The sequence below is a fragment of the Lethenteron reissneri genome, chromosome 6 (assembly GCF_015708825.2).
Source record: "Lethenteron reissneri isolate LAM-NWPU_2019-01 chromosome 6, ASM1570882v1, whole genome shotgun sequence".
Lineage (NCBI taxonomy): Eukaryota > Metazoa > Chordata > Hyperoartia > Petromyzontiformes > Petromyzontidae > Lethenteron > Lethenteron reissneri.
In genome coordinates this window covers 6,624,204-7,200,919 of record NC_083784.1, presented here as the reverse complement: position 1 = coordinate 7,200,919, position 576,716 = coordinate 6,624,204, and the positions used below count along the sequence as shown (strand labels likewise).

The window sequence follows — 576,716 nt, the reverse complement described above, 5'->3', positions numbered from 1 at the left end:
CACGGTGTGTGTGTGTGTCACGGTGTGTGTGTGTCACGGTGTGTGTGTGTAACGGTGTGTGTGTGTCACGGTGTGTGTGTCATGGTGTGTGTGTGACACGGTGTGTGTGTGTCACAGTGTGTGTGTCACGGTGTGTGTGTGTGTCACCGTGTGTGTCACGGTGTGTGTGTGTCACGGTGTGTGTCACGGTGTGTGCGTCACGGTGTGTGTGTGTCTGTGTGTGTCACGGTGTGTGTGTGTCACGGTGTGTGTGTCACGGTGTGTGTCGCGGTGTGTGTCACGGTGTGTGTCGCGGTGTGTGTGTCACGGTGTGTGTGTGTCACGGTGTGTGTGTGTCACGGTGTGTGTGTGTGTGTCACGGTGTGTGTGTGTGTCGCGGTGTGTGTGTGTCACGGTGTGTGTGTGTGTCCCGGTGCGTGTGTGTCACGGTGTGTGTGTGTGTGTCACGGTGTGTGTGTGTGTCGCGGTGTGTGTGTGTCACGGTGTGAGTGTGTCACGGTGTGTGTGTATGTCACAGTGTGTGTGTGTCACGGTGTGTGTGTGTCACGGTGTGTGTGTCATGGTGTGTGTGTGTCACGGTGTGTGTGTGTGTCATGGTGTGTGTGTGACACGGTGTGTGTGTGTCACGGTGTGTGTCACGATGTGTGTGTCACGGTGTGTGTGTGTCACGGGGTGTGTGTGTGTCACGGTGTGTGTGTCACGGTGTGTGTGTGTCACGGTATGTGTGTGTCACGGTGTGTGTCACGATGTGTGTGTCACGGTGTGTGTGTGTCACGGGGTGTGTGTGTGTCACGGTGTGTGTGTCACGGTGTGTGTGTGTCACGGTATGTGTGTGTAACGGTGTGTGTGTGTCACAATGTGTGTGTGTGTGTGTCACGGTGTGTGTGTGTCACGGTGTGTGTGTCATGGTGTGTGTGTCATGGTGTGTGTGTGTCACGGTGTGTGTGTCATGGTGTGTGTGTCATGGTGTGTGTGTGACACGGTGTGTGTGTGTCACGGTGTGTGTGTCACGGTGTGTGTCACGGTGTGTGTGTGTCTTTGTGTGTGTCTGTGTGTGTGTGTCACGGTGTGTGTGTGTCACGGTGTGTGTGTCATGGGTGTGTGTGTGTCACGGTGTGTGTGTGTCATGGTGTGTGTGTCATGGTGTGTGTGTCATGGTGTGTGTGTGTCATGGTGTGTGTGTCATGGTGTGTGTGTGTCATGGTGTGTGTGTCATGGTGTGTGTGTCATGGTGTGTGTGTGTCATGGTGTGTGTGTCATGGTGTGTGTGTGTCATGGTGTGTGTGTCATGGTGTGTGTGTGTCACGGTGTGTATGTCATGGTGTGTGTGTGTCATGGTGTGTGTGTCATGGTGTGTGTGTGTGTCACGGTGTGTGTGTCATGGTGTGTGTGTGTCACGGTGTGTGTGTCTGTGTGTGTGTGTCACGGTGTGTGTGTCATGGTGTGTGTGTGTCACGGTGTGTGTGTCATGGTGTGTGTGTGTCATGGTGTGTGTGTGACACGGTGTGTGTGTGTCACAGTGTGTGTGTCACGGTGTGTGTGTGTGTCACGGTGTGTGTGTGTCACGGTGTGTGTCACGGTGTGTGTGTCACGGTGTGTGTCTGTGTGTGTGTCTGTGTGTGTGTGTCACGGTGTGTGTGTGTCACGGTGTGTGTGTGTCACGGTGTGTGTCGCGGTGTGTGTCACGGTGTGTGTCGCGGTGTGTGTGTGTGTGTCACGGTGTGTGTGTCACGGTGTGTGTGTCCCGGTGCGTGTGTGTGTGTGTGTGTCACGGTGTGTGTGTGTGTGTGTCGCGGTGTGTGTGTGTCGCGGTGTGTGTGTGTCACGGTGTGTGTGTGTGTCACGGTGTGTGTCACGGTGTGTGTATGTGTCACGGTGTGTGTGTGTCACGGTGTGTGTGTGTCACGGTGTGTGTGTCACGCTCGTGTGCCGTGTCGCCTTCATATGTGCTCGCTAACAGCACTTGCCCAAACAGTCTGTTAGAGGCCATAATGGGGGGGGGGGGTGGGGAATCTTTGCGTAGGGTTTAATGAGTGCACACGTGTGGTTTTGTAGGCGTAAAGTATAATAGCTGTGATGATGAGTAATAATTAGTCAATGAATTGATGTATTTGTTGTGATCGATTAGTCGGGTCCCTTGAAAAACTGACTCGCGAAGCCGGGGAATCGACAACCAGCGCATGGCGTGATGTTGCTGATGATGTCACTAAGCCTCACCCCATCACCTCCCGTCCAGCGGCACACTTTGGAACAAGAAGTAGGGGGAGGGGATTTCTTCTCCCCCTCCCCCCCAACTATTATTCTGTCATCTGACTCGTCGAGGAATGGAGCCGATAATTGGTGTGGAGTAATCGATTATTTATGATAGCCTGTAAAGAGAAAACAAATACGCCCTGGTCAGCTTTTGCAGTACAGTAGTTCCTAAAGAACTGCGTTGTGGCCCTTTTGTAGTGGGGAACTGTCACTGCTTGTCCGCTGTGGGTCACATTTAGTCACATTTACTCAAACGCCTTGTGCTAACGACACTTCCCGAAGAGCAGAAGACCGCAATGAACTTCTACAGGAACTGCTGATGGGTTTGTTGTGTGTGTGCGTAACACACAAAGGCATCGCGCATTCGACGACTATTGAAAAAATTGTCGATGCTTCGTGTGAGTGAGCGCCTGTTTAGACCTCAGCGCACGATGAGGTAGGGTCTAGCGTGGCCAAACCCATGTTCCGACCGTCTTTGTCTCTCCCCAGTGCTGATGTTTCGAAATCGCACCAGATATTGGTGACCTAAATTTCCACGTGATAAGCCACTTCGTTGGGGGCCGTCCATAAATGACATCACGAGATTTTGGACGATTTTTGACCCCCATCCCTCGTCACACGGCGTCACAGAAAATCAGACCCCCCCTCAAATATGACGTCACAAAGCTCTGCCCCCCCCCCCAACCATATTTCCATTTTGAAATATAACATGCTTCAAATCGCTTTAAACTCTTGTCATTGTAGTGCGTATTTAATGTGGCGCTGCACTCTGATGTTGTACGAGTGTTGTTATAACAATTAGTGTTATAACAATTCTAAATGTATTTAAAGTTGCGCGTTTTGATGTCACGTCACATTTCTCAACCCCCCCCCCCTCGTCACACATCGTCACAAATGTCTGAACCCCCCCCCCCCCCCCCCCTAGGTGCGTGACATCATTTATGGACGGCTCCTTGAGGTGTTGTTATTTGAGGCCAGGTCGCTTCTGGTAAAAACAAATATCGTATGTGGATAGTCTGGATAGTCTGATGCGCTCATTCATACCTAGTTTCCACGAGCCACATGACCCGGGTTTGAACTCGAGTTGCCTTCCGAGGGCCACAGCGTTTCTGTGATCTTTTTTTTGTCATCTCGACGTGGATAGAAATTGGGCTCAGATGCCCGAATTTTCACGGCGGCTAGCGATCAACTTTCCCTTATATCCGCATTCGGGAGGAGAGGAAACACGGCCCAATCATAAGACGTTGTACATGTTGGTGGGAACATTTACTTTCACATTTGACTTTTTTTAAAATCAGAATACAACCCGACAACTTGATTCTTGCATTCACACGACATTTCTGAGAAAGTCTCGCACGAAAAGATCTTCCCCATCGACGTGGGTAACTCAGGCAAATCACGGAAACGCCAAATTTGTATTTGCCAACTGAGGTTGCCCTTCAACGAGAGTTTTGGGAAACAGCCCCCCGGGTCAGCGTGAGAGTTAGCCAGCCGTTCCGTGGACACGAGATGTGAGTTGACGAATGATTGATTATACTCTTTGGTTCTTTCGGTAAAGTCACGTAGGTATAAAATGTAATAAATCACGACGTTTCGGGCACAACACAAGCGTCCGTCATCAGGTGTGTTGTGCCTTAAACGTGATTTGTTTTATTTTATACCAACCCAAGAGCATGGATTCCTGCAGTCACGAAAGCTTCAAATAAATGATTGATTGTGAGCGCACGCGATTTCAAAATAGTGACGTCGGCACACTCGGGCCGAACCACTACGACGAGCGACTGGTGGCGACAACGATGTTGATCCTTGTCTTCTCTCGCACCGCGGAAGAGTAAGTTACACGTTTATTTCCCGAGTAATTCCCATTGAGCAAAAAAAAAAACCTCTCTTTCAACAATGTTATCTGTCGATGATGTATGTACAATGTTGAACTTCTTTCGCACCGTACGTAGCCAACTGCGCTAATCGGAGGTGCCGGGGAAGGACAACACACTTAACGCAGGATTTTTTTTAAATAAATTAGTGTTCAACTATGATGATGGGAAGGAGGTTGATGAGCCAGTTGAGACCAAGACGACCGCTTTCACGTGACGCTTCTTGTTGAGTGCCTCCGTGCCTGTGTGCTCTTATGTGCTGATCATCGCCGCCACAACGAATGTCCTCAAGAGTCCGACGGCTGATCGCGTAGCTGCTGCTGTTGCCTTCTCGCTTGTCCGTGGTTCCACCTCGAGTCTCTCACTCGTTCTCTCTCTCCCTACGAGTAGGCCTCGGCGAGGTAAGGTGAAAGGTAAAAACAACGAGCCTACCTTTACCCTACCTTTTACCTTACCACAATACAATCACTCTACCTTACATTTGACCCTTTAGCAAGGTAAGGTCCAAGGTCAAAAGCAACGAGCCTACCTTTACCCTATATTTTACCCTTACCCCCATCAAATTACCCGATTACAAGGTAATTGCTGGGGTACTACACATGAAAAAGGTTTATAACGGTAAATGCTCGGCAGAGCACTTTATTCATATAGAATACTCTCGATCATTCCAATTTTACACGCTTTCTTTGAACTCACTCTGTCTGTTGTCGTTGTTGTATCCTCAAATCTTGTAACTCAATCTTAACCCACTTACCAATGTGGTATCGACTGCAAACTTGGTATACTTATGTCATACTGATGACAATACTATATTCTATCATAAAAAATGTAACATTATTTTTTATATGTTATGTTTCGGCTTGGGTCTAATTGTCCACGGTCAACTGACGTCTGTAATTGCCCACGGCCCCTTACGTTATGGCAAGCTTCGGGGCCACTTCCTGGAGTCGTGGAGTTCTACCATTACTAGTACATTTCATAAAAGCGTGTTTTTTAAAATATTACTTGTTAAATGGAGGCCACAAACTGCGCCACAGAGCTTTTAGCGAGCGGTAAACAAGGTATTTACCGGGTAATACTTCGCGCTACCTTTACCCGACCCTTTACCTCACCCCTTGGCATGTCGACACCTTTACCCTTTTACCCGGTAAAAAGGGTAAATTACCTTGCTTTGCCGAGGCCTACCTACGAGAGTGAGCGACTACTGAGAGGTGGCGTGTGACAATTTTAAACGATATGTAATGCACTGGCGGAGCCAGTGGGGGTGGGGTGGCACCTGCCCCCCCAATGATCCGATCAAAATCCCTTATTTCGATCGGATCATTGGGGTTTATTAGTAATAAATCGGCATTTTGCGACCCCCACTGCCACTGTGTAGCATATTATTACGTGCCAGGGACTCTATGAGATGATAGGACAATAGTCTGAGTCCATAATTGGCAATAAGTAACGGCAAAGCAGTTATAAGTGACTCACAGAATTGTGCACAGTTGCATACACAGTACACGACTTCCCTGAAGACAAACACCTTCAGCGAGCGCGATGCCGATCACACAACGCGGTTCGAATTCGACCCTCCATCGAAGGGTGCGCCATCGCCGCACACGCGTCGAATAAAACGCAAGGGACAAGTCCTTACTCACTAACAACTCCTCTATCATGTTTCATTGCTGGAGGGGTTGCCCCCCCTACCTGAAAATCCTGGCTCCGCCATTGTATGTATGTTGAAACTTCTTTCGCACCGTATGTAGCCAACCGTATTATTGCAGTAATGTCCCGGTTTATGTCAGGGATGCGTTCCTGAAAAGGTGCGACGATGAATATCGAAACGACGTGGATCAAAGCGATGTACAGGGTATAGGTGATGGATGTGAAGGCTGAGAGGCGACGGATAACGAGAAAGCGAGGACGATGCTGCTGTCAGCGACGTAAGTGTGGGGTGGAGGCGACATGCAAAATCCGGCAGTGGTATTAATAATAAAGTGACGACGTATTTGCGAAACGATGTAAAATGGGGGAAACGTAAATCGTGGTATTCCTGTATTGTCGGCTTTGATTCCGCTAGCGTGATTAGCAACGTGCAATGTGCAACGACGCAATCATGTGTCACTCACGATGCAGTCAATCACCCGAGATAGAATCGCACCCCATTCATTGATTGCACACAAACACACGTAGCGCGTGTAAGCTTTCAGATGTGGTTTTAATCAGGTAGGTGGAGTCGTATTCATTTTTCATCAAGAAGCGTGAACTCCGATCATCCTCACAGTGGTTTTTGGCAAGCCATCGAACAAAGACAGTTACCGCATTGCGTGCTTTCAGATGTGCTTTTGTGGCCGTCTGGAACGCTCTTCTTTCTGATATTAGTAAGCCACTGGAGCTATGTACTATTATATCTAGATTAAAAACTCGTTTCTTTAGAACACATTTTTTGTGTTTAGTTTGTTGTCCTTCCCCCACACCTCTGATTAGCACGGTTGGCTACTTACGGTGTGAAAGAAGTTCATACATTCGTAAGAGCATGCTCTTAAGGAATATATGCAAATGGTTGCAGAGATGTGAATTGATAAGTGTGTCTAAAGAGTTTGTGCGAATTAATTTGGGTGAACAGAACTGTCTCTCTGTGCCATATCCTTAGAGACGTCAGCGATGATGCAATCATTCCTGCTATTTAACTCTGTCCATGATATTTAGCCATGACATTTGCATCAGATACTCCCACTTGCATTCAATTGTTCAAATTGCTCGTGCAAGTTCATTCGCTTTCATCCCCGGCTACTTCTTATACTATACAGTACCTAGAATTTTCCCCAAGAAAACCAATTAACAGTATCTTGTTTTCTCATGACATATCCCACATTTTTTTAAATTGCCTTTCTCAGAACTGTGTGTATGCATTAACTTCACGTTGTGAATGCGGCTGCGGGTGGTTTTTGAGAGATTGGGCACGGTGGATTCGTATCGGGCTTTTTGACTTTTTAAAAGTTCGAGTGTTTTTTTAAATTCTGGGCCCCTTATCCCTGGCGGTGGTTCAATAGTGGCTTCATGCACCCCACCACAGGCCCAGCCACCGAGGTTTCATTTCTGGTATTCTACTCAAGCTTTTTCATGCCCCATTGACATACATTGTTGGTCTTCTTCTTCCGCATAGCGTTTGTAAAAAGCAGCAGGCTAAGATTGTATCTGTGTGTGTGTGCGCCAGTGTGCCTATTTGTGTCTGTGGAAATATGGGCCAGTGCGGGACCTGTGTGTGTGTCAGGTGGGGAGTGGGAAGTGGGAGTGTAGCGGTTTGCGTGCTGCACTAACCCGGGCGACTCTCGCTCACGGCCAACATCAGTGACAATTCATCTGAACCAGTCCTCCCTTAGGTCGACTCAGCCTCAAATTAGTACCTGGTGTGGTGTGTAAACATCGCCACTAGGGAGACAAAGGCGGCCGGACGTGGTGCTGGCCACCCACCCCCTCGTGTGCCCTTCCGGCCTTTATAGTTGCTCGCAAACAGCACTTGCCCCAACTGTCTCTTAAGGCTATACGGGCGATCTTTGTCTTTTGTTGCGAGCCATTCCACGGCAGCATCCGCGGTGGAGTCGGCCACTTGTTCCACAAAAACACCCACGCGGTTGTATGGGGGCGGTCATCAGTGATGGGCCGATGGTTCCCACCGAACCGCATTTGTAGCCGGGCGGAGGCCTTGATCGTTTAGTTTGTGGAGGAAATATCCCCCACGGCTTCTCCTTGCACGTGTAGTGGTTGGGAGAACGGTCCACACAGAGAGAGACCAAGGTATACATTGGTCGGTGAATTAGCTCAAATATACATATCTCGTGCACTGTAGGTTTCACATTAAAAGCAGAAGTTTCAAATAAAGATTAAGGGGCCACACCAATGTTCCATACATGCCATCGCCACGTGGTAGCGCCTTCACCACTTGCAGCAGAAGTTCTCGGTTCAATTATTAAAGGCCCTCCCGGTTATTACTGCGGTATGGTAACAATTAAATACGGGCTGTCTGCTCCACAGTGGACGTTAAAGATCCCCTTATATAATTATAACTGAGTATTCTATTGCATGCTGGTGGCGTCACGGTTCAAATTTGCCACGTTATAAAAAAAAACATCCACAAATCACTCGATTTGCATGCAAAGTATTCTGTACATCGCAATCATTTTTGAAATAAATTCTAAAGTTATTTATTTAGAACGAAATTGCGTTTCGTTTATTGTCCTTCAGCACGCATCTCCGATTAGCACAGTTGGCTAGATACGATGCGAAAGGGGTTCAACATACAAACGTACAATCATCGTCCTCTACTGCTAAATCTTGGCATCAGCCCTCCTGAAAAAAAGTCACGAGACCCAGTGAGGTTTGTGTAATAAATCATTAACGAAAAAATCCTGTCTCACATCAACTAAGAGTTTTTAAAAAGCCTGCATCGTATCTGCACAGTGCACATCTTCACGTATGAAGAATGATTAGACAAGCCACGGTTGTGCGATTGTGACCTTGCAAACCAGAATATGGACCATATCGTGAACCGAGAAACTCATAAAGATACAGAGACCCATAGAGATTCATAGAGATTCATAGAGGGGCCGTCCATAAATGAGGTCACGCACCTAGGAGGGGGGGGGGGGGTGGTCAGACATTTATGACGATGTGTGACGAGGGGGGGGGGGTGAGAAATGTGACGTCACATCAAAATGCGCAACTTTAAATATAGACAACATGTTCTACTTAATTAAATAGACTTTTTGATAAACGTTTTCTCCTACAACATCAGAGTGCAGTGGCACATTAAATACGCACAATGACAATAGTGTAAAGTGATATGAAGCATGTTTTATTTGGGGGGGGGCAGAGCTTTGTAACTTGAGGGGGGGTCTGACTTTTTGTGACGCCGTGAAAAGGGGGGGGGGGGGTAAAAACTCGTCCAAAATCGCATGACGTAATTTATGGACCGCCCCAAAGAACAAGTCATAGTTGTGCAATTTTGGCAATGCAACCCAAACTATGGACCATACAAAGTAAACAACTGTGGTGTCGATCCTTCTACGAAGAAAGAACAGCAAAACTACACATACTTCCTCCTGAAGCCGTCTCGTTATGGCCAGCAGACCTGGCATCTAGCTCCCGAACACATTGCTCAAGAAAATAATTGCAACTCTCACCTGTGCAAAATTCCCATTTTGATTCCTCGGCTTTCCTACGGCGCCCCACCTCTTGCACGTTTCGTGTTGGGCACAGATGTAATATTTTGTGCCGTGCAAATACAAAACTCATGATATTAACATCTGAACGTATACCTCCTAAACATCCGATATCAACACACAGATGAGACAGGGGTATTACTTTATAAACTACAAATATGCAAATGAGCGACCTTAACCCCCCCCACCTCATGGATTTGTCAGGCAACGCTGCAGCCCTGTGGTGGGGTGCATAATGCATAATCTATGTTTTGTTATTGTATTCTTCCCTCGAGCAGAATAGAATGCGAATTCAACCCCGATTACACTTGGAGCGCTGAATAGAGTTCAAAATAACTCGCAAACAACTTGTGAAAGACCCAACGCAGAAGATCCCTGGGTTTGATCATCCACGAAGCTCATGGTCCACCCTAAACTGCATCCGCACAAACCATGGCAGATGCGGATTCCTGATGCACAAATGGAAAGTTAAAAACTCTCCAGTGTGCGACTGGACAGATCGTACAACACACAAAGACGCAATGCTCGATCCACAAAACGGAGACATCGCAGCAATACAACTCCGCTGCTCCTGATGCGGTTATCTGGCTTGACCACCTGAATGTGAAATTGTAGTTGTTGCTCTGCACCTACATCGGCCATACGAAAGATGATGGCTTTACGTGTAAGTGCAATTCTTGATACAGCTGTCGTGGCTGTGACGGTTCCACCTGAAGACGGAAGCTTGTGTTGCCTCCGAAACGTCGTGATTTTTTATTTTTATTTAATTTAACTTTTATTAATTTAATCTTTTTACCTACGTGACTTTACCGAAAAAACCTAAGAATAAGTGCAATTCTGTCCGTCCAGGAACTGCTAATGTGGACGGGGTCTCTAGCCACGACGAGAGGTCTTCAGGAGAGTTTGTATAGTTTTGCTATTCCTCTACTTGAAGGAGGGCAGACTATAGTGGTTTACGATCTGGTACATCGTTTGGGTTGCATGGACACAATCGCACTGCAGTGGTCTGTTTTAATTTTACATTCACGAAGTAGATTGGCCTGTTGATGTTCTGATGCGGTTCAGAATCAGAATCGAGGAGTGGGAATGTCAAAGCCAGGAGGCGATGTGATTTTGGATCTCGAATGCGGTGTTTCTAGGATGGGTGACAGCATATCTATGCGCTTTGAAGGGTCATTGCCCGAAACGTCACCTGATTAATTATTTTGAACATAAAATCGAATATAGCTTATCATCAATGCCAAAAGTCTCCTGGTTTCTTCCAGCCAGAACGTCCCCTTCTTTACTGATCGTGAATAATGAACATTACTCAAGGCAGAATCAGATTTTTTTTTATCCTGGAAAAATCCGACGAGCTAAGAAGCTCTTTTTCACAGATGTCATGTGCTGTGACCAACATTAAGTTATGTACATATCGTACATTTGAAAAACACATCTGGGTAAAAAGCACCATCAGTTTGAAGCGTAAACTAAAAAAAAAACTGCTAAACAATTTTTTTTTATTTTATCAGGCAAGGCCCACTGAGTTATATAGCTCTTTTGCAGAAGCGACCTGGCCACAAATATATAGCAGCCAAATACTCTAAACGCGTGAAGTTGATTCTAAATGTGGTGGGAAAACCCGGAAAAAATTTCACCCGTCCACGGGGAGAGAGATACACAAACTCCAAATATACAGGCATCAGGGTCGGGATCGAACCCACGATCTCCTGTATACCAGACGTGGGAGTTAACATCTTGTCACCACGGGCGCTCACGTTTATGTGCTGTGAAGCTTCTTTGTCTGAAACGTCGCCGATTGTACGTTTTTAACCATAGCAGCAGACGATACATCTCCTTTCCATATCTCTCTCCACGTAAAAAACAACATGTGTTTTGTACACTTCCCAGGGACCAACCACGAGGCCTTGTGAGAGTGCATAATGTCATCAGTATTTATTCAGTGAACTGATTTCGGCATTCAGTGTCTCACCAGGAGATTTGGGCACGCTTGTATTGGGGTCAACACAAGCAAACTGGAGGGTTTTTTGCCAAACAGTGTATCATCAGTACTCGCCCTTGCTGGAACAATTGACTGAACATAAGCAAAACTCTGAACCGGTTTCGATATTCCATGAATCAGCAGTGAGCCTTGATCGAACCAATGCTATCCATACTAAAAAAAACGGTTAGATCGCGTAACTCTAAATGTGTCGTTAAACCTGCCACCACCCGACACAGCCAATTAATAAGTTTGTCACGTAAACAAAACGTGCCAATTAGTTACTACTTCAGCATATTGGAGAGTAAACCCACAAAAATTTAGAATTCGAGCTCGACGTTTCGCTGGCGATTACAACAATAACCAGCTTCACCAAGTGATTAACCAGAATCATGAAGAAGTCCTCCTGTTTCGGTCTTAAATAGAGCAAATGTGATGCCACCACTGCGAAGACCAGATGGGGAGATGTCAATGTCCATTTATATTTTATGTGATCTAACCCATAAACACCTCTATTATGGATAAACCAATGCTGAACTGCTAGATATTTAATTTTGGGTTAGATATATATCAAAACACATTCATGATGGATATTGGTTGCAAAAGGCAAGCGTGTTAAACTAAACCAATTCTTAACACGTAGGCTTTCACGACCAATATTGTCTATAATAGGGTTTTTTTGGGTTAGATCGTGATAAACCAGTTCAGTATTGGTTTATCCATAACAGGTGTTCATGGGTTAGATCGATCTTACCCATAAAAACCTCTTAACCCATAAAAACCTCTTATGGATACACCGATGCTGGATTAGATCGATCTAGCCCATAGAAACCTATATTATGTATAAATCGATGCTGTTAGATCGATCTAACCCATAAAAACCTCTTATGGACAAACCGATGGTGGTTTAGATCGATCTACACCATAACAACCTCTGTTATGTATAAACCAATGCTGGTTTATATCGATAAACACCATAAACACCTCTATTATGGATAAACCCGATGCTGGGTCAGATTGATCTACCCAGAATCAGTTTATCCACAAGAGGTTTTTTTATGGTTTAGAATCTAAACCATGAAATCTAAACCATAAAAACCTCTATTGTGGATATAATCTAAACCATAAAAACCTCTTATGGATAAACCGATGCTGGGTTATATAGATCAAAAACCTCTTATGGATAAACCGATGCTGGGTTAAGATTGATCTAAACCATAAAAAACCTCTTATGTATAAACCGATGCTGGTTTATATCGATCTACACCATAAAAACCTCTTTTACAGATAAATTCGATGCTGGGTTAGATCGATCTACACCATAAAAACCTCTATTATGGATAAACCGATGCTGGGGTTAGATCGATCTACACCATAAAAACCTCTATTATGGATAAACCCGATGCTGGGTTAGATCGATCTACACCATAAAAAACCTATATTATGGATAAACCGATGCTGGGGTTAGATCGATCTACACCATAAAAAACCTCTATTATGGATAAACCGATGCTGGGTTAGATCGATCAAAAACCTCTATTATGGATAAACCCGATGCTGGGGTTAGATCGATCTACACCATAAAAACCTCTATTATGGATAAACCGATGCTGGGGTTAGATCGATCTACACCATAAAAAACCTCTATTATGGATAAACCGATGCTGGGTTAGATCGATCAAAACCCTATATTATGGATAAACCGATGCTGGGTTAGATCGATCTACACCATAAAAAAAACCTCTATTATGGATACACCGATGCTGGGTTAGATCGATCTACACCATAAAAAACCTCTATTATGGATAAACCGATGCTGGGGTTAGATCGATCTACACCATAAAAACCTATATTATGGATAAACCGATGCTGGGGTTAGATCGATCTACACCATAAAAACCTCTATTATGGATAAACCGATGCTGGGGTTAGATCGATCTACACCATAAAATCCTCTATTATGGATAAACCGATGCTGGGGTTAGATCGATCTACACCAGTAAAACATATATTATGGATAAACCGATGCTGGGTTAGATCGATCTACACCATAAAAACCTCTATTATGGATAAACCGATGCTGGGGTTAGATCGATCTACACCATAAAAACCTCTATTATGGATAAACCGATGCTGGGGTTAGATCGATCTACACCAGTAAAACATATATTATGGATAAACCGATGCTGGGTTAGATCGATCTATACCATAAAAAACTCTATTATGGATAAACCGATGCTGGGGTTAGATCGATCTACACCATAAAAACCTCTATTATGGATAAACCGATGCTGGGTTAGATCGATCAAAAACCTCTATTGTGGATAAACCCGATACTGGGGTTAGATCGATCTCCACCAGTAAAACCTCTATTATGGATAAACCGATTCTGGGGTTAGATCGATCTACACCATACAAACCTATTTTATTATGGACATAACCCCGATGCTGAACTATCAGATATTTGACAGTCCCCGTGACGAGGCCACGTGCTCCTCGCGTGGCCAATGAGCGCGCGCCGGCACCAGGCGGCGCGGAGGTGAAGGGTGCGGCGGCGAGCGCTGTGGCCTCTGGACCAACCCCCCCCCACCGACCCCCTCCACCGGGGCGATGTCGGCAGCCCACCCGAGGCCGCGGCCCCGCGAGGCCGGGAGCCGCACGGGACACGCAACGCCGCCGCTCTTCGCGCTCATCAACAGCATCGGGTTCTTGGTGAGACGCTCCCGCGGCTCGAGAGGGGGTTGGTGGTTGGGGTGGGGGGGGAATGTTGTGGTGACGTGGCGGTGACGTCACGCGTGCCGGATGCGTTGTGACGTCACGCGTGCCGGATGCGAGGGTTGCCACGCGCGATGTCGTCACGGCAACCCGATGCGTTGTGACGTCACGCGTGGCAAGTGTGACGTCACGGCGATCTCGATATATCACGCCAACGATATGAAATCCGTGATATTGTACGTTTTGTTAAATATTGCATCGTGAGTATAATTAATCTTATTGGTACTTTCGGTAAAGTCACGTAGAAGGGAAATAATAAAATAATAAAAATGAAACATAATAAAATACAATTCTCACGACGTTTCGGCCACAACGCAAGCAGCCGTCCTCAGGTGAAGAACAGGTCTGTCGGAAAGACAGCGTCTGAATGAACACCACCAAGCTTGGCAGCGTTTATTTAAGCTGGGTTAGGGGAGGAAGGGCGCCTTGACAAAGGAATTTGCATATCAACAGAGGAATTTAGCATATTTATGGAAAATGCAGATATGGGATTAGTCACTTGTGGAATGCGTAGGAGGTGGGGGGGGGTCTCGGTCATATTATGCCCGTGCATTATGTAGGATTAGCAGCAACAAAGGGAGGAGGTAGGGTTAGCAGTGAGTATAATTACCAATCAATGTAATTTCTTGCGATGAAATTACAAAAAAAAATAAGCTGGACAGAATGAGACTGGTGCTAGTTTGAGTAGCGATACCCCGAATTGGTATCTTGTAACGGTGTTAAAATAATGACACATTCGTCAATAACCCTGTTTGTGGCTTTAAAATAAAAACAATGTTTGATAGGTGACGTATCGGCAAATAGCTCTACTTCATAGTAATAATAATAATAGTTCAATTTGTAACGCGCGCAAATTTGCAGACGTACATTACAAACCCTATTCTGTTCATGCCGAAGGGATTGACCCATTCACCGAATTCCTCCGTTCTTGCAGGATCTGTTTGGCGTGAGTCTGGTGGTGCCGTTGCTGCATCACCACCTCACCACGCAGCTGGGGGCCACCCACCTCGTGGCAGGGCTATTGGGTACAGTGTCACGTGCCACGCCGCGTCATCACTGCGCCGCACCTCGCCATCCATCACACTGCACTGCACTTAAACGCACTGCACCCCAGAGGTCGCAACCGGGTACCCGATACCCGTACCCTACCCGATACCCGGCTACCCGTACCCAACCGGGTATCCAACCGGGTGCGGGTAGCCGTTTGCGACCCTGGTGCGGCCGGGTACGGGTAGGCCGTGAGTCACTGGTGAGTAACCGTTTGTCACTCATTTCGGGTAGGGTACGGGTAGGGAACGGGTACCCGTACCCGGCCGGGTACGGGTACGGGTACCCATTTGCGACACTGGTGCGGCCGGGTACGGGTACGGGTAAGGAATCAAGACCCGTTTGCGACCTCTGCTGCACCCCCAACTCACACTGCATCACGCTAGAGCAGTGTTCTTCACTAATTTTCAGGGGGGGGCACTTTCGTCGATAAGACATCATCAGTGTGCGAGGGCCGCCACACATTTGAAACCATTGGAGTATGACAGCACGATGATGATATGTTGTGTATTGTCGGGGGCCGCACGTCAGCGGCCGCACTAAAGGTTACCATTGGGCCGCCAGTGGTACGAGGACCTTGCAATGAAGGACACTGCACTACCATTGGAACCTCATTTGCCAGTAAAAAATATGATAATTGTTTTTTTACCCTTTTATCTGGCAACAAAACTGACACCTTTTTTTACGACATAACTCTGATAATGTATCAACATAACTCTGATAATGTATCAGAGTTATGTTTTTTGTTTGCATTATGACTGCAGGTATTGTGATCTATGCAAACATGACTCCTCGTAAAAAAGGTGTCACTTTTGTTGCCAGATAAAAGGGTAAAAAAACAATTATCAACACTGCACTAGTTACAGCACACAGCTGCACAGTCCCCCACACTACACTCCATCACAGTGTAACACGTTGCACTACGCTGTACTACACTGCACTGTCTGGCCAGGTGGCACCGTGACTGGGGGCACTTGAGTCGACTCAGCCAATGATCCCTCTATGGGCTGACCTTGTCATGACAAATTGGAATTGACACCACTGGCTCAGGATGACTCTCAACGCTGCCCCATTGCTCGTTCGAACAGGGGGCATTTGGTCCTTTCCACGCTGAATTTTATGTTCTGCTCCGTTTCCCTTCAATGGTCTACACTGCACTCTGCAGCACTCTGCTATTCAGAAATGGGTTACACTGCGGCTACATTGCACCTCCGATTAGCACGGTTGGCTACGTACAGTGTGAAAGAAGGTCAACATACATACGTACGTATATAGAGATCGCAACTCCCTGGCCTGCAGCAGCCTACTCGCAGCGTAGCGCAGAGCCACATTATCTCATTCTGAAGCCCTCTCGTCCTGGCTAGCAGACCTCGACATTGGCACTTAGAATTCAAATATGAGTACCGTACAAAATAATTGTGGGATGCTGACACCAGTCTTGCGATCCAGAGGTCGCCAGTCCAAACAACGGTGCAAGCTTTTCTTACTCTCATCCCCAACACCTGTGTGCAGTTTAACACGTACTAGGCTTTCACGACCAATATTATCCATCATAAATGTGTTTTTGGGTTATATCATGTAAATATAAATGTGTCGTTAAACCCTGCCACCACCAAACACAGCCAATGAGTAAGGTTTGTCACGTAAACAAAACTTTTACTGTTGTGGGTTTGCTCTCCAACACACGGTTGTGCCGTAGTAACTAATTGGCAGGTTATGTTTCCATGACGAACTTTACTAATTGACTGTGTCGGGTGGTGACAGGTTTTTTATATTCACTCAATCTAACCGGAGGAACCTCTGTTGCACCCTGCAGTGTAAACGGTTCGCCACGGCGAGTCGACCGGCAGTTCTCGTGTAGCGGGGTAAAGTGTGTTTTCTCCCACCTCCTCCAAGGATCTCTGGCCAGCGTGGAAGAGTAGGCCAAATTACTAACTACGACGGGAGCTCCAGAGCACCCTTCTTTTAGTGGTGCTCCTTCCGCCAGCAAAGGTGCGAGCAAGTACATTGCATGGCTGCCCCTTTGCCGACGCAAAAACACTGACAGCTCGTCGTGTGTACGTGTCGCACGTGGTGCATTTTCAGGGTCTGTGTACGGATTCCTCCAGCTCTTCTCCAGCCCTATTGTGGTGAGCAATGTCTTTACTTTGCAAGCTCGTGTGTTTTGTATGTGTGGCTGTGACTGCAATCCCAATTGTGCTGGCACCCCGCTAACAACTTTGGGATTGATTTCTGGCCCCGACGAACATCAGTTGGCAAGTGGTATCTGAACCTCTCCTCGGTCTCGCATGAGTGGGTGTGGTGCTAGCCACATCACCCTGCCATGTGCCGTGTTGGCCTGAATATGTGTTTACCAATATCACTTAACCCCGGGCCTCTGTATGACTCAGCGGGGAGGGTGTTCATTGAGTGATCTGTGTGCGTGTGTGTATATATGTATGTAATATTAGCCAACCGTGATAATCGGAGGTGCGGGGGAAGGACAACAATCTAAATACAAAGAGCAGTTCTCAAGAAATGCGTTTTCAGTCGATGTCTTTGTGTGGAGAGTGGTGGAGCAGCGGTTATCACTATGCACTCGGAAGCCAGCAAGCCGAGTTAAATTCTCACTCACGGGAAAACCAGTTAAAATTATCTTAACCAGCCATGGGCCTCCTCTAGCTCAACTCAGCCTCAAAGGAATACCTGGCACAATGTGTAAACCTTGCCACTGGGGAGACAAAGGCGGCCGGGCATGGTCGTTGCCGATCACCCGCGCGTGTCCCATTTTGTCCTCAATATGTGCTCGCTAACAGCACTTGCCCTAGCGGTCTGTTTCAGGATACACGGGGGGGGGGGGGGGTGAGGGATCTTTGTCTCTGTGCGTGTAACTGTGTGCAGGGCAGATGGAGCGACGTGCCCGGCTGCCGTCGCCGCTGCCTGGTGCTGTGCCTCTTGTCCTCCGCCGCGGGATACTTCATACAAGGCCTGGCAACCAGCCCGGTGGGGATGTCCGTCGCGAGGGCGGTGTTAGGTCAGTGATGCCCTTGTCATTATCCCCGCCCGCCATGGTTACAGCTTCCTGTGATGACCAACCGACAGGTGCGTGCAGTACCTCGCCTGACGAGGCTGGTTGTTGTGATTACCGCCGAAACGTCGTACTGCGTTGTAAATGTTGTGGGTTCATTCTACAACACACAGCCGGTATGCTGAAACAGTAACTAATTGGCACGTTTTGTTTACGTGACAAACCTTACCAATTGGCTTTGTCGGGTGGTAGCGGGTTTAACGACACATTTATATTTACACGACCTAGCCCAAAGAAAACCCTCCATTATGGATATCGGTTGTGAAAGCCTACTACGGGTTAAAGTACCTTGTTTATTTGCTCCGTTGGTTTTTACCCAGGAAAGCCTCACCTCTAACCGAAATTCTGAGTTCTGGTAATGCATGTGCCAGTCAGGGAATGGAGAAACGGAACCGAAGGCTCAGGGGAGACGAGGCTATGTAGGAAGAAGCTGCTGCAGGGAGCAGCATCTGGGTTTCATGGGGGGCGGCGGAGAGAGCGGAGGGATTCAGGGTGGGGGTGGCCCAGAGGTCGCAAACGGGTTTTGATTCCTTACCCGTACCCGTACCCGGCCGCACTAGGGTCGCAAACGGGTACCCGTACCCGGCCGTACCCGTACCCTACCCGTACCCGGCCAGGTACGGGTAGGGTACGGGTATCTGGTACCCGATTGCGACCTCTGGGATGAAGCCATGTTGCAGGCGCGGGTGGGTTGATTCTAGGAACTTGAATTGTGAGAAGAGACAAGACGTTGGGAAATGAGTGACAAACAGTTACTCACCAGTGACTCACGGTCTACCCGTACCCGCACCCGGCCCGCACCAGGGTCGCAAACGGGTACCCGTACCCGTACCCGGCCGGGTACGGGTAGCCGGGTATCGGGTAGGGTACGGGTATCGGGTACCCGGTTGCGACCTCTGGGGTGGCCACAAAGAAGTTGCGTGCGATTTATGTGAGGCTTGAGCTGGTCTGGGTAGAGCTGTTCGGTGGGAGGAGAGAGGCCATCGAAGCGACGACTGCTGGAGCGCCTGTGGGTTGTAATGGGCACAAACACGACCAGCAGTAGCTACCGAGACCATGCTTAGGCATTGGATCCTTGTTAAGGATTAATTGCAAATCCTCAACGCGTTGGTCGGTAAATGTATTTTGGGCTCAGGTCCAATGAGCTAGGAAGAGCGTTTTTAAAAGGTGAAAAACTGGTAACATTTAAAGTACCTAAATCATTTCGATTTAAAGCTTTCGTGACTGCAGGGATTCATCTTCTTGGTTCTTTTGGTAAAGTCACGTAGAAGGGAAATAATAAAATAATAAAAATTCAACATAATAAAATACAATTCTCACGACGTTTCGGCCACAACGCAAGCAGCCGTCCTCAGGTGAAGAACAGGTCTGTCGGAAAGACGTTGCTTGCGTTGTGGCCGAAACGTCGTGAGAATTGTATTTTATTATGTTTTATTTTTATTATTTTATTATTTACCTTCTACGTGACTTTACCGAAAGAACCAAGAAGATACCTAAGTCATATTTAGGATTCTTAAGGGTTTAGTGAAAAATACCCAACGACTCGAAAAAACAATTTAAGGCAACCTCATTGATATTTGTTCATCGCAGCAGGATGAACGTGCCCAGCAAATCCGTGCATTCAAATTCCCATGATGGACTTTCACATCGCTGTGTTGGGCTAAGACACATAGGCGTGTCTGAGCCGTGCACCATTTCCTCTTGCCACTGTGTTGATCAAAAGACAAACATCCCCGTATAGCCTTAGCAGATTGTTGGAGGAAGTTGCTGTTAGCGAGTGCCTATGAAGATCAACACGACACGCCTTTGTCTCCTTAGTGGTGATGTTTACACACTGCACCAGGCAGTCATTTAAGGCTGAGTTGACCGAGGGGAGGCCCAGGACCGGTTCAGATAATCATCACTGGTGTTGGCCGGGAGCGGGAATAGAACTCGGGTAGCTTGGTTTGTTGCGCAGCGTAGCGCTAACAGTTACAATACCGCTCCCCGCACTGTTGATCTCACACACACACACGCAGGTGTGTCTAAGCACACGCAGTCTCTGAGCCGGGGGCTACTGTCTGTGACGGCGCCGGGCGAGCGAAGGCCTGTGCTGCTCGGGAGGTTCAACGCCGTGAGCGGCCTGGGCTTCGTCGTGGGCCCGGCGTGCGCGGGGCTCATCGCCGAGCGGCCAGGGGGGTTCGCCGTCCTCTCCTTCCTGTGCGCGGCGCTGTTTCTCATCAACGCAGGTAACGCATCGCGGCGTCTGCTGCAGGCGCGTCTCCACCACTGCCTTTGGGTAAAATAATATTGACCGTTGTTGGATTTGTGCCCATTGCACGTTCGTATTCGATTGCAACCGAGTAACTTTCATTTCCCACGTTTGTTCAGGCATCGTCTGCCTCTTCCTACCCGACCCCGACCCGGAGACTGGGAAAGGGGTGCAGACCTCGGCTCAAGCCGCCAAACACCTAGCGGAAACCGCGATGCCGCACGACGTTCCGGCTCGTCGGGACGACGATCAGGTGCATGGCACCGAGACGCCTTTGCCTGATGACGACGACGACGACGAGGAGGAGAACCCGTCGCAGCAGGCGTCCCGCGGGCGGTGCCTGCACGCCGTGCGCTTCCTCATGTCGTGCGCGTACCTGCTGCACCACGGTGCTTTCACGTCGTGGCTCCGCACGCACCACGACGCGCCTCCCCGTCTCGTGGGGGCGATCGTCTCGCTCTCGGCGGCCGCCGGCGCCGCTACCTCGTCGCTCGCCCGCGTCTACGACGCCGGCCCCTCCCCGGAGGCGACGCTGCGGGTCACGTGCGCGGCGGCGGCCACCGCCATGCTGGCGTTGGCGACCGGGGCGGCCGGGCTGCCGGGAGCCGCCGCCTGCGCCGTGGTCCTCTCTGCGTCGAGCGCCGTGGGCCGCGTCGTCCTCACGGAGGGCCAGCTGCGCGTCGCCGGCGTGGGCGGCGCGGGGGCCACCCTCGGGCTGGGCCAGGCCGTGACGTCGGCCGCCAGGGTGCTGGCACCCGCGCTGGGAGGGGCGGCGCAGCACTGCGGGGGGGCGGCCGCCCCCACGGCGCTGGGGGCCGCGTGCGCCCTGGTCGCGATGGCGGCCACGCCGAGCAGAGCGCCGACACACAAGGCGAAACGCAGCTAGCGGCGGGGGTGCCGCTGTGCTCGCAGGCGTAAAGAAACGGCGCTGTTCCAGGAGCCTGTGCGCAATTGTTCATCTAAAGTAATACGTTTTTGCCAACGAGACATTTTATTGCACTAAATAAGTCGTTTGTTGTTAGTAATTAACGTACTGATGATATAATCGAGATAATTGTTTTGCACAGACAGCGTCGGTTGAATGCCAAGTTGAATAGGTGTGGCGAGGGGCATGTTAGCCAGAAGCGTTGAAAGATGAATCTACCGAATATGAAAGGTGCCCAGATCTGATCGTGCTGTCCAGGTCGCGACTATGTACGATACACAAACGACAAATGGTCATCAAGTCCAAGACCTGATCTAGAGTGAAAGTGCCTAGTTGACGATTGCGGCGCTGTTTACGAGTGTGGCAAAGGCAAGTCATGGAGATTGGAAGTAATCAGCAACCAAACATCATAGCAGGGAGTAAAACTACTACTGAATTCCATACTCTTAGGTTTTTCCGGTAAAGTCACGTAGGTAAAAATAAATAATAAAAATAAATAATAAAAACTAATAGAAATAATAGTGGAAATAATTATTTTATTTCTATTATTATTTATTACCGGAAAAACCTACGAGTATGGAATTCAGTAGTAGTTTTACTCCCTGCTATGATGTGTGGTTGCTGATTTATTTAGAAATAATTATTTTAATTCTATTATTATTTCTATTGCTTTTATTATTTATTTTTACCTACGTGACTTTACCGAAAGAACCTAAGAGTATGAATCCTTGCCGTCACGAAAGCTTCAAATCTACTGAATTCCATTTGATTGGATCATGCACAATGAACAATGGTGGAAGCAGTAGATTCAAAGAAGGCTGTGGATGACAAGATCAGCCGTGGCACTGCTGATCGTCAATTAATTAATTATTATACGTGCCCATATCACCCTCAAAAAAGTAGGCATGAGGGCACATTACAACAGATCGAAAACGATACAGGGGGCATGGGGCAACAGAAATGAGAAAAGAAACACGTCACGACCTCAGTGGCTAACACCGACTGAGCAAAATAAATTGCAACCGCGCACAAATAGTATACGAAAAGTAGTAAATATAAATAATAAGTAAAGAAAGCGTTTCCCACCCCCCCCCCCTTCGATTTTAGATTTTATAGGAAGGCAAGTCGGAACTGTTTTATCTCTTGTGCAAACATGGTTTAACAAGTATTCCCGATCGCACTTTACCGATGTGAGACCTGGTTCCTTAATAAAAACAGACATGGAACACAACATTATTAATACGTGTGAATTTTTGTGTTGTTTTATCATGACGCTTGTTTAACCAGGAAGCCTCGCACTGAGTCTCATGACTCTTTCCCAGGAGGGTCCTGCCAGGTTTTCGCAGGAGATGGTGATGTAGTGCTGGAGGGGCGTTTGCTGCGAATTTTGTTGAATGAAAGCAACCTTTTTGTGCCGGTGCAAACAGGACGCCCAGATAGCGTCTTAAACATAATAAATCATGAGGAAGTCAAGAATATGTATGGCTTGTAACTAGATGACATGGAGACAACACGGAAATATTGGCCATGCTATGTAAAATGTAAGGGTAATGAAGTCGAGGTCAGAGTAAAGAAGATTACTGAGGGGTTGATAACATAGAAAGGGGAATGCCTACACCTTGAGAACTGGAAAACAGCTGCCCAGAGGAATCACTGAGTGCCGATAACGACCTCCAGACAATGAACGAACTCGCAGGAACGAGGAATCTCCACCACTGGATCGTGGCCACCAGCGGAGAGGAGTGTTGCTTTTTTGCTCAGATCAGCAGAAAGACACTTTGACTCGACTCGGACTTTTATCAAAACAGCATTGTACACGTGTTGCTGTTTCATCAGAACCACAAAAAAGAGTTGCTTTTCTGGCCACAGAATCCAAGCTGGTAAACGGTGTGTTTGTGGCTCGTTTCGGAAGCAGCCGAACCCTAAAAATAAAGCGAATGGTTTGTGGGCATGCGGTCAGGTCCTAGTTTGAGCCCTTCAGATGGCTTGTGTTTTAAGACTAGGCCATATCGTTTGTAAAAAAAGCAATTTAAGTGCAAATTTGTAATACACGTGATATTCCATGGACATAAATGACCGTTACTCTGAGGCAGGTGTCGCTCCATAGCCAGGCGAGAGAGGTGGGGGCCTTTTAAGTGTCTCTTAAAAGTCGGAGTGGATTTAACGCTGCTGCTGCTGCTGCTGCAAACGTGCAGTGAGGACGATGGCCACGTTCCAGACGGCAGGGAATCGCCACGGAGAAACGACGCCCAGCAGCGACAATGTTCTTGGTCCTTGGTGTAGAGGAGGGTCGTTGTGAGTCACTCTGCTGCGGAAAGTTCTACCCCGAGCCGTAGTGTAAGTTGACCGCAAGTCGAGTTAAACTATAAACTAAAACTTTTTTTTATTTTACCAGGTAAGGCCCACTGAGCTATACTGTATAACTCTTTTTCAGATGCGACCTGGCCACAAATGACAGCTCAACGAAGTGGCTTATGCGAAAATCAATAGCCAAATACTCGTCTTTCCGATGGCATGTAAGTGTAGTGACATAGCGGATGTCACCGTGCAATGCTCGTCATCGCGGGCACCACGTACACGTGGGGGCCTAGAGGGGCTCGGTGAGCACTGACTGGCAGTGCTGGATGGCACCACGCTCTGCGTGCAGTGCCGACCCCTACAGGATGGGGTGTCAGGGTGCCGGCCAAGGGAATGGGGTTACTATAGGCCATGGCACTCTGGTTGACCCGAGAGGACACGTGACCGGTAAAGTCTACACAGGGGCCCCAGGTGGGGGCTAGGCGTGGTCACGTGTCAGGGACGAGATCCTGCTCGAGGGTTCGAGAAGGTGGTCGTGGATAAGGGCGGAGCCAGCCCCGCCACAGAGGATATAATGGTCCGTTCATAAATGACGTCACGCATCTTGGGGGGGGGGGGGGTCAGACATTTGTGACGATGTGTGACGATGGGGTGGGGGGTTTGAAAAATGTGACGTCACATCAAAATGCTCAACTTTAAATAAATATAGACAACAAGTTCTACTTAATTAAATAGACTTTTAATAAATGTTTTCTCCTACATCAGAGTGCAGCGCCAGATTAAATACACACTACAATGACAATCGTTTAAAGCGATTTGAAGCATGTTTCATTTTGGGGGGGGGGGGCAGAGCTTTGTGACGTCATATTTAAGGGGGGGTCTGACTTTTTGCGAAGCCGTGTGATGACGAAGGGGGGGGGGGGGGGTCAAAAATCGTCCAAAATCGCGTGACGTCATTTATGGACGGCCCCATAGAAGATTTTCCATTTATGGAACGTGTACGCCTCACATCTCCCAAGCTTCGTCCGAGCGCGGCTCAGTGCGGTCCACAGCCGTCGTGAGAGAGAGAATCCCGGCACATCCACGGACGGGTCCTCAATGATGTTCTCGTTTGCCACGTTCGTAGCCGTCCACCCTTCAAGGCCATCGAGTGCCAGTGTCTTTATTTTTCTTCTTCTTGGTTCTTTCGGTAAAGTCACGTAGAAGGGAAGTAATAAAATAATAAAACATAATAAAATAATTCTCACGACGTTTCGGCCATAACGCAAGCAGCCGTCCTCAGGTGAAGACCAGGTCTGTCGGGGAGACAGCGTTCATTCAGACGCTGTCTCCCCGACAGACCTGGTCTTCACCTGAGGATGGCTGCTTGCGTTGTGGCCGAAACGTCGTGAGAATTATTTAATTATGTTTTATTTTTATTATTTTATTACTTCCCTTCTACGTGACTTTACCGAAAGAACCAAGAAGATGAATCCCTGCAGTCACGAAAGCTTTAAATCGAAGTGTCTTTTTTTCAGCTGCCACGGCGGAGGCGCGTATCCAGAAAGGCTTCTTGGATATAATTCTTGGGCGTGGGGGTTCCGTTATGTCTTGATGGAGCGACAGAGCGAAATTTTCCATGATCTTGTATTTCCGAATCGTCACGTCCTCACACCAACACAGGAAGCCACGGGAGTGGAGTGGACTTCAGCCAAACACTCTAAGCGCATGTTTCTAAATGTGGAGTGAACAAAAAACCGGAGGACCCGGAGAAAAATCCACGAGATCACGGGGCGAACATGCATACACCAAATATACAGCAGCAGGCGTCAGGGTCGGGATTGAACCCACGACCTCCTTCATACCAGGTGAGGTAGTTAACATCTCCTAGCCAGCTAGTTATGGCGATGGTGAGAAACGTAGCGAGTCTCGCCGAGGCAGCACTGAAGCTACCGCTCGACCTTGGGGGCCGTCCATAAATGACGTCCCGCACCTGGGGGGCGGGGGGGTCAGACATTTGTGACGATGTGTGACGAGGGGGGGGGGGTTGAGAAATGTGACGTCACATCAAAATGCGCAACTTTAAATAAATATAGAATTGTTATAACACTAATTGTTATAACAACACTCCTACAACATCGGAGTGCAGCGCCACATTAAATACGCACTACAATTATAATAGTCTAAAGCGATTTGAAGCATGTTTTATTTTTTTGGGGGGGGGGCAGAGCTTTGTGACGTCATATTTGAGAGAGGGGGGGTCTGACTTTTTGTGACGCCGTGTGACGAGGGGGGGGGGGTCAAAAATCGTCTAAAATCGCGTGACGTCATTTATGGACGGCCTCCAAGACCCTGGCTGGCATCCGTGCCAGACTCATCACTGGTGGCCGAGGTTTTGGACAAACTACATGAACCCTATCCACCTCTGAAGTGAAACTCCCGACGTACTTTCTGCAACTACTTGAGCGAGACAGATGACCTGCCAACCCATACGGGTTATCCGTATTCTTGTACAGGGAAATTGAGTTTTCAGTTCCATACGATGTACAGCCGTTTCAATACGGGCAACGTTTTTTCGTCTATTTGTGTTTCTCCCTTGTGATGGGACTTTGTAGGATGAACGCTGAGATTTATAAGAGCACGGGGTGACCACGAAGATCTGAATTGGTCTGTAATCGGGTAGGGCAATGGGAGGGTTAATTTTAGTTGAGAAAACAACGTCACGTGTTTCTTGGATTTTCTGTTTGCACTCAGTCACATATTCATTTAAGATGTTTTTTGTTCGTGTTTTTGTTTTTTGTTTGTTGCGGTTGCACCCGATTCAAGAGCCGAATGGCTCACAGGGCTATACCTAATACATGAACTTGAACTTGAACGTGCCTGACTGTTGGGCTCGCTCTTCTGGAAGGGGAAGATGGAGAGCTACTTAACATTGCGGTGTTTGCTGGAAGAAGAAGAGGGTGGAGAAAATTAACCCCTCTGCTATTTTCTGGAAGGGGAAACCGGTAGTGCAAATTAACCCCTGTGACAACTTCTGGAAGGTGAAGACGGTAGTGCAAATTATCCCCTGTGCCAACTTCTGGAAGGGGAAACCGGTAGTGCAAATTACCCCCTGTGCCAACTTCTGGAAGGGGAAACCGGTAGTGCAAATTATCCCCTGTGCCAACTTCTGGAAGGTGAAACCGGTAGTGCAAATTATCCCCTGTAACAACTTCTGGAAGGTGCAACCAGTAGTGCAAATTATCCCCTGTGCCTCCTTCTGGAAGGGGAAACCGGTAGTGCAAATTATCCCCTGTGCCAACTTCTGGAAGGTGAAACCGGTAGTGCAAATTATCCCCTGTAACAACTTCTGGAAGGTGCAACCAGTAGTGCAAATTATCCCCTGTGCCTCCTTCTGGAAGGGGAAACCGGTAGTGCAAATTATCCCCTGTGCCAACTTCTGGAAGGTGAAACCGGTAGTGCAAATTATCCCCTGTGCCAACTTCTGGAAGGTGCAGCCGGTAGTGCAAATTATCCCCTGTGCCAACTTCTGGAAGGTGCAGCCGGTAGTGCAAATTATCCCCTGTGCCACCTTCTGGAAGGTGAAACCGGTAGTACAAATTATCCCCTGTGCCACCTTCTGGAAGGTGCAGCCGGTAGTGCAAATTATCCCCTGTGACACCTTCTGGAAGGTGAAACCGGTAGTGCAAATTATCCCCTGTGCCAACTTCTGGAAGGTGAAACCGGTAGTGCAAATTATCCCCTGTGCCAACTTCTGGAAGGTGCAGCCGGTAGTGCAAATTATCCCCTGTGCCAACTTCTGGAAGGTGAAACCGGTAGTGCAAATTATCCCCTGTAACAACTTCTGGAAGGTGCAACCAGTAGTGCAAATTATCCCCTGTGCCTCCTTCTGGAAGGGGAAACCGGTAGTGCAAATTATCCCCTGTGCCAACTTCTGGAAGGTGAAACCGGTAGTGCAAATTATCCCCTGTGCCAACTTCTGGAAGGTGCAGCCGGTAGTGCAAATTATCCCCTGTGCCAACTTCTGGAAGGTGCAGCCGGTAGTGCAAATTATCCCCTGTGCCACCTTCTGGAAGGTGAAACCGGTAGTACAAATTATCCCCTGTGCCACCTTCTGGAAGGTGCAGCCGGTAGTGCAAATTATCCCCTGTGACACCTTCTGGAAGGTGAAACCGGTAGTGCAAATTATCCCCTGTGCCAACTTCTGGAAGGTGAAACCGGTAGTGCAAATTATCCCCTGTGCCAACTTCTGGAAGGTGCAGCCGGTAGTGCAAATTATCCCCTGTGCCAACTTCTGGAAGGTGCAGCCGGTAGTGCAAATTATCCCCTGTGCCACCTTCTGGAAGGTGAAACCGGTAGTACAAATTATCCCCTGTGCCACCTTCTGGAAGGTGCAGCCGGTAGTGCAAATTATCCCCTGTGACACCTTCTGGAAGGTGAAACCGGTAGTGCAAATTATCCCCTGTGCCAACTTCTGGAAGGTGAAACCGGTAGTGCAAATTATCCCCTGTGCCAACTTCTGGAAGGTGCAGCCGGTAGTGCAAATTATCCCCTGTGACACCTTCTGGAAGGTGAAACCGGTAGTGCAAATTATCCCCTGTGCCAACTTCTGGAAGGTGAAACCGGTAGTGCAAATTATCCCCTGTAACAACTTCTGGAAGGTGCAACCAGTAGTGCAAATTATCCCCTGTGCCTCCTTCTGGAAGGGGAAACCGGTAGTGCAAATTATCCCCTGTGCCAACTTCTGGAAGGTGAAACCGGTAGTGCAAATTATCCCCTGTAACAACTTCTGGAAGGTGCAACCAGTAGTGCAAATTATCCCCTGTGCCTCCTTCTGGAAGGGGAAACCGGTAGTGCAAATTATCCCCTGTGCCAACTTCTGGAAGGTGAAACCGGTAGTGCAAATTATCCCCTGTGCCAACTTCTGGAAGGTGCAGCCGGTAGTGCAAATTATCCCCTGTGCCAACTTCTGGAAGGTGCAGCCGGTAGTGCAAATTATCCCCTGTGCCACCTTCTGGAAGGTGAAACCGGTAGTACAAATTATCCCCTGTGCCACCTTCTGGAAGGTGCAGCCGGTAGTGCAAATTATCCCCTGTGACACCTTCTGGAAGGTGAAACCGGTAGTGCAAATTATCCCCTGTGCCAACTTCTGGAAGGTGAAACCGGTAGTGCAAATTATCCCCTGTGCCAACTTCTGGAAGGTGCAGCCGGTAGTGCAAATTATCCCCTGTGCCAACTTCTGGAAGGTGAAACCGGTAGTGCAAATTATCCCCTGTAACAACTTCTGGAAGGTGCAACCAGTAGTGCAAATTATCCCCTGTGCCTCCTTCTGGAAGGGGAAACCGGTAGTGCAAATTATCCCCTGTGCCAACTTCTGGAAGGTGAAACCGGTAGTGCAAATTATCCCCTGTGCCAACTTCTGGAAGGTGCAGCCGGTAGTGCAAATTATCCCCTGTGCCAACTTCTGGAAGGTGCAGCCGGTAGTGCAAATTATCCCCTGTGCCACCTTCTGGAAGGTGAAACCGGTAGTACAAATTATCCCCTGTGCCACCTTCTGGAAGGTGCAGCCGGTAGTGCAAATTATCCCCTGTGACACCTTCTGGAAGGTGAAACCGGTAGTGCAAATTATCCCCTGTGCCAACTTCTGGAAGGTGAAACCGGTAGTGCAAATTATCCCCTGTGCCAACTTCTGGAAGGTGCAGCCGGTAGTGCAAATTATCCCCTGTGCCAACTTCTGGAAGGTGCAGCCGGTAGTGCAAATTATCCCCTGTGCCACCTTCTGGAAGGTGAAACCGGTAGTACAAATTATCCCCTGTGCCACCTTCTGGAAGGTGCAGCCGGTAGTGCAAATTATCCCCTGTGACACCTTCTGGAAGGTGAAACCGGTAGTGCAAATTATCCCCTGTGCCAACTTCTGGAAGGTGAAACCGGTAGTGCAAATTATCCCCTGTGCCAACTTCTGGAAGGTGCAGCCGGTAGTGCAAATTATCCCCTGTGACACCTTCTGGAAGGTGAAACCGGTAGTGCAAATTATCCCCTGTGCCAACTTCTGGAAGGTGAAACCGGTAGTGCAAATTATCCCCTGTGCCAACTTCTGGAAGGTGCAGCCGGTAGTGCAAATTATCCCCTGTGCCACCTTCTGGAAGAGGAAGAGGGGTGGAGCTTCTTCTGGTAGAGGAAGAAGGGGAGGTTTCTTCTGGAAGAGGGTGGAGCGTCTTCTGGAAGAGGAAGAGAGGCGGGTTTTCTTCTGGAAGAGGAAGTTAGGTGGGTTCTCTTCTGGAAGAGGAAGAGGGGGGGTCTCTTCTGGAAGAGGAAGAAGCGGCGTGGTCTCTTCTGGAAGAGGGGGCGGGGCTTTCTTTGTGCATCCGGGGTGAAGGAAGCGCGTGGTCGTCATGGCGGCGAGCGACGATATTCGCTTCGATGGCATCCTCCTGGCCATGGCGCAGGAGCACGATGGCGGCGTGCAGCAGGTGAGGAGGAGGTGGAGGAGGTGGTGGGGAGACGACGAGGAGGATAGACGAGAGATGAGGAGGTTGTCGAGTGAGAGGAGGCGGCGGCGGCCACGCGTCCTGGAGCCGCGGAGTGAATTTCCCAGTGTAGATACGCTCCGTCAAGAATGCATTTTCACCGCCATATACCTCGTCGTTTTCACCGTTTTTTGTTCCTCTTGTGTTGTTAAAGCCGCCGTGTTTACGATCCAGGCGACGAGGCATGCGTCCGTGCTTCTGTATTACACGGCGCGACGTATCCTGGGACGTTCGACCACAAAAATCGGCAACTACTTCTCGATTATTCCGTGGCGGCTACGTTTGCGATCCGTAGTGGGGATTTCATATGCTTGCTCTCTCAAGTCTGTTATGGATCGATATTAACGTATTGACTTTGTAACAGTAATGGTGATACATACAACATCGAATTATAGAATACAGTAAGACAATGACTTGACTAAAATATTCACATCCTTGGTAAAGTCACGTAGAAGGGAAATAATAAAAATATAAAACATTATTTTATTATTTCCCTTCTACGTGACTTTACTGAAAGAATCAAGAATATGAATCCCTGCAGTCACGAAAGCTTTAATTCAAAAATTAAATATTCACAGTTATATTGATGGGAGCATTGCTCTACTCTGGTGGCCTCAACAGGAGTTGCAGCTCTCCAAACAAACCCTCCCTGTATTATTATAGATTACATTATTAACTTAAAACACATTCCTGCGGAGGGAGCTGGTAGGAACGTTGGGTTGCTCGGCCAATGGCCAGGGTCAACGGCGGCGTGGTGTATTTTGCAAATATTCTCGACTGTGAGGGCGGGCACAAGCCGGCGTGAGTAGGTTAAACGTTGAGTTTTATAAGGGCACCACGGGTGACCAGCCCCTCCCCACCCAGCCCCACCCTCCCCACCCAGCCCCTCCCCACCTCCCCACCCAGCCCCACCCTCCCCACCCAGCCCCACCCAGCCCGTCCCCACCTCCCCTCCCAGCCCCTCCCCACCCTCACCACCCATCCAGACCCCTCCCCACCCCTCCCACCCCACCCCGCCCCTCCCCTCCCACCCCCCACCCAGCCCCTCCCCACCCTCACCACCCATCCAGACCCCTCCCCACCCTCCCCTCCCCACCCTGCCCCACCCCTCCCACCCCCCACCCAGCCCCTCCCCACCCTCCCCTCTCCACCCAGCCCCACCCCTCCCATTTTTGGATGCACGACGGACGGACACAATAATCCTCTGTGGGCTGGTGTAACCAGGAGGTTCCTACCAGTAAAAACATTTACATCAGTAACAGTTAAACTGTTCGCTGGTTGTGAGCTGTGGGGCGCAGATAATGCAAAGGGATGATGACGGGGAGCGGGAGAGAGACGTTGGGAAAATCACATTAATTAAAGTGAACCGGTAAACGGGGTATCCTGTCTACCCCGAAGATAAGTGTTACCCATGTAAGGCTTTACTGACAATGCTTTGCACACATGTCCAATTACTGGAACCGCTGCGTTCATCTATGATCACGTTTGGTGGCTAGGAGATGTTAACTACCTCGCCTGGTATACAGGAGGCGGTGGGTTCGACCCCGACTCCTTACGCCTGCTGCTGTATATTTGGAGTTTGCGTGTCTCTCACTCTCTCTCATCATCATCGCAGTGGCTAGGAGATGTTAACTCCCTCGCCTGGTATGCAGGAGGTCGTGGGTTCGACCCCGACTCCTGACGCCTGCTGCTGTGTATTTGGAGTTTGCGTGTCTCTCGCTCTCTCTCATCATCATCGCAGTGGCTAGGAGATGTTAACTCCCTCGCCTGGTGTGCAGGAGGCCGTGGGTTCGACCCCGACTCCAAGACGCCTGCTGCTGTGTATTTGGAGTTTGCGTGTCTCTCTCTCTCCCCGTGGTCGCGTGGATTTTTCTCAGTGTTCTCCGGTTCTTTTCCTCCACGTTTAGAAACACGCGTTTAGAGTATTTGGTTGCGATAAATGTCCACGTGATAACGCCACTTCGTTGAGCTCTCATTTGTGACGGCCCCGATCTATATAGCTCAATAGGCCTTACCTGGTAAGATAAAAAAGTTACGTTTTAGTAGTAATCAGTATATAATTAGCGTGTGTTTTATTAATGCCTGCACTGTTCTACTGTTGTTGCAGATGTTGGACACCATTTTTAGCTTTTTGAGACGAAAAACTGACTTCTTTATCGGCGGAGAGAAACCGGCTGCTGAGAAGGTGAGGCAAAGTAACATATCCAGTGTGGTCCACGCGTTTCTCTCCTTTGGGGGGCAGCAAATGTACGCGCAGCCTGTGTGTCACAAACATGTAATATTCATAATATAGGTTTCATTTTGGGTTAGATCGTGTAAATATAAATGTGTCTTTAAACCCGCCACCACCCGACAGCCAATTAGTGATGTTTTTCCCCTAAACAGAACATAACAATTCGTTACTCGTGTATCGGCATTGTTGAGCGCTGTGTGTGATCGCCGCTACTCGTAGCCTGTAGTCACGGCCCCGTGTCAACAGGGGGCGGAAGATAGGCTGATTCAGATGAGTCGGGCCAAGCTAACACCCAGGGAGGATCGTGACCAGAGGTGCAGACCCCCAAGAGGGGGCTGGGGGATGACGTCACACTCCAAGCTCCTCTAGAAGGTTCCAGAAGAGAGGAGTGGTTAGGGGCGGGGTGAGCTGGGACTGGGTATAAAAGCCAGACCCCTGAACGGGACCGGCAGTTGTCGTCCACTTAAAGATTGAAGACCTACCCTGAAGACCTAGGAGCCGGAGCTGGATCTTGCCTGGGTCGGGTCAGTGTAGCCTCCCTAGGCCCCGATAGCCAGAGGACTCTATAGTGGCTAGTGCCCAGTGTATAGGGCATGCCAGTGAGGAGGACGTACCTCCCTGGGGTAGCGGGTGGAAGAGGCCGTAACCCCTTCGTGTTCTGTATCGTTTATTGTTAAATAAACGTGTTGCCTCCAGAGAAGTCTCCCTCCAATTTGTATCCACTACAATAGCACAGCACACCGTGTGTTGGAAAGCAAATCCACAAAATTGTAAATGTACACTCGCAACGAATTGGCATGTTCCGTTTACGTGACGCATCTTACGTATTGGCTGTGTTGGGTGGTGTCGGGTTTAATGACACATTTATATTTACACGGTCTATCCTAAAAAGCCTTTATTATATATGATATTGGTCGCGAAAGCCAACGTGTTAATGTAGTAATATTTATTGATAGCTACAGGAGCGAGCTATATTCAGAAGAGCGACGAGAGAAATAATCTGATGAAATGCTTTTCCTATTGTCATCTATTACACCTTAAGTAGTGCTGTTTGTTGCTGGTCGCTGAGTGTTACGGGGCTTTTGGCGCCTGTGCTGAGCAACTGATAATAAAGGAACAGATGCACACGTCACGTGTGGCTTACAGCACAGACGCCACCACTGCAGTCCCTTACTCTCACAGGCTGCACATCACATCACTGAATAAATTATGTGGTGACTAAGACAGCTCGCTTAATTACTTCACTTTTCCTGCGATAATTATTTTACGATTTCACTTCAAAGCTGTGCCGGGCTGTTTTTAATGATGGGTTTGTGGTGACGTTGCGGGTGTGATTAAATGTTCCCACTCGGCCCTGGATTTATTGAATTGAGTTCACAAAAGATAAATTGGTGAATCAACACAATTACAAGAGATTAATTGTAAGAAAATGTGTGGTGGAGTTGAGTCAATTAAAGAGTTTGATTTAATCTTCTTCGTGTGACTGGTGTTGCAGAGAGAAATAACTGTTATGTTGCATTGTTGGGGTGGTTGATTTAGATGATTGCATCAGGAGTAGCTGGGCATTGCTGTGATGCTGCGTCCTTCGTATTTTTGAATGGCTCATACAGCCATTTACCTCCTGTTCAAAAGATTAATGGAGCATGCTCAACTCTAGTGGCCTCAAAACGAGTTGCAGTGGAGCTCAACACGAGAGATTCATAACATTTTGAGGACTGCCTTTTGAGCACAAGCTGAATTGGCTTTGTTCAGTGTAAAATCTGGCATTTATCTCCTGAACATGTTACCATACGCAATATTACATGATATGGTCGCACTCATTACACACAAAGTGCTCGCCACAAATGAACCACAATACTTTGCGGATCTCGTCAAGGAGCATGAACCATCACACAGACTCCGGTCATCCTCGCAGTGGCTTTTGGCTAGCCATCGAACAAAGATGGTTTTGCGGCCGACTGGAATGCTCTTCTAATTTTAGAAATCCACTGGAGTTATGCATTCTTTAATCTAGAATGAAAAGTAATTTCTTAAGAACTGCTTTTTGTGTTTAGTTTGTTGTTCTTCCCCACACCTCTGATTAGTACGGTTGGCTACGTACGGTGCGAAAGAAGTTCAACACACATGCAAATCTGGTGTCTGCCCTGTTCTTAATTTCCACTGTCCTCCCCGTGATCGTGGTGGTGGTGGATGGGGTGTCACAGCTCCTGCTCGAGTGTTTCCGGCGTCATGAGAAGGCGGCGCTGGCCGGGGAGCGTGAACGTGCGCGGGAACGCGAGGAACGGCAGCGCCGCGACACAGAGGAGCGCACGCGGCGACGGCAGCAGCAGGAGCAGCAGGACGATGCCCAGGCTAAGGAGCCCCGCATACAGGAGGTGACGGACGAGGAGGCGCAGAGAATCCAGCGTGAGATTGACCAGGTGAGAGCCAGGTCGGATGCACGTGAACACACAACCACCGTTCCCTACAAGGTGGACGGTGATGCTGCAACAGCATTTGTGCCACGACCAAGTGTGCTTTGAGGCCCCGTGAAGTGTCGAAGGCTAACCGGCAGTAGCTTATGGCACAGACCCAGGTGTTAGAGGTCAATCTAAATGACTGGCAAGATGTGCCACTAGTGCTCCTGACTGCCACCTTGCTGCGCTTTAGCCGCCCGATGCTCATTGTTGTGAGTGTTTCTCCGCCATCCTATTGTTGCTGGAGGGTGAATGTCTCCAGCCTTGCAATAGCATCCTTCACGAGCCTCCTTCAGAGAGGCCGGTCTTGACACGGCATTACCAGTCATCGGCAAGTCCTCCAAGCTCAACATCCTCCTGTATCACATCAGCTCATTTCCTTGGCCCATGCCACTCCCGTTTAGCCCCCTCTATCCCGTCAACTAAAAGTGGCTTCGGTATGGGAGGGCTGCATGACCCAGCCAACACAACTTCACCTGCCCAGAGGATCTCTACGATGGGACTGGAGAAAGTCACATGAGCTGATCATGTGTTTTTTATCATTAAAAACAAACCATCTGATTTTTAAAAATGATAAATATATTTTCACAGGCTGTTTGTGTCTTTGTTTTACTGTAATTACATGACCTTCAAAAAAACCTTTGAAACTGTGGCTCTCAATTCTTCTCCGCAGAAAACTTATTGATTAAATTTTATTTCTTTATTGCTTTGAACCTCGACTCCTAATCTGTTATCAGCCGATTCCTGGTGGCATTTGTATGACGTGACAGCCCAATACTTAGCTAACCTTTCACCCAATTATATTATTGATTTTTTAAAAAAGGTGTTCTCCGTCTCGGAGAGCAGTGTTGAATGTGTTGTTTTTGGCCGTCTTTCAACGCGCTCTATACTTAAAGTTGAGAGCCTTACTTGATACAGCTATCGTGCTGTGACGGTTCTACCTGAAGACGGAAGCTTGTCTTGCCTCCGAAACGTCGTGATTTTTATTTTATTTTTACTCTACTTTTATTAATTTTAATTTTTTTACCTACGTGACTTTACCGAAACAACCTAAGAATATGAATCCTTGCAGTCACGAAAGCTTCAAATCTAGAATTCAAGTTGAGAGCCTGTTTGTTGTGCTGGTGTTGACGAGGACAGATGGCAGTTGGGAAATCTTCCAGAAGGTCCTGGCATCGTGGTGTTTTTTTTTACTTTCATTAACATTAGGTTAGGTCACAGTTGGTCATTGGCCTGCCTCGTGCCCAAGGTTATGTGCCAAGTGCTGGGAAATCAGGAGCAGTCCTTGTTCTTTTTCCAGAGTAGTGGAAACTCTGTGTTTATGTGACGGGGGTCCAGTCTCTCCACGATTTAATGAATCGACCGTGAATGATGGTTGTTGTGCTGTTGGAAAGGGGCAGAGTGCCGAGTCCCATTTGAACTAATTTAAATTGCCATGGTAGAAATTAAAAGGAAGTTATTTTGAGATGACTGGATGCTATGTATTACATCCTGTTATCGTTTTTGCCCTTTCTCATCGGCATATATAAGATTTAAGCATCATACTTAAAGACAGCCGTGTAGGCTGTTTGCTTGGAAACATGTTTTTCTATGCTCATAGTCCCCGATACGCTGCCATAATTCTGGAATCTTTGCACCAGCAACACGTACCTTCATAGCCCTTTTTTCACTGGCACGCCCCAAACTAGTGCGGGGGCCTTACGATACGGCTGGTTTTTCATTGGCTGTTTGCCATGCCATGATCAAACCATGACAATGTTTAAAAGTTAAAAAAAACATAAAAATTGGACGGCTAATTTTAGATGCATGAAAAAAGGACAATGCGTATTACAAAGGCAATCGGGAAAGGTGGCATGTTTCGCCAAAATAATTCACACCGACATTGGAGGATGTTTTCTGAAACTGGATTGACAGAAACAAAAGGCATGAATATAAATGAACAAAATATTTCAAGCTCTTGAGTTTCTTACTCGTATAAATATTCAATGGCAATAGAACACCGCAAATTGTAGTACCCATGGTAAATGAGCCAAAGCAATAGTCACGTACAATCAACCAGTTATTTTGACAGGTGTAAATCTGTCGGAAGAACACAAATTAAAAGCGCAACACGATATGCATACCTTGGACCGGTTTGAATGTTAACACCGATCAAAATGATGACACTATGAGGCAGGTAATAGCAGCACCTCGGTTTGGCATAGTTGCCTACGTACAGTGCGAATGAAGTTGAACATGCACAGGTGAGAGTGCTTTCGGGAAGCAGAACCCGCTGATGAAAATTCATTGTTTCGGAAGATGATTTGCTACAGCATATAGATAAAAATTAAAGTTAGCATTGACACTTTTTTTTTTACCAAAAACTGATAAATGCACAAAGAAGCATGGAAATGTGAATGCCTGGCATCACACGGAGAGATGGAAAACGGAACGTGCATGGATTAGAGAAAATGCACAAGTTAGACGAATTGTGAAGACAAGTGGACTCGTCGTCTTAAGGGATGATGGCTGGAGGTCCAAACTGATGATGGAGTGGCAGCCAAAGGAGGGAGCATGGCAGTGGCATTTAATTAATAAATTCTGCGATGTGGAAATCTTGAGAAACCTTGGCATTCAGAGCCAAAAATAGCACAACTCTGGAATAAATAACCGATTGCGATATGTAAACACATCTAGCAAATTGCCAGGGCCTTGAAGGGTTAATAGATACTTAACAATTCGATGACACTGGTGCTGAATGCTCAGAAAAGCTCTCATTATTACAGCATTGAGCCTAAGGTGCCCTCGAGTTAAGTAGCATTCGAGAAATCGTTTAGTTCATGAGAATTCCCCTTGCAGATATCACTTTGAATCCCTTTTGAAATTATGTAACTATAGATATTGTATTATTATATCAAATGAATTTCTTCAAGAATATAATTATTGGTAGCAAGTCAATAAACGTGGTTTATTTCCTTTATACGCACACATTGGTTGCATTTGTATCCATTGTGTTTCCTCCTGGAGATCTTTAAACAATTGGAATATCTTTCGCAAGGGGCAGTTGCTTTAACGTGCTTTTTAATGAGTTTTGATATAAACACTGCGATATAAAAACCGTGTTTTAATATCTTAAACTATTACAATTTGAGTTTGTCTTCTTGGTTCTTTCGGTAAAGTCACGTAGAAGGGAAATAATAAAATATAAAAAAGAAAACATAAAATACAATTCTCACAATGTTTTGGCCACAACGCAAGCAGATCTGTCCTCAGGTCAAGAACAGGTGAAGAACAGGTCTGTCGGAAAGACGCTGTCTTTCCGACAGACCTGTTCTTCACCTGAGGACGGCTGCTTGCGTTGTGGCCCTAAACGTCGATGAGAATTGTATTTTATTATGTTTTATTTTTATTATTTTATTATTTCCCTTCTACGTGACTTTACCGAAAGAACCAAGAAGATGAATCCCTGCAGTCACGAAAGCTTTAAATCGAAATTTGAGTTTGGTCTGCGTTTCTGTCATACGGTGACGGGTTTATTTTTTCATTTTCTATGCCCCTGGTGCGTCCCCTCAACCCCACGCTTACGTCGCTAACAGCAGCATCATCGCCCGTCCTCTCCCGTATCCGTCGCCTCTCAGCCTTCACCTCCATCACCTACCCTGCACATCGCTTTGATTCGCGTCGTGTCGATATTCATCGTCGCACCTTTCGGGAACGCATCCCTGACATAAAACGCAGCATTACTGCAATAATACCTCCGATTAGCAGGGTTGGCTATGTACAGTGCGAAAGAAGTCCAACATACGTGCGTAATGTGCACTGATGCCTACTTTGTTGAGGGTGATATTGTCACAAAATAAAGATTTATTGATTGATCGGTTCTTGCATTGACGATGCCACAGCAGAAGGGTTCACACGCTGCGCTGGAAAGGGAACTGAAGGCGATTGAACGCTTCACTCTGCATGAATGGACTAAAAAAACACATTCAGAAGCTGGATCCGCCATGGTGCAAAAGGATTTGCCAACCTCGCCAATAAAGCGCACAGTCTTGATGCTTCATACATTATATTGATACACTTCGCGAAAATGGCACTTCAGGTGTCTGTGGAGAATGATACCATCCAAAATGTCAGCTTATGACCGTTTCCCTCTCTCCGCATGTCTCGATCATGACCGAATTTATCTGCTGCCCCTAACGCTCCCCGGCCAGCGCTGCCTTCTCATGACGCCGGAAACACTCGAGCAGGAGCTTTGCCATCCCAGCCACCACTACGATCACGGAGAGACAGTGGAAATTAAGAACAGGGGGGACACCAGATTTGTATGCATGTTGAACTTCTTTCACGCAGTACATAGCCAACCGTGCTAATCGGAAGTGTGGGGAAGGACAACAAATTAAACACAGAAAAAAGTTATAAATAAAAAATAAAAATCTTCTTCCCCCACCAATATATTTAAGATTATGGGTCAAAATGACACTTGGTGTCGTAATGTATGGTTATGAGGCAGCCATTTGCTATTCCTAATACAAATTAATTTCAGCCTTTTCCTGCAAATGTTTACATTTTTACCCCCCCCCCCCTCCAATAAATTTCTATTTCTCAACGTTTTTTTGGAACCCCGGATTTAAAATCCAGGTTTTCTGGAGGAAAGAAGATTCACGCGCCCTGACATTTCCCCCGTGTATGTGCGCGCGTCGCAGAAAAAGGAGCAGCAAAAGAATGGCGAGGAGAGTGCGGAAAAACCCAGCGACAAAGAAGAGGCTCCAGCAAAGGTGGCGATAACAAAGGGTGTTTGTTTACACATCGCTCGGCGGTGCTGTGTTGAGGTCGCATGTCGCTTTTGACAAATAGGCTTTTTAGCGACATCGATCGAAGTATGGATGACACGTGTAAATGTACCAATGGTTTACTCGTAAATATATACACACACACCGTGTGTAACAGAGAGCAAATATTAGTCTGTACACCTATGGCGGGGAGCGATTATATCCATAGGACAACCCTGGAAGGAATGATCATAGGCCGAGTTAAAAGTGATGAAAAATAAAATGTGTTTCTGGCATGTGTGTGTACGCAGACGGAGGTGAAGAGCAGTGGCGTAGTTGTAAGCGCACTGCGCTTGCAACACCCGTAACCAGAGTTCGATTTCCGCTCACGACCAATAACAGTGGGGAATATTTCAACATTTTAGGAGTCTAATGCGGTGTTTAAACATCAGCATTGGGGAAGCAGGCTGCCGGGAACAATGTTAGCCACACACTCCCTCGTGTGTCCGTGTCGGCATTAATTAGATGCTCGCTAACAAACACTTGCCCCAACAGTTTTTTAAAGGCCATACGTGGGGACATCTTTGTCTTTTGCAGGTGGAGCCAGCTCCCGATAAGGAGGATGAGGAAGAGGATGAGAAGGACAAGGGCAAGCTGAAGCCCAACGTTGGCAACGGCGCCGACCTGCCCAACTACCGCTGGACGCAGACTTTGTCGGAAGTCGATGTACGTGCGGTGGTGGCGGCACGTGAAACGGGCTAATTAGCTATAAAAAAAAATCTCCCGTTCAGTTAAACGGGATGGCATTACATAACTAAAATCGGTTGCTCCGTTGCAGATTATTTTGCCACTGAAGGCGAACTTCCGGGCGAAAGGTCGTGACGTGGTGGTGGAGATCGCACGGCGCCATCTGCGCGTGGGGCTCAAGGGGCAGCCGCCCATCGTGGACGGCGAGCTGCAGGCCGATGTGAAAATGGAGGAGAGTAGCTGGCTCCTGGAGGACGGCAGCACCGTCACCGTGCACCTGGAGAAGGTGCGTGTTGCCCCCCCCACACCCCACACGGGCCGTGAGAATCGCGAGCTGCACGGCGATCGCTTCCACGGGGCGCTACGGCAGAGGTCGCAACCGGATACCCGTACCCTACCCGATACCCGGCTACCCGTATGCGACCCTGGTGCGGCCGGGTACGGGTAGGCCGTGAGTCACTGGTGAGTAGCCATGAGTCACTGGTGAGTAACTGTTTGTCACTCATTTCGGGTAGGGTACGGGTAAGGAACGGGTACCCGGCCGGGTACGGGTACCCATTTGCGACCCTGGTGCGGCCGGGTACGGGTACGGGTAAGGAATCAAAACCCGTTTGCGATCTCTGCGCTACGGCGGCGAGATGTTAACTCCCTTGCCTGGTATGCAAGAGGTCGTGGGTTGCATCTCGACCCTGGCGCCTGATGTATATTTGGAGTTTGCGTGTTCTCTCCCCATGGTTGCATGGATTTTTCTCCGGGTCCTCCGGTTTTTCCCTCCACGTTTAGAAACATGCGTTTATGGAGTATCTTTCTGCTATAAATATGCACGTGATAAGCTACATTGTTTAGGTTATTTCGGTAAAGTCACGTTGAAAGAGAAATAAATTAAATAATACGTGACTTTACCGAAAGAACCAAAGAGTAATTCCTGCAGTCACGAAAACTCCAAAACTACTTTGTTTAACACTATGGGGACCTCATTTGCCAGTAAAAATATGATAATTGGTTCTTTACCCTTCTATCTGGCAACAAAACTGACACCTTTTTTGCAAGGAGTCATGTTTGCATAGACCGCAATACCTGCAGTCATAACCCATATGAGACTAGGCTCGAAGGAAAGCTGTCTCGGGTGCGGACCAATCAACTTCAAGGACAGTGCACATTATCAGAGTTATGTTCTTTTGTTTGTATTATGACTGCAGGTATTGCGGTCTATGCAAACATGACTCCTTGCAAAAAGGTGTCAGTTTTGTTGCCAGATAGAAGGGTAAAGAACCAATTATCATACTTTGTTTAACTATAATTTATGGCGAGGTCGCTTGTGAAAAACAGCTTTTATAGCTTTAGTGGGCCTTACCTGGTGGTAAAATAAAAAAATAAATTCCACCCCGGTTCAATCCTTGACCTTGAATGTCGGTGGCGATTGGGTATGAAATTCAGATTTTAAATTTCGAATTTAAGAGCAGTTTCGGATGTTTGGGTCGTTGGATCACTTACATGGATTCTTGAACGTGTCTTCGTGATTACAAACGTCACGTCGCCCAATACCACGTGACGCCACTATTGACGGGGGAAAGCATGGAAGTGACAAAATAGGAGACGTCATTTCAGATCAATCCGAAACACAAATAACATCTGAAACTCTTTAGCGAGGCAAGGGGGGGTCGGCAACCAAAATAATAAGAGCAGCCATTTTTTTCTAACTTTAGTCAAACTCAATATTTCAAGAGCCGTGTGAATGCATGAGACGCAGATTGCCGATCCTCATTTTTCATGTTCATCTAAAAATGTGGAATATCCCTCGTACATGGCGTGTTTGCCGATGTACAACATGCAGCGCGAATATCACTGGCTGTGGGGCACGTGGTGTTGGCCACAGCCATCTTTCCTACCTTGCAGTTCTTCTCTGCAGCAGCACTTGCTCTGACATTTTATATGCAGCTCTGTTTGCACCTCCATATGGTGTGGGGGGGGGGAGCTGTCTCTTTGCTTATGTCACGCAATGTTTTCTTGTCGTGTTAATCCTCTCTTCCCCCCCTGCGTTGTTGCAGATCAACAAAATGGAATGGTGGAGCCGCTTAGTTGTCTCGGACCCTGAAATCAACACGCGTAAAGTCAACCCTGAGAACTCAAAGGTGCGGTATTGATCATGTGCACGTGCACTGTTGTGTATCAAGACCGTGCGCATCATTTAGTGTTACAATGCTGGTGACACATTGATTTCTACTCGTGGCTGCGTTGCCCCTTTGCTACCTGGTGCCCGAATTAAAACAATGGCAGGAGCTCAACTGCGCTTTGTCAAGAAGAGTAAGCTGTACAAACGGAACTTAGGAGGGATGACATGGAATATTTCTTTGGGGCTGGGGACATGGCCAAACAGTAATCTCTGGGTACACCGCTTGTTGCAGAGGTTCCGTCGTTCTGGGTCGGTGCCGCTCTGGTAAACACTGCCGGTGAATTAAAGATAACACGCCATCTGCTTCACGGTCAAAGTTAAATATCCCGTGACGTCGTTCGAAAAAGAGTGGGCCGCTGTGTGCTGGCGACACGATCCAAATTTGATTAATGACTTGCAAGTTGTTTCATTGGGAAAAGCCACGTGGTTACAGCGTCCCTTACTGGCGGACTAATGCAGGTATGGTGCCGTGTTGTTAGCATTGTGTCGCACAAGGACGGGTCCCCCCTGGGATGAAATATGGCGTAAGGCGCTCGAGTTACTGAGACATTTTAACAAGCGCCCTATGTTTAGAAATCCGTATTGTTTGTGTGCAGCTCTCCGATTTGGATGGAGAAACGCGCAGCATGGTGGAGAAAATGATGTATGACCAGCGTCAAAAGGCCATGGGCCTCCCCACTTCTGAAGATCAGAAGAAACAAGACATCTTAAAGAAGTGAGTGACGGGGGCGCAGTTTCTCACTCGTGGGGGTCACATGTCCGTCAGCTCTGACCAGTCCCTCTCAGAGCCTGGGTTTGATTCTGGGAAGTTATCTGTAGTTAAACCACAGAGTTGTTTTTTATAATTTCATATTTTTGTTCTAGATTTGAAGCTTTCGTGACTGCAAGGATTCATACTCTTACGTTTTTTCGGTAAAGTCACGTAGGTAAAAAATAAAAATAAGTAATAAAAATAATAGAAATTAAATTAAACTAAAAAATCACGACGTTTCAGAGGCAACACAAGTCTCCCTCATCAGGTGGGACCGTCACAGCTAAATTTACTGTATCAAGTGAGGAAAAATCCAAGAGACAAGCCCTTACTTGTTGATACAGTAACTTTAGCTGTGACGGTCCCACCTGATGACGGAGACTTGTGTTGCCTCCGAAACGTAGTGATTTTTTATTTTATTTCTATTATTTTTATTTTTTTACCTACGTGACTTTACCGAAAAATCCTAAGAGTATTCATATTTTTGTCCAAGAAAGCATTACTGAATCTCGGGGAGTTCCCTGCATTGGCCAATTCTTTAAGTCATTTGTGTATGGGACAAAGCCGCAATGCCCATAGAAGACCCACTCATGAGCTAATCTAATACAACAACGTATTAGATTGGCAACCTCCTTGCTGTAATTCAATATACTGGCCACCTTGCAAAGTTGATAGTTAAAGCCCAATCACCAATGACGTCACAAAACTACCAATCACATCGTTCAACTCATGTCCTCGTGAGATTTGAGGGTTAAAAATGTACATATTATCGCACATGCTTGGCATGCGTCAACCACGTACTTTGGTGTTGGGAGGACGCAACTCAGAAATTGTTTTGTGGTATCCTCTTCAACGATCGTCCACCAACATATTTGGAGGCCCCTTTTGAGAAGTTACAGAAGAATGCTCCATTGTGGTATGACACTAGTCGAATGCCACAAATCATCAATAATTGGTGATAGCATAGAAAAACTTGACGCGAATGTGAATATATATATCGAACAAAAACATGACGCGACACAGCACGCGTACAAATGTTAGTCCCAAATTAAATTTCTGTTCAATTGTGTCCGCACCTCCTATTAGTGCGGTCGGCTTAAGTACGGTGTGCGAAATAAAGTTCAACATGCGTACGTTTTTTGTTTTTAATTGCAGATTCATGGATCAACACCCCGAGATGGATTTTTCAAAAGCAAAGTTCAGCTGAGCTTCGAAGCACTCGGGAGTCACAGGGAGGTCGTGAATGCAGCGAGATTCTGCTTCTAAACATTTCTTTGTGGAGCCCACACAACCCCCCCTCCTCAACCCTCACCAAGTTTAGATTTCTGGTTTGGACTGCGTGTTGAGCCACTTAATTCTCTCAGGCTTGCGCCACCAAGCTCTCCTTGCGGGGCCATCTTCACATCCACCTGTTGAAGATGGCCCACAAGCAGTGCGCGGCAAACGCTCGTGAGAAAGAAATACTCGACACGCAACACCAGCCTGGAAAAAAAAATAGCTCTTGCGTTAGAAGCGGCAGCGAAAATGTGTGTGCTTGTTAAATTTCACCTGCCTGTTGTTAGCGTTCTCCTTTTGAGGCTGTGCTGAATCCGTTTGTGAAGGTTTCATGCTCAACACCTGCCCGAATAAACAAGGATGGTTTTCATAATCGTGTCAATCTATTGCTGGTGCCTCATTGCTCCAGTTTGGACATATGTATAAAACCCCAGGTTTGGGTTTTTTCATCTTTGCCTAGATTCCATACAGCTCCCTGGGAGAACCGCTCTGGCCCCTATACCGCTTGTGTAAGAGGTTGCCTTGGCATTTTGTTTCATCGATGAGAACAAACCTTGTTTTTCTTGTTTGTCCTTCCCCACACCTCCCGGTTAGTACGGTTGGCTATGTACGGTGTGAAAGAAGTTCAGCATACATACAATTGCCCCTTCTCAAACTGAAGCCTTTCAGAATTGACGAGTTTTAAGTTGTCTTTATATCTTACTCGGATGCTCCCACCAGGCAGAACCCATGTACGGTCAGGGTTTGATTCGGATCCATTGTGAGGTTAAGCCAGAACATCTGGTTGATTTCGCGCTCGAATAATCCCAGACTGCCATGTCCAGAGGAGGTACTCTTGAGAAACAGCAGTGCGGGGATGTCACGGTGAAATTTCGATTCGCACGGTTGGCTACGTACGGTGCGAAAGAAGTTCAACGTAATATACATTGGTGACGAAGTGAGACGGCTCGATGTGTCGCTGGCAACGCACATGGAAAGCCACCGCGATGCTTGGTGTCGGACACGAGCAGTGTGTCCAGGCCGGAGCAATGGAGCGCAACTGGCAGGGTGCAAGCGTTGTAGATGCATAGCGTCTGAAGGCAGGGGGAGACTGCTTTCTATAGTTTGTGATTGATCTGCTTTGCAGTGCCTTCAAAATACTGCACAATTTTGAACAAAGCCGATAATCCCAAACTATAGTCACAATGTTCTGGCCTTCCCATCTGTTCAAAAGAAAAGGCCATTTGCCCAAAGTGTTAGCTGTATTTTTTGAGAAGGCAGTAGGACAAAGGTGGTCAGGTTTTTTTTATATTTGTGTTTATTAACATGGAGGCAAGATGATAATAGCGCTACACCGAGTATGCACACCGGAACATTCTGACGTTATAACACTGTGCACATGACGCATGTTTAAGCAAACAATGTAATTGAATGCACAATGTCTCGGGCTCGAATAAAGCGTAAGCTTCACAACTCTCCAAAGTTAGCGCCTCGCTACGAATGAAGTGTTGGGCGGTGCTCGTTTGAGCCGGTGAAGGAACTTCCACGTTCCTTTGGCGGGGCTCTGTATGTGCCGTGGCTGGTGTGTTCACTCTTGTCAGGTGGGAATGTTCGCAGCAGCGTCCCATTGGTGCGCCGAGTTGGCGTGCGGTTTTGTGAATGGAGAAGACAGCTGGCAGTCAAACGCCAAGTGTTGGTCCCGTTCATGAACTCGGGTCTTGCTGCTGCTGCTGCAATTGGGCACAATGGAATTCTGACTCCGTTCCCCTTCGACTGAATTGCAGCCGCCATGGTAACATTGAACGCCACTTCAGTTGCAAGCAGCGGTTTAAGCCAGAGTTTTCAGATGAAAAACCTGAATCGCCAATTTCATCTTTGGCCATTTGGAGTTCATGCATAGCGATATTTAAATGTGCACCCATTTTGGATTTCCTTTTAAAAGGATGTAAAGAGGACATGGACTCTGCTAGCGAGTGCTTGATTGCTCTCTGGCACTTTGGGATAAGCGGCTTAATATTCCTCGCCAGCCACTGAAGCCAACGCTTGACAGTAACGTGATTATCCCTTGTTAGCGTTAATTGGTGGCAAATACAGATAAACTTAAATGTTAAATGCAGGACCACGCAACAGCCTCAAGTCGCTGTGATGTTTGTCACCAAGTTTAGTCTTGCATTGGTTGTTTTTTTGTTAAATTGTACAATAAACTTGATAAATGGCACATTTTCAACTACACAATCAAGTTAGATGTACATTTTACATTTGATTACAAATGGGGAATGCAGTCGTGGTGTAATAACGGTCGGCACACTGGACATTGTGATACAGGGTCGCCGGTTCAATCTTTCCGACGCTGCACTTGAAACTGGTGCCAAGTTTCTAAAATTCCCACGCCACCTGTCCACCCAGCGGTGCAATTGGGGAACGCTGCAGTCGTTCGGTAGGTGGCGCGTGGTGGTGGGCGAGCGAGCGGTGGTACATTGGTAGGTGAATCCCACCTCTTCCAAGATATCTGGCCCGCGTGTAAGAACAGCCTTCCCGAGGGTACGGCAAATTGGGGCGACCGCCCTGGGCCCTGCAGTTTAAGGGGCGTCGCTCTTCGACGTCACTGTGTGTCAGATATACCGGTTTAGTTGGAAGGGATCGGGGCCGGGGGCGCACAGTGGGATTTGCCTCGCAACCCCCCCCCCCCCCCCCCCATGGACGGCCCTGTGAAAGAGTAGACCAAATATCTTTACTGTACAACTCTCAAGAGCCTCCTCCCCCCCCCCCGCCCCTTGCGGAGGCCGTTTCTGCCAGCAGCGGTGCGTTACAAAATGACTTCCCAGCGAGGTGACGAACTCTGCTTCTCCCCCCACCCGACTCGGATGCTGGTCGAAATCGACGTTGCCACGGCGAGAAACGAGCGTGGAAGAGACGATTATTGCAATCTTCGTTTTAGTCCGATCGGACGCTAACGCAGCAAGGTGGCAATCACGTTTTAAGGTCCGTGAATTTGGCCAGCAAGGCCACGGAGTGTGATGAGAAAAGAAATACTTTCATATTACCAGGTAAAAGCCCACGGAGCTATTTGCTATATTTCAGAGGCAACCTGGCCGCACATGGTGGCTCATCAAAGTGAATTATATCATCATGTGGTCAGAATCAGAATCTTTACTTATCCTGGATAAATCCGATGGCGCTATGAAGCACATTTTCGCAGATATTTAGTGGTAATTAACAGAAGCCAAAATCGAAATCAAAGTTTCTCAAATGTCGGGGGGAACACTGGAGGAACCCAGACCACCGCGGGGAGAGAGAACACGCGAACTCCAAACATGAAACGGGCATCTCAAGTTTGTCCTAGCTTTCACTTGTGACGATACTCGTTAAAGGTGGTTCGACTTTGTTTTGTAGATAGGGTTTACACTGGGCAGCGCGGGGTTTATTTTATATATTTTTTTACACAGCGAGAGGAAAAGTATCAAGAAAGAATGACACCCAAGCACAGACTCGCGCAAGCCATTGCCGAAACACGATGCTGAGATTGGAACGGTTGGCTCCGTAGTGCGCGAAAGAAGTTCAACATTTACACACGACCCAACTTACGCGTTGAAACGATGTTGCCTCGGCCATCGCTCGCCACCGAGGCTGTTTGGAACACATTTGGCGATTTCACGCCCACCCCTAAGGTGAGATGTTCTGGAGGTCAATGTGGGAACACCTTCAAGCCCACGACTTTCCACACGAGCCACCCACCGCCACAATCCACCAGATGGCTCCAAGCACGCCGCCTCGACCACTTCTCTCTCCGCCAGTCACCACCAGCAACTCGCCAGCAGCTCAAACGTCCACCTGGGAGAGCTTTGCACTTTTAAATCCAAAGTTGATAACTCGCTTCTTCAGAACTGCTTTGTGCGTTTCGTTCGTTGTCCTCCCCCCCCCCCACCTCCGACGAGCACGGTTGAGCTACGTACGGTGCGAGAGAAGTTCAACATCCAACAGTAATCCAGTTCATCGCAGCGATGATACGCTCCCGTTGCTCGGTTATCTGGCTTGACTCCGCCTGAAAAATGCGAAACTGTAGTTGTTCTGCCATGTACACCAGGAGCCATACGAACGAAGCAGTAGTTCCACGCGCCACTGCCAATCCACAGCGAAGTGGAGGTTTAGTGTGCGTTGCAAGTTGGGTAGCGCACTCCTGCACCGGCTTCATTCCTTGCCAGAGGGCAGCGCTAGAGGGGGTTAGCCTTCTGCTCCTTTACCTTTGCCCTGCCCCGCTCTTGCCCTTGACCGTAGGTAGACTGTGGCCCAGACGGCCACTGTAATTCACACTGTGGGAGTCCCTCTCTCACCTTTCAAGGACCCTGATGTTATGGAATATTGCACGTGTGACACGGTGGAGTGTGGGGAGTTTACAGCGTGAACCTGGGCAGTTCACAGTGTTAAGTTGACTCTGCTCACCTTAAGTTAAAAACTGCTGTCACTGCTGCTGCTGTTGTGACTGCTGCTGGAACTAGTCTCCACCGTGGGTAGTTAACACATTCCTGCGGAGGGAGCTGGTAGGAACGTTGGGTTGCTCGGTCAATGGCCAGGGTCAACGGCGGCGTGGTGTATTCCGCAAATATGGCCGACTGTGAGGGCGGGCACAAGCCGGCGTGAGTAGGTTAAACGTTGAGTTTTATAAGGGCACCACGGGGTGACCAGCCCCTCCCCACCCAGCCCCACCCCTCCCACCCCCCACCCAGCCCCACCCTCCCCACCCAGCCCCTCCCCACATTCCCCTACCCACCGACACCCCTCCCCATACTCCCCACCCAGCCCCTCCCCACCCTCCCCACCCAGCCCCACCCCTCCCATTTTTGTATGCACGACGGACGGACACAATAATCCCCTGTGGGCTGGTGTAACCAGGAGGTTCCTAACAGTAAAAGTGTCACCAACTCCTCTGCTCTGTAAATGGCCTGAGCTCTCCTTTTTTTTGTAGATAAGAGCCGTTCGCCATCCCTCGGCAATGGTAGAGCAGCTCCACACTCAGCCATGACACCCACCTGCTTGCCTCGACACCTAATTAGGGGCCGTCCATAAATGACGTCACGCATCTGGGGGGGGGGGTCAGACATTTATGACGATGTGTGACGAGGGGGGGGGGGTTGAGAAATGTGACGTCACATCAAAATGCGAAACTTTAAATAAATATAGACAACACGTTCTACTTAATTAAATAGACTTTTTAATAAATGTTTTCTCCTACAACATCAGAGTGCAGCGCCACATTAAATACGCACTACAATGACAATAGTTAATAGCGATTTGAAGCATGTTTTATTTGGGGGGGGGGGGGCAGAGCTTTGTGAAGTCATATTTGAGGGGGGGTCTGACATTTTGTGACGCCATGTGACGAGGGGGGGGGGTAAAAAATCGTCCAAAATCGCGTGACGTCATTTATGGACGGCCCCTTACTCCAATTCAGAACTCTGCGCACGGGTTTCAGACAATGGGCTATTTAATTGTAACATGATGCAAAAAATAGCCAATACTGTAGTCATTAAATCTCCTGCTGGAGGAACGACGTCATTCGCTCCTCCGCACGTGTAAGTTAGGCCAATCATAGCTCAGTCACACCTAATTGGCTGCCACGCACTCATCTCGAACCAATGGGTGGCCCGGCCGCGATGCACGTGATCAGTGTCAGCATGGTGCAAAAACACGTGTCCACGCCATTGAGTAGTGACGGCACCAACCACCGTCACAGACACACTGTTCATCACGTGCCTCAAACACGAATTTGTTCTGTGTGGATTGTAATTAAAACAAAAAATACCTGTAATTGTGCATTGCGTCTAAGATTATTGCTTAGTTCACTCTTAATTCCTAAAGTCAAACTCAAGCTTCCTGTTGTGAATTGCAGAGGAAGAGATGAACTAAAACTTGTTTTTTTATCAGGTAAGGCCCACTGAGCTCTGTAGTTCTTTTTCAGAAGCGACCTGGCCACAAATTATAGCTCAACGAAGTGGCTTATCGTGTGTAGATTAATAGCAGCCAAATACTCTAAATGCACATTTCTAAATGTGAAGGGGAAAAACCTGGACAAAAATCCACGCGACCACGGGGAGAACATGCAAACTCCAAATACACAGGGGCAGGATCAGGGATCGAACCCACGATCTCCATGCACACAATGGCGGAGCCAGGATTTTCAGGTAGGGGGAGGCAACCCCTCCAGCAATGAAAAATGATAGAGTTGTTAGTAAGGAGTTGTTAGTAAGTAAGGAGTTGTTAGTAAGTAAGGACTTGTCCCTTGCTTTTTATTCGACGCGTGTGCGGCGATGGCGCAGCCATCGATGGAGGGTCGAATTCGAACCGCGTGGTGTGATCGGCATCGCGCTCGCTGAAGGTGAATGCCTTCAGGGAAGTCAAAAACCTTCAGCAACTGCGCAGAATTCTGAGTCACTTATAACTGCTTTGCCGTTACTTATTGCCAATATGGACTCAGACTATTCTCCTATCATCTCATAGAGTCGCTGGTGCGTAATAATATTCTACACAGCAGCAGTGGGGGTCGCAAAATGCCGATTATGTGTGTCTGTTCAAATGTTTAGCTACTTCCCGACATGCAACAAACTTAAAATTTGCCATGTGGGTACTTTCCAGACTGTACACCATGCAAAAATCATTAAAAAATACACTTTTGTGTGTTTTTTTTGGGGGGGGGGGGGGAGCTCAATAATTCATTTTTTTTTTGCACGGCAAGTGAGCTGTGACGTCAAATCTGTCACGTGACCCGCGCATGTGGAAGCATCACGCATTGTAGTGTAGTGGTTAGCGCGCTGCGTTACGAACCCGGTCCTGGGCCTCCCCTAGGTCGACTCAGCCTCAAACGAGTAAGTTGTGTGTGTCAACATCGCCACTGGGGAGACAAATGCGGCCGGGCGTGGTGAATCCAAGTCCCGGGCGAAGCCGGGTAGTACAGCTAGTTACTAATAAACGTCAATGATCCGATCAAAATTAGGAATTTCGATCGGATCATTGGGGGGGGGGGGGGGCACGTGGCAGCCCCCCCCTCCGCCAGTGCTTGCACACCTTGTGAGGTCGTTCGCATTTCGCCATCGTGGCGCCTCCAGCCTCTGCACTGTTGACTGTGAGATTATCTTTGTTGCTTGGTCTGCAACAGCTGTACACACACTCAGAACAGATAGTCCTCGGGAAATATGATCGTGGATGTGCAAAAACGTTATATTTATTGCACAGCTTGAAACCTCTGGTACAGCATTCTGCCTAAAGACTAATGAGAAAATATCACGAGTTAAAAAGTTACACGAAACGATCACAGTGGGACTCTCCTCGTCGTTTAACATTTTGCAAGCAGGCCAAGAAGAGCACCACACTTGCTTTTGTGAGCCCCTGTGAGCAAACTCCATGTCCCTTGAGTTTTTAAGATCAAGATTACGTCACCACGGCCAAAGCCGTTGATGTCACCACGATTCGGCAACAAAGACAAAGATCCCCCGTCCAGCCTTCACAGATTTTTGGGGCAAGTGCCATTAGTGGACAGCACCTATGAAGGCTGACACGACACACGAGGGCGTGGGTGGCCAGCGCCACGCCCGACCGCCTTTATCTCCCCAGTGGCGATGATTACGCATCACACCAGGTACTTATTTGAGGCCGAGTCAGATACTCGTCACTTGAGGTACACGTACACACGTGCACGTTCTCAGGCAAACGGACGTAAGTTCTGACATCACGTTCTGTAACAATGGCTGTGAAAAGCTTCCACGTGGCTTCCACGTGGCCAGAATTCTCAAGGACGACCTCGCTTACAAGGTGCTGCCGTAAATCCCCATCCGTCAGAAGTGGGGCCGTACCGGGCCCCCTCCTCTCGTACGTACGCCAAAGAACGCGCTACGCTGAACAACCGTCGTCGGCGTCGGTGACACGTTCAATGTCACGTTTTAGGTTCGCATTATACCGTAGCTTGTATTTCGTCTTGTAAAAAACAATGTGGTTTGACCTTTAAGAAAAATCGCGAGCATTTCTGGGGAAGCTTTCTTGCTCGGAGGTGTTTCTGAGAAGTAAGCCGCCCAGCCCGCTTGACGTGTGGCGTTACAACCGCAGCCGTGGCGTCAACAAGCCATGGACGCGGTGCTGCACACCGGAGGAATGCACCAATTGGAAGTGGGGTAAAATTATTCCACCTAAAACAAATTGCAACGTGTCCACTCCTTCACCGTGTCACTGGCGCATTTCAAAAGAAAATTAAGGATTTTATATTGATTTAATCTCTTGTGGTCTTGAGCGGGCTGCGTATCTTCGAGGACCGGATTTTTTTTCTATTTTATTATCGTAATAATTTTATTAACATTCATGACTAAACGACGTTTGGCCAAAATCACTGACTGGCAATTATTTTCAGTGAACGTTGGCTGGATGCTGGGGAACAAAAGTTCTTAATTGAGGAGTTTGGTTTCTGTCACAGCTGACTATTCATGTGTCCGGTGAGTGGCTTTCCTGTCTATCCCGTTGTCATCTTCGAAACCGACGGTTGACGTCTAATGTGTCCCCCCCGCCCCCCCGTCCTTTGCGATCTTCAACGTCTCCCGCGGAGATTCCTGTTACAGATCCACTTCCTTCATCTTCCCCTCTTGTGCGCAATCATAGCCGTCGTCACACCACTCACTCCTCCTGCCCTGCAGCGACTCTCATCCTCATTATCGTCACGGCGCTCGAGCCGTAACTCCTTCCAATCCTTCTGCAATAACGGCAGGGGCCTCTTGACAAAACGTTCGCGAATCGCCCGTATGGCTCCATGGGTCCCTCGACTCATATGAAAACATTCGATGACCTCCCCCTACCCTCCCCCCCACCCGCCAACCCTGACCCTCCGGACGATGTGTCGGCCGGCGCAGCCCGGCTGCCACCGGTGGGTGCCGTCACGGCACCGCCGTCACAGCCGTACGAGATCCGGAGGTCTTGCGAGCCGAGCTCGCCGCTGAACGTGGAGAAGTGCCCGCCCGGGCCGCCGCTCTGGCACGGCGCTCCATCCCCGTCGCCGCGGGAGTCGCCGTTGGCGTTGATGGCGGCGGCGGCGTCGCGGTCCCACGAGGTGAACTGCTGCAGGTACTCGGTGGCGGAGCGGCAGCGCTGCAGCATGGCGAGCGTGGGCTGGTCATACAGCTCCAGCGTGGAAGCGGAGCCCGCGGGGCCCGCGGCCAGCGCGGGGAGGCTCGGCATCGAGATGCTGCGCTGCACGACAGACGCGCGGGCGGGCGGGCGGGCGGGCGGGAACGGCGGCATGTTAGTAGGAAACCACTGGAGTTGTGCACTTTCACATCTAGATTGAAAACTCATTTCTTTCTAACTGCTTTTTTGTGTTTAGTTTGGTGTCTTTCCCCCGCAACTCCGATTAGCACCCTTGGCTACGTACGGTGCAAAAGAAATTCAACATACATACATACAGCATACATACAACATACTGACTTACATCACTTAACGACAACCGCAACCACGGTGTCTGTGCCAGGCCATATGCCCTTTGAGGCCATGTGAAGTGTTGAACGCCCGCTGGCAGGAGGTCACGGGACAGACCCAAGATGCCATGGGTTGACTGACTGAGATGACTGGCCGATGCACCACCTGTGCCCCCTACTGTGCCAACTTGCTGTGTTTTATCCACCCGGCGCTCCGCTCGTTTTGAACGTTGCTCCTCTGCCCTCCGTTGTTTCTGGAGTGTGACTACCTCCAACTGCCCAGTAGCGTCCTTCATGAGCCTCCTCCAGAGAGGCCGATCTTGACACCGCTAGTAACAGTCATCGGCAAGTCCACTCAGCTCCACGTCCCCTTCAACCACATCACTCCATCTCATCTCGAGCTCATGCCGCACCCCTTTTAGCCCCCTCTATCTGGCCGAACAAAGCGGTTTGGGCATGCGGTGGCTGGGAATGCGGGTTACATGATCCAAGCCAACGCAGCCTTGCCTGCTGGAGGAGCTCACCGATGGGACTTTGTCCAGTTCTTTCAAGGATTTGTGAGCTCACACAATCCAACCTGGTTAAACCCAGGATGGATCGTAGGCAGGCCAGCCTAAATGTTTCTAACCGGCGAAGATGCTCCATTTGGGGGTCCACGTTTCGCAAGGGAGGGCATGACCGTTGCCGAGAAGACTCGAAGCTTCGTTTGGAGCGACAGACCAGGTAGCTTCTACACAGCATCGCACAGCCGATGAAAAGATAATGCCGCTTGACTGATTCCGAGTGAGACCTCTGCTCGACTCACCGTCGACCTAGGCGCTGGAAAGACAAACGTGGCCGGGCGTGCTACTGTGCTGGCCTTCATAGGTGCTCGCTAACAGCACTTTCCGCAAAAGTATGTGCAGGCTATATGGGGGATCTTTGTCTTTGTGCGTATTTGTAATGGTGGGGCGCGGTAGTGTAATGGGCAAGTGAACAGCACTGACAAACAAGGTGACCTGAATTCGATTCCTGCTCATGGCAAACATCGATGATGAATACTTGAACCATTCCTGGTCCTCCCATAGGTCGACTCAGCCTTAAAGCAGTAATCTGGTGCGGTGTGTAAACATCAGTACAGGGAAGACAAAGGCTGCCCGGGGCGTGGTGTTGGCCCGCTCACACCCTTGTGTGCCGTGCCGGTCTTCATAGGTGCTCACTAACAACACTTGCCTTAAATGTCTTTTAAAGGCTTTACGGGGGATCTTTGTTTTTACGTGTGTCTTGTGTGCGAGTGCTAAGCAGGCAGTGCTGCTCCCACCTGCAGCATCTTGCTGATGCTGTCGGACTTGAGCCTCTGGCTTTCTGTGAGCGACAATAATAAGGGGAAATCTTCCATCGGGTCCTCCTCAATGCTGCAGTGAGAATCCTTGCATCCATCTGTGCAGCCACACACGATCGCAGAGGGAATGGGGAAGAGTCACTCGGGCATTGGGAAAATCCACGCAGAACTGCTCTTTGTGTTTCATTTTGTTGTCCTTCCCCTGCACCTCCGATTTGCACGGTTGGCTACGACAGTGCGAAATAAGTTCAACGTGCATACATACTTTCCCTGCCAGACCTCGATGTCTCTGCTGCTGGTCAACTGCCACCCCCTCCTCCCCTCCCCGCCCGCCTCGGCTGAAGCTACGCGGGGCTGTCAGGCGTCGTGGATTATTTTGTTTCGACGCGTCCAGGCTGTACGCGTAGAGCGACCGCGAAAGGCCGTCATTGTCGAGGATTGTATCTTTTTGTTGTTGTTGTGGTAAATGCAAAGCCTGGTACAACGCGCCGATCGTTGCGCGGTAGGGGGGCAGAAACACCACGGAGGGAGTTGGGGGGGGAGCTTTAGAGCCATCCGTAGGTGAGGGATGTAAGGCTCAACACAACCCAACCTGTACGATCCGTTGGGCAGTGGGGGGAAGGCTCAGGTATATTAGGGGGCGTGGGGGAAGAGGGGCAGGGAAGCGGTAATCAACATTCTAAGACGGGGGGCAGAGAAAGGGGGGATGGGTATTTTTAGACAAGTCTCCCGCTCTATGCATAGAGCGGGCGCGAAGGCCGTCGGTGTCCGCGTCGCCCGGTTCGCCCGCGTGACCGGCCCCCTTAACCCGCCGCCCCCGGCCACGCCGCACCGCGCCGAGATCCCGGGCCTCCCTCTCGGGCCCCTCACCGGTGCAGACGGACAACGCCGGCGGCAGCGGTGACGGCGCCGCCGATCGCAGGGCTCCCTCCCTGGCGCAGAGCGGCAGCGCGAACCGCGCGCCGTGGAGCTTCGCCACCCGGTCCTGCGAGTTCTCCTCCGAGATCTGCAGCACCGGGGTGCTCAGCACGCTCGAGGAGACCTCCTCGCCCATCCGCCCGTGGCTCTCCAACCCCGTCGCCTGCAAAACGAGCGCGCGCGTTAATTCACGTGTGCGCAATGCGCAGCGGGCGGGAAGGTGTGCGCGCGCGTGCACTCGGTAATCGCGGATCCCTCTCGAGCCTCTACGGACTGTTGACGCAGCGGCTACTCGCGAGCAGATACCAAGTAAAGTGGGATGCGCTTGGTCTCGAGGTAGTGGATAGGGTTCGGCAAACGCTGGGCGTCTGACTCAAACTAACCTTGGGGGCAGGATTCTGTGGCTCGATAAGGCATCGACTACGTCTCTGTGTAAGGAAATACTAGGTTAGGGCTAGGTGGTGCTAGCGCTATGCTCAGGCTAGGTGGTGCTAGGGCTGGGTTAGGGCTAGGTGGTGCTAGGGCTATGCTCAGGCTAGGTGGTGCTAGGGCTGGGTTAGGGCTAGGTGGTGCTAGGGCTATGCTCAGGCTAGGTGGTGCTAGGGCTGGGTTAGGGCTAGGTGGTGCTAGGGCTGGGTTAGGGCTAGGTGGTGCTAGGGCTAGGCTTAGGCTAGGTGGTGCTAGGGCTGGGTTAGGGCTAGGTGGTGAATAGGGCTATGCTCAGGCTAGGTGGTGCTAGGGCTGGGTTAGGGCTAGGTGGTGCTAGGGCTATGCTCAGGCTAGGTGGTGCTAGGGCTGGGCTAGGGTAGAGCTAGTCTGGCTGGCGCGTGCTCTGGAGCTAGGCTAGGGTTAGGACAGGGTTAGGCTAGAGCTAGGCTAGGGTTAGGCTCGAGCTAGGCCAGGGTTAGGCTAGAGCTAGGCTTGAGGTAGGCCAGGGCTAGGCTAGAACTAGGCTAGGGTTAGACTAGGGCTAGGCTGGAGCTAGGCTTGAGGTTGGCCAGGGCTAGGCTAGAACGAGGCTAGGGATAGACTAGGGCTAGGCTAGAGCTAGGCTTGAGGTAGGCCAGGGCTAGGCTAGAACTAGGCTAGGGTTAGACTAGGGCTAGGCTGGAGCTAGGCTTGAGGTAGGCCAGGGCTAGGCTAGAACGAGGCTAGGGTTAGACTAGGGCTAGGCTAGAGCTAGGCTTGAGGTAGGCCAGGGCTAGGCTAGAACTAGGCTAGGGTTAGACTAGGGCTAGGCTGGAGCTAGGCTTGAGGTTGGCCAGGGCTAGGCTAGAACGAGGCTAGGGATAGACTAGGGCTAGGCTAGAGCTAGGCTTGAGGTAGGCCAGGGCTAGGCTAGAACTAGGCTAGGGTTAGACTAGGGCTAGGCTGGAGCTAGGCTTGAGGTTGGCCAGGGCTAGGCTAGAACGAGGCTAGGGATAGACTAGGGCTAGGCTAGAGCTAGGCTTGAGGTAGGCCAGGGCTAGGCTAGAACTAGGCTAGGGTTAGACTAGGGCTAGGCTGGAGCTAGGCTTGAGGTAGGCCAGGGCTAGGCTAGAACGAGGCTAGGGTTAGACTAGGGCTAGGCTGGAGCTAGGCTTGAGGTAGGCCAGGGCTAGGCTAGAACGAGGCTAGGGTTAGACTAGGGCTAGGCTGGAGCTAGGCTTGAGGTTGGCCAGGGCTAGGCTAGAACGAGGCTAGGGATAGACTAGGGCTAGGCTAGAGCTAGGCTTGAGGTAGGCTAGAGGTCGTCTGGTTGCCGCGTGCTCGGTCTCCGTACCACCAGGCTGGGCTGCTCGGTGTTGTACAGGGAGAGGTGCTGGAGTCGAGCTATGAGGCTCTGGGGAGAGCGGCCAGGGGAGAGCAGCATGGCGTGCTCAATCTCCTCCATCTACACGCAGACAACACAAAACAAAACGACAAATATCCCCCATTTAGACTTTACAAACTGGTGGGGAATGTGTTGTTAGCGAATGGACCTATTAAGGCTGGCATGGAGCAGGAGGTGGTGTGGCCAGGATCACTCCTGGTCGCCTTTGCCTTCCCAGTGCTGACGTTTACACGCTGCAGCAGGTACTCATTCAAGGCCGAGTCAACTCAAGAGAGGCCCAGGATCAGCTCTGATATGACTAAAACTGATGTTAGCCAGAGTCGAGAATCCAACTCAGGTTGACGGGGTTCATGGCACGGTGCACTTACCACTTACACCAGTGCCCCACAACCACAACTGTCGCCATTCGGCTCGGTGCACTTTTGAGGCCACGTGAGGCCAAGTGAAGTGTCAAAGGCTCGTTGCTGACAGGAGGTCAGGGGACAGAACCAGGTGCCATGGGTTGACCGACTGAGATGACTGGCAGATGCAACACCTGTGCTGTCCATTGCGGTAACTTCCTGCGTTTTAGCTGCTCAGCACTCCGCTCATTGTTGTGGGCGTCGCTCCTCTGCCCTCTATTGTTGTTGGAGGGTGACTGCCTCACAACTGCCCAGCAGCATGACACCGCTGGTACTGATAACACTGTGTAATAAATGTTTTTTTGTTCCTGGGTAGTAAGTATTATTTCCTAATTGCTTATGCCTCAAAAGTACAGAAAATGGCTATTATTACCCACAAACTTTGCTTTTGTGACTAGGACAATGATATTTTGAAATGTAACTATCTTTCAGAACGTTCCAGATAGATTCAGTGCTGAGTAAACTTGTAGTAACTTCTAGAATATTCTAGAACTTTCCAGTAATATAAATAGTAATATAAATACAGAATGAGTGGCGCCTCTTCATTGACAGCTCATCCAGGAGCCTCAAAGCCGTGCTGCTCCATAATGGTAACAAGTACCCATCTCTTCCCCTGGCTCACTCGGTGCACCACAACAGCATCAAGACCTTGCTGGACACCTCGAAGTATGATGAGTACGGCTGGGAGGTCATCGAGGACTTAAAAATGGAGGCATTCATGATGGGTCTCCAAGGCGGTTTTACCAAGTTTCCCTGCTATCTTTGCCTTTGGGACAGCAGGGACACCAAGGCGCACTACCACAGGCGGGACTGGCCACAGCGGACCGAGTCCTCTGTGGGGAGGAGCAATGTTAAGTGGGAGCCACTGGTGGACCCCCGGAAGGTGCTGATGCCACCACTGCACATCAAATTGGGCCTTATGAAACAATTTGTCAGAGCTGTAGATAAGATTACTAGGGAACTACACATGAACAAGGTTTATAACGGTAAATGCTAGGTAGAGCCTTTCTATCATATAGAATACTCTCGATGATTCCAATTTTACACGCTTTCTATTAACTAACTGTCTGTTGTTGTTGTTGTTGTCGTCATTGTTGTTGTTGTCGTTGTTGTATCCTCAAATCTTGTAACTCATTTTTTACCCACTTCCTAATGTGGTATCGACTGAAAACTTGGTATACGTATGTCATACTGATGACAATACTATATTCTATCATTAAATAAATATATTTTAAAAGAATATTTTTTATACGTTATGTTTCGGCTTGGGTCTAATTTTTCACGCTCAACTGACGTTGGCTGTAATTGGCCACGGAGCCCTTATGTTAGGGCAAGCTTCGGGGCCACTTCCTGGAGTCGTGGAGTTCTTCCATTACTAGTACATTTCATAAAAGCGTGTTTTTTTGTTTTGTAAAATATTATTTATTAAATGGAGGCCACGGACTGCGCCACGGAGCTTTTAGCGGTAAACAAGGTACCGTATTTACCGGGTAATACTTAGCGCTTCCTTTACCCTACCAGGTAATTCTTCCGAGCTACCTTTACCCTTTTACCCGGTAAAAATGGTAAATTACCTTACCTTGCCGAGGCCTAGTTTCCGCATAGTCACTTTAAGATGTTTTCTTGTTCGTGTTTTTGTTTTTTGTTTGTTGCGGTTGGACCCGATTCAAGAGCCGAATGGCTCACAGGGCTATACCAAATAAATGAAACTGAAACTGATGTACCACATCGGCGCATTTCTGAAGATCATGGCGTGCACGTATAGCCGCCCTGGCCAAATAGGAGCTTCTTGGTTTTTTCGGTAAAGTCACGTAGAAGGGAAGTAATAAAATAATAAAAATAAAACATAATAAAATAATTCTCACGACGTTTCGGCCACAACGCAAGCAGCCGTCATCAGGTGAAGAAATAATAAAAATACCAGGTCTGTCGGGGAGACAGCGTCTCCCCGACAGACCTGGTATTTTTTATTATTTTATTACTTCCCTTCTACGTGACTTTACCGAAAGAACCAAGAAGATGAATCCCTGCAGTCACGAAAGCTTTAAATCGAAATCAAATAGGAGCTGTTTCAGCATGCAGTGGTTGGGCATGCGGGCTACATGACCCAGCCGACGCAGCCTCGCCTGACGGAGCTCACGTATGGGACTGTGTCCAGATGTCTCGAAGATTTTATGAGCTCACAGAATCCAGTCTGGTAAAACCCAGGATGAATCGTAGGCAGGCCAGCCTCAATGTTTTGAACCGGCGCAGATGTTCTATTAATAGAGGGGTCCATGTTTCACAAGGACAGAGACTGACTGTGGCCAAGAAGACCCAGAACTTTCTATGGAGAGATAGATCAGGTAACTTCCACACAGCGTGATGTAGCTGATGAAAATACAATGCTGTTCGACTGATTTGGAGTGAGACCTCTGCTGCCAAACCGGAGCTGGTCATAAGCACACTGCACAGGTACAGAAACCTCGCCACTCACTTCACAACTACACCATAACTTATGGGGAATCGAGGGGGTGGAGTGTTTTTATGATATTAAAATACACCTGCCATAGGGGCTTATTGACGGGCGTAATGCATGGGACAATGCATCTGCAGTATGTAAGCACACAATTAACACGCACAGACGCATAGCCATAGGTATTCAGACGCACGAGTGGGTTGGGCGATGGGATCAGCAGGTCAACCCACACCTTTTTTCGGAGGTAGTTGTTGAGCAGCGACTCGGAATGAACGGCGCTGTTGGACCCAGAGTGGGTCATGAGCAACAGAGAATCTCCCGGCACATCCTGCGAGAGCAGCGCTCACCATCATCATGACAATCACCATCATGGATACATCGTCATCATCATCACGATCACCAGCATGGATACATCATCATCGTCACGATCACCATCATGAATACATCATCGTCATCAAGATCACTATCATGGATACATCATTGTCATCACGAGTACCATCATGGACACATCATCATCACGATCACCATCATGGATACATCATCATCACGATCACCAACATAGATACATCATTGTCATCACGAGCACCATCATGGACATATCATCATCATCACGATCACCATCATGGATACATCATCATCACGAAAACAATCAGGGAAAAACACTCACCATCACGATCGCGAGAACCCTCGTGGAAACACTCATCGTCACCATGAGAACCATCACAGTTCTCATGATGACGATGAACAAAGTGTGGGGGTGGCAAATGAGATGACGGGGGTGGGGTGCGCACAGCTCGGGGGGTCATCGGCCCCGCGGGCCCGTGGGCCCGCACCCACCTTGCCGCCGTGGAACGACTTAGGCCGGGTGCCCGCGTCGTGCCGGGAGCCCGCCTTGTCGCGGGTGGCCTCCGCGGTCGTCGGCGGTGGCGCAGTCGGCCTGGCCGGCTCCACGCTGCCCACGTGGATGTCGTCGTAGCGGAGGCTGAAGCTCGTGGGCGAGACGCAACGAGCGGCCGCGCCGCCAACGCTAGCGGCGTCCAGCCTTTGGTGGGGGATGACGATGGAGGGGGAGCTCGACTTGCCGGGGCCAGCGTACTCCCGCGATCCGTGCTTGGGCGAGCGCCTCTTTAAAAGAAGAGGTAGGAGAGATTTTTTTGTTTAAATCAAAATGAAGCCGGTTGTCCTTTCACTCCACCTGGAAAAGCCTCAATGAGTCATTGCGATCGTTTTCTTTTTTCTCCTTTTTCGCTTGAGTTCTGCCCGGGATGCCAATGCTTCCTTTTAAAAAGTTTCTTCTTCACGTGTCGGACGAAACCACAGTTTGTTTCCCGAGAAAACTCTGCAGCCTGCCGAGAAAAACGTCAACAAGTAATGCTGCCGTGTGGTGCAATAAAACCAAGCTTCCGTGAGCCACACAGCTCGGGTTTGAGCTCGAGATGCCGTCTCCCGGTGACGCTATTGCAGGTGGTTTTGTCAACTCGAGTCGCCTGCCAATACGGGCCACACCCCCGAATTCTGTGGACCGATTTCCCTTCGACGGGCAGACGTGAGCTACAACATCTGCCCTCGGGCTGTCCCTCCGTCTGGCTCGGCTAACGAGCTCTGGGTGGGTGCTGCTCGATCACAGCCTCCCCTTTCTGATAGTCAGCACTCTAATAATAATAATAGTTCAATTTGTAATGCGCGCAAATTTGCAGACGTAGTTTCCGCAACTCAGAGGCGCGGAGCCAAGCTCAGAGTCGCTCGAAAGCGTGGTTGTAGAGGTGAGTTTTTAAGTCTCTCTTGAAGGAGGCGATTGAGGTGATGCTGCGAATGTGCAGAGGGATATCGTTCCAGACTGTTGGGGCTGCCACCGAGAAGCGGCGCATAGACGTGACCATCTGGATCTTGGTATCAAGAGGAAGTCGTGAGTCGCGCTGTGCAGGCATCACTCTGCCGTCACGTCTCCCACGTGAACCCATATTCAGTGTCAAAAATGTGGCTTTTTTTGGTATTCCCATTTGGTGGACTGGCACCCCCCCTGACTGCGACGGCAACACAAACGCACCTCCGATTAGCACGGTTGCCTACGTACGGTGCGAAAGAAGTTTAACATACATACATATGTACATACATTACTCTGGGCCCTATACTCTACCAAAGTAGTCTTTGGTTTACGCAGACTCTCATGTTGGGAGGTTGAGTAACCTACAATTGTAAATTAGCAATCACACTCACGACTACCACATTCGTTGGATGATTTGCCCGTAGCCGAAAGAAAAAGTTGAGGGGCTGCGTCTTAGATTACGGTAGCTGTGTGCGAGCAGATTTGTAAAGCTTTATTGTCACCGGATACAAGTTAGGGGGGGTGACTTACTTTACGCATAGTGTTATAACCCGGTACAAAGTATGAAAAATAAGAATAGGTTTTACCCTTTCTGGCAATAAAACAGGTTTTAAGATGCAAAAGGTATCTGTTTGGTGTTTTTATAACACCTTAACACCTGCTTTATTGCCAGAAAGGGTAGCACCTATTCTTATTTTTCACACAGCTTGATCGATAACACGTTTTTATTGCATGTTTTTGTTGTTGTCGTCGTTGTTTACCTTCGCCATTCCGGTCGTGGACTCGTCGCCCGCGGTCGGCTGTGGCGCGCGATGCCACGCGACGCCGGGCCTGCTCGCCGGCGTACTGCTGCGCGACCCCAGCGGCCGCCGCCAGATGTTCATGCCCGTGCCGCGTCCCGGTTCGCGCCGCCGCTGCTGCTGCTGCGGCGGCGGCGGCGATGACGGCGACGGCGGAGGAAACAGCGGCGTCAGGTCCTCCCAGCTGAGGCTGCGGTCTCGCCTCGTGACGCCTCCAAGCGTGGCCTTGTCGTCACCTCCTCCCCCTCTTCCTCGAGGCTTCTTCCCGAGCTTGAACTGCCGAGAGGGGGCCATCGCTGCTGCCTTGGCTCGGATGAACTCCTCGCACAGCATGGTGCCCTGGACAGTCGTGACACCCGGCGGGCGAAGTTGGGTTACGTCGATTTCGTCTGAACCCGTGTCAGAACTCACGAGACCAGGATGAGTCTCACTTCCAAGAGTGACCTGCGGCATGAACCTGCCAGTAGAGGGAACGATGATTGCTGCTGCTGCTGCTGTGTATAATCTCAATTGAGTAATTAGCCGAATAGGTTTTTGTCGCATTTGGCACGTTTGGACCCTGACGCTGGCACACGATGGCCTACTCTTGCGAATAGCATCAGGGGATCTTTAACGTCCACCCCAAAGCGGTATCATTGTGGTGATTGCACACCGCAACAATAACCAGGGCGGTTTGCTGGATTTGAACCGCGAGCCTCTACAACAAACGGGCGAGCGTGTTGCATCTCTCCAGGGCTGCGGCACAGCCCTTGACGGCGGTGAAGATGACGGCGACGAGGAGGTAGGGGGAAGATGGGAGGAAAAAAACGATGATAAAGGAGAACAAATTTATGAACACAAAGTGAGCGCAGCTCATCTTCTTGGTTCTTTCGGTAAAGTCACGTGACTTTACCGAAAGAACCAAGAAGATGAATCCCTGCAGTCACGAAAGCTTTACATCGAAATTTGAGCGCAGCTCATTTGAGTGTCCAGCTGTTGTGTTGTGTGTACGTATTTATGTATGTTTAACTTCTTTCGCACCAGTACGTAGCAAGCCGTGATAATCGGAGGTGCGTGGGAAGGACAACAAACTTAACACAAAAATCAGTTCTAAAGAAGTGAGTTTTCAAAGACTTTGGTCTGGCTGCAAGCCCCGGCGTCGTCAATACTCTCACACGGATCGATGGCGTCACAGAGCATCTCGATATCCAGGGACTCGTGGAATGCGTCAAAATCCTACAGCCGTCTCCTGCGCTGCGACAGTGGCGACGTCAAGAGAGGCAGGCCTGGCGGTTTAACGATCAGCAACCATCGGCGGGAGTTAAATTTACGGCGCACGAGAATTGGGCGAAACACACGAAGAAGGCGGTAAAAATAAGAACATAAGCAAGGCACGAGGGTGGTGGTAGTGGTAACACTCGTGGTTCACAGCGACAAGGTGCCTGGGTTTCATTGCCGACTCTCGTGTCTTTCGGTTCTCTCCCTACTCTGCATGGGTTCCCTCCGAGTTCTCTGCTTTGCTCCTAATAGCTCGAAGAAACAAACAACTGTAACTGGTAATGGCCAGACGTCCCACTGCTGAGAATTTTAACTTGAAATTGTATTCAATTTGGATTGCACACAGCAGCGACATTGCCCGCCTGCTCCGACAAATTTGGCGGAAAAAACTTGGCTAAAAGATTATTTAGGCTCGGTGACGCCTTTCTGGGTAATCAAGCGGCATAATACCAACAAACGAGACGGACAATACAAACAAGGTTGAAAATACGAGACTGAACATGCGATCGATAATACTAAAGCTGCCAGACCATAAACACGAGGCAGACAGTACAAATGAGACGCAGAAACGAGACGTTGCTAATGACCCCCCGGAAAAATGCTTGATCCTTGAAAAACACGACGCCAAAATCATGACGGATGATCGAATCGTGGGACGTGGGACGGGGGGGGGGGGAAAGACGTCCTCTAAAATGCCAGCGTTGTGTGCAGCCCTGTGGCGGGTCAGGTTGTGGACTGAGTTGTAAGCACGACTGTCCACCCCTCCTCCTCCTCTCCCCGTGCGACGGGTTCTGTGCCTGTTTAAGCTACGGCCGTGGCTGGGTGCCGTCGGGGTGACGGTGAAGTGAGATCACTCCGCTGAAGTGGAACCGTCTCGCTTGGGCAGCTACGCGTGAACGGGCTCGGGCGTTCGTTTCGGCGAGAAATCATCGGTAAAATCTCAGGAGTGGGTTTTCTTTTGTTCAGCCAAAGCACGTGACCCAATGTGCACCCCAATTAACAATGGAAGGCATTTGTCCACTTATCTGGGTGGATAAATCGTCTCTGAAACGCTCCTGCCACGGTGTTGAACGAACTGACATTTTTTGACCCAGGGCTGGGATGGTGACGGATGTTCATTGCGGTGTTGTGTGTCTGTCAGAACGGCGACCTATTCCACAAATAAGCCATACTCTCTAAAGCAGCTGACACGGAGGTGCAGGGCGACGGGGGTTCCGGCAGACGAGCACCAATGCCTCAATTCTCAATTGACCAGGACACCACTCTGCTCTTGGGCATTATGATGATGATGATGGCAGCAGTAAGACGACCAGGAAGTAAAGTGCCACACGGTATCGAGGTCTGCTGCTGCTGCTGCTTGCCCACGACGAGAGTGCAGAACGAGAGAGTGACCGAGAGAGTGAGCGATAGACTGAGCGAGAGAGTGAGCGAGAGGTGGGGGTTAACATAAAGCAAAGTAAAAAAATGTAAAAATTTTTTTAACGAAATTATGAACGAAGCAAAGTGCCGACTAAACCGAGCATCTTCTTGTTTCCACTGATCGTAAAAAAGAGAGAGAGTTGGCGTAGCTGTGCTGCTCCTCCCGCGTTGAAGGAGCGGAGGCCACAGTGGTGGTGGCGGGGGGGGGGGGGTCCCGTTGAGATTGCGCGATGGCCTCACCAAAGAGGTGTGGAGAAACAGCTTGGATCGCGACGGCCACCACCACAACCACCACCACCAACGCCACTGCCGTCACGGTCAACCGCCCGCCACCTGCAGGAAGTGAACGAAAGCCGCAGTCCGAATCGTGGATTTCCAAAGCGTCGTTTGGTCGGAAAAAAAAGTTCTAAAAAATTCCCCCTTCTCCCTCCTCCGCCCATTGCGAAAGAAATCTCTTGAAATATAAAGTGCACGTATACAACACGAGGTGCTGAGCACAGGCCTGAAAACGTCAAGCTGCCAGCAACAACCAGCACTCTCGTGGTTGTAAGAGATAAGGGTGAAGAGGTTTCTTGAATTGAGCAGGGTTATTACGAGTATTATTATGATGAGAGAGCTTGGGTAAAAGGAGTCTGGATGTTTGGCACACGCAGCTTACACATCTGGCTGTGACGGTCCCACCTGATGACGGAGACTTGTGTTGCCTCCGAAACGTCGTGATTTTTATTTTACTTTTATTAATTTTAATGTTTTACCTACGTGACTTTACCGAAAACACCTAGGAACATACACATCGCGTTTGTGAATACCGCAACGTCATTGGATGGCGACGCGTGACTCAACCTGTCAGGAATTCGCTCAACCCTAACACAGTGACACCAGTACTCGAGTATGCATTCATTCGAGTGTTTGCGTATCACCTCCCTCCACGACACGTGCCTGGCAAATCTTGCTGAACGAGACTTAAAACGTGGCCCTCTCGAGTTCTCAGCTGGTTCCAGAAACGTACAACTCGTGGTGAACTCAGTTAAAATATCGACATAGACTGTGTGCGTGTGTGTGAGTGTAAACCATTGTGGGGAGCGGTTGTGGAGCGGTCAGCGCTACGCTGCGCTCCGAATCTGGCGACCCAGGTGACGATTATCTGAACCGGACCTGGGCCACCCCTAGGTCGACTCAGCCTCAAATGAGTACCTGGTGCGGTGTGTAATAATCAGCGCTGGGGAGACAAAGGCAGCCGGGCGTGGTGTTGGCCACCCACCCCCTCGTATTCCGTGCCAGCCTTCATAGGTGCTCGCTAACAGCACTTGCCCCAACAGTCTGTTAATATAATTTCTATTAACGGAGCGCCTTCCCTCATTGGGCTATATACGCCCTCCCCACACATGTCATTAGGACCATTCGCCCGCCGCGTTTGAGAACATATCTTGCTTCAACATCGGTCAGAATCGTCCCCTTGCCTTCCAAAACACCCGTGCGTAAAGTTTACTGACAGGGCGTGCGTGCGTGTGTGAGTGTGTGTGCGTGTGTGAGTGTGTGTGCGTGTGTGTGAGTGTGTGTGCGTGTGTGAGTGTGTGTGCGTGTGTGAGTGTGTGTGCGTGTGTGTGAGTGTGTGTGCGTGTGTGAGTGTGTGTGCGTGTGTGAGTGTGTGTGCGTGTGTGTGAGTGTGTGTGCGTGTGTGAGTGTGTGTGCGTGTGTGAGTGTGTGTGCGTGTGTGAGTGTGTGTGCGTGTGTGTGAGTGTGCGTGCGTGTGTGAGTGTGTGTGCGTGTGTGAGTGTGTGTGCGTGTGTGAGTGTGTGTGCGTGTGTGTGAGTGTGTGTGCGTGTGTGAGTGTGTGTGCGTGTGTGAGTGTGTGTGCGTGTGTGAGTGTGTGTGCGTGTGTGAGTGTGTGTGCGTGTGTGTGAGTGTGTGTGCGTGTGTGAGTGTGTGTGCGTGTGTGTGAGTGTGTGTGCGTGTGTGAGTGTGTGTGCGTGTGTGAGTGTGTGTGCGTGTGTGAGTGTGTGTGCGTGTGTGAGTGTGTGTGCGTGTGTGTGAGTGTGTGTGCGTGTGTGAGTGTGTGTGCGTGTGTGTGAGTGTGTGTGCGTGTGTGAGTGTGTGTGCGTGTGTGAGTGTGTGTGCGTGTGTGAGTGTGTGTGCGTGTGTGTGAGTGTGTGCGCGTGTGTGAGTGTGTGTGCGTGTGTGTGAGTGTGTGTGCGTGTGTGAGTGTGTGTGCGTGTGTGTGAGTGTGTGTGCGTGTGTGAGTGTGTGTGCGTGTGTGAGTGTGTGTGCGTGTGAGTGTTGGTGGGTGACAGTGAGTTCCTCATTTATACGTAAATAGTCTGTCACGGTCGCAAGGAAAAGGGGAACTGAACGGGCCCGACATTCATCTGGAAAAAAACTGGGCATGGCGTCCACAAAAAGTGCCAAAAACTCCAAAGAGCACACACACACGACAACGTGTAAGTGGACAAAGAAGCGAATTGTATGCATGGCGGACTTCTTTCGCGCCGTACGTAGCCAACCACGTTAATCGGAGGTGCGGGGGAAGGGCAACAAACTAAACACAAAAAGCAGTTCTAAAGAAATTAGTTTGAAATCTAGATTTGAAAGTGCATAGCTGCAGTGGCTTCCCAATATCGGAAAGGAAGAGCGTTCCAGACGGCCGCATGTTCCTTAATTTTTGACGGTAACCTCAGGGAAGAGGACTGTGCAGATTAGACAGCTGTGGGGCAGGTTTCCTCTCTGATCGGAAGTCATCAGCAAGGTTTCGTCAGCAAGGCTCACCGCTGCAAAGTCTGCCTCTGTAAACCCCCTCCCCCCATGTATGGGGGTCCCCGGTTCTGCACTGCGGGGCCTGTTGCAGTGCCGGATTATCCCAGGAGCACAAGTAGCTACATATCTTCTTGGTTCTTTCGGTAAAGTCACGTAGAAGGGAAATTATTAAATAATAAAACAAAACATAATAAAATAATTTATTAGCTTATTTTATTATGCTTTATTTTTTATTACTATTTTATTACTTTCCTTCTACGTGACTTTACCGAAAGAACCAAGAAGATGAATCCCTGCAGTCACGAAAGCTTTAAATCGAAATTTAGCTACATATGCTACGGGCCCCGCATTTTCAAGGGCCCCGCGCTAAATGCTTTCAAGCTATCAATTCCGGTTCGGTGATTCTGCACTTGCTCTATTACTATAGTACTACACTGCCTTCAACTTTTACGAACGACTGGGCGTTTAAGGTTAGCGATTTGTCGTATTATCTGGCTGTATAGCAAATGAAAAAACACAATTACTTTGCTATGCAAGTAAAAAATGTGTGTGTTTTAATATTTACGTGTTTGTTTTTTTTATTTAGAGCCCCTTTATAACACATATGCTACAGGCCCCGCATTAGCTTAATCAGGCACTGGCCCGTTAGTGTGTGCTTGTTGAGTTTGGTCCCCTCCACAGCAAACATCAGTGGCGAGTTGATATCTGAACCCACACTGCTTCACGCAAATTAGGGATGGTGTCAGCATCAGCAGGCCTTCATCGAGCAGTGGATAGATCATGGCTGGTGACTAAAGCTAAACAATTGTTATTTTACCAGGTAAAGCTCTTTTTCTTGTGTCAACTGGCCACAAATGATATCTCAACGAAGTGTCTTACCGTGTGGACATTTATAGCAGCCAAATGCTCTAAACGCGAGCTAATTATAAATGTCGATGGAAAAAGCTTCAGGACCCGGAGAAAAATCCACGTGACCACGGGCAGAACATGCAAACTCCAAATCCAGAGCAGGCGTCAGGGTTGGGATCGAACCCACAGCCTCCTGAAATACCAGCCATGGGAGTTACCATCTCGCCACCGCGGTGCCCCGTGACGTTGAGCGACCTCAGAGTGACCATGCTACCCCATAACAATGGGCAGGACACGTCGCTCCAAGGAGCACATTGCGGTCAAGGATAATAACGGAGCAGCACCCAATGAATCAAACGCGTCTGAGAGAACGGTCGCTGTGGGGAGATGGAACAATGACATTGGTTTCGTGTACAGCGCAGGCTTTTTCCATGAATGCCACCCCTTACCATTCCATGCCACCACCGTCCGTTTTAATTGATAAAAAAACAAGCATTCATGACAGTTCATCTTTGCACTGAGACTTGTTCTTCCTCTGCATCAACATCAGCAGCCACGCGAAGAGGAAGGACCGACGAGAAAGGGTCAAATCGCACCAGCGCATCGAAACGTCCTGGGTCGAAGTGAGCTGTGGCCTGCTTGGCAACTAGCGGTGATGGACAGGACTCGGGCCTGTGCGTGACCAGAGGCAGAGGGCACTGGAGTGGTTTGAGATGAGAACGTTGGGTTCAAGGAGCGGGTGGCTGTTTGGTCACAAACTGTTCTGCATGGTGCTCGGTTCGCTGTTCACGGCAAAACACGAAGTCGCATCGGCTGCATTGGAGGCCACGCCTGGAGATCCACGTGTGATGGAATAGCAGCATCTTGAGTCTCTTTCCTGCACAGCCGTCAATTCACCCGTGCTCAAGGCGTACCCCTTGACATCAAAATAAAAACAGCCATCATTTTTAGGAAAAATTTGAGCCGTTTTCAATCCGGATGAATATCGTTATTTGTCGCGTTCTCACGTCGGGCGCGTTGTTTACTTCCCCTGCGCTCGTCACTTTGTCCCCAAGTCCCCTGTCCTCTCGTGCTGCGCGTGCTCAAAATAATCACCCAAAACATCGGGCAAGAACCAGGGGTCACTGGGTCAGAGGACTTTGTGTGTGTGTGTTCGTACAGTGACGTGGGGATCGGTTGTGCAAGCGGTTAGCGCGCTTGCGCTACGAAACCGCCGACCAGAGTTCGATTCCCGTTCACGGCCAGCATCAGTGACGATTATCTGAGCCGGTCCTGGGCCTCCCCTAGGTCGACTCGGTCTCAAATGAGTACCTGGTGCGGGGTGTAAAACATTGGTAAACGGGAGACAAAGGTCGAGGTGCAGGCCACCCACCCCCTCGTGTGCCGTGCCGGCCTTCATAGGTGCTACTCGCTAACAGCACTTGCCCCAACAGTCTGTTAAGGCTACACGGGGGATCTTTGTCTTTGACAGTGATGTGCAAAATGCAGGGGGGCTGTGAGGAGGAGGTGAGTGTGGCAGCAGTAGCAGGGCGCGATTATGATGCCGACCTGCCCATACTGGACGTCTGTGAAAAAATGCTTCTGAGCTCATCGCATTTCTCCTGGAGTCTAAATAAAGATTCTGCTTTTCAACGCCGTATTGACAGATTTCTGTTTGGAGCGTTGTCAACTGACACCAACGCAGCAGCTATAAAATAACAATCTGGCCACCCACACGGCAGCAATTAGGCCTGTAATAAGGGGAAGACGTAAATCCGGACAACGGCGGCGGCGGTCGTGGTGAAACTTTTAGAGCGGAGGTTGTGGGTTGGGTGTCGACTGTGCTGCAATTTATCCCAGTAAACATGAAACCACTGGTTCTAGATTTGAAGATTTCGTGACTGCAAGGATTCATATTCTTAGGTTTTTTCGGTAAAGTCACGTAGGTAAAAATGTTTAATTAAAGTTAATAAAAGTAAAATAAAAATCATGACGTTTCGAAGGCAACACAAGCTTCCGTCTTCAGGTGGAACCGTCACAGCCCGACAGCTGTATCAAGTAAATGAGAGATTACAAGAGATACCACTCCGTATATATAATGGTAGAGGGAGGGGGAAGGGCCAGGAACGGCTCACTTTTCATTATTATGGTAATAATGTGACTTTACCGAAAAAAACCTAAGAATATGAAACCACTGGGCCAACTTTGGGCGTGTTGACTGGGAAGGTATCCGGCAGAAAGCTTGCAACAGTCGCACTGCCACTAGACGCGGTTTACAGTGCCAACGTTGGGCCAACGTTGCGCGTGTTTACTGGGAAGGTATCCGGCAAGAAGCAACGTCAACAAAGTGCGCTCGCAACGGTTGCGGCACTGCCATGGTGACCTCTGCACGAGCAGGACACGCGGGTTACGGGGCATTCCTGCAACCGCTGCACAACACAGAGAGGCGGTGAACACGGAGATTTGTCTCTCGTAGTCACAGTCGCGCGCGGCATCCAGTAGCCCGCACGGAGAGGAGTGACAGCCGCATTTTGTTTTGGCGAAGTGGATCAGCCACAGGCAACCATGGATAACACCACACAGTATGCACGGGGTGGTACAGAACCCAGCGTGATTCATCGTCGTCCCGATCGACCATTATCTATCCACTGCTCGATGATTTCGTTACTGAGACGTGCCCGCAACCAAGGGAACGAGTTAAGGTCAGATAGTGGAATGTTGTCAGGGCAGATGTATGGGTCTTTGTGTGAGTCTATGGGTCTCTTAAGTTAGTCTATGGATTCGTGTGTGAGGCTACGATTCTCTGTGATAGTCTGTGACACTCTGCACGAGTCTATGGGTCTCTGCGCGAGTTTATGGGTCTCTGTATGAGTCTATGTGTCTCTTTGTGAGTCTATGAGTCTCTGTGCTAGTCTATGTGTCGCTGCACGAGTCTATGGGTCTCTGTATGAGTCTATGTGTCTCTTTGTGAGTCTATGAGTCTCTGTGCTAGTCTATGTGTCGCTGCACGAGTCTATGGGTCTCTGTGTGAGTCTATGGGTCTCTGTTCTAGTCTATGTGTTTCTGTGAGTCTGCGGTGCTCTGTGTGAGTCTACGTATCTCGCTGTGAGTCTACGGGTCTCTGTATGTGTCTATGGGTCTCTGCGTGAGTCTACGGGTCTCTGCGTGAGTCTATGGATCTCTGTTCTAGTCTATGGGTCTCTGTATATGTCTATGGGTCTCTGCGTGAGTCTACGGGTCTCTGCGTGAGTCTACGGGTCTCTGCGTGAGTCTACGGATCTCTGTGTGAGTCTATGGGTCTCTGCGTGAGCCGATGAGAGGGAATGGAGTCTTCGAAGCAGGCGAAGCGCCACAGCGGTACAGAAGTGAAAACAAAAATAACCTCGACACATTTGTCAATGACAATGTGGCCCTAAATGGAAAAAAATACACTTTGCTGAATTTGGCTCTTCTTAACATCGCAACATCCACAGTAAAGCCATCAGCCGGCTGGCATGCGAGGGGGTCAGGTGAAAGCCGCTGTGTGTGACGAGGCCATTCTGGCGAATTGCCCGATGATGCTGGATGCAATTACCAGCGAAACGTCGTACTCAAATTGTAAATGTTGTGGCTTCAACACACCGGTGGGCTAAAGCAGTGAACTATTTGTCTTTTGTCAACGTGACACTTTTTTACTGATTGGCCGTGTCGGGTGGTGGAGGGTTATGACACATTTATAAATAACGCGATCTAAACCCAAACACGAAAGTTAATATGCAACGAGGGGACGCCACTTACCGCGTCTTTAATTTTAATGACATTGTGTGTTTATGTTACGTAAATAAAAGCCCTCTTAATGCGTAGAGTACCGCAGAGCTTGGCCACTGTACGTGCTCTGAAGGATCCGGTGCCCGAAAAGTCGCCTATTATATATCTATATATTTTTCCACTTAAGGCCACACTCTGTGTTATTGACGATTGTGTTGTTGGATGATTCATATTAAGTTCGGTCTGTCGCCGACCTCGTCAGCTGTGCTACCACGTATGAACATGACCTTACCGTGGTGTCAACTTTCACAGCCGCCACGGAGACATCAACTGCCCATGGGTTTCACCATTATCAGAGATCATCGGCAGAGCGCAGTGAAAATAAACACCCTGACTCACAACTGGGTTCACACTGCGGTAGCTTTAACATTCAGACAACTATTTTTATTTTACCAGATAAGACCCACTGAGCTATATAAGAGATATTTTTCAGAAGCGACCTGCCCATAAATGACAGCTCAAAAAAGTGGCTTATCATGTGGGTATGTATAGCAGCCAAATACTCTAAACGCGTGTTTCTAAATGTGGAGGGAAACACCGGAGGACCCGGAGAAAAATCCACGCGACCACGGGGAGAGAGACACGCAAATATACAGCAGGCGTCAGGAGTCGGGATTGAACATACGACCTCCTGCATACCAGGCGAGGTAGTTAACATCAAATCCCGATCAGAATTCAGCTGAACCCATCATCACATCAGAATGAGTAACACTTTCATCAGTACCGTAATTAACTTCTGCGACTCTACACAGCATCTAAAATCCTGTGCTGTTGTCATATCTGGAGTATTAGGAACACATTGTTCCCTGCCTCACACAAATCGCCTTTTATCATCATTATTATTATTAAAAGCCTCTCCCAATATCGACGCAGATGTTATGAGTGTGTTAAGATCAACTACGGTGGCAAGATGTTAACTACCTCGCCTGGTATGCAGGAGGTCTTGGGCTCGATCGCGAACCTAACCCTCACAATATTTTGAGTTTGCATCTTCTCCGTGTGGATTTTTCTCCGGGTCCTCCCGGTTTTCCCCTCCACATGTATGAAGGTGCGTTTAAAGTGTTCGGTTGCTCTAAATTTCCACGTGATAATCCACTTCGTTGAGATATTATTTGTGGCCAGGTCGCTTCTGAAAAAGAGCTACAGTGCTCAGTGGGCCTTACTTGATAAAAATAAAATAAAATATTTTTTTTTGTTTTAACTAAAGTCACAAACAACCATAATACAGGGTTAAAGTACCACTACTGTAACAATCGCGCGAACGACAACGGCACACCACTGCGATGCACACTGCACACAGCCAGGTAAGCTCACCTGTGTGTGAGCTTGCCCTGTAAGACAGTCTCACCTGTGAGTGTGTGTAAGACAGTCTTACCTGTGTGTGTGGACGCACACACACACACACAGGTAAGCTCACCTGTGTGTGAGCTTGCCCTGTAAGACAGTCTCACCTGTGAGTGTGTGTAAGACAGTCTTACCTGTGTGTGTGGACACACACACACAGGTAAGCTCACCTGTGTGTGAGCTTGCCCTGTAAGACAGTCTCACCTGTGTGTGTGTGTAAGACAGTCTTACCTGTGTGTGTGGACGCACACACACACACACACAGGTAAGCTCACCTGTGTGTGAGCTTGCCCTCTAAGACAGTCTCACCTGTGAGTGTGTGTAAGACAGTCTCACCTGTGTGTGTGGACACACACAGGTAAGCTCACTTGTGTGTGAGCTTGCCCTGTAAGACAGTCTCACCTGTGAGTGTGTGTAAGACAGTCTCACCTGTGTGTGTGGACACACACAGGTAAGCTCACCTGTGTGTGAGCTTGCCCTGTAAGACAGTCTCACCTGTGAGTGTGTGTAAGACAGTCTCACCTGTGTGTGTGGACACACACAGGTAAGCTCACCTGTGTGTGAGCTTGCCCTGTAAGACAGTCTCACCTGTGTGTGTGTGTAAGACAGTCTCACCTGTGTGTGAGCTTGCCCTGTAAGACAGTCTCACCTGTGTGTGAGCATGCCCTGTAAGACAGTCTCACCTGTGTGTGTAAGACAGTCTCACCTGTGGTGTGTGTGTGTGGACACACGCAGTCCAGGTGATCTCGCTGTACAGAGCGAGGTTGTCCCTCCCTCCGTGTTGCCGAGCTCGCTGTGTCGAGGAAGGCGAACGCAGGCAGCGAAGAGGAGGAACCCGCGATTGTGGCTGCTTCTTGTAACTCGACGATGACACCAACGCCACCACCACCAACCACGCAGTGATCACCCCCGCAAGGGCGCGCGCGCGTGTTGCCCAGGTGTGTGTGTCGCCCAGGTGTTTGTGTGTCGCGTGTTCTTCTGTGTTGTATGGAGAGCGGTGGCGCGGTCCTTAGAGCGCTACGTTACACAATCCCCCCCCCCCCCCAAAAGCCGAGTTCGATTCCCAGCCACAGTTAACGCCAGCGGCGAGCGATACGCATCACGTCCCTCCTCCTAGGTCGACTCAGCCCTGGATTGAGTGCACATGCCGCTGGGTGTAAGTAAACATCAGAGCTGGGGAGACAAAGGCGGCCAGGCGTGGTGTTGACCCGGCCTTAATAGCTGCTCGCTAACAGCACTTGCCCCAACAGCCTGTGCAGGCTATACGGGGGGCGGGGGGGATTTCTTGTTAATCCCCGGCTCCTAAACCTTTAACCCATAGATACGTAAAGCTAGCTACCTCTCCTAGGTCTACTCGGCCTTAAACGAGTGTCTCACTGAGACCGTGTCAAGCAGCAGCAGCACTTGGGAGGGACGAGTGGTGCCGTGTCCCACTTGGAGGACAGTAATCCGCGGAGTGTTTTGGCTCGCTCGCTCGCAGCATTCGCGAGCGTTGTAGGCGTTGTCGCGGCTTGACCCCCAATTCTATTTCCGCGTTCGCTCCTGTCCCGTTCAGCTGTGCGCGTAGCGGCCCCGAGTGGAGCGTTGCCGGCGTTGCGGGAAGCAATCGCATTGAACGACGCTGCATGACATTCAATGATTGTCCGGTTGTGGACTCAATGTGACTCGTGTGCAGTTGCCGTAACCAGAGAATGTATGTCGGGGCAGTCCTCGGGTTACGAACCTAATTAGTCGGACGGTTCGTAAGTCGAACCGTTCGTAAGTCGGACGGTTCGTAAGTAGAACCGTTCGTAAGTCGAACCGTTCGTTAGTCGAACCGTTCGTAAGTCGAACCGTTCGTAAGTCGAACTGTTCGTAAGTCGGACGGTTTGTAAGTCGAACCGTTCGTAAGTCGAACCGTTCGTAAGTCCGAACAGTTCGTAAGTCGGACCGTCCGTAAGTCGAACCGTTCGTAAGTCGAACCGTCCGTAAGTCGAACCGTTTGTAAGGCCAACGGTTCGTAAGTCGGAACAAATGAATGCACTGTGCTGTATGTTGAACTTCTTTCGTACCGTACGTGAACCAAGCGTGCTAATTGGAGGCACGTGTGACCACCCGAGTTCGATTCCCGCTCACGACCAATAACGGTGGTGAATATATGTTTGAACCGGTTCTGGCCATCCCCTTAGGTCTACTCAGGCTTTCTCAAATGTGTAAACATCACCACGAGGGAGACAAAGGCGGTCGGGCGTGGCGCTGCCCACCCTACCCCCTCGTGTGTTGTGTCGGACTTCATACATGCTCGCTAACAGCACTTGCCCCAACAGTCTGTTAAGGCTATAAGGGGGATCTTTATCTTTGTGGCTATTATGGCGCTACTTGTTTGCTACACACGCGCTTCTAGGGGACGTCCATAAATGACGTCATGCACCTGGGGGGGGGGGAGGGTCAGACATTTGTGACGATTGTGACGAGGGGGGGGAGGTGAGAAATGTGACGTCACGTAAAAATGTACAACTTTTAATTAAATATAGACTTAATTAAATAAATGTTTTAACCTACAACATCAGAGTGCAGCGCCACATTAAATAGGCACGACAATGACAATAGTTTAAAGCGATTTGAAGCATGTTTTATATTTTTTTGAGGGGGGCAGAGCTTTGTGACGTCATATTTGAGGGGGGGGGGGTCTGACTTGTAACGCCGTGGGACGAAGGGGGGGGGGTCAAAAATCATCCAAAATCGCGTGACGTCATTTATGGACGGCCTCCTACAGTGTAGTCCCCAAATCAATTGACCCCACACTTTCTTGTGCCCGTTGCTTATTCGTTTTCGTTTTCACACCCCCACTGGTATACAAAAAAGTTAAGTTTTAGATTATTAAATTGGGGGGGGGGGGGGTCACAGCAATTCTGGACCACGCTGTAAAGATTCTGATGTGCCTGTGGTGGAAGACATTGACTGGAACTCCCCCTGCGATGAGAGAAATATTCGCACGGTTGGCTACGTACGGCGCGAACATTTTTCAAAATGACAAAGATCCCCCAAAGAGCCTCAACAGACGATGGGTGGAAGTGCTTTTAACAAGCGCTGATGAAGGCCATGTGTCCTAATTTAAGGCTGAGTCGACCGAGGGGAGAGGCCCATGACCGGTTCAGACATGCGCTACTGCTGTTACATTGGTCGTGAGCAGGCATCGAACTCGGGTCGCTCGGTTTCGCAGCGCAGTGCGCTAACCACTGCGCCACCGCTCCCCCCCACACACAGCACCAAGGTCTTCCCCGTCTCTCCTTTCCTTGACTCAACACTTTTGAAACCAGCAGAGGGTGATAAAGCGACCATCAATCACTCCACGTGAGTAATACATTAATGATAACCCTCCATAACACGGTACCACATTGTTCACCACGCCTATGTTTCAATACTTGAGAATCCATTCTACTCGTGTTTTCCTCCACAGGTTGAATCCCCTTTGTATGGTGGTCAGATATCTCGCTGTTACTAGAAATCTGGTCAAACCAGTCAGCGAGGCTATTTTTGTGCTGTGCTCAATTGAAATACCGGTCAATAACGTTCTTGGATTTCGTTGATTTTCAATGGGCATGTAAATGTGCCCTGTTCATAGCAGCTTATACTGTGTAGTTCCTTTCACACCCATACACTTATAAGGTCGCACACATTACACACAAAGTGCTTGCCACAAATGAACCACAATACCTGACTGATCTCGTCAAGCAACATGAACCATCACGCAAACTTCGCAGCAGCAGCAGAAGCGGCTTTTGGCTGCTGGCCGTCACACAAAGACGGCAGGTCACCGCATCGCGCGCGCTCAGATGCACTTCTGCGGTCGTCTGGAACGCTCTTCCTTCCTATATTAGAAAGCCACTGGAGCTATGCACTTTTAAGTCTAGATTTTAAACTCATTTCTTTGGAACGGATTTTTGTGTTTGGTTTGTTGTCCTCACCCTGCACCTCCGAATAGCGCGGTTGGCTACGTACAGTGCGAAAGAAGTTCAACACGCAGTACATACATCGGGCATTGCCATTGATCGCTTTGCTTCTGAAAAAGAGCCCTCCAAGTCTTTGCCCAAAAAAAGACTCCCCTACACCTTTTCCACTGGCACATCCGAGCCGTGTCCGGGGGGTCGTGCCAGTCGAGGTCAGGAGGCGCAGCTTGTTGTTTTCCCACTGCAGAAGCCGTGCCGTGCTGCGTTGCAGACGTCACACGCCGCGATGTGTAATGTTGAAACGCGCGTGCATCACGTTGCTGGCGCTGTGTCCTCAAATTGTACTGACCGCACTGTCAGACACACTGAACGCGTCATTAGCCCCTAGCCTTTGCCCTCCTTGGCCTCGAGATAGATCTGTGCTGGATGCAAACGCACCCTACTGAGACTTCTTCTTCCACGTTACCAATGAACCAAATCACGAGCGATTAATTCACCTGGACGCGATGTCACGTCTGATGTCGTCATAACCTTGTGTTTTGCTTCCAAAAAGAAGGTCGGCAGCTATTTGCGAGGTGTCCTTTGAGGTGTGTTTGATTTGTGGGTCCCTGTTTGAATTCCTGCAACGGTTGGCAATCTTCTCGAGACGAAGCTCTGACATCATGGACGATGCCCCTTCTGGGTAAAAACCAGGTTGCATTGGACTAGCCCAGGGGTTGGCAACAAAAATAACACTTTTTATTCACTTTATTTTTTATTATTTTATTGTTATTTTTTCTATCTACATGACTTTACAGAAAGAACAATAGAATATAAAAATAACACGGAGAGTATTTATTTTCGAATTCGGTAAAACAAACTCTCGATATTTCAAAAGCCACAATACACGTGAATATGAGATGGTCCTTAATAAATTACGTCCTTAAAAATCCGCATGTGGCTTCGGAGCCTCAAGTTTCCGACCCCTGTTTCTGACCTGTCAGTAAGGCCGGGCTGCCTGGGCTGGCCCGAGCGTGGCTGTTCCAGTTATAGCCCGCGATGTTATTCGTTGCGTGCAGCCGAGATCCGGAACAGACTCGCATCCAGCTCCACCTGTAAACGTGCGTGTGTGGCACATGGTGTTCTGTCATGCCGACATATCACCCTTTGGTCATGGCTCGCTCGGCTCAGAAACCAACCGGTGGAAAACTACTGGGAACCGTGACAGCCCTAAGTGGTTTACACCATTGGAACCTCATTTGCCAGAAGAAAAAATTATGATAATTGTTTTTTTACCCTTTTATCTGGCAACAAAACTGACACCTTTTGGCGTCATTTGGTCCAACACCATGTGAGACTAGGCTCTAAGGAAAGCTGTCTCGGGTGTGGACCAATCAACTTCAAGGACAGTGCATACATTATCAGAGTTATTTGTTTGCATTATGACTACAGGTATTGTGGTCTATGCAAACATGACTCTTTGTAAAAAAGGTGTCAGTTTTGTTGCCAGATAAAAGAGTAAAAAAACAATTATCATCCCTAAGTGGGTTCAGCTCGGATGTGCCAGTAGAAAACTGGGTCCCATGCAGTCTCAGTGTTACGTTTGCTTGAACATATCATTAGGCTCACTGAGCTATATAGCTTGTTTAAGAAGCGACCTGGCTATCACAAGTGGCTGCTCAACAAAGTGGCTCATCATCGTGTGGAAATGCATAGCAGCCAAATACTCTAAAAGCACGTTGTTTCTAAATGTGGAGGAGAAAAACTGGAGGACCCGTAGAAAAATCCACGTGACCACGGGGAGAACACGCAAACTACAAACCTACAGGCGTCAGGGTCGGGATCGGGATCGAACCCACGACCTCCTGTATACCAGGCGAGGTAGTTAACGTCTAGCCACCGCGGCGCCCGTACTTGACGGTATTAAAAATAAGTAATATTTGTAATGGAAGAACTCCACGACTCCAGAAAGTGGCCCCGAAGCTTGCCATAACGTAAGGGATTGTGTTGATTTACAGCCAACGTCAGTTGAGCGTGGACAATTCGATCCCAAGCCGAAACATAACATATAAAAAAATATGTTTTAAAATATTGATTTTTATTTTTTATGATAGAATATAGTATTGTCATCAGTATGACATAACTATACCAAGTTTGCAGTCGATACCACATTGGGAAGTGCGTTAAAATTGAGTTACAAGATTTGAGGATACAACAACAATAGAGTGAGTTAAATAAAAGCGTATAAAAAACATGTTCCGTTCAGAGGGAGATTAAGCGCAGCTCACTCTCTGCTGGAACGCGGCGAGGGTGTTTCAGGGCAAGGTTCCTCGGTGCACCATGGAACGTGATATATGCCTTCTAACTCTAGATGCACCTTCTTGGCTCTTTCGGTAAAGTCACGTAGAAGCGAAATAATAAAATAATAAAAATAAAACATAATAAAATACAATTCTCACGACGTTTCGGCCACAACGCAAGCAGCCGTCCTCAGGTGAAGAACAGGTCTGTCAGACGCTGTCTTTCCGACAGACCTGAGAATTGTATAATAAAATACAAGTCGGACGCTGTCTTTCCGGCAGACGTGAGAATTGTATTTTATGATGTTTTATTTTTATTATTTTATTATTTCCCTTCTACGTGACTTTACCGAAAGAACCAAGAAGATGAATCCCTGCAGTCACGAAAGCTTTAAATCTAGATGCACTTTGTGCCAAACTCATCGGTCCTGCTGCTGCTGCTTGTGATTTGCCCCGCGGAATCACGCGACCTTCACGAGTTCACGGCAGTGGGGAGCGGGGTCCTGAAGAGGATCCTCTGAGGCAGTGTCCAAACGTTTTGCAAGGATGGCAAAGATTGACCAACCCGACTCGCTTACATTCATGCAAATAATGTAAACGCAAGAAATAAACGGAGCTACAGAAAATGTTCCCAAGGGAGCGATAAAGGAATTTGTATTGAGATGACTTTTACAAGAGGGAGTGCGATTGATGAAACCGAGCTGTGGAATGTGCCAGACTTAGGCATGCGCTCTGCTAGTAGCAACATTTGCGCTCTCTTGTTTAGTTACTCAACAAATAGTTTTGTGCAAAAACATGTTATTTATTTATTAATGACAATAATAATTTCAGGTTTACTCTCCAACACACCGGTGTGCTGTTTATGGTACAAACATTACTAGTTGGCTGGTGGTGGGTTTACTGACACATTTATATTTACGCGATCTAGTATGGATAATATCGGCTCTCCATCTAAGAGTATGCATCTCGATGTTAAGTCTATGAACCTCCATACGAGTATATGTCTGTATGTATGTGGAACTTCTCTCGCACGGTATGTAGCCAACCGTGCTAATCGGATGTGCGGAGTACATATTTCAAACCATTGACCACATGGTACACAAGTGTCAATTCGGGCTGGAGCAGTGGTGCAACGGTTAGCGTGCTTCACTATGAATCTGGCTATCCGAGTTCGATTCCTGACCACAGCTAGCATCAGTGATGTCAGAACCATTCCTGTCCTCTGGTATCACTTTTCCAGCCTGCAATGACCCTGCATGGAAAAATATGTTAAAACTAAATTACGGCTCACATACCATGAAGAAAAAAGCCTACTGCGTGTTAAACTGTAAAGGCGTTGCACAGTAATCACTCTCGTAGAGAGAGAGAGAGAGGACGACTCAGTGACACCAGGAGGAGGAACCACGGACGAGCGGGAAGGCAGCAGCAGCCACACGGTGAGAAGCCGTGCGGCTGCTATGTGTAGTGACATAGAATGGGTCACTACGTAGCATAGCGCTGGTTGCTGGCAGAGAAGGGTATCTGCAGTTGCAGCAGCCCTGTCTGACAGCAGGTCACGTGATAAGTCAGAGAGAGGGATGTAGGGGAAAGGTTACAGAGGGGGCACGTGAGGGAAGCCCGGGAACCCGCTAGTAGGTTCTAGGAGGGGGGCGTGGCCGGGGCGGGGCGAGGCCACGCCGGGAGGATAAAAGGGAACCCCGAGCAGGAGCTCGGGGCTGTCGCCTGGAGTGGGATCCCCTCGTCGTGCTGCTGGAGTCTTCGTCGCCGTCTTCATCTTCTCAGCATCGTCAGTCAGGCGGTCTGCCAGCTGTCCTGACTGGGAGCTGTAGTCACTTTCTGTGGACTGTGAAGGCTGTTAATAAATAGAGTGCCTCCTACTCCTAGTGTCTCTGAGTCAGTCACTACATATGTATGAACGTGTTATGGGCCAATTACTAATAATTACACCTGAATGGAGTTCCGTTGTGGTGCCGGAAGCCGGACTCTGCTGACAGCCGACCCGGCTAAGATTCCAGGCTGTCCGTACGCAATGCCTGCGCCATCCGCCACCTCCACTTTGTAAGAAGCAGCAGCAGCGACGAGGAGGAGATCACGGAGCGCTCCGACCCCATCGCCGCTGCGAGGCGCCCGCCTCTCTCTGTCTGCCGGGGGCGTTGTGGGACAACTCTCCCATCGACTCTCCCGATAGGAGCTCGTGCCGATCCCGGCCTCTGCTGGGATCAGCTGCAGGCCGATAGAGACGTGGCACCAGAATCAGCATGTTTATTTATAGCGGAGAAATCCGATGAGCTATGAAGCTCTTTTTTCACAGATGTTCAGTAGGGTCAGGTCAGGGAGTTGCTACAACAAGCAGTACAAAAAAATTAGTGCAAAGTATAGGAGAGTAAGCAAATCACTTACAAAATAAATATATACAAAACCAACTCCTAGGTTTGACCAAGGAGCAACCAGTTGCTGAAGTGGTAAATTATGTGATGTTTTGAGGTGCTTGTCCCATTACAAACTTTGACAAGGACGTTTTAAGATGTCCACGTTTAGCTTGTTTTACCCGCTGGGAATTCAAGAAAACAGAACAAGTCGCATTTGCAAGAGTCGCTCGGGTCAGCAACATGACCAAAGCAAATAACGTAAAAACAACGTCGTACATTCAGCAATAATGGAAATTGGAGCAGAAGCAGCCAAATGGAAAGTATGAAAGAATTCAGAAGAAATAAAAAAACGGCGCACAAACACTAATCAATATTAAATGCATTTCCAGGAACGAAAGTTGGCTCGAACAAGTTACTTTTTAAAAGCCATTCACAGCAACCAGGAGGAGGCCATTGGAGGCAACTCTGGGCAAGCATTGCACTCCACTGCCTCTCGTCTGTGCACGATATCGCTTTTCATTCAACTCGATACTGTTAGGGGGAAGGATCGGGTACGGTGGGGAGCGACAGCTTTAACAAAGCGAAACCCCCTCTTTATGAACTAAATCCCATTTTACTTCCTCCCGCGAGGAGCTTTCTTTGTCATTATTCGCATTGCACGATGAGGTTATCTAGAAGCCGTCGCTTCTGAGTGCAGTGGATCGGAATGAAACGGGGGTGGGGGATTGTTTGATTTTCACTTGCGTGGAAACTTCCTGCTCACTGTATGTGGACTCATCTGCGCGCCAGCCACTCAATTCCCGACTCACAAATACGACGGAGGGCGGAAACATCATCAACACCACCATCACCACGGCGATACACTCCCACTACTCCCGACTCAAATATCTGGCTCAACCACCCTCATGTAAAGCAAAAAAAATTAACCCGTAAAAACAAAGTTTTTCACTATAAATCCTTTATATGCGTGGCATCGGTTTTATTTTATTATTCATTTCTTTCTTGAGTAAGAGTTTCATTTTATTCACATTGGAATTTTAAATTAAATATGAAATTTATTTTTTCCTAAAAAGTGTAAAATTTTGGGAAAAAATTTTCACGAAAATAAATTGTCACGCACAACGAGTCTGTGTGCAAAATGTCAGCTCGATTGGATCACGGGAAGTGGGTTAAAAAACGACCGAAAGATTTGCACGGTCGTAAGCGCGCAAGCAAGCAAGCAAGTGAACTTAATATAAAGGATTTAAAAAGATAGTCGTTGCTTCACGTGTACATGGGCCACACAGACAAGACTCGCCGGGATATTTAAGTCACGAAGACCGCCCGCTAATATTACCAGTGGCCACATTCGGTCAACATTTAGCTTGCCACCGTGTTCAGGCACATCGGGGGCGTGGAGCGGTGAGCGGGCTTCAGCCGATTTTGTCTGTCGTGTTTGGGTGGCGCGCCATGGGCAACCAAAACACAAACCACGCTGGCACAAAGAGAGCTGTGACGGCCGCCACCGCCACCATCCATCCCACGCACCGCGGAGGCGAGGGTTGTTTGGGCCGCGCAAAGATTTGCGAAACTCAGAGGGGGGCCCCCGTGCTGCGGAGGTGACTCGGGGTGGCAGTAGAGCAAGCGGGCTTTGTGAACGCAGTGTTGTCACAGTGTGCGTGTGTGGGGTTTATCTTCTTGGTTCTTTCGGTAAAGTCACGTAGAAGGGAAATAATAAAACAATAAAAATGAAACATTATAAAATACAATTTTCACGACGTTTCTCTAGAAACTCTGGATTCTTCCTCCCCCTCGTGTTCTCATTTATATATAAAAAAAATAACCCGTAAAAACAAAGTTTTTCACTATAAATCCTTTATATGCGTGGCGGCTAGAGTCCTCTCATCCTCTGGCTTGAGATGGCTGCCACCTATGGGTCAGATGATTGCCTGGCACCATTAAGCAATTGGTAATTAAATATCATTTTTTTTCCTAAAAAGTGTAAAATTTTGGATTTTTTTTCACGAAAATTAATTGTCACGCACAACGAGTCTGTGTGGAAAATGTCAGCTCGATTGGATCACGGGAAGTGGGTTAAAAAACGACCGAAAGATTTGCACGGTCGTAAGCGCGCAAGCAAGTGAACTTAATATAAAGGATTTAAAAAAAGACATATACAGAACATGCCAAGGCCAGGACCCTCTTGATAAGCTTTTTTTGGGCTTAGCCTCCGAAAGAAATGTATTATTATATACATTTAGATATTGAAGTTAAAAGTGTGATTTGGCTGGCTGGGTACCCTGGTGGTCAAGAGGTAATGGACCTCAGTGGGATCTGACCTGGTCGAAGGACACGATGCGATGATATTAAGCAATTTGTACTTTTACATGTTTTACTTGTATTTATAGTCAGTGACTCAATCTTGATTTGAAGTTTTCGTGACTGCAGGGATCTTTGTTTCTTTCGGTAAAGTCACGTAGTTAGAAATAAAATAAAACAAATCACGACGTTTTGATCGCAACACAAGCAATTGCTGTAGTTTTCCCACCCGATGACGATTGCTTGTGTTGCGATCGAAACTGTCGTGATTTGTTTTATTTTATTTCTAACTACGTGACTTTACCGAAAGAATAAGAGAGTCAGTGACTCGCTTAGCATTCCTGTACTTTGCACTCCTATAATTCTTGTTGTTGGAACTTTCTGACCCCGAGCTTCATAGCTCATCGGATTCTTCCAGTCTAAGTACAGACTCCGATTGCGATATGCAATTGTGAATTCGGGGCGTCGTGTTATTTTATTTTCGTCGATTCATTTGGTGAAGGCCTCATCTCTCAGGCGGGTTCTGAATCGGGAAGACGGCCCTCTCGCATGTGAATGAGTGTTTCATGTCACTACTGCACGTGGCGAGGTGGTGAAGTCATCCGAGTGCATTGCGCCATGAACCAACCACGTGACCACAGCTTTATTACGGGCCACGGCGAACGTATGCATGTGTGTGTTGAACTCCTTTCGCACCGATTCATCTCCTTAGTTCTTTCGGTAAAGTCACGTAAATATACGCTGCCAAGCCTGGTGGTGTTCATTCAGACGCTGTCTTTCCGACAGACCTGTTCTTCACCTGAGGACGGCTGCTTGCGTTGCGGCCGAAACGTCGTGAGAATTATTTTATTGGTTTATTTTTATTATTTTATTATTTCCCTTCTACGTGACTTTACCGAAAGAACCAAGAAGATCCTTTCGCACCGTACTTAGCCAACCCGCACCTCCGATTAGCACGGTTGGCTACGTGCGGTGCGAAAGAAGTTCGACACGTACAACCGTGCTAATGGAATGTGCGGAATAATGACAGCAAACTGAACACAAGAAGCAGTCAGCGGCGAGTGCCATCTGAGCCGGTCCTGTGTCACCGGTCCACATTGACCAGCGTCGATGAAGCACAGAGCGGCGAACAGCATCACCGACTCAGCGTGCCGTAGAAGCCTTCGTCGAGCAGTGGATTGAGAGATCGGTGCACGTTGCGTATGGTCGAGTGGTAATAGGTTTTTAGGCTTTTATCTGGCACCAAAACTGACACCTTTATACAAGGGGTCATGTTTGCAATAACCACAACACTTGCAGCCAAAAGGCGTCATTCTGGTCCAACACCATGTGAGACTAGGCTCTAAGAAAAGCCGTCTCGGGTGTGGACCAATCAATTTCAAGGACAGTGCATATCATTATCAGAGTTGTCTCTTTTTGTTTGCATTTTGACTGCAAGTGTTGTGGTAATTGCAAACATGACCCCTTGTATAAAGGTGTCAGTTTTGGTGCCAGATAAAAGGGTAAAAACCTATTACTATATTTTGCTACTTGCAAAGGAGGTCTCATAATGTGGTGGAGTGGTTCAGTACGCGGCCTTGTAACACCGCAACAATAATGCCACGATGGCTCTTGGGTGTTGTCAAAATTTGTATTTTATTCTCAAAGCATCACCTCACAAATCAAAAAATTGAATGACACAAGAAAATACACGCTGATTGAATCCGATACATTCTTAACATCAGGGAATCAAAACATAAAATGAAGCCTGTTACATTGAGCGATCACTAAAGTGCTGTTGTCTGTGCCTTGATTTTCGGATGGCTTCTCTGTGCGCGAATATCCACATCCCATTCCATCTGTTGTTTTGTATGTTGCTGCTGCTGCTGTGCTCACGCAGCACCGCGGATCTCCCGTGCAAACAAAACAAAAACACAGCCGGGCAACAACTGCCTGAAACGGTAGCATCATCGGAGGAACAGAGCCAATCAACCCAACACTCAAATCTGCATGGAATGCCCTCTCCCAAGTTTCCCACCCGACCAATCAACGACACCTGTGGTCACTGCCGAGGGACCTGCGCGCTCATTGGCCAATTGCATGGGATGGGTTTTGGTTGCGAGGTGTGTGAAAGTTCAACTCGTTCCATTGTTACAGTTATCGCCTCTCTTTGTTGTAATATTTAAGCAACGTATTTCGGTAAACGATCATGAAACAATGTGTTTTTTTTTTACAATCATCGCGTGATTATGTTCACGTACTAAAGTTGCGCGCGATTATAATTAATCTAATAAAGGCTGCAATAGGTAACCACTTTTAACAGAACGTTAAAATATATTATAATCAATAAATTAAGTAACATTTTGTAATGGAGGGAAAAAAACCATTTCATTTTTAAAATAAATTTAAGATTTTCATGTATAGTTACGTATTCAAAACACTTAAAAAAAGCAAATTACATACTATATTCAGATTTCGGGACGTATGTTTATATTTTGTGATTTGTAATTGAGATGAGCAAGTCGTGTGTGACGGACATCAGCTGACTGACCATATTATGATGATGATAATTTTGAAATGGAACAGGATTTGACCGTGATGTGTTGGTGCAAAAGGGGTTCCAACAGCGCACACACTCAAGGGATGGGAACGAGTAACACAGTTCATGAAGCACAATTCACACGCACGCACACACATCATGAATCTTATTGCTTTATCAGTAAAAATCAAGATTTGTTGTAAATGCAGACCGTTTCACCCAATTACGGATACACCCACGGTGTGTGTCCTTTAACACCCACTTCACGTTCAAAGAAAATCGAACCGATTCTCTTAACAATTGAAATTCACCGAAGGTGGAACGTTTGTACGCTCTCGTAAATTTGTTGACTGAAGCTGCAGAAGGGGGGAAATAAACTTACTCGACTGCGACTGGACGCTCAGAAAACCAAAACTGAACAAAGGCCAACAACACAGTCTCGTCGATGTCAACAACAAAAACACACGCGACAGCGAGATGCTTTAATTGCCATCTTCAACAACAACGACAAAGAGCCAGGTGCCGTGGCCAGTTTCGACGCGTCGGCCCAGTCAGTGGCAAACGAACGCGTTAGAAACGAGCTTATCAAAACTCGGGGTCCCATTTCAATCGGCGAGAGAGAGCGCAACTCTTGAGAGGGTCTTATTTTGGCAGAATGGAGCATATGGGGGGGCCCTCCCCACCCCGCCTCGCCTGTCCCCCCCCCCCTCGCTCACTCAGCCGCAGTTTGAGAACACGTTTAATCCGGAGCACGGGAGAGACATTTGTAGGACGTACAGATGTGACATCTGCTCAGCGTCGCTCTCTCTCTCTCTGCCTGTCTGTCCGCGTGTGATGTGGCCCTGCTTACTGCCCGGTTGGCGACATCGAAATGGATCAACAGTGCCCTATCTCTGCCGCTCCAAGCGTGCGCAGACAAGACGTCGCGAGTGACTGCAGGCACGGCATGAGAACTGCGTTCGAATGGAACTGCGGATTCAAATGACCACTGCACCCACCACCTTCGGGCAGCTTGGATGAGGAAAAACTAATTAAGAAGATGTGAAACTATATACCGTGCATTTGCTTTGTAATGCTGAAACAAAACACATTGATTCTGTACTGCCATTCATCGCAGACCTTTTGTGTGGAATGCCATAGAATCCCATATTTGTAAATTTAACTGATGGGATCACCACAAGCGAAATAAAACAACAAAACTAAAGCTAAGACTTCTCGTTGAGAAAGAGTGGTATAGTCCCTGGACCAGAGGCGGCAAGATGGCTTTCTGGAGAAAACTAACAGCTGCGATTGACATAACGATGCACGGTGAAGAAAAATAATGGCACAAATCATCCACTTCAAACTATTTCCTCGCTGTAACTAACGGCGAATGATGTTCTGTTGCTGCTGCTGCTGCTGTAGAGGTGCGCAAGCACAAATAACAAACAAAAACAACGAAACGCACATCGATAACACTGCGTACAAGTGAAAAAGAATAATTGGGCGACGTTTCTGGCAATGGCCGTTTTGCTTCACAGCACGTGATCATTTATACACGATGATGAAGGACCATTTCTAGAAATGTCACCTCTTGTTTGCACTTCGTATATTGCTCGGCAATGTTTCCGGCTATAACTGTAATGCTCTCCCCTCCCTTTATTTGCAGGCCTTTTTTCGGTAACTGCTTTGCAAACGACAATCTCTCGCTTGAGTGTTGCTGGGCAATATTCAAAAGTCTACAACGCAGCATGGCGAGCTTTTGCGAATATTCTTGGGGTTACGAGCGCAATATTCTACATCCGATTCGCCTAAGCGAACTGCGCGACGCCAGCTCTTGCGCGCAACAGTAACTCCACGATGAAGCACCGGCTGTGTTGCTTTCGCATGAACTTCATGAGAATTCTGTTCGCTACAAGGAAAAACCTGGACATCGCCAAGGCATCAATGCACGCCTTACGAGACCGAGCCTTTTGATGTGACCACGATACTTTCTACCCGCCTTTTAGTCAGTGGCTACAACAGGAGGGAACGCGTCCACCAAGATCTTCCCTGGCAGGTATCCGACCACCTGGTATCAATTCCACAAACTGGTGTCGGCTGTCAAGTCGCTGGCACAAATAAAGACCCCACCCCGTATCGCCTGAACAGACTGTTGGGAGAAAATGCTGTTAGCGAGCACCTAAGAAGGCCGGCACGGCACACGAGGGGGTGGGTGGCCAGCACCACGCCCGGCCGCCTTTGTCTCCCGAGTGGCGATGTTTACACACCGCACGGGGTACTCATTTGAGGCTGAGTCGACCTAGGGAAGGCCCAGAACCGGTTTAGACAATCGTCACTGGTGCTGGCCGTGAGCGAGAATCGAACTCTGGTCGCGGGGTTCGTAGCGCGGGGCGCTAATCGCTAAACTACCCACTTCCATTACCGCTCACACACGCACGAACATTCACTCTCTCGTGCAGACAAGACAATTGAAATGGGTCCTCTGATTCCCCACGTCACCCCAACGTCATACCGTGTCAAGGGAACACCCCCCCAGGGACCCCACGTGCTAATTTTCGGGCAAAGTGGCGGCTGAGCTGGGCCGCAAACGTCGCCTCTGATCGAGACGCCGGCAAAAGATCATGGGAGACATTCACAGGGAAGATTTCACGGGGGTTGGTGTACGGTGACCCTGGATTGTCGCGAGATGACTGTGAGAGTCAGTCAGGGGGTACAAGCATTTAGTTTCCCAGAATGCTCGTCTCTTTCCCACTCTGTTGGCTCACGGAATAACTTCACGCTGCCCTTTGAGGGCTTTTTGTCTTGCTGACCATTCACGTGATTCACAGCAGAGCGATTTCCGCCGTCGTCTTACAGCACAGCACCGTGAGATGCAGATGTATGTGGATGCTACACGACATAGACATTGTAATGTAAATTGTAGTATCACCGAGCAATTATAGTTCACAAAACCTCTGAGTCTCTCTGACATTATATCACCTGTCGTGTGTGTAAAGTGTATGAATGTTATCCTGAATAATTTTTCTCACATTTTTGTTTCTCCCGAGCCTCAGAATATCATCTTAAAGTGTCAATGTGTGCACGTTACAAAAATAAGAGTTAATTAATCAATGAATGCTGGGCTTTCATGAAAAATAAATCTCAACACGTGACGAGCTCACAAAGCAGCCATACCACTCTAGAGGCATGCACATTGCCGATTTCGGCCTTGTCTTGTTCACGAAACAATTCTTTAAAACCATCGCACAGAGCGTGCGCCCCCGAAGATGACAGACAGCACAGCGAGAAAACTAGAACTTAAATGGCCACACACACGCGCCATGGTTATGACGGGGGCGCCGATGCAGCAGACGAGTTGAACCGCAGAGCTCGCCCCCGCACCGCACGTATCTACAAAGCGTCGCACGTATCTACAAACGTGCGTGACCGTGCGCACGAGCGCAGCGCACGAAGCACCGCGTGGCCATCGCACGCCGCGGGAATGGAGAGGCGTCGATGTATCCCCTAAAACAGGGCGAGCGGTCCGTGAGAACCTCCACCACCACCGCGGCTGTTGGCGATCGACGTTTTAACACAAACTCATCACCCCGTCGGCGGTTATGTCTCACGTGCGTCGATGGAATCGCGCAAGTCGTGGAAATTGCGCGGGCGCAATTCTGGGCATCAAAACGAATGTCTTCGAAGATAAATAGGGCGGATAAAGTAAACAATAAAGTTGTGCCGCGTGGGATATGCCTTACTCTGCGCCGAAAAATTTCCTCGGAGGCTGCCTTAGTCTTGGTTCCAATTTCTTGGGACAGTGCGACTGCATTTAGAAGAGTCGTAAATAAACCGAAGATTTGTTTCGTCAGCGTGGCGGACCAGAGACTCAGAACTCCCTTGGCGTGGATGTATTATTTTCGCCGTTTTTACAGCAGAAATTCCAATAAATCCGCGTTGATGTGGCGGGACTAGATCGCGGATCGTGTAAATTCACGGCACACCACAGAGGTTGGACTTGTAATCCGCGAATGGCATGTTTGCGCCGGTGCGGTGGATTATGGGAAGAATTCGCCGGACTGCAGGGGAATCGTAGCGCGTGAGCAATGTTTAAATCAATCCGTGATAAATGTACGGACCCAAACGGCGCAAATCTGCCATACGGGTCCATGTTAAAGATTTTATTTGTTTAAGCTTTAGATATGAAGTAAAAAAAAATTCTCCAAAAAAAATCACGCCAGCTGGTCTGCCCTGATGCCAAACAATTAATTTTTCATCGCAAAATAACAAGAAAATGACCTACACGTTTTACTGCAGCTCAGCACGGGCAGAGCCCCCTCTGCTACGAGGTCGAAATTTGAGGTCCAAAGCACCGTTTGCGATCCGCCGTGGATCGTGGGAGCACAGTCGCGAAACCGCCAATAATCCGCAATTTATCCAGGGATTTGGTAACATCGGAGGAGAGTGGCATCTGGATGAATCCCCCACCCCCCGTTCTCCGACTAGCACTGACCAGAGTGGGGTAAAGTATGGTCAAACAACCCTCACGACTCGCACGGCATTGGGAGAAGCCTTCCTCCAGTCGTGGAAGTCTGGCTTCTTGCTCGATTAAAAAACAACTACAAACCAACCAAACATTCCATAACAAGCAAGCTCCCCCGGCTCACTTCGAACACAAATGCGCTTGTGCTTAACAGCGAAGCGAGCAATCAAGCACGCTGCCGCCACTCGTCGTCATGGCTACGGACGCATCGTCCACACCTGCATCAATGTGGAAACTGCTCGTCGGAGCCCGCGGGCAAAATCATCAGGCGGCGTGGTGTCGATCGTGCGGGCGAGTCCACGGAGCCCCAGGAACAACTCCTCGCACTTGCAAGGGTGGCATCAAAGGGATGGTGCCAGCTGACCACATGCCAAAGGTCAGACAAAACACAAAGTCTATTTAACAGATACAATAAAAAACAAATCAACCAAAATGCCCACGAATTGCGTATGATTATCGGAAACAATTGAATGAGACGTGAGTAAAATTGCCCAAAGATACCTGGTAGAAATTCCTCCAACCTAACCACCCAGCGCACAATTCGCGTGAAGCAGGCAGTGGGTCAAGTGTCGGGCGGGCGGGTGGAGGAGGAGGAGGTGGGAGGGGGGTGAGACGGAGTTCACAGGAATGTAGAACAATGAAGGTTGTACGTCGAAACGCCAACGAACTGTGAAGGAGGAAAGAAACCCGGCGAGCTATTGGCCGGCGACTGAACCCGCGTGTTACTCCGACCTTGCGCCACTTTGGCGACGAGTTATGGCATTTGAGCGTTTTTTACCCTGGCAGGCCAATGCTGTGGTGATGCTCCCCCCCCCATGAGCAACCCCCCCACCACCTCCCACTGCTCAAAATAAGTGACGGAATGCGGTGGGGGTGAGGTGGTAGAGCTCGCGAGACAAGGCTCAGAGGTAAGGGGCGTCAATCCGGGGTGGGGTCGGGGGGGAACGGTCACCGCCGCTCGCGACTCCGCGGGGGTCGGGGGGGGGGCTGTGCCGAGGGACGCGGTCCCCGAAGCGCGACCAAACCTCTCGCTGCACGAGAAGCGGAGCGTCCGTTCAATCGTTGCCCCTAATTATTAAAGAAGTGGGACGGCAGCCGCAGCGCCGAACGAAGCAGTGCCCCCAAACCCCCCGCCCTCCCTTACTCCCCCCCCCCACCGGGCTTCGTGCAGCCACAGTCTCGAACGGTAGCAAGGGAAGGGGGAGGGGGGGGCAACGACGAGGAACTACAGCGAACTACGGCGCGATCAAAGCTTGCGAGAGCCAGTCCCGCCCGGAGAGGATCCGCCTGCTACTATATTCACGTCGATTTTTCTGTACAAAAAAAACACGCCGAGAGCTGCTCCGCCGCATTGCGGTCGTGGTTTCTATCAAAAGGTTTAGGGGAGGGGGGCAGTTGGGGGGGGGGGGGGGGGAGGGGGGGTGAGTGGGGAAGGGGCGAGGGGTCGGGAGGGGGGGGGCAGCAGCGTCCCCGCTAGCGTGGTCGCCGCGCGCTACAACGCACGCGCGCCACCTGACCCCACCACCCCCTCCAAATACGCTGCGACGACGCTTTGAGATTCCCGCCGTGGCTACGGGGCCTCCTCCACCCCCCCCCCCCACTCCCGGCGTGACAGCCCACGGAGAAAAAGAAAATAAATTTTTGTTTTAAACTAATCGCAACGGTGCCCAAAAATCGTAAACATTCCTGGACATCAGCCGTGCGGTAGCGTTTTTATTGCGTGTAGTAGTAGTCGTAATAATGATGATGATCTGGGGGAGGGGGGGGGTGCATTTTGTTACTCTTTTGCCGTTTGACTCCTTCACCGTCTGCATTCCAATCGTTGTGCGGGGGTCATTCATGGAGGGGTGGGGAGTGGGGGCAGCAGGGGGCCGAGTGGGCCGTGGATCTCAGAACCGGAGCGGCTAAACGTCACCACCCTTCGCCTGATATCCCCCCGCCACCACCACCACCAAGGGTCTCTCCCCTCTCTCTTTCTCAAGCCCTGCAAGCAGTGGACAAAGGAGCAGCCTCTTTCTCTCTCTCCGTGCCCGTCTGCCAGATAAGAACCTCGGAAGAGATGGACACCAACGAGTTCGAAACCGAATTTGTTCAACGGCGTTTGTGTCCGGCCATTAATGACCGCGGTGAGGCCATTGGGTGTGACTACCCACGACAGAGGTTGGATTGACACAGGGCGTTTGATAGAATTCAGGAAAAGATACGACTTAACTTTTGGGAAATTATACGTTGGATACAAATGTGTTTTTTTCTTTCCTTCTTAGGGAAGAACTGAATGGTGGCTGCCACAATGGCTTGTTTGCTCGGCCGGTTAGCAAGAGGGATTTACAGCTTGTACTGTCAAGAGTGCTTTGAGAAAAACATGGATTTTCACAAAAATCAAGAAACTCCCTGTGCAAAATCTCAATCATTTTGTCCATTGGTACGAATCGCTCTCATCCCCCCCCCGGGGGGCGTAACCACGGCGAGCTGAGCCGTCGCTTAACGCGAAGCGCTGGCTGCAGCTGCCGCTGCTGAGGTCTCTAGAAGTGAAGGGCAATCGGTCGATATTAAATGCTTCCCTCCCTTGTCAAGACGCCACGATCACAACTGGGACACAACCGGTACCGAAAACACAAAACAATAAAACAAAGGATCATCTAATTACTAGGTGAAAAGGTTGAGAGTTTGGGGGGGGAGGTTTGGGGAGGAGGGGGGGGGGTGTGCTCCCTGTGCAGAACCAATCAAGAGGCCTCGAGGTTTGGGTCGACGAGGCAAACCCACGGGGGGGGAGGGAGACGTCTCCCCACCCGCCCACCGGGCCGGCGCGTGCGTGGGCGGCGACGGGCGCTACTGCGAGCCGGTGCCGTTGGCGCGCAGGATGGGCAGGGGGTGCGCCTCGGTGTTGAACACCCAGCGCTCGAGCGGCAGCAGCGAGTCGTCCGAGAACAGCAGGTAGAGGTACCTGCGGAGTCACAGCGGGCGGGCGGCACTCCGTTAGCGCGGGAACTTCGATCGAACGTGCGCGCGGACGTGACGGGCGAGTTCTTTCGCCCGTGGGCACGCACTCGCTGTCCTTTCCCCGCACCTCCGATTAGCACGGCTGGCTACGCACGGTCCGAAAGAACTTCAACGGACATACGTACAAACACGGCACAGACCCATGTGTCATGGGTTGACCGAAACGAGCGGCCGACGGATTACCCGTGCTCCCCCCCAGCAGTGCCACCCTTCCTGTGTTTGTCACGCGTGCACACAAACATCCCACCGGATGGTTTTTAACAGACCGTTAGGGCAAGTGCTATGAGCGAGCACCAATAAAGGCTGGGTCGACCTAGGGGAGGTCCGAGACCAGTTCAATATTAACCATTGTTATTGGCCATGAGCCGGAATCGAACTCAGGCCAGTGGGTTCGTACCTGCAGCTCACAAACAACTGTACCTCCGTTTATCACGCATGGCACCAAAAAACACACGCGTACATGCACGCACATCCACACATCAAAAACAACAACTGCCATTCGCCACTAAGTGGTGGTGACGTCACCACAGCATTTGTGCCAGGCTATATGTCCCATGACCTCCGCTGGCAGGAGGTCATGGGACAGACTCAGGTGCCATGGGTTGACCGACTGAGATGACCGACAGATGAACCGCTGGTGCCCCCTGCTGTGCCAACTTCCTGCGTTTTAGCCGCCCGGCACTCCGCCCGTTGTTGCGAGCGTCGCTCCTCCACACACGCACGCACGCACACGTACTTGAGCGTCTCGGCAAGGAAGAAGCTCTGCTGCACGTCGTCGTGAGCTGGCGATGAAGAGTAGACGTCTCGGATGCCCGAGAAGCCGCCCTCCACGCGGCAGTACTTTTCCAGCGCCTGCGCCAACGAGGTCACAGAGGAGGGATGCCAGCACTGCGTGAGAATCATCATCATCGGGCCATGATCTATCCACTGCTGCGTCAAGGCCTAAGTTGACCTCTCTCTCAACTACGAGAGCGAGGAGGAGCAGATACCATGCGGCGGCGGTGCGGTGTTAAAATGTCGCGTGAAGCCTAGAGTGCATGTGCACCAAGCTAGACGCGGCCGTGCGATCGCCCCCATCCCCCACCCCCATCCGCCTCTAACCTGCACGGCCTCCCAGCCCCACGCGCGATACTTGGGGTCCCGGGTGAACCGCCAGAGGTAGAAGTACGTCTCCACCACCTCGGGCCGCAGGATGTAGTACTTCTCACTCTGCCGCGTGGCCACGGCGTCGGCGCCGCCCTCGAAGCGGAACGTCTCCGGGCCCAGCTTCAGCGCTGTGCGCGCACACGGACACACGCACGGACCACGGACACACAGACACACGGACACACATGCACGGACACACACGCACGAGCACAGAGACACACGAACGCACGAACACACAGACACACGAACACGCATGCACAAACACACAGACACACGCATGCACAAACACACAGACACACGCATGGACACACAGACGCACAGACACACGGATGGTCATTGCGATGGCACCCAGAGGTCAGATAACCAAGGTGAAGGGTAACAGACAGACAACATTATAGATTGACTGTGTGGGCAGTCCTAGAAGAAGGTGTCAAACTGATTGATAAGGCGAAGGCATAGACGCAGATGGTGGTGATGAAATTGAAAGAGGTCACTGAAGGATGCGTCGACTGCGTAGCGAGGGATGGACCTAAAGCCAGGTGGCGGTGATGAGACGGTCAAAACAGAGCACATGATGGAAATACGTTCAGGAGCTTGATGCCAATGTCGAGGACTGCTGGACGCGGCGAGGGGGCTTCAGGAGTCAGAGTTTGTTTCGCGTTTCTATTCCTCCTCCTCCGTTTAAGGAGCGCAAACTGCCGTGACTTGACGATAAACTTGGGTCGTCAGCCTGCCGACTGCGCCACGGTCGCGAGATCGCCCAGCGGGAAGCCGGAAGCGAGAACGTGCGGCGGCGGACGGCATGGGCCTCGGCGAACCGACCCCCCCCCCCCCCACCCCGTTGACCCGGCCGCGGACTCACCGGCGCGGTTGTACGACTCGTGGCAGGTGTGCGCGATCTCGGCGGCGAGCGCCAGGTGGCCGCCCGTGGCCTCCGCCCCCTGGGCGCCGGCCTGGGGGGACGACGCGCCGTCGGCGCCGAGGGCGAACATGCCGCCCGTGAAGCACGCCAGGTGGCCCATCTTCCTCTCCAGGTAGCCGCTGCGCCACTCGCCGAAGAAGGTGAGGCCACCCTCTGACCTCCGCAGAAGGTGAGCCTCGATCGCCTGCGGACGGAGCGAGGGATGGAACGCGCGCGAGTGACGCGGAGCCGCCGCGAAGGTCGTGGACGAGCGCGGCTGTTGAGAGCCCGCGTGAGTTCACGCGGATTTTTTGTGCGCGCGGCCCGTTTGATGGAGGTTGTTCCATCGTGCGGAGTCAAACGTCGGACATCGTGCCCGTACAACCAGAAATAAAATTGAGAGAGTCTGGACGTGAAGTTAAATTTGTTTCCAATCGTGAACAATTATATATGGAAAAAAACAGAAACAAAAGGCAATTCCATTTAATGGCCCTTTTCCACAGGAATGTAGAATTTCCATCGCTGGCTCGAGGCTGCCAAGGCAGCCGTCCATTTACTCTTTTAGAGCACGGAGACATTTTCTCTTTTGAAACTGTTGACGGGACATTCCTACGATGGTTGAGTAGCATTTGCCAAAAATAACAATGTAAAAACTATCTCACCAAATTGTAATTTTAAACTGTTTAGGATTTCACACTGTTGGAATATTATATTACAAAACTCGCATTTTCGTCAAACGTTTGTTTTCTTTTTGTTAACAGATTAAATGGATGTGGTGATCATCTATGGGCTCGGCTCGTTGCCCAGCTACTGGAGATAAACATTCCCTGGCAATGCCAGTTCACTCAGTGGGCCTCCTGTGGTGACTGGCAAATAGCAGTGACTCTGGGGAAATTAAACTGCATCCGTAAGACTTGTACTCATGTGCGTGTGCTTCTCTGAACCACAAGGATTATGAAGACAATTAGAAATATCATAACGGTGCCTATGACTTTCTGACCTATGGGCATTAGCAATGAGGCCGAAGAATCCTACGCGTGTCTGTCTTACTCTGGCTTTCTGAACCATAGAAATAAACGGTGAATCCTGAGAAATCCAAAGTTGGCCTCATTCTGTATTCTGAGCCATGCGCATGCATGCCATCAGTTTTTTTTCCGGATGATATACACGTACACCGGGGCTACCATAGAGTGCAGTCGCTTTCACAATTGTACTCGCGTACAATGTCTTGAAGAACAACGGCGCGATGCCCTCTCTCGAAATCAAATTAACGCCGAACCGCCTTGAGCGTTCCGAGATTCGGCGGTCAAGGGGACACCCCCGCCCCCTACCCTGCAAACTTTCGGACGTCTCTGAACGGGAAAGGGTTTAAAATGGTGAATCCTACGAAATCCCTTCTGGATTCTGAGCCATGGGCATTAACGCTGAAGCCTAAGAAACCCCAAGCGAGCAATCACCCGGAATCTCCAGAACCCGAAGAGTAACAGCCCCCCCCCCGCCGCTGAGATCGAGGCCCGTCTCAGTCGCGGCACCGACGTCACAGTCGCAGCACGCGGTCGGTGTCACGTGCCCCTGTCTGTCGCGTCGATGGCCGAGTGGGCGGGACGAGGAGGGGCGAGGAGGGAGGCGATGAGGGGCGGGGAGGGGGGCGTTCCGTACCTGCATGGCGTCGTCGTAGAGGCGCCGCGCCTGCGTATCCGTGCGGTCCGACATGAGCCACGCCTTGATGAGGTACTCGTAAAAGCTGTCTCCGAGCCCGCCCACCGACACGTGGTCTGCACGCCGGACGCACGCGCAAAGTCCACAAGGCGAACGCTTGCAAGCAGAAATGGGGGGGGGGGGGGTGCTAAAGCTGGGCGTGGTTGTTGCGGTGAGGGGGGGTGGATTCCAGGTGGGTTAATGATTCACTTTGTAACACGATTTTTGTTCCTGGGTAGTAAGTGTTATTTCCTAATTGCTTATGCCTCAAAAGTATAGAAACTGGCTATTATTCCCCACAAACTTTGCTTCAGTGACCAGGACTTTACGTGAAGGAATGACACAAATGCAAGTTTTCTCTTTGAAAATAGGTACATTTCAAAATATCACTGTTCTGGTCACAAAAGCAAAGTTTGTGGGGAATAATAGCGATTTTCTGTACTTTTGAGGCATAAGCAATTAGGAAATAGCACTTACTACCCAGGAACAAAAAAATAATAAATTTGTTACACAGTGTTATTAATGGAGTGGATTATTAACTTTGCTTGTGTCCTGGTCACAAAAGCAAAGTTCGTGGGGAATACCTAGGGACAAAAAAAATAGATTTGTTTGTTACACAGTGTTATAATCAGCGTGTGGTGAAATCACTACTGGCAGCGGCTATTGCGGCGAGGTGAATTGCGGGTGAGGCTTCGAAGTGAGGCCAGCCACTGGGCAGCCCTGGACCACGGTGAGATCGCTTCCACGAAGATTCCCAAGCCGTGACCCCCCCCCCCCCGTGTCTATCAAGTAACACAACATCTGGTCTGACGTAGAACAAAGACCCCCCCCCCTCCTACAGCCTTAACAGACTTGTCGGGTCAAGCGCTGTTAGCGAGCAGCACCTAATGAAGGTCAATAGCGGCACGCAAAGGGGTGGGGGGGGGGGGGCAACGCCACGCCCGGCCGCCTCTGTCTCCCCCACAGTTCTGATGTTACTCATTCCAAGGCCGAGTCGACCTAGGGGAGGGCCCAGGGGCACTTCAAATATCTGTCACCAATGTGATGCAAAGACAAAGAAACAATGGAAAATAAATAGCATCAAATCACCTGGAGAATATGGTATTCCGTCCACTCGTAAACAACAGTTATCCGTTTATTTAATTCCCGGTGCATCTCCTGTCAGCATGTTCAGCCTCTGCTGTCTTGCTGTGGGGGGTTGGCACCGGCTGGAGAAGACGCTCTGTGCTTGCCTCAAGACACCCGCAAGGGCTATCCGGGAAGTAATTGGCAAAAATAGAAGATCAGCCTGCTCTGAAGTAAAAATTAAAGCCATCGATCAAGAGCTGGGCCCTCGCCTGCGCGCTGGCGAGAGGGGGGGGGAGGGGCTCGTTGGGTGTCGAAATTTAAGTTGCGCCAAGACGGCTCAGCCCGCCTGCGCACTTTCGCTGGTGATGTGGCAAGGCCCTCAACGAAGCGCCGGCGTGGAGAATACCCCCTCTAGATTTGAAGCTTTCGTGACTGCAAGGATTCATATTGTTAGGTTTTTTCGGTAAAGTCACGTAGGTAAAAATAAAATTAGTAAAATAAAATAAAAAATCACGACGTTTCGGAGGCAGCACAAGCTTGCGTCTTAAAAAAAAAACCTAAAAATAATGCCCCCTCTGGCTGCACCCCGTCGACAGAATGCCTCTGCCGTGCGGTCACATGAGCGTACAATCAGGGATGGAATTTGGTACCAACAACAACAAAAATACATGTGCAGTAAACCCTTTGTTCATTCGACACGTGGGCCCTCTGGTCTTGCCGAATTATACAATATTTCGAATTATGTACAACGGTACTCCCAATGCCTCCTGCCCTAATTACCTTGTTTTCCCCCCAAACTCTTCATACACCATACACTTTGACACACCTGCATCAATTCTATCCAAAGCTTTGGATTTGTCTCGCAGACCAAGGGATTTGTACTTCAGTCCCTTTCTATTACTTCTTGATGTAGGTGTGGACGACATTTCTGAGAGGGTTGGCTTGCACACAGAGTGCATAAACAAGGTGAAGTCCAAAGCAACAACAGCTGTGCACTATTACTCGCCATGCGTACCGCCACTACACTCAGTCATTGTTTAGGTCATGCATCGCTCCACGTGTATGCCGAAATTGGACCATTTGGTACGGCAATTCGGCTCGTGGCGAATTACTAATACTGTATACATGCCGAAAGCGCAGCTGTGCCCAATTATTCCTAATTACGAATGACGAAATACCGAAATAACGAGGTTTTACTGTATATAAAAAACTATCTCCATAATTTTAATTTGCCTCCTTTCCATTGGTGGCCTTGAAGAACCGGTGCTGAGATTCTATCCCTGGCCCATTGCCAGCTTCGAAATGCTGGTCAGGGGATGAGTCAATCCCTGATGAGGATTTTAATGAATGACCTCTCAAATGTGAGACCCAACCAGCCTTACAAGAGCAAAATACGCTAAGTTTGGGTGGGGGGGGGGTGTGGTTGCAGCTAAGGCAAGTAATTGACTAACAAATGCAAGACTGAGTTCTAAATTTGGTAAGGGTAGAACGAAGCCCAATCATCCCTTGAATGCCAATGAAACGAGCGTCGCTTTTTTTGGGAAGTCAACGGCGATCGTCTTGACGCAAGGATTTGGTTGCAGTCGTTGGAATGTACAATGTATACCTACTGGCGAAAGGAGACGGAGTTACTGACTAACGGAGGAGACATTCTTCGACCCAACAAACGTGTGAACATCAGTGGGCGCGAGCTCTGCGCGCTGAACTTACGCTGGCCCCAGTTGCCCGAGTTTGGATGTAGGTAGTTGGGGTAGAGTCCATTGGGTTTGGTCATCTTATCCAGGACGTTCCTGATTTTCACCACCTGCAGACACGGCGAGAGATGGCATCACTGGCAGTCCATCAACCCCGGCTTGAGACTCAAGGTTCCAGGAGTATGATTGTGGTGATATATATGTATTTTACTTACACGTGTTTACCCAGGAAAGCTTCGCTGAGTTTCAATACTTTACGAACAGGAGGGTCCGCGCGATCGATAATTGAGTGCGAGCAAACGATTCGAAACAAAATCGATCTCATGAAATATGTCCAATAATAAAGAAGGCGGCAAAGTTAGGCTGAGAAACGCAAGCGTCACGTGACAACAACTTCCCTAAACAACCGGAGACAGCTGTCAGAGAGCCACGAGGCACACAAGGTCGCGTGTTTGCCGACTGCTGGACATCTGTGAAAAAGAACTTCAGAGCTCATCGGATTCCTCCTCCAGTATAAACAAATATTCGGATTATCGGTCAACCACTGGGGCCTCAGGGTAGAGCATTCACCGCTTGTCGCAGAGGTTCACGGGGTTTGAATCCAACAGCCACCCTGGTAACATCGATTCACGTTGTGGGTGTATTTACCGTGTTTACAGTGGACGTTAAAGGTTTCGTCCACAAATAACTATACAAACTATGTATAATTTATTTTTTATCAGGTTAGGGCTCATTGAGCTATGTAGCTCTTTTTGAGAAGCGACCTGGCCCAAACGTAATGATAGCTCAACGAAGTGGATTGCCATCATGTGGAAATTTATAGCAGCCAAATACTCTAAACGCACGTCGATTCTACACGTGGAGTGAAAAACCGGAGAGCCCGGAGAAAAATCTACGTGACCACAGGGAGAGAGATATGCGAACTTCAGACTGACGTCAGGGTCGGAATCGAAGAGCCACGACCTCCAGAATACCAGGCGAGGTAGTGAACATCTCCCCACCATGGCGCCCAAAAAATTACACGCAAATCATTCAACTGGTAAAAACAGATCGCAATCACCGCCCACCCCCCCTCCACTGCTGAAAAGAAAACCTGGCAGGATCCTCCTGAAAAAGGGTCACGAGACTCAGCGAAGCTTTCCTGGGCAAACGAGCGGAGTCATACCGATTAAAATATTCGGTTAGCCAAATTCCCTCCCCCTGAAATCTGTCTGGCTTGGAGAGTTTTTTTTGGCCCATGCAGGCTGCACCAAAGCCACGGCCGCTAACTCACCTTCTCGCGGAAGATGGGATTCCCACTCAGCTGGCTCAGGTGCTCAAACTCGAGGTGTAACGTTCCAAACTCCGACAGGATGCTGCAGCCTCCCGATGCCCAGCCCCAGTTTCTTCCCACACCGCTGGGATGTGCGCATGGACACACACACAACAACAAAGACAAAGAACCCCCCTATAGCCTTAACAGACTGTTGGGGCAAGTGTTATGAGCGAGCACCTATGAAGGCAAACGCAGCGGCGCACGAGATGGGTGGTGTGGCCAGTGCCACGCGCGACCCCCTTTGTTTCCCCGGTGGTGGTGTTGACACACTGCCCCGGGTACTGATATAAGGCCGTGTCAACCTAGGGAAGGCCCAGGACTGGTTCGGATATTCGTCACTGATGTTGGCCGTGAACAGGAAACGAATTGGGGTCACCGGGTTCGTAAATGCACACACACACGCGTACGCACACACAACATGGACACATATGCACAGTACAATACAATGCAATTTGGATTAATAATAGCATTTAAATGCAGGTTCATCTCGAGATACTACACAGAAACAATGGTCATAATTAATTTATGGAGAGATACATCATGTTATAGGCACAAGGTCTTGGGCCTGGACTTCTAACCCTTTCCCGTTCTGAGACCACCGCAAATTGCAGGGTGGGGTATCCCATTCACTGCTGAATTTCAGAATGCGCAAGCGTTGAGCGTTAATTTTATTGAGAGAGGCACTGCGCTGTTGTTTTAAAAAACATTGCACTCACCGCGCTGAACTTTAGCGACATGACCGCACTCTACGATAGCTGGCGCCAAACCGTGCCACACGCCCTCCCGCATGGCCTTGTGGGAGCCTCGGTACCGATAAAGTTAGTTTAATTTTTCTTCCGGTTCCATTCCGATGACGTAGACGTACGTCATTAAAATGGGAAAGGGTTAACAGGGGCAGGGAGTCTACAGCACGGACGGCTGGGGGAAGGGAGTTCCAGACAATCGGGGCAGCAAATTAATTTGAGACTTCCACAGAAAGCCTGGGTTGCTAGAGCTGAGAGTTTGTGGAGGGTAGTGGAGTGAGATGCGAGGGGAGAGGCAGGAGAGTGCTTGGAGGGTAGTAGAGTGAGATGAGAGGGAAGAAGTAGGAGAGTGCATGGAGGGAAGTGGAGTTAGATAAGAGGAGGATCTTGAAGATGCCGAGTGCGATGTTGACTTTGACCCAGGGCTGGATTGGGTGCCGGTGGAGCAATCGGAGTATTGGGGTGAAGGGGTCCTATTCATTTATGGATGCAGGTGTAGAATAGCCTGGTGGTGGCATTTTCATGGACCATTTGAAGTTTGGAAATGCGGAATTTTGGGAGGCCATGGAGCAGAGAGAGAGCTGCGTTCGTTGCGTCGAGTTGTGATGAACATGTGGATGAGGATGCTTAGCGGTAGCTGGGGGTAAGGAAATGGGGGGGGGGGCGTGGGGGTTGTGCAGACGTAGGTAAGAGATCCTGCAGAACAAACGCATAAACTATTTAAAAACTATCAACTATTTTACTTACGAAGTAAAGCGCACTGAACTGTCGGCACTTTTTCAGACGCATCCTGGCCACATGTGATGATAGCTCACATCATTGGAATGGCTGATATCATCAGCACACGTGACAATTAATAGTTGCAGCCAAATAACAAAAACGTGCGTTTATAAATGTAGAAGGCAAAACCGCAGGAAACCGGAGAAAAATCCACGCGACCACCACGGGGCGAGAGAGAGAGAGAACACGCGAACTCCAAATATACAACAACGGGCATCGCCAGGGTCCGGGATCGAGCCCACGACCTCCTTGCGTACCAGGCGAGGGAGATAGCATCTCATATTCTTTGGTTCTTTCGGTAAAGTCACGTATTTATAAAAAATAATATAGTTGAAAAAAATAAAAAAAAATGAACAAAAAAAATAAAACCACGACATTTCGATCGCAACACAAGAATATGAATTCCTGCAGTCACGAAAGTCAAGATAGCATCTCCTCGTCACCGCAGCACCGGGACAGCACCCCGAGAGGGGGGGGGGGGGGACTCACGTCTTCAGGTTGACCATGGCCCAGGGGATGCCTGTGGGGGTGTTGAAGGCGGGCAGCAGTCTCTCCCCCAGCTCCACCGCCTTGGTTCGGAAAAACTGCGTGGGTGGGGTGGGGGAAACAAAAAAAACGACACCAGACCACGCCGTGCTTAGCCCGGACAGGCTTGTCGGTCGGGAGCAAGCGCCGATTCAAAACGGCATGGCACACACGTGCCGTGCCGTGCCGTTACACGTGACGTCTGTCGATGCGCCGCCGGACGAAGGCCTTGCCACACGCCGTGTCGGTCACCGTACTTCACCAACGCTTGTCGGCGTGGATTGGTGAAACGGGACTGGTTCAGATACCACTCACCACTGCCTGCCTGTTGCGTTTAGTTTGCCGTCCTTCATCCGCACCTCCGATTAGAACACGGTTGTATGTATGTTTGTTAAACCAATGTCTCACTGTAGGTAGCCAGCCGTGCTAATCGTAGGTGCGAGGGAACGCCAACAGACGAAGCACAAAGAGCAGTTCTAAAGAGTTGCTCACCTATACCCGTGGCTGATGGGGTCAGGCCCTGTATTACTCATTCCGACAGAGGTACCTGTGATGACGCAGTACAGCAAGTAGGTTACTGCGGGCCAAAAAAACGAGCGTCGCCCACTCCACATGTGCGTGCGTCTGTGTGTGTGTGAGCTTGGCCGCTCCATTTTTTATTCCACCGAGGAAAAGAAACACGCGCCCTCAAATCATTTCCCGATCGCCACCGGCTCGGTGGAACCTTATTTTACAAATAATCAAGAACGCGGAGATGGCGACACGAGGATTTACCGTCGCGCGCGGACATTATGGTAACGACGCACAGGCCGTCTTTGTTTATTTCCAGAATGGCAGGGCGGGGGGGGGGGTCACCCCAGATGTTCAGGGTGAAAAATCCATTTGACCGGGTCAATGTAATTGCCGGCTCAGCCGTACAGCCCTGTGTGTTAATTGCCACCGGCGCTCGCGACAAGCCCCTGTAAATGAGAAGCGCCTCTGCTCTCTGTCTAGACGTAACCAGTGCTCACGCTCTCGATGGAAAGCACGCGACGGGCATCATTTCACTCTGGGAGGCTGTGGTAGCCCTTCCTTGCCGCGTGATGGCGGTGCAGACAAACACTCAACCCCGCAGAACAATCCCCACCCCCGAGAAGGTTTTGTGTTGGGTCACCGCACAACAGGCAGGGAAGGGGGACGCCGTCGCTCCGATCGACCGTCAGGAAAGAGCGCTGTTAGCGAGCACCTATTAAGGCCAGAGGCACGTGGGGTCGTGGTGGTGGGGGGCGGCTTCCTGCCACTTCCTGTCTGTCTTCACCCAGCGCACCAGGTGCTCATTTAACACGGAGTCAACCTCACGCTGTGACCCTATAGCACCAGCGGGTGCATGGGTATTTGGAGTTTGCGTGTCTCTCTCCCCGTGGTCCTCTGGTTTTTCCCTCCACGTTTAGAATCGACGCGCGTTCAGAGTAGTTGGCTGCGCTAAAAATTCCACGCGATGATGATAAGCCCGCTTCGTTGAGCTGTCATTTGCGATAGCCCAGGTCGCTTCTGAAAGCGAGCTATCGAGCTCAGTGGGCCTTACCTGCTAAACTAACAAGAGGAAATGTTTAGAGTTGAGTTTCCGCTGGCGATGAGCATCGTGGCGAGGAGTTGGGGTCGGCCTGTGTGAGTGGGAGCGCGGCGCGCATCATAATCGCTGGATCACCGGCGCCCCGTCACTCCGTTACCCACGTTCCCTCGGTGCGGTCGCTCACTGTGGGCTTTCCTGGTAGGATGGGGATGGTTTAGTTTTATTTTGTACGTATTTGGGTGATTTGTTTACCTTTTTTGAACTTTGCACTCTTATCGTGTGTTTGTAACCGTTTGTTGTTGTGACGTTCTTACCCCGTGCCCCTACTGGACATCTGTGGAAAAAAGAGCTTCGTTGCTCATCGGATTCCTCCAGTTGTAAATACATATTCTGATTCTTGAAGCTCGTTTAACCGCTCGACGCGGAGGTCTGCGGTTCAAGCCCCCCCCCCCCCGGCCACGCTGGCCGCCCCGGTTAATAGCGCTGTAAAAATACACGCCGTCCGCTTCGCAGCGAGCGTTAAAAACAAAGAAAAAAGATCACGTGGACGTCATTCAAAAGAGAGCGGCGGCCCACGTGTGTTGTTGTCACGGTCCAAATTTGTAAAAAAAAAAAAACTCGCAAATCCCTCAGTTTGCGACCCTGGTGCGGCCGGGTACGGGTAGACCGTGAGTCACTGGTGAGTAACTGTTTGTCACTCATTTCCCAACGTCGTCTCTTCTCACAATTCAAGTTCCTAGAATCAACCCACCCGCGCCTGCAACATGGCTTCATCCCAGAGGTCGCAATCAGGTACCCGATACCCGTACCGTACCCGGCGGGGTACGGTACGGGTACGGCCGGGTACGGGTATCCGTTTGCGACTCTGGTGCGGCCGGGTACGGGTACGGGTAAGGAATCAAAACCCGTTTGCGACCTCATCACCACCCCCCACGCCCCGCGCCCCCCCTAATGGCGTACTAACAGCAACTTACACGCGTGCTGCTACGTGCACTTTGTGCCGCCAAGGGACAGCTGCCGTCGTAGGGGGTCCCGCCGAAGGCACGAGCAGCAGCTGAGCATCGGAACGGTTGAGACGAGGGGTGACGTTAAAGGCGCACTTGAGTTACGGAGGCATTTAAGCGCCATATAAATGCAAATCCTTATCGCGCACGCTTACCGGCGCATTCGCAGCGACTGGCTGAAAAATGAACACCCGGCCTTGAGATTGCCGAGACAGATACCAGCCTCCGGGTACGCATTGTGCACATTTGAATAATGCCGTCCATTCAATTCCAAATGCCCTTTTGTTTTTTTTCCGAAAAGAAAGCTACTTCTGCCTGGCAGGTCGCCGCGTGGTGCCAGGGAACGGTCCTGGAAACGACTGCATCCAACCCTGCCGCTGCCGCTGCTGCCGCACGTCTCCTCGCTCCGTAAAGAGACAGTTTTTTGCTGCACGTCAATCAACCGGCATTGCCGTCGAGTTGAAAATGTTTGCAGTCGCGGCTGCGCTCGACTACGCAGACCGAAAACGCTTGTGGCGTGGTGCCCGGCAGACCCAGTTCGAAAACTGTCATCTCACTGAACTTAAAGAAGGCGACTTGCCCGTGCGCTTCAAACGCGCGTTCTCAGCCGCGCCAGCTCGGTGACTCTCGGCGTTCCTCTGTCATTTTTCCTACAACCTGGCCGGACGTCCATTGTGGCGGCCACAGCTCGCTCGACTCAGCCCCTCCATCCAATACCGATCCGTGGAAAGTCAAGAGTTGGCGGTGCTATGCAGCTGCTGTCCCCCCCCCCCCCACCACAGGAATGTGGACTTGAAATAAAACCGACAGTTGCGGTCGGTCACGTGTTGAAAAACTCCCTGCAGTTCGATGAAATGTCACAATTCAGGGCCTCGTGATTTGACTCCACGACGTCTCGCAATTTACGCCTCGTTCAACGCCTCGTCCCCAAGGTGACGCCTGCGTTATAATTACCACCGTTTGCAAGAATCGTAAATTAATCTCGCTTCCCGCGGTCGACTCGACCCGCGCGCTGCGAGCGCAGTGAATTCGCTTCTAATCGATGAACGGCTACAACGCCGGAGTTAAGATTGAATTGAGCTGCGCGAACAACTGGCACGTTAACGAGCGCGGGCAGGTAGGCGTACTACATTTGCAAATGCGGGCACGAACGGGGGATGGAGAGGGAGGACAAAGAGGGAGGGAGGGAGGGAAGGTTTGGCTACGCGTATAAACGCAAGTGCCGTGGCTGCCCCGAGTCGGACGTGAATGTTTCAGCTGTCACAGCTGCTCAGGACAAAAGCGAGGACTCGGGGAGGCGGAAGGGGGAATAAAACCCCCCCAAACCCCCAATTCCTCGCGCCGCGACAGACGGAGGTGTCCCGTCAACTCCACTCGCCATCACATCGCCAAAGGGCCACTCGCACCCGGCTGCTTCGACAATTCATCATCGCATTTCTTTTTAATGAGAGCGTGTAAACCACTCAACGTTTCAATGCCTCTCGTGTCATAATATTGCCCCTGTATTTGTACGTCGCGTTTATGTTGCGCGCGCGGGCTGGCGGGTGGGCGGGCGGGCGAGCGCGTGTGATGCATGGAGTAAATACGTTTGTTTTAATTGTCTTCGAATTGGCCGGTCGTACACGCGCACGAATTGCGCATTATGCATGTGCGCGGCAGCGCGTCTATGATCTATACGGCGGAATAATGGGAGCAGTTGGTTGGCCCTACTACCGCAGTAGCCACCGCCACAGCGTCAGTGGAAGGTGGTATCAATCCGTGGTGTGGGCCACCTCTAGGTTGACTTAGCCCGAGGCGAAAATAATCCCTTAATTTTGCACGTAGGCTTTCACGACCAACATGAACATTCTTAATTCGTGTATTTTTGGGCGTAGATCGTTCGGTGCATAATGACCACTCGATATGACTGGACTTTGAGCTTCATGCTTCATTTTAAAAGAACAGCTCTCAGTGAGATATTAGTTGCCGTTGAACTGCTCTAAAGTCCACTCATAAATCGTCTGTGATGTTTGCGGCTGGCGCTGTGGTCAACCCGTCGTGGCAACTTGCGAGTTTAGATCCTGGTGTGGGGGGTCGATGCGGCCTGTCATCTCTCTGGGGATGACAGAATCAGTAAGTGCTCTGCTGGAAATCGACAATGATCATCCCATGCATAAATTACACCCTCCCTCACCCAGCCCCCCCCCCCCCGTACCGATCGCGTAAACGTAGAATTTCCACCGCTGCCTCACGTACACCAACGTTTGAGCGGTGAGACAATTTTAGCCATAACAGAAGTTTTGTTTGGGTCTGATCTCGTGAATATAAATGTTGTCGTTAAACCCGCCATCACCCGGCGCAGCCAACTAGTGAGCTTTGTTAAGTAAACAACTCTTGCCAATCTATATTTGAAGTTTTCGTGACTGCAGGGATCCATACTCTTCGGTTCTTTCGGTAAAGTGACGTGGGTAGAAAATTAAATAAATTAATTCACGACGTTTCGGGCACAACACAAGCGTCCGTCATCAGGTGGGACAACCACAATTCGTTACTAGTTCAGCAGTCCGGTGTGCTGGGAAAGTCAACCCAAAACCATTTTCAATTCGACTACAGACAATTTAACCCGCACTCGGAAAACAAGAAGCGCCTGGCACGATGTGTTGCGAGGGAAACGCAAGGCGGGTCACGCGTGGTGGATCCTGGCCTAACACCTCGGGGTGCTGCAGTCGCCGAAATAGGATGCCCGCCAAAAGGGTCTTCTTTCGTCACTCGAGTCAAAAACTCGCAAGAGGCGTGCGTGTGTGTGTGTGGGGAGCGGTAGTGTAGCGGTTAGCGCACTACGAGCCTGGCGACCCGAGATCGATTCCCGCACACGGCCAACGCCAGTGATAATTATCTAAACCGGTCCTGGGCCTCTCCTAGGTTGACTCAGCTTAAAACGAGTGCCTGGTGCGATGTGTAAACATCGCCACTGGGGAGACAAAGAGGATCGGGCGTGGTGCTGGCCACCCACCCCCTCGTGTGCCGTGCCGGCTTGCGTAGGTGCTCGCTAACAGCGCTTGCCCCAACAGTCTGTTAATTCTATACGGGGGATCTTTGTCTTTGTTATGAACGTGCAAATAAGCGCACACATTTGCCATAAAACCAGGTCACTTACGCTCGTGAGCGAAGGACGATGCATTTTTTCCCCTGCGTCACGTATTCCCCACAGCGGAACAACGAAGGGGACCTGGGCAGTATGCATGTACTGCCGAGCTTCTTTCGCACCGTACGTAGCCAACCGCGCTAACCACTGTGGGGACTTCTGCCTCGTGTACCTGCGCGGGTCTTTCTCACACACGTAGGCCGCACGCTCTCCCCGTCTGTCTCGCTGCAGAGCCGCGCATGTGGGTCGGGTGAATGGCCCACCCTGTGCTTCTGTCCGATGAACGGATTTCTCTCCGAGCTCGGGTTCGCCAAATATTGAACGCGCAACGCAGAGCTTCCAGGACGACGGCGCTCTGCGGTCGCGCGTGAGCCGTGCTGAGAGGAGCAAACTTGACGGAGGATTTAGAAAAGGGATTTAAACTTGGAATTGAAACTAAGCTATTTGAACTATTTTTTTTTATTTTACCAGGCAAGGCCCATTGAGCTATACAGCTCTTTTTTCACGAGTGACCTGGCCGCCAATGATAGCTCAATGAAGTGGCTTTCATCGCGTGGAAATTTATAGCAGCCGAATACTCCAAAACGCACGTTGATTCTAAATGTGGAGAGAAAAACCAGAGGACTCAGAGAAAAATCCACGAGACCACGGGGAGAACATGCAGACACCAAATATACAGCAGGCGTCATGGGCGGGATTGAACCCACGACCTCCTTCTATACCAGGCGAGGTACTTAACTTTTCGCCACCGTGATGATGCCCTCGAACTCAGGTTCTCACCCAGGATCTGAGCAGGGCTGGTTGAGTGCTCTGACACAGATGTAGAATTACTCTTAAAGGCAAATGCTACCTTGTGCACACACACAAACACTGTGTTTTTTATGTCATCTCTGTGCATTTCTTGGGACAAAATAATTGCGAGGCACGAGCGTCAGGGCCGACGATAGAGAACCTCAGTTCTCGTGGCCATAAAAGCTCTCTCCGTTTGTATTCGTTCTGACAAAATATACTCGCAAAATATACAAAGCGAAGAATGTGGCGTCTCAGAAATATCAGCAAAATTCCGCCGAATAATTGCGACTGCGCCCATTTGCATCGTACGACGGTTGGCAAGCCTCCTCCGCAATACGTGGCACGGTCAAAACACTTCCAAAATAAACGTCGCGGAAACACTTAGCCCGCGACGGGTGGCCAGAGCCTCGCGGCGTCACGGTGGCGGATGGTCCCACAAGACGGCACCGCAGGACCACTTCGATGGGGCCGCAGGGTGGTAATACTCGCACCTCGCAGCAACATGGGGCCTGGGTTCAATTCACGAACTGGGCGCCTTTCTACGTGTGGAGTTTTAATATTCTCTCTCTACCCCCCCTGTTCGGCATGGGTTTTCTGCCGGGCCTCTCCGGTTTCCTCCCAGAGCTTAAAAAGCAAACAACGTACAACAATGTAACGGTCATTTGTGAAACATCAAAATTCTGCAAAATGACCTGCAAATCACTCAATGGGGGATTACGCATAGCGGCAGCAACATCGTCAGCCAACGATGAAAACTCGGTAGCAAGGACTATCCTCCTGACAAAGAGACTTGAGACTCAGCGAGGCATTCCTGGAAAACAAGCGGGAAAAAATATACATAGGCATCTCTTTACGAGGCCTCTCTAACCGAACTACAAGATGTGCTCCTTCACTCTCGGCATTGTGAACGAGTCATCGCATCGCACTACGTAACTGCCGAGCCGTTGGTCGAAATTCCACATTCCTTTGGTGGAGGCCAGCCTCACCGTAAGGAAGGCGACTGCCGATTTCCCACGAAGTGGTGCACATTTTAAGGGCCCTTGAGGGGATGATGGGCTAGGTGAAAGCCCCCGACGAGTGACTTAAACTCGTGACCTTCTGGCTGGCTTAGACCATCATCATTTGCCGTGACCTATCCACTATTTCAAGGAGGCCTTCGCCCAAGCCGTCGCACCATCCCTCATGGACGAGACGGATTGTTGGCGGGCATATTTACATGTGTAAATATTTATGTATGTACCCTCTGAGGGCTGGGAGTAAGCAGAACAAAGTGAAAAACCAAACTTGACGAGGCCATCACACTCACTGCACCTGAGCACCTGCTTTAATCTCTCGTGCGAGCCCAGGACGTTGAATGTTCTCTCGGTGCGTGGTCGCGGGTGCTTTGCTACAGAACTGGGCGACCATTGCAACTGCTCGAATGAGCGACCACCACACTGCCCCGACCACGTGAAAAACACGCATCGCAAGGATCCTGAGGGTTCGGTGTTAATGGCCAAGGCTCAAAGCCGGACTCGGTTACCCTCATGGTCTTCATGTGTTGATGCCCTTGGATAAGACAGCCAGATCCAGGGTGGGTGTCCTGGCAAGGACACCCACCCTGGAGGGAACGGCTGCGACGCGTCCGACGCACTCAACCGTGCACTCGCCGATGCAAACATTACAACCCGCGCCGCCCTCCTTCCCGACCCACTCCCCTGTCTCTCTCTCTAAAACACTTAAATCCAAAATACATGGATATACACAAAACACGCCCAGACTTAATCATTTATTAAAGTCCGTCCCAATTTTATTTTGCTCTCGTTTCGTATGCGCAATCTCTTGAGCCCGAAAAAGAGAAAACCGCAGTCCCCAACATTGTTAGTCTAAAACAAAAAAGACTAGGTTTTGACTGTATGTGCGTTCCGTTTGTATAAAATGTATTTCCACGGACAAATGGATGGGAGTTTTTGGGTATAATTTCCAATGCTGCACTCTTTGATAAAATGGTGGACAACTGCTGACGGCCGGGTGAGGGACGCCAAACGTCTTGCAAATTGTGGTGTGGCCACAGAAATAAACGATTGTACAGGTCTACTTCTAGGTTGGCTCCGTGTGCAAAGTGTGTCTACCAGCACCACCACAAGCCCTACCATCACCACCACTATCCCACCCAGCACCACCACTATCCCACCCAGCACCACCACTATCCCACCCAGCGCCACCACTATCCCACCCAGCACTACCACTACCCCACCCAGCGCCACCACTATCCCACCCAGCACCACCACTATCCCACCCAGCACCACCACTATCTCACCCAGCACCACCACTATCCCACCCAGCACTGCAAGTGGCCCACCCAGCGGCACCACTAGCCCACCGAGCACCACCACTATCCCACCCAGCACCACCACTATCCTTGCCTGCACCGCAAGTGGCCCACCCAGCGGCACCACTATCCCACCCAGCACCACCACTATCCCACCCAGCACCACCACTATCCCACCCAGCACCGCAAGTGGCCCACCCAGCGGCACCATTAGACTTCTCCACATTATCGCAGCGTGGTTTTTGTTTTATAGCTGCCTTAACAGCAGCACACATGGATTCACTGGCGCGACCGCAAGTGTTTACAGCAGCTAATCACATCACAATATGTTCGCTGTGCATGCGTGCACCTGCCTGTGGCTCGCGCGCGTTCACGCGTGCCGTTCACTGGCTCGCTCGCTCGCTCGCACGCTCCACCGACGAAGGAATACACAAATCCAAACCCGGAGCGACGCTCACGAGTTGCGGTGGCCCATTTAGCTCAATTGGGCATCATTGAGCGTACACGCATTTTGCATGGCTAATGATGCCATCAACCCCTCCATGAGCACCTGCGGCCAAAAACTACCCCCCCTCCCCCCAACCCCCCTCCCTCGCCCTCCAGTTGCTCAATCCATCGATTGCTCAATTGACCGAATTGTGGATTTATTGTGGCCTTCCGAACGGGCAACGTGGCGTTGCATCAACGGCAGTCACGGCCCATGTCGCGAGCGGGTGAGCAGTTCTGGCGCGATGCCGCCGAGCAGGAATCTCTGCGCGTGCCGAAGTAAAGGAGTGGCATTGCTTGCCGTGCAGCTGGCAAAAAAAAACTGTTTGCAGATCCAGAGTGCCCGCTTCTTTAATATTTTACAAGCAGTCGCGTTCCAGCTGGGCGGTGCAGTTGTTCCGAGCGCTCCGCTCGCAGTCGTCAAGAGTGAAATGTAACGCGTCCGACGTGAGTAAGGGGCAGTGCGAGTTCTAGATTTGAAGCTTTCGTGACTGCAAGGATTCATATTCTTAGGTTTTTTCGGTAAAGTCACGTAGGTAAAAAAAATTTAATTAATAAAAGTAAAATAAAAGTAAAATAAAAATAAAATAAAAATCACGACGTTTCGGAGGCAACGGAAGCTTGTGTTGCCTCTGAAACGTCGTGATTTTTATTTTATTTTTATTTTACTTTTATTAATTTTAATTTTTTTACCTACGTGACTTTACCGAAAAAACCTAAGAATAGGGCAGTGTGAGCCCAAGCACCTGCCCATTTCTCCTGCCCCGCGGGCACCTTGGCCTCGGGCTTTGTCGTTCGAGGAACGTCTGAACGGCAGCGTCGCTCGCGCTCCGTACCGGGCTCTGGTTTAACAAGAAACAAAAACGGGTGCCACAGTGGCGAGGAGATGTTGACTAACTCACCTGGTATACAGGAGGTCGTGGGTTCGAGCCCGCTCTGATGCCTGCTGTGTATTTTGGGGTTTGCACGTTCACCCCATGGTCACCGTGGATCTTTCTCCAGATCCTCCGGGTTTTTCGCTCCAAATTTAGAATCAAAATGCTTTTAGAGTATTTGGCTGCTGTGAAACGTCCGCATGACAAGCCACTTCATTGAGCTATCATTTGTGGCCAGGTTTCTTCTGAAAAAGAACCACAAGCATTTTCATCTCATCACCTGTCAATGGCAGTTATCGAATGGAGAAACGGGCGAATGCGGGAGATGTTGTGCAGATGGAGGCACAATGTGCGGCAGAGTGGAGACGTGTCTGGTTCCAATTAAGAAATTAAAATTGATCGATAATTTGCGTGTCGTCATTGATTATTCACAGTTTGTGTAAGTTGCGCGGAAAACTTTAAAGAAGCACCATCTCACCACCCCAGCAACCACCACCACCACCAAGAGAGAGATGGCGCTTGGAAACGAGACGCTGCACTCACGGCTCGAGTGCACGCATGCACACACGTCGAACGCGGCGAAAACTTAAAACAATCAAGGTGAAAATTAGAAAACAATACAAAGGCATCTTCTTGGTTCTTTCGGTAAAGTCACGTAGAAGGGAAGTAATAAAATAATAAAAATAAAACATAATAAAATTATTCTCACGACGTTTCGGCCACAACGCAAGCAGCCGTCCTCAGGTGAAAACCAGGTCCGTCGAGGCGTTGTGGCCGAAACGTCGTGAGAATAATTTTATTATGTTTTATTTTTATTATTTTATTACTTCCCCTTCTACGTGACTTTACCGAAAGAACCAAGAAGATGAATCCCTGCAGTCACGAAAGCTTTAAATCAAAATTTAATACAAAGGCAGTGGTGAAGACATCGTGAGAATTCGGTGAATTGTTACGGGCACCTTCACGGGCTGTCCAGAGTCGGTTGCCGCTTGGGAGTCATCACAAGGGGACATCTGTACAAGTGTACAATACGTGCGGTGTTGCCACGGGAACCATCTCCACGTGTGGTGTTGCCACGGGAACCATCTCCACGTGCGGTGTTGCCACGGGAACCAGCTCCACGTGCGGTGTTGCCACGGGAACCAGCTCCACGTGCGGTGTTGCCACGGGAACCAGCTCCACGTGCGGTGTTGCCACGGGAACCAGCTCCACGTGCGGTGTTGCCACGGGAACCAGCTCCACGTGCGGTGTTGCCACGGGAACCAGCTCCACGTGCGGTATTGCCACGGGAACCAGCTCCACGTGTGGTGTTGCCACGGGAACCAGCTCCACGTGCGGCAGTGCCACGGGAACTAGCTACAAATCCAGTGACCTGAGTTCGATTCCTGCTCATGGCCATCACCAGTGACGATTATATGAATGAATCTCGGGCCTTCCCTAGGTCGACTCAGCCTCAATTGAGTATCTAGTGCGATGTGTAAAAATATTGCCACTGGGAAGACAAACGCGGCTGGGCGTGGTGCTGGCCACCCACTCTCGTTCCGGTCTTCATAGGTGCTCACTAGCAGCACTTGCCCCAACAATGTCAAGCCCACAAAGGGGATCTTTGTCTTTGTGGTGGAGCCGAGCGATCCCTTGCCCCGGCCACCAGACGGCGCTCCATCTCCTCATTTTCAAGATCGGGTTGTTTTTAGTTTTGCCCATGGAACCGTCGTCAAGCGATTTAGCCAGCCAGCCCGTCACTGGGTGAGGCCGGGTGATATAAATTAACCCTTTCCGGGACGACTGCAAGTTACATGGGCGTGGGTCCCGTTCACCGCTGGTACCTCGGAATGCCGCGTAAGTGTTTCAGCGTAAATTGTAATTCGAGAGCGCATCACGCCATTGTTTTTAAAGACATTGTACTCACAGTAAAGACATTGTACTCACAGTAAAGACATTGTACTCACAGTAAAGACATTGTACTCACAGTAAAGACATTGTACTCACAGTAAAGACATTGTACTCACAGTAAAGACATTGTACTCACAGTAAAGACATTGTACTCACAGTAAAGACATTGTACTCACAGTAAAGAACCGTAGCGACACGACCGCACTCTATCATAGCTGGCACCAAACTGTGCCACACGCCATCCCGCACGGCCTTTGTAGGAGTCTCGGTACCAATTAAGTAATTTTTGTTAATAAAGTCACGTGAGAATTGTATTTTATTATGTTTTTATTTTTATTATTTCCTTTCTACGTGACTTTACCGAAAGAACCAAGAAGATGAATCCCTGCAGTCACGAAAGCTTTAAATCGAAATTAAATTTTCGTTTGTTTTTATTCCGGTACGTGTCCATCTTTGCAACAGAGTTGGGGGAAAAAACGTGATGACGTACACGTACGTACGTTATCGGAAAGAGAAAGGGTTAAGAGGTCAGTATCATTGACACCGCTAAGCGTAAACGCTTCCTCCGTTACGCCAACTCCCGGAGCTGTTGGAACAGTTGATCCCTAACCTCCCAAGAGGTTCTCTTTTCAGAATCAGCATATTAATTTATACCCGGAGGAATCCGATGAGCTGTGAAGCTCTTTTTCTACAGATGTCCAGAAGGGTCACGGGGTCAGAACGTTACAACAACAAACAGTTCCAAAAAACACGATCCGAGTGCAAAGTATAGGTAAGGTAAGCAAATCACAAACAATATATACAACTTAATTTGGAGCTTTCGTGACTGCAGGAATTACTCTTTGGTTCTTTCGGTAAAGTCACGTATAAAGATAAAATAATAAATTAAATACTAGCATACGACGTTTAGATTGCAACACAAGCAATCATTTATACCTGATGATGATTGCTTGTGTTGCAATCGAAACGTCGTATGGTAGTATTTAATTTATTATTTTATCTTTATACGTGACTTTACCGATAGAACCAAAGAGTAATATATACAACTGAAACTAAACTATTTGTATTGCATCAGTAAAAGCCCACTGAGCTATTAGCTTCTCTTTCAGAAGGGATATGGCCACAAATGATCAACTCAACGAAAGTGACGTGGCTTCAGGTCTGGCCTCGCTCTTTCGCGTAGTCGCCGGTAACCCGTTTGAGATCACAAAGCACACCTCTGTTCCCATTGTGGCGGATGGGGTGGTTCAAGGACTGCATGCTTTTTGACGTACGCAATGTGGCTGTGAATGGCGACGGGTCGACGCCACTCAAGATTGTGACGGTCACGGGCAAAAGAGTAGACCCCTCGCGTGAAGTCGAACGATTCGCGTGAGCATCCCTGTCGAGTCGAGTGTCTTCGTTGAGCCAGGGTGAGGTCTCATGGAGACCAGGATAGTGCCGTTTGCAAGTGTGACCCGGGACACCAAAACGACGAAAACAAAAGTGCAGTAATGATGCAAATATATAAAATAGCAAATGGAACAGCTGTTAGGAAGTTCCAACATTGGCAATGCAGTTGCTGCTGATATTCGTGTGGTAGTGATGATGATAATATTGGTGTGGTAGTGATGATGATGATATTGGTGTGGTAGTGATGATGATGATATTGGTGTGGTAGTGATGATGCTGCTGATATTCGTGTGGTAGTGATGCTGCTGATATTGGTGTGGTAGTGATGTATTATTATACTGGTGTGGTAGTCATAATGTTAGTGGTGTGGTAGTGATGATCATGATATTGGTGTAGTAGTGATGATTAAGATAATGGTGTAGTAGCAATGATTATGATATTGATGTGGTTATGATGATGATTATATTGGTGGTAGTGATGTTAATATTGATGTGGTAGTGATGATATATTGTGTGGTAGCGATGACGATATTCATGCCATTGGTCTAGCAGGGATGGAATTGGTGCGGTAGTGATGATCATATTTGCGCGGTAGCGATGACGACACTGCGGCTGAGAATAGTGGTGATGACGATGACGACAGCCGAACTCTACAGGCTGCTTGAGTAATAGCGATCTCACCGACCACAAGGCTCCATCTATCTGTCGCTACAGACATGCCACAGTCTTGGACTGTCTCACCAAAGAGATTCCGTATCGTGGTGATTCTCCCCCCTGCCCTCCCCCAACACCCTCCATGCAAATCTTAGGCTGTGATTCATTGGCTGAACCCACTGAGTGACTGAAGGAGTAATTGAATGAGTGACTGGCTGTTTGACTCCCGCGCCTTGATTTATGGACGGCGCGAAAGAGCTGGCGGGTGAGTGGCCGGCACATCGACTGCTCCGCGGTGAGCGGGTGACTGATTGAAAAGCAGCTTCTAAACCAAAAGTCAAACAGTGTCAACAACACGAGCAATCTCTGCAGCCAAGAATAAGATGCAACTCCCCCCCCCCCCACCCCCCGTTTAGCCTTTAACAGACTGTTGGGGTAAGTGCTGTTAGCGGGCACCTACGAAGGGCACCACACGAGGGAGTGGTTGGCCAGCAACACGCCTGGCCGCCTTGATGTTTACTCACTGCACCCGGTACTCACTTTACGGCCGCATACACCTGGAGGAGGCCGAGCATCGGTTCAAGATATCCGTCACTGGTGTTGGCCGTGAGCGAGAATCGAACTCGGGTCGCGGAGTTGGTCACGCCGGCGAGCGCGCTAATCTCTGCAGCGGTGCCCTCCCTCGCAGTCAGAGACCGAACGCAGAAAAATGCCCACGTGGGTTGATGCAGGATGGATTAGGAAAAAAGAATCCAACTATTTTACTCAACTTCTCATTCATCGCTTTTTTTTTGTTTGGCTTAAGCGTGTCTTGATAGCCGAGTGTCGTGTCTGCATCCGCTGGAGGCAGGAGGCAGATGAACAGAGTTTTGATAGTCCACACAATGCCAGCACAGCTGATAGGCTATCATTGATAGCGCACGCTCCCCGCTGCAAAGCGGGCTTTAAAGGCGACGTTTTGTGAAGGCGGACCATTGTGCTCTGGTTATCATGAGTCGGTCAAGAACATTTTGCCACAAGTAAATCATGAATGTCAAACTGTATTAAATAAATCTATAAATATCCTATTTAGCATTTTTACTCTCCTGTCAGTGCATGTGCAGTTAGCGAGCACCTATTCGGGTCCATGTGGGACACAAGGAGCGCATTTATCCGGGTGAGAACTCCAAGGGTAAGGTGACCTAGCAGACATTGGGACCAGGTTTGCATAAAAATATGGAGTTGGGCAAGAGTCATCTCATTCGGATCATATCACACCATTACGTAATGCTTTGTTGCATTATCAAAGGTCCTAAGGCCTATAACGCAACTTAAAAAAATAATAATACACTGTACTTTTAACAGCACGTAAAAAAATGATTCCCCATAAAACCTGTGAAAGACTATTGGGACAAGCGCTGTTAGCGAGCACCTATAAAGGCCGGCCCGCCACACGAGGGGGTGGGTGGCCAGCACAACACGCCCGGCCGCCTTTGCCTCGCTAGTGGCGATGTTTACACACCGCACCTGGTACTCATTTGAGGCCGAGTCGACCTAGCGGATGACCAGGACCGGTTCAGATAATCATCGCTGGTGTTTACCGTGAGCGGGAATCGAATTGGGGTCTCCGGGTTCATAGCGCAGCGTAGCCAACCGCTGCATCACCACTCCCCACAGCACGCGTACACACACGTGTGTGCGCAACGTGCGCGTGCCCGCCACATAAAAGCAGCCCCCAGAATTGCCTTTGATCAAATTATTCACAAAACCACAACGGGGACCGGGCTGAGACTAACAACACTGTTACACTTGAGACCCCCCAGTTCAGCCTCCGGTGGGCGGGTGACCGGGGGGGATGCAGTGCCTCGGCCGTCCTGGGCTCAGCGGTGACCTCCGCGTAGGGGTTACAGTCAGAGCGCCTCCGAGAGGGCCGCGTGTTGCGTGCGTTATGCACCCCTTGTTATTGCCCACGCAAATTATTACGACTCGGCTCAACCCCCCCATCCCCCCCCACCCCGCACGCACCTTGCCCGCGGCTGATTTTGAGAAGCAACCTTCAAGCTGTAAAACTATCCGGGCGTATTATTTGAAAGCAGTTCCGCATCACCGCATCGCGGCGGATGTCTGCTCTGCACTTAACACGACGCTCAGCGACGACCCGCTAACAGCATATTAAACATCGCACGGACAAATTGAAAAGATTTCTATTTAAATTTTGCATGAAGGAGTTACCAGCTTTCCTTTTTTTTGATGCTCAACAGCTCACAATTAAATTCCATGGCTTTCTTGCTCCGCTGCATTTTAAATTAATTAAAGAGCGAGGCTGACAACGCGCAGTTAAGGATGTCGCGCGGAAGAGATGCGAGCATGAAACTAACGGGTCCTTTCACATAAACCGTGCGCCTAGTGACTGGAGAGGCTCTGCGTCTGAGCTCGCGGGTGTGGTGCCGGTGAGCGCACAAGGTTGCCACGAATCTCCGGCGCTCATGCCCGAACGAACCGTCTCTACGTCCAACCACCTCGCTCCTCAGGTGAAAATAATCTCTTGAAAGACGGCCGACTTGACGAGAACTCCCAGAGTAAGAACAGCAACAACAAAAAACTCGCACAAATTCGACAATAACATTGCGTGGAATTTCAAGGGAAAATATACAATGGGTGACGCTGTGGGCAATGGACTTTCTTCATAACGCAGGCCCCCCCTGGGTAATGCAACTCTCTTTCCAGATGGTGTTGCATTGGATTTTTGGGCCAATTCAATTTTTCATGGATTTTGTCACGTGGGAGGAAACCCGTGTGCCAGGAGAAAACCCAACGAATGTTTGTGATGGGGTTAAGATAGCAGCCTACTTGCTGCACTGTCTAAAGGTACCCACACGCCCCTTATTATTTAACATGCAGAGGTTCCACAAGCATCATCACGACTTGTATGTATGTTGTTGAACTTATTTCACCCACCGTACGTAGCCAACCGTGCCGAGGCAGCAAATCAGCACTCTTATTGCTGCATGATCCACTGACCGGACCCAACAATTGAGAGTGGATAACAGGCATGCATTGTCCCTGCCAGCCGGGTGACGTTTAAGCGAGCTGAACCTGGCATGAACGGCAAAGGAATATCGTTCGATGGAATGAAACCAAAACAAATATGAGACTCGGACGAACTCGGTGGTGTGGATTTCAGAAGAAGCTGAGCAAGTGGCAAGGGAATTTGATCTAAACGAAAATGGGGTTTGGGTGGCCCAACGAGGCCGTTTTGCGTGACCCAAGGTGGGTTTTCCGGCGTCGAATGTTTCTTCGCAATTGTTCGGGGGACCTTGTGATCTCACGCCATATTGTGACGCTGCACAAATTGTCTTTGTGTCTTGTAAATTAACATTCGTACCGGTGTGTCGACAAAACCCTTGCTTCCAGGCCTCAAGAGGCAGAGCACCGAGGATTAGAGAAAGGCATTTGTTGGCCCGTTCAACGAAATGTTTTATAAATGCGCTCGTGAAAATTCCGCAGTCATTGGACATAACGGATTACATTATTGAACACAAAAAAGGTTCAATTATTAAACGCACCGTGCTCAATAACTAAGCACATTTTATTGACTGGACCACGCTCAATTATTGAACACATTTGTTAAAGCCTACCCACAATTCTTGGCGTCCCCCGTTGCTTCCTCTGCGGGCAACCATCGTTGATTTCGTTTTGGCCACTTATCGTTCCATGCCAGTCCGATCGCGAGCCCTCCACATCAATTGAACGTCTTCTCGCAATCATCTCCAGACGACGGAAAGCGATAGACGACAAAATTCGCTCGAGGCAAAATTCCACATTGATCTCTACACACAATCAGGAGAAAGAGATGTTTGCAAGCGCCATTTGTTCCACCGGAACGACTGTCCAAGTATTTTATTCTCGGCTGGGTCCACCTTGCAGATGGCCGAGGTCGCCACGGTGGCGAGATGTTAACTGCCTGGACCGGTATACAAGAGGTCGTGGGTTCGATCCCAACCCTGACGCGTATATATTTGGAGTTTGCATGTTGTCCGCACGGCCGTGTGGATTTTTCTCCGGGTCCTCCGCTTTTTCCCTCCACATTTAGAATCAACATGCGTTTAAGAGTATTTGGCTGCTATAAATTGAAAAGTCACTTCGTTGAGCTATAATTTGTGGCCACGTCGCTTCTGAAAAAAAGAGCTATACTGTATATAGCTTGGTGGGCTTTAATTGGTAAACTAAAAAAAAACTGTTTCGTTAAGATTGGGTACAGATACCAATTTCCACTGATGTTGGTCACGTTGAGGAATGGAACTTGGGCCTATGGTTGTCATAGTGCACTTCACTTCTTCACTTCTGACGAGGGCGTCACTCCGCTACAGCCCCCCCCCCCCCGCAAGCGTTTTGCAATTCACCGAAATAACCCGGGGGGGGGGGGCTCAGGAGGGGGGCAACTTTAGCCAATCACGGGCGAAGACTTCGCAATTGCACAGCGGGAGATTTGCGTCCCCACACCTTGCTTGCTCTCTGAACCAATAGAACATACGCGCCGCTCACGAAATAGAAAGCGCAATAACCCTAATTAGCGGTGTCACCGTGCGATAGCTTGTTATGAGCACCTATCCATGACGACGAGGCGATCATCGCGTCTCGCCGCGTCTCCGTCATTACCTCATTGACCTCCCCCCGCCCCCCGCCAGTACGTGCTGCGCTGCGTTGTGGACTCGTTAAGCCCACCGCACGCCCCCCCTGCCCGGCGTGAAGGAGTCACGAGCGATGATGACCACCCGCACTGACTCCCACCACCACCCCCCCCCATCAACTAATGATAACAAAGCTCAAAATCGGTCCACGTTTAAAACAAATCGATGGATCAATCGTTTCTGTTGTCCTTTATTTAAAACGGGCAACCTACCGAGAAGAATTGGCTCAACCCTACATGGAGGATCAGAGAAGCGCAGTTACCAAGGGGAATGTATGAACATCGCATACATATGGCCAGTGGATACAGCCGTGGTGTAATTATAGGGCTGAACGATTTGGGGAAAATATCTAATTGCGACGTTTCTGACAGATGTTGCGATTGCGATTTGATTTGCGATAATTTTTTTTAAAAGTCAAGCTTTAGTTCAATATTCACTGTGTAATAGATTTAAAACATGTGATGGAGCATTACCACATGATACCATCAAAATACGAACTGCTCTATATGTTCTAAAGCAAGGATGAGAATCATCTTCTTAGTTCTTTCGGTAAAGTCACGTAGAAGGAAAATAATAAATTAAAATAAATAAACATAATGAAATAATTCTCACGACATATCGGCTACAACGCAAGCACTTAAAAGATACGAATTGTTTCCAACGTGTATTTATTAAAATGTTTTAATTGAAATAGAACAATCAAACAAAACAAGTGTTAAGTTAAATAAATAAAGTTATAATGATAAATAAAACAATTTCAATAAGAAAGTAATAGGACTTCTCAAATCGCAAAAAAATCCCAGCCTTCGCGATTTGCTAATCGCATTGTTTCAAATTGCGATTTCGATTTGAAATCGATTAATTGTCCAGCCCTAAATGGTTACTATTTTTTGTATTTTACCAGGTAAGCCCCACTGAGCAATGAAGCTCTTTTCAGAAGCGACCTAGATATCATAACCGAGAGCTCAACGATGTGGCTTATCGTGTGTAAATGCATAGCAGCCGGACACTCGAAACGCGCGTGCTTTCTAAATGTGAAGGGGAAAACAAGAGGTCGTGGAGAAAAATCCACACGACCACGGGGAGAACATGATATACAGGCATCAGGGTCGGGATCCAACCCACGACCTCCTGTGTACCAGGCGAAGTAGTTAACATCTCACCGCCACGGGGGCCCTTTAGCAGACTGGACAATCCAGAGCTCGCTTGTTGGATTCGATCTTGAAAAAAATTGGGGCAAGTAGATTAAATTCCCCGACTTCTGTCCACCCAGAGGAATAAATGGTTACACCACAATTAGTGAATGGGCGGGACGCGAGTTAACATGTGGGCACTCCCACCTCTCCCAAGATGTCTGGCCAGTGTGGAAGAGTAGGCCAAATGCCCACGATAGAGGGGCTCTCTAGAGGAGACCCTTCCTGCCAGCAGTGGGGCGAGCGAGCAATCGCTGGGCTACACCTCCGATGAGAAACCGTGGGCTACGTACGGTGCAAAAGAAGTTCAACATACGTCCGTGTTTGCGTGCGTGGGTCGTCGTCACATTTCAGATGCGGGGCCATGATGCCGGCACACAAGTGGCTGAATGTTGGGAATGACGATGTCACGGGGTCATTCACTTTCCACTTCGCAGCTGGACAGCGTGCTTCAGTAAAGATAACCTCAGCGCAACGTTTTATTTGTAACACGTTAAAATGTACAACAGCCTTTGGCGGCAGGGTTGGCAATGACGTGAGACATCGCCCGGCACAGCATCCGAATCAGAATATTTATTTTCTACTGCAGGAGGAATCCGATGAGCTATAAAGCTTTTTCTCACAGATGTCCAGTAGCGGCACAGGGTAAGAATATTACAACAAGCAGTACAAAAACACGATAGGAATACAAAGTACAAGAAAGGCAAATAAATCACCCAGACACATACAAATACAACTAAAGCATCCCCATCCTAGCAGACAAAGCCCACTGATGTATTCGCTTATTTGTCAAAAGCGACCTGGCCACAAACGTTAGCTCAACAAAGTGGCTCATCGTTTGGACATTTATAGCAGCGAAATAATTTAAATAGTCGAAACGCATGGTTGGTTCTAAACGTGGAGGGAAAAACCGGAGGGCACGGAGAAATCAGGGCACTATGGGAGAGGCAGTTCTGCAAGTAGGGCTTCCACCAGACTCGTGTAGCCAATGTGTTCTCCTCGCATGTGCACGGGCAGGTTTGTTGTCTGTGTATGGCGGATTCTTCCAATGTGCAAACCGCTATGAAGGTGAAAGCGGCCAAACATTCAAAACATTAAAACAAACTGCGAGGGCAACTTAGGGGAGGCGGCTTTCGCGGGTAAGAATGAATACTAAAAAAAGGCAGATTAGCGATGGCACGCTCATTGTCGACGGATTAACGATCATACTGTAGGTGGATTAAATTTACATTCGCCGTTGCTGTTTTATGTCACGTGCAAAGATAACGGCGTCAAGCACGTTTACCATCGACAGAGTGTCACATTTCGTAAGAATAATGATGTCCCAATCATGACAATGATATTACTATGATAACGATCATTGTAAGTCTGACCGTAATCCACACAAACGACAGAGAGTAAGGCTCGCGACGCAAGACACCGTTATCCAATTACGTTATAACATAGAACACAATTCCCACCCCCCCCCCCTTAATATATAGACTTACGTACGATTTTTCTCCAAATGCGCAGCAACATTTAACAGTCCTAATAACAAAAACAACAACAATTTCAATGAGCCACAGAGATAAGTGAGTTTAATTTGAAAATGTTACATAACAAACTAAACTATTTATAAAAAAAAAATTATTTTTGAACAGCGAAGGCCACTGAGCTACATGGCAGCTCGATTTCAGAAGCGAGCTGGTCACCCATGATAGCTCACGAAGTGGCTTATCATCTGGAAATGTATCGCAGCAAGATACTCTAAACACGTGATGCTGATTCTAACTGCGGAGGGAAAAACCGGAGGACCCGGAGAAAAAACCACGCGACCACGGGGAGAACATGCAAACTCCAAATATACAGCAGGCGTCAGGGTCGGGATTGAACCCGCAACCTCCTGCATACGAGGCGAGGGAGTTAACATCTCGCTATCGTGGCAGCCATGCCAGTCGGCTGGGAGATGCTGCCGGATATTGTAAGTGAACGCCACTTTATGGTGGACGCTTCAAACTCAGGCAAACTAAGAAAAGCTTTTGATGGGGGGGGGGGGGGGTATGAAGGGAAAAGGTCGCACTCATTACACACAAAGTGCTTGCCACAAATGAAGCACAGGGTACCTCGCTGATCTCTTCAAGGAGCAAAAACCATCGCACCAACTCTGGTCAACCTTGCAACAGCGGCTTTTGGCTCGCCGTCGAACAAAGTCGGTCACCGCATCGCATACTTTCAGATGGCGCTTCTCTTGGCCGTCTGGAACGCTCTTGGAGCTATGCATTTTTAAAGTCTAGATTGAAAACTCATTTCCGTAGAGCTGTTAATTGTGTTTAGCTTCTTGTCCTTGCCCCGCACCTCCAATTAGCATGGTTGGCTACGTACGGTACAAACACACATACAAAGGGAGGGGAGTAGTGGGAGAGAGAGGGGGGGGGGGGAACTGCCTCTCCAGACTGCAGAATGTGGGTGGGGGGGGGGGTCAAAGGTCGCGCGTGACAAGTTAGCCAGCAGCACAATATTGAGCGGCGCGCGTGCAATGTCTCGTTCTGTTTAACATTAAACCACCGAGACCGCACGCCGATAAGTAGCCACGGATAAAAAGCAATCGACGGGGAATTTGAAAAAAAAAAATCTGCAACAGATCGACCAAAACTCATTAATCGGACGCGAAGGGCTGCGACCTAAAAGGGGCTCGAGGAAAATCAGAGCGCCAGATTTAGTCGCTTAAAGCCGCCCCCAAACAAAGTCATCCGCAGGGCCCCCACGGCTACGGGACGTTTTAATGCGTCCAGCTTTCCCAATAATCATTTAAAAAGTTCCGCGCATGTGCTGTTTTAACATGATTAAAGCACGCACGTCAATACCGAGTATAAATAGAGTGCCGGGCACTTTTCGGCACGAAGAGGAGAGAGGCCGTGAAAGCCTTTAACGCGTAGGGAATGAAGGTCATTTCGCTGCAAAAACTGCCACAACTGGCTTTTATTGCCCATAATAAGGTCACGTATGTGCACTGGCGTGTGTGAGATGAGCCTGGCAGGGGCTACAGAAGAGATGGGCTGATGCGGTACAGGAAAATGTGGAGCTGAGTGGCCTTGCTGATGACTACTGGTACCAGCGATGTCAAGATTGGCCCCGGTGGAGGAGGGCTCCTGAAGGACGCTACTGGGCTTTTGGAGGCAGTCGCTCCCAAGAAACAACGGAGAGCAGAGGAGCGACGCTCGCAACAACGAGCCGGGGTAGCTACAAATGCAGCGAGATGGCACAGTGGTGCATCTGCAAGTCATCTCAGGTAGTTAACCCATAACACCTGAGTCTGTCCCTTGACCTGCTGGCAGCAAACCTTCGACACTTCACATATGGCCTCAAGGTGCACCTAGCCTGTGCACAGACGCTGTGGTGATGTCAGTGGCCACTTAAGGGCAAAGAGATTCTCCGAGGTCAACTCAATGGCATCAACGCAATTTGGCGGACAAGCCCTCACGCTGACCCCACAAAAGACTAAGATTCCTCTCATAGCATGGAGCAAGTGCTGTTAACGAGCACCTACGAAGGCCAGCACGGCACACTAGGGGGTGGGTGGCCAACACCACGCTCGGCCGCCTTTGTCTCCCCAGTGGCGATGTTAACGCACCACACCAGGTGCTCATTTGAGGCCGAGTCGACCTAGGGGAGGCCCAGCACCAGTTTAGAAAATCGTCACTGGTGTCGACCGTGAGCGGGAATAGAACTCGGGTCGCCGGGTTCATAGCGCAGCGCGCTAAATCGCTACACTACCACCCCCCACCATCGCTTGTGTCGCATGCAGGCCTAAACATGTGCTGTACTCGCTAACAATAACACAACAATGACCTCGAGTCATCCAGGAAAAAAAAAGCTCACGGAGGTCTCAAGACTTTTACAGGAGGGATGTTCGGACCAGTTCCGTGAATGGCTGTGTTTGTAATGCAGGTGGAAACTTTGGATTACCTGGGAGAAATTTCCCCACGCACATAAAGAGGGACTGAGGAGTCAAAGCTCCACACGGGTGGACTCAAGTATCCCTTTGCTGCAATGCCATGTCCTGTCCACTTCACAGCCCGGCGACGTTGTGAGTTCGACAAATCTGCGTGACCCACCAACCCTGGCCTGCACCAGTTGCTGCATTCCAGGTGTGCAGTGCCCATGCCGGGGCTAACAGCACTTGCCTTCCGAGGTTTTATGGGTAAATCGGGGTCGACCTAGGTTCGATGCTGTCAGACACGCACGGAGTCTGAGCCTGTTGTGTCTAAGTCTAATCATAGCACCTGGTGTTGTTTGTGAACATCAGTACTAGGGAATCTTGAAGCCTTCGTGACTGCAGGAATCCATACTCTTTGGTTCGTTCGGTAAAGTCGCGTAGGTAGAAAAACCTATCGACCTTCGTGACTTTACCGAAAGAAGCAATGAGTATAGTACTAGGGAAGGCCCAAGGCGGCCATTTGTCGACCCCACCACCATCCACCTCGTGCAGCATGCCAGCCTTCATGGGTGCTTGCTCACAGCACTTGTCGCAGGTTACCTCCAGGGCAGTCCAGGGCAGGCTACCTCCAGGGCAGGTTACCTCCAGGGCTAAGTGGGGTAATGCCTGTCTTCACCATGGCCTGGGGGGGGGGGGCTTTCTCTAGGTCCACTCAGCAGAAATTGGAGTAAGGTGCAGCAATGTTGACAATATTGCTGCACGGTTTAGTAGCGCAGCGCGCTAACCGCTACACTGTTGTAGCACACACACACACATACCAACAACTATGTTAGAGGTACCGCATTTGCGTACGAATGTTTACATGTGATATTCTTAGGTTTTTTCGGTAAAGTCACGTAGGTAAAACATCAAAATTAATAAAAATTAAATAAAATAAAGACCGTCACAGCCAGATTAGCTGCAGCTAATCTGGCTGTGACGGTCCCACCTGATGACGGAGACTTGTGTTGCCTCCGAAACGTCGTGATCTTTATTTTATTTTTATTAATTTTGATGTTTTACCTACGTGACTTTACCGAAAAAACCTAAGAATATGAATCCTTGCAGTCACGAAAGCTTCAAATCTAGAATTTACATGTGATTTTTGCCACACTGAACCTGTATGTTTCAGCTTGCTGTTGGTTTTTTTTCTCTTCCCCACTAGGAAACATCGTTCACGCCTTCGGACAGCAGGAAAGCAAGGGCGAGATGGATCTGTAGATAAGGCGAGAGATACAGATGGGGATGGATACCACATACAAGGGGGCATAGGAGGGAGGCATAGAGTCATAGATTAAGGTGGGGAGCTGCAGAGATTGGGATGGAGCGAGATCGAGAGCCGGAATTTATATTCAAGGTTAAATGTTGCTCGTGCCAGCTCCGGTGACAAGTTGTTGGCATGGCACGACATACGCTCCCTGAAATTACATCAAGTCGTCTGCCGGGCTCTCTACAGAGCCGTGCGTGCGCTCACTTTAAACATTCATGTCCTCGGCAAAAGAGATACGAATCTCAAACCGTGCGATTCGCTCCGCTCTGAGGCTTACACCTGTGCCCCTATCAGTTCCACTTTGCAAAATAGAACACACACACACACACACAAACACACACCGACGTGCACGTACACCTTGCACAAACATAAGGCTAGTTTGCGATGCACATGGATTATGCGATTCGTGGGGAGCGTGGTAGGGCGATGCGTTGGGTTCGCGATGGCCTCTTTGAAGCAACGAACCTGTGCTGGCCGTGAGAGCCTGGGTTCAAACCCACGCTCTTCCGACCCGAGCGTAAACCGGGGTTCTCGAATACAGAGGGGGTTCGACTGCTTCGTCAAAGTGTCCCCTCGCTGAAAGCGGCGCGGGCAAGCGCCTGCCTCCGTTTACAGCTCTGGGCCAGTGCTGTAAAACTCCACACTCCTGCGGCGGGCGCCAATCGCCGCGTAGGACGTGCGCCGTTGACTGCCTAAGCAGCGGCACTCTGCTTGCAACAAAACTGGAGCGACGAAGGGCCCCGGTTGACCTCCGCCGAGCGGGATTATGAGCGTGCGACCAGGCAAAGTGTGATACAGCTATCGTGCTGTGACGGTTCCACCTGAAGACGGTTCCACCTGAAGACGGTTCCACCTGAAGACGGAAGCTTGTGTTGCCTCCGAAACGTCGTGATTTTTCTTTTACTTTTATTAATTTAAATTTTTTACCTACGTGACTTTACCGAAAAAACCTAAGAATATGAATCCTTGCAGTCACGAAAGCATCAAATCTAGAAAAAAAAGTGTGAGCTGCGTGCCGTGACCACCCCCACCCCCCTCGTTGCTGCAAGCACGGTCAGTCGTCACCGACAGCGTGTTTAGACCATCCCGAGCCTCTCTCTGGATCGACGCTGTGACACCCGGCCACCTGTCAGTGAGCGTTATGCCGAACTTTGTCGGGCGATGCGTCGCTCGTTAGCTCACCGCGACGCTGCATGCCCGTCGCGTTAACCGGGCGATTGCCAACCGGGCGATGCTTCCGTGTGGCTGCGGTTTCGCAGGCGAGCTCTGCTGGTGGCACACGGGCTCCGGGCGGCTCTTTCTCCTATTATTTGCGTGTACATATACATATAGGTTTACCTTTCCCATACTTTGCACTCCTGTTGTGTTTTTTTTTATTGTGTGTTGATGTTGTTGTGGTTGTAATGTTCTGACCCCGTTGCTCCTACCGGAAAAAACAATTCCTTTGTAGATCATTGGATTCCTAAAGTACAAATACATTCTGATTCTGATTCTGGCATGCGAGTGAGAAAGAGCCCCAGTTTAAAACCAAAACGCAATAACTAATAACGATGATGATGATGATGAGACTGTGAAAACATCACTGCTCACGTGCCAAGACGGGATGCACTCCGCAACCTTTGGGAGCTGCGGTGTCAAAACCAAGCGTCGCATTTTCTGTCGTGACAAACTGCGACGTTCGCCGTGCTGGGATTCCGGTGCAGTCGGCGGCAGTCCATTCCCGCATTTCATCACAAACGCGACACCGATGTAGTCAAATGTAGTCATATAAAGTCACCCCGTTAGGCTGCCACATCCAATATAGGCTCAGGTTGTTGCGCAACATGCGCAACAGCGCTTCAAACTATATATATATTTTTTTAACCAGGTAAGGCCCCGATGAGGTATGTAACTCTTTGTCAGAAGCGACCCTGGCAATCACAAATGATAGCTCAACGAAGTGGCTTATCATGTGGCATTGTACAGCAGCCAAATACTCTAAGCGTGTGTGATGTTGATTCTAAATGTGGAGGTAAAAACCGGAGGACCGAGAGAAAAATTGCACACCACCACGGGGAGAACACGCAAATTCCAAATATACAGGTGTCAGGGTTGGGATCGAACCCACGGCCTCCTGTATACCAGGCGAGGTAGTTAACATCTCCTAGCCACTGTGGCGCCCATTCACACCCCCCGCTCCCGCCAACCCACCAACCCGTCCCTCCTATCCGATGCCATGGTCATAACCGGTAGCATGCACATGCTGCAAAGGAGCAATGGGGCACTGAGCTCTTTCCACGTTCCTATGTGGGGCCCAGTATTGCGTTACTTAAACACAATGATGCACAACCGACTTCCCTGCACTAAGTGCTGGTTCTTCACCAGATGTCTTAATTTCACCAACCCTGCAGGGAATATGCGTGCTGCTGCTGCTGATGATGATGGCAATGCTGATTTATTATTGAGGACGAAACTGCTGATTACTGACGAAGTGCTGTAGCCCCACTGGGCATTGCTCAATGAGCTGACCCCACAGGGACGATGACGAAGAGGAATGATGATAGCAGGTGATGACGGAGGCGATGACATCATGGCAACAATGGGGCCGAGTCGACACTGGCCAAGATGAAAACGCTCGCTCTTCTGATCAGAAACGTCCCCCCCGCTAATAAGAGCGTCGCAACGCTCCACATAAATAAGCGTGCATCTGAACAAGGGGGCTTTTTGGAGGCAGCGGTTGTCTTCGCTGATGGCCCTAAGACAACGGTGGGAAATTCCTCATTCCTTTTGGCACGGGGACCCTTCTCAGTCCGTCGGCTTCCGAACGGCGGGTGCTAGCTGGCGCTTTCATCCCGCATGCGAATCGAGAACTCCGCCGCTCAGCTCAGCTGGACGCGTGAATGTGTTTGCATCCTTTTATGCTCCCCGAACGACGCTACGGTTCATTGAGTAACGTGAGCACGTGCGTGTCCAACTATCGAGACTGTTTATGGCAAGCGGGATAATGGTAGCGCGCAAGTTACCTATGGACGCCTATCAATTTGTGTGCAACATATTTCATACCACACGTGTATGTACATGCACGGCTGCGAAATAAGAAACTCGGGATCTGCAACATGCGATTTAATTGAACATCTCATTCACTTCCCTTTCCACTGGCCACCCACACGTGCAGCGGCATCAAGGACTGCAAGCACGGTACTTAATAACGCGGCTTGCACTTAATTCTAAGACTGGTTCACTGTTCACATCACTTCACAGCCTACACTAAGTGGTATCCTTGCAGAACGGTCTCCCACGCTCGCGCACGCACGCACAACGCAGCGTGTCGCTTCCTGTGACCTTTTGTCACTCGTCCTCAAAGGCCACTGCCTGCAATGTTATCTCATTATAAAAACGTTTCGCATTACAAAGCAGTGCTATTTTTTTTTTTGCTATACTTACCCCGCAGTTTTGACCATGCAAAAAAAAATAAGTTGCCGTCTCCCCTAACCGCTACCGTCAGTTGCATCCTTTTCTCGACGTGGCGTGTGCCTACGATACGTTTCTGTTGCGTGTGTGTGGGTGCGTGCACGTGGGGAGTGGTAGTGCAGTTGTTTGCGCACTGCTCTACAATCCCGGTTGAACCAAGATTGATTCCTGCTGATGGAAAACATCGGTGACAATTATCTGAAATGGTCCTTGTTCACCCCCAAAGGGTCGACTCAGCCTGAAATGAGTGCCCGATGTGGTGTGTATACATCGCCACTGGGGAGACAAAGGCGGCCGGGCATGGTGCTGGTCAGCCACCCCCTCGTGTGCCGTGTGTGCCTTCATAGATGCTCGCTAACCGCACTTGCCCCAACAGTCTGTTTAAGGCTATATAGGGGATCTTTGTCCTTGTACATGTGCAGTCTTTTTGTCAATCCGCTGCTGGATGACGGCCTCCCCACGCCGTGCGGCTCGTGGGGGTTACTTGACCATACTTGGCCACCCTAGGCTGCTCGGGCTGGTGAAAGCGGGGAGCACAGATGCTGGAGCGTACAAGAACCGTCGACGGATGGCTTCGGATACGCTGGTCCCCTGCACTGCCCACCACGTTAGCCACGCAGCTGCACACAGCAACGCGCTGTGCCCGCTGGGTCCACCCATCCCGAGCCCTACCCAGGCTCAAAATTTCCCGCTTAGCTTCTGAGATCTGTAGACAGCTACACCGATATTGGCCGCGTAGATGCGAGGGGCCACGCCAGGTTCGCACACAGGACTGGACTCCGTTGGTTGACGGACAGCCGAGTGGTGCCAATGGCAATCGATGGCTGTTTAAAATTCTCATCGGGCGAGAGCTGGTGACAAACGTGGATGGGCTAAGAGCATGTGACACCGTACTGCGTTCAGAGCGCGGGCGATGGACCGGGCACAACGCGCTGTGGTGGCGAGATGTTAATTACCTCGCTTGGTATGCAGGAGGTCGTGGGTTCGATCACGACCCTGAGATGATTGTATGTTTGAAGTTTGAATGTTCTCCCCGTGGTCGCGTGGATTTTTCTCCGGGTCCTCCAGTTTTGCCCTCCACATTTACAATTAACTTGCATGAAGAGCATTTAGCTGCTATAAATGTCCGCATAAGCGACTTCGTTGAGCTATGATTTTTGGCCAGGTCGCTTTTGAAAAAGAGCTATATAACTCAGTGGGCATTACCTGATGAGATAAAAATAGTTAAAATAGTTTTTTATAGTTTTATAATAAAAAACTGGTCTCTATCTCCATCATCACGATTGCTGTCATCACTGCCACATTTACCGTCACTATCTTCACCGTTACAAACAGCACATCATCATCATCCTTCTTGGGCAAAGACAGCGGTCACCACCTGGTGAAACTGGTCCTAGACAAAGGAATTGTGGGATTTTGCTGAGCACTGTCAGTAGAGATGATGAGCACCACCCAATGGACATACGAGATTCACTGTGACACATACACACACACGTTGTCTATAACCATGTCATTATCATGGAGTTGTGTGTTCAGAGCTGCCTCTGCAATTACAATGCCGATGCTGTGATAATAAAAGAAATCCGCATTGCACTGCACATTCAGAACGTGAGTTGTCCGTTATTTATTTATTTCAGAAAGCGCCAGCAAGGTGCAGGTTCTCTGCGAGAAACATTATTATTCCCCTTCCTGATTTATTTTCTTTCCCCAGCGCTGACCCCGTTCCTCTCCCTTCGTGCCGGAGAGAGCGAGATGGAAACGCCTGCCGCCCGGTCTGTCGCAATTTCCACTGCACGGTCGCTAAAAGCCGGGCCAATTCATTCTCGCAGTTTTGGGGGCACTGCGAGACGGAACATTTTTTCCCCCCCCGCCCCCCCGAGCGTCGCGACAACAACAACAACGACGACGAAAGTCGCGAACCGTTCAAAATCACGCCTTCAATTTTTTGACCGGGCCCCCATTCGCAAGCAGACTACTCAGATTTGCAATACAATTCAGATACGCTTCAACACACACAGTGCGCGCGCGTGCGTGCGTGTGTATGTTGAAATTATTTCGCACCGTACGTAGCCAACCATGCTAATCGGAGATGCGCCGCCTTCCTACCGCACCACTCCTCCTCCCACCGTGTATTGCCCTTGTAGACTGTCAAGTACTGGTTAGCGAGCACCTATTAAGGCTTCCACTGCATGTGTTTCAGTTGAAGAAAGTACCGTGGGAGCTCAGGTGATCCTTGGCACTGTCTCACCAGGTACTAATTTTCGGCGTAATCATCCCAGGCGAGGCCCAGGTCAGGGACCAAATGCCTTACAGGTCGTGTTAAAGCTGCAATTAGCGCCAAAACTGGGGTTAGGGCCAAGATTAATGTTAAAGCTGACGTCAAGGTTAAGCTTGTGATTATGATTTTGGAAAGGTTAGCAATAGAGTAGGTGTTAATTCGAGAAGTAGAATGAGAGTTTTAATTAATACGACTAAAGTTAGCATTAGGATTACGCAAAAGATCAGTGTTAGGGTTTGTGTTGTGATTTGCGATAGTTAAAATGCTAAAAGGTTTGGGCTAGTGTTAGGAATCAAGTCATTGCGATAACGAAGATAAAGGAGAGGGTTCTGACTACACTCAGGGATAGGATGAGAGTCAGGATTTAAGCGTAGACCTGTAGGCTAAAGTTAGAGGCATGAGCTGGGCTAATGCTACAGTTAGGAGTGGAATGCAATCGAGAATTAGGGTTGAGGTTAGGATTATGAATTAAGTTATGGATAGTGTTAGAGTTAGAACAAGGGGTGGAACTTAGCATATGAATCCGATTAGTCATATGGATAGTGTTTGTTGTTAGAGTGATCGTCAGAGCTAGTGTTAAAGCTAGGGATAATATTGTCACATGTAACGGCGAGGATTATTCTTGGAATCAAGGGTTAGTGTTGGGGCTAGGGGAATGTTACAATTATGGGGAGGCGTGGGGGGCTCATGTTAGAGTTTGGGTTAGTATCATGGCGAATGATAACGGTGCGGTTGGAGCTGGTTCCAGGTCAAGGGCCCGTGCTGAAGTGACGGTGATGCTGGAAGCTTCCGGCAGCGTGCGTCGACGGTGGTCATCAAGAATAGAAACCGCGGAACGTAACTATGAACTATTTAACTAGTTTTATTGTACCACGTAAGGCCCACTGAGCTGCGATACAGCTCTGTTGTGAGAAGCGACCCGGCCACAAGTGATAGCCCAGCGAGGTGGCTTGTCACGTGGAAATTGATAGCAGACAAATACTCTAAAGTTTAGCATTTCTGAACTGGTCTCTGAAAGGCAACAGCAGAAGTCACACTGATTTGCAGTAAGTATTCATTATTATGTTTTTGTTTTTTGTGTGAAAATCATGTTTTGCTGGTTTTGTTCTTTGAACACAGTGATGTTGATGCACGGTTTATTTTGTGCACCAGTAAAACATATACCTATGTTTTGAATTTGAAAAAATCTTATTTTATTTTTCCAATAAAGAAGGGTTCGGTGAATGCGCATATGAAACTGGTGGGGTTCAGTACCTCCAACACGGTTAAGAACCACTGCTCTAAACGTACGCTTATTCTAAATGTGGAGGAAAAAAACGGAGGACCGGGAGAGTCACGTAGGTGAAAAAATAAATTAATACAAGTAATAATGGAAATAAAATAAAATAAAAATCACGACGTTTCGGAGGCAACACAAGTCTCCGTCATCAGGTGGGACCGTCACAGCTAGATTTACTGCATCAAGTGAGGCAAAAAATTTCAAGATACAAGTTCTTAAATACAAGTTAAGGGGGGGAGGGGGGGGAGGAGCTTATCTGAGTGTGGTAGCCAATGAATGGAACGTATTGGGGGGGCGGGGCTATACCAGACGAGGTAGTTAACACCTCGGTGACCTAAAACGACTCGATGCCCGGTCCGCAAACACGAAGGAGGCACCATCGCAGCGACGCGCTCCGCTACTCCTGACGCAATCATCTGGCTCATCCACGCTCTCAATCAACGCCAGCAGTCACACACGATCCACCCTAAACCGCATCCACTGCACAAACCATGGCAAGCAGATGCAGATGCCTGATCCACGAATGGAAAATTTAAAAAACTCTCCAGTAGTGTGCGACCATGATAATCCAGAACAGACCACACAACTTCTTGGTTCTTTCGGTAAAGTCACGTAGAATGGAAAAAATAAAATAATAAAATAAAACATAATAAAATAATTCTCACGACGTTTCGAAATTTCATTCATTCAGACGCTGTCTCCCCGACAGACCTGGTCTTCACCTGAGGACGGCTGCTTGCGTTGTGGCCGAAACGTCGTGAGAATAATTTTATTATGTTTTATTTTATTATTTTATTATTCCCATTCTACGTGACTTTACCGAAAGAACCAAGAAGATAAATCTCTGCAGTCACGAAAGCTTTACATCGAAATTTAGACCGCACAACGTATAACGACGCAATGCCCCGATCCACAAATGCGCAGGAGACACCGCAGCGACGATGCACTCCTCTGCTGCTCACGCACGTGAAATTGTAGCCGTCGCTCTGCGTCTACATCGGCAGCAGCCGTACGCAAGGAAGAGAAGCGGCCACAGACACAAAGGAGAGAGGGGCAGATCTTGGCCCTCTAACGCGGGGCTGTTAATGCGGCGCGCGCGCGTCCCCTTTCTCACTCCGCGTCACTTTGTTCGCTTCACGCGGAGAGTGTCACACGCGGAGCGTCGCAAAGATTAAACGGCAACAGCGTTCGCCTAATGAAATCACCAAGCTCCCGCAAAACACACACACAAAGATTCCCTGTATAGCCTTTACAGACTGTTGAGGCAAATGCTGTTAGTGAGCGCCTATGAAGGCCGGCATGGCACATGAAGGGGTGGGTGACCAGCACCACGCCCTGACCGCCTTTGTCTCCATAGCGGCGATGTTTACACACCGCACTAGGTACTAATTGTCGGCTGAGTCGACCTAGGGGAGGCGCAAGGACCGGTTTAGATAATAATCGTCACTAGGTTTTGGTCGTGAGTGGGAACCGAAACTCGGGTCGCCGCACACACACCACACACACACCACACACACACACCACACACACACACACACACACACACAAGCCTTACACACACACCACATACACACCACACAAACCACACACACACACCACATACACACCACACACAAACGACACACACACACACCCACACACACCACACACAAACCACACACACCACATACACCAACCACACACACACCACACACACCACACACACACCACACACACCACACACACACCACACACACACCACACAAACCACACACCACACACACACCACCACACACATACACCAACCACACACACACACAAACCACACACAAAACTTACACACACACCATACACAAACCACACACCACACACACCACACACAAACCACACACACACCACACACACAAACCACACATACACCAACCACACACACACACCACACACACACCAACCACACACACACACCACACACACACACACACACACCACACATGAATGGACAGGCAAGAGCATCGCCCCAGCAGTGCCACGGGGTAATTCAGAGTAGAACGGGGGGTGGGGGGGGAGCACCATTTGTTCTCGTACGAGATACCAAGCACGTAATTAAATGCCCACTTGGCAGTGTCCATTAACCAATCCATTTCTTTGCTCCAGAATGCGATTAAAAGAAAAGTCCAGCTAATGCTCTTTGGAAAAATTGTGGGGACGCACAAAAATAGGAGAGAGCAATGCGCGGGTTTTTGGCGATGTCGGCTTGTGTGTGTAAGCGCATGCGTGGGTGTCGTGTCTGCAATGAAATGGTCCTTTTATGCAAATGTAACACACTCGCGATTGCACACAGATAGTAACATACACTAACACAATGGTAGACACGGGGGGGGAGAGGGGGCTTGTGTCCTATCCGCTAGTTCCGAGGCCCCGGTTGGATTATACTCGGATGCCTGCGCGTGAACATGTGTTCATTTTAATGAAACCAAAATATGTTTTTTTTTATTTTACCACCAGGAAAGGCCCACTGAGCTACGTAGCTCTATTTCAGAAGCGACCTGGCGATGAAATATAGCTCAAAGAAGTGGCTTATCACGTGGAGATTGGTAGCAGGCAAAAACTCAAAACGCGTGTTTCTAAATGTGGAGGGAACAAAAATTCACGCCACCACGGGGAGAACATGCAAACTGCAAATATGCGGAGGTCGGGATCGGTATCGAACCCACGACCTCCTGTCCACCAGACGAGGTAGTTAACATCTTGCCACCTGCCCAGAAACATCCTTCAAGAGCCAACTCCACAGAGGCTAATCTTGACCCCGCTTGTACCAGTCATCACCAAATCCAATCAGCTCCACATCATCCCATACCACGTCAGCTCAGTCATTGCGGTGCCTTTTATCCCCGTCTATCCTGCTTGGGCATGCAGTGGCTAGGCATGTGGGATACATGACCCAGTCAACGTAGCCTCGCCTGCCAGAGGAGCTCACTGATGAGATTGTGTCCAGATCTTTCAAGGAGTGGTGAGCTCCTCACACAATCTAGTCCAGATAAACCCAGGGTGGATCGTAGGCAGGCCAGCCTGACTATTTTAAATCAGCGCAGTGTTCCACTAGTCCAACATTTCGCAACCATAGAGAAGGGAGGGCATGATTGTGGTCATGAAAACCTGAAACTTAGTATGGAGCGACATAAAAGTTAGTTTCCATACAGCGTTATGCAGCTGATGAAAATAAAATGTCGTTCGACTGCTTTGTAACGAGTCATAAAGCACACTTTCCAGGTGTAGAAACCCCTCCGCTCCCACCACAACTACCACATCACTCATAAGGAGTTGGTGGGGGGCAGTGCGTGGCAAGATGCTAACTTCCTGGCCTGGTATACAGGTGGGTGTGGGTTCGATCCCAACCCTAACGCCTGTGTATTTGGAGTTTCCATGTTCTCCCCCGGGGATGGCATCGATTTTTTTATCCCGGTCCTCCAGTTTTTCCCTCCACGTGTAGAATCATGCATTTAGAGTATTTAGCTGCTAGAAATGTCCACGTGATAAGGCACTTAGTTGAGCTATCATTTGTGGCCAGGTTACTTCTGAAAAGAGAGCTGTAAAGCTCAGTGGGACTTACCTGGTATTTTTTTTTAAATCGACAAACTACCCAGGCGCTTCGTTTTGGTAGGTTTGATATTAAGGCACCATCTGTTCGTGACACACAAATACAAAGATCCCCTGTGTAGCCTAAACAGACTGTTGCAGCAAGTGCTGTTAGTGAGTAGCACCTTTGAAGGCTGTCTCCCCAAAAGCGATGTTTACACACCACACCAGGCACTTATTTAAGGCTGAGTGGACCTTGGTGAGGTCCAGGATCGGTTGAGATAATCGTCACTGGTGTTGGTCGTGAGCAAGAATCGAACTCGGGTCGCCGGGTTTGTAAAGCATTGCATTGCTAACCGTTGCATTACCGCTCCCCACATACACTCAAAAGACACGCACACACAACTTGACTCACGTAACACACTCGCACCAACACTCCCAGAGACACACACACTCATATTCTCTCGTGCACACACACACACACGCACTCTCATACACAAAGAAAAAGACCCCCCGAATAGACTTTAACAGACTGTTGAGGCAAGTGCTGTTAGCGAGCACCTATGAAGGCCGGCACGGCACACGAGGAGGTGGGTGGTCAGCACCACACCCGGCTAACTTTGAGTACTAGGTACTCATTTTAGGCTGAGTCGACCTAATACATACACACAACCACACGTCCACAGACACATAAAGCTACACTCACACAGTGCACACACACACACACAGATCCAGGCTTATGTGTGGACACGCAAGCTCTTGTAAAACTCAATCTGCCTCAATTATCTTTCCCATTTGTCACGCTGACAGCACTAATGCACCTGCGAGTGTGGCACAAGCCTCGGCGCGGGGCATCCGCGCGTCTCCAGCGGGGCCTCCCACTCACGAGGGGGGGGGGGCGTTCCCCATGGACATGGTGGAGTGGGGGGGGGATGCGGAGGCGAGTATCGAACCTGCGAAGCGGATCCCCTTTTGCGGGACGGCCCGGATTCAAGCGCGCAGTTCGATGCGAGACGAACGTGCTGCCAATTCAGCCACGGTTTCACTCGCCCAGGAAAGCAGTACCGGGCCTCCAGCCTGAGTTTCAGTCGAGTTATTGTTTGGACCTTACAATTCATAGTCCATGAAATGAGTACAACGCGGGGGGGTTATATGGGCTGTCCTATAAAACGACTGGTTAGAAGGGCTGGTCTCTGCCACATTGAATGTGCAATTAACAGCACTGGCTCAGAGCAGCCAAAAGAGATAAACTCCCACCTAACGATCATTTGGGCAGTGAGATACCTTGACCTGACTTGACACTTTGACCTGACGTGACACTTTGACCTGACTTGACACTTTGACCTGACATGACATTTTGACCTGACGTGACACTTTGACCCGACTTGACACTTTGACCTGATGTGACACTTTGACCTGATGTGACACTTTGATCTGACTTGACACTTTGACCTGACCTGACACTTTGACTTGATGTGACACTTTGACCTGACGTGACACTTTGACCTGACGTGACACTCTGACCTGACATGACATTTTGACCTGACGTGACACTTTGACCTGACGTGACACTTTGACCTGATGTGACACTTTGACCTGATGTGACACTTTGACCTCACTCAACACTTTGACCTGATTCGACACTTTGACCTGATATGACACTTTGACCTGACGACACACTTTGACCTGATGTGACACTTTGACCTGACGTGACACTTTGACCTGACGTGACACACTGACCTTCTTTTTTCAATAATTTTGTTGGGGGGGGGGGGGGGAAGAAATCCCGTGTGCCTGGAACAAACACTTGCACTCAGCACAGTCAGACAGATTGGCAGCCTGCTTTCTGTGCTGCCTCCGGCACGTGGGTATCTCGCTCACTTAGTCGAATCGATCTGGCCGCTGCTTTGGAGGGCATGATGCTGTTGAGAAGCTGAACAATGCCCGGGACACACCACTGCTGCTCAACTATCAATGCTTGCTAATTATCCCCAGCAACGAGTGGAAACCCATTCAACAGAGGCGCGTGCGCGAGTCACATTATCACCTCTAATGGCGAACATTGTCAGCCGTAATATATATATGACCGTGATCACAGCTCCCCCTAAAGCTACGCAACTACACGAGGCATTTGCTGACGTTTCATGTGATTGGATTAGGAAACCTCACGATCCCTTGCATGCGGTTGCAAATGTGAGATTGTATTCATGGCCTCACCGCCTCTAACATTTGCTCTTGGCAGTGTTATAATTTAGACCGCGTCGTTCTTTGTAAATAACACACAAACAAAAATCCAAACCCCCGCCCCCCCCCCCCTCCCCCCGACAATTAATTTCTCTCCACATTTGCTTTGTATTCATTAGTTTATTCACGGCTGACTCGAGCAACTTTTTTGATGGAAAAAAAAAACTCTCTCGCTTACATTTGATTATTTATTTGCGTGTCTGTGGAGTTTTTTTTTTAGTAACGCCGAACCGACCGACGTGCGGCGTGCAAATTGGCAATTATTTTATGCGTGTCGCTGCTTGAGGCTTTCGCCACGTCGCAGCCGAAGACGGAGCACTCCCGGGGACAAATTTCAGATTCCACGCGTAAGGGGGGGGGGGGGCCGCAACCCACTCAAACCCCGGCGCAGTGAGCGGAGAAACGCGCGCTCGTTACGGCGCTTAAAGTAAAACAATGACTTAGGGACCGCCACGGTTCACGAGGCCCCCCCCCTCCCGCCCCCCCGGCGTGCGAGGGGCTCGCGACTCACGCGGCCAGCGGGGGCGCGGGCGGGGAAAGACCGGCGGTGCAAGGTCACGACGGGCAACGGCTTCGACTCGCAGTCGCGGTCAACTACAGCGGTGGGGCCATGAAGCCGAACGGAAAGCCCGATGGTCGTAAGCACGACGTGCAATCGGATCCAATCAAAGTCTCCGTTAAAAATAAAAACCCCCAAATAAAACCTTCCCCCACTTTGACAAAGCTAAGGGATTTGACAAAGTCGTGTTTCTGTTGGAGTCGAAGGCCTTTTTGAACTTTGACTCTCGTTGGCAATGCGGGCGCTCGGAGATTGTGGTCACCAAATGGCATGTGGCCGCGTGCCTACCGAAGAAAAGTAAAACACACGCACGCACGCGCGCGCACACACACGCACAAGCGCGCCTCGATAGTTCCCCGGGAGTTTGATCGCCACTGCCGCCGGGCCGCACCGCGTCGCACGCGAACGCCACGCGGCGTTTCAAATCTGATGCCTGCTTCCACGCAGACAGGCGGCATTCTGCAGCATGGCTCGTTACACAGTGGCCTCCTCCGATGAGCACAAATGGAACACGTGTAGACCACTGCATGCTTTGTTCTCTTCTGCCAGTCCTTTAACGCTCGTAAGTTTGGGCACGGCACATGCGAGGCCTGCCAGTCAACCCACAAGGTCTACTGAACTTATTTAAATTCCCCTTGTGTGTTTTTTTCTGTTGCTGCTGCTGCTGCTGTTGTTGTTGTTGTTGCAAAGTAAGTATGTAACGGTTACGCGCGAGCTGCATGTTTCACAAACAATTTCGCCCACCCTAATGCGCTGTAACCTCCTGAAATGAAAAATCCAACGCATTAAGTAAATTTTTACATAGAAAAAAAGAAAATTACTAAATCCGTTTCAGCAGCCGTTATGATGATGATGATGAAAAAAAAACCTGACAAATATCAAATTGTGGGTACACGATGTGTTTGTTTGCAACGGGAAAATAACAATGACTTCTTGAAATGATAAGGTATTGCACTGCATTATTATGGGTTTTGTGTGTGTGCGCGTGGGGCTGGCAGGGGGAGCCAAAGAATTCATCCTGGGTAGATCCACGGAGATGCATTCGCAGCGACATCAGAGCAATCACAGCGAAATTTATACCGCAAATTAGCCGGGATATGGGACCCTTTTAGCAGGGAGAGATATCTCATTATTGAATGGTGGTTGGGTTACAGATGGGAACGCTGGGAATAAAACCCACCGCTCTCTATCAAAGACGGACACGGGGTCTTTAATGTGCACAAGGCAGGCACGCACGCACGCACACACACACGCGCGCGGGGCAATGGGGATAACGCTTCATCATCCGCAAGCCTGAACGTCGAGCAGCACAGGTGCCCTGCCAACACCCGCTCGTGAAGTGAGGCGAGGGGGAGAGAGACATACTGCACACCGGTGAGAGAAACAACCAGCTACACTCAGAGGCATACCGATCGGCTGAACTCAACTCGGAGAGGCATCCCAATTAAAAGGCTGAGTGAGACAAGACGTTCTGAGCTCAGAGAGCGAGAGATGCCCCACTAAACCCACGGGGAGAGAGGAAGGCCCCACTTGCTTGAACGCGGCAGGCCTCTTCGGGATGTATAAAGTTCGGTGAAAAACCCCGCCAACTCCACTCCACTCCACTTACCTTTCTCGCATCTATCATGCCCAATGTCCTCAAACCCCCCCCCCCCTCACTGGCAGACTATTAAATTTTCTCCCTCTCTCGACATTGTAGACGGATGCTGTACCCATCAGACGTTCCCCCAAGTCCCGATGTGCGCTGTGACGTCGTGGTACGAGCGGCACATCAGTCGCATGTCCCTGCGACCCCCTGTCGACCGCTCCGTACGTCCCACAACTTTGTACGTCTCCCAGCCGGTACGTCCGCCATTCTGTACACCTCCCGGTCCATACACCTCCCACCTGTAGATCTCTCACTCTGTACGACAGTGGCCATTAATTGCACAGTTTGCCATCACCATCGTTGTCACCGTCGCTTCCCCGTACTGCACGCCGCCTCCTGTCCCCACCCCACCCCACGTCCCGATGTCATTCCTCTGCCTGCTCTCCCTCAGTCCCCTCTGGCACGTTGCTGTCACCAGATTTCTCTTTTGTTGTCCATCGCTTGTCAGCGTGGCCACGGGCCCCGCATTTAGCACGAATGTCACCTGCAATAAAGTCTTCCTGCTGCGCTGACGGCCAAACCAGAGCCACCGCGTACCGATAACCCAGTAGTGGCTTAGCAGTGGCCTGCCAATCATTGTCAATGTTAGCACGTGGGGGAGAACGACCACAAGGAATGTGGACCATGCTGTGCTCGCGCCTCCGGAGTGAAAAAAATTGATAATTGCGTTATAATAACGAAGGCATTGCCGACGTTATATTCGAAAGCCATGCGCGTAGCTGGTGCTGTGGTTCCCCCTGGGTTTCCGTTGATGTAGCCTGCAAATTAAAAACTAAATATTCCCATAAGTCAGGCAAATAATGTACAGATAGCGAATTAGACGGGCACTGCTTGCCCAGTGTTGGTGGTGATTGGGAGACAATGGTGGTGGTGTTTAAACCGCAACCTCCTTTTTTGGGATTTTTCTCGAGGTCATATTCTTTGGGTCTTTCGACCACAACACAAGCGATCATCATCAGGAAGAAAAAAGAGGGGGAAGCTTTCTGTGGTCGAAACGTCGTAATTTTTTTTCTTTGAACTTCACTATGTGACTTTACTGAAAGACCCAAAGAATATGAATTCCAGCAGGCACGAAAGCTTTAAGTCCAGATTTTCACGAGGTCCTCCGGTTTTTCCCTCCACATTTACAATCCATGCTTTGATATTATTCAGATTATTTTGGTGCTGTCAATTTCCACATGTTAAGGGCACTTTGATGAGCTGTCGTTTGCGGCCACGCCGCTTCTGAAAACCAAATTAATACCTCAGTGGGCTTTTACTGATAGAATAAAAATAGAGTTGTATTTCGATATTTTTTGTGAATTGCTTACCTTTCCTATACTGTGCACTCCTATAATGTGTTTTTGTTGTATTGTTTATTGTTGTAATATTCTGACCAGCCCCCTGCTGGACATCTGTTAAATAGAGCTTTGTAGCTCATCGGATTCCTCCAGTCTAAATTATTTAGTAATAATAAAATTGCAAAGCCTCTTTAGAAACACTGGCTCAACTCATGGCCCCCACGCATCGGTGTCAAACAACATTTGTACCCGCCCCCCTCCACCCCCCCGTGCATTCCAGTCCAGCAGTCCTATAGGTAGACTCGGCCTGAAAGTTAAATAAGTGAATATTTAAAAAAGCTTTTTTGAAAAACACGCTTTAATGAAATGTACCGTACTGGTAATGGCAGAACTCCACGACTCCAGGAAGTGGCCTCGAAGCTTGCCACAACGTAAGGGGCCGTGGTGATTTACAGCCAGCGTCAGTTGACCGTGGACAATTAGACCCAAGCCGAAACATAACATATAAAAAATAACGTTTTAAAATATGTTTTTTATTTTATATGATAGAATATAGTATTGTCATCAGTATGACATAAGTATACCAAGTTTGCAGTCGATACCACATTGGGAAGTGGGTTAAAATTGAGTTACAAGATTTGAGGATACGACAACAACAACAGACAGAGTGAGTTAAATAAAAGCGTGTAAAAATATAAACCACGCACGCGCTTTTTTTCTCCTTGGTTCTTTCGGTAAAGTCACGTAAATGGAAATAATAAATTAATAAAAATAAAACATAATAAAATAATTCTCACGCACGCGCTGCCGACTCTTGCTGCCTTCTCTCCCTGGTCGTGTGCCCGCGCTCGACTTAGTCGGCTCTCGTTAACGGCACTTGCCCCCCGGGGCGGTCCCACCCGCGCTCCGCGTGGGACATTCCGTCACCGTCTCCTAGAGCGCCAATCGCGTTGCGCGTAATGCGTGCGGCGCACGAAGACCCCGGGGCTCGGCGAGGAGTGGAATTTTTCGTTGTTGTTGTTGCCGGCGGCTTGCGCGACGAACGCCGTCACGGTGGAGGAGGAGGGACCCCCCCCCCATTTGCCAGCTGCCCGCCGGTGCCTCCGGCTTACAGCCGGCGGCTTCAGAACGGCGATCGCGGGCAACGGGCAAAGCGACGAGAGCCCATCGCGCGGGAGATGGATGTGAGGGGGTGCTAATTCTGCGTGGCCCGTAGACATTTCACACATCGCGGGACTTTGAATACACAGTTCAAAAGTGCAGCCCGTCACCTTCCATCAATCCTAACCCTTTCACGCAAAGACAAATATCTCCCCCCCCCCGGTATGTTGAACTTCTTTTGCACCAGTACTTAGCCAACCGTGAATAATCGGAGGTGCGAGGGAAGGACAGCAAACACAGATATCAGTTCTAATTAAATGGGTTTCTAATCTAGTTTAAAAGTACACGGCTTCAACTAGCTTCCCAATATCGGAAGGCAAGTGTCGCAGAAGCACATCTGAGAAGCACGCGATGCCTTAACAGACTGTTGAGGCAAGTGCTGTTCGCGAGCACCTATGAAGGCCGGCACAGCACACAAGGGGGTTGGTGGCCAGCACCACGCCCGGTCACCTTTGCCTCCCTAATGGCCATGTTTATACACCGCACCAGGTACTCGCTTGAGGCTGAGTTGACCTTTGGAAGGCCCAGGACCGGTTCAAATATTTGCCACTGTTTTTGATCGTGAGTGAGAATCGAACTCGGGTCGCCAGGTTCGTAGCACAGGAGAGAAAATAGCTGCACCGCCACCCCCACCGCCCCCCCCCAATTTCACACGAAGACAAACGCACACGCACGCACGTGTGTACAGATGTCTGAGTCTATCCCATTTAACTCCTGTCATTCAGTCTTCATGCAAAACTCATGAGACCTGGATCAATCTTCACCACTCCACACATCACAGCCGAGTCTGTCCGAAAATCTCGAATCACTTCGACTTCTCTCCCTGCCACAAACAAACACCTCGCGGAAGACCCGATGCGGACGATCCTATGGCGTCGATCTTCCTGCGAAACCACAAACCCTTGACCGCATCCAGTGCACAAACCACGGCTGCGGCAGATGCGGATGCTCAAGAACACGATGTAACACAATTTTTGTTCCCAGGTAGTAAGTGTTATTTTTTTTATTGCTTATGCCTCAAAAGGACAGAAAATCACTATTATTCCCACATACTTTTGCTTTTGTGATCGGGACTTTATGTGAACGAAAGACACAAATGCACACATTTTCTCACTGAAAATAGGTACATTTCAAAATATCATTGTTCTGGTCACAATAGCAAAGTTTGTGGGGAATAATATCCATTTTCTGTCCTTTTGAGGCATAAGCAAATAGGAAATAACACTTACTAGCCAGGAACAACATATTTTTTTTGTTACACAGTGTAATGCACACACGAGCAATTACAAACTCTCAGGCGGTGTGCGCCAAGTGTGGTCATGCCCAGAACAGAACCGTGGAACCTGTAATGACCCGGTGGCCGATTGACATCATGCTGATTCACCACTCCCGACACTCCTGACGCAATCACCTGGCCCAGCCACCTCGGTGTATCATCGCGACAGCCGCCGTTCCTCGTCGACAGCAGCCGCGCGGAGACGGCGGCCTGGGAACGTTGCCACCACTTGGCGGTTGAGCGCGGAACCCTCTGTGTGCGCAGCCTCCCCCAGATCGCGACATTATCGCCTCGGTTGCGCGGCGCCGGCGTGTGCTGGGCTTGATTGTGGATTGCATAGACCGATAACACTGGTCAACAAATTTTTTTTTTCTGGCCTGGACTTTTGCAGCTGTTTTAGACTAATTTCAGGGTGCCGATTCCAAATCTGATCTCAGATTTGCTCTATCACATCTCATTTTTATGCTATCAGCATACCCCATTTTCATTGATTTTACCCGAAATTAACTCCGTCACATATGATTGCAAGTTGTTGCGAGTCAGTGACTGCTTTAGTGTTAAAATATGGTGCTGTATTTTTAGGATAGTGTGTTTATAATATAATTTTATGTAGATATCCACATTTATTTAATATTTTTATTCTGCAGTTTTTATTGAAAATGCAATATTTGATATCTCAAAAACCTGATGTGATAGAAAAAAAATGATGCCAGACTTGGAATCAGCACCCCAAAATTACCTTAAAAACCGTTGGAATACCTTGTCAGAAAAAGTGTGTTGACCAGTGTAATAACGTGGCACAAAATCGCTCTGTAACGCGTTTGTGCGAAGCCAGCCAACGTTGACACGCTCGGCCCGCTCGGTGCATACAGCACGCTCGTAAGCGCAAAAAACCCTCCGCATTTCAACGGCCGCGGGCGACGACGTCCTCGCGCTGCCGTGGCGAGGGGACCGAGGCTAACGAGCCGATCGTCGTTAGCGGCGTTGTCGTGGAGACTGCCCTCCAAGCACATTCGGGGCACTATCTGTTAGCGGTGACAGCGCAGCAACTCTGGAGAACAAGGCATTTGAGTCATTTGTGGAACAGAGGAATTGTAAGCGAAAGCCTCGCTACGTAGACAAATCATGTCAGGAAGCTCCTGCACTTTGGAACGTTTGGCCCATAGATGTAAGTATTTTTTGCGCGTAGGAGAAAACAAACCCAGAGAGCACCAGAGAAAATGCTTGCATGCTACGAGAGTACGCTCCAAACTACGTGCACACAGATGTAGCAGACACCTACTCGCTCCACTGACTCCTAACCTAATGACAAGCAAGTAGGCTCACACTCACAGCTCTGGGTCATTCCACAAACCTGGCCATAACAATAGCAACAATTTGTCCTAACATCATCACACAATATAAAAAAAAAACATTAAAAACTATTTTTTTTATTTCACCAGGCAGGGGCCACTGAACTATTTTGCTTTTTTTCAACCAAATGGCTTATCGCATGGAAATGTAACGCAGCCAAATACTCTAAATACATGTTTAAAAATTTTGGGAGAAAAAAAACAGAGGACCTGGAGAAAATCCACGTGACCACGGGGAGAGAGGGAGAGAGAGACACGCAAACTCCAAATATACAGCAGCAGGCGTCAGGGTCGGGATCAAACCCACGACCTCCTGTATACCAGGCGAGGCAGTTAACATCTGCTAGCCACCGTGATGATGATGATGAGAGAGAGAGAGACACGCAAACTCCAAATATACAGCAGCAGGCGTCAGGGTCGGGATCAAACCCACGACCTTCTGTATACCATGCGAGGCAGTTAACATCTGCTAGCCACCGTGATGATGATGATGATGAGAGAGAGAGACACGCAAGCTCCAAATATACAGCAGCAGGCGTCAGGGTCAGGATCAAACCCACGACCTCCTGTATACCAGGCGAGGCAGTTAACATCTGCTAGCCACCGTGATGATGATGATGAGAGAGAGAGAGAGACACGCAAACTCCAAATATACAGCAGCAGGCGTCAGGGTCGGGATCAAACCCACGACCTCCTGTATACCAGTCGAGGCAGTTAACATCTGCTAGCCACCGTGATGATGATGATGAGAGAGAGAGACACGCAAACTCCAAATTTACAGCAGCAGGCGTCAGGGTCGGGTTCAAACCCACGACCTCCTGTATACCAGGCGAGGCAGTTAACATCTCGCCACCACGGCACCACAGTATGGCCTATGCAGTCCACTATATCTTAGGCGTATTGCTCGTTTAACAAAAACACCAGCCGTGTATTATACATGAACTTAATAAAAAATATTTTTAAATTTGGAGGTAATTGTGCTGATCACTACACTAATGCAGCGGTGCAAGGAAAATGTTCGAACAAAATAGATTTTAAAACCCAAAATCGGGGGTATTTAAATGCTGTGCCTTATTACTACAGATGCCCGTGTTTGCATCAATTGTTTAATCCAATAGAAATGAACGGGATGATTAATCACCGTTTTACCACTGCAATATTGTGCAATTTTCCCTTCTGCGCACTACGTCAAAACACGACCTCAAAATGCTAAATGCACATTTACGTAGTAAAAATAAAAATTCATTAACACGTTGAATGTCTCGGAGAGCCCAATTAAACGATAGAGAATTTTTGAACAAGGCAATTAAATTAGGTAGAATGAAAATTATATATATAAATAACATATATATGTTTTAAAACGCGGTTCTGATGGCTAGATGCGTGAAGTAACCCAAGGATAGGGTTCACAGTTTTGTGTTGCGTCCTTATCCATGGCGACGCTGTGCTCCTGACCACTATGCAATTGCAGGAAAGCCATGCTACACATGGAGCTGGGCGTTAAGCCAGATACATTTTAGATAGACGTGTACTAAATTCAGCAGGGAGAGTTCAACAAGCTACGGAATATGCTGTTCCACGGGGGTCATGCGACGCCACAGATGTGACGAGTTAACGTTATGCCAATTGGGAACGGCCCTCAAACAATGAGTTAATTACTCTTTTGTTCTTTCGGTAAAGTCACGTAGGTATAAAATGAAAAAAATCACGACGTTTCGGGCGCAACACAAGCGTCCGTCATCAGGTGGGAAAGCATATTTATTTTATTTTCTACCTACGTGACTTTACCGAAAGAACCAAAGAGTATGGATTCCTGCCGTCACGAATGCTATCAAATCAAGAATGAGTTAATTGGGCTCCCCACACACCATATGCTCCATCAGGTCGGTCCGGTAACGTTAGATCTGTTCCTGACACCTGTAGAAATGTTGCATGTGCTTTTGACAGCTGAGAGAAAGACGATGATTGTTGTTGTTTTTGTTGCTGAAAGGCTGTGTTTGTTTGTTGCAACCTGAGGTTGTTCAATAAAGACGTTTGTTATGAGACCATCCTAAATGCAATCTCCTTAGTCTACAATTCTTAGCGAGGAAGAGAAAATATATATATAGACGCCGCATCCAACCCAACTCCTTACACCGTCGATGTCACCGCACCCACGTGGCACATCGCACCAATGATATCTAATGTCCAATATATAAAATGTCTAATGTATAACATGTCCCAGGTATAAATTGTCTAAGATATAGAATGGCAACGGCTAAGCGTGTAATTTGGCATTCCACAAGGCCCCGTTGCCGTTTTGTCTCTAACATTATTTATTCTCTTTATTAAGTAATTATTAGTATTGTAATTATCTTCCACTCGCAATGAGCCACTCCTTTGCAGATAACGGTACGAAAAAAAACCCATCGTGCTAATTTAATACGACTCTCAGTCACCGTTCACTTGAAAACAATTATTCAATTTGGGTTACAAATAGCTGGCCACTTTCAACAACAAAAAAATTCCAGTCAATGATATCACACAAATTTGTCAATACTACACTTCCTCTCACCATATAACACTATGTCTTTCTTATACAAAGTAAAACAATTATTTTGTTTGGTACAGCAATCTAATTTGACTTGTCACATAATGCCTATATTAGTGGTCTGGGCTTAGTTAGGCATTGAAGATTCCTGCCTTTATTTTCTGTGCCAGAGCCTCTTTAACCCCGAGCCAATATTACTGCAACTGCTGCTGCACAAAATACAAAGTCGTCCTAAGTTATATTCCTGCTCTCATCTGGGTTAGAGCAACCCAGTTCCTGCCCCACTGCAATGGGTAGCCTTCAACGTAAAGCAGTAGTCAGGGTGATCGATGATCGAACACTCACTGATTCACTCCAGACACTCGCTCAACAGCAGGCAGTTGCCTCCTTATCACTCTTCTATCACTACTACTAATACTACCATGGTTATCACTTTTCTACCGTCATGTTTTTGTCTTGTTTGTGTTCTTACCCGCATCAACTGCACATCTGTGAAAGCGGGCTTTATCGCTCATCGGATTCCTCCAGTATAAATATTCAGATTCTGATTATATCTCTACTACTACTACTACCACAGCTAATGCTCCCTTGAATCTTTACTTCTTGATTTATCCACTCATGTTAAGGAGCCGGTCTACAATGTATGCATGTATGTATAACTTCTGTCGCACCGTACATAGCCAACCGTGCTAATTGGAGGTGTGTTCAACCACTACACGGCAGGTCACAACAACACGCTCACCCAGCCATACACTCACCCAGCCATACACTCACCCAGCAATACACACTCACCCAGCCACACACTCACCCAGCCATACACTCACCCAGCCACACACTCACCCAGCCATACACTCACCCAGCCACACACTCACCCAGCCACACGCTCACCCAGCCACACGCTCACCCAGCAATACACTCACCCAACAAAGAGCTTCATAGCTCATCGGATTCCTCCAGTCCAAATAAAAATTCCGATTCTCGATTCAGGCAGCTCAATGCCTAGGCCCCAGATTATCGATGGCAGACGCATCGGGCCGAACTCTCGTGCACTAACAAAAAGTGCGCGGACGATCCGGTTTGCAGGTGGGCCAGCCGCTCACCCACACGAGCACGGAGGAGCGCCGTCTCCTAAGCGGTTGAGAGAGAGGCCCATTGGCGTGGGCTCCTCCATCTACACCCCGGGAGACACGAGGCTCTGCTGATGGCACAAGGTGTGAAAGGGATTGTCTCTTTAGACGCCTTGACGATGCCGACTCACAATTGCACGCATGCAACGTGACCGGAAGACGAAAAAAAAAACAACGCGCAGATGTGAAGCAAAACACACTTCGGTTGTGAAACCCCAATGAAAATATATAGCATTTAAAAATGTAATCAATAATTCTAACCACACGAGTATCTTTTAAGGACCACGTGGAGTACATAGTGAATTATCACATCGTACATTTACACTCATTTTTGTGCGCATATGTATATGTATTTGCGAAAAGCAAGTAAGTGATTCGAGTGAGGCACGTGCAAACTGGCAACGCACCATCAAATTTTCATCGAGCAAATTTGGCAGAGTGAGCCGTCGCGGGGACGCGGGGCGGTTTAGGGGATCCGGGTTAAGTGGCAGGCACGGCCAACGCTAACCAAGTCGCGAGCGGCGTTAGTGATTAATCAGCGGGCCTGCGCTCCGTACAAAGGCTTACTTAATGAAGTCTCTAGCGGCTCACAATCGCTGCCCTACGTCTTGTTTTCATTGCCCGCGACCAATTTACGGTCGGCGCAAATACAAACACGCACGCAGATTGTTGTCGCCGGCGGCGGAAGGGGGCCGTGAGAAGTCAACTCTTATTATTTTTTTAAACCCCAGGAAAACTTAATAATACAAACGGCCGCCTACATGCCATGAGGTGTGGGCGGTTGGGGCGTTGCAGGGGGGGGGGGGGATGCGGGAGGGGCTTGTGTCCTATCCGGTTATTCCGAGGCTCCGGTTGGGTTAAACTCGGATGCACCCCACGCCTGCGTGTGCACGTGCGTTCATTTTAAACGAACTAAAACAATTTTTCATTTTACCACCAGGTAAGGCCCCCACTGAGCTACGTAGCTATTTTTCAGAAGCGACCTGGCCACAAATGATAGCTCAACGAAGCGGCTTATCACGTGGACATTTACAGCAGCCGAATACTCCAAACGCGTGATGTTTCTCAATGCGGAGGGTAAAACCGGAGGACCCGGGGAAAAATCCATGCGAACACGAAGAGACCATGCAAACTCCACATATACAGGCGACAGGGTCGGGATTGAACCCACGACCTCCTGCATACTAGGCGATGGAGTTAACATCTCGCCACCGCGGCGCCAATAGCACTCGCCCAAGTATCCTTAAAGTCTAATTCGCAGCTCGTAATTTATTTTGAATTAAAACATTATTCCGTACAATAACAAAATATCTATTTGCGTATACGGCTGGGTGGCTGGGTATATGAGGAGGATGATCCTCTTGCAAAAAGGCATGAGAGTCACTCAATTGAAATGTAAATTTCATACTGGGGGAGAGATCGTTGTGGGCATAAGGGATGTGCATCAGTGACACGAACATGAATCGCTCACGTTTAGGCAATCAGAGATTCAATCTGCGAAGTGAAACTTGACCGCGTCGGTAGCGGTGACGAAGGTGGCTAAGATATGACTTCTTGAGAATGACCAGGTATTGTATGGGCATGCCCCGATATGCGGAATCGAGAATGACCAGGTATTGTATGGGCATGCCCCGATATGCGGAATCGAGAATGACCATGTACGGTAGGGGCATTCCCCGATATGCGGAAGAGATACGTTCCTGAACAGTTGTCTGTAAAGTAAAAATCCTTTCCCCATTGACTTCCACGACGTAATAATTGGAGATGTTCCTATGGTAGAAAAAAAATCTGAATCAAGACGTGACAATAAATCACACTATTTTTACGCACATTTAAAGGAAAATCGATGATTTTATGTTAAAAGATTATTACCAATAATACTACTCAGAATAAGTCGTGACATTAAATAATGGAAGGCACTTACAGCCAAAGTAATTTATTTACCATCTCTTTTTTGCACTTCTGCTATCACTTGCACTTAATGGCCTCTTTCCAGACATCTTGACTTACTTTTACTGGAGTAAGAACCTTGAAAAATGGTGACATCTTGCACAGTGCAGTACGAGGCGTGATGAACATGACAGAGGGCGCGTGGGTTACGAGTACAGCGTGAACGGCGCACCGCACAAACCACCCGGAGTGGCGTGAATTGCACATGCATAGACAAACGACAGACCACCACCTTCGATTAGCACCGTTGGCCACGTACGGTGCGAAAGAAGTTCAAGATACAAACACGCATTGTTCGCATTGTTCGAGTTCGCTCCCAAAACATGTCCAATTTAGAGATGAATAAGTATAACCCGTAAAAACAAAGTTTTTCACTATAAATCCTTTATATGCGTGGCGGCTAGAGTCCTCTCGTCCTCTGGCTTGAGACGGCTGCCACCTATGGGTCAGATGATTGTCTGCCAGCATTAAGCAATTGGTAATTAAATATTTAATTTGTTTTCCCTAAACAGTGTAAAATTTTGGAAAAAAATGTTCACGAACATTGTCTTGCACAACGAGTCTGTGTGCAAAATGTCAGCTCGATTGGATCACGGGAAGTGGGTTAAAAACGACCGAAAGATTTGCACGGTCGTAAGCAAGCAAGCAAGCAAGCAAACTTAATATAAAGGATTTTTAAAAAATCCGTAAATACGAATTTAACTAAACGTGTATCCAATGCTTTCCCTAATTTCTAAGTTACATTTCCGCGGAATTCCGCTTATTGAGTGGCCGTCTAACGACGGACGACCGAATCGGATTATTTATTCATGCTGGAGGAATCCGAAGGGCTGTAAAGCTCTTGAGCTACAACAACAGCGGCGTATCCTTGCTACACAGCGACGTGGAGGCGGGGGGGGGGGTTAGCCAATCGTCTGAGACGGAGCCAGTATGAGCGAGACACGTACAGACATCGTCTGTAGAAAGTAGGAAGTGGGTATCTGACCCAACTTCGTTGTGGGCCCCTACACACGCGTGCATCGATTTATTTTCAGACTCTGTGCGGTTTTCTCTGACGCACAAAACAGTCCGCAAACAAGGAAATAAACAACACCTCTAAACAGGAGCCTATTCAAAGGAGTCCAGAGACTGTCGAGGCTTTCCTCATGAGTCGCAGTGTCTGACAAATTGAGCTTTGAAAACTCTCTTTTCTAATGGCAGGGGCCAGTTACACTTATGATGATCACTCTTGGCATACCACAAAGTAGCGACCATTCAATTGAGGTCAGAGGAATGATGCTCTGCATCGACCCCTGACCGGGAATCGAATCATCCCCGACTTCACGCTTGCAAATCACGCACTAGATAACCAAAGCGTTGCCCCAGCCAGGAGACGATTAAATGAATGGTTTATATCGTAATGGGCTTTTTACAGCTGTGTCCGTGTTGATGGATTCTAACACAGAGTGCCACGTTGGCAGCTGGTCTGCGGGAGAAAAAATAAATCCAAGCCCCCTGCCCCCACGTGAGAAAAGCTTGCCAAAATTTTTCCGCCTGTCGGCGCGTTCACAATCCTCGATCCGCAACACCTTTTCACCGGGGGGACGCGGGAAGGACACGGACCAGAAATTAGTGGCTAATTAAATAATGGGGCGGCACTAGAGGCGACGACGCAGCCTCGCTCACAGGATAATTGAATAGAATATGCTAAAAACACCACCGCCGCCCCCCTCCACCACCACACACACCCCACTCCGTCATAGGTCAACGTCTGGTAAATGGGCTGCGCTGCGGTGGTTAAGTAAAAAAAAATGAAGGGGAAAAAAAAACGAAAGTGTAATTGATGCGTGTCTGCCAAGCCAAGCTGTAATGACTGTGGTAAAATTAATTAGTCATTGAGGCGACCGGGAAGGAACTGGGAGGCTTGGAGAAAGGTGGGCGGTGGGGCGGGAGTGGGGGGGGGCTGTCAAGAGACATGGAGGCGGTGGCTGGGACGTCTTTGACATTCTGAGTTCCAACCCAGGTTCCAAGCACCCAGGGTTAAACAAGGTTCCCTCCGTGGAGGCGTGAGTGTGACAGTCCCAACCCAGTTAACAATTCGGTGCATTAAAAAAGTTACACTTGTGAGTTCGGTACAGAGCACGTAATAAATGCTTGATCTGATGCCAAAACATGATAGTTATGATGTCGGAGCACTCATGCCAAAACAATCGAGATCCTAGCTTTTTAATACAGCAAGTCGCTGGAGAATAAACCAGACTTCATGTGCCGGGAATACTTTGACCCGTTTATTTTGTTTTATTAACTCGGCATCGCTCGGTTCTGCACAGGCTTCTTCAATAGGGCGCATAGCGCCCTATTGAAGAAGCCTATTGAGGCGGGCCTGCGGCACTACACGGTGTGACATTCTGCGGACTGGGAGGTGTTTTGGATGGAGACAGTATCCTTGCCTTATGACCAGACCCCCTCCCCAATGTGATGAATGACAATGAATCAAAAAAGAAAAAAAACGTACAACTTGATTTGTAAAACAACAAAAAAACACTTGTCCTGTGGGCTTGTTACTCGGAACGAGAAACCTGCATTTGTGCGCCCTGCATTTATATATCAGTGACCACGACTTCCCTCCCTGACCACCCCTCCTCCTCGTGCACTAGCCCTGCCTTCATTTTGTTTTATCTTTCATCATCAATCCAGCCACTTTATCTTGTAAGACAACAATTATTGTGATTCATGACTGCGAGACAGAGAGAGAGAGAGACGGGGGTCTGGAAATAAAAGTGCATGCGGGGGGGGGGGGGGATGCGTGCAAGATTAAATCCGGGAAGTGCCGCTCGCCAAAAAAAGATATAATAATATAACAGCAGCAGCAGGAGCAAGAACAAAACACGGGCACGCGCGGAATGCAGCGCATTCCTCCGCGAAGCGTCATTTCTCCGAGCCACGGAGCTAATAGAGGCATGTTGTCTGTGGTGGTGGTGGTGGCATAGCGGTTAGTTCGCTGCGCTAAGATCCCAGTGAATCAAGTTCGAATCCAACTCACTGCCAACACAAGTGACGATTATCTGAACGGGTCCTGGGCATCCCCCGAGGTTGACTCAGCCTCAAATGAGTAGCTGGAAAAAGTGAGAAATCGCCACTCGGGAGGCAAAGGTGGCTGGGTGTGGTGTTGGCCACTCATCCCAGCCTGCATAGGTGCTCGCTAACAGCACTTGCTGGGGGATCATTCTATTTGGTGGGAGACACGGGTGGGTGGGGCAGGGGCAGACATCGCCACTAAGGCAAACGAGTTCAATTCCCGGCCACGGCTAGCAGCATCGGCGGCGAGCGGTCTGAACCGGATTGGTCAACGTGGTGAAGTATGGTCAAACAACCACCATGACAGTCACGACATGGGGAGAGCTTCGTCCAGCATTGGAATGGGAAGGGCTGTATGGGGTATAATTTCAATAGGGGGAAAGCATGTGGACGCTCTTGAGATCTTGTCCAAGGGAGACCCCCGGGGCAACTGTAGTTTGGAGACCAAGTGAGCAGCTGCGACATCAAGTTATCACACTGCTGCCTCCACGCGGACTGCCAAAGAGATAACGGGCTCGTGTCTAAAACAATACATCACAATCGTGAAACTCGTTTCACATAGTACCAAGCTTCATTCATAACACCGCTGCCCCTTCTTTAAAAAAAATAATCAATTATGTATTAATTAACCAGGGTGATAAATGCTTAAACAAATTTTTTTATATTTCAATATCAGTCTCCATTAAGAGAATGATTACTCGGCACCTTAACGACCACGCGGCCTTCAGTTAAGGCGGAATTATAGTGCCGTCGTGAAACCTGAGCTGCACGGTATATTCTTGCGCACAGCGCAGTAACTAAATCAAAGCAAAACATTTTATTTTATTTTGAAATTGTACACGAAAAAAATCATACTGTGACTTTCAAAAAAAGGAAGGGAAACTTATTTTGCCGAGACGACTCTCTCGCACAGCTTCTGTTGTCGAGTTCGAAGGTGAAACGCGGGGGAGCTCCCCTCCTTTGGTGGCCCCCAGCCACTGCTGGAGAACTCCAAGTTATTCGAAGCACGGAACAGAACAACTGCTGCCGACTTTCCACAACGCGGTACATATTTTATCACCCCCCCCCCGCCGCCAAGGGGACCTGATGCGTTGCGTTAACCCCTGATGTGTATGGTATGTTGAACTTCTTTCGCACCGTACGTAGCCAACCGTGCTAATCCGATGAGCTACGAAGCTCTTCTTTTACAGACGCCCAGCGGGGGCGGGTCACGTGATCAAGAGCCGAGTGCTCTGACGTCGTCGTCGTCACCCGGAGCCAGACTTCTAGTCGCTCAAAGAGATTATTGAGAATTATGCGTGGACACAACGTCCGTGGACGTGGGGTAAGCCTTGCAACGTTAAACCACATGCACGTTCACCCCCCAACACCCCACTCCACCCTCGTCACCGTGGGCGCCGTGGTGGCGAGATGTTAACTACCTCGTCTGGAATACAAGAGGTCCGTGGGTTCAATCCCGATGCCTGCTATTTATTTGGCGTTTGTGCATCTCTCTCCCAGTGGTCGCATGGATTTTTCTCCAGACCCTCAGATTTTCCCCTCCAAATTGAGAATCAACATCATGCGTTTAGAGCATTTGGCTGCTGTAAATTTCCACACGAGGAGCCACTTTGTTGCACTATCATTCGTGACAGCCAGGTCGCTTCTGAAGATAATAGCTCCGTGGGCCTTACCTGGTAAAATAAAAAAAGAGTTAAGTTTTAAAATAAAAAATAGCTTATAGTTTTTATCTGTAGAAGTGGGTCAACCCTCGAAAAGGTCAAACCCCGCGCATGCCCCCCCCCCCCCCAACGCCCTCCAGAGGTCGCGTGGCATCCTGCGAGGGTCGTTCCCGGCGTTAACGTCCGTGCCGCAATGGCCGGCGACCGTCTGCTCGCGCGAGCGCCGTTAACGAACCGTCCCGGGAGGGCGATCCCGCGCGGAGCCCCTCCGCAAGCGCCCGCAAGCGCCCGCCATCTCTCTCTCTCTCTCCCTTCCTCGCTAAATTAGCGTGTGCCCTCGCGTCAGTGCCGCCGCCCGGAGGAGGACGCGAACGCACAGGGGGAAAGGAGGCATCGGCATCGGAATCGATTATATATCCTGGAGAAATTCGATGAGCGGTGAAGCTCTTTTACTTCTCTCACAGGTGTCCAGTAGGGGCACAAGGGTCAGAACGTGACGTCAACAAACAACACGAAAAAAAATATCGGAGTGCAAGGTGTAGGAAAGGTAGATCACTAAAAATAAATCCGTAAAATTCGATAAAAGTGCGTACGTTCAAATTGCATAAGCACACAAAATCACAATCTTGGGCAAGGCAGTAAACCAGCGGCAAAAAAACAGTCCCAGAGCACGTCAAGGAAGCTCGCGGGGCTCTGTGCGCGATCGGCGCTGTGGGCAGCCATGCAGAGCTGCCTGCAGACAACCTCACGGCGACGGAATGGAACCAAGACCGCGTCGGCTGAGAGTCCGTCTCAGCGGTGATGAGGCCTGGGCTCCAGGTCAGGTGCTGGAGGCATCTCGGGGGGGGGGGGGGGGGGGGGGCCCGCATCCTTTGTCAAGAAACCGAGACAACACCTGAGAGTAACCGTTGTCGTTGTTGTGCAGAATATAAGTAACGAAAATAGATAAGCAGGCCATTGGTGCCACGGCATTCTGGGAATCAACGATACCTGAAACGCTGACTCACTTGACTTATACGACCTATAAATATCGCAGAAACTCGAAAATTTATGAATCGATTATAACCCGGCAAGTTTAGGCGACTCTGATGAGCGTAGGCCTGAAGATGGTCGTGTAAAAAACGGAGAAAGTTGTAATCCATAACACAGGTTTTTTTGGGGTTAGATCACATAAATATATAAATGTGTCGTTAAACCCTCCACCACCCGACACCGCCAACTAGTAAGGGTTGTCACGTAAATAGAACGTGGCCAATTCGTTACTAGTACAGCACACTGTTGTGTTGGAAAGCAACGTCACAACATTTACAATCTGAGTACAACGTTTCGCCAGTAATTACAACTAGCTTCATCATGTGACAGCCAGATTTCTAGAGAAATCTTCCTGTTTCGTTCCTTAAATAGAGGGGTAGAAAGTTAAAAACAGGTATTTACACAAGGCAGGGCACAGGGAAGGCTAGAGGCATTTGGAGGAGCCCCCGCTGCGTCTCATTGCGGGGATGTGCGTCTCTGCCAGGATTGTGTGTCTCTGCTGTCAGTAGGGGGTTCCGATAATGGGAAAAAAAACTCCCCCTCCCCCCCCCCCCCCCCCCCGCTAAATGATGCTCACGGCACAATTTCTGAAATAATAATGATAAAAAAGCAAAAAAGTTATTACTTAAAAAAATCACTCCAAAAAAAAAACCCAAGGCATATGCATTATCACGCTGTGCAACTTAATAGAGCTATTGGTGCGTGAAGACATACGTCGAATGAAAAATAAACCTGGGCCCCTTGATAAATAAGATGCATTCAGCCTAATGGGCCCACTGTGTGTGGAGGTGTTTGCAAAAACAGTAACGTATTCACCATCACATCTCTAATGATGCTGATATACCGACCTGCAGTGACCTACAAGTGTTGCCAAAATCCAGGAGCTGGTTATTTGCATTAATTGTGTTGTTTATTATTTTCGACATGAAATATGTTCCCTCCTAAATAACGCCAATTTTAGTTAATGTCTCCCATCGGTGTCGTTTATATCCGTGATTTATACGCACAGGGCACGAATGTAGCTGGGCAGTCTTGTTGCTATGTTTAAATATGCGCACGTATTAGATGGTTAATTCACCTGTCGGGTGAACGCATACATACCCACAACGAACAAAGACAAAGGGACCCATTTAGTCGTACAGACTGTCTGGGCAAGTGCTATTCGTGAAGATCCTATTAAGGCTGACATCGCATGCCAGGAGGTGGCCTCCAGTGCGACACGCATCCCTGGCTGCCTCCTTTGTCTCCCTAGTGTGCGTGTCTACCACACACCATGCTCATTTCAAGTAGAGTCAATCACGGTGAGTCAAGGTCCTTCGATTAGCATGGTTGGACTAGTGGCCACGGGAGGTAATGACAGGGGAGTCAGCCTGCAGTGCGAGTGGACTAGTGGCCACGGGAGGTAATGACAGGAGAGTCAGCCTGCAGTGCGAATGCACTAGTGGCCACGGGAGGTAATGACAGGGGAGTCAGCCTGCAGTGCGAATGCACTAGTGGCCACGGGAGGTACTGACAGGGGAGTCAGCCTGCAGTGCGAATGCACTAGTGGCCACGGGAGGTAATGACAGGGGAGTCAGCCGTGAGTGCGAATGCACTAGTGGCCACGGGAGGTAATGACAGGGGAGTCAGCCGTGAGTGCGAAGGGACTGGTGGCTACGGGAATGATCGAGAAGGGAACGTGGTCAGGTGATGGAAGAGGACGGTGGAGTCTGCCGGTGGAGCGAGCGTCCAGAGTCAGCGAGAAGGTTCGGGAAGGGGGACGTGGCCTCGATCGGTGTATAAGGGAGATGCGCGGGAGACTCGGGGTTGTTGTTGCGGTGGGGGTCTCCACCTATGTCAAGTGAACGTGTCTTCAATGAAGTTACATCTCAAGAGAAGTGTGTCAAGTCGTCATTACACGTACATACATACAAGATATGAACTAACTGTTCATTGGCCACTGGTGGTGCAGTTCAAACACTCCAGGGGTCATAGTGTCGACCACACGCACGTGGATACCGTGCGCTCACCATCGAACCATTCACCCGCTTGCATTGTGCGCTGGAGTAGCCATCCAAATTTGGCAGCAGCAACAACAAAAAATTACACGGGACACAAACCGAATCGGAATGTTCAAAGCAATCATTGCCTCCCACTGCGAACAATTGGCAGGAACCCTCCTGAAAGGTCATGACACTCGATGAGACTTTCATGGATAAACTTGCGTAATACTTGATAAATTCTGAATAGTTATTCCTACTACAAGCACACTGTTGTCATATTTGGGGTGGAGCACCCAGGTTTCTATCTCACTTCACTTGACAGAATTCAATGTGAATCAGCTGGGGCGACTGATGATGCAGCACTCACTGCTGATTCACTCCGGTTGCTCGCTCACCGGCAGTCGGTCGCCTCCTTATCGCTCTTCTAATGCTATTGCCATGGTTACTGATGGGCTGCGAGGGCAAGCACCTATGGAGGCGCAAACATAAATATTTAACGAAAACTTTTCTCTCTCAAACCCCCCCCCCACCCACGAAATAATGTAGCACCGAGTGAAAAATATTGATTTAAAAGCCCTGTCGGCAAAGAAATGTACTGCATTATGCATTCAACGTATTTATCTATTGATCAATTTACTTCACCGCAATCATTTTATTTGCTGGCACGGCGATTAATCGTCGTCATATTCACCCTCAATGCTGCTCCTCAGGCTTTGTGTACAGAGTATGCCCCCCATGGTGGCTGCCTTCTCTCGTTCCCTCCCCCACCCCCCAGCGTTCACATCGACAACTCTGAAGTCCGGAGGGTATGGCACCAATACAAGTAAGTTGTGCTGCCTAAGTAGAAATGGAGACAACTTGACTGGGCATGCCCAACTATTTACTCTCCAGGGTCACACGTGTGTTCAGCAATCAGTGATTATTTGTCTCGCTTAGACCATTTGTCTCATACACTCCGTCCCCTTCGTGACGTTAGCATTAGAAAGTTAACATTTGCGGTTCAATTTGTGTATTTGCAAACGACTGACATGTACGCACGTGATCCACTATGTGCATCTAGAGCAAGATAATCAATTTGCGGCAATTAATTGCGACACGCCTAAGTGACCCTGGAAGTCCTTGCTTGGTTCCGTTCGTTGCGTGATTTTTCCATTCTCACATTCCATCTTGCATTGCTTTGTTTCAACCGGGTATGTCCAAAGGACCCCTGCCACAGGACTGTGGATGCACAGTCACCAGTGGCGATGAGACCACCCCACGCTCAACTGATCGGACGGAGAGTTCGACCCGACGCTTCGGCTATTTATCCCACGGCCGCAAGACGTAACAACGTTGGCATTTTCTATGCGCAATTTGTGGGTGGCCGCTCCTTCCCGTAACATTAAGGCACACCAGTGGCGGTGGCTTACTAGCTCACCCACGCCGCCTTGCTGATGAGAGCCAGTGCAGGTGAAGCCAATTCAGTGGCCCCCTGCAGGTGGGGCACCTTGCGCTATGATCTGTGAGAGACACAGCAACCCCGCTCCGAACCACTCCCCTACCAGAGAGCACGCTTGTTGGAAGCCGCGCGGATGAGCGAGCGGTTCAATCACGCGCGCATGGCGAGCCCTCATTTGAGGCTGACCAGATTAGGCGACAAAAAAAAATGCATTATCTTCAGCATAGTCACCGGTGACCGGGCTGACACCGTCAAAACCCGCTGCAGTCGGGGGACATCATTATATCTCAGAGCTGACTCCGATGGTGAGAAACCCAGAAAATCAGCGGTGCCGGCTGTCGCTCCAAGGCAGGCGGCCGTCAGGCCCCACCCCCACCGAGCCCACCTGGTGACCCGGCCACCGCTCGCGAATTTAGCGACGCTCGATTCTTAGATAAGGAGATTAAGAGGTGCGGGACTCATAGAGCTTGGCCTTTGAGTTGCAGACACCGAGGAAGCAGGGCCAACACCAGTGACTCCATCCCACACCCAAACTCGATACGTAATTTACTGCCCCGAAAGGCCACAACCTCGGAGCGTTAATGCCCAGGGGAAGACTGTGCTGTGCCATTAATCTGCGGGGAGTCGCGCAGGGTCGGCGGATCATGCAGCGATGCGAGAAACTCCCAACCGCAAGACAGTTTCGGAAAAAACAATAATGTCATTTACCTATTGTGTAATACAGACCCTTATGCATGAATGTGTGTTGAACTTCTTTCGCACCGTACGTAGCCAACCGTGCTAATCGGAGGTGCGGGAAAGGATGTAAAGCACAAGTGCGTGACACAACTCGTCACTTCAATATTGTTTCAGGGTGATGTGCGTCTCTGCCCCTTGTTGGGGCCTGGACTGGCAGCGTGAATGCAGCACAGTTAGCAAGGAGTGCGGCCGTGTGTGTTTGCGACCCAGTGTGACACAGGCAACTGGTACGAGGCCGGGTGGCGTGCGTTCCGGAAGGCTCCGCGACCACTTGCGGATGTCAGCGATACGAGAACGGGAGGCTAGCGGCACTGGAGTGTGCGTCTGCTGGAGCGTCGCGTTGGGAGTAAAAAAAAAACAGGTATATGAATTTATAAATTAACCAAAAAATAATCCAAAAGAATGTGTAAACATAGCAAATTGCACAACATCTGGTCAGTGAATCCAGTCATTAAGTCATCATTACGCTTGCTTAAGAACCGCATTTCAAACACTTTGGCCGACTTGAATAAAAATTATCAAGAATGAATTAGATTTTATTTAAATAATGCGAGGGTCAAATTTATTTATTTTCTTACGCAACAATGCATCACATCTGGAGCATTATGGGTAAACAGAGCAGGCAAAAGGAGCAGTAATTACGGGTGACAAAAAATAGCTTTTTGGGTAAAAATCGACTGACCTATCACGCGAGCTCATGCTGAGCCAATTGCCATACGCAAGCCCCTTATAGGCTGGCTTCATCTCGTACAACGACCGCATGGGGAAAATTGGGTGGCTTTCGCATCAAAGCGTTTCTCAAGGTGGTGGAAAGGTGAAAATCTCGACGTCAAAGTATTTTAAACATCGTTGTAGCAGGCGGCCTTAATGGGAGGACAGATGTCTGTATCGGAGACGCTGAGCCAGCACCTCTGCACGTCTGGGGGTTGATCCCCGGGGGGCCAGGTGTCTCGTGAGACAAGACTCTGATGTCAAGTGACAGAGTTAGCACTTTTTTAAGTGCGTGTGTGAGTGAGGCATATGGCTAATGCCCGTGTCTGTGGCATGAAGTATATATATAAAATAAAAAAAGCAGTTTATCATACCAACCAGCATTTCAAATAAAGCAAATCTGTCAAACCGATGTTATCTTTACCCAGGAAACTCTCGTGGAGAATGCATTGGACAACCGTACTTGGCATGTTTGGCCAGTTCCTTATTGAGTTGTCTGATAGATGTTTTGTGTGTGGGAAGAAACCGGGATGCCGAGGGAAGGCTCACAGATTCTGTATGGGAAAACAAACGCAACAGTCGCGCGTCACGAATTACTTTACGTACAATTCCCCACCAGGAATATGTCACAGGCTCGTGTTTTCTTGCGCTTAGTTGACACAGATCTAAATCTCTGCATGATCCATCAACCCCCCCCCCTGCCTCCCAAGTCACCGCGTGACACCGCGAACACATGGCTGTATAACAGTTCGTTATAACCTAGAGGCTCGGTCCGGTCCTCTGAAAAGTGGTCCATGTCAAATAAGGTACAAATATTTATGAGTTAATCAACATGTCAGCAGACTTGTGCACAGGTCAGGACCGCAGAAATGATGAAACAACCCAAGTCGAATTTCATTCCCCATCCCCGCCTCCCCCCCCCCCACATGTATTTTTGGCATAATTGGAATTCCTTTGCGGTGCGAGTTTTTTGTTGTTGTTGTTTTTTGTTTGGGCTAACGATTTGACGCGACAAAGTGATGACTCCACTGCCGCTGTAACGCACCTGACCCAGCTCACTCAGCCGAGGTCACCGCTAACGAACGCAACTCGGTAAGACTCGGCGGCTCCTCTGCCCGCGCTCGCTCGAGTCCGCCCGTGGCCGTGCTCATGTATTTATTTATCACGAGGCGAGGGAGCAGTCGGATTGACGGCGCGCGCGACACCGGAACACACGCGCACGCACGCACACACTCGCGGGAACATGGGCGCAAGGATGTCGCGTGCCACAGGAGAATGGACAACGCAGGGTCTCCCCTGTGATGGTCTCTGGTCACGCTGCCCGGGCTGCCCTCACGCCCTTGAGCAGCGGCTTTCCCCGTTCACCAGCGCAAGGGCCACAATGAAAAGCCCAACCTGTGGGATGGCACTCATCTCCAACGCCATCTCCGAGCCTCGCCGTCGAACGAAGACGGGTCGCCGCGTCGCGCGCACTTTCGGATGCGCTTCTGCGGCCCTCTGGAATGCTCTTTGCTTCCGATATTAGGAAGCCATTAGGAACTATGCACTTTTAAATCTGGATAGAAAACCAATTTTTTACAGAACTGCTCTTTGTGTTTAGTTTGTTGTCCTTCCCCCGCACTTCCAATTAGCATGGTTGGCTACGTACAGTGCGGATGAAGTTCAACATACGTACATACAGTGGGGGAAATTCTACATGCCCGTAGCTGGGCCAGTGTGTCCTAAGGACAGCCGCTGTTGAATTCCCACACGTCCAACCCCTTATGTGGCATTTCCATTCACAACATTTCCCTTGGCACATGCTCCAACCACAACAACCCCCATCCTGGTGGCCCAGCAAAGGGCGCAGAATGCTGCACAATGAAGTGGGTTTCTGTCGAATGGCAAAGGGGGGGGCGGGGGGAGGGGTTAACTCAGTCGCCTTCACACTGGGAAAACACGACGACCAGAGAAGGACCACAGTAGCAGAGTGAGATGGGGGGGGGGGGGGGTTAAGAAGGCAAAACATCGTTGTGGGATTCGTGATCAACGTTTGCACCCAGTGGACGTGTGCAGCGTGGGTGTGGTGCAGGCGTCAAGAGCACCTCGGTGGCGAGATGTTAACAACTTCACCTGGTATACAGGAGGTCGTGGGTTCCATTCCGACCCTGACGGTTGCTGTATAAATGGAGTTTGCACATTCTCTACGTGGTCGCGTGGATTTTTTTTCTCTGGGTCCTTCAGTTTTTTCACTCCGCATTTAGAAACATGCGTTTAGAGCATTTGGTTGCTATGAATTTCCAAATAATAAGCCAATTGTGGCCAGGTTGCTTCTGAAAAAGAGTTACATAGCTCAGTGGGTCTTACCTGCTAAAATAAAGGTTTACAGTTTTAGTGATGCCATGTTCCATGCCACCACATTTGCCAGCCACCATGCCCTTGGAAATTCCCCTGCCACTCCCAGGTGAATCTGCCCACCTGGAATCTGCCTCTTCCAGAGGTACATGCTCCTTCTGGTTAAGGCTGAAGGGCGCTTGTGGGTTATGAAGGACGAGCGTGGCTGTGAATTAAATCCACCCCGCTGGGGCCTTAGGGGGGTAAAACCACGGCAAACCGCTACTGCGCCACGAAAACGATCGGACATGTGTGTGCGCATAAAGACACGCGAGCACGTGGGTGCGTGTCAGGGATTGGGGGGGGGGCATCTTTACACTCCAGCTAAAACCCTTGGGCCCTGTTCCCGCTACACCCCCCCCCCCTCGATGTTTGCTGCCACGGTGAAACGAGGATCCCAGCTCTCCATTCTCCTCCACGCGGCTCAACTTCCATGCCGACCACCGCCGCTTGCCGCTAAGCTCTCGCCGCGCGACATTCGTTATTGTCTTCCAGCCACCGGCGCGGCTCTCTGCCAGCACCGCGACATTTGGGGTGCAAAGCGGTTGTCCCCTCGTCGACTTTTTCTAAAATATCTTTCGCAGCCTCCTCGTTGGACCTCTGATTTTATCCCCTTCCCTCCCTCTTCCACTCCTCTTCCCGCTGTTCCAAGCTAAGCACGGCCTATGCACTCAACCTCTTTGCAGGGTGGTGAACGGAGGTCTCTTACTCTCACCGCGGTGGCGAGATGTTAACTACCTCGCCTGGTATACAGGATTATAATTATAAATAAATGACAGTAATACCTCTCGATATATTAAGTATAAGCGTTCCCGAAGCTTCGGTCGTATATTGAAACTTCGCGTAGTGAATAACTTATAACATTCGTACGATGAGGATGCGTTCCCAGCCTTCATAACTTACGATTTCATACTATAAACACTTCATAACTTGCCATTCATATTGTAAACAAAGATTATTTATTTCGAAAACAATATTATATTTTATACTGCACAGTATTAAAATAAAAAAACTGACATAATTTAAAGAAACAGAGTGCACTGTAAACTTTTCGCTTTAAAGCTTTCTTGACTGCATGGATTCATATTATTGGTTCTTTCGGTAAAGTCACGTAGAAGGGAAATAATAAAATAATAAAAATAAAACATAATAAGATTAAATTCTCACGACGTTTCGGCCACAACGCAAGCAGCTTACGTTGTGGCCGAAACGCCGTGAGAATTTTATCTTATTATGATTTTATTATTTCCCTTCTACGTGACTTTACCGAAAGAACCAAGAATATGCACTGTAAACTATTCACACTCACCAGTGTCATCTTCGGTGCAGTCATTAGGTTGCATTGCCCACCAAACACCACAGCTCCGTACACGGCTTAATTTCCGTGCATTTATTTATTATCTTACTTTTAATATTAGCTTTCTGTGCAAAAAAACGGTGGTAAATCCAACGTTCGTGTTACCGAAACTTCGTTCGGCGAATCGACGCGTATCACACGACTGTGATTTTCCCCTTAAAAGGCCCCACGGTGTTTTTGACGGACGTGTTGAGTTTTTGGCCAATTCACAGGTGGCTGCGAAGATTTTAATTCCAGACTCTCGGCGGTTCTAGATCACCGCCCTGACACGGACGATAGTCCCCCGAGCCACGAGCACATGCGTGTTTACACACTCTGACATGCGGTGTGACCCGGCGCGAGAGGAGGACGGATCCCGTGGTGACATGACGAAGGCTCTTTATCGTTTTCATCGGGGTCAATGCTTAAGTAAATTCCACATCGGCGCTGTGTGTGAACGTAATTTTTTTTCCCTTTTCCCCTCTCCCATCAAAAGTTCTGTCAACCGTCCTCTGCAAATCCACACAGGAAACGCAACTGCTCGTGAAACACAACGTAACCTCACGCGATGCCACCATATAATAAAAACCAATCAATCGCAGCAAAAATGCAGGGCAACGTGTCCCTCAGATTCCTGACAGGCCTGGGTGGGTGGCGAGATGTGAACTACCTCGCCTGCTATACAGGAGGTCGTGGAAGTTCGATCCCGACCCTGATGCCTGTTGTATATTTGGAATTTGCATGTCTCTCTCTCTCCCCGTGGTTGCGTGGACTTTCTCCGGGATCCTCCGGTTTTTCCTCCACATTTAGTTGCTTTAAATTTCGTGGAGCTATCGTTTGTGATAGCCAGATCGCTTCTGAAAGAGAGCTATATGCCGCTCAGTGAGCCTTACCTGGTAAAATAACAATAAAAATTCGTTTATTTTCATTGGCGACTGCAATCCACAGGTCATTGGTTCGATCTGGTTGCGTAAAAGTTGAAACAATGGTGCCAGTTTGCTAAATCCCCTTCCGTTTGTCCAACCAGAAATAGAATTAGGCACAGTTGATCGATTAGCAGATCACACGCGGTGGGGTGTCAAGTCTGGGTACCGCCGCCTCTTCCGAAACGTCTACCCAGCGTGGAAGAGTCGGTGAAATACCCTTGAGAGCATCGGTAGCCAAACTGGCCCTCTCCCGAGCTGCGTGCGGCTCTTTAATCCACCACGGGCGGCTCTGTCGAAGGGGCAGACGTAGAACACGCTATCACAGTAGCAAACAATAACGGATGTATCCCGTGGTGTGCCTGAAGGTGTACACAGTGAGGGGAAAAAAGTATTTTATCCCCTGCTGATTTTGTACGTTTGCCCACTGACAAAGAAATGATCAGTCTATAATTTTAATGCAAATCAATGTATAACATTTTTGACATGCGTTTTTCTGGATTCTTTTGTTGTTATTCTGTCTCTCACTGTTCAAATACACCTACCATTAAAATGATAGACTGACCATTTCTTTGTCAGTGGGCAAACGTACAAAATCAGCAGGGGATCAAATACTTTTTTCCCTCACTGTATATATAAGTTGTGTCAATATACACACTACCATATACACGTGGCTCTTGCAGAACTCCATTGCTGGCACTTGGTCTGTTAAAGATTGGCTACCCCCTGCTCTAGAGGGTATATGAAAAAACCCCATAAAAGATGAGTTTTCGTTTCAACTTGAATAGGAGGGAGACCCGCAGGAGACCTGTTTGCGTGGGGGGTGGGCGACCCTTAAAGTTGATTCACACCACTATGAGACCTCCTTTACCAGTGGCAAAATATAGTAGTAGGTTTTTACCCTTTAAACTGGTACAAAACTGACACCTTTATACAAGGCATCATGTTTGCAATAACCACAACACAAGTAGTCAAAATGCAAACAAAAAGAAACAACTCTGATAATGATAATAACAGTGCATATCATTATCATTATCAGAGTTGTTTATTTTTGTTTGCATTTTGACTACTTGTGTTGTGGTTATTGCAAACATGATGCCTTGTATAAAGGTGTCAGTTTTGTACCAGTTTAAAGGGTAAAAACCTACTACTTGACTCACACCGCCAAGTAGCCGTGAGCTTGGGTGGTGCCAACGGGAGGTGAGGGGGGAGTGCAGGGCCCCCCACAAGCGCTGCCCCCCCCCATGTTTGCGTCTTATAGGCCACTAGCGCAGAAAGCGCATTCCCAAGTGGAGCGACTTTGACATGTTCAGCCCCTGTCAACGATGACAGCGTAGGGCGAGGGAAAAAAAGATACCCACTAATATGAAGAGTTGTGTTTCGATTTAAAGCTTTCGTGACGGCGGGGATTCATTGTCTTGGCTCCTTCGGTAAAGCCACGTAGAAGGGAAATAATAAAATAATAAAAATAAAACATAATAAAATACAATTCTCACGACGTTTCGGCCACAACGCAAGCAGCCGTCCTCAGGTGAAGAACAGGTCTGTCGGAAAGACATCATATATTTATTTCCCTTCTACGTGACTTTACCGAAGGAGCCACGAGGATGAATCCCTGCAGTCACGAAAGTTTGCGTTGTGGCCGAAACGTCGTGAGAATTGTATTTGATTGTTTCATCTTATTATTTCCCTACTACGTGACTTTACTGAAGGAGCCAAGAGGATGAAGAGTTGTGTTTTTTTTTTCAAAATGTAATTTTGGTTTAACCCATCTCTGAAGGATGAGGCTATAAATATATGATGTCAAAAGAGCACTAAGCCGACACACCCCTTGAATCCCAGATCTAGATAACTACGACTTAGCCGGTTTCTCAAATAAATCCCATTTCATTGCCTCCACCCATTGACCAATGATCGTACTAAAGAAAGTCACGTAGCTTGGTTTCACACCGATTCCAACTGGAATGTTTCGATATGATAATCACATCGGAGGACAGGCGTGGCAAATGGCTCTCGATGGGGAAGTGTTTATTGGAGGGGACGCAAATTCAGCTTCGGTGCTGTTGCCCCAAACTTTACGCGATTCATGGATCATCGCGGCCACGCAAGAACGTTTTCTTCATCACGTGGCAACGTGCCCGCCGGACAGAGAATAATTGCGAATGCAATAAAAGACAAGGATAAGGGATGGCAGTGTGGTTGTGGAATGAAATAACCCTCGAAATGCTTGAAAAGTGAAAAAAAAAATAGAAAAAAACGGCTTTGATGGACGACAACTAATACGGATAACCCACGAATCAGCACAGGGCCCTCTGGAATGAAATACGGTTGGAGACAATTGAGAAGCAGAATGTTTTTTTAAACCACTCGGCTATCAGTGTAAGGACCCTCCCTCCTCTCCAGAGTCTCTCACGGGCCAAGGTGGAGACCTGGGAGGGTCCCGGCGTCTGTGGCACTCGTGCGTGACACTGTTCAAGGGCGAACATCTCCCGACTGCCGCTCTCGGTATCCCACCGCACCACCTTGCGCCGAGATTCATTCTTGTCGACTGAAATATTCCTCCAGCTGTCACAGAATCAAAATGTATATTTATATATATACTGGAGGAATCCGATGAGCTAAGAAGCTATTTTCTTCACACATATTCAATAGGGTGACGGATTCAGAACGTTACAACAGACAATGCAAAAACACGATAGGAGTGCAAGGTATAGGGATGCTAAATAAATAAACATCTGATGTCCAGGATGTACTCTTACAGGATCCCTAGCAAGGGCTTGCGATGCTTTAGCTCCATTGCTGCACTCCCCCCACCATACACCCCTTCTCCCACCCTGTACGAGCCCCCCCCCCTCTCACCCTGCCCTCTTCCCAATTACATCTGTGACACGCTCTTGCCCGCATGCCAGTCCACGCACCCAAGTCGCTTCGTTCGATATTGGCGTGCGACTTCTAACGCGATCGGCATGTACCTCCGTTCAAAGGCGTGCGGGCTTATATCCTCGTCGCGTGCCTCTTTCAGACACGGCAAACACAAATTGCAATACGTGTGTGTTATATATATAAAGGGAGGACTCGGAGAAAGTCATCTGAAGGTCGACACATGCAGAGCCGCGAGCGTGCAGGGCTCACGCTCTCGCGACTGAATTATAAGCCGTGTTTGGCGGATATGCCAAGCTTTTATTGCCTGGGTGTATTGGGGCTGTTAAACCTCTTGGGATGTTGCTACTGTGTATGTCTATCCAGATATAGCTTCCACAACACTCTGCAAGCAAACACTGGTCAGGCGCCAGAGCGGAAATCCGCAGGAGTCAATCAGCGACCTCTTGTTAAACCCAACGCGCATGGGTCGGACTGGAGAACGCTCACCCGGGCCGAAACTTAATTCACTCTAGATTTGAAGCTTTCGTGACTGCAAAGATATTCTTAGGTTTTTTCGGTTTTTTCGGTTACGTGACTTAACCGAAAAAACCTAAGAATATTAATTCACTCTCTTGCACCCCTCCAAATTTCAGCGAAAGAGAAAAGTCAACCGACAAAATGTGGGAATTGAACGGGCAGTGTTGGGTGCATGATACAAGACTCTTCTGCTAATTTATAAACACTCGCGCCCCATTTTCTTACTCAAGGATTGTGAATGTGTTACTTTTTATACAAAACCTATTTGCAGGACGGTATCTATATTTGTTTGTTTAACGTGTTATTTGTTTATCTCTCTCCCTTTTACACGCTAAATTATGCTCGTAAAATTGTTATGCAAATCAAAACTGCTGAAAGCAAAATGAAAGCCCATTTTTTTTTCTCCCCAAGAATCAATTATGTACAAATGCAATTATACAGATCACATGTGTGTGGACACTATTCACATATTCATACAATTTTCAATGGTAAAAAATGATACGGTAATGCGTAATAACCTATGACAAGACGCATCTGCATACACACCAACGTATAAGCACACACACACACACGAGCCCCCTATTCAGCCTCAAAGAAAGTGTTTTTCCACACATGAGATTTACTATTGGTGCAAATTCCACATTCTTGCAGCAGGGATTAGTCTATCCACCGTTGGCATTTCTATTAACCCCTGGAGTGTGATGGTGTCCGATGATGGGCTTTGTTGACCTTTGTTGACCTTTGCTATTCATCTGCTTGTCTGGGTTTGCCCCCCCCAACATTAACGCGATTGTGCAATCGACCACGCGATGCCACGAGACCGCACCTGGTGAATGTAAACGTGAACATCCTGCAAGACAAAACAGCAGCTGCACAGCGCACACAATACTGCACTGGGAGCGGGCGCTTAAGTGGTCAGGGCGGACACGTGGCGGTCGGATGTGCGGCGCTGCCCTGCAAGTGTGAACGGCACCTCGTGTGTCCGTCTGGCCACCTTTGTCTTCCCAGCATCGACGCCGACACCCGCAGAATTGCCATTGACGTTGGGCGTCACGGCTTTGGGGTTTGAAGCCAGATCGTCGGCATTGTGGCACGGCACGAAAAGCAATCAAACAACCACTCCTCCCCATGCGTAAAGAATAAGAACAGTCCGCAATGCGAGTGCGTTCCTGCATGCACATAGAGACATCACACGAGCAACGATACCCTCATACATACAAAGAGATATCAATGTACATCCAGAGTATATAGGCAATGAATATGGTACCGCTGCATATGAAGGCATCTTTATACACGTATACCATATATATGTAAAGTGTGATGTACGCACAGCCTCTATGATATTGTGGATTTTTTTTCCCTCTCTCCTGTAAACCGTGAAGCGATATCACTGCTTTCAATTCCTCAGGCCATTCATAACGGCGACCGGCTCTCGGTTACATCATTTATTACAGGACCGACGGCTGCGATTGATGAATGACAGGAAGGAAAGCGATGTCGTTAAAATAGAAACATTCTCTCCGAAAACATAAAAACACGTTTTATTCGTAATAAAATAAGAGGTCTCCGCAACAAAGCTCGTACTTTCGTAGCAATGGAGCCTGTCGGGTCAAATACACGGAGCTGTGCATGTAGCCATCTGGGAGATCCCCTGTGTCTTGTCCTGCAAGGCACAGGGGTACGTAAGCATGTACGCTGACCTTCATTCACACCATATGTAGCCAACCGTGCTAATCGGAGGTACGCGAGGGGAAGGACAGCAAACTAAACGCAAAAAGTAGTTCAAAAGAAATGAGTTCTCCATCTAGATGATGATTTAAGAGTGCATGGCTCTCAGTGGCTTCCCAATATCGGAAGGAAGAGCGTTCCAGACGGCCGCAGAAGAGCTCTTGAGAGCGAAGTGCGTTTGAGCAGTGAACCGTCTTTGTTCGATGGCCAGAGCAGCTTGCAAGAGGGAGCATGGGATACCCCCCCCCTCGCGATGGCCCTGTTGTTTCCCTGCTGGGCAAGCAACACCGAGACCACGCTGCGTTCGCACAAAGCACAGGGTCCGGCCACCGCACGACCTACTCCGGACTGGCGACTGGGTCTCAAACGTCTGCGACATCGACGTGAGCCGCGGGAAGAAAGACAAAGTCACAAATGAAGAGATACGGGAGACAAAACACGCGCGCTTTTTCTTGCGAAAGGAGAGGCCTATTGAAGTGACTTCTATTGAAGTGGTTCTGTGCTGTTATCTTCCGAGGGCTCCTTCCCCCCCCCCCCCGGGGACGGGGCTGTGACGTGCTGTGATGCCACTAACTGTCGAAGCTCAAGAGAGACCATCAGATTCAACTCGTCACAAAAAAATAACTTGGGATACGGTTGATGGGAACAGCAAACTGTAGGATATATTGAGAAGCAAAGTGCAAAATATCTGGAAATTCTTCGGCAATATTTAAGCATTTATTAATTTCAAAACAACATCTTTAAATACTTTTGATCGGGTCAGAATTAGAGTCAAGATTTACACCACGAAACTGACTTTATCTAAACGATTTGAGTTCCTCACAACTGTAAGCCCCAGCATTCATAGTTATGCTGGCTCTAACGGCCCTTACGAGCTCCCTAGAAAATATACCCTGCCACAACCTGCGTCGTTAAGCCGAAGCGGCAATCGCAACAATTTGCTTGAGAATATCAGCGGTACGTTTTATACGCGCGTGAATTTAAAAAAACGACGGGAATTTCCCCACTTACTGCACCGCAGGTCATAATGCTGTCTAACACACAGGGTGAACGGTTCAGCCTGGGCCTCCTAGCGTAGGCCTCGGCAAGGTAAGATAATTTACCCTTTTTACCGGGTAAAAGGGTAAAGGTAAAGGTGTCGACATGCCAAGGGGTCAGGGTAAAGGGTAGGGTAAAGGTAGGCTCGTTGTTTTTTACCTTTTACCTTACCTGCTAAAGGGTAAAAGGTAGGGTAGAGTGATTGTATTGTGGTAAGGTAAAAGGTAGGATAAAGGTAGGCTCGTTTTTTTTACACTTTTACCTTACCTTGCCGAGGCCTATCCTCGCGTACGCAGCTTGCGGGTGCTCTTCTGGACCTGTACCTGGCACGACTCACTGATGAGGACCACAAGGGCCGAGTCCTGTCAAGTGTCCCCATACCCACAATGCATTTCTCGGGAATCCATCAGCCACAGCGTTCAGTCGCATTCTGTCAGCGGGTTAACAGGATTTTTAGCATTTTAGTGAATAGCTCTGTTTATTCTTTCACAAACTAAGTTAGTTGTCCATGATAAGAGGCTACCCCACGTCTGGATGGGCTTCCCGCTCGCTCTTCAATTTACAGGTGGTTGCAGGTTCGATCCCGACCCCAATGCCTCTGGTATATTTGGAGTTTGCATGTTCTCCCCGTGGTCACGTGGATTTTTCTCTCGGTGCTCCGGGTTTTCCCTCCACATTTATAATCAAAGTGTGTTCAGAGTATTTGGATGTTATAGATTTCCACGTGATAAGGCCACTTCGTTGAGCTATCATTTGCGGCCATGTCGCTTCTGAAAAAGAGCTACAATATATCTCAGTGGGCCTTACCTGGTCAAATAAAAATTCTAATTTTAGTTTAGTTCTGGGCACTTATCCTAAGCAGGACCCTCCTACGAATAGCTTGAAGAGTGTGAAAAAAATGTGTAATCATTGATCATAGCCCAAGCCCAAGCCAAACGTGGCAGCACTCATCTCCACAGAACTGCTGCTCGTTTTATCAACGTCGTGATGGGGCTGCATTAGAACCCCCCCCCCCCCAGCTGGGATTTGAACAACAAAAACTAAACTCTCCAAGCGGGCGAGTGGCGCAATCTCACGCAGCAGCAGCAGCAACACTGCTCACTTAAAACGCGAGACCGCTGGCGAGCGGGCTGACTCCGTCGAGCTCAGTGTGCCGGCGTGGCTTCGTCTCGGGCGGGCGAGGGTCTGGGATTCGAACCCAGGCTCTCCGCAGTGCCGGCTCGGCATGCCCACCACAGGCATCGGCCGCTCGGCCAATGACGGCCGTAGCTCCCAATGTATTTATTCCTCCACTCTCGGCTATATCTATATATACACTTTATTTTTTTCCCATGAGCAAGTGTCTATGGAAGGCATAGTTTTGGGATTTGCTGCGATTACCGACTCCTTATGGTGGGGGGCGAGGTGAGGCGGGGGCAGCCCAGAGCTTGCCGTTGTGAACCCGGCCTGATACGGAGGCCGCAACGGAGCTCAGCCTGTGCAGCAGGGATTTATTAACCGACAGCCGGAGAGGGCAGCTGCCTCGGGGCAAAAGAAGCCGCTCGCGTTATTGGCTTCCGAGCTCTACGAGTTTACATTTTAATATCCGCTCGCGCCAGCGTGCGCTTCCCCAAACGCACACGAACACGCACGGATTACGCACGCGCTTCGAGCTGATATTATTAAGCATTAATGGGACTACTGGGAGAGTTAAAATTATTTTCTCTCTCGTTCTCGCTCACAGATTTAAAATTCATCAAAGTGGCATTAATTTGTGAAAATTAATTGTGGCCAGGCCTGGATTAACCATTTAGAAACACTCCGTTCTCTCCTCTCCATCACTGCGTCTCCCACCCGGCCCACCCACCCACTCCGCCAGCCCTCCCCGCCCACCCCCCTTGAATGAAGAGCTAATTTCTAAATGAAGACATCAGCAGCGGCGTTCCAGCTTCCCGTGTGGGGCCTCTCCCATTGTAGTGTGTCTGTGGCGGGCGCATCATCCTGGCGTGTGCTGCAGCGAGGGTGCCCCGTTCCTTCGCTCGTCAACCACGAGGGCCAGCTGCTGACCCGGTGCGAGGCCACTCACGAACGCGGACGAAGTGGCGATCAAATGCCCCCGTGCTGCGAAGACCCTGCACGCCTTCCTTGTCTAGCCGTTTGACACTGAAGAAGTCATCATGGACACATTTTTCACCGAGGCCACCACAACTCATCAACACTTCCTCGTGTCAGATGCTATAGCTTCCAAGGACCAACCCTTACCAGCTCATCACTGCCATCATGTGACCTTACGGTTTTTCCTCTGGTCACCGATCTCTCAGTGCCGCTCCATTGCCTGTCTCAGTAAGCTATCCTTCCATCCTGTGCACGTGGCCTTCCCACAGCATCTTCCTCATCCCGATGGCATCCACTGCAATGCTTTACTGACACATTATATTCCTTCCTCTCCTCCCGGTGCTGATACCAACCACAACATACCACGCACTGATTTTAGGCCCGATCAGGAGGTCAAGGCCACGTCAAGACACACATTTTTAGAAGTGAATGACGTGACTTACGACCAGGAGGCAAACTTGGATATCAATGGATTCACAGTGACAACTATGAAATATTCCCATCCCAGTCTCCCACTCTGATGCTGAATATACGGGGGGGGGGGGGGGGGAATAATATCTGGAGTTTTTGTGACTCTCCCCTGGTGGTCAAGTGCATTTTTTCTCTGGGTCCTCCAGTTTTTCTCTCCACATTTAGAAACACGTGTTTCGAGCATTGGTTCTTCTTAACCTGGGATGCATGCACCCCTTGGGGGTGCGAGATGCCCTTTTTGGGGGTGTGAATAATGGCCAGATTTTTTTAGAAGGTAAATCATCGAAATGCAAATTAAGCGTCGGCACAGAAGTACAATTACTTTATTTCATGAAACCTACATATTTATTAACATTGTATTTTTTTATGATTGAGAACCGAAGGGTTGCAAGGCTCCAGCAAAGGTTAAGAACCACTGGTTTAGAGGATTTTGCTGCTCTAAATTTCTACACGATAAGCCACTTCACTCAGCTATCATTTATGATAGCTTCTAAAAAAGAGCTGTACATCTCAGTGGGCCTTGCCTGGTGGTAAAATGAAAAACCATTGATAGTTTTTAGTTTTTTAGTTTTATAGAAGCGGGTAGTCTGCTGATGGGTGGCTGCAATTACACCCGTCCCTGTTGTAACGCAGCATTAGCGTTGCAGAAGACTAAACAGCGACGCTCAAATAACCTGAAGCCGGTTTTGCGAGCCGCCGCGCCCGCCTACAATCAGACGTCCTGGGAGGAGCGGTTGGTGGATGACACAAATAAAAAACCGGTGTAATGCAATCTACATACTTCGCTCTGATATGTTTAGTTACACTGGGAGTGCAACGCAAATGTAATTATTGTTTATTGATTGTTGTTATAGGTGGAGCCAACATGTGCTTTAGATGCCCCAACTTCAGGGCAATGAGATGGTTCTCATTGTAAGTAGATTTGAGTGTTCTCCACATGGATAAATGAGTTCTCCCGCACTCCTGATTTCTTCCCAAGCGATGATATAAACAAGGCTATAATTGACCAAAACACTCCAACAAAAGCATACACAGTTGAGGCTTTCCTGGGAAAACAAATACTTAAAGATCCACATTAATTAACGTATATTAAATACAAAAACGTGAGGCAAAACCAAATGGCAATTCTCCCTCCATATCCGTTCATTGCCATCCGTGCAACTCGGCCCGTCGTCATGGCTTCCACCTCGAAGGAACAAGAACAACCACGGCAAGAAGGGGAATATCTCACAGTACCGGAGGACAGAATTACACGCGAGTGCATTGCCCTTGAGTGGTGCATCGTCACCACTATTATTATTATTATACAGCCGACAAAAAACCACGGCTTTCTAAATCCGCCAGCAAGACGAACACACTTCAGAGGAGAATGATCCCTGGGAACAAGTGGGCAATCCCCCCATGAGGGCTCGCCCGGGCGCCCATCACACCGTGCCTGACGAGGCTGCACAACCCCTGCTGCACTCTCCCCCGCTGACGATCGGGCGCTCCGAGCTGCGGGTAATTAAACTTTAAACGAGACGACGCCGCTTGCCGAGAGACAACTAGACGCCAGCTACTCGGAACATATTTGTATTTGACTTTGAGCACTTATTTGCACTGGGGTTTTTTATGTTAATAATTTCTTTGGCCCATTATTTTCTTTTGAAAAAAAACCCACACCACAATCCGAGGTGAAAAGTGCACCGCTCTTTAGTATCCAGCGGAGACGATGCTCCTTCGTCTGTCAGGCCATGGAAGTGTAATAAAGGCCGTTGAGGCGACTTCTGGAATCCGGTCTTTTATTCAACTTGCATTACAGCTTTCCTTCACGCTGCTGACAGGCAGCGTGAGAGGGACAGATAGAGAGACACACTGCCACGTGGCAACCTGGAGCCCTGCTCCCGCATGGCCCCCTTCCTCCGTTCGTTCCCGTTCTGATCACGTGTCGTTCGTCTCCACCCCTATTTAATACCCGGGTCACGTGGTACGTTTCCACCAATCCTGGTTAGCCTCCATGGAATATTCCAGGCTCCCTTGTAGGCTCCCGGGACCACACCCCTGACTCATCTCCCCATTGGCTGTGGCCAAAGCCAGCAGAACCAATCCTCTACTTACAGCTGTCACCTTTCCATTACGTCAGGGCCACGCCCCTAGGCTTCCCTCCATTGGCTATAAACCAGGACCGGCAGAGCCAATCATCATGACGAGTTGTGATATGTCAGTGAGCCGGATATATCCTCACATTACAGAAGCGAAGCAATTGCGGTCAAGCGCTCCTGAAGTCAAATTTGCCATCGCCGAAAACCTTCACAGACCCTGCAAACGTTGCACACAGTCTGTGCGCCAGAGCTAAACTCCAGTCCGTACCAACTCATTTTCATGGTGAATGTGTGACTCGTTCGATCAGTGGTTCTCAACAAGGGGGTACGCAAATGCCTGGGGGGGGGGGGGGGGGGGTACATGGCAACTTCCCAGGGGGTACGCGAGGGGATTTCTAAATGTGTGAAATTATATTGTACATGAGAGTCATTGGTGAACAATGAGGTATGAATCTACCAAAATAAAATAACTACGATAACATTTTCATCCACGTGGTAAACAAGAACGATATAAAATACCTTTATAAACTCGCTGATTGTAAACAATGTGGTTACCAAAAGTAACCAGCGAACACGAACAAATTACGTGACGCATGCAGAGCGTACGTTGAACTTGTTTGTATTCGCTTGCAGTTAACTAACCAAGCTAGGATACCTCACAAATTGGACAATTGATTAAAATATTGATGTTCATTATTCATAGATTTATTTCTCAGAACCATGCTGGGTCAGGCAAGGTGGGTTACAACTTGGTTGAAACTAAATTCAACAAGTGGGATACATATTCTTGGTTCTTTCGGTAAAGTCACGTAGAAGGGAAATAATAAAGAAGAAGAATTTGTATTATTTTATTATTTCCCTTCTACGTGAAAAAAAAGAATGTATTATTATTTTATTATTTCCCTTCTACGTGACTTTGCCGAAAGAACCAAGAATATGTATCCCACTTGTTGAATTTAGTTTCAACCGAGTAGTAACCCACCTTGCCTGACCCAGCATGGTTCTGAAAGAAAAAAAATATGAATCCCTGCAGTCACGAAAACTTTAAATCGAAATTTAAGTGGGATACAGTAACCAAGACAGGTTGAGAACCACTGCATTAGATGCTAATGCACTAATTTCAAATGATTATCACTTCTTTCAAAGTCTTTTACCACATAAGGAATTTGGAACAACTGAAGTGATATCTGGTCTGGGCCCATCATGGACTAACGTTTGCCCACGCTTGGTCTCAGCATGACCAGCATCTCGCTTGAGGTCTTTCGCTCGGTCTACAACCTCCGTCGCTCCGATGCTTGGCTCGGTGACCTGGCCCTCCCCCATCCTGCACATGCACCCCATCCACCACAACCTCCTCCTCTCTTCCTAGATAACACCATCACTGCTCTCCTGCCAACGTCTATTCTAAACTTTCACGTTGATTACCCTATCCCACCCTGAAATTCCACGCATCCTCAGAAAACATCGATATTTACAAAGCCCGCATCTTCTTTTACCAATCACTCTGTTAAGATTCAGTTCTTTGGCCCATGTTGTAAGGTATATATATATATTTCACCCCTTGCCTCAAACATCCATCTCTTAGACACTACGGTTCATCCCTCTACTCTTCTAAAAACACGGAGGCACTAGGAAGCAAGAGCCAATCCGCCTCTGTGATGAGAAGAAAACATTCACGCAGAAATGACCGTGACGGGAATCCAACTCCGTCGTCGCCGGCTCAGTGGTGTGGCAATAAATGAGAATCACCGAACGGAGCTCTGGCAGTGCTGAGCTGTGACAAGATCATTAAAGGTTCAAACGACGTGGCCACGGGGCAAACACTTTGTTAGCACGGCCGCAGACGGATGCAAGCGGCAGGCGCGCGCAGAACAGCACGGCGGCGTCTGTTTAACGGGCGGCCAGACTTGCCACTGCGATCACTTCAGTTGCACTCGCTCGACTCAAACTCAAGCCGACAGGATTCGGCGAGGCTTCGAGCCGTGTTTTTTTTCACGCGTGCAACTTTTCGTTCGGAGAGAAACGCGGAGGTTAAGAAGAAGGAAGGGAAAAAAACCCAACAAGATTAAACTGCAAAATCAATTAAAATATAAACAAATAAGATACCATGCAGCGTGAAACGTTCATCAGCTCAACAGGATTAGCATCACTCGGTTTTTTCCAACGACATTACATGCGGGAGCTTTGGGGAATGTAACCGGTGGTGTACGCGCTAACATCCATTCCTTACACATGTTCGAGCAGTGCCGTGTATATTAATAGACCGGTAACATTCGTTATGTATGCCAGACGACAGCGTATTTATTGGCAAGAGATATCACAAGTGAAAGCCAGCGAGAGAAACCCCCCACTGAAGCAAGAGCTCTAAGTCGACAGAGACCCCCATGGAGTCTCAAGAGATTCCACTGAACCCACCGAGAGAGAAACCGCCTAGAGAGAGACATGACTGAGCCCGCAATAAAGAGCGAGGCCCTATTGAACTCAGAAAGATGGGGACACCTGACGACTTAACACAAAGAGAGACGAGCGAGACCGTACTGAACCCAGGGAGACGTGCTGCTTTCCCACCATGCGCACGCGCGCAGCACGGGAGCGTGCTGCGCGCGTGTGCTGTCTCTACCCCCCCGCTCCTCCACACACGCTCGGCCGGAAACCTCGGAGAAGAGCGGCAGCGGCGCCGTCGAGGGGCAGCCGGAGAGCGCCAGCGCTCATCGCCGAGCTCATTCGGCTGTCCGGGCCCAAGTCACAAACGTCACGGATTGACTTCGAAAACCGATATCGCAATATGACCTATTGTTACAGCACATCGCGTCCTCCCAGATGCACTTCTGCGGCCGTCTGGAACGCTCTTCCTTCCGATATTAGGAAGCCACTGGAGCCATGCACTTTTAAATTGTTTAGATTGAAAACTCATTTCTTTATAACTGCTATTTGTGTTGAGTTTGTTGTCCTTCCCCCCCCAACACCGCACGCACCTAGGATTAGCGCGGTTGGCTACGTATGGCGCGAAAGAATGTCAACATACATACGTACAGAACTAATGCAGTTTATCTCTGCAATCACGAGTCCTCCTCTCGTATGTGTGAGGATTTTCACTGCGGGGAAAAAAGAGGTAATCCCTGGAGACGTGGGCTCATTTCCCCTCCAACTGGGATTGGAACTAGAAATCTTCCAATTTGCAAGACACGTAGGTTCCCTACAAACAGCACCACCCAGCCAAATATTCTACAAAGAGCCGGTCAATCATACTTGTGTAATGACCGAAAATGACCCCAAGCCAACATACAGCCTAACGGCTATTCAAGGATAAAGCCAGGTCTCCGATTGGTGGAAAGAGGCCTCCACAGGGATTGGTCGCGATGGATAGCTTTTGAAGCGATGGGAAGAAAAGGGTTTGAACGAGAATAGGCGGGAAACAGGAGCGGAACCCAGAGGCGACGGTTGGGATCCGTTAAGACGGGGAAGGACAGGGATTGGCTGAGGGAAATAGAGTGAGGGAACATTCGAGAAAGGGGACTGCAATGATATAAAAGGGCAGAGCTCAAGGCGAGGGGTGGGGACGTTCGAGGGAAAGTCGAGCTTCAAGTCCAAGCACGAAGCGCGGACTTGGTTAATAAAGTAGCTCCGAGTACTTCCTCGTCCAAGTCATTACACAGACTTCTTCATGCCTCAGCTCACTGCCATAGAAATGGTTCCATCACCGCGTGATCCACCAAACCCTAGTCTTCAGGAGGCTGGACTTGCAGTCGTGGATCATGGTCACTGCATGCCTGACCAAATGCCCCGAGCAGGATTTGATTTTAACCACAGTTGCTGAGCAAAGCAGCCAGCAACAAACGGCAAAAAATTGTCGTAGATAAGAGATAACGAATGTGTTGAATTAAGGAGTCAGCCTCATTAACCTCTTTCTTTTCCTGCTCTTAAAGCTCCACCTCTTTTCTATTTCCCATTCTCTTCCTCTTCCCTCCCCTCGCCCCTCCACTCATTACCGTCCCTCCCCTACCCTTTGGTGATCCCCAAGAGCGCCTTGAGTGAAGGCAGTGTAGTGGATGAGAGACGAAACTGCGGGTGGTCTGGTACAGGACGGGTCCTCAACACGGGCGGAGGGATCACTGAGCGAAGTTCACGGAAACAGTAACCACGGTAGCATTGATAGGATGAGCGACGAGGGGAAACGATGGACCGCCGGCGAGCGAGTGACTGGAGTGAATTGGTGAGCGCGCTGGATTATGATGTTCAGCAACCAGAGACTCGCAGACTCGGCCGCGGGTTTTTCCTGCGCGGGTGTCTGGTGACGTCTCTTCATCTGCCGGCTTGGGGGGTCGCGGCGTTCGACTGACAACGTTGCTCTACGTGAGCGGCGATTACACGCCACGGGTCTCTGGGACTGGGGGCTAAGAGCTGAGCGACGGGCAAATATAAAGCATCATCAAAGCGAAAGATGGAAATAGAGCGGGCGAGTTAATTACTGTGTGTACTCATTTCAGCCCGTTTAATCCGGAGTGCGTGGTAGCTAATTTAATGCTCAAATTGAAAGTAAGATAGATGCGTGCATTCACTTTGCTGTTAATTGCTCAAGGGGAGAAAACGAGATGGAGGGAGAAGGGAGGGAGAGAGGAGGAGAGCGATGTACCGCAAGTGTGTTCGCCAATTAGTTGAACACTTTCAATTGCAGCCTCTTTTTTTTCCACGTGCATTTTTTTTTAGTTATATTACATTAACTGCTTTATCCATTCTTAAATACTTGTTTGGACAATTAAAGAAAGAAAGACATTTCCCGGCCAAATCAGTTGCCTTTAAGATTCAAGATGTGCACTCTGCCGCAACGCGGTGAGGTTAACGGTTTTATATCTCCGCGAGACGCAAAAATCCGAGGGCCGTTTAGAATCGTCACGCCGTACTGCGTCGTCGCGGCTCGTGGATTCAAGACCAAGCACGTCGCTTCTTTTCAGAGCGCGGACAGCTACCATCAATATATTCACACTCGTGAACCTATTCTGCTAAGCGTGATGTTTCTTGCATCCGATTCTCAAAACGGGCATCGACTGCACCCTCGAGCATTACGAGCGGACACGATTCACAGCCCTGTGTTATACCACCGCTGGATCGGAATGGGAATCTTTATTTGGACTGGAGGAATCCGATGAGCGACAAAGCTCCTTCTCACAGGTGTCCAGCATGAGCGGATAAAAGCGTGCCCACACCGGCTCGGTCAACGGGATTGTTTGACCATACTTCACCGCACCTCCGATTGCCACGGTTGGCTGCGTACGTTGCGAAATAAGTTCAACAGACATACATACCACGCTCACACAGTGGGACTTGGTGAAGGGAGTAGTCTCGAGACCAGTTGCTGATAATGCTCGGCACGGCTGAGAACCGAACTCCGGTCGCTGGGTTCACAGCGTGGCGTGCTAATCACTGCGCCACCGCTCAACCATTGAAGCATTACAGACACGGTTGTCCCAACAGCGGCTTGATACCGATGGTATTGAGGCGAGATTAGCATGGAACTGGTATCGCCTAAAATGCATTGTCCAGTTATTGCCAGGCAGGAAGGTATTCATTCCCCAGTGTATAAAATACCTGGCTATTGCCGACAGTGATGGTACATCGGACAGGATATATCGAGACACTGTTATCTGAACAAAGGCAACATCAAGGGGGTTTCTATGCTTGCCGCGTAGTCAGCTGTGGAATTATTAAAATGTGTACCACGTTTCTGCGAAGGTAATTATGGGTTAGAATTTGCCTTACAAAATGAATTATAATTTTAAGTTATGGTCCATTGTTTAATCAGATGAGCACCCAGTGAGAATCACTCGTAACAATAGTTTTTGTATGGGGCAAAAAACAAAATGTTGTTACGCAATGTAATTCTTTATTATTTACAATCTAGGAGAATAACAGCAGCACAACACTGTTTGCTCTTGTGAACGATGTAAGAGGGTCTTCAATGCACGCTTCACTTCAGCTTCACAGTCGACGATGCAATCACGTCGAGTTCTGTGCACACATGACCAGGAATCCAACCGTGGCGTCCACGTGAACTGGCTTTGGGAGCGATCGCGCTGACTGATCGCACGAATATCGCGTTGCCTACTGCAAAATGCAATTTTCATCCGACGGCCGTGTTTGTGGAGGTGCGGCTGACTTGATTAAACCATTCTAGATTTGAAGCTTTCGTGACTGCAAGGATACATACTCTTTGGTTATTTCGGTAAAGTCACGTATGTTATCTGCGAGCAGGAATCAAAGCCAGTTTGATAGAGCAGTGCGCGAACCACACCACCACCACTCCCCCCTTACCACAAACACAACAAACGCGCACCGACGCGATCACTAAAACAAGCGAACAATTCAAAAGCGGACGGATTGAGAAGCTCCGTGACTGATTCTTCAAACATATCCCCCTTGAAAAAGTGAGCTCTCAGGAACTCCCCGAAAGCTCGGCAAATATCCATGCATCCCTCCCACGCACAGGGGCGCAGTGGCAACGGAAAGCCCGGGCCTTGACAGCCCACAGCGCCTGAATAGTTTAACAGCAGCCAGTATGCCATGCAGCCGAGGAAGTGGAATTCTTTAGAGCACGTCTTCATTTCACCTGTCACCCAAACACTATCAATTATTAGGATGAATGTGATTAAGCGTCCATTCGAATCCAAGTGTCAAAGTTCTGAGGCGAACTGCGTGTGAAAAGAACCCACTAAAGGGCCGACATCTTACAGCGAGGGGTTCCTTGCCTATAAATATCTGTCAGTTCATCAGCGTTGGTTCAAGCAAGGACTGACTCTTTCTTTTGAGACACACTGCGTGTGTCGAAATGGGTCCAGCGTTTGCTTGTGGTGAAACAATGCCGCTGAAATTATGCTCTTACATAAAGTTTTGTAGTTGACGGTGTAAAAAAAAGTGTCTTTTTTGACGTGGAGGGACAGATGTATGGACGTATTGGGGTTAAACCAGTGCAGTATCGCACACCGGTCCTCATAAAACAGTCTATCATCACAATTTGAACCGACTTTCATCTTCCGACTGCTTCGACATGACGAGAACTTATTTTGACGCACCACTACCCCGCAACATTTTCTGACCGTGGTTGCGTACGGTGGTGTAAAGAAATAACTAATGCGAGAAATTTGCTCTTTTGAAACCGCTAACCACCGATGTACCGCCAATAAGTTGATATAAAGGAGCGATGTAGTATGTTTAATAACGGGTGAATAGTCGGGCTTGCCAGCTATCAATGACCACACACAGACTCCCCGAAAGTGTGCGACTTCACAAGGCACCCAAGGAATCGAACCCAGGCATCCGTCTCCGCTGTCAGGCTACCCGGCCAAAAAAATGGGAGAGCAATGGGAGAGACCCCATGACCTAGGGTGCATTTGTCGTAAGCCTAAGGGGGTTCGAGACGGCATGGATTCGAATCCGGAAAGCCACCCGTGATGTGACGGCGCCCTGGTGCCGTGCAGTCGAGCTCAATGGGGCCAACGCAGTCACGGTTCTCGCACAAAAGGATGCGCGAACATGAATGAAGCATTGGAAATTGATTAAAGCCGGGCGCAGCGCTGGGGATTGCAATGTAAAATCACAAGCAGAGGGTCGAGGTGCACAGTACGGCTCGGCTGATAGCTAGTCTAGCTATAACTACAAACACAGATATATATACATATATGTACATTAATCTAAAATCATCTAAACAAGAATCACGCTTCCCATCTCTAGGTAACGAAAATTCGTCGCGTGTCTCTCGGAAAAGGGAAGTTACATTTGTCTTAACCTATTAACATATTTCACTCAGATAATCTATTGAGACAGATCGTAACACTTGGCAAGGGAGTCTGGCGTGTCAGGGGTATCAGTTGATACGAGCACAAAAAACACTAAATTTTGACTTAAAGCTTTCGTGACTGCAGGGATTCATCTTCTTGGTTCTTTCGGTAAAGTCACGTAGAAGGGAAGTAATAAAATAATAAAAATAAAATTTTAAATAATAATTTTATTACGTTTTATTTTTATTATTTTATTACTTCCCTTCTACGTGACTTTACCAAAAGAACCAAGAAGACAAAAAACACTGTTTACCACGTGGGCTTTCACGACTAATATTATCCATAAGAAGTTTTTGGGTTAAATTTCATACGTGTAAATGTGTCGTTCAACCCGTCATCACCCAACACAGCCAATTAGTAAGGTCTGTCACACCTGATTGGCTAACAAGTGACAAGATCACATTTTCCCCCTCTATTTAAGACCGAAACAGGAGGAGGATTTCTCCACAATACTGGCTGTCGCCTGATGATGCTGGTTGTAATTACTGGTAAAAGTCGTACTCGCAAATGTTGCAGTGCGTTTACTCTCCCACACACTGGTGTGCTGAACTAGTAACGACTTGGAATGTATTGTTTACGTGACAAACCTCACTAATTGGCTGTGTCGGATGGTGGCAGTGTTTAACGACACATTCATATTTACTCGATCTAACCCAAAAACATATATTATGGATACGTACAGGGAGTTTCAACCGGTTTAATGGCTAAATAACGGGACTCGATGGTGGTGCCGTGTGGTCGAGCGGGGCTGAGAGTCGTACGCCCGAGACGACATCTCCATTGCGGGGCTTGTGGGTTGCACTGCAAGGGGATGTCGCGTACATACTGGATGTGTTTAGCCATTTACACTTATTTATTTCATGCTAAGGTTAAGTCACCCCTTTTAAAAAATGTAATACAACCGGGACAGATAAAGCACCATAAATACTGCATAGATATGGAGCGCCTATTTATAAAATATGATGTTGCTCATAAGCAACTGAAAAATTGATTCGTTTTAAAATGTATCTGTATGCTAAGTATTATACTATTTATAGACAAAGACAAAGACCCCCCATTTCCCGTGTAGCCTTAACATACTTTTTGGGAAAATGTTGTGAGCGAGCACCTATGAAGGCCGGGATGGGTGGCCCAGCACCATACCCGACCACATTTGTCTCCCCGGTAGCAATGTTTACACACCGCGCCAGGTACTCATTTGAGGCTGAGTCGACCTAAGGGAGGCCCAGGACCGATTCAGATAATCGTCACTGCTGTTGGTGGCCGTGAGCGGGAATCGAACTCAGGTTGCCGGGTTCCAAGCGCAGTGCGCGGTGCGCTACGAACACACAGGGACGCTACGAAGCCCAGGCTGTTTAACGTCCCCATTGGTGGTAAAGGTATGTTCATAAACACATGAATCGTTGGAGTATGTACAAGCATCTACTGATGTAAGCGCAGCAGGGTGGTTGCAGTGGTAACACTTGCACCGCCCGGTGTTAGCACTGCGTCTTGTTTGTGTGGAGTCTGTTCGTTCGCTCCCCTGTTCTCCAGTTTCTCTGGTCACTCCCACAGTTAAAAACACACGAAGTAAACTGGTGTTGGCCAAACATACCACTGCCGAAAGATTGCCTGCAGATTGCTCGGTTGAGATTAAGCTCAGTTGAGATTAAGCACAGCAGCAACATCGCTGCCTAACTGTGAAAACTTGGCAGGACCCTCCTTTCCTGGACAAACAAATGTAATAACACAGTTGTTTGCCAGTGCAGGCTGGCATCGTAATGCATGTGAGCCTCACCCAACTTAGCGTCATTAACTTGTAGCCTGATGTCGTTTGAGTTCGAGACAATAGTGCTGACTGGCCGCAGTGCCAGATTATCCAAGGAGCAAAAGTAGCAAATGCTACGGGACTCGCACTTTTAAGGGACCCGCGCTAAATGCTTTCAAGATATCAATTCCGGTTCAGTGATTCTGCACTTGCTCTATTACTATAGTGCTATACCGCCTTCGACTTTTACGAACGCCTGGGTGTTTAAGGTTAGCGATTTGTAGTATTATCTGGCTGTATAGCAAATGAAAAAATACAATTACTTTCATATGAACACACAGAAATGTGTAAACAAAAAAAACACAACCACTCAGCCTTGTGCATTACGCAAAAACCATCAACAGTTCCTAAAGAAACTGCATCATCCTCATTGGGACTCATCAGCATTAGGACCCAACTGCAAGGCACCTAATGATTAGTGCGCCTCTCACGAGTACACAATTTGTCCCAATTCTATTCAAGAGTCAATTATTTATTGCTGTCCTGGTGAATTGAAAATCTCTAGTTGATGTCAGCTTGTAATCACATTATAACATATGAATGGAAAATAATTGATTCTCACATGTACGATACAGCCACGCCTACACCTATCACTGTGCGACAATTGCTTTAATAGGTTCGCACTATCAGCAGTTGCCAACAGCCAAACGGGGGATCATGTGCTTTGTTATTCTATTCTGTATGTGGGTGTGCAATTATAACCTACATTTACTGATGTACTACCCATGGCAGATGCAGATACCTGACGTACAAATGAAAATTTTAAACCTCTTCGGTGTGCGACTGTGGTCATCCAGATCAGATCGTACAACGTAAAACGACACAATGCCCGAGCCACAAACATGAAGGAGACATCGCAGCGATGATGATACAACTCCGCTGCTCCTGACGCGGTTATATCTGGCTTGACCACCTGAATGTGGAATTGTAGCTGTTGCTACGCATCTACATCCGCCATACGAAAGTAAAGAGACTGATGTCCTTTGTTTAACCGTAATTAATGTTGTGTCTTTTGCTTAATCAACTCGCTTTCACGTCGATATGTAAGGGCAAGTTGCAATTTAATTGCGGGTCATTTTTCACATTCAAATTGCGGTCGGGAGTTTGACTCGGGGCTCCCCATCCTCCTATGATCAACAAAAGCGAGGACTGTCCCACTTTGTGGGAAATCAACGGGGGTATTAACAAGGCCCCCCCCCCCGCCCGCTCCCTCTGCCATGGTAATGGGACATTCCTATTACCATAGGCCCGAGGCCTCCCCACAGGTAGGAGCACCAAGACAGTGACCGGGCCTCGTCAAATTTGGCTTCATGTCGGCGATGACAGCTTTTAAAAATCGATATCACACTCACAATAAAATTCGACTTGCAATGCGCCGCGTGGCGTTCGCTCGCTCGCTCTCGAAGGGAGCGAACAACCCAGTGGAGCGAGAAGGAATCACTGATGACCGCGGGAGGTGGCGGCTACCCGGTGACCGGACCAACCAAATACCCCCTCGGAGCCCTTCCCAAGTTCTGCGGTCCTCCACAAATGAAGATGTTATCGACCGATCAATGAGTGTTTTACCGCTTGCCGGTGTGTGTGTGTGTGCCTGCTTTGGTGGAGACTGCTGGGGGCAAGTGGTGTTTGCGAGCACCTACAAAGTCTGGCACGGCACACGAGTCGGTGGTGTGGCCAGCACCACGAGTGATGATGTTAACACACTCATTTGAGGCTGAGTCGATCTAGGGGAGGCCCAGGACCCGTTCGGATAATCGGTGTCAACCGTCAGCGGGAATCGAACTCGGGTCGCCGGGTTCGTAGCGCAGCCAGGCTGAACCGCCGCACTAAACGCTCACCACTGAGGATCTTTCTCCTTGTGCGACAGAAAAATCAGCCGGCGGTCGTTGTGGTAATTCACTGTGTAACACATTTTTTTGTTCCTGGGTAGTAAGTGTCATTTTCCAATTGCCTATGCCTCACAAGTACAAAAGCTATTATTCTTCACAAGCTTTGCTTTTGTGACCAGGACAGTGATATTTTGAAATGTACCTATTTTCAGTGAGAAAACGTGGTGTGCATGTGTCATTCCTTCACGTAAAGTCCTGTTCACAAAAGCTAAGAATATGGGGAATAATAACCATTTTCTATACTTTTGAAGCATAAGCAATTAGGAACGAACACTTACTACTCAGGAACAAAAATCGTGTTGAAGAGTGAATTACACTGGTCAACAGAAAAAACATTTTTTTCTGGCCTGGACTTTTGCAGCTGTTTTAGACTAATTTCAGGGTGCCGATTCCAAATCTGATCTTAGATTTGCTCATTATTTTTATGCTATCGGGATACCCCATTTTCATGGATTTTACCCGAAATTAACTCTGTCACTTATGATTGCAAGTTGCTACGAGTCAGTGACTGCTTTAGTGTTAAAATATGGTGCTGTATTTTTAGGATAGTGTTTATAATACCATTTTATGTAGATATCCACATTTAATATTTTTCTACTGCAGTTTTTATTGAAAATGCAATATTTGATATCTCAAAAACCTGATGTGATAGACAAAAACTGATGCCAGATTTGGAATCGGCACCCCACAATTACTTTAAAACCGTTGGAATACCTTATGCCAGAAAAAGTGTGTTGACCAGTGTTATTAGTGTTATCAGACGCCGATGCTCCTGGCGGGGTGGCAAGTTTGCGCCCGACCGCGAGGTCACCGGGGTTGACCAACTGAGGACGCCGCGGGGGACGAGCACGGGAGGGGAGTGGAGCGGAGGTGAGGATGGTGGTGCGCTCGTCATCGCATGGAGCCCCCACACATGCGACTTGGGCCACTGCGTAGTATTTGGTAACCCGGCTGGTGTACATATTTGATGAAAGACCTAAATAATGAATACTTGTATAGGAGAAATAAAGACACGTATATATATATATAAATAATACATATGTAAATGGACGGGGGGGGGGGGGAGAAATACATGAATAAACGGATGAGTAAATAGAGACTTCAACAAATAAGTGATAAATGTTTCAATGGGGAGATAAATCATTAACGCTTTGGGCGAGTCATCAAATACGCAGGTAAATAATGCAACACATCTTCGCAAACTTGAGATTACGAATGAAAATATATTCAAATTGTAAATGCTACCTCGATTATCGTGAAGAAGGACATTGACGCGTGTGAATAAACACAGTCATGAGAAAGTTGTCGCACGATAGCCGAGCGGTGGATCGATATCACGGCATGGGGACAATGGTCTGGCCGACTGCACGGTGGCTACTGAACCATTATTGCAAAAGTTTGATTGCTGCTATAGCTGCCCCGCACAATCTGCACGAGATTTACTTACCCAATTGTGTTATCTATGGTTAACAATCTTGATTTGAAGCTTTCGTGACTGCGGGAATGAATACACTCTTGGTTCTTTCGGTAAAGTCACGTAGATAGAAAAATAGCTAATCGATCACGACGTTTCGATCGCAACACAAGCCATCGTCTTCAGGTGGAACAATACAGCAGGTGGACTGCTGAGACAGGAGGAAATGTAGCGAGCGAGCTGCTGCAACCAGAGGTTATAAAGTTTGTGGTGGGTACAACCCAAGGGTAGGTAAGTGGGCCGGGCTAGGGATGGAATTTGCAAGTAAATGTAAGGCTAGCATATGTAAGGTTATTAAACGTCATCTAATGAAATATACAGAGGGAACAAGGTGATAGAGAGAAAAAAAGATATCAAACTTGGCAAACTTTGAAATGTAATGCAACTCAGAGAGTCGGCCAACACAACAGTTAACACTACACCTGGTTGGTTGATAAACGTCCTTCCAAAGATTGCTAAATTTTTCATCCATCTTCTCGGTTGAAGTCCTGTGAGTTATGTGGAAATCCTCCCCGTAGAGGTGGTTCAATCTTGATTTGAAGCTTTGGAAGGACGTTGATCAACCAGGTGTAGTGTTAACTGTTGTTTTGGCCGACTCTCTGAGTTGCATTACATTTCTAGTGAGAGATATCCCTTTATTCATTGCGATCAGCTTCGCATTTTAGCCACGCCGTTTGAGACCCATTCAGAGTGGTGAAAAAGGCAGCCATGTCTGCAATGACGATGTCACAACGCTAGGTTGCACTTTGCAAATACAGCAGCTCACGGCTTTTGGCAGTGTCAAAGGGGTTGTGTCGTGTGGACTTGAGAGTCATGGGGACAGCATTTGAGTGCTTTATTGTTTAGTTTCGTATTGTTTACAAATGCCTACCGTTGGTGGATATGACAGTTACGTAACTTTCACGGGAAGGCCAATAACATGACGAGGTTTTCCTTAATCAGAACGCCATATTTTCAGAGGTCACTCACAACAGCGCCACCTAGTGGAAATGTCACGAGCCGCCACTGCATAGATGGCAACCCAAGTTTTGGACCCGATGACCTCTCGAGTTGTGGATTGGCAAACGTGGCCGTCCGTACCTTACGTGCTTGTTCGCGTGAAAATTGAGCTCCGTTGCGCGATTCGGATCACCGCGCTTAATTCACAAAGCACTCTTTCGGAAATTGTCTCAATATTTGACGGGTAAAACTGTGCAGCTTCAGGGAGCCTCGCACGCGAGGAGTTTGAGGCCCTCAAGCCGCGGCCATGCTTCTCTTTTGGCCACGATTTTGGCAAAACGTTTTCGGAGCTTGGGGATTTTTTCAGTCCTTGGCCCTCAAGATTTGGAACGCTCTGCCCCGAACGACTGCGCCCGATCGCTGAGATTCACCCTTTAAGAAATAAACTAAAAACGCACTCATTTCCTACGATACATTCGATGAACTCGAAATTTTTTAAAATACGCAACGCTCTTACGGCGCTCTGAAGCCCGTTGTTGGGTTTTCCGTGCCGTATAAACAACGGAAATGAATAAAATGTAAACCACAGCAAGAATTGTATTTGAAATGTTGCCCCCATAGCTGCCCGTTGTTTCTGTTCTCGAGTTAGCTGTTTATTTTGAACTTTATGTACTTTTTTTTTTTAAACTCTCCGCTTGCATGTCTCCATGCGGCTTAGAGGCTTCCCGTGTAGAGGCAGGAACACCGTCCCCCCCGTTGGGCTCTTACCTGGCGGAACACGGCTCCGTCGTGATCCTCAAGCACAGACAGTCATGCGTTGGTGTCAGTTCCGTTCATCAAGCTTGCACTCATATGCACGTACGTACGAAAAGTACGTTGAACTCCTTTCGCACCGTTCGTGGTCAACCGCACTAATTGGAGGTGCGGTCGTCCTATGACAAGAGCGAGTCACTCAGTAGGACAACCACAACCGTGAATTACTCCTCACTTCGCGATGATTAGTTGAGTCCAATGACCCTTGGGGGAGTTGCGTGCTCTCACCACAGTGCCAATGGCCAGTCGAAAATGACCAAAAACTGATATATATATAAAAAACACCATCCTAATTTATACGACTCTGGGATTCCCAGGTCTGTTTTTGCAAAAATGAAATAATTCAGCTCATCGGCCGCTTGCCTGATTAAATATAGACGGCTGAATTGAATTGAGATCTAAATACATTTTTAAACAACTGAACAGAGTCTCGCAGAAATGTACAGAATTCTCCACTGCTTAGACAACAAAGTAAAAACGAGTTTAAAATGTAATGCATTTTTTGCATTATACATCCAGGGACAGTGTGAATTGAACTGTCAGTATTCAGGACAAACACACACACACAATTTGACGCTTGCGAACATTTCTTCGCAAATTCACCAACAAATACTGAAACATGATGCGCTTATTTCGCCTGTCATGCATGTAGGTATAATTCCATAATTGAACCATCTTCTTCTTTCCTACGGATTAATAACAGCAGATTAAAGATGCGATTTTAGATTTGTTATCCACACAATTGTCTGTTCAGAAGAAGAGTGGATCTCGTCCATTCCCTGGCTTTAAGAGAGTGACGCCGGCAGCAGTAGCGGAGTGTTTACGATGTGGTCGATGGTTTGGGATTGGTGGACGCACTCGCAGGCCGCCGCACCTTTGATGCGCCATTCGTGCATCGAGTGGCTGCATCGGCCGGATTCGGTTGATGGTCGACCATCGGCGGCGGTGGAAGGTTGAAACCGGGAGGTTTGACGGGAGGGTGAACCATAACCCTCAACCACTTGGCGACAGAGTCACTCAAATGAAGTTGTACGCGTGTACGTTGAACTTATTTCGCACCGTATGTAGCCAACCGTGCTAATCAGACGTGCACGGGGAGGACAACAAACCAAAAACAAAAGGCAGCTCTGAAAAAATGAGTTTTCAATCTAGATTTCAAAAATGCGCAGCTCCAACAGCGTTCCAGACGGCCAGAGAAGCGGCACCTGAAAGCACGCGACGCGGCGACCGACTTTGTTTGATGGCGAGCCAAAAGCCGCTGCTGCGAGGATGACCGGAGTTGGTGCGATGGTTCACGGGCAAATACGCCAATCGATTTGGTTTTATAGGAAAAAAAAACGGAGGAAGCGAACACGACGCTTTGGCCGGAGATCACATCCTGCGTCATCAAGTGTCAACAGAAACTCAGCTCCCGTAATTCGTGAACGTTGATCGCGAAGGCCCCCCCCATATACCAAAATGTAAACGGCCAAGAAGACACGCGCGGACGCGTCAACAAAACCACCCAATGCGTTAACGAGCACCTCTGCCCCTCGCCTCAACGTGCTTAATTAATGTACGAGCAGATTAACGCTTGACAGCGCAAACAGAGCACTGCACACATGCAGAAGTACTCTCATACACGATTAAAGCTCCTCCCCGTGTTAAGTCTGATGGGATTTAGAGAGTGACAGTTTTTATAGTGGGCTAAATGAATGGCTTCAGATGACTAAATGTGCTTCTGTTTCTCACTCTCACACTACGTAATAATAATGTAGGGCCCTTCTAAATTAATTGCTGGATGAAGGCCTCCACATGCCACGTCAGTCACGGGATTTGTTTGACCATACTTCGCCAGCGCGAGTTCGTTTTTCCTCATCGGCTGAAGAGTAGAACGTGGTATCTGGTGCACTCGGCATCGCCCTATAACCACAACGGACGAAGGGAAACGCCGCTGCTCTGCCACATTGGACTGCAATCACACCGGGCTGCGTAAGCGGACAGTATAACACATTGTCATTATAATAAATGGGCTAACAACACGTCGTTACAATTGTATGATATTTATGTAATAATACTTACTTATCTATCCATGAAAGTCATACTAAGTCGTATGCTTCTTTTTCAGGAAGGTTCCTGCTGCTATATGTTTTTTTTATTTTAAGATGTTTGGAGCCAATTCATGATTTGGTCACGTGGGAGGAAACCAGAGCACCCAGGGAGACCTCGCACGTGCGAGGGGGCAACGCTCTATTCCTGTACAGATGGAAACAGATGGCGATCGATCCACTTGCTGTAGTCGCCTTCTCCTGGCGAGCTAGGGCATAGCACCTCCTCGACGCCCACGAAAACGGAGTTTCACAATATTTGTGCGGTGATCTACCAACCCTCGCTGCCTCCACAGTGCTGGATTGCAGGCCACGTGCATATCCACAACTGCCCGACATCAAAAGTACGGGGAATATTGTGCCCTGTGTGTGTATACATATACGCATAAATTAAATATAGTGTGGCGGTTATCGTGTTGCGCTACGAACCTGGCAACCCGAGTTCGATTTCCACTCATGACCAACACCCAGTGACGATTATCTGATCTGGTGGTGAGCCTCCCCTCGATTGACTCAGGCTCTCAATTGAGTACCTGGTGTGATATGTAGAAACATTGCCACGAGGGAGACAAAGGCGGCCGGGTGCGGTGCTGACAACCCACCCCCTCGTGTGACGTGCCGGACCTTATAGGTGCTCGCTAACACCACTTGGATACAAGGTAAAAAAATTCTTTGTTATATATAAAGATCCTCCGTATAGCCTTTTACAAACTGTTGGGGCAAGTGCTGTTAGCGAGTACATATGAAGGCCAGCATGACACACGAGGGGGTGGGTGGCCAACACCACACCCGACCACCTTTGTCTCCCCAATGTTGATGCTTAAACACCACACCAGACACTCATTTAAGGCCGAGTCAACCTAGGGGAGGGCCAAAGCCCGATTCAGATAACCGTCACTGGAGTTGCCCGTGAGCAGGAATCGACTTCTGGAAGTCGGGTTCAAAACGCAGTGCGCTAACCGCTACACTACCGCTCCCCACAATACACGCAACACACACACACACCGTTGTACTACACATAGCAATACCATCCTTTGTGAGCATAATGTCCACGAGAGCAACCGAAGGCCACGTACTCGAGTAAATCACAACCAGAGTACGATAAGCATTCCACTTCAACACACGCACAAGCAACCTGGCTTACTGCAGCCCGAGCAGGCGAGCGGCCAACCCCTGCCAGGGCGGGCGGCCGCCAACGACGGTGGAACGGGACGCGTTGGAGCCGCGTGGCCGCTCGCAATGCTCCCCGAGCAGAAACGCATGACAGAAAGTTAAAGGGGGGGGGGGGAGGTTACGGTGGGGGTGCTCACATTCTGTCTCCCTCTCTTTGGCGGTGTGCGTTCTGTGTGCACGCACGCGAACACACACAACAGCTTTCAACACATGTCGGGGCAGGCGTGAGAGAGATAGATGCATTTGCATATAAATTATACAGGGGGAAACTCGTTATATTAATGAGGCAATGACAAAGCAATCAAGAAATACATTTGTTGTTAAACTGTGCTGTCTGAAGGTTTAATTTTTCCACCCCACCCCCACCCCCCCATCAACTTTTAATGAAACGGTAATGTTGTTATAATGTAATGTAATAGTTAACACCATTTAATAAAACAATGAGGGCTCTTAACTCGCGCTCGCTCGCTGCCCATATATAAAACGGCGGTGCGCGGTTTTTGGCGCCGGGGTCTTCTCGCCGAGTGGTGACGCTTTGTCGAAGGGCGAAGCTCTCCGGCTTGACGAGCGTTTGGTGGCATTTGTTGCCGAGCCTCGGTTGAACTCCTACTTGTGGTCCTCCAACAACCTTGTTCTCGTATGATAATTGGTTTTTTACCCTTCTATCTGGCAACAAAACTGACACCTTTTTTACAAGGAGTCATGTTTGCATAGACCACAATACCTGCAGTCATAATGCAAACAAAAAACATAACTCTGATAATGTGCACTGTCCTTGAAGTTGATTGGTCCACACCCGAGACAGCTTTCCTTAGAGCCTAGTCTCACATGGGTTGGACCAGATGACGCCAAAAGGCGTCAGTTTTGTTGCCAGATAGAAGGGTAAAAAAACAATTATCATATTTTTTACTGGCAAATGAGGTTCCAATGGTGTAAACCTTGTTCTCCTTCGTAAGGCTACTGATGTTGATGAGCAACGTACCGTAAAAAAAAATTGACACCGAAGTGGTTGAGCCGGACGTAGCCGACCGCAATAATCGGCGGAAACTGAGCGAACGTAAATATGCAAGTGAGCTTAGAAAAAAACATCATCGCTGCGATGACGCCTCCTTCTTCGTTTTCGTGAATCGGGCATCGAGCCGTTACACATTCCGCGGTTTTGTCACGTGAACCATCGCCCATCAAGGTCCTGTGAGAATGCATCGATTTGAATGTTCTCGTGGTCACGATACCGTGCGTCTTATCGGCGTGCTTGGGGAGGACCGTTGATTTAACGTGTCGGTAAAACTGCGGCTATGTTTGGGGCAACCGAGCAAAACGGGATTGTGAAAAAGTAAGATTCAAGTCGGTAGTGCAAATTACGACGGTAAAGATGAGACAAATCACAACCCCAAATTCGTGACAATTCATCACATTCATAATTTTGTACGAAGGCTCTTAAAACCCATGTTACGACTCATAATGAGTGTAAATAGTGCGGGGATAGTATTCAGTTAAACGTCATTATACATTTGTAAAAACAAGTCCGCTTGATTTTCAACAATTCATTCAGTTTGTTGAAAAAAGAAAGTCCACTTGCATATTTTCCGATGACGTGACAGCTTGATTTGATTGGCTCGGCCGGGTGGTCGGGAGTTAAAGTTAAGAAACTGACATCATACCTACGTGACGATCTAACCGAAAGTAAACTAATCATGAACCATTAAATTTCGATTTAAAGCTTTCGTGACTGCAGGGATTCATCTTCTTGGTTCTTTCGGTAAAGTCACGTAGAAGGGAAATAATAAAATAATAAAAATAAAACATTATAAAATAATCAAGAACCAATTCATCGGATTGCCGTCGAGGAGAATTGTCGCAAGTCGAATGACCGGGCCTTCCCCTAGATAAGGAAGCTGGCATGGCGCGGTCGTAAAACGTTGACATTGGGGACACAACGGTGGCGGTCAACAATCGCTGACAGCAGAGGTCCAAATTCCCATTAGACTCGTCGCGTTGTTCACGCGAGGAATTGACAAAGCATTCCCTCTGTTCTGAGGCAGATGTTGAAGATCCCGTAAAGTTACTTTGAACGGCAGGCTACTAATAGTCAAGGGTCATCAACCGAATCTGTTGATTTAAAGATGACACACATCCAGATTGTTTAACCACACTCATGCTCATCTCGACGTAACTGCAGGCACGACAAGTAGCAATATTACGAGTGATGCCCTCTACATACCCAGGAATGGCTAATTTTTGTAAATAACTACCACCACCACCACGTCTAAGGAGACAAACACTGCAATATATAAAAAAATGAGTTCTGTGTTTAGTTTGTTGTCCTTCATACGCACCTCCGAATAGCACGGTTGGCTACGTATGGTACAAAAGAAGTTCAACATGCGTACATGCATCAGAGCAGACGTGTCCAGAAACCCACTTGCTGTTCTCTCCATCTTCAGGGTTGGCACACCTCTACCAAGCGGTTTAGGAGTTTCAATTAAAAATGTTCATCTCCGTGCACAATCCACCAACCCTGCCTCTGAAACCAGGGGATGGACTCTAATTGTTCACTATTGTATCATGCAGCGCCTTCAACTCAGGGCGCTCGACATTGTTTGAAAAATGGTGGCACGCAATGGAATGATTTAGACGGCAGGGGCAAGTGCTACAAAGGTATTGAGGAATGAGTGACGGCGAGAGAGGGGTAACGGAGGGGATCACGAAAGGGTTTGGGAGGGACGAGAAGGAGTGGAGGGGGAGGGGAGGGGAGGGAAGAGGTGAGAATTCACGGCTGCGAACCACCACGCTGGGCAGGAATGAATCTCAACGGGCCTGTCGCCCCGCTCGCCTACAGGATGCCGCCGCTTTGAAAGTGACACACACAGCGCAAGATATGCCTTAAAACACGTCAGCATCAGTGAGCTGTGAACAACGTCTGACTGTAACGAGATGGTGCTTATAGGGACGCCAGTGCATATTACAGGAACACACATCCGTTAATAGATAACAAGGAACAATCTTTTGCACCGTTGTGGAGAATGTGAGTGGCAAAAACAAATATACACTGACAAATACACTAACACCCTGCTCATAATTGTTTCCCGACATGCAAAAGACAGACAAAGTATTTTTTTTACACATCCCCATCAACCACAAGGCCTTCTGGGAGTTCACTTTTTCAGAAGCATTGCTTCAATTCGAGCAACCTCCAGAGCGGTTTCGACATTCAGCGTCTCACCGGCAGTCCGGCTGCCAGCTAAGCTCTTTAACAGAACACAGATCCCTTAATAGAGCCGGGATAAGATCGTTTGAAGAGTTTGCTCCATTGAGCTGCGAGCGGCTCGTTCGGGAGGCATTGCGAGCTTTTCTGCGCGTCACCGAGGGAGACATCAGCGTTCATAACACCCCCGCCGAGATAGCGCGCGCTTAACCCACAATGCCCATCGTGGGGAAGTGCCATCAGGAGGAGCGGTGGCGGTGGGTGCACCCAGATTGATGGCGCTGGCGCCAGCCCCAAACCCCGTAATGGGAATTCGTTGTGTAATGGGCTTCAGCGGCCTCTGTTGACTTTACAATGAGGTGGTTGGCATATTGCTGGGAGCTGCCAGGTCACCGCCCACCGCTGCCATCGGAATCGTATCAAGGAAGAGCGCCTCCCTGCCCTAAAGACCGTGCCACGGTCATAATCTCTGTTTGGTGGTGGCCCGTCCTTGTACTGGACATCGGGTGAAAATTAGCTCCATGGCTCATCAGATTCCTCCAGTCTAAATCAAGATTCTGATTCCGATTGCGGTGGACGGAATCAATTGGCGGAGGTTCGGTATTCCCATGGTGTGGGGCCGGTCTGTGTGTAAGATCACCACTGCTGCATTTCCACCAAAGTGGTTACTCGAGAGATGGATGGGGACAGCAATGAGAGGGATTTCATCCAGCGGTCGAAAGATGATGGCTGCTGATAACGATGACTTGAGGCAAATGATACAAACGCGGACATCATCAAAGATGGAAGACCAGAATTTGTTTCTGTTTGCGGCGCCCAGTAACTCAAATGTTTACGCAGAAACGAAATACCTCGGCCATGGAATGACGCCCCCAATCATCCTCACGTTCCAAAAGTGCGATAAAACTGACTTGAGGAATTACAGCCCCGTACGGCGCGGATGTAAATTGTTCACGAAAATCATTGGGAAAAGAAATAGAGTGGCGGACAGAGCGGCCAACCAACACCGCGGCGAGTAAGGCCCAGCTTCAGGGAAAGTTTCCTCACCATCGACCATACACACAACACATGACGATCAATCAGATTCCGCAATGGAAGAATAAATATCAAATGCTATTAAGCCTGGCCTTTGTGGACTACGAAAATGCATTTGACTCTGTGGAAATTGATGCGAGTCTTCCCGAGCGCTCGCAAACAAATGCCTAAATAATAAATAGAAATAATAAAACTCCCATTTACGAAAAAATGGAAACAGCTCCGGATAATTTGAAGTGTTTACCCACAAAAGCCTCGCCGAGCCCAAAGACATATGTACGCGTATATTTTTGGAAACAGTCCACGTTTCTACGTTTCGAAAATTTCCTTGAGTATTTTTTTTCATTCGGGAAGGAAACCAGATTTCCACTGCTACCATTGCCATGACCGATTAGATTGCTGGGGGTGCGCCTTTCAGATTCCAAAGGAACGTTATTTACACATTTACACCATTCGGGCTGCCCGTTAGCAACCCACTTGCTGTGCTGCCTCCCAAAGCGCCACCTAATTTCCCTGCAGGAGGCGCGTTCGACACACGAGGACTCCGCCTCAAGCCAGCCTCCAAATGGCCGAATTACTTGGCGAGAATCATCAACAATTTCCCGTTGGTGCCAGACCACACAAAGACAACACCACACATTCCCTCAATAAAACCGCTGCTCGCTAACCAACGCTATCCTGGCGGTCTTCACCAGTATACAAGGTGGTTGGTGTGCCTTTGCATGTCTCTCTATCCTGTGGTCGCGTGGATTTTTCTCCGGGTCCTCCGTTTTTTTTCCCTCCACGTTTAGAAACATCCGTTTAGAGTATTTGGCTACTATACATTTCCCACGCGATAAGCCACACCGTTGAGCTAAAAAAGAGCTACATAGCTCAGTGGGCCTTACCTGGTAAAATAAATCGTTTAAATAGTGAACAAAAGAGTTTAAGTAGTAAAAAGGAAATAAGCACACTGCCCCCCCCCCCCCGTCATAGGAATGTGGAATTTCCATTCCCTGTTAAGGGTCATCAATGGGGACGAGCGAAGAGGCAGTGCTTGACTCGGGCGCCCAACGAGGGGTTAGTCCGTGATGCCGCTAATGACTCAACGCAGAAGGAACGCAGCACATATATTAATGCAGGGGCTTGTGTGTGTGTGTGTTTAGGTATAGTTAACCTCTTTCGCAAGGCACGTAGTCAACCGTGCTAATCGGAGGTGCGGGGGAAAAACAACAAAAGGCAGTTTTCAAGAAATGGGTTTCCAATCCAGATGGTGTAAAAGGATACTTGGGTTACATGGAATGACATTGCCCCAACGCTACATTTCAATAAATTCTATTTCACAGACTCGATTCCTAATTGGCAGTCAATGTGAACATCTGACAGCCTATTCCTACACACGACCCGCAGTTATTCCAAGTTAATTTCATTACAATAGATTTTTTTTTTACACAATAAATAACCTTTTCTACATTGCATTACTGTTATTAATGTAAAGACATGTTACTCGGGTTTGGTAAACAAGCTCCGCTAGGCTTTGGCATTGTTTGTCGTGTTTTAGGGCCGTAAGTTTTTGCAAATTGCTGCAACTGTTAAACTTGGGATAAAATTGTGTTCACTGTCCATTTGGCTCTCCCTTACAAAAGACAGCGTATTAGATATAGCGCAGCTGCTGATGATTCTGCTGATAATTATACCACTGCTGCTGCTGATTCTGATTACAATAATACCAATGCTGTTGATGATTCTGATGATGATTATACCAATGCTGCTGATTCTGATGATTATATCAATGCTGCTGCCGATTCTGATGATGATTATATCAATGCTGCTGCTGATTCTGATGATAATAACATCAATACTGCTGCTGATTCTGATGATGATAATACCAATGCTGTTGCTGCTGATTCTGATGATAATAATATCAATGCTGATTATGATGACGACTTCTGATGCTGCTGTTGCTTGAGACGTCAATCACGACGACGCTCTGAGCATTTTCCCGACGAATCTCGGAGCAGTTTGAGTGAATGGTCGACGTATGTTGATGCTGAATTCAGTCGTGGAAAGTCTCCAGTCACCGGTAAGAAAGAGCTTCGGCCGTTTAGAATTGAATCAATACACTTTGCCACGCACGGAAAATGTATTTGCAAACGTGAGAATCTTGTCGGGTGACGGACGGGTTAAGGACAAAAAGTTTGGCATGAAACTACCACTACGAAGCCGAACCCACGGGCAAATATGGATCAAATACATTATATTTCCCATGCACGCGTGTGTATGTGTGGGGAGTGGTAGTGTAGCGGCTGTTGTCGCGGTTAGCGCGCTGCGCTACGAACCCAGCGTCACGAGTTTGATTCCCGCTCATGGCCAACACCAGTCACGAATATCTGAACCGGTCCTGGGCCTCCCCTAGGTCGACTCAGCTTTAAATGAGTACCTTGTGCGGTGTGTAAAAACATCGCCACTGGGGAGACAAAGGTGGTCAGGCGTATTGCTGTCCACCCAGCCCTTTGTGTACCGTGCCAGCCTTCACAGGTGCTCGCTAACAGCACTTGCCCCAACAATATGTCAAGGCTATACGGGGGATCTTTGTATTTGTCGTGATGCCACCGCCACTTAGTGACAAATGGCAGCTGTTGTTGTTGTTGTTGGGACCGCTCCGTGGCTGCACGTGTCACGGCCCCGTGGTTTTCGGGGGCAGTTGCGCGGCGAGTGGCCGCTCACACTCACGGCAAAAGTCGATAGGAATAGTGGGGGGTGGGGGGTGGGGGCTGGAGGGGAGGGGGGTGGAGGGAGGGGGTGAGAAACGCGAGAGGTAATGAGCGGGCGTTGCGGCGCGGGTGGTGAAATATGGATGGCCCCGGTTTTCCTGGCTCCCGTCGGGAATTAATTCTCCATCTCAGATGCACTCATTAATCACTTCCCATCGTCCCCTCGCTGCAAGCAATACATTATTTTATTTTTTTAAGGTGCGCTTTTGCGCTTAGTCAGTTACGTAAAAAAGAGAAATGGCGGGAGGAAAAATAACGTTCACAATAATAATGATAGCAATATAGTCGCGGAGAAAAATAATAATATTGAACGAGACGCATAGTGGGAAGCTCACGGGGCATCAATGGCCATGTCAGAGCACCGACCCAAAAACCGCTTAGAACCTGGGTTGAAATCCTGGGGCCAGTCAATCCCACTCAATGGAAGTAAGAGTAGGTCCCTATCCTGCGGCAGAGGTCGCAAACGGGTTTTGATTCCTTACCTGTACCCGTACTTGGCCGCACCAGGGTCGCAAATGGGTACCCGTACCTGTTCCCTACCCGTACCCTACCAGAAATGAGTGACAAACGGTTACTATCCAGTGACTCACGGCATACCCATACCCGGCCGCACCAGGGTCGCAAGCGGCTACCCGTATCCGTACCCGGCCGGGTACGGGTAGCCGGGTATCGGGTAGGGTACGGGTATCGGGTACCCGGTTGCAACCTCTGTCCTGTGTCAGGTTTGCATCTGCCGGCCACCAATGAATGACCGAGCACAGAACCACGGTAGAATATTGTGCGTTATTTTGGGCGGAGGTAGCTCTTGAGGCTAGATTGACAGGTGGACGGGCAGTGAATCATTAAGTGGCTGCCTCGAGGTCTTCTTCGTGAACCCCCCCGAGTGTCTGGAGAAAAACCTGAGGCACCGCGGTGGAGAGATGTTAACTGCCTCGCCTGGTATACAGGTTCGATCCTGATGCCTGCTGTATATTTGGAGTTTGCATGTTCTCCCCGTGGTCGAGCGGATTTTTCTCCGGCTTATCCGGTTTCAACCCTCCTCATTTAGAAACACGTGTTTAACAGCATTTGGCTGCCATACATTTACACACGATAAGCCACTTCCGTTGAGCTATCATTTGTGGCCAAGGTCGCCTCTGAAAAAAAGAAGCTGTATAGATCAGCGAGGCCTCACCATGGTAAAATAAAATGAATTTAGTAGTCGTTTTCAACGCGGAGGGGAACGCTCACATGCTGCACCGTCAGGCCAGAGACGAGCCTGCTCCAGCGCAAGTCGAGACATCTGGAACACCGCCACCAGCCACCGGTCATCGGAAATGCGCCGAGCATCTCTCAAACCCCCTGGTCTGCACAAGACCCACCCCCACTCAAAACTCGCCTTCCCATGCAATGCAACATTTTCAGCGAAAAGCGGTCTCTTTAATTTAAATTTATTTCGTAAATTTTTACTTACTACTTAACTTTCTCATGCGATTCGTTGCGCACTGCCGCACTTCATTTTGCGCGCGGTTGCAATTTACTCTGCTCAGTCGGTGTCAGCCGCTGAGGGCGTGATTGGGTTTATTTTCTCATTCCTGTTGCTGTTATGTCCCTTGTACCATCACCGTTCTGCTGTAATGTGCACTGATGCCCACTTCATTGAGGGCAATATTACCTGCTTTCTGTACTATCTCAGACCCCCTCACTAAAGCAGACTCCCATCCTGTGTAATGTGGTAAGTGTGCACTCATTAGTGGTATAATTCATGACAATTGAATGACAATGAGTAACAAGAACAATTGAATGCGGTTCTCTTGGTCTTCCAACACACTCATCACTGTTGGAAGTCCTGCGTCAAATAATGGAAATTCCATGTTCCCATGGAAGGGTTCAGCATCTCGAAAGGACAACTACTGTTGTCTTACCGTGACATAGCACTCAATTTCATTTAAACTCAAGGAGCGGGGGGGGGGGGGGATGATGCACTGAGTCGATTCCCGACTGGGAATTAAACTTTAAATATTTTGATTGGAAAGCCTTAAGGAATATCAAGCCTCACGGCCAATTTAGTTAATGAGATTTTTTTGAACGCGGGGTGAAACTGCAACACCCGCAGACGGTTTACTCCGCGCAGGAGATACCGCTCAAAACATCCACAGACAGCTGTGAGCAGCCTACTTGCTGTCCTACCCTCGCTCGAAATCACTTCACAGCCGAGTAGACTGGAATTTTCACAGCAACCGATTATCTCTTTCTAGATTTGGAGCTTTCGTGACTGCAAGGATTCATATTCTTAGGTTTTTTTCGGTAAAGTCACGTAGGTAAAAAGATTAAATTAATAAAAATAAAATAAAATAAAAATCACGACGTTTCGGAGGCAACACAAGCTTCCGTCTTCAGGTGGAACCGTCACAGCACGACTGCTGCATCTACGTGACTTTACCGAAAAAACCTAAGAATAAGATTATCTCTTTGTCAATGCACAAACTCGGCTTAACTCTGGCGCAGGCAAAACAATACATGCTCGAGGCAAGCATTGTCATATCTACCACTGCAGCAACAACAACAATAAAAAACCCCAACGCATTTGTTCACAGAATATAACCTTAAACACGCGAGAACCCAGCGAGATTCTCTTGCTCTCACGCAAATGGGGAGAGCTGCGGCGTTTCGCTATCGCGTGAGAGCACTTTGCTTCGCCGTGTGCGGGCCCGCAAGATTGACCAAGCGCCGTCGCCTACTCGTGAGAACGACGACGCTGCCGGGGTTCCTGGGTGCCGTCCGCCACGACCGCCACCGTGACAACGCACGGGAGAGGGCCGCAATCCGCTCAATCATCACGCGTGGGGCAAATTACCACGGCGGCCGTCTCGCCGATCGAAGCGAGCTGACGGGCTTTCTAGCACACGTGCTGACCACTCGCTGGCTGGCTGGCTGGCTGCCCCCCGGCCACCGGCGGTGAACGAGTGAATAATTTACGGGAGTAAAACAAATTGGAGGCTTGGTGGGGGGTGGGAGGGCTTCTGGCTGTGTCCGGGCACCAAGCCAGCACCACCGAAATCCTGGCTTGCCAAACCGACTTGGCGCAGTCTTTTGACAATGAAATGAAAGAAAAACACGTGGATAAAAAACACCTGTCTTCAAAATAGAACCTCACGGATGATTGGTGGTGTCTATTACGTCTATAATTAATACCCGGTTCTTCACATACCCGAGAAAGCCTCGCTGTATGTGAAGCCTCTTCCGGCCAGCGAACTCTGGCCCAGCCGGTATTGTGCGGATGGAATGTAAATGCCATTTGTGTAAGCCGTCGACACGGACGCTGCCTGCGGAGAGGTCATAACCTACTCGCAGCACTGCTTCCTCGAAACACCGCCACGCTGCCCTGGCAGGTGACTGTCCTAAAAACGAATTCCCCATGTCTAGATGATCCACCTACCCCACCTCCAAGCCAGTGCATGAAGGGTGCTCACCAGTCACCACCACACTGAATATAATCGCACTGCTGCGTCTGCTGCTATGCTGCCTTTCGCACCCTCATTCGTTCCCTTCTCCGAAGTCACAATGACGATGAAAAAAAAGAAATATTTGCACCCAATCCGCCTGGCCCTTTCTATTGTAACGTTGTTCCCCCTCCAACAAAACAAGGTGGGACACAGGACAGATGGGGGAAAAACACCACATCGTACGCGTAATCAATCTGTGCGATCGGTCCAGGCATCGCCCGAGAAGCCAAATAAATTTAATGAAAAGCCACAAACGCCTGTCGAGAAAACACGACGCTGCCAACTGGTGCACCGCGCGATCCGCAGTCTCACGTTGAATGTGCGAGCAATCGCTCCGCACCGCGCATTCTGAAATCAACGGAGCAAGCGTCGTTGTTCGTAAACATTGTTATGAATAAATATTAATAGTAAATATCAATTAATTCATAGCATTATTAATCATAATCAATTAACCCTTCCCATTCTAATAACGTACACGTTATTATTGATTTATTATACATTGGTACTCATTAAATTATTCATTATTGATAATAATTGCGAGCAATGAATATTCATAATAAAATAATTTGATATGAATAACAAATACCAATAAGATTTGAAGCTTTCGTGACTGCAGGAATTACTCTTTGGTTCTTTCGGTAAAGTCACGCAACTTTACCGAAAGAACCAAAGTGTACATACTAACTAATTAATAAGAATGTTACAAAAATATTAAAACTATATTAATAATTAATATTACTATATTAATAATCATTTTTATTACTACACTGTACCCGACACAAACCTCACTGGGTCTCAAGACCAGTTTTCGGGGAGGGTCTTGCCAGGCTTTGAGAGTCGGGTGCCACGCTGCTACACGTAATCCCCACCGAGCAACCCGTAGGGTCATTTTTCAGCATCGCTGTGAACATCGGCAAACATGCACCTTGCCAACTTGAAAAACACGCGCTTGTTCACAGCAAAATAACTCAATGCATTCGTCAATTTCATTGCCTCAAACGAAAGAACAAATATATAATCGGCGACGTTTCCGGCAATGGATCTCGCTCATTGAAAACAGCACTTGCCGACGGTGTGTATGGTCTAATGGGGGGGGGGGTCTCTGTGTGTGTAGCAACGTACGTGTGTACGTGTGTATGTCGGTGTGTATATATGGGGAGTGGTGGCGCAGCGGTTAGTGCTGCGCTACAAACTCGGCCCACTCACGGTGAACATCGGCGATGAATATCTGAACCGGTTCTGGTGCGGTGAGTTTACATCGGCATTGGGGAGACAAAGGTGGCCGGGCATGGTGCTGGCCAACCACCCCCTCGTGTTGGCCTTCATAGGTGCTCAATAACAGTACTCGCAAAAACATTCCGTGTTAAGGCTATACGGGGGATCTTTGTACGTGTATCCTGCCTCTGTGAACTCGGTTTAAGCCGAGGACCAAATGCACATCGTTACCAGTAGAGGAAATTCCGAATCTCAAACCTGTGCCTGACCCTTTCCCGACATCAACTCGGGTCGAAATTATTGCCTCGCACTTTGTGGTGATCATCTCATCATTGTTGAGACTGGAATGCTCAATGTGCCAACCTCAACAGCCACTTGCTCATTATGATGATGCTCACGGCACACCGGACACAGCAGGCATTGTGTGCGTGTGCGCGTGCGAGCGAATTAAAATGTTGAACAATGTTCCTCGGCTAAGAGTTTAGAGGATAAAAGGAACCGATGTGGTTACCGTACAATGGGAAAAGGGGAGGTTCACTCAATTTAAGGGGGGGGGCGGTGCAGGAGGTGGGCAAAAAGCCCCTCCACTCCTAAAAAAATCGCAATCTCTCCTAACCACTTTTCTCTCCCGTGTGTGAGAAAATTAAAATGTTGAACATAAAAAAATGGGCTCAGCGTTTGGATTATAAAGACACCAGTGGGCAAAAGGGGGGGGGGGAGGGGTTCACTCAATTTTAAGCGGTGGTAGGAGGAAAGGGGGGGGCAAAGAGCCCCCCAACCCCCCCCCCCCCCCACATATCCCCAAACCACTTTTCTCAAAAGTCTCGCGTGCGTGTGTGCGCAACATTAAATTTGAATGCCAAATTTCCGGCCCGTTCAAAATGAAAAGATTAATAATTGAGAAGACGTGACATTCAATGGTGGGGCGGGGGGGGGGGGGATAGGGACAGTTGTTTAATAACCTCGCTCACACACAGAGCCACCACACGGGGCCCAGCCGAGCCAATCGTCCCAGTTGAATTCCCGCTGCAGATGCACCTCCACACCGCCGCCCGCATGTGACTCTTGCGATTTTATTATTTGCTTTTTTTTTTATTCCTGCCGCGGCGGTGCTGCCGTGATTGGGAGCGCTCGACTCACGGAGGGGCGTTCGGAGTTTATATCCCGGTCCTCGGGTTGGCGGTTCACTATCTATATTCTTAGGTTTTTTCGGTAAAGTGACGTAGGTAAAAATTTTTAAATTAATAAAAGTAAAATTTAAATAAAATAAAAATCACGACGTTTCGGAGGCAACACAAGCTTCAGTCGGCGTCGATAATAACGAGGAGCACTTTGCGGCAAGTGAAGAGTTAATTGTAATTGATCCTGTGTTTAGTTTTGGGTGAGGCCAAGCTGTAGTTAAACACCAAAGCTCGTGTCATTAAACTACTATGTGGGATCCAATCCTGAAAAAAAAAGGTCACTGCATTGGCTATGGAAACCTACGTTTTAAGTAACTGTCCTATACATAATATGTCCCGATCATCCAAAACATTTCCAGCCCAAGCCAATGCCTCCACGAGGCTAGATGAGGAAAGACCCCCCCCCCTTGATGATCAACGGTGCACAACAAAGGCACTTTGGCCATTAAACTTCATCTGTCACCGTCTAATCTCAAGTCTCTTCCTTCCGCCTTCAGCGGGATGTTTTTTTACTTCTCGTTTGAGCACCGCTGACTGACGGGCATGCATCCCGCGCATCGCCCACGGGGTTACGGCGCAAGCCACGCCGGGCAGCCGGGGGGGGGGGGGATGGGTCCTCCCGTCCGCGACGGGGAGCGAGCGGCGTGCCAGGGTGAGGGGCCAGGGGGTCTGCCGGCTCACGCGGACAGCAGATGGCCGCTGCGCAAACACGGACACGAGGATTTTGTGGGGATAGCGGCGATGCGTGCCATCGCGGCAGCGTTCCTCCCCTGGGAGACGGCGGCGTCTCTGTGAATGTCACGGAGTCGGCTCCCCGCTACGGCGGCAGCGGCGCGCAGGGCGGACGCGCCCCATCTGCGAGCGAATGCGTGCCGGCGCATTCTGCTTATTTTCGCGCGGCTCGTGCAGATGCAGAGCAGCGACTGCAATTTCACATTCAGGTGGTCAAGCCAGACGACCGCGTCAGCAGGAGCGGCGGAGTGTATCGCCCGTGACGTCTCCGTGGTATTTGTGGATAGGGCATTGCGTCGTTGTGCGTTGTACGGTCTGTTCTGGATGACCACAGTCGCACGCTGGAGAGTTTTTAATCTTCCATTTGTACATCAGGTATCCTCATCTGACACGGTTTGTGCGGATGCCTTTTAAGGTGGACCATCAGTTTCGTGGAAGATCAAACCCATGGATCTGTGTCTGATCAATGCCAATGCATTGTTTCCCAGCCACAGATCTCATCAGTGGCGAGTGAGATCAGGGCTGGTCCAGAGACTCGTCTAGGTTTTACAAAGCCTGAAACGAGGAGCTGGTGTGGTGTGTGCAGGGTCGCCACGAGGGAGACAAAGACGGCTGAGCCTGGTTCTGACCACCCATCTCCTCGTGTGCCATGTCGGCCTTCATAATTCTGAACTAAAGGCCTTTTTATTCATCCAGGCAAAACACTGAAAAATAGGTAATGCATTTTTGGACATTGCAGCGATTAATGCAAATGAGCGGAATTATTTGTCAACTCCACCACCACCCCTCCCAAGAAGGTTTCCTGGCTTCGCTGGGATGTTGGGACTGTGGGCTGAGATGTGGCATAGTAGAACTCGTGGACTCATTTCTCTCTTGTTGTGAAAACTTGTTTTCGTTGTTATAGTGCTTTATTTGTTTTGGTGCCATTCACTTAATTTTTTGCATTCAGATTAGATTTTGCTTGGTAGGTAGTAGAGTTGTTAATTTGCTTGGTAGTGGCCGCACATGGGTTTTTGGTCCGCATATATAATTAATGTACAGCGTTATGGGATGCTATGAGCATGAATGACGCGAAAAAAAATGAAAGTATTTTCTATAGGTTCTGTTGAAGGCTACATTGGAGATATTTGTCTTTGTAAACGAGGATGTGTAAGTGTGTGTAATGATCATTGGCTTAGCAATCCGCATGCCGTGCTAACATCCGGGGGAAATCTGGGTTCGATTGCTTGCTATTCACATCAGTGGCGAAAGTTGTCTAAACCTGCTTCACAGACGAAGTGAACTCTGCCACGTCACGAGGTGTCTATACATCGGCAACGGGAAGGGAAAGGCAAGCTGAGCATGGTGCCGGCGATGCCAGCTCAATAAGCGTGATGTTAGCCCTTGGCAAGTTGCCTGCTAATGGCAATCGCCTCGATGGTCTACGAGACTGCCCAGTCGAAGTGCAAGTGTTCGTATTTCTCCATCGCTAATGTGCAACGTGCATTGCTCAGCAGAGAGATACGAGTTTGAATAGTTTCATGTCTTGGCTCTGCCGTGAGACACGGAGAGACGGCGATTGAAGAGACAAATTAAGCCGCAGGGAGGGAAAGGAGTCACAAAGAGACCGACAGAGCTGCAGAGACACAAACGGAGAGATGCAGAGACAAATGGAGACATGGACAAAGAGACAGGGGGACAAACGGGGGTACAGTCAGTTTTTCTATAACGCCGTGTGTTTTCATGACGCAAATTGGATATAACGCGATGAACGTACGAGGGCTTTTTTTGTTTATAACGTAGATGCGAATTGGATATAATGCGATCGCGTGAACAGAACTACGTCATGGGAGTATTTTTAAGCGGTTTACACGGCAGTGGGATACTGCTAGATGTTTCTTGATGCTACCCACACGCCTCAAGCCTTTGTTCAGCCTGAGTACGCATCTCACGTGTTATCACGGGCTTTGCTTTACCCTACAATTCTATATTATTCATTATAACGCGATTTTTCCATAACGCGGTGTTCTTCATGAGCACAGTGACAGAGTTATCGGGGAACAGACTGTACACAAAAAACAATGAAGCCTTTATCAGTTTTAAATTCTGGCCAATTTAGCCGATTAAACAAAAATACGTTTTTCTCCATATTCGCACAGTAAAATTTATTCCTAAGGAGATGAAACTCTTAGCGTGTTTCCTACAGCACACTCATTAAAGTAGGCATGACAGTAAATTTGACAAATGCTGTGCAATATTTATTGCTTTGCTTCATCACTGATATGTTGTGCGCATTTTTAATGCAAGCGCAAAAGTTAATTACAATAATGCATGCAGATGTTCGATGTACCGCTTGCAGACACTACAGGTTCCACGGTTACCATCAGTGACTAAACATTTTTTTCCATCGAATCATCGTCGTTGAATCGTAACAATTGATCAACTTGGAGGGCGATGAGTTTTATTATTCCTTTCCTGCTCACAGCCATGGACTTGAGTCCACTGTGGCCACAAATAGTCCACAATCCCAGACCAGATATTTCGCTTGTCAGTTCCACCTGAGTTGCCATCACTTTGGCAGTTTCGATATCTTCACGTGACACACTGCGAATTCCGCGGTGCCCATTTGAAATGAGCAGATCAGCAAGCTCTTATTTTCCATACAACTCAATCGGTAAGACTTAGAGTTACGCGACCTTAGGCGGTACACCAGTTTCTGCTCAGATCCACAGACTTCAAGACTGACAGCTCGCCTCGAATGCATCCCCAATCCTGCTGCAAATGCAGCAGGACAAACTTGCCTCAGGCCACAAACGCTGCCTGTTTTGCAGCCTGGTGTTTCGCAGACGGAAGGGCCCCTAAAACCCAAAACGCTTTGCATGTCCCGAAGCGTGTCAGCGGAGCAAAAAAGGCGCTCCGGCTGTCGTCTGTTTTTTGCCAAGACGCGACGGATATCCCACGTGACCCCGGTCGCCAAGTGTGGGCACAGCAAGCGCAGCCCCAAACCAGGGGGGGGGGGGGGGGGGTGAGTGGGGGGAAGGGGGTCGAGAGCGCAGGCGCACCAGTGCCTCGCTATGTACGTATGTTGAACTTAACGAAAGTAACAGTGGCGAGAATCGTGACGCGAAACCACTGGTAGTGTGACGAGGTACTCGTTACCGACTCCGCACCAGAGCTGCCGGGGGTTCGACTCTGACCCAGGAAACGGTGGTCAGCCCTAAGTCACCGCAGAACAGGGCTCCCCCCGCCCCCCCCGCTCCCCCAGCAGACATCTGCGGTCACCTTCATCAATGTAAAACAAAAACAGTCCGCATTGTGACTGCTACAGTCACCAGAGCCAGACCTATGGATCACATGGTCCAATATTTACGTCACCAACGATTCACAGAGGATAGATCATATGTATATATTCTGAACTTCTTTCACACTGTACATAGCCAGCCGTGCTAATGGCAGGTGTGGGGGGGAAGGACAAGACACCGTACACAAAGAGCAGTTATAAAGATATTACTTTACAACCGAGATTTATATTTGCTTCACTGCAGTACTTTAATTTGGTTTTGTTTTCGCCATTTTTGTGCGAACGAGACCGCCATCCCGGTCTCCCGAGTTCTCACTTCTCGCACGGTTCGACAAAACCAACTTCAAAGCTGAAAGAACTAAAACTCCGTATCCAGACGGGGAGTAAAAAAAAAGGTTCGAGCGAGTGACGGCTCGTTGGGTAGCACGGAGTCTCTGTTTGGAACTCATGTTCGTGCGTGGTATTTTGGCTTTATGGACAACGATCACACTACAGCTGGGTGGCTCAGTGGGTGCAATGCGTTGAGACTATTTAGATTATTTTGCTGCTATAAATGTCCAAATGTTGAGCTATCATTTGTGGCCAGGTCGCTTTTAAAAAATAAGTGAATACCTCAGTGGGCTTTGTCTGATATGATGGGGATTGTATAGTTTTATTTTGTATGTGTCTGGGTGATTTATTTACATTTCTTGAACTTTGCATTCCTATCGTGTTTTTTGTACTATGTGTTGTTGTAACGTTCTTACCTGCACCAACTGGACATCTGTGAAAAAGAGCTTCATAGCTCATCGGATTCCTGCTGCCGTATCAATTTCAGATTCTCATTCTGATTCTGTGTAAAGAGCACGGAGCCCCAAACGTGGCTAAGGGTCCTGCGTTCGAATCCTGGCAGCCACCCAGAATGACACAAGGTGAAGAGAACACATCATGGATACCAGATCACAGATGGGTTCGAGGCGTCCCAGGGGGCGCTACCGATATGACACTGTCATGGCATTGAGCCGGCACTGCTGACACCATGGGTTCGAATCCAAGTCCCGCTTACTTACTCTTTGGTTCTTTCGGTAAAGTCACGTAGATGAATTTTTTCTTTTAATCACGACGTTTCGATTGCAACACAAGCAATCATCATCAGGTGTGACAACCACAGCAAGAACATTTTTACTGAAGTGGGAGAGATGCCGGAGTTAAGGAGATTATATTTAAATCGTCATTTGACAAGTGCTGCGAGAGTCTGATGGTCTCAGACCGGTCCCCGAGGACGGACCAATGACACCTTCTTTGCATTGGGTGGCTGCCGTGAGGTAAAGGCCCATGTGCGTAACACCTAAAGGAGCACACCACGATGCAAGCTCCAGAGACCTAATAAGGACACGGAGGAGTTGAAGTGCATTCTGTGGTGACGCCTTTCCGGGCCGATCCCCGTCCTTGACGTCAGGATCGGCGTGCCGGAAGGGATGTGCCATGACTGACAGTGCAAGCGGCGACGACAAGAACAGACAAACACAGACTGATCAACACGTAGGCTTTCGCGACCAATATGACACGCGTTTCAGGTTGTAAATGTTGTGGCTTTGATCTCCAACACACCGGTGTGCTGTACTAGTAACGAAGTGGCATGCTCTGTTTACGTAACAAACCTTACTAATTGGCTGTGTCGTGTGGTGGCGGGTTTAACGGCACATTTATACTTACGCGATCTAACCCTAAACACCTGTATTATGAAACAGACTGACAACACCAACGACTGAGACTGTCCACCAACACCACGACATTGTCCACGTCACGATCTTCAAGACCTCCCCCACTGCCTCGCTCCTTTATTCCTCTACCCGCCCTTGCTTCCTTCTTGCTCCCCCTTCTAGCGCGCGCCCGCAACCAACGGCTTCTGGCAAGGCCCCATCGTTAACCTTTGCTGCGAGTGAGGTTACTCCTCCTCCTCCTCTGCCACCACTGTGATCTGGGGAATTCCCCTCTCGCTGACCGTTCGTGCTGTCAATTCCCTGGCCCCTGCTTAAGAGTGCAGCCTCAACACCTTCTTCCTCTGTTCCTCTGCTAATGACTGTCTTTTCTTTAAGCAACAAACACAACATCCTGGCATTTACACAAACACGCCTCCCTTTCCTCCCATCGTGATACGTGGGCACCACCGTCCTGCATCGTGTCCTTATGTGTGAATCAATTTAAAATGCTGCATACATACGAACTGAACAATAAGAGCAGACTAGCAGCCCTGACCCACACACCCATCCCTGTATGTGCGTATGTATGTTGAACTTCTTTTGCACCGTACGTAGCCAACTGTGCTAATCGGAGGTGCGCGGGAAGGACAACCCTCCCTCCAGACAGGCAGCCAGCCAGCCAGCAAAACTTGGCACTGCCCGCGCATGCGTGCAGGGGTGGAGGGTTTACTGCAGCGATGTCACCGCCCTGCACGCGCACTTGGCCGCATGCCACCCAAGAATCCAGCCAGGAATTCAGGCAGGAATCCAGGCAGGAAACTTTATTTCCCAACACGGTACGACTTGTTGATGTTGCCACGGATTTGGGATGCAGCCAGAGGCGGTGGCGGCGAGGTGTGGTGGGATCCGACGATGCAGCGCTGGCCACCGTGACCCCCCTCGTCCTCGATGATAATTGAAACGTAATTTATTTGCTAATTATTGAATTGGGGTCGAAATAGGGAGCATTTGCAGAGTCTAGAGTAGTTTGCAACCAAATTCGTACCTTTGTTTGCAATTACTGGAAAGCACACGTTGGCCCGATGCTCATTTCTGTCTTTCAACTTTTAAATTACTTAAAGTAATTACTTTAACGCTCCGAGACAAAACTGCTGCCTTTGTTTTCGCGATCGTTATCGATTTGTGTACATTGCTATTTTCCCTTGCAGAAGAGACGGTTGGCTTGCGACCAGCACGAGCCGTTCGTCTACAAATATCCCCGTCGGGTGGCTCAGCGGTGGAGTGGCACCCCGCTAGTGGCTCACTGCAAGAGGGATTCCCCCCCCCCCTCTCGCACGGAGCCCTTCCTGCGCGGAGTTTGGCTGCTGGGATTACAAGCAGCCAGCCACGGCGCAGAGTAGCCGCCGGCACGCTTGCTCGCGAGAAGGACCGTCACCCGAAACGTCGGCTTTGTATCGGCTGTTTGCTCATCGGCGGGCCGAGGGCGGTGAAGTGAGTTACGTCAGCGGTGACGTGGCCGCAGGCTGCCTCCGCATACAAAGAGCCGCGTCCGCTTCCTGACGTGCCGGCCGCGCTCGTTGTGATATTGTGTTGGATGGCGTAGATGTCGGTGCGAGATTCGCGCATAAACACATCCGGAAAGGTCACGTGCGATCGAGTAAGATGGATGGGTAAGGGCTGCGGGTAAGAAGATTACGAAACTTTTTGTTTTTTCGAAGCTGCTCATATCGCGGCGTTGAATTAAAACTCGACGCTGATTATAAATTCAGCTGCTGCATTCCAAAAAAGGCATATCTACTTAACTATTTTTTAAAGTTTTCACAGATGCCCCAATTAAAAAGTTTTTTTTTTGCAAAAAAAACCCCATATCCTTACATTTAACTCGTTGTTAAGTGCATCAGATGTCTATGTATTATACTGGTCCCCACCATACCAATGTGGAATTTCCAACATTGGGTTAGTGTTGTAGACAGGCACCATGTGATGCTCAATTAAGCAAAGGGGCACTTTGACTTGCTGCGCATGCGGCATGCTTGTATGACGTGATAGTGATGCAGGTCATAACATAGCGCTACCAACCCGGCAACCTGGGTTCAATTCACGACCGTGGATACAATCAGTGCCACGTGGCATCTGTCGGAATCTAAGGCCTCTTTCATGTCAACAACTGAGCCTGGAAATGAGTAGCTGCTGCAGTGGGTAAACGCCAGGGTTGGTGAGACAAAGGCATTGGGAGGGGGAACAAACCACATCACTCTCTGCTGTGTCGTGCCAGCCTTAACCAGCGGTCACTACAGCACTTGCCCCTAACATCCGTTCAGGACAAATGGGGCATTCACCATATCGCTTGTGTGCCACCCTGCCTTAGACTGTCGACCTATATAAACACGTGGGTCTGTCTCATAACCTTCCGCTTTGAGAGTCTTCATCATGCCACAAGGGTTCAGTTGTGCACTTTGCCGGGCGCAGCAGGAACCGTGGTGACATCAGCTCGACTTAGCGGTGAATGGCACGGACGCTGTTGTCGTGCCTGTGCGTGTACAGAATTTTACATTGCGTGCATATGCCGAACATCGAGGCTCGATTTGGTGCCCTGTACAACACCGGCGGCAACAGTGATTTGAAGATGCCATACGACTCGTAATGCGGTTGGTGTTCGCGGTGGTGGTGGTGGTGGTGATCATAAAACATGCCAATTGCGAGGACGCTGAGAATGATGGTTTGAAGTCTGCTGACGCTGCTGAAAATGATGGTGATGATGACAATTCTGTTTATGATCACGACAATGAGATGAGGGTAAGGATGACGCCACTGATGCTGCTGCTCACGCGGCTAGTGATTGTGAATGATGGATGTTAGAAATGTTGTTTTTGCTGCTCCTAAAAATAATGATGGCAATGCGGTTGCTTCTGCTAATGATGACGCTGATGATCATGCTGTTGCCAATGAATGATTATCCTGATGTCGTCTCTGCTGCTGCTGCTGCAGACGATGACGACGATCATGCTGTTGCCGAATGATTGTCCCGACGCTGTTCCTGCTGGTGCCGCTGCTGCTGCCGCTGACGACGGCGGTCAAGTTTAAGGACAGTCGTCCGGGGAGGGGAGATGACCGTGTGTAGCGTACCTCCAGGCCGGACAGGTAGTAGGCGGAGATGAGTCCCCCGACAAAGCGGATGTTCACCTCGAAGACCGACACCTCCGTGTTCTGTGACCACAGAGACACCACGAAAGCACGGCTCAAGATAGGCACAATAAAACAAAAACATCCCCAGCTCAACACATCACCATGGCCGTCTCATCACCTTATCATCATCATCGTCGTTGTTATTATTTTACATGACGACGCTCGTTTACCCGCGGAAACCTCACGAAGCCTCGAGACTCTTTAATGAAAGGAGAGTCCTGCCACGTTTTCGTTGGAAGGGGGCGATTTGGCAACGTGTAATCCCAATTGGGTAATTTTCACGGCCAATACCATTTGCGTGGTGTTTTTAAATTTTTCAGCTATGGGAAGAAACCAGAGAACACTGATAAAAACCCGCGCAGAAGAAAAAAGGCACCCGAGTTAGGAATCGAACCCAACTGCTCTTGCTGCGAGGCACGAGTTGCCACCACAGTGCCACGCGTAAAACCCGGGTGCCCTTAGGGAGGCATCAGACAAGAGCAACGTGCCGGGTGCTCACCCTGGACGCTGCTCGTCACCGTTAAGACAATCGCGATTCAACAGCACTCGGTGAGATCCATCGTCCCGTGACCACGGCCACGGCATTGTTGCTGATGTGCGTGGTTAATACCGCAGGTGTATTAACCGCGGAAAAAATATATACGCACCGGCCGCCTCGCAGCGTCTGTTAAAGATGCTGCGACGTCGTTTGACGGGTAGGCCATTGTGTGCTGGCGTCGTGGACCAAATTTGATAGATTACTCAATTGGGAAACAATGACTAAATAATAATAATGATCACATCTCATTAAAAGGGTGATATGATTTGCATAGACGGCAGCCATTTATTCACAATTTTAGATGTGGGTCATTACCGTTTGGGAATGTGTGCCACATACGTATCAATGTCTACATGTAAAAAGTAAACATGACAAACGCATTTATACTTCGCCAGAATGTAAATCGTTTGTAGAGTGAAGTGCAGCGGAGTTACATGAACCGGTCCGGGTGCTGGCCTGGCCATTCATCGACTCACAGTCGCCATTCCCAATCTCAGCCAGTCCATTTTTTGAACTCAACTAATTTTTTTTATCAAATAAGGCCCACTTGAATTTTAAAATGTATAACTCCAGTGGCTTCCTAATATCGGAAGCAGGAGCGTTCCAGACGGCCGCAGATTCGCATGTGAAAGCGCGTGATGCAGTTTAGTTTGTGGGAGTGCTGGCTTTAGGCCATTTAGCAGCAGGGGATTTGTAACCCATTGTGTGCAGTTCCCCTATCTCGGTGGCAGTGGCGTAGGTGGGGGGGTGATGAAGATGACCTCAAAATGCGTGACAGGTGTTCGCGATGGCCAGGCTATATTCCAGGGGTGGCAGTGGCTAGTCGTGAGGTCGTATCCACGGATGCGGCAATGTACAGTCAACCCAGCCGTGCATATATCCAAAAGTTACGAACGCAACAAAGTTTTCGACATGCATGTTCGGATCAATATGTGGATACCAAGCACTTGATCTGCCTGGGGTTTTTTGTTGTTGTTGTTGTTGTTTAAAACGGTAGAGGTTCCGCATACTACTCACGCCTCCTTTCTGCCACTTATCGTGGTTTACCGCAGTAAAAAATTATGAAGCGTTATCTTTCCCGTGGTGCATTTGCATACAGAGTGTTAATAAATGATGCCGAGCAGGAGATGGACGGGTGAGGGGCTGACTCTGTGAGAGCAAGATGTAGCTACAGCTACGTAACATAAATGTATGTATGTAGTTGAAATTCGTTTGCACCGTACGGAGCCAACCGTTCTAATCGGAGGTGCGGGGGGGGGGGACAACAAACTAAAAACAAAAAAGCAGTTTAAAAAAATTAGTTTTCAATCTAGATGAAAAAAAAATACTGCAAAATCAATACCAAGGGCCCGTCTGTGCAAACTTACTTGGGTCGGTGCTCATCTCAATTATTGGTTATGAGCCGTTTGTGGGAATTCCACATTCCTATGGCGGGGAGGGGTGGGTGGGCGACTGTTCTCAATTTTTGTAATTGTTTAAATAGTTTTCATTGCGACTCATCGCAATCCCGGTACCAAGCCCTGGTCCACAGCAGAGGGTGTGTGGTGGGGGAGAACAGGAACTCCGGGAGCAAAATCCTCCCGAGATCGGTGCGCCAGAGGCTTAACGAAGCGGTTGGGGTTTGGGAAGGGGGGTGGGGATTGGGCTCACCGCCCCCTCCCAAACGGGGACTGTGACAGCTTCCACGGGGAGGCAGGGGGAAGGACGAGAGGAAAGATTTCTCGCGTAATTGTTGGGGAAGTCACGTGGTGTGCGTACTGCATCATCGGGTTTGCGGTATGACCGTATTGCGTGAACGTCATTGTCTCTGAACATGTCTGCTGTCGTTATTCTTTGAATCTAGAACAATGATGGGGGTAAAGAGGGGCAGGGCAGGGAAGGGGAAAAAAAAAGCGGGGGGGGGGAGCGGGGGGATTAGGAACCACGGATGTACCATGGGCTGTGTTGATGCCCGAGCAGGTTCTGAACCCACGGTATTCTGCATTATAACCCACGGTGCCATCCAATCTTAATCTTTGCACCGTACGTACAAAAAGACAAAGACACACACACACAGATTTCCAATTCAGCCCGAGACTTGAGGCACGGAGCTGTTATCAGGACAGAACAAAAAAAAACCCACCGTGCAATAGAACTGGTATAGACCAAAACATCCTGAACTGCAGAAAACACAATTGGGGTGACACACACACACAGCTGCAGTAGCAACATCACCCCTGACTGAGAAAATCTTGACAGGACCATCCTGAAAAAGAGTCTTGAGACTCGGTGAGCAAACCTGTCAACCCATCACATTTACCCAAATTATTGTACGGGGAAATTGGGTCTTCAGGTCCAATTTTTTTGGTCTATTTGTTTGTGTTTCTCCATTGTGATGGTACTTTGTAGGATGAACGTTGAGATTTATAAGGACACGGGGTGACCAATAAGACCTGAATTAATCTGTAAATAAGGTAGGGCACTGATAAGGGGTTGACAGGTATGGTTGATGGTTTTCTCCGGTCATGGAAGCATCAATAAAAAAAATTGTGGCATGTACCATCCTAAGGGCGCCATGGCATGCGCGTATAGGGTGTGGGGGGGGGGGATCGTATGATGCCAGACCACCTTTGCCTCCCCAGCAACCGATCAGGGCCACGCCACCGCACCGTGAGCTCGTGGTTAGGGTGCACAGCACCAGGAAAGGGCCACGGGCTCGGGTGGAGGAAACGTCACTGATGGCGAGGATGTGCCAGCAAAGGCTGAGGGGGCACCAGGATCAGTGGTGAAGTGTGTGGCCACTGCCCCCCTGCTGCCTGTGTTATGAACAATAAGCGTGCGTGTCGCCGTTTGTCTTTGTCACTGTTCGTGTGTGTCGCTGTGCTGTAGCGCTATGTTGCGCTACGGACCCGGTGACCCGAGTTCGATTCTCGCTCACGGCTACCAACACCGGTGACGATTATCTGAACCGGTCCAGGGCCTCCCCTAGGTCGACTCAGCCTCAAATCAGTACCTGGTGCGGTGTGTAAACATCGCTACTGGGGAGACAAAGGCGGCCGGGCGTACTGCTGGCCACCCACACCTTCATGTGCCATTCTGGCCTCCATAGGTGCTCACCAACAGCACTTGCCCCTATAGTCTGTTAAGGGCTATACAGAGGATCTTTGTCTTTGTATATGCTTATATATATATAGCACCAACCCGCTCGCATGTATCTGCTTGCACACTGTGTTTATACATGCAGAATTCTCTATTAATAGGCACCGTCCCACTTCGCTGTACAGCGCTGGGACACACAGAGGCACTGCCTGGGCACGTTCGGCTCGGCACGGCGGGGGGCGCGGGGAAACTGGGCCAGCGTATGGCGCTGCTCACCGCACCACTCACTCCACAACACTCACTACACTACTCACTACACCACCCTCCTCACCACATCACCGCACCACCCCACTCACTACACCGCACCACTCACTACACAACACCGCACCACCCCACTCACTACACACTGCACCACCCCACTCACTACACTATACTGCACCACTCACTCCACAACACCGCACCACCCCACTCACTACACCGCACCACTCACTACACAACACCGCACCACCCCACTCACTACACACTGTATCACCCCACACACTACACACTGCACCACCCCACTCACTACACTACACCGCACCACTCACTCCACACCACCGCACCAACCCACACACTACACCGCACTACTCACTACACAACACTGCACCACCCCACACACTACACACTGCACCACTCACTCCACAACACCGCACCACCCCACTCACTACACACTGCACCACTCACTCCACAACACCGCACCACCCCACTCACTACACACTGCACCACTCACTCCACAACACCGCACCACCCCACACACTACACCACACTACTCACTGCACCACCCCACTCACTACACCGCACTACTCACCACCCCACCGCGCAACCCCACTCACCACACCACTCGCTACATCACACTGCACCACCCCACTCACTACACACTGCACCACCCCACTCACTACACTACACTGCACCACTCACTCCACAACACCGCAGCACCCCACTCACTACACACTGCACCACTCACTCCACAACACCGCACCACCCCACACACTACACTACTCACTACACCGCACCACTCACTCCACAACATCTAACCACCCCACACACTACACTGCACCACCCCACTCACTAATCACTGCACCACCCACTCACAACACCGCACCACCCCACTCACGACACCGCACCACTCACTCCACAACACCGCACCACCCCACACGCTACACCACACTACTCACTGCACCACCCCACTCACTACACCGCACTACTCACCACCCCACCGCGCAACCCCACTCACCACACCACTCGCTACATCACACGGCACCACGTTCCACTCGTGTGAGCACCGTCATGATATGAAGTGCTCCTGCACTCTGCGTAAGGGGAGGCTGCCTGCGTTTTTTTAATACTGCGTGGATTTTCACAACCAATGTTATTCTCATCGTGCTGGAGAATGGCAACGGAAGACAACAGAATCACTTACACGCCTTACATCTCTCCGATCCTCGTAGGCGTACCGCCTGTATATTCGGAAGTTTGCATGTTCTCTCCATGGTAGCGTGGATTTTTCTCCGGGTCCTCCGGTTTCTCCTCTCCACATTTAGAATCAACGTGCGTTTAGAGCATTTGGCTGCTATACATTTCCCACGTGATAAGCCACTTCGTTGAGCTATCAGTTGTGGTCAGGTCATTTCTGTAAAAAAAAAATCTACACAGCTCAGTGGGGCCTTCATCTGGTAAAATGAATTTAAAAAAGTTGTAAATAAAAATTATCTTCACAAATAAAATCTCACGTTCACTTCACATGCAAAGCTGGCTTTAATCACGGATACAAGTTAAAATGTCTCCCTGCTCAATTGAGTAATGGGACAACGCTCGTCTGCACTGGTGTGCCCCAGCCAGTAGAGGACAATCTACAGTGTCATTAAATCATTTATAACAAATTACAGCTCTTTGTCAGTCCACTGAAGGACGAAGTCCTCTCCCCATGGCGTGTCTGCTGTCACAGGGGTTGTTTGTGACCAGGCCACACTCCACGCCAGTTCGTGCGGGTTGAAGAACGATCGGGGGGAGAGGGAGCTGGTTCAAATATTAGCCGCGAATCAAACTCGGGTGGCGCAGCGGTGAACACAGCGGCCACGGAGGGTCTCGATGGGGCCCATTCTATGGCAGGATCTCGGCAGCATCTCTGTAACGGCTGGTATGAGTCCACCCCCACCCTCCTCCATGTACATTTCGTGCAACGTTTTTGAATTTCACACAAACCCCGTGTGGAAAACATGCCGAGCAACGCACCACACTCGTTCGCCTCGGCTCGTGTTTGACCGGATTTTAGTTTTCTGCCGTGCGCTGCACAGACATTAAAAAGGCTCCAGAGAACTCATCAATAGCATGCGGATGCGAATTTATGTATTTCTGGCTTTGTCTGCATGTATTCATGTCTTTGCAGAGGAGCGACGCTCACAATAACGAGCAGAGCGCCGGGCGGCTAAAACACAGCAGGTTCACACAGTAGGGGGCACAGGTGGGGCATCGGGCCAGTCATCTCAGTCAGTCGACCCATGGAACCTGGATCTGTCCCGTGACCTCCTGCCAGCGGGCGTTCGACACTTCACGTGGCCTTAAAGTGCGCATAGCCTGGCACAAGCGCCGTGGAGACGTCACCGCCACTTAGTGGCGAATGGCGGTTGTTGTTGTTGTACGTCTTTGTGCCAAACTATTTGTAAAACAATTACATGATGTTTTGTGTGTGTGTGTGCATTGATTGGTGACTGGGCCACGGACCATCAAACTCGCTTCACGCAACGACGTGGTTCAAGTCAGGGGCGAGAGAGGCGTTACGTATTTATTGTTGAAACATCGGCAGGAATTGATAATACTCCTTGGTTCTTTCGGTAAAGTCACGTAGAAAATAAAATAATAATATAATACGACGTTTCGGTTGCAACATAAGCAACCATCATCAGGTAAGAATGAATGATAAAACACAGACAGAAACAACATAGGCAGACACATGCAGAGAGAGAGAGAGAGACACAAAGACACACCGAGCGAGACACACACCAAGATAAAACACAAACATGGAAACAACATAGGCAGACACACATGCAGAGAGAGAGACACACACACAAAGACACACCGAGCGAGACACACACCAAGAAAAAACACAGACACGGAAACAAAATAGGCAGACACACGTGTGTCTCTCTCTACATGTGTGTCTGCATATGCTGTTTCCGTGTCTGTGTTTTATCATTCATTCTTACCTGATGATGGTTGCTTGTGTTGCAACCGAAACGTCGTATTATATTATTATTTGATTTTATTTTCTACGTGACTTTACCGAAAAACCCAAAGAGTAATTCCTGCAAACACGAAAGCTTCGAATCTAATTGATATTAATTTTATCAATTTGTATTCACGTGGTGATTTGTTTTGACTATTTTTTTTAGCGACTTCCTCACCTTTCCTTTACTTTTGCATTGTTGGCATGTTCTGACCCCCAACTGGACATCTGTGAAAAAAAGAGCTTCATAGCTCATCGGATTCCTCCAGTTGTGAATAAAGTTCCCACTTACGATCCTGTAATTCCGCAACAAATTGCGGCTGGTGCGTTGGTGACGTTTCTGGCCTTCGAATGGGAAGTTGGGTTCGAACCGATGCACCTTCAAATCGCGGGCAGTGACCGCTCGCTCGTTGGTGCCTGGATATGGATTTTTAAAGTTAATAAGTTGATAAAAGGGAAAGAAAAAAAACATTTTGCAAGCTGCAGCCTTTGCAACCGGCCAGGAAAAAAACTAAATTTCATAAGAGCGGGTCAAATCGATGCAATTTTGTAGTGACAACAAAAGCAATTTCAATTTTCAAAAGCATCATTCAAGACACGCAAAGATAGAGACAATAACACAGTTATTTATATATTGGCCTTTTCTATTTTCAAGGATATTATTGAATTCCCCCCCACGCTCACTGTACATTTTATTTGTTGGCTGGATTTCCGTCTATTTTTCACACGAGGGTTATAATTACAACACTTAAGAACAACCTCACTTAATAATGCATGTGAATGTACACTTCAACTTACTATCCGATTAATCCAGTCACTCGAGCCGTCGCCAATTTGCATTCTTGTTAAGTTTACATTTCAATTTGCGTTTTAAAAATACGTGCCGTTTCTACCCATTAACTTATCTGCGCATTAAAATGTTTATGTACACATGCAATGCTCCCGTGCATTCACACGCAACTATTCATTAACCCATTAAACGGGCAGAGAAATGCCGTCGAACCGTCATTCATTTCCTTACACCATGTCTCGGGCACTCTCCACCAATGTGCACATCAGGGTTAATAACACTGGTCAACAAAAAAAACACATTTTTTTCTGGCCTGGACTTTTGCAGCTGTTTTAGACTAATTTCAGGGTGCCGATTCCAAATCTGATCTCAGATTTGCTCTATCACATCTCATTTTTATGCTATCGGCATACCCCATTTTCATTTATTTTACCCGAAATTAACTCTGTCACTTATAATTGCAAGTTGTTGCGAGTCAGTGACTGCTTTAGTGTTAAAATATGGTGCTGTATTTTTAGAATAGTGTGTTTATAATATTATTTTATGTAGATATCCACATTTATTTAATATTTTTCTTCAGCAGTTTTTATTGAAAATGCAATATTTGATATCTCAAAAACGCGATGTGATAGACAAAAACTGATGCCAGATTTGGAATCAGCACCCCAGAATTACCTTGAAGCCGTTGGAATACCTTGTGCCAGAAAAAGTGTGTTGACCAGTGTAATCACAGTCTCGCCTGCTCAAATGAGCAACGGTGGACTACATCACCTTCATCGGGCATACGCAGGGATAGTGAGCGGTTGAAATTACAATCGTGGCTCTGGAAAAGCCGAACCCGAAAAGGAACAAGTAATATTTAAAAATACTTAAAAAAAAACACGCTTTAATTAAATGTACCGTACTGGTAATGGCAGAACGCCACGACTCCAGGAAGTGGCCCCAAAGCTTGCCATAACGTAAGGGGCCATGGTGATTTACAGCCAACGTCAGTTGAGCGTGGACAATTAGACCCAAGCCGAAACATAACATATAAAAAATATGGTTATAAAATATATTTTTCATTTTTAATTATAAAATATAGTATTGTCATCAGTATTACATAAGTATACGAAGTTTGCAGTCGATATCACATTGGGAAGTGGGTTAAAATTGAGTTACGAGATTTGAGGATACGACAACAACAACAACAGAGTGAGTTAAATAAAAGCGTGTAATAAAAAAAGTGGCCAAAAGATCGAAAAAGAAAACTTCAACTTGACTTGACGCATTTAAGTTAAGAGGGGGCGTGGGGGGGCAGTGAAACGAAGATAAAAGCTCCAGATTCGACTGGGTGGAGAGACTTGGAGCCAAAGACCTGTCTCGTCAAGCAGCGGAAACCAACGCGCAAAGTCCTCGGCAGCAGTGGCTTTTGGCCAACCATCGAACAAAGACGGTCACCGCATTGCAGTGGCGGCAATCTACAGTTGTCATTATAGCACGCCTGAAGATCATCTGAAAATTAGTTTTCCTGAATGACGAATATTCAGCCTCGCGTTGGCAGGCCCGGGACGCAGTGGTAATGTTTTACACGTAAACAGAGTCAGTTCATGCAAAACTGCATCGCAGAACGCTAGAGAGCTCTTACCGTGGCGCCCTGTTGCAGGGAACCACACAGCCAGGCCGGAATGCAGTCATAATCGGAGCGCACCATTGCCCAACCAAGCTCTGTGGTCCTATATTGTTATGGCGAGGGTCTAATGGTGTTGGGAAATTAACTACCGCGCCTGGTATACAGGTTCGTGGGTTCAATCCTGACCCTGACACCCGTATATTTGGAGTTTGCGGTGTCTATTTCCCTGTGGCCACGTGAATTTTCCTCCGGGTCCTCCGGTTTTTCCCTCCACATTTAGAAACGCGCGTTTAGAGTATTTGACTGCTTTACATTTCCACGTGATGATGTCACTTTGTTGAGCTGTCGTTAATGGTCAGGTGGCTTCTGAAAAAGAGCTCTATAGTTCAGTGGGCCGTACCTGCTGAAGTACATTTAAAATAAAATTAATTCGTTTATGTTTGGGCAATCCATTAAAATGTAGGTGTCTACAAGATACGAAATACTTATCTTCAGGGGTTGCATCTACAACAATCATCTTCCTCTAGCGGCGTATCACTCACCTGGTGCCAAGGTCACCACCATCACACAGAGTCCCAACATAATCATACCAAACCAAACCACAGCGGCTTTCAAAGCATGCACTGTATAGTGCGCTGCACCTTCGGCGGCGCAACGCGGCCGAGGATTTGAGAGCATTTGGAGGCTTTAACTGCTCAACTCCACAGAGGGAAGAGACAAAGGGGAAGGAAAATGTTTGCAGCTTTGCGGCGTCTCCTCGCCGCACCGGATTAGCGAGGAACACTGCGAGGACGAGGCGATTGTTTTTACCAGTTGTGCAGGCCTGCTGGCAAACGTGCAAATGCACTTGCACGCAGCAACGGAACATTAATTCGGCAATAACGCCACGCCGAATGCAATTTACTTAAAGGAAGAGGATATTTCCAAATACGAGCGTTACTGCTACTCGCCATTACTCCATGATTGCATTTGGTTGGGAAGCGGTGTGTGATCTTGTGGTGATGCCGGGTGAGCTCGTGGTAGTGCTGGGTGGGATAGTGGTGGTGCTGGGTGGGATAGTGGTAGTGCTGGGTGGGATAGTGGTGGTGCTGGGTGGGATAGTGGTGGTGCTGGGTGGGATAGTGGTGGTGCTGGTGGGATAGTGGTGGAGCTGGTGGGATAGTGGTGGTGCTGGTGGGATAGTGGTGGTGCTGGGTGGGATAGTGATAGTGCTGGGTGGGATAGTGGTGGCGCTGGGTGGGATAGTGGTAGTGCTGGGTGGGATAGTGGTGGCGCTGGGTGGGATAGTGGTGGTGCTGGGTGGGATAGTGGTGGTGCTGGGTGGGATAGTGGTGGTGCTGGGTGGGGTAGTGGTGGTGCTGGGTGGGATAGTGGTGGTGCTGGGTGGGATAGTGGTGGTGCTGGGTGAGATAGTGGTGGTGCTGGGTGGGATAGTGGTGGTGCTGGGTGGAGTAGTGGTGGTGCTGGGTGGGATAGTGGTGGTGCTGGGTGGGATAGTGGTGGTGCTGGGTGGGATAGTGGTGGTGCTGGGTGGGATAGTGGTGGTGCTGGTTAGGATAGTGGTGGTGCTGGGTGGGATAGTGGTGGTGCTGGGTGGGATAGTGGTGGTGCTGGGTGGAATAGTGGTGGTGCTGGGCGGGATAGTGGTGGTGATGGGTGGGATAGTGGTGGTGCTGGTTAGGATAGTGGTGGTGCTGGGTGGGATAGTGGTGGTGCTGGGTGGGATAGTGGTGGTGCTGGGTGGAATAGTGGTGGTGCTGGGTGGGATAGTGGTGGTGCTGGGTGGAATAGTGGTGGTGCTGGGTGGGATAGTGGTGGTGCTGGGTGGGATAGTGGTGGTGCTGGGTGGGATAGTGGTGGTGCTGGGTGGGATAGTGGTGGTGCTGGGTGGGGTAGTGGTGGTGCTGGGTGGGGTAGTGGTGGTGCTGGGTGGGATAGTGGTGGTGCTGGGTGGGATAGTGGTAGTGCTGGGTGGGATAGTGGTGGTGCTGGGTGGGATAGTGGTGGTGCTGGGTGGGATAGTGGTGGTGCTGGGTGGGATAGTGGTAGTGCTGGTTAGGATAGTGGTGGTGCTGGGTGGGATAGTGGTGGTGCTGGGTGGGATAGTGGTGGTGCTGGTTAGGATAGTGGTAGTGCTGAGTGGGATAGTGGTTTTGCAGGACCACCGCCCACCGATGCTACGTTTTTTTCCAAACGTAAACAATTCGAAACTGCAGCATCTGACAAGCCACACAGGGCCACCCTGCGGACACCAACATTGGCCTGCGGACGACAACTTGGGTCCCAACCGCTCTGCAGGTAGCGCTGGAGCTCTCACGACACTGGAGCGCGCTGGCGCGCACGTAACGTGGAGGATGTTCCCGCCGCGTGGCCCCATAGCCTCCGGTGAGGCAGCTGTCCGCGAAAACAATCTTTGTGGGTACTGAATGCACCTGCCTCCTGTTCATATATTTATTGAATCCAACAGCCCCCCCTCCTGCTCTTTGAACAAGCTACGAATGGGCACACCGTTGCGATATAGCGTGGTGATGTTAAATTATTTATTTAAAGAAGTAAAAAAACCCCTGCAAGGCTTTTGATTTAAAGATATTGAACGAGCAGGTCGATAGTAAATAAATGTATAAACACGCGGCTGGAGGTGGGGGTCGATGAAGTAGAGAGAGCTATCACTTGTCATCAGATGCATCCGTTAATGTTTTGTGCTTCGCTTATTATACGACGTTTTCTTTTTTCGTTGTCACCAAACGTGTGTAACTTGAAACGTCACTCCAACAGACGACGCCTTCGTGGAATTCTTACAAACGAGTGAGACATCTGGGGATCTCGTCGCACGCCTTAATTAAATCCACGGGGGCAAAGATCTTAAATATAAATCTGCTCATTTACATGAGGAATTGTGGTTGTAAAAAAAAAACACAACCGCGGTAAATTAATTAATTACTCCACCTGTCATTAAATCGTGTAATTGATTTAACCTGATGCAGACGCAGAGCGACAACCGCAATTTCACATTCAGGTGGTCAAGTCAGATGACCACTTCGCCCGGGAGGGTCCCTCAATGTTTAGTCGGAGGATTCCTCGTCCTGGGTCCGATCTGGCACGTCGCTGCCTGGCCCTGAAGAGGGCCCTTGGCGTGGCCTGTGGTGTTGTTGCTACTCTGGAGACGGGGAGATCGATGACCGACGTTGAGTCGCCGCGTTGATGGCATTCGTCGTGATGTTTCACTTAACAGGGTGGGGGTCGGGTGAAGGGCAGTTAGCGCGTATGTAACGTGGAAGTCTGGAAAATCACTTAGCAAGAAAGTATGTTTTAGATGCAAACGGAAGGGGGGCCTTGCGATCAATGCGACGTGGGGTTGCAACGGGCAAGAGGGCAGGACAAAGACACGTACATTTCAGTGGCACCCAAAGTTCAGCCACTAAGTGGGAGAGCTGTGGCGAGATTGTGGAAGACTGTAAAATGAGACCTTGGAGTTTGGGGCTTTGCTGTGAAACGCTTGTGAGATTTGGAGCAATTAAGTGATGGTCTCTCCTGTGGTTGCATCGTTGATCTTGGTCAAGATCATCTAGATCTTGAGTCAGAGCTATGTCTACATTCATTGCTTCCCTAATAAGAGTTTTTTTGGGTTAGATCACGTAAATGTATAAATGTGTCGTTAAACCCGCCACCACCCGACACAGCCAACCAGTAAGGGTTGTCACGTAAACAGAATGTGCCAATTCGTCACTAGTACAGCACGCCGGTGTGTTGGAGAGCCAAGGCACAACATTTACAATCGGAGTACGACGTTTCGCCAGTAATTACAACTAGCTTCATCAGGCGACAGACAGATTTGTGGAGAAGTCCACCTACGAAAACCTACGTGTTAAACATTGCTTCCGTGCCACGGGTTTACTCTGAATAAAAAAAAAATTGCGATGAAATTCCTACAATCCTGCAAATGCACATTTTTTCCAAGGCAAAAGATTGTCTGTTTAGTTGCTTTTTTAAAGTCTCTACAGTCTCTTAATCTTAAAAGCTTTTTTTTGTTAAAGTCCAGCTCTCTGACCCATGAAGCAACACAAACGCCTCATACCCGTCTCTTAATGTGAAAGTTGAGCTCTCTACTCTAGCAAAGTGGCTTATGTAATTCATAAAACCCATATCTGCAAACACAACACATCTCTTGACCTTCTCAGAACCTCCTGTATTATTCACATTGCCGCCTGAATACACAGTTCTCCACTCACTCTTCATTTCTTACTTCCAAACGCAAAGCAGCGGCAGCAAGCAGCAGCAAGCAGCAGCAGCAACAAGCAGTAGCAACAGCAGCAAGCAACAGCAGCAACCAACAGCAGCAGCAAGCAGCAACAAGCAACAGCAAGCAGCAGCAGCAAGCAGCAGCAACAGCAGCAGCAACAGCAGCAACAAGCAGCAGCAACAGCAGCAAGCAACAGCAGCAACAAGCAACAGCAAGCAGCAGCAGCAAGCAGCAACAAGCAGCAGCAAGCAACAGCAGCAACAAGCAGCAGCAACAACAGTAAGCAACAGCAGCAACCAACAGCAGCAGCAAGCAGCAACAAGCAACAGCAAGCAGCAGCAGCAAGCAGCAGCAACAGCAGCAGCAAGCAGCAGCAGGAGCAAGCAGCAGCAGCAAGCAGCAGCAGCAAGCAACAGCAGCAGCAAGCAGCAGCAGCAGCAAACAGCAAGCAGCAACAGCAGCAGCAAGCAGCAGCAGCAGCAACCCTCCCCCTAGCCGCTGCCAGGCCCCGGTGCCCAAGGCTGGCAGTGCATTCCCAGTCGTTAGTGTTGTAGTGGAAGAGAACGAGGCCTCGTCTCCAGTGAAACACTCACAGCTCTCACCCCCGTCGTCACCCGGCACAGCCAATTAGCAAAGGGATGTCACGTAAGCAAAAAAACGTGTCCGATTAGTTACTCCTTCGGGAGCAGCGGCATGTTGGAGAGTGAAACTCACGACATTCTTAGCTGATGAAGCTGGCTGTAATCACCAGCGAAACGTCGAACTCAAATTGTAAATGCTGCGGGTTTTACCCTCAAACACACCGGTGTGCTGAAGTAGTAACTAATCGGCACGTTTTCTTTTGGTGACAAACCTTATCAATTGGATGCGTCGGATGGTTGTGGATTTGACGACACATTCATATTTACGTGATCTAACTCAATAATAAAATCGGGAAGTCAGAATAATGATCTTTTAACTGGAGTTAGAATAAAGGATTGGGGAGTGGTTCAACCGTGGCTAATTGTTCAGTTCGACGTGTCCGCGCGCCAACGATGATTATACGCTTATCGTTTTTTACTTTTCACTTTCCCTTTGCAATTTTTCATATCGTTGAGTTTCATAAATTGTAGTGGTGTGACTTGGAATGTGATGAGAAGCCGTGACCAAAAATAGATTTGGCGACAGTTTTCATAATGGCTAAACTGTAGAAAGTTCCACTGTACTTATAACAAACGAAAGGCAATCACCAGGAAAAACAAAGCATGATAAAATTATCACTTCTACATTTTAAATATACATACAAAAAATACCTGAGGCGGTCCCTTGTCCAGTTATCGGATGTACTAATAAAGTTAAATCTATCTGATGGGCCAAGGTTGTCCCGAACCATTTCGAATGGAAAATTAACTTAACACAGAACCACACAAGCCAAAACTCGGAGTGGTTCGTTGACGATGTCAAAACTTACGCACTTACGCATCTGCTCTCTCCACGCAGGTGCAACGGACGGCATCACTCGGTGGCTGTCTGCCGAATTGGGCCCTCGATGCTGGGAGTCGATCTGCTTAAAAAGTGTGAAACCTCCCACGCCTACAACGGGGCTATTTTTCCGACGTCAGTGGTCACCTGTCCGAGACGTGCGGCTCGTTGACACGTGACGACGCGGTTTTAACTTCTACGTGACTTTACCGAAAGAACCAAGAAGATGAATCCCTGCAGTCACGAAAGCTTTAAATGGAAATTGACTGGACATTTTTGACAAAAGTAGCTCATCGTATTCCTCCAGCCTTGTTTAAGATTCTTTATTCTGACTCAAGGGGTCTACACGAGGCCTAGGATTCAAACCCAGCCTCACAACAGTGACTGCTCATTGGCTTTGACAGGGGCAAAGCTTTAAGCCGAGTCCCCCGAGTGACCCAGGCGCATCTGGGCTCTTTGTACCTAAATATGTACGATTAAACAGCACACAATATGCTCTGAAGGGCATGCTGACATTTCTGGCATGAATTTATTTATTTCATTGTTACATTTGTATACATATATCTAAAGTTATGACCACGTATATCCCGCTTGATATTGGAGTAATGTATTCACAAGATGAAGAATCGTGCCTTCTGTAACAGCTGCTCAGTCACCACACACACGCGCACACTCGGACATTGTCACTCCAGGGAAAGGCCCTGGAAGATGGGCCTGCATGACCACTTCAATGAGTGTCACAATTCAATAGGCCTCTGTCTAATCCAACACCAGAGGGCAACTAATGCTCCAATAAAGGGCAATTCAACTGGTTATCCCTCGTCTCATGCATTAAACACATCGATCCCATTACTCATAACTGAATAAAGCCAAATTATAATGAAACATCTAATTAATTATAAGACCGGTTTTTTTTCGTACAGACGTCGAGAAGCGTGCACTCGCTTCGCACGTGAGAGATGTCATCTCTCGCACGCGACTTTGCCACTTTGCCACTCACGTTCTTGGCTGTGCCCTGCTTGGCAGGCGCCTGTGATCACGGAGCCCGCCCGAGAGAGTTGCGCGCAACGTCGGTGACATTTCTCGTTTTCACGCGGCATCATCGCGAGCACAGCTCAAAGCGTGGCTAAAGTTGCGCGGATTTTTTGTCAATTATTATTTATATTTGTTCTTTTTTCTTCCCCGGCGCGGTGCACGCGGCCTTTAGGAGAGGCTCGGAAGGGGGGAGGGCTCGTCAAGCGCATCTCCTCCAGGTCGATGTGGGTATTTTTTTTAAAGGCTGCGGATGTGACGAGCTGACAGTGTATTCCGCGCCGTGCCAACATGTCGGCGAGCGACATGAGAAAAACCGAGCAAATGCTTTGCGTCTTAAATATGTAGCGTGTATTCATTGATCATTCATGCCCGGGCCAATTATTGCTCTGCGCCAGTTTTACCAAAGTCCCAGTACAGGTGTCTCTTATTGATACGACGTAATTCGCGAGAATGTGTCGTGGTACTCTGCGCGTACGACGGACTGCTCTCTTATAAAGGAATACGAGATTTCCATCTCTGACTAAGGGCTTCCACAAAACAAAGTTGACCATGCTGTGGTTTTAACCGTACATACACACACACTTACAACAACGGCAGTCGTTACCACGAAAAACGAATTGGCAGTGCCCATTGTGGTGCTTGCACCAAGATCGGTGCCCTTTGAGGTCACACGAAGCTGCAAAAGTTCACCGGCAGGAGGCCATGGGTGAACAAGATTGATGCACCGCCTGTGCCCCGGAGAATTTTACAAAATTGCTGCGTTTTAGCCGCCCTGCACTCTGCTCATTGTTGTGAGCGTCGCTCCTCTGCCCTCCGCTGCTGTTGGGGGTCGACTGCCTCCAACTGCCCAGTAACGTCCTTTATGAGCCTCCTTCACAGAGGCCGATGTTGTCACCGCTGGTTCCAGTCAATGGCAAGTCCAATCAGCTCCAAATCCACCCGGACTAAATGGGGCCATTTCTTCTCTAGCCTGTACTGTGTACGTTTAGCCCCATTTATCCAACCAAACAGAATCTCTTTGAACGTGCAGTGGCAGGTCATGCGGGCTACATTACCCCAGCCAATGCACCCTTGCTTGCTCAAAAGAGCCCAAAATAAATAACAAAATACCTGCCTGGGTCCGTTGTACCATTGAACACTCCACCCTTCAACTCTCCGTGAGTAATGAGATGGTTGCAATTAAGGTACCAGAATTCCCGTATCCGTGAAGAGGTCTCACCTCAATAAAGGTGAGCTGCATTGTATTTTCATCAACTTCATAATGATGCGTGGAAACTGCCCGACCCGGTCGCTTTCATACGAACCACCGGGTCTTTTCGATGACAGTTACGCCCTCCCCCTGATCTATTCCTGCGAAACAAGGAACCTCGTGAGCCAACACCTGTGCCAGCTTGAAACATTCAAGCTAGCCTGCCCACAACACATCCTGGGTGTAAGCAGGTAGAATAGTGCGAGGAGCTCAAAGATACTGGAAGAATCTGGACAAAGTCCCACAAGCACAAACACGCATACACATACATATGTACAAAGACAAAGATTCCCTGTATAGCCTTAACACACTTTTGGGGCAAGTGCTGTGAGCCAGCAGCTATGAAGGCTGGTATGGCACACAAAGGCATTGGTGGTGAACATTATGCCCGGCCGCCTTTGTCTCCCAGTGGCGATGTTTTAAACCCGCACCAGGTATTTATTTGAGGCCGAGTCGACCTAGGGGAGGCCCAGAACCAGTTCAAATAATTGTCACTGGTGTTGGCTGTGAGCAGGAGTCAAACCCGGAAGGCCAGGCTTATAGCGCAGCGCGCAAACCGCTACACTACTGCTCCCCACATGAGCAAACAAAGACATACACACAAACAGTTATACCAACACACACAGACTTGCAAGAATGTTACTTCTTACGTAATATGTCCACCATTCGGCTTAACAAAAGTTACCTTCACCATTCTGCACTTATTCTTTCGCATGGCAATGAATGTGACATTTGCTGCATTATAAGAGTGTGGATATCGAGGTTATGAAGCCAATCAATAGCCTCTGTGGAGGCTTGGTGGATGCCAGTGATATCGCCCAGGAATTGGCGGCACGGGTAATGTTGGCTCATGCGGCCGTCTGGAACGCTTTTCTTTCAGATAATAGGAAGCCACTAGAGCCTATGCACTTTTAAATCTAAATTGAAAACTCATTTATGCAGAACTGCTTTTCGTGTTTAGTTTGTTGTCCTTCCCCTGCACCTCTGATTAGCGTGGTTAGCTGCGTACGGTGTGAAATAAGTTCAATATACACACATACAGGGGGAGCCGCGCTTTGCGGTCGGATAGACCGGCGCCAATGTCGCTGTTCCACGGGCACGTGCATTTTCCACGAGGCTCACTCACCTCCATTGCGAAGTGTGGTTCAGTAATAATATGATAAAACTAAATTGATAAAAATGCGCATATTTCACGAAAAGTCTCAATGGTCGATCGAGATCTCGGGAGGCGTGGAGATAGAGCTCAAAGTCCCTCAAATGCGAGCTTGGACAGATCAGGGCCTGGACAGGGGAGAGCCTAGACAAATCAGGGCCTGGACAGGGGAGAGCCTAGATAGGTCAGGGCCTGGATAGGTGAGAACCAGGACAGACAAGAATCTTGACAAGTGAGAGCCTGAACAAGTGAGAGCCGTGACAGGTGAGAGTCTGGACAGGTGAGAGCCTTGAGCTGCTGCTTGAAGGCAGATGGTGCTTGGATGCCGCTGTGCAGCAGTGGGAGAGAGTTTTTGGATGACTGCCGGTGCAGCTACGGAGAAACGCCACTCGGCCAGGCACGTGCTCCGTATGACGTGGCATAGGGAGTCCTTTGTACTGCAGTGGATTGAAAAATGGCTGCAAGTTGAAGTGGATTTCATTTAATATTATTTTCCCATAGATGATTTTAGGGGCTGGGGATCACTACCCATGACCTCCACTGCCATCATACACTTGCTGGTGGGATGACCTGCTGTTCTGATGGGAACAAAGGACCACAAAAGCCAGGGCAGGTGGCAGAGGTGCCTGCAATCCAGCCACTTGGGAGGCAGGCAAGAGACACTCGCTGATGGGGAAAACTCGTTGGTGCTTGTAAGGATACAGTACAGCAAATGTTTCTGACATGCGGAGAATCAGGGCTTTCCTGTGCACTTCAGGAATATTGCCGATTGCAACAAATACTGACAAAGGAGTTGGGCCAAATGTCACGAGTGCACCGTGAGCCTCACCGATGTTGAAGTCAAACCAGAGGCCAACGTTTAATGATTTGATGATGCAATTTCAATTGCAAATAAACCACAGACACGGAGAGTGCTTAAGCATGTGTACAATGTGTGTGCGCGCTTTACTTCGCATGGACTTAACGTGCACACAGCTTGGCACAGGCGATGTGGTCACGTCACAGCCACTGAGTGGCGAATGGCGGTTGTTGTTGTTGTTTACTGTGGCGGTAACAGAGGTTAGCGCATTGCGCTACCAACCCGGTGAATTCGATTCATGCTCACCATCAATATCTAAATCGGTCCCGAGCCTTCCCATGGTCAACTTAAATGAGTTCCCAATGCTGGGTGTAAAACGTCACCACTCGGGAGACAGAGGTGGTTTGGAATTGTGCTGGACACACCATGGCCTCGTACACCATGCCGGCCTTCGTTGGGGCTCGTGAGAAGCACTTGACTCAACAGCCTGAAAAGGCTATACAGGGGACCTTTGCCCTCACGTGTATACATCTGTTAGAGCGTGTGTGTGTCTCCGTGATATGTCTGAGTGTTTAAGTGCATGCGCACACGTATGTGTGTGCATGGGTCCATGCTAAGTTAGTTCTGAAATATGCAATTTTCAACTCATTTATTAAGCTGTTTGCTTGTGCATAAAATCTGATTTAAGACTGTATCATTGTTACCTTGCAGTGAGGTTTTGTTCTGTTTTGATTTACGGCTTGCATTACAGTTTCTCAAGAAAAATAAGCACACTGCAAAGTAATTTTAACCCAATCCATTTAAAACATTTTTTTTAACTCGCCAAATAAATTACCAAAAGCGCAAACCTCACAGCGTGGCGGAAGGTGGTGCCAACGAGGAAACGACCACTTCATTATATCTCTCTCACGCAAGCGCCAATGCTTCGTTATTAGTTTCCAAGAGCAGCGAAAAACTCACGCGATCTATGGCTCACACGCGCCCATTCAAAAACGAGGTGGTCAGGTGACTTGGAGGGCTGCGTCGCAGAACTGACCCAAAAACACCGCTAAGGTCATCACTTTGCTTTCGGGATTGAGCCGCAACACGTGCTTGAACTCAGGTTCTGTCACGTCGTAGTGAGTGATGGATTCTCGTACTATGAGAGAGGGCGGGGCAGACCTGGTGGATCGCGTGAAAATAAATTTGTCGTTAAGCCCGCCACTACCCGACACAGCCAATGAGTAAGGTTTGTCACGTAAACCAAAATGTGCCAATTAGTTGCAAGTTCAGCACACCAGTGAGTTGGAGAGTAAACCCACAACACACAAGCAGTGTGCTGAACTCGTAACTAATTGCCACGTTTTAGTTTACGTAACAAACCTTACTAATTGGCTGTGGCGGGTAGTGGTGGGTTTAACAACACATTTATATTTATGCAATCTAACACAAAAGAAACCTTAATGATGGATAATATTAGTCGTGAAAGCCTAATTCTACGTGTTAAACAGATCTGGTGGACCAAGCAGATTTAATCTTGTGCGACACCTAACCCTGCTGGGTGAAGAGGTAACCAAGAAATGGCGGTACAGCGAGTGGGTTCATAACCTGCCTTGCGCAGACCTGTGCTGTTGTTGTAGGCAGTTTTCCTTGTCCGACTACTCGAGTTGCTTCCCACCAGGCAGAACACTCTCTAGAAAGGAAGGAGTTAACATTTTCCAATTCCAGAAACCCCAAGAAAAGTCTTGAGACTCAACGATGCTCTACTGGATAGATTACAGAACGTTTGCCGCAATGCTTTTCACTCACTGCGGCATATTCTAGCCGCGGGGTCAAAAACAAGACTTTATTTTCTTTGTAACCAGCAGCCTGAACTGAACGTGACCGTTGCATCCTGCCTAGTATGATAGAGAGTACGTCCCACGCATTTGTGTGTGGGGTGGGGGGTTGGGAGATGTGATGCCAGTGCGGTGCATGAACCCGACCCAACACTGTCGGATGCCGTTCGGTCATCAAGCAGATGGGCGCGGTGACGTCACCGCCCCATGGACACGTGGACGTATGCTAGTACTCCAGCCAGGCTGCCATGAATCCAGCCAGCAAAACTTCTTTCTAATCCACAAGGATATGATACGAAGTACAAAGCTTGCAGTAAGTGCTACCCACCTCTGGTTGAGACGCCTATGAAGTGATAAAGGGGTGCCACGGTGGTGAGATGTTAACTATCTCACCTGATATACAGAAGATCACGGGTTCGATCCCAACCCTGACACCTGTATATTTGGAGTCTGTGCGTCTCTCTCCCCGTGATTTCATGGATTTTTCTCCGGGCACTCTGGGTTTTCCCTCCACATTTAGAATCAGTATTGGCTGCTGTACATTTCCACATCATGAGAGGCCACTACGTTTGCGCTATCATTGTCTGCCAGGTCGCTTCTGAAAAGGAGCTACCTAGCTCAGTGTGCCTTACCTGGTGAAATAAAAATAGTGAAATAGTTTTAATGGACTCCAGAAGTAGGTGATTGTTGTCATTTCCGAACAAGACGGGTTACGCTGGCCTCCCACCCCAACAGTGTTCAGTCGAGCTGGGTGGGCCAGTTCTACGTGTGACCACGAAGTTCATGAATAACAGCAATCCCCTCGTTATTCACGAACTTGCTATTCGCGATTTTGTCTATCCACGAATCGCATTTGCAACTCTACACGAGAGAGAGAGAGAGAAAGTGATGAGATGAATTGATGACAGAGAAAGTGATGAGAGAGAGTGATGAGATGAAGTGGTAAGAGAGAAAGTGATGAGATGGAGTGGTAAGAGAAAAAGTGATGAGAGAGAAAGTGATGAGAGAGAAAGTGATGACAGATATAGTGATGAGAGATAAAGTGATGAGAGATAAAGTGATGAGAGAGAAAGCGATGCGAGAGAAAGCGATGAGAGATAAAGCGATGAGAAAGTGATGACATGAAGTGATACGAGAGAAAGTGAAAAGAGATAAAGTGATGACAGATAAAGTGATGAGATAAAGAGATGTGTTATTACGATACTTTTCATGTATTCAACAGCTTACTTACACACTCATTTAAGTAACATTGATTAAAGAGATGAATTACCTTCATAGGACAATATCAATATCTGCAAAATTTGCTGTTCGCGAGCATCATCTCCTGAACGCAATCCCTTGCGAATACTCCGAAGGATTATCACAACTGTATTACGAGGGAGGGGGGGGGGGGCACGCACACTGTAAGCGCGCTTGGCCCCCCTAACTATTCCAGGCTTTAAAAAAAAAAACCCCAGGGCACTGCCACTCCATGCAATGCCCCATTTCAAGTGGAACGCGTTCCGTGAATATTGATTTGGCCATGCATTAGTCACTCTGCCAGTCGATGCATTACTCATGCCATATGGGCTGCATCTGCATTAATAACTTATACACAAGTGCAATTGGCTTCACGACAGCACTCCCCGCATTGCTCGTTTCCAGCGCAATATAATGAAAGGGATATTCGCTGCCTCGTGTGTGCGTGTGTGAGCTAATACACGCGCGCGCACACAGCACGTACGTGAAATACAGTGGGAGTATCACCATAATGTGGATTGCTCACTTAAGCTGGCACATCACCCTGTCTCAAAGCACAAGAGTTATCATTTTCTCTCCTGCCAGATATGAATCTGTAAAAAACTGCAAACAGAACCATCTATTCACCGTAAAGTCTTAACACAAGGCAATATAAAATAAGTGTTTTTAAAACGTGTACTGTGTTTTAATATATATTAGAACGATTGTCATTTTTTTTTTATGTAAACGTTTAAGGTGTTTAAAATGGTTGGCAAGACCACCCCAAACACATTTGGCTTAATCACATTATGACACACGAAACTCTGCTAAAATAAAACCAACACACTCAAAAGACCAACGTAAACACGCACACGTGTTGTGCGTGTGTGCGCGTACATCTCGGTCATCTCGGTCAGTCGACCCGTGGGTCTGCCCCGTGACCTGCCAGCGGGCGTTCGACACTTCACGTGGCCTCAAGGTGCACATGGCCTGGCACAAGCGTCGTGGTGACGTCACCACCACTTAGTGGCGAATGGCGGTTGTTGTTGTTGCGTACATCTCGCGTTCAATCGCACAGACTACGACCAAGGTGCCGTTGCGTGAGCGCCTGTCAAGGCTGGCACGACGTGCGAGCGGGGGGGGGGGACAGATTCAAGTTCTCAAGTTTCATTTATTAGGTATAGCCCTGTGAGCCATGCGGCTCTTGAGTCGGGTGAAACCGCAACAAACAAAATATGAACTCAGAACATCCCAAAGCGATGACGCGTAACAGAAACATCCTGGAATAAACCAGCAATATCCCCCCCGCCCCCCCCCCCAAAAATATTAAAACGCTGTGTGAAAAAATCACAATGTGGTGCAAGCCAACAACAACAACAACCATACGACAATTTAGATTAACCATATGTTTTCAAATCACTAAAATAAAGCTATAAAAACAATGTAACAACAGTAATCATAGGAACTGTGATTTAAATTCAACAACAAATGATATACATAACACGTACGACCAAACTTGCAGCCATAGCTGGCAGCACGACACTCCCAGTGTATGATGTACGCTTGGCCCCCCTAACAGAGCTGGCATCGGCGGCGAAGCGCTTCACGCCACCAAACCGCGACGCGGGTGAACGCCCGGTTGGATTTCCTGGCCCCGTGCGCATCCTTGTACAGGATCACAATGTCATCTTCTTGGTTCTTTCGGTAAAGTCACGTAGAAGGGAAGTAATAAAATAATAAAAATAAAACATAATAAAACAATAATAAAACAATTCTCACGACGTTTCGAGAATTGTTTTATTATGTTTTATTTTTTATTATTTTATTACTTCCCTTCTACGTGACTTTACCGAAAGAACCAAGAAGATGAATCCCTGCAGTCACGAAAGCTTTAAATCGAAATTTAGGATCACAATGTTTACTCGGACTGGAGGAGGAATCCAGAAATCAGACTATCTATTTACACTGGAGGAATGGGACAAGCGATTTAAAGCTCTTGCTTCACAGGTGTTCAAGTCGGGGGTGGGTCAGAACGTCCCAGCAACAAACAATACGAAAACACGATTGGAGTGCAAAGGGAAAGCAAATCGTAAAAACAATAAAAAAAATAATAATAAACTATTGCATTTTACCAGGTGGAGCCCACGAAGCTTAGAGCGCTTCTCTTTTCAGAAAGCACCTGGCCACGACTGACAGCTTAACCAAGTGGCTTATCCAATGAGCTGAAGCTCTTTTTCGCAGATGTCAAGGAAAGGGGCGAGGGGCGGTGGTCAGCAAGTTGCAGCGATGCAACATCAATACTTGGGATCGTTCACAGCCATTTGTTAATCCACCGCTCGATGAAAGGCCGACCTCATGCCACGTCAGTCGGTGAGGGCTGTTTGACCCCACGCCTTACCATGGCTGGCCTTTCGGGGTGGGTGAATGGTCGCGATATAAATGCGAAATAGAATAGAATGGGACCTCTGGCATCATTCGTCATTCCTTTTGTGCTTAGTTTGTCCTTTCCCCGCAACTCCGATTAGCACGGTTGGTTACATACGGTGGCGAGAGAAGTTCAAAATACGTACCTGTCAAGGCCGATACGGGCACAGGGGAAGTTGCTGGAGACAGCACAACGGACGTCGTGGTCTCCCGAGTGATTATGCTGACACGGTGAACCAATAACACAATTTTTAGGCTGACTTGACCGGGGAAAAGTTCAAAGCGGCTTCAGATATAAAATAGCCAGAGGTCATGATGTGCACTGCGGGCAAGATTCGTGTACAAACCACTTGCAGCATCACTCTTATACCTACTCTAAAAGCACAGACGCAAGACGTACACCAACGTAGATATTATTCATTCATGAGGCAAGCGCGCGTCTTCAGTGTTTCACAACCCACGATGCTGCAGTGCGGCTCCACACTCGCGCCGAGAGATTGAGATATCCTCGCTTCTGGTGCAAAAGTTTACTGGTTTGGCCATGTTTGTTTGTTGTAGTACAGAGTTAGACTGATAGCCTTAATCTAAGTTGTCTTGTGGTTGTTGTTGTTTGACTTGCATCCCACTGGGATTTTTGCACAAAGTGTTGGTGTACGGTGCTTTTTCTGCAATATTTTGCCGTCTTTTTTTGGATTTTCTGTATGCACTTAGTTACATAGTCACTTTAAGATGTTTTTTGTTCATGTTTTTGTTTTTTGTTTGTTGCGGTTGCACCCGATTCAAGAACCGAATGGCTCACAGGGCTATACCTAATAAATGAACTTGAATGAACTTGAACAACTTGAACTACTTCCAGGCGTCTGGAATGGGCCGCCTTCTCATTGCTCCCGTGGACACAACCACACCCGCAGCGATGAAGATTTCGCAACGGTCTCTCAGAGCTGCTGGGCTCTAAACAGTCGAGATGCTGAAACACACACCACCCACTTTTGGAGCATTGGCCGCGTGTTGATGCAGGTGTGACGCACAGCAAAGTCGCTGGTCGCGCGGTCATGTCGCAGGCCTCACTCATGGAGCTCATTGGTTGCACGGTACCCGGCTGAAACACCGTGGGCCTCTTTGCAGGGTTCGTTGGCCACACGGTAACACCGTGGGGCCTCTCGCAGGGCTCGCTGGCCACACTGTCGCGTCGTGGGTCTCTCTCGCTGGCCACATGGTGACACCGTAGGTCACTCGCGCAGGGCTCGCTGGCTTCTATCAGAAGGTAACCACGTGGGTTCCTCTCGTTGCTTGCTTCGTTAATTCACTCCAATGTGCACTCTCTCCCGGCAAGTCTTCTTTCTTTCTCCTCTTTAATGTTTTATTTTCCCTTTTCTCGCTCTCTCTCTCTCTCTCTTTCTTGCTCTCTCTTTCCTCTGCATCTCTTTCCTGCCTTTGATCACAACTGGGCTCTCCGCCACATCCAGAGTAATTCGTTTTTGATAGAAACACGGTACAGTATGGCTGAAACTATGCACTCCCAGAAGGCCGGGGTTTGGCTGATGGGTTATGTAAACACATGCTTGCACAAAGTGGCCTACTCTTTAACAATGCCTTAACGGGATTCTATTTTGTTTACCGTCCACTGTGAAGCGGTTAATACACACATCGCAGTATTAACCAGGGCGGCCGCGGTTTCGAACCGCGAACCTCTGTGCGCTTCCGCGAAGGCCGTGCCCACCGCACCATTTGGTGGGAGCATTTTAGTGTTTTATCCAAAGCGATTTGCCAGTTGTTTTTTCACTAACGCCCCTACAATCTGTAAGTGATGTATTTGTGGCAGCAAGTGTTTTGGAGGCGAAGGTTCGGCGCTGGATCTCGCGTGTGTTTTTGGAGACTCCCAAACGCACAGGGACCGTGTTGGCCAGGAGATGGCAGCACAGCAAAAAAATGAACCCGTAAAAACAAAGTTTTTCACTATAAATCCTTTATATGCGTGTTCAATGGGCCACAACCCAGCCCACATTGGTCTTTGAAACGGGCGGCTTAGAGTCCTCTCGTCCTCTGGCTTGAGATGGCTGCCACCTATGGGTCAGATGATTGCCTGCCACCATTAAGCAATTGGTAATTAAATATATATATTTTTTTACCTAAAAAGTGTAAAATTTTGGAAAAATGTTTTCACGAAAAGAAATTGTCCCGCACAACGAGTCTGCGTGCAAAATGTCAGCTCGATTGGATCACGGGGAGTGGGTTAAAAAACGACCGAAAGATTTGCACGGTCGTAAGCGCGCAAGCAAGCAAGTGAACTTAATATAAAGGATTTAAAAAGTCGATTTCCGAGCTCAACTTGTGCCAGATCTTTGTGAGGCGATCCCCTCATACGTGTAGGGAATTAGCCGGACGAGGTCTTCAGGCAGGACCCTCCTGAAAGTGTTTTGATTCTCAGAAAAAATATATATCCTGCAAAAGTAAATACGTTGTAAATTACAGGGTTATTTATTTCATTTATTTTAACACTGGAATTGAAACATATATACAAATTACATATTAAGTTAATATTGTATCGATTATCATTATTAACATGTATTTATCTGCTTAGTGTGGGATCACCTCACATCCGTCGTTTACACAACTCGAACAAGGACCCTGAATGCATTGAAATGAGACAACATCCTTGATGAATATTCGAAAACTTCACCCACTGTAATTTGAAAAAAAATCTGAAGAATAGTCATGCATGAATGCGAATGGTAGTCAGTTTGAACATTTGTTGAAATAAATTAAATATCCCTTGTGTGCCCTGACTTTCGTTAATGTTAACTCCCTCGCCTGGTATGCAGGAGGTCGTGGGTTCGATCCCAACCCTGACGCCTGCTGTATATTTGGAGTTTGCGTGCGTCTCTTCCCGTGGTCGCGTGGATTTTTCTCCGGGTCCTCCGGTTTTCCCCTTCACATTTTAGAAGAAAGTGTCAAAGAGTATTTGGTTGCTATAAATGTCCACATGATCATTTGTGGCCAGGTCACTTGGAAAAAATGAGCTTTACAGCTCAGTGGGACGTGCATGGTAAAAACAAAATCACTTATTTACTCAGGTAAAGCCACACTCAGCCTGAAGATAACTTTTCAGGAGAGTCCTGCATTAGGATGATTGGCCAACTCTAATCACACTGGATGTTTTAGCTATGGAAGAAAACTGGAAAACCCATAAGAAACCCTTATATAGAACAGGGGGAGAAAATACAAACACCACGCGGAAAGACGCCCAGGCCAGGAATCGAACCCAGACCCCTTTTTGCTGCGAGACAACACGTGGCACCACTGCACCACACTGCCACCCTTGCATTGGCCACAGTCTTGAACCCACAGCGATGTTACTGGGGTGTGATTTATCGCTTGATAGGAATGGGGGGAACAACCATATCCCAGTGCATACGGTTGGGGGGGGTGGAAGTGGCACACTCCACAGGCGTGTTTACGCACTTGATTGGCCTTGCTGCCATTACCAGATCCTACAGCCGCACACGCACAGAGGCAGCCTTGTAACCTCAAACATTATTCACACGTTATAATGAGCACATTCCACGCGACTCGCTCGCTATCGGACGGCTTCAAACGGAAACAAATGCATAATGCATTTCGGGACGGCCCAACGAGCCGCACGCGCCACGGCGGCTCCCCCAAGCACTTCAAGGCGGGGTGGGGAGAAAGAGTCTCAAGATGTCGCGCGTCTTCGCAGACACAGCTCTCGGCGGCGGCAGCGGCAGGCGGCGTCATCGCGATGGCAACGTTGCGATGGCGGTTGTACGAAACGGCGGGACCTTAAACGTTGCCGTCGTCGGCTTTGCCCGCGGTCCTTCTCTCTTGCACCGGGCATGACTTGTTGAACTCGGTGAATACAAAGGTGGCGACCCGGCCCGGCGGTAGTGCATTTGACGCTTGTTGCAGAGGGGGGCTTTTTTTTTTGCTTCGAATCTAGCAGACATCCACGATTATCACCGCAGGTGCACTCACCGTAAAAATACTCAGCGCCGTCTGCTTCGCAGTGCTTGTTAACGATCCCCTCGTGTGATTGGAAATGAGTAGGCCAATGTCCCACCTGATGACGGACGCTTGTGTTGCGCCTAAAACGTCATGATTTATTTTATACCAACGTGACTTTACCGAGAGAACCAAAGAGTATAGGCCAATTACCTTCAAAGTGACACTGTCTGTCTTAACAAGCTAATTTTTTTTAACTCAGGCTGCCTTCACTTGTGGAAATGCCCTGTGGTGGAAATTCCACATTCCACTGGTGGGGGCCAATCTCTCGACGACACGAGCACAGATTCAAAATCTGCCGCGGCAGTGTCCACGTGTATATACGCGTGCTGTTGAAACATTGACCGCCGCCAAACCCAGCCAAACGCCAAATGGACCGTCCATCGGATTTGAATTTTCGATATTCTGATTACGCGCCAAATGCTCATGAGCCCTGCCGCTGCCTCGCTGGATAGCCAGGCAAAGAACCCAGGGAGAATCCGCTACCTCTACGAATGACGCGACCAGTGGTGTGGTGCTCAAGTTTTATCATCATCCTCGTGATGTATACTAAACGAAAAAAACTAAAATATTTGTAGTTTTTATTTTCCCAGGCAAGGCCCACTGAGTTATTCAGCTCTTCTTTTTCAGAAGTGACCTGGCCACAAATGATAGCTCCATGGAGTTGCTTATCAAGTAGAACATTTATAAGCAGCCAAATACTCTAAATGCGTGATGTTGATTCTTAATGTGGAGACAAAAAAAAACGGAGAACCTGGATAAAAAAATCCACACAACCACGTGGAGAACTTGCCAACTCCGATACAACCCAACCATTACCACCACCATGGGTTCATCATCCAGATGTCTTTGCGTATCGACTACCACTGCATACAACGCAAGTCACATCATACTCTACACAGCCCAGGGGACACAGTGTCCTCTGCTCAGCCATCTGGTGCCACTCACCCACATCACGCCGGGTGACTGCCCATCGAGGCACTGACCAGGCACTAAGCATGCTGAGCTTCACGGGTGCGATCAGATCTTAAAGAAGGTGGTCTGAACACATTAGTGCTTTCCAATTAAAAACACTCACGCAGCACGCAAAATAAAACTCAAGTATACAAAAAAAACTCTTCAGAATTAAATGAATACGAAATATGGTTTATGTGTGTGTTTCTATTAGAGCTATAGCATATGTAGCAAGTTAGGTGCCAATCCAATTTAAAATGAGAAAAGTGACACAGGGGAGTTTTATAGCAGCATGCACAGTGAAACAAAACAATAAAAACAGCCGACATTCCCCGCCACTAATTGGAGGTGACAGCGGGTGACGTATCCGCAGCACTGGTGCCACCCCAAGTGCGCTCTGAGGCCATGCGAAGTGGCAGAGGCTCACTGGAAGGGGGTCACAGGGCAGACCCGCGTGTTACGGGCTGCCAGTGTAAAGGTGAGCAGGTACAATCGCACACTCTCATCCGTCTTTGGCAGTTGCTCGTTATTGTTGAGCGTCGCATCTCCGCATCCGCTTGTTGCCAAGGGGCAGCTGTCACCGGGCTCCCCAGTAGCGTCTCTGCCACTGCTACTGTGTGGGGGCGCGGTAGTGTAGTGATTAGCGCGCTGCTGCCGTGTGAACCCGGCGACCCGAGTGCGATTCCCGAGTTCGATTACCTTCACGGTCCTGGTCCTCCCCTAGGTCGACTCAGCCTCAAGTGAGTACGCGGTGCGGTGTGTAAACATCGTCACTGGGGAGACAAAGGCGACCGGGTGTGGTGCTGGCCACCCAACCCCTCGTGGGACGTGTCGGCCTTCATGGAGCTGCTACTCGCAAACAGCACTTGCCCCAACAGTTTGTTAAGGCTACACGGGGAATCGTTGTCTTTTGTGGGGGCACCCCTTCCCGCACAGAGGCTGACCCCTGACACCACCGGTACCACTTGGCAGTAAGTTCACTCAACTCTAAATTCTTTGTGTGCCGCATCAGCCCATGCATTCTCCAGTCCAGTGGTTTAAAATTGTGGTCTACAAAGGCCACGGGGAAAGGTCTGCAGAACTGTGTTTCAGATACTACCGTGCTGGTTGAACGTCTTCCGCAACGTATGTAGCCAACAGTGCTACCATGCAGCATAGTTTCAATTGCGAACATTATGTGTTTAGGGTACGGTGGTCAGTGAATATGTTGGAATATTAAACGGTGTTTTATGGGGCCCAGAAAGGTTGGGAACCACTGCTTCTACCCTATGCCTTGCCCATTTGTCCCTACCGTCTAACCAAACACAGGTTTGCTTGGCCACGTAGCAGATGGCGCAAGTGGGCTACATGACCCTGGCAGAAGTTGCCACCTCATGAGAATGTCTTTGCATCGTTCCAAAATATGTCAGCATTTTACCGCGGTCCACCGAGAACGTTAAAAGTCGGTGAAAATATTGTAGCAAGGGCTCTCGCAGGCATAGAGAGGGTATGCTGAAATTGGTAGAAAAGGGTTAAACACTGCTCATGATCACATGAACAACAGGCTCGCCTACACACACACACACACGTGCGCACGCACATAACACACTGACACAGACACACACACGTGCGAGTGCACACACGGAAACGCATGCCGCCCCAGGGCAGCTACAAGAATCAGCAGGCCTGGCGCGAAGTCCATTTTTAGTGCTCCGCATTGAAGGTCCAAAATAACTGTTGGAGGCAACTTAACAGGGTTTTCTGATTCAGTGAAAATTACTCACCAGAGTGGCCGGCGTAGATGTGGCCGGGGACACCTGTGGCTCCCCACATCCAGTGTTCCCGGGAGCCTCGGCTTAATTATCCCAATCAGGGCCACTTTTTCACCACACTCCCAGGTGCAGCGGCTTCACCCACACAGCGGCCAGAGCAGGCCCGCGAGCGGATGGCGCTGCGCAAATTGCCAAGCATTTTGGCCCGAGTAGGAATGGCGTCAGTTAACGCATTGCCTGTGAGCCACTGTCACTGTAACTGTGGGTATATATGCTGCATAGGGGAACACCACATGACAAGTTAAATACCTTGTCTGGTATACAGGAGGGCGTGGGTTCGATCACGACCCTGATGCCTGTTGTATATTGGGAGTTTGCGGTGTCTCTCTCCCTGTGGTTGAGTGGACTTTTTTCTTCTCCTCCGGTTTTTCCCTTCCACGTTTCGAAACATGTATTTAGCGTATTTGGCTCCAATAAATTCCCACATGATGAGCCACTTCATTGAGTGGCCAGGTTGCGTCTGAAAACGAGCTACATAGCTCAGTGGGCCTTACCTGGTAAAATGATATTAAAAAGTTTAGTTGAGTTTTAGTTTAGGCAGAAAGCCGTTGTGTTTTACGATTCAGAATAGATTTATGGGTCGGCGCATGTAACGATCTGGCCAAGTTTCTGTCATAGGACTCTTTCCCGCCACCCCACAGCCAAACAAATTGAATGGCCACAAGCGCAAGCGTTTAATGGTGCGCTAATTGTTACTGTTGCAGCCCACTGGTGAGGTTTAAGAATAATTCTCACAACAGAATTTCGCAATTACATTATAACGTTTCGCTTTTGAAACTGCGCCGACCATCTTCAGGAAAATGCAGGAAGTCAGGTTACAAGCCAGAAAGTTGCATGTATGCATCGTACGCAGTCAACCGTACTAATCTGAGAATGACATCCAGGATCTCAATTTGCTGAATATGCTTGGCGCAGTTTCAAGTGAAACGTCGCCTCTCATTGCAAAATTTGGTTGTGAGAAGTATTATTTAACTTTACCAGTGAGCTGAAATAATGACCATTAGTATGTTTAATGCCTATACACCACGTCACAACCTGCTCTAGGCCCAAATAATGGACAAATATCCTGCACTAAGCTTGGTGGAAATTTGGGGCTAGTTCTGTTAGTGAGCACCGATTCAGTTTGGCTTAACACATGTAATGGTGTGTCACATCACTCCACCAGAGGCTCAATTGAGGCTGAGCCAACCGACCTGATGGTAAGATCCAGTTCAGATATTGACATTGGTGATGATGTATGCGGTAGGAATCAAATCCAGATTATTTCGTATTGTATTATCGTAACGAAAAAACCCAAAAACAACACAACTCAAAGATAAAAAAATCCTACATTTAGTCTTGCACGTACACAGGACCAAGTGTTAAGGGAGCACCTTGTCATGTCCGTGAAAGAACACGAGGCCAGCGCCAGGTTTAGTCCACAAGAGACGGCGAACCTGTCCCCAGTACCCCATGCCAGGTACTAATTTGAGAGCGAGCTGACCTGACCTAGAGGAGAACCAGGAGAGCTTCAAACACCATGCACTACTCATGATTTGAGGCCAATTTGCTTGGATTGCAGCAAAGTGTCCTAACCACTTCAACTCTGTTCCCTACATAGACGCACATCCACAATTAGTCTCGCATGTGTCTAGGGGCACCTGCTGTTAGTCAGCACCTATTCATGCCGGCACGACATACGAGGTGGTGGGTGGCAACCAGTATCATGCCGGCCACATTTGTCTCCTTCGTGGCGACATTTACCCATCGCTCCAGTTGCTCATTTGAGGCCCGCGTCAACCATTCTGCGTAGAATTTGTACATTCTCCCCCTGCTCTGCAGAGTGCGAGCGAGCGTGAGTGTGTGCGAGCGTGCTCACTCTCACTAGCACTCTGCAGAGCCGGGGGGGGGGGGGGGGGGAGAAAATAAGCAAACTCCACGCAGAATGACACCCGGGTCGGGAATTGAACCCAGGTTCTCCTTGCTGCGAGGCACAAGCGTCACCACCGCGTTACCCTTTGGCACCAGGCACTCGCTCAGAGCTGAATCAGCTCGAGGGAAGCTCAGGATAGGCTCGGACGCCTCATGCCACCAACAATAGCGCCTGGCTATTGGGATCAGAGTGTAGTGTCAGAGCCATTGAGCCAAAGCTGGCGCACACACAACAACAACAACCGCCATTCGCCACTAAGTGGCGGTGACGTCACCATGATGCTTGTGCCAGGCCATGTGCACCTTGAGGCCACGTGAAGTGTCGAACGCCTGCTGGCAGGAGGTCAAACACACACACACACTCTCTCTCACACACAGACAATAACACACACACACACGCGCACACACACACACGCATCGCGTGCATTCATACTGCATTTAATCGGCAGTTTGGAATGCTCTTCCTTCTGATATTAGGAAGCCACTCGGAGCTATGCACTTTTAAATCATCGAGATTGAAAGCCAATTACTGCAGACCTGCTTTTTGTGTTTAGCTTGTTGTCTTTCCCCCCACACCTCCGATTAGAACAGTTGGCTTCGTACGGTTCTAATGAAGTTCATCATGCTGACAAACATACAGACTGCTCACCCGACACTCGACTCTCTTATAGCATAACCCCACGTCCAGCAATCAAAAACTTTAGAACCTCAAAGCGGAGGAGGCCATTCTCGCCCATCGCAGGCACCATTATGGAGCAGGAGACGCGCAGAGAGGACCTCCCTGTTGGCATGGGAAATAACGCACCACCGACTGCTGCTCTGATCACATCCGGGTGGCGCGGTGCTCGCGCAAGGGGCTTAGAAAAAACGATGGGAGAGGTGGCAGCATGGCTCTGGGCGGGAGAGGTGGGGGGGTTAGAAGGGCTGAGCCGGCACTGCCGAACACCTGGGTTCGAATCCAGGCAGCAGCCGCCACCTGTGATTAAAACACCACGTGTCATGAGTTTATGGCTTCAGCCCGGCCACCAAAGACGGCACAACAACCAATTTGATCTTCATTTGAATCTTGATTTGAAGCTTTCGTGACTGCAGGAATCCATACTCTTTGATTCTTTCGGTAAAGTCACGTCGGTATAAAATAAAATAACTCACGACGTTTTGATCGCAACACAAGCGGTCGTCCTCAGATGGAAAAATATATAATCCAGCAGTGGAACTGCTGAATCAGCGAGAGAACAGTTACACAAAGGTTATAGATGTGGCGACTGGTCAAGCAAGCGGGGTCTCAGCTGGAAAGGAATTCCATCCGCGGACGTAAGCTTGTCTAATTTTGGTTCTGCATTCTATTCGGTGAAATCCCAGCAAATTGGAATTTAAATGTCGGTCTTGACTGCATACGTAACAAACCTTACTCTCGTACGCAGAGCGAACAGGAAGTGCTGCTCACGACTATCTGTGGCCCAGAGGTCACTTGAGGGACTCTCAGCACTAGCTCCGTGCTATCTGCTTCAGTGGGCCGTTCTCTGATACTCTGTGAGAGCTGCAAAACTATTCTTCGCGCCGCGACGCCAGAGCAAAATCGAAAAAAAATTGTGGAAAAAATGTAACGAAAATGTAAACCTAAATTAGAAACACATGAAATCACGTGGAAACGTCACACAGTAATCATCACCACATGCGTCATTCACGTGGCAATCACTGCTGAGATGATGCTTTGACTGTGACTTTGGGAAAGGTGGAATAGATGGCCATTCACGTGTTTGAGGCTGGAGTGTTGACAGCATTGTGTACGAAAGTGCAAGAAGGTGCTGGCCAACTTTTTGGAATGACATCGGGGTGAGATGTCTAAAAATTACAATTGTCAATCATTAACACACCAAGTTCTTGCCACAAATGAACCACAAAACCTTGCTGATCTCAAGGTGCATCTTGCGAACTCCGGTCATGTTCACAGCGGCTATGGGCCAGCCATCGAACAAAGACGGTCACTGAATCACGCGCCTATCAGATGCGCTTCTGCAGCCGTCTGGAACGCTCTTCCTTGTGATATTAGGAAGCCACTGCAGCTATGCACTTTTAAATCTAGATTGAAAACTAATTTCTTTAGAACTGCTTTTTGTGTTTAGTTTGCTGTCCTTCCCCCGCAACTCTGATTAGTATTTGTTTGGTATGTACGGTGCGAAATACGTCCTACATACATACATTGACAAGTATTGGGGAGAACATGCAACCAAATTACTTTCGGATAGAAATAATGTTTACAACTTGGCCGGGCGGTGGTGGCTATGCTACAGAGATGGCCTGTAAATGTGTGGAAGCAGCGGCGAGGGTTAGTGGATCACGCACAGATGACGTTGAGAAGTTATAACGCAATGTGCTCTCCACCTGTTCCCTTTGTATGGAATAGAGTGCTACCAGGTTTACACTCCGTGTCGCAAGGCGCGTGGGGTGGGGGACGGGGAACAAAACATCATCGAGGAACACCCCGAAGGGAGTCCGCTCTTCACGCCGTCCACAATGGAACTGACCCCGAGAAGACGTCCCGGAGGCGCTTCAAGGGCAACGGGGCTCGCAGACTCTCGCTCAACCGCGAACAATTGTCACCCGGGAGTCCGGCAGATTTTGTTTTAACGAGCCCGACCCACTGACAAGACCCCCGAGGGTCGAAACCAGTCCAGCGTTTTGCTCGCTTAAACAAGTGGCGCTTGATAATAATTATGGTTCTGGGAAACCAAGAGGCAGTTGGGTTAAATCACTTTTTTTTAAAAAATGTAGACACAGGAAGGAATTATGCTTATATTTGCTTTGACTTATGATGGTTATGATGAACACGAGTGCTTCCCCACCCTTGTTTGAAAAGGCAGACACTTTGATCTTGACTTAGTTAATTTCTCTGCACATCCTGTAATTCTGTTTTTAATCCGGATTAATGTGTGCAGACATACTCGTGGGTATACACTCACTGCTTTATCTTGTACCAGTCACTGCTAAGTGGCTTTTCACGGCACAATCCACTGGAGGACAATTCCTTGGTTTGCTGGTGATCGAGATTGTATAACATTTTTTTATGAATGTTTCGCATTAATTTGAAGCTACTTTAAAACATTAGGTTTGAGTTTGTCCTACGAGTGAAACCAATCACAACCTCTGGCCATCATTTTGTGGTAGCCAAAATATGAACGTTAGGTTTTTTCGGAGCGTTCCAGTTATCAACATAGATCAAAAATGAACTCGAAACTTACAACAATAACGTTTCTTTTTGTTTTAAATATAACAGTTTACTCGACTTTCAAGAACAATTACAGCGTGCACTCAAGTCATGACTGTCTATATGTATGGCAAACATAACGCCGTCTGCAACCTAATGGATGCAAAACAACATAAGCACTCTGGCGGATGTGCTCTCTCAAAATAAGCACAATACGGCAACCTTGGCTTTAATACTTGCGGAGACTATGCCACCATAATTAGGATTCTAATTCAGGTAGAAATAATTTGTCCGGATTGACCGGGCGGTGGTGCCTACGCTGCAGGTGGCCTGTAATCCAGCACTGCAGAGGCAGCAGCGAAGGTTGGTGGGGATCACGCACGGATGTTATGAAAACCCCTTCCCGTGGGCGTTGATAAGGAGCCATACCCTGGCTCCCAACGAGAATGCAGTTCAGAAAAATGCGGACTCCACCTGCTCCAGTTGCATGGAATAGTGTGGATTTTCTCCGGGTGCTCCGGTTTCCTTCCACATGTAAACACCTTCATATATAGAGGACTGCAGAGCTTGGGGAGGGCGGGGGGGGATTCGGTGGCGGCTCACTGCATGGCTACTGTCTTGTCTGTGGTTCCTTCTCGCGCTTCTGAGTCGTGCTCTATCTTTGTACGTATGTGTGTAAATGTACGTATGCGTGTAGTGTGGGGAGCGGTAGTGTAGCGGTTAGCGCGCTGCGCTATGAACCTGGCGACCCGGGTTCGATTCCCGCTCACGGCTAACACCAGTGACGATTATCTGAACCGGTCCTGGGCATCCCCTAGGTCGACTCAGCCTTAAATGAGTACCTGGTGCGGTGTGTAAACATCGCCACTGGGGAGACAAAGGCGGTCGGGCGTGGTGCTGGCCACCCACCCCCTCGTGTACCGTTCCGGCCTTCATAGGTGCTCGCTAACAGCACTTGCCCCTACAGTCTGTTAAGGCTATACGGGGGATCTTTGTCTTTATCTTTGTATGCGTGTACAGGGAGTGGGAATGTAGCGGTGACCCGTGCTCGATTCCTGCTCACGACCAACGCCAGTGACGATCATCTGAACCGGTCCTGGGCCTCCCCTAAGGTCAACTCAGCCTCAAATGAGTAGCTGAAGTGGTGTGTAAACATTACCACTCGGGAGACAAAGGCGGCCGGGCGTGGTGCTGGCCACCCACCCACTCCTGTGCTGTACCGGTCTTCATCGTTGCTCGCTCACAACACTTGCCCCAACAATATGTTAAGGCTATAAGGGGATCTTTGTTTTTTTTTGTCTTGTATGTATGTTGAACTTATTTGGCACCGTGCATAGCCAACCAAAGTGAACGAATTTTACGCGGCAGTGGCAGGTTGCAGTTTTTTTTATTACTAAACACCATGGTGTCGGACGCACTCTGACAAACCGACTAGGCGATGATGCTCTCAGCAACCCTCTACTGAACAGCAACGTTGTATTTGTGAGCGCTACACCCGGAGTACATTCAACTGTGTGTGAACCTGTGGCGTGTACCACTTAATTATTTACGTATTTATTTATTCATTTATGTGTTCGACTCGGTGTGAAATTCATTGTTGTAAATGCGTGCTGTGTACGTTGTAGATTTTTTAAATGCGCGGTGTCATTACGTGTTTGCTCTTTGTGTGTGTCAATTGACACCCTGGGCACCGTCGCCACTGACTTGTTCCACCGCAAAGGATTGTCCAGGTGAAATATTTTGAGAAGTCACCTCAACGCAATGTTTGTGCATGTGGTCAAACCGTTGAATCACTCCATCGATAAGCCACGTATTCTGAAACCATAGATAATTAATCCAGATTTGAAGGTTTTGTGACTGCAGGAATCCATACTCTTTGGTTCTTTTGGTAAAGTAACGTAGTTAGAAATAAAATAAGATAAAACTACGTGACTTTACCGAAAGAACCAAAGAGCATAGATAATTACCTTAACGACGAAACTTGCGTTTATATTGTTCGGATGATTGTGACAGAAGTTTCCCAAATATTTGGAGCTGCCCTTTGATTTTTCTGTAGGCCTCTGCAGCTGCCTTGTCTGCACATTTTCTCGCTACGATTAAAGTGTCAAAATATCCATGAATTAGGACTTCCAGAAAATAAAAAACATACCACTGTCTTCAGACTCGGTGAATTAACTCTGTCCGTGCCGGGATGGATTTTTCTCCAGATACTCCGGTTTTTCCCTCCACATTTAGAATCAACGTGCGTTTAGAGTATTTGGCTGATATACACTTCCCACATGATGATAAGCCACTTCGTTCAGCTATCATTTGTGATAGCCAGTTCGCTTCTGAAAGAGTGATACATAGCTCAGTGGGGTCTTACATGGAAAAACAAAAAATAAAAAGTCTCGCGTTATTTTAGTGCCCGGAGGTTTTAAAGCAGATTTAAAATTCTATTCACTCGGCCATGACACCCCAAGTGGCACAACTGGAATACAATTTTGCACAAAAAAAAAAGTCCAGCACTTATTTATCTCACGCAGCCAACGTGTCTGGCATTTGAAAGGATTTTCTGTAATTTATCAACAATGTTCGTGTCAGATACTCAATCGCAAACATCATTAAAAAGTAAGGGGGAGGCTATATATATATATATTTTGCTTGACGTGCGCATTCAAAGGCAAAGTTTTCTTTCGCATAACTTCTCCAAAATACCGTGGAACACTTTGCTGTGAGAAAATAAAGTTGTGCTTAAGGACAGTGCTATGTCAACCACGTCACTTCTGCCGTGGACGTTTCACAGGGCTCCTCTGGGAGAATCATCGCTTCACAACACAAAACGACCCTGAGAGAGTCAATTCAATAAGCGAGGCTGCCTTCATTTCAGCACGTGACCAGATGTGATTAACTGACAAGAGGACCACAATGCACTTCTTCAGGAACTGCTGATGGGTTTTTATTTTTGCACAATGCCATAGGCGGCTCAGTGGCTAGTGTACACCGTGTCTGTGTTGCATTTTGAAACTGATGTATTTTTTTTTCTCAGCCTGCTCTATTATTCCATTTTGATGGGTCATATACCTGTCATTGTCCAAACTAAACGATAAACTATTTTTATTTTACGAGGCAAGGCCCACTGAGCTATATATAACTAATGTTCAGAAGCGACCTGGCCACAAATGATAGCCCAACGAAGTGGCTTATCATTATGTGGACATTTAAGACCAATCTAGCAATCTACTTATTCCTTTGTGGCCCATAATCCTCCGAGACAGCCCACAATGCGTTTTTGTGCAATTCCACTGATCTGACCATCAAGTTTTTCTTTTGTGGATTTCTCCCGCCTGCAACATGAGCCGACCCATCAGTGGTTCGCTTGAGATGCATAGAGCGCTGTTAAAGGCTGAGAAAGGCTGACGGACTAAACACGTTCATGTTTTATTTGGCTTGAGAGGTGGACTTTCGCCGGTTTATTTATAGAAAGCTGCAAGAGGCACAGACACACGCTTGGGGAAGCGGTAGCTGTCCCTGGTCACGAATTGTTCCCGTCTGTTATAGGTTTGATTGCCGAAGCACAGCGACCCGATATTTGCTAATGTTGTCCTTAATTACTGTTGCCACGCGATGTGCAATCCTGCCGACAGGCCCAATTTAACGTGTGTTTAACTTCGCTTTTGCGAAACCACTGCAGTGCAAGCTCGTGAAAATATAACGACTTGAGATAAATCACATTAGACACAAGTTGCTACAGATCCAATTCCGTATCTTCGCTTTTCATTTTAATTACATGGCAGCCTTTGATAGTGTGTGAAAGATGTACTATGAAGCCACAATCCTATACCCTACACGCGTAAACTACGGAACTCCTCTTATCCGCGCGAATACCTGGTACGAACGTTGGGAATCCTATTACCTGCGGTTATTCAATTTCTGTTTTTACTCCGCTCATCCACAAGAAAATGCGTAAACATGGATAATAGGATGAATTTGCCACTCAACTCCTCTTTTCCGCTAAAAAAACCCATCACGGATAAGGGGAAGAAGATGCAACACTGCCGTTCTACAGTGACGTGGTGTGCCGTGAACCACGTTCACAGCGCGGCGAAGTGGTGCGGTGCATGTGGCACAATATGGTGAATGGTGGTGCAGCGTAGCACAGGCTGATAGCACACGGAATACTGCACAAGGGTGGCCCAGGGTGGCATAGGGTGGTACAGGATGGTGCAGGGTGGCAGAGGGTGGCGTGTGAATGGCGCGTGCACACGGGACGCGACTCTCCTGTGAAACGCAGGGGAGTCGTACGGCCCACGCGCACGTCGTTTGCACTTGTGCTACGCGATTTTTGGCTGTGTACGTGTGTGATGCATTGACTGTGTTAATGTGTGTGTGCTGTGTATGTGTGCTGTGTGTGTGTGCTGTGTATGTGTGCTGTGTGTGTGTGCGCTGTGTGTGTGTGCTGTGTGTGTGTGCTTACTGTGTGTGCACTGGCTGTGTGGATGTGTGTGCTGACTGTGGGGAGCGGTAGTGTAGCGGTTAGCGCACTGTGCTATGAACCCGGCGACCCATGTTCAATTCTCGCTCACAGCCAACACCAGTGACGATCATCTGAACCGGTCCTGGGCCTCCCCTAGGTCGACTCAGCCTGACATGAGTACCTGGTGTGTAAACATCGCCACTGGGGAGACAAAGGCGGTCGGGCGTGGTGCTGGCCACCCACCCCCTCGTGTACCGTTCCGGTCTTTATAGGTGCTCGCTAACAGTGCTTGCTCCTACAGTCTGTTAAGGCTATACGGGGGATCTTTTCTTTTTTGACCAGGGCCGTAAACTTGTCCGGATCTCTCCATATCCACATCGACGAATGTTGGCGGGGGGGACGGATGGGGGGGTGTCCGGACACCCACGTGACCCACAGTGGCTGCCCCCCCCCCTCACTCACCCATGCCCCCCACCCCCCCACTGTGCCTTTCCTAAAATACAATATGAGGATCTGCTGCCTTTAGGGGGTGTCCCATGATGGATGGAGTCTTAGTGCATTGACGCTGATGGCACAAGTCTCGTGTAATTGATGATCAAACTCTGTGCATTTAAAAAAAAAAAACACAGCTTTTGTTTTTTGCACCGTTGTTTAAAAAAAATGCCATTTTCGGTTTTAGCCGCGATATTCTCTCCGCGTAAAACATAAGCTGGAGGACATCTGCCCGAGTGCATGGACTGCCAGACGCAGTCATTAGTTGCGAAAGTGCCCATGCCATCCATTGCTGTGAGCCAAATTCTGTAATGGGTAGTAGAAAATGCGTCAAGCGATTTTCAATGGGAATGTATATTTCCCCGAGAGAACGAATCAATCTCTCCCCGTCCGTCATCAATATCCACCCCTGAAACCAAAAAGTTTCATTGCCGCTGGGTTTAATGGGTGCGGGGGGTGCACGCTTAGAATCCAGCGGCCACCCCTCATTGATACTTTCTTCCTAGCGTATGGCAAGTAAGTGCAAATCACACATCCAAGTTTAAGTCTGTGAGCCACGCGATAGCTTAAGCAGTAGCGCGACTAATACCGCTCAGTCCGTCGGAGAGCCGGCGTGGGATGTGGTTGTTTGCAACGTGGTCCATCCCCTGGTTCGGGTGGCCGCAGCCACACCGTTGGTCGTCTTCAATTCTCAACTTGTGGAGGAGGTGTGCGCAGTGACCTGTTGCTGTCCTGAATCGGTTTACGGAGCGCCGCAGTTTTCCTGGCAGATCAACGCCGCGCATAGCAATCGTGGGGTCGTCGATGAGGGTTTTATTTGGAATGTCCTTCGGCCTTTTTGGAAGTCGTATATTTTCGATTTCAAATGTGTAAATCGTTGATACTGCGGTGTGTATAGTGAACTTCATGTGTGCTGGCATCATGGTCCAAATGTTTTCTGAGTTAGAACATTTCCACCAAATTACTCGGTGAGGCCCACTGAGCTGTACAGCTCTTTATAGAAATGACGTGGCCACAACCGACAGCTCAAAGAAGTGGCTTATCATGTGGAAATGCATCGCAGCCAAATATTCTGAACGCACGTTGATTCTAAATGTGGCGGGAAAAACCGTGGGACCTAGATAAAAATCCACGTGACCACGGGGAGAACATGCAAACTCCAAATATCCAGGTGTCAGGGTCGGGATCGAACCTACGATCTCCTGTATACCAGGCGAGGTAGTTAACATCTCGCCTCCATGGAAATCATTGACTCCTACTGTGCAATCTTCGCCACAGGACCCTCCTGAAAAAAGGTCATGAGACTCGGAGAGGCAGTTCTGGGTAAACAAGTGTAAGCACAACCATAATTCGTCGTTAATACGCCAGCTCTTATACACCAAGTCAAAGCTTTGCCGTCAACACAAAAGCACACCAACCGCATACTCTTTGGTTCTTTCGGTAAAGTCACGTGGGTATAAAATAAAATAAATAAAATCACGACGTTTCGGGAGCAACACAAGCGTCCGTCATCAGGTGGGACAACCACAGCAAGAAACAATTGCTGAAGTTGGCAAAAGGGCTGCTGTAACAAGAGGCTATATATAAGAACCAAAGAGTATGGATCCCTGCAGTCACGAAAACTTCAAATCTAGAGCACACCAACCTCCTACTACACTGGTCAAGAGTCCCAGGATAGCCGTGGTTAGCGAGCGGCGGTTTTAATGCGGGAATGTGTGTTGTCTTTGTGTGGTCTGGGGGACTGTTGTTGCTGTTGTTTTTGCTGTCTTTCCTAAGTTTAGGAATTGGTGTACTGCAATTTGAACTTGTATATATTTTTTTTTGTGATTTGCTTACCTTTCGAATACATTGCACTTCTATCGTGTGTTGGTTGTAACTTTCTGACCTGCCCCAACTGGACATCTGTGAACAAGAGCTTTACAGCTCATCGGATTCTTCCAGAATAAATTAAGATTCGGATTTCTGAGCGAGCGACTAGTAAAGGCTACGTAGAACAGAATGGGTGACGGGAAAAAGCATCACACACACCTGACCACATTTGTATCCCTCGTGCTAATATTCACGCCCACACTGCCCCTCTATCAGATGATAAAACACAGTTTAAGGATGAATTTACCCAAGGGTTGGGTACAGACCAGGCATAGACACAATCTGCCAATGATAACGTTCATCATGGCCGACCTTTGAACCTTTCTTTCCCCTGAGCGGTACAACGCGGAGATCCAAGAAACCCGGCAATATCGAACGCACGGAGGACGAGATACAACAAGAGTTCATTAAGTCCGCGAGACTGTGGTTGTTTGTGAGCACCTGTTAAGGCAGCCTTGGTACTCTAGGGCGCGGCGTGGCAAATACCAAAACGCGACCACAACACCAGTTGGACGATACGACACCAGCTTCCCAAATTAGGGCTCAGTCAACCTATGGGAGGAGACCCGAGGCCAGATTTTAGCGACCGATTTCCACCGAGCATCTACATCGCGGGTTGGAATTCAACCTGGATTCTTGGTACTGTGGGGCATGATGACACCTTAACAATCTGTTACATTTGTATGTATGCACGCCCGCATGCACACACAAACAGAACACACAATGCACCAGCTCTCACTGCACTGAGCCGCCTATATTGACATGACTCAGTTTCACCCCACAATTACGCTGGGCACCGATTAAGCAAATGTACAATTCGAAATGGCGACGCACATTAGCGTGCGGAGCGAACGCCCACGGGTTGTCACGTAAAGGTGTCACACGCCTGGGGCAAGCGCGGCCTCAACGCCAATTTTCTGATCCGATTAAAATGAAACTAAAAATGCGACCAAATGGGCGGCTGCGTTGAATCTCGTCTCAGGAAATGTCAATAATGACTGCGGTGAGCTCGTTGGCTGTGATCGGAAGCTTCACACGGCCAATGGCCAGAGAAGCAGAGTCAACAGACGAGTGGCATGCTACATGAATGACTCGAAGCCGTGTCAGTTTAACACGTGGCAGGCTTTCGCGACCAATAGCATCCATAATAGAGGTTGTTTGGGTTAGATCGCGTAAATATATAAATGCGTCATTAAAACCCGCCACCACCCGACACAGCCAACTAGTAAGGGTTGTCACGTAAACAGAACGTGCCAATTCGTCACTAGTACAGCAACACCGGTGTGTTGGAGAGCCAAGCCACAACATTTACAATCCGAGTACGACGTTTCACCAGTAATTACAACTAGCTTCATCAGGCGACAGACCGATTTGTGGAGAAGTCCACCTGCTTCGTTCTTTATATAGAGGCGTAGATGATGTTGCCTGGGGTGGCTCAGAGGGTTTCATAGTGGCCATGTCAGGGCACCGTGCCATCACTGCTGATATACGGAGTTTCAAACAATACGCTAAAACGTGTAAAAAAAAAAATCACTCGGCCTCTGCACATTCGGCAAAAACCATCAGCGGTTGCTGAATAACTGCGTTGTGATCCACTGCTGATATATGCAGGTACGTTGAACTTCTTTCGCACCGTACGTCGCCAACCGCGCTCAACGGAGGTGCGGGGGAATGACAATATACGGTGGTACCTCGGTATACGTCGCTAATTCGTTCCAGAAGGTAGGATTTATACCGAAAATGACGTAGACACCAAACGCATTTTTCCCATAAGAAATAAAGGGAAAGGAAATAATTCGTTCCAGAGTATAAGAAATTACATTTTATATAGCATATGACACATTAATAGGGTTGTATAAAATCATTTAGACACTACTTATTACTAAAAAATGCATACATAAGTTCAAATAAATGCATAAATAAATAAAAAAAAATTTAAATAAAAATAACATTTTACGTCACTTTACCTTGCTGAGAGGAGTTGGTAGCCTAACGAGGATGGTGGTGAGGAAGGGGAGGAGTTGTGAACGGGGTCTACGCGGTGACTCATCACGACCCATACAAGCTCTAGCAAGCGCGTTGTATCCCAAAGCAAGACGTCGTATCCCAAGGCATTTTTTCTCTCGTCAAAACACGACGTGTCCCAAATTCGACGTATTCCAAAGCGGTCGTATACCGAGGTATGACTGTAAACACAAAAAAGCACTCACATGGTTTTGAATCGTGAACCAACTGCAATATGGGCAGCCGCTGTGATTGGGCCCGGTTGTCCTCGACAGACCCCGAGCTCAGAGCCAATATCGGATTGGTCGCTACCACCTGAGGTATCGGTTACATTTCTTCACGTAGCTAATAATATTAAATTGTGCGATAACTATTTGAGATCAATGGGTTACCAAGCAATTCACTTCTTTCCCGCACCTCCGATTAGCACAGCCGGCCACGTATGTTGCAAAAGAAGTTCCACATACATACATAAATATGTACACTCTCATCCACCATATCAATGAATCGGTACCTCTAAAGCTTGGCTAACTCTGCTCGGTGGTTCACAACCGGTGTGTGCCGCGGCGAATTCCCAGATGTGCCGCTGTATTTTCGGAATCACAGGAAAGAATCTCAACTGCACCCAAGTGAGGGACAGTCGAACTTTCCTCCATGCTGTTCAGTTGCCGATCCATCCCCACGAAACTCCCCCCCCCCCCCCCCCCACCTCCTGCCCGTCTCCCCTCCACATTGGTCGCTGTTACGCAGTGACGGGGCAGCAGACGGCCGTCGTCAGTCCGCACGCGCAGTTGGGCCAACTGCGATTCTTTCCTTTGTTTTGGGTTCGGCGTGCCGCTGATATCGACCGAGCTTCAACCTGCCAGCGACGTTCAACGGGAGACGTTGAGAAGCGCCGCCTTAGGTGGTGCCAAGTCCCGGTTTGTGAGCCGTGGACTGTGGGAAGCGAGTTCTGCGTTATTGTTCTGGTTACTCCATGACCCCACGAACAGAGATTGCATTAAACTAAACCATGAGCGAAAACTAAACTGTGTTTTATTTTACAAGGTCAGATGCACTGAGCTCTATAGCTCTCAGCTGTACCACGTGTTCTCTCGCAGCAGGCAAGGGGCCTGGGCTCGATTCCTTTTCTTGTGTGGTGTTTGTGTTTTCCTCCCCCTGTTCTCTATACGGGTTTGTTCAGAGCTTTCCAGTTGGTATCCATAGCTAAAAACATCCAATGTAATTAGAGTTGGCCAAAAATCCTAATCCAGGACTCTCCTGAAAAAATAATCTTCAGATTACGTGTGGCTTTCCTTAGTAAATAAGTATTATTTTTGTTACCAAGTAAGGCCCACTGAGCTATGTAGCTCTTTTTCAGAAGCGACCTGGCCGCAAATGATCGCTCAAAAAGGTGGCTTATCATCAAGCGGAAATTTACAGCAGCCAAATACTCTAAATGCGTGACGGTGATTCTAAATGTGGAGGTAAAAAACGGAGGACCCGGAGAAAAGTCCACGCGACCACGGGGAGAGACGCACGCAAGCTCCAAATACACAGTTATCGTCAAGGTCGGGATCGAACCCACAACCTCCTGTATACCAGGCAAGCTAGTTAACATCTCACCACCACGGGTGCGAGCACTAAAGCTCGCTTTGCACTGAAGCTGTTCTGTTTCAACTCTGAGGAGTAAACGCTGGGTGACTATGACAGGGTGGCGGAACGCTCGTTGGAGAAGAAGCATGACGAGGGACGACTCATCGCTTCGGTGTGGAGGGGAGGGGAGATGTGGTCGGAGGGGGAGGGAGAGGGTGGGAGAGAGAGGGTGGGGGGGCGGGGGGACCTTAAACAACTGAAGTGGTCGTGCGGCGTTGTCTTCCCGGGTCGTTCGCTCACTCGACGGCGACAAGATCCAATGTCAAAGCGACCATTGGCTATTGACAATTCGGCGGACACGAGGCTGTGGCCAGGGTACGTAACCGCGAGTCAGAACTCCCCCAGCTTGCGGAGTGATCAATGGCAATTATCAATGGAACAAATACTGCAGCAAGACGCCAACTTGCATTGCATCTCAATTCGCCGTTTGTTAGCTCGGGAAAGAACACTGAAATGCCTCCATGCACAACACAATTTGGTGGTAACTGGTTCACCCAGAATGCCCCCCATGGATGGACGGCCACCATACATAACATAGGTGCTATAGGCTGCTCTGAGGCTATGCTGTGGGCATCAGAAAGTAGCACAGTAAAATCCCACTTCTGTGGCGTGCAGTATATCCACGCTCCAAACGTCTATGCTCCCCCCGCCTTCAGCAACCGCAACTGGCGAGCGCAGGTGAAGTATGGTCAAATAGCCCCCAGGGATCCCGCAAGGCATGGGGAGGGGACTGACAAAGTGATGTACATACGAACAGCCCAAGCTCGGTGTGCGTCTGATGTCCCAAGGGAGACACGGTGCAATGATTTACGGTGACTTTGTTGTTATCCGAGTTGATTGCGACTCTCTGTTGGGGAGGGTCGAGCTCGGGACATTTGGCCCCGTGTCTTTGTCTGTTGAGACGTCGCGATCTCGCACGGGCGGAGATGGAGGAGCCAACGTGGCTTGGAGAAGGCTCAAATGTGCAGGGAACGACACGCGCGCAAGAGTACAGACCTGTCAGCAACCTCTTTGCTGTACTGCCTTCTGCAGGACACCCCACAGGTCAGTATCCTGGCACACACGCGACCTTGGCGTCATACACCAACCCCACTTCCTTGTGCCTGGATCACAGGTGTGCCACGGGCCAAAGACAAAGACCCCCCTCCCACCGTATAGCCGTAACAGACTGTTGGGGCAAGTGCTGTTGGCGAGCAGCACCTGTGAAGGCCGACAGCACACGAGGAGGTGGGTGGCCAGCACCACGTTCGGCCACCTTTCTCTCCCTTGCGGCGATGTTTGTGTAAAGGCTGAGTCGACCTAGGGAATGTCCAGGACCAGTTCAAATAATCGTCACTGGTGTTGGCCATGAGCGGGAATCAAACACAGGGTCGCCGGGTTCATAGCGCAGCGTGCTTACCACTACACTCCCTGTACACACATACACATACATGAACTTTGCATACATAGCGTGCTAACCGTTACACTACCGCAAATACGTATTAATTTGAGGCCAGGTCGACCTGGCGGAGGGCCAGGACCGGTTTGATATATTCGTCGTGAGCGGGAATCGAACTCGGGCCGGCCAGCTTCGAAAGCGCAGCACCGTGCGTCACCGCTACCGCCGCCCGTGTCGCGGGTAACGGACGTTTGTCGCGAGCTCCGATGTCGTAAAGCGGCTGCAGGGGTACAGCGGACGTCGACGCTCACGAATAACCCGGCCCCAACGTTGAACGTATCCCCTCGCGCACAAACGCGCACAGTTGCGGCGGCGACAGGAACTATCCCCGCAGTCGGAGGTGAAGAGTGAAATGAAGATCAATCGTGAGCAGTGGGAAAGGAGGGCCCCGGCTGAGTACATTTAGTGGCAAGAGTCTGAAGGGAGGGGGGGGGGTAAAGAGACAGCGAGAGAGGAGGGCTGTTAAATTTAACGCAACACAACGTAACAAACGATAAATCAAGCTGTCGCGCATTCCACGATGCAACTAAGCTCTCGCGAAAGCCCACGTGTGTGCGTGCGTGTTGTTGTTTTTCTAAGGATGTTATTGTTTTTTGTCAATTTTATTTTACGTTGCAATTGCAGAAATACACAAGCGTGCGGTGACAATTTAGCAAATCTGGCAAATAACGAGTCGCGTGCATTTTTCACGTGGACAAGAAAATATTGTCTGTGGGGTGTTTTTTTTGTATTAACAATTCTATTTTAGAGAAATCGTACATTACATCTCAAATTGTTGCTATCGTAATCAGGAAACGCAGAAATGTCGGTGGAATTCTCACGGCGGGCAGTTTATCACGATTGCACCAGGGAATGCCCTCCCCCCCTCCCCCCCACCCCAAATAAAAATTATACCACTTTTTTTTCCAATTGTCTTCATTATTTAATTCACATTTACCCGGCAAAGCGACTCGCCGAGTCTCAAGGACCATTTTCAGGAGGGACCTGCAAAGTTTTCGCAGTGGGAGGCAACGTCGCGATTGTGTGTACACCCAAAAAGGAGTCATTTACAGTAGATCAGCATTGCATATATTTTACCCAATATCTAGTTACGTGGCATGCTTTGTCTGAACTATTGGAGAACCTGAAAAAACCCCATTCAGAACAGGGGGAGAATATACAAACGCCACAATCAAAATCGCACAAGTCTGGAATCGAACCCAGGCGCTTATTGCTGTGAGGCACAAGTGTAGCCACTGCACCACCCTACGACAGGACGGATGCGTTTCCCTTGACTAGGCTCCACACCTCCACACGAGGTGGCACTGCTAGTGGTTCGTCACATTTTAATCAGCCACTCTTGGCTTCACACAGAGTGCTCCTCAGACAACAATTAAATACAAACGGACAGAGACTTTTTTATCGACTATCTGGAAACGTCAGTCTTCGGGATTGTTGTATCATACTTGACCACATTTTGTCAATGCAGATTGCTAAAGACGGGCCCAGAACCGGTTGCTCTATCACTCGCCGCTGATGTTAGCCGTGGCCAGGAATTGAACTCGGGGAGCCGGGTTCAAATTGCGGAGTGGGAGCCTCTGTCGCCACCACCGCCGCCTGCCCCCCCCCCCCCCCACTGCCCTGACAGCAGTTAGCAGCGATCATGACGGCCACAGCGAGAGACGAGGCAGCTGCTGGCTCCGCCGATTCGTCTGGCTGACGAGCGTGACGTAGCTCCAGGGACACAAGCTATCTCCCCTAGCACACCGCAAGGGCGCTGGCTGGTGCAGGTAGTGACGGTAGCTACGCTTGCACGTGGCAGCCCGCAGAGCCAGCGCTGTGGAGGCAGCGGCGAGGGCAGGTGGGTCTCGCACAGATGTCGCGAAGCTCTCTGCGTCCCCGTGTGCATCGGTGAGGTGCCAATAGCCTGGCTCGCCAGGAGAAGGCAGCAGAGTAAGTGTGAACGCCACCTGCTCCACCTGTATGGGGTAAAGAGGGTTGCGCCCCTCGCGAGCGTGGACATTCTCCAGGTGGCCCGGTTTCCTCTCACGTATGAACACTCATTGATTGACTGATAACACCTTCATATATAGAGGATTGCAGAGCTTGGGAGGGGGAAGGTGGGACTTTGTTACGGCTCACTCGCCTGGCTGCCACCTTCCCTGCTCGTCTGCGGTTCCTCCTGGCGCCTCCGAGTCGTTCCCTCTCCCTTCGACGGAGCGAGCGAGCGAGCGAGCAACGTGGAGGCGACGCGTTGCAAGCCTAAATTATTATTGTTGTTAATTTACTATTGCATATCGAAAATCACCGTGCGTTCGTCACGACGTGGGCCAGGGAGCAGCGCAGGTGAACCCCAATTGGCTTATTCAGACATCGATCGGCGCGGGGGCAGCGGCTGCTTTACTCGCCGATTGAGTCGGTGGACTTTGTAACGGCCTCTCCTATCGCGCAAACCTCGCACTCGCTCGGATCGGCCGCGGCAAACGAAGGCAGAGTCGAACCTCCAGGCGGAGGAAGTCAAAACTGAGCGAGGGCTGAAAGGATGAGCAGAAAGCGAAACGCTAGAGCGGCGTCGTAAACATTGCAACGCCTAAAAAAAATAAAACCACTCGCGATCGGGCTAGGTCATGCCACGGGTTACAGTGCTCCACTTACGAGTTCCAATACTGAGAAATACAATCCTTCAATAAGATAACAACCCGTGGGTGGGATGCAACAGTGGTTGCCCTATGACGTGAACAGCTTCTGCCATGGGAATATGGAATTTCCATCTAATTGCTCAGGGTCACCAACGGAGATGGAGCGTTGCGTCAGCTTTAGTTCGAGCAATGAGGCACTTTGTTTATACTGGTAGGAGCCTCCTGGTTACACCAGCCCACAGGAGATTATTGTGTCCGTCCGTCCGTCGTGAATCCTAAAATGGGAGGGGTGGGGCTGGGTGGAGAGGGGAGGGTAGGCAGGGGCTGGGTGGGGGGGGTGGGGAGGGTCTGGGTGGGGAGGGGAGGGTGGGGAGGGGCTGGGTGGGGAGGGTGGGGCTGGGTGGGGGTTGGGAGGGGTGGGCCTGGGTGGGGAGGGGCTAGTCACCCCGTGTTGCCCTTATAAAACTCAACGTTTAACCTACTCACGCCGGCTTGTGCCCGCCCTCACAGTCGGCCATATTTGCGGAATACACCACGCCGCCGTCGACCCTGGCCATTGACCGAGCAACCCAACGTTCCTACCAGCTCCCTCCGCAAGGAATGTGTTTCTTTTTTTGTTATTTACCCGGGAAAGCTTTACAGAGTATCAAGACCTTTTTTAGGAGGAACCTGCCATGTTATTGCAGCAGGAGGCAATGTTGCTGCTGCGAATAATCCCAATTGAGCACTTTGCAGGCAGTTTTTCGTCATCGGGATGTTTGGCCCGACAACCATTTAGGTTGCGTACCTCTGTTATTAGCTACGGGAGGAAACCGGAGAACCCAGAAGGAACCCACGCACATCATGAGAAGAACGCACAAAACGCCACACAGGAAAGCGTGAGTCAGGAATCTAACTCACGACCTTCTTGCTGCGAGGTATGAGCGTTGCCGCTGTGCGACCCTTACAATCGTACGTTTAGAGTCATTTGGCTGCTATGAATGTCCGCGTGATGATAAGCCACTTCCGTTGAGCTACCATTGGTGGCACCAGGTCGCTTCTGAAAAAGATCTGCCAAGTCGAACCCCACTTAGCGACTGGTAATTGGTCCCACGTTAATTAATTTGGTCGTTAAGCGAGTATAGGAAATACATGTTAAAGGCTTAATTCTTTCTGATGGCATTGAAAGTTACCTCTTTTCACCCAAAAAAGTACTTCATAATAGTTAAAAATCAATATTAATACATAAATATAGCAACATTATGAACGCATACTATTAAAAGAAACATGGTTAATCAATGCATTAAATCATATTTACTGTACCTACAACAGCCCGTCGTTAACAGAGGAATGGTAGGTAAGCGAACACATTGGGCTCTATGGAGGCACTACACTGCACTATACACTACACTACTATACTACTATACACTACACAACTATACTACTATACACTACACTACTATACACTACACTACTATACACTACACATTGGGCTCTATGGAGGCACTACTCTACTATACACTACACTACTATACACTACACTATACACTACACATTGGGCTCTATGGAGGCACTACACTACGATACACTACGATACACTATACACTACACTACTATACTACTATACACTACACTACTATACACTACACTATACACTACACATTGTGCTCTACGGAGACCCGTCGTTAAGCGATTAGTCGTGAACAGCGGTGGTCGTCAAGAGGGGTTCTACTGTAGCTCAGTGGGCCTTACCTGGTCAAATAAAAAAAAATGTGTTTATAGTTTACAAGCAGTGGCGTAGCATGGGCCATGGTGCAAGCAATAAAATTGGGCCCCTTGTCCAGTGATTCTAATTCTCCTGCACCACGGTGTGTCTGGGCCCCGGTGCAGTTTCACTTGTTGCACCCTCGCCAGTTACACCGCAGATTTACAGAAAGCACTCGTGTGATTAACGCTCGCAGGTTAGAGTCACGAGTTAAAATGCCTCCGTGAACGGTTCGTCATTTAAGTGGAGGAAAAGCACATTGAGACGCTTTCTTGTAAAGTTGATAGAGTTGTGCTTGGTCACAATGAAGAAGTATTTAAACATATATTTATTTCGACAACTTCATTATCATAATCTTTATTTAGACTGGGAAAATCTGATGAGCTATGAAGCTCTTTTTCACAGATGTCCTGGAGGACAGCTTATGGATTAATGTAGAAATATTAGGCTGGCCGGATGACATCCTTGTCACGGACATCTCGGTGATCTAGCGAATGAAAAGTAACATCGAAATCTTCTTGGTTCTTTCGGTAAAGTCACGTAGAAGGGAAGTAATAAAATAATAAAAATTAAACATAATAAAATAATTCTCACGACGTTTCGGCCACAACGCAAGCAGCCGTCCTCAGGTGAAAACCAGGTCCGTCGAGGCGACAGAGTCTGAATGCCTGGTTATGACCTACGGTTGAGAAGAATCAGAATCAGAATATTAAATGCAACCTAAGAAATCTGATGAGATATTAAGCTCTCTGTCACTTCTGTAGTACCTTGCCACTGGCTTTGACTCATAATTTGCGGTCAGGTCGCGTCCGATCATGAACGAGAAAGAGTGGAGAAGAAAATAAAATAATAATAATAAAATTAAATTTCGTTGTGGCCGAAACGTCGTGAGAATTATTTTATTTTATTATGTTTTATTTTTATTAATTTATTACTTCCCTTCTACGTGACTTTACCGAAAGAACCAAGAAGAATAATAAAGTTTTGCACAGAAGCGTGGAGGGATGCACGCTTGGAAATGCAGAGAGACGGAAAGAGAAGCCACGTGGTTTAGGGAATGAAACGGCGGGTTAGAGACACGAGCCTCCTCTCGAGTCGGCTTGGGGGGCAGGGCACAACGACAGCTGGCGGTGGAGACAAACGACGGAGCGACAGGGCAAAAGGAGGAAACACGCCTGAGAGGACATCCCACTTTGGAAGACGCCGTGAGCTCGTGCGCAAGATGCCACACGGGTTATTACACATCGCGAGAGGCTTGAGGAGTCCTTCATCCAGCAGTGGGATTGATCACAGCTGATGGTGATGACGATGACAACAATGACGGTGATGAGAGCAAGCAGTTACAGAAACCTGTCTTGTGCGGAGATGGACCTTCTCAACTCGGACTCAGGTGCCCTTCCACACAGGAGAGCATTCACTCAAGGAACTGCCAAAAACATCCCAATCAGCCAGAGTATAACCCTGGAAAATAATGTTGTATTCGTCAGCTCCTTCCTGGGTGAAGGGTTATAATATAGAAAAAAAAAATCATTCACGGTGACCTCGGTATGAAGGTGTTCAGCATGAGACCAGCGCAATATATCTACGTGCTCGGGATTTATAGGGAATAGGAAATAGAACCGACAGTCTGAGCTGCCCTAAGGGTTAACGAATTATTCAGTGCACGAATGAGCCCCGAGTGTGTATGCACGTTGAATTTCTTTTGCGCCGTACATAGCCAATCGGAGGTGCGGACTTGCGTTCAGTGTTTAAACAGAGTTGTGTGCTATGCACGTGAGTGATTTCATCAGCACCATCATCATCATCATCTTTATTAGAAACTGTCTATTCCCTACCAGCCTGACAGCACATCGCAATCAACCAGAGGAAAGGTAGGCTTCATTAAATAGATGCGTTTTTCAAATGGGCCTTAAAGGCTTTATAATGCACACAATTTACTTCATTTCCAATGGGAGCGAGTTGGGAAATTTGGACGATTTAATTCGAAACTTTAATGTACGCTGCTTCGGGTACATGGAATGATATTATAGGCCCATGCTTCATTTATCGGTTCTACCATCTCAATCAAATATCATTTTCTCGGTTGAAGCTATAATGGGCCATCGCAGTTATAAATGTTTTAAAGGCTGGCTGATGCATGCAGCTCCGGCAGATTACTCCAAGCATATTTTATTAAGATTGAATTACTGCAATTTACGGCTGTTATTGCAGTATATAGCGGCTGCATTGTCTCGCCACATTTTCTTTTTATATATAATTTAGTAATTATCTTCATTGTGTAAACGTGTTACGTGTTTTTTTGATTAACATGCCACTCCAGCCTCGCACTGAAACCGATCGCAATTTTTGCTCTTTAATTATTGTTTTGATATTGTCTCGGTGTAAATATACGTACGCCGTGTGTAGTGCATTACCCTGGAAGAGCTAAAACGGTTTTAATTTGGCCACAATCTGGCTCCAAATAAAGACTGCTTATATATATACCCAGCAACAAGCACCGCAGCTAACGGGAGCAGAAGTGTGCAGGCAGTGCAACTGCTCCGGGAACCGACGGGTCGGAGGGTGCCCAAGCACCGGACTACGGAGAGCGGAGGGGGGAATGGGACAATGGGGCCCTCGCTTCACTTTCTACACCCAGGGCGCAGGCCAACCAGGCTACGCCTCTGCTAACCACCTGACAAGAATGATAACCTACCTGCCTGCCTACCCAACCCGGGGACTCGTATACCCTCTCCCTGAGCCTGCGTTGGCTTCCGGTTGCCCGAACGAATACATTGTAGAGGTCGCGCTCGTTACACACAAAGCGCTTGCCACGAATGAATCAAAATACCTTGCGGATCTCGTCAAAGAGCATAAACCATCTCGCCAACTACAGCCATGCTCGCTGCAGCAGCAGTTTTCGGCTAACCATCGGACAAAGACGGTGGTCACTGCATCGCGTGGTGCTTTCAGATGCGCTTCTGCGGCCGTCTGGAACGCTCTTCCTTCCGATATTAGGAAACCACCGGAGCGAAGCACTTTTAAATCGTCATCTAGATTGAAACTCATTTCCTTAGAATCGCTTTTTGTGTTTAGTTTGTTGTCCTTCACCCACACCTCTGATGAGCACAGTTGGCTACGTACGGTGTGAAAGAAGTTGAACATACATTCATACATGCCTACCAACCTACCGATGTCTTGCGCTGTTATCAAACATCTCTGCATTCTATCTTGTGCTACTCTCTTTGTCTACAGTAAGGGGAAAATTATCGTGAGTGCACGACCAACTCTAACCCATGGTAAATAATTCACAAAAAAACACTTTGAAGCATTCCCCCATGCCACACTCGATAAGCCATCAGCAAACATCTCAATCTCTTGATCTCTCATAAGAGCCATATGTTGCCGCATTAAACAAACTATTAGCTGTCTGTTCAAAAAATGTATATACCGATGAAGTGACATTTTCTGAAAAATTGATGTTTATTGCCTAAAGGCAAGAACACTTGATGCACTTTTTGAGGGTTTGCAGTGGGCCCTGATGTCATTAATCCGTTGAGATGTTTATGTTGCTTTAAAGCTTTCGTGACTGCAGGGATTCATCTTCTTGGTTCTTTCGGTAAAGTCACATAGAAGGGAAATAATAAAATAATAAAAATAAAACATAATAAAAAAATTCTCACGACGTTTCGGCCACAACGCAAGCAGCCGTCCTCAGGTGAAGGACAGGTCTGTCGGAAAGACAGCAGGACGGCTGCTTGCGTTGTGGCCGAAACGTCGTGAGAATTATTTTCTTATGTTTTTATTTTTATTAGTTTATTATTTCCCTTCTACGTGACTTTACCGAAAGAACCAAGAAGATGTTTATGTTGTTTTAGAATGGCTTTTATCCTTCACATTGGGACAACCCCATGGCAAGGAGTCAGGCTGCTGATGCCTTGCTGATGAGACTCAGTGATGGCGGTGACACTGGTCTGAGGCTGCCTCGTGAAATGGCAACAGGAAAAGGGAGACTGGCCTTAAGGCTCACGGGCTGCTCAGTTAAACATCAGTTGACAAATTCTGTAACGTGTTTACATCAGATAAGCTATTTTTTCTCTCCTCCAAAATTTGAATTAATCACCATTCATCTTCTTGGTTCTTTCGGTAAAGTCACGTAGAATGGAAATAATAAAAATAAAACATAATAAAATAAAAATAATTCTCACGACGTTTCGGCCACAACGCAAGCAGCCGTCCTCAGGTGGAGAACAGGTCTGTCGAGAAGACAGTCTGAATGACACACCTCAGGCTTGGAGCGTCTATTTAAGCTGGGATGGAGGGGGGAAGAGCGCCTTGACAAAATAATTTGCATATCAAGAGGAATTTAGCGAAACGTCGTGAGAATTATTTTATTATGTTTTATTTGTATTATTTCCATTCTACGTGACTTTACCGAAAGAACCAAGAAGATGAATCCCTGCAGTCACGAAAGCTTTAAATCGAAATCACCATTCAATTGTGCCATTTTTTAAGGGTTGGCGTCGTGAGATAAAGAAAATTCTTTAAAATGACTCACGGTCCAGCAGGGCCTCGTGTTAGGGCAGGAAGATGACACCAGCCTCACACCTCAACACGTACCACCGCATGGGGGAGGGGAGGGAGGGGTGGGCTCTCTCACCCCCACACCAGATGGGGCTGCTTCACGCTCGGCAAAAGATTTGTCTCTTGAGTGTCAACCGTCCATTACATCCGTGCATGTTATTCTTTGGAGATTATTTAGATTATTTGGCAGCTGTAAATTTCTAATTTGGCTGCGATACATTTTCACGTGATAAGCCGCTTCGTTGAGCTATCATTTGTGGCCAGGTCACTTCTGAAAAAAAATATATATATGGCAGCTCAGTGGGATTTACCTGGTACAATAAAAAAAATGTGATTTGTTTACCTTTACTATACTTTGCACTCCGATCGTGTTTTTGTATTGTTTGTTGTTGTAAATTTCTGGCCCGCCCCTACTGAACAACTGTGAAAAAGAGCTATATAACTCATCGGATTCCTCCAGTCTAAATAAATATTCAGAATCTAAGAGATGAGCTCAGCCAAACCAAGTGTCAAACTACTAAACGTTTCATCAATCAATCGATAAAGGAGGCACCAGCGTACATTACAGCAGAACGGGAGCGGTACACGGGCCATATAGCAAGAAGAATGGAAAATGAAACCCGTCACGACCTCAGCGGCTATCATCGCCGAGGCTATGAGTTTGGCGCAATAGCGATTCTAAAAATTCTAAAACAAGGTCACTGAATAACGTCCGGGCTGAGCCCCACCTACGAACAAATAAAACAGTTTAAAGGTAAAAAGGTTTATTTTTGCATTTAAAATCGATGAAATTAGAATCAATTCACCTTGCTGATTAGAGTCGTTTCAAACAGAACCAAAACATAGGGCTCCCCCCGTTGGCATCGGGACAACCCCGTGCCCCTTGCGTGTGCCACTCGTGTTAGGGTCAATGATGACCGATACCCTCAAGGGCACCACAACACGACAAACCTGGTTTAGTCGCGACGGAATTCCACACGCACACCCGGGACAACTCTGTGGTTGCTGCTACACAGAGGCTCTGATAAGGCCATCATGAGGGGGGGTGGGGGGTGGGTGGGAACCACTGAACTACGCAGGCATCTCTCTTACCTTTTGCCGTTACACGTTTTAACCGAGACATTTACACCACGCACGGGCGGGCTTTGCCGAGGCCCTGAGTTTGGTAGCGAGGTACGCGCGCGAGGGGGGGGGGGGGCGGTATGCCCTCCGTGCTCACCACGTTGAAGTCCAGGTGCTTGCTGACCCAGCGGGCGCCGTCCATGAACTCCTCGTGCAGCCCCATGATGTAGAGGGTGTCCAGCGCGTCCACGATCGTGGCTCCCATCCGCGCGCTCCCTGCCCAGGAATCGCCACCGCAAACGTCAGATCGGGGAGGAGGTGGATCTCGCAACCCCGGGCGGGTGGGTCATGGACACGCGGGGCCGAACCACGGCGCAACTAAAATGCGGTGCAATAAAGTGTCGGGAAACACAAAGGCACGTGCGGTACCTAGGCACCTCTTCTATAATGAAGCACACGTGTGAACGGGAAGATGTGTTTTTAGTACACATCGTATCAGATGTGGCTCCTCCATGAAACAGGATTGTATGAATCATGAGCACGTGGTTATGTAAATGTGAAGGCATTCATTCGTTAATTTCCCACAACTCCGATTAGCACGGCTGGCTATGTACGGTGCGAAAGAAGTTCAACATACGTACATACATATCCTGAGTACGTCTATTGTATTCATAATCTCTACTCGGTCAGGCGAGAGGCTATTGGATGCATTATATACTTTACAAGAACAGTGTGTCCACGGTTACAGAGAGAAACAGAATTTCATCAGTTTGTGTTCCGGGTCTTGCCTCTGCGTTACACCACAGACGTCGCCAGCGTTCTAGCGTCACAATGACGTTAATGCTCACTCCGTAGTAAATAGCGCAGTTTAAAAATAAAGAAATAAAAACGTACGGCGAAGTATGTGCTTTGTGTCTTAGTGCCAACGGCCATTGCTGCTGACATTTGATGGAAAAATGTACAAAGCTGCTTATTTCCCCACCAACTCGGAATCATTTTGTTTCCTAAAACCAGCGGGAAACTGCTCATCTTGTGAACATACAGCAGAGCAATCGTCCGAGGGACTCGCGTTAAGTAAGCACAGAGTGTCCTTGTGCTTGGGTAGAGTCCTTTATCCCGCTACGCAGACATTACCACGAAAGAGATCACAGTTTGCACAACAACCTCCGTTGTCACCCCTTGTTCTGCAAGTTGTCCACAATCACGAAGCTTTGACAACAAACATTCAACCAGTTTCGATTTAAAGCTTTCGTGACTGCAGGGATTCGTCTTCTTGGTTCTTTCGGTAAAGTCACGTAAAAGGGAAATAATAAAATAATAATAAAACAAAACATAATAAAATACAATTCTCACGATGTTTCGGCCACAACGCAAGCAGCCGTCCTCGGGTGAAGACGGCCGCTGTATTTTATTATGTTTTATTTTATTATTTATTATTTCCCTTCTACGTGACTTTACCGAAAGAACCAAGAAGATTCAACCAGTTTAGACGCCACGCAGGAAAGAACACGCCAGTGTGCGTGTGTCACGGGAATCAATCCCCCGTGTATGTACTGTGTGTTAAACTTCTCTGGCACCGTACGTAGCCAAACCGTGCTAATCAGAGGTGCGGGGGAATACCAAGAAAGTAAACAAACGAAAACCAGTTCTCAAGAAATTAGTTTTCAATCCAGATTTAAAAGTGCATTGCTCCAGTGAATTCCCAATCAAAGTGAAGCGCCGTTAGTGGGCCCCTATTAATGCCGGCAAGGCAAAAGGCGTGATTTAGAGGGCGTTGGGGGTAGGGCCAGCATCCAAGTTGACCCGGCCGCCTTTGTCCCCCACCACAGCGGCGAGCGAGCCCTCCGACCGCGAGGCCACCCGGCCATCGTCAAAAAATATTTCCCAGCGTCGTGGCGAAACGTCGGCCAAGAAAAAAAAAAGTCTCGTCAATCGCTCAGCGCCGGAGCGGCGAGCCCACTTGACGCGTGCGGTTTGGCCCGAGTCGCGTTGCGTTCCCCCCCCACCCTCCCTCCCCACACGTTCCTCACCCCCCTTCGGATCATTAAAAGGCAGTCTGTCAGTTCCACCCTGCCAACGGAGTCGTTAATGCGGCGGCCCTGATGGTGCCTCCGATAGTGGCAGAGTGAGACGGCGCTTCAGAGTGTTTGCTGCAGTCCGCGCCGAGGGGCAGAGACCCCCCCTTTGTATGTACGTATGTACGGCACGTTGAACTTCTTTTGCACCGTACGTAGCCGACCGTGCCGATCGGAGGTACGGAGGAAGGACAGCAAGCAAACTAAATGCAAAAAGCAGTTCTAAAAAGAGAGTTTTTAAATACAGTATACATAATAAACCAAAAACATTGACTCTCGTAAACATAAAAAAAAATACTCTTCGGTTTTTTCGGTAAAGTCACGTAGAAAATAAAATTAAATAATATTTTCTTTCTACGTGACTTTACTGAAAGAACCCAAGAGTATTTTATAGAAAATAAAATTAAATAATATTTTCTTTATACGTGACTTTACCGAAAGAACCAAAGAGTATTTTATAGAACAGGATCCTGTGGGGTGGGCTGGTAGGACCGAACAATTGAATGGCTATAATAAAATGAAATGCAAACAAGTATAACCCGTAAAAACAAAGTTTTTCACTATAAATCCTTTATATGCGTGGCGGCTAGAGTCCTCTCGTCCTCTGGATTGAGATGGCTGCCACCTATGGGTCAGATGATTGCATTGCACCATTAAGCAATTTGGTAATTAAATATAATATTTTTGTCCTAAAAAGTGTAAAATTTTGGAATTTTTTTTCACGAACATTAATTGTCTCGCACAACGAGTCTGTGTGGAAAATGTCAGCTCGATTGGATCACGGGAAGTGTGTTAAAAAACGACCGAAAGATTTGCACGGTCGTAAGCAAGCAAGCAAGCACGCAAGCAAGCAAGCGAACTTAATATAAAGGATTGAATAAATGGCCGCCAATAAGTGGATGCCCCGTGGCCCCGCCCTCCACCCGCGTAACCCCGCCCCGGCCACCCGTGGCCCCGCCCCATCTCGGTGTCCCCGCCCCCAGCTCGTTTCCCCGCCCTTTATCGCTGTAACCCCGCCCCAACCCCGCGTAGCCCCGCCCTCCACCTCGTGCCCACGCCCCCTGCCGCCGTTGCCCCGCCCAGCCCCGCGTAGCCCCGCCCCCTGCCGCTGTAGCCCCGCCCGATACACCCCGAGCGGGGGAGAGATTCCCAGGCCTGGCTCGGCTGGAGAGCCGCCGACGAGGGGGGGGGGGGGTAGGGAGTTGTTTTTAATGTAAAAGCTATAAATTTAAATGTTTCTATTAAAAAACAACAGGGAATGTAACATTGTTAAACATTAACTCCCTTTCACACACACGGGGGAACTATACGAAGGGAGCGCTTGAGGCCTAGGTCGAGGCTTTAGGCCTAGCTGTAGGCCTTAGGCCGCCGTGAGTTAATTGTTAATATAAATGTTTTAATTATTTATGTAAAAGCTTTAAATATAAATGTTTCTATTTAAAAACATCAGGGAATGTAACATTGTTAAACATTAACTCCCTTTCACACACGGGGGAACTATACGAAGGGAGAGCTTGAGGCCTAGGTCTAGGCTTTAGGCCTAGCTGTAGGCCTTAGGCCACCGTGAGTTAATTGTTAATATAAATGTTTTAATTATTTATGTAAAAGCTTTAAATGTAAATGTTTCTATTTAAAAACATCAGGGAATGTAACATTGTTAAACATTAACTCCCTTTCACACACGCGGGGGTACGATACGAAGGGAGAGTTTCAGGCCTAGGTCTTGGTTTTTGTAGGGTCATGCCAAGTGTTTGCAGTAGGGGGCGATGTTGCTACACGGACGGACGGACAAACGGACGATAACACGTTCCTTCGGAGTGGGCAGGTAGGAACTTGGTTGGACAGCGCATTCGTGCACGACATACAGACAAATAATCCCTGGTGGGCAGTGTGGAACCTGTTGTTCCTACCTGTATGTATACAAGATAACTTGACTTTAGGTAGCCAGGCAGACAGCCCCCTGAACTATCGCCCCCCCTCCCTTAGGCCCCTCCCCCCTTAGGCCCCTCCCCTGACCCCCTTTCCCTTAGGCCCCTCCCCTGACCACCCCCCCCCCCCATATCCTCAGGCCCCTCCTCTGACCCCCCTTCCCTTAGGCCCCTCCCCTAACCCCCCTTCTGTTAGGCCCCTCCCCTGAGCACCCCCCCCCCATATCCTTAAGCCCCTCCCCTGACCCCCCCTCCCTCAGGCCCCTCCGCTGACCCCCCCCCCTCAGGCCCCTCCCCTGACCCCCCCCCCCATCAGGCCCCTCTCCTGACTCCCCCCTTCCTTAGGCCCCTCCCCTGACCCTCCTCCCTTAGGCACCTCCCCTCTCCGTACCCGGCAGTAGGTCTCCACCAATCAAAGAGCTGTGTGTAAGGTCTCCACCAATCAAAGAGCTGTGTGTATTATATATTATGTACGACAGACAAACAGACAGTCAGACAGACAGACAGCTAAATAATCCCTGGTGGGCAGTGTGGAACATTGTTCCTCCCTGTATAATCTATTGGTGGCTGGTCCACTTCGTTCCTACCAGTAAAATAAAATAATATTTTTTTTCTACGTGACTTTACCGAAAGAACCAAAGAGTAATTCCTGCAGTCACGAAAGCTTCGAATCTAATTTAAAAAAACAACCCAGTCCATCTGCTTATTGACATGTAAGAGCAATGTTTAACCTCTGGACCAGCCTCAACCTTCCAGGTCTCATCAGCAGTGCGTGGCCCGTCGCAAGGCGTTCTCGTTTTTGCCAGATGTTGTTGGCAAGAGCACGCCACTGAAGCTGCGGGGACCGTTCATTGCGGAGCGGCGAGAGAGTAACAGCTCTTGATGTAGCACAGAAACATTACCTTCTCTCCGCGTGACAAAAAAAAAATAAAGACGTTAAAATACTTAGCCCGATGGATTTATTGCAATGTGAATAGGTTAATCTTCCTAGGCATTCATAGAGCGGGAAAATTACTTAAGTGGAGATGATATTTGTAATGTGGCAGCTTGAACCTAGGGGAAATTGGGATAAATTTGACGTACGAGCAGTTTAAACTCCCGCGACAGTGTTTCACTTATCAGATGCTGAACAGCTAACAAATGCACACACAGCCAAAGGTGGATACCAATCAAAGAACAACAGATTGAATCTAATGAGCTGAGGATACCAATGTTCACTTGTTAGGGAGGATGTAGGAATGTGGACAAGAAGGCATGGAGAAGGAGCAATGAGAGGCAATGAGGCCTCATCGCTCATGGGGGTGCAACGTAGCCCAGTCTGGGCCCAGCGCAGGCCCGAGCACAGCTCTATCGTCTATAACAGCGGCACAAATAACGTAGAACAGCGGCACGAATTACGTATAGCAGGGACACGTAGAACAGCGGCACGAATAACGTATAACAGGGGCACGTAGAACGTATGACTGGGACACGTAGAACAGCGGCACGAATAACGTATAACAGGGGCACGTAGAACAGGGGCACGTAGAATGTATGACTGGGACACGTATAACAGGGGCACTCTCCTGGAGCAGTGTTGCCGTCCGGCGTGGGACCGCCACGCGCGTCCTGCCCAGATTTCCTGGAACGAAGTTTCATGCCGCAGAGAGGCTCCCACATTCCAGCAGCTTTTACGTCGAGACAGAGACAGAACCTTTAACCCGGCGTCTTAAGGAGGGGAAGAAAAAAAAAACAGTCACACGCGAGATCGTTACCCTCGCCCGGTGCTCGATAGCGTTGCCGGGAGTTCGCTATGGAAAGCATCGATTACATTTGAGTGTTCTCCTCGCCAGGCCCTGTCTGCGATTGCTCACGGAATAATTCGACGCCACTGAGATCATCCCCGGTGGTGTCGGGGCAGGATTTAAAATCTCTTACGCACTCAGGAACCATCGACTTTCCACTACGCAATCACCACTAATCAGCATTAGGCTTCGAGATCCCCCTCACCACCCCCCAACCGACCCCCAATAAAATGTTAATCCCTAACCACTAAAACACTCACAGACACCTGAATGCGCAATCAGTAATCAACATCAAGAGCTTCATTTAACAAACAAAAACAACTCCGTTCAGTCATTTGTATTAAGCATTAAACACCCAACTACAGGACTTGGCATGCTATTGGGCTGGCAGATAACTGGATCACGCTTCTTAACAGCGAACCTTTGGTATGGATGTAAATATTCAAGAACCTAATTATGCTGGCAAAGGAGAGCAGCCCACTCCACGTTCATTTTCGGGTGAATAATTGCTATGTATTATGACAAGCTATTCATCGCAATAGGGCGAGTTAGATTTCTTACACGTGAGAAAACAAAGGGTCTGAGCTGAATGTGTTGGCTGGGAACATTAGAGGTTCTAGATTTGAAGCTTTCGTGACTGCAAGGATTCATATTCTTAGGTTTTTTCGGTAAAGTCACGTAGGTAAAAAATTAAAATTTATAAAAGTAAAATAAAAATCACGACGTTTTGGAGGCAACACAAGCTTCCGTCTTCAGGTGAAACCGTCACAGCACGATTGCTGTTTCAAGTAAGAGCAATCTTGCTGTGACGGTTCCACCTGAAGACGGAAGCTTGTGTTGCCCCCGAAACGTCGTGATTTTTATTCTATTTTTTATTTTACTTTTATTAATTTTAATTTTTTACCTACGTGACTTTACCGAAAAAAACCCAAGAAGATTATAGGTGCAAGTAGTAACCAGGGAAGAGGGCAAATTAAGTACATAAACAACTTGAATTGTAATCAGATGCGACTGCGAGTATCTGATTCAAAGTTGTTGAGTAAATATCACGGGGGAGAGCCGAGTGGGACGATGAAGATGCGTTAGTTCATTACCCTTTAGTGATAGAAGTTGCAATTACATTTTCGCGACATTCCAAGGTGGGAAGATTTCAGATGGTGCCGTTGACACCAGGGTGGCTAGGAGATGTTAACTACCTCGCCTGGTATACAGGAGGTCGTGGGTTCGATCTCGACCCTGGTCGTCCGGTTTCCCCTCCATATTTAGAAACACGCGTTTTAGAGTATTTGGCTGCTTTAAATATCCACGTGATAAGCCAAATTCGCTGAGCTATTATTATTTTTGGCTTCGGAAAAAGAGCTATATAATTCAGTGGGAAGTAACCTGGCAAAATATAAATAGTTTACAGTTTAAAGTTGAGACATCGTTAAAGAGGCAGCGCATCAAGTCGATCTGCAGCATCTCTCTGTCGATAGAGTATTCCCCTCGCCAGGCACTCTAGTTTTCGCCCACACACATACACACAGAGATGAAAGGATATCTTGCGAAAGAAAAAAAATCGTTGAGAAAACAATTCTGAAGAAAAAAAATGGATCTCGCGACTCAGAAAGACTTTTATAGGTCCCGAAAGATATTTTATTCTTTATTAATATATATAAAGGTTTAATTTACTAGCCTGGCACTGCAATGTGCCATTTACAGAAGCTCGTCTCAATGCGTTTATGGCGTATATGCACATAAAACGTCGCAGGGCACATGGGCGACCCATTTCAATACATCTTTTTTGGGGGGTGAAAAAGGGGGGGTGGGCAGTGGGGGGGGGGGGGGGTGCCGAGGATGATTTACATTATCCACTCATCTCACCGTGAACAGATTCCCTCTCCGCTCGCACGCTATCTACCGCTCCCACGATTTAAAGGAAGGGGGGGGGGGGGGGGCGGCCTCCAACGCAGTCGAGATCCTACACGTTGCTTCACCGGCGAAGGGAGAAATAACGGCACGACAGAGGAGGATTGGAATCGCATTGCAGGCCACAGATATGTACAGAAACAAACAGAGGCCGCTCTCCCGGTCTTTGAAAGGGTTACGGGTTATCAACACCGCGCACCTGATAAGGATTGTGCAGACCTTCCATTAAAGCAATTACAAAGAGAAAGATCCCCCGTATAGCCTTAATAGACTCTTGGGGCAAGTGCTGTTAGCGAACACCTACGAAGGCCGGAACGGAACGCGAGGGGGTGAGTGGTCAGTACCACGCCCGACCGCCTTTGTCTCCCCAACGGCGATGCTTACACACCGCACCAGGTACTCATTTGAGGCTGACTCGACCTAGGGGAGGCCCAGGACCGGTTCAGATAATCGTCACCGGTGTTGACCGTGAGCGGGGAGTCGAACCCGTGCCTCCTAGTTCGTAGCGCGGCGTGCGCTAACCACTACTCCGCCGCTCCAACTCACAACCCCCTTGCTCCAAGAGACATGCCTACCTACACACACACACGTGTAAGCAAAGCACGTGCAGCGCGTGCGGACACAGACACCGCGAGCTTCTTAGTGCCATCGCCCACAAAAGTGGCCACCGCACATAAAGCAATCGAGATTAATAGTGCACAAATAAAATATGATCCGTTTAGTGGCCACGGCGCGACGTTGTAAACGAGACTGTAAAACCCCGCATTAGGGGCAGCAACAATTACCGGCTTGGCATTTCAAATAACACAGCTTTTTAACACACGTGGTATATTACTGCCGAACACATTTATTGATGTTTAAATTGTTGCGCGAGTGTGGATATGCACGCGTGGGAGAGTGCATGTTTTTGTCTGTGCGTGTGTGTGCGCGCATATTTAATATTTATGGATTTATAGGGATTGTCGGATGTGGGACAGTCAACACAACTAATATACAGTACAGTGTAGTCATTGATAAGTGCTCGCTAACACGAACCGTAACAATATATGTACGTCTGTTGAACTTCCTTTGCACTGTACGTAGCCAGGGGTGAGTGTGTGTATATATATATAGTGATGTTATGGTTAGCGAATACGCCGCACCAACCTCCGAGTAACCTGGGTTCAACTCCCAATCACACACATCACCCGTGAGAGTTGATACTTGAACTGAGAAGAGACGATTATTTGTTTACGATTATGCTTTTTCACCAAGGAAAGCTCAGGGTCACGCTGAGATTTCACAGTAGGGGAGCGGTGTTACCGCCGCTGTGTGTAATCACAATTGAATTAATTTCTGGGAGGTTTTTAGCATTGCGATGTTTGATAAATACCAATTACATCTTATGGGTTTTGGTTTAGATATGGGGGGGGGGAAGGGGGGTTGTAAACCTGAGAACCCGGAGAAAACCCACGCAGAACAGGGGGAGAAACATGCAAACTCCACACAACACAATCATCCGTGCGTTACCACTGCGCCGTACTGCCACCCGAATTCGACTCGGCATAAATGCGGGGCATCTGGTGCCGTTGGTGCCGTTCTTAAACGAGCAGTGGAAACGGTGGCTTGGCGTGCTTGGCAAAGGAGCATAAACCACCATCACGCGACACTCCGGTCATCCTCGCAGCGGCTTTTGGCTGGCCATCAAACAAAGGCAGTCACCGCATCGCGCGATTTCAGATGCGCTTCTGCGGCCGCTCTTCCTTTGGATATTACGAAGCCACTGGAGAAATGCACTTTAAAATCAACTGGATTGAAAACGCAATTCTTTAGGACTGATTTTTGTGTTTGTCCTTCCCCTGCAACTTCGATTAGCGCGGTTCGTCGTTACGTACGGTGCGAAACAAGTTATCTTTTTGGCATGCATGCTCCAGGTTTGCTCTTACAGTATCCCACTATCCGGCTTCGGGTCTTCCCATTGGTCACTGAGCCTCTGGGTGCCACTTAATGCCCGTCTGGGTCACCTGACCTCCTCTATGCTGCAGACGTGTCCCACCCACGTGTCCCACCCATTGCAACTTCCTCGACCCAATGACATCCACAACACTTTTCTGCTACGATCTATTCCCAAATTCCAAGATGCATTACTGTGCCATGCCCTGAATTTCTAGCGTGCATTCCAATTATCGGCAAACCTCTTTATTTCACTATTTATCACGAGGACGTGCTTAGGAAAATGCAGCATATTAGCGTGAGAAACAATTCCAGTGTATAATCATGTTCTCCCCAACTCTGATCTGTTGGGCACATGCAGCACTGCAGACATCTTTGCTAGACAAGACTTACTTCAAGGGCATGTACACAAACAGAAGATCGTTCACCACAGTTTGCTGACAAATAGGAGCCAAGAAGTCGCTCAAGTTAAAAAAACGCGAGCTACAAATGCTCTGCTACGTGCATTGTCTTTGTGATGTTCGATTTTTGGCGTTCTCCGGTCTGACACATCAGTTTCAAAGACAGTGCATGTATTATCAGAGCATGCTTGCTTGCATGTTTTGCCACAAGTACGTGTGGTTAATGCAGACTTGATTCCTTTCAGAAGTCATCTATTTTGTGGCTGAAAATTTGAATACCTGTTTTATTGTCAGAAAGGCTAAAATCCATTCTTATTTTAAAATCCTTTATATTACGTTCACTTGCTTGCTTGCTTACGACCGTGCAAATCTTTCGGTCGTTTTTTAACCCACTTCCCGTGATCCAATCGAGCTGACATTTTGCACACAGACTCGTTGTGCGTGACAATGTATTTTCGTGAATTTTTTTTCTCCAAAATTTGCAACTTTTTAGGCAAAAATAAATTATATTTAATTACTAATTGCTTAATGGTGGCAGGTATTCATCTGACCCATAGGTGGCAGCCATCTCAAGCCAGAGGACGAGAGGACTCTAGCCACCACGCATATAAAGGATTTTTAGTGAAAAACTTTGTTTTTACGGGTTAATTTTTTCATACTTTTATCCTGGCAGAAACGGTCCCTTAGATAAAGTTTCAATGTCACTCGTGCCCGATGCATTTTTGCCAAAATCTCTCCCTGCTCAGGTGAGCGTTGTGGCCAGGGCTATAATGACGGTGGCGCTGGGCTGAAACCTCTGCTGGCACCACCCAAATGCCCCTCTTGGCCAACTCAAGTTCACTCCCCTTCGCGGTCTATCAATCAATCAAAACTCTATTTCTGTAAAGGTGCCTTCATTAAAGCAATGCGCCTGTACGTAAACTATGGTAAACCTTTCAACCGTGAAACTATAATAATAATGATGATCACGATAATTGTTTTTTTACCCTTCTATCTGGCAACAAAACTGACACCTTTTTTTACAAGGAGTCATGTTTGCATAGACCACAATACCTGCAGTCATAATGCAAACAAAAAACATAACTCTGATAAGGTGCACTGTCCTTGAAGTTGATTGGTCCACACCCGAGACAGCTTTCCTTAGAGCCTAGTCTCACATGGGTTGGACCAGATGACGCCAAAAGGCGCACAACTCAAAGACAATGCACCATCAAAGTATGAGAGCTCGGGGTAAGCATTTACACCATTGGATCACGTTAATCTAAAACCATCGCTTTGACGAATGATGAAGTGGTACGAAGCTTTCGTGACTGCAGGAATCCATACTCTTTGGTTCTTTCGGTAAAGTCACGTAGGGTAGAAAAATAATCGATCACGACGTTTCGATCGCAACACAAGCAATCGTCATCAGCTGGGACAACCACAGCAAGAAACAAACTGCTGGTTTTGAATTGTTTTATTATTTATGATTATAACTTTATTTACTTAACTTAACAATCGTTCTATGTTTGATTGTTCTATTTCAATCAAAACATTTTAATAAATACATGTTGGAAACAATTCATATCTTTAAAGTTCTCATCCTTGCATTGGAATATATAGAGCAGTTCATATTGTGATGGTATCACGTGGTAATGCTCCACCACATGTTTTAAATCTATTACGCAGTGAATATTGAACTGAAGCTTGACTTAAATAGTTTTTTTTATCGCAATCGCAATATCAGTCAGAAACATCACAATTAGATATTTCCCCCAAATCGTTCAGCCCTAAATTCTAAGACAGCGCTACTAAGACGGCTCCCTGCTGACCACGAGCAACACCTAGTCGATTAACTCACGACTCGTTAGTGGCTCTCTCTAAACGCCAAAAATTTCGCGCGAGTGCCTGGCCACTCCCCCCCATCCACCTCCCGGTAAGCGAACCCCAAACAGAGGCGCGTTTCATTTAGCGATCCCGTTTAATATTTAAATATGGCACTCCGCGGGCCTCTTGCCAGTGTTTCCATCTAGCGTTGGCTGGCGCGCGAGGAATTAATTGCGATGTAAATTCATTGCCCGTTAACGGTTTTGTGGGCGGACGGAGCACAATAACGCGCCGACTTTGGCGCGATCCGTTGAGCCCAACGTGCCTCTGGGTTTTTTGTAAAAAAAAAAAAATGCTTTAAATATTCAAAGAGTGACTGGCTCTGAAAGCGAATATTGCCCGCGCCATCAGCCAGCGCACAAACACAATGTCAATTGCTGTTAATGTAGTGTAACGGTTTGTTGCGGACCCTGCACGGCGACAAAGCTGTATTATCGCATTCCCATTTTTAATTGCGTGCCCATCGTCAGTCCATATTGTAAATTCCTCCATGCGCGCCTTATTAATTGCTTTAATCAACGAGCGCTGGTGCTGTGTTTTGAACTGGCTTTGTTTTAGGCTCCTGCGTGTTCACACGAACTCTGAAGCACTCCGCTTATGAACACACACAAGTACGAGTACTTTGTAATTATTATATTTGTTTAGGAAGATAATCTGCGATGAGTCTCAATAATCTTTTATTCAGGAGGGTCGTGCCAAGTTTTTGAAGTGGGGGGTGCGATGTTACTGCTGCTTGCTACGTGTAATCCCCAATTGAGTAGTCTGCATGCATTCTTTCTGCACTGGAATGTTAGACTAATACCAAGTTTCATTGTGTAATGTTTGTAACCTGTGGTAGGAATGCCGGAGAACCCGGAGGAAACCAATGCACGTGTAAAAGCGCCTTGGTAGAGAGTTGAACCCAGCCCTGACCCCCATCTGCACTAGGGGAGTGGCTGAAATAAACTCAGGGTTGGGCAAACTCGCCCGAGAGACTGGACCCTGGAAAATGACGACGCACTTTCCACAATCGTTTCTCATTCCGGCACAGTCTATGAAACAGTGGATTGCCGTACATCAGCCATCTGATACGTACAACCGATTTCATATGACAAATGTGTGTAAAGATTCATTGTATGAAAAGCAATACGTATTTTTTTTTTAAACAGTGATTGGTAACAAGGCTGAGTCTATTAAACTGTCAACCTTTAAAATAAACTCTGTTTAATCACGGATTCGAGTATAGGATTTCAACGGTGGCCGGCTCATTGCTCTGACAGAGCCATGATGAGCCCCATGAGCAAACTAAAATGGTATTGGATTGTGGGAGCAAAATGTTTACGAGAGGCACTGCAATGCAGGCTGGGAGAAAGCGCACCCAGGCAGCGCTGTCACTGCACACGTTTCATCGCTGTTGCTATTATCAAAAATGCACACATGCTGAGGGGATGAAAGTAAACTTGAGTGAGACCTCTACTCGTCAGAAAAGCCATTAATCTGCCTCTCTTTGCGCTCGCGGATAAAGATCTCAAATGCACTTTGTTGTTTTCTTTTCTATTTTTTTATTATTATTTCCTAACAAGGCAAAGGGATCGTCTCCCGATGCTAATGAGCAGATTAACGCAGTGCCAGTTGAGATTCCGCATCCTCACCCTAATGGGGCTGTGTTTAGAGCAAATTGCCTGACAGCTCAACTTTTGGGAAGGTGTTTGACTAGCATTCAAGATGAAAAAACGACATTGTATTTTTTCACACATTCACCAATAAACACCTCGCCAAGTCTTCGGGCTCGTTTCATTTTTTGAATGCGGAGCCTGCACTCGGTACGCTGAACCAGTTCCAGAGCGAGTGATTGTTGCGTCACGAAGCGGCGACATTGTCCCGGAGAAAACCTATGCTGAAGGAGGAAGGGGAGAGGCACGCATGGGCCATCAGCAACCGGGCTTCTGCTGGCTCAGGAACCACTCCGGCAGGCCTTGGGTCTGCGTCCTCAACGCCCCCCACGATCCCCCGATGCTCGAAGGGCTCGGCACTTATTCCTCTCTCTAACACCCCCCTCCCTACCGTCCAAGTAAGTCGAGGTTAGAAAGCAATCTTAACGAAGAAGCCAGTTTCGTTGAACGTACGGCATAGCTTCGGTGAGTCCGGTGGTTCCCGACCCCTCTGCACCCGTCGACCACCCGTCAAACACTCAGGCCACTCAGAAAAGTAAACCGCTCGAAATCGTGCAATCTGGCACGAGTTCCGCGCACCGCTTTCCCATGAGCATTGCGGACCCTCCCCACCAACGGTCCCGCGGACGAAAGGGCGGACTCGTACGAATCACAACAAATCGACCGCACTGGTAACGCCACACACGTACTGCCAGGAAGGCGACCCAGGCGAGTGACGTGACGGCGAGAGCAGCCGCAGAGGTCGCAAACGGGTTTTGATTCCTTACCCGTACCCGGCCGCACCAGGGTCGCAATCGGGTACCCGATACCCGTACCCTACCCGATACCCGGCTACCCGTACCCGGCCGGGTATCGGATGGGTACCCGATTGCGACCTCTGAGATGAAGCCATGTTGCAGGCGCGGGTGGGATTGATTTTAGGAACTTGAATTGTGAGAAGAGACAAGACGTTGGGAAATGAGTGACAAACGGTTACTCACCAGTGACTCACGGCCTACCCGTACCCGGCCGCACCAGGGTCGCAAACGGGTATCCGGCCGGGTACGGGTAGCTGGGTATCGGGTAGGGTACGGGTATCAGCCGGCCTTTCTGCGCTGACCCACCCCCGAGGCCTGGCTGCGGTGGGGTCGGCGCGGCTCCGAGCACCCGCGGGCGTCTGGGTTGAGACGCGAGCCCCCAGGAGCCAGGGTCTGGGACTCCCAAGGGCTCGTGAGCCAGGCCGGGCCAAACCGTGCGAACACGAACCACACACCAAGGCACTCGCCAAATGCAAAGCAGGCGCGGTGGTGCACACCGCCAACAAACACACAGACCTGCGCAACCTATTTTTTCTCTGCTGCAGCCTCCCACTGGGGCAAATTGATGCCGTTAAAAATAAAAGTTAGGGGTTTCAAGGTACCACGAGTAAGGTACTCTGCATATTTTTGTTCCACACGAATGAACAACTGCTGGGCGAGGTTGCCCTCGAAGGTCGTTGGGGTTATTTGACCATACTTCACTGAAAAAGTTCATCACGGTAGGCAGAGGCAGGAGCATAGAAGTACTGTACAGTATAATAAAGGATTTTGCTGCACTGTCTGCCCTCTGCTGCTCACAGCATACCACCGTAAAGGAGAGTCGACACAAGGTTACAGGGGGTTCGTAGTTTTTATCCTTCCTTCAGTCCACACTGGTCCCCAGCCTTCTCGATCTCGTTCCTGCCAAGATCTCCCCTCTTTCCACCCGTTCTCTCTCATATCTCCTCGCTTGCTCCTCCCCCTTCCCCCGTCACCGTCCCACTCCCCCTCCTTTTGGTGGGAATCCTTCCCCTGACATCCCTTACACCACCAAAGCAGCCTATAGCACCTGTGTATGTGTGGCAGTCACCTATGCAAGAATAATCCTGAATCTGGCAACTGACAAGATTAGGCACAAATCGGGAAGATTTCGTCATATATTACTATCGCAGATGCCATTCATTATCATTAACTATGCAAAATGTGTTTTCTTTATACTATATTTCATCTTCCTCTTTCGTACGGCTGATGTAGATGCAAAGCAACAACTGCGATTTCACATTCAGGTGGTCAAGCCAGACGACCGCATCGGCATGAGCGGCGGAGTGTATCATCGTCATCGCCGTGACGCCTCCATCGTACTTGTGGATCTGGGGATTGCGTCGTTGTGCGTTGTACGGTTTTTGAATTTTCCATCTGTGCATCAGGTATCCGCATCTGCTGCTATGGTTTGTGCAGTGGATGCGGTGTAGCGTAGACCACGAGCTTCGTGGAATATCAAACTCGGGGATCTTCTACGTTGGGTCTTTCACAATTAGGTGTTTGTCTGCGGGTTCTTTTGAATTCCATTCAGATTTTTATTTTATTTCATCAACCATTGTCAATGCACGCATGGATGGTATATGTAATCATTGTCTTTTATAAACCAGGTGCAAGCCCCATTGAGATTCATCATCTCTGAGCAAGAAGACCTGGTTAAGGAATGACACACTCATTCATTTTGCAGTTGCCAGTAAATGTTTTGCAATTCAGCATTACGGCTACGACAGTTCGGGTAATGGGGCCTTCTTCAGAGCACCAAGTTAAACTAAGCCAACTCACAATCCTGTCACGAATGCAAGACTATAAGACACACACACGGGCAAAACCAGATCCCCCACTTAAACAGAGAGAACAGCCAATATCCCAATAGCAAGTAAACACGATAGCAAAGCATGGCAGAGTAGTGTAGCCAGCATCCCACATGGCTGCCTTTATCTCTCCCACGCTGATAACAATGCACTGTGCCAGGTACTCAGTTTTAAGGCTCAGTTAACCTACTGGAGACCCAGAAGTAGGGTTATGTTCCCGGCTGTGACCTACATTGAGTGTCACGACCAATCAGCGCAGACGATGTTAACGTCCCAGATGCAGACACATGGATACTTACACGAAAGACAAAGATAAAGACACAAATCTCCCATATAGCCTTGACTGACTGTTGGGGCAAGTGCTGTTAGCGAGCACCTACGAAAGCCGGCAAGGCACACGAGGGGAGTTGATGGCCAGCACCACGCCTGCCTGGCTTTGTTTTACACACGACACCAGGTACTCATTTGAGGCTGAGTCTACCTAGGAGAAGCCCAGGACCGGTTCAGATAATTGTCACTGGTTTTATCTGTGAACGGGAATCTAACTCGGGTTGCCGGGTTCGTAACGCAGTGCGCTAACCACTACACTGCTGCTCTCCACACACATACATATACACACACACATACATATTCCGGGGACAGAAATAGTGTAAAAGCCCAGGCTGAATACAGTCCAGGTAATGAGGGCCCCACTAGAGGCATTTCAATTTAGATCCGAAATTAGTGTTGCGCAATGTTCGTGAACTCTGCTAAATGATTGCGCTTTGTTAAACCACCAGCACTCTTTGTAAATTATCGCGAGCCCTGGGCAAAGGAAATTAAAATTTCATCACCCCCCCCCCCTCCCAGCACAACGTCCACATTACAACTTTTATAAAGAAATAGAATTTATATCACGAAAACCCAGCAAATTAAATCACTTCGGCTGTGTGCTCCATATTTATACGGTGCGCAAATGTATAAGTCCCAGGAAATACAGGCAGCCTAAAATCGTGAATAATTAAAGTTAGCGCCAAGTATGAGGTCTCTGTCAGAGGAAGAACTCCCATCAGCGGGCTAAAGTCCATCACCCTCATAAATATTAGAAGCTTTCCTGCCAAATCGAATTCATGTACCTCAAACATATATATATCACCTCGAAAGAGAATATCAAAAACAGCGAGGGCAATTGTTTAAGTGTGGAGAATTTTGAATTAGCTTTGTCCAGGCAGCCGCGTGATCAACCAGACCGGATAGAGCTTCGGTCAGATCGCTCGCCTCGAAGCCGAGATAGATCCACAGTTGTAATCTCATTTGGATAATGTCTCGGCACACATCATCCCACTGGGGTTGGTGAAATGTGTACAAGTTTGCGGGAAGCCAACAGCGATTTTTACGTCGATAAAATGACCCTGGCCATCGGAACGTATAATTTCCACCGCTGACTGTCGAAGGAGATGGAGCGCAAATAAAACCCGCGGAACCTAAACGATTCAACATCATCAGCTGTCAAGGCCAGAGCATAAAAATTAAACTACCCGTGAGACTCAAAGGAGCCAAACACCATCATCAGCATCAGCAGCAGCATCAGCAGCATCATCATCATCAGCAGTAGCAGCATCATCAGCATCATCAGCATCATCATCAGTATCAGCAGCATCATCATCAGCAGCAGCATCAGCAGCAGCATCAGCAGCAGCATCAGCAGCATCAGCATCATCAGTATCAGCAGCATCATCATCAGCATCATCAGCAGCAGCATCAGCAGCATCATCATCATCATCAGCAGCAGTAGCATCAGCAGCATCAGCATCATCAGCATCATTACGGTTCACAGTTAAACAACGAAGACTGCAATAGCTCAAGAGACTTAGACACCACGCCGTGTATTCGTGACGTTCACAAATCCCTGCAAACGCCGCCAAACTACGGCGCCTCTCTATGGGTGAATTATGGCAGCGAGCTCGAGTGATGTCTGAAGCCGTCGCAGCAGGCCTGCCACGTATTCTCTTCAAGCGTAATCTTTCTCGCCCCCTCCCAACCCACATCTCCAACGCCCGGCGCACTTCTGCATCGCCGCTCGTGCGTCGGCGGCTTGTTGACACGGGCCCGTGCGGCGGGCGCCGCGTAAATGCGACCATAACGACGATCACAGTGGCGGAGACGACGACGACGATGATGATGATGATGACGGTTTGTCTGGGTGTTTATACCCCGGCAGGGCGGGCGATAGCCGACGCGTGACAATCAAAACGTCGGCGGGCACCCGTGATTACGCCGCTCCCTCCACCAACGCGCGCTTAAACGCGGCTTCATTGTGACAAATTGAAGCAATTTTGGAGCGAGGGCGCTGCTGGGAGGCGGCGCAAGCAAATTGATTTTCCAATTGTGGACGCGTGTTGAGATAACTAAGGCAAATGGCTATTTAAGCGCCAAGACGGCGTTACCCTGGGCGCAGGAAGCACCCAACTGATACCGCCGTTGCTGCCTCCGAGAATACCCAAGCACCTGGATGAGGGCTTTCAACAGAAGACACGAGTCGACGATAAATACGTCGGATAAAAAAAGAACACCACTTGAGGCCGCGTAATTACATTCATCTCACAGTATTAAGCTCAAACGGTGTGCTACCACGGAGTGTGCGCGCGCGCGCGCATGCGGGGAAGCGGTGGTGCAGCAGTTAGCGCGCTTCGATACGAACCTGGCGACCCGAAGTTCGATTCCAGCTCGCGGCCAACTGAAGCGACGATTATCTGAACCAATCCAGGGCCTCCCTTAGGACGACTCAGCCTGAAATGAGTAACTGGTGCTGTTGGCCACACATCAACTCGTGTGCCGTGCAGGTCTTCATCGGTGCTCGCCAACAGCACTTGCCCCAACAATCTGTTAAGGCTATAGGGGGATCTTTGTCTCTGTTGTGCAGGAGCGGTGGTTTCCATGATTTTCTCAGCCATTGCTGAGATCAGTAGCAAGCATTCTATCACCTGTCCTGGGCCTCCGTTCTGTGTAAACATCACCAGCGGGAAGACAGGGAATTGATGCTGACCATGCAATCTGACCTTAATAGGTGCTCACCAACAGCATCAGAGCCTCATGGCTTATGCAACAAATGATCACCCTTGTGTTGCGTAGCGACGCGATGTCAAATAAGCAACACTCCGCTGCAATCCGAGAAACCTGGGTTCGGTTGCCCGATGTGATGGCCATCATCATCATCATTATCACCACCAGGAACCCGCGATCCGACCCCCACTCAGGTCGACGCAGCCCAAAATGTGTGCGAGCATCGGCGGTGGCGGGTGGAGGCGGCGAGGTATGCGAAGCACTGGCCTCAACGCACCCCCCCCCCCCCTGTACCCCCCAGGACAACGCAGCCTAAAGGAGTCTCTGGCGCAGTGAAGTTCCAATGTTCAGTGCCCCAGTCAGAGACAAAGGTGGCTTGTGAATTCAATGCGCTGGCTCCGCTATAACCGCCCGCGCGCCGCGTTGGTCACGGATGAATGCTCGGCCAGTAGCACTCGGCTCAAAAACCTAAGTGCTCAGCCCAAGAGGAGATAACCTCTGCCGTACCCCGTACCTGGTACAGAGGGTGTGATCAACTGTCGGCACTGAGGAGACAAAGGCTGCCGGGTGTCCCTGATGCTTCGTCACCTTGCCCACGTGCGGGCCATGCCAGCGTTGATAGGCAATTGCTACAACATTCTACGTAGGTTTGGATCTTAATTTGTGTGTGTGTGTGGGAGCGTGCGTCTATGGAGGAGGCTCGTGAAGGACGCCACCTGGCAGTTGGAGGCAGTCACTCTCCAGCAACAGCGGGGGGCAGAGGAGCGACGCTCACAACAACGAGCAGAGTGCCGGCGGCTAAAATGCAGCAAGTTGGTGCAGTAGGGGGTACAAGTGGTGCATCTACCAGTTGTCTCAGCTAGTCAACCCATGGCACCTGGGTCTGTCCTGTGACCTCCTGCCAGCAGCGAGCCTTCGACACTTCACGTGGCCTCAAAGTGCACCTAGCCTGGCACAGGCGCCGTTGAGACGTCACCGCCACTTAGTGACGAATGGCGGCTGCTGTTGCGCGCTATTAAGTGTGTGCGCCTTATCTAACCTTCTTTAGATTTCACGTGGCGGCTATCTGCCGCAGATTACATTACAAATGTGGCAAGTGTACGATGCTATCTGCTGTTGGTGCGCCCGGCGTGTCTGCCTCGCTGTTGTAATCCATACATCTCTCATCTGTGCAGGCTACACGGAAACATCTACCCAACTGCATTCTCGTATCTCCGTGTGTTTACACACCCCCGGATCTATTTACAAATCTAAAAAACCCACAGACAAGTGGAGGATTAGCCTGAGACTGCACGGCGAGACATTGCTGCTTTGTGCTTCAGAAGCACAATTCCTTTTTTTTACCCCGACTCGCGTCAAACTTGCTCGGCGTTTCTAGGTCCAACCTTGTCCTTTGGCGGGGCTGACGCATCTCGAGCAGTGATTTTCTATCCGTGCCCGCGGAGAGGGCTTACTCGCGTCCACGTCCGCCGGCTTCTTTCACACGTGCAGAGCGGACGCTTCATTCTGCATTGTTTGGGTATTTCTAGTGTGATGGCATTTGAATACTATAGGTATTCAGACGCTGTCTTCTCGACAGACCTGTTCTCCACCTGAGGATGGCTGCTTGCGCTGTGGCCGAAACTTCCTGAGAATTATTTTATTATGTTTTATTTTTATAATTTTATTATTTCCATTCTACGTGACTTTACCGAAAGAACCAAGAAGACTATAGGTATTGTTGTTGCAGTGTTATGTGTACGTGTGCGCGAGCACAAAGATTTGTATTGATATTCTGAAAGGCGATCCTTTCGCAGTCTGCTATTTTCTCCGAGCGTCAACTCGACGCGCCCGCCAGCCCCTTGCATCGACTCGATGAGCGACGTGTCCCGTGCGTGCGTCCGGCCGCAGGAATCCGCCGCGCGCATCTTCTGCCCCTCCGCGTCTCCCAACCGATTTGGTCGCTCGCATGCGCCGTGCCGACCACGAGTCCCGGGCCTCTGGAGTCCCGGGCCTCTGGAGTCCCCCGCTTGCCCATTCCGTCCCACCTCTTCCAAACACAGAACGCCCATCCGCCGCCCCCACGCCCCCCCACCCCCAGCGCGCAACCCCAACGCCAATTCATCTCGTGATGTCCGACCGTACCGCGACGCTCCCTCCCCGCTGGCCTCGCGCACGCATCCGTCTGCGTTACAGGGCAGAGCCGATGTGTCTGCCCAGTGTATTACTCCCATCCATCCATCCGGCGTAACACCTCTATAAATCTAGCGCGTGTCCATTCCACACGGTGCGTCCATTTATCCGGCTATCTCTCCCTCCAGCCAGGGAATCAACTTGATGGACTCTTTGCCTTATGGTAGTGTGACCCCCGTGTCGGTGTGCACATGTGTGTGTATATGTGCTCGCGAGCAACACTTGCCCTCAAAAAATATATTGAGGCAATCCTGGGGGTGGGGGTTATTTGTGCGCGCGTGCGCAGCGATGTCGCCGCATGCACGCTGCGCTACGGTAGCGGCGGCTGGGGTTCACGACTACAGCTACGTACGTTGGTGGCAAGTGGCATCTGAGGTTGTGATCGCCACGATCACAATATGTGCCCCCTCCCCACCCCCCATGATCTAGAAGGCCGAGTGGGGATCCGCTAGGTTTGTGTGGCCATGTGTAGCAGCAGCGAGCGGTGTCGCTCGCTGCTGCTACGGACCTGGCAATCCGAGTTTGATTCCCGCTCGTGGCCAACACCAGTGACGATTATCTGACCTGGTTCTTTGCCTCCGCTAGGTCGACTCAGCCTCAAATAAGTACCTGGTGTGGTGTGTAAACATCGCCAATCGGGAGACAAAGGCGGTCGGGCGTGGTGTTGGCCACCCCACCCCCTCGTGTGCCGTGCCGGCTTTCATAGGTGCTGCTTACTAACAGCACTTGCCCCAAAAGTCTGTTAAGGCTATATGGGGGATTTTTATCCCTGTGTGCGTTCATGTGTCAGGTGTGCATTCGCGCGCGTGTGTGTGTGTGTGCTCGAGTGTTTGCGCATGTGCGTGTTATCTGTTTGAATGTGACCACACTTTTAAGAGGACTACCTCGGCCTGGATAGTTTGCATATGTCCATGGGCTGTATAGGTCAAGGCTGTTTGCTCTTGAGATTGTGCCGCATCAATTGTACTGCACGCAGCTCCAGGTGAAGCTCTTTCCCGAGCGACTCTGGAAGGAAGGCCTGCTTAGCATAGACGACCGACCCGCTGTGGGAATAGCGATGGCAATGTTAAGTGAAAATGACTATAGGTGGAATTATGCACTGCATAATCTATGAAATGCCAATTCCTCAATCGATGGCACTCATTGACCAGCCGAAAGCCAACTCTGTTTCAGGAGGGACCAGCAAGGTTGCAGGTTTCGTAGCAGCGGGCAGTGTTTGCCGCGCGTTTCCCCCGGCCGCGAGATTTTTGGGTAATGTTCCCCTATTACTTTGGACCCACGACGCCAGGGAGAAAAAAAACGTCAGCTGATTTTTTCTCATTCATTCTTTCGAATGTAGGTACGTGTGTCTCTTTCACACCGTACATGGCCAGCTGTGCTCATCGGAGGTCTCGATAACATGTCAGGGTCGCTAATGCCCAAATGTATGTTTATGTTTATGGTGGACGCACCCGCAGCATCAACCAGGGTTACCGTGGTGAACACACCCGCAATGAAGTTTAACACGTAGGCTTTCGCGACCAATGTCATCCATAATGTAGGTATTTTGGGTTAGTACTCAGATTGTAAATGTTGTGGCTTTGCTCTCCAACACACCGGTGTGCTGTGCTAGTAACGAATTGGTCACGTTCTGTTAACGTGACAAACCGTACTAGTTGGCTGTGTCGGGTGGTGGCGGGTTTAACGACACATTTTATATTTACGTGATCTAACCCAAAAAAATTATATTATGGAGGACTGTGGAACTCTCTGCCGAAGGCTGTCAGGGAGTCCGGTTCATTCGGGATCTTCCGCCCAACAATATTTCTCTTTCCCTATTTTAACTCGACCACTTCTTACCCAACCCTGATCCCCCATTGCCATTGCTGAATAGCACCTGGAGGTTTTATGGAAGGCGCTGTGTGTGAGCTGTAATTCCTTTTCTTATTACCACGCTAAACTGTGCTCACTTTAGGAATGTCACGCGCGGTTCTCTCTCGAGCGCTCTCTTTCTTTCTGCGTGCCTGTGCGTTGATTAAGTCATCAGGGCTGGATTGGATGGATTTATGTAAAGTATGGGTCCTTCAGGGCGTTAAGCGGGACCTGCAGTCAATAGCTCTGCAATTAGAAATGCTGATCAATCCGCGAGCCCGCTTCTCCTCGTAAGCACGGGGTTTTTCCCTGGGCACCCTGATCTTCCCCCCCTCGCAGAAGACATCTCACCAGTCACAACTGACTAACGCGTTTCCCATCAACACCCTCGTCCGCAGGTCCTGAGACTTGACTGCATGTCAAACCTTGATTGGTAATAGTCGTCACCAATCAAGGTTTGTTTGCCCTCCGCAAATGGAGAGCCATTAAACGATTCATATAATATTGGAATGTCCGTAAATGGAAGAAAAAAATAAAACGATTTGTACGTCAACTATACTATTATTTTCTGTTTTTTGCAGTCAATGCAGCAATTATCTGTCTTCACACAAGCGACATTCTGCCAAACGCAAACATTACAAAAATAACAAATTATTAGTAACACAAATAACATTAATAATATAAAGACCTCCACTGCCGGACAAAGGCAGGCCCATACCCTGTCCGTCTTAGGGGTTGTTTGAACACAACAGACTTCACTTCGGTGGTCGGTGAAGATCAACGAGTGGGTGGGTGGGGGGCGCAGGCCTGGTTCAGATACCACTCGCCACTGACGTTAGCCGTAGCCAGGAGTAAAACTGAGGTCTGAAGGCTATTAACCACTTAACCTCTTTGCAACTATTCCCCAAATACGTTTGTTACTTTACAGCTGAATGTTCAGGGGATGGCATCACAGCAAGCAGGTTACTGGCCTACTACTCGTACGCGATTTGTTCATGTTATTTTTGCGGGTGGCTGTGTTTTATTTGAGCACGCGGGTGTCTTGCCACGAGGGAGATGCTCCACGATGAGGACATCGGCTCAGATTCTCAACCGCAGCCACCTCCCCCCCCCCCCTCATAGGAAGGTTTTTGAACAAATACTCATTGTGGGTTCCACTCAATCTGTCATCGGCTCCGGGAGGTGAATAAAAACGAGCACCGGCTTTGTGGCAAGCGAGCAGTGGGAAATCATCCTGGGTAGTGCCATGTCCCCCGCCACAGGAACGTGGAGTCGTTCCACAACTGGCTCGGGACCACCAGTGGAGAGAGGCGTGAAGAAACGCGTGATTATTATAATCATTATTATTGTCAAAGTCGCCATCGATTGAACGCGAATGTCATGAAGTTAACTCGCGCATGGGCACTGGGGGCTGCGGGATTCCCATCGGGGGTCGACTCGTCATCGGCGTCAGTATTTAAAAAAATGAAACCGAAACTACTTTTTGTTGAGCCAGGTATGGCCTCACTGAGCTCTACAGCTCTTTCAGAAGCGACCTGACCACAAATGATTGCTCAACGAAGTGGCTTATCACGTGGAAATTTCCCACAGCCAAATACTCAAAACGCATGTTTCTAAACGTGGAGGGAAAAACTGGAGGACCCGGAGAGAAAATACACGCGACCATGGGGAATTCATTTCAACTCCAAATGTACAGGCGCCAGGGTCAAGATTGAACCCACGATCTCCTGCGCACCAGGCGAGGGAGTTAAAATCTCTGCACCGCTCGGTATGCCACGCGCCAGCCAGCCCTGGCCACTTTGCACCGCCAATTGTTGCAGTTGCCTACGTACGGTGCGAAGGAAGTTCAACATACGTACATACTTTGCGATGACGACCAACGTCGAGTGCGCGCGTGCACTTGCGTTCGCGCGGCCCAAAGCAGTGGAGCGAGCGTGCCGTCGCTCGTCTGGCACGCAGACCGCTCCCGCCCGAGGCAAGGTGACAGGCTGGAGGAGGGGGAATCGCTTTAATTGGGTATCGACCGCTGATTCATCAGCCCCCGCCGTTAGTGGTTGGAGTCACGGCGTCGATGGCTGGACTCGTGGCCGGGCCTACTCCTCACCACCACCGCTGTTGCCGCACGGGGAATTGAAATGAGGCACTGGGACCGGACCAGCGGGCTCGCGATTTAATCCCTGGCTTCGATGAGCCGCGTGGGGGGAGGTGAGAGGAGGGGGAAAATTTCCGCAGAGCGAGCACAGCCAATATCTGTGCACTCAAGCGATGTTGTTTGTCTCCATTAAACGCATTTATACCGAGGTGGTCAAGGGGCTTGCGGGGGGCGGCAGTGGTGGGGGCGATGCTTATTGCCGAGCTGGGAGAGACACTGTGCCGGCACCACTGAGAACCCGGGTTCCACTCCAGGTTTCTGCCGCCGGTGATTCAACCAGTCTGTCAAATGGAATTGAGTTGACACGAGTCCCAGCCCTGTCACCAAATGAGGGCACGAAAAGCCTCGCGCGCCACTGCGTTCACGATATCAACGCCGAGCCCGCGTGGCTGCTGGGTGGCAACAATACGTACGGCGAGTGAAAACCTGCTGACGAGGGAATGATCTGGCCCACGAAAACTGAAAAGCCATCGGGCGGGTTGATTACCCAGCAACCGGGGAGCATTCTCGCACGTAAGCCGAAGAGACCTCTGGCCCAGGCCCGACGCTGGCCACGAGCCAACTTAATTACTCGATCGCAGAGCATCTCGACACAAGCCACGGGCACCCGGGTGCGCGAGGGAGCGCCGAAAAGCCAATAACGTCTCAAATATTCTTTTTTTTGGTCCAGAAAGGTGACGCTCATTTCGAATAATTCAATAAACATTCAAGTTTGCACCCTTTTTGTTGTTGCGACCACGGGCATTTTTCCGTGAGGTTGGGGCAAAAATTGATATAAACAAAATAAACTCTCCTTGAAACGCCTTGGACAGAAAGGGCGGCTGAGATTTGAACAACTATTTTGTGAAGGCTTTACGATATCACTTTTTCTTTACTTTCTTTCCCTTCTCCCCCGACCTAACTTTCCACATTATATCTCTTCTTTTATCACAACAAACAGTGGCTCTATGGTAAGAGCAGAACGTTCAAAGCTCAAATCATGGTAATCCCTGGCTAGGATTCAATTTCACCCACCATTCCGCTGGGGGTGCTAGAGTAAGTACACAGTGCTTACTCTCTGTTCCACAAAGTACAGCATGTCCTTTGTGGAAAGTCAGCAGTTAGTCTTGCTGTGGGAGAGGCTGACCCCTTGCCATGAGAATGTGGCATTTTCAGTGCTGAAGTAGGCCCACCAGATGCAGATGAACACTGCTTCTTTCTCGCTGGAGCAGTACGTAAAGAAAACAAACAAACCTCTGGTTGACAATTTGACATCGGTCGCTGGCTTTGGTGGCTGGGCAGGACCCTAGCAGTGGCCACTAGTTTGAGGCAGAGGTCGCAAACGGGTTTTGATTCCTTACCCGTACCCGGCCGCACCAGGGTCGCAAACGGGTACCTGTACCCGGCCGTACCCTTACCCGGCCGGGTACGGTACGGGTATCGGGTACCCGATTGCAACCTCTGAGATGAAGCCATGTTGCAGGCGCGGGTGGATTGATTCTAGGAACTTGAATTGTGAGAAGAGACAAGACGTTGGGAAATGAGTGACAAACGGTTACTCACCAGTGACTCACGGCCTACCCGTACCCGGCCGCACCAGGGTCGCAAACGGGTACCCGTACCCGGCCGGGTACGGGTAGCCGGGTATCGGGTAGGGTACGGGTATCGAGTACCCGGTTGCGACCTCTGGTTTGAGGTCTCGACTGCAACCGTGTGCGGGAATTTACCAGCGTGCTGCAATTAAAGACACACGTTGGAAGACCCCTTGGCGTGCTATTCGGTCAGTCGGATGTCAGATGTCACGTGCAATATCGGATGTGGATCATTGTTGGGGGGGGGGGCATATTCATGAAGTTTAATTGTACGTATGTTGAACTTCTTTCGTACCGTATGTAGCTAACCGTGCTAAATGCACCCAAAAGTATGATTACTTATTCATTTACAATTATAAACAAAACATGTGGAAGCACAACAAACGTGGCCTGTTGGTTGCTTGCGTGTGTGTGGTCAGTTGCTGGTGTGTGTGTGGCCAGTTGCTGATGTGTGTGTGCATGGCCAGTTGCGTGTGTGTGTGTGTGGCCAGTTGTGTGCGTGTGTGTGACCAGTTTCTTGTGTATGTGTGTGTGTGACCAGTTGTGTGTGTGTGTGGCCAGTTGTTTGTGTGTGTGTGGCCGGTTGTTTGTGTGTGTGTGTGGCCAGTTGTTTGTGTGTGTGTGACTAGTTGCTTGTGTGTGTGTGTGTGACCAGTTGCTTGTGAGTGCCAACCATTGCTCGTTTGAGTGGAGGAGACTCTTTGATTTTGAGGTACAACCTGATCATCGAGTGCCTACCCTTCTCCCCGCAAAGAATCAAAATCAGAATATTTATTTACACTGAAGGAATCTGATAAGCGATAAAGCTCTTTTTCCCCCACAGATGTCCAGCGGGTAAGAACGTGACGACAACACCTCCGCACACTTTGGTGCAGCAACATTTACGATCCGTTCTGAAACCCGGCGGGCAGCGGGACCACGAGTCGCGACACATTATTGCGTCACGCCGCTGTGTCACGTCGTTGTGTCAAGTTGTTGTGTCCCGTTCTGGTGGCATGCTGTGTCACATCGGTGCGTCACGTCGTTTTTCACGTTGCTGCATCACTCACATCGTTGTCCCACGTCGTTGTGTCACATTGTTGTGTCACGTTGTTGTGTCACGTTGTGTCACGTTGTCGTGTCACCTCCTCGCGTCACGTCGCGGCATTGTGTGGGGGGGGGGGGGGCGCATCCGTCCGCCTGCGAAGCGCACTGCATTAACGTGCGCACGCACGGATCAATTATCATCGTCGAGACGAATCAATTAACACACCCCGACCTCTCAACACAAACGCGATTGCACGCGGCGCGCCGCGCCATCCCCAGCCGGACCGCAGCCTGGCAGCCCGGGTTCAATTTGGACTCCGCAAACGATTTTGGAACGCGGCCAAATTGACAATTCCACGTCTGGTCAACCCGCTCGCACCGCTCGCACCGCCCGCGGGGGGGCGGGGGGGTGAGCCGCGAAACGAACGACCACTTATCTGCTGCGCTCGCTGCAAGGGGCCCGGGTGTGTCGGGCGTAGCGTTGGAGGAGGGCGGCTTGCAGAGAGACCGGGCCCTGCAGTGCCAACCCCGTGACTCGCTGACCAGGGGGAAGCAAGATCTAAAGCCGCAAGTGCTAACGCTCTTTTCTTATCGGGGCTCTGCGATGCATTCGACCGCTATCGTGCTGTGACGTAGCCTAACACGGTGGCGTCGTGAACATGGTATCGACGAGGCTCGATAATTGCAACTCGCGACTCTACGGGACGTCTGGAAAAGAAAAAAAACATTACCAAGCTGCAGCGCCAACAACATTCTTTGGCACGTGTCGTGATGGGTACCGAAAGATCTGACCTTGTCCGGCCAGTGCTCGCCAAGCTGCTGACATCATAAGGTCGCACCTATTACACACAAAGTGCTTGCCAAAAGTGAACCACAATACCCTTCTGATCTCGTCAAGGAGCATAAACCATCACGCGAACTCCGGTCATCCGCGCGGCAGCAGCGGCTTTTGGCTGGCCATCAAACAAAGCCGGTCACCGCATCGCTCACGTTCAAATGCACCACTGCGGCCGTCTGGAACGCTCTTTCTTCCGATATTAGGAAGCCACTGCAGCTGTGCACTGTTACGTCTGGATTGAAAACGAATTTCATTCTAATTGCTTTTAGAGTTTAATTTGTTTTCCAATTAGCATGGTTGCCTACGTAGGGTGCGAAAGAAGTTCAACATACATACACTGCCACTGTGAAGGGAATGTGTCCTTGGAGATCTATCAGAAGGAAGTGATGGCAACTCCGGTCATCCGCGCGGCAGCAGCTGCTTTTGGCTGGCGCTTGGTACCGATTGGCATTGCGCATGTAACCTTTTACGAGTAGCGCCCCACACCCACATTTGCTAGGCTACGAATTCAAACCTTGGCCCTACGTTTGTTTGTGTTGAAGTTCTTTCTCACCTTACGTAGCCACTTGTGCTAATCGGGGGGAAGAGGGGGTAGGAAAACAAACTTAACACAAAAAACGCAGCTCGAAAGAAAGAAAATTAAATCTAGATTTGAAAGTGCATTGGTCGGATGGCTTCCAAACAATGCAAGGGCGTTCGGAAATTAACTCAGATCCATCGTGCCGCCAAGGTGGATAAAAGACAGAAAATACATTCCATCTTGTCGGCAGTCAACAGGAGGGGGGAGGGGGGGTGTGCTCTTGATATAAACACCGAGGTAGGTCCCCCGGACACAGGAATGTGGAGACATCCACAGCAAGCTAGGGGACACCACTGGAGGAGAGCGGAGCGCCACCCATTGTCCGCACGAGCGGTGGAGACACTTTTCGACTTTGAAGCGTCACCTCGCCGTGCCTTCTCCCCCGCACCGCAGCACCCCAGCACCACGTGGTTCTACCAAGGGCCCCTGGAGAGCAGGCGTCACACGAGCCTCACAGTTGCTGTCGCCCGTTCATTGCCACCGCTCCCCTCTCCTGTAAGGAAATACCAACGGAGCGTGCATGTGTGCGTGTGTGTGTGTATGTGTGCATGCGTGTGTGTGTGCGCGCGTGCGCGTGTGCGCGCACGTTTGTGTGTGTGTGCATGTGTGTGTGCATGTGTGTGTGCGCGTGTGTGTGCGCGCGTGTGCATGTGTGCGCGCGTGTGCATGTGTGTGCGTGCATGTGTGTAGCGTGCATGTGTGTAGCGTGCATGTGTGTAGCGTGCATGTGTGTGCGTGTGTGTGTGTACGTGCGTGTGCGTGTGTGTTCGTGTGCGTGAGTGGCGCCTCTTTCGCGCGACTCACATTGCACGCCGGATGGCGACTGCCGTGCGGGGACTGCTGACCACACGAGATTTCTTTGTTTGTTTAGCTTGCATTGAAATAGATACACAACCACCACATGAGTAAGTAACCTTCAAGCAATCCGCTTTGCTCTCATTGGCCGGAAGTAAGACAATTAACCCTCATCCTAGCTGAGGATCGATCTCCTGTGGCTCAGTACGATAATATGGCCATCATACGCCCAAGAGGTGACAATGAAACCCAGGGTTTTAACCCAACAACTCGCAGGTGCTTTGCTTATAAACCCCCAGGAGACGTAACGGTGAGAGAGGCATCCGAATGTTCTGCAGGTGCATTCACGATAAAACACACGCAGTGTGTGCAGGGCCGGATTAAGGCACGGGGGCTTTAGGAGCTGCAGCCCAGGGGCCTTCGCCAGCTGGAGGACCTCCAGAGATTAAGTGAAATGTGTTTTTCACTTTTGAATGCTGAATTTTATTTGTTGTTAGCCTTGTAAAAATAAAAAGTCACGTAGAAATAAAATAAATGAAATGACAGAGTGCGACGTTTCGTTGCAACACAAGCAACCGTCATCAGGAAGAACTAAATTTGAGAGAGAGACAAAACACAGACACGGAGACACACAGACAGACACACAAGCAGAGAGAGACAACACAGACACACAGAGAGAGAGACACACAACATTACTGGGGGCCTCACAGTACCTGTACCCCAGGGGCCTACAACATCTTAATCCGGCCCTGAGTGTGTATCACCTGTATGTATGTGTGCGTGTTCAAGTTCTTTCGCATGGTACGTAGCCATCTGTGCTAATCGGAGGTGCGATGCAAGACAAAAAGTAGCCGGGATGTCACTTCCTGCGAAGTCACATTTCCACACCAATTATCAGAAAATTCCATAACTGAAACCTAATTAGCGATTTAATTTTTTATTTACTCTGAAAATTGGGAACATATCCCTGTTATGTTCTTTATTGAACCAGAGAGGTGCTCACGGAGTTATTTTACTGCCATAGCAAGGGACAGATGGCTGCACAAAAGCAGCTTACAAATTGACATTTTAAAAATATGTTCTAAACACCATCGGTTGGGCAGGTCTCAAGTCTCGGCAATGTCGCTGCGATGAATGTACGTATGTAGATTGAACTTCTTTCGCACCGTACGTAGCCCAACCGCGCTAATCGGAGGTGCGGCACTGGAGGTACGCAATGGCCTGCGCTTGATAATGGATCGATACCAACGGGAGTTTTAAACGCTCGTGCTGTCTGGTGCACGCTTGAGACGGGAGACACTTTGTCTCCCCACTAACATCTACTTCACAGTACACGGAACACTTTGCTAATTCCCGCGTGCGGTGGTTGAGATGTCTTCCTCGCCTGATATGCAGGAGGTCGTGGGTTAGATCCCGACCCTTCGACATGAATATTCGGAGTCTGCGTGCTCTCGTTGGGGTTGCGTGGATTTTTTTTTTATCTATGGGTCCTCCGGTTTTTCCCTCCACATTCAGAAGCAAGCGTTGAGACTGTTTAGATTATTTTGCCACTATAAATGTTCAAAGGATAAGCCACTTTGTTGAGCTATCATTTGTGGCCAGGCTGCTTTTGAAACAGAAGTTACTACCTCAGTGCGCTTTGTCTGGTGGAAAAAGTTTTTTAAATAGTTAATCAATGGGGATGGTTTAGTTTTATTTCTATGTGTTTGGGTGATGTTTACCTTTCCCGTACTTCGCACTCCTATCATCATATTTTTGTACTCTTTGTTATTGTAACGTTCTTACCCCGTGCCCCTCCTGGACATCTGTGAAAAAGAGCTTCATAGCTCATCGGATTCCTCCACTATATATAAATATTCTGATTCTTTTGGGTTTTTTCGGTAAAGTCACGTAGGAAAAAAAAAATTAAATGAAAACAACTAAATTAAATCACGACGTTTCGGAAGCAACACAAGCCTCTGTCTTCAGGTGGAGCCACCACAGAAAAATGACTGTCGTGAATGTCCACCTGAAGACGGAGGCTTGTGTTGCTTCCGAAACGTCGTGATTTCATTTAGTTGTTTTCATTTTAATTAATTTATTTTTTTACCTACGTGACTTTACCGAAAAAAAAACAAAAAGTATGGATCCTTGCAGTCACGAAAACTTCAAATTTAGAATATTCTGATTCTTAGAGGGAATCAAACTGTTACTTCCGTGCAAACTGCCTTGGGGGCGACTGCGAGCAAGCCACTAGACTAATTCCAGTGAACGCATTACATACGCACCTCATGGTGTACACACGCACAAGCATTCATAAACATCCATTTAAATCAATGCCGTCCGTCCTCGGTTATTTTTCTTTTTTAATTTGCACCACCAGCAAGGTTTTCGTTGACTTAACGTGGCCCGTTAATCATACCGCAAGCTCTTCACAACATTGCTCACCAAAAATACACCGCTAACACGAACACACAAAACAAAGATATTGATCCCCCGTATAGCATTTAACATGCTGTTGGGGCAAGTGCTGTTAGCAAGTAGAACCTATGAAGGCCGGAACGACACACTAAGGGGCAGGTGACCAGCACCACGCCCGGCGATGTTTACACTGGGTACTCATTTGAGGCTGAGTCGACCTAGGGGAAGCCCAGGACCGATTCAGATAATCGTCACCGGTGTTGGCAGGGAGTTGGATTCGAATTCGGGTCGTTTGGTTCGGTTTGTAGCGCAGCGCCCAAAATGCTACACCACCACTGCCACACAACAAAACAACAGCCGCCATTCGCCACTAAGTGGTCGTGATGTCAGCATGGCGCCTGTGCCAGGCCAGGTGCACTTTGAGGCCACACGAAGCGTCGAAGACTCGCTGACAGGTCACGGGACAGACCCAGGTGCCATGGGTTGATTCACTGAGATGACTGGCCGATGCACACACACACACACGTGCACAATAACACAATAACACATATATAATGAGTGGAGATACATGCACGTGCACACACGCACACACCGAGGGTGTTAATATATTTTTCTCGCGTCATTGATAATCTCATGCAAATAAAAAAAACATTACAAAAACGCGTTTGCATTTGCCGCATACGTCTGAATGTATAATGATAATAAATAAAGCTGAAAAGTTCGGGCGTCGAGTAACATTTGAAAGAAAAACAAGGTCACGTGCAACAAAAGTTCGCTAAACAGTTCGAGACACTTCTCGGAGGGACACAGGTACACGGTTGGCTACGTACGGTGCGAAAGAAGTTTCAACAGACATAGAGCAAAGCATTGAGGAGATCAGGCCATGAAGAAGGCTGTCTCTGGTGTGGAACAATCAGTTTCATAGACGATGCCATATCTTATCGGAGCATGATTGTTTGCATGCTTTGCCCCAAATACGTGTGGTTAATCCAGACTTGATGCCTTGCTATTTGAACATCTTAACACCTCCTGTTTTATTGGCAGAAAGGGTAAAACCTCAGCTTATTTTTCCTAATTTTGGATACTGGCAAAAAAAGGTGCCATGGATTTAGAGAGCGGAGTGCATGCGGAGAAAGGGGGAGGGGGGTTTGATTGGTCTTCAGAAAGTTGAACTTCACAATAGAAAGCAAAGTGACTGGTCACCTAAAGAAGGTAGCGTTTAAATTGTGGATATACAACGCCCGCTTTTAACATATTGAACCAGCAATATTGACATTACCAAAGAACGCACGGCTATAAATGTCCGAATGATGAGCTGCTTTGTTGGGCTATCATTTGTGGTCAAGTCGCTTCTGAAAAAACAAGTTAATACCTGGTAAGGTGGGGATTTATTTGTATGTGTGTATGTGATTAGTTTACCTTGTACGTTTGCTTGGTAACCAATTGAGTCTTATGTCCGTGGCATTACGCTATCCTAGGTAAGCAAAAAGTAAAGTATTGTATTTATTGTAACTTTGTTGACTTGCTACCCAAACAGGACATCTCTTAAAAAGGGGTTTCATAGCTCATTGGATTACTCAAGTATAAATAAATATTCCAATTCTGATTGGAATAAGATTGACAGACAGGAAGATAAATACAAAACTCTCCTTGTATGTCTGTCTGTCTGTCCCCGTGTCTGTGTTTTGTCTCTCTTTCAAATTTAGCAATCTTTGGAAGAACGTAATCAACCAGGTAGGGTGTTGACTGTTGTGTTAGCCGACTCTCTGTGTTGTATTGCATTGTGTTTCTAAGTTTACTAGGTTTGTTTTCTACCTGATGACGATTGCTTGTGTTGTAATCGAAACGTCGTATTCTATTATTCAATGTATTTTCTTTCTACGTGATTTTAAATAGTTAATCAAGTCCTTCATAGAAACCCAACTTTCTAATAACCCTTCATTAATAACAACTAATTATTACATAATCATCTGCGCTGGCAGTGGTTACACAAACACACGGAACACAAATTCAGCACATTTGTCGATACCATAATTAAACACATTGATATTAAGTGATGGACATAGTCTGGGCTTTTTGTTTACAGACACAAGTTGGCCATGAGTGATGCAGCGAGGCATCGTTTATTCAAGGAAGTGATACTCCCACAGTCCTCGACTACTCCGATGTATTCTGTCAATGCGCCTTGAAAAGTCAGGCCCTTGAAAAGTCTCGATGATACCTTTAATTCTTACCCTCCACTATTACTGGTATGAACCTCCTGGTTACACCAGCCCACAGGGGATTATTGTGTCCGTCCGTCATGCAGGGAGGGGCTGGGTGGGGAGGGGCTTGGTGGGGAGGGTGGGGAGGGGCTGGGTGGGGAGGGAGGGTGGGGAGGGGCTGGGTGGGGAGGGGCTGGGTGGGGAGGGTGGGGCTGGGTGGGGAGGGGAGGGTGGGGAGGGGCTGGGTGGGGAGGGTGGGGAGGGGTTGGGAGGGGTGGGGCTGGGTGGGGAGGGGCTGGTCACCCCGTGGTGCCCTTATAAAACTCAACGTTTAACCTACTCACGCCGGCTTGTGCCCGCCCTCACAGTCGGGCATATTTGCGAAATGCACCACGCCGCCGTTAACCCTGGCCATTGACAGAGCAACCCAACGTTCCTACCAGCTCCCTCCGCAGCAATGTGTTACCTCGAATGCCAGGTGCCTGACCCCACGAGGCACCGTAATGAGCTCACTACATCAAAGCTCCTCGTGAAATTGAAGCAAAGGGAAAGTCTGTCCCTGTTCACACGCGATATTTTGTTTAATCACCATTTTTAGCATCTGAAGAGAAAATGTATCCTTCCGTACTCGCCCAGATCGATGGCGTTCAGGTCTCGGCTCTTAAATTGCCAACATTTTCCTCATGGCGTTCCGTTGATGCTCATGGTGTTTTAAATTATATATGTAATAATATATATAATAGCAGCCTCTTTGTGTACTGCAACAGTGTTCCGTATAGTAACAGGACCACTGATTGGTTTTTAAGTTTTAATGCTATTTTAATAGTATATATACACAGTGTGTTCTTTGTCTCTCAATTGTGATTCTTAAACATGGCATCGTTAGTTGTAATGTCAGTGTCAGTAACGCTTCGTCTGTGCTCTCCAGTCGCCTGGGTGAAAAGTGAACTCACTTGCTGTGCCCAATCCTGGCCAGCAGGCTCGAGAACTTAACACACAAAGTCTCTCACTAACGTTAGCTACGTGAGGTCGCCGTTGCGATAATTGTCGTGAACCCCCACCCCACCCAACGCAGACAGACGGACGGAGCTAATCCATGTAAACTTTTTAGCTGTTCCCCAAACCGCACGCCTGCTCCGAGTCCGGTTTGGCTGATACCGTGGATATCAATGGTAATATACCATCCAGAACGTCAGGATGTTCCAATGTATGATGTGAAGATTCCAAATCTAGCATTAGTTTTTGTCTATTGCATCAGGTTTTTGAGAAATCAAATATTGCATTTTCAATAAAAACTGCAGAAGAAAAATATTAAATAAATGTGCATATCTACATAAAATGATATTATAAACACACTATCCTAAAAATACAGCACCACATTTTAACACTAAAGCAGTCACTGACTCGCAACAACTTGCAATCATAAGTGACAGAGCTAATTTCTGGTAAAATCAATGAAAATGGGGTATGCCGATAGCATAAAAAGTATGTGATTGAGCAAATCTGAGATCAGATTTGGAATCAGCACCCTGAAATTAGTCTAAAACATCTACAAAAGTCCAGGCCAGAAATTTTTTTTTTTTTTTGTTGACCAGTGTAATATTTGAAAATATTGAAAAAAAATACAGTTAAAATGTTGGATAGCGTTAAAGCAGCACACACGTACTGAGTGATACGTGTACGAGCTGAGCTGGAAACAGAGTGAAATAGAAGAGTGATAATTATTTATATCTACTTGGTCCTGTTAAATTTTCTCAACACGTAATTATCTCACCAATGTCACACCGTCATCGAATATGGAAGGAGAGTATTGACTTAAAGCTTTCGTGACTGCAGGAATTCATATCGTTGGGTCTTTCGGTAAAGTTACGTAGATAGGTTCAGTTTCTTTTCTTATTTTATTTGAAGCTGTCTACGTGACTTTTCGGAAAAACCCAAGAATATAAAAACAAAGGAGAGTATGAAAATTAATTAATTCAGCATCACATCACATTGATTCCAGAAAGCAAACATCACAAAATATTTTCAATCCGAGTTCAATTAAAGGCTCGCAGTTAAGCAATATTTAAATGCAAATGCTTATCCATATTAAATATGTAGAAAGATTCACAAATCAGCTGCTCAGACAAATGAGCGGCCGCTCGTTGGTGAGCTGCCGATGAAACCATTACACCTGAATTGGTGATTTATGAGAAGAAAATTTAATGAATTTCATAAAAATGTCGTGCAGACATTTGGTGGTTGGTCTGAGAGCACCTTGACTGATGATCAGACGGAGACCATCTTGACTGTTGATGAGACTGAGACCATCTTGACTGGTGATCAGAGTGAGACCACCTTGACTGGCAATCAGACTGAGACCACCTTGACTGGTGATCAGACTGAGACCACCTTGACTGGTGATCAGACTGAGACCACCTTGACTGGTGATCAGAATGAGACCACCTTGACTGGTGATCAGACTGAGACCACCCTGACTGGTGATCAGACTGAGACCACCTTGACTGGTGATCAGAGTGAGACCACCTTGACTGGCAATCAGACTGAGACCACCTTGACTGGCAATCAGACTGAGACCACCTTGACTGGTGATCAGACTGAGACCACCTTGACTGGTGATCAGACTGAGACCACCTTGACTGGTGATCAGACTGAGACCACCTTGACTGGTGATCAGACTGAGACCACCTTGACTCGTGATCAGACTGAGACCACCTTGACTGGTGATCAGACTGAGACAACCTTGACTGGTGATCAGACTGAGACCACCTTGACTGGTGATCAGACTGAGATCACCTTGACTGACGATCAGACTGAGACCACCTTGACTGTTGATCAGACTGAGACCACCTTGACTGGTGATCAGACTGAGACCACCTTGACTGGTGATCAGACTGAGACCACCTTGACTCGTGATCAGACTGAGACCACCTTGACTGGTGATCAGACTGAGACAACCTTGACTGGTGATCAGACTGAGACCACCTTGACTGGTGATCAGACTGAGATCACCTTGACTGACGATCAGACTGAGACCACCTTGACTGACGATCAGACTGAGACCACCTTGACTGTTGATCAGACTGAGACCACCTTGACTGTTGATCAGACTGAGACCATCTTGACTGGTGATCAGACTGAGATCACCTTGACTGACGATCAGACTGAGACCACTTTGACTGATGATCAGACTGAGACCACCTTGACTGTGATCATACTGAGGAGACCACATTGACTGACGATCAGACTGAGACCATCTTGACTGGTGATCATACTGAGACCATCTTGACTGTTGATCAGACTGAGACCACCTTGACTGTTGATCAGACTGAGACCATCTTGACTGGTGATCAGACTGAGACCACCTTGACTGACGATCAGACTGAGACCACCTTGACTGGTGATCAGACTGAGACCATCTTGACTGGTGATCAGACTGAGACCACCTTGACTGACGATCAGACTGAGACCACCTTGACTGATGATCAGACTGAGACCATCTTGACTGGTGATCAGACTGAGACCATCTTGACTGGTGATCAGACTGAGACCATCTTGACTGGTGATCAGACTGAGACCACCTTGACTGGTGATCAGACTAAGACCATCTTGACTGGTGATCAGACTGAGACCACATTGACTGATGATCAGACTGAGACCACCTTGACTGGTGATCAGACTGAGACCACATTGACTGATGATCAGACTGAGACCACATTGACTGATGATCAGACTGAGACCACATTGACTGATGATCAGACTGAGACCACATTGACTGATGATCAGACTGAGACCACATTGACTGATGATCAGACTGAGACCACATTGACTGATGATCAGACTGAGACCACATTGACTGATGATCAGACTGAGACCACATTGACTGATGATCAGACTGAGACCACATTGACTGACGATCAGACTGAGACCACATTGACTGACGATCAGACTGAGACCACATTGACTGACGATCAGACTGAGACCACATTGACTGACGATCAGACTGAGACCACATTGACTGATGATCAGACTGAGACCACATTGACTGATGATCAGACTGAGACCACATTGACTGATGATCAGACTGAGACCACATTGACTGACGATCAGACTGAGACCACATTGACTGATGATCAGACTGAGACCACATTGACTGATGATCAGACTGAGACCACCTTGACTGTTGATCAGACTGAGACCAACTTGACTGGTGATCAGACTGAGATCACCTTGACTGTTGATCAGACTGAGACCATCTTGACTGGTGATCAGACTGAGACCACCTTGACTGTTGATCAGACTGAGACCACCTTGACTGATGATCAGACTGAGACCACCTTGACTGTTGATCAGACTGAGACCATCTTGACTGGTGATCAGACTGAGATCACCTTGACTGTTGATCAGACTGAGACCATCTTGACTGGTGATCAGACTGAGACCACCTTGACTGGTCATCAGACTGAGACCACCTTGACTGATGATCAGACTGAGACCACCTTGACTGGTGATCAGAGTGAGACCACCTTGACTGACGATCAGACTGAGACCACCTTGACTGACGATCAGACTGAGATCACCTTGACTGATGATCAGACTGAGATCACCTTGACTGATGATCAGACTGAGACCATCTTGACTGGTGATCAGACTGAGACCATCTTGACTGGTGATCAGACTGAGACCATCTTGACTGGTGATCAGACTGAGACCACCTTGACTGATGATCAGACTGAGACCACCTTGACTGGTGATCAGACTGAGACCACCTTGACTGGTGATCAGACTGAGACCACCTTGACTGATGATCAGACTGAGACCACCTTGACTGGTGATCAGACTGAGATCATCTTGACTGGTGATCAGACTGAGACCACCTTGACTGTTGATCAGACTGAGACCACCTTGACTGTTGATCAGACTGAGACCATCTTGACTGGTGATCAGACTGAGACCATCTTGACTGATGATCAGACTGAGATCACCTTGACTGATGATCAGACTGAGACCACCTTGACTGATGATCAGACTGAGACCATCTTGACTGGTGATCAGACTGAGACCATCTTGACTGGTGATCAGACTGAGACCATCTTGACTGGTGATCAGACTGAGACCATCTTGACTGACGATCAGACCGAGACCACCTTGACTGATGATCAGACTGAGACCATCTTGACTGGTGATCAGACTGAGACCACCTTGACTGATGATCAGACTGAGACCACCTTGACTGGTGATCAGACTGAGACCATCTTGACTGGTGATCAGACTGAGACCACCTTGACTGGTGATCAGACTGAGACCATCTTGACTGGTGATCAGACTGAGACCACCTTGACTGCTGATCAGACTGAGACCACCTTGACTGGTGATCAGGCTGAGACCACCTTGACTGGTGATCAGACTGAGACCACCTTGACTGGTGATCAGACTGAGACCACCTTGACTGGTGATCACACTGAGACAACCTTGACTGGTGATCAGACTGAGACCACCTTGACTGGTGATCAGACTGAGACCACCTTGACTGGTGATCAGACTGAGACCACCTTGACTGGTGATCAGGCTGAGACCACCTTGACTGGTGATCAGACTGAGACCACCTTGACTGGTGATCAGACTGAGACCACCTTGACTGATGATCAGACTGAGACCATCTTGACTGGTGATCAGACTGAGATCACCTTGACTGTGATCATACTGAGACCACCTTGACTGGTGATCAGACTGAGACCATCTTGACTGACGATCAGACGGAGACCATCTTGACTGGTGATCAGACTGAGACCACCTTGACTGGTGATCAGACTGAGATCACCTTGACTGTGATCATACTGAGACCACCTTGACTGGTGATCAGACTGAGACCATCTTGACTGACGATCAGACTGAGACCATCTTGACTGGTGATCAGACTGAGACCACCTTGACTGACGATCAGACTGAGACCATCTTGACTGACGATCAGACTGAGACCATCTTGACTGGTGATCAGACTGAGACCACCTTGACTGACGATCAGACTGAGACCACCTTGACTGACGATCAGACTGAGACCATCTTGACTGGTGATCAGACTGAGACCACCTTGACTGACGATCAGACTGAGACCATCTTGACTGACGATCAAACTCAGACCATCTTGACTGATGATCAGACTGAGACCACCTTGTCGTACATGAAGAAGATACACCAAGAGCACAAGTGAACGAAACCCAGATTTTAAGCCGAGACCTCTGCATTTCTACGCTCATTGGCGCTGACACCACCATTATAAACGCTTGAGCTATCCGGTCACCTCCATATATATTAATAGGGATTTTTATTGTCACTGATATATAGAAAAAATGAGTTCACCCAAGCGGAATCCTTTACACCACCATGCACTGTACGGTGTGTGCATGTGTTCGCGGGTGTGTCGAACTGCGCACGCGTGAAACGTTTATCTTGCACGGCCTTGGGACAAGGTTAACGCCATTAGTACGAGTGTTTTTTGGTGTCTGCGGTGAATTCCACCTCTGAAATGTGACGCTCTCAAACATAAAAAAAAAATGCCAGCGCACGTGAGGATTTTGTTTCGGCACTAAAGCAACGGCCACTCATTGTCCACCCACAGCCGGCTAACCGCAGCCACCTTCACGCCTATTGTACGCACGCGTGTACGTCGATTAACTCCTTCTTTCGCGCCGCACGTAGTCAACCGTGGTTCATCGGAGGTGCGGGGGGGAAGGTCACCGACATGTAGTGATGTAAGATTTACGAGTGTGCACGTACCGCAAACTTGGAAGGAACAGACCCCAGATTTTCGCACTCGGCATGACGCTTCCTTTCACACGAGAGCCGTTGTTCATCGATGTGACCCCACATCCTGTAGTTACTTCATAAGGGGGTTTTGTTCGTTTCTTTCGGCTATGGGCAGACACCAGAAAAACCCAGAGGAAGAATCCCACGCGGAACAGAGGGTTGAGAAGAGAACGCACAAACTGGAATCGAACCCAGGCACCTTCTTGCTGCGAGAGGCGTGAGTGATACCACGGTGGTGCCGTCAGCCTGCTTCACCAACCGGAACCAATGCCGCCTAAACATATCACGTGTAATGACTCTTCCTTCTCGATTGCTTTTCTATGCTAAACTGGACTCATTGATCAGGCATTCTGAACCCAAATGCGTTTGATCATTACCTACCGCCCCCGTCTAGTCTTGTTTATATTATCGATTTGAATTCACATTTTTCTACTGGAGGATGCTCATCTGACACCACATTTAATTGGACGGTTTATTTGTGACATCTGACACGGCTGTTTTGCAAACGCAGCGCTGTTTATGCTGGAGCTGCTTTTGCATCGCAGCACTCCTTTGAAAAACGAGGATTGCGGTCCCGATGTTCATTCCTGGTTTTCCAGGGTATGGCGGTCCAGTGAGTGGCCCGTCTGTAGTGTCCTCTGCGTCTCCGTCTCAATTTTGTCTACGTTACAAATTCGACAGAGTTTTGATCCCGCAATTTCTTGAATAATGCATAAAAGTTAGGTTATAATAAAAACTAATATATACGAAAAAAAAACATTAAATGTGCTCTCCCCAAGAAAATAAAGATTTCTGTTTGTCTGCATACACTTAAGCAGTTTATGTAGAACTATAGTCGGGATTGAACCCACGACCTTCTGCATACAAGGCGAGGTAGTTCGCCACTGTGGAACCCCTCGCAGACAGCCAATATTGGGCAACCAAATCACGTTTTGTAGATTTCACTTTCACCGCATTATATCTTGTCATCAAGAACACCACACACTCGTGTGCATATGAAACACGCACTGGTTAGTTTCATACGGCGTTGCTGATGCAAATTGTATCTCACAATCGCTGAGGAGCCACAGACAAACTGGAAGGTTGCCAGCCGGTGAGACGGCGCCAACAGTTGCTCTGCAGTTCTCTATGCATTAAGATGCTTTCAGTCAATTAGAGAGTGCTTCTACACATGCCAGGAAGCCAGAGCGCCCAGAGAAAACGCATGCACGTGGTGGGTGGCAACGCTCTGTCCTGTACAGAAGGGGCGGCGATGCTCATCCACGCTTTGCTGTACTGCATTCTGCCGCCAGGTTACAGCCGTCACCTCAATGCCCACTGGGAAGGCAGTTTTGTGCGAGCGCCACCAACCCTCTCTCTGCCTCCATGGTGCCGGGTCACGGGCGTGCCCCACCCCCCGCGGCAAATCTCCCTGTTGTCTACGACGGTGCCGAGCAACACAAAAAGCAGTTCTTAAAAAAAGAGTTTCCAATCCGGATTAAAAAGTGCATAGCTCCAGTGGCTTCCGAATAACGGAAGGAAGAGCATTCCAGACGGCCGCATTAGTGCATCTGAAAGCGCGCGCTGCAGTGACCATCTTTGTTGGATGGCTAAGCCAAAAAAAAAAGTGATTGATGTCAGTCAGGACACCGCGAGGAAGTGTCACGACTGCATCATCAACGTGCGTCTTAGCTCGGTCGTCTCGGGCAACGTAATTGGGCACGGCTCAGTTTCTGCAGTGGAAAAACAACCTGGCGTCTCACGAGAGCTGCACTGGGCAGGCTCACCACAACTCGGTTGTGCAGTGGAACAAAAATATAGGTGTTGGATGCTGTGGTGTCATTTTCCCACGGAAGTTCCCCGATGTGGATGTAAGGAGTCCCAAAAGGATTTTCCCCTGGGTCCTCCGTTTTTTCCCCTCCACATTTAGAATCAACGTGCGTTTAGAGAATTGGCTGCTATAAATGTCCACGTAATAAGCCCCTTCATTAGGCTACCATTTGTGGCCAGGTCGCTTCTGAAAAAGAGCTATATAGCTCAGTGGGCCTTACCTGGTAAAATAAAAAGTAGTTAATATTTCTGCGCTTCATGATAAATTACGGTGATTACGTCCAGCAGAAAACGCAAAAAGCGAGACGTTTACAGGCAACATTTTCCCGTGGCAACGACACAAAATAACCCGAGCACATCTGAAAGACATCCGCCCGCCCGAATGCCCCAACACAACGACATCATTGCCCTGCGAATCCAATTGGAAGGTGGCTGATGTGCCATCGAACGGAGAGCAAAACGGTCCGTGCATCCAAACTCCGAAGAGCCTCCCGGCTTAGGGCGAGAGTCTGGGCTCCGAGACTTGGACCGGGAGGGGGGATTCAACTTCCCATGGTGGTCTTCGGTCTTCTCTCCCTAGGACAAGCACTGCTGACTTCCCACAGATTAGTACCCGTTTTACGAACATCCAGAAGGGGCCCGATAGCCCGAGTACATTTTATAACAGGTCTTAAAACTGGCACCTCTCCAATGGCTGGTCAACAGATCTGCTGCCACCTGTCCATACGGAATGCCTCCAGCCAATTAGCAATCGGCCACAATCCGCGTTTTGCCGACATCCATCGCTCACTGCTCTAATTATCCCACATTGATTGATTCGTTTGTCTGCTTATTCACTCGCAATCTCGGAGATCCTACTTACTCAACTCTGAGCTCACACGTTTCTCTGTCTTAACCACTGATGCTCAGAAATGTCCACGCTCGTTTCAATCTCACTCGCCTTCTCACACTCTCACTCGTGCACGAACTCACACATCCACTCACACATCCACTTGCTCGCTCGCTCACTCCCCAACTAATTCCATTTCTCAACCACCCAGTACTCACTCACTCACACCTTACTAGACTGTTGGGACAAGTGCTATTAGCGAGCACCGATGAAGACCGGTGGGGCACACGAGGAGGTGGGTGGCCAACACCATGCCCGACCGCCTTCAGTCTGCTGAGTGGCGATGTTAACTCACCGCACCAGGTACTCATTGAGGCTGAGTCGACTTACGGGAGGCCCGAGGACCGGTTCAGATAATCGTCACTGGTGTTGGCCATGAGCGGGAATCAAACTCGGGTCGCCGGGTTCGAAAGCGCAGCGCGCCAAGCACTCTGCACGCTCCACCAGACACTCGCTCACACAACCACTGACCAACACACCCACGCGCCGTCTTGCCCACACTCGCTCGCTCTCCCTCCCGTCGCGCACACCTCTGCCGCCTCCTCCACCACCACCACCACCCGCCGTGGCTGCTGACCCCCCTCACCCCCTGCCTGCCCGCTCACTCCCTCCACTCGCGCCCGGCGTCCCCGTCTCGTTAACGAGCTCCCCCGTCACTTTCCATCAGTCGGTCGACGGGAAATCCATGGGGTGGCGCGGCCCATGCGAGCGATCGCGGCGGTGGTGGCGGCGCACTGCCAGGGCCCCCCCCCCAGCCCCCTCCCCATCAAGGCCCCCCCCCCTCCTCTCGCAGAGGCCGGCCGGAGATTTGTTTTGTTTTGTTCTCCACCTCTGAATCCCGCGACCCGTCTCCCTAAATCTTTGTCTCCTACAACAAGTGGACAATGGCCGGCACACTGTGGGCGAGCGCATGGACGCACGGTTTGCAGGCTCCAACCCCCCCCCCCCACCTATATTTCAGTGCGTACGGTTGTGCGTGTGTGTCTGTGTGTGCACGTTTGTCAAGCGAGTACCTGCCGCGATGCATAAATATCGCCACTCGGGAGACAAAGGCGGCCAGGCGTGGTGCTGGCAAAGCCACCCCCTCGTGTGCCGTGCCGACCTTCATAGGTGTTCGCAAACAGCACTTGCCCCAATACTCTGTTAAGGCTATTTGGGGGATCTTTGTCTGTGCGTGACACGTGTTTGTGTGTCTACGTGCGCGTGTGTTTGCGTCTGTTTGCGTCTGTGTGCATGTCTGTGCGTGACGGGCGCGTGCGGAGCAAGTGGCAATGTGGCTCACGCGCGGCATTGCGAACCCCCCCCCCCCGACGACCTGGATTTTGTTCCTGATCATGAAAATCATTAGTGACAAGCCTTAAATGAGAATGCCGTCAAGCGCGGTGTATGAATATCAACAATTGGGAGACAGAGGCGGCTGTGCATAATTCGAGCCGCACCGCTTTAAAACGAGTGCTCACCAACAGCCCTTGCCCCTCTGTGTTGAGGGTATTTTGGAGGTTGCCCTGTTCCTCCCCGTGCTCGCAAAAATTTTTCTCTGGGTCCCCCGGTATTTTTGGCTTCGATAAATGTCCACAAGATGATGAGCCACTTCGTTGAGCTATCATTTGTAGGCGGGTCACTTCTGAAAAAGAGTTACGTAGAGCTCAGTGGACCTTACCTGATAAAATTAAAAAAAGTTTAGATTCGTTTAGTATTTTTGCGTGCGCTGTATGACGCGGCCGTGTATGTGCACGCGTGTCAATGTGCACGCGTGTCAATGTGCATGCGTGTCAATGCGCACGCGTGTCAATGCGCACGTGTGTCAATGCGCACGCGTGTCAGTTCTTTTGAGCTGGTGATCTGGACAAGGCCGATGGGGCATTTGTGCATGCAATGCTGCACACACCTGTGCGTATCGTTAAATGTGCGGTGTTGCTGTGCGTTACGCAACCGCTAAGCTGGAAAAGTGGCAAACATCAGGCGCAAAATAAAATTGAAGTTGAAAAATGTTCCGCACTTTTTTTTTTTTTACTCAGAATGAAAAGCGCAATATGTCTAGCTTCAGGTTTTAATGTGCAGTAATAAAACCTTAACGTTCAGCTTTGATTTAAAGTGATTCGACATGAAGAAGAGGAAGAAAATGAATCCAAAATGTGTAGATTGACGGCGTACAAAATGCAATGAAGGAAAGGTACTTCAAATTGGATTCTTAACGCTTTGGCATTTTGGGGAAATTAATCTAAAACCAGTTGAGTGAATATCAGCGTGCGGCCGGCACAGCTGTCTACCGAAAAAACAGAAAGAATTTAAAGTTGAATACGTTCAATGCCTCACTTTAAAATGCACACCGTCGCATTTTAAGAGTTACTTTTGATTTCGTTCGCCCCGAGTTTGACCCTTTTGACTTGCCTTTTCCTCAAGGTACGACACACTCAATTTTGACTTGAAACTTTCGTGATTGCAGGAATTAATATTCCTCGGTTCTTTCGGTTAAAGTCACGTAGATAGAGAAGTAATGATCATAAAGTGAATAAAAATAATAAAATAAAATAAAAAAACCACGACGTTTCGATCGCAACACAAACGGTTGTAGTTTTTTGTTATTTTCTTTGAACCTATCTACGTGACTTTACCGAAAGACCCAAAGAATATGAATTCCTGCAGTCACAAAAGCTTTAAGTCAATATTTTACAATACATACTTTAATTACCTTGGGAAAGCGTCATGCCATGTACAAAGACACAATTGGTTACCAAGCATAAGGCTCACTGTGCCTCGAAACTTTTTTTCAAGAGGATCCCTGCATTGGTATGTTTGACCAGTTCCAACTGTGTGTTTGTTCGGCTTTGTATGGGAGCAACTCTGAATATCTGAAAAGAATATTCACACGGGAGAGGCAATACTCAACTCACCCTGAAATCTTCAGGCCACCTGCAACCCCATGCCTGCAACACCTGGCAAGCCCTGCGGTTACTCATGAGAGAACGAGCCAACCTTCAAGTATGTCTTCTTTTCGATTTAAAGCTTTCGTGACTGCAGGGATTCATCTTCTTGGTTCTTTCGGTAAAGTGACGTAGAAGGGAAATAATAAAATAATAAAAATAAAACATTATGTTTTATTTTTAGTATTTTATTACTTCCCTTCTACGTGACTTTACCGAAAGAACCAAGAAGATATGTCTTCTTTCGTACGGCTGATGTAGACACAGAACAACAGCTACAATTTCACATTCAGGTGGTCAGGCCAGACAACCGCAACAGGAGCAGCGGAGTGTATCATCGCTGCGATGTCTCCTCCGTGTTTGTAGACCTGGGCATTGTGTCGTTTTATGTTGTATTGGTCTGTTCTGCATGACCACAGTCGCACACTGCAGGGTTTTACATTTTCCATGAGTACCAAGCAACCCTGTGAAGCTTCCTAGCCCTCTGAGTAAGGTCCAGCTTTTGGGTCATTTGTCCAATTTCCTACTGCTGTATTTTCACGCACAATAATACATGGGTGTGCCTGGAAAAACTGCACACACACATGACCTCCTCGGGGGCTAATGTCCATGTCAATACATTGCACCTTCATCTGTGACCTCCCTGGTTCAAGCCTTGGATACAAATGCCTCTCCCTGGGTCCACAATTGCCCGTGTCATTGCACACAGCAGTCCGCTGGCGTTTCCAGTGTTGTGTGTTTTGAGTGCTGGGTCTGGGTTTTGGCCTCAACACTGACGCTGTGTAAGGACACAGAGCCAGCACTCCTGGCTTCTGAGGCTAAAACCTCGGGTCCCTGTGCCCCTCAGTGTTACAGAGCGCCTGTGTTATGACACCAAGCCGATCACCTTTGAGTATGTGGGAGCAAACCATGGCTTCTTTCTTCGGGTGAAAATGTTCTCATGCGGAGTGCATCTGATGGGTCTCAGTGGAACCCCAACTATATGGTGAGCACGATTGGAATATGGATTCTCAAACAATATTCAAATCCTGCAAATTCTACCGCAACGTTGCTTTTTGTGTTTCGTTTGTTGTCCTTTCCCTTACGGGCACCTCCGATTCGCACGGTTGGCTACGTACGGTGCGAAAGAAGTTCAACATACAAACACACATACATGTGACACACACACTGCGTGCATTTTAACTTAATGCACCTGCAGAACATGCAGATGGTCTCCGACCGTTACGTCTCTGGGGAGGTGTATAAGCAAAGCACCTGTGAGTTCTTGGATTCAAACCCTGGGTTTCATTGTCACCTCTTGGGCTCATGGTGGTTGTTAGTTTGCTAGAGTTTAGCCAGGGCATTACAAGCAGTGTAAAAACAATAATGTTAAGATTATTCACTGTGGCCGGAACTAAGTTCTGAATATTGCAAGTTAAGACTTCAGTCAGCAATGGCTTTTTAATGTTAAGAGGTAGGATTTTGTTAAGTGGTGCGGTAATGAGGGGGGGTTTAAGTTGAGCATTAGTGGTTGAGTGTTGAGCGAGGACTATTACGGACACTATTGAGCGCTAAGCTGCAGGCATGGTGAGCCACTCTGCACGTCTCCAGACTTAGCGCCAGGAGACCGGGTTTCAACCGCGCATGGGGAAAATCCATGGCTCGCTCACCAGTCAATCGCGGAGGTGGTTTTTTGTTTGTTTGTCGAGCGTCGGTCTCCGCGGCGGATGGGAATGAGCGGGATGTGGCCAGAGGCCCCGAGCAATGTGCCGTCTTCCCAAGTTTCAGCTCAAAGAGTGAAATGACGGAAAAGCGGGCACACTTTATTCTCGCCGTCTGTCAACTGCAGCTACCTTTGGGGATTCACGGAAACTGTGGCGAAAGCTGCGCTGTCCAGATCGCATCACACTTTGTGCGAGACTGCCACTAGTACGCCACTGGGAGCTATGCACTTTAAAATCATCTAGATTGAAAATTCATTTCTTAAAGAATGGCTTTTTGTGGTTAGTTTGTTGTCCTTCAAGAAGCCTCTTTGGTTGGGTCACGTGATGTCAAAGAGAGTGCGAGAGGGAGTCTCGAGACTGAGCAGAGCGAAGATGAGGAGGAGACATGGGGGGCTCCTGCGATCAGCAGAATCAGAATATTTATTTGTCCTGGAGGAATCTGATGGGCTATGAAGCTCTTTTTCACAGATGCCCAGTAGGGGTGGGACAAAATGTTACAACAACTAACAAGAATTTTTATTGTTTTATATTTATATTATTTTATTATTTCCCTTCTACGTGACTTTACCGACAGAACCAAGAATATGAATCCCTGCAGTCACGTAAGCTTTAAATCAAAACAACTAACAACACAAAACCACGATAGGAGTGCAAAGTATAAGAAAGTTAAACAAGTCGCTTAAAAAAATTGCAAATGAAACTAAACTATTTTTTATCTCACCAGGTAAAGTCCACTGCACTATTTAGCTTCTTCAGAATTGACCTGGCCACAAATGATAGCTCAATGAAGCGGCTTGTCACATGCAAATTGATCGCGGCCAAATAATCTCAAAGTGATAGCAGCAGTAGCAGAGCTGGGGAGAGAGAATTCAGGGACGAGACCAGCAGCTGTCCTTGACTCACCAAATGAAGCATTCCCTGGGACAGTGATCGTCCCTTGTCAGTGGTGCTGAGCTAATGGTTGATATTTCACTTAGCTATGGAATGGAGCCAAGCTTGACATTGTAAAATCAATCTTGGTTATTAGCAAGCGCCACCCAGTTGAACGTTTTAAAGTAGAAAAGACAGTATCTTCAGAAGCCAGTACAGCAAGGATGTTTGGCTTATCTGTGCAGAGCTTGAATATTGTACATTCTCTTCTTTTTGTAGGTTTTCTCCAGGCACTCCGGTTTACTTCCACAGGCAACAATACTCAAAAAGGACCGTTTCCACACATCTTACAATGGAGCCTCTTTATAGGATTGGGCATCAGTTTGAAGCTTTCCCAAAGCAAACTATTATTATTGTTAGTACAAGAGACATTCAGTCCCAGGTCTGAAGCTCAATATCTAAGAAAAAGTTTGCTCACTTATCCAACACAGTCACGGGTCCCCCAAGAGATACCAAGCCCCAGGACTCCAACCCTGGCCCTTCAAAGTTCTGGCTTAATGGCCTGTCATCCGTAGCAGGCACTCCAGTCACTGACGTGAAATTCGTACTCCAAACACGACCGTCAAGAAAACCGTTCGAGCGGAAGCGCTGTTTTACAAAGAGGGCTGCACCTCCGAGGTGTTTCTCTCTGCGCGAGCGATGGCACACGGTCGGTTAAAAAATAATGCTGGGATGCGGCTTGCCGAAAGTGATCAACAACGCACGCTGAATTCAAACCGCCGATCTTCAAAACCAACAAACATACAGATCAGCTCGCCAAAGTTTTTTTTGTTGTTGCAGAAAATACAATTAACACCATTCAGGCCACAAACAGTTTGGAGTTGGAACTCTAGCCTGCACATGAAAAAAAATATACATTTTTTGTCATTTTCATAATGTACATTAAAAAGGCGCTCAATTAACTGTAAAATAATTGCGTTCGCACGCGCGCGACAGCAGCACGGCCGTCGTCAGGAGTGCAAATTAGTTTCCTTCGTGTGGGCACTCGCGTCTCGAGCGCTCGCAATCGCGCCTCGGAGTTCCGCTAACGGGACGCGCTAATGGCGCCATTATCAAACGCGGGGCCCAAGGACTCAAACGACAGGCGTCCTGCAAAGTTCGCCAACCCCTCGGCGACGACCGAGTGTGCGCTCAGATTCCGAGACAGATTCTGTCCGCCGAGCGGAACGCGCGTGGTTCCCGACAGGAGGCCGGCTAAAGTATGGACGATTTTATATTTCACCAGGTAGGGCCCACTGAGCTATATAGTTAGTTTTCAGAAGCGACGTAGCTGCAAACGACAGCTCAACGAAGTGGCTTATCGAGTGTAAATTTACAGCAGCCTAATGCTCGAAGCGCACGATGACTCTAAATGTGGAGGGAAACACCGGAGGACCTGGAGAAAAAAATCCATGCGACCAAAATATACAGGTATCAGGGTCGGGGATCGAAACCACGACCTCTTGTACACCAGGCGTGGGAGATAACATCTCCTAGCCATCGTGACACTCTGGGATCGGGGGGCATCTGGAACGCCACCTCCTAAGCAGTGGCAGTGGGGAGCTGCGTGCACCTCTCATCCGAGTACCAGAGGACGATGCTGGTCATGCCATATTCCTTGCTGCATTTTCAGTTCGTAGCCAGACCACGGTTATGATTTATAATATATATTTTTTAAATCACACCCATGTTGCAAGATCACTAAACTAGTCATTATAATTGGCTCGTCGTTAAACGCTTGCGCACGTTTGCAGTTACAATTTGTTTGGCCAGTGTTGGGTGGTGAGGGGGGGGGTTACAACATAAATTTGGCCAAACTATAATGTGGCTGGCCTCACCCCCAAAATCTATTACGAATCATACATCGCCGTACCTCTCTGGACCCCTGGAATCTCCTTGCCGCGCATCAACAGCTTGGTTCTTCCCTCCCTCCACTCCTCTTATTTAGTTCCCCATCGAACCAAAACACAGCCCTTACCTGACACCTCTTGCTCCCACATATCCGCACGGTCTTGTTTTTCCATTCGTGTGCATTTATGTCACCGTTAGACTTATATATAAAGCTTACTTGCAGCTTGACGTTATGTTTTTTTCCGATGCCTCTTGCCGTCACATTATATTTGAAGCTTTGCTTTATTTGCCAGTGTGTTTCGTTTTATGGCCTTGTTCATTAGTGCCAATTATTTTCCCAGGAAAGCCTTGTTTAGTCTCAATATTTTTTCTTATATGCCCTGCATTTGGATGTTTCACTAATTCCATTAACGTATTATGGCATTTGGAAGGAAACCAGAGTACCCCACGCACTTTCCAAGTCCCACCACTACGACACGTGGCAGAACCCTGGTGACCACTCGACCCTGCATGACCTGGACGTACGTATGTTGTACTTCTTTCACACCGTACGTCGCCAATCATACTAATAGGAGGTGTGGGGAAGGACAAACTAAACAAAAAAACCCAGTTCTAAAATAAATTAGTTTAAAATCTGGATTTAAAAGTGCATAGCTCCCGGTGGCTCCCCTCAAATCAGACGGAAGAGCGTCCCAGACGGCCGCAGAAGCCCATCTGAGAATGCGCCATGTGGTGACCGTCTTTGTGCGATGGCACTCCAAAAGCTGCTGCGAGGATGACCGGAGTTTGCATGCTGCTCTATGCTCCTCGGTGAGATCAGCAGGGTGTTGTGGTTCATTTGCGGGATCTGATAAAAAATTGTGCGCAGGAGAGACTCTCTTCATCCTCAACAGAGCCCTCACCTGAAAATATCAGGGCGACTGGCAGTGTGGAAATTCTCTATAAAGCAAACCCTGTGTTAAAATACCATCATTTTACCTCGCCTAAACTCATCAGAGAAAATCATTGTGTTTCCATAAAAGAACCACCCCCTCCACCGATAATGCATTCCTTAGCCGCCACGGTAAAAGTGACGTGCCACAATCTACAAGAATTATTATTATCATTATCTAAAAATCGACTTCATATTGGCCCAGGCTGGGGTGGCTCGCGCAATGATGTTCAGTTTGCTCTCAGCAGCCAAAGAGCTTTCGAATATTTACATCACAGGAATAAATTCACGTAAAACCGTCGACAGCTGCGATGGAATTTATCCTCAACTCACAGAGACGCGGCCGCTCGCCCAAAACGAGTCGCGTTGGGGGCATCGAGTGCCATGGTGAAAGGGTGGCGGTTTGTGGATTTGGGTTAACGCGCGTTTATATTTAATAATGCGTGGACATGACGGGCACTGCATGTGCGAAAGCCTCCAGTCTTATCGAGGCACCGCGCAATCCCTGCGTGTCGATAAATCTGTTTGTTTTTCCGGCCTGCACTCAGTTTTCTGATGCGATTGGATTTCACCGTCATTCACGGACTTCCGTGACTGTCCCACACACATCTGCGGCACCGAGTGACGCCGCAAATAATCAGGGCCGGGTGTTGCCGTGGTCAGAATGCCCAACTTGCAATGGGGACAGCTGAGGGGTGTCTGGGAAAATATTGATAACGCACATCTACAAGTTTAAATATAAATATTGTGCATAAAAGCCATGCAGGTTTTATTGATGTAATATAGTTTTTGTTGGGTTAGATCGTGTGTGTCGTTAAACCCACCACCCACTTGACACAGCCAATTAGTAAGGTTTGTCACGTAAACAGAACATGCCAAGTCGTTATTCAGACAGCACACCGGTGTGTTGGAGAGCAAATCAACAACATTTACAATATGAGTACTAACCCAAAACACCTATTTCATGGATGATATTGGTCGCGAAAGCCTAGGTGTTAAACTTCATTGACATACATGGGCAATCATTTTTTTGCAGGTTCTATTGTATAATCTCCCCAAAGATCACCACACAATGAACCTAATCGCTTACACACTCCATCCACTTAATCTGCCGACTGTCAACGAAACTCTCCTTTCAGGACAATTCACTTCATGGGAGGTTGTCAAGATTTGTTTAAGGATTCCCCCGCATCTGTCAGTGGCTGTCAAGAGTGGACTGAGACTTTCATCTTTCCCGGAGCAATTAAAGAAGGACCACTGTGTGGGAAGTCCAAGAGTGGCCATCCTAGGGAGGGACTGGCCTCGTCACAGAAGGGGGGATTGCCACCACCGTCTCTGAGCAGCCACCCACACATTTTGTATTTGTTTTTATAAGGGGTAACGACTTTGGAATTGTAATACCAAACAATCATTTAATTTACCAGGCAAGGCCCACTTAGCTATGCAGCTCTTTTCAGAAGCAACCTGGCCACAAATGAAAGCCAAACCAAGTGGCTTATCACGTGGAAATTGATTGCAGCCAAATACTCGAAAGGCATGTTTCTAAATGTGTAAGGAAAACCCAGAGAAAAATACACGTGACCACGATGAGAACATGCAAACTCCGAATATACAGCAGACGCCAGGGTCGGGATGGAACCCATGACCTCCTGCACACCAGATGAGGGAGTTAACATCTCGCCACGTGGCATCCCTTCAGTGAGGTGGAGCCTGCCTGAAGAAATGTCACTTGGGTGACCTTTAAAACTTTCAAGGGTTACCCGCGTCACCATTATTAGTGATCATAAGTTGCGTGAATACCTCTTACCCCACGATCACAACTGAGAAATATATAAAATAACTTTATTCAAGCAGCTCACATTACTTTGTCCAGGTCCTTGATTCCCAGTGAAAGATTGCCTAGACACCGTGTCCTTAACCTGGTTTCGACTTTATCAAGGCTCATCAGCAAGGTTTGGCTTTAATGTGTTGCCATTGGGAGCCCTATTGCCATAAGCAGGAGAAATCAATCGACCTGAAAAGGGCGTAAAAATAAAAAAGGCCCTGAATTTCCATTTTAATTACACAGAGCTAATCAGTCTTGACAGGAAATGAATGATCCCCTTCTATCGTTGGGCAAAGGGTTTCCGATTGAAGAAACGGCTCTGAGTGAAGTGGGTACGTGATGGTGTCATATTCCAGGGCAATTCCCCAAGCATCTCTCTGCTTGAATGAGCAATGGAACAGCACTCATTGGCAATGATGCTCTTGGGCCAATGGTGAGAGTTCCACTCTCTCATGGTTGTGGCCAGTTACTCCACACAAAAGCCTTCAGTGAATTTCTTTTGCCAAGTGTTATTCATTGTTACGACCCCGGAGGTAAAATGTGCTGCGTTTGACTCCCCGAACCTGATGGCGAACTCACCACCCTCTGACTTTGCCTCTCGCGCAAGCCGGCCAGAAAAAATAAAAATGACAAAACGATAATTCTGAAAGGAACAAAAAAGAAAACGTGCCGATAGAGACAAGCGGTAAAGACTGCACGCAACAACGATCACAACACCCCTGCTGCTGCAAGGACAGCAGCAGGGGTGTTGTGATCGTTGCAGCAGCCAACGCGCCGAACGACAGACAGATGGCCCTCTTTCATCCCCGCAAATGCCCGCATCACACTAAGTTTCGCGTTAAAGTGGACGGACGCAAAAAAAAACTGTGCCGTACAAGTAATGAATCTGCGCGCAAAAACTGTTGGGCGTTGCTGGGTGGGCCGAGGAGTGTGAGCTGGTGGGGGGGGGGATGAGGCAGAAAAAAATAATATTTACCGCCTCCCCAAGCATGCTCGGTGGGTCGGCGATAAATTTTGAAAAGGAAACCACCCTTTGGAGCCATAAATGTCGGAAAAAAACCACAAACAGTTTGCTCCGGTAGTGTGTCATCCATAAAGCAGGCGCAGCGGACTTATTAACGGGCGGGCGGGAGAGGGAGGGAGGGGTGGGCAGGCGGGATAGGGAGGGAGGCTAAGAGGGAGCGGGTAAGGGGAGGGAAGAGAGGGAGGGAAGGTAAGGCTGCTCCGGATCTCTGCGAGAGACGAGGCAGGGATTTACAGCGCACGGCCGTGCCACCGGGAGACTCGTTGCTGGGGCTCGCGGGGTCAGGCGGAGGCATGGCCCCAGCACGCAAGAGCCGAGGCCGTGCAGAGTGGAGGGTGCTGATCAGGTGCTGGGCAGTATCACCGTGGTATGGGGGTCATCCCATTACCGTCACTGGTTTCTTTCCCGCAGCGTCGACAGTAACTGGTTACTTACTGGTGGCACCAATCGTAAATCGAGGAGTATGATGATGATGATGATAATAATAAAGAAACGAGTCGAAAAGTGAAAGTGTCTCCATGCTCAAAGGTTGCAATTGGATGGGAACCCTTTGTCAGCGGTGCAGATGCTACGTTCCCTTCGCTGGAGCCAGTTGCAACCACGATTTCCTACAAAGTGGTATTCAATTTATTGACCCCCAAAAGAATGATGAGCTGGATTGATACTCGACCGAGATGTGACCTTCCGATTGCGCCTGGGTGTTCCTGCCTGCCGTGATGGCACCCGGCTGGATTTAGAAGGGAGGAAGCTGGCTCATACTCAGGGCAAAGACAGACACAATCCGGCAATTATTAACTCCCAACGGCTAATTTCTCCAAGGTCATGGACTTCTTCCAAATCGGGATCCGCCTTCAAACAGCGCAGGCATGCTCCGCATTGTGAACTAGCAGCTGTGGTCATGTGTGTCTGTGAACCAGGGGCTTTTCGAGGCCAGGGTTGATGGATCAGACAGAGTTGTGAAACTCCCATGGGTGTTGCGGTGGAGTGATGTTAACTACCTCGCCTGGTATGCAGGAGGTCGTGGGTTCGATCCCGACGACGCCTGCATATTTGGAGTTTGCGTATTCTCCCCATGGTTGTGTGAATTTTTTTTCCGGGTCCTCCGATTTTCCCCCTCCATATTTAGAAACGTGCTTTTAGAATATTTGGCTGCAAACAAATGTCCGCACTATGAGCCACTTGGTTGAGATATCATTTGTGGCCGGGTCGCTTCTGAAAAAAGGATCTACGCAGGAGCTCAGTGGGGCTTACTTGGCAAAATAAAATAGTTTGAAATATTTTAAAACACCGAGCTATGGTGAGGTGGCTGGGAAATGGCAGTACAGCGGGTGGATGGAATCCGTCCGTGCAGAGAGTATCGGGTGTCATCACCTCGTGGGAGCCGATTTTCTCTTGGCACCCATCTCGTTCTGCGCAGTGTCACTTATTAGGAATGGAAGTGGCCAAAACATCCCCAAATGCAGCAGAGACCTCGTGAAAAGGTCTTGGGGACTCTTATGGATAAGCAAAAAAGCGGCATTAATATTATTCACAAGATATCCTTTCAGGTTTCCACGTTACACAATCACTGGGCGGTGATCTCATCCACTGCGCAAAGGGGCACGCGTTTGCCTATACCGTGCATGTCTGGGAAATTTGTTAATTATGTTTGGTGTATTTATTAATGAGTCAGTTGAAAGCAAACTCACGACACAATAACTTGATATAACGGACGACACAAAGCACAGAAACAGGTCCACATTGTTTAAACATAATGACAATATCCATTCATGTTGGCTCTCTCAAATACAGATAGTCCCCGAGTTACGATGGCCCGACTTATGATATTTCGATGTCGATAGCGATACAACAAAATTGTTAATTATTTTAGCGATTTCATTTCAGGGTCACCACGATTTGATACGTTTCAATGCATGTTAACGTTTTTTTTTATATAGCAGATAGGATTGTTTCCTGAATAAACGTTCTATTAAATTGCAGTTCATACAGGTAGGCTAAGAATTTACCTTGGTTTTTTTACTTTAGATGTTATTGTGCAATACAGTATTGTAATTAATAAACTACATACAGTATAACGTTTATACAGTACGGTTGGCAAGGGCCTGGGGCCAGTGAGTCCGTGACCCCACGGTTTGGCCCGGCCTGGCCGACGATCACTGCGGGAGTCCCAGACCCTGGGTTCTGGGACTCGCATCTCAACTCAGATGACCCCCGGAGCCTGGGGTCACGGTCGTGCGTCGCCCGTGTGCCCCCACCCCCCCCCCCCCGTGAGGTCTCGTGACAACCAAACGGCACTGGCCGCGATGACCCCTTTGACGATGGGCACTCGTCTTTACATGAGATGCATTCTCCTCTTGGTGCTGGCGGGAGCTCGGGCATTCAAGTTCGGGGTCTCGGCAATCGCTGCTGTAAATGTGTTTGTACGCACACTGAACTTCTTTTGCACCGTACGTATCCAAACCATGCTAATCAGAGGTGCGGCGGGGGGGGAGGGACACAAAAAACGTAACGCAAAAGCAGTTCTACAGAAATGAATTTTCAATTTGGCTCCGTGCTCTGGGCACGAGCCAAAGAATTAACATTACCTCCACCTGAATCATCTGTCGGTGCGTTCTCAGGAACATTTTCGCAACAGTCAGTCATTACGGAGCTTGAGCAATACAATAAAACAGCTGTTTGGATGCAATTTCCAATTCTCCGCTCCGTTTCATACCGAAGCGAAGCTCCGTATGTTCACCACTGGCACCGACGGTGGTTTATTGATATCTCCCTTTTGGCTGCAAGAAGAAAATTGCACGGGTCAATGTTTGCAGGGGGGGCATTTATAAAGACTTTGCCTTTCCATTTGTCAAGTCTGCTCAGCTCGTAGGCAAACCCTTTGCAGGGTAAGTAGGGGTGTTGTTTTTGTTGTTTTAGATGGACAGAGAGATGACCTTTATTTATGAGCGGGATAGAAGAGCCCCATTGAGATCAGGAGCCACATTTTCAAGGGAAATCTGGGTGAAGGTGTCACAGAGCAGGCAACAAAGGCCAACGTGTAAACTAAACGGTGAAGGGGCGTGGGGGAGGGCTTCATTTGAAATGGAAAAAAGCGAATTAAGTAAAAAGGATAAATATTAAATTAACTCGCACTCATGAGTACACGTCTTGAATTAAAAGACGGCATTAATGATTGCATAGCAGTGACTTAACGGCGCACTAAGAGTTTAAAACAGCACACACAAGAACGCGTGTAACGAGCGGCACGGTAGCTCTGATTGGTCAGTTTCCTCGCTCTGACCTAAGCCAACAGGACCACAATGCACCTCTTCACGAACTGTTGATGGTGTTTTGCATAATGCATGGAGAGGCTGTGCCGCTTTGTGCGCACGTGTCCGTGTGTTCTTGTTTGTAATGTACCGTTTTTCCGGCCAGGACTATTATTCTCTTAGGATGATGATGATGATGGGATTTTCTCGTCGTTCACAGATTTGATTGGTGAACCGAAACCTGAATGAGATGGAATTGATGCTAAATGTGCCGTGCAAACATTACCATTCCACGCGTGAGGGGGGGGGGGGGGGGGGCATTGCACGCCGAGGAAGATTTTGTACATTTCTTTTTTGCACTCACTTTTTTTTTTGACGTGGGCAAATACATTTGAAAGCACAAAGATTTGCCTCGGGGCTTAGCAAGTGAGCTGACTGGGGGATGCTAAACGTCTGAAAAGAAATTCAGAGCAGTGCAATTTCCCCTCTTACTGCGCGTGCAGGAGGCAAGCTGGGCGGCTCGTAAAACTCGCAGTGATGGACACAGCGAAGTGTGTAAAGATTCGAATGCAGGGCCGAATGGAACGCCAAGTCTAAACTCCCTAATACATTTTAACTGTGCGCAGCGCACAAGGTTGGTGAACTGGAGTGAAAGTGGGATGTGCTATGGGCTGACCAAGTGGTCAAATAAAAACGTGACATTTACACCCGGGAAGAAGCAACTTAACGTTCATTGATGATGAAGATTTGTAAACTGCGCCTCTGATCAGCACTGTTTGCTACATATATAGGTAGAATATGTGGAAATTCATATTAAAATCTAGGAAGCAAGTAATACTTGTAGATAGAATGGTAAAGCCACGTAAGAATGTTAACAACTTGTTGAGCAGTAAACACAGCATTTCGCGAATAACCATTTAAAATGTGGATGTTTCTGTTACTTGGAGTCGTATTTAATCATCATTTCATTTGCCTTCCCAATTCACGTCAAAGTGTGTTTATTTACGTTGACATTTGATTGACAAGCCATGTTTGGGATGTGTATTGATGTCAATAATGGTAACGAAATACCTTTGATCTGTTCGCCTGCATTATTGCAAGATACCCGTTCGTTTAAACTGTAGCGTCTCTTTTTTACTTTTTTATGTTACCAGGTAAGGACCACTGAGCGATGTGGCTCTTTTTCAGAAGCGACCCGGACACAAATGATAGCTCAACGAAGTGGCTGATCTCATGTGGAAATTGTATAGCAGCCAAATACTCGAAACACATGTTTGTAAACATGGAGGGAAAAAACCAGAGGACCTGGAGAAACATCCGCTCGACCACGGGGAGAACCTGCAAACTCCAAACATAAAACAGGTGTCAGGGTTGGGATCGAACCCACGACCCCCTGTATACCGGCGAGGTAGTGAACATCTCCTAACCACCGTGTCTTGTCAAGTGTCAAACCAATCCATCCTTTTGTTTTGGGCAATTTCCTTTTGAGTTTTTTTGACCGTATTTCCCACAGCTCCCCTTTGCTAAAAACGGATACGTATCTCAGCGGCTCTCACACGCTAGATGACAAGCCTCGGTCGTGTATCCAGAAAATAATTTTCTCCCGTCTTTCGTGCGTAACTTTTTGTACAAGTGTAGTGACATGGAATGGGTTACTACGTAACACAGCGCTGGTTGCTGGCAGAGAAGGGGATCTGCAGTTGCAGCAGCCCTGTCTGACAGCAGGTCACGTGATAAGTCAGAGAGAGGGATGTAGGGGAAATGTTACAGAGGGGGCACGTGAGGGAAGCCCGGGAACCCGCTAGTAGGTTCTAGGAGGGGGGCGTGGCCGGGGCGGGGCGAGGCCACACCGGGAGGATAAAAGGGGACCCCAAGCGGGAGCTCAGGGCTGTCGTCTGGAGTGGGATCCCCTCGTCGTGCTGCTGGAGTCTTCGTCGCCGTCTTCATCTTCTCAGCGTCGTCAGTCAGGCGGTTTGCCAGCTGTCCTGACTGGGAGCTGTAATCACTTTGTGTGGAATGTGAAGGCTGTTAATAAATAGAGTGCCTCCTACTCCTAGTGTCTCTGTGTCAGTCACTACACAAGTTGTCGCACGAAGTGCATTAACAGTAACGCCTTCCATGATTTACTCACTCAATATCCACATTCCAATTAAGCTGTAGGGCAGCCTCATTACCAGGCAGCTCCATGTAAAAGAGAATGAACTTAAACAAAAAAAGCTCCACACTCCGTGTACACACGTCGCAGCTCACTCGTTTCCTAAGAATGCTTTCAAAGCAACGTCTCCCGCACGCTGGGAGAGGAGTGGTCGCGAACCGGCTTAGAGTCCGTCACGAGCCGGCAAACCGCAAACGCTGGGCCAGAGCGGCACAGTCGGTGCTGTTACGCAGTGTAGGCAACGGTAACGTGGGGGGGGGGGCGGGAATGGGGGGGGGGGGGGACGGAGCCTACTTGATAATCACAAGAGTAATAAAGTTTCTTTCATCGCCTATTGAACCCGTTCGGTGAGCGGCTAATTATGACACAGAGGCTGCGGAAGGCGGGGTAATTCGCTTCTGGCATGTTAACAAGAAATAACACTTTGACGAGAAAAGTGTTGCACTGTGGTTCTATCTTGCCAAGCCCCCTCCGCCCCCCCCCAACTCGTACGAAAATGTGTTTTTCTTCGCTGCCGCGCGCTGCGGCGTTACACGCAAGTGAAATGAAACGTCGGCACGACGCCCCACCGAGCGTGATCGACCAATGAGCGCGAGCACGCACGCAGAGCTAACATGTTTAAATCATCCAGATTGAAAACGTATTTCTTGAGAACTGCTTTTTGTGTTGAATTTGTCGTCTGTCACGCGCGCGCACCTCCGATTAGCCATGGTTGGCTACGTACGGTGCGAAAGAGGTTCAACGTGCCATACGGTTCAATATCCGCTGCTGCGGATGTTACAGCGGTACCCCCGATTTACGTCTATTCCCCCCCCCTTTGACACCGTTTTGCAAACACACCGTCGCTTCGTTAACACCGCGACCCGATTCGCGTCGCCTCAACCCCACACACACTCACGTCGCTGACAGCGTCTTCCATCCTGTCACGTGATGTGTCACCTGCCAGCCTTCGCCTCCACCACCCACGACGACCCTGTTAAATCTCATGGATTTACGTCCTTTCGATATTCGTCATTGCAACTCCAGCAAGAACGCATCCCTGCTGTATTGCCAAAGCGCACCTTAGCAGCAATGTGCACTTTACCTACCTGACAAGCATCAACATCATCATCAATATTCTGCAAACAAATATTCTGTTTCTGAGTCTGCATCCCGCCAGCAGCAGAGTGCTCGACTCATGATCTGAATTGATACACGATCCAATAAATACAAACCTTTAGTATAGTCAATTTGTGGGGGAGACTGGTCCCTGCCACAGCAATGTGGAATTTCAATAACGAAGATGATTTCCACGCAACGTCTGCTCGAGCAGGAAGCCACCGTGGGCTTGTTTCGCAAGCGACAGCTCTTGACCGCTTTCGGATTTTGAGCGTTCCGTTTCCTCCCACCCCCCCGCCCGCCCTCCCGTAGTAGCGAGTGCGGCCTTCGGGGTTCGGGGGGGGCGGCGAGCACTCGGGCGATGCGCGGGTGGATCCAACAGAAGGCACGTGGCCGCTAGATGTTGCGAGAAGGGATCGCAAAGTGGTCGCGCTTTCTGTGCCGCGACTTCGTGGTGGCGGCGGTGGCAACGAGGATCAGCACGACTGTGTTCGGGATGATGCAATCTTCCCATGTAAGTGATCGTGCCCCGTTGTCGTTTTGAAGGTACTGCAATCACCAAAGCATAGTTTTCGCGAGACAACTTGCTGACACCCATGCGGCGTTAATATCGCGTGTTCCCCCACCACCCCTAACCCCCGCCGCCCCCTCCCCCTCCCCCTCCCAAATTTACTTACATGAAATGACTGCTGAAACGGCGTAGCGAACTTTTAACTGTATACATTAGAATTTAATTGTTGATTTCGCTTACAAACATTGTTGGCTACACGATCGCTTTTTTGTTTTAGTTTTAATTTTTATTCCACAGATCCAATTATACATGCTATTAAAAATTCTACGCTATCATAAACAAATTAAAATGTTCATTTCACTAAAATTGGAGAGGGGAAAATTGGGTAGTCTTTGTACATCCATTGTTTTTTTTTCCCCCATCGCTCCTCCAATTATATTCCTTTTTTCGTTACATTTTGATGGTATTCTTTTCATGTGCTTCCAACCAAATTGCCTAGAATGTGTCCGATATCATCAAGGCTCAGAAGTTAATCAGGGTTGAGGCAGGGTGCTTTGCTATCGGCCGCTGTACCTCTACGCTCCCCCGTGTCTACGCTGCCCCCGCTTTCGCCAACTCGCACCGACCACGAATGGTGTGCTTGAAGCCCCCATCCAGAAGTGGATATACCAAGGGCTGCACCTGTACACACGCGGCACGCGTGTTCTGTCCGCGTCGGCGCTTCACAGATGCGTACGGTGTAAAAGAAGTTCAACGCACCGTACGTACGTAAACGTGGGGACAGTCGGCTGAGCGACCCGATTTAAATTTGTACCCGAAACTTGCGATCGCTTCTGTGCGTGATACACTGAAGAACGTTTAAAAATAGAAAGAGACATGTTTCCGAGTAACCAAATGCTCAATCGTCAAAAAGTCATCATTTAGCTGAACATTAAAGTATAAAACAAACCAGTTTAACACGTAGGCTTTCGCGACCAATGTTATTCATAATCAACGTTTTTGGGTTTAGATCGCGTTTATTTATAAATGTGTCGTAACCCTCCACCACCCGACACGGCCAATCAGTAAAAATGTGTCACGTTGATAAAGACAAATAGTTCACTGCTTTAAACCCACCGGTGTGTTGAAGCCACAACATTTACAATTTGAGTACGACGTTTCGCTGGTAATTGCAACCAGCATCATCGGGCGAATTGCCCGATGATGCTGGTTGCAATTACCAGCGAAACGTCGTACTCAAATTGTAAATGTTGTGGTAAATTGTAAATGTTGTGGCTTCAACACACCGGTGGGCTAAAGCAGTGAACTATTTGTCTTTGTCAACGTGACACATTTTTACTGATTGGCCGTGTCGGGTGGTGGAGGGTTACGACACATTTATAAATAAACGCGATCTAAACCCAAAAACGTTGATTATGTATAAAACAAACCCCTCAAAACAGTAAAATCAATAAAGCTGCCGACAATGGAAAAATGTCTAATGCGTGACATTTCGTCAAACAGAGCATCGCCCGTTTAAGAGCAGCAGCAGAATAGCTGTAGCCTATAATTTAAATTTATATGTCGCCTATTTTTTTTTCATTAAAATTGGAAACGCATTTCTTGAGAACTGCTCGTTGCGTTTAGTGTCGCTGTCATTCCCCCCACAACCTCCGATGAACACGGTCGGCCACGGACGGTGCGAAGGAAGTTCAACGTGCAGGACATCATGGGCTGACTTGCCGGAATGATATCCCATTGCTACGATTCTATCCTGGATGACGTCTGCAGGCATAAACAATTCTTCTACGATTTGAAGCTTTCGTGACTGCAAGGATTCATATTCTTGGGTTTTTTCGGTAAAGTCACGTAAAGTCACGTAGGTACCTACGTGACTTTACCGAAAAAACCCAAGAATATGAATTCTTCTACCGACGATTCCCATGCAAAATACAAAATCTCCATTCACTTTATTGAGATTCCTACGGGAATTCTGCCGTAGAAAGATCCCTGTAACAGAATGGGGAACAACTGTGAATCTAGCCGAGCTCAGCTTCAACTCGGTCTAGCGACGTACATACGAAGAGATGACGTTAGTAAACGTTGCACATTATATCCGTTATATCGCAAGTGTGTCTGTGTACCACTGCTGTTCGCGTCGAAGCAAAACGCACGAGAAACTCGAGACTGTGGGCCTCCGCTGAGCCGAACTTCATTTAACTCCCCCAAATTTGTTTGTTCCAAACAGATTTGCATATATTTGGGAGGAAATACAAAAACAAATCATCGCAGCAAAATGAATATATATGTATTTATGTATTGAAATGAGGCTGGAATAAATAATCTGGCAGTGCCGGTTTGGCAATTCTGAAAATAATGCGTTCTAATATATGCTCTGGCCAAAAGGTGTTTGTCGGTGGTATTATAAAGCATAAATTCAGGAGGTGATGTTATTAGCGTGGTATGAATGCTGCCTGCACTATTTAAGCAAACAAATGCACGAGCAGTATTAGCACCAGCGGTGTTTAGCGCGCGCGATGCAAACCTACAATCGATGGGTATCTCTCGCATTGGATACCCGCATCACTCAAACCTCCGCTAATTTGTCAAAAAAAAATCAACCGTGCGTTAATTTATTTTAAAATGTCATTACGGCACGATGGTGCGACCGCCGCTAGGATACGTCCGCATAGACTGCTTTGGGAAGAGCTGAAGTGAGGCTAGGGGTAGGACACGTCGCTAGGAGGGGTAAGGCCCGGTGGTCGACACCGATGGTGGGACTGGTAGCCAAAGGAGAGTACAAGCCTGAGCCTGACACCAGAGTACGCGGATGATGTGTGCACGTGGCAGGAGATGTGTGCACGTGCCAGGAGATGTGTGCACGTGGCAGGAGATGTGTGCACGTGCCAGGAGATGTGAGTTTTACCTGGTATGATAACAAAAATATAGAGTTGTATTCGTATACTTTTAAGTGATTTGTTAATCTTTGCAATACTTTGTACTCCTTTTGTGTTTTTTAATTGTCGCTTGTTGTAACGTTCGGAGCTGCCTCTACTGGAGATCTGTGAAAAAGAGCTTTATATCTCCTCGGATTCCTCCAGGTGATGTGTGCAGGGGCCAGATCCGGATCGATTGGAGTATCGGAGGGACTGCGAGAGATGGTGTCACCTTGCGGAGGCCTTCATCCAGCAGTGGATTGATCACGGTGGTTTACGATAATGATGATGATGACGGACCATTATATTTTCTATGGTAATTGCACTCACGAGAGTGAATGCATTCGAGTAAGGCGCTCATTTCTTTTTGCGCTGCGCTCATTATTTACACAACGCTGGTTTAAGACAAGCCTGCAACTCCCCTTCTGGGAATTGGACATATGGCATGGCAAGTGGCATCTCCCAATTAATTTACACTTTGTACGTACGCACACGCGCGTGTCTGTGGGTCCGTCCGGTCCACGTCAGCTTCTCTGCAGTTTCGTCTCGAGCATTCTTTTTGTTGTTCGGATGTAAGAGTAGCTGACGATGGGAGCTCTTTCCCCAGTGTCAAGATATTGAGTACGAATAAAGAATGGATTTAGTATGTGGCCATTTGCGGACCACCCTTTACGTCGGCTCCTGTGTATTTATATAATCAAGACAGCGTTCATTCAGGCTGCAAGTTATTGCAAGCGAGACCTGTCGTGAGGACAGAAAAATCAAGGTAGAGATAGAAAATGTACAAAGCAATACAATCTATTAAAAAAAATGTTTTCCTACAAAGCAGCAAAGAACTTTATACCAACCATTATATGTACACTTATCCGATACTCACACGGACCATAACGATAGCATTAACGCCCAATATTAACACTGTGGGCCTAATAAAAACCCAACACTCGTGCAAACCATGACAGAGTATCCCCCTGCACAAACGAGTGTCACGTGACACTCATCTCCAATGGTGGGCTTGGAGTCAGTGGATTGAAATTACACATTCGCATGGCTAAGGCCCGTCTCTCCAGGACTTCTCACCAAGTGGTTACCGATCACATCAAGCCTGGTTACAGTAGGAGGTATGGACAGAGTCAACCTCTGAATGGGATCACAACTCACAACCTTCCGATTGAGAGTCACAGAGTCACCTAACCAGACATCAGCTGCTGGAACTATCCCTCGCACCGTTTACCCAGCAAAGGTTTGCCGAGTCTCAAGATTCTTCACGAGGGTCCTGCCAACTCGCAGTTGCAGTAGAACAGCTTACTTCTTCAATGGGTCTTACCAGCTGAAGATTTTTAAAAATAAAGTTTGCAGTAAGGGGGCAACGTTGCTGTGTGTAATCCCAGCCGAATAGGCCGTAAGCGTTGGGACGTTTGGCAAACACCGGTTTTAGCTATGGGGGAAAACTGAAGAACCCGGAGGAAACCCGGATAGAATACAAACGTCACACAGAAAGCTGCACGCGTCGGGAATTGACGCCAGGCAATTATTTCTGTGAATTCTCTTGTTTTTATTTTACAAGGCAAGGCTATATCGCTTTTTTTCAGAAGCGACCTGGCTCGACGAAGTGGCTTATCATCACGTAACCCCCCCCAAAAAAACCTCTACTATGGACATAAATAGCAGCTAAATACTCTAAACGCGTGTTTCGAAATGTGGAGGGAAAAACCGGAGGATCTGGAGAAAAATCTACACGGGCACGGGGAGAGAGACACGCAAACTCCAGGGTGTCAAGGTCGAGATCGAACATTGGACCTCCTGCATACCAGGCGAGGTAGCTAACACCTCGCCACTGCGGCGCCACCCTACGAGGAGTGAGTGTCTACCACTGCACTGCGATCCCCGCACCTGCGATTGGCACGGTTCGTGAACGTACGGTGCAAAAGAAGTTCAACAAACGTACACCCCGCTGAATGCTGATGCTGGCGTCGTTCAGTAGCTGTGTCATCGCTGCTACGATTTCATGCCCCCTCACCTCCCCCCCCGCCCCCCTCCCCCCACCCCCACATCCTCCCACCCCCCACATCCTCCCATCCCAGTCGAGTAAGTCACCCCAGGGGACTATAAAGCATTCCGTTTACGGTTTTCGATCAATTAGCCCACTGCAAGCCTTGTGGCCAAAAGTCCCACACACCAATCACCCCTCTGGTAACAACAGCAATTTGTCCTCTCGACCGTCCTTCTGCAGGCAGCGGGAGGCACACAAATGCGAGCGCGAGACAAGAGATGGGAACAGAGAGAGGGAGAGGGGGCCATTGAATGTGGTGCAAAAGCGAAAAAAAACTAAATAACGAATTTCTAAAACCAAAAAGGCCGTGGCGTTCATATGCACGGATTTGTCGTCCTAAATCTTTCATTTGTTCGTTTAATTCGGACGTAGTGGGTTTTTTTTTGGCTGTAGTTGCTACGATTCAATTGTCCATTTAAACAAATCTAAACATCCTTTCAATACCACTGCAGGCAAGCCTTGCTGAGTCTCGGAGTCTTATCATTAAGGTCTTGATTCACGGAGAAGAATGTTTGGGCTTGAATTTGAATATTTAAGTATTAATATTGTGTGCGAAAGTACACCGGAATAGCCAGAGAAAATCCATGCATTGAAGGCAATTTTTTTTTTACCGCACAGAGGAGATGTAAAATGAAGCAATGTTTGCCTGTTGTACAGTTGGGAGAAGGCTGAACACAGTACACGTTTCATTCGCATCATTCACGTGCACAGGTTTTCCATCTGTCCGATCATTCCTTCGGGTGAAATGCGTTTGTCTTGTGTGACACCATTGCCCAAAAGAGAACCTATAAAAAAACACAACGCTTAAGATTCACAGTTGACTCTTTCCTGGACAATTTATATATTTAAAAAACGAGAACAACATGTCGACGACTTCATTCCATTATTCATCGGATTACATTTAATTAATAAATCACTAAAAGTTTTGTTCGTTCAAGCTTTGTGGTTAACCGCTTTTGTTTGCATCATCGTCACCATCATCTTCTTTACTTATACGCCGTTCCTGCAACACACCTCTTTGCGCACGCGAAAACAAATAAACAGCGCTGCTCTTAAAGCGTCGGTGAATTTGTTGAGAAGTCACCGTCAGATGCACGATGAGGGAAGGGCAATGCTTCCTCTACGACAGACTCGCTCTAAAACCGCCTACAACAGAAAGCTAACCCGAGCTCCCGCAAGGGGACGCTCTGAGTCGCGAGGCAACCAAGGCCTGCAACGGGATTTAACTTCAAACAACAGCTTATGTTGCGTGAACGCCCCGGTTCGGCGGGCATGGGGGGGGGAAGCGTTTAGGTACAAGGCAACAACCAGCCAGCCAGCAGCAGTAGTAGCAGCAGCTCCCGTGCAAAAGACACCGAGGGACAGCTGATGAGAGCCACGGGGAAATGTGCCGGAGGAACACAGCGGCGCTGCCTTGGCTTGACTCTGAGCACCCCCAAAAATCCATTCTAAAAACGAAACTACTTAAACTGTTTGTATTTTACACAGGCAAGGCCCACTGAGCTGTGTAGGTCTTTTGTCAGACGCCGACCTGGCCACAAACGATCGCCCAACGAAGTGGCTCATCACGTGGACATTTAAAAGCAGCCCAAATTACGATCAACCGCGTGACGTCGATTCTAAAAGTGGAAGGAAAAACCGGAGGACCCGGAGAAAATTCCACGTGAACATAGGGAGAGAGAGAGACACGCAAACTGCAAATATGCAACAGGCGTCAAGGGTCGGAATCGAACCCGTGACCTCCTGCGCACCAGGCGAGGAAGTTAACATCTCACAACCGCCACGCCAATTCCATTTCCAGGCCCAGACAACTCCTCCTGCCCCCAGTTCCCTTAAGGTATTTATCACTTCTGAGCTGCAATTTTGAGTCTGCATGGCGAAAGGTAGAAGCAAAAAGGCCATCCCCGGGTTTTCAGAGCGCACGGGTCATCTACGGCCAATGTATCGAGCCATCACGGCGTAAGGAGCCGATCCATCATTCAATTAAGGCCACGTTTCGATAGCGGATTCCACTTTCGGTGGGGACAACGTGGCGGGTGTGCGGAGCCGGGCCCTCGCGGCGTAAACCGAGGTTTATGAATCAATTCCCATTTCAAAAGGAGCCGCTGAAGTCAAAGTAGGATTTAGTAGTTGGGAATTCAACACCAATCAGAAGCTGTCTGTCTTACTGATGGTCTGGCCCTGCCTGCCTGCCTGTCTTACCGCTTCATCTCACCACTTCTCCCGTCGCCTTCCTCTGCAAACTCCGAGTCTTGCCGTGGTCAGTGCGCTTCCGAAGTTGCTCAAAGTGTTGCCATCCATCTAGCCGAGCAAATTGTTTCCTTGCTCGACCCATGACACGAACGAAAATGAGTGGATCATGTCTCCTTCATGCGCCCGTCTCTACACGGTGAAAGAAAAAAAAACTTACGACACAATCCAACGGTCGCACGGCCTTCTGGGAATGCGTAATGTCAGCAGTGCAACAGTCGATTCAACGAAGCGCTGCACCTAGTCTGACGTAGAATTACACGGTACATAGCGGTGATTCGATCCGGCCTGTCTCTGCCGATGAGACGCTGTTTGTTGAAACCGGTGCAGAGTTTGCTTGTATTGAATCAGCGCTCCTGCAACGATGCACTCCAACAATGCTGCGGGGGCCCGTTGGGTTGGGTAAGCAATGGAGTTTAACGCGTGGGAGGCTTTCACGACCAATATCATCCACAAGAGGTTTTTTGGTTTATTTTGCATAAATATATAATATATAAAGCATTTACTTTTATGTGAAGAGCAAGATCTAGGGAGATGTATAGTCCGCTTATCTATTTTGTCTTCTGTATTCTCCACGATATGACGTAACGTTGTTATTTTGCGCCGCACAAAAGGGCATTTGCCTCCTCTTTATAAACGGAGCCACGGTGGAAGCGAGGAAATTAAAATGCCAGCTTCTATCTACGAGCGATGAATCGGCACGAATTTAAGTACCTCTGCAATTTGTGCTTACGTAGATTTCGATTTAAAGCTTTCGTGACTGCAGGGATTCATCTTCTTGGTTCTTTCGGTAAAGTCACGTAGAAGGGAAATAATAAAATAATAAAAATATACATAATAAAATAATTCTCACGACGTTTCGGCCAGGTCTGTCGGGGAGACAGCTGTTCTTTCGGTAAAGTCATGTAGAAGGGAAATAATAAAATAATAAAAATAAACATAATAAAATAATTCTCACGACGTTTCGGCCAGGTCTGTCGGGGAGACAGCTGTTCTTTCGGTAAAGTCACGTAGAAGAGAAACAATAAAATAATAAAAATAAACATAATAAAATAATTCTCACGACGTTTCGGCCAGGTCTGTCGGGGAGACAGCTGTTCTTTCGGTAAAGTCATGTAGAAGGGAAATAATAAAATAATAAAAATTAAACATAATAGCTGTCTCCCCGACAGACCTGGCCGAAACGTCGTGAGAATTATTTTATTATGTTAAATTTTTATTATTTTATTATTTCCCTTCTACGTGACTTTACCGAAAGAACCAAGAAGTTGTGCTGACGTACTACTTCATCATATTTATTTTTATTGATCATGACTTGCTCACCTCTTCTCTAGTTTGCACTCCGAATAATTTTTTTGGGATCGTGTTGCTGTTGTAACTTGCTGCTACTGGACATCTGTGAAAAAGAACTTCACAGCTCATTGGAGTATATAAACATTCTGATCTTTGTCAAGGAGCAGTAACCAGCAACGTGAACTCCGGTCAACCTCACAGCAGCGGCTTTTGGCGAGCTATCGAAAAAAAGACGGTGATCACCGCATCGCACGGCGCTTTCAGATGCGCTTCTGCGGCCGTCTGGAACACTCTTCCTTCGGATATTAGGAAGCCACTGGAATTACGCACCTTTAAATCTAGATTGTAAACTCCTTTTTTAGAACTGCTTGTCGTGTTCAGTTTGTTGTATTTCCCCCGCACCTCCGATTAGCGCCGTTGACTACGTACAGTGTGAAAGAAGTTCAACATACATACGGGGGGGGAGGGGGGGGAGTTAACCAGGAGCAGTTGCTCGCAAGTTGAACACAATGCTCCAATCCCCTACCAAGTCACGCGCATCGTCCCCCCGACACTCCCCACGCTCCCACAGGAGGTGCACTGAAAACTGGTACATACGCGGCGGGTTCGCCGTGATCACGGGCTTAGTCTGCGAGTCGAGTCCGTGAGACGAGTCCGTGAGCCGAGTCCGTGAGCCGAGTCCGTGAGACGAGTCCGTCGATGCTCGCGTGAGCTCAACCCGTACGAGGAACGCGGGCCGTTCTAGGCGAGCGCGTCGGGATATAACATTTGTTAAAGTTTAACAAAAAAAGACATTTTAATTAAAGCGCGGCAATGGCACGCAGGAGTAATTAAATCTGCCCGATATTTATTCTCTGGACAATATTAATCATTTCCTGCACAGTTGCAGACAATTGAATTAGTTGCTGCCGACTAAGTTCAAAGTTGTGAAAAGCGCACGCGCTTAGTGTGGTTGCACCACCATCCTCCAACCACCCCCCTACCACAACCACCACCCCCACCACAACCCACCCCCTACCACCCCCCCCCCCCACCACCGCCACCACCCCCCCCCCACCACCGCCACCACCCCCCCCCACACCACCCCCCCCACACCACCCCCCCACCACCGCCACCACCCCCCCCACACCACCCCCCCCACCACCACCCCCCCCCACCACCACCACCCCCCCACCACCCCCACCACCCCCCCCCCACCACCCCACCCCCCCCACCACCACCACCCCCCCCACCACCACCCCCCCCCCCACCACCACCACCACCACCAACTCCCCCACCACCACCACCCCCCCCCCCACCACCACCACCCCCCCCACCACCATCACTTGTATCGTTTTTCTTACCATAATGCTGCTCACGTACGTTCCGGCCCCGTCCGCTCTCAAATCATCCATTCTATTTATCATAAAAGCAAATTACCATGCGAGCGTGTAAAGCGGCGTACATTTAAATGTAATTCACGTGCAATTCAATTCGCGTAACCGAGCGCGAGCGTCAACTCGAGTCGATTAATATCGGCACACCCCCCCCCCCACCCCGCCTCTCGCTCGTCCGGCTCCTCGATTCAGACACGAGCCCCACCGCTGATCGACGGTGCGCCGACATCGCCGGAGCCAAGCGGGGAAAGCTGGAGGAAGAGTGCAACGAATCGGGCGTTGCTCCCCGGAATTCGGGAAACGGCTCGAGAGAGAGAGACACACACACACCGATGCCTCGTGAACGTCTTGGCCCGGTTGTTTATGTAATTTTGCGTATCGTCACGGCCTTAAGTCTTTGTATTCAACAACAACCTAATGGAAAAAATAGAGAGAGATACACTGATGCTGGGTCCAGCCTGTCCAGAGCACGGCAATTGTCCCGTACGTTAGAAGAGAAAAATAAATAGAGTGGGGGAGGACAAAACACAAGTTTAAATTCACACCGAGACATGGCACCTCTGGGGCCAGCCTCAATTTCAACTCGAATTGCTTTGTCCCAAGATGCAGACAACTTTGCCTGCAAAGTTCTGTAGACACCTGGCCACTTTGGACAGCGCTTTCGTTTTTTTTTACCGCATGGCCATGCTACTACTACTACCGTTGCACACGTTTGTACCCGTCGCAAAAGAACCGACGAAGCATTGTTTGGATGAAGGTGACATTCCAATTTTCTTTTTCGTCCACGTACGGCTGTTGGCGACGAAGAGCAACAACTTGCGATGTTACGCCGAGGTGGTTTGAGTCAGATGACTGCGTCAGTAGAAGCGGAGCGGCGCATTCGGTGTGACGATGCCTCCTCCTTCGTATTTGCGAATCGGCCGTTGAGTCGTCACATACGCAGAGTCGTTACGTCCCATGAAGATGAACAGTATTTTGAATAGACCTGTGCAATATTCTCTTAAATAAAAAATGCGTAAAAAAATACGAATAAAAAAACCACGGAAGATATTTACCATCATAGCTCAATTCGTTTTAATCGCCAAGGTTTCTGTTACCATGAACTTTGCTCATCACACACACTCACCCACTCGCTGACTCACCCACTCACCCACCCACTCACTCACTGACTCACTCACCCACTCGCTGACTCACCCACTCAGTCACTCACTCACCCACTAACACACTCACTCACTTACCCACTCACCCACCCACCCACTCACCCACTCGCTGACTCACCCACTCAGTCACTCACTCACCCACTAACACACTCACTCACTTACCCACTCACCCACCCACTCACTCACTGACTCACTCACTCACCCAACTCACTGACTCACCCACCAAATCACTGACTCACCCATCCACGCCACTCATTCACCCACTCACTCAGCCACTCACCCATCCACTAGCTGACCCACTCAACCACCCACTAAGCCACTCACTCACTGATCCACCCATTTGAGCCAAGCAGGTCACAACTATTTGCCTCATCCCTCGCACTGCTCCACGTTGTTGTAATTCCCTCGCATTGCATCCCCCCCCCCCTCACCAATATCTCATAACCTTGCTCGATTCAATAAATGTAGTCATCCTTCCCCTTCTCGGTGACACATTGCATCGTGTTGTTTGTTGCTTCTTACCCTGGCACGGCCTCGAGACATTAAATTAAACATTTCCAAACCGGGCAAAGTTTAAGACTTTTTTTTTTACGAAACTTAGTTTGATTTTAAGCTCTTGACATATTTACAAGTTTCCTAATCTGCACATGAATGCAGGTGTCCTGTCCGTCAGAGAGACGAGGGCTGCTGGACTCCGGACGTGAGGAGCCCGCCCGCTGGGGGAACGGCGCTCCGCTAATAAAGCACTCGAGCGAGACGCAGGATTCAGACTCCAGCACGACCCCCCCCCACCACCCCCCCAAACCCTCGCCGCCACCGCCTCCAATGCCCCCCCACCCGCGTGACCAATTCCAGACAAAAAAGCCGCAAATTTGTGCTGTTAAAGGAGTTCTAAGGGTGCATGGCACTGTGGCTGCGACCTAGGCTACCTGTAAGATTCATTGTTATGATTAAACAATGGACTAGGCTACCTGTAAGATTCATTGTTATGATTAAACAATGGACTAGGCTACCTGGAAGATTCATTATTATGATTAAACAATGGACTAGGCTACCTGTAAGATTCATTGTTATGATTAAACAATGGACTAGGCTACCTGGAAGATTCATTGTTATGATTCAACAATGGACTAGGCTACTTGGCAAACTCATGGTTATAATTAAACAATATACTGGGAGGCTACCTGTAATTATCATTGTTATGATAAAACAATGGCCTAAGGCTACCTCACAGCCTCATGGTTATGATTGAATGGACTAGGCTAACTGGCAGACTTATTGATAAGTAAAAACATGGACTTAGCTATCTGGCAGACTCATTATTATGATTAAACAATGGCCGAGGATACCTGTCAGACAGACAACTCATTGCAATGATGAAACAAAAGTCAAATTATAATCCCTTGTCAGCCTCCTCAACCCTCTAGGGTCGTAGATCGAGCACCATTCTATTGGAAGCGAACAACGGATGGTGCATGTACAGTCAGACAGGTCCCTGCCATGGGAATGTACAATTTCCATTTCTGGGTAAGGGTCGCGAAAAGAGATGTGCATTTCCCCATTGCTCCTCTCAGCAGGGAGATGCTCTAAGAATTGACTGTGACCTGCCGTTGGTAGTTTGACTCTTTGTAACTCGCTGTTTATGTCCCAGCACTGGGCCAAAGCTAATCCCTTACACAGTTAAAGCCGTTCAGGAAAAAAAAAATCCACCATATTAACAAACGATTATGTGCCAGCCACCATCACAGACAGACGTTCAGATGGACAAATCAACAGCACACCCAGCTGCTACGTCCCACAAATGGCATTTTAACTTTTCACGCATGCCTTACGCATTGATCAAATGCTGCCCACTTACATTTCAGTTTTATGTTAACAAAAACAACTCTTAAAGAATGGCGAGCAACGCGGCATTCCGTGCATCTATTTTGTTGCTTATTTATTTATCATGCAAGAGCATTTCGCTAGGACTTTATCAGCAGCTTCAGACGCACGCTGGCCAGACAAACGCACACAAGCCTCATGTAAAATTCAACAAAGGGAGCCCGCAACTCAACCCTTCCCCGCCCCACCCGCACACCCTTTTTTCCATTTAAATAAAACATTAAATGGAATGAAAAATTCACCGACGCAGACACGCCGGGTGAAAACATGGGGGGGGGGGGCAGGTGCCTCAGGGTCAGCGCTCGGTGGCCAGCCCTGCGCCCCCCCCCCCGCTCGGGGTCACCCTGCGGCCCACCCCCCCCCCCCCCCCCGCTCACCCCCCTCCACTCGGGGTCACCTTGTGCCCCCCCCGGGTTGCCCTGTGCCCCCAACCCTGGGTTGTCCCCCGCCCCCCCCCCCCACTCACCATCACCTCCTCACCCCCCGCAGGGTAAGTGCAGCGTCTGAGCACCGCCAAGGTCATGGGTTCAAGTCATCGTGGCCACAGAAGCCTAAGGGCGTCTGGGTTCAAGCCCAGGTGCTGGGTGTAGGTGCATCTCTAGAGACTGATGCCTGGGTAGGGACATCGAACAAGGGAACCCCTGAGAGACTGGGTTCAAGCCCTGGTGCTGGGTGTGGGTGCATCTATAGAGACTGATGCCTGGGTAGGGACATCGAACAAGGGAACCTCTGAGAGACTGGGTTCAAGACCTGGTGCTGGGTGTAGGTGCATCTCTAGAGACTGATGCCTGGGTAGGGACATCGAACAAGGGAACCTCTGAGAGTCTGGGTTCAAGACCTGGTGCTGTGTATGTCTGTCTTCAGACTGATGGATAAGCAAGGACATACAAGCACAAAACCTCAGTCTCTGGGTTCAATCCCTGGTGCTGGGTGTGGGTGTCTACAAACCGATGCCTGGGTAAGGCCATAGAACCGGGGAATATCGGAGGGTCTGAGTTCAAGCCTAGGTGCCGTGTGGGTGTGTAGTTCAGAGATTATCGAGCTGGGCTATGACCTCGGTCGCGTGAATTGTATTCCTGGTCCTGGATAATTGTAGCGGTGTATGTTGCCTGAACCATCCTTGGGTTCTGCTACGTTGACTCATCCTTTACGAAATACTTAATGGAGTAGACGACATCAATGGGGGACAACGTTGGCTGACCATCGTGCTTGGGCCACTCTGCTGACCCCTTTGTCTATCACGCTCGCTCTGAGGGAGGTGCTCAGAACTTTCCCGTAAGGCCAAACCGTGACCTTCCATACGTAACAAATTACTTGGCGATTACTGCCTTCGCAGTGGTGCACAGGCACGACACATTACATTCAACACATTTGTCAAAAACGCTTCCTTTTTAACGTAGTGTTAATTGATGAATGTGAAGAGTTTTTTTTATTTGTCTATGCGTGTCTGGTTATGTGTGTGCGGGGAGCGGTAGTGTAGCGGTTAGCGCACTGCGTTACGAACCTGGCGACCCTATTTCGTATCCCGCTAATGGCCACCACCAGTGACGATTATCTCAACCATTCCTGGGCCTCCCCTAGGTCAACTTAGCCTCAAATTAAGTACCTGGTGTAACTGTGTAAACATCGCCACTCGGGAGACAAAGGGGGCCGGGTGTGGTGCTGACCACCCACCGCCTTCGTGTGTGTTGTGCCAGCCTTAATAGGTGCTCGCTAACAGCACTTGTCCCAAAAAAATGTAATCTGTTCAGACTATATGGTGGATCTTTATCTTTGTTTGTGTGTGCACGTGCATCTCTCTCTCTCTCACGAGAATGAAGCTTTGGTCAGTTCATTAAATCACCGAATCTCCGAGGTCATGAGTTCAAGCAGCAAGCCCCGGCACTGGCTTCCTCTCCATTTCGATAACGAGACTGATGACTGTTGTGGGAAATTAACCACAGCGCCTGATGTCCGAGGTTCAAGCCCCCGGTTGACCATGCACGCACGCTAATGACCGATGCATTTAAAAACCGGCTGTGCCTACCTTGACAAAGTACTGGGTGCTTAAAAAAATGTTAACACTTACATGGGACTATCGTTTTTAATGAAAAAATAACGGATAATATACACTAACATGATGAAACAAATTATGTTGATTGCTTCAAAAAGTCAAAGAGCCTCCACTTGTTCGCCATTATTGCCAACACGTGCCTGGAATCTTCTCCAGGTGGTCTCGGAGGCACATTTCTTGAGGTGTTGTTGCAAATTCCCTGAAGTGTTAACATGTTTTGAAGCACCCTGCATTCTCGTGCGTCAACATAAGGAAGCTGGCGGTGTCGATGGTGGCATGTGCCAGTCACCCACATTGACCCATAAAATATGGGGTCGGCCCGGTAACATCCTACCATTCAAGGTCACCTCAAAGTTATTACTCTGACGATGTTTACTGCAGAGTAATACCCCCCGGGGTTTACATAGGTGATGTGCTTCCTGAACGGTGCGGCGACGAATATCGAAACGACGTCAATCAAAGCGATTTCACAGGGTAGGCGGTGGTGGAGGCGTAGGCTGAGAGGCGACGGACATTGGTGACGCGAGTGTGTGGGGTTTCTTGCAAACCGACGTGAAACAAGTATAACCCGTAAAAACAAAGTTTTTCACTATAAATCCTTTATATGCGTGGCGGCTAGAGTCCTCTCGTCCTCTGGCTTGAGATGGCTGCCACCTATGGGTCAGATGATTGCATGGCAGCATTAAGCAATTGGTAATTAAATATAGTTTTTTTGTTCTAAAAAGTGTAAAAGTTTGGAAAAAAAATTTCACGAACATTAATTGTCATGCACAACGAGTCTGTGTGGAAAATGTCAGCTCGATTGGATCACGGGAAGTGGGTTAAAAAACGACCGAAAAATGTGCACGGTCGCAAGCAAGCAAGCAAGCGCGCAAGTGAACTTAATATAAAGGATTTAAAAAAAAGGGGGAGACGTAGATCGGGGTGTTACTGCATTGGACAATCCTGAAAATCCTAAAATTATGCGACGCGCGTTCGAATGTCTGTAGGTTCCAGACTTCACACGCAATTTTCTTCAACATCATTGCATGTAGCTGCCATCAACGTGCTGGGACCACCTGGTATCTCTGTCCTCGTTTAATCTGAGCCTATTAAAAAGACTCAAGTTTAAGTGTGAATGACAATGTACAAACACAAGTGCTATTGTTATTACTTTTTTTCCCTCTGTAATTGTGGAACGCTTTGATGTTGTCTGGCGGCCGAAGAGCCCCCCCCCCCCTCTCCTCCCTCCTTGTCAAAGAGCTTCCTAGCTCTACGGGCTTTTCTCAATGGGGAATACACTCCTGGGTTCGTCTGATGATTCTGTTTACCCAGGAAAGCCTCAATCACAGCCGCAAGAATCGTTTTCAAGAGGACCCGCCAATTGTTTTCAGAGTCGAGGGCAATGCCGCTGTGCGTGATGCCAATTGAGTAGTTTGCAGGTGATCTTTCAGCATTGGGATGTTTCGCCAATACCGCTTACATTGGGAGGTGTTTTGTTGCTGTTCAGCTAGCCCGGTGAAGTAACACTGCCACTATCGTGAAATATGGTGACCGCTGTTGTGTGCACGTGATTAAATCGCACGCTCATATTCGCACAGATGCTAAATTGCGGTTGTGATAAATATTAATGCACCAATAAATCTCTTTTAATTCGAGGTCATTTATCCGAAGGAGTCATACTTTATTGCATCTATGGAGTTCTCTCGTGGCCGTGAAATCAGGAATTAATGACATTTAAAGCAATGCGGCTGGGTTGATAATAAGTACCATCTGGTGGGAAAGTCAACACTGATCACCAGACAGAAGAGACCAAGACTCGGCCTACAGAAATGTGGAATTCTTCGCCACCGGCCCAGGTGCGTCAGCGGAAACACGCGCCGCCCAGCGCTCAATCAAGCGATCGGGGGAGACAATTTTTGGCTCTAAATTAAGAGCGCGGCCGTTATGATAACGACCGTGGCTGCCTTTCAATCGGGCGGTGGAAACGCATAACGAGCGCACACACGGTAATGGGTGGCTGCGTCCGTGGCCCGATGACGGTGTCATGACGTCTTGCTGGCGCTGCTGGTGGCGATGAACAATGCCCGCGCGCTGTCGTTTGGTGTGTGTGTGTGTGTCTCCCCCCACTCCGGTTTGAGCCTGGTGTTAGGGTTTTCCGTAGATGCCGCGTTAGATGCTAGGCGTTAGATGCTAGGCGTTAGTGCTCGGTGTTAAATCTGATTTTCTCAGTTGGGGTCACTTGACAAACCACAGGCTCGGACTACATTGAACTCCACACCCATGCGCCGGGCACCCACCCATAAATCAACTTAGCAAGAATTTAATTCTTTAATTTATAGGTGTGGGTAGGGGACCCCAAACATTGCCACCCCCCCATCTTCCACCACGCGTATGTATTAATTAAATTATTGTTCAGTTTCTGGGTGCCCGGACACAGAGACGGAGTTCCATCGTAGCCGAACCGAAGCATGCCGGTTACCGCCATGTGGAGAACAGGAATTACCGCGGCAGAAAGTCGCCTCCGAAATGTTGAAATGGCTTCGCACGTGCTGCTCTGAATAACCCAAACAACTACACTATGGGAACCTCATTTGCCAGTAAAAATATGATAATTGTTTTTATACCCTTCTATCTGGCAACAAAAAACTGACACCTTTTTACAAGGAGTCATGTTCTTTTGTTTGTATTATGACTGCAGGTATTGCGGTCTATGCAAACATGACTCCTTGTAAAAAGGTGTCAGTTTTGTTGCCAGATAGAAGGGTAAAAAAACAATTATAACCCAAACAACTAAAATAATTTCACCAGGTAAGGCCCACTGAGCTACAGTATATAGCTCTTTTTCAGAAGTGACCCGGCCACAAATGACACCTCAACCAAGTGGCTCATCGTGCGGACATTTATAGCAGCCACATACTCTCAAACGCACGTTGATTCTGAATGTGGCAGGGAAAACCCAAGGACCTAGAAAAAAATCCACGCAACCATTGGGAGAAAGAGAGAGAGAGAGAGACGCAAACTCTGCCCGAGCATCACAGCCCACTGTGCTTTGGGATGATCATCAGAGAATGCTTAGAAGAGGACACGACCCAAAGTCAACCGGAGCGCCAGATCAATTCACCAAATTATCAGAGCAACGTTGACCCACGTCGTTGCAGAGTTTAAAATACGTTCAGAAGGAGAGACATAAAAATGCCTCTTGAATGCCAGCCGCCTCCCGCAAGGCAGTGCCCTCGGTAAAGATTTCCGATTGTATTAAACCTATTCAACCATTTTTATTTTACCAGGCAAGGCCCACTGATACAGAAATGTGACCAGGCCATTTCAGTTAGAACACAGGAGAGTTCTAACTCGCGTATGGAAAGTAAATGGACAGTTAGGGGGGGGGGGGGGGGGTGGAAGAGGAAATAAATATAAAAATACGACATCCTTGATTCCTTTGGGAACGCAGTCAGAGTCGGGTTCAAATTTTCACTGCCACCACGGGATTCGACAGCGCGTTCAGGAGGAATGTTAACTACATTTTCTGGTATACAGGAGGTCGTGGGTTCGATCTCGACCCTGACACCTGCTATATATTTGGAGTTTGCATGTTCCCCCCGTGGTCACGTGGATTTTTCTCCAGGTCCTCTGGGTTTTCCTTCCACATTTACAATCAACACGTGTTTAAGAACGTTTGGCTGCAACAAATTTCTACATGATAAACCACTTCGTTAAGCCATAATTTGCGGCCAGGTTCGCTTCTGAAAAAGATCGCTATAGCTCAGTGGGCCTTACCTGGCAAAAGAGAAATAGTTTAGTTTCATTTCCACCACTGCCAAATAGCTGTGACGTAGCCGGGAAGCCGCCTCACCGCGGCGAAGAATCCCGACCGTGCGGTACCAAGCGGGTAACAGAGCCGGGTCAGCGTGGCGTCCGCAATATCCGCTAAAAACCTTTCGCCGTCCGGACGCGGGACGTGGGTGTCCCGCTGCGTTAACGTGACGCTCGCGCACAGCAGTAGGTCTCTCCCTCTCTCCCTCCCCCCACCCCACCAGGCGCGTTCCTAGACGGTGCTATGGCGGCGTGTGCCTCAATGTCACACTTTAATGTCGCTAAATTCTTCTCGTCGTTAATGAAGCTTGAAATTCATATCGGGCAGCCGGGCGACGAGGCAGCGGTGGGTGTTTCGGCTGAAAAATAACTCCCGCGTTTTTGTTTTGTTGTTGTTGTTGTTGCATCTTTTCATTTAACGCAGCATTAGGAAACCAGGCCTGGTTGCGCGCACGCCTGTCAAGCAGCATTGTGAGTCGGTGGGTATTGCAGGTTGTTATCGCGTTATACCGAGACTTTCCATTCCGTCGCCTCAATGGCCAACACCACCCCCATTGCTTTGCACGGCTTTGATGCGCCAAGGAGACGATGGTGGCCCCTCCGTCAACCGCTTCAGAACAGCAACCGATCGCTGTGCCACACACCTCCCCTCCACGAGTAGAGAATTAACGACAACCCACACGGCGTGACCGCGGCCCACACAAAGCGGACAATGGAACCACTGCATCGTGAACAACTGCATCCTCCGCCCGCTCTCCGACGGACTGAGCGGCATTGGTCGCGGCTACTCCCAAAGCTATCGCATGGTTCACAGACTTAAACGTGGACGTGTGATCTTTGGACGTACTTTCCATATGCTAAAGGAAGCATGGCCGACAAATGGCAGTAGTGTGGGTGAGTTGAAGATGTATCTGACCCGCCCATACTGGATATCTTTGAAGAAGAGCTTCATAGCTCATCAGATTCCTCCAGTCTAAAGAAAGATTCTGATTCTGAGATCTGTTTAATTCACTCAAAAGTGTGGGTTTTCTCCAGGCACCCCAGTTTCCTCCCATGCACACATATAGTAATTACTAATTAGGCTACATCTCAAATCAGAGTGATGTCAACTGCATTTATATTTACTATGTTTTCAATACCCCACGTCGTACATTATTCTCCAACGAGAAGCAAGAACAAATATTTCCCATGCCCTGTCCCTGTTCGCTGATGAATGGCCACCCTCTGAAATGTTGTAAGAAATCATAAATAATAATAAAAAATAAGAAAATATTTTCTTTCGAGATTCATAACGATGCTTGTGATGTTAAGTAAATCAATACTTAAAGAAAAAATTTGGCAAAAACATCAAGCAGGGCGCTCTTCAAAAATAATCGCGAGACTCCTTGATATGCCAATATATATTATGATTTCAACAGTTGGGTGTTTAATGAGTACATCAAATATCCGGGTCATCGCGATTATCGCTGCTGTGTGGAAGTTGTTTTGCTGCGGAGAGATGGACACATGCCCTGGGAAATGTGGAATTGCCACCAGTGGTTTAGGACTACAAATAACAGATTTGTTCTCAATTGTAAATTCTAGTTTTGGAATGAATGTGATGGTGGAACATTTTTGTTGTGTTTTTCTACACTTCTGATAACACAGTTCCACGTGTTTTCCAATATATTTTTTGGCAAAGTGTCACGTAAAAAACCCCGTCTTGTAACGCAAAGGCTTCTGATTTAAAGACTTTAATATTATTTGTTCACTGCGGCTGGGTGGACCAACATTACGTCCTGCCACCAGTGGCTAAGTAAACATTACAAAAGGGGCCCAAGCAAGCCGTACGTTTGGTTTTCACTTAGTTGAACGTGTTACAATTGTTTATATGAATTAATTATTCCACTTGTTTACGCAAGACATGCTTCTTTGGGTCTCAAGAATATTTTCAGTAGGGTCCCTGCCCATTTTTTTTTACAGTAAGCGGGGCGGGGGTCGATATTGCTGTGCGTAATCTAATCGAGTAACATGCAGGGTACACTTTCAGCATTTGGGATGTTTTTCTATCGTGTTTATTGTTTTAGCCACGAGAGGAAACCGGAGAACTCGCAGCAAAGCCATGCACAACACCACACAGAAAGGCACCCGAGTTAAGAGTCGAACCTAGGCCCTTATTGCAGTGAGGCACGAGTGTTGCCACTCTGCCAGCAGCTGTAATGGCTACAAATGTAAGCTGACGGACTTACGATGGCGAGATGTTCACTACCTCGCCTGGGATACAGGAGATCGTGGGTTGGATCCCGACCCTGACGCCTGCTGCTGTATATTTGGAGTTTGCGTGTCGCTCTCCCCGTGGTCGCGTGGATTTTTCTCCGGGTCCTCCAGTTTTCCCTCCACGTTCATAATCAACTTGCGTTTAGAGTATTTTTCTGCTTTAAATTTCCACACGATAAGCCACTTCGTTGAGCTATCATTTGTGGCCAGGTCACTTCTGAAAATAGCTACATCGCTCAGTGGGGCCTTACCTGGTAACAACACTCTGCAGAGCACAAAAGAGTAGCATCCAGTATTGGGGGCGATAGCCCTGTTGACGAAGTGACGCCTTTTGACGTGGGTCTTGGACGTTTTCATTCGAGGCCCTTTTCCTTCGCTTTTGACGCCGCCAGGCTCTGCTGAGCGACGGGAATGGAAACGATGGTTCATGTGACCCAAACCCTCCAGACGGTCCTCTTGCTTGTTTACGCCAACGCTGATCGGGCGCCTCCTATCAGTTTCCTGATGGCCTAATTGTTTCTGTATCTCGGTGACGCATGGTTGATTGGTAAATGTGCCCAGATCAGCAGAAACATAATAACGGTGGCGGTGGGGGGGGAGAGACCCAAGGCTTAGCACACAAAGCCCACGCTAGTACCGTGCATTAAGCAATCCTGAGTGAGAGGTTAAAAAAATAAAACTCTTTCAATGCATGACTGTATGGATGCGAATTGATCGCCATAATGGACTACATTTATTTAACCGTCCGTCATAATCTAATACCCGTGTTTTACCGGGAAACGCAAATTGGACAAAAAAACTCAATACTGCAAATGCAAGCGGCGGGCGTGTGTGTGTGCGCGCGCGCGATTCTGCGCGTGTCTCTAAACATACGCGCACGTATCAGTTTGCGAGTGGTGGCGAGGCGGTTTGCACCCTGCACTGTGACCTCATGGCCTGGGTTCAATGCCTCGGCCGTGCATTTCAGCGGTACGTGATTTATTAACTTGTCGACCCGCCTACCCCCCTCCCCACCACTAAGTAAACTCAGCCTCAAACGAGCGACTGGAAAGATACAGACCGCCAGCCAGCCAGCCATGCTCTTGGTCTTATCATCCCCTTTGTCTACGTGCTGGGCTACAAACATTGCCCCGATGGTCTAGAGCAGTGGCTCATTACCTCAATCCTAAAATTATTTTTTAATAAATACATAGGCTTGATGAAACAGAGAAGTTGTTTCGATTTAAAGCTTTCGTGACTGCAGGGATTCATCTTTTTGGTTCTTTGGGTAAAGTCACGTAGAAGGGAAATAATAAAATAAATAAAATAAACATAATAATTGTATTTTATTATTTCCCTTCTACGTGACTTTACCAAAAGAACCAAGAGGAGAAATTGTTACTTACGCGCCCGTGCTTAATATGTTTTTTCGACGATTCATCTTCTAAAAAAATCTGGCCACGTCTCGCACCCCCAGAAAGGGCATCTGGCACGCCAGGGGGTGGGTGGGGGTGCGAGATGCACCCCAGGTTAAGAAGAACAACTGCTCTAGAGCGTTAAATGTGGGTGGGCGGGGGGGGGGGGTCTTTGATTATCATATAAGGTGGAAGATGAGATGGTGAGAAGCAGCTGCTTGCACTGCGGTCGTGGCTGTCGAAGCCAAAACGTGGAACACGTTGAGAAACGGTTCTCAAAAGCTTTGCTCATTGGCTGGCGGCATCCCAAGCATCCCCACGGGGGCCACTCCACCCGTAACCCCCCAGTGCTCGCTCGACATCCTCGACACCATCCTCCTGGAAAGGAAGGGCCCTTTTGCACATCTTGCGGTGCATGGCTAAATATCTCCAAGTACACGGACCGGGTCCACCCGTTTTTCCCCGTCCACATTTAGAATCAACATCACGATTTCAAGAGTATTTGGCTGCTATAAACAATCCACACGACGATAAGCCCCAACTTCGTTGAGCCGTCGTCTGTGGCCTGGGTCGCTTCTGAAAGAAGAGCTCTACGGCAGCTCAGTGGGGGGGGGGGGGGGGGGCCTTAGCTGGTTAAACAAAAAAAATTAACCCGTAAAAACAAAGTTTTTCACTATAAATCCTTTATATGCGTGGCGGCTAGAGTCCTCTCGTCCTCTGGCTTGAGATGGCTGCCACCTATGGGTCAGATGATTGCCTGCCACCATTAAGCAATTAGTAATTAAATATTTAAAATAAATCCTAAAATGTTGAAAATTTTGGACATCTTTTTTTCACGAAAATAAATTGTCACGCACAACGAGTCTGTGTGCAAAATGTCAGCTCGATTGGATCACGGGAAGCGGGTTAAAAAACGACCAAAAGATTTGCACGGTCGTAAGCGCGCAAGCAAGCAAGTGAACTTAATATAAAGGATTTTAAAAAAGGTGGAAAGAAACAGGAGCGAGCCGAGAGAAAACCCAGGCGTGTGCGAGGGGGCAGTGCTCGCAAGCCTCCCGCTGCCACGCAGCGCACCTTGATGTGGGGATTCTCACTATTGGAACCTCATTTGCCAGTAAAAAATATGATAATTGTTTTTTTACCCTTCTACCTGGCAACAAAACTGACACCTTTTTTTACAAGGAGTCATGTTTGCATAGACCACAATACCTGCAGTCACAATGCAAACAAAAAAATAACTCTGATAATGTGCACTGTCCTTGAAGTTGATTGGTCCACACCCGAGACAGGTTATGTTTTTTGTTTGTATTATGACTGCAGGTATTGCGGTCTATGCAAACATGACTCCGTGGGGATTCTCGTTCGAGGAGGGTGGTTGAGCGGGAGACAACATCAGCAGCAGGGACGAAGTCTGCTTGCCAACCTCACCCGCCATCCACGCCACAGTGTCATGTCAGCGATTCATATTCTTAGGTTTTTTCGGTAAAGTCACGTAGGTAAAAAAAAATTCAATTAATAAAAGTAAAATAAAAATAAAATAAAAAAATAAAAATCACGACGTTTCGGAGGCAACACAAGCTTCCGTCTACAGGTGGAACCGTCACAGCACGATAGCTGTATTAAGTGACGGAAGCTTGTGTTGCCTCTGAAACGTCGTGATTTTATTTTTTATTTTATTTTTATTTAACTTTTATAAAAAAAATTTTACCTACGTGACTTTACCGAAAAAACCTAAGAATATGAATCCTTGCAGTCACGAAAGCTTCAAATCTAGAATCATATCAGGGAGTTCCTTCCCCCTGTGCCGTGGGTATTCTCTGGGCACTCCCCGCCTACGGAGCAATGAAGCGGAGCAAAACACGCACTCGCGAAGAAAGTAAACCTAACATCCCGAGCAAGACACTGACGAAATTCATACTGAAGTTTTTTTTTGTTGGGTTAGATCGTATAAAAGCATTCGCGTTAAACTGAGAAAATTGTTGTTTGCGGCCCGTAGGCTAAACGGTAACGCTGGGTAAACAGTAAATGAATAACAATTGTATAGACGCCACGTATAAGGCGTGTTATTAAGTGTGACCGGTGCACAGCAGCAGCAGCAGCAGATTCTCTCAGGCTGTCGTTAACCGGGCTGACAATCACGCGTCTCAGCAGGAGCTGTCGCATCCTGCGCTGCAACAGCTCCTGCTGCTGCTGCTGCGGGGGGGGGCGGACGATGCGACGTTCAAGCCTGCATTGTGTTCATTACCTCCTCCCCCCCCACCCCACGTCGCTCCACCTTTCGAGACCACGCGACGCTACAGCGATGGCTCTGGAGTATCGCAATCCTTATTGATCATGAATAAATCCGATGAGCTATGAAGCTCTTTGGCGCAGATGTTCAGTAGGAGCGGGGCAGAAAGTTACGACAAACAATGCCAAAAAAAAAAAGATTGGAGTACAAAGCATAGGAAAGGAAAGAAAATCACTGAAAATAAATACGTTAAATATATTAGACGCTTGAATAGGTGGGCTAGGTGAATACATGGGAAGTGCATTCTGTTTGTATGTTTGTTGAACTTCTGGCCTCAAATGTCCGTGATTCTGCTCGGAGTTGTTTTAATGTCACAACCGACGTGGCCGCGATGGAGCCACGGTCCAGTTCGTCACCACCGAGTGGTCCTCAACACTGCTGCCCTCGTCAGCACAGCCTCAATCCTTAAACCAATTCCACCCCCACTCCATGTGCCCCAACCCACGTGACACCCCCTTCCACGTGCCCCCCCCAACCCCCACGCGCCCCCCCCAACGCGCCTTCCCCCCACGTGCCCCCTCTTCCACGTGCCCCCACCACGTGACCACCCCCTCCCACGTACACCCCCCCAAACCCCACCCCCCACGCACCCCACCTCCCACGCGCCCCCTCCCCCCTTGTGTATCTCCCTCCCAAGTGCCCCCCCTCCCACGTGCCCCCCCCACTCACGTGCCCCCCCCCCTCCCACGTGACCCCTCCCCCCAGTTGCCGCTGTTGTTCGTCGCGTCGGAATCGGAAAATCGGAAGCCGCATGCCCTTTCCCCGCACCCTCAAGCGAAGCTACTCAGCAAAAAATAGTCGTGTTGTAGCCCATAGGCTAACATGCAGTTCTGGGTAAATGTTAAATGAATAACAACGTTACATATGTCATTTACACGCTTTAAATATATATTTATATACCATATATATTAAATCCTGGTTGGTCTTTGACTCAGCCCATCATTCCTCCAGGGTCAACAAAATAGGTACCAATTTGTGGATAGGTCCAATAGTGGTTGTCAAATGAATAAACTCGCCCCCCTCCCCGCCCTCCAATTGGAATGCTGAATTTCCACCACGAGTTGTACAAAGGATATTTATACCGACCACCTCAATGCTCATTCGAGCAGTAACAAGTGGCTATGTACGCATGTATGTTGAACTTCTTTCGCACCGTACGTAGCCAACCGTGCTAATGGAACTACGACAGCATGACATGACATGTGTGCACCTGTACCTGTAGGTTTCAATTTCAACAGATGCGCACACACGCTACACACGCTACACATTTGTTAAGGTATATTGTAATGCTGTTGGCAAGGACATATCTGAACCTACGCCCACGCGCATTTTAACGAATGGGAAAACAGTTAACATGCTTCCCTGTGCGAAATCTAAAAAGAGTCCTTTTGTTAGTTTTGCGCATCTTGGCATCAGGATAGAAATGTGCCTTTGCATGTCATACAAACACATGACCTGAACCAGGATGCACAAACATCGTCTACTAATGATAAACTGGACCACGGGTGGCCCAAAAGACAGAATACATAGGCTCATCATATTTATTTTAAGACTGGCATTATTTCAGTTAATATTGCATCGATTATGATCATTAATATGATGATACTATGATACTTTTCAGAATGGAAAGAAAATTTACTGAATTGAGACAAAGCACAATTGATGAATGTTCAAAGATGCCACGTGTGTAATCTTAAAAAAAGTCCAAACTTCATTTCAAAAAGGAATTCATGAATGCATCAGTGTAAATGCAAGTCCATTTAAACAATTGTTAAAACAAAATAAATAACCCTATTTGTCATTTGTAAAAAACAAAATTTCCATAATGACCCTATGTGTCCTGACTTTTAGGCCTGCCTGCGTATGCAAATGATACATACGTAACTTACCGTTGTACTTACCAATCTCTTTCTCACATAGTGGCAGCAGCAGTATGTTGAACTTCTTTCGCACCGTACGTAGCAAACCACGATAATCGGAGGCGCGAGAAATTGTGTCGATTTCCCATAGGGTGTCCCTAAAACAACATGTGCCAGGATTGAGGCCTCGTGCGTCGGAAGTGTTGGAGAGAACTCACCAAAGATGCTGGTGGCGTGCGGAATCTTGGACAAAGGCTGCAGCTCGTTCGCGCCCCAGGCGTAGGTCTTGTAGTTGTCCCACGCAAACTTCATCATCTGAAAGACAAAAGCAAAGACACCGTCTCGTGTGAACTCAAAACAGTTGTAAGGGTGGTACCCATATTAGGAACGGGCTTGGATTCGAATACCACCGGTGAGGAGACTTTTTACCGGAACTATGAACCTCGGATGAAACCTCCGATGGAGAGCACGCCTAGCACACTTGTCAAAGGAACAAGTGATTCATCCACGTAGCATAACACACTGCTGGGACAAGTGCTGTTGGTGAGAAGACCTCCCCCTTTCAGAGTGGCAAGGAACGTACCGTGGTGGTTGGGTGAGCACAGGAGTTCCGGGCAACCAAAATGAGAGGACCAATTTTTTTTTCGAATTCGGTTGAAAAAAACAACAGAAACCTCAGTATTTCAAGAATCGCAATGCGCTGCGTGCTGAATACGAGAAGGTGGTCCTTAAATAAATAACGTCACGAAGGCAGTCCCTAAAGAACTGCACGTGGCTACTGATCTGCAGGTTACCAACCGCTGGGCAAGCGCCATACATGCACCCCTGGCTGGCTCGCGGATCGCCCACCCCTCTCCATGAAGTTTGGTCGGTCATGTTGAAGTCTGGGAAGTTGTACTCGCAACCACCTACTCCCGTTCGGAGAATTAGCACGCGGGGCTCTTTAGGCCCAGTTTATAGCAGAGGGCAAGCTTCTGTTTGCAATGTAGCCCCTGCGTTAGCGCGCAGGGAGGCTGTAACCGGGAGATGAACCAGGCGAACCGGCTGCTCTGCGGTGAGCACAGTTGGTCATCGAGTCGGACCAATCGCTGGTTGGGTCACTTGGGTCATCAAACACATCCTTAAAATAAAGCAACAAAACCCACTAAAGGAGGAAAAGGTTGGAGCCAGGCGCAAACGTCGCAGCGCGTGGGAACAAGCAGAGGCGCTTCATCACGCGTGAGAGAGGCTTGAGACCAATGTCTCTTAATGGAAATCGCTAGCATCAATACGGCACTGCGTTCATCAGCCTGCGAGTAGTGGGAGGTGGGAGGAGGGGAGGTGGAGGAGGGGGGGATACAGGCACCTTTAAAGCGGGGGAGAGTGGGGGGGACATTAATGCCGACCCGCATCAATTATGACTCCGCCTTAAGTCAACAGCCGTTTGCCTCATCAGCAGGGTGAGCGTGGCTCCGGTGAGCGCGCGGCCCCCATTCAGGGTGCTTGGCGGGGCTTTAAGAGAGACAAATCCCTCGACCTTGCTGACCCCACTCGGAGTCAATAGCTGCAACTCGCCCGTCACGTCCCGTTGCAGAAGTCATCAACTCGGCTCAAGCGGCAGCCGCCGCGCATCTCAATTCTGCACCCAAGCGGCTCGCCATCGGCACCGGCCCGGTAGCGTGACTACCATGCCGGGCGCCACGGTGGTGAGATGTTGACTACCTCGCCTGGTGCACAGGATGTCGTGGTTTCGATTCCGACGCCTGCTGCTGTATATTTGGAGTTTGCGGTGTTTCTCTCTCCGTGGCCGCATGGATTGTTTTCTTCCGGGTCCTCCGATTTTTACCTCCTAATTTAGAATCTTGCCTTTAGAGTATTTGGCTGCAATATATTTCCACGTGATAAGCCACTTTGTTGAGCAATCATTTGTTAGAGCCAGGCCGGCTTCTGGAAAAGAGCTATACAGCTCAGAGGGCCTTACCTGGTAAATTAATTGTATAGTTTCATTCATACGAAGGAAGCGTAATAAGCGTGGGGGCTGGGGGTGGCTTGCCCCCGTGGCCAAAGCTACGAGTTGGGGCCCTCTTGACAACCACCATGAGATTTGTTTTCAACGACAGGTGTAAATAAACAACACTTATGAAATGACGCGACTAGGCAAGAGGAGCCACGGTATATAATAGCCTCTAGGTGCGACCGTACGAAGGGACACATCAAATATCGGTGCGCCACCTGACCGATTGCCACAACTCCTTGAGCTAATCGTGGAGTGAACTATGCCACAACACTGCAGTTGGACCAGGAGTTGATCTTCACATAGTCACAGATGTTCCGTGCAAATCGGCCGAACGAGCCGTCACCATCGAATTACCGTACTCTGCGCATGAAAGGTGGACTGAGTTGATGTTTCATCGAGGTTGTGTATTTTTGAGTTCATGTATGGTTGAGGTTGTGTATGTTTGGTTACGTTTTGCTGAGATTGTGACCTACTGGACATCAGTGAAAAAGAGCTTCATAGCTCATCGGATACCTCCAGAATAAATATAAATTCTGATTCTGTGTATGATTGAGGTTGTGTATGACTGAGATCATGCATGAGTAAGGTTGTATGACACCTCGATATGCGTATATTTGAGAAACGAAGTTTCGGTTTCAACAACCTTTGGATGTATTACCATAAATTTATACAGAAAGCAAAAAAATCGGAAAATGAAAAGTACATCGAAATCAATAAATAAAAGTGTAATTCTCCAATCTACAGTACTGTATAAATAATAATAACATTCTTTTCCTTCACTGTTTTTTAACGTCTAAGCAATTTTTTTTAATTTTAATATTGTACAGTATAAAATATGACATTATTTTCAAATTAAATTGTCTTTGATCGGGTTGTTGTCCTTCCCCACGCCTCTGATAGGCACAGTTTGACTATATACGGTGTGAAAGAAGTTCAACATACTTGCAATATGAAAGGTAAGTAATGCAGTGTCTATAGCATGAAGTGGTAAATTACGAAGGGAACACATCCTCATCGTTCTACTCTTATAATGTATCCAATAAGCGAAGTTTCAAGAAATGAACAAAGCTCCAGGAACGCGTCTACTCAATATATCGATGTATTCACTCCACTCACACGAACTTGGCTTAATCGTCGGTGGCTGAAACCCAGACTGGTGGTGCCGTTTCTCACTGCATGATACTGGAGTTACTATCACACCTCCCAGAGTCAGCCATCAACACACCTACATTTTTTTTCACCCAGCCCTTGCCACCCCACTGCTGCACAGAGGACTTTCCACGGCGCTTGTTGCTTGACGGCGCTACACCGCGCTGGTCAGCGTGGCACGGCGGAGAGGGGGAAAGCAAAAGCCGGTCCAGATGTCGATCGCCAGTGACGTTAGCCAGGTTACAAACTCATCTCGACGGGTTTCAAAGTGCGGCGTGCCACCATCCCCTCCACCTCACCCACGTGTATATTACCAATGCGGTATCTGTACACGTGCACGGACACTGTCAGCTGGGTGGCGCGGTGGTAACGCTCGTGGCTCAAAGAAAGTTAGCGCCTGCGTTCAATTCCCAAGTGGGGCGCCCTTCCTGTGTGGATGTTTGTTAAATTCCCCCCATGTTGGGCATGGGTTTCCTCGGCACTCTCCAGTTTACTTCCTCCCTCCTAGAGCTAAAATAACACTCCCCCCCCCCCCCCCCCCCCCGACAAAAAAAACAATGAAACTAGCAATGGCCAAAACATCCCAATGTCGGAAAAAAAAATCACGTGCACATTTGAGATCACACACAGCTGCGGCATCACCCCCCCCCCCCCACCCCCATTTGCCTCCCCCCCTCCCCCAATTACGAAAAACAGGAGGCAGGACCCTCCTGAAAAGGCGTCCTGAGTGATAAGGCGTTCCTGGGTAAACAAGTTCCATCATCATGATCATCATCAAAATAACGCTGATATTTGCACGCAGTTAAGCGTTACTCGTGCCGACACGAGGTCACGCGGTGCCGGTGCTTCGTGCGGCGCTTGTGTCTCCACCACGGCACACGGGACCATGCGAGACTGCCTCTAACTAAGCCGAGAGACACGATGCGTGCCCACACGAATCACGCACCGTGCATCACTGGGCAGGCTCAATTTGCATTGGCGGCCCGTTGACCAATTTTTTTTTTGAAAATCCACGCGATTATCTAAATCCCACGCGTTGAGTCGCGTTCGCGGGGGCTGAGCGCCTATGCAAACACGACTTTGCCCAATCGCTAAGTACGCGACTATATACAGATGCGCCGCTCCACGTTGCTGTGGGAAATTGGAGTGGCTATTCATCCGTGGTGTTTCTAATAATGTTGAAAAAGCAGACATGTTCATGCTCACTCTGTTCACCATGCGGTTAAATTGCAGTATACATGTTTAACGCGTAGGCTTTCGCGATCAATATCATCTATAATACAGTTTTTTTTGTTAGATCGCGTAAATATGAATGTCGTTAAACCCGCCACCACCCGACACAGCCAATTAGTAAGGTTGGTCACTTACAAAAAAACCTAGTGTATATATATAAAATCCATATCAGTGTAATTCACGATTTTTCAGTGGGGGGCCACTTTCGCTGATAAGACATCATCAGTGTGAGGGCCATCACACACTTGAAGCCACTGGGAGTTTGACAGCACAAGGGGGGTGTTTTCACGTGTTGTGTTTATGTCGGGGGCCGCACGCAAGGCTACCAGGGACGGCCAGTGGCCCACGGGCCTTGCAATGAAGAACACTGCTCTACAGATGGGCCATCGCCCGAAACGTCGCCGATTGTATACTTTTTATATATTTTTAAGGTAGCTTTGCTGACGAATGCATTCAGTTCTTCTGGTTATTTGTGCACCACCGCCAACGCAGCAGCAGTCATTCATTATTGTTGTGTACGACAGAATAAGCATCTAAGTGCAGGACAGAATGAGCAACTTAAAAGTTGGAAATAGAATGCAGAAGTAACAAGATGCGTGTGCAGGAGGATAGGGTAGGCAACTTGGCGGTAGAGATTGGTGGGATTCGTGTGGAGGGGGCAGGAGGGATAGGGTAGGCAACTTGGAGGTAGTGATGGGTGGGACTCATGTGCAGGGTGTAGGAGGATAGGGTAGGCAACTTGGAGGTAGAGATGGGTGGGACTCGTGTGTAGGGGGCAAGAGGGATAGGGTAGGCAACTTGGAGGTAGTGATGGGTGGGACTCGTGTGTAGGGTGTAGGAGGATAGGGTAGGCAACTTGGAGGTAGTGATGGGTGGGACTCGTGTGTAGGGTGTAGGAGGATAGGGTAGGCAACTTGGAGGTAGTGATGGGTGGGACTCGTGTGTAGGGTGTAGGAGGATAGGGTAGGCAACTTGGAGGTAGTGATGGGTGGGACTCGTGTGTAGGGTGTAGGAGGATAGGGTAGGCAACTTGGAGGTAGTGATGGGTGGGACTCGTGTGTAGGGTGTAGGAGGATAGGGTAGGCAACTTGGAGGTAGTGATGGGTGGGACTCGTGTGTGGGGTGGAGGAGGAGGGCAGGAGACCGAGACGGCAGTGGAGAGGCACTCAGAGGTCGGGGACGAAGGGTGAAAAAGAAGCCCCAAACCCAGACGGCGATGATGAGACATCAAAGACGGACCTTGGCGATTGATTGTGCCACAGCTGAGAGGCCAGGCAGAGGGAAAGAAGCGATGGCAAAGTGTGGGAAACGTCAACGGCATTGGCCATAACGAGTCCTCTGAAATGCTCAAATCAGGTCACCACCTCTTCGGTTTTGAGATCTACTGCTTTACCCAGTGGGAAAGCATTTTTGTTTTTAATGCAGCATTGCGTGTAAAACGGCGACCGAAATAGAGCACTTGAATTTCTTGAAGATCATGGCAACGCTTCTGACTGAAGCGTGTGTGTGTGTGTTTGTATACAGGCACAGATAATACAATCGATCCACTCACTCCTTCGCCCCTTCCCCCCTATTCCATGCCTTTACAAGCTCTAGGGGAGAGTGCTATGAGTGAGCATCTATTACAGGAAGGCCATCAGCATTGCGCGGCTTGAAGGGATGGTGCGGTCAAAACCACACACGCACAATCACCCAGCCACCCACCTTCATTTTTACAGACGTAACGTTAATGATCATCGGTAGCACTGCGTTACAGTATTTTTTTGGCTGAGTAGATGTAAGAGAGGCCAATGTTAGATTTTAAATTAAAATTGCATCATGGGCAGAAATAGAACGAGGAATAACGAGCAGGACTGTCCAAAGCGGTGGACGAACCAGGGCATGCATTACGTTAATCCAGGAAAATTGGGAGTTTGCATGTTCTCCCCGTGGCCGCGTGGATTTGGCTGCTATAAATGTCCACATTATGATAAGTGACTTGTGGCCAGGTCGCTTCTAATAAAACTATGAAGCTCATTGGGCCTTACCTGGTAAAATACGTTTTTTTATTTAGACTAGTAATCAAACTTTGATTGTAGCAACATGTACATGTGCACCGTATTATGTAAACTATACAATATTGCACTTGGTTTGTCCATTCACGTGCATGTGTGTGGAGGGGTAGGATCGGTAGTGCAGCGATGACCGTGCTGCACTACGAACCCGGTGACTTGAGTTCAATTCCCCGCTCACGGCCAACATCAGTGGGTGAGATCTGAACCGGTGTTGATCGTCTTGTAGGTCACCTGAGCTTTGAATGAGCGCCGACCTAATGTGTTTAAACACCAGTATCAGGGAGACAAAGGCCGTGGTGGTGGCCACCCACCCACTCGTGTGCCGTGTGGGCCTTCATAGGTGCTCGCGAACAGCACCTGGCCCCAACAACCTGTTAAGGTTTTGCACACTGTGCTGTGATACTGGCGTCCTCTGTTAAACTCCTGCCCGTAGTAAAAGACCGCTGGCAACTGCCGTAGTGGCTCTACAAAGCCAGAAACAATTATCTGGTGCTGGCTGTCAACGTCCCCACCGCCTGGCGAGGCAAAGGTGGCCGGGCACGTGCCTTGTGGCCTTCCTCCGCAACTCCAATTTTCTTCCACCCCCGCACCTCCAATTAACACGGTTGGCTACATACAACGTGAAAACACATTCCTGCAAAGGGAGCTGGTAGGAACGTTGGGTTGCTCAGTCAATGGCCAGGGTCAACGGCGGCGTGGTGTATTCCGCAAATATGGCCGATTGTGAGGGCGGGCACAAGCCGGCGTGAGTAGGTTAAACGTTGAGTTTTATAAGGGCACCACGGGGTGACCAGCCCCTCCCCACCCAGCCTCACCCAGCCCCACCCAGCCCCACCCAGCCTCACCCAGCCCCACCCAGCCCCATCCAGCCCCACCCAGCCTCACCCAGCCCCTCCCCACCCAGCCTCACCCAGCCTCACCCAGCCCCACCCAGCCCCATCCAGCCCCACCCAGCCTCACCCAGCCCCACCCTCCCAACCCAGCCCCTCCCCACCCAGCCCCTCCCTGCACGACGGACGGACACAATAATCCCCTGTGGGCTGGTGGAACCAGTGGGTTCCTACCAGTATGAGTTAAACATACAGTACATACATGCGTGTAGCGATAGTTGCAAGCAGTGCTCGCCCCCCCCTACTAAGACAAAGATCCCCCGTATAGCCTTAACAGACTATTCGGGCAAGTGCTATTAGCAAGTAGCACCTATGAAGGCCGGAACTGTACACGAGGGGGTGGGTGGCCACCACCACGCCCGGCCGCCTTTGTCTCCCGAGTGGCGATGTTTACACACCGTACCAAGTACTCATTAGAGGCTGAGTCGACCTAGGGGAGGCCCAGGGCCGGTTCAGATAATCGTCACTGGTGTTGGCCGTGAGCGGGAATCGAACTTTGGCCGCCTGGTTTGTAGCTTAGCGTGCTAAAACTGTTTAGTTTTAGTTGAAATCAGTTAAGTTGCCCTCCACACAGTGAGTGTACAAGCCTCAAACGGGTGAATTGCGTCTGAGGCTTCACGTGTAATGTATCCTTCACCCTGTGTGGGCACTTAAGCTGTGTGATGATGGATATGGATGCAGCCACCGTCCCTCAGTGAGTGTAGGTCTACGTGCGTGTAATTGATTAACAAGCGGCCATTCCACTGTATTGTTTACAATACTCACAACTATTAAGTCTACTAACATGGCCCATTAATTGCAGGGAGCCTATAAACTACGACACTCATTAATGTAGACTTTTGATCTTTATTACTGTAAGGGCTGGGGGCCTTTCAGGAGACACGCTCAAGGGCAGAGTTCAATCCCTGCTAGCGCCATTTCGTGCGACTTTATCTCAATGCCGAAAAATGTTGTGATTTTTCAGCATTGGGATGTTTGGTCAACATCAGTTACGTTGAACGCGTTTTTGTTGCTAGAGAACCCGGAGGTAATCCATCCAGGTAACAGGTGGAGGTAACAGCTGGAGAACATACAAACTCCACATGATAAGCCACTTTTCTGAGCTATCAATTGTAGCCATGTCGCTTCTGAAAAACAGCTATATAGCGCAGTGGGCCTTGCCTTGTAAAATAAAATATGTGTTTAGCTTTAGTTGAAACACGTGACTGAAGTGTGGCAACCTCTCTAAATCCCTCTCCACCACCCTCTGTAGAAAACAGACTCTACTCCGTGCAGCTCACTTCCCACTGGCGCCTTCTCTCTTGCTCTCATACATCCCCTTTCATCGTCATCATCACCACCATCCCATCCCAGACTCGGTGGCCCAGTAATTCCTTCTCCCCTGCCCGACTGGTACGCTGCTCATCTTTACACCTTGAACCTAGTCCATTCGAGTAGCGCGTTGCGAGAGAAAAGAGTTGTATGCACACAAAAGTTGGGCCCTCTTACGCGCGCCGGCAGATCGCAGCTCACGTGCGAAATGCGCCTTCACATTTGCTCGCTCGCTCGCTGCATCTCGCGTGGTCAATTTCAGCAAGTGCTTCACCGTGGTTGTTTGAGTAAATCAATCTGTGTTTATACGGGGCACTTTGCGTCAATTAAAGACATCTCACGCGCGCGGCACGGCACCATAAAATTACGTCCACACGAACGCCCAACACTCAGAATGCGTACGCTACAAGCCGATTAAGTTTGACACGACTGAGCAACACACGTGCCATCGGGCAACATATCTTTACGACGAATCTGTAACGTTTATTTTTGCAACCCTTTAACGCCGCAGAATCACGCGGCAAGCGTCTCTGTGTCGCGCAGTCACGCGATTTCGACAGGCGCAGCAGTTGCAGGAGAGGCAAAAAAAACGGGACGTGCCACGGGACAGATGCACGGACTGCAAAAGACGCTTGCCGCTCACGGCGTGCGTGTTGCGAGCGGAGTTGTGCTGTATTCAACATCTCCAGTTTAATCCAGGGGCAGATTAAAACAAAAGCGGCAGCTTGCTTGCTGGTGGTTGGAGTACTCGGCTACATCGCTCCGTTGTAATCCAGTCGCTCAGCCTTGTGGGTGAGCGAGCCATTGCATTAGGGTGAAGAAAATGAATACAATTTTAACAAAACCGCGCAAGCTTCAACGTTTCTGGATCCACGCTTTAGACTCGTGGCGAGCGTGGGTGGGGGGGGGTTGGACACGCTATGAACATTTCAATGACGGCTTTAATTCAAGTGGCTGAAAAAAATGTGTCGTGGTTATAACGTCGTTTTTTTTTCATCCCCATTTATATTTCAAGCATGAAGCCCTGCGCACAGTTACCCAGTTGGCTGAAGACATTTTCCACCAACCATAAAAATAATATGTAAAGGATGTAATTCAAGTCCATTTTTCTTCATTACATCGTGTAACCTTTGAAAAGTGTAACTTACCTTTTTACTTCTCTCTCCCCCTTTTAAGAAATCAAACAGCTGAAGCGTTACATTTCAGATTCTACACATTCAACTCAACAAAAAAAACGTTTAAAAAAACTACACGGCTAAATTATCCACACACACACACACGCAGGAGTGTAGGTGCATCCTATTTGTATTACACTGGTCAACACACTTTTTCTGGCATAAGGTATTACAACGGTGTCTATCACATCAGGTTTTTGAGATATCAAATATTGCATCTTCAATCAAAACTGCAGAAGAAAAATATTAAATAAATGTGTATATCTACATAAAATTATATTATAAACACACTATCCTAAAAATACAGCACCATATTTTAACACTAAAGCAGTCACCGACTCGCAACAACTTGCAATCATAGGTGACAGAGTTAATTTCGGGTAAAATCAATGAAAATGGGGTATGCCGATAGTATAAAATGAGATGTGATAGAGCAAATCTGAGATCAGATTTGGAATCAGCACCCTGAAATTAGTCTAATACAGCCAGAAAAGTCCAGGCTAGAATATTTTTTTTTTTTGTTGACCAGTGTTATTCGCAGCCAGCTCACTGGTTGCATATGGAAAGCCATGTCCAAGGCCACCATTGTTGGCGCACAATGACAGACGTGTGGCTTCATCCCAATGAATGAGACCTGAATTAGAATGCTCCCTTATACTCGAACCGTGGGGTAAATGGGCATCTCATGTCCACAATTTTCCCGTCAATGCCGCAGTTGGTTTCATTCGCCGACCACAGGCAGACTCCACACAAACGTCACGCTCATATCGTTGGCCCTGGAGCAGGGGCGAGCCGACACCACACAGGGATCTGAACTGGTGCATTTTCTGCTTCACGAGTCAGATTGCGCTGCCACAGTACCCCCAGCTGCCAAATCGAGTTACTTCACCATTTGTCACTGTTTTAGAGTGTTAAGTGAGAACGTGAATCATCTCCGTCAAACGGCAGATAGCTTGGGTTTTTTTTACCCTCAACCCAAGAAAAGACTCGTCAAGCAAGTTAATGACAGAAATATTTTTGGTGTTGGTGATGTCACAGCAACGCGTCAATTAAACACTCTCACTCGTTCTGGTTTTCAAGACTTGGCCGCATTGTCTTTTCAGACACATGTAGGAGGCACTGATCCTGAAATAGGAGACTCGTTCTGAGAACTCCATTGAACAAAATTTTTTCATTTCAAAATCCAATTAGAAAATTAGAAATTAAAATCCATTTTAAACATTCTTGTTAATGACATTGGAGGCTCTTAAAAACCCATTGCCACTGACTATTTTGAAATGAGCATCAGTCTTGATTTCTGCTGAACAGAAAATCACAAAGCCACCCTCATGTAAGCCTTTTAATTGCAACTAATTCGGCCGAACATTCCCGTCCTATAACTGTGGTGTGAAATGTCACGGAGGCGACGTCTCATCTGCCGACGGTGAGTTACAGCACAATGCAAATAACATTTCCAGCCAGGCGCGCCACAAGCTGTATGATATAATGTCTCTCGGTGCACGGCGATAACGCTTGTTCCAAAAAAAAAATATATATAATAATCCATGGCGAGATCGCTTAAGTTTGCCCGCGCAGTGCAAGTAAAAAAAAATCACGGGACTATTTAAATTTGTGGCGAGATGCAGGGCTAACGAGAGGCTGTGATTACACCAATTAACGCCGCACCCACCAACCCAACATTTTTTTTTTTTAAGTGCCGTCACGCTTGATGGATTTTTAAGAAACACTTTCATTACCGCTCGCACGGCAGGCATGCAAAGATGCCACACGGCAATTACACCACGGAGGATTTCTGCCGGATTTTCGTATAATCCTTACACCAGTGCCGGCGGAAGAGGTTTAGCACGTCTTATTATGCCTTTATTTATTAATTTGCGGTTACCAAAATAAAATAAATTGCGCGCGCTGGAACCTGACAAATCTATCTGCCGCCTGTCGCGCCTGCAGAGAAACCTGCTTTGGGTGTCTTTGCAGCTCAGCTGGAGTGGAAGCTAATTACTAAAGCTGGTGTGTCAGAGCCCCACTGTTTGACAAATTAACCAGCGTGCGTGTGCCCGTGCGCCCGTCCGCCCGCCCGCGAAAAAAGAGACCAAATTATACGTAGAGAAAGAAATTGGGTGGGGGGTGAAAACATACTCTTGCACCTGCGGCGAGCATTATGAGATTCGCCGAAGCAGGGGTTTGAAACGACCCAGGATTGATTAACATGCTGCACCCTTAACCTTGCTATCCCCCCCCCCCTCCGCAAATAATTCGCGAAAGAATAACTCGCAAGCCGCGTTTACACCGTACGAGACACACCTTCGGGTTTAGTTCTGAGGCTGGCACCCCCTGTTTTGGAACTGGACGGAGGGCTGTGTCCGTGCCGTTAAGGGACGCCGGTGATATTTAAATGCACGATTGGGTGCCGGCCGCGGTGGCGAGATGTTAACTACCTTGTCTGGTATACAGGAGGTCGTGGATTAGATCCCAACCATGATGCCTGCTGTATATTTGGAGTTTGCGTGTCTCTCTCCCCGTGTTCGCATCTATTTTTCTCCGGGTCCTCCGGTTTTTCCCTCCACATTTAAAAAACACGCGCTTAGAGTATTTGGCTGCGATACATACCCACGTGATTAGCCACTTAGTTGGGCTATGATCTGTGGTAGCCAGGTCGCTTCTGAAAAAAGAGCTATCTTGCTCAGTGGAGGCCTTACCTGGTAATATAAAAATTAACCCGTAAAAACAAAGTTTTTCACTATAAATCCTTATATGCGTGTTCAATGGGCCACAACCCAGCCCACATTGGTCTTTGAAACAGGTGGCTAGAGTCCTCTCGTCCTCTGGCTTGAGATGGCTGCCACCTATGAGTCAGATGATTGTCTGCCACCATTAAGCAATTGGTAATTAAATATAAAAACAAAAATTCCTAAAAGGTGTAAAATACATTTTCACGCACAACGAGTCTGTGTGCAAAATGTCAGCTCGATTGGATCACGGGAAGTGGGTTAAAAAAACGACCGAAATATTTGCACGGTCGTAAGCAAGCAAGCAAGCAAGTGAACTTAATATAAAAGATTTTAAAATAAAAAGTGTTTAGCTCGTTCTTCACGTCCGTTCACAGGCACGCTTCAAACGGCATCACGGCAGTGCTGGGGGAGGCCTCCGTTCTTGAATAGCAGGAGGTCGACCTGGTTTTTTTTTTGCCCAATTTGTCGTGAGGTTCAACAACACTGAGAAATTAATTTGCATGCTCGTCCACATGGAGACGCACCAAGGCTGTAACTGATATAGACTCAGCAAGCAGCACAACAGCGTGTACATTTTTGTTGTTGTTGTTGAGATAAGTACCTGCTATTTCGTCCCGTGTAATATGTTTTCCAGTGTAATATATTTCCTCTCGTAATTCTGGACTCGGCACATGCAAATCAACCTGAAAAAAATTAACCCGTAAAAACAAAGTTTTTCACTATAAATCCTTTATATGTGTGGCGGCTAGAGTCCTCTCGTCCTCTGGCTTGAGATGGCTGCCACCTATGGGTCAGATGATTGCCTGCCACCATTAAGCAATTGGTAATTAAATATAAAACAAAATTTTCCTAAAAAGTGTAAAGTTATGGAAAAAAAAATTCACGAAAGTAAATTGTCACGCAACAACGAGTCTGTGTGCAAAATGTCAGCTCGATTGGATCACGGGAAGTGGGTTAAAAAACGACCGAAAGATTTGCACGGTCATAAGCAAGCAAGCAAGCACGCAAGCAAGTGAACTTAATATAAAGGATTTAAAAAGGGAGCAAACTGCAGTGATGGAATTGCCAACACATGACACCAAGGGTTAATCATGTCCTTTAATGGTCTATCTTGCACAGTTTCTAGCACACATTTTCCTTGGTGTCCATTGGGCAAACTACGTATATTTCAGGATTGTTTTTCAGCGACCGATTTTTCTTTTTACACCAGTGAAGGCCCATTGCGTTATATAGCTCGTTTTCAGAAGCGAACCTGGCCACACTGGAAATGTAGAACAGCCAAATACTCTTCACGCGTGATGTCGATTCCAAATGTGGAAAACCGGAGGACCCGGAAAAAAATCCAGTGACCGCGGGGACAGACACATGCAAACTCCAAATACACAGCAGGCGCGTCAGGGTCGGGATCAAAATCACGACCGCCTGCGTACCAGGTGAGGTAGTTAACATCTCGCCACCGCTCACTACCCATCACAACCGTGGTTTAAGCCCAAGTGTCTCAAACCTGGGTTTGAACCTTGGTGATTTCGAAAAGTGTATTGGTTTAGCCATGTTTGTTTGTTGTAGTACAGAGTTAGACTGATGGCCCTAATCTAAGTTGTCTTGTGGTTGTTGTTGGTTGTTTGACTTGCATCCCACTGGGATTTTTGCACACAGCGTTGGTGTACGGTGTTTTTTCCTGCAATATTTAGCTGTCTTTTCTTGGATTTTCTGTTTGCACTTAGTCACATATTCACTTTAAGATGTTTTTTTGTTCATGTTTTTGTTTTTTGTTTGTTGCGGTTGCACCCGATTCAAGTGCCGAATGGTTCACAGGGCTATACCTAATAAATGAACTTGAACTTGAACCCAGGGTCGTAGCAGTGCCGGCTCACTGGCCCTTCCCTGCATACGAGTGTCACCTTGGCCTCGCCAAGACAACCCAGCCACTCTCTTGCCTCCCACACTTTACACAGCAGTCTCACACTCGTGGGCTTTGCAAGGTGCTACGCAGATCGCTCAGTGCAATTTGTGAATAGCTGTTGACACGGGGCCTCCGTTATGTATTCATGAGATAAGGGGAAATCCTAAGCACGGGCATTTACAGATCAAAACCCGTGCTAAATTAGAAGAACTGTCGTAAAAGGTCGTACAGCCAGCTAACCAAGCACGCGTCTTGTTCACGTTTGCCGTGAGCGAGTGCGCCTTTGGAGGGCATCGCTTGCACGCAAAACGGGGGGGGGGGGGGGGGGGCAACACTGAACCGTGCCAGCGCACCTTCGCCTCTCAGTTGCTCGTGAATTCATTCAGTCAGTAACCGCACGCCAGAGGTCGCAACCGGGTACCCCGATACCCGTACCCTACCCGATACCCGGCTACCCGTTTGCGACCCTGGTGCGGCCGGGTACGGGTACGGGTAGGCCGTGAGTCACTGGTGAGTAACCGTTTGTCACTCATTTCGGGTAGGGTACGGGTAGGGTACGGGTACCCGTACCTGGCCGGGTACGGGTACCCATTTGCGACCCTGGTGCGGCCGGGTACGGGTAACGGGTAAGGAATCAAAACCCGTTTGCGACCTCTGCCCCACGCCACGAACCCGCGCCCGCTTGACTCGTTTCACGGGCAGAGTTAACCTGATGTGGGGGGGGGGGGGGTCAGGCTTGTTTCGTATCTTTACTCGTAAGCGACCCTTAAAAGGAACAACTGGCGCGTCTATGCCAATAAATAGGGCGACAGAGAGAGAGGTTAAGTGAACGTGCCTCGCCCGTCATTTCGTAATGGAGGTGCGGGGAAGAGGAGGAGGAGGAGGGCATTCCTATCCACAAACACGCGATCGGAATCTGCGCCCCGCGTGTGTTCCCTCCCTGCCTCGCGCACAAAGGATGGAGCACGCACAATGAGAACGACACGGGGAGTTTAAACTCCCCGAAAGCTGCCACTGTGTGGGCGAGGGAGGGAGAGGCAGGGTTGCAGAGAATAGCCTCTGTGACGATGAGGAAATTGCTTCACTTATTGTTCAACGCAAAGCGGGCAGGTTTGATTGATGATCCAGCCCTGATTCACTCCATTCACTCGCTCGCCAGCGCCGGTCAGATGACGCCTTCTTATCTCTCTTCTATCGCTGCTACTACTGCCGTGGTTGCTGTTCCCGTGAATTTCACTCATCACACTGCAGGTCACAATAACACACGCATTCACTCGCCACACTGCAGGTTACAAAAACACACCCACTCACTCACCCATCCAATCAGACACTCACCTCACCCACTCACCGAATCACGCACTCGCCCACTCACTCACACAATCACACCTAACCCACTCACCTCACCCACTCATCTCTCACCTCACCTCACCCACTCATCTTGCCCAATCACGCACTCACCTCACCTCACCCACTCACCCAATCACGCACTCACCTCACCCACTCACGCACTCGCCCACCGACTCATACACACTCACCTTACACACACTCACCCAATATAAACGCACTCACCTTGCCCACTCACCCAATCACGAACTCGCCCACTTACTCGCTCACTCACATACTTACCCACCCAATCACACTCACTCCACACACTGCAGATGACAACAACACACCCACTCACCACACTGCAGTTTACAACAATATACTCGCCCAATCACACCCTCACCCAATACAAACACCCGCCATTCTCCACTAAGTGACGGTGATGTCACCACGTCGCCTGTGCCAGGCTGGGTGCACTTTGAGGCCACGTGAAGTGTCGAAGGCTCACTGACAGGAGGTCACGGGATTGACCCAGCAGGTGCCATTGGTCTGCTGAGTGAGATGACCGGTAGATGCACACCAGCTGTACCCCCTACTGTGCCAACTTGTTAAATTTTAGCCACCCGGCGCTCAGCTCATTGTTTTGAGCGTCGATCCTCTTCCCTCCGTTGTTGCTGGAGGGCGACTGCCTCCAACTGCCCAGTAGCAACGTCCTTCAAGAGCCTCCTCTACACTCACCCAACCCATTCGCTCACCCACTCACCACACTGCAGGTCACAATTACATCCATTTCTGCTTTATTCCACGCACTGCTTCCACTTTGGAATGTTCCTGCCATCGTCTTTCGTAACCGTGCTGAATCCCAGAAACCTGTCCACTCATGATCTGTTTACACCTTACATTGTGCTGTTTGTTACTGGCAACTTGGCGTTTTTGGCCCTGTTTAGCCGGGGCTCAGCAAAATTGGCGTTTAACAAAGAAACAATTTGGGCTCCGTTTTCATTGCCCCAATCGGACGGCCGTCACCGTTGCTGAACTGATTAACATTTTTAATCACCTTCACGTGCTAAACAACGTTTGATAAAAAAAAATTAAATTCGGGAAAACGAGCACGTCAGCAAACCTGGATGAATCGCAAGGGACCAGTGGCAGGCAATGTAAATGGATCTCACCGCAAAGGCCAAATCACAGCACACAAAAGCTGTCTCGCGACGAGGGCAAAGGCGCAGCCCTGCAAATGCTTGCGCCACTGCGGGCCGAAAGGGGCATTCCACTCCAGCGAACTCCAGAGGGCATTGGGTCCACTCTTTCATCCGTGACCAGATGTGTTGGAATACCAACACCAGCCTTTCGTCACTAAGTGGCGGTGATGTCACCAAGGCGCCTGTGCCAGGCCAGGTGCACTGAGGCCACGTGAAGAGTCGAAGGCTCACTTACAGGAGGTCACGGGACAGAAGCAGGTGCCATGGGTCTGCTGACTGAGATGACCGGTAGATGCACACCAGCTGTACCCCCTACTGTGCCAACTTGCTGAATTTTAGCCGCCCGGCGCTCTGCTCGTTGTTGTGAGCGTCGCTCCTCTGCCCTCAGTTGTTGTTGTTGGAGGGCGACTGCCTCCAACTGCCGAGTAGCATCCTTCACGAGCCTCCTCCATAGAGGCCGATCTTGACACCGCTGGTACCAGTCTAATCGAGTAGTCTGGTAAGTAATTAAATTACTGGGACTTATAAAACACGAAAGAACGGGATTGCCATCTCCTTCTAAAACGTGTATTAATTAGTCATGAAAAAAATATTCTTTGGAAAATGCTGATGACGCGGGACCCGTCTCCACGTTTTACATGTCTCACAAACGATCGCCGCGGTCTCCCAGGGACCCACGGTCGCACGAGAACACGCCGCCTTCGTTTCAGAATCTTTACTTATCGTGGAGAAATCCGTTGAGCTACTGGGCACTTTATCACAGACGTCACGACTCAAGCGAATTAGCTGCCGGGGACCTTCCACGGTGTGGGTGACCCGACACGGAAACAAGCTGCGCTCGCATCGACGTTTGCCATCGGGACAAAACGATTTTTTTTTACTTGGAGAAAGGAGCGCCTTGGACGGTTGAATGATGGTTGATGAAGATGCAATTTTTCCAGGCTACAAATGTTGCATCCAGATATGTTTACGGATAAATATTTGGATGGTTTTCGGACATTACAAAGTTGTGCAGAATTAGTGTTTGCTGCGAATTATTGTTGACTGCTTGTTGTTATTATAAGTATTATAATATCACGGTGGCAAGATGTTAATTACCTCGCCTGTTATACAGGAGGTTGTGGGTTCGATCCCGACCCCGACGCCTGTATATTTGGAGTTAACATGTCTATCTCCCCGTGGCCGCGTAGATATTTCTTTGGGTCTGCCGGTTTTTCCCTTAGAAACACGCGTTTAGAGTATTTGGCTGCTATACATTTCCACGTGAAAAGCCACTTCGTTGAGCTAACATTTGTGGCCAGGTCGCTTCAGAAAAAGAGCTAGAGAGACTGCGCGCGGTCTCATGGTTAACGTACCCGTGCACACGCGCTATATTGTCATCGAGACCACCGCTCACCCACGTACCCACAGACCCGCGTGGGGTCACCAATACATGCACCTCCGTTCGCCGGCACGACGCTTGATCCGACAGCAAAGTTTGCGCGGATGGCCCGGTGAACGGGAAAGCGCAGCGCTGCGCGTTGTCGACAACACAGCAGTGCCAACTACACACACACTCGAGCAGTTCGTCACACGGAGTAATTTTGTCCGTCGCGCTCGTTATCGAGCCGTATGCTGCGACCCGAGCCGCGATACGGCTCAGCGTGCAGCGTTCCTGCGGACAGGGCACCCTTCAGAGAGAGAGAGAAAGATACGAATCTCGATCATGTCTCACTTGGCAAAACATCAGGCGGCTGGGAAGTAAGCGTGCACACGCGCGTACGCCGATGTGCAAAGCGCGCATGCCGTACGCAGGAAACGCCACGCATTCATTGTGTAACACCGCGTGTGTTGCTCAAGAGAAAAACGAACGTAATAGGTGACATTCCTGTGCAATGACACGTCTTCATAGCATACGCATATATTGGATTGGCGCGAGAGAAAACGAGCGTCACATGTCGAATATAAAAAACAATCATGCTGTCGTTACGAGATAATGATTATCCGTGCCCTCGTTTAAATCTCTGACCCACAGAAACACATCCACAATCGCCGGGATGGTGGATTGTCACTGGCCCACATCATCAGCTCACCCGGTAGCATTGTATCAATAGGCCACACACTGCCGATGAAACTAGGGCGGGCGGGGAGGGAGGGGGGGAGTTGTAACCAGTCTGGGATTTGCCACGTTTGTAAACAAATGTTAGAGGGGAAAAAGATTCTGGACGGCGCATTCTCCGCGTGGATTAACCGTTACATAACTTCGACGCAGAAACGGGAGCCGAGCGGCCTCAAGGTCCGTGCACTCGCCAGTAAAAACCCGTGGCGAAGGCGGCCCAAGCTTTGAAATCCCGTTGCTTGCTCATTTCATCTGTAAAGAGCGCCTCCCCACTCTAGGCGCTCTATGACACAGCTTACACAACCGGTGGCACAGAATGGGATGACGCAGTTGACAGGGGCGTGCTACAAAGCATTGAGGGATGAGCGACAGCGATAGAGGGAGGACTTAGGGGATCATGAAAGGGTAGGGGAGGGACGGGAAGGAGTGGAGGGGCGAGGGGAGGGAATAAGAAGAAAATGGGACACAGCGGAGAGGTGAGGCTTTAAGAGAGGAACAGAAGGAGGCTAAGGAGGGTGGACTGCTTATTGCACGCAGATGCATGCACCTCCCACAAACGATTAACGTCAAGAGCTTTCAAGAGGAAAGATCACGTGCATGAAACATGACACCCATCGGGCCAACAAAACGCATGTCGCAAGGTGGTACAGGGGAATGGGCCATGTTAGCGACCTATGCGTGCAGGCGTTTGAGCGGTGTTCCTTTTTGTCTGGCTCCTTCAGTTTCCTTCCACGTGCAAACATGCTCAGAAAGATACTGGGCAAATGTCACAACTTAGTGCGGAATTGTGACTTTGGCAAGGCATTGTCGGATAAAGAAATTACATTTTCGTTTATTTTTTGTGTCATAATTGTATCCGCGCGTGGCCTTGGAAGCAATAAAACGGTACGAGCTGAAGCAAAGTTTGAATACATAACACTAAACTATATTGATACTCAGAGCATTTCTGAGTAAACAACGGTTACATTTGATTTATTTTACCAGGTAAGGCCCACTGAGCTATGTAGATCTCCCACAGAAGCGACCTGGCCACAACGAAGTGGCTTGTCACGTGGAAATTAATAGCAGATAAATACTCCAGACGCGTGACTTTCATTCTAAACGTGGAGGGAAAAACTGGAGGACCCGGAAAAAAATCCACCCGGCCACGGAAAGAGAAACACGCAAACGTCCAAATATACAGGTGTCAGGGTCGGAATGAAACCCACAACCTCACCGAGGTAGTTAATATCTCGCCACAATGGCACCCCGATGACCCCCACCCCACACCTATTTAGCCAGAGGTGGAGGGGGGGGCGTCATGGTGTGAGAGTGCCAGTCAACAACAGCAGAATTACACACCGATTCAGTGCCGTTCAGCGTCAAGACATCTCAGGGCACTTAACGACCCAAGCTTCCAGATGAAAGTCCGGCCCCCCGTAAATTCTCAAAAGTCAAGAACTTGGCCCAATCCCTAACCTGAAAACTGAAAAGCTAAAACTGGCATGAAGCTTACACCCTGCAATTATCAAAGTGATTGCAATCATTGGACCCTCTGATTCACAACACACCGAGGCACCGTCAGGATTCCGAGTGCGTTTTTAAAGCCCGAAAGCCCAAAGTTGCCACAGCAAAGCACGTCTAGTTCAAAGTTTCAAAGTTAATTTATTAGGTATAGCCCTGTGAGCCATTCTGCTCTTGAATCGGGTGCAACAAACAAAAAAGAAAAACATGAACAAGAAAACATCTTAAAGTTACTATGTGCAAACAGAAAATCCAAGAAAAGACAGCAAAATATTGCAGAAAAAATCACCGTACACCAACCCTGTGCAAATATCCCAGTGGGATGCAAGTCAAACAACAACAACCACAAGACAACTTAGATTAAGGCCATCAGTCTAAATTTGTACTACAAACAAACATGGCCACACCAAAAAACGTTTCGAAAATCACCAAAATAAAGACATAAAAGCAATGAAACAGTGGTCATAGGACCTGTGACCGAATTTTCACAATAAACGACATAAACAACATGTACTACCAAACTCTGCAGCCATAGCTGGCATTATCCGAGCTACGTGTGTATGTTGAACTTCTTTCGCACCGTACACAGCCAACCGCGCTCATTGGAGGTGCGGAGGTAGGACGGCAACCTAAAGACAAAAAAAACAGCTCCGGCTCGAACCACTCGGTTGCCTCCACAGAGTCGCATGAATGAGTGGCTCAGCGGTGGCTCGGCTCAGGCTCAGCTCATGGAAATCCTGAGCCTGGTAGGGACCATGCTCAGAGCTGGCTCATGTATAATTGCGTGGCTTTGAGTCACAGCTCACTTGAGCCAGAGGCAAGCCTGAGCCGCACTGTGATTAAGCCCCCGGTCATCCTCGCAACAACTTATGGCTGCTGGCCATCGAACGGTGACGGTGATCACCGCATCGCGTGGCGCTTTCGGATGCGCTTCTGCTGCCGTCTGGAGCGCTCTCTTCCTTCCGATATAAGGAAGCCACCCGGAGCTGTGCACTTTTACATCTACTAGATTGAAAACTCATTTATTTGGAACTTTTTTTGTGTTTAGTTTGTTGTCATTCCCCCCATCGCCTCCGATTATATAGCACGGTTGGCTACGAACGGTGCGAAAGAAGTTCAACATACGGTACATACGTACAAGCATACAAGCTCAAGACTTAACAGAGTTAAGTGGCGAGGCTCAGAGAGCCAGGTTAAAAAAAGTGACGCATCCGCGAGTACCCAGCCACTGCACGCAGTCATCTACATGGCAAACGCTTCTGGCATCTCCCTACGAAAGAATTTGACACGTAAAAAAACTCACGCACACACACACACACAATGCATATTGCACCGTTGCGCGAGTGTGAAGTGAGTGAGAGCCGCAGGATTAAATATAAATAAAGCGGCGAGTTCAAGACGATCGTTTCTGGCCAATTAGCTTCAATGACACGTGATGGACACCGGCGGTCTGGAGATCACCCGCAATTAATAGCGTTTCACACCGCAATATACGTTCCTGAGTTTCCTGCCACCGTCAACCAAGGGCCATCTCAATAAGTGGCACCTTAAAATCGCACGGGCGATGAGTGTGTTGCGAGAGTTGCGTGCGTGGCGAGCGTTGCATACATTGAGTTCCTGAGTTTCCTGCAACCGTCAACCAAGGGCCATCTCAATAAGTGGCACCTTAATATCGCACGGGCGATGGGTGCGTTGCGAGCGTTGTTCGCATTGCGAGCGTTGCGCGCATTGCGAGCGTTGCGAGCGTTGCATTAGTTGAGTTCCTGAATTTCCTGTCACCGGCAACCGAGGGCAATCTCAATAAGTGGCTCCTTAAAATCGCACGGACATTGTGCACGTTGCGAGCGTTGCACAAGTTGCAAGCGTTGCGAGCGTCGTGCACGCAGCGGAGGGCAGGTGGGCAGACGATGCAAACCCCACAAAATAGGAAGAGAGAAGGGAGCCTTGTAACTCAAGCGACGTCGCACGGCACAAGCCGATGACAAAACATTTAATTGTTCATATTCTAGCTAAGCGACTGCATGAGTCTGAGGTGGTGGGGGGGGGGAAGCAGTAGTGCAGTGGTTTAGCGCACAGCGCTACAAACTTGGCCACCCGAGTTTGATTACCGCTCACAATCAATAGCAGTGGCAAATTCATGAACCGGTCCTGGGCCTCCTCTAAGTTGACTCAGCTTACAATTAGTACCTGGCATGGTATGTAAACATCAGTACAGGGAGACAAATGCGGCCACGTGTGGTTTTGGCCACCCATCTCTTCGTGCGCCATGCCGGGCTTCATAAGTGCTCGCCGAGAGCACTTTTCCCTATAGTCTGTTGAAGGCTACACGGGGGATCTTTGTCTTGGCATCGTGCCTACATTGGGGGGCGAAAACGCCAGTGACCCGAGCTCGATTCTCGGCGATGAATTACAGGTCAGCGGATTTACTCAAAGGTGTGAGCCTTCGCTCGGTCATACCACCACCTACCTCGTTTGTGTTCTGTGCAAACCTCAGACGAGGTACTCGTCAGCAAAACTTGCTCCAACACAGTGCACATGGCGAGAGGGAGAGCCAGTGGCTTGTTATGTCTGTGTATGCCAGCATCCCTAGTACAATTCCCGCTCACGGCCAACACCAGTGACGATTTCCTCAAATGGTTCTGGGCCTCCCCTAGGTTGACTCAGCCTCAAATGAGTACCTGGTGCAGTGTGTAAACATCGCTACTGGGGAGACAAAGGCGGCCGGGCGTGGCGCTGGCCACCCACTCGCTCGTGTGCCGTGCCGGCTTTCATAGGTGATGCACGCTAACAGCACTTGCCACTACAGTCTGTTCAAGCTATACGGGGAACCTTTGTCTTTGTGTATACAGAATCAGTACGTCATCGGAACGGGAAAGGGTTAAGATCGGCACGGCGGCAGACACCAGTTGATGGTGGGTGCCGAACACCACTCAGCCTCTCTGCGTTTCAAGCGCTGGCACGTTCATGACCAGGCAACTCATTTGAGACTGAGCTGACCGAAGACGAGGCTCGGGTTAGGTTCAGATCAGAGGTCGCAAACGGGTTTTGATTCCTTACCCGTACCCGTACCCGGCCGCACCAGGGTCGCAAACTGGTACCCGTACCCTACCCGTACCTGGCCGGGTAGGGTATCGGGTACCTGATTGCGACCTTTGAGATGAAGCCATGTTGCAGGCGTGGGTGGGTTGATTTTAGGAACTTGAATTGTGAGAAGAGACAAGACGTTGGGAAATGAGTGACAAACGGTTACTCACCAGTGACTCACAGTCTACCCGTACCCGTACCCGGCCGCACCAGGGTCGCAAATGGGTACCCGTACCCGGCCGGGTACGGGTAGCCGGGTATCGGGTATGGTACGGGTATCGGGTACCCGGTTGCGACCTCTGGTTCAGATACCACTCGTCACCGATGCGTTTCCAGGGCGGGGGAATCGAACCCCAGTTTTCCGCGGATCGTGGCCCCCGGCGCGCAGACTCCTCATCGCCTCGTGGAGCAGAGAGGCAGAGAGCCGTTAGGGAGTGTCTACAAAAGGGCTGACAACGCAAACGCGCGCGTAGAGCCCAAAGGTCTCGAGAGGAGACAGACATCTATTTTGTCGGCCTCGCAGTGCAGATACACACGGCCAGACAGCCAACAAAGGGGCAGACGGTTCAGGCGGAGCGCCCATCCCGGGACAGCCGTTCGCTCGCTCGCTCACTCTGACGTGCGGGGCAGCTGCAGGGTGGCAACGGGCCGTCTCTCCCCTATTTCACAACAATCACGGCGAGGCTCACGCGCCATTAGTCTCCAACTTTGGCAAACATTAGAGCCAACAACAAACAAACAACAACAAAACGAAATAAATAAAATAAAATTTTCAAGGCTCTATCGGATTTATTTTTTATTCTTCTTTAAAAACAAAATGAACTGACAGGCTCACAGAGGACATTGTGCACTCGAAAATGTAACCAACTTTTAAAAAACGGAGGTTGGGGGGGCGGGAGGGAAATGTTCAGTTATTTTATGGCACAAGCCACCGGGATCAACTGTGACTCCCGCAAGGGAAAAAGATTACGCCAACCTGGACGCTTGCTACTGTTAGCCCACACGTCCTGACTCCGCACGTCAAAAAAAAAACCCTCCCACGTGCAAAAAAAAAAAGATGTGTTTCAATATTTAATAACAATAATGGGGGCTTGCATTACAATATTGTCGAGGGCAATTACCGAAGGCGGATGGGATTCTGAATTTGAATTAAGAGGCGAGCGAGAGCAGAGGATGGAGTGCTCTTAGAGAGCCGAATTTGATAATGGACAAAAATTCCAACGTGCCTGAGTGTAATGCGTAGATAAAACACAGTCGCTGTGTATTAGCCGCAATGACACATGAATCAAAAACAGGGACACGTAAATAAAATGGAGCCAAAAGCTGCAACGTTGAAATAAAAAAAACATGTGGGCAGATGCACGCTTGGATTTACACTGGGGAAAGACAGAAAAGCTGATGAACACATCAGGGAACAAAACAAACATTCTCCACATTACTTTGAATTCGGCAGGGCACGCTCTTTCAAGACTGGCTACAGAATGGCAGGCAAAGGAGGGAACACATCAGAGGAACACACCACCGATGAGACGACGCGACCGACGAGATGAAGCTCACGTGCAGGAGTGAGATGGATTTTTGGCGACGCAGGACCGAGTGGGAATGGCTAAAGATGGTTAGAAGGTAGCCAGTAGTCACGAAACAAATCAGTCCTCTCCCCACCCCCACCTGCCCCCCTTCCTCCCGCTTCAATTAATTGTCGCATTGTGGGGGGCAAATGATTCGATTTCACATTTTTTGTCTCATTTTATCATCCCCATTTTTTCCATTTCTCATCTTGTTTTTTCCCCTGCTCCATCTGTACACTTGTGTTAGCTCAATTAACCCGGGTGTAGCATCGGCAGAGCATCGGCGAATCGTTTTTCACAGGCGGTAAATAACCGACTCTTGCTTGCGCGTTAATCGATGCCGTGTATCGAGAGGCGCACGGTGATTCGAACGCGTTCGGTCAAACGGAACGAATCTTTACGGAGCTTAGCCCCACGACCTCTCCGCCGGCTCCCGCGCTGCGTGTAGTCGACAAAGGTTGCGGCGCTCTCACGTCTCAAGCAAAGCAAGTGCGTCGCGCCCGTTTCGGCCCTCTAACAATCCCGCATACCCGCACGCCTGCGCGCACGCACCCACCCGCCCGCCCAGCGCTCGTGACATTACAAAACAAGGCGTACGTTGAACTTCTTTCGCATTGTTCGTAGCCAACCGCGCTAATCTGGGGGAAGTACAACAAACTAAACACAAAAAGCAGTTGAGTAGTAGGTTTTTACCCTTTAAACTGGTACAAAACTGACACCTTTATACAAAGCATCATGTTTGCAATAACCACAACACAAGCAGTCAAAATGCAAACACGCCTTTTGGCGTCATCTGGTCCAACACCAATGGAGACTAGGCTCTAAGGAAAGCTGTCTCGGGTGTGGACCAATCAACTTCAAGGACAGTGCATATCATTATCATCAGAGTTGTTTATTTTTGTTTGCATTTGGACTGCTTGTGTTGTGCTTATTGCAAACATGATGCTTTGTATAAAGGTGTCAGTTTTGTACCAGTTTAAAGGGTAAAAACCTACTATTATATTTTGCCACTGGTAAAGGAGGTCTCATAGTATAAAAATCAGTTGTAAAGAAACGAGTTTTCCATCGAGTAGATTTACAAGTGCACAGCTCCAGCAGCTTCCTTATGTCATAAGGAAGAGCGTTGCAGACGGCCGCAGAAGCGCATCTGAAAGCGCCACGCGATGCGGTGACCACCGCCTTCATTCGATGCTCCAGCCAAACGCCGCTGCTGCTGCGAGGACGACCGGAGTTTGCGTGATGGTTCATGCGCCATTACGAAGAATGGCGCAGGAATATTTAAAGCCCGAACAGCCAAGAAATGCCATTTGTATATGAAACCACAACAATTTTACACAAAACCGTTCCTAGACAAGACTTTAAAAATAGATTTCGAGTATATATTATTATTATTTTTCCCACGAGCATGGCGCTTCGAGATGTAATTTTCACACAACAGGAAGCAAGGAGCTGCGCCGGGGGATTGGCAAATGTTTTACGAGAAGAGTCTCAAATTCGATGAAGGCAGGTCAGCCACCTGCTTGTTGTACTGCCTCCTGTGGAGTTTTTTTTCCCTAAACGAGGAGTGTTACACGCAACTACAATTCCTGTGTGCATCTCCCCCCAACCCAAACAACACTTGCAAAGAAATCTACTGGGCTCAAACGCTGTTTAAAGAGATACACCGTGGGCGAATTGGTTCTTACGTAGATGGTCACAGCACCGCATTGTACAGTGGAAGTAACGCAGGCTCGACTCGCCATCGGCGTCATGTGCCCCATTAAACCTGCAAACATCAACAGCGCGGCAGCACGAGAATGGCCTTCAAGCTAAGATACCGGCAACACGATGCCACTCCTTTCAGGGTCAGTGGGTAAAGGAACGCGCCTCCAACGGAACAGGTTTCAGGCCACTTTGTGAGATGAAAACGGGTCGCGATATTCAGCGAGACGGCGCGCGGTATCAGTGGCTGTCGGGGCACTCCCGAGGCAGAGAGGTCGGCTGAGGCCGCCACCACCCCCCCCCCCCCCCCCGTTTGGGTCAATGAAACGAGGGACCACTTTGTGGGAGACGTCAACACCGCGAAGGGAGACCAGCTGACCACCTCCAGAAGAACGTGGAATGGGTCAATCGTTGCCTACGGGACTGCCCAATAAATATGGGGCACTCTGCCCCACGCTCCTAACGCTTTGTTTAACTCTTAGAGGCAGCGGCGTGCCCGTTGCAGGAAGGCCCCCGATTCGCTGCAAGGATCGTCGCAGTAACTACGGAAGGGACTGACGAGGGTTGCAAAGCGTGTCGCGTCGATCGAGAAAATCTACTTGAGAAAAACGAAGCAGGAACACGTGTAAAGTAAGAAAGGTAAAGTAAGAAACCCGTAAGACTTAACGGAACACCAAATGTAAAACATTGAAAGTGCAATTCAAACCGTAGACCTGACGGATCATTATATCACTGTCTCGCACTAACAGGCTCCGAGAAACCTCTGACATTAACGATAACAAACTATTCAATCGGTGGCGTGAATTATTTGACGGAGAGACGATGAATGCAGCCGGGTACGTCATCACTCCGCTGGGTGACCGAGGTGTCGTGGGCCAAAGGAGGCTTTGGCGACGGGACGTAGCGGGAAGAGACATTTCGAATCGCGCCTCGGGTTGCAAGGGTCTGGCGCCTTTGCATTTGGAACTCGTGGCGAGCGGACCGGCAAGAGGTCTTGGTGAAATGTCTTCCCTGAGTTCCCTCCTGTGCGCCAAAATCAAAGCGTTGTTTGTCTTAAGCGGACGGATTAAAATCAGCAGGCGCTGACGCTCCCGCGGATTTTCTTTCAGGGGGGGGGGGGGGGGGTCTGCCGCAAGACGTCGATTCGCTGTCGGGTCGACATTTGTATTCAAAACGCTCAGTCTGAGAAGGAGGCGTTTGCCACTGGAGCATCTTCTCAAAGGGGATCATTCCGCTGCATGGGTACAGAATGCAAAACGACGATGATGACGACGACGATAATATATAGCGTACGCACACACGGACAGACGTACGCGCATGCATCCGTCAAAAAGGGTACACCATTCACGTGGCCGCGCGTGCTGCTGTCTCACCGCGTGAGTCCTGCACCACCAGAGGAGGCAGCTGTTGTAACAAGATACTGGCGGATTAGACAGACATGCAGCAACAGCACAGACGCAAAAAAACCTGAAGAAAGAAAAAATATATTCTATATTCAGTAACCGCCCCCCCGGGATATATTTTCGTATGGACAATTACGCTGGGATCCAGAGAATTAAAAGCTCACCAGAGCTCCTACCAGACAAGCGCTTTCTCATGCTCAACTCCCGGATGATGGCGATGTGAAATAATAATAAAAATAAATATATGAATCTATATTAAACCGAATCTCTCTTTTCAATACCGCAACTCCCAAAGCATCTTGTCACACCTGGGTGTGTGTTTTTTTTTTGAGGACATGGATTAACCCCCTCCTACTGTTGCAAACACGCAGGCTTGAGTGTTTTATATTTCAGCTGCAGCTGGGCCGTTTTGCGTGGCACAACGAGAACGGTCCGCCCGCGGACAGAGGGCCGACGCTGTACGCCGGGTCACGTCTCAAACTGCTGGAACATCTGTGAGCAAAAGGGCTTCACAGCTCATCGGATTCCTCCGGCCTAAGAAAAGATGCTGAGGAGCGCTTAACGCCGCGCACCTCACCCCCACGGCGTGCAGAAGGTTGGCACCCCCCCCTCCTCCCCCCACCCTAGTGGCAGCGCGTCCCTGCGGGCACCTGGCCTGCGAACGGGCGCTAGTCTGCCAGTAGGGGGCGATGATTGCCGCTTGTGTCGTGTGCGGAATATCAATTGAATGGGGAAAAGGGGTTGCAAGGTTCTGTGTCGTTCACAAACGAATGCTCGGCGCAAAGACAAAGAGGTCAACGGCGTCTCTGCGCTCGCTCGCTCGCTCGATTCCAAAAGTTGCTCGTCTCCACTGGTGGACCTGAACCAGAGATGGAAATTTCGTATTCTTATCGTTGGAGGGCACAGACTATGCATATGTGTGTGCGTTTTAGGACCATCACTGTTTTAATTTCCCATGCACCAAGTGGTGCAACATCACAAGAGGTTGCTCATTTTAACGACCCCAGAGAAATTATGGCAATTGGTGATGGTCATGATGATGATGCGGATGCCTATACTGATCGTTTTGGTGATGACAATGATGTTGATGACGATGACGATGGTGATGATGACAGAGGTAAGTAAATCCAGGGTGGGGTTTGAACTGGTGACTTTGACTCACAGCCCTGCTGTTTAATTTAACCAACTGAGCTATAAACAATTCATTCATACAACACTCTTCAAATTGCATGATGTGAGTGCTATAAACATATAATAATTATAGGTATTTAGCGCATTTTTTTAGATAACCCGCATCAAGTTTTACAAAAATAGAATTTAATATTGAACACATTTACAATTTAATACATGATTAGATATGATGGTGCAAATTTAGATAGTATTTTTGATAGAAGTGCAGAGTTAACTTGGTTTAAATTTACATATCTATGGAATTAATATAGAAAGGAATTAATTTGACAGTGAACTGACATTGCCCAGCATATGGTCTATAGACGTGATATTGTTATGCAGGCCCATATTCCATTGTGGATTATATGTGCGTGTCATGTCAGGTCAAAGTGTCTTCCCGTTCAAACAAGCTATGAGGTGGCATTCATCTCCACTGCTAGCCCTGCACCAGAAGTGGAAATTCTACATTCCTATGGTGATGGCCAGCCTATCCATAGCCTGACCAGGTCAGCATTACCAATATTTCCCATTTAATCAACCCAAGGAGACTATTTTTTTTTTTGAATTCCTTTTTGTGTTTAGTTTGTTGTTCTTTCCCACACCCCCGATTAGCACGATTGGCTACGTACGGTGCGAAAAGAAAGGCTGAGTTGACTTTAAAACTCAGGAAATTCCTGCAGGAATTAAATTCAATTGCTACGATTATATCCTGGATGACGTCTGCCGGCATAGCAATTCTTCTACGGGTGATTCCCATGCAAAAAAAAAAACTCTATTCATTTTAATGAGATTCCGATAGGAACTCTGCCATGGAAAGATCCCTGTAATAGAATGAGAATACTGCGAATCTAGCCTAGCTAAGTAGATAAGCTTCAACTCGGCCTATGCTTAGCCAAGCACTGCCAATCCTAGCCGGCCAGAAGTGGTGATTCAGGCCATTTCCAGGTAGCCTAAAGTGCCGCTAATAAAATGCACGCCCCCCCCCCCCTTCCATGCCTGATGTGTGAAAACGGTCCGATTCCACCCCGATTGCGTATCGCAGTAATTGGTTATGTTGGGTGGTGAAGGGTTTAACGACGCATTTATATTTACGCAATGTAACCCAACAAAAACCCCCTATATTATGGATGATTTTGGTTGCGAAAGCCTACTATGTGTTAAACAGTACAGACATGGTTTTGCGGCCGTACGTCTCATGGGTGATTTTGGCAGAGAGGCCCCAGGCAATGGCCCCCACAAACACCCCCCCCCCTTTTTGGGTGCAATTATCAGAAATTATTACATCTGATCAGAATAATCATTGGTTCACTACAGCTCAAAGACTCACTCCTACAAGGGTGTGCGACAGGGACGTGCGGTCAGGGGAGGCAGGGGAGGCAGAGCCCCACCTGTTATACTCCAATGAAAATAGCTGTTACGAAAAGTAAAAAAAAAAGAATAATCAAGTAAAATAAATATTAAGATTTTTCCACTGATCTGTGTTATAAAATGTAATTTCTGTACGATTCCAATAATTTTTATAGTCAAAATCGCCAAATTTGCGGAACTCCGCTGCAAATACAGGAAGGGACGAGAGGTGAGGCAGTGACGAGCTCAGCCTCCCCTCTGATTGCGCAACCCCTCAGTAACTGGATGTGTGTGAATCTGGCTCTGACACTAGCCAGTGCCTCCCCAGCCATTGACCTCACCGCACGTCACTGGTGTGCGGTGAAGTCAAGAGATGTCCACGTGCTCGGCATTTGAAGGCCTCAAGACCGGAATCGGTGATCTCGCCAACAATGCGTTCAGGGATGCAGTTCCGTACCCGGACAGCAGAATGAAGGGATCTTCAGTCCGTTCTCACCCCGAACGCCGACACCCGGCTCCACCCAGCCCGACCACCACCGAGATCGCACAAGCCCACAGGGAATGACGATCCCATTTCTAAGGATGGGATCGCCATTCACTATAAATCCTTTATATGCGTGGCGGCTAGAGTCCTCTCGTCCTCTGGCTTGAGATGGCTGACACCTATGGGTCAGATGATTGCCTGCCACCATTAAGCAATTGGTAATTAAATATAATTTATTTTTTCCTAAAAAGTGTAAAATTTTGGAGAAAAAAAATTCACGAAAATAAATTGTCACGCACAACGAGTCTGTGTGCAAAATGTCAGCTCGATTGGATCACGGGAAGTGGGTTAAAAAACGACCGAAAGATTTGCACGGTCGTAAGCGCGCAAGCAAGCAAGCAAGTGAACTTAATATAAAGGATTTAAAAAACGCTCACCAACTCGAGCTGACCCCATTTAACTTGGGACGCTAACCCGCACCCTCCCTTCCTTTCCGACCGCGAGTCCACCAATCCAAGCTGTACACGCCGCAAAGAACAGATACTTCACGAGGGTGCCCCCCGTACCTCTTGATGCATTCGTATAACGGTACCGCAGTGAACTTTGTCTTCACGTTTAAATGGAAGCAATCTGCGGAGGTAGCCGTGTGAAGTGGATTCCGTAATGCCTGGCACGGAGTGCAAGAGAGGCTGCTCTACAGCACGGCAGTGCCGATGGATGTTTGCCGAATGCACGCCAGTGTCAGGCATGCATATGCAGCGGATAAGCCGCAGAGTGATTTTAATTCGCGGTAATTAATGCGAATAGTAACACTGATTAACTTTTAAAAGGGGTGATAAATCAATAGGCGGTTACAGCAATCAAAGGGGGGCTCTCCGGCGGAGTGTTTATAGCCACTCTGACGGCGCTTGCAACTGAGACGGAAACGGTTACCACCAGCATTCCTAGTGCGGCATTTCGGCAAGCAAACAAACAGGCCAAAAAAAAACTAACTCTTGCTTAAAAAACACTGTCAGACCACGCACGGAATAACCATGCCTTGTCGCTTGCAATCCACTCAGTGTTTGACGAGCATTACCAAGTTCCCAAAGCACACTTTGGGGATTTGTACATTTTATCATTATCTATTTATTTTTAATCAATTCCCCCCAATAGGTTATCTGGCTCGGCTATATCCATAATTATCTGCTTCACTTCTCGTAGCAAAATATTGAACTCTTTGGACGTCTGAGAATTGATAAATCCACGTTCATCAGTCACTAAACTGCCATTGTCTATTCACCACGAGGAGAGTAATGAGGGCATCACGGTTCGGTACCAAAGGTGAGATCAGAGGTTAAGATTGCCGGTTTACATAGCCCCGTGGAAGCATCACGTCAACACGCGTATTTACAAAAAAAAAGATGAATTAAGTTGAGTCGAAGAAAGTCTTACCGAGTCTCAAGACTCAACCAAGGAGGGGTTTCTACCCCGGGTTGTTTGGTCGCGGATTCATTTTTGAGTGTTCACCCATAGGGGAAAAAAGTGGAATACCCAGAGACAACCCAAACATATAGTGGCTGTAGCGCTGAAAAACCCATACAGACAGATCAAAATCCTATTTGCCGTTCTGTATGTATGTACGTTGAACTTCTTTCGCACCCGGACGCATCCAACCGTGCTAATCAGAGGCGCGGAAAAAGGACAACAAACTCAACACAGAAAATAAGTTCTAAAGGAACGCGCTTTCAATATTCTGCTGGTAACCTCGTAGCTAGTCAGCAGTGGCGGTCTCGCAACATTTGATGGAACCTTCATCAGTGGCGCTTCCTAAACGCCAGTTTATCCGTGTGCAGCACCTCCACCATCATCACCACGAGACCTGCCTCCTCCCCCCTCCCCAAATGAAAACAACAACGATGGTTTAAATTTGTATCTCAAACAATCACGCTCACCCGGAGTGATCCCCTCATTACGGGCTTAACCAAATGCCTATTTCAACAGGGGGACTATGCAATATACAACCGTGCCCCCCACCCCTCCTTTCTCGCCACTCACTTTTACTGAAATAGCTACGAAATGTTTTTAATACGTTGACAATACCAGATAGTCGGCTATAATGATACATAATGTTATTTTAGTTACACCGTGTATTCGGTTTAGAGGAAGACGTCCCCACACTGACAGTATTAATAAATAAACACGAACGGTGCAATAGTCACAATTACGTTATCATGCGTTTGGCTTTCATGTGAATGTCGATTAGCAAGCGAGCCTCGTGGTGCTTTGTAACAAACACCTGCAGCAGCGCTACGACATTTCACGTTTTGTATTTTTCGGAAATCAATTTTTGTTCATTTGTAACAATCTTTTTTAAACCCTTTATATTAAGTTCACTTGCTTGCTTGCTTGCGCGCTTACGACCGTGCAAATCTTTCGGTCGTTATTTAACCCACTTCCCGTGATCCAATCAAGCTGACATTTTGCACACAGACTCGTTGTGCGTGACAATTTATTTTCGTGAAATTTTTTTCCAAAATTTTCCACTTTTTCGGAATTTTTTTTTCATATTTAATTTAAAATACCAATGTGATAAAAATGAAACTCTTACTCAAGAAAAACAGAAATGAATAATAAAATAAAACCGATGCCACGCATATAAAGGATTTATAGTGAAAAACTTAGTTTTTACGGGTTCATTTTTTTGTGTGTGCCATTTACGGTTAAATTTTGGATTTTTTTTCCCATTTTACCAACATTTCCCTTCACATTGTTGATATCTGGTTTGATTCTGGGCCCCCTTGTGGCCGACTGGGCCACTATGCATCGCATAACGTTACCGTATAGCCCCCCCCCCTCCATAATTGTGCTCTCTGCCTATTACTTTCAAGCAAATCCAGTTGCATGAGGGATGAGCTTTCACTGCATCCAATTAGCCAACTCCCGTTCGGGGTCACGGAACGTGGCGCAGAGAGTTGTTTGGGGGCAGCTGCCATGTGCCCCCCACCATCCCTGCCACTTCACTCCCCCCCCCAACACTACCCATGAGCCTCGCTGTGTTTGATTTATTTTTGTTTGTTACCCATGAGCCTCGCTGTTTTCTCTGCATTTCGAAGAAAGCTGCAGTCAGTTTCAGCCGTAGCTGAAGATCATAAAAAATAGAATGTGTATATTTTATCCACTTAAGCGTCTCCGCACAAGCAACAAACTATTCTGTATTACTTTGAAGCTCCTATAGTTATATTCCTTGGGTCTTTCGGTAAAGTCACGTAGATAGGTTCAAAGAAAAGAACATCAGGATGAAGGCTTGTGTTGCGATCGAAACGTCGTAGTTTTTTGTTATTTTTTTGTTATTTTCTTTGAACCTATATAAGTGACTTTACCGAAAGACCAAAAGAATATGAATTCCTGCAGTCACGAAAGCTTTAAGTCAAGGCTCCTATAGTTGCATGAGGGATAGGTTTCTGATTTTACTTTCACAGATATTGGATTTGTAGTCCCAGTTGGGAGATTGTCATGTTTTAAATGTATCAGATGTTAATCGCGATATTTGTACGTGCACAACATTTGGTTTATTTAAATTATTTAACATATTCATATTAGGATTTTAAAGTTGTTACCGAAAGTTCTACCAGTAAAAATATATTTTAACGTAAAATAAGCATTCTTGTATTTTAATGATGAAAGTAAAAGTGATGCCACGTGTCATGAACATGACGCCACTTGACTGCACTTTTGATGGGGGAAACAAAAAAAACTTTATTCATGCCCTGGAAATTATATCCCTTCGTGAGATATCACACGTTCAGATCAATCTTAAATGGGAAAAAAAAATATTCAGGTCATCAAAATGTTCTCTATATACACCTCATTTTCTTTTTAATCGATGGAAAAAAAATGTATCAGGCACACATCCTCAATATGTATGTATGTGAAACTCCTTTCCGACCATGCGTAGCCAACCATGCAAATCGGAGGTGGTGCATGTATATGCTTGCATACACTGTAATGTACCATCGCACGCTCTACGCTTCACATGCAAGCATGAGCGCGGCGTTTGCTGGGCGGTGGTGGCTATGCACGTGGCCTGTAATGCAGCACAGCATAGGTGAGGGTTGGTGAAACTCCCTTCCCATTGGTGTCGAGGAGGTGCCCGTACCCTGGCTCGCCATGAGAAGGCGGCACAATGAGCGGACTGATCGCCATCTATTTCCATCTGTACGGTGGATGGAGGGTGGATTTTTCTCTGGGTTCTCCGGTTTCTTCCCACGTTAATTGGTTGAAAACATCTCAAAATGGAAACCCAATGCAGCGGCAGGACCCCTCCTGAAAAAGAGTCGTATGACTCAATGTGGCTCTCTCCTCGAGAAATATGTACATTGTTATGATTATCAACGCTTTCCCATTCCGATGATGTACGTACATGGACGTCGTCATTTTTTCCTTCCGATTCTGTACCGGTGACGCGCGTGTACGTCTGATGACATACACGTACGTCATCGGAACGGAATCAGTATAAAAACTAAAATAAAATCACTTTTTTGATATGCCTTCAGGTGGCAAGGCTCCCACAAGGCCATGCGGGAGGGCGTGTGGCGCAGCTTGGCCCCAGCTTTCGTAGGGTGCGGTCGTGTCGCTACAGTTCTCCGCGGTGAGCACAGCGTCTTTCTTTTTGTATTTTTAAACAACGGCACTACTACGCATCTCCTAAATAAAATTAACGCTGGGCCGTTCGCGCGTTCCGAGATGCAGCGGTGAACGGGGGGGGGGGGGGGCAACCCCCGCGCCCGGGCAACTTGCAGTCATCTTGCAACGGCGAAAGGGGATTAATGTGTGTTCATAATGGCCACCCCGGCCCACGCAAGCCCACGGCGCTCCCACCTTCCCCCGAGTAAAACAAAAAAATATCTCGGCGGAGACGGCAGTGGGGGGGGGGGGCGGTCTGCCAGAGCACCCCACAACAAAGTGGGACTGATCGATTTCAATTAGTTTGTTCTAATTAGGCTCCTCGGAAATTCATTTTAATTTAATTAGTTCCACACTGTTAGCTCAGAGTGGAGATGATTAGAAAGATTTGGCGCCGTGGTTTTTTTTTTCTCCCGTGTGCCGCGGCGACACACGGATGCGAATGCGGAAAATGTTTCCCCGTTCTTTCATTTTCACGACGTGACCTTTTTTTCCCCGGAAGCGCATGGCCAAAATTACATATATATATTTGTTTAGCGTAGGTGGCTTCGCTGTTCAGGACGTGGCGGGAGGCGGTGTGGGTCTCGTAACGGCTGGTACTGGAGGAGTCATCGAGCCAGCACAGCTGAGATTCTGGACTCAAAATCTGGGTTACTATGGGAACCTCATTTGCCAGTAAAAATATGATAATTGGATGTTTACCCTTCTATCTGGAAACAAAACTGACACCTTTTTACAAGGAGTCATGTTTGCATAGACCGCAATACCTGCAGTCATAATACAAACAAAAGACATAACTCTGATAATCTTGTGATGTCTGTCTGCTTGTATGTCTGTCTATAGTTTTCTAGTTAGATTTGTGTTGCTATTTCTTTTATGCCTGATGATGATTGCTTGTGTTGCAATCGAAACGTCGTAATATGCTATTATTTTAATTTATTATTTTATCTTTAGACGTGACTTAACCGAAAGAACCAAAAACATAACTCTGATAATGTGCACTGTCCTTGAAGTTGATTGGTCCACACCCGAGACAGCTTTCCTTAGAGCCTAGTCTCACATGGGTTGGACCAGATGACGCCAAAAGGCATGTGAGCCATGTGAGACTAGGCTCTAAGGAAAGCTGTCTCGGGTGTTGACCAATCAACTTCAAGGACAGTGCATATTATCAGAGTTATGTCTTTTGTTTGTATTATGACTGCAGGTATTGCGGTCGATGCAAACATGACTCCTTGTAAAAAGGTGTCAGTTTTGTTGCCAGATAGAAGGGTAAACAACCAATTATCATTAAATCTGGGTTTGCAGCCACCTGTGTGTGATTTAACCAGGCTGCGGGTGACCGTCCTGACCACTGTGGTGTCCCCGTAAATTGTACGGGTCTTCTCTGGGAAACTCCCATTTTCAATGCCCTATATATATGCACACACGTGTAGTGGTTTCCCCTCGCTGTGTGCGGGAAATGCGCACAATGCGAAACCGCAAGAGAGACAATTGCCTGCCTAGTAGCGTACACAGTACATATACTTAGTACTCATAAAGTACACACAGTGTGCACACAGTAGACACACACAGTACACAAAGTACACACAGTGTACACAGTACACAACGTTGTCCCACATCCGACCAGATAGCCACATGTGCAGTGAATTCGCACCGCTGATAGCAACGTTTGGGTAGAAATGAGTTAACCACACACTGTTTACGAAATTGCACAAACCTAACCCACACAGATGAAGGGGAGGCTGTATACAAAAGAGGCATTGGCCAATATCCCAAGCAGGACCTTTTGAAGTCTTGAGACTGATAGGCATTTGTGAGTGTATATATAAAAATAATTGATTCTATTATTATAACATATTGTACAGTCCGGTGGCACAGATAAGAGTTCATGACTCACATGAGTTTAAATTATGGTCAGTCCTCGATGCAGACCATCATCCCTGAGGTCAATAAAATAGGCAACACTTTGTAGGAAGTCAACATTATTCTTCCTGTGAATGATCGTGCCCTATGGATGACAGCTATTAATTTGCCAGACCACTGACTGAGATGATCACCACTCTGCTTGCTCGTAAAAATTACGCTCATCCATAAATGCAGTCAGTCAGGGATGATGCTGCTGCTGCTGCTGCTGTTGCTTTATGTAACGTAAGGATGTTGAACTTTGACTCAAAACTTTCGTGACTGCCGGAATTCATATCCTTGGTTCTCTCGGTAAAAGTCACGTAGATAGAAAATAAAAATTATAAAATTATTTTATTTAGAATTTTATTCGAGTAATTTTTATTTTCTATCTACGCGACTTCACCAAAAGAACCAAGAAAATTACGTTGAACTTCTTTCGCACCGCACGCAGCCAACCAACCGTGATAATCGGAGGTGAAACGGTCGGCACAATGGCCTTGTCAAGTCCTGAGGTTGGGGATTCGATCCCAACCTCCTGTCGCGGCAGTTGAAACAGTGTGAGGAAGACAATTTCTATATCCGTAGGCCCGGCAGCAAACGTGGGTAAAACCTGCGTCAGTCGATGGCCACGTCACACGTAAGGGGGCAAAGTTTGGTTACAGTAACTCCAACATCTCGCAACGATGCCGGGCTCGCGTGTCAAACGTAGGCCAAGTAGCCACCAGAGGGCCCACCTCTTGAACTCCCGCTAGCAAAAAATTGCAGGGCTGCACCTTTGACGTAGATAAACACGTCCTCTAAAACTTCCCATAGCACAACGAGATAGGCGCTGGCGTGGGCGGGAGAGACCTCCACTGCTTTCGTAAAGAGGGGGTTAAAAACCTGGTAGGGGATCCTCACGGTGGAGCAAAGAGGCGGGCGGCTCTCACGGCGGGAACTCTGAAGAGCGGTGGCAATGGCATCGAATTGACAAGAAACCGGTGTGCACAGTCGAGGCGGTGATGTCATCAAAGGCTTGCATTTAGCAGGAGACAAGCGCTGTCAAATTCGCGACAAGCCGACAACAGACTTCTCTCTTCAACGCCCCGGCAGAAAATGAGAATTATCACGACTGTGTACCACGAAATATAATTTTTTTGAAAAAAAAAATACATAACGAGACTTAAGAAAAGCAACAAAAGAGAGCGCCGGAACGAAAACCCCATCGATGAAAGTGATTAATATTAACTACGGTGAGAACTTATTGGCATGGCTCAGTGGTTTGGCATGACACATTCTCTCCGACAATAAAACCATCGTTTAGAAATCCATTAGCATATAATGCATTGAGACATAAGGCAATTTGAATTTATAGTTTTTAAACGCTCCTCCATTCTGTCTGTTGCCGCAATCACGACAAGCTGACACAGCGTACGTAGCGCGGTGTGTCAACACCGTACGTAGCGCGGTGTGTCAACACCGTACGTAGGGCGGTGTGTCAACACCGTACGTAGCGCGGTGTGTCAACACCGTACGTAGTGCGGTGTGTCAACACCGTACGTAGGGTGGTGTGTCAACACCGTACGTAGCGCGGTGTGTCAACACCGTACGTAGCGTGGTGTGTCAACACCGTACGTAGCGTGGTGTGTCAACACCGTACGTAGCGTGGTGTGTCAACACCGTACGTAGCGTGGTGTGTCAACACCGTACGTAGTGCAGTGTGTCAACACCGTACGTAGCGTGGTGTGTCAACACCGTACGTAGCGCGGTGTGTCAACACCGTACGTAGTGCAGTGTGTCAACACCGTACGTAGCGTGGTGTGTCAACACCGTACATAGGGTGGTGTGTCAACACCGTACGTAGCGCGGTGTGTCAACACAGCGTACGTAGCGCGGTGTGTCAACACAGCGTACGTAGCGCGGTGTGTCAACACCGTATGTAGTGCGGTGTGTCAACACAGCGTACGTAGCGCGGTGTGTCAACACCGTACGTAGCGTGGTGTGTCAACACCGTACGTAGGGTGGTGTGTCAACACCGTACGTAGCGCGGTGTGTCAACACCGTACGTAGGGTGGTGTGTCAACACCGTACGTAGGGTGGTGTGTCAACACCGTACGTAGCGCGGTGTGTCAACACCGTACGTAGCGCGGTGTGTCAACACCGTACGTAGCGCGGTGTGTCAACACCGTACGTAGGGTGGTGTGTCAACACCGTACGTAGGGTGGTGTGTCAACACCGTACGTAGGGTGGTGTGTCAACACCGTACGTAGGGTGGTGTGTCAACACCGTACGTAGGGCGGTGTGTCAACACCGTACGTAGCGCGGTGTGTCAACACCGTACGTAGGGCGGTGTATCAACAGCGTACGTAGCGCGGTGTGTCAACACCGTACGTAGGGTGGTGTGTCAACACTGTACGTAGCGCGGTGTGTCAACACAGTACGTAGGGCGGTGTGTCAACACCGTACGTAGCGCGGTGTGTCAACACAGCGTACGTAGCGCGGTGTATCAACACGTACGTAGCGCGGTGTGTCAACACCGTACGTAGCGCGGTGTGTCAACACCGTACGTAGCGCGGTGTGTCAACACCGTACGTAGCGCGGTGTGTCAACACCGTACGTAGCGCGGTGTGTCAACACCGTACGTAGCGCGGTGTGTCAACACCGTACGTAGCGCGGTGTGTCAACACCGTACGTAGGGCGGTGTGTCAACACCGTACGTAGCGCGGTGTGTCAACACCGTACGTAGGGTGGTGTGTCAACACCGTACGTAGCGCGGTGTGTCAACACCGTACGTAGGGTGGTGTGTCAACACCGTACGTAGCGCGGTGTGTCAACACCGTACGTAGCGCGGTGTGTCAACACCGTACGTAGCGCGGTGTGTCAACACAGCGTACGTAGCGCGGTGTGTCAACACAGCGTACGTAGCGCGGTGTGTCAACACCGTACGTAGCGCGGTGTGTCAACACCGTACGTAGGGCGGTGTGTCAACACCGTACGTAGCGCGGTGTGTCAACACCGTACGTAGGGTGGTGTGTCAACACCGTACGTAGGGCGGTGTGTCAACACCGTACGTAGGGCGGTGTGTCAACACCGTACGTAGCGCGGTGTGTCAACACCGTACGTAGCGCGGTGTGTCAACACCGTACGTAGGGTGGTGTGTCAACACCGTACGTAGGGCGGTGTGTCAACACCGTACGTAGCGCGGTGTGTCAACACCGTACGTAGGGTGGTGTGTCAACACCGTACGTAGCGCGGTGTGTCAACACCGTACGTAGGGCGGTGTGTCAACACCGTACGTAGCGCGGTGTGTCAACACCGTACGTAGCGCGGTGTGTCAACACCGTACGTAGCGTGGTGTGTCAACACCGTACGTAGCGTGGTGTGTCAACACAGCGTACATAGCGCGGTGTGTCAACACCGTACGTAGCGCGGTGTGTCAACACCGTACGTAGCGTGGTGTGTCAACACCGTACGTAGCGTGGTGTGTCAACACACCGTACGTAGCGCGGTGCTCACATACCATATACGTAGCTCGGATGAATACGTACGGTGCGAAAGAATTTCGATTTAAAGCGTTCGTGACTGCAGGGATTCATCTTCTTGGTTCTTTCGGTAAAGTCACGTAGAAGGAAAATAATAAAATAATAAAAATAAAACATGATAAAATAATTCTCACGACGTTGTGGCCGAAACGTCGGGAGAATTATTTTATTATGTTTTATTTTTATTATTTTATTATTTTCCTTCTACGTGACTTTACCGAAAAAACCAAGAAGGTGCGAAAGAAGTTCAACGTGCACACTGCACAGGAATGGGGGGGGGGGGGGGACGCAGCACATATGTTGGGGATAAGAGGTGAATGAAAAGCATGTGGAGATGAGCAGTGCAGTGCATTTGACATCCGACACACTGCCTAGGAAGGCAGTCAATCATAATAATTCTATCCTTGCGTATGATTACGGCGGCAGCAATGTGTTCAGGAGCCAAATGCCAACGTCGAGGTCCGTTAGCCGCGACGACGAGATGGCTTCAGGAGGAGAGAGTTGGATTTTAGTCAGGCTACGCTATCAGTCATGCTACAATTTTAGTCATACGCTATTCGATGCATGCATCGCGAGCGTAAGAGTGAATTTTAATAACGCAAACGAAGCCATTCCACAGGTCAGCGATCAGACATTGAGACATTTTCACTTTGATACACGGAGACATTTTTGCATGTTTGTTGAACTTCTTTCGCACTGTACATAGCCAAACGTGCTCATCGGAGCTGCGGGGGACGGCAAACAAATTATTAAAAGGCATTTTATTTGATTTTTTACCTACGTGACTTTACCGAAAAAACCAAAGAGTAGGAATCCTTGCAGTCACGAAAGCTTCAAATCTAGAATATTAAAAGGCAGTTCTAAAGAAATGAGTTTTTAACCAAAATTTAAAAGTGCATAGCTCCAGTGGCTTCCTAATATCGAAAGAAAGCTTTCCAGACGGCCACAGGAGTGCATCTGAAAGCGCCGAGCGATGCGGTGACCGCAGCTTTGTTCGATGGCCAGCCAGAAGCCGCCGCCGCTGCTGCGTGAACGACCGGAGATCGCGCGATGGTGGTTTATGTTCCTTGACGAAATCAGCGAGGTGCCGTAGCTCATTTTGTGGCGAGCACGAGCCTGTGCCACCGACGCTGAAGGCACCGAGACCCCACGAAGCCTGCTCGCGCACGGACAACCCGTGGCCATTGCAGGCGACTGCAACCTGGAAACGAACCCGAGTGGCTTTCTGCCGAGCGCCTCCGACGCGGCCATCGTGAGCGCGCCGAAGCAACCGGGCTTCTCACCGTGACAGACACGGGCTCATCGTCGCCGACCACGAGGCCGTAAAGAAGGGTGAGCCACGACTCCGCTGCTGCCGGAGGTGGAGTGGCCCGGTCCCACTCGTGGCCGTGGTTGAACCGCGCCGAGCGCACGGCCTTCCCAGGCGCGCACCTCCGATTGGCGCACGCTTGGCCAACTCGCCACGCGGTGCGAAAGAAGTTGCACGTACGTACAACAGCCGAGCGTGCACTCGTTTCACCTCCGCACGCCGTCCGTCCGTCACAGCCCGGAGCAGCAGCGCAGCCCCAACAATGCCATTAATCATGAGTTGATTGCATATCGCCCGCACACCACCCCCCCTGCTCCCCCAGCAAAAAAATAAATAAACAACAAAAAATAACAATAACCGTTAGCGGCAGTAATAACAAGGGCAGTAATAATAAAATAACGCGGCGCGCTATCTGATCTGCCTGTGCGTGCGCCGGGGCTCAGTTTCCAATCTCGGGTCGTTTAAATCAGGCGCTGCCGATGAGGTCGCGGGGTCGTGCGGGTTCCCTGGGACCTCGCCTGCGTCCCATCGTTTACCACAATTGATCCAATTAAACGCCCGGCGCTGCTCCGAAGCCGCGTGAAACCTGGCCGCGCTCCTCCCAGCCGCTGATTTTGCGAAGGGACGTCCAAATTTACGCGCGGCCGCCCCCCCTGGCCGCCACCCCCTGGCCTAAGGGTGGACGGGACAACCACCTGCGGGAACCTGGGAAAGGCGACGTGGCGCAGGACGGACCACGCGCTTTGTACATCCGCTGGTGGACGATTTGGGACGCCGCTTCAACACCACCAGGTGATACGTAGTAGGGGGCACGCCCCCCCCGCCCCCCCCCCGCTGGACTACATGTGACAACAGCGGCTGCTGCTGCTGCCCAATGGAGAGCCGCCAACATTGCGGAGGGTTTGCCCCCTTACGGCGGTGGAGGTTAGGTTGACTGACAAAGGTTGAGTTCATGCGGTGATCGAGCGGTCAATTGACTTTCGCATGTGAACTGTGATGGCGAACGCGAGGAGGAGGAGGATGAATCACTCGGCAGAAACTTCTGCAGAAAAGTTTTGATGCATGGTCCATGTTTCACCTTTGTCATCCCACCCCACCCCACTACCCTCCACCACCAACATGAAGGCTTTCTAATTGTCACCGTTTCATTCAGGAATAGAGACCCTGATGCCTGCTGTATATTCGAAGTTTGCCTGTTCTCCCCGTGGTTGCGTGAATTTTTCTCCAGATCCTCCGGTTTTTCCCCTCCACATTTGTAAACATTCGTTTGAGAGTATTTGGCTGCTATACATGTCCACAAGATTAGCCACTTCGTTCAGCTTTCATTCGTGATTGCCAGGTCGCTTCTTCAAAGAGCTGCATACCTCAAGGCGCCTTAACTGGTAAAATAAAAAGTGTATGTATTTTTTTGTTTAGTTTTAGATATTTTTTTTTATCATGCTTCTCTTGCAAATGAGACTATCCTTATGGCCTGCACGCTCACCAGAAAATATATTATCCATCTTGTTTGTCATATTTCTCATTTGCTCCATCCTCTTTGTGGTTTTGCTTTGCTACGTCGGCCCAAATGTAACAGGTTGGTATATTGTTCGAAAGGAATCCGCATCAATATGAAATAAAAACCCGAAAACCATCCATTCTCGTGCACGTGAGCGCCGCATGTTTCGTGAACCTGAACGATACGAGTGTGGACCTCTCCCCCAACTCAACTCAGGACTGTGTGAACAGGAGATGAGCACCAATGCCTCAACATTTCATTTTGAGCAGGAAATCGCTTAAGACTCTTCTTGATGTCCCGCGGGTGCGGACTACTATGGCCCATCGGGATCAAAAGATCATCACGAGCCAACACCGTTGATTGTGCCCCACACATCCGCTTCCATTCCTTCACCAGATCCTGTTACTGTTCATTACACAGTCCACACTTGGACCTTCGAGGACCACTCTTAGAATCATGCGTTTAGATGATTTGAGCTATCATTTGCGGCCAGGTCACTTCTGAAAAAACAAGCTCATAGCTCAGTGGGCTTTACGTGATAAAATTAAAAGTTTAGATTAATTTGTATATATTTTTTGGAAATTGTATTACTTTTCTCTATACTTTGCATTCCTGTCCTGTTTTTGTACTGTTTGTTGTTAATGTTTTGACCCATCCCTACTGGACATCTGTGAAGAGCTTTATAGCTCATCAGATTCCTCCAGTATTTGTCACGATTCTGATTAACTTTTTTCGGCGCCGTGGTGGTGAGATGTTAACTACCGCGCATGGTATACAGAAGGTGGGTTTGATCCCAACCTTGATGCCTGCTGTTTATTTGGAGTTTGCATGTTCTCTCTCCTTGTGGTTGTGGATTTTTCTCCAGGTCCTCCGGTCTATTTTCCCTCCACATTTGGAATCAATATGCCTTTTCTCGAGTATTTGGCTGCTATAAATTCCCAAGCGGTGAGCCACTTCTCGTCAAGCTATCATTTGATTCCAACCTTCCGTCTGCATTTAGGACTTGCCCCCGGTGCAACTCCAATGCCCGTCTCGGTGACTGCCACTCTTCGGCTTCCCCTCCCTCTCCAACCCTGCATAAACGGGCCTCAACCCACCAAACCCCCTCTGGATTTAGGTCAGCAATGCTTCCCCTTGCCGTGTTACATTTTGAGCTCTCAACTCGTTTACCCCATAATCGTGCAATGAAATTGAAATTCCGAGCATCCTTCCCGCGTGCGCCATCTACTCGAACGCAGGAAGCGGCCTTCAGCGGCGCTGTTTGAAAGTTCGACTCTGGTGGCCCTTTCTATCACAACCCAAACCCAAACAGTTGGCGTAATCTCAAACGAAGCAGGACACGGGGAGAGTTTCCACCACTTCACCGGCACTTTTCACCAGCGGCGGTGGCACTCTGCCGGTCACTGAGATTGGCGCGTGAAGCTCACGGCTTTGATTCCTCACGCGGAATCCGGTGTCTCGCTGCTCAGAGCCAATAATACAAATAACTTTACGTATTTTGAACTTCTTCCGCACCGTACGTCGCTAACCGTGCTAATTAGAGGCGCGGGGGGAGGACCGCTTAGTTAACATTAACTAAGGGGACAGTGTGGGTGGTGGCGGTACGAAATAAATACTACTGCCGAATATTTTTCGAGCTACCATTCGTGAGCGCAAACTGAGCGCCATCGAATTTGCTTTTGTTGACACGGCCGGCTGACACCCAGATTGAAATCCAGGAAGTGGAACGTGCACCTCCAAAGTGCCTCGACACAACCAGCACGGAGAGCCGACAGACTCACGTGTCGGCAAACCTGCCGCTCCGTCGCCGCATGTTGCCGACCCCTGCATTTGCACCTTCGGCGACGAGCACGGTTGGCTACGTACGGTGCGGTAGAAGTTCCACATGCAGTACATACAACACAAAGCCTTCTCCGTCTCATGAGACGCACTACCCCTGTCCCTGTTTGGGGGTTGCGTCTTATAACACTGGTCAACAAAAAAACATTTTTTTCTGGCCTGGACTTTTGCAGCTGTTTTAGACTAATTTCAGGGTGCTGATTCCAAATCTGATCTCAGATTTGCTCTATCACATCTCATTTTGATGCTATCGGCATACCCCATTTTCATTGATTTTACCCGAAATTAACTGTGTCACTTATGATTGCAAGTTGTTGCGAGTCAGTGACTGCTTTAGTGTTAAAATATTGCGCTGTATTTTTAGGATAGTGTGTTTATAATATAATTTTATGTAGATATCCACATTTACTTAATATTTTTCTTCTGCAGTTTAATTGAAAATGCAATATTTGATATCTCAAAAACCTGATGTGATAGAGAAAAACTGATGCCAGATTTTTAATCAGCACCTCAAAATTACCTTACAACCGTTGGAATACCTTATGCCAGAAGAAGTGTGTTGACCAGTGTAATCCAGTAGCTGTGTGGGGGGAGCGGTGGCGCAGTGGTTAACAAACGCATCGAGCTACGAAGCCGGCGGCCCGAGTTCAGTTCCCACTCACGGCCAACATCAGTGGCTCCGATGCCCCCCCCCCACCTCCCTAGGTCGACTCAGACTTAAACAAGTACCTGCTGCGGCTTGTAAACAGCGACCTGCGGTTCTGGCAAACCTCTGGCTTTCGGAGACGCACGCGGACCTTTAATGGTTGCTTCCTGACGCTGTTTATTAAGGACCGCCACCGTCTCGCGTTCACGCTGCATTGCGGCACTTGAAATATGTAACATTTTATTTGCGGTTTGGGGAAAAAAAAATGTCTCCACTTGTTATTTTGCTTGCAGACTCTCGCCGTAGAGTGAACGCAGCCGTTCTCAGCCGGGGGTACGCAGACCCCTGGGGGAAACTTGGCAGTCTCCCAGGGGGGGTACGTGAGATGATTCATCAATGTGTGAAATGATATCGTACGTGAGAGAGTCATTGGTGAATACTCACGCGCGAATCTGCCAGGATAAAATAACTACGATGACAATGTAAATCCACGTGGTATCCTAAACTCGTTGATCGTAAACCACGCGGGTTTCCAAAAGTCACCAGCGAGCGTGAACGCTTGATGTCGCCCGTTTAATTTCGCTTTAATGTCGCCCGCAAGTCAACTCGCCAAGTCAGGACACCTCACGCGAACAGGACGACCGGTGAAAATATTGACGTTCATTTTTCATTCGTTACGTTTGTTTTCTCAGTAAGCGTGTTGGGTCGTGCAAAGGGGATGGCGCTACTCTGTAGGAAAAAAAAAATTCGACAAGCCGAGAAAGGGGTTGAGATTCACTGGAGTAAAAACAGCCGCTTCTCTCTCGAAGCGCGGTGTTGAACACTCAATGTATATTTATATATTTTTCCCCGCTGAGATTTAGTATCTTGCAGGTGTACGCACAGTTGATAAGACGACCTTTTGTCGAGCGGGGATTCCGCCTGATATTGAGGCACAATCGTGCAAGCTACTCACACACTCGCCCAAACAACAGAGGCACAGACAAGCTCACACACTTAGCAACGCATGCACACACACATCACCACTTCAACAAATACACTGAGACATGAATCACCCCCCCTACCCCGCCCCCGGAGCCCTGCTAAGGCTGTAGGGATAGGCACTGCTAGCGAGGGTAATATACACTCGTACATACATTTGCTGTGGTGGCGAGATGTTTACTACCTCGCCTGTAACAAGAGCTCGTGGGTTCGATCCCAACACTGATGCCTGTATATTTATTCTCCTTGTGGTTGCAAAGATTTTTCTCCGGGTCTTCCGGGATTTCCCTCCACATTTAGAGAGCATTAGACTCCTCAATGGTGATGTTTTCACACCGCACCAGGTCATAATTTGAGGCTGAGTCGACGTAGGGAAGGCCCAGGACCGGTTCAGATAATCGTCACCGGTGTTGGCCGTGAGCGGGAATCGAACTCGGGCGGCCGTGTTCGTAGCGCAGCGTAGCGCTAACAGCTACACTACCGCTCCCCACCACCCTGAATGCATGCACGGAATGACGCACATGCGCGCGTGCTATCACAGCATTAATTGGTGAAACGGGGTTTTCCAACTCTGCACTTACCCCTTCTGTGCTGCAGTTGTTTTTTGTTATTTCCATTCAACTAATTGCGTTGTCACGTGTCGGCAGGAGTGGCCGCGGTGACACCGTGGCAAGCGGCACCGCTCTCAGAACTCGGCGACCTCTGAACTCGACGGCTTGCGCAACTTCTGTTGCGATTACATTCACTCTTCGTTTACCCAGGGCGAGCCCTCTCGCCTAGTCTCAAGACTCTTTATTGTTTTCCTGGGAGGTTCCTACCACGTTTTTTTTAAATCATCGGGGGGCGATGTTGTTGCTTTGTGTTATTCCCAATGAAGAATATGTGCAGTCAATTTCCACAATTGAGATGTTTGACCAATACCAGTTATGGCCTATGTGTTTTTTTTGTCGAAGCAATGGGATCTCAGCTCATTAATAAGTGAAGGTCTCTTTCCGTTTTGTTATGGAAAAATTTAAGGGAAGGAGTCTTCCTCTCCAAGCGAGCGTTGGCTCATCTCCGCTGACAGCTCTCAGCCAGTGGTGTCAATTGCACATTCATATGAATGGGAGCCAATCGATCTATTCGGATCACCGTGTACTCTTTTTGACAGACGGGCAAACATTAGCACTGTTGATTCCTTCAAAGCATGCAAACAATCTTGGAGGTTAGAGCAAAGCCCCCGAAATCTTACGAATGTCAGAAGACTTTGCGGGCTAGCCAACTAGTGTTTTCACACATTGCATATTTATATTAATACTACTTCTGTTGCTGCTCGCTTGCCTGTATGCAAATGGTAGACATCCTGGCACCTCGGTAGGTCCTGGGGGGCAGACAGTCGCTGCACACAAACACGCGGGCCGTGCCACGTGACACACACACGCGGGCCGTGCCACGTGACACACACGCGTGGGCCGTGCCACGTGACACACACGCGTGCCGTGCCACGTGACACACACGCGGGCCGTGCCACGTGACAAACACACGGGCCGTGCCACGTGACACACACACGCGCGTGCCGTGCCACGTGATACACACACGCGTGCCGTGCCACGTGATACACACACGCGTGCCGTGCCACGTGATACACACACGCGTGCCGTGCCACGTGATACACACACGCGGGGCGTGCCACGCTGGCTGCACAATCAGAACGTTCCCTTGCTCCAATGTGTCGGCGCCAACGCGGCAGTCCATGGGTGGCCACGGTCAGAAGGGGCCCGTAGTAAATGCACCTCCGATTGGCACGGTTGGCTATGTATGGTGCAAACCATGTTCAACATACATACAGTGCAGGAAAAAAGTGTTTGGAATCTGATTTGATTGATTGCTTCTGTGAACAGGTGTCTTTTATACAGGTAACAAGCTGAGATTAGGAGCACTCCCTTTAAGAGTGTGCTCCTAATCTCAGCTCGTTACCTGCATAAAAGACACCTGGGAGCCAGAAATCTTTCTGATTGAGAGGGGGTCAAATACTTATTTCCCTCATTAAAATGCAAATCAATTTATAAAAATTTTGACGTGCGTTTTTCTGGATTTTTGATGTTGTTATTCTGTCTCTCACTGTTCAAATAAACCTACCATTCAAATTATAGACTGATCATTTCTTTGTCAGTGGGCAAACGTACAAAATCAGCAGGGGATCAAATACTTTTTTCCATCACTGTACATACAAGGGGCGACTTGCTGCTCTCACCAGCTCATGCCACGACCCTCTCTAAACTTCTCCCTTGTAGCTATGACCGTTTCTCTTCCTTTTTCACAATCTCTCTCCAAGGCTACCCCCCCCACTCATTTCCCCATCCATCCAATCCACTCGCCGTCACTTGCTCTCGCATTTCAATTCTGCTTTTGTTTAATTCATGGCATCACGGGCTCGCCCATTACGTCCTCTCATCTATTTCATTCACCTCGTCACTGCGTTCGTACGTTACCATTGTTGATTCTCCGTAAAGCACCTTGGTCGAGGTACGATATAAATTACAATAAAATAAGATACACAGTGCAGATTGTTCATCTCTCCACGGGGAGAACATGCAAACTCCAAATATACAGCAGCAGGCATCAGGGTCGGGATCGAACCCACGACCTCCTGCATACCAGGCGAGGTAGTTAACATCTCCTAGCCACCGTGGCGCCCCCAATTGTTGGCGCTGGCTCAGCATCTAGCTGCTGCCTTCCAGCTCGTCCGTGGTTCCTCAACGATTATGAAACGCAGCTTGCATGAACAACAAAAGCACTAATACACAACCAATAATTTTATGATAATTACAGTATTTCACGTTGTTGCGATTAATGTTTTCGCCGTTTTGGCACAGCAGTGGTATGTGTAAAATCAGACGTGCGTGTGCACATGTCACGAGGTGAGAGTAAAATATAACGTTTAAAAATAACCTCCCCGCAGAATTCCGAAGCCGATGTCGGAGGCAACAAGTATAACCCGTAAAAACAAAGTTTTTCACTATAAATCCTTTATATGCGTGGCGGCTAGAGTCCTCTCGTCCTCTGGCTTGAGATGGCTGCCACCTATGGGTCAGATGATTGCATGGCAGCATTAAGCAATTGGTAATTAAATATAATATTTTTGTCCTAAAAAGTCTAAAATTTTGGAAAACATTTTTAACGAACATTAATTGTCACGCACAACGAGTCTGTGTGGAAAATGTCAGCTCGATTGGATCATGGGAAGTGGGTTAAAAAACGACCGAAAGATTTGCACGGTCCTAAGCAAGCAAGCAAGTGAACTTAATATAAAGGATAAAATAAGTATAACCCGTAAAAACTAAGTTTTTCACTAAATCCTTTATATGCGTGGCGGCTAGAGTCCTCTCGTCCTCTGGTTTGAGATGGCTGCCACCTATGGGTCAGATGATTGTCTGCAGTATTAAACAATTGGTAATTAAATATTTAATTTGTTTTCCCTAAACAGTGTAAAATTTTTGAAAAAAAATTTCACGAACATTAATTGTCTCGCACAACGAGTCTGTGTGCAACATGTCAGCTCGATTGGATCACGGGAAGTGGGTTAAAAAACGACCGAAAGATTTGCACGGTCCTAAGCAAGCAAGCAAGCATGCAAGCAAGCGAACTTAATATAAAGGATTTAAAAAAAGGGAAATTTGACAATGGCTGTGTTGAAATTTTAATTTAAAGTCAGCGACGAGATGTTAACGACCTTGCATGGTATGCAGGAGGTCGTGGGTTCGATCCCGACCCTGAAACCTGTATATTTAGAGTTTGCATGTTCTCCCCGTGGTCGTGTGGATTTTTCTCAGAGTCCTCTGGTTTTTCCCTCCACATTTTAAAACATGAGTATTCAGAGTATTTTGCTGCTATAAAGTGCCACGCGATAAGCCACTTCGTTGAGTTAATAATTTTTGATAGCCAGGTCGATTCTTGAAAAAGAACTACATCGCTCAGTGGGCCTCACCTAGTAAAATAAATTGTTTAGTTTATCGTTTTTTAAATTAATTTCACATTAACCCTTTCCCAAGTAGAGTGCCTATCCTCACACCTGCTGGAGAAACATTACAAATGGGATATATGCATAACCGTGCACTGAAAAGCGCTTGTGCTTCTGAAATAGAACCTTCGTTTCGCTTACATAGAGAGAGAGGACGGCTCCAAAGGCACGAGGAGGAACCAGGGACGTCAGCCGCCACGCGGTGAGCTAGTGCCAACCACAATATGAGATCTCTTTTACCAGTGGCAAAATATAATAGTAGGTTTTTACCCTTTTAACTGGTACAAAACTGACACCTTTATTCAAGGCATCATGTTTGCAATGACCACAACACAAGTAGTCAAAAAAGCAAACAAAAAGAAGCAACTCTGATAAGGATGATAATATGCACTGCCGTCTCGGGTGTGGGCCAATCAACTTCAAGGACAGTGCATATTATCATCCTTATCAGAGTTGCTTCTTTTTGTTTGCTTTTTTGACTACTTGTGTTGTGGTCATTGCAAACATGATGCCTTGAATAAAGGTGTCAGTTTTGTACCAGTTAAAAGGGTAAAAACCTACTACTAGTGCCAACCGTTGCCCCAGCTCTGCGGTCCTCTATATATGAACAAAAAACTAAAGTAAAATAACTTCGTCGGTACCGAGGCTCCCACAAGGCCATGCGGGAGGGCGTGTGGCACAGTTTGGCGCCAGCTGTTGTACAGTTGCGGTCGTGTCGCTACGATTGTCTGCTCTGCGTAACAATGCCTTTAAAAACAACGGCGCTACTACGCCTCTCGAATTAAAGGCGAGCCGCTTCAGTGGTGAACGGGACTCACCCTGCAATTGCAGTCGTCAAATAATGAGTGTTTTATCACTTCATGAGTGTTTATCAAAAAAAACCCTGTTTGTTATTTTCCAAGTAACTTCATGTATTTTCTTAATTGCTATTACACTCACTTCTGTCAAGTTCTAGATTTGAAATTTTCGTGACTGCAAGGATTCACATTCTTGGGTTTTTTCGGATAAAGTCACGTAGGTAATTTAAAAAAAAAATGATTTTACTTTTATTAATTTTAATTATTTTTTTTACCTACGTGACTTTACCGAAAAAACCCAAGAATATTCTGTCAAGTTCACAAACACGATGGAGATTTAACCTGAAGACAGAGACAGCACAATGATACGATTCAAAATTCATCCTGAGCACACGTGAAGGGTATTTATTGTCCGCTTAGTTACGTTGTTGCTACTGTGATAGCGCATCCAGATGATGCGCATTCTGCTGCCGACATCGAACCAAGTCACCTTCATCTCAAACTTTCATTCTCGCTCAACACCCTTTTCGCAGAAAGTGAGAGGCAACTATAACGGTACATCTTCTTGGTTCTTTCGGTAAAGTCACGTAGAAGGGAAATAATAAAATAACAAAAATAAAACTGAATAAAATCGAAATTTAACCTTAACGGTAATTAACCGGTACGAGCCAATTAACCGGTTCATCACATTGCAGACTTAACAACCGTGGCGATGATATGGATGGGGACCACGGTGCCTGCCTGCTTGGTAATCGGATTACAGCAAATGCGTTCCTTGTAACGAGTTACTTCACGAACTCCCCTTGCACAGCGGCGCCGGTGCTTAGAGATTTAATTTCCAAAGGGCTGAATTCCAGTGCTACCTCTCGCGTCGCCAAAGCCGTCCCGATGGCATTCGAGCCGCCCCTAACGGCATTACAAAACAATCGCACACCCGCACCCGCAGACACACTTTGTGTTTCCGCAAGAGACCTCGGCTTTCCATATCAAAAAAACAAACCTCATCACCCCCCGCTCCCTGCTCCCCACCCCCCCACGTCACGTTCCGTAGGTGCGAATCTTCCACCTTTTTTGTTTTGTTGGGTTTTACCCAAACACAACGTTTCTCAAGAGATAAAGAAGGTCACGGTGTCTTTGGCCCTGGATGTCTACGATATTCCCCCGTACCCTCTCCCCCGTGAGTGCAAAAAAACGAAAATCGTTTCGGGGGAAGAAATGTATTTTGTTCTTTTCTTCATCGTCGTCGTCGTCATCTCTTGAGAAATCTGCCGCATGTTTAATTTGCGCTTAAGGACGAAACGTTGCCGAGATGTGGGCCGTCGTTATAGCGATGCTGGAATATTAAACAATAACAACAAAAAATATCTGTAATGAGCCAGCGCGTACCGTGCAGGTGCATCCTCACACACACACACGTGCACGATTCACGTCAAGGAACATAAAACCATCATCACGCAAACACCGGTTTTCCTCGCAGCTGCTGCTTTTGACTGGCCACTGAAAGAAAGGTGGTCACCGCATCGTGCGCTTTCAGATGCGCTTCTGCGGCCGTCTGGAATGCTCTTCCTTCCGATATTACTAAGCTACTGCAGCTACTGCAGCTACGCACGTATAAATCTAGATTGAAAAAGACACATTTTTTGAACTTTTTTGTGTTTAGTTTGTTGTCGATCCCTCGGCACATCCGCTTAGCACGGTTGGCTTTGTACCGTGCAAAATAAGTTCAACATACATACAATTCGAGAATACCTGTACCGGTTACCATTTCTGTATATAAATTACCCATTCGCTTCATTATAAGTGTGGCATGATTTAACTCATTTACACTGGCACTTGTGGATGAACAGAGCCGTGGTGGGGGGGGGGGGGGATTTAAGGAACTTGTGACAATATTTTGACTCTGCGCCAGGAAATGGAATCGAACCAGCAACCTCTGGATAGCAAGTCCAGTGTGCTTACCTAAACTAACTATACATTTATTTTTATTTTATTTTTACACCAGGTAAGGCCCACTGAGCTATATTGCTCTTTTTTAGAAGCGACCTGGCCACAAATGATAGCTCAATAAAGTGGCTTGCCACGTGGAAATGTATAGCAGCCAAATACTCTAAACGCATGATGTTGATTCTAAATATAGAGAGAAAAACCGGAGAACCCGAAGAAAAATCCACGCAACCGTGGTGAGAATGTGCAAAATCCAAATATACAGGCATTACGGTCAGGATCGAACCCACGACCTCCTGCGTACAAGGAGAGGCAGTTAACATCTACCGCCTTGACCTTTACGCCACAGTGGCAGCATCCCTTACCTACCCTATCAACCTACCCTAAATACACACTTACCTGCCCGCTTACCTCCCGACCTACTCACCCACCTGCCTACCCTTCAACCAACCCCGACAACAAAAACCGCCGTTCACCACTAAGTGATGGTGACGTCACGATGCCGCTTGTGTGATGTAAGGTGCACTTTGAGGCCACGTAAAGTGTCGATAGCTCGCTGCTGGCAGCAGGTCACAGGGCAGACCCAGGTGCCATGGCTTGAGTGACTGAGATGACTGGCAGATGCAAAAACTTTGTTCACGGTGCCAAATTTCTACTTTCTAGCCACCCGACGTTCAAACATATCTTCCCATATCACAACCGGTACACTAAGCTACCCATTGCAAATGAATTACTCAAGACTGAGTGCAACGTATTTGATCACATTATATTTTTATTCCATGTTCCCTAAGCTTTTTTTTTTAAGTCAACATCACGCAATCACCAATGGTGATTATAATCAAAAATTCAATGTTTCTCTGCTCCTTTCTCAGCAAACGTTCCTGTTGTTGCTGCTGCTGCTGCATTAATGAGCAGAGCGATCATCTGCGACAGAGAAAACAATAATGTTTTTTTTGCCAAAAATTTCCGCGTAAATCGCACGTAAGCGGCAGAGGCTCGCGAGGCTATCGGCGGCGCAAGTCGTTCTCAAAGGTTCCTGAGACCCTCTTTAAATCTCCCGGGAAGCGCGCCACATCGCTGCCGAAAGAAAAAATAAATCCCAGATAAAAGTAGGCACTTAGCGCCGCCCCCTTCCCAGTGGCATTGCAAGCACGTTGGGATATTCACCGCCAAAACTGCCAATTAACATCAATCAGACTCCATACAAATATTAGCCACCCTGCCGTATTGACTGCAATGTTTAAATTGCGTACAAAACAGCACAGAGAAACAAATATTCAGACTGCAGGGCCAAGCCGCTGGTACCAGTGAGCAATGGTTAAGGCCGCTGGTGCAGAGCTGGTGTGGCCGGACATGAACGCGAGACCGCACTTTGCCTCCTCGGTCCCGATGTTCACGAACCGCACCAAGCAACATCATTTAAGGCCAAGTCGACCTAAGGGAGGTTTCAGGCCGCGGTTGAGACAGCGTTTGCGCCTGGACGTTGTTGCACGATCGTAGCAGGGTGCACCGAAGCCAACTCTGTGCACCCACAGACACACACACACACTAGATTCACCATCACCAACACATAGACCACTCGCTCCAGCCGCATTACTTGTAGAGGAGCACGCACAAGCTGCTACAGCAGCGGCGACTCCGCGTGTGTCTCCTTGAAACAGTAACCGTGTCTCGGCGAGGTCCTGTTAAGTCAGCAACGCGTGCTATTAAAATCCAAAACTTTAGCCAGGAATTGATTCGCGCAGCTAAATGCACTCCATTGATTGAGCCTTACATTCCTCAGACCATTAAATATAGGTGGTGTGCCATGGGTGGTTATCGTGTGCGTGTCTGGGTGTGTCTGTGTGCGTAATGGGGAGAGCGGTGGTGTAGTGGTCAGCGCGCTGCACCATGAACCCGGCGACCTGAGTTTGATTCCCGCTCAAGGCCAGCACCAATGACGATAATATGAGCCCGGTCCCGGGCCTCCCCGAGGTCGACTCAGCCTCAAATGCGTACCTGGTGCGGTGTGTAAACATCGCCACTGGGCAGACAAACGGGGCCGGGTGTTGTGCTGGCCACCCACCACCTCGTGTGCCGTGCCGGCCCTTCATAGGTGCTCGCAAACAGCACTTGCCCCACCAGTCTGTTTCAAAGGCTCTAGACGGCGGGCATCTTTCGCCTTTTGTGCCGGCATCAGGCAAGGTTTGTAACTCCGCGTCCAAGCAGCCCCCCGCGCTCCCCGGCACGGCCTCGACGTGCCGTCACGCTGCCGCGAGTCGGCACCCCCCCCCCCCCCCCCGTGCACAGCCACGCGGCAAACTCCACGACCATTTGTAGTGGGCACCCTCGAGCGCGGCTCGGTCACCGTCAAAAGTTTTTTTTTTAACTCAGCCCGGCGCCCGGCGCCCGGCTCAAACGGCCCGGTGTCTGTCCATCCAGTTTGCACGACGACGCGTTTTGACAGCACCGGTGCCGGCGTCGCAGCAGTCGACGGCGTCGGTGTCGCCGGCACCGACGCCGTCGCCTGCGTGCATCGTCGGCGTCGTCAATATCGTCGTCGTCATCATCAGTATCATCGTCGGCGTCGTAAATATCGTCGTCGTCAATAGCATCGTCAGCATAGTCGTCAGCGTCATCATCATCATCGTCAGCATCATCGTCAGCGTCATCATCGTCGTCAGCATCATCGTCAGCATCGTCGTCAGCGTCATCATCATCGTCAGCATCGTCGTCAGCGTCATCATCATCGTCAGCGTCATCATCATCGTCAGCGTCATCATCATCGTCAGCGTCATCATCATCGTCAGCATCAGTCAGCATCGTCGTCAGCGTCATCATCATCGTCCGCATCATCTTCAGCGTCATTGTCAGCGTCGTCATCATCATCGTCAGCATCGTCGTCAGCGTCATCATCATCATCGTCAGCATCGTCGTCAGCGTCATCGTCAGCATCATTGTCAGCGTCGTCGTCAGCGTCATCATCATCATCGTCAGCATCATCGTCAGCGTCATCATCATCGTCAGCGTCGTCATCATCATCGTCGTCATCATCGTCAGCGTCGTCGTCAGCATCATCGTAATCATCAGCATCAACGTCAGCAACGTCAGCGTCGTCGTCAGCAGTCGTCAGCTTCATCGTCGTCATCATCGTTAGCGTCGTCATCGTCATCGCCGCTCTGGGAGTCACGTGCGGATGGGGGAGACGGCAGAGCCGGCCGTCCGGTGGCCGTGGGAGACGACACCACAAAGACCTTGGAAGCTGCTTCGTGTCATCCGTTTTTGCCGACCTTGTGCAATCTTTTGTCAATTCACCGCCTCGTCCAATGCTCTTCATCTCGTTGGCTTTGTTGTTCAACGTTGCCATTATAAGCAGTGTGCAAAAAGTAACCCTTGAAGTGCCGTTTCGGTCTCAGTGTGTTATCGGATTCCTCTCGCTGAACAAATCGGCATCTACAATCGCATTACTATTCTCTTTTCTTTTTAACGAACACTGAGCTCTCTTTTAAACAAATACACTAATGTGGAAACGACTCTAAAAACAATCAAAAGGCGGAATGATAGTGTCAGCAAACTTGGGTCAGCGGGAGAGATGATGCCACGGATCGCTCTATGGAGCACACTCAATTAACGCCGCTATTCCCAAGCTTTAGAAGGTTTTATCAGGTTCATTGGACCTTATTCTTTCGTCAATTTAAAGGAAGCAATCTAAAAAAAAACCAATCGGATTGCATTACCATCCTCTTGATTGTATCATGCACGTAAACATGTTAGGTTATTTCGAAAAGAACATGCAGGAATACGATTTCTTTTCAGAATTCCGCCTCTGAGCGTTCCTTACGGGGGAAGGAGGCTGCATTTAACAGCTGCGATAAAATAAATAAAATAAGATGACAGCACTTCTGAAGTCCCTTCTTAAGACAGGCCTTGCCTGGCTAAAACAGGTCAGCCTCTCTTTAAGCTCGCCACTGATCGATCGATTTCACCGTGAATTTGGCTATCAAACACGCGGGCCTCGCGCGTGCTGTAGAAGGCCAGGGAAGGCCGCGGAAGGAATTCAGAGGAAAACCAAACGATGCGAGGATTTCGTTTTTGTGCAGTCAATAGAGCGCAACAACGGTTTGGATTTGTTAAAGCATCCAATTTCAACTATATCTCAGCTATTGCTGCTGCTGCTGCTGCTGTTCACCACACAGCAGCACGGATCTCACGTGCAACGTAGCGGGCCCAACTGGCAAACAACGGGACCATCCCGTTGCAACGAGTTAACGAACGTCGCAACCTTCAAAAACACATCGAAACCACACTGCACACCACAGTAACCTGGTTTGATTGGACACCCGAAACTCAGACTCTAGCCCGGGATGCTCAGCAGCAGCAGTTGGGGGCTTGCTTCTGGAGCTCTGCACCGGTGTTTTGACAGGGCCATTACGAACCCCGTGAACCGTCTACAAAAGAAGCTCGGGGAGAACGCAAAAAAAAACTTTTTCGTCCGAAAGGGCATTACGATTTGACACCGAGTGGCAACAAAAAATATATAAATGTCGTAATGTCAAACAATTTAGCAATTGCTGCTGCTCACTATGCCGGACAGAATCGGCCAGGGTGGCTGTGCTAAGAGCATGCCGCACCGGATTCAGGCACGGGGGCTTCAGGGGCTGCAGTCCAAGGGTCTCCGTCAGCTGGAGGCGGCTCCAGAGATTAAGTGAAAAGTTATTTCACTTGTGAATGCTGAATTTGATTTGTTGTTAGCCTTGTAAAAATACGATTTTATTTTTCATTAACTTTGTTTTCCTTTCGAAAATATTACTGGGGGACCTCACAGTACATGTAGCCCAGGAGGCCGACACAATCTTAATCCGGCCCCCGAGAGCACGCTCCAGCAAACGTCACAACAAGCGAAGTTATGACTAGAACTGCCATTGCCATTTTCCAGCGTCAGTTCTGGTTCTTTATTTGGCCCGGGCTATGCCCTCTTGGGGCTGCCACTTAGATGCTAGAGACGTGGGGTAGGTGCTATTGGGGGTGGGTTGAGGGGTTGGGAGGGCAAGTGACAAACGCAAACAGCGGATTATTTTTTTGGGAGAACACGTTACACTACCCGCGGAAATCTTTAATATGTAAAATTAATGATCAGTGAATATAAATTAATTCTGAGATATTCCTGTAAATGGAATAAAGAAATGCACACGTAAAATGGAACATCATCATCACATCGTCGTATTACAATCGATAAAACAATTGTATTAAAAACTGAAAGACCAAACTGAATTATATTGTCAAATCTACATTCTTATATTAATACAAAACAGATAAGAGCACTTTACACCTGTAAAATGTACATAGACTATACATTTTTAAATGTAATCCATTACTACCCATGTAATATCATTGCAAGGAAATTCCAATCATGCGAATACTCGATATTACTTAAACTTTTCTGGCAACAAAACAGGTGTTAAGATGTTAAAACACCAAACTGAAACCTTTTACAAGGAATCATGTCTGCATTAGCCACAATACTTGTGGTCAAAATGCAAACAAAAAACGTACTCTGATAATATATGCATTGTCTTTGAAACTGATTGGTCCACACCAGAGATAGCTTTCTTTGGAGCCTAGTCTCAAACGGTGTAAGACCAGAGGACGCTTGGTCGTACGCCTTTTGGCGTCCTCTGGTCTAACACCTTTTGAGACGAGGCTCCAGGTCTGAGCTTGAAGACAAACTTTATCATGTCGAAGGGCTCTCACCTGGTTGAAATAAGGGGACAAAAAAAGCAATGCGGGAAATGCTGTTGGCAAAAACGTTTACGGGGAAATGAAACGCCTCGATCGCGGAACGATTACCCTCGATCATTATTGCATTCCGACTCACTTGAGCAATTAGCCTGCCATCACAACACAGCAACACAGCAACACAGGTGCCATGGGGAATTTTAGAGGCTTCGGGGCAATTACCGAAGGCGGATCGGCAGGGAAAAGATTAAATGAAGGCATTGAGAACAGGATGACACGCTTTTGTAAAGCCAGCCTTTTATCATGGCGCGTGTTGGAAGAAGAGTGTCTAATCGGTGCATACTGCCCCGTGACGCGGTGATAAAAACACACGGCAAGTGACAATGGACGTGGGGCAAACAAAAATCTTGAAAAGTGGACAATGAAGCAAAGAGAAAGAGAGAGAGGCGCGCATGCTTCGGAATCACACCGAGAGACGGGGAAAAGAAACACGCGGTCCATGGGGAGGGGGTGGGGAACGAAACGAAAATTAAAGATGTCGAAAATTGACATCAAGTTGAAAGACGTCAAAAAGTTGACTTCTCCAGGGCGCACGTGGGCATTGGGCAGAGGATTGCATCACCGGGAGGGTCGGTGGCCACCGACCGAGGCTGGCGAGGCTGATAGACGATGGCTGCAGATATTTTTGAAGTGGTCAGCCCACGAGACGGTGCACGGTGTGACAATGTCACACAACTCCGCACACAAAGACTAAGATCCTCCGTGTAGCCTTAACAGACTGCAGGGGCCAATGCTGTAAGCGAGCACCTATGAAGGCCGAAATGGTACACCAGGGGGTGAGTGGCCAGCACCACGCCTGGCCGCCTTTGTCTCCCCAGTGGCGATGTTTACACACCATACCAGGTATTCATTTGAAGCCCAGGACTGGTTCAGATAATCGTCAATGGCGTTGGCCGTGAACGGGAATCGATCCCGGGTCGCCGGATTCTGTAGCGCAGCGTGCTAACCATTACACTACTGCTCCCCACGCACACATATATACGAGCACACACACACGGTAGTTTATTCCTTAAAGGGACGGATGCCCTCATGTTCACAATGATTGCATGTGAAAAGATTTCAAGTATATTTATGAAACCTCGACGAGGCACTTCCAATTTTAAGCCACAACAACAAAAAAACGACAGCCCATCTTGGAAAATCGCGTACAATTTTATGCACATTGTTCGGGAGGAAGAAAAAAACTACAACGGAAAAAAGTTTCCTCGTTCATTTCTCAATCCGCTTGTCCTGGTGAGGGTCGCTGTGGCAGCATTGTTGAGTAGTGGCGGTCCACACCTCCCTGTCCCTGGCGACAGACTCCAAGCACTACTATACACTATACACTACTAGACTATACACTACACTATACACACTACTATACACGACTACACTACTATACACGACTACACTACTATACACGACTACACTACTATACACTACTAGACTATACACTACTAGACTATACACTACTAGACTATACACTACTATACACTACTAGACTATACACTACTAGACACTACTAGACTATACACTACTAGACTATACACTACTAGACTATACACTACTAGACTATACACTACTAGACTATACACTACTAGACTATACACGACTATACACTACTAGACTATACACTACTAGACTATACACTACTAGACTATACACTACTAGACTATACACTACTATACACTACTAGACTATACACTACTATACACTACTAGACTATACACTACTATACACTACTAGACTATACACTACTATACACTACACACTACTATACACTACTAGACTATACACTACACTACTATACACTACTATACACTACACTACTATACACTACTATACACTACACTACTATACACTCTACAATACACTACTATACACGACTACACTACACTACACTATACACGACTACACTACACTACACTATACACGACTACACTATACACTACTATACACACTACTATACACTACACTACTATACACTACTATACACAGACTCTAGCTCTTCCTGGGCAATCCCCACGTGTTCCCAGGCCAGCCGAGCGACATCGCCCCGCCAGCAGCAGCGTGGTCCTGGACCAGCCCCGGGGTCTTCGCCCAGTGGGACGTTGCTGCTGCTGCTGCTGCCCGGTAGAGTTCCATGGGAGTCTACCAGGGGGGGGGGCATCCTTACCAGACGCGCGCAAACCACCTCAACTGGCTCCTCTCGATCTGGAAAGCGTAGCGGCTCAAACTCTTGAGGCTATCCCCGGATTACGGAAAAAACAAGTATTCACGTGAAATTTGGGCGAGTCTCGGAATAAGAGTGGCTGTAATGATTTGGATGTCTGCAATTGATGAACGTTTCTATTCAGAATATACATTCAACAAAAAAAACGCTTTAAAAAAAATGTTAACAGCGATGTGGAAATTGTTTAAACGCCTGCTTTGTTGCAGGGCTCGTTGTCAAATCTGCAGTTTAACCGAACAGCCACCTCGGATTTCAACTCATTATTGCGATGCGCGCATGCACACCCTCTGTCAAACACCCTCGCATTTTATCATTTCTCCCAGAGCAATCTTCGGGCTTTCATTTTAATTTATGTGCTTTACGAGTTCATGTTACGCTCTCGTATTCGACAGCGGAAATAACGAGCTGACAAGCTCCGAATATAAAGTAATTCCATTTTTAAATACTTCGTGCACAGCGCACAGGTGGCACTGTACATTTAAAAGGTCCTCCCAGAGCGTCTCTCTCGGCTCAGATAAGCCGCGGTGGAAAGATGCTAACTACCTCGCCTGGTATACAGGAGGTCGTGGGATTGATCCTGACCCTAACACCTGTATATTTGGAGCTAACATGTTCTCCCCCTGTGGTTGCGTGGATTTTTCTCCGTGTTCTTCGGTCATTCCCACCCACAGTTAGAAACGTGTGTTTAAAGTATTTGGCTGCTATACATTCCCACATGATAAGCCACTTCATTAGGCTATCATTTGTGGCCAGGTCACCTCTGAAAAGGAGCTATATCGCTCAGTGAGCCCTACCTGGTAAAATAAAAATAGTTGAGTTTAAATAGATTTTAGTTTAAGCAAAGCAGAAGCGCTCATCTCTACTGGCAGGGTCGAAGCCAGTGTCAGCTTGATGATCGCTGTTAGACCTTCTCCGAAGCAGTGTTCATTTAATAAACTCTCTTGTCATTTTGTTCATCCGGGATACGGCTCGCCGAATCTCAAGACGGGAGACTCGCGCTTTGGGATGTGCGGACGACTCACTGCGTCACGACGTGTGTGCTGTGCACGGGAGGATACACGGGAGTGGCCCTAGAGAGTACCACATGTTTCACAAATCCACGTGCCGTACTGCTATGCAGCTGGCCGCCTTTGAAGCCCAGTTGGTTTGAGAGTTTCAAAACTTGGCTTCAAGCTGCTGCCGAGTTTTTCCCGGGTGGATTTGAATTCGCAAACACTTTATTGCCGGTCACCCGCCAGAGTCGCAGCGCCACGGATTCTGTCATTCGCGCACGGACGTATGTACGTACGTGCATACGTTAAACTTCTTTCATACCGCACTAATCCAACTGTGCTAATCGGACGTGCGGGGGAAGGACAACAAACTAAACACGGACACCACTTATCTTCGTATAAACTGGTCACGCATCTTCAAATTAACGCTTGTGTCCCAAATACTGGTGGAAGTGCAGCAGAAAAGTAATAATTTTTTCACGGAGTGTGCAGAAGCCAGACTTGACACCAGGCAGCATTTTGAAGTGTTGATGCTGGCATGCCACGCCATACAGTGCGCGTATAAATATGTAATGCCTCGTTGCACGTAAGAAAGACATCTCGTCTGGGCAGCCTTTAAAATTTTTACTTGAAAGACACAAGAGTGGAAGTAAACTTTAGAACCGCATGCTCATTAGGCCATCGGGGATAAAATATATACGTGAATATGTTTACGTTGAGGATATTTAAAATGTGCCGCCAACAAATGTCAGTTCGGTGCACGAGCTTCACAGCATAATCCACAGCGAAGTGTGGCCTGACAATAGCAGCAGCGCGCGAGCGTTAATATTTAATGCTGCTGGCACAGGCAACGGCCTGAGCATCGTGTCAAACACGGCGCACGGGCCGAGACAGCGCCGCCTCTATCCGAGGGGCTCTCAGCTCAATTAGCAATGCCGTTCCACCGCACTTTACCACTGCTGCCGCCACCAATGCCATCACGAGGACAAGGCAATGTTCAAAGTGAGGCTCGCTATTGGTGCCGTTAACATCCAGCGGCCGTGGGAGTCAAACCGGGCGGGCGGCCGTACATTGCGAGCGCGCCGGCGTTTGCGCATCGCAAGCGAGTTAATGCTGCCGTTGATAATTCCGCTGTGGCCGTGCGGCTTTGGTGGGGTGTGGAGTTCACAATGGCCGTGTCAATTTCACCGAGCAAGCAGAGTCGACGACGCGAGGGCACCGGACTCTCTGACACGTGCAGCGGCCGGGCAAACCTGCGGTTCGGGAGCCGGCACGCGGCTCTTTAAGGGCCGCTCCGTGACGTTATTTATTAAGGACCCACCGCCGTCTCGTATTCACCACATGCATTGCGGCGGCTCTTGAAATATTGAGGGTTTTTTTTTTACCGAATTCAGAATAAAAAAAATACTCATTCTTTGTTATTTTGGTTGCTGACCCCTGGACATGAAGGGGTCACGTCAGGCTGTGGCATGTGCGGAGAGTTCACTCATCTCAGCACACTGAATAAAATCGCAATATCGTGTACGTATTGGGGATGTGGAAACAGCCTTTGGGTTAATCAGATTTATTCAAAAATCAGGCCCTCGATATGGAATTTCAGATGATGTTAATAATAATTTGAAAAAATAAATCTGAATCATCTGAAAATGTGATGGAACAGGAAGGGACATCACGCTTTATCGGTCGAAAGTGCCACCAAATTGACAACAGCTTTGCTCAAACGACTAAAATATTAAAATAATATGAATAACAGTAACACAAAATCTATTATTGTATGAATATTTAACAATGTTAAACAATATTAAAATGATCAAATAACATGAAATTGAGCCTAAAAATGTGATAAGAATATTTTTTTAAAATCTTAAACTCATCCCTCGCATAAATATTTAGCGGACATATGCAATGGAGGTGGCTTTGCATTTACTTGAACCGAGAAGCAGCCCTAGCAAATGCGGTTTTTGGTTGGGTGGTAAAGTGGTAGCACTTGGACACCATGATGGTTAGATGTCATCTCCCTCGCCTGGTATGTAGGAGGGCGTGGGTTTGATCCCGATCAGGACGTCTGTATATTTGGAGGTTGCATATTCTCCCCATGCGTGTGTGGATTTTGCTCCGGGCCCTCTGGTCTTTCCATCCACATTTAGAGCCGACATGCTTTTAGAGTATTTAGCTGCTATAAATGTCCACGTGATACGCCACTTATTTGAGCTATCATTTGTGGCCAGGTCGCTTCTGAAATAAGAGCTATGTGCCTCACAGCCAGACGTGCCTGGGTTCGATTCCGCACTCGGTCACCTTTTCTGCATGGAGTTTGTATATTTTCTCTCCTCTTATGAATGGGTCTCCTCTCTGGGTTCTGCAATTTCTTCCCACTGGCATTGGCCAAACATAGCGACAAATTCACTGATAATTTACTCGACTGGGATGACACGGAGCAGCATGTATGCAAGTTGAATTCATTGCGCGCCGTACGTAGACAATTGTGCTAATCGTAGGTGCGGCGGATGGGACAACATCATTTCCAACTTAAAAAAAAAAACTCGGCAGGACCCTCCTGGAAAAGTCTCGAGTGATCCAAGGCATGGCTGGGCAAACAAGCGTAACAATAATATCAGGTTGTGACCGTGGAACACAGCTGCAGGATCTAGTGAGCGGCCAGAGGAGATGAGCATCGCCCCACGCTGGCTCATTGGGAACACCCCCTGACCTGCTTGTCTGCAGCACGTGTGGGTGCAGACAAAGCGGTCCCCTTTAACACGTTGGCTTAGGCGACCAATATTATCCATAGAGGTCTTTGGGTTAGATCGCGTGAATATAAACGTGTCGTTAAAGCCGCCACCACCCCTATCCCACTATTCGATGGATGGCGGTGATACAAAACAAACAAACAATTTTTATTTAACCAGGTAAGGCCCCACTGAGCTACGATGTAGCTCTTTTTCAGAAGCGACCTGGCTATGACAAATGATGAGACAAACGAAGTGGCTTATCGTCATGTGGAAACATATTGCAGCCAAGTACTCTAAATGCATGTCGATTCTAAATGTGGAGGGAAGAACTGGAGGAACCGGAGAAAAGTCCACGCAAACTCCAAATATGCAGCAGCAGGCGTCAGGGTCGGGATTGAACCCACGACCTCCTGTACACCGGGCGAGGTAGTTAACATCTCCTAGCCACCGTGATGATGATGAAGAGAGAGAGAGACACGCAAACTGCAAATATGCAGCAGCAGGCGTCAGGGTCGGGATTGAACCCATGACCTCCTGTATACGAGGCGAGGTAGGTAACATCTCGCCAACGTGGCGTCCCTGCCTAGCCAAGAAACAGTTTCGGACGTGGATAGATAGCAGCCACCCTCTTCCTCGATCCCGTGTCCCTTACAGAACGCAACGTGCTGCCACCCGCGATTAAGTTAAAATTAGCATTCAGACTATCGGTGGGCTCAGTTCCCGTTGATTTCCTTGAGCCAGTGGTGGAAATTCCCCCTTCCCGAGGCGCATGTCAGTCCTCAGGATAACCACCATCGTCTTCCCACCCGCCTCAACGGAGCGGTACACCTCGTTATACCGACCACGGAGAGAGAGGTACGACGGGCTGAGTAGGCCTCGGCAAGGTAAGGTAATTGTACCCTTTTTACCGGGTAAAAGGGTAAAGGTGTCCACATGCCAAGGGGTCAGGGTAAAGGGTAGGGTAAAAGGTAGGCTCGTTGCTTTTGTCCTTTTACCTTACCTGCTAAAGGGTAAATGGTAGGGTAGAGTGATTGTATTGTGGTAAGGTAAAAGGTAGAGTAAAAGTAGGCTCGTTGTTTTTACACTTTTACCTTACCTTGCCGAGGCCTAGGGCTGAGTCAACCCCCCCACCTCCCCCTCCATCCGATTGCGAAGTCGTTCGCTCCACCGCTGAGAGACACCCTGGATGGTTCGTAATGAGTTTCCACGCACCCGCTCATCGGCTTCACACAACTGGGACCATACAATCAGTAAATAAATCCGTAAGTAACAGCACCGTGCGTTCGCATGTCGATTGACGGAAATACAACTTTGGGTCACGATTCAGATGTTAAATTAATTGGCATTGACAAAATTAGTTATACGAGTGCAACACTCAGACAAACAAAGAGAAGTTTCCTCGTGAGATTGTTCTCATTATGCAAGCAATTAAAAAGAAAAAGACAGACCTACCGCATCCACTTCAAAAGTATGATCACTGTTTTTCATAACATCCCGTTCTATGCCACATTTCTGATTGTAAACAAGAAAATAAACGGCCTGTCATTTAGCAGAACAGCCTGTTGGGGGTAAGGGGGGGGGGGGTCAACGGTGTTTGCGAGCACCTATTAAGACCGGCCTGGCACACTAGGAGTAGTTTTTTTAGCACTGTGCTGCTGTTTTCACACAGCGCTTAGGGTACTCATTTAACGATGAGGTTACCTCGGGAGAGGCCCAGGAGAGATTCAGACCCCAACTTCCAATTGACATCCAAGGTTACGAATTAAAAGACCGGGGGGGGGGGGGGGTTGTGACGCAATGCAGAAAATCCAGCTGCAAAACGCCAGTATCTGTAAGTGCACATCCCCCACATGCACAATCCCACATCGACAGTTCCCGTATATTTTAAAACCTTCAGAATTTCCTGTTTGTTTCTCCCAACGGGAAACAGTCGTCACAAATCACACGTGGCTGGCCGGCTGGCCGGGGGGGAGGGGGGGTGCAGGCAAGAGGGGTGCGGGGGGGGTAGATTTCGCAAGCCCCCCCCCCTCTCTATATTTAAGGCCCCGTCACAGAAACGACCTCTCTCTTTGTGCCGATATGCGTTCTCTCTCTGTGTGTCCTTGTAATGTCTGTCTGCTTGTATGTCTGTCTATAGTTTTCTAGTTAGATTTTTGTTGCTATTTCTTTGATGCCTGATGATGATTGCTTGTGTTGCAATCGAAACGTTGTAATATGCTATTATTTAATTTATTATTTTATCTTTAGACGTGACTTAACCGAAAGAACCAAAGAATATAAGAAAGGGGTTGGACATTGGGGGCCCTCAAACACTCGTGGCCAAGGTTTTGCTTGCTCAGGGCACCGGGCTATAGAACTCCGAGCAGATGGAAAGCGTCTCTCTTCCGGTGGCGTCTGGCGGACCCTGAGCTTCAGTTTTTTTTTGCCACGGCCGCAATGCTCTTCTGAACAACGCAGGCAATGTGATGATGTAAACGCTCGCCCGTGAAATACAAACAGCCCGGCGGCCCGTCTCCATTTCCATGGCCACTGTCGCGCACAGACGCGCCTTCCTCTGCTCCTCTCTCTCTCTCTCACTTCACGCACTCTCTCACTCTCTCACCCCCCCCTGCGCTAGCATCGCACCAGGTGTTGTGTTCAATTCAAGGCTGAGTTGACCTAGGGGAGGCCCAGGCTAGCTTCACAGATACCCAGTTGTCAACCGGTGAGAACGATGCACAATTTGGCCACAAATCGAATTTGGGCCCCGTGATGTTGCTGTGCGAATTTCTAATCATACCACTGTTACTCACATTTACAACGAAGACAACCATCTTCCTTATAAACTTTACATATAGGGACTGTAAGAGGTCAATATTGGGATAGATCAAGAATTGTATCGTTTAGGGATTGTTGCAGCCAGAAGCAGTCACTCCCAGCCCTTGTCTGAATCGCAGTTCTCATGGTCACGATCCAAGTAACCACACCGGGTGCTCGCTAAGTTTAAGGCTGAGTCAACCTAGCTGCGGCAATGCGCATTGCGGTTAAGAATGAAATGCGAGTGACTGGGATTGTCTCACATTGTGTGTGACACACAACAGCAAAAATCCCCCGTATAGCCTTTGACCAACTGCTGGGGCAAGTGCTGTTATCGAGCACCCTCTCAGGTCGGCACGGCACACGAGGGGGCGGGGTGGCCAGCTCCACGCCTGCCCGCTGTTGTCTCCCCAGCGCGGATGTGAACACACCACAACAGGCACTCATTTCAGGCCTAGTCGACTGAGGAGAGGGCCAGAACCGGTAAAGATATTCACCATTGTTATTGGCCGTGAGTGGGAATCGAATTCGGGTATCTGGGGGTTTCGTAGCGCAGCGCACGCTAACTGCTACGCTGCCGCTCCCCACTATAAGAAACACACGCATCTTCTTGGTTCTTTCGGTAAAGTCACGTAGAAGGGAAATAAAAATATAAAAACAATATTGCGTTGTGGCCGAAACGTCGTGAGAATGATTTATTATGTTTTATTTTTGTTATTTTATTATTTCCCTTCTACGTGACTTTACCGAAAGAACCAAGAAGATGAATCCCTGCAGTCACGAAACCTTTAAATCGAAACGCACGCATGCTCGCAAACACACGCACATCAGTCGTGTCCTATCCACCGCTGGATGAAGGCCTCCCCAAGGCCATCGACTATCTCTCACGGGCTTGCGAGGCAACAATCCGTCAAGCTCCGGTGCACGAGCCGATTTCACTGCTCCGCCTCCGAGCTTGGACCGTCGCAGGTGGGCGTCTTCCCTTGCCCCAGCCATCTCGCGACGCATCCTTGCGCAGACCTATGTGATGAAGAGTTATTTGGCTGAAATACTATAACATGCAATACGATAAGAACAACATTATTAGTTGTGTGTGTATATAGTGCTGCGATCTGGACAAAGTCCCATCGGTGAGTTCCTCCGGCAGGCAAGGCTGAGTTTGGCTGGGTCATGTAGCCCACATGCCCAGCCACACCGCATGCCTAAACAGCTTTTGTTCGGCCGGATAGAGGGGACTAAACGGGCGCCGGACGGGCTAGAGAATAGATGGAATGATGTGGTGCAAGAGGATGTGGAGCCGAGTGGACTTGCTGATGACTGGTACCAGCGGTGTCAAGATTCGCCACTGTGGAGGAGGCTCGTGAATGATGCTACTGGGCAGTGGAGGCAGTCGCCCTCCAGCAATAATGGAGGGCAGAGGAGCAACGCTCACAACTACGATCTGAGCGCCGGGCGGCTAAAACACAGCAAGTCGGCACAGTAGGTTGCCACAGGTGGTTCATCAGCCAGTCATCTCAGTCAACCCTTGGCACCTGCTGGCAACAAGCATTCGACATTTCACGTGGCCTTAACGTGCAAATAGCCTGGCACAAGCGCCGTGGTGACGTCACTGCCACTTAGTGGAGAATGGCGGTTGTTGTTGTTAAATAGTGATGTTGTTCATGCAAATTGTGTTTCACAATCGTTGAGGAACCACGGACAAGCTGAAAGGTAGCAGCAAGACGGTGAACCGGCGTCAACAACTGGGGGCGCTACGGTGGCGAGATGTTAACTACCTCGCCTGGTACGCAGGAGGTCATGGGTTCGATCCCGACCCTGACGCCTGCTGCTGTGTATTTGGAGTTTGCATGTTCTCCGCTTGGTCGCGTGGATTTTTCTCCAGGTCCTCCTCCACATTTAGAATGAACGTCATGCTTTTAGAGTATTTGGCTGCTATAAATTTCCACACGCTAAGCCACTTCGTTGAGCTATCATTTGTGGCCAGGTAGCTTCTGAAAAAGAGAAATATAGTTCAGTGGGCCTTCCTTACCTGGAAAAATTGTTTATAGTTTAGTTGAGACCCACTTACTTTTGTCTAACAGTTATAATACGATATCTAGAGTTTTTAATCAAAGTATATTACCTACTGTGACATTGGGGGAAAAAAACGAGGACACTGACAAAGGAAAACGTTTAACAAAAGGCAGAAAACTGCACAAAAGCAGCACGGAGAAGTTACATGCTGCTCGAAATTACACTGGCAGAAAGAGAAGCACGTGGTCGAGAGAAATGGTTTAACAATTGGAAAATGATTATCCAAGCGTTCTGATGCGGAACAAAGCCGACGAGATTTTGCCCGTGCATTTCGGTTGCCAGGATATTCCCAGCACAAACAGGTAATAAAGTTTAAGTTGATACATTGACACAGACATGTCAAATAGTGCCACTGGGATGTTTTTTTGTACTCACTTCTCAGAATATTGGAACACTTTTGTTAATCACAGCCCCCCATCTCTGCCCCCCCCCCCCCACCGCTTACTCCCCCCTCCGCCTCACCAATAAAATCTACCAGGAATCGGACAGCACACACCAGAGGTCGCAAACGGGTTTTGATTCCTTACCCGTACCCGGCCGCACCAGGGTCGCAAACGGGTACCCGTACCCGGCCGTACCCGTACGGGTATCGGGTACCTGATTGCGACCTCTGGGATGAAGACATGTTGCAGGCGCGGGTGGGTTGATTCTAGGAACTTGAATTGTGAGAAGAGACAAAACGTTGGGAAATGAGTGACAAACAGTTACTCACCAGTGACTCACGGCCTACCCGTACCCGTATCCGGCCAAACTAGGGTCGCAAACGGCTACCCGTACCCGGCCGGGTACGGGTAGCCGGGTATCGGGTAGGGTACGGGTATCGGGTACCCGGTTGCGACCTCTGGCACACACCGGCTCTGGCCGAGTCCTGAGTGCCAAAAGCTTGCCACTTCGAGGCGGCACCAACCAACAGGGCTGATGGTAATTCCGCAACAGCAGCGAATTGCACAGCGCACAGCTACATATTAGCGGTGATGATACCAGAAATGGGCTTGATTCAACACCGCTCCGCGAGGCACGTTTATTAGGCGCAGCACCGCATTAAAGCCGGGCGGCTCATTAAAGTGTGAACAAAAAGCAAACAAAAGCTGACTTGGCCGAGGCGGGAGAGCGTCTCATTAAAGCAATTACCGTGAAAGCAACGGCGGCGCCTCATTTAAACATTTGTCGAGCGTCAGTTGACAATTCATCGGCGACGAGGGAGCAGGGTGCGATTTAATTCCCCGTCGGGTTCTGTGGTTCGAAGCATTCAATCACGGGGGTTGAAATCGTTTTCTTGGGGCGGGGGGGGGGGGCATAAAAATGAAAATATATATTTGCAGAAGGTTAATGGTAATTGTCCTATGGGCAGACTGGTCCCCGCCAGAAAAATTAGGAATTTCCACCACTGGCTCAGGACTGCCATCAGAGACGAGTATGGCTCCATGCTCCTTGCTATCATGTGTGCCGACTCTATTTGTCTCAGTCTGGTGACCAAAACATTCCACAAAAAAAACGTTTTTCTTGGTTCTGCTCGATTTAATCCTCGCCTGGCTACGAGGATGAAATCCGTGAACATACATCAGGTGACCGAGATGTGCAGCAAGCGCTCTCTTACTACGGGAGCATCAAGGACCCGTGGCCACGGCGAGAGAACCCCCGTTGGAATAGAGGCCCACTGAAGTGGTCAACAGGGCCTCGCAGGCTTGCTCGGTGCCACAACCTCCGACGTCACAAAGGCAGAGAGAGCGTGCGGGCACCTCGGAGCGGTCATTGATGACGCGCTCTCGTTCTCGCCCCACACACGGTGGCGAGATGTTAACCACCTCGCCTGGTGTGCAGGAGGTTGTGGGTTCAATCCCGACCCTTGACGCTTGTACATATGGAGTTTGCGTGTTCTCTCTGTGGTCGTATGGACTTTTCTCCGGTTACTGCGGTTTTTCTCTCCACATTACAAACATGCGTTCAGGGTAGTTGGCTGCTATTTAGTTTGCACGTGATAAGCCGCTTCGTTGAGCTATCATTCGAAGCCAGTTTGCTTTTGAAAAAATCTATATAGCTAAGTGGGCCTCCTTAGCTGGTAAAAAGTAAAACACCTCAACATCGCAGGACCTGCCCCTGCACCCAACGTCTCTCTCACCCGCCACCTCAAGCTACCGCTCAGACCCTCGCCCGTGTTCCCTTCATCGTATCTCGACTAGACGACCGCAATGTTCTCCCTCCCAAATACCAAAGTACATCATCGACACACTCCCGACGATTCGTGGAAATGATCACTGCCAGGCTCCTCACCTGTGGCGGTAAACGAGACCACGTCAACCCCAACACTCAGATCCCTCCGCTGACTGCCAGTCCAACGGTGTATCAATTTCAAGATCCCACTCGCCATTGTCAGGATTCTCCACGGACTTGCCCCTGCATACATCTCCCTTCTCATCTCACTGCCCTCCACACGCTTTCCGCTCCAACGACCTTGGATTTCTGTCAACACCCCCAGTCAACAGTTGCTCAGTAGGAGGTCACTCATTCTCCTTTTTTCCCCCCAACCGCAGCCTTCGCCTGACTTGCCTCTCTCTCTCCACAAAATAGATTTTCCCACTGTTTCTCTGCAGCCTATTGAGAAGCGATCACATTTGGATACTGTATACATCCAAATTGTATTGCACAGTATTCGTTTCAGTGGGGGGGAAGAGAGAGATCAGCGCTGGAGTCCACGTACCTTTGTTTACCCTTCAAGGGCAGGCGATTTCGAAATGAGAAATTTGCTCGACGTTCGGGCCTTCAAAATGGTGATGTCAAAAGGCTAAAGAGGTCTTTTCTCACATGACATTTTACAGCAGATGAAAGCACAATTTGCCAACACCCCCCCCCCCTGCCGCTGCCGCACCATGGACGGGACTCGAACCATCGACTGTGAAACCGCCTAAGGTTGTCGAGCGGTGACTCTCGGGACGAAGCCTCTCCCCAGCTCTCGCACGGGGGCGATGCCACGTCGGTCAGCCTCCGTTTGCAGTGGCGGCGAGCCGGCTGGGCCAAATCACCGTATTCGCACGGCGCGGAGTGCGTCTACCAAACAGGGACGAACAATCATGACTTTCCCACAATGCAGCATTCTTTTTCTTGACCTCCCCCCACCGCCCCCCCCAGACTGATGAGAGGCTGAGTAACCCCTGCCCAACCGGGAATTGAACTTGTGACCTTCCAAATGCGATGGGGACGTCGGTATAATGTCATGTTAATGTAGATACAGTAAAATGTTATCTCGGTAACAGGCATGGCATTTTTTTTTCTTCTCCTTGTGAGCAAACCACTCAACTTTCTCGGCGGGTAATCTAGCCTCCAAAACGGTTTGCGAGGATTCCACACGTGCGTGCGGCAGCCGGTGACTGCGGTTGGAGAAGTGTCAGATCAATGACGTGAAGACGAAAAAAATAAATTACCAGCAGCCAGAAAGACTTGGATCAAGTAAATTCATATTTTTTAGTTCTCCTAGCTTTTTTTATATTCGTGTGAAAATGCCAACATCTGAATACTTTATATAAAAAAAAAAACATTGGGCAGTACTCATCTCTCTGTGGCTCTAATCTGGTGGTAAAACTTTCACTTGACGAGGCCTTTAAAAAATTGGAACTTGTTTTTTTTTTACCACCCGACACAGCCAATTATTAATGTTTGTCACGTAAACAAAACATGTTTATTCGTTATGAGTGCAGCACACCGGTATGCTGGAGAGTAAACCCACAATTGTAAATGTTGTGGCTTTACTCTCCAACACACCGGTGTACTGTATTAGTAAGGAATTGCCATGTTTTGTTAACGTGACAAATCTTACTAATTTGGCTGTGTCGGGTGGTGGCGGGCTTCACGACACATTTATATTTACGCGATGTAACCCAAAAAAACACCTCTTACGTAAAATATTGGTCGCGAAAGCCTACGTGTGAAATTGGAGGAATGATCACGATGATGATGGTCAGTCAAATCCCTGACTGGGTTTTTACCGTGTGACTTCCCTGACTGCGAGTTGAGAAATCTTTTCCAGCACCACCCATGCTTATGTAGTCAATGTTAAAACCATCACCATCATCAATGCCATCATGAGCAGCAGCTGCAAGGAATAGCAAGCAGCAGCTGCAAGGAATAGCAAGCAGCAGCAGCAGCAACAACAGAAGCACCGTCTTGGCGACTTGGGAAGAGATGCTGACATTTGGGACTGGATATAAATCTTGATAATTCAGGCCGGTTGTTATTGTGTACCGACTTCGTTAGTCTCGGTCTGGTGACCAAGAATTCCACGAAAATAAGTGTATTTGTTTTTTCTGCCAGATTTAATCATCGCCTTGCTTCGCCTTGCTGCGAGGATTAAATCTGTGAGAGACTCCTGTCGAAGAGGCCCACTGAAGCGGTTGCAAGGGCTCTGAATGCAGGGTTTGGGTGGCACCGCAGCTCCGGTTGTGCATGGCTACGACGTGGCCAGAAGACGGCAGTACAGCAAGCGGGTTGTCAACCTGTGCGCGATCATTTGAGAATCGCCCCTCCTCCTCTGACGTGTGTGTGAATTTTCTCAGGATACTTCAACAGGCTTAGGGAATTGCAGTGCAGTGATACAACACCCTCCTAAAAGTATTTTGAGGGTCAGTGAAGCTTTTCTGCAGAAAGGATATTATTATTATCATCATGTTCTGTGACTGTTACCGAACATGATGGCTGGAGGCCCTGCAGCGTTTCGGAATCTATTTTTATACTATTCAGTATTTTCATTTTACTGGGTAAGGCCCACCGAGCTATGTAGTTCTTTTTCAGAAACGACCTGGCAACAAATGGTAGCTCAACGAAGTGGCTTATCACGTGGACATTTATAGCAGCCAAATACTCTAAACGCACATTTCTAAATGTGGAGGGAAAAACCAGACGACCCGGAGAAAAATCCACACGACCACGGGGAGAGAGAAACACAATACCAAATATACAGCAGGAGTCAGGGTCGGGATCGAACCCACGACCTCCTGTATACTAGGCGAAGTAGTTAACATCTTGCCACTGTGGCGCTAAAGGCTGTGCAGTGTTTACGAATCTGCTGGAGGATCTGCGTAGTTGTGTGCATCAATCGCCGCTCAAGCCCACTTAAAGTTCAGGTGCGTGCTGCTGACAGATTTCAGGCACGGTGTACTCAGCATTTCCCCACTCGCTTCTCCGAACCATTAGAAACATGCGCGCCACACGCTTAATTTCCGCAACCTATGCACACGTGCGCAAACGAAAAAGAAAGCACACGCGATAAATAAAGCGACGGCGATGTGAATGAGCAAAGAGGAAGGGGGGGGGGGGGATCGGCAAATTGCAAGCATCAGCCGGATTTCCACAGTTCACCTTCAGAGTTCATGAGAACCGTAATGTAATGGCAAAATCATCTTAAGTAAATATTTTATGAAGCCAATATAACAACGTGTCCATTCAGAGTAATACTCTCACAACGCACAGATAGAAAATTAAGGACAATCAAAACAATGTCCTGCGAATGAGATTCTGCAAAAGGTCACAATGACCTATCGTCGTAATGATTTTCAAGCCACCGTGTTCCAGTAATAAATACGCGTGTTATATTGCGGCAGGTCCACACCACGCGAGGCTGGACTACGTTGAAAAGTAAATCAATTGTACGTTTAAACATATAGTTCAGTGCATACGTTCACATCACGCGCTCAAATGTAATCAACATTTGTTTTTTCAGCGTAAAAGCCACTGGGTTTTTCCTTTGCCTGACTGAGCAAAGGGGTGGGTAGAGGGGGGGAGATCCAACAAACATTCTGAGGTCCACTGGCAGTGCCGAGTCAGTGGCATGAATGCCACATTGCCACGGTGGCGGAGAGTCTCTCCAGAGCACAGGCACCGTTGACCGTCGACCGTCGACGATGTGACGACACTCTGTTTTTAATCGACTGCGGAGAAACGATGGGTCCAGTGCTTCTTCTTGACCTGGGGTGGACGCTGCAACCCCCTGGGGGTGCCAAACATGGCCAGATTTTTTTTAGAAGGTAAATCATCAAAAACATTAATTAAGCACGGGCACACAAGATTGAGAACCAAAGGGGTGGAAGGCTGCAGTGAAGGTTAAGAACCACTGCCCTAGTCGATCCCCTAAGTCTAGTCGATCGCCTTACTCTCGAACCACTGCCCTAGTCGATGCCCTTAGTCTAGTCGATCGCCTTACTCTCGAACCACAGCCCTAGTCGATGCCCTTAGCGGCTGACTCAAGCCCTCTGCGGTCCGTTGCATACAATCACGGTGCTATTTTTCGATTTAAAGCTTTCGTGACTGCAGGGATTCATCTTCTTGGTTCTTTCGGTAAAGTCACGTAGAATGGAAATAATAAAATAATCAAAATAAAATAGAATAAAATAATTCTCACGACGTTTCGGCCACAACGCAAGCAGCCGTCCTCAGGTGGAGAACAGGTCTGTCTTTTCGTCCTCAGGTGAAGAATAGGTCTGTCTTCTCGACAGACCTATTCTTCACCTGAGGACGGCTGTTTGCGTTGTGGTCGAAACGTCGTGAGAATTACGATAATTATTTTATGTTTTATTTATTTTATTTTATTATTTCCATTCTACGCGACTTTACCGAAAGAACCAAGAAGATGAATCTCTGCAGTCACGAAAGCTTTAAATCAAAAAGTCCACTTCTTTTTTTCCACTCGCAGTTGTAAGATTAACGAACCAAACTTCCAACGGTCGTCCTGGGTCACGGTGAGCTCACGTCTTTGAATATTCGTCCCAAGCTGGACGTACCATGACAAAGATCTTCGTAGCTGCACAACTCTTTGTCGAGGCATGCGGTGGAAAATAGGCATTTATATTCCACTACTCCACCATCCCACCTGTGAAGGTTCTCCTAAATCCAGAGAAATGTTGAGATTGTGGTCTGGGGTATGGAGAGCGAACGGATTTATTCAATTCCATTTATTTTCTCTGTGATGATCATTTTCTTGTAAAGTGTATTTTTTTCCCTCGTTATCGTTTTTCTTATTTGCTCAGTGTGGGGGGGTTTGTTTTTGTATCTCTGCATAAGAGACTGGCTAATTGATGTTGCTGTGTTGTGGGATGAACGACACCCTCTAAAATTAAATTATTTGTATTATTCCTCTCAATAAAAAATAATTCGATTCGGAAAAAAAAGTTGATTTAAAAAAAATCCCTAGGAGCTGAAGCTTGCACTCACACACACTGCGCACATAAATAGTCACTGAATCAGCGTGTTAACAATTAATCTCCGTTAACGACTCGTTCCAATTGCAGTCGCGTTGACTTTTACCTCCTTCCAGGGGCTTCTTACGAGAGACTAACGCGGTGACTTCGGTCGTTACTTTGGTAAACGTAATCAAATTTGCCAGTCTAATCGTCTCCCTGTTCAAATGGGCAAAGAGGCTGCACTCAGCTACATTGGTGGCGAGATTTTAACTCCCTCGCCTGGTTGGCAGGAGATCGTGGGTTCGATCCCGACCCTGACGCCTGCTGTATATTTGGAGTTAGCGTGTTCTCTCTCTCTCCCCGTGGTCACGTGGATTTTTCTCCGGCTCCTCCGGTTTTCCCCTTCACATTTAGAATCAACATCAAGCGTTTAGAGTACATGGCTGTTACTATATATTTCCACGTGATAAGCCACTTTGTTGAGCTGTCATTTGTGGCCAGGTCGCTTGTGAAAAAGAGCTATATAGCTCAGTGGGCCTTACCTGGCAAAATACAAAAATAGTTCAATTTTAGTTTAGAGAGTAGTGGAAATTCCAAGTTCCTATAACCGAGACCGGTGAATCCACAGGATGACGACCGCAGTGATGACTTCTGACCTTTGCCTCCCCAGCGCTAACGACAAAACACACCACCTTCTTGGTTCTGTCGGTAAAGTCACGTAGAAGGGAAATAATAAAATAATAAAAATAAAACATTATAAAATACAATTCTCACGACGTTTCGGCCACAACGCAAGTAGCCGTCCTCTACAGGTCTGTCAGAAAGACAGCGTCTGAATGAACACCACCAAGCTTGGCAGCGTATATTTAAGCTGGGTTGGAGGAGGAAGGGCGCCTTGACAAAGGAATTTGCATATCAACAGAGGAATTTTGCATATTTATGGAAAATGCAGATATGGGATTAGTCACTACTTGTGGAATGCGTTAGATCACTGTAGGCTGTCATCGTTGACGGGCCTCATGCCGAATTTCCCGTGTCAATAACCAATCGTGTCCATGGTTAGGAGTCGAACTAGGATCACCAGTGTGCTGTAGCCAACTGGAGGTTACTGCGGATCAAGGGTTCAAACTCGACCCGGCCCATGATTATCCCTCCTGGAATCAACAGAAATTCGGCACCGCTTTTGCCGGAAGTCAACAGGATATTGTCCTCAAAATGTACTGGCGCATTTCACGGGAATGTGGAATTTCGCATGCTGGCTTTGGGGCGGCCACCAACAGAGATCGGAGCTGCTTGCATTGCTCCCTTGAGCATGCGGGCACTTTTGACTTCTGACTTTATACAAGCACGTGTTGAGTAAACACGTCGCTCCACCTATATATAAACTACATTGTGTAAAAGCATTCCATTTCCCCAGCGGAGAGATCCCAAATGGATATGTTAAAGTTTTTTTGGCGTGCCAAGAACGTTTTTAATTATTTATACATTGCTAGCATTTCCAGGGCATGCTGCATCTGTGTCGTAGCCAATGCTTCATTAAAATATGTATATATATACATTAATGTACCCGTAGCCTTCCATCTGTCTGAGAGCTTCCTATCAGCAGCTTGCTTGTGCTCATTACTGCGAGAGCAAGTTCCGTTAGCAAGTGCTTAATACGACAACGAAGGTGGTTGGGGGTGACCACCATGCACCCACCCACCCACTTTTGTCTCCCCGGTGCCGATGCTCACGCAACTGCAAAAAGTATTCAATTAACGGGCGGAGGCAACATCCGCGGAGCATCCAGCGCAGCTTCACACGCCGCCACCCATCCCGCAGATACGCAATGCCGTGGAATCAAACCCAGGTCGCCTGGGTCACAATTCAATCGGTGAACCACTTACAACGCCAATCTCCCGCCCCCCCCCCCACACCACTCACGATTACCATGTACGGGCCACACGCGCTCACAACGCCAGAGCCCCCCCCCCACCCCACCCCTCCGTTCGGAATTTCCAAACCAAGGGGTAAGTTGTTGTTCGAAGCGGCTATCACGCAAGCACAATGTGCATTCCACGTCAAAGCGACCTCCTGCTGCTCAGATTGAGCATTGACAGGGGGGGGGGGGGCGCATTGGTGATCACCTCCTCTCGAACAACCCCAGAGCCAAGCAGTGTAAATTCCATAATCCTGTGCTGGGAGCAAGTCTATTCACAGTGAACAATCACCGTTTGCTTCACCACAAAGCGATACCAATTTGTTGAGCACCGTAGGGGCGATGGGCTGAGTCAACCATCCCCCAACCACGATTTGAAACATGCAACCTTTCCGATTGCGAGACAGCTCTCTTCGCAGTCGAGCCACCCGGCGTTTAGACGCAGAGGCTTTATAAACGCGAACAGACGCTGAATTCGCTTTATCGAGAAAGCGAAAAGGGTTCCACTTCACGCAATTTGCCATTGCTGAAGCTGTGCAGTGAAGGGTGAGGGTCCGGCTTGCTGAGTAGGTGCCCACTGAGAGAAGCCCTTGCTTAAACCATCTTAGTGTAGGGGAACTACTCGATGTATGTATGTACGTATGTACGTTGAACTTCTTTCGCACCGTACAAAGCCAACCATGTTAATCGGAGGTGTGGGAGGACCATAAACTAAACATGAAAGGCAGTTCGGGAAAAAAAAAATTTCGATCTATATTTAAAAGTGCATAGCTCCAGTGGCTTCCTACTATCAAAAGGGAGAGCGCGTTCCAGATGGCCGCAGAAGTGCATCTGAAAGCACACGATGCAAGGATGACCGGAGTTCACGTGATGATGGTATATGCTCCTTGACGAGTATTGTGCACGGGTGTGTGTGTGAGGCTGAACCCCCACGATAGGGACTGAATTTCCAAAGCCTTGGCGGCTTCCCGTGCCGCCACGGCATCGCTCCTCCATTCGTTGGCCGCGATGCCGTGACCCAACCGGGAAAGTGTGACGAGTCGTGGAAGACGTCCGTCTCCCCATCCACCAGGAGGTTCTCAACAACGTCCCTCACCACCGCCGCTTGAAGTCGCACGGCAATCCCTTTTGGACCCACACGCTTAACCGTCAATAACTCAACTTCAGCCCCAATGATGATGCTGCTGCTCGCAAAGCCGAATGGAGTTCGCAAGCAAGCTCCTCGCGAAATATCCGACAACGCAGAGGATCCCTGGCTCCAGATCTTCCGCGGAGCTTCTGGGCCACAAGCCCTAAACCACATCCACCGCACAAAGACGTGGCCGGAAACTCTCCGGCCAGCGCACAGCGACCGTGCTCACCCGGAAAAGAACCGCGGACCGCGCGACGACCCGATGCTCGATTCACAAATGAGGAGGCGGAGGCGGAGGCGGGCGTGCGTGCGGCGATGGAGCACCACTCCGCGACCCCTGAGGGCAGCAATCACCTGCCCTCAGCCACCTCAGTGTAAAATAACAGCTGTTGCTCTGCAGCAGTGGCTCTCAAAGCCTGTTTGGTCCATGGACCACTTCAGCCAAAGGCGAACGTTTCCGCGGACCATCCAGTTCTCCCCAAGCCTGGTTCCACTTCTCTCTATAAATACCACTCATACTAAATTATGCATATTAGTGGAACATTATTTTTTACGCAGTTTTAAGGGGTTTTTTTTTTAGGGGGGAGCATTGAGATTTTAAGATTAGGTTTCGTATTATCAGGGTAGTTTACACCGCAACTGCATTTTTGTTATAAAATATCACGAGTAAAATATTAATATACATTGTTATTATTGTCCGGATCAACCCGCGTTTGCATCACAGCCCCCACAGACAACCTGGATGAACTGTCATGGACCGCTAACTGGTGGTGTGGGGACCACACTCTGAGCACGACTGATGTAAATGCCACGTTGGCGAGATGTAAACTACCTCGCCTGGTATACAGGAAGTCGTGGGTTCGTTCCCGACCCTGACGCCTGTATATTTGGAGTTTGCATGTTTTCCCTGTGATCACGTGGATTTTTCTCCAGGTCCTCTGGTTTTTGCCTCCACATTTAGAATCAACATGCGTTCAGAGTATTTGGCTGCTGTAAATTTCCACGTGATAAGCCACTTCGTTGATCTATCATTTGTGATGGCCAGGCCGCTTCGGAAAAATATCTACAAAGCTCAGTGGGGGCCTTATTTGGTAAAATAAAATAAAAAATTTCGTGTTTTAGGTAAACATCAGCAAGAAGAAGAATACAAAGAGAACGACACATTACAAGCAAACACAATGTTCTGACCAATTAACAAGTCAGGCATCTGTAATCTAGCATTATTTGCTCAATGTTAGAGTACAATAAGGAAACACACAACTATGGTTTATTTTGTGTCTGTGTGCAGCAGCTGCACCATGAGCTGCCAAGTCTTTTTCAATGCGTAATTTAGATTCTCGTCACTAGGCATGGACCTACCAGTAGATAACTTTTAATTGCTCTAAATTGTGCAATTACTCCAAAAACTAAAAACACAACGGGGAACGATAATGTTGATGATGATGGTCAGCAGCTTTGGTTCTTGGAGCGAAGCGGCAACAACCGTAGCAGCCACCGAATACGGATCACGCGAAAAACTGAAGTCAAGTCTCGTTACTTCTCAGCTTTAGTTACTGTCATCACGTTCCAAAGGTATCAATTGAAATAATAAAACGAATCGAGCTCCTTACAACATTTTTTTTTTATACGCGATGACATTGCACAAAGCACCAATAACCAACGTATGTGCCATGAAGAAGGGACACTGTCCGAAAAGTCGCCTATTATATGTTTCCTTTTCAGGTCACACACGCACACACACACCTGAGCCGTATTGACGCACGTGTTGAGTTTGTTGATACTTATGTAAAAGTCACCCTCCCCCATCATGGCCTACACACAAAGACTCAATAAGACCGCCGAATAATAATAATAATAATTTACATTTGCCAAGTGGTGCATTTCCCACCAATGAGCCACCGTGGATGGGAAGCCAGGATATAAACAGAGCCTGCACAGGGTAAACTGCAAGAACTAGGCTAGGGGAAAAGGCCAGTTTAGAGAGATGAGTTTTCAAGACAGGAATTAAATATATCTGACGACTCTGGTTTTATTATGAGCAAAGGGCAAAGCGTTGTTCCAAAGTTTTGGGAGTTGCACAGTGGCAACATCGCGATCACCCCTGCAGGAACGTTGTTGAGCCATCATTTATTGCCAGGTCGCTTCTGAAGAAGAAGGTAATAGCTCAGTGGGCTTTACCTGATAAAATAAAAATATAAATCTTTCTACGTGATATTACCGAAAGAACCAAAGATTTTTTTTTTTTTGTGATTTGTTTACTTTTCCAACACTCCTATTGTGTTTTTGTATTGTTTGTTGTTGTAACCTTCTGACCCCGTTCCCCCTCCTGGATATCTGTATATTCCATTTGCTGTCCTTCCCACGCACCTCCGATGAGCCGGGTTGGCTACGTGCGGTGCAAAAGAAGTTCAACAAATGCACATCTGTCAAAAAAGTAGAGCTCGTCGGATTCCGCCAGCGTGAATAAGGATTCCGAATCTGTAATATTGCGGGGCCAACCCATTGAGCGCCGGTCGAGGGAGAGGAAACGGGAGTGAATTTTTCGCCACGTGGCCGTGACACGGACCTGGTGCCAGAGACCCTGGGTTTGACGCCTGTTACCTGGATGAAAACGGAAGGATGTACGCACATGGTGTGCAATGCATCATGTTCATGCATCATTTATATTGATTACCTATGAATAACCCAACCGGTCATGGATATCCGTTGTAATTTATATCCATATTTCTAGATTTGAAGCTTTCGTGACTGCAAGGATTCACTCTTAGTTTTTTCGGTAAAGTCACGCAGGTAAAAAAATGAAATGAAAATGATTTTATTTTTAAATCCTTTATATTAAGTTCGCTTGCTTGCTTAGGACCGTGCAAATCTTTCGGTCGTTTTTTAACCCACTTTCCGTGATCCAATCGAGCTGACATTTTGCACACAGACTCGTTGTGTGTGACAATGCATTTTCGTGAAAAAAAATTCCTAAATATTACACTGTTTAGGGAATTTTTTAAAAATATTTAATTACCAATTGTTTAATGCTGCCAGACAATCATCTGACCCATAGGTGGCAGCCATCTCAAGCCAGAGGACGAGAGGACTCTAGCCGCCCCGATGCCACGCATATAAAGGATTTAGTGAAAAACTTTGTTTTTACGGGTAATTTTATTTTTTTACCTACGTGACTTTACCGAAAAAACTAAGAGCATTATATCCATATATTAACCCCCCCCCGCCCTTCCCCCCATGGCCTTCACACCTGACTGGCTCACAAGTGACGGCATCACATTTATCCCCACCTCTAGTTAAGCTCGAAGCAGGAGGAGGATTTTTCCGCAAATGTGTGGCCGTCGCCTGACGATGCTGGTTGTAATTACCCGCGAAACGTCACAGCACTCGAACTGTAAATGTTGTAGTAGGTTTACTCTCCAATACACAGGCGGTGTGCTGAACTAGTAACGAATTGGCACGTTTTCTTTACGTGACAAACGTTACTGATTGGCTGTGTCGGGCAGTGGCGGGTTTAACGACGCGTTTATATTTATGCAATCTCACTCAACAACCTCTATTGCGGATACCATACGTGCATGCATGTGCATCCGGGCACATGCATACACGACGAGACACTGAGTGAACAAAAACGGGTCCAGGGCGCTGTTCATGGGGAACCAGCACTGCTCAAATTACACACTCCCCGAAGGACCGGGTTAACTGTTGGGATTTAAAAAAAAAATACATTCTTCACATTTTTTTTTAAAGCGGAGAGATAAATACGGGAAGAAGGCACACGGTCCCCGCTTATTTATTTTGCCGCTTATGTGGTCTATAGACGACGCTAATGATTATTTTGTGCAAAGTACATGCGGCAAGCTTTGCTGGGCAAACAGAGAAGCGATATTAGTATTCTGCACAGGACTTGCCCCGAACCTTTCCTGGATAAAGAAATTAATTTAAAATGGTAAACAAATTGCGAGCTTTTGATGTGCGAATTAAAGCAATCCACACAACAATCTATTTATAGCAATAATCAAGGCGAGAGAGCCCAACAGGAAACAATCAGCCAAATAGCGTGCAGCAAATCTGCGTACACACACACACCCCAGGTTCCGCAACGGTAATGTTTTGCATGGAGCGTTTGACGTGCATTGTTTGCCTTCCAATCGTTTTCCTCTTAATGACACCCGGTGCTTAACAAAATTAACTTGAACTTGACCACTGGGTTGTTTTTTTTCGAAACCAAAGATCCCTATGGAGGGGCTGGCAGGTCGGTGGCCAGCACCACACCTAGCCGCCTTTGTCTCCCCAGTGGCTGAGTCGACCTAGGGGAGGCCCTGAACCGGTTCAGACGACCGTCACTGGTGTTGGCCGTGAACGGGAATCGAACTCGGCTCACCGGGTTTACAGCGTAGCGCTAATCGCCACACCACCACTGTGGAGCACAACTCCGGGAAAGCAGGCACAAGCGCGTACACGGGGGATTGAGCAATGCATTGTGGGTGACACGCACCGAAAGCCACTTCTCGCGTCAACACCGGCATCACGACGCCGTCCATCACACGTTAGAAGGAGCTCTCGCCACAGCCCGCATCGAACACCAATGGGTGACCGCATTGCGAGGGATAACATCTCCGCACATGGTCAGCAAATCGTGGCGTTGTTTCATGGTTCGAAGCGTTTCGTGGCGACGATGATACTGCGTTCACTTTACAATTCAGTCCTGTGCACCACGTTACACATCACTAAGGCAAAGACATCACCAAAGGACCGGTGAGGCAAGTGTCTTAGCGATCCATTCTAGATTTGAAGCTTTCGTGACTGCAAGGATTCATATTCTTAAGTTTTTTCGGTAAAATCACGTAGGTAAAAAATAAAAATAAATAAAAGTTAAATTAAATTAAATAAAAAACACGATACAGCTATCGTGCTGTGACTGTTCCACCTGAAGATGGAAGCCTGTGTTGCCTCCGAAACGTCGCGATTTTTATTTTATTTTACTTTTATTAATTTGAATTTTTTACCTACGTGACTTTACCGAAAAAACCTAAGAATATGTCTTAGCGATCGTCTATTGAGGCCACCACAGCACCTTAGCCTCCCGTGGTGCCGCTGCTCACAGCACACCGGGCATCTCTGTGCGTGGGGAGTGAACCAGGGGAAAGAGGCTCAGAGGGCCAGGTACCACGTGCCACCCGTGTGCCACGGTGGAGAACTGAACACGGTCGCTGGAATTCGAGCGTAGGCCATCAATTACGCACACATACACGCACAAAGACAAAGATCCCCCTCCCTCAGTTTAACACTTAGGCTTTCGCGACTAATATTATTCATAATAAAAGATTTTTGGGTTAGATCGCGTTATTTATAAATGTATCGTAACCCTCCTCCACCCGACATGGCCAATCAGTAAAAAATTGTGTCACGTTGACAAAAGACAAATAGTTCACTACTTGAGCCCACCGGTGTGTTGAAGAGTTAATCCACATCATTTGCCATTTTTGAGTACAAAGTTTCTCTGGTAATTACATCCAGTACAATAGGGCAATTTTCCAAAATAGTGACAAATTGCCCGATGATGTTAGATTTAATTACCGGCGAAACGTCGTACTAAAAAATGGTAAATGTTGTGCATTCACTCTTCAACACACCGGTGGGCTAAAGCAGTGAACGATTTGTCTTTTGTCTACGTGACATTTTTTACCGATTGGCCGTGTCGGGTGGTGGAGAGTTACGACACATTTATAAAGATCCCCCTCCCTGTATAGCCATAACAGACTGTTGGGGCAAGTTCTGCGAGTGAGTGGCACCTATTTGAGGCCGAGTTGACCTAGGCGAGGACCAGCACCAGTTGAGATAATGGTCACTGGTGTTGGCCGTGAATCGAACTCCGGTCGCCGGGTTCGTAGCCCAGCGAAGCCTCCATATGTATGCACACGCGTGCACAAAAACCACTCTCTCTATTTTACATCTCGAAACGCACATAAAGACACCCGCATTAATAATACATCTTAATGTATGCTAATCGTAAGCATGTGATATGTATAATGTATTTGCCGTACAAATGATGAGGCTCATTGACTTTCATCACCACCGCAGGAGAGCCCCAGCATTAGGTGTTTCAATCAAAGGCAATAAATAGAAAATAATTGCCGCAGGGATGCATCGACTTAAAAAACAAGTGACAAGGCTGGGGGAGTAAATAAAGAAATAACTGTGGTTATTTATACAATTTTTTTCGTATTTTTTTTTTCATCACGATCCGCACGAGGTGCGAAGGCTGCCGCTGTCGATGGGAGCGTCGAGCGAGCGAAGTGGGGGTGGGCGGCCGTGCGAGCCGACCTTTTAAGCTCGCGTCTCTTGACGTAAATCACGTGGGTACGCGCGCGACATCGCACACACACACAGAGAGGCACGCACGGCACACGAGTCTCACCCATCAAAACTTGTACATCCACATTGTCATTCCAATCATGGGCAACGTCACTCGCAAGTCGGGGCCAGGCACACGCGCGCACCATGCACTCGCACGCACCAAACACACGCGCACACACGCACACGCGCACGCACGCACCAAACACACGTGCACACACGCACGTACGCACACATGCACGCACGCGCACACACGCGCGTGCAGGCCATGAGCAATGATGGCTCTCAGCGTTCCTATTCCCCTCGCTCCGCGAGACGCATCGGCGGTGCCCGAAAAAATCTTGCAACGAATTTCGCCCCCCCCCCCACTCAACCCTCCCTGCCTCCCAGCGGCCACAGCACAGAAAAAAAAAACTGACCCTGCCATGGGAATGTGGAATTTACCGGGTGAAGGCCGCCAAACAGAGATGAGCACTGCCGGAATTTCTCGTCGGAACACAAAAAAAGAAAACCGCAAGATACTCGGGACTTTCACGTTTGTTTACATTAACACACCACTCCCCCAAATTGTGCCTCGTAATTTGCTTCTCATTTGACACCATTTACTTAACCGTTGGAGCCATTAAGTCCCAAATTAAAGACCTCAGGAGGAAGCACCCCTTCGCTTTCGAAGCGACGTCGCTCTAATTAACGCTGTGGCACCAACCGGGCGCGCTTTTTTCGATGCCGGGCCATCTCCATACACACCCCCTCTCTCTCTCACCACCCGCCCCCCATCTCACCACCCCCCCCCCCCCCCTTGTTTGATCACCAGTGCGGGCAGCGGGCACTCGTCGGTCAGATTCCTGAGCCCTCGACGTTTTACAACGCGCGGGATTGCCCTTGTGCACGAGTCGGCTTGGGAGTAATGACAAAGATAAAGATCCCCCGTACAGCCTTGACAGACTGTTGGGGCAAGTGCTGTTAGCGAGGTCGGCACGGCACACGAGGGGGTGGGTGGCGGGTTGCTAGCACCTACGCCCGACCAGTGGCGATGTTTACACGCTGAACCGCGTACTCATTTGAGGCTGTATCGACCTAGACGAGGCCCAGGACAGGTTCAGATAATCGTCACCGGTGTTGGCCGTGAGCGGGAATCGAACTCGGGTCGCCGGGTTTCGTAGCGCTAACCGCTACACTCCCACTCCAACTTTTTTTTTTCACACAAACAACAAAAGATCATAATATATTTAAAACGAGACAGCTGGGTCCAGATGCACGTGACCCTCTCCCCATGCTCTCGCAACTCAAGTTCTCCCCGCCGTTTATGCTGTTCACATTCGTTTTGAAGCTGCGTTGGGTGGTGGACGGTGGCGTCGAAAAATTAGCGCGGCAGAACCCGTGCGCGCAGAGGTGCACGGCTCGCGATGACAAATGCGCGCTCGAGAAATGCGACTTCAAATCCAGGTCAGGGGTCAGCTGAACCCATCACTCTCCGTGATCAATCAAATGAGCAAACGTATTATTCGGCAATGACGCCACCGCTGCCGCCGCTGCTGCTGCTGCTGCGTTGAAAAGTGGTGCACTAGGGCAGGCAAACAACAACAAACAACTCGACACATTCGTTAACATAAATGAAGAGTATATATTTATGACAGGGCAACGTTTCGGGCAACGGCCCTACGTCAAATATTGTCTCGCGCTACGGAGAGACTTTGCTCTCTGCAATGGGATAATGCGATCTTCACCCACTGGCTCAAGCGAACCAATCGCCCCCCCCCCACCCCCCCAAACTCTTCACAGCAGTGAGAGTGGTGGCATAGCGGCTACGCAGCGCGGTGCTGGGAAGCGTGACTTCCCGGAACATAGCGCGGGACCACTTACACGCTTGCTGGATCAAGCACGGGTCGGGGATGCGGATGCATTTGTAATTGGAGCTCCGTTTTCATTACCTGAATTTGTGCACGAAATTGTTGCGATAACAGCCACCGTTCACCAAGTGGCGGTGACGTCGCCACGTCGCTTGTGTCATTCTAGGTGCCACCTTGTTGGGAAACTCACGAAATCACCTAAGCGACACTCTCTCATCATCAACGCTGCCTCCTCGTCAATTTGTAACCATCACTTACCACCGCAGACTTTGCTACGGACAACAAACATCCTTGCTGATCCATCTTCGACTCGTCTCTCTGTTAGCGCCTCTACGAAGGTCAAAGCCCTCGGCAGTTAAGCGTCTTGATTCCGATTTCAACGATGTGATCTCCACTCTTATCCAGCTCATCTCGCCGGCTCCTCGTGCTGCTACGTTCACCAACGATGGAGACCGACTTGTCCCCCGCCTCCCCATCCTTCCTCTTGTCACCTCTCCCTCACCCCACCTCTCCCTCACCCCTCCTCTCCCTCACCCCTCCTCTCCCTCACCCCTCCTCTCCCTCACCCCTCCTCTCCCTCACCCTCCTCTCCCTCACCCCTCCTCTCCCTCACCCCTCCTCTCCCTCACCCCTCCTCTCCCTCACCCTCTCTCCCTCACCCCTCCTCTCCCTCCCCCCTCCTCTCCCTCACCCCTCCTCTCCCTCACCCCTCCTCTCCCTCACCCCTCCTCTCCCTCACCCCTCCTCTCCCTCACCCCTCCTCTCCCTCACCCCTCCTCTCCCTCACCCCTCCTCTCCCTCACCCCTCCTCTCCCTCACCCCTCCTCTCCCTCACCCCTCCTCTCCCTCACCCCTCCTCTCCCTCACCCCTCCTCTCCCTCACCCCTCCTCTCCCTCACCCCTCCTCTCCCTCACCCCTCCTCTCCCTCACCCCTCCTCTCCCTCACCCCTCCTCTCCCTCACCCCTCCTCTCCCTCACCCCTCCTCTCCCTCACCCCTCCTCTCCCTCACCCCTCCTCTCCCTCACCCCTCCTCTCCCTCACCCCTCCTCTCCCTCACCCCTCCTCTCCCTCACCCCTCCTCTCCCTCACCCCTCCTCTCCCTCACCTCTCCTCTCCCTCACCTCTCCTCTCCCTCACCTCTCCTCTTTCTCACCTCTTCCTCCACCTCCTCTTCCTCCCTCTCCAATTCCTCCCCTTCTTCTTCCTTCTACTCCAACCCCCTCCCCTCCTCCTCGTCCCCCTTCTCATGTCTTCCCTCCCCTTCCTCCTCCTCCTCCTCCAGCTCATCCTTGGATCTCCCTCCTGCTGAACTCCAGCCCGCGCGCATCCTGATCTCACGTACCGAGGAGTGTGGCCCCGACGACTCTCAGCCTCAAATCTTCACTGGAGATCTCTCTGTTGGAAACGGCTTTGCCTTGTAGGCCTGGGGCCTCTGCCGTACAACTCTGATGAAAGATACGTATAATAATGTGGGAGTAGGAGCACAGTGGTCACAGCACTGTGCTCTGATCTATTAGCAGATTATACGCAACTACGATTTCTCGTGAAAAACTCGTTTTTTTGTGTTACAATGTCGCCTTTTTTCTCTCTCTCTCTTTCAAAGCACCACACCGTAAAATGTCTGTTTTCAAAGCAGTCCCTCACAATGCACTTTCATTTGGCAACAGATGCGTAAACCGATATGACAGACAGTGTCATGGTGCTGGTGCTGCCATCCGCTTTAATAAAAAAAAAGTGACTGGATTCCTGCCCCAAGGAGCAATGAGGCGGAGGGAGCGCTCGCCTTTATTGGCAGTGCCGAGCCGCTGAGCAGAAATTCCACAGTCCCATGGTTGGGCCGAATTCATCCAAAGGGGGTCGATCACCAAATAATTTCCAAAGTGGTGCCTCCCATGGCTAGGAGATGTTAACTCCCTCGCCTGGTATGCAGGAGGTCGTGGGTTCGATCCCGACCCTGATGCCTGCTGCTGTATATTTGGAGTTTGCGTGTCTCTCTTTCTCTCTCTCTCCCCGTGGCCTCGTGGATTTTTTTCCGGGTCCTTTGGGTTTTCCCTCCACATTTAGAAACAACGTGCGCGTGAAGAGTATTTGGCTGCTGAAAATTTACACGCGATGATTAGCCACTTTGTCTCGTGCTATCAGTTCAACGCCACACGGACGACGGTCCACACCGATCCCCGACCAGGGCTTGACTTCGCACCGGGGTGGTTCAATGTTTCAAAAGGCAACGGAGTTGGTTCTGACCCACACGACACATGTCACACGCGACTCGAGCCACCGGTTATGGGCAGAGCCTCGGGTTTGTCCATTGGGGCAATTGCTATGCAACCGGGAGCTTCCGAGCAAGTGCTCGTGAAGAATGCCGTACCATCTAAGCGGCCGATAGGGCAAAGAAGTTTGGTAATCCGGAATAATAGGCGGTAGCAATACCTAGTAGACTCGAAGGTGCAGTGAGAGGGGCGGCTGTGTGGGACTCGGGGTGGGCATTTGACCGAGGCGGGAAAGTGGAGAGACACCCAGGGACCGCTAAACCACGGGGAAGCCCTAACCAGGGTGGTGGCGGCTTTACAGCGAGAGAGTGGTCCTCGGAAGTGGGGCGTTGTCCGCGCGACAGCTGTGAGATTTGGCGAACGTGACCACCTGGGAACGGCTAGGCGACGGGACAAAGTGCGGCGGGGTCGACGGCAACAGCGGGCAGCGAGACGACCTCCACTCCATCACGAGCCCTTCCCGTACTTTGGTGTTTTGTTGTTGTTGTCACTCCTTGGGGGAGGAGATGCAACGCAACGACGATAACGACGGCGAATAAGCAACGAGCATCGTTACCTGCGTCAATGTGACTGAAACCGGGTGGGGGGGGTGGGAGGGGGGCAGCGGAGGTAGACACGGCGGCCCCCCCACACCACCACCACAACCCGGAGCTTGCCTCATCTCGATGCACACTAATGGAATTGCCTTGCAGTGCATAGGATGGGGGGGGGGGCAGGGCAATACCCGCGGGCTCACAGCCCGTTCGGGGGGGGGTAGGAGCGGGGTGTGAGGGGGGGCCGGGGAAACGGCCGAAAGGACGGAGTGGGCGAGAGACACCGCTGCCCCCCCTCGACTGCTAATCCGCGCTGTGATGCCGGCCGCGATACAGCCCCGTGGGGAGTGCGAGCAGAGGAGGTGCTGGCGTGGCCGGGGCGGGCGGGCGCCTACCACGTTGCTCTTACAACAATCGGAGATGGAGGGAGGAGCGGGTGGTTGGGGGAAGAAAAGGGAAAGTCAACATAACGCAAATTAGTGCTTTACATGAAATAATTAGGTCCCCATGGTTGGCCGGTCATGGGGATAATATTAACAACATTGTTTGGATAATGCAAATGTCTATTAACGTGTGTAGGCGCGCTCGTGTTTTTTTTTTTGCTTTTCTTTATTCCCCATCAGTGTGTTTCAATGAGGTTTTCGCTCGGTTTAATTAATTTACTCGTGTACACAACGCACTCCCCGGCGCTCCTAACGGTCCAGGCTTCCGCCGTCATCATACGGCCGTTGTGGGGGGGAGGGGGGCAGGCGCTCACCCCCCCTCCCGCCGCCCCCGCATTGACCACATATACTTGTGAACATGCAAACTAAAAAGATGCTCCGGTAGTGTATGATGCATCGACTTTGAAACTGATTGGTCCACACCAGAGGCAGCTTTCTTTAGAGCCTCGTCTCAAAGAGCGTTAGAGACCAGAGCACGCCAAAGGCGAGTGGCTGTTTGATTGTCAGAAAGGGTAAAAAACGATTCTTATACCCAATGGATATCTTTTGCAAGGAATCAAGCCTCCTGTTCCCCCGAACGCGGCCGGGGCAACGCAGACGGCCGAGCGACGTTGGGCCCCGGTGTCCCGGGGCTCCGGCTTTTTGTAACGTCGCCGGAGCATGGAGCGCTCTCTCTTGTCAAGGAGCATAACAAACAAAAAAACCCTCGTCACACGAACTCCGGTCATCCTCACGGCGGCGGCTTCTGGCTGGCCATCGAACAACGACGGTCGCCGCATCGCGCGCACGCTTTCTGATGCGCTTCTGCGGCCGTCTGGAACGCTCTTCCTTCCGATGTTAGGAAGCCGCTGGGAGCTATGCACTTAGAAATCATCGAGCATGAAGACTCATTGATTTTAAACTGCTTTTTGGCTATGGTTTGTTGCCTTTCCCCCGCGCCTCCGATTAGCGCGGTTGTTTACGTGCGGTGCGAAAAAAATTCACCGTGCGTACATTTGTCCCGTGCGTGGGAAAACGACGGTGCCAGGACAGCGCTGGCAGGGATTTCAGAACCGACGATTCGGAGACACCCCGAACGGAGCCACGTGCCTCCGCTGCGTCCGTCGAAGCGTTACGCTTGCAAACAATACGAAAGTGGACGGACGGGACGACGTTGGGGCGCTTTCCGTAGAGCCCAACTCGACGGTGAGAAGCAACACACCGATTTGCCGAGAGGAATCGTGCGTTTAATCACCGCGTAGCATCTGCCTCGACAGACGGTTCAGAAACACGGTCATGAACATTAAATTAAGTGGGGGGGGGGGGGGGGAGAAACAAAAACTGAGAAGCGGACGCAAGGCATCGCGGAGAGATCCACGCTTGAAATTACGGCCCCGAAGGACAGGAGGAGGAGCACGCGAGATAATGGAGGGCACACATTCACACAACGAGGAAACATCAAGTGGACTTGGACACATCCCAAGAATGTATGATGGCTGTGGGTCAAGGAGAATGGCAGCGGGCAGCCGAGGAATTGAACGCAGTGAACAGGACGCCCACCGGTGAGACAGAGCGATGAATTCAACTCTCGTACTCACTCCTCGCGTTCAGTAGTTCCCCAACCAGGGTCGTCCATAGTGGTGGGGGAGGGGGGGGGGCGGGGGTATGCGGGGCCCAGGGCAACTCACCCCCCCCCCCCCCACAACACCTTCAAACTAAACGGGAAGCGATCCATCTGACACCGTGACATTAAACCGGCGGGGGTCCCCCAGAGCGCGGGGCCCGGGGCAGTCACCCCCGATTCGGCATTACCCCGAGTGGGCGGCTTTGGTCCCCAACCTTTTTCGGGATGACCGACCGAGACCACTGGGGTCCTCCCACTCTCAACCCCTGCAGGGTGGGAAGGGGGGGGGGTCATCCAGGTCTTTCAGTTACCCTCCCAAAGCCAAACACATGAAGACAAAGATCCCCTGTGTAGCCTTAACAGACTGTCGGGCAAGTGCTGTCAGCGAGTAGCACCTATGAAGGCCGACACGGCACACGAGGGGGTGGGTGGGTAGCACCACACCCGGCTTTGTCTCCCCAGTTGTGGTGATGTTTACGCACTGCACCAGGTACTCATTTGAGGCTGAGTCGACCTAAGGGAGGCCCATGACTGTTTCAGATAATCGTCACTGGTGTTGGCCGTGAGCAGGAATCGAACCCGGATCGCTGGGTTCATGGTGCAGCACGCAAACCGCTAAACTACCGCTCCCCATGCACACACACACGCGCACACACGCGCACACACGCGCACACACGCGCACACACGCATGCACGCACACGCAAACACACGCATGCACGCACGCACATACGCACACACCAAGTGGCTGGTATTGGCCAAACATCCCAATGCTAAAAAATTGCCTGCAAATCACTCAGTTGGGATTAAGATCGTCGTCCCACTACTGAGACAATTATTTACACTCAGGGAGGGTTTTCCTAGATAAACAAGTGTAATTGTTAAATCATAAGAATTTTTAATTTCGTGCTTTACGCGTTGCTCGTCTACATCAATGACCATCTCTTTATCACACTCCCAAACCTGTCACCACCAATCATTACCAGCCTGCCATAGCATGCCCCCATCCCCACCCTCCTCCTTCCCCTGCCTCCTCACTCGGATGCCTTCCATATCCAATATACAGTGCCCTTTTCTTGGTTCTTTCGGTAAAGTCACGTAGAAGGGAAATAATAAAATAATAAAAATAAAACATAATAAAACAATTCTCACGACGTTTCGGCCACAACGCAAGCAGCCGTCCTCAGGTGAAGAACAGGTCTGTCGTCATTCAGACGCTGTCTTTCCGACAGACCTGGTCTTCACCTGAGGACGGCTGCTTGCGTTGTGGCCGAAACGTCGTGAGAATTATTTTATTACGTTTAATTTTAATTATTTTATTTTCCCTTCTACGTGACTTTACCGAAAGAACCAAGAAGATGAATCCCTGCAGTCACGAAAGCTTTACATCGAAAAACACAGTGCCATGTTTACGGTCAACGAGGCACCACTATTAAAACCACTCGGAACGCACAGGCACAGCCAGACAAGAGCCCGTGGTGTACAGCAGCACCATTCGAACGCCGCAGATGAAAGCAAGCTACAAATCCAGCGGCTGGTGGCGTGAAATACTGCGAGTAATTTGACCAAACAACCCTTTGAAATGACGGACGAATGGCAACGTTTCATTCGGCGTGGTGAACGCGCCAGCGGCCCCGGGTCGAACACAACGGCCGCTGCGAGCGAGCGGTTTTTTTTTGTTCCGACGACATCAATCGCTGGGCCCTGCGACGATGGCGTGGATGGCAGAGCGCGGAGCCACGAGATCGAACAGCGCGACGTGGTCCCACCGTGGCCAGCACCAAGGGAGCGCGGGAGCGGGGGGGGGAGGAGCGGGCAGCATGGAGCAGTGAGCAGTGCGGAGAGAGCAGGCTGCCGCTGCTGCGCCCCGCTCGCTCACTTCGCACGCGACGGATATCGCTGGGGGTGTGTAGTGGGGGGGGGCTCGGCACTCGGGTGCCACACGGTTGGGAGACAACTCGGCATCGGCAGAGACGGTTATGGGAGGATGGAGGGGCATTTGCCTGCATATTTATTTGGAGAGGTATAATCTCCACAACGACGCCGAATGATCACGTTTCCCTGTGAATTTGCAACGTTCCCTCCATGCAATGTTCTCTAACTGCCACCACCGCCGGTACTCTTGGGCTGTGGTTGTCCTTGTAACGCAGCTGTCTAAGCACGGTTGGTCACGGACGGTGAAAAATAAGTTCAAAGTAGCTACATACGATGGGCTCTTAACCAGCTGAACTAAGGTGCGAGTCTGAGTGAAATACATTAACGAGTTTACGTCCAACTCTGACTAAGAGAGGTTCGTTGCCTATAAATATCTTGCGGTTCACCAATATTGGTTTACTAAGCAAGTCCGACTGCTGATGAGGCACTGAACATCAAAACCAGTAGGCCGTTGACCATTGGGGCGTGTCAAATATACATTGTTAATTATTTTTGAGGACAGACAGGATGCATTAATATCAACTGCAATATTTCATCCCTCCAGGAGCACCTACAGTTAGCACGGTTGGCTATGTGTGGTGTTAAAGAAGTTCAACATATGAGAATAGGTTTTCCCCTTTATCCAGGCAACAAAACAGTTGTGTTAAGATGTTAAAACACCAAACTGAAACCTTTTACAAGGAATCATGTCTGCATTAACCACCATACTTGTGCTCAGAATGCAAACAAAAAACATACTCTGATAATATATGCATTGTCCTTGAAACTGATTTCATTGGAGTCTAGCCTCAAAACGGTGTTAGACCAAAGTATGTTTTTGGTTTGCATTCTGACCACAAGTATTGTGGTTAATGCAGACATGATTCCTTGTAAAAGGTTTCAGTTTTGGTGTTTTAACATCTTAACACAACTGTTTTGTTGCAAGAAAAAAGGGAAAACCCTATTCTCATATTTTGGTACTGGCAAAGGAGGTCCCATGATGAAATTCAACATACACACATAAATGAATTTGTGGTACGTTGCCCAGACTGACTGCTCACAAGAAGAGAAATGAAGGAATTCAAACCACTGGCTCAGGAACTGGCTCAGCGAGACGATCAATTTTAATTTTATATTTAGTAATATCCCTCTACGTATATATACTACAGGTTGGCCCAAAAGCCAGGACACATAGGGTTATTATATTTATTTTAACACTGGCATTAAAAGTTTTCATTGTTGGTTCTTTACGTTACTACTTTATCTATTATCATTACTATCTATGTCTTTTCTTCCTTTTCAGATGGAATTAAAAATTGGATATGAAACTGGCTGACTCGAGGCAAAACTAAATTGACAAAAGTTTAAAGAGGACACTTGTAATCTTTAAAAAGTCCGAAATTAATTACAAAATAGAACCGACGCACGCATAGGTGTTGAAATAAAAGTCAGTTTGAACATTTGTAAAAATAAATAATGAAACAACCCTGTGTGCTTTGTTAAAATAAATATTATAACCCTGTACATTCTGATGTTTGGACCAACCTGTATATGTCCGAAAACGAAAATACCAAGAATAAAGTTGAATAGTTTTATTGTCATTCGAGATACTGACATAAAATTTGTGAATATTGCTCAGTAATTTCTGTTTCAGGAGAAATCACATTTTCTGATATAATGACAAATCTGCTCGTTCATCCGACTTAACACCATTCCATTTTGATGTCAGGGGTTTTTGTTATGAAGTAAAGTCTGCACTCGCAAACCAAGGGTACCTTGAAGAACTTAAACATCGTATTGTTGGTGCTGCTGTGTCATCCATCCATCCCAACAGCAGCGTTGGAAAATGTATTTTTCTTCTCAAAGAGTTTGAACGCCGAATAAAATTGATGACAGTGAATCATGGACGACGCGTAGAAGTGTATTAATAATTCGAGAATATCTAATCAATAACGACTATTACATGTATTCATATTCAATTCTCGTCTGTATCTCGAATAACAATAACACTATATTATATTCTTGGTTCTTTCGGCAAAGTCACGTAGAAGGGAAATAATAAAATAATATAAATATAAAACAATAAATATTCACGACGTTTCGACTGCAACACAATCAATCATCATCAGGTGTGAAATCCACAGCAAGATTTTTTTTTTTGCTTTATATTTATATGATTTTATTATTTCCCTTCCACGTGACTTTACCGAAAGAACCAAGAATATGAATCCCTGCAGTCACGAAAGCTTTAAATCAAAACAATAACACTATTAAACGCTCTTTTTGGTATATTAATTTTCGGACACCCTGTACATGTATGTCGTTGTGCCTCCATATTCACTCGAGTGAGGACCAATGCTGCCATCCCCCCCCACATCCCCCAACCCACCTTTGTTAGGCAAATGAGGAAAGGGCACGGGCCGACACCCGCAAGACTTCACTCGGGAGGCCTCACGCGCTCAGGTGGCTGGGTTAAGCCAAGAGGTCACTGAGCCTCCGCTGAGCTCATTTACATGGCTGGAACGTTCTGTTGAAGCCGCCCCAAGTGGCTTGTGCACAATAACCCGTTCCTGCTCATTTCCCATGCTTCCGCCCCCCCCCACCCCCCCATTGCGCTGGGACAAACTTCCCCTCCACATTAAGCGAGCGAGCACCCTCCCTGCCTCGTTTCCGCTCCTCTCTCTCGAGACCTCTACCTCTTCTGCCTGGCCCATCCTTCCCTCCATCTCCCAAGGTACCCACCGTAATTCCAGTACCCACTAACCTCCCTCCCCATACCCCATCCCTATTCACCCAATCATCACTTTTAGCTACCCAAATTGTACCACCTACAACCCTTGTAAAGCCCCTTGGATAAAGGCGCTTGTTAGATAAAAAAAAGGCGGGTGCATCGTTAGGCGCCGATAGAGCCGTGTGGTTGCCGCTCGTTGAAAAAGTTCCCGGTTCGAATCCAGCAGGCTGCCCTGGTTATTATTATTGGAATACAACGTGCCGCCTGCTTCACGATGGACGTTTGAGATCCCCAATGGCCAAGAGTTTTCATTCGGAAAAAATTAAGAGTGTCATTGTTTTGCCCACATTTGTCGATTTGTTTTGTATCAAGTTACACACAAATTGCTCTGTTGGGATTACACGAAGCAGCAGCATCGCCCCCAACCCCCCTACTGTGAAACTACTGCAGACTGTGTCTGTGAATCATAAAACAAAACTATAAAACTAAACTTTTTTTTACCATTTCGTTCAGTATTGTTATCGAACGAAACGGCTGTAACAATACTGCACGAGAAATGATAAAAAAAAACCCGACGTGATTTCCATTTTCTGTGCAGTCATTTAGTGGCCGAGCCGAATCCGAAAATTGGATGCACGTGACAGATGCACACAAATGCTTTAATTACAGATGGTCGAATCCAAGATTCAAATCAGGCTCTCTGCGGTACTATTACGAGCGCCCAGAGCCACGGAGTGACTTCAAACTCAAACAGCGGCGCTCAAGCAGCGAGTCATGGCCCCCAAGGGTGTACGGTACGCAGCACTTAATGTATTATTACAATTCTATCACAGTCACGTGTCTCCGTCTCTCTCCTTGCGTCTCCCTCCCAATTGCACTCATTGCGTCTTCCTTACGCCTTGTGTCTCTCTCTCCATTGAACTGCTTCTGTCTGTCTCTCCCATTGTTTATCTCTCCTTGTCTCTCTACTCATGGTCTCTCTCTCTCTCCCGATTACACTCCGCGTGTGTCCCTCTCCTCGTGGTTCTGCACCTGTGAGTGCTTTTTTGTGTGTGTATGTGCGCGTGTGCATATGTACAACAATTTGGTTGTGCAAACGTGGGCTCGTGCTGTGCCTGCACACACACACACGTGTGTGTGTGTGTGCAGGCACGTGTGTGTGCAGGCACGTGTGTGTGTGTGTGGGGAAGGGGGAGTAGTGGCGCAGCGGTTAGCCTGCTGCGCTACGAACCCGGCGACCCGAGTTCAATTCCCGCTCGCGGCCGACACGAGTGACGACTATCTGAATCGGTCCTGGGCCTCCCCTAGGTCGACTCGATTTCAAACGAGTACCTGGTGCGGGGTGTAAACATCGCCACTGGGGAGACAAAGGCGGCCGTGCGTGATGCTGGCCACCCACCCCCTCGCCGCCTGCCGTGCCGTCCTTCATAGCGGTGGCTACTCGCTAACAGCACTTGGCCCCAACAGTCTGTTGCAGGCTATGCGGAGGGATCTTTGTCTTTGTGTGCACGTGGATGCTTGTACGTGTTTTGCTTGTGTGTGCGCGCGTGCTTTCACGTCCTCGGAGGTAGCCTCTGCCAATACCTGCCGAGGACGTGACGAGGTCGCAAAAACATTTTGGGTCCCTCGAATCAGGGAGGACAGTGGCATGAAAAGTCTGGCAAACTTTCGAAGCGAGAACTCCGTGTATTTTTCGTCTATTATTCTTTCTGGAGTTTAAATCACTTCACCGTTCAATACCCGTCTGCGTACACGAAGACAAATGAGTCAAGACTGACACAATCCTCAACTTTTTGGGAAGCTGTTAATTGCGCAGCGTAAACAGTCACGATCAGTCGCTCACATGGCCGCGATTGAATGTAAAAATAAACACCGGCGGAGTTTGACGACGTGAACTCTGACAGGGCTGATGCTTCACACATCATCCTAACAAACACAACAACAACAAGCAACACCCCCCCCTCCCCCCAGAAGCAAATACAAAATAAAGAACCCCACGCGTCATCGCCATCAATGAGGGACTCATCACGACTCTCGCAAAAAAAATGACGCTTTACATTCGGCAAGTCGCCCACCCCAGCAGCCGGCGGCGCACAAAAATAATTTTAAAAAAAGACATCGTTCAGGCTGCGTGCACGCCCTGTGTGAGCGAGCAACGTGCAGTCGTGCGCTCGCTTAATCGGGGTCAAGCCCCCCCCCCCATCACCTCCCAGTCGGTCAAACCAAAACGCCCCGTGACCTTCTTGCCAAGCGAGGGTTTCCACACACGCGACACGTGGCGGCACCCAGGCGTGGCACGACAGCCGCGGTGTGATGTCACCGGCACTTAGGTGGTGAATTTCGGTTGTTGTTGTTGTCGTCTAAGAAGAGTACGTGTAGCCGTGTGCTCGTGACACGGCGAGCGGTCACGAATACCACCACCACTGCCACCACCGTTATGTGTATGTGCTGTGCAACATTGCAGCTCGGGTTAAGCTTATAAACTGATCAATAATGTAAAAAAAACTAGACTCTTGTTATCAACCTAGAACACCAGCACAAAAAACAAACCCATTTTTCGGGTGGGGGGTGAAATTACGACATCGCACTCACCGAGTTAAACTTCCTAAATTCTGTTCCTCTTCTCTCCCATATTAATTTTGTCGCACCGCCAGAACGACCGCAGATTTCATCAACGCCTTAGCGGGAGGCGGCGAGGGCCGAACCCGAGATGAGACCGCGCCAACGCAGGGCGTGAGAGCGGAACGCGACGGCGGACGGGTTCCCCGGCGTCCATGGCTACACGCACAGAGCCCGCTGGGTGCCATCGGCATGGAATTGACGGTCGACTTTGTGTTTTGTTTGTGTGTGCGCGCGTGCTTCCGCGTCCTCGCAATTAGCCTCTGCCAATACCTGCCGAGGACGTGAGGAGGTCGCAACGCATTTTGGATCCCTCGAATTAGGGAGGACAGCGGCATGAAAAGTTTGGCTTACATCGAAGCGAAAGCCACGTGTTTCTTTGGTCTTTTATTCTTCCTCCCGTTTAATTCACTTCACCGTTCAATATCCGTCTGCGCACATAAAGATAAATGCGTTCAGATATTCGTCACTGGTGTCGGCCGTGAGCGGGAATCGAACCCGGGTCGCCAGTTTCGTAACGCAGCGTAGCGCTAACCGCTACACAAAACACACACGCACACACATCTTTGAAATACTGGACATCTGTGAAAAGGAGCTTTAAGGTTCATCGGATTTTCCTCAAGTAATAAATAAGTATTCTGATTGTGAAATATTTGGATTTTAGGAGGGTCCATCCACGTGTTTACAGTCAGGGTGCGATGCTGTTGCTTTCTGTGGTGTCATCCACATTCACCAATTTACAGGTATTTATTTAAACATCGGGATACGTGCCAAAATACCAATAACATTGAACTGTGTTTTTGTTTGTTAATTATGGGAGGTAAGCGGAGAACCCGGAGGAGGAAACCCTTGCAGATCACGGAGAGAGAATAAACCAACTCCACATGCAGAGAGGCGCCCTTGTCCGTGGTAAAATAAAAAAAAAGTTTAGCATTATTCTTTATATATTTTTTTAGTGATTTCATTACCTTTTCTATACTTTGCACTCCTATCGTGTTTTTCTCATGTTTGTTGCATGTAACTCTCTGACATCGCCCCGACTGTGCATCTGTAAGAAAAAAAGAGCTTCATAGCTCATCGGATTCCCCCAATCTAAATATTATACTGAAGGAGTCCAGGATAATTTTATAGTGGAGGGCACCACAGTGGCGAGATGTTAACTACCTCGCCAGGTATGCAGGAGGTCGTGAGTTCGATCCTGACCTTGACGCCTGCATATTTGGAGTTTGCATGTCATGTGGATTTTCCCCGGGTCCTCTGGTTTTTTTCTCCGCATTTAGGAAGTGACGTGCTTTTAGAGTATGTGGCTGCTATAAATGTCCCCATGATAAACCACGTGATAAACCACTTCGTTGAGATATCATTTGTGGCCAGGTCGCTTCTGAAAAAGAGCTACAGAGCTCAGTGAGCCTTACCTGGTAAAATTAAAAGTTACGTTTTTAGTCTGCAGAAGGGTTATTACCCACAATATTAGTCTACACTGTCTACGTTTACATGGTAAGGCTACTTAGAATGCTCATGTAAATAAAACATACACAATTGCTTTTGTAGCAACCAGTATTTGACATCGGATGTCAATACCTTTAATTGTAAGTCTGGACAGCAGGTGATCTAGTCACCTGGTGTCAAGACCTGCATATTGATGTACAGTGAGGGACTCCCTTTAAGAGTGTGCTCCTAATCTCAGCTCGTTACCTGAATAAAAGACACCTGGGAGCCAGAAATCTTTCTGATTGATAGGGGGTCAAATACTTATTTCCCTCATTAAAATACAAATCAATGTATAACATTATTGGCATGCGTTTTTCTGTATGTATTTTGTTGTTGCCATTCTGTCTCTCACCGTTCAAATAAACCTACCATTAAAATTATAGTCTGATCATTTCTTTGTCAGTGGGCAAACGTACAAAATCAGCAGGGGATCAAATACTTTTTTCCCTCACTGTATCAGTTGACTCCAGCAGCATGTCACATCCAAATCCTGTAGCTCAGCTGGGCATTGCAGAATTCACCAGGGCAGCACAGACTTCCCCACGCTCCTCTTTGCTCCCACTCGCTGTCGACTTTGCCGGCTCGTTAGAAACCGATGTTGACCCGCTGCCGACTCGCCCCAACTCACCTGGTTCCACGGTGAGACGCAACTGCCCACGGAGGGATCTCACCGCACAGATGGAAAGCGAACATTGCGCTACACAGAGATGTCGTTCTTTTTTTTGTGTGCAATTGCCATCGGAGATTTTATGCGTCACGCGGTAAAGTGTTTTTTGACCAAGGTTTTACAGAGATTAACAATTCACGTGTTTGTTTTTTTTGCACACGTTGTGACCACACGCACCCAAATAAACCTGACATCACCATGAATGCGAATGCACCTCAGAGTAAACAAACATTCCCAAGATGGGCATAGCGCGGTTTTAAATTCGCTTCGGTTTCGCATAGTGTTTAGTAACACTCTGACCGCAGCAGCAGCATCATCCGATCTTTTTAACAGGTCAGTGTCTCTCCCAGTCCCAGCTATCATTTGGCGATTTGAAGCTTTCGTGACTGCAAGGATTCATATTCTTAGGTTTTTTCGGTAAAGTCACTGTGTAGGTAAAAATTAAAATTAATAAAAGTAAAATAAAATAAAAATCACGACGTTTCGGAGGCAACACAAGCTTCCGTCTTCAGGTGGAAGCTTGTGTTGCCTCCGAACCGTCGTGATTTTTATTTTATATTTTATTTTTATTTTACTTTTATTAATTTTAATTTTTCACCTACGTGACTTTACCGAAAAAACCTAAGAATATCATTTGGCGATTCTCGTTTATCTGAAAGGCCCCGGGGGAGCCGGTGGTGAAAATTCCACGTGGCTAAAGCAGGGCCCAGTCTGTCCACAGTCTTTGAACTCGCGATATATGCCTGATTCGGAGTGCAGGGAGGGCTTGACCCTCGCAGCACCCAAGACTGATCCTTTAACGAGTCACATTTTAATGAACCAGCTCACATTTTTTCTCTCGTATCGAGCCGGTGACGGCAAACAGATATTTCTGTTTGCCTCCCTGGCACAACCGCTCAGACGCACGACACACGTACCAGGCAGAGCCAGGTCTGCGCAAGGATTTACCCACAGTCTTTACCCGCACAGCTGAGACTATGATAAAAAAAAAATAACCCGTAAAAACTAAGTTTTTCACTATAAATCCTTTATATGCGTGGCGGCTAGAGTCCTCTCGTCCTCTGACTTGAGATGGCTGCCACCTACTGGGTCAGATGATTGCCTGCCACCATTAAGCAATTGGTAATTAAATATAATTTATTTTTTCCTAAAAGGTATAACATTTTGGAAAAAAAATTTAACGAAAATAAATTGTCACGCACAACGAGTCTGTGCAAAATGTCAGCTCGATTGGATCACGGGAAGTGGGTTAAAAAACGATCTAAAGATTTGCACGGTCGTAAGCAAGCAAGCAAGTGAACTTAATATAAAGGATTAAAAAAAACGAAAAATATGAAAAAACATCACTTTCTGAACCACCATTCTGCCACCTGCACCTCACCCAGATTCCAGCCCAGTAAAGGTGTGCCAGTTCCCGTGCTCGGTCACACGACTGCCAGGGGTAGGCTTGTGAGGTGGGTGGAGGAGGTGGAGTGGAATCCCGAGACGGTGGGAGATCGTGGCGGAGGCACGAGAGGGGACAATGAGGCCACGGGGTGAGTGAGAAAGCCGACTGAGTCCAGGATGGCTCTGGTGGCACAAGCTTCGCCTCTGACGATGGAAACTTGGGATTCTTCGAGGGTGAGAGACCGGCAGGACTGGAAGCTTTATTGCGAGCGGTCTCGGAAACCACGCGGTAAAATTCTCGGGCCAACTTTCTCAATCCCTCCGAGCACTTCGTAAAACAAATCATAACTACCTCAAGCAGGGGAGTAAATGGTGAGCCTTTAAAACTACGAGAGAAATAAAACTCGCGGGGCCGTGCGAGCAAAACGGTGTAGATAGTCTGAAAACGCTGTCATTTAAAAAAAATATATAGACTGTGAGTGGAGTTCAAACGCTCATATTTTTTCTAAAGAAAATTAGTCTGAGATATCATCAGGCAATGAGAAGATTAGAGAAAGTAAAAAAATATATAATTCCAAGCAGGGGACCAACTCAGCCTGTCATCCCCCTTTTCAGGTCAATAGCAGAAAGGCTGCCACGATTTGTAGGAAGCCAAAAACGGCAGCGGCATCCTGCGGAGACGCTTCAAGCCGCCCTTGGGCACGGAGAAGCGTTGAGCGATGCCAGCCTAGATGAGAGCCCCCCCCCACACCCTCCTTCCCATCGCTCGTCTGAGCAAGGGAGACAACCCCGACTTGTTAAGACTTGAAAGCGGGTTATTTTAGGTTTAGTGGCAATGCACACTCTTTTCTATCGTAGGCTCTTTCTTTTTTCGCCGTCGTCGCACAAAGGCCGTGCGAGGTTGACCGGGTTTGAGGGCAGTGCACGTGCTCCGAATGCGCGCGGAGCTTTTAATCTTGCGTGCTAACACTCGCCCCCCTTCCTCCCGTCTCACCACGGCTGGAGCCAGCCCCTCGGAGCAGTGCTGGCTCATGACTCTGATCCCGAGTCCCAACACCGCCCTGGGCTACAGCGGTCACCTTGAATGTATCCCCCCTCCACCCCCTCCGAGTCTGGGAGGGATACGAGTTTCAACACGGACTTAAACGCCGCACACGTGGTTAGCGCGCCCCGCGTTAAAACGGCGTCTCTTCGTATTCGCAAGCATGCTTTTTAAAAGATTCAGGATGACTGCTGCTTTCAAAAATGTTTTAAGTTGAAGATGCGAAGGATCAACAAACACGGACAAACACACGGAAATCCAATGATTCCCTCGTTCAACTCTCATATCGCTTCGGGGTGATTTACGCTTTTCAAGTGCTCGCTAAGGGGCTGGCAAGACGCACGAGGAAGAGTGGTCATGGGCCAAGCACTGCGCCTGAGCCATCTTTGTCTTACCCTGAATCGTCGCTCTCGCAACGCAGAGATGATGAATCAATGCCCGAGTCAACCTACAAAGTGCCGCCTCAGCCAGCTTCGTCCACCCACTTGTTAGAGACGCTGTGCGTAGGCCCGCCGTGTTGCCAGATCGAATGCGTCACCAAATGCCGTTCCCAAGCACGACAACAAACAACAACAACAACGACAGCCGCCATACGCCACGAAGTGGCAGTGACTTCGCCACTACGCCTGTGTGCCAGGCCAGGTGCACACTCACATGCACGCGCTTTGCACACAGAAACGATCTGTTTGAAGGTGGTTATGCGAGACGGAGAGATTAACATTTGCTGAAGAATATGACACTGGCACTACAGTGGCGAGATGTTAACTACTTTGCATGGTACACAGGAGGTCGTGAGTTCGATCCCAAACCGTGATGCCTGCCGTATATTTGGAGTTTGCAAGTTCTCTCTCCCCGTGGCCACGTGGATTTTTCTCCGGGTGCTCCGGTTCCCCCCCCCCCCTCCACATTTAGAATCGACGTGACGCTTTGAGAAATTTGGCTGCTCTAAATTGCCACGTGATGAGCCACTTCGTTGAGCTCTCATTTGTGGCCAGGTCACTTCTGCAAAAGAGCTACGTAGCTCAGTGGACCTTACCTGGTAAAATAAAAACATTGTTTAGTTTATAGTTTACTATAGTACGATTCCCATTTACGCCTCACCGAGGTCCAAGACTGTTTTCAGGAGGGTCCTTGCCAAGTTTGCACGGTGTGGTAAGTCTGAACACTTGTTATTGTCCACTCTCATGCAGCAATGTTGCTGTGGGCATTACCATTTTTTATATATATGCAGGTAATTTAACTGCATTGGGATGTTTGACCAATACCAGTTAAAGTGTGTTTTAGCTTGTCTGTACACCGATGGGCTGGTTGCTAAAACAAACCGGTGTACTCAAGTGTTCCTTTGTTACACCACGCAGGAGGAAACCCTACACTCCTCACTCCACCTGTGCACTCTCTCGCTCTCCCCGAGGTTTACCGCGTGATCACAGGAGCATCTGTCTGTTGAGGCTACACTTACATTGTTTAAATTAGTTCTTGCAAACACTTTGAGACCGTCCTTCTAATTCCCAATACCGGGCGCCTCTTTGGTCGAACGAGCAACAGGCGGGGGCCTTACACTCATCTCCGATGGTGGCCCTACAAAGCCAGCCCTGGAAATTCCACATTCCCTATGGCAGGGGCCTTTCATTCCAGAGAAAACATCACCGTTCACTTCCCATGATTGACGGTGAAAGGTTTTATGAATTCAGGATGATTTTTTTTCGCTCACAGTGATGATTGTGATGAATAATGATGGATGCTCGAGTCTAGTTCTGTATTTAATTATATTTCACGCTTTTCCGAAAAGCGACTTTTCGCAGGCAGCTGTCAGCGTATACTCTCATGATCTGAATCTTGTCCATTTCCTGACACAGTAGACGTGTTTACCGTAATTATATTAACGTTCCTCTTCTGCAGAGCGTCTGTACCTCAACACGACTGGGATGGTGTAACATTGGCTTATCTTAGATCAAACCGGTTTTCTTCCCCAAAACGAACAAAGGCTCTCATTCGCAGCAGGAAGCACAACTCTCGAGCCCTCTGCCAATTTCAGGTGTCTCTCGCCTTCCTTCACCAAGAGGGCGCATTCTTTAGAATTTATTTTTGTGTTTAGTTTATTGTCTCCCCACCCTCCGCACCTTCGATACGGTGCGAAAAAAGTTCAAAAAGACAAAGATCCCCGTATAACCTCTACAGACTGTTGGGGCAAGTGCTGTTCACGAGCACCAATGAAGGCCTGCACTGTGGCACACGAGGGGGTGGGTGGCCAACACCACGCCCGGCCGCCTTTGTCTCCCTAGTGGCGATGATGACACACCGCACCAGGTACTCACTTGAGTCGACCTAGGGGAAGCCCAGGACCGGTTCACATAATCGTCACTGGTGTTGGCCGTGAGCGGGAATCGAACCTGGGTCGCCAGTTTCGCAGCGCAACGCGCTAACCGCTACACTGCGGCTCCCCACGCACACGCACACATATACATGCGTACGACGGCAGGGTAGGAACATGCCAACAGCTGCCCATTAAAAACCAGATTTCATTTTGTGGCGGCAGCCGTCATCACGATTCTCGCCATCTGATGAAACCACCCAGATGGTCACCGCCAGCACCAACACCAACAGATCGGCCGCACTCGATAATTAATAATTGAGCAATGCTTTCGTATCTGCGTAATTCTTCTAGCGCTGGGCCACCACAAGAGTGCTATGATTCACAGACACAGTCTGCAATAGTTGTATAGAGGTTGGGTGGGGTGGTTGGGGGGGGGGGGGTTGGAAGTTACTCTGTGTAATCCCAATCGAGTTACTCTGCGGTGCAATTTTTCCAAAATTTGCCTAATTTGGACCATGACGCCAGCACGCAGTGCCCTGCCGACACGTTACGAAAGACGCCGCAGGAACTTTGACGTCAACCGTCAAGAAGGCGGCGCTTATTTTACGGTTAGTAACGCCTGTGGCAAAAACCGCAGAGCGGCCCGCCAGATTCAAACCGTGAACCTCGTTGCAGCGAGCGGCGATCGCTCGGCTGCATCACCGCCCAACGATGCGCCCGATTACGCCACTGGGCAGCGTTGGCGAAGACGTCCCAGCCGTGTGAATGAGCTCAGTGGAGACGAGAGAGCGGTGAGCGGAAGGGGGAGACGCGGTTCGTAAACGGCGTGGCCGAAGGACATGGTGGATCCGGAGCGCATTGGGTGCGCGTGCGACGCTCCCAGCCAACGGGGGGTTTCGCCCCCCCCCCACCACTACCAAATGGGCCAAAAGAGCGCGGCATGAAAACGTGGCTGCACCGGCCCGTCCAAGGCACTCCACTCTGCCGGAGAAGAGGCGAGGCCCCGCAAATATTAAAACCGCTTGTGAACAAAAAAGAGAAATTGGACGTCTGCGTACTGGGCTGCAAGAAGATTTAAGCACCGAAGGGTTTTGGTTAGCGGGCTCTCCCCCACCCCCGCCCCCCCGTAGAGGCATAAACCATCACGCCTTTGTCTCCCCAGTGATGATGTTTACACACTGCACCAGGTACTCATTTGAGGTTGCGTCGACCTAGGGGAGGACCAGGACCAGTTCATATAATCGTCAATAGTGTTGGCCGTGAGCGGGAATCGAACTCGGGTTGGTGGGTTCGGAGCGCAACGCACCGACGGCTACACTACCGGATTTTGGCAGGCCGTCGAACAATGATGGTCACTGCATCGCACGCTTTCAGATGCACTTCTGCGGCCGTCTGGAAAGCTTTTCCTTCCGATTGTAGGAAGCTGAAGCCACTGGAGCTGTTCACTCTTAAATCTGTATTGAAAACGAATTTATTTCGAGCTGCTTTAATGTTTAGTTTGTTGTCCTTCCCCCACACATCTGATCAGCACGGTGGGCTACGTACGGTGCGAAAGAAGTTCAACATACATGAATGCGTACGTACATACGCCGGCAGCCAGGAGTGAGGTGTGGAGGCCTGCAGTCCCCACGGCAAGGGCAAAAGATAATTTAGTTTTTCCCAGACACGCCGAGCACTGGACATGGTTCAGAAGATGAATGTCCCACGAGCTGCTTGCAGGGAAAACTCCCGAACCGGATGTGAACTCCCGATCACGAGTCTCTCTTTGATCACAGAACCGCAATGCTGCCCAGCAGGCAAATGTTACTTGCATTGTGTGCCACAGTGGCAATGGTGAGTGTTGTTTTTGTTAATGCAACTCCGATTGTCGAGGAGGGTCGCGTGGTTTGGCAGTGAAGGGCGAGTGAGGTCAGGCGATTCCTAAATGTTATTTTTTGTTGCACAGTTTCCATCAAAATGGTCTGGCTGAGTCAGTTTGTTACCTTTCCGGTTTTTCCCTCCACATTTAGAAACGCGCAGTGAGATTATGTAGATTTTTTTGCCGTTAGAAATGTCCAAATGATAGGACGCCGTTGATGTATCGTTTGTGGCCGGGTCGCTTATGAAAAATATGTTAATACCTCGGTGGGCCTTGCTTGGTAGGATGTGGATGGTTTAGTTTTATTTCGTATGTGTTTGGCTTGATTTATTTACCTTTCTTGTACTTTGCGCTCCTATCGTGTTTTTGTAACTGTTTGTTGATGTAACGTTCTTTGCCCCGTGCCACTACTGGACATTTGTGAAAAAAAAGAGCTTCATGGCTCATCCGATACTTTCAGTATAAATAAATATTCTCATCATGAATGTCAAAACCGGTCCCGGAGTATTGCTCGTAGTCAAATCAACGCTGCTGAAACGATGCACTCCCACAAGGTCATGTGACCGATCTGATGTGTAAAATAAAATAAAAACATGTAATGTGAAAAGAAGAAGATAAATTGTACGACAATTGATTGCGTTCACTGAGAAACGCGACTGTTTACCTCTTTCTCAGGACAACCCCCGATTTAGCAAACCCAGATGCAAGGGCACTCACAAAAAATTAACCCGTAAAAACAAAGTTTTTCACTATAAATCCTTTATATGCGTGGCGGCTAGAGTCCTCTCGTCCTCTGGCTTGAGATGGCTGCCACCTATGAGTCAGATGATTGCCTGCCACCATTAAGCAATTGGTAATTAAATATAAAAAAAAATTCTCAAATGTTGAAAATTTTGGAGAAAAAAAATTCACGAAAATAAATTGTCACGCACGACGAGTCTGTGTGCAAAATGTCAGCTCGATTGGATCACGGGAAGTGGGTTAAAAAACGACCGAAAGATTTGCACGGTCGTAAGCGCGCAAGCAAGCAAGCGAACTTAATATAAAGGATTTTAAAATGGCATTGCCCACACGTGCCAAGCAGCACCCAGGGAATGTGGAACTCCCACCACCAGGGGACATGGATCCCCTGCCTCAACGCCCATGGCAGCATTGAGCACGATTGTCTACGTACGGCGCGAAAAGAAGTTCAACATACGTACACACAATGGTCGTGCACACAATATACATGCACACAATATACACACAATATACCTGCACATAATATACACAATGGTCGTGCACACAATATACGTGCACACAATGGGCCCCTAACCAGCCGAACTAAAGTGCAAATGCTCTCCATCAGAGTTTTGCATTCAACCAGGATTCGTGTCTAAGACAGGTTCCTTGCCTGCACATCTCTCGCAAGTCCACTCACAATGGCGTGAGAAAATTTAAAAGCAACATCAACACCGGTTCAGAGTTTGCTTGCACTACTTTGAGTGACAAAAACTCGTCACAGTGGAAAGTGTCCAAGCCTATTTGAACTGAAAGGGGCTCATTTTTGGTTGCAAACGTGGCTCTGCATTTCTCCAGGATGTACAACAAACCGCGTTCTTCTGAGCTGACTCCCCCCCCCCCCCCCCAAGTGGTTTTTCTTCAAGACATTTTTAGTTTGTTCACCTAAACAGTGTATTTACCTTTTGTTTCGTTTGTAAAGCGCACCTGTACAATCGCACGGGACGCTGCGCGTGCGTGCGTGTGTGTATGTGTGTGGTGTGTGTCTGTGTGTGTGTCTGTGTGTGTGTCTGTGTGTGTCTGTGTGTGTCTGTGTGTGTCTGTGTGTGTCTGTGTGTGTCTGTGTGTGTCTGTGTGTGTCTGTGTGTGTCTGTGTGTGTGTCTTTTTGTGTGTCTTTTTGTGTGTGTGTGTGGAGCGGTAGTGTAGCGGTTAGCACGCTTCGCTATAAACCCGGTGACACGGGTTCGATTCCCGCTCACGGCTAACACCGGTGACGATTATCTTAACTGGTCACGGGCCTCCCCTAGGTCGACTCAGCCTCAAATGAGTACCTGGTGCGGTGTGTAAACATCGCCACTAGGGAGACAAAGGCGGTCGGGCGTGGTGCTGGCCACCCACCCCCTCGTGTGCCGTTCCGGCCTACATAGGCGCTCACTAACAGCACTTGCCCCTACAGCATGTTTAGGCTATAAGGGGGATCTTTGTCTTTTTTTGTGTGTGCGTACCTGTGCGTGTTCGGTAATGGGAAACCGGCTGGCTCTTAATGGCCCACAACCGTTTTAGTCTTTTTCCCACCAAATATTTGACGAAATTGCCTAAATCTGTGGACAAAAGTGATTTGTTGAGGACAAACTTGCAAGAGGTTTAAAGGTAGTGTTGCCCGTAACTTACCAGGGCCCCAACAGCTTCTAATTATTATTACAACGATAACTTCTATCGCTTCGTGCCACGGCCACCAATTACGGGGGCACTATTCACAGCGCTGATATGAATAAATGGATTCACCTTGCACTCAATTTGTTTCTTGGCAGGAAGAGATCTGAGCAAATCGGCTCTCACCACAACTTTGTCATCAAAGTCACGGGGAAAAGATAAAAGGTTTGAATATTATAAGAAAAAACACACAAGACGTTTAACGTTACCTACGCATTCAATTATTTGATAATAATCAATTGTAACTTTGAAGCAAATTAACCTTCACAGCCTAATGTCATTATCATTAAAAATCCCATTGATTACATTTCCCAACTTTAAAGAAAAAATCATTATGCGGTTCTGTGGGGTTTTTCCTTAGTTCCAATCTCATCAACGCCGATGTCAAATCCAACTAAATGTAAAATTAAAGGGTGTACTTTTTCACCAAATCTAAAACAAAATTCGATCTTTCCTTTGACATTCCATCAAGATCAATAATCCCCCCTGGCGATTACGTGACATGACAGATATATACGACTTAATTGTGCGTGTGTATGTGATGATATCTACTTTGGCGGCTAGCGTGCTGCGCTGCGAAAATGGCGAATCGAGTTCGATTCACGCTCACCGTCAAAACCAGTGACGATTATCCGAATGGATCGTGGGCCTTGCCCGAGGTCGACTCAGCCTCAAATGAGTACCTAGGTGCGGTGTGTAAACATCGCCACTGGGCAGACGAAGATCGGTCAGGCGTGGTGCTGGCCACCCACCTTGTCGTGTGGCATGCCGGCCTCGCTAACAGCACTTGCCCCAACAGCCTGTCAAGGCCGACGTTGGTTCAACGTTGGCCCGGTATTGGCCCGGCGTTGGTCCGGCGTTGGCCCGACGTTGTGTATATTTACATAATATTTGAATACAACAAACCACTCCACGTTATTATTACTCCCAGCCGCCTAATTTGGTGCTGGCCACCCACCCCCTCGTGTGCCACAGTGCCCGGCGGTCATAGATGCTGCTCGCTAACAGCACTTGCCACAACGGTCTGTTAAAGCTACACGGGGCGGGGGTAATCTTCGTCTTTTCTTGTCTTCACATCGACATTAGCGCTGCGACCATCACCTTCGATGTGCAAGCCTCTCATCATTGCATTGTCACGATCTCCGGGAGGTGTCAGAAAGAGCACGTCCCCCACCCTGCCCCCCCCCCCCATGTCCCCCCCTACCCCCCTGCACCCCTGCCCCCCCCGCAAACAAGCATTCAACTTCACTCATCTTTAAAGTTTTCCCAAAAATAGCAGCGGAACCCTCACGGTCCTGCGGCAAGGCCCAGTCTCTCCACAGGGCAAACACTGGTAGCTTCCCCTAAAAAAGAACTGAAATGCTCGTTTTCTAGATACCAACATGACGATAAGCCGTATCAACTCCTGACCAGGACTTTGAGCTCATAACCTTGCAATTGTGAGTCCAGATCCGCGGAGCAATGCACAGAATGAATGCAAAAGAGCAATTCATGTCCATTAAGAGGCAATAAATTACGAAGTTGTATTTACAAGTAACTGATATCGCTTGCTCTTTCGTTCCTTGGTGCTGACCTCGTTTTTAAAGTCCTGCAAGTCACCTTTGCCACGTGACCAATATTTGGCAGACGCTGTAAAAGCTTGTCTCGGACTTAGATATATTGAATGAGTTGCGTGTATATTTGCGTGTTGTACCAACACCGTACACCTTATTGCATTTGTACCATAACTCAGTCGTAGTTTTGTATTTTATTGATTGAATAACATTGTTGGATTGATTATATAAGGAAGCGATGTTCAGCCTTCACCACTCAACTGCATAATTAGGAGTCTGCATTCTAATTGCCCTGGGGCAAATTGAAAACTAATTTCTTTAGCAAGTGCTTTTTGTGTGTCAGTTTGTTGTCCCATTCCTCCCCCTCCCAGCACGGCCGATTAGCCACGGCGAGCCTAACATAGTGCGAAATAAGTTCAGCGTACATATACACATACCCACAGAGGACAACCACATGGCGTGAGCGTTAACAAATTCGGCACACGTACAGTGTAAAGGATTGAGAGGACAACACAACATGATTTAATGTCCTCTGGCAGTGGGAATTCCAGATTTCCTGGGTGCTGCTTGGCATGTGCGGGCGATTCCTTTTTGTTTGGGTTGCCCTGCATCTGGGTTAATAAACCAGGGTGTCCGGAGAACCCACGCACCCATGAGCCAACGGTGGACAACACAACATTTGACTCGGCAGAGCGTGACAGCGATTGAGTGGCTCCGAGGCGTCGCATTCAAGGGGGCTATTCCCAGGCATGAAGAGAGAATCTGCCGTCCGCTTGAATCACCGCGATGCGTGTTGCTTCACGGCGCATTCCTACACCACTGCCAACGATAATCATCGTCGTCAATCACGATCCATGGGCAGATATAGCACCCGCAGGTGTCCCCCCACTGCGAATTTCGTCATTTGTTTCCACTCTCCTCGCTGTCTTGTGCCAATACGCTCAAGTAGTAGCGGCACAATTTTTCTGGCACCAACCTCTTACGTCGTCCTCAAGCGACACGATAGCGTCCTAGAGTTATAAACTCGTCAAATGAAAGAGCCAAGCCGCCGATGAATGCTCCGATATTTTTTTGCACAGCACAGACACTGGCCCAATCAGTTCCACAAAGGCCGCCCCCAGTGTCCTGATCAAAGAGGCCGTCATGATTAATTTAAAGCGTGCGTGTGCCGGCTTGTGTGGTCTTGGAGAGATCAGAGAGTTTTAACGTAACGTCAGCCTCACGGTTAATGCGGCGTGCGGAGGACATCATCAAATGCGCGCACACCTCCTTTAATTTGACACGTGTACGCATGCAAAAAAGGTCGCGCTGCTATTTCACAGAGAAACAGAGTAGTGGGCCATTGTGTGACGAGTGATGGCCCAATGAGGATAATTACCCCATACTTGCACAAGCGGCTGCTTTTGCTTTGCTCTTTTCTCGAGTTTTTGTTTAACACCAATTATATTTTGGCACCACGCTACCGACGCCGCTCCGCCATGTGACCGCAAATGCCGTTTAAAACTCGCGCATCGTTGCAGGCCTTGGAACATGACATCACAGGGCGGCGCCACAGTGGTGAGATGTTAATTCCCTCGCCTGGTATACAGGAGGTCGTGGATTCGATCCCGACCTTGACACCTGTGTATTTGGAGTTTGCATGTTCTCCCTGCGGTAGTGTGGATTTTTCTTCGTGTCCTCCAGTTTTTCCCTCCACATTTAGAAACGTGCACATTCGAGTATTTGGCTGCTATATATTTCTACACAATAAGCCACTTCGTTGAGCTATCATTTGTTGCCAGGTCGCTTCCGAAAAAGAGCTGCATAGCTCAGTGGGGCCTTACCTGGTAAAATAAGTAGTACTAATCACATACCTGCATTTCCCATAAATATGCTAAAATCCTCTTGATATGCAAATTATTTTGTCAAGGCACCCTTCCCCCCTTCCAACCCAGCTTAAATATACGCTCCAAGCGTGGTGGTGTTTCATTCAGACACTGTCTCCCCGACAGACTTGGTCTTCACCTGAGGACGGCTGCTTGCGTTGTGGCCAAAACGTCGTGAGAATTGTTTTATTATGTTTTATTTTTATTATTTTATTATTTCCCTTCTACGTGACTTTACCGAAAGAACAAAGAAGATGAATCCCTGCAGTCACGAAAGCTTTAAATCGAAAAATAAATTAAAACGTTTAAATTGTTTGCTTTACAGCAACATTAGAAGTCACTTCAACAGCATTCTTTCCAAAACGGTGTTGTTCATTGGGTGACAATCCAAATCTGTCCATCGTCGAAGTCGGCACATGCCAAACAAAGTGAAACAACACGTGACACAATTGTTGTTTTACTTTCAGTCACTGGTGACGAGGCTGAAACCGGAGAAATGGGTTGAAGCCAGGGTTGCTGAAACCCGGATTTGGACACGGGGTGTCTTGGCAGTGCCGGATCGGCGCCATGTCAAAGGAATTACGAACCAGCTCCGCAAACCAGTCATGCGTTTTGTTATTTTAGGCTTTGCGCAGTTCTCCCATATGCGCTGTCAAAAGCCATATCAAAATGCCTCCCTGCTCAAATAAGCGTGGGTCGGTGGTGTTAATCTGCGTGCAAGTCCTGGGCTAGTAATGGAACGTCCTCATCTTTCCGTGGCCAGGGTCAATTTAGAGCAACCATTGTTGGATTATAACACAGCAACGGTGCCACTGTTATTTGCCCACGGAGTGAAAGTGAGCCGAGTCGACACCCGAGCAGGATTTTAAACGTGCAGTCTTCCCATTTTTTGCTGGATATTGGAATTACTAAACGGGCACGTGGTGCCTAAACACGTTAATTTCGGATTTAAATGCAGAATTCTGGATGTCTAACAGGGACAATTGTAAATACTCGCCGAGCTGAGGGAATGCAAGTCTTGGGCCAAAATGATGGCAGGCAATATTTATCCAACGTGAATTATAGAGGCTGTTTTCTCGACATTAATCGCCAAACACTTGACACAAAAACGGGTCCCTTTGTATGCAACGTGACCCAGTAAACATGGAACGTTGGGCCAACGCTTACAAACGACATGCCAAACGATGGCCCAATGTTCGGAATCGGATTTTTTTTAATTCATCCTGGGGGAATCCGATGATCCGTGAAGCTCTTTTCAACAGATGTTCATTCGGGGCACGGGGGTCAGCGATTTAAAAACGATGCAAAAGACGATACGAGGGCAAAGATAGAGAAAAGGTTAGCAAGTCGGAGGAATACAGTACATCGATATATATTAAGCACAGCAGTACACGTTTTGCAAGCGCATAAGTTCCTGCCGATTTGGGAACCATAAAAATTCAAGCTTTGGCAAGTCAACAAAACAGTGCCAGACGACACCGAGGCCACACGCAGTCCTTCAAAAACGATGCACCTTAAAGCTGAACTATTGATAAAGGGGCAAGGTTCAAGGTTTACTGGGTGTACACCGATAATCATTGAACAATCTTGAAGGCGTCCCCAATGATTCTTAGCCATCCCTGTTCCCTCGCCTATCCAGACAACTCCACACGCATCTTAGCAGGTGAAACCACAGGGTGCTGGCATTTTGGGACTGTGGTTTAAACTTAACGTCCACCGGGGTCGAGGTATATGGTGGTCAACCGCGGTGGTGAGATGTTCACGACGTCGCCCGGTATAGAGGAGATCGTGGGTTCTATCCCGACCCTGACGCCTGTATACGTGGAGTTTGCGTGTCTCACTCCCCATGGTTGTGTGGATTTTTCTCAGGGTTTTTCCCTCCACATTTAGAATCAACATGCGTTTAGCATATTTGGCTATTATAAATGTCCACGCGTAGATAAGCCACGTTGTTGAGCTATAATTTGTAGCTGGGGTAAGGGGGGCCCCTGCGAGCGAGTCCCCCACAAAGCGCATGATTAAGGGTTCATTAAGCGGGCAAGCAAACTCAACTATGTTTTATTTTACTAAGGCCCCACGGAGGTATATAGTAGATATTTTTAGAAGCGCCCTTACTATCGCAAATGGTAGCTCAACAAAGTGGAAATGTACAGCAGCCAAAATACTCTAAACCCACGTGGATTCGAAAATCAGAGGACCCCCGAAGAAAAATCCACGCCACCACAGGAGGAGAACGTGCAATTCCTGAGGCATGCGGTAGCATCCTCGGTGGCCATGTGTGGTTCTCCCAGAGACCTTCGCTGAACTTAGAGGACAGTCATCAACAATATGCGGCACTGCATGGTGCGCGCCACGGCTGCCATGAATAGAGTGCCCCCCCCTCGACGCCATTTGCCGGGGATGTCCAAGATTCTACCCCAGCATTGATGAAATAATTGTAAATCGCCCTGCAGTGAAGAAAGCCCACCAAGGGTGAAAGTGTTCACGTCGAAGTGAAAAAAAATGCGTCACAAGAGTCATCCAACGGGAAATGTTTGGCCTACATCAAACGCTATATAATCGGCAGCTGCGTGATACAGCGGAAGATTAAAAAAATGGAATAACGGTAGCTGCATCAGCTGCATGTGGTTGAAATCGTTGGACGAACGCCGAGCCAACATCGTGCCAACGCGGAGCCAACGCCAGTCCAACGTTGGACCCAAGCCGGTCCAACGTCGCGCCAACGTTGGTCAAACGTTGGACCAACGCCGGGCCAACACCAGTCCAATGTTGTATCAACGCCGGTATAACATTGGACCAACGCCGGGCCAACGTCAGACCGGCATTGGATCAACAACGTTCCACGTTTACAGGAAGACCCGCGTTCTAACATTCTACAGGACGCTTCTCCCCACCTCATGACCATGGCTCGCAACAGTAAAGCGGAGTATAATTGGTGATGAAGTGAACGTTTCAATGCACGTATTGTGTATTTGTAATGCTTTAATTCCGAGATTAAGGGTACCCCCCCCCCCCCCCCCCAACAGCAACGAAGTCATATTTGAACTTTGCCAGAAATCCATTGCACGGTCCATTCTTTCGCAAGCAAATGGGGAGGGACACCACACACGGCCGTGGAGAGAGATAAACCCGCCGTGCAAACAGAGTGAGCAAATAAAATCATGCGATAGGGTGACATTACTGCAACTCCCGGAAAAAAATGTGCATGGAGGAGGAACGGGGGAGAATTAAAAAAACCCAAAGTATTAGCAAAGGTTGTGGCCGAGCCAAACAAAGTAAATAACGCTAAATTGAGCCCACATCAGCAGTCCACTGCACGCACAGTGCAGACAGCCTCCCATGACTTAGGTCCTAAGTACATGGTGCTTCAACGTTAACCGCCATCAATTAAACCCGGCCATAATGTGAGCACCGCCCCCATCCCCCCCGCATTGGCACGCGTGACACGCGCCTCGCAATTTAACGAGTTTCCTTTTACTGCGGGAGAGAGAGATATATGTGTGTGCCCAGTCAGGTGCCCAATACCCAGGGGATTTCGAAAGCCAGTGCTTGTCAAAAGCCAAGGGCAACCATTGTCACATTTGAGACACCAAAAATGGTCCCCCTGGCACCGGAGGGGCCATTAAAGCCACCCGCTGGACAACAACTCCCAGGGTGCACCGCGTGGGCATTGTTTAGCGTCACGTGACTTGCACGGTACAAAGTACGAGCAGTAACAGAATGTTTGAGAGGTCTTCCCCTGCGCAAATGTGCATGGGGGGTTGGGGGGGGGTGTACTCCTCTCGACTGGTGGAACCCCCCCCCCCCCCCAAGCAAGTGGTGGAAATTCCACATTATTGTGGCGGGTGAAAAGTAATTAGAAGGGGCGCGACGCGCGTGCAGGTTGACGCACAGCAATCGTTTGAAAAACGCCGATGCGTCTCCCCCCTCCCCCACCGTCCAGAGACAGAAAAATAAAAATTAAGAAAAGGCAAAATACGTGGCGAAATTACTAACGGCGGAACAAAATCAGCCGAGTCACGTGTCACGCGCAACAGATGCAAATAAAATGTGCAAGGCAAGTTTGAATGAGCCACGAAACGTTATTGCGGATCATAAACAGCTGTAATGGGCAGCAGGTGTCGTCGTGAAGGCGACGACGATGGCGTGGGGTCAGGGGCACGAGGTCAATCAAAGCGGCGTGCGGCAAACACGCGCACACTGCAGGGCAAGCCGAGAGAGAGAAAGAACCTCATGCCTCACAACACAACGCCCCAATCCTTACTCGCTAGCCTCGCTCACACCTTAGGCGCCCGTCCATAAAAGACGTCACGCGATTTTGGACGATTTTTGATCTCGCCCCCCCCCCCCATCATCACACGGCGTCACAAAAAGTCAGACCCCCCCCCCCTCAAAAATATAAAACATCCTTCAAATCGCTTTAAACTATTGTCATTGTAGTGCGTATTTAATGTGGCGCTGCACTCTGATGTTGTAAGAGAAAACATTTATTAAAAAGTTTATTTAATTAAGTAGAAAGTGTTGTCCATATTTATTTAAAGTTGCGCATTTTATGTGACGTCACATTTCTCAAACCCCCCCTGGTCACACATCGTCACAAATGTCTGACCCCCCCTCCCCCCCACACTCACCCACTCCTCACACCTCACGCACACTTCACACCCAGCAGCGAGTCACCATCGGCGTGGCATGCGTCCCCTCTTACCATGCGTGTAGGCGCAGTTGCATGAAGCTCGGACGGCTTTAAACAAACCGTAAACTTTTCGATTTAAAGCTTTCGTGACTGCAGGGATTCATCTTCTTGGTTCTTTCGGTCAAGTCACGTAGAAGGGAAATAATAATAAAATAATAAAAATAAAACATTTAAATCATATATTATTTTATTATGTTTTATTTTTATTATTTTATTATTTCCCTTCTACGTGACTTTACCAAAAGAACCAAGAAGATACACCGTAAACTATTCGACTATAAACTATTTTTTCATTTCACCAGGCAAGGCCGACTCAGCTGCATATCTCTTTTTCAAAGGAGGGACCGGACCACAAATGATAGCCCAACGAAGTGGCTTATCAAGGTGGAAATGTATCGCTGCCAAACGCCGTAAAAACGCACGTCGATGAACGCGTGGAGGGAAGAACGGGAGGACCTGGGGAAAAATCCACGCGGTCACAGAGCAGAGAGACGAGCAAACTCCAAATACAGAGCAGGCGTCGGGAGCGAAACCACGACCTCCCGTCTACCAGGTGAGGGAGTCATCATCTCGTCCACGGCGTGCAGGGCGTTGACGCACACAAACGTCAGCCGACTCCAAGTGCGGCTCTGCAGGATGGGGCAGCATGCGGTCACGTGTTTGCCGCCCACTACTGCGCAGTTACCACTGCTGCCCACCACGTAGCCCCCCGCAGCCTATAACACCTGTTATGCAAGCACGGTGGTGGTCACCCATTATGCACTATTCTTACTCAAGCCTGCAAGCATCTTCAGGAGTTGAATTGGGTAATCTTGCCAAGTATGTGCTTGTATATATTGTTTTCCTTGCAATCAGCTTATTCTGTCAGAAAGTATTGTGATTGTTAAATGCCCTAATGTTCAATGTCATGCTCAATTTGTACGAAGAGCCAAGGGAAGGATAGGATGTAGAGAACACGATCATTATTGAAACCTGGGGAGATGAGACGCAAGCGGATGATGCAAGTTTTCTGTTTACAAAACAATTGGCACTTCCAATTTATTCCAACTGTGCTACCAACATTGTTTGACGGGATAGAACATCCATTCAGAAATATTATAGAGCACCGTGCCCTGGACTGCTCCAGAAGAATATGCTTCTTCTTTCATATGGCTGATGATGGAGATGCAGAGCAACGACTGCAATTTAACATTCAGGTGGTCAAGCCAGACAACCACTTCAGGAGCGGTGGAGTGTATGATCGTCGCGATGTCTCCGACGTATCTGTGCATCGGGGCATTGCGTCGTCATACGTTGTACGTATTCTTAGGTTTTTTCGGTAAAGTCACGTAGGTAAAAAAATCTAAATTAATAAAATTAAAATAAAATATTTAACTTTTATTAATTTAGATTTTTTACCTACGTGACTTTACCGAAAAAACCTAAGAATATGAATACTTGCAGTCACGAAAGCTTCAAATCTAGAATACGTTGTACGGTCTGTCCTGGATGACCACAGTCGCACTGCAAAGTTGTTCATTTTCCATTTGTGGATCAGGTATCCGCACTTGCTACCACGGTTTGTGCAGTGGATGCCGTTTAGGGTGGACCAAGAGTAGCTTCGTGGAAGATCAAAACCAGGGATTTTTCCGCGTTGGATGTTTCACGACAAGGTGTTTGTTTGCAAGTCCTTTTAAACTCTATTCAGCTTTCCAAGCTTCATTGGAGTTGAATTCGCATGATTGTTTCGGGTTAAGCGCGTGGGTCCAAAAGGGGCTCGCGTCACTTCAAGCGATGACGAGGGTCGTTATGGAGGTCCTGATGAATGGGAAGGCGACTGTTTTCCCCGATTCGCAAGACTCACCGGATTACAGCGTCGTGGCAGATGGGTGGGGGAGGGGGGGGGGGAGAGATTTGTGACCGCACCGGGGGCAGCCCGGGTGTTGCGGTTAACGACTTGAGGGTTCCAGTGATGCACCTCATCGCAGTGTCCAGTTGGACGTGGACAAGTCGCGTGGTGACTGCTTCTGGTCCACACTGGTGCACAGTACTCGGCTACAGAGTATACACCAGAGGTCGCAACCGGGTACCCGATACCCGTACCTTACCGGACCCTGGTGCTCACGGGTACGGGTAGACCGCGAGTCACTGGTGAGTAACTGTTTGTCACTCATTTCCCAACGTCTTCTCTCTCCTCACAATTCAAGTTCCTAGAATCAACCCACCCGCGCCTGCAACATGGCTTCATCCCAGAGGTCGCAATCAGGTACCCGATACCCGTACCCGGCCGGGTACGGGTAGGGTACGGGTGCGGCCGGGTACGGGTAAGGAATCAAAACCCATTTGCGACCTCTGATATACACAAGAGCCATCGTTGATGCCTTTAGCAGTGGGGACCGATGCGCCCCAGCTTGTGCTTAGAAGTTTCTGGACCAGGTTGACTTTTGATTTTGGTCTCTGTGGCTGCATTTTCAGGTTAGCGTACATTACAGGCAAGGCCGTAATTATAATAGATATTTGGGGGCGGGGGGGGGGGGACACATCCCCCCAATATTGAAATATGCTCAAAATGTCCCCCCCCCCCATTATATTGCTATGAAATAGATTTGGTCCCCCCCAATGTTGACTCCTTGGCTACGGCCTTGGTTACAGGTGCACTCCGAGACATGCTGGAGTCGGGGGGGTCGTGTCAAGCAGTGATGACGCAGAAGGTTGCGAGTGTTGCTTGGCGCTCCCGTGATCAAGATGAAATGCAGGAACTGATGTTTTGTGGGGATATGACCTGAGCTTCCATTTCCACAAATATACTCCCATTGGTTGGTTAGGTCTTGATTCAGAGTGGATGCCATGTCGTTGACAGTGGCTCATTGCGTTGCCAGGGCAAGGTCATCTGTATATGCAAATTTTAGTGATCCAATATTATTATTAGAACAATATTCAAAGTGGTCTCATTACAGGCAACATTTCCCATAAACTCTACTACATGAGAGGCAACAAACTCGACAGGGTGTTTTAAAAAGATGGACCAGATTTCAAAGCAGTGCTGCTTTGAAATTGGATCCATCTCTTTGAAACACCATGCACTTTAAATTCTCAGGGACGTGGATATTAGCCAAAATGCCAAAGCAAATTTAACATGATGCTTTGGGGCAGTAATTTGGTGTCCAATCGGAGACCATCAAACTCGCTCCACTTGAAAACCCGGTTTAACCACAGATCACAAGATATTGGTTCGTTCTTGCTCGGTGGTCTGACCTATAAAAGAAACACCCAACCAACCTCCCCAGACGATGCCAGCTGTGAGTTTAGATCCCATTACAGCTTCCGGCGGTTTCAAAGTACCGAACCTGGGCACTGCAGACTTCAGGGTGAATAAAATAAACAAAAACCGCGATGGACCGCGGTGGTTCCGCACAGGCATCGTGCACCTTCATGCACAGGCATCGGTAGTGAATGACAAACTAAACACGGGAGCACTCAGTGTCATTCAGCAGTAATGTGCATAATTGCCAGGGGCTGTGATATCAAGAGAAGTATTTTGTGCAGGCTCGGTTTACTGATGGACATAATACACCAATTTTAAAGAGTACAGAGGTGTACTTCAATGTTAAGAGGGAAACTTCAATGTTAAGAGGCAGCTATATCAGCCGGCAGAAATGTCTGTTGCTGCTCGTGCCATAAAACTGGACTTTCATTGGTTCGTCAGAGGAGGAAACGTGCATGCAGACCCGAGGTAGGTATTCAATGGAAAAACGTGCACGTACACACGTACAGCGCTGTTGTCATTCCACTGCTGGATGAGGGCCTTCCCACACCGCGTGGGTGGTGGGAGGGGGTAATTTAATTAACTTCGCCACACTGCTCAGTGCGGGTTGTCGAAAAGGCGTTGACCTTAGCCGTGGGAACACACATACAAGAGAGTACAGTACAACAAGTCATTCATGTTATGAGACCGCCTTTGCCAGTAGCAAGATGCAGTAAAAGGTTTTCACCCTTTTATCTGGCCCCAAAACTGACACCTTTATACAAGGGATCATGTTTGCAATAACCACAAAAACTTGCAAGTCAAAATGCAAACATGATCCCTTGTATAAAGGTGTTAGTTTTGGTGCCAGATAAAAGGGTAAAAACCTATTACTATTACTAAGTCATTCATGCTCACCTACACCTAATTCTGAGTCCCGTGACGGGATCGGGGCCGATCGCGGCGACCTTTCATCGGCGGTGATGGCAACACAGGGCGAGAAGACTACGAGGAGGCAACTGTTGCAGATGATGACGTTGCGCTGGCTGGGAACGTGCACGGTGGAGGAGGGGGGGGGATGATACCTACGGAGGTCCTGGAGCGGCCACGCAGAGACTAGCTCAAGGTCGAAATGGTTTTAAACTCAAAACTCAACGATCATCATCAGCATCTTTGTCATCAATCCACCATCATTATCATAACTTATAAAACCATGAACAAAAACGATTAACTATATATATCTTTTTTTATTTTACCAGGTCAGGCCCACTGAGCTGTGTAGATCTGTTTTATAAGCGACCTGGCCATCACAAATGATAGCTCAGCGAAATGGCTTATCACGTGGAAATGTATAGCAGCCAAATACTCTAAACGCACGTTGATTCTAAATGTGGAGGGGAAAACCCAGAGGACCCGGAGAAAAATCCACGCGACCACAGGGAGAGAGAGAGAGACACACAAACTCCAAATATACAGCAGCAGTCGTCAGGGTCGGGATCGAACCCACGACCTCCTGAATATCAGACGAGGTTGTTAACATCTCACCACCATGGCACCCCAAACCAAGGTGAGAATTCGTGAGGCCAGGATGAGGCTTCGCTTGCAAAAAGTGAACTGGGTCGCCAAAACGACTAAAATAAAAAATAAACAATTGGGTGGGTGGGATACTGCAAAGATGTCAGTGTGTCAGGTGAGTCTCAGAGAAGAGGAGCAATGGACATCAACTTCGCTGGCCGTGAAAACCTTTAAATCTCGATTACCGTATCCTGCATTTAACAAGTAATTAACCATCCTTCTTCGGGGTGTAAGAATGCATTGATTCATGGATTAAACTCGATACTTTGGCTCACAACAACACATTCATCAAACCACGTTTGTAACAATCCACTGTGACATTCACATCGGTCCTCCGCCCGGTTGAATGCCTCCTCCTTCACAAGCGCCATCGGATGAATTGAAAGAAAAACTAATTTTGCCGTCAGCTGCAGGTACTTCCTCTCACTTCATCAGCGTTTGCAGGGAGCGCTTCTGGGTAAACTCACTGGCGCTTTGATGGACACGGATAATAGGAGTAGTTTCCTGCTCGACTTCTCTCATCCACAAATACATGCGGATAACAGGATGGAAGATGTGGAAGGTGCGCAGAGCTGTGGTGTAGCGCAGCGTTCCGTGTCGAACCTTCGGGCACAACCCCAGTGTCGTGGTGGCAATGCCACCCCCAAATCGTATTCTTCAGCCTCCTTGCTACGTTTGTACTTTTCATCATCATCAGCTCTTCAACCATCTGCATGATGTTCATCACTGTCAAACATCGTCTTATCTATTGCTGGATTAAGGCCTCCCTCACATAATTTCTCATTAATCCCGGAAAGCTGCAATCTCCCTCCTGAAAGTGAACATAAACTAAAACTTTCTATATATTTTTTTTTACCAGGTAAGGACCACTGAGCTACGCAGCTCTTTTTGAGTAGCAAGCTGCCCACAAATATTCCACGCTACCACGGGGGGAGAGAGAACATGCAAGCTCCGAATATACAACAGGCATCAAGGGTCTGGCATGGAATGGACAACCTCCTGCATACCAGGCGAGGGAGTTAACATGTCATGGCCACAGCACCCTGGCAGTCATTCTCTCGGACGCAATCTCTCCGTGTCCACGTGGTCACGTCGAGCACAAAAACGACTTTGCCAGTGCTCAGTCAGGGGCTGCACAGCAATGGCAAGATAACGATTGTTATCATCATAGTCATCATGATCAGCATCTTCGTCATCAATCCACCAGCATCATCATAAACTATAAAACCATCAACTAAAACTGTAAACTATTTATTTTTTATTTTACCAGGTAAGGCCCATTGAGCTATGTAGCTCTTTTTCGGAGGCGACCTGGACACAAATGATAGCTCAATTGAAGTGTCTTATAACGTGACAATTTATAGCAGCCAAATACTCAAAAATGTTTGTTTCTAAACGTGGAGGGAAAAAGCGGAGGATCCCGAGAAAAATCCACCAGACTAGACAGAACATGCAAACTCCAAATATACAGCAGGCGTCAGCGTCGAACCCACGACCTCCTGTATAACAGGCAAAGTAATGAACATCTCTCCACCATGGCGCCCATCGTTATCACACGGGTTTTTTTACTGCACTACGGAGACAATGGTCAAAACGATTAACATAATTAGTGGCTACGGCAACCACTTCTTTGTGACACTGCTGGCCCACGGATGATGAACGTAGTTAATGTATGAATAATTGACCGTCGGATAACAGGGAAGGGCCAGGTCCACAAATGACAGGAAAGTCACGGAACAAAAGCCTTAGCCTTGGGTAGGGGGGGAGGAGGTGAGAAGTTTAAACGCAATTAATTTGTGACCTCTATATTCACCACAAGTGCTGCAATGCGTTTTCAACCGCGTCATGACCCCCCAAACTCGTGAAAAAGCATTGACTTGTGAGATAGCCAAAGCGTTAGGGACGTGATTGAGGACTTAACATCAATTTTTTTCCCACAGTGTTTGTCCACACTACTGGAACGTATAACTGCGCGTAATGGAGATAAGCGATCGCCCAGCGATGACTGTGCGGCAGCAAATTTATTTTTTACTTTTTCTCCCTCTGTCATTGAAGGGAACTGGCCTTGGGGCGGCAGCAGCAGCAGCACTGTTATCGTCGCACGGAAGAACCAAACGACGACACGAAAGCGACTCCGCGCACGCAATGGGAATAGGGGGGGGGGGGGGAAGAGGCACCACCATTGGATCGGCGCGCAAACACCGACAGAGATGAGAGCCACCGCAGACGCCGGGATGAGGAGGAGGGGGGCATAACAAGCGAGAGTCAATGTCCACTCGTCCTCGTTCAGTGTTTCGCACATCTGCTCATCACGTGCCCCGTTTCTCTTTTAATCTCTGCCGCGCGCTCTTTGCTGCGCACGACCCGGAGCCCCTCGAACGTGGCGTCGAGGCTCGTGCGCGCGGCCGTCTCCTCGGGGCAGAATCCCGACCACAAAAGTCGGCCCCCGACTTAACGGTGCACGACCGCATCTAAGTGGGCGACGCTCGTGCGCGAACGTCGCTTTGATTCCTCTCTCTCTCTCTCCCCTACCTCCTCTCTCGTTATTTCTCTCACTCACTCTTGTCTCGCGCTCTTTGTGTCTTACCGGAATTTGCTCAACAGCTGGCGCGCATGAAGCCGCATGTCACCAAGAAACAACTGCGGTTCTTACGACAGCTTATCCCGCATCTGCACTTCTACGACTCCAATCACATGCGGTGCTTTTTTTGCAATATTTTGCTGTCTTTTTTTATTGATTTTCTGCTTGCACTCGGGCACATATTCACTTTAAGATGTTTTTTGTTCATGTTTTTGTTTTTGTTGCGGTTGCACCCGATTCAAGAGCCGAATGGCTCACAGGGCTATACCTAATAAATGAACTTTAACTTCCTGAATCAAGTCAATAAAATGCCTTGTTCATTTTGTAAACAATAACAATTAAAACCTCATTATACTTACCATTGTTTCTGTCATCAACAGTATAATCATTACCATCAAACCGTTACCGAGCCACTGCTGGATGAACACCTCCCCGCGTCGTAGCCAGTCCCATCATGGTGCTGCAATGGCACAATCCGTCGTGTTCCACCACTGCATGAGTTGATGCCATTATCCCAACTCCTGCTGGGCATAAACCCTCCTCTGGCTTTGTCATCCCCTTCTAGCAATTCACCGAACACAAACCCCACTTTATTTCGCAAATGCCTTCCTCAACGGTGATGCGGAGGGCCACTGGCGGGCATTCGCTTGGGGTTCGGTCTAGCAGCGGAGCGCACACGCCACGGAACCAGTGAGCACAGAGTCGAATCAGTTCTAAAGAATGAAACGTGCCTTGGAATAATATTTCGCAGGGAACCTGCCAAGGCAATGTGCTGCGGTGGCGAGACGTTACGCAGGAGGCCGTGGGTTCGATCCAGACCCCGATACCTGCTCTATATTTGGAGTTTGCGTGTCTCTCTCCCCGTGGTCGTGTCGTTTTTTTCTGCAGGTCCTCTGGTTTTTCTGCAGGTCCTCCCTGCATTTAGAGTATATGGCTGCTATACATTTCCACGTGATAAGCCACTTCATTGGGCTATCATTTGTGGCCAGGTTGCTTCGGAAAAAAAGAGCGATATAGCTCAGCGGGCCTTACCTTGTAAAATAACAATATTATTTTATTATTATTATTTTCAATTTGCAATATGTGCTGGGACCTACCAAGGGCATACAATTTAAGGCTGCGATTATCGACTCCTCAATTAATATGTTAATCTGTCGATGAATGCTTCATTTTGATTGGAGTAAAATATTAAGTGGACAGATTGCACGAGATTGAACAACAGCCACACAAAGGGGAGCTGCTCAAACAGCAGAAAGCAAGACTCCTATCATGCCTTGCATGCATTTCATGTGACCACCGCATTTTATGTACAATGCTCATCAGCCTTGTCAGCTCCATCGAGTTGGTGGTCTACTCAAGGCTGGGAGCATTACCTCCCTGCTGTTTGTCAGTAGCACACCCCTATGTACCATTAATATTATCCAGTAACAGCTCGGACTCGCTTGTAAAAAAAAATCAAAGTGCTTTCCGGACCAAGACGCAAGGTACCACGCATTTCAAATCACCAGTATTGAGCGAGTTGATAGAAGATAAACGTTCCCGTGGCAAGGACTAGTCTCTCCACAAGATGATCATTGTTGACTTCTCACCGAGTGGCACTCGGTGTTTTTTTTTTCAAACCAGAGTAGGATGACAGCTGAGTCAACAGTGGAAGAGGACATGATCCCCCCTAACCATCCGTTTACAAGTCCGGAGCATTCTTACCTTTAAAACAACACAGATGAAAGTGTTTGACTCAAGCCTGGACCCAAATCACCTGACCGTAAAATTAAGACCACTCCGCCAAGATGAACCGGCACAATAATTAGCGTTTCTGAATTAATTCCTCATTAAGTTCAATTAATTCCCACGCACATTAATTCATGCACCCATCGATCCATTGAGCCAGCTATTTTCCTGGAATCCATTCACCCGTTTATTTCATTTTTTCCCTCTCCCTCTTTTCACAGAGGACTAGGATTTTTAAACGCTCAGCAAATGCTACCCACAGAAAGTGAAGGTCAGAAGCAAAACCAGCGTTGAATGTTAAAAAGCCGACGTTTAAAAAAATCTGCACGAGACACCCAGAGAAAAAAGTTGCCGTAAAAGGTTAAGAAATGCTTGCCCTCTTGTCAACGACAGTGACCCAAAAATCTTTCATTGTAGTTCCCGTAAGTTAACATGGAGAGAGAGAGAGAGGGGGGAGGGGGGCAAAGGGACATCAAACGCAGCTCCATTCCAATTAACAGAACGCGCCTGCCCATAGTTTGCAACTTGCCTAGACAGCTGGGGGGCAACACAATTAAACTGCAGGTTCATCGGGTTAGGTTTTTTCTCTCACTCCAAGAGCAGTGACAGCATTGACTATCATGCACAAGAGCGGGGGGGGGGGGGGGATATGTAATTGTAATCACAACCCGAGGATTGTAACCCAAGCGTCAAAACGAATAATGGAAATACGTCTCTCCCAGAGTCATAGTCGGGCTGCGAAACTGGCAAACAATTTCCCTGCTCTCATGAATAATGTCAGGGAGGCACCTCGCCGTCCGCGTGGTGGCACAACTGTGCGCCGCGGTTAACGAATGCCCTGCATAAATTACAGGGTGGCTACGATGGGGGGGAAATGACACCGGGATTCATCACGGGCTCACACGCGGGGCTTGCTACCCTGGCCACCAATCGTTGCACAATGTTGGCGCGTGTATATACACTCGGATAGCCGATGCTGTCCCCGCCTGAAGCCTCCGCTCACATCAGGCAGGGCGAATTTTGGTGCCGGATGCAATGCATGAATTGTGAACCAAACACGTCCGAATCGATTACCGCACGGCTCGCGCGCAAGCTCACGTGACCGTCTTGCAAGCTTACAAAGGAGCCAGTAGATGGCAGTACAGCAAGTGGGTCATAAAACATATCCCTTTTGCAATTATTTATAGGATCGTATTAATTTGACACGGCGGCTTTCGCGACCAAACATTATTCAAAATAAAGGTTTTGGGGTTAGCTCGCGCAAGTGTAAATGTGTCGTAACTATTCTGGCAAATCGCACGATGATGCTGGATGTAATTACCAGCGAAACGTCGTACTACTCAAATTGTAAATGTTGTGGATTTACTCTTCAACACAGCGGTGGTCTGAAGTAGTAACTAATTGGCGTTTTGTTTACGTGACAAATCCCTTACTAATTGGCTATTTCGGGTGGTGGAGGGCTACGACACATTTATACTTATGCGATCTAACCCAAAAACCTTTATTATGGATCGCATTAATTATTTATCCATCCATCGACAAGGAGTTTTATTCATTCAATTTCTACCCGTTGCAATACAATGATTTCATAATGGCAAACGATGTCAATGCTGGCCTCTCTTGAAGAGCAGCCTTTCGACTCTGATCGCCCCAATCCTGGATAAATAAATGAATATATGCATACCCCTTATCAGTGCCTATCTTATTACAGACGAATTCAGACCCGATTGGTCACCATGTGCCACTTATAAACCTCAACGTTCATGCTACCAAGTCCCATCACAAGGCAGAAACACAAACAAATAGACACAAAAAAATGTTGCCCGCATTGAAACGGCTGTGCGCCGCCGTATGGATCTGAAAACGCAATTTTTCTGAACAAAAAAATACGGCTAAACCGTACGGGTTGACAGCTATGTACATGGATTCAGCATGTGTATCACATACATAACTAATGAGGTTCGTTTAATCCCGAACATGAAATAACATTTCAAATATTGACCAAAGGGCCGTTCGAGTCAATGATTCCCGGTAACAATTATTTAAACAAGGCAAACTTCAACCCCCCGTCAGCAATTATTGTCCAATGGAGACCCTACACCCCCCGGCCATAGACACGTGGAATGCCCAAAAGTGACTGCAGGGCTGCCAAACACAGTGCCTCGCAATGGGGGGGGGGGGGGGGGTCCCCATCCCACCCACCGTGCTTGCTCGAGACAAATTTGACGTTTGACTCCTGTGTGTCTTCCCGGGGAAGCGACGGAGTGAACGTTTCGCTAACGTTGTTTGTACATCTTCTTGGTTCTTTTGGTAAAGTCACGTAGAATGGAAATAATAAAATAATAAAAGTAAAACATTAAATAAATAAAATGTTTTCTTTTTATTACTTTATTATTTTCATTCTACGTGACTTTACCGAAAGAACCAAGAAGATGAATCCCTGCAGTCACGAAAGCTTTAAATCGTTGTTTGTACATTTGCTGGCGACGGAACAAAGTCAAGGAAGGGGGTGGGGGAGTGACAAATGGCAGAGAAATAGTTACTCAATCGCAAGGCAGCCACGTGGAGCGAGACGGGTTTGGCTGGGAGAGACCCCGACGAAAGCTCATAAACGCGGCGGTGCGGAGATAGGGTGGGAAGGGTTGGGGGTGACGCGGTGAGTGATTTGGAGGAGGGGAGAGACAACGGTGGGCTGAGAGACCTTCGCCGGACAGCGCCGGGGCGTACAGGCGCGCACATGAGAAAAAGAAACCCACCCCCCACCGGACATCGATGACCTTACTACAGAATCTCGTGATGACCCCCCCTTTGACGGTCCCCTCCTGTGGGAATTAACGAGTTTTTTTGTTTTGTTTTCGGCCACTTACGAATAAAGACAAATTTCACACTCTCACACGTTCATTGACCCCCCTCCCTCGCACATGCACGGACGTCTGCCCCCCCCCCCTCATTCCCTCCCCCGCCCGCACTCCGGCGCAACATTCGAACGTCCGCTGTTCGATCCGACGAGCCACGAGGTGCCGGGCGACCGCTTCATTCGGTCGCTACGACGGCGCTCCTCTTCATTCACGGCGATCGGCGGTGGGGGAGGGGGGTGGACGTGGGGGTGGACGTGGGGGTGGAGGGCGTCTATGGACCGGTGGTCCCTGGGATACAATTGTCCAGAAGGTTCACGACAAAGCAGCGTGAGGTTTGGCGCCTGCCTGTGGCTCTTCCCTCGCGAGGCGGTGAGCTGTGTTGGGGTGGCGGGGAGGAGGAGGTGGGGGGGGGAGCACAGACTTCAACGTGGATGCTACGGCGGCGCAGCTGGTGCAGAACTGATAGTTTCATAACTTTCGCAGCCATCATTCGTGCTTGGCATTGCACGCTTTCAATTGACGCTGCAGCCACAGTCTATCGGGTTATTCCACTCGTCCCCCCATTCATCTTTCAAAGGGGGTATTTTTATTACGCAATTCATTTTTTCTTTCTTTCTCAGGATCCCTTCATCTAAACGGATACTCCCATTCCCCATCACCCTTTGTCTTCTTCCCCACGTGGCCACCCGGGGCCCTCTCTCTGCGTTATTCTTTGAAGGCCACGTTCAATAAACGCCCACTTTGAATGAAACGCGCGTGCGCAACAGTTCAACTAAATGTGTTGCATTGACACCCGTACAAATGTCAAGCCAGTCAGAGTGACAGTATCATCATCATCATCATCACCGGCAGCAAGCACCTAGCCAATGGTTTAACAACAACAACAAAAACTCCACCTTCCTATGGCAGGTGGCAAGTACCATATCTCATTTTTATCGATTCTAGAAGGATGACGGCCACAGTTGGCCCCGACTGGAACGTTTAGTCGTAAGCTAGGTGAGGTTCAATCTGACTACAAACACCACCAGGGCAGAACCAGTACAGTAGAGTACGAATTAAAAAAACCAAAAACACCGCAACACATTTACATACACAGCAGGACTGCCTGTTCCAGCAAGAGACTGGCTGCGACTGACTTTCCACGTAGGAATGTGGAGATTCAAGCTCCGACCGACTCTGGGTCGACGAGTTAACCGGGAGATTTAACGACGCACGAACATTTGCATTGCGTGTGTATAATATAGGCTTCTCAACACGTGTTCGTGAATCTAAATGTGTTGACTGTTGTCGTCGTAGACCACCAACTCAAGCGCGTTGAGAAAATGCGGTGACCCCAAAAGGCAGCGGTGAAACTAAGTTGACAATTGTAGGCCTATTCTTGGTTCTTTCGGTAAAGTCAAGTAGAAGGGAAATAATAAAATAATAAACATATTAAACAATAAAAATTCTCACGACGTTTCGACTGCAACACAAACAATCATCATCAGGTGTGAAATCCACACTTTTTCAAATTTTCTTTCTGTGGATTTCACACCTGATGATGATTGCTTGTGTTGCAGTCGAAACGTCGTGAGAATTTTTATTGTTTAATATTTTTATTATTTTATTATTTCCCTTCAACGTGACTTTACCGAAAGAACAAAGAATATGAATCCCTGCAGTCACGAAAGCTTTAAATCAAAATTGAAGGCCTGTTTCATGCCCATTCGCATGCATCAGGACAGTCGTCATCAATGTCCAACTAAAAGCTATTTAAACGAAACAATTTTTGTTTATCTTACCAGGTAAGACCCGCTGAGCTATATCGCTCTTTTTCAGAAGCTACCTGGCCACACCCCAATGAAGTGTGGGGGATGACCCTGGTACACATCTGCAATGTAGTTTTTTCCAGTACATGAAGAAAGAAAAAAACAATACCAGGTAAGGGGCCCCACTGAGCTATATTGTAGCTCTTTTTCAGAAGTAATCTGGCCACAATGATAGCTCAATGAAGTGGCTTATCGCGTGGACATTTGTGGCAGCCAAACGCTCTAAACGCACGTCGATTCTAAATGTGGAGGGAAAAACCAGAGGACCTGGAGAAACATGGACGCGAGCACGGGGAGAGAGACACACAAACTCCAAATCCTGTATATCAGGCAAGGTATGTTCTCTGCTACCATATTCCTCGAGCAGCCCCGTACATGATGACCCATTAGGAACTGCCTAAAGGCAACAATGATTGAAATGTGTAATTGACACTCGAACCCAATACGAAATAAACCTTTGTGAAGGCCGGAAATAAAATGTATCAAACAATATACAAAGATGTACACTGCATGTACAGTGTGGCTCAGATGTCTTGTGACCCCCATGGGGGGGTGGGGGGGGGGTCACGGGACATCTGGACCACCCTGTACAGAAACCCCTCAGCCTTGTTCAGACCACCAACCCCAAAATAACCAAACGTGTGGCCATATTTGTATTTTGAGCTAGCGGCCTTGGTCGACTCCCCGCCCTCCCCCCCCCCCCCCCCCCCCCGAGTCATCCCAACTAAAGTTGGCCGACGTTTTGGGCGGGAGCCTCGTTTCATCGCGGTGGTTTCAATCGACGGGCTAGCCCAAGAGGGGCTCGGCAAACCAGAATAAGGGCCATTATTTATTTATTTCAAGAGCCGCAACACAAACGTGTGAATAGGAAACTGTGGTCTTTAAATGAATAACGTCTGGAGCGGTCACTTAAAAAGAGCCGAATGCGGCTTTAAAAGCCGCCAGTTTGCCGACCCACCTGGGCTCACGTGAACTCTCGACTTCAGAAATTACGGCCAAGTGGAAACAATACAGCAAGAAACCCCAACATGTAATATTAGCCAGCAATAATATTTCTTTTGCAATGCTGTAGACTATTGTTTTTCATTTCACGAGTGATGTGGACTCGGCCGCCCAACTCCTGCCAATAAACTTGAGCAATTTGGGAAAGAAAAGTGGAAATTTCACTGTTCAACAAGTGGAGTTGTCCATAAATTTGAATTCTGGGAGAAATCAAAAAAATAATGGAGGTCAACTCAAGCGATTGAGTCAGTTTGAATTGGCTATTCATGGAAACAAGATTTAGATGAATCAAAGCAGCCTTTCCAATCGGGTGTAGCGACGGCAATCTGGATGTGTGCACGCTTGTGATAATGACAGCAGTGATGGGCCACTCAATGTTTCAACTCCGGCTAACATCGCTTGCATTGAAAGGTTGATTTTGGATGACAGGCAGTCAATGAAAAGTTTCGGAACAGTTTGTTCAATACTCACACACGTTTGAATCCACATATAATGAGAAAAAAAGTGGAGCCGTTGGGTACCAAATATGTTTAAAAAAAAAAGAAACTTGGGAGCAAACAGCACTTGGATTTGGTGTGCCCTATATCATCCGTATTGCTGTGTGCAGGCAATGTGTTTTGTATCAATGCAGCTGTTCCACCCATTTGCAAACATCGTCATGATTCACACAGTTGTAATGACATTGCAGCTTCACTCTATGGGTCGTCTCACACTTGTCTCTTTTTGTTTATGCCCCAAGAGGACAAAGCAACGAAGAACAGCATTGCCAGTCTTCTTGTTACCCTTGCCACTCATGGTTGCCTCCCTTCACTCTCCTCCTCTTGACTTCCAGATTAAACCAAAACACAGAGCTCGCGTGCGCCTACGCGAACGTTTCACGTGACATTTGCACCGTTATACGACTGTTTAACGCCTCGTTTGTTAGTTGTGCAACATTCCTCAAGGACCTTGTATTCGTTCTCTGACATATTGATGTTTTGTCGTTGTCTTTGTTGTGGATGTGCACTCACTCAACGGAGCTCTCCCCGTGTAGCATAGTCAGGAGACTGGCTAAATGGGATCATCTGTGTACCGAATAAAATAACCTTAAATAAACTTAAGTTACGATAAGGAAACACCATCTTTGATCATGATATGTCTGTCATCGAATGGGCGCCAGGGTGGCGAGCTGTTAACTGCCTCGCCAGGTGTACAGGAGGTCGTGGGTTCGATTCCGACCCTCACGTCTGCTGTATATATTAAGTTTGCGTCTCTCTCTCTGCTCGTGGTCGCATGGGCTTATTTCTGGGTTCTCCCGTTTTTCCCTCCACATTTAGAATCAACGTGCGTTTAGATTATTTGGCTGCCACAGATGTCCACGTGATAAGCCACATCATTGAGCCATCATTGCGGCCAGATTACTTCTGAAAAAAGAGCTACAATATAGCTCAGTGGGGCCTTACCTGGTATTGTTTCTTTCTTTCTTCATGTACTGGAAAAAAACTACATTGGAGATGTGAACCAGGGCCACCCCCCATTTACTACACCGCTTTTTTCTACAGCGATAACATCTCATTTACAGGGCGAGTGGGAAAGTGCCGGACGCAAGGGGCACTTGAAGAAATTGCAGAGGGTGTATCTCTGTCGTATCCCCTACGAGTCGTCTACAGTGACCGGACATCTCACACGAAGAATTACACTCAGCTGTGAGACATCTGAACGGGTGCTTGACGCCATGACGGCGAGCACAACTGAGATGGATTTGGGGGAAATGGCCCAAATGAAATGTCGACTTGAACCACCCTCACAATGACACAACTATGACAACAAGACGGTTTTAAGTCATGGCTAACTTTGATAAGCCACCATTGCCGTCTGATATCAGAATATTGGAAACGTGGCGCCGTTTTATCGCAAACATGGAAAAGAAATCCGTGTACCTTCACATGCAAAAAAGCCAATCCAGTTGTGCGTGTTGTTAAGCATCTACACACGCTCGCCGTACAAATTGGCGGAGTCAATAAAAACGGACGTGGACAAAACAAAGAGCTTCACAAACAAATTCTATTTTAAGGTATGTACACAAACACCGCTTCCCCGCCACATTTAGCCTAACAAACCACAAGGGTGCGTGTAATTAATGGGTCCGTGATAGCTATGGACGTTGCCTGTAATCCAGCACCGCGGAGGCGGCGAGGGTTGGCGGATCACCGCACAAAATGTTGTGGACAAACTCCCTTTGCCGTGAGCGTCGTGGAGGTGCCATACCCTGGCTCGCCCAGGAGAAGGCGGTACAGCAAGTGGACTCAATCGCCATCTGTTGCCACCTGTGCGGGGGCGGGGGGATAGGGGTGTTGCCCCCTCGCGTGCGTGGGGTTTTCACTGTGCGCTCTGGTTTCTTACCAAGTGGTATTATTAATTGGCTCTAAAAACACTTAAAATAAAATAAAAAATAAAAATAAAAAACGCAGCAGGCAGGAACTTGAAAACAAAAAAAGTCTGACAACTCCGTGTGATACTCTTTGTTTTTTCGGTAAAGTCACGAAGGTAAAAAAAAATTCATAATGAAAACAACTAAATTAAATCACGACGTTTCGGGCACAACACAAGCGTCTGTCTTCAGGTGCGGACAACACAGCGAAATCACAACCGCTTAAGCGCTTAATTTATTTAATTTTTCACCTACGTGACTTTACCGAAAAAAACCAAAGAGTATGGATCCTTGCAGTCACGAAAACTTCAAATCTAAAACTCCGTGTGGCTCTCGTGGATAAATAAGTAAATCATTATCATGATTCTGACGAATTATTATGGAGGCCGACATGGCACGCCAGTGTCCGGCACTAAACACAAATACGACAACGCGAAACAAATGGCAGGACAACGCCGCGTTAGTAGAGGCCGTTGAAAACATGTATTTAATCTCCCTGTGTATTGTGGCCTTAGCGACCTGGGTTAGGGGGCCAGTGTAGGGAGAGGGGGAGGAGGGGTGACGGAGATCAGTTATTTCCATTCAGGGAACGCCATACCAAAGGGTTGAGAACCATGGCTCTGGTGGTGCATGCAGGGTTCACGTGAATCAATTGCATACAAGATACCGCCGCGGTGGCGAGACGTTAACTACCTGGCCTGGTATACAGGAGGTCGTGGGTTCGAACTCGACCGTGACACCTTTTGTATATATGGAGTTGCGTGTTCTCTCCCCCCGCGGTCACGTGGATCTTTCTCCAGGTCCTCCGGTTTTTCCCTCCACATTCAGAATCAACGTGCGTTATAGAGTATTTGGCTGCTATAAATGTCCACGTGGTAAGCCACTTTGTTGAGCTATCATTTACGGCCAGGTTGCTTCTAAAAAAAGCGATAAAGCGGCTCAGTGGGCCCTTACCTGGTCAAATTTAAATAGTTTCTAGTTTCACAGTTGTTATAGTTGTACTTGCATACATGTAAACAAGTCTTGAGCGCAACTCTACGCGTGTTAGGCGGGTGTTTATCATAAATTTTAAATCGGTAAGCGGTTACTTGCCCCCGAGTTGGCGAGAAACTTACAACAAGGACTGCCCACCATCCGTGGAAGTGGGTGGTGCCAGTCCTTCTGAGTAGTGCCACGCACGCCCAACCATCTTTGCCTCTCCGTTGGTGGTGGCCACGTGCTGCTCTGGCTGTGGCATTCGCGATTGCAGTATGGCGATCGCACAAAATCCCAGACCGGAGGTCGGGACTTGAGTTGGCAGTGAGGTGCGTCGTAGAGGTCGTGGTTGATGATGGGAAGGTGGTGGTGGTGGTGGTGGTGGTTGCCGCTGACGGTGCCCATTTTTCATAATTCTATTGCAGTTGTGTTTACCAGCGAGGTGTACCATATTAGTATGGTCGCTGAGCATCATCTCGATTAGGTGAACAGTAGAGGCCATGAGGCCAAAAACGATGTCACAGGGAGCAGAGATGTCGATCGTTGCTGTTGGTCTGGGAGCGACGGCCAGTTCCACACCCGGCTTGTTCACGAACCACTGTGCCACCACTTCACAAAGACCCACGTCGTCATCGCCTTAACACAGACTGTTAGGAGCAAGTGCAAATTCTCTTGTCAAGGCGCTCTTCCCCCCTCCATCCCAGCAGCTTAAATAGTCGCTCCAAGCCTGGGGTGTGTCATTCAGACGCTTTCTTCTCGACAGACCTGTTCTCCACCTGAGGACGGCTGCTTGCGTTGTGGCCGAAACGTCGTGAGAATTAATTTATTATGTTTTATTTTTATTATTTTATTATTTCCGAAAGAACCAAGAAGATGAATCCCTGCAGTCACGAATGCTTTAAATCGAAATTTAAGTGCCGTGTAGCGAGCACCCAATGCGGCGCACGAGGGGTTTGGGTGGCCAGCACCACGTCCGTCCACCTGCGTCTTCCCAATGCTGACTTTTTTGTTTTACATTCTGCATCAGGCGCTTATTTAAGGCCGAGTCGACCTTGGGGCGGCACAGGACTGGTTCAAATATTCGCCACAGTTATTGATCGTGAGCGGGAATCGTACTCGGGTCACCCGGTTCGCGGAGCGGCACGCTCACCAATACACGTTCTAGGGGCAGCCCTGGACGTGATGCCAGCAACTGGTGCCCTAGGGCGAACCACGCAAAACGGTGACCCCACCCCAAAACCTCAAGGGCACTGCTAGGCTGAGGTTTTTGCTAATCTGGGAAACATTTATTTTCCATTTAATGTTTTTTTTTAAGCGTATTTTTATTTAAACACAGATGCAATTCTTAATTTGTAGCTTTCGTGACTGCAGGAATTACTCTTTGGTTCTTTCGGTAAAGTCACGTATAAAGATAAAATAATAAATTAAGTAATAGCATACAGTAAAATAATAAATTAAATAATTGCATACAGTATGCTCTTTTTTAATTTATTATTTTATCTTTATACGTGACTTTACCGAAAGAACCAAAGAAAGATGTAATTATTCGGTTAGTCTGTCCGTCCGTCTGTCTGTCCAACCAATAAATGATCAGAAATGAATTATATGTCATATTCCCTCTGTACGTGCACAGGAATTTAAATAACGACATCTTCGTTATTTTATTTGTATCTATTCCCTCGGACAGGCCACCCCTTAACACGTTTCGCTCCTCCACCAATCCACTCACACGCACACACCAATAACATTGACAATAATGCTTCGTTCAGTTTTTACTAGTTGAGCCAGTGCTATAAACCAACGCTGGGAATTCGTACACGTGCATGCAATCACACACACATACAGAGATCGTGCTATTTGCTGTTTTATTTGTTCAACAATTCACACACATGGCCACAAATTAATGGCTTGTGCAGCACCGTGCTTCGTGTGAAAACCACTGCCGCCTTTCCAGCACGGGCATCCGCTTTAAAAAAAAGTTTTTTGTTGTTGTTGCAAACTCAACTGCACTAATTTCCGATTTTAAAAATGCTGGACCACAGACTCTGCCTTACACTGTCCCAGAAGCCCCCTGCGTACGCAGCCAAGCACTCGAGCAGTGGTTCTTCCTAACCTGGGGTGCAAGCACACGCCCGGCGCGTGCGAGATGCCCTTTCTGGGGGTGCGAGACATGGCCAGATTTTTTATTTTCGAAAGTAAATAATCGAAAACACAAACTAAGCACGGGCACATGAGCACAACTACTTTGTTTTTATCAAACGCATGGATTTATTAACATAAAAAAATAGGATCGGGAACCAAAGCGGTACAAGTCCGCCGTAAGGGTTAAGAACCACAGCACTCGACCCTTCGATGCACGGGGGTGACCAAAACACAAAAAAATTAACCCGTAAAAACAAAGTTTTCACTATAAATCCTTTATATGCGTGGCATCGGTTTTATTTTATTATTCATTTCTGTTTTTCTTGAGTAAGAGTTTCATTTTTATCACATTGGTATTTTAAATTAAATATGAAATTATTTTTTTCCTACAAAGTGGAAAATTTTGGGAAAAAAATTTTCACGAAAATAAATTGTGACGCACAACGAGTCTGTGTGCAAAATGTCAGCTCGATTGGATCACGGGAAGTGGGTTAAAAAACGACCAAAAGATTTGCACGGTCGTAAGCGCGCAAGCAAGCAAGCAAGAACTTAATATAAAGGATTTAAAAAAGAATAACCACACACTCCTTCCCTGCATCCCCCCTTCCGGCTAACGTCGAAGCACATCCTGTACTGCTGTGCCATCACGCCTGTGTTGAGCATCATCTCCGCGCAACACGTTAAAACTGGCGAGTGACAGATACCTTGTAGAGGCAAAGCACGCGCGCGCACAAATCTCGCGGTCTTACATCTGTCTTCGGTTCTTACAGCACTGTACTATTATTTGTGAAACCCAGTCCTTTTTGTATTGTATTCCATGGAAATATCGTGAAGTCAAGGCGACGCACGTTGCGTGTCACTCTATTAAAACCCGGGCGGCTTTCTAAAATTGGCTCGCAGCCCCCCCTAGGTAGTTTGATGTTCTAAAAATGTATTAATTCTCCCTGGCTAAGAAAATGCTGCAGCAATTTATGAGTCACTAGAGGCTACACCGGGTACCACCCCCCCCCCCCCCCCTTGTGTGTTCTCTCCCCCCGCGGTCACGTGGATTGCCGCTCGCAATGTGCTAATTACCACAATAACCTCGTAGGCTAAATCGCAGCATGGTTCCACCAGCCGCTGAACTTGTGAGGGGGAGGCGGCAGGGGGGGGGGGTAAAGCCGCAAGCCTCAACTGTGAATGTACAAGTTGTGATTTTCGTCAATTGTCAATAGCAGCAGCGGTAGCGATGGAATATTAGTTTTGCTTTAAACGATTTGCCTTCTGGTCATGGTAAACACTTTACGTATTACTGGCTGGGCAGGTTTTGACAGTGCAACTGCATTGTTTGCCGGCAGTCAATTTTTTTTTTGGCTCGAGGTTCCCAGACCTTCGGGGAGGCTAATTACAATGAACATTACGACGGACCTTTTGGTGCAGTTTCGAGGTAAGTCAATAACTGGTTACCACGTGACTGGTGATTCCTAAGAGGAGTGAAATCCACTGCGTGGCTGCTCGGGGCAGGAGGGCGGACGGTTTTGCCACCACAATGGCAACATCAGAGAGGGCCCTTCATAAGCCACGCGTGGTGCACGATTGGTACCGCACGAGTTGATTGTGTTTTTGCCCACCTCATTAGAATATTTATATTTCAAACTCCAGCAGATGGACCTTAATTAGCAGCGGTACCAATTGAGTTACGGATTTTGCAGTGCAGCCAAAAACATATCCGCACACATTGCCCAACAGATCAAATACCGTACAGCGCTTCACTCAAATCCGCCCGACTAATTAGCTAATCAAGCCGCGCTATCATGTAGGCCATCATGTAATTGGCCATGTACATTAATTTCTAATTTGCCATCCATTCTGATTAATTCCAAAGTCTGTAATGGCTGAACAGCCTTGCATGGAGATAGCGAAAATAATCATAATCATCGTGATAATTATTTATTTAAATAACGTGGCTTTGTATCTGGGGTTTTTTTTCCCCCAAGGTGATACGTTTTCAAGAGTGCATTCTTTTCATTTGTCGTGACTTTCCGTTGCTCATCCCCGAGGAATGATTACATCGAGGGAATCACTGCAGCCGTTACAGGAATTGGGACGCTTGGTTTATCAGGGCCAATATAATAATTTATACATTTTTTTAAAAATACCTTGCAGAGGGGGCTACAGAAAAATGCGGCATTTGGCATGACGATAACCGTCACCTTGATTAGGCGATTATTTATAGACACGTATTTTTTAATCTCCCAACTTTTGAGCGATGGCAACAATAAAATCGGAAATGATCAGACTGTCGCTATTTAGTGTTAGAATGAAAGAGCTGCGTTGCTGTGGAAGAGAGGGGCGCTTCGACTGCGGAGGCATTGACTCGAAAGAAAATCCCCCTGGAGTCGTTGGATAAAGACGTCAAAGTAGAATATGTAATCACAGACAGGGAGCGAAATTCTCAAATGCACAAGAATGAAGGGAGGGGGGGTAAGCAGTGGGTTGGTGGGGAACCCACAAAATAAATAGCAGCAAGACACTCCGTAAATAATGAGTAGATAAAACAAGCAAAGTGTCTGTTCAGAATTACAACTTGATTTAAAAAAAAAACATTTGTCTGATAGCGGTTCAGCCAAACCACGGGCACTGTCTTAACCCATTCACGTCTCGATCATTGCTTTTCAGAAAGTTTAGTCACATGTATACCCCCTTCCTCAATTAGCAAATGGGTATTTTTTTTATATTGGCAACAATACAATGGAAAGTTTACTGTTAAAGTCCTGTGCAGATAAACTCTCCTTATCCGAAATGGGAGGGCTCTAGGGGCGGATCCCATTATCTGTTTGTCCACGGAAATTACTCTTTTCATCTTGCGCTTCTTGGCAGACTATCCTATGACCGTGTTGTAACTTCTGGTTTACCACTCTTATCAATGAAAAGGGTCTGGATTTATAGAGTTTTTTTCCGTTGATACAATTTGGGCACGCGGATAATTGCAATTATCTAAGAGTGGACATGGATTACTGGCGAAACGTCGAACTCAGATTGTAAATGGTACTAGTAATGAATTTGATTGTACTGTTTACGTAACAAACCTTACTAAATGAGTTGTGTCGGGTAGTGGCGCGTTTAACGACACATTCATATATTGACACAATCTAACCCAAAAAAAGAACCCTGAATTATGGATGATATTGGTCGCAAAAGCCGACGAGTTCAACTGACATGGAAAAAATGTTTCACTCTGCAGATGCTTGGAAGTGCTGTTGCGAGGGTGATACGAATACTCTGGCCTCTGTCATGAGAAAGTGGAGTTTACACTCGTTCTGGGCTGCTATTGATGATCATGACCACACCACTGCTCATGGGAAGACGAAGACATTTTATTTCATTACACGGCAGATGTGCAAACAAGTATTATTTGACATCGGTGCCGCATAATCGCCGACACTTACATGTTGATGTCACACCTCTCGTGTCAAACTTTGGTATTTTTAAACCTTTGGTGCTATGAGACAGAGGTGTGGTTTGCACCACTAAATATCCTTGCACGGATAACACTTACATGCAGTTGTCTGTTTATCAACTAAAGCACGAATGGGTCTGAACGCTTTCCACTCCAGCAAAAACCGAGGCGCTCTGCTAAATTGCCTCTGCTCAGTGGAAGGTCATCCGTTCTGTTCTGAACCAAGCAGTCTGGAACTCCCTTCCCCCAGCTACCCGTGCTGTTGACGCCCCGCGCCTGTTCACGTCCAGACTCAAGAACTTCCTCCAGGGACTCTACTTACGAACCTTCAAGTTACGAACTCTCAGAGATAGGAACAAACCTGTCCATATGTCCAGTTGCCTGTTCGGACCGAGAGTTGTAAGTTCAACCGGCGCGCAATAGATGATGGTCATGGTGTCTAGATCTGCAGAACATGAAGAACCAGTGGCATTTGCATCTACAGGAGAGTGTAAAACTTTTAAAGCCATTACTCATGTGTTTAGTGTACATGCCGTACAACATGTTTGGAATCGACAGGAGTAAAGTTGGACTTATGAACAAAATCGACTTACGAACAGACCTCTGGAACCTAACTCGTTCGTAAGCAGAGACGAGTCTCTGTATTTTCTTCTGCCAACGACCGACTCTGCCACTCTCTGTAAAACACTGGATGCCCACTGTTGCTGTGCATGCCGTCGAGGGATGGGTCGCATTTTAATTTTATCTAAATCCGAATCATGTTCTAAAATCAAAACGTTACACTATTATCCAAATACAGTGCACGTACTTTGAGCGCTCACTTGCAAATCAGCACAATGTGCACGGGATATTGCCTGGTTATGTAAATAGTAATAAAACAATGTTTTATATATATTAAAAAGATAGAAATCCTGCTCTCGCATAATTTAAACAATGCAGAAATTATTATTTTCTTAACAAATAATATATACAGACCAAAGTACACCATGTAGGTTTTAAAAAAAAAATCCAGTATTACTTGGCGTGCATAGCAGTTTTCCAAGTACCAAGCTTTGTAATTCATTGAGCGCACATAAATATATGAAGCGCACCAACTCACTCCCCAATGCTGAAGGATGGATCCTTTGACATCAACAATGCATGCTTTCAAAAAATATAAACACAGCACCCCACACATATTTACATATTTCTACGGGAGGAAACGCTACAGTGGCTGTATTTAGTGTTGTGGTTTATAACAGAGCTGGACAGCACTTGTGGTGACATCCACATTTGGCAAGAAGAGATTGTAGAAGCATATTTAACACTGCCCACATTTAACACACAGGCACAAAGATCCCCCTTGCAGATGCAACAGTGTAGACGACCACTGGCTCATGAGATAGTCCTGAGGAGGCCCAGCCAGCTTCGTCAGCCGCACCATCGTTCCACGCATTCGTGTTTAGGCTGAGTCGACCTAAAGTATCAAATGGCCTCCGGCGATGACTGTCACCACAGCCTGGAATCAATACGAGGTCAACCAGGATTGTAGTGCAGTGGTTCCACACCAGGTACTGTGTTAATTTTAGGCTGAGTCTGCCTAGAGACTTGCCTACGTTATGTTTTGGATATCATTTGCCATGGTGTACACCTGGTTATGGCAAGGCAGAACGCACGGGCACGCGCGCACGGACAGACACAGCGCAAGCGCGCGCGCGCACACACACGCGTGCGTAAACATCGAACCCACTGAAGCAATAAATAATTCATCTGCGCTTTGATTAGCAAATTGAGGCGGCTCCCGTTCCCCCGTGGAAGCATCAGCTGTCACCGCTGCCAAACGTGAACTCAACAGAAAGCCATCAATTCCTCAATTAACCCTATTGAACATACCTGGTGTGGGCTTCTCGGGCAGAGTTGCGGCCAGCCGTTCGCTAGAGCGCTGGCACGTGGCAAAGTTTGCATCGAGAGCGGACAAAAAAAGCGCATCAAGGGCTCTCTCAAAAATTCATTTCATTTAGAGAGCGGTCATCGCGGCCAATGTCAACGATGCCGCCATCCACACCTCCGCTCGCGTTCCTTTCTGCGAGACTGCACAACTGTTGCAAAGTTTACATCTGACCCCCTAAGACGTGTTCTTGCAACGTCTCCCTCTGATGGTGCCCACCAGGCTTCAACGACCGATGCTTGCCTTGCACAACTGGCCCTTCCCTTCATCCTTGCACACGTGTCCTTTCCCATCGCAACTTCCTCTTCCCAAACACATTGTGGCACGGTCCCATTCGCGCTAACTTTCCGTAAAAAAAAAAAAGCTAAATGTGTTTTTAACCCGATTCTGCCATGTAATGTCAGGCACCCTTCCAGTCACATGTATGCAATGGCCACTTGCGTAATTCTGTGTCGCTTTGGTGAAGTGGTAAAATGGGAAGCGCATTAGCAAATGGCATTTTGCAAGTGGCTTTTGTGCAAAATAAAATCGGTGGAGGCAACACGAGAGCATCGTTGCTACTGGCGTTTTCAATCACGCGAGCAAAAATAACTTTCCCAGATGGGAGTGAGAGTTGACGGGGATAGAAGGTGTGGGGACCAGCGAGACAGGACATCCTTAGTGTTCACAGCTCTTTCAGCGAAGACGCCGTGATAATGCAAATGCGAAACCCTGCAATTAATGCAAGTACACCCAACAAGGACGGCACGTGCAGCCCCGCACGCACACCGCAATCAGAGTGTGGAAACAGTGACCCATCTGCGTCGGTGGCCCCACTCCCATCGGATGACCACCGTTGACTTCCACAGAGTGGAACCCCAACTCCTTTTTGCAAACCGCGGAGGGATGATGGGCCGAGGTGGCCGTCGAGCATGATTTAAACACGCAATAATTTATTAGAGAGTCAAGCCCTCTGACCACTGTCAAACAAACAACAAGTGACAAGATCCCCCGTATAGCCTCAACAGACTTTTGGGGAGTGCTGTTAGCGAGCACCCATGAAGGCCGGCATGGTACACGTGGGTGGGTGGCCAGCACCATGCCTGGCCGCCTTTGTCTCCCTAGTGGCGATATTTACACACTGCACCAGGTGTTCATTTGAGGCTAAGTCGACCTAGGGGAGGCCCAGGACTGGTTAAGAGAAATCGTCACTGGTGTTGGCTGTGAGTGGAAATCCAACTCAGACCACCGTGCCACCATACACACGTACACAATATATAATCTTCATACGAACCAAAGTCATTCCGAGTTTAGTCTTAAACACTGTGTGGGCGAGTGCTGCTAGCGTTTGCCTATTTAGGGCTAATACAGCACCCACATACGAGGATAGTGTGGGTTAGTATCATAGTATCAACCATTTCCTCACCCCTTGGTCTCAAACCCAGTGCCGAGTGAATTCATTTCAACCCATCCATGGCAAGAGGAAATTTCCACCACTGCCATTCCCCGTTGCTCATTTTACAACACGGTGGCACTGTCTAGTTAAACACATTTTTAATGGCAGTCGAATGGTTTTTGAATAGTGTTAAAATATATGTAGGTCACGCAAACTTTTGAATGTAATCTCATTGTACCGTTCTGAAAACTCCCATCTTCATACTGACCGCATTACATAACTAATGGCACGGCACGTGCTTTATTACATAAGCGAGGTCGGAGGGTATCACAGCTCTCGCGAGCCATGTGGCGGCCAGGAAAACCAGTGGTGGAAATTACACATTCCCATGACGGGGCCCAGCATTTTTCAAAAGCAATGACGGTAAAATGGCTGACAGTGGATCGTAATCTAATAAGCAATGAACCCTTTGTTGACCCACGACTGGATGAAGGCATCCCAATGCTGTCACGGGGTTGTTTGATCATTATGGTCATACTTCACTGCAAGTCGGTGTGGGTGGCTCAGAACCTTGAGATGTCAAGGAGAGCCGACACAAGGTTACAGGGGGTTCGTCGTTTTCATCCTTCCTTCAGTCCACACTCGTGCCCAGCCTTCTCGATCTCATTCCTGCCAAGATCTCCCCTCTTTCCGCCCGTTCTCTCTCTTATCTCATCGCTTGCTCCTCCCCCTTCCCCCGTCACCGTCCCAATCCCCCTCCTTTTGATGGGAATCCTTCCCCTGACATCCCTTACAGATGTATCACTCGCCACTGCTGCCAAGCCGTGGACAGGAATCAAACCCAGGACGCCGAGTTCAGCGTGCGGTGCGGTACGCTCAGCACCACGGCCTCACCGCTCTGGCTCCTATAATGGGCAACCAATTCTGTAATTGTGCATCAACTTTGCGTTTTAACTTTAATACAGGCAACGGTAGACAAATTGACCACCAAACGCTTGGTCTGCCCACCTAATTAGTAATTAGCCGAGCATGTAACGGCATTAGGGCTACCGTTATTTAATTAAGAGTGCTCCTTAACGTCCGATAGTGGCACCCGCTGTTTCATTAACCCACACGTGCATGACACCCGGGTCATATAATTACAATTCATGCAGTGCTGTTTTTACATTTTATTTAAATCAAATATTTGAAAGAAAATGCTCAAATAGCCCACATGCTCAAACAAGCATTGGTAAGCGCTTATCTGCCCGGGTGCCCCCCCTAACCCAATGGTCAACATTAATATGGCAAGGCCAAGACTCTGCTCAATGGACACACAAAAAACACCTGCTGACTTTTGTAAAGCAAAAGGTGGAAATTAGCCATTGCTATGGCCGAGACCTGTAGTACGTCACGTGATTATCAACCAACTATGTCTTCTATTTTTATCAAACACTGCAGCCCATCCATAATAGAGGTTTTTGGGTTAGATCGCGTAAATATATAACTGTGTCGTTCAAACCCGCCACCACCCGACACAGCCAACTAGTAAGGGTTGTCACGTAAACAGAACACGTGACAACATGACAACCCTTACTAGTTGGCTCTATTATGGATGATATTGGTCGTGAAAGCCTACGTGTTAAACTGCAGCCCAACTGCGCTGTGTTCAATTGTTAACCCTGGCGAGATGTACATATGGGTGATCAAGACGATGCAGATGATGGTGGTGGTGGTGGCGCTGCTGGTGATTGCTAATGACGACGATAAGCGAGGACGAACCAAGGTTAAAACTGACCAAGAATTGAACTTGGGGAGCCCTGCCGCTCCATGAAACCGAGCCACAATTTCAGCCACACAGAGTACAGGACGTAGCACCTGCACCGGGACTATCCTCAACGTTGGTCAATGACCAAGTTACATTGTTACAGAAGAAGCATAACCACGCTCATATGAAGGTGGAATAAAGGCTGTACACGAGTGAGCAAATTCAACTTGTATCACACGGAGCCACCCCTATTGTCAGTCAGTGTCAAACTCATCCCCCAAAAGGGGCTGAGAGGGGAAGCATGCAATCACATGTGTGGTCTCCAAAAAATCACCACCACCACCACCAATAACACATTCCATCAACACAATGAGCATCACAGCCATCACCACAGCACCATCCTCATCTTCACTTACCATCAACATCATAACCAACACCACCGCAATCAACAGCTCCACCGCCACCACCACATCAAACCCAACACCACCACCAGCAGCTCAGCATAAAGACGTTCTCGTATCGTCTCAACACAGCCATCAAACACTGCCAACCCCCCTCCCCCCCCCCGAGATCCGGTACTAACCCAGCATCACCGCCAACATCAATTCAACTTCAACATAACCTTCTACGCTCCCAGCACGAGGTAGCAACCACCAGACACGGTCACCACCACCATTAACACACCACCACCACCATTAACACACCAACATTAACATACCACCACCACCGTCTCACCTCCCGTATCTTGTCCCTCTTCTCCCGCACATCTTCTCCCGACGGTTCTCCACCCGTGGCTCCCACCGGCTCGGCCCAGGGGAAGCTGGGCAGGCGCTCGCGTTTCTCTCTCTGCTCCTTCTCAAGTTCGGCCACGATCTTGGCCTTCTCCGTCCGTATGAGGGCGCGCAGTTCTGTGTTGTCGGACGGAGCCCCGTTAAGGTGGTCACCAACAGCTACACCACCTGTACCACCTGTACCACCTCTACCACCTATACCATCTCGAACAGCTACAGCACCTATACCACCTCCACCGCCTCTACCACCTATACCATCTCGAACAGCTACACCACCTATACCACCCCCACCGCGCATACCATCTCGAACGGCTACATCACCTATACCATCTCCATCACCTGCACCACCGCTGTTAACCCCAACATCGCCACCTCCTCCATTTGTCGGATCTGGAGCACTTTCACCTGCAATTCCACTCTGTGTAGCAAGAACTCCTCCATCTCCAACCGAGGCTACACCTCCTCCAAGCGGTGGACGAACCCCTCCAACAACATTTCCGTCTGCAGCTCCACCACTTTCATCTGTCCCTCCATCGTCTACGCCTCTCTCGACAACCGTATCTCTATCGTGCGCGGGCAGGTCATCTCTACCTTCTCCATCGAGAGCTCCAACACCACCACCTCCACCGACGACGACTACTCGCTCAGCGCCTCCAACTGCGTCATCACGGCGAACCAAACCTCCACCATCACCATCTAAAGTACCACCACCACCACTTACAGCTACATCGCCGACACCACCACCACCACTTACACCATCTATACCGCCGCCACCACCTACACCACCACCACTTGCACCACCATCACCTGCGTGCGGCGTTAGGGCAGAGCGCGCCTCCTGCAGAGCATACTCATGGTCGCGCTCAGACTTATGCAGCGACGAGTCCTCACGCTTCTGCTGCTGCCGGTGTCCTCCTCCTCCTCCTGCTGCACGTGGCACCAGCGCGTCCTGCAAACCCTGCGCCTGCAGCCTCCGCAGAGCCCGGCCCGAGTCGGGCAAGAAGAAAATTGCCCCGAAGCAGAGAGTCACAAAGGCGCTGAGTACGAGCAACAGCGCGAACTTCTCCGACAGCTTGAGGTGGTGGAGCTGCTGCTGTTGCTGCTGCTGGTGGTGGTGGTGGGACGGCGATCCCGAAGCGGCGGACGAGGAAGACGAGGATGCTCCCCTCCTGCCTCCCGAGGCTGAGATCTGACCCACGTTGAAGAGCGGCAGTAGAGGGGTGGACATGTTTTACGGTAGTTGGGACTCTCTCTCTCTTTCTAACACTCTGCTTTGTTGACTTGATGGAGGTGTTCGCCTCGTATCCTTTCTTCGAGATCAGTGCGACCTCCTCCTTCTTGCTCGGCGCAGAAATGACCTCCGGTGATCAACGGCACTCCGAATCAGCCGGCGTGTTTAAGTTGTGGAATCTTAGTCGCGCTTGCCGTCTCTTTAACTTCGGAACTAAATGCACTTTTTCGCTTGCTATTTTAATCGTAATTCTTCCAAGCCAAGTCTTCCAACTATCGGGACAAATCCAAAATGGACTAATGCCGAGCAAAAGATGCAGACGGAATCTCGAGTGGGCGCAGCTTCTCTCGTATTCCTCTTACTTAAAAAGACTTCGAGTTTATGATTGACCTATTTTGGACTGCGGTTAAACTCTGTTCAGTTCGACTGCTCGAGAGGGCATCAAACCGGGCCAATGGAACAGCCGTGATGCGTCTTGGTCCAACCACCACGTACGTTGCACGTAATCGTAACTACTTCAATATTCATACGGAACAGCAAGAAGTCTGTTTCGCTTGAACTAAGTGCATTTCTTTGCTTTAAGCGGCTAATTTTTCTCCTCTCCCCTCAATCGCCCCCCCCTCTCTCCCCTCCTCAGGCTGTTATTAGTACAAATGGGTCTCACTCGCTCTATTTACCCGTCCATTTGTTCGGTGCACATTACAGGATTATTACTGTTAATCAAACTGACACACCACGAGACACACACACACGCACAGGCAAGCGCGCGTGCGTGGTGTGTGGCCAGCCAGTCTTTACGAATGTACAAAATGAATGGAATCTACGCGAGCGGGAGAGGGATGAGAGCAGGAGACCGACTGCGACTGGTTAACTCTTCAATAGCGATAGCCAGGGCAGGATGGTGCAGCCTTGAGAGAGCTGTGATGAGGAATGAGGCTGGGCAGCGTTTGACGAGCGCACGAGGACACGCGCGCACGCGAGCGCCTATCTCTCCTCCCACTCCCCCCTCGCTCTCTCTCTCTCCTCCCACTCCCCCCCTCTCCTCCCACTCTCCCCCTCGCACTCTCTCTCGCCTCCCACTCCCCCCCTCTCCTCCCACTCTCCCCCTCGCTCTCTCTCTCTCCTCCCACTCCCCCCCTCTCCTCCCACTCTCCCTCTCCTCCCCCTCTCCCCCTCGCTCTCTCCTCCCACTCTCCCCCTCTCCACCCACTCTCCCCCTCGCTCTCTCTCTCCTCCCACTCTCTCTCTCCTCCCACTCCCCCCCCTCGCTCTCACTCTCCTCCTACTCCCCCTCTCCTCCCACTCTCCCCCTCTCTCTCCTCCCACTCTCCCCCTCTCTCTCCTCCCACTCTCCCCCTCTCCCCCTCTCTCCACTACCCACTCTCCCCCTCTCTCTCCTCCCACTCTCCCCCTCTCTCTCCTCCCACTCTCCCCCTCTCTCTCCTCCCACTCTCCCCCTCTCTCTCCTCCCACTCTCCCCCTCTCCCCCTCTCTCCACTCCCCACTCTCCCCCCTCTCTCTCCTCCCACTCTCCCCTCTCTCTCCTCCCACTCTCCCCCCACTCTCCTCCCACTCTCCCCCTCTCTCTCCTCCCACTCTCCCCCTCTCCCCCGCTCTCCACTCCCCACTCTCCCCCCTCTCTCTCCTCCCACTCTCCCCCTCTCTCTCTCCACTCTCCCCCTCTCTCTCCTCCACCTCCCCCTCCCTCTCCTCACCTCTCCCCTCTCCCCCTCTCTCCACTCCCACTCTCCCCCTCTCTCTCCTCCCACTCTCCCCTCTCTCTCCTCCCACTCTCCCCCTCTCTCTCCTCACACTCTCCCCCTCTCCCCCTCTCTCCACTCCCCACTCTCCCCCTCTCTCTCCTCCCACTCTCCCCCTCTCTCTCCTCCCACTCTCCCCCTCTCTCTCTACCTCCAGGCGGGCGCGCGACTCTCCACCCCCCCCCCCCCATTGCCGCCTTCAGCACGCGCACAGGGGGCGGGGTTGAGAGAGAGCGAGGGGAGGGGGGTGGCTACCTCCTCGACATAAATTATGTTAATGTTATTCTAATTGTATCGTGCGCGCGCGTGTGACGTCCCCCCCCCCCCCCCGAGTAATATTAATGATGGGCTGCCCCCTCCCCCTTTCGCGTCCCCACCCCCCGCGCTCGAGGATTCGCGGTGACGTCACCCGGTGGCAGACCCCACAATGCGCGGATATTATTTATTTATTTAATGTCTCCCTCCTCTGTTCTGCGGGGCGATTGTTGTTGCTTGTGAGCTGGGTTTGGGGTTCGCCTTGGTGACGTGGCATCACTACCCCCTGCAGAAACAAGTCACTCAGTGCAGTGCATGGAACACGTGCGCGCGCGCGTGTCTCTGTGTGTGTGTTAGTCCTTGGGGGGGCCGTCCATAAATGACGTCACGTGATTTTGGACGATTTTTGACCCCCCCCCCCCTTCGTCACACGGCGTCACAAAAAATCTGACCCCCCCTCCCTGAAATATGACGTCACAAAGCTCTGCCCCCCCCCCCCCAAAAAAAAAGAAAACATGCTTCAAATCGCTTTAAACTATTGTCATTGTAGTGCGTATTTAATGTGGCTCTGATGTTGTAGGAGAAAACATTTATTAAAAGTTTATTTAATTAAGTAGAACGTGTTGTCTGTATTTATTTAAAGTTGCGCATTTTGATGTGACGTCACATTTCTCTAACACCCCCCCCCCCTCGTCACACATCGTCACAACTGTCTTACCCACCTCTAGGTGCGTGACGTCATTTATGGACGGACCCCAAGGTGGCAAAGTTTTAATGATGCCATTTTATGTGTTACGCCAACAGAAGTAAAACAATAAACCAATCACTTTACAAATAAGCATCTGTTTAATTTTTCTCGCAGGAAACCTGTTTTTGTACCCATCGCAATCACGCCTATTTGCCCGGACGTTCTGGATTTGGTTACTCTTGTTAACACCATCTAAGTACGCACAGAGCTTGATAACAATAATGTAACCTTCAACATATACCCATCGCTAACGCTATATATGGGATTACATATATAATTTACTAAGTATATGCGAATGTCAATGTTTAGAATTCCTTACCTCGCCATGGTTTATTATCCTGTGTTTTCATTGTGTATTTAAGCCAATAAAGACCAGTTTTTGTGACCTAACTGGCTTTGGTCTAGGAAGTTTTTCAGTAATAATGCCCATTTCATCATTCGCCTGTTTATAGGGCATGGGTATAAAAGTCAAGGTAACTACAACGAATTTGCCACTCCGCAAAGGTTATCATATCAGAATATGTCTCACACGCATGAAGGATTACATAAATCATTAGTAGACTTTGCCACATCAGGTGGTACCAATAAGTGATTGATTAGGTCTGGCCTCATTGATGATGTGTGTGGGTCCTGCGAGTGCCTGGGAGCGGTGGTGCAGCGGTTAGTGCACCGCGCGATGAACCCGGACACCCGGCTCACGGCCACCGCCAGGGACGATTACTTTGAACCGGTCCTCGGCCTCATCCCCTAGGTCGACTCAGCCTCAAAATGAGTAGCTGGTGCGGTGTGTAAAGATTGCCACTGGGGAGACAAAGGCGGTCGGGCGTGGCGCTTGGCCACCGACCCCCTCGTGTGCCGTGCCGGCCTTAAGTGCTGCTCGCTAACAGCACTTGCCCCAACAGCCGGTTACAGGCTATACGGGGGATCTTTGTCTTTGGTCCGGTGGGCAGAGGATGAGTCGGCCCTGCTTTGTCAATGCATTACAAATTATCACACGATGCTGCAGTGGTGCAACACAATTAACAACTACCCGCCTTAAAAGGGCGGGAAAAATAAATATATAACAGACGACGTTTCGAGCAATGGCCCTTCTTTATATATCCAAACGTCACCTGTTTTCAATATTTGTTTTCTGATGGGATACAATACTTTACCATACAGTTCTGTACTACAATTGACGAAGCATACGCGAATACTACTGCAAATAATGTACTGCTCTTAATGCTAATATTTGCACACACACACACGCGTGTACTGTTGGTATACATATTTATGTACACAGCTATGCACAATGTTAACGCACTTATTTACAAAAACAACTCAACACATGGAGCAATAACACTGTCCTAAACAGATGGTGGGAGGAGAGGGGGGTAATTTAATTGGCGACGTTTCGGGAAATATCCCTTCTTCAGGGCATTACCCAAACACATTGCCTGTGTTCCACTTCAATACAAATGAATAATTAGAATTATGTTAATAATTATCACTTGAGGGCAGCGTTATCGCTTTCATGTGCTGAGTTTTTCGTTGTACGTGCATACGCGCCACTGCCAACAGAGTATAATTAGACGTGTAATATCGTACGCAAATACGCGTAAGAAAACGCTACGTGCACGTGGCTGTTAGATTTCTTGCATGCAAATTCACGCGCGCGTTATACCTATTATGTACGGACACAGAGAGCAAATGTGGAACTATATGGCAGGCAATCTACACATCAACACACCGAGCGCAATTACACATAGAGCAGTCGCAATTAGCGCCCTGGGAAACGGACACGTTTTAAATTGGCAAATGAACCGCGTCTAATTGATATCAACACAAAGACAAAGATGCCCCCCTCCGTATAGCCTTCACATACTGTAGGGGCAAGTGTTGTTGGCGAGCACCTATGAAGCCAACCGTGTTAATCGCGAAAGTACGGGGGAAGGACAACAAACTAAACATAAAAAAGCGTTTCTAAAGAAATACATTTTCAATCGAGATGATTTAAAAGTGCATAGCTCCAATGGCTTCCAAATATCGGAAGAGCATTCCAGACGGCCGCATAAAAGCACGATGCAGTGGCCGTCTTTGTTCGATGGTGAGCCAAAAGCCGCTGGTTACAATGTACACGTGCTGCACATTACAACGTGACATACACTCACACACGAAGCTGTATGCACTTATGGATCAAGGTATTACAATGTTTGGCCAGAGCTCTTCGTTTGCGTGTGCTCGTTCCATGTAAAGGAAAAATTCGCGACACGTGGACACAACTGATTGCATACACGGGCGATGGATAACACAGATTATGCTGCTGTGAACAATATACCAGCTATGTATATCCGACTTTCTGTACTGCCACGTTCTGGCACTGACTATGTATCTCAATTTCATTCACAGAGCCGATTCAAATGAAGATTGAGATATCAGCGCGCGTGTGTCTGGTGCTGACCACCCACCCACTTGTGTGTCGTGAGGGCCTTCACAGTTGCTCGCTAACAGCTCTTTGTATTTGTGTGTACACGTGTTCTGTTTGTTTGTGCGCACGTGTTCCGCTTGATCCAGACAGCGTTAATTGCTTTGCGTGTCACGTGCGACTTGTTTAACAATCATCGGTCGCGTGCAGCGTGGGACGACTTAATTTGTGTTTGAATGGGGATGAGTAAAATTGGTAAACGCGGATAGACGGAACGTGGTCGTGGTGGCGGCGGGGATGTGTCCGCGACGAATTGAATTGCGGGAAATTTTGTGACTCAATAATTCCCCCCAAGCGAGATGTATCTTACTTAATTTGGAGCTTTCGTGACTGAAGGAATTACTCTTTGGTTCTTTCGGTAAAGTCACGTATAAAGAGAAAATAATAATTCTAGATTTGAAGCTTTCGTGACTGTGAAGGATTCATATTCTTAGGCTTTTTTTCGGTAAAGTCACGTAGGTAAAAAATTAAAATTAAAATTAATAAAAGTAAAATAAAAATAAAGACGGAAGCTTGTGTTGCCTCCGAAACGTCGTGATTTTTTTAATTTATTTAACTTTTATTAATTTTAATTTAAATGTTTTACCTACGTGACTTCACCGAAAAAAACCTAAGAATAGAAAATAATAAATGAAATACTAGCATACGACGTTTCGATTGCAACACAAGCAATCATCATCAGGTATAAATGAAATAGAAACACAAATCTAGTATACTTAGAAATGTAATGTAATACAACAGAGAGTCGGATAACATAACAGTCAACACCCTACCTGGTTGATTACGTTCTTCCTGAGAATGCTAAATTTGAGAGAGAGAGATAAAACACAGAACCAGAGACATAGACAGACATATAAGTAGAGACAGATATCACAGAGATACATAGAGAGAGAGAGACGTGCATCGGCACACAGAGAAACCACGCCTCTGTGTCGAGGCCTTAAATAGATATATCTTCCTCAGTGGCTCTCACCTGGCGAGCGCTTACAGGACACAATGGAGCACGCTCTCTCCTCTCTATTGACTCTGATGAGCCAGTGGTGGAAACTTCACATTCCGATGATGGTGGTGTGGGGGGGGGGGCAGGACTGTCTAGGCAAAGCACTGTATGCCCACTATTGATTTCCCAATAGTTCATAACCCTGCCGCGATAGAGAAACGCGTGCGCAGTGCAGTGCCGCATGGGCCATTTATGACTCGCAAATGTCACTCACTGGCTCCCGTAAACTTCGCTCCGCGATTCCTACAGCCACGTTGGGGACCCACGTCTGCCGGACGCACTGTGTTCGACCATCCCACTTGCAGGTCACAAGAACAACCGCGCTCTTCAAATCCCGTGATGGTGGTGATGCTTGCGTCACCCAATGTGCACACCCTCTCACCGAAGGCATCTATAATTTCAACTTGAGCCTGATGGATTTCGGGATCTAGGTTGCATCGTATGCCATCGCCAAGGCGCTCATTGCACACAACGTTATTTTGCCACAAATGAACTACAATACCTTGCTGAGCTCGCCAATGAGCATAAACCACCACTCAATCTCTGGTCAACCTCGCAGCAGCAGCAGCAGCAGCGGCGTTTAGCTAGCCGTTGAACAACGGTCAACTTGCATCGCGCGCTTTCAGATGCGCTTCTGCGGACGTCTGGAACGCTCTTCCTCCCGATCATAGGAGGCAACTGGAGCTATGCACTTTTACATCTAGATCGAAAACAATTTTATTTTTGTGTTTAGATTGTTGTCCTATTCCCACACCTCCGATTAGTACGGTTGGCTCCGTACGATGTGAAATAAGTTCAACATACCTTGAGGCCACGTGAAGTGCCGACGGCTTGTTTCTGTCAGCAGATCACGGGACAGACCCGGGTGCCATGGGTGGACTGACTGAGATGACTGGCAGGAACTACACCTGTGCTCCCCACTGTACCAACAACAACAACAACACACTCGCGAAACCACTCACTTACCCACCCACCCACTCACTCCCCCACTTACTCATTCACACACTCACCACGCTGCAGGTCAAGATAATCTTTCTGCATCATCGCTTGCACAGTATCTATTTTGGAATTCTTTCTCACTCGTCTCTCTTCACAAGTTCGTGCAACCTTGTTCAATTCACGACACGGATGAACTCGTATCTATTCATAATATCAATTTTAATTTTGGGTTAGATCGCGGAAATATAAATGTGTCGTTAAACCCGCCACCACCCGACGCGGTCAATTAGTAAGATTTGTCACGTAAACAAAACATGCCAATTCGATACTAGTTCAGTAACACCGGTGTGTTGGAGAGTAAATACAAAAATGTACAATTCAAATACGACGTTTCGTCGGTAATTGCAACCAGCCTCTTCAGGCGACAGCCAGAGTTGTGGAGAAATCCTGTTACGGTCTTAAATAGAGAGGGGTAAATGTGATGTCATCACTTGTGATCACTCGTGATCACTTGTGACTATCACGACCTTTATAGTGCTGTTTGTTTCTGACCACTTGGCCTTTTTTGGGGCCGTGATTCACACAAAGACAAAGATCTCCCGTATAACCATAACAGACTGTTGGGGCAAGTGCTGTTAGCGAGTAACACCTATGAAGGCCGGCACAGCACACGAGGAGGTGGGTGGCCAGCACCACGCCCGGCTGCCTTTGTCTCCCCTAGTAGCGATGTTTACACAACGCACCAGGTACTCATTTGAGGCTGAGTCGACCTAGGGGAGGCCCAGGACCGGTTCTGATAATATAATCGTCACCGGGTGTTGACCGTGAGCGGGAATCGAAACGCCGATTTCGCAGCGCGGCGCGCTAACCGCTACACCACCGCTCCCCATCGTGATTCACACACAAAAGACAAAGATCCCCCATATAGCTTTAACAGACTGTAGGGGCAAGTGCTGTTAGCGAGCACACACAACTACACCAACAACAACAACAAAAACCCACAGCAGACAAGCGCCTCACTTTCAACAACATCGCGAAACGACTTCGCTACGCAAAGTCAGTGCGCGTTATCGAGTTTGCCAGCTTCGTGTCTGTCCACGGTTCGACCGGCAGAATATATGCGCAAGAGCGCCGCAAGCGTCAAACGAGACGGGCTACCCGCAGGAGTATGCGGGAAAGCCTCGCCGAGCCGAGCTTGTTGTGCTCTGCAACTGCACTTCTGGCGTGAACAGCATTGGGGACAACCCCCCCCCCCCGTGAACAGCATTGGGGGACCCCCCCCCCCCATGAAATATTCACCAACTCAAAAGGCGGTCGTTTAAAGTGAGGAACCCCTTAATTTTAGATTTGAAGCTTTCGTGACTGCAAGGATTCATACTCTCAGGTTTTTTCGGTAAAGTCACGTAGGTAAAAAATACAATTAAAAGTTAATAAAAGTAATAATGGAAATAAAATAAAATAATAAATCACGACGTTTCGGAGGCAACACAAGTCTCCGTCATCAGGTGGGACCGTCACAGTTTGAGAGTATGAGGAACCCCTTATCTAACGTAGGAATGTTAGTCGCCTTTGTTTTCCCGTACACCTCTGGCAGTTCGCCAGTAGTGGTTTCGAGCGAGTCTGACTCTGCTGACGAGCCACTGAACGTCGAAGGTGGTCCAGAGTCTGAATGTTGTGAACTAATGCTGCTGTAATTGTTATACACTCCCAGGAGGTGGTGTGGCTGATGATGTCATTTTTTTATGTAGACTTCAATGAGACTTTCCTGATAGGAAAAAAAACCTAATACATTATTTTCAATTGATTTTGTTACGTAATGCTACAGTACTTGTGCATTAATAACGTTGCATCTCTTTGCAAAGTGAATTCTGACCATTTATCGACAGCGAGAGGAAATGATTTATCTCTCAAAATGTAGCCGATGACTCACGGATGTATCGTAACGGCCCATTATCTTTCCACTGCTGGATGAAGGTTGCACCGTACTACTGCATTGCAATCGCCCATCGTCGCGTTCTTCCATGTGTTGGATCGTTCTAGCGGCAGCGATTCCCTCCCGTTTGGTTCCCAATCCGTCACTAGCCATGTCCATCGCCCACCGTATCCTTCAACTAAAACTAAACTGTTTTTAATTTCGCCAGGCAAGGGACCAAGGGGCTAGGGGAGCTCTTTTTCACGAGCAGACCTGGCCACAAGTGAAAGCGCAACGAAGTGGCTCATCACGCGGACATTTATGCCTGCCAAAAACTCTAGACGCGCGTTGATTCTAAATGTGTGTGGGGGGGGGGGGCAACGGAGGACCCGGAGAGAAATCGACACGAACACGTAGAGAGCACGCAATCTCCACATAAACAGGCGTCGGGGTCGGGATTGAACCCACGACCTCGTGCATACGAGGCGACAGAGTTCACATTTTGCCACCGTGGCAGCCTCAAAGCCCACTCGCCACGTGACCAAGATCCCCTTTGCTGTTCTCAAGTCGACACACGGTGTCTTAAATTTCGATTTAAAGCTTTCGTGACTGCAGGGATTCATCTTCTTGGTTCTTTCGGTAAAGTCACGTAGAAGGGAAATAATAAAATAATAAAAATAAAACATAATAAAATAATTCTCACGACGTTTCGGCCACAACGCAAGCAGCCGTCCTCAGGTGAAGAACAGGTCTGTCGGAAAGACAGCGTCTGAATGAACACCACCAGGCTTGGCAGCGTATATTTAAGCTGGGTTGGACGGGGAAGAGCGCCTTGACAAAGGCATTTGCATATCAAGAGGAATTTAGCATATTTATGGGAAATTCTGATATGGTATTAGTCACTACTTGTGGAATGCGTAGGAGGTGGGGGGGGGGGGGGTTCAAAGTCATATTATGCCCGTGCATTATGCAGGATTAGCAGCAACAAAGGGAGGTAGTAGGGTTAGCAGTAATAAATGGAAAGGAATTTTAATAGTATGGAGCTGTAACAGCTAAATCACGGTGTCTTCATATTTGTTCTCGAGTCCACGTGTTCCTCTTGACTCGGAGTATGTATGTGATGTATGCACGTTGAACTTATTTCACATCGTACGTAGGATTTCGCGAGCAATATTATCCACAATACAGGCTTGTTGTTGTTTTTTTTAAGATCGCGTAAATATAAACGCGTCGTTAAACCCGACAGAGACAATTAGTAAGGTTTGTCACGTCAACCAAATGTGCCAATTAGTTACTAGTAATATGTTTTTACCCGTTTATATCTTGCTACTGGTAAAGGAGGTATCATAATATAAATGCTTACCCCGAGCTCTCAATACTCTGATGGTGCGTTGTCTTTGAGTTGTGCGCCTTTTGGCGTCATCTGGTCCAACACCATGTGAGGACAGTGCATATCATTATCAGAGTTGTCTTTTTGTTTGCATTTTGACCGCAAGTGTTGTGGTTAATGCAAACATGATCCCTTGTATAAAGGTGTCAGTTTTATTGCCAGATAAAAGGGTAAACACCTATTACTACATCTTGTTACCGGCATAGGAGGTCTCATAATGTAATTAGTTACTAGTTCAGCACAGGTTGTAATCACTGGTTGCAATCACTTCAGCACACTGGTTGTAATCACCAGCGAAACGTCGTACTCAAATTGTAAATGTTGTGGGTGTACTCTCTAAAACACGGGCGTGCTGAAGTAGTAACTAATTAGCATGCTTTGTTTCCGTGACACGCCTCATTGATTGTCTGTGTCGGGTGGTGGCGGGTTTAACGACGCAATTATATTTACGTGATCTAACCCAAAAAAACTTTATCATGAATCACCGTGGTCTCTAGAGTTCCCTCCTGGTGAAACAAAATAAGCTTGAAACTTTACTTATTATTTCCTTATGTACCACGGAAAGCCTCATTGAACACGGTAACCTAATATCAGGAGGGCCCTGCATTGTGTTTTTATTTTAAGATGTTGTCTGCCAATTGATGACGAGCTGTGTTTAACACATTCCTGCAGAGGGAGCTGGAAGGAACGTTGGGTTGCTCGGTCAATGGCCAGGGTCAACGGCGGCGTGGTGTATTCCGCAAATATGCCCGACTGTGAGGGCGAGCACAAGCCGGCGTGAGTAGGTTAAAGGTTGAGTTTTATAAGGTCACCACGGGGTGACCAGCCCCTCCCCAGCCTCACCCTCCCCACCCAGCCCCTCCCCACACTCCCCTCCCCACCCAGCCCCTCCCCACCCTCCCCACCCAGCCCCACCCCTCCCATTTTTGGATGCACGACGGACGGACGGACAGAATAATCCCCTGTGGGCTGGTGTATCCAGGAGGTTCCTACCAGTTTCATTCCACGTCGGGGAGAGAGGGGGGATGGGACCGGAGCACGCGGACAAGAGCCACACCTTGCACAAGGTGGCAACTCTCCATCCCTGTACAGATGGAAACAGATGGCGATGAGTCCACTTGCTGTACTGCGTCCTCCTGGCGAGCCAGGGTATGGCTCATTGACGCCCACGAGAATGGAGTTTCACGACATTTGTGTTTGGGTCATCCATCAACCTTCACCGCCTCCGTTGTGCTGGATTACAGTGGAGAGCAAACTTGAAACTGGGTGCTTAACAGAATTGCAATCTTGAAAAAGACAATTTAAAGTTCAAGTTCATTTATTAGGTATAGCCCTGTGAGCCATTCGGCTCTTGAATCGGGTGCAACCGCAACAAACAAACAAAACATGAACAAGAAAATATCTTTAAGTGACTATGTGACTATGTGCAAACTGAAAATCCAGGAAAAAAACAGCAAAAATTCCAGAAAAAAGCACCGTACACCAACGCTGTGTGCAAAAATCCCAGTGGGATGCAAGTCAAACAACAAGAAACCTTCGTTGGAATGTCCCTCGTGTGAATACGGTGTTGGGTCTCGCGATAGTGTTGTGCATCTCTCCAACGTGTCTGTTGCCTTGTTTGGCATGTTGTCCGACGTTTTACCCCACGAGCTTCTTCAGTGAAATCCCAAACAACACGGAGTACAACTCCAAACATATTGGAGAGCTATCTATATCCCTCGTTTACCCGTTAGGCAGAGAATTTACCATGCTGTTAAGTTGTAATTAAAATGTTTAAAGCTGTGTAATGAGCGGCACGTATTAGCAACATATATTAGCAATGTTATGCGTACACGCTGTATTTTTACTGTAAAATCTATTCACGTTATGGATTCTATATAAATATGTTCTCTGGATAAATACTGTGTGTGTTGTAAGTAAACCAGCAATTAATAATGCAAACAAGATATTGGCTTTGCTGCTTGAAAATGTCTTAATTAGGCCTTCACGGGGAGAGGGAATTCTAGCCACGTTTATGAATATGGAAAAAATTAACCCGTAAAACTATAAATCCTTTATATGCGTGGCATCGGTTTCATTTTATTATTGATTTCTGTTTTTCTTGAGTAAGAGTTTCATTTTTATCACATTGGTATTTTAAATTAAATATAAGGAAAGTCGTATATAATGACATTGGTCTTTGAAACGGGCGGCTAGAGTCCTCTCGTCCTCTGGCTTGAGATGGCTGCCACCTATGGGTCAGATGATTGCCTGCCACCATTAAGCAATTGGTAATTAAATATAAAAACAAATTTTCCTAAAAAGTGTAAAATTTTGGGAAAAATTTTTCACGAAAATAAATTGTCACGCACAACGAGTCTGTGTGCAAAATGTCAGCTCGATTGGATCACGGGAAGCGGGTTAAAAACCGACCGAAAGATTTGCACGGTCGTAAGCGCGCAAGCAAGCAAGTGAACTTAATATAAAGGATTTAAAAAGGGGGATGCGGAGTCTGTGGTGTAATGATCAGCAGCACACTGGACTTGCAATCTATGGATGGCAGGTTTTATTCCATCTCCTGGCGTGGCAGTCGAAACAATGCGGGTGGGTTTCTGAAATCCAAGCCCACGGCATCTGTCCATCCAGCAGTGCAAATGAGTTCACCGGTTAGTTCATTAATCGACAGGCAGGTCCTGTGTGGTGGGGGTAAAGCATAGGTGCGTCCATTTAATTCCAACAAAATCCGGTCATTTAGGAAAAGTAGACCGAATCCAGTTTGATCAAACGAAGGCCCTTTCCGCAAATTAGCAATTGCAGGGCTGCAGGCCTTTGTGGTTTCACCTTTCATTTGCAATATGAAATAATTTTTTTTTAGATTAACCAGGTGCAGCACAGACGTCAATCAATCATCGTTCTCTCCACGCCACCGGTGGGAGACCGAAGTGGATTCTATTGTGTTCGGCACACCTGGCTTAGTACAGCGCGCGCCTGCATCGTCCTATTCGTATTGGCTTGGGGGCCGTCCATAAATGACGTCACGCACCTGGGGGGGGGGGGTCAGACATTTGTGACGATGTGTGACGAAGGGGGGTTTGAGAAATGTGACGTCACATCAAAATGCGCAACTTTAAATAAATATAGAATTGTTATAACAACGCGAATTGTTATAACAACACTCCTACAATATCAGAGTCCCGAGCCAAATTAAATACGCACTACAATGACAATAGTTTAAAGCGATTTGAAGCATGTTTTATTTTCAAAATGATCATAGAGTCTAGAATCCCGCAGGAGCAACGTAGAGGAGGGAACAGGAGCCCTGCGTGCTGACGTCACCACGCTCGCCCAGCAACAGGGTCGGTTGACCAATCAGGCTTCAACACAAAGACAAAGCGTCCCCCCTGTATCGCCTTAACAGACTGTAGGGGCAAGTGCTGTTAGCGAGCACCTATGAAGAAGGCCCGCATGGCACACGAGGCGGTGGGTGGCTATCTCCACGCCCGAACGTCTCCCCAGTGGAGATGTGCGACTCATCTGAGGCTGAGTCGACCGTAGGGGGGGACGCTCAGGACCGGTTCAGATAATCGTCACTTGTGTCGACCGTGATTCCACTATCGAACCCGAGTGGCCTGGTTCACGGCGCAGCACGCTAACTGCTACGCCACCGCTCCCCAGTCATACAGAAAAGACAAAGATCCCCGTATAGCCTGAACAGTCTGTAGGGGCAAGTTCTGTTAGCGAGCACCTATAAAGGCCGGCACACGAGGGGGTGGATGGCCAACAGTGGCGATGTTTACACACCGCACTAGGTATTCATTTGAGGCTAATTCTACCTAGGGGAGGCCCACGACCGGTTCAGATAACCGTCACTGGTGTTGGCCGTGAGCGGGAATCGAACTCGGGTCGCCGGGTTCATAGCACAGCGCGCTGACCGCTACACCACCGATCATCTCCATCACCTCTCCTCCATCCTCTCCATTAGCACCTGCACCACCTTGTCCTTCCCCTGCACCTCGAGTGAGCACGGTCGGCTACGTACGGCGCGAAAGAAGTTCAACATACACACACACATACATGGAGCGGGCTCAGCTAAAGAGGGGAGTTGCGACACGCCTCGAAACCCACGCGGATTAGTGCATAGCGGGAAGCTCTCTGCAATATTGTCGATGTCGTGGTGTCTTTATTCTGTTGTTGCCGTGCTCACGGAACCCAGTTGTAAGATAGCCGAGCAGCTGGCTCAGACGGGATCATCGTCATCATCAGCCGTGCAACAAATCAAATAAAACTCGATTTTAGAAAGAAAAAAAGACGTTTTTAACGCTCAGCGCTCAACTTCAGCCGTGGCTACTTGTGGCCATTTTTCAGTTGTGGCGTCAATGCCACGGCTGGGAGATGTTAGCTACCTCGCCTGGGTATACAGGAGGTCGTGAGTTCGATCCCGACCATGACGCCTGTGTATCTGGAGTTTGCGTTTCCGGGTCCTCCGATTTTTCCCACTACATTTAGAATCAACGTGCTTTTGCAGAATTCAGCTGCTGTCAATTCCCACGTGATGATAAGCCGCTTCGTTGAGCTGTCATTTGTGACCAGGTCGCTTCTGAAAATAGCTACTTAGCTCAGTGGGGACTTACCTGGTCAACTAAAAAACTAATTGTTGAATGAACTTTTCTCGATTCTGTACGAAAATGGCCACAATTATTTCCCAAAGCGTGGTCAAGTGACGGCCAATTTCGACTGGATCTTCTCGTGTTGCTGCGAACAATTTTGACAGCCAGCATGCGTCCCTCGTCTTACTCGCCTTCCAATTGCTATCTTATTACTTTAATCATGCATAGCAATGTGATCAAAGCTAAGAACTGTTTATTTATTAATCACTTTACACGTTACCTGCCATGTCATGCGAATCAGAAGCTAGGGCATTTTTACGAACAATATGGAACGAACGCCGAAAGGTGCGCTTAGGAACGCGTGGATAGGTTAAATGCGTGGGATAGGTGAATTGCAATGACAGAGAGGACAACGAACACATTTCAATTCGAAACATACGCAAGTTAAAGACAGCGTATTGACCGTCATGAAACCTAAGTGGATAGTGATGGGTGGGACTCGTGTGTAGGGTGCAGGAGGATAGGGTAGGCAACTTGGAGGTAGAGATGGGTGGGACTCGTGTGTAGGGTGCAAGAGGTTATGGTAGGCAACTTGGAGGTAGAGATGGGGGGTGGAGAACGAGACGGGCAGTGGAGCGACACCCAGAGGGCGACGTCCAAGGGGAAGAGAAGACCGACAGCCACGTGGCGGTGGCGACGAGACTGTGGGAGCAGCTCTGATGCGTCGCTTCGCTGTCGCTCCAGAAGGAAGGAAGCGACGGGCAGTCGTGGTGACGTCGGTGGCAGTAGCCGCGATGACCTCTTGACCCTGACGACCGCGACCATTTCAGTAGCCGGCTCGTGGCGTTGCGTTCAAGTTCAAGTTCATTTATTAGGTATAGCCCTGTGAGCCATTCGGCTCTTGAATCGGGTGCAACCGCAACAAACAAAAAACAAAAACATGAACAAAAAACATCTTGAAGTGAATATGTGACTGAGTGCAAACAGAAAATCCAATTAAAGACAGCAAAACATTGCAGAAAAAAACACCGTACACCAACGCTGTGTGCATAAATCCCAGTGGGATGCAAGTCAAACAACCAACAACAACAACCACAAGACAGACAACTTGGATTTTTTTTCAATGCACCTTTAAGATCAGCTCACTAAATCAAAACACAGGTGCAGATCGGTGGCCGAGGGCCGCGTGCCTGAAGCCGGACCCTTCCGCGTCTCCCACGCGGTGGGCCCTGAAACACATCAAGCCAACAGGTTCGCCCGAGCCAGAGCCACCACCCGCCGAGATAATTCCTTTCCCCCCACCCCCCTCGTTACGTGAGAAGGCGTTTTGATTAATCACCGTGCAACGTGCTTCAGAGGGGGTTGGTCCCGGATCCTTGACCTCGAGCGCAGGGAAAAGGGCTTTGTTTTCCAGCTGACGCTGACCCACTAAACGCGTTGCTTTAACGGGTTAATTAAAGCGAGTCACCTTTCTACCATCGATACCCCCCCCCCCCCCGCTGCTGACTGAATAAACGCGTTTACTTTAAAGGGCAAGTTATCGTCTAGCCCAGGGGTCGGCAACCAAAATAACAAGAAGAGCCATTTCTTTCCAATTCGGTACAAAATTCAGTATTTCAAGAGCCGCAGTGCATCTATGTACATACGTACATATCGTCAAGAAGCAACCCGTAAAGAGCCGCATGCGGCTCCGGAGCCGTAGGTTGCCGACCCCTGGTCTAGCCAAAAGCACTGCCTGCAACGGCAACGGGGACAGGAGCTTGTCTGCGGACTGTCGGTCACCGGAAATCTACCGCTTAGCACGTGTCCGTCCGATGAATCTTTGGCAAATTCCCGTGATGTTTGCGAACGCAAATTCGCGTTTGCAAACACGCAGCAGTCACCGCGTCGAAGCGCGCTTTTCAGGTGTGCTTCCGCGGCCGTCTGGAACGCTCTTCTTTGCAATACGAGGACGCCACTGGGATCTGTGCACTTTTAAAATGGTCTAAGATTGACAAACTCATTCCTTTGGAGCTGCTTCTTGTGCTGCGTTTGCTCTCTTTCTGCCCACTGCGCACCTGCGATTAACGCGATTGGCTACGTACGGTGCGAAAGAAGTTCAACAAACACACGCGTAAACAGTTTCCACACAGCAGCCATATAGCGAATGTGAAAAAGAGCTACATAGCTCGTCGGATTTCTCTCGTATAAGAAAAATATTCTGATCTGATTCTGTCTTGATGTGTTGCGGTGATTTGGGATTAGGGTTGCCACCTTGACCAGGTTTTACCGGGACATTTACGGGGAATTGGAATCTTTAGGAGTCTGTGTTCGAGTGCCAGGTAATGATTTGTGACCGAGATCTAGTGCCGGTGTTGTGTTGAGCTTCAACACAGTGGACTGCCATCGTAGAGGTTTGGGTTTTTTTTTGTTTGGTTAGATCGCGTAAATATATGGGTCGTTAACCCCGCCACCACCCGACACAGCCAACTAGTAAGGGTTGTCACGTGAAACAGAACGTGGCTAATTCGTCACTAGTACAGCAACACCGGTGTGTTGGAGAGACGGTGGACCGCACAGCTTCGATAGACCGATAGACTGACTGTGGTGCTGGTGGTGGTGCTGGTGGTGCTGGTGGTGGTGGTGCTGGTGGTGGTGCTGGTAGTGGTGCTGGTGGTGGTGGTGCTGCTGGTGGTGGTGCTGCTGCTGGTGGTGGTGGTGCTGGTGGTGGTGCTGGTAGTGGTGGTGCTGGTGGTGGTGCTGGTGGTGGTGCTGGTGGTGGTGCTGGTGGTAGCTTACGCTGCACGTGACTCGTAATCATCCAGCACTCTGGAGGCAGAAGCGAGGGTCGGTGTATCGCACGCAGATTTTGTGTAACTCCTTTGCCGTGGGCGTCGAGCAGGAGCCGTACCCTGGCTTCCCAGGAGAACATATCAATACACTAATAACTTATGTTATCGTGTTGTTTGTAAAACGTATGTTTGCGTGCACATCTCTTGCTGTAGGTTTAAAGAGACGTATACTAATTGATTATGTTACACGTGTAAGGGTCAATGTTTTGATATTTTGTACGGGCAGTCCCCTTGAACAGCCGTAGCGCGCAGAGGTGCGCGGATCGCTTTCCAAACGGGCGGCCGCCCTGGTTAATACTGCGGGTCTAATAACCGTAAAGGTACGACGCGTCCTCTGAGTCACACAGTGGAAGGTTGAAGATCGCCTGACGTCAGTCGAAGAAGGAAGGGTCAATGACGTCGTGTGCTGGAGTCACGGTCTCCAAAGTTTGCCGAAAATAAAGCGTCAAACATTTCTGGCGAACTTACTTCATTGAGAAACACGTGGCATCGCTGTGGCATCGCCGCCCCCTGCTGTACAAAAATAGTCTTGAGACTCACCGAGTCTCCGAGTCTCACCGTCTCTCTGAGTCTCAGGAGTCTTGGGACTTAAGAATATTGAGATTCACCGAGTCTCGGAGTCTCACCGAGTATCTGCGTCTCACCGAGTCTCAATGGTGTCAAGCGCATTGAGACTCGAGTGGAGGCGTTCTTGGGTAAACAAACTCACGTCTTTTTTTTTTAAGCATGACTCCCGTCGCCATTAGAGGTTGCTACCATTCACCACGATAGAGGATGAAACAAACAGATATAGTTTTGTAAACTATATCTGTTGACGCTGGGAATGATCATCGGCAGGGGAAGGGCTTTATTGACTACAATGCGGTTGACATTGGGACAAGTTTTAGCGAACGTTCAAGACCACGAGCCCCGCTGCTTCCGCCCTGAGAATGGATTGAAGTCATCGAGGGGATTCACGCTTCCCCGTCAAACCCTTTTGGTGTTCCTCGGGGTGGCCTTTCGCCTCCACGGCCATCTCCACTGCTGGATGATCTCACTCTCGCCTGCGGAGTTGTGCGTCGGTGTGGTGTTCAGCATCGCCGCCGCCCACCCCCCCATCACGGTCCGTGTTTCCGTTTTTACCAATTTACTCTTCCTCCGTTCAGATACAAATTTAACGAATTCCACGCTGCACGCGCCCGATGATTGTTAAACACGTTCCACGCGTGGGGCAATTATTGAATGAATGATTAAGCGGGTTCAGGTTGTTGTTGTTGTTAGTTTTTCGTGCGCTAACCAGTGTCGGGATGCAAGGCACCGCACATAAGAGAGGAAGACGCTCACACCAACAACAATCTGATCTGCGACCTACTTGCTGTGCCGCTGGAGAACCCCCCCCCCCCCCCCAGCTGTTGACTGTGTGAGCACACACGTGCCTCCCCCCCTACCTCCTCCTCCTCTGCCTCCCAATCTCCACCCCCCCGCACGCTCGCCTAACCCGTTTTTTTATTAGTTTAATGGGTACTCTTTGGTTCTTTCGGTAAAGTCACGTAGTTAGCAATGAAATAAAACAAATCACGACGTTTCGATCGCAACACAAGCGGTCGCCATCACGCAAAGGAGTCAACCTCGAAAGGCAAACTGTTTATAAAGGTTTGAGGATTGGCGTAGCCCAAGTGTATCAAAAGCACCTGGAGCATGGGCAGTGCACGAGTGCCAATGCAGCAACAATGCCAATGCAGCAGTAATGCCAATGCAGCAGCAATGCCAATGCAGCAGCAATGCCAATGCAGCAACAATGCCAATGCAGCAGCAATGCCAATGCAGCAGCAATGCCAATGCTGCAACAATGCCAATGCAGCAGCAATGCCAATGCAGCAACAATGCCAATGCAGCAGCAATGCCAATGCAGCAGCAATGCCAATGCAGCAGCAATGCCAATGTAGCAGCAATGCCAATGCAGCAGCAATGCCAATGTAGCAGCAATGCCATTGCAGCAGCAATGCCAATGCAGCAACAATGCCAATGTAGCAACAATGCCAATGCAGCAGCAATGCCAATGTAGCAACAATGCCAATGCAGCAGCAATTCCAATGCAGCGACAATGCCAATGCAGCAGCAATGCCAATGTAGCAGCAATGCCAATGCAGCAGCAATGCCAATGCAGCGACAATGTCAATGCAGCAGCAATGCCAATGCAGCAGCAATGCCAATGCAGCAGCAATGCCAATGCAGCAGCAATGCCAATGCAGCAGCAATGCCAATGCAGCAGCAATGCCAATGCAGCAGCAATGCCAATGTAGCAGCAATGCCAATGTAGTAGCAATGCCAATGCAGCAGCAATGCCAATGCAGCAGCAATGCCAATGTAGCAGCAATGCCAATGCAGCAGCAATGCCAATGCAGCGACAATGTCAATGCAGCAGCAATGCCAATGCAGCAGCAATGCCAATGCAGCAGCAATGCCAATGCAGCAGCAATGCCAATGCAGCAGCAATGCCAATGTAGCAGCAATGCCAATGTAGCAGCAATGCCAATGCAGCAGCAATGCCAATGTAGCAGCAATGCCAATGCAGCAGCAATGCCAATGCAGCAGCAATGCCAATGCAGCAGCAATGCCAATGCAGCAGCAATGCCAATGTAGCAGCAATGCCAATGCAGCAGCAATGCCAATGCAGCAGCAATGCCAATGCAGCAGCAATGCCAATGCAGCAGCAATGGCAATGTAGCAGCAATGCCAATGTAGCAGCAATGCCAATGCAGCAGCAATGTCAATGCAGCAGCAATGCCAATGCAGCAGCAATGCCAATGTAGCAGCAATGCCAATGCAGCAGCAATGCCAATGCAGCAGCAATGCCAATGTAGCAGCAATGCCAATGCAGCAGCAATGCCAATGCAGCAGCAATGCCAATGCAGCAGCAATGCCAATGTAGCAGCAATGTCAATGCAGCAGCAACGCCAATGCAGCAGCAATGCCAATGCAGCAGCAATGCCAATGTAGCAGCAATGTCAATGCAGCAGCAACGCCAATGTAGCAGCAATGCCAATGCAGCAGCAATGCCAATGCAGCAGCAATGCCAATGTAGCAGCAATGCCAATGCAGCAGCAATGCCAATGCAGCAGCAATGCCAATGCAGCAGCAATGCCAATGTAGCAGCAATGCCAATGCAGCAGCAACGCCAATGCAGCAGCAATGCCAATACAGCAGCAATGCCAATGCAGCAGCAATGCCAATGCAGCAGCAATGCCAATGCAGCGACAATGTGAATGCAGCAGCAATGCCAATGCAGCAGCAATGCCAATGTAGCAGCAATGCCAATGTAGCGGCAATGCCAATGCAGCGACAATGTCAATGCAGCAGCAATGCCAATGCAGCAGCAATGCCAATGTAGCAGCAATGCCAATGTAGTAGCAATGCCAATGCAGCAGCAATGCCAATGCAGCAGCAATGCCAATGCAGCAGCAATGCCAATGCAGCAGCAATGCCAATGCAGCAGCAATGCCAATGCAGCAGCAATGCCAATGCAGCAGCATTACTAATGCAGCAGCAATGCCAATACAGCAGCAATGCCAATGTAGCAGCAATGCCAATGCAGCAGCAATGCCAATGCAGCAGCAATGCCAATGTAGCAGATTAGTTTAATGGGGTAACGCGATGGGGCCGCCCGATCGTCGTGCTCCAGCCGTCGCTGCGATCATTCCGAGGGAGGCTGTCACCAGCAGCGTCCGCTCGTGTTGCCACGACTACTTGAAGGAACCAATTTGGGCCAGATGATAACTACCTCGCCTGGTATGCAGGCGGTCGTGGGTTCAATCCCGACCCTGACGCCTGCTGCTGTGTATTTGGAATTTGCGTCTCTCTCTCTCATCATCATCATCACGGTGGCTCGGAGATGTTAACTACATCGCCTGGTATGCAGGAGGTCGTGGGTTCAATCCCGACCCTGACGCCTGCTGCTGTGTATGTGGAATTTGCGTCTCTCTCTCTCATCATCATCATCACGGTGGCTCGGAGATGTTAACTACCTCGCCTGGTATACAAGAGGTCGTGGGTTCAATCCCGACCCTGACGCCTGCTGCTGTGTATTTGGAGTTTGCGTCTCTCTCTCTCATCATCATCATCACGGTGGCTCGGAGATGTTAACTACCTCGCCTGGTATGCAGGAGGTCGTGGGTTCAATCCCGACCCTGATGCCTGCTGCTATATATTTGTAGTTTGTGGTGTCTCTCTCTCTCTCCCGTGGTCGCGTGGATTTTTCCCCCGGTCCTCTGGTTTCCCCCCCCCCCCTCGACATTTTGAATCAACATCGTGCGTTTAGAGTATGTGGCTGCTGTACATTTCCACGCGATGATGATAAACCACTTCGTCGAGCGAGCATTTGTGGCCACGTCGCTTCTGACAGCAGCTCAGCGGGGCCTTACCTGGTAAAATAAAACATCGAGACACATTCGCTTCGGAAGAAATACGAGGAACGGACAGGCAGGTCGATGTTCTTTTCCCCTGCGTTTCTCCACAAAGGCGCATTCGCATTAGCGTCCGGCTGCCTGTTACGTGAGCGGGTCTAGCGTCCGGGTAGCCTCATTAGCCCCCAAGTTCATTCCTCTGCGATAAACGTGGCACTGAGTGGCAGCCAAACGACACTTCAAGTTGTGCCTCACGGAAGATCAAATTGCTTGCGCTAATAGCCGTAAAGAGAGCGAGAGACGTTTTAAAATGAGTCTATATAAAGTGTTCGGGGGACGGAACAAATCATGCGTATGCGTGGGTTCAGTAATTCTTTTCAATATGGGTCTGTCCTGGGAATTGTTTCATATTTTGTGAGTGGTACACGCACTTCCTATTATGTCTTACTGTATAGATCAGAGCCATTGCCATTAACGAGGCATGGGCACGAACGAGGCATGGACACGAACGAGGCATGGGCACGAACGAGGCATGGGCACGAACGAGGCATGGGCACGAACGAGGCATGGGCACGAACGAGGCATGGGCACGAACGAGGCATGGGCACGAACGAGGCATGGACACGAACGAGGCATGGACACGAACGAGGCATGGACACGAACGAGGCATGGACACGAACGAGGCATGGGCACGAACGAGGCATGGGCACGAACGAGGCATGGACACGAACGAGGCATGGACACGAACGAGGCATGGGCACGAACGAGGCATGGGCACGAACGAGGCATGGACACGAACGAGGCATGGACACGAACGAGGCATGGACACGAACGAGGCATGGGCACGAACGAGGCATGGACACGAACGAGGCATGGGCACGAACGAGGCATGGGCACGAACGAGGCATGGACACGAACGAGGCATGGACACGAACGAGGCATGGACACGAACGAGGCATGGACACGAACGAGGCATGGGCACGAACGAGGCATGGGCACGAACGAGGCATGGACACGAACGAGGCATGGGCACGAACGAGGCATGGACACGAACGAGGCATGGGCATGAACGAGGCATGGGCACGAACGAGGCATGGGCACGAACGAGGCATGGGCACGAACGAGGCATGGGCACGAACGAGGCGTGGGCACGAACGAGGCGTGGACACGAACGAGGCATGGGCACGAACGAGGCATGGACACGAACGAGGCATGGGCACGAACGAGGCATGGGCACGAACGAGGCATGGGCACGAACGAGGCGTGGACACGAACGAGGCATGGGCACGAACGAGGCATGGGCACGAACGAGGCATGGGCACGAACGAGGCATGGACACGAACGAGGCATGGACACGAACGAGGCATGGACACGAACGAGGCATGGACACGAACGAGGCATGGGCACGAACGAGGCATGGGCACGAACGAGACATGGACACGAACGAGGCATGGGCACGAACGAGGCATGGGCACGAACGAGGCATGGGCACGAACGAGGCATGGGCACGAACGAGGCATGGACACGAACGAGGCATGGGCACGAACGAGGCATGGACACGAACGAGGCATGGACACGAACGAGGCATGGACACGAACGAGGCATGGGCACGAACGAGGCATGGACACGAACGAGGCATGGACACGAACGAGGCATGGGCATGAACGAGACATGGACATTTCGTCACCCCTCTATCGCCGTCACTCTTTCCTCAAAACCTCGTAGCACCGCCTCTGCCATCTTAATCATGCCGTGCCGAGTCACCGTTTTTTGTTAAAACCACGCCAAGCGCCTCGCCTGAAGAGCGCGCTCGATGGGAATATAACATTTAGATGCGATTCAGACTGCTTGTGTTGCAATCGAAACGTCGTATTCTATTATTTAATTTATTTTCTTTCTACATGACTTCACCGAAAGAATAATTCCTGCAGTTACGAAAGCTTCAAATTAAGTGAGTAATACATCGGCATTTTGCGACCCCCACTGCCACTGTGTAGCATATTATTACGTGCCAGGGACTCTATGAGATGATAGGACAATAGTCTGAGTCCATAATTGGCAATAAGTCACGGCAAAGCAGTTATAAGTGACTCACAGAATTGTGCGCAGTTGCGTATCGAGTCCACGACTTCCCTGAATTCGACGATCGATCGCTGGCTGCGCCATCGCCGCACACGTGTCGAATAAAAAGCAAGGGACAAGTCCTTACTTACTAACAACTCTTCTATCATTTTTCATTGCTGGAGGGGTTGCCCCCCACTACCTGAAAATCCTGGCTCCGCCATTGTGCACAGGTCAAGCGGTTCGGTTGGGGGAGCGGTCGTCGCAGTCAAAATGTGGCAATTCAAGTGACCGATTTTCCGCAGGAATTCGCGCGGGGGTGACGCTGGGAATTTACTGCGAGGATAAGGATTGAGGGTGAGCTAACTGCTAATTCTAGATTTGAAGCTTTCGTGACTGCAAGGATTCATACTCTTAGGTTGTTTTCGGTAAAGTCACGTAGGTAAAATTTTTTTTTTAAATTAATAAAAGTAAAATAAAAATCACGACGTTGCGGAGGCAACACAAGCTTCCGTCTTCAAGTGGAACCGTCAAAGCACGCTTGCTGCATCAAGTAAAAGAGAAATTCCAAGAGACCGGCTAAGTTATAATCCGATGCAATGGGCCAATTCCTTATTGGGCGTTTCTAGTACCGGAGGAGGCTGTCGTTGATGGAGAAACCTCACGGAGAATTGGTGGGGGGTGGGCGAATATTCGAACGTGACTTTACCAACACCTACTTGCTGTACTGCCGCATAGAGCCACCGGCTTGTTGTAGCAGCTGGGCGTCAAACAGACAGCACAGCTCCAAGTCTGCTTGCGTTCACGATGCCAAACGCGTTCCATGGTCAATGGCCTCAGCAATCAGTTGATGTGTTAATCTGACCGCGTGGAACATCTCGAATGTATTTTTAATTGTTGTGTTTGTTTGAAGTGTTTCACCTGTAGACATCCCTCGAGACGGGAGCATCTGTGTTTAGCAAGGCTATCCAGGGTGGCCTTTAACACCAAAATAACCCGATGCCAGGGTTAATTCAGCCCAACATCTGTTTGGTGAGAGGAGGGGACGGTCACCAACTATGGGGAACCACTTTGTAGGTGAAGTATGGGAATTGACGGCAGGAACTTCTTGACGAGTAACACACTTTTATTAAATCCTTTAGGTATCACAATACAACGTGTGGTCTCTCTTCTTCCTCCGACACACTCCACTAATCTCGTGTAAGCTCTAGGCCTCTGGCTACACCCGATACACTGGACTCGTGTAGACCCTATGCCTCTGGCTACACACAATATACTCGACTCGTGTAAGCCCTATGCCTCTGGCTACACAATACACTCGACTCGTGTAAGCCCTATGCCTCTGGCTACACAATACACTCGACTCGTGTAAGCCCTATGGCTACACCCACTACACTCGCCTCTGGGTTACACAGAGTCCCGGTCCCCTTAGGACAGCGGGGCTAGGTACCGCAGGGCTCTAGGTCTTCATCCCCGTCTTCCTTCTTCGCTGGTTACACACTGCTCTTACGCCTGTGTGCATCCCCTTTTATAGCCCCTGCTCACGAGGGACGGAGCTGATGCGGCGTCGACGTGAGCGTCGTTCCTTAATGACCCAATCACGACGCACTCTCTCTCAGCGCGTCACCGCCCACAGCCAATCGGTACCCCGTAACCCACGACCCCGCGCTGACCCCTGATCCTCCACCGTCAGCGCGCGTCACCACCTACACAGCCAATCATCACGCACTGTGCATACGATCCTTAATCCCAGCGCGTATCACCTCTACATAGGCATGAGTTAACGAGTGCCCACCATGGAAACGTGGAATTTCCACCACCCCCTTGGTTCTATGTACGAACGAGCGGGGGCTTGATGCTTGTTTGAGCACGGAGGCCACTCAGACTTGGGACTCAATTACAGCTCGAATAATAAATATAGATATACATATATTTATTTGTATACATATAACGATGACAACAACAAAACAACAACAACAAAAACACACAGCTCAGCACAGAAGATGAACGCGTCCGCCCCCCTTTTCTTTGTTAAATATCACAATTTTTCACCGGCGCTTTAATTATTCCTTGTCCCTCGAGGACCGCGATATTGCTAATGCCAGCACAGTTGCCTGCCACTGCGTGTGATAAATAACAAAGGCAGGTCGCCCCAACCCCATCACGCAAGGTCGCGCATTTTGCGACCTTACCCCTGGAGCCCCAGCCTTGGCTGGAGGTGTTGTTGTTGTTGTTTAACCGGCGCAGAGTTTTCCAAAACTCCAGTCATCATCATCACCCCCACCACTTAAACACACGTGTACACACGCACGCACGTGGCACACGTGTACACACACAGAGATCTCAATGTTCATTTGAATCGGCTCTATCGACGTAGACAGCGACAGTTGCATCGCGAGTCACGTCGGACGTGTGTAACAATCATCAGGTGCGTGCAGCGTGGAACGAGTTCATTTGTAGTTTAATGGGGACGAGTAGATTGGTAAGCGCGGATGATGGTGGTGATGGGTCCGTGAGGACTGGAGTTTGGTAAACACTGGCATTAACGCAAATTCAACTCCTCAGCTCAGACGGAACTTTCTACGAGTTCAAGGCTATAACCAGGATTTAATAACCAACATTGCGAATCCTAATGACTTTATTCTTTTAGGTCAGATCATATTATATCACTCCGCATAATGCCCATTCAATTAACCACATTAACCAATTCACGAATTATAACTCCAGCTTTGTAAGTAACACAATACACGGTGATATAATTGGGGAAAGCTAATGTGCAATGGCCACTGCGAATAGATGCACAGTATTTCACTATTTCGATTTAAAGCTTTCGTGACTGCAGGGATTCATCTTCTTGGTTCTTTCGGTAAAGTCACGTAGAAGGGAAACAATAAAATAATAAAATAAAACAATAACATTCTCACGACTTTTCGATTGCAACACAAGCCATCATCACCACTTTTTTAAAAAATTATTGCTGTGGTTTTCACACCTGATGATGATTGCTTGTGTTGCAATCGAAACGTCGTGATCATTTTATTGTTTTCTTTTTATTATTTTATTTCCCTTCTACGTGACTTTACCGAAAGAACCAAGAAGATGATAAAGGTTTTAAGGACGATGACAAGTAGTAGTAGAGGGATACGCACTCACAGCCAATCAACTCCCATTACTAACCAGGTTCATCTGCACGGCTGCCCTGATAATGTGGTCACGGTTCCTCCTGGAGGACAGAATTTTACTGAAAAAAACTAATCGACCGGCCTATTTGCCCCACGTGACAACTTTATTCGATTGGCTCTGTCACTGGGTGGTGGAGGCCCAAACAAAAAAATTAATGAAATAAACTTTACATTTCTGGTTCAAACTTCTTGCCACGGTAACGGCTTCGATGCCCGACCCAGCGCTTTGGTGAAGGTCGGTGGATCACTCCCGAGATTCCAGAATCTGCCAAGCCCGACCGGGCTGCGAGATCGCCGCGTCACGGCAGCAGAGCACCCATGATCTAAACCCAAAACAACCTTCATTATGAACACACACAAAACAGTTTAACACGTAGTCGGCTGTTGCGTCCAATACTAGCCATAATAAGACTTTTTTATGGGGGGGGGGGGTTAGATCGCGTAAATATAAAGTGTCGTTAAAACCCCCCACCACCCGACACGGTCAATTAATGTCGTGGGTTTACTCTCCCAAGACAGTGGTGTGCTGAACTATCGACGAATTGGCACGTTTTGTTTCCGTGACAACCCGCACTAATTGGCTGTGTCGGGTGGTGGCGGGTTTTAACGACACATTTATATATTGACGCGATCTAAACGCAAACAAAAACCTCTAATTGTGAGCACGCAACAGACCAAGGGGACCTCACGAACGAAGAAACGGGAGCCGGCCGGGGCCCGGGATTATTTGAGCTTCCAGTCGCGGTAGCGGCGCTCGCTTTGCGCCGTGGAGTTTACGGTGTCAGACAACCCTCGACACACCTCGACCCCCCCCCCTCGCCTCCCCCCTCGTCCACCTCGCCCCCACTCGCCCCCCTCTCCCCCCCCCTCGCCCCCCTCGCCCCCACCCTCGCTTTACCTCGCCCCCCCTTGCCCCCCCTCTCTACCCCCTCGCCCCCCCCTCGCCCCCCCTCGCCCAACCTCGCCCCCCCTCACCTCACATCTCCCCCCCTCGCCCCCCCTCGCCCCCCCCTCGCCTCACCTTGCCCCCACCCTCGCCTCACATCCCCCCCCCCCCTCGCCCCCCCCTCGCCCCACCTGGCCCCACTTCGCCCCCCTCGCCCCCCCGCCACCCCGACCCCTCGCCCCCCCCGCCCCACCTCGCCCCACCTCTTCCCCCACGCGAGCTGTGGGGGGGGGGGGCCGACCCGACCTCACCTTCTCATTAACGCCTCGCACCTGCTGCCCGACCCGGCGTGACACGGAGCGAGAACCCCAGAACGAGGTCCTCCTAATTGGAGCGGTGGGGCTGAGTGGTGGGGGAGGGGGGGTGAGGGAGGGGGGCTCTACCCACCGCTCTCCGCGATTCCAATGCAAAAAAACAATTGCTCACCTTACTTATTATTTGCACTGCTATCGTGTTTGTTTTTTGGTCATTGTTTGCTGTTGTAACTTTCTCACCCACCCCTACTGGACACGTTTTTTTTATTTATAAAAAAAGTGCTTCATAGCTCATCGGATTCCTCCAGTGCAAATGAAGATTCTGATCATGGGACCATCATTGTAAATAAGGCGCGACCAGCAACCACAGTTGGCGCCAACGATTGCCCAGGCTGTACGGTCCTCTATATATCCAGATGTTTTTCAGTATCCAAAGAACGAATGTTTATTGCATTAACAAATCCAGACGTCGGCACAAATCAATCTCTGCCACACGCAGGCGCCAATTCCCGCATTGTCCGAGTGAAACCTGGACAGTGCTGTGACTCTAAAACTAAACTATTATTTTATTTTACCAGGTAAGGGTCACTGAGCAATATAGAGCTCTCCTCTTTGGTTCTTTCGGTAAAGTCACGTAGGTAGAATTTGTTTTTTAATTAAAAATCATATATCACGACGTTTCGATCGCAACACAAGCGGTCGTTTCAGAAGCTATCTGGCCACAAATGATAGCTCAACTAAGCGGCTTATCACATGGAAATGTATATCAGCTACATACTCAGTCTAAACTCACGTTGATTCTAAGTGTGTGCGGAAAAAACGGAGGACCCGGATAAAAATACACGCGACCACGGGGAGAGAAAGAACATGCAAACTCGAAATAAACAGCAGGCGCCCAGGGTCGGGATCGAACCCACGATTTCCTGTATACCAGGCGAGGTAGTTAACATATCGTAATCCTGATCGTGAGGTCACTGTCCTATTTTACCCTCCGCGGAAGCACCGATTATTAAATTCAAAACATGAAGGGAACAGATGAAATAATGTATCGGCATTTGGGAGCTGATAGGAGCGTTGGTGGCTTGAACTCTAATTATCTGGTGACCTTTAAGATTATCCATTGCGGTTCGCTCAATTTATAAGTCATCTGACCACGATAAACTTAAAACGGGGGTTTATTATTATTTTATCATCCTCAAAGAATCTGGGTCCGGCAAGGAAGGAGACCATCCACGAGTGACTCACGCGTGGGCAGAAGCGGTCATTATGGACCATCCATAAATAATGTCACGCGATTTTGGACGATTTTTGACCCCCCCCCCCCCCCTCGTCACACGGCGTCACAAAAAGTCAGACCACCCCCCTCAAATATGACGTCACAAAGCTCTGTCCCCCCCCCCCCAAAACCATATTTTCATTTTTAAAATTAAACATGCTTCAAATGCCATTGTAGTGCGTATTTAATGTGGCGCTCAACTCTGATGCTGTAGGAGTGTTGTTATAACAATTAGTGTTGTTATAACAATTAGTGTTGTTATAACAATTAGTGTTGTTATAACAATTAGTGTTGTTATAACAATTAGTGTTGTTATAACAATTCTACATTTATTTGAAGTTGCGCATTTTGATGTGACGTCACATTTCTCAACCCCCCTTCCTCGTCACACATCGTCACAAATATCTGACCCCCCCCATAGGTGCGTGACGTCATTTATGTACGGTCCCTTAGCAGCAGCCTTGCCCCAGAGCCACAGTCCAGCCAACAGGGCGGTGCCACGCCACGGCATTCTCACCGCGAGTTCGAAACTTCGCCTTCGATATCAATGATTGTTGTTATCATCACGGTTGGGCAGCGGGGTGGGCACTCTGCTGCTCCGGAGCCGAATGCGGATCTTTGGCTGCCCCCTGGCGGGCAGCAGTTTTTTGTTTGTTTGTACAAATCTGAATTGACTTTATTGGGATATTTATACTCACTCGTGGAGTACAGGCGGTCTCCGCTTTTACGACACAACGCGTTCCTGGCTCTTCTTCTTATTTGAAAGATTGCCGAGCCCTGACCATGGGAGTCAAATTTACCATGGGAGTCCAGTTTACCATGGGAGTAGAGTTAACATGGGTGTCCAGTTTACCATGGGAGTCCAGTTTACCATGGGAGTCCAGTTTACCATGGGAGTCCAGTTTACCATGGAAGTAGAGTTAACATGGGAGTCCAGTTCACCATGGGAGTCCAGTTTACCATGGAAGTAGAGTTAACATGGGAGTCCAGTTCACCATGGGAGTCCGGTTTACCATGGGAGTATAGTTACCATGGGAGTCCAGTTTACCATGGGAGTCCAGTTTACCATGTGAGTCAAGTTTTGCCATGGGAGTCCAGTTTACCATGGGAGTCTAGTATACCATGGGAATCCAGTTTACCATGGGAGTCCAGTTTACCCCTCCCTCCCCACCGAATCCTATAGAACGGCCGATATTTAATCCACGCAGAAACGATCAAGGATTAATACAATATTGACGTGTTTAAGCAAACAGATAGTCCACCGCCGGACTACTAACTCATTTGAAGGCCAATGTAGACAAATAATTATTGAGGCTTCGCATGCCCCCACCCCCCCGTTTCCTCTGCATACGTACATTGTAAGTAGACCCCCCATACGCAAGCGTACGCATTTGGGTTAACCCCCCGTCCCCGCTCCATACGTACCTACTCAATGGATTGCCCCTAAGCCCCCCTCTCTTGTCAGGGGGCGGCTGCCAAGCCTCCTGAGGTGTGGGGGCGATGTTGCTGCTACTGCTGCCGCTGCTGCTGAGTGCGATCCCGATCGAGTCATCTGCAGGCAATCGTTCAGAGCACTGGGACGAGCTTGCCCTCGATGCGGTGTGTAAGCACCATCAGCACACATGGGGAGACAAAGACGGCCGGGTGTGGTGTTGCCCCCCCCCCCACACACACCCATTCTGTCTGTCAAGGTGTCTATGTGCCCATGAGTCTGTCAAGGTGTCTATGTGTCCCATCAGCCTGTCAAGGTGTCTATGGGACCCAACAGTCTGGTAAAATATTTTTGTCGGTTTCGCAATGAAGCTGCCTCTCTTTCGCCTCTCTTGCCACAGTTGCGTTTTTGTATTTTACTTACGTCGGGCCTGCGGTCGTTCTCGTTCTGACAGATGAATATATTTATATATGTTAAATATATATTATAAATATTATATATATTTAACATTTCCACCGCACGGGCGCAACCCCCCCCCCCCCCCCCCCCCCCGGTTTAACCATCGTCGTAGATTCGCTGCAGAGGCGAAAACACGGCGCGGTAATGTGAGGACACACGGTGCATGGTATCTCTTGTCTCTCTGTCTGTCTCTCTCCGTCTCTCTCTGTCTCTCGGTCTCTTGTGGCGAGCGGGAGTCTAGCAGTTGGCTCGCTGCGCTACGAACCCGCACGCCCGAGTTCGATTCCCGCTCACAGCCACCAATATCGGTGACGATTATCTGAAACGGTCCTGGGGCTCCACTAGGTCGACTCAGCCTCAAATGAGTACTTGGCACGGTGGGTAAAAACGTCGCCACCGGGGAGACAAAGGCGGCCCGACGTGGTGCTGGCACACCCGGCCACCTCGTGTGCCGCGTCGGCCTTCATAGGTGCTACTCGCGAACAGCAATTGCCCGCAAAAAGTATGTTGAGGCTATACGGGGGATATTTGTCTTTGTTGTTGTTGTTGTCTCCCTTGCGTTTGAAGTCACGAGCGAAACGCCAATCGTATTCTCGATTGGCGAGAATGCATTCACGTGTCCGTGCGAAATGTGGCTTTTCTCTCTCTCTCTCTGTTTCTCTCTGCCTGCTCAGTACACAAGGGAGGCGTGCGTAATTCGCGGGTTTCGTGGCAGAATTTGCGTTGGGAGGCGCTGAAGCCTGCACCGATGAGATTCTGGGTTTGAGCCCTGGGGCAGGGAGTTTGTCTCTCTCCTCTCTCTCCTTTTTTTTACGATCAGTGGAAAAAAGATGCTCGGTGTAGTCGGCACTTTGCTTCGTTCATCATTTCGTCATTTTTTTTCGTATTTTTTTTATAACTTTGCTTTATGTAAACCCCCACCTCTCGCTCACTCTCTCTCGATCTCTCTCTCTCGCTCACTCTCCTCTCTTTCTCCTGGCTCTCTCGCTCTCCTTCTTTTACGATCAGAGGAAGCAAGAAGATGCTCGGTGTAGTCGGCACTTTGCTTCGTTCATAACGTCGCTTTTGGTTTTTATCTCTTTGCTTCATGTGCCCCCCCTCCCCCTTTTAAAATGAAAGATTTTCAGTCTTTTCCCATTGGGAAACAAAAACAATTTGTGCTACTTTCTTCGTAGACACAAACAACAACAACAACAACAACACGAAGAAGCATGCTCTGCTCCTCCCCTTTACCCCATTCACTATCTCTCTACCACCTCTCTCTCTACCCCCCTCTCCCTCTCTTTTACTACGAGAAATGCCGCATTTCCACGCTCGCTCTCTCGCCTCGCTCTCTCTCCTCGCTCCAGGGGGGGTTCATAATGGCTTTGCCAGAGCCACTGAGCCAACGCCGCTCGGGTTGCGAGATCTTAAACCGCGTTTTCTGCCTCCTCCGCACAACTCACGGCTCGTCTGAGTTGGCGAGTCTCACGTCTCTCGTGGCAGTCCAAATAAGAGTGCTCGTTTTTTTGTTTCAAGTTAAAATAAAACCACCGCCGCCGCCGCCGCGTGCGTGAAGCAAACTGCCTCACTGCAGAAATATTCACCACGAGTCATGTTCTATCCACTGCTGGATCAACACCCCCCTCCCCATCCCCATCCTCCGCAACCGTCCAACACGACCCCCACGGATTACTATTGGAACCTCATTTGCCAGTAAAAATATGATAATTGGTTTTTTACCCTTCTATCTGGCAACAAAACTGACACCTTTTTACAAGGAGTCATGTTTGCATAGACCGCAATACCTGCAGTCATAATACAAACAAAAGAACATAACTCTGATAATGTGCACTGTCCTTGAAGTTGATTGGTCCACACCCGAGACAGCTTTCCTTAGAGCCTAGTCTCACATGGGTTAGACCAGATGACGCCAGATGGATCGTGACCCCCACGGAGTCACGATCCATCTGGTCCGCTGCACGCGAGCTGATCTCAACGCTCCGTCTTCGTGGTGGTCGTGTCGAGTTCCCTGCCCTGACCGGCGCTCCGTCTCCAGCCTCGCCCGTCGGCCACGGCTCCCTGCCAGCCGCGACGCCTCCTTGCCACGCGCCTCGCCCTCGACACTGTTGCATCGGTGTTTGCCGAGTGCCGCGGTGGCGAGATTCTGACGGTCACTCGCATCGCGCCCATTGACGGATTATCCCAGGAGCAAAAGCTAGTAGTAGCTACTACATATATAGTAGCTACTACTACATACTCTTTGGTTCTTTCGGTAAAGTCACGTAGGTATATCTAAATAGGTATACCTACGTGACTTTACCGAAAGAACCAAAGAGTATGGATTCCTGCAGTCACGAAGGCTTCAAATTGTAATAAAGGACTCTCTCTCAGATGTCGATCTCCGTTGTCCTTTATTGGGTTCGTAGAATCTCGATACTACGGCGTCCTCGCTCAGGCCCGCGTCCCTCTCGACGACCTCTCCATAGCCACTCGGCTGCTCCGATATGCAGTCTCCCTGCTGCTCTGATATGTAGTCTCCCTGTTGCTCTGTTAGGCAGTCTCCCTGCTGCTCCACCTTGCAGCCACACTGCTGCTCTGCTCTCTAGCTTCACTGCTGCCCCGTATACAGCTAGCCTCCCACAGCCGCTAGCTCTCTGCGTCTGACACCGATGGCTGACGGTGACGGTGTCGACGTCTCCCACCGCGTGACGACCGCGCCACGCTCTCCGTCCTGCCCAGCGCGGCCTCCTCGTGTTTCACGCCGTCTCAACTCCCCCTTCCCCTTCCGGTTCTCTCCCTAAATCCTCTCCCCCACGTGACCCTAACTCCACCCACTCCCCACGTGACCCAGACTCCGCCCTCTCTCAAACCTTGCTCGCATTACAAAATCAAGATACTACATACGTAGTAGCTTTTACTCCTGGGACAACTGCGGGTCCTGCACTTTCAAGGGCCCCGCGCTAAATGCTTTCAAGCTATCAATTCCGATTCAGTGATTCTGCACTTGCTCTATTACTATAGTACTGGTCCGCCTTCAACTTTTATGAACGACTGTGTGTTTAAGGTTAGCGATTTGTAGCATTTTCTCGCTGTATAGCAATTGAAAAAATACAATTACTTTACTATGAAACTTAAATATGTATTATGTGTTTTAATGTTTACGTGTTTTTTATATTCAAGGCCCCTTTATAACATGTGCTACAGGCCCCGCACTAGCTTAATTCGGCACTGATCACGCCGCTTTCAGATTGCGCTTCTGTGGCCGTCTGGAACGCTCTTCCTGTCGATATTAGGAAGCCAGTCGGAGCTATGCACTTTGAAATCATCTATATTGAAAACTCACTCCATTAGAACTGCCTTTTTGTGTTTAGTCTGTTGTCCTTCCCCCGCAGCATGCGATTAGCGCGGTTGGCTACGTACGGTGCGAAAGAAGTTCAACATACATACACGTTAATGACCTCGCCCGGTATGCAGGAAGTCGTGGGCTCGATCCCGACCCTGACGCTTGCTCTATCTTTGGAGTCTGCACGTGTCTCTCTCTGGGTCCTCCAGTTTTTTTCCCCTCCACAATCAACATCACGCATTTAGAATATTTGGCTGCAATACATTCCGCGTGATTTCGCCACTTTGCCGAGCTGTCCTTTGTGGCCAGGTCGCTTCTGACAAACAGCTACATAGCTCCGTGGGGCCTCTGTAAGTTTGCTTCATCCTCCTCGTGCGAGTGTCCTCGCTTCCCGCTCCTCTCGTCCTCTGGCTTGAGATGGCTGCAATCTATGGGTCAGATGATTGTCTGCCAGTATTAAGCAATTGGTAATTAAATATTTAATTTGTTTTCCCTAAACAGTGTAAAATTTTGGAAAAAAAATTTCACAAAATTAATTTTCACACACAACGAGTCTGTGTGGAAAATGTCAGCTCGATTGGATCACGGGAAGTGGGGTAAAAAACGAGCGAAAGATTTGCACGGTCCTAAGCAAGCAAGCGAACTTAATATAAAGGATTTAAAATATATTCACCTGTGGAGGACGCGGGGATCGATCCCGCGACCTTTGGCATGGGAAGCGAGGGCGCTACCAACTGCGCTACTCCGCCACGGCCTGTGGAGGGGTGACGCTCTGGGCTCTTATACTGTGACGCTCAGCCAAAGCCATGAATGAGTTCTATTTGAATAAATGTAAAATAATTTTTTTTTGCCTAAAAAGTGTTACATTTTTTGATTTTTTTTTTCACGAACATTAATTGTCTGTCACAACGAGTCTGTGTGGAAAATGTCAGCTCGATTAGATCACGGGAAGTGGGTTAAAAACGACCGAAAGATTTGCACGGTCGTAAACAAGCAAGCACGCAAGCAAGCACAGAAGCAAGCAAGCAAGCGAACTTAATATAAAGGATTTAAAAAGGAGGATATAATGCTGCAAAGTGGGAGCCAAGAATGCGATGAGCGAAACAAGAGTGGCAAGCTTAGAAGCCAGCAGGGAAACGTACGCCCACGTTTACCATGACACTGCATTTCCACTGCACAACCGAGCCACGCCGGAGCCGTGCCGTGCCAGCCTGTAGGGGTGTGGTGTAGTGGTAGTATAGTGGTAGTGTAGTGTTAGTATAGTGGTGGTGTAGTGATATTGTAGTGGTATAGTGGTAGTGTAGTGGTGTAGTGGTAGTGTAGTGTTAGTATAGTGATAGTGTAGTAGTGTAGTGTAGTGGTGTAGTGTAGGGGTGCAGTGGTAGTGTAGTTGTAGTGTAGTGATGGTGGTGTAGTGTAGTATAGGGGTGTGGTGTAGTATATTATAGTGGTGTAGTGATGGGGTGTAGCGTGTCGCCGCCTGTACACGGTACTGCATTAGGCAGTGTCTGGGCACCGTGGCAGTGGCAACAATGACAGCCCCATCATTACCATCCATTGCAATCTTCTCATCCATCAACATCATCACCATCATCATCGCCAGCCATTCATTCATTGTCTATCAACCATTATTACGGTCACGATCGTCCATCAAGCCGAGCGTTTGTACGAAACATTGATTATTGACCCTCTCGTGCTCTGTATTTCCGCAGAGACATTTACAAATGGCATCACGAAGGGATGAATGGCATCGCTAAGGGCCACTTTGGCTGACGCAATGTCACGCGGGCGGCTCTGTTCGACGCTCGACAGAGGTTCGTGAAAGAGCAAAACTTGCGTTGCATCTATTTACCTGATATACCAACATCTATTTACCTGATATAGCAAAAATCTATTTACCTGATATAGCAAGCATCTATTTACCTGATATACTAAACATCTATTTACATTTTGATTTAAAGCTTTCGTGACTGGAGGGCTTCATATTCTTGGTTCTTTCGGTAAAGTCACGTGACTTTACCGAAAGAACCAATACTATCTATTTACGTGATATACCAAAATCTATTTACCTGATATACCAATCATCTATTTACATGACATACCAAGCATCTATTTACCTGATATACCAAACAACCACGGGCATCCATGTACCCTATATCACACAAAGACAAAGACCCCCCCGCCCACGGTACGACACACAAGGTCGTGGGTGACTAGCACCACGCCCGGCCGCCTTTGTCTCCCCAGTGGCGATATTTAACACACAGCGCCCGGTACTCGTTTAAGGCTGAGTCGAGCTAGCGAAGGCCCAGGACCGGTTCAGATATTCATCACTGGTGTTGGTCACCGTGAGCGGGAATCGAACTCGTGTCCCTAGGTTCGCAGCGCTACGCTACCACTCCGCAAAGACAAAGATCCCCCATATAGTCTTAACAGACAGTTGGGGCCAAGTGCTGTTAGCGAGCACCTATGAAGGTCGGCACAGCACAGGAAGGGGTGGGTGGCCAACATCACGCCCGGCCGCCTTTGTCTCCCGAGTGACGATGTTTACACACCACACCAGGTACTCATATGAAGGCTGAGTCGACCTGGGGGAGGCCCGCGACCGGTTTAGATAATCGTTACCAGTGTTGGCCTCGAGTGGGAATCCAACCTGGGTCGCCAGGTTGCGTAGCGCACCCACAGACGAGCCTGTGATGGATCCCCGGACTGACCACGCTGCCTCGCGCTCCGTTGCGGCCTGGTGGAGCTCTCGGCTTACCGGTGTCCTCGTGCCCGACGAGGGCTCTCGCTGCACGCGCCTGGGATGACGTCACAATGGCCGCCATACTCGGCAGATGCGTTCCTGAAAAGTGCCGCGTCAAGCGAAAAAACGCGTTAAGCGAAAAAACGCGTTAAACGAAAACTATTTCGACCATAGCGCCCATAATGCAGTAACGGTGAGGTTTGCCGCGATGCGATGTACTGCTATGCACGCACGCGCAGTGAGATGGCGGGGCTGACGAATGAGGATGCGCCGCCGCGTTGCTGTATCATGCTGTGCTACTGTTTCTCTGTGCTGCTGAGCCGCGCAGCTCAGGGAAGTTACTCGTCGTCGACCGCTAAGGAACCGCGTTATAATGGTGCGCGTTCGGCGTTATAACGGGGTCGCGTTCCATGCTATAACCGTGCGCACTCCGCGTTGTAACTGCGTGCATTCCACATTCTGCGTCATAATGGGGCGCGTTTACGTTATAATGGTGCACGTTCCATGCTATAACGAGGTGTATTCCGCGTTATAAAGGAGCCCGTTCCGCGTTGTAACGGCACGCGTTCCACGTTGGGAAGGCGTCGTGGAGGCAGGAGGCGTGTTCTGGCTTGCTGGGAGACTAATTTCCATCTGCCCCATCTGCACAGCGTTTTACTTGACTTGATATCAACGCTGCTAAAGGCTGCGGCGCCGACGGTTTGTCGAGAAATTATTTACGAACCGTAAACTAATGTTATTTCACCAGCTATGTAGCTCTCTTTCAGACGCGGCCAGGCCACAAATGATAGCTCACCAAAGTGGCTTATCATGTGGAGATTTATTGCAGCCAAATAATCTAAATAATCTAAACGCATGTTTCTAAATGTGGGGGGAGTGGGGGGGGGGGGGCAGTGGACCCGGAGAAAAATGCACGCGACCACGGGGAGAGAGAGAGACACGCAAACTCCAAATATACAGCAGCAGGCGTCAGGAGCCGGGATCGAACCCACGACCTCCTCTACGACAGGCGAGGTAGTTAACATCTCCTAGCCACCGTGATGATGATGAGAGAGACACGCAAACTCTAAATATGCAGCAGCAGGCGTCAAGCGTCAGGATCAAACTCACAACCTCCTGCATACCAGGCGAGGTAGTTAACATCTCCTAGCCACCGTGATGATGATGAGAGAGAGACACGCAAACTCCAAATATACAGCAGCAGCAGTCGTCAGGGTCAGGATCGAACCCACGACCTCCTCCATACCAGGCGAGGTAGTTAACATCTCCTAGCCACCGTGATGATGATGATGAGAGAGACACGCAAACTCTAAATATGCAGCAGCAGGCGTCAAGCGTCAGGATCGAACTCACAACCTCCTGCATACCAGGCGAGGTAGTTAACATCTCCTAGCCACCGTGGCGCCGCACGGGAGCGAGGTGTTAGTACCTGGACAGACAGATACATGCTTGAAGAAGACGTATAAGTATTGCCTACCTAATGGGGCGGGCAGTAACCCCGGTACAGAACTAAACCGGGACTGCCCGACGCAGGTCCGCTCGCTGTGCCATGCAGTGCAGCCAACACGAGAGCGAGACGCGGCGTGGCGAGACACTTCAATTACCGACGTGACTTTACCGAAAGGACCAAAGAGTATGGATTCCTGCAGTCACGAAAGCTTCACATCTAGATTGAGGACAAACCCTTAGCGCTCACAGCGAGGGGGGCTGCCTCCGCTCGCTTGAGGAATCGACGCGCCGCGGTGACTCGACACTCAGGACGACGTTAACAAGATGACTCTTACGCACGGTGGCGTGGCGAGCGTGGGGGTAGCCAGGGGGGGGGTGCCTTGCTCCCCAACCCGTCCACCTTCCCCCACCCCTCCTGGTGGGCAAAGCTACGAGTTGGGGGGCGCCCCCCCCCTCCTTGACAACCACTGCGAGATGTGTTTTCAACAGCAGTGAAAAAGAACAACTTATTCAAGGCGGAGTGCCCCTACAGCGTCAAATGTTCGACACCGTGAGCGTAATGACGAATATTTACGCATACACACTGCACACCACACACTACACTCCACACACACCACACATACACACCACACATACACACACACGCACCACTCACACCACACACCACAAACACACACCACACACACACCACACACACCACACACACACCACACACACCACACACACACCACACATACACCACATACACCACACACACACCACACACACCACACACACACACCACACACGCCACACACACACACCACACACACACCACATATACACCACACACACGCACCACACACACACCACACATACACACCACACACACATCACACAGACACCAATACACACACACCACACACACACACCACATACACACACCACAAACCTCACACATACACACCACACACACCACACATACACACCACACACATACACCACACACACAGACACACAAACACACTACACACCACACACACACACTACACATACACCACACACACACACCATACATACACACCACGTACGCACCACACGCACTACACACGCACTACATACACGCACATACACACTACATACACGCACATACACACTACATACACGTAATACACACTACACACCACACACACACACACCACACACACCACACACACGCCACACACACCACACATACACCACACACACACCAACCCACACATACACACTACACACCACACACCACACACACACCAACACACACACACCGCACACGTATACCACCTTTTTTGCAATAACAAATTGAAGTCAGTATAAAGCAACGCACAATGTAATTTAAAAGTCAAACCAACCTCATCAATTTGTCATTTTTCAAATCGCAGCAAAGTTTTTTTTTAAAGCTACGGAGGTTTTTTTGTTCCTTGGTGCGGTGGTGCCGAGTTGAACAAAAATAGCCTCACGGCACGGATTGTCATTTGCAATTAAGTGGAGATTGCGATCAATCACGGCGGAAACTGTCCCCGGCTCGCATATGGCGAATCATTCATTCGGCACCACATTCCCTGCTGCAGCAGCAGCAGCAGCAGCACCTTCATAGCCACACTCACCACCACCACAATCACCATCACCACCACACTCACCACCACCACAGTCACCACCACCACCACAATCACCACCACCACAATCATCACCACCACAATGACTATCACAATCACCACCACCACACTCACCAATCACCACCACCACAATCACCACCACAATCACCAATCACCACCACCACAATCACCACCACAGTGACTACCACAATCACCACAATCACCACCAGCACAATCACCATCACCACAATCACCACCACCACAATCACCACCACCACAATGACTATCACAATCACCACCACAATCACCATCACCACCACAATCACCACCACAATGACTATCACAATAACCACCACCACACTCACCAATCACCACCACCACAATCACCACCACAATCACCACCACAATGACTATCACAATCACCACCACCACACTCACCAATCACCACCACCACAATCACCACCACAATCACCAATCACCACCACCACAATCACCACCACAATGACTACCACAATGACTATCACAATCACCACCACCACACTCACCAATCACCACCACCACAATCACCACCACAATCACCAATCACCACCACCACAATCACCACCACAATGACTACCACAATCACCACAATCACCACCAGCACAATCACCATCACCACAATCACCACCACAATCACCACCACAATCACAATCACCACCACCACCACCAGAAGCATCACCACCACAAGCACCATCACCACAATCACCACCACCGCCATCACAACAAGACAAAAATCCCCCGTGTAGCCGTAACAGACTGTAGGGGCAAGTGCTGTTAGCGAGTAGCACCTATGAAGGCCGGCACGGCACACGACGGGGTGGGTGGCCAGCACCACACCCGGCCGCCTTTGTCTCCCGAGTGGCGATGTTTACACACCTCACCAGATACTCATATGAGGCTGAGTTGACCTAGGGGAAGCCCAGGACCGGTTCAGATAATCACGAGGAAGAGTCAAACCCGGTTGGCCGGGTTCCTAGCGCAGCGCGCTAACAACCACACTACCGCTTCACACACACACGCACATTCAAGATGGGAAAAAAAAACATTTTAGCAACAACAAAAAAACAATAATTGCCAATTAAATTTGAACAAAAACTAATTAGGTTATTGTAAGTAATAAAAAAGCGTGAAGATTAGTGAAGAATCACCGCAACGCGAACCCTCGCACGCGGCTAATGAGATGCAAATAAGATGATAATTAGGCAGATTTAATTGGGATGAATGTTCCGTCAATCCTGCTCTAATCTTAGCGAATCAAGAGACCATGAATCTCGGCTGAGAGATCGCACATCAGCGCTTTCGAAGTCGCTGTTAATTGCTTAGTCTCATCCTCAACCACCCCCTCAACCCTGGCTGCGTTCCCTCGCTCAAACAAAAAAAGATACACGAGGATAATCTTTTTTTTTCGTTTGCATGTTCACCACAAGTTCCGGATGTGGTTAATGCTGATTGGATTCCTTGCAAAAGGTATCTTACTGGGTGTTTGAACATCTTAACACCTCCTGTTTTATTTCCAGAACGAGTAAACACCGATTCTTATTTTTCTCACGTGTTTTTGTATCCGTAAGTTTTGTGTTAGTAAACCATTTGTGGCATGTCGTGTACCCGTCAGTTTCGTGTTAGTAAGCCATTTGTGCCATGTATATCAGTCAGTGTTGTGTCAGTAAGCCATTTGTGTCATGTGTATCAGCCAGTTTTGTGTCAGTAAGCCATTTGTGCCATGTGTGTCAGTCAGTTTTGTGTTAGTAAGCCATTTGTGTCATGTTGTGTATCAGGCAGTTTTGTGTTAGTAAGCCATGTGTGTCAGTCATTTTTGTGTTAGTAAGCCATTTGTGTCATGTGTATCAGTCAGTTTTGTGTTAGTAAGCCATTTGTGTCATGTGTATCAGTCAGTTTTGTGTTAGTAAGCCATTTGTGTCATGTGTATCAGTCAGTTTTGTGTCAGTAAGCCATTTGTGCCATGTGTATCAGTCAGTTTTGTGTTAGTAAGCCATGTGTATCAGCCAGTTTTGTGTTAGTAAGCCATTTGTGTCATGTGTATCAGTCAGTTTTGTGTTAGTAAGCCATTTGTGTCATGTGTATCAGTCAGTTTTGTGTCAGTAAGCCATTTGTGCCATGTGTATCAGGCAGTTTTGTGTTAGTAAGCCATGTGTATCAGCCAGTTTTGTGTTAGTAAGCCATTTGTGTCATGTGTATCAGTCAGTTTTGTGTTAGTAAGCCATTTGTGCCATGTGTATCAGCCAGTTTTGTGTTAGTAAGCCATTTGTGCCATGTGTATCAGTCAGTTTTGTGTTAGTAAGCCATTTGTGCCATGTGTATCAGTCAGTTTTGTGTCAGTAAGCCATTTGTGTCATGTGTATCAGTCAGTTTTGTGTTAGTAAACCATTTGTGCCATGTGTATCAGCCAGTTTTGTGTTAGTAAGCCATTTGTGCCATGTGTATCAGTCAGTTTTGTGTTAGTAAGCCATTTGTGCCATGTGTATCAGTCAGTTTTGTGTCAGTAAGCCATTTGTGTCACGTGTATCAGTCAGTTTTGTGTTAGTAAACCATTTGTGCCATGTGTATCAGCCAGTTTTGTGTTAGTAAGCCATTTGTGCCATGTGTGTCAGTCAGTTTTGTGTTAGTAAGCCATTTGTGTCATGTGTATCAGTCAGTTTTGTGTTAGTAAGCCATTTGTGTCATGTGTATCAGTCAGTTTTGTGTTAGTAAGCCATTTGTGTCATGTGTATCAGCCAGTTTTGTGTTAGTAAACCATTTGTGCCATGTGTATCAGTCAGTTTTGTGTTAGTAAGCCATTTGTGTCATGTGTATCAGTCAGTTTTGTGTTAGTAAACCATTTGTGTCATGTGTATCAGCCAGTGTTGTGTTAGTAAACCATTTGTGCCATGTGTATCAGTCAGTTTTGTGTTAGTAAGCCATTTGTGTCATGTGTATCAGCCAGTTTTGTGTTAGTAAGCCATTTGTGTCATGTGTATCAGTCAGTTTTGTGTTAGTAAGCCATTTGTGTCATGTGTATCAGCCAGTTTTGTGTTAGTAAGCCATTTGTGCCATGTGTATCAGCCAGTGTTGTGTCAGTCAGCCATTTACGCCATGTGTATCAGTCAGTTTTGTGTTAGTAAACCATTTGTGTCATGTGTATCAGTCAGTTTTGTGTTAGTAAGCCATTTGTGTCATGTGTATCAGCCAGTTTTGTGTTAGTAAGCCATTTGTGTCATGTGTATCAGTCAGTTTTGTGTTACTAAGCCATTTGTGTCATGTATATCAGTCAGGGTTGTGTTAGTAAGCCATTTGCGTGATGTCATGTACCTGTGATTTTTTTTTTCTCACGGCAACAGCGGCGTTATTTTCCTACACAGTATCCATGCCGCAGCCTGGCGCTGCCCTGCCTCCCTCCCTCCCTCCCGACTTGAGCAGCGCGACCTACAGCCTGAAACCCGCTGCTTTAACGGATAATTAAAGTCAATTATAATGATTATTGTTATGAAAGTGCTGCTTGGGGGCTAGTTTTCAGGATGCAATGACGCTTCCCAGGGTAAACTTTAAGTGAATTATGTTAATTCACAGCACGGGAATTGCGGATTTGACCGCGGGGAGGCGTGAGTCAGGGGGTCGAACCGAGGGTTTTCAATCTCGACGGAAGTTCAGCCCCTCGCGGTGCGCTGCAGGACCACAACAACAAAACTAATATGGGACGCGCGACGAAATCACCATTCCGAGTGTGTATTGCATCAAGGCGCCCACCACTCCGCTGAGGATCGCGTCCGTGTGTAGCGGAGTTTACCGCGTAGTGTACCGGCACCGCTCCACTCCCGCGTAGTGTACTGTGTAGTGTACCGTGTAGTGTACCGTGTAGTGTACCGCGTAGTGTACCGTGAAGTGTACCGTGTAGTGTACCGTGAAGTGTACCGTGTAGTGTACCGTGTAGTGTACCGTGTAGTGTACCGCGTAGTGTACCGTGTAGTGTACCGTGTAGTGTACCGTGTAGTGTACCGCGTAGTGTACCGTGTAGTGTACCGTGAAGTGTACCGCGTAGTGTACCGTGAAGTGTACCGTGTAGTGTACCGTGTAGTGTACCACGTAGTGTACCGTGTAGTGTACCGTGTAGTGTACTGTGAAGTGTACCGTGTAGTGTACCGTGAAGTGTACCGTGTAGTGTACCGTGTAGTGTACCGTGTAGTGTACCGGCACCGCTCCACTCCCGCGTAGTGTACCGTGTAGTGTACCGTGTAGTGTACCGGCACCGCTCCACTCCCACGTAGTGTACCGTGTAGTGTACCACGTAGTGTACCGTGTAGTGTACCGTGTAGTGTACCGTGAAGTGTACCGTGTAGTGTACCGTGAAGTGTACCGTGTAGTGTACCGTGTAGTGTACCGCGTAGTGTACCGGCACCGCTCCACTCCCGCGTAGTGTACCGTGTAGTGTACCACGTAGTGTACCGTGTAGTGTACCGTGTAGTGTACCGTGAAGTGTACCGTGTAGTGTACTGTGAAGTGTACCGTGTAGTGTACCGTGTAGTGTACCGCGTAGTGTACCGGCACCGCTCCACTCCCGCGTAGTGTACTGTGTAGTGTACCGCGTAGTGTACCGGCACCGCTCCACTCCCGCGTAGTGTACTGTGTAGTGTACCGCGTAGTGTACCGGCACCGCTCCACTCCCGCGTAGTGTACCATGTAGTGTACCATGTAGTGCACCGCGTAGTGTACCACGTAGTGTACCGCGTAGTGTACCGTCACCGCTCCGCTCCCGCGTAGTGTATAGCGTAGTGTATAGCGTAGTGTATAGCGTAGTGTATTGCGTAGTGTATAGCGTAGTGTACCGGCACTGCGTAGTGTATTGCGTAGTGTATTGCGTAGTGTATAGCGTAGTGTACCGGCACTGCGTAGTGTATTGCGTAGTGTATTGCGTAGTGTATAGCGTAGTGTACCGACACTGCGTAGTGTATTGCGTAGTGTATAGCGTAGTGTACCGGCACTGCGTAGTGTATTGCGTAGTGTATTGCGTAGTGTATAGTGTAGTGTACCGGCACTGCGTAGTGTATTGCGTAGTGTATTGCGTAGTGTATAGTGTAGTGTACCGACACTGCGTAGTGTATTGTGTAGTGTATTGCGTAGTGTATAGCGTAGTGTACCGACACTGCGTAGTGTATTGCGTAGTGTATTGCGTAGTGTATAGCGTAGTGTACCGACACTGCGTAGTGTATTGCGTAGTGTATTGCGTAGTGTATTGCGTAGTGTACCGACACTGCGTAGTGTATTGCGTAGTGTATAGCGTAGTGTACCGGCACTGCGTAGTGTATTGCGTAGTGTATTGCGTAGTGTATAGCGTAGTGTACCGACACTGCGTAGTGTATTGCGTAGTGTATTGCGTAGTGTATAGTGTAGTGTACCGACACTGCGTAGTGTATTGCGTAGTGTATTGCGTAGTGTATAGCGTAGTGTACCGACACTGCGTAGTGTATTGCGTAGTGTATTGCGTAGTGTATAGCGTAGTGTACCGACACTGCGTAGTGTATTGCGTAGTGTATTGCGTAGTGTATTGCGTAGTGTATTGCGTAGTGTACCGGCACTGCGTAGTGTATTGCGTAGTGTATTGCGTAGTGTATAGTGTAGTGTACCGACACTGCGTAGTGTATTGCGTAGTGTATTGCGTAGTGTATTGCGTAGTGTATTGCGTAGTGTACCGGCACTGCGTAGTGTATTGCGTAGTGTATTGCGTAGTGTATAGCGTAGTGTACCGACACTGCGTAGTGTATTGCGTAGTGTATAGTGTAGTGTACCGGCACTGCGTAGTGTACCGACACTATTGAGAGACGGCTCGTGTTCCTAGTGCGCGTTGTTTCTGCGTGTGGCCGAGCGGCGCTCAGCCCAACCACATCACACCACCGCCCGAGCCTCCACAACGTGCTGCCCGATGGCGCGACTTGAACACGTGCGTTCGGAACGTTTGGCTGCGTTACATTTCCACGCGACAAGCCACTTGGTTGGGCTATTGTTTGTTATAGCCAGGTCGCTTAAAAAATAGAGCTATGGGGCCGTCCATAAATGACGTCACGCACCTGGGGGGGGGGGTCAGACATTTGTGACGATGTGTGACGAGGGGGGGGGGTGAGAAATGTGACGTCACATCAAAATGCGCAACTTTAAATAAATATAGACAACACGTTCTGCTTAATTAAATAGACGTTTTAATAAATCTTTTCTCATACAGCATCAGAGTGCAGCGCCACATTAAATACGCACTACAATGACAATAGTTTAAAGCAATTTGAAGCATTTTTATTTATTTTTGGGTGGGGGGAGATGCAGAGCTTTGTGACGTCATATTTGAGGGGGGTCTGATTTTTTGTGACGCCGTGTGACGAGGGGGGGGGGGGGGGTAAAAAATCGTCCAAAATCACGTGACGTCATTTATGGACGGCCCCTATATAGCTCAGTGGGCCCTACCTGGTATAATAAAATAAAAATTATAGTTTCGTTTAGTTTTAGACTGTTCCATCTGGCTGTGTTTTTAACGCGTTCATGCCCACACATAATAGCCGCATTTTGTTACGAACTGATGGTGACGTCACAACATTGCTTGTGCCAGGCTAGGTGCACATTGAGGTAACGTGCAGTGTCAAAGGCTCGCTGGCAGGAGGTTACAGAACAGACGCAGGTGCCATGGGTTCACTGACTGAGATGATTGGGCAGATGCACCACCCCTGGTCCTCACTGTGCTAACTTGTTACATTTTATCCGCCCTGCACTCCGCTCATTGTTGTGAGCGGCGCTCCTCCGCCCTCCACTGTTGCTGGAGGAGGACTGCCTCCAACTGCCCCAAAAGCTTCATTCACGAACCTCCTCCTCCTCCACAGAAGTTGAACTTGACACCGCTGGTACCAATCATCGGCAAGCCCACTAACCTCAAACTCGTTGGTTATTTCGGTAAAGTCACGTAGGTATAAAATAAAATAAATTTAACCACGACGTTTCGGGCGCAACACAAGCGTCCGTCATCAGGTGAGACAGCCACAGCAAGCAACAATTGCTGAAGTGGGCAAAAGGGCTGCTTTCACAGGAGGCTATATAGGTAGGAGAGGGGGGGAGGAGCAAGGGGGGAGAGATAGAGAGGGGGGGTGTAGGGGGATGGGAGGGGAGTGCTAATGTGAGCGGGGTTGGGAGTGGAAAGCTGAATAAGCTGGAGATGCCGGACGCTTGTGTTGCGCCCGAAACGTCGTGATTTTATTTATTGTATTTTCTACCCACGTGATTTTACCAAAAGAACCAAAGAGTATGGATCCCAGCGGTCACGAAAACTTCAAATCTAGATTGAACCTACTAAGATCCACATCCTCCCGTACCGCATAAACTTCATCATCTCTTCTCCAGCCCGTGCCGTGCCCCCCTCTATCCGGCAAAAACAGAAGCTGCTTAGGCATGCGCACAATACAACAACAACAACAACACACACACACACTATACTATACTCTTTGTTTCTTTCGGTAAAGTCACGGACGCTTGTGTTGTGCCCGAAGCGTCGTGATTTATTTAATTTTATACCTACGTGACTTTACCGAAAGAACCGACGAGTATGGATTCCTGCAGTCACGAAAGCTTCAAATCAACACACACCATACTATTGCAATGAAAACAACGTTGCGCCGTCCTGTACAGCTCTCTGATGTTGTACACGGGGATATTCATATTCTTAGGTTTTTTCGGTAAAGTCACGTAGGTAAAACATTAAAATTAATCAAAGTAAAATAAAATAAAAATCACGACGTTTCGGAGGCAACACAAGCTTCCTTCTTCAGGTGGAACCGTCACAGCCACGACAGCTGTATCAAGTAAATGAGAGATTACAAGAGCTACCACTCCGTATATATAATGGTTGAAGAGGGGAAGGGCCAAGTACTGCACATTTTTTATTAATATGGTAAGGTCTTATGGAGTGGTAGCTCTTGCAACCTCTCATTTACTTGATACAGCTGTCGTGGCTGTGACGGTTCCACCTGAAGACGGAAGCTTGTGTTGCATCCGAAACGTCGTGATTTTTATTTTTATTTTATTTTACTTTTATTAATTTTCATTTTTTACCTACGTGACTTTACCGAAAAAACCTAAGAATATGAATACCTGCAGTCACGAAAGCTTCAAATCTAGAATACACGGGGATAGTTGGCGGGGGGGGGGGTGTTAGAGGGGGGAGGGGGTTAGAGGGGGGCGGGGGTGAACTAACCTCCCCTTCCACCCGCCCTGCTCCTGTTACTTGAGTCCGGCATGGCGCAGTGCAATTCTGCGTGTGAGACTCACGTGCAACGCATTAGGCTGAGTGGCCAGCACGCCACGAATGCACGCACGGCTACCTGTGTCTCACCCCTCGTGCGGGTGGCCATGACTACACCATGCGTCAGTGATTGCTCGCACAAAGGCAAAGGTCCTCCGTGTAGCCGAAGGACGCTGTTTGGGGCAAGTGCTGTCTCCCTCGTGGACATGTTTACGCACCGCACCAGGTACTCGTGTGAGGCTGAGTCGACCTAGGGGAGGCCCAGAAGTGGTTCAGATAATCGTCACTGGTGTTGACCCCTGAGCTTGCACACACAACAACAACCGCCACTCGCCACTAATTGGCGGTGACGTCACCACGGCGCTTGTGCCATGCTAGGTGCACGTTGAGGCCACGTGAAGTGTCGAACGCCCGCTGGCAGGAGGTCACGGGGCAGAACCAGGTGCCACGGGTCGACTGACTAAGATAACTGCACACACAGAGTCCTGAGCAAAGAGGTGGAAATTACACATTCGTATGACGGGGATGAGGATATCCATGAGACGACCCCTGATTGACACGAAGTGGTAATCTCTTTATCGACCCCGAGAAAGATGATGGGCGGAGTTAACCATCAGCCAGGATTTGAACTCGCTTTACCGTTCAGCCACCAGGCACACAGACGATCTGAGATCTCGACATCATATATGTTGATCACCATATACTGTGTGTATATATATAGAGAGTGGTGACATGGCTCAGCGGTAGGGCATTCGCCGCGTGTTGCAGAGGTGCACGGTTCGAACTCAGTCGGCCGCCCTGTTTAATACTGCGGTGTGGTATCCGTTCTAAAATAGCACGTGACGAGCTTCGCCGTCGACGTAAAATTATCACGTGACGTGACGTAGCTAGAGTAGGCCACCATTGTTTGCCGGTGATGATTTCGCAACAAAAAAAAAGCAAATGTACCCGTAAATTTACCCAATTAGGGTTACACACACAGCAATCATCACCCTCCCCCTCCTACCAACGCAAGCAAATAAACAAAGAAAGGAAAACACTTGGCAGGACCCTGCGGAAAGAGGGAGAGAGTCATGAAACTCAGTGAGGGTATATTTCCCCGGAAGGCAATTGTGTGCCTGGCCATCGTGGTCCAAATTTGAAAGAAGAAAAAAAAAAACTTACGGTAAATTACTCATTCGGGATTATACAACAGCAGTCATCGTGTGAGAAGCTAGCGAGGGGATGGTGGGAGGGGGTCGCTCTCTTGAAAGCCAGCCGTGGAGACTCAGTGATGGGTGAAGGGGGCGTAATGAAACAGCGGAGATTACGGGCGAGAAGGGAATTTTGCAGAGGCGCGATCCGTTACGCTGATGGCCACACACAAAGACAAAGATCCCCCCCCGTATAGCCTTAACAGGCTGTTGGGGCAAGTGCTGTTAGTGAGCACCTATGAAAGGCGGTGCGGCACACGAAGGGGTGGGTGGGCGAGCACCACGCCCGGCCGCCTTTGTCTCCCCAGTGGCGTTTGCTTTGAACACACCGCACCAGTGTGCTAATTTGAGGCTGAGTCGACCTCGGGGAGGTCCATGACCGGGTTCAGATAATCGTCGCCTGTGTTAGTCGCCGCGAGCGGGAACCGAACTCGGGTCGCCGGGTTCGTAGCGCAGCGCGCTCTCCACTACACTACCGCTCCACCACGCGCTCGTGGCCACGCACACACGCACAGAGAGGCGCGCGCGCGAGCCACTCGTAAGCGTAATAGCTCCTCGGGCAGCCCTAGCCTGGTGAAAGGCGACAGATCATCTCGGCACCACCGTGGAAGTTTAGGCTGAGTTGCTGGGGTAGGGGGTGGAGGGGGGGCAGAGCCACGCACGCACGGACCACCGTCGTACGTTGAACTTCTGTCGCACCGTACGTAGCCAACCGTTCTAATAGGAGGCGCGGGGGATGGACAACAACCTGAACACAAACAGCATTTTTAAAGAAATTCGTTTTCAACCTCGATGATTTTCAAATGCATAGCTCCAGTGGCTTCCTAATATCGGAAGGAAGAACGTTCCAGACGGCCGCAGAAGCGCATCCGAAAGCGCCACGCGATGCGGTGGCCACGGTCTTCGTTCGTTGGCCAGCCAGAAGCCACTGCGAGGATGACCAGAGTTCGCGTGATGGTCGATACTCATTGACAAGATCAGCGAGGTATTGGTGGTTCGTTTGTGTGATAATGAGTGAGTCTCACTGCCCGTGTTGTTGGCCACTCGACCGCTGCAACCCCGTGCGTCTGCAGTTGAAAGCTTATGCCTTTAACCGACTGTTGGGGCAACACCGGCGACGATTATCTGAACCGGTCCTGGGCCTCCCCGTAGGTCGACTCAGCCTCAAATGAGTACCTGGGAAGACAAAGGCGGTCGAGCGTGGTGCTGGCCACCCCCTTTGTGTACCGTGCGCCCGTCATACGTGCTCGCTGGCAGCACTTGCCCTAAGACTATGACAAGGCTATAAGGGGAGTATTTGTCTTTGGGGTGAGCTGAAACGTAACGGTGAGCGCACCGCGCTACGAGCCTGGCGACCCGAGTTCGCCTCCCGATCGAGGCCAACATCGATGGCGAATATGTGAACCAGGCCTTGGGCCTCCTCTAGATCGACTCAGCCTTAAAAACGTGTACATCTTATATATCTGGATGCGGCTCGTAAACATCAACACACACGCACGCGCACATTTGGTTCTGTATGCCCGTGGTGATAAGATGATTATGAACAAGCACAGTTGCCGATTTCGAGGCGCAGCTTCCAAATCGCTCATTACTTGTGGATGAAATTAAAGAATTCAGATGCAGGCATCGCCTGATAATTGCGTTTGCTGTAATTTAAGCACCGAGTTTTAATTGGCGTGGCATGGCGCTGGGCTCTGTGAACCACAATTACAACCCATTGTCCCTTACGCACTAATTAGGAATTTCACTTTGTGAACGCAACGACAATGTCTCCCTTCCATTCTGTTTTTTTTTTCAATTTTACAAACAACAAATGCTTATTTTTTTGCGGAGGCTGGATTACTCAGTGGGTTCATAATGGCGTTGTCAGCGACCAAGTTGACAGTGCAAGGAAAAGTTGGTTCTGTGATTTGCATGGAACATTATCTGCTGCTGCTGCAGCTGCGTTGGCAGTGATGAAACTAACACAACAACACCACATTAGTTAAGAACATCGTGGTCTTACAAGGGGAAATTAAAACAACAACAACAACAACAACAAACCCAAGATGTAACACGCGACGCTTTTGTACCAAATGTTAATGAGGTGTTCTCAACTGTAGCGAGTTGATGCGATCAGCCTCGTTACCAGCGACTGCACATGCAGAAAAATATCACGAGAAAAATATTAACCTATTTTTTTGGGTTACTTAACGCAAGTATATGCCTGCCATAGAACTGCAACTTCGCCTGCTTTTAAATGGGACGCCGCGGGAGCGAGATTTTATCTCCCTTGCCTGGCATGCAGGAGTTCGTGGGTTCGATCCATGACCCCTGTCATCGGTAGCCAGGTTCATTCGTGGGTTCGATCCATGACCCCTGTATATTTGGAGCTTGCGTGCTCTTCCCATGGTCGTGTGGACTTTTCTTCGGGGTTTCCCTCCACATTTAGAAACGTACCCTTCGAGTATTTGGCTGCTATATATTTTAGATTTGAAGCTTTCGTGACTGCAAGGATTCATATTCTTAGGTTTTTTCGGTAAAGTTACGTAGGTAAAAAATTAAAATTAAAATTAATAAAAGTAAAATAAAATAAAAAAAATTACCTACGTGACTTTACCGAAAAATCCTAAGATTATGCTATATATTTCCACATGATAAGCCACTTCGTTAAGCTGTCATCGGTAGCCAGGCTCCTTCTGAAAAATACCTATATAGCTTAGTGGGTCTTACCTGGTAAAACGAAAATAAAAACGTTTCTTACATGTTTTGCGCTATTAAGATATGTTCAGCTAATTATTGAGTGTGTACGCTTGGGAGGAAACTGGGCACCCAGAAATAAAAAAAAAAAAAAAACGTGCGAGGGAGCAACAGTATATCCCGTACAGATGGAACAGGTGGAGTCCGCAGTTTTCTCCACCGCATTCTCCTGGCGAGCCAGGGTACGGGCTCCTCCTCGATGCCTTTTTGCGTGCGCGATCCACTAACCCTCGCTGCTGATGCTGCCCCCGTGGTGCTGAAGTGCAGGCAGCCACGTGCAGCGTAGCAGCCGCCAACTCTGCACGGGTTAGAAACGCAGCGCGGGTTGGAACTGTGGTGAGCGCAGGTGGTGGCACCTGCCAAAGTCAGCTCAGTCATTGGCCTCTCCCGTGGCATCCTTTCCCGGCGGTCCTTCCTTCCGCGCTTCACGTGAACCTGCAAAGCGCACCTAGCCTGGCACAAAGTGCCATGGCGACTGTCATATCTAATTTGTGATGATCGGCCAGTGTCGTTGCTGCTCGCTGCCGTGTGCACCATTGCGTATGCCGGTGCGCGCGCGCGTCTGTGCGTGTTCGGCCATAAGGAATGAAAATTATGATTCCGGCTATGGCTCTGGGATTAATTGCCATATGCTGAAATTTATTTTAGAAAATCTAATTCCATGCTGGCAGCGTTTGTGTTACATAACACGCGGCGCAGTGATAAGTCTCGAGGCCAAGGCGCTGCCAAGCCCGTCTCGAGAGCGCGCTGTTCTTTATTGTTCAAAACAGAACACAACAACAAAATCAGTACATTCGTCAATAACACCGCGTGTGTGGCCTTAATATATAATAGGCAACGTTTCGGGCAATGGCCTTTCTTCGTATCACACACGTAGAGGCCATATAGAGTGGATGATATTTGCAGTCTGCACTTATATGTACCATGGAGGCTCTGATGAAAAAAAATGAATGCTGGGATAATGATACCTCTCTTTAAAGGAATACGACCGGCTGTCTGTCTGCGAATTGATTCTGCTCTCGGAAATTTCAGCTGTGCACTGTGATTAGGGACGGATTAAACGCATTGATAGATGAGAAACATCGATACCTTGGTTTCATATGCATCCGTGATTAGACTTGCAAATCGGTAAAAGACAAATTTTGAGAGGACATGCATTCTAGACCATTCTACCTATCCAGACCATTCTACCTCTCCAGACCATTCTACCTATCCAGACCATTCTACATCTCCAGACCATCCTACATCTCTAGACCATCCTACATCTCCAGACCATTCTACATATCCAGACCATTCTACCTATCCAGACCATTCTACATCTCCAGACCATTCTACCTCTCCAGACCATTCTACATCTCCAGACCATCCTACATCTCCAGACCATTCTACATCTCTAGACCATCCTACATCTCAAGACCATTCTACATCTCCAGACCATCCTACATCTCAAGACCATTCTACATCTCCAGACCATTCTACATCTCAGACCATTCTACATCTCCAGACCATTCTACATCTCTAGACCATCCTACATCTCAAGACCATTCTACATCTCCAGACCATTCTACATCTCAGACCATTCTACATCTCCATACCATTCTACATCTCTAGACCATTCTACATCTCTAGACCATTCTACATCTCCAAACCATCCTACATCTCTAGACCATTCTACATCTCCAGACCATTCTACATCTCCAGACCATTCTCGATCTCCAGACCATTCTAGATCTCTAGACCATTCTACATCTCCAGACCATTCTACATCTCCAGACCATCCTACATCTCTAGACCATTCTACATCTCCAGACCATCCTACATCTCTAGACCATTCTACATCTCCAGACCATTCTACATCTCCAGACCATTCTACATCTCCAGACCATCCTACATCTCTAGAC

General features: G+C 48.6%; 4 protein-coding genes across 6 annotated transcripts; 2 read left to right on the top strand and 2 right to left on the bottom strand.

Moving 5' to 3' along the window:
* Positions 1 to 13,855: 13,855 nt before the first annotated feature.
* MFSD9 (major facilitator superfamily domain containing 9) lies at positions 13,856 to 22,600 on the top strand. The gene is made up of 6 exons (XM_061571227.1): positions 13,856 to 14,027; positions 15,025 to 15,115; positions 17,223 to 17,266; positions 18,018 to 18,150; positions 20,223 to 20,432; positions 20,575 to 22,600. Exons 1-6 carry the CDS (start codon positions 13,926 to 13,928, stop codon positions 21,339 to 21,341), a joined length of 1,347 nt encoding a protein of 448 aa, XP_061427211.1. The 5' UTR covers positions 13,856 to 13,925; the 3' UTR covers positions 21,342 to 22,600.
* Positions 22,601 to 29,992: 7,392 nt separating this feature from the next.
* Positions 29,993 to 46,028, top strand: NUDC (nuclear distribution C, dynein complex regulator). The gene is made up of 9 exons (XM_061571196.1): positions 29,993 to 30,127; positions 32,292 to 32,369; positions 34,622 to 34,837; positions 39,556 to 39,627; positions 40,219 to 40,347; positions 40,460 to 40,654; positions 42,417 to 42,500; positions 43,138 to 43,256; positions 44,448 to 46,028. Exons 1-9 carry the CDS (start codon positions 30,050 to 30,052, stop codon positions 44,497 to 44,499), a joined length of 1,023 nt encoding a protein of 340 aa, XP_061427180.1. The 5' UTR covers positions 29,993 to 30,049; the 3' UTR covers positions 44,500 to 46,028.
* A 7,211-nt stretch (positions 46,029 to 53,239) lies between these two features.
* On the bottom strand, positions 53,240 to 76,451 carry LOC133355138 (uncharacterized). The gene is made up of 10 exons (XM_061572465.1): positions 75,641 to 76,451; positions 66,445 to 66,537; positions 63,490 to 63,867; positions 61,741 to 62,028; positions 61,136 to 61,231; positions 57,994 to 58,104; positions 56,184 to 56,394; positions 55,293 to 55,411; positions 53,390 to 53,768; positions 53,240 to 53,274 (listed from the first exon to the last, which is right to left on the bottom strand). Exons 3-10 carry the CDS (start codon positions 63,859 to 63,861, stop codon positions 53,240 to 53,242), a joined length of 1,611 nt encoding a protein of 536 aa, XP_061428449.1. The 5' UTR covers positions 63,862 to 63,867; positions 66,445 to 66,537; positions 75,641 to 76,451.
* Positions 76,452 to 94,272: 17,821 nt separating this feature from the next.
* On the bottom strand, positions 94,273 to 522,566 carry LOC133354371 (mannosyl-oligosaccharide 1,2-alpha-mannosidase IA-like). 3 transcript variants are annotated; one of them, XM_061571183.1, is made up of 13 exons: positions 520,614 to 522,566; positions 520,282 to 520,577; positions 370,132 to 370,228; positions 281,009 to 281,127; positions 222,331 to 222,411; positions 105,666 to 105,760; positions 103,612 to 103,735; positions 102,355 to 102,448; positions 99,538 to 99,653; positions 97,840 to 98,083; positions 96,933 to 97,105; positions 96,568 to 96,683; positions 94,273 to 95,775 (listed from the first exon to the last, which is right to left on the bottom strand). In XM_061571183.1, the coding sequence occupies exons 1-13, from the start codon at positions 521,563 to 521,565 to the stop codon at positions 95,661 to 95,663; spliced, it is 2,622 nt and encodes an 873-aa protein (XP_061427167.1). In that variant the 5' UTR covers positions 521,566 to 522,566; the 3' UTR covers positions 94,273 to 95,660. The 3 variants fall into 3 exon arrangements, with proteins under 3 accessions (XP_061427167.1, XP_061427150.1, XP_061427158.1); XM_061571166.1 differs by having other exon boundaries at positions 94,275 to 95,775; positions 520,282 to 520,454; positions 521,145 to 522,566; XM_061571174.1 differs by having other exon boundaries at positions 94,275 to 95,775; positions 520,282 to 520,532; positions 520,587 to 521,138.
* Positions 522,567 to 576,716: the final 54,150 nt, after the last annotated feature.

Excerpts from the sequence above, each read along its gene's own strand:
- MFSD9 (XM_061571227.1), top strand. The coding sequence starts at position 13,926 with ATGTCGGCAGCCCACCCGAGGCCGCGGCCCCGCGAGGCCGGGAGCCGC. Across the intron at positions 14,028-15,024 it reads TCAACAGCATCGGGTTCTTG|GATCTGTTTGGCGTGAGTCT; the intron begins GTGAGACGCTCC and ends CCGTTCTTGCAG. Across the intron at positions 18,151-20,222 it reads CGTCGCGAGGGCGGTGTTAG|GTGTGTCTAAGCACACGCAG; the intron begins GTCAGTGATGCC and ends ACACACACGCAG.
- NUDC (XM_061571196.1), top strand. The coding sequence starts at position 30,050 with ATGGCGGCGAGCGACGATATTCGCTTCGATGGCATCCTCCTGGCCATG. Across the intron at positions 40,655-42,416 it reads TCACCGTGCACCTGGAGAAG|ATCAACAAAATGGAATGGTG; the intron begins GTGCGTGTTGCC and ends GCGTTGTTGCAG. Across the intron at positions 43,257-44,447 it reads AAACAAGACATCTTAAAGAA|ATTCATGGATCAACACCCCG; the intron begins GTGAGTGACGGG and ends TTTTAATTGCAG.
- LOC133355138 (XM_061572465.1), bottom strand. The coding sequence starts at position 63,861 with ATGCTGTGCGAGGAGTTCATCCGAGCCAAGGCAGCAGCGATGGCCCCC. Across the intron at positions 56,395-57,993 it reads CCGAGCAGCCCAGCCTGGTG|GCGACGGGGTTGGAGAGCCA; the intron begins GTACGGAGACCG and ends CTCGTTTTGCAG. Across the intron at positions 55,412-56,183 it reads GGCGTTGTCCGTCTGCACCG|ATGGATGCAAGGATTCTCAC; the intron begins GTGAGGGGCCCG and ends GTGGCTGCACAG.
- LOC133354371 (XM_061571183.1), bottom strand. The coding sequence starts at position 521,565 with ATGTCCACCCCTCTACTGCCGCTCTTCAACGTGGGTCAGATCTCAGCC. Across the intron at positions 97,106-97,839 it reads CGAGTCGTACAACCGCGCCG|CGCTGAAGCTGGGCCCGGAG; the intron begins GTGAGTCCGCGG and ends GTGCGCGCACAG. Across the intron at positions 95,776-96,567 it reads TTCCTTGCCGAGACGCTCAA|GTACCTCTACCTGCTGTTCT; the intron begins GTACGTGTGCGT and ends GTGACTCCGCAG.